The following is a 576,716-nucleotide window of genomic DNA, read 5'->3' on the forward strand; positions in this document are numbered from 1 at the left end:
TAATTTTTAGTATAGTCATAGACTTGTGCAACCATCACCATATTAAATTCTAAGACATTTCATCCCCCCAAAAGAAATAATGTACACACTGGCATTCATTCCCCATTCCTCTTCATTCATTGCCCCAGCCCTACACAACAACTAATCTACTTCTGACTCTATAGATTTCCCTATTCTGGATATTTCATGTAAATAAAACATACAACATATTGTCATTGGTAACTCACTTAATTCATTTAATCGGTTTTCAAGGTTTATCCATGTGGTAGGACGTTTAAATTCTCCATTCTTTTTCATTGTCAAATAATATAGCATTGTATGGACACATCACATTTTCTTTATCCATTCATCAGTTAATGGAGATTTAGGTTGTTTCCACATTTTGCCTATAATGAATAATGCTGCTATGAACATTGGTGTAAAAGTTTTTGTGTGGACATATGTTTTCACTTCTCCTGGGAATATACATAGGAGTTGAGTTGTGCAGTCATATGGTAACTCTGTTTTAATGTTTTGAGGAATTGCCAAAGTGTTTCCTGAAGGATCAATGCTTTTTTACATTCTGATCAGCCATGTATGAAACTTTTTATTTCTCTATATTCTCGTCAGCACTTATTATCTGTCTCTATTATAGTCACCCTAGTGAATGCGAAGTAGTACCCCATGTGGTTTTGACTTGCATTTCCCTTTCAGCGAGTGATGTTGAGTATCTTTTCATTTGCTTATTGGACATTTGCATATCTTCTTTGAAGCAATGTCTATTCAGATCCTTTAGCCATTTTTTTTTAATTCAGTCATCTATCTTCTTAAAATGTATTGTAGTTTTATTTATATATTCTGGATATAAATCCTTTATCAGATATATGATTTGCAAATATTTTATCCCATGATACGTGTTGTCTTTTTATTTTTTGGATGATGTTGTTTGTAGCACAAAAGTTTTGATTTTGACAAAGTCCAATTTATTTTTTTCTTCTGTTGCTTATGTTTTGGGTGTTATATATAAAGGTTTGCCTAACCCTGGGTCACAAAGATAAACTCATAATTTTTGTGAGAGTCTTATATTTTTAGCTCTTATATTTAGGTCTTTAATCCATCTTGAGGTATTTTTATATATGATTTAAAGAAGGGGTCCAACTTCATTCTCCTGCATATGGATATCCAGTTGTCCCACTACCATGTGTTGAAAAGACTATTTTTTTTACCATATTGAATTGTCATAGCACCCTTGTTGAAAATCATTTGACCATAAATATAAGTTTATTTCTGGCCCCTCAATCCTGTTTCATTGATCTATATGTCTGCACTTATGTCAGTACCATACTGTCTTAATTGCTGTAACTCCGTAAGAAGTTTTGAAATCAGGAAGTGTGAGTCCTCCTCCTTTGTCCTTCTTTTTAAAGATTGCATTGACTATTCATTTCCATGTGAATTTTAGGAATGCCTCGTCAATTTCCACAGAAAAGGAAACTGGAATTTTGATAGGGACGGACTGAATCTGTAGATCATTTAGAGGAATATTGCTATCTTAATAATACTAATTCTTCTGATCCAGGAATATGGAAAGTCATTTATTTAGGTCTTCTTTTATTTTTTTAACAATGTTTTGCAGTTTTCAGAGTACATATTTTATATTTATTTTCTGTTGAATTTTTTCCTAAGCATTTTATTTTTTGATGTTATTTTATAGGAAACTACTTCTTAATTTCATATTTTGGATGTTTATTTCTAGTGCACAAAAGACAAATAATGTTTGCATACTGATCTTACATTCTTCAACCTTTCAGAACTCCTTTATTATTTCAAGTAGTTTTTTGTGCATTCTTAAGGATTTTCTGTATTCAATATCATGTCATTTGCAAATAAAAATAGTTTTCCTTCCTCCTTTCATACCTGGATGTATGGATGGATGGGTGGATGGATTCATTCATTCATTCATTCATTTATCTGAATTGCCCTTGCTGGAACCTTAGCACCATGTTAAATAGAAGTTTTAAAAGAAGACAACCTTGCCTTGTTCCTGATCTTGGGGGAAAGCACACAGACTTTCATCAGTATGTATAATGCTTACTGTGTTTTGTTTTTTTTTTTTTTTTAATATATGCCTTTTATCTGGTTGAGAAAGTTTCCTTTTATTCCAGTTTTGTTGCATGTTTTAATCATAAACAGCATCAGATTTTGTCAAGTGCTTTTTTTCTCTTCCTATGGAAATGCTCATGTGTTCTTTTTGCTTTATTCTGTTAATATAAAACGTTATATTAATTGATTTTCAGATGATAAATAACCTTGCATTCTTGGGATAAAATCCCATTTTGTTACAGAGTATAATTGTTTTTATATGTTGCTGAATTTGATTTGCTAGTATTTTGCTCAGGATTTCTGCATATATGTTAATAAGGATATTGGTCAGTAATTTTCTTTTTTGTGATTTTTTTTGGGGGGGGTCTGGTTTTGGTATCAGAATAGTACTGATCTTACAGAATGATTTTAGAAGTGTTCTCTCCTTTTATTGAGTTCATATTAACTGTTCTTTAAAAATTTGTTAGAATTCACCAATGAAACCATCTGGGCCTGGAATATTTTGTGAAAAGTTTTAAAAATTACCAATCTCCTTACTTGTTACAGGTCTATTCACATTTTCTATTTCTTCATAAGTTGATTTTTGGTAGTTGTATGGATGGAGGTTTCTGTGATTTTTCCTGCATAATGGACCACCCAGCACCTGCAGGCAGGCTAAAGCATGTTGTTTGTGAGACACGTGCCGCATGAGTGACCTCGGGAGCCTGGTTAGTGGACATTAGCTTGCCTCCAGGTCAGAATTGGGCCTTCTGGTCTGTATGCCAAGAGCTATAAAATTTGCCTTGCATCCCCATTGACTCCAGGCTAGGCTGTCTCCCGCTCCAATAGAATCTAGGAAGCGGGAGGTAATCACATCTAGCCCAGGCTCCTTGAAGACGTAAAGACATGATAATATAGCTCAGTCCAAAATGCACATAGGCGAACACATGTTTAACTTCAGACCCCGTCATTTGCCCTATAAATACGGCCTTTACGGGGATGGTCATTTGGAAGTCTCACCTGAGGGGAGGGCGCTCCGTTAGTCAAGGTCTCTTCATTGGGATTCCAGCCTGGCTGTCCCCACAGGGCTTCCCCAGCTAAAGTGGTTGGATGTCGTAAGTATCTGATTTAATATAACTGTCTTATTCTCCTGGACTGCTTACTATCGCCCTCGTCTACGCATAGATTTTTCTTCTCTTCTATTTCCACTAGGTTTTTACTTTATAACAGCAATAAAATGTTTTTTCCCCTTCAAAACTGAGAGTATGGCTGCCGTGAATCTTTTCTTCAGAACAGTAGTTTATGCCTTTCTAGGAATTTGTCCATTTCTTGTAGGTTATCTCATTTTTTGACATACAGTTCTTTATAATATTACCTAACATTGATTTTTATTTCTTTAGGGTGAGTAATAATGTCACTCTTTAATTTCTGATTTTAGTAATTTGAGTGTTCTCTTTTTTCTTAGTCTGTCTACCTAAAGTTTTGTCAATTTTTTTATCTTTACAAAGAAACAATTTTCATTTTCATTGATTTTTTTCTCTCACTTTTCTGTATTCTATTTTCTTCATTTTTGCCCCAACCCATATTATTTTCTTTCTTCCATTTGCTTTAGATTTTATTTTTTCTTCTTTTTCCCAGTGACTTATGGTAGAATTATTAGAGATACTCCTTTTTAATACAAATACTTGCAGATATAAATTTCTCTCAAAGAACTCCATTCACTGCATTTCCTAAGTTTTATTAGGTTGTGTTTTCATTTTCATTTGTCTCAAAGTATTTTCTGATTTCTTTGGTGATTCCTTCTTTGATGCATTGGTAATTTAGGATTGTGTTATATAATGTCCATATATTTGTGATTTTCCCAATTTTTTTCTTATTGATTTTTTTAAAAGATTTTAGTTATTTATTTGACAGAGAGAGACAGCGAGAAAGGGAACACAGCAGGGGGAGTGGGAGAGGGAGAAGCAGGCTTCCCGTGGAGCAGGGAGCCAGATGCGGGGCTTGATCCCAGGACCCTGGGATCATGACCTGAGCTGAAGACAGACGCTTAACACTGAGCCACCCAGGCACCCCATCTTATTGATTTATAATATACTTTATATGATTTTATTCCTTTTAAATTTATTAAGGCTTTTTTTCCTATGGCGTAGCCATAAAAACATCCTCCAGGGTCTATGCTGTAGAATGTTCCATGTGTACTTCGGAAAAAAAGTGTTTTGCTCTTTTGAGGTATAGTGCTTTATTCTACAGATATTCTACAGATATCTATTACATGTGATTGCTTTCTAGTCTTGTTGGAATCTTCTACTGGTTAATTAATATTCTCCATAGTATAATTCTTTATTAAAAATGAGGTATTGAGGCATGTGATGTGATGAGCACTGGATGTTATACGCAACTAATGAATCATTGAACACTACATCAAAAACTAATGATGTACTCTTTGTTGGCTATTGAATTTAAATTTGAAAAAATGAGGCATTGACATCTCCAACTATTATTATTGAATTGTATCTTTCTTCAATCCTGTCATTTCGCTCTATGTATTTGGGGACTCTGCTACATGCCTGTGCCTTTTTTAAGTATTATATCTTCTTGATGGATTAACCCATCTATAAACTCTGCAGTGTCCATCTTTGAATACCCCCTCTGAAAATGTACTCCATGGTCTGCAACTACATTTTGATGTATGGTGATTTGGTAAGTTTCATTTTAACATTCCAATTTAATATTCTCTCATAGAGGTTAAGTTACTTGCTTAGTGTTCGGTACCTAGTGTTGTGCTAATTATTTATATAGCTCCTACTTTGTTTCTGACTCCAAGCCATTTGGTGAGAACCTAAATATCTGACATCAGTTTAATGCTATTGGGAAACAATTGGTTGCAGTTAAATGCATGTGCTTTAGAACCATTCAGGCTTGGATGCTCATTCCATTCCTTTGTTTAGTGATCTCTTCATTTCCTCATGTATAACACAAGAAAAAATTATCCTTCTTAAAATTCCTATAAAAGCTACATGAAATAATATATGTAAGATACATAATTTATCAAAGTAATTTGAATGTCATAATTTACAAACTTTTAGTGTCCTTGACATTTTTTCTTATCTGGGTTAGTAATTCTAATTTCTTTAAATTTACTTCAAATTAAAAAGAAAGGAAAGTGATAAAATCCATTGAAGAATACATTGAGATTTGATCAGATGATCAAATTATGTATATATATAATCTGTGACAAAGAGTAGAATAAGTAAAATTAAAAAATAATTTCTGGGAAAAATAAGATTTTCAGTTTATTTCCTCAAAAATCTTAGAATCAAAAACAAAATGCAAGCTACTAAAAATAAAAACTGGAGAAAAATAAAGCAGGGATTTCAGAGAAAGAAAAATTCAATGATGTCATGAAGAAAATACTCTAGTTTTTAAAATGAAATATATTCATTTAATAGACTAACAGACAATTAAAGATATTGAGAATATACAATACAGAATAGAGAAATGGGAATTCTTAGATTTGTATGGAGGAAATGTGCATTATTTAAATCTCTTTGAAAATTAATCTGGCATATCCATTAAAATTTAAATTGTTAATATATTTTAGCCACTCTCATTTTGGAACCTATCCTATAGAAGTAAAAACACCAGCTATAGGTTGGTATGGAAGTAAGCATTTTTTTCTGGTGGTTAAATCTTATCAACATATTGCATTCTTTTTGTATGGAGAATGACTGAATAAAATATAACACATCCAGGCTATAGACTATTACACCACTTAAAAAAAAATAAGTTATAATGCTCATATTGATTTGGATGAAGTTCCATTTGAAAGCAAAAAAGGAATTTAATGAGTACAGTGTTTGGTACAATTCATTTTTTTAAAGAACAAGAATTTATATATATATATATATATCTGTGTGTGTATATATATATATACACATATATATATATACAAGTTATATGTTTGTATGAAATTAGAATAAAATGGAGGAAAGCTACACCTCCAATGTGTTAGCATTTGTTACCACAGAGGATGACATTAGAAAGAGAAAGGGACATTATTTATTTTTTATTTTATGCATTTGTATTCTTTGACTTTGACAAATGACTTCTTGTCAAAGAAGAAAGTATTACACTTATAAGTTAAAAAGTCAATATATTTGTTAAAGAAACAAGAGGAAGAGAAGGAAAAAAGATGAGGGCAAAGGAATTAAGAAGCAAGAGAAGATGATAGGAGAAATATCACCAGATAGTTTTGAAATAGAATAGAAATAGAATCTGAAAAACCCAGTGCTAGATCACATACTTTGAGTCCCTTAGACTGCTGGAGGAGCAAAGAGGAACATCTAGCAGTCTCACTTCTTCACTTTGGAAAGATTTGCTTCAGCAACTATGAACACCTCACTGTATCTACAATCTTGCATTTTTACTCTGCTCTTACTTGTCAAACAGTATTTCTGCTTTCTGTGGCAAGTGCCATTCTGCATTTTCACTGCCCTTGAAGAAAGATAGTCATGGCGTCAGAGACATCAAATTCCATTCAAGCTTCCTCCTGAAAATTAAACACATGAGCATTTGGTTTTAAAATCAATCAAAAAGGTTCCATAAGAGGGGACCATCATGGAAGCTAATTTGGTAGCTGGTCATAAATCTCAATCCCATTAGATATGTTCATCCCTAGATGGTATTTAAATATCATGAAATACTATCCTGTCTTTTGCACTTAAAAATGGCAAAGGCAATAAAGGAAAGAAACAAGGGATGGGCTTAATATGCATTCATTTTCTCTGAAGCATTCCTACAGTAACAATTGGCTTATTATTTATTAAAGCAACACACACAGACATACACACAAATAATATCTACAAAAAAAAAAACAAGCTCGAAAATATGCTTTTGCAGATTTAGAGCATTAATCATCCTGTGTCATTATAATATTAAGGTTTAGAAGAGTCTTTATCTGGAAAGTGATTTTAGATACTATATGCAAAAAAGAATACCTTTTTTTTTTTACCATAAATAAAAATACCACCTTTTACAAATATTAACAGTGTTATTTAATAAGTTTGATAAAAGTAATTTTTATTTCCAGCCTTTCCAAGTCCTTAGAAATTTTTCCTTAGTTCAAAAACACATTGTTCTTAAAGATCTTATAGATTGCTTTGGAATCACGAGTTTTTGTTTTGTTTTGTTTTTTGTTGTTTTCTTTTTTCTTTTCCTTTTCTTTTCCTTTTTATTTAAATTCAATTAGCCAAGGTATAGTACATCATTGGTTTTTGATATAATATTTAACGATTCCTCAGTCAGTATAACACCCAGTGCTCATGATTTTTGATGAAGGCTAGAAAATGCTGAAAAATAATTCTAGTGGTAAAAGCTATTTGCTTATTGTATTATAATTCTTCATATTTTTACTTTATATATTTGCACAAGTAAATGTATTTATGACTTATATTCACTTTTTTAAATGCTCTAAAAAATGAAAACTACAATGGTAGTGTTCAGCATTCCACTAATTTTTCTTTTTTTTTTAAGATTTTATTTATTTATTTGAGAGAGAGAGAATGAGAGAGAGAGCACATGAGAGGGGAGAGGGTCAGAGAGAGAAGCAGACTCCCTGCCAAGCAGAGAGCTTGATGTGGGATTCAATCCAGGGACTCCAGGATCATGACCTGAGCCAAAGGCAGTCGCTTAACCAACTGAGCCACCCAGGTGCCCTCCACTAATTTTTCTTAAATGTGATTTAGATAAGTCAAGCAGAGAAAGACAATTATCGTATGGTTTCACTTGTATGTGGAACATAAGGACTAGTGCGGAGGACCACAGAGGAGGGATGGAAAACTGAATGGGAAGAAGTCAGACAGGGAGAAAAACCATGAGAGACTCTGGACTCTGGGAAACAAACTGAGGGTTATAGAAGGGAAGGGGGTGGGGGGATGGGGTAACTGGGTGATGGGTATTAAGGAGGGCACGTGTTGGGATGAGCACTGAGTGTTACATGCAACTAATGAATTGTTGAACACTACATCGAAAGCTAATGATGTACTATATGTTGGCTAACAGAACATAATAATAAAAATAAATAAATAAATAAAAGTGATAATGCTGAAACAGGTGAAAGAGAGTAAGCATACACTTACGATGAGCACTGAGTAATGTATGGAATTGTTGAATCATAGTCTTTTACACCTGAAACTAACATATAACACCATATATTAACTGTACTAGAATTAAAAAAAAATAAAATTGATAATTCTTATTCAAAAATAAATAAACAAATGTGATTTAGTTTCTAAATCAAATTATCCTTCTAATATATTTTAAGGCCTACCTTATATCTCAATATTTATTCATGAATTCCCCCTGTTTCTCCTTCTCAGAGTGTTGTTATTATGACTAAGTGTTCATTTTGTTCTTGGTAATATCTCTTAGATTATGTTAACAGAATCATTGACTGTTTTTACTCCATTCATTGTTTGGGATAGCATAAATCACAGCTGCTTCTAGACATAATTTCATCCAAATATACGTATTTAATACTTTTGACACTGTTCCACTTAAATATATTCACAAATAAATGTGTGTATGTATAGTCAGGTGTATTTAAGTACTACAAATTTAACAAAATGTTCATATAAATACTAACATTTATATAATTAGGTGACAAATTGCCTATAAACTGGCACAAAAAGAGATTTCTTTTTTTTTTTTAAGACTTTACTTACTTATTTGACACAGAGAGAGTACAAGCAGGGGGAGCAACAGAGGGAGAAGCAGGCTCCCCACTGAGCCAGGAGCCTGACGTGGGGCTCGATCCCAGGATGCTGGGATCATGACCTGAGCTGAAAGCAGACGCTTAACGACTGAGCCACCCAGGTGCCCCTAGCACAAAAAGAGATTTCTAATTTAAGAGAGCTGGCAAATAATATAATTCAATAGAATAATACTGTCTTCTAAAAGAGAAATCAAAACACACTAAAATTTGCCAGAACCTCCTTGGTTTAGAACTTCTAGTTCACGATCAGTCCTTTTACTTGTCACATTATCCTGTGTATTTGTTCTTCCTTCGGTGTATACTGTTAACATCGCTGATTCATCTTTACAGCTGCATTTTTTAATTAGTTTTCTATCTGCATTTATTTCTAGTATCAATTGTGCTTCCTACATTATTGATAGAATGATAATAATAAAATGTATTGAGCACTGTCAATGGGCCAGCACAATTCTACGCACTTTATATAGATTTTATTTTTTGTTTGTCCCGTAGCTCGTTTCTATATTTATTATTTCCATTCACAGATAAGAAAACTGACATAGAGAGGTTGAGAAAAAAAAAAATTGGCCGAAGTCACAAAACTTTTTAGAGTCAGAAGACTCTAACTTCGGAGCTTCAACAATTGGTTGATAACTAAAATCTACTATATGAACTAGATGTCTGAAATGTAAAAAGTTTGTAGTCATGTATATTAGATATCATTCTGTATAACATGATACCCCAAAACTTAGTGGCTTAGATCAACAAAATTTTTTAATCTCATGGTTTAACTGAGTCAGGGATGTTGGAGTGGCTTAGCTGCTGCCTCTGACTCAGGATCCATCACAACAGTGCAATCAAGGTTCTGCTTAGTCTCAATGGAAGGTGTGACCGGGAGAGAATCTTCCTCTAAGCTCACTCACATGGCATTTGTCAGGCTCAGAAGATACAAGCTCAGCCATGTGACTGTTGGCAGTCTTAAGGTTCTTGCTGGATGTTGGCCAGACAAAATAGTTCTTGTTCATTTGGGTCTCTCCATAGGGTTACTCACAACATGGCAGCAGATTTCCTCAGAGAAAGCAATGGAGAGAACAAGAGAGGGTCTAAGATGAAAGCCACAGTCTCTTTTCAACCTAATGTTGGAAGTGACACCAATTACTGTCACCTAATCTGTTTGTTGAAAGTGAGTCACTAGGTCTACCCACACAAAAAGATACTACAGAAGGACATAAATACCAAGAGGCAAGGATAATTGAGAGTTATCTTCCAGGCAGTCCACCAACATGGGATCTCTATTTTGATTTAGACTCTGGTACAAAACAGTTTTATGATTTCAGCAAGTCACAGCCACTAATTTTCTCATGAACTACATGATGATAAAAACTTGCCTGACCAAAGTCTTGGGGCTATTTAAGGGATAAAAGAAAAATCATAGATATGAAAAGTTAAGAGCTTGATATAAATATGACTTTACTATATTATTATTTTTCAAAGACAAGGGATTATGACTAACTCATTTTGATTAGATCGTATCTCTTCTCTATTTCTTTCCTCTTTATACTGCACATCAATGCTAAATTATTCATTTTCATCTTATATCCATAGCTATGCAAATAATCAGTAAACATGTGAAATGGCCAGAGGAAATAAAACTAATATTTATGGAGCATAAGTCATATGTTGATTTCTTGCTGGACATTTTATATACATGATCTCAGTAAATCCTCATAATTACACTCTTGGAGTAGCTCCTCTATTCCTTTTCCAGAACACTGGTTCTTAAAGAGGAAGTACAGTTAATGATCACACAGAGTCCTTTGATTTTCCCCTTCACTTGTCCTCCAAGGTAAATCCATAATCCACCTTTCATTTTGCCCCATTCAGAAAGTTTTAGAGATGTACAAATGACCTCATATTAATCTTCTTCATTTTTTTTTTTTACCTCCAAGCAATACTATAGCCAAAAAAAAAAAAAAAAAAGAAAAAGAAGAAAGAAAGAAAGAGAATGAAAGAAAAGAAAAAAAGAAAAAAAAATCAACCCATAAATATCCATCTGTTGTTTTATTTAAAATTTCTAGAGAGGGGAATCTGGGTGGCTCAGTCAGTTGGGCATCTGCCTTCAGCTCAGGTCATGATCCTACGGTCCTGGCATTGAACCCCACATCGGGCTCCCTGCTTGGTGTAGAGTCACTTCTCCCCCTCCCTGTGCCCATCCCCCCATCGGTGCTTTCTCTCTCTCTCTCTCTCTTTCTCAAATAAATACATAAAAAGTCCTTTAAAAAATAAAATCTCTAGAGAAAGAAACCTTGTTTGATGTCATACCACACTGGTTCAAAACCTGCAGTACTGTGGCTCAGGCTTCCTTATATTTTGTTTTGTCTATATTTATCTCTTGGTTCCTCAAGTCAGACCAAAATGTTTCAAGAATAGAGATAACACCTTTCAGGAAGGAGGAGCAAGATGGCAGAGGAGTAGGAGACCTAAATTTGGTATGGTTCCAGGAATTCAGCTAGATAGTTATCAAACAATTCAGAATACCTCCAAACTTAACAGGAGATGGAAGAAAAGAATAGCAGCAAGTCTCTGAACAGAAAAAGCGACCACTTTCTGGAAGGTAGGACTTGTGGGGAAGTGAATCTGAGGCGATATTTGGGAAGATAGCAGGGGGAGGGAGCTACCGGCAAGTGATAGAGCAGCAGAGCACAAAATCAGAACTTTTAGAAGTCGGCTCTGCTGAGGGATGTCGCTCCAGTGGTTAAGCAGGGGGGTGGTTAGAACCCTTGCTGGGAGAGGGTGGTCTCAGGACCCTCAAGGTCACAGAAAGATCAGGGGTGCCTGAGTGTGGCAAATCTCCCAGGTATCAGAGTGGGAAAGCAGAGGTGTGGGCTCTCAGCTCAGGGTTGCCATAAACTGTGATCCATGGCACAGTCGGGCCACTGCTCTTTGAGCAGGGACCCAACAAGTGGCTGATCTGGGAAGACTCCCCTTCTTCCCCCAGGAGGAGTGGTGCAGTAATCTGCTGGGTTTGGAGACTCCAGACAGGGTCATGTGCCAGAGAGACATGCTCGGTCACAGGCCAGGTGAGCACAGACTGCCGCCAGAGACCAGGAAGACAGGAGTGATTGACTGCTTTTCTCTGAGGGCTCACTGAGGAGTGGGGCCCCGGAATCGGCTCCTCCAGGACCAGAAATTGGGAGGCTGCCAATTGGAGCCAATTGGAGGCTCGTCCTCCAAATCTGTACAGAAAGATTTCAGGGAACAAAAGCTATGGAGAGCAAACCTGAGCAGATTACTTAGCCTGGCCCCTGGCAAGGGCGGGGCAATTCTGCCTCGGGCAAAGACATTTGAGACTCACTGCAATAGGCCCCTCCCCCAGAAGATCAGCAAGAGCATCCAGCCAAGACCAAGTTTACAATCAATGAGAAGGGCAAAACCCCAGTGCTAGGGGAATACAGAACATAGAATTCATGGCTTTTTTTCCCATGATGCTTTAGTCGTTCAAAGTTAATTTCTTAAATTTTCTTTATTTTTTTCTTTTTCTATTTTTTAGTTGAATTTTTCTTCTTTCCTTTTCCAACCAACATCTTATCAACTCCTTTTTTAAAATCTTTTTTAATTTTTCATTTTTACAGTCACATTCTATCTCTTCATTGTATTTAATCTTGTTTTCTGTATATATATATTTTTTCTTTCTTTAAAATTTTGGTATACAGTTTCTTCTAACAGACCAAAATATACCCTAAATCTAGTGTATGACGTTGTCCTAGATTCCCGCCTGATCACATTCTCTTTCTTTTTTTAAAATTTTTTTCATTCTTTTTTCAACCAACTTTTTATCTTATCATTTCCTTTTTAAAAATCTTTTTAAATTTTTCATCTTTACAGTCATATTCCATCCCTTCATTGTATTTACCTGTATTTTTGTATATATACATAAGTTTTTCTCTCTTTAAAATTTTGGGAGGCAATTTCTTCTAACAGACATAAATGCATCCAAAATCCAGTGTGTGGCTCTGTTATATTCACCAGCCTGATCATATTCATTTTTTCCCTTTATTTTCCTTCTGGATCTGGGTCCCTTCTGATTTGTTTAGTGTATATTTTTCTGGGGTCATTGTTACATTTTAGCATTTTTTTAGCATTTTGTTCTCTCATTCATCTATTCTCCTCTGGACAAAATGACAAGATGGAAAAAACTCACCTCAAAAAAAGAACAAGAGGCAGTACCGACTGCCAAGGACCTAATCAATACAGACATTAGTAAGAAGTTGGAACTAGAGTTCAGAATGACAATTATAAAGATACTAGCTAGGCTTGAAAAAAGCATAGAAGATACTAGAGAATCCCTTTCTAGAGAAATAAAAACTAAAATCTAACCAAGTTGAAATCAAAAAGGCTATTAATGAGGTGCAATCAAAAATAGAGGCTCTAACTGCTAGGATAAATGAGGCAGAAGAGAGAATTAGTGATATAGAAGACCAAATGATGGAGAATAAAGAAGCTGAGAAAAAGAGAGATAAACAACTACTGGATCACGAGGGCAGAATTCGAGAGATAAGTGATACCATAAAGCGAAAGAACAGAATAATTGGGATCACAGAAGAAGAAGAGAGAGGTGGACAGAAGGTATATTGGAGCAAATTACAGCAGAGAACTTCCCTAATTTGGGAAAGGAAATAGGTATCAAAATCCAGGAGCACAGAGAACACCCCTGAAAATCAATAAAAGTAGGTCAACACCCGACATCTAATAGTAAAACTCACAAGTCTCAGAGACAAAGAGAAAACTCTGAAAGCAGCTCAGGACAAGAGGTCTGTAACCTACAAGGGTAGAAACATTAGATTGACAGCAGACCTATCCACAGAGACCTGGCAGGCCAGAAAGGACTGGCATGATTATTCAGAGCATTAAATGAGAAAAATATGCAGCCAAGAATACTATATCTAGCTAGGTTGTCATTGAAAATAGAAGGAGAGATAAAAAACTTCCAGGACAAACAAAAACTAAAGGAATTTGCAAACACGAAACCAGCCCTACAAGAAATATTGAAAGCTGTCCTCTAAGCAAAGAGAGAGCCTAAAAGTAACATAGACCACAAAGGAACAGAGAAAATATACAGTAACAGTCACCCTACAGGCAATACAATGGCACTAAATTTGTATCTTTCAATAGATACTCTGAATGTAAATGGGCTAAATGCCCCAATCAAAAGACACAGGGATTCAGATTGGATAAAAAAACAAGACCCATCAATATGCTGTCTGCAAGAGACTCATTTTAGACCCAAAGACACCTCCAGATAAAAGTGAGGGGGTGGAAAACCATTTACCATGCTAATGGACACCAAAAGAAAGCTGGGGTGACAATCCTTATATCAGACAAATTAGATTTTAAACCAAAGACTAAAATAAGAGATGAGGAAGGACAGTACGTCATACCTAAAGGGTCTATCCAACAAGAAGATCTAACAATTGCAAATATCTATGCCCCTAACATGGGAGCAGCCAATTATATAAGGCAATTAATAACAAAATCAAAGAAACACATAGACAATAATACAATAATAGTAGGGGACTTTAACACCCCCCTCACTGAAATGGACAGATCATCTAAGCAAAAGATCAACAAGGAAATAAAGGCTTTAAATGACACACTGGACCAGATGGACTTCACAGATATATTCAGAACATTGCATCCCAAAGCAACAGAATACACAGTCTTCTCTAGTGCCCATGGAACATTCTCCAGAATAAATCACATCCTAGGTCACAAATCAGGTCTCAACCAGTACCAAAAGGTTGGGATCATTCCCTGCCTATTTTCAGACCACAATGCTTTGAAACTAGAACTCAATCACAAGAGGAAAGTTGGAAAGAACTCAGAAAGATGGAGGCTAAAGAGCATCCTACTGAAGAATGAATGGGTCAACCAGGAAATTAAAGAATTAAAAAAATTCATGGAAACAAATGAAAATGAAAACACAACAGTTCAGAATCTTTGGGAGGCAGCAAAGGGAGTCCTAAGAGGAAAGTATATAGCAATACAAGCCTTTCTCAAGAAACAAGAAGGGTCTCAAATAGACAACCTAACCCTACACCTGAAGGAGCTGGAGAAGGAACAGCAAATAAAGCCTAAACCCAGCAGGAGAAGAGAAATAATAAAGATCAGAGCAGAAATCAATGAAATAGGAACCAAAAGAACAGTAGAAGATATCAATGAAACTAGGAGCTGGTTCTTTGAAAGAATTAATAAGAGTGATAAACCCCTGACCAAACTTATCAAAAAGAAAAGAGAAAGGACCCAAGTAAATAAAATCATGAATGAAGGAGGAGAGATCACAACCAACACCAAAGAAATACGAGCAATTATAAGAACATATTATGAGCAACTATATGCCAGCAAATTAGATAATGTGGAAGAAATGGATGCATTCCTAGAGATGCATAAACCACCAAAACTGAACCAGGAAGAAAGAGAAAACTTGAACAGACCCATAGACACTGAGGAAATTGAAGCAGTAATAAAAAATCTCCCAACAAAGAAGAGCCCAGGGCCTGATGGCTTCCCAGGGGAATTCTACCAAACATTTAAAGAATTTATACCTATTCTTATGAACTGTTCCAAAAAATAGAAATGGAAGGAAAACTTCCAAACTCATTTTATGAGGCCAGCATTACCTTGATCCCCAAACCAGACAAAAGCCCCATCAAAAAGGAGAACTACAGACCAATATCCCTGATGAACATGGATGCAAAAAATTCTCACCAAAATACTAGCCAATAGGATCCAAGAGTACATTAAAAGGATTATTCACCACAACCAAATGGGATTTTGTCCTGGGCTGCAAGGTTGATTCAACATCTGCAAATCAATCAATGTGATACAATACATTAATAAAAGAAAGAACAAGAACCATATCATCTTTTCAATAGATGCAGAAAAAGCATGTGACAAAGTACAGCATGCTTTCTTGATTAAAATTCTCTACAGTGTAGGGATAGAGGGAACATGCCTCAATATCATAAAAGCCATCTATGAGAAACCCACAGGGAATATCATACTCAATGCAAAAAGCGGAGAGCTTGCCCCCTAAGGTCAGGAACACGGCAGGGATGTCCACTATCACCACTGCTGTTCAACATAGTACTAGAAATCCTAGCCACAGCAATCAGACAACAAAAAGATATAAAAGTCTTCTGAATCGGCAAAGAAGAAGTCAAACTCTCACTCTTTGCAGATGATATGATACTTTATGTGGAAAACCCAAAAGATTCCACCCCAAAACTGCTAGAAGTCATACAGAAATTCAGTAAAGTGGAAGGATATAAAATCAATGCTCAGAAATCAGTTGCATTTCTATACACCAACAATAAGACAAAAGAAAGAGAAATTAAGGAGTCAATCCCATTTACAATTGCACCCAAAACCATAAGCTACCCAGGAATAAATCTAACCAAAGAAAACTCAGGAAACTATAGAATACTCATGAAGTAAATTGAGGAAGACACAAAGAAATGGAAAAACTTTCCATGCTCATGGATTGGAAGAATAAATCTTGTGAAATGTCTATGCTACCTAAAAAAACTACATATTTAGTGCAATCCTTATCAAAATACCATCAACTTTTTTCCAAGAATGGAACAAATAATCCTAAAATTTGTATGGAACCAGAAAAGACCCCGAATAGCCAGAGAAATGTTGAAAAAGAAAAACATGGGGTGCCTGGTTGGCTCAGTCATTCAGTGTCTGTCTTCAGCTCAGGTCATGACCCCAGGGTTCTGGGATCAAGCCCTGCATCAGGTTACCTGCTCAGCAGGAAGCCTGCTTCTCCCTCTCCTACTCCCCCTACTTGTGTTCCCTCTCTCGCTGTCTCTCTCTCCATCAAATAAATAAAATCTTTGAAAAAAGAAAAAAGAAAAGCAAAGCTGGTGGCATCACAATTCTGGACTTCAAGCTCTATTACAAAGCTGTAATCATCAAAACAGTATGGTACTGGAACAAAAACAGACACATAGATCAGTGGAACAGAATAGAGAGCCCAGAAATGGACCCTCAACTCTATGGTCAACTAATCTTCGACAAAGCAGGAAAGAATGTCCAATGGAACAAAGACAGTCTCTTCAACAGATGGTGTTGGGAAAATTGGACAGTCACATGCAGAAGAATGAAACTGGACCATTTCCTTACACCACATACAAAAATAAACTCAAAATGGATGAAAGACCTAAATGTGAAACAGGAATCCATCAAAATCCTTGAGGAGAACACAGGCTGCAAACTCCTCAACTTCAGCTGCAGCAACTTCTTCCTAGAAACATCACCAAAGGCAAGAGAAGCAAGGGCAAAAATGAACTATTGGGACTTCATCAAAAAAAGAAGCTTTTGCATAGCAAAGGAAACAGTTGACAAAACCAAAAGACATCCGACAGAATGGGAGAAGATATTTGCAAATGACATATCAGACAAAGGGCTAGTATCCCAAATCTATAAAGAACTTATCAAACTCAACGTCAAAGAACAAATAATCCAATCAGGAAATGGGCAGAAGACATGAACAGACATTTCTGCAAAGAAGACATCCAAATGGCCAACAGACACATGAAAAAGTGCTCAACATCACTCGGCATCAGGGAAATACAAATCAAAACCTCAGTGAGATACCACCTCACACCAGTCAGAATGGCTAAAATTAACCACTCAGGAAACGACAGATATTGGCGAGGATGCGGAGAAAGGAAAACCCTCCTACACTGTTGTTGGGAATGCAAGGTGGTGCAGCGCCTCTGGAAAACAGTATGGAAGTTCCTCAAAAAGTTGAAAATACAGCTACCCTACAACCCAGCAATTGTACTACTGGGTATTTATCCCAAAGATACAAATGTAGTGATCCTAAGGTGCACATGGACCCCAATGTTAACAGCAACAATGTCCATAATAGCCAAACTATGGAAAGAGCCTAGATGTCCCTCAACAGATGAATGGATAAAGAAGATGTGGTGTGTGTGTATATATATATATATATATATATATATATATACACAATGGAATATTATGTAGCCATCAAAAAATGAAATCTTGCCATTTGGAATAACGTGGATGGAACTAGAGGGTATTATGCTAAGCGAAATAAGTCAATCAGAGAAAACCAAGTATCATATGATCTCACTGAGGAATTTAAGAAACAAGACAAACCATAAGAGATTCTTAATCTCAGGAAACAAACTGAAGTTTGCTGGAGTGGAGGGGGGTGGGAGAGATGGGGTGGCTAGGTGATGGACACTGGGGAGAGTATGTACTATGGTGAGAGCTGTGAATTGTGTAAAACTGATGAATCACAGACCTGTACCCCTGAAACAAATAATACATTATAGGTTAATTTAAAAAAATTTAAAAAAGAGATAACACCTTTCATAAAGTATGGAATAATTAATCTTTCCCCTTCTCTGTCTCATATGCATATATACTTGCATACAACATTCATACTATATATACTCAGATGCATACATACAGTTAAATCAATCTTTGATGATTAACCTTAATATAGTCTGTTGGATACTATGGCTAATTCCAATGATTCTGACATAATTTGGCATTTCTAAAGGAGGAGTTTTTAATAATTACCTTCAAAACCACTTTTATAAACCACGAAAGACTCAAAATAAGGTATTTCAATTTATTACTTGAATAAATACAATGTTGTCCAATTCTATTACACTTTTAATGCACATAAAAAGGCTCTAAATGCCATTTCCAGTCATCAATAGCACCTTCAAAGGATGAAAGGAATAGTCACAAAAAGGCCTCAAGAACTCTGAAGAGGAAATCCAAGAATGCTCAGAGCACTTTACAGTGTCATAGGAGTAATTGCACAACTTCTCAAATGACAAATTTGAATAGTTGACTTAATAGATGATGGACTCTGATTTGCTAGTTCTTAAGAAGCAGTCTTTAATAATTTACATCTTAATTATCCTTACCCTAGAGGGGTGCTGTTCTCCAATGAGAAGACAAAGCATGATATACTTTAATATTAACCAAATTAAATGTGTGATTTCTGTGTGATTATATCCCATCCTAGTTAAGTTAAAATTAATGAAATTACCTAGGTCACATCATATACTTCCATATGTCCCATAGTTCTTTGCTAATTTCTAGGTGCAAAGTAGGTAAATAACATGAATTTAGATTGAATTTTACGTGTGAAACTGACTATTGATGAGCTACTCTGGCATTTTCAAATGACATATCCTAAACATTGTCGTAACAATCAATTTCAAAATCAAAATAACTCACAAATAAGTTTTATATTTTAATATTTATTTTGAAGAATTGTTGAGTTTAGAAGAGCATGAGTCAGTCTAATGGAAAAAGACTACTGGGTAGATAATTAGAAAACCACGATTCCAGCCCCAGAATTTCTTCTAATGAGCTGAGTGGCCTTGGGTATAGTTGTTTTGCTTTCACATGATTGAGTTTCTGTATTTGAATTTGGGAAACTGAAAATCATAGAATGCAAATTTTGTAAGTGACCTTAGAAACACATAGTTAAAATTCCACATCTTACAGATCAAAAGATTATAGCCATCAGAATTTGTTAGAGCATGCCAGTGAAATAAATACACCCCAGGGCGCCTGGTTGGCTCAGTCATTGAGCGTCTGCCTTCGGCTCAGGTCATGATCCCAGGGTCCTGGGATCGAGTCCCACATCAGGCTCCCTGCTCGGCGGGAAGCTTGCTTCTCCCTCTCCCACCCCCCCTGCTTGTGTTCCTGCTCTCGCTATCTCTCTCTCTGTGTCAAATAAATAAATAAAATCTTTAAAAACAGAACAAAAAAATACACCCCAAATCTTAGGAACACAAAACAGCAAGGGTTTATTTCCCATTTCCACAAAAAAATATTCTAGGTTTGGATGACTATCCAAGACATCCATATCAGATAACTTAATAAGGCTATAATTAATTAGGTACTACTAAAATCCCATGCCTTTTTTTTTTTTTTTCAGGCTTTCATCTCTAACTCCCATGATCAGTTGATATAAAGGAAAAAATTCAAAGGCTTAGGGAGACTGGAAACTTAGAGTGGATTTGTCATTTAAGACCTACTCACCTACACTGGAAGGGTCCAAAAGACTTATTTTCATTAATATTTTGAGTAAGGGGAGGGGAGTATCATTATGGAGGTCTGTGGTCATTCTTCTCTGTAGGCCAGATCTTACAGTTGGAACTGTGGTCACTGGATTGGGAATCCTAAACGGAAATAGAAGAATTGGATCTTCCAGTGACGGGCTGAGTGGTAGTGTTCAACTGTCAAAGGCAAGGTGGGAGTAATTACGGTAATGGACAGAAGAGTCAAAACAGCAGTCAGAATGGTCTGACTCACTCAGACCTTAGTATGGACTAGTTGATTTTGGCATTCCTAGAAATGAAATAGGAAGCTTACTAAAGCTTCTTACTTGTTTTGTATAAGCAGAAAAGTTCTAGGTCAAGTGAGCAAAAGCCTAACTCGAATCACAAAAACAGGGAGTAACAACCCCTCAATCAATTCCCAGATGTGAACCAGTTTATAAACCCAGAACCCTTTGAATTATACAACAGGCAGCCTGGTCCCCCTGAGGGAGGACCCCAGTAAGCCACCAAAAATGTGTACTGTTGGGGTGCCTAGGTGGCTCAGTCAGTTGAGCATCCAGCTCTTGGTTTCAGCTGCGGTCATGATCTCATGGATCATGAGATCAAGCTCCAAGTCAGGTTCCCTGCTCAGTGAGGAGTCTGCCTGGGACTCTCTCCCTCTGCCCCTCTCCCCATTTGCACTCTAAATGTATAAATAAACAAAAAAAAAGGTAAATAAATCTTAAAAAAAATTGTGTACTGTTCATCCCTGCAGTTCATAGTCAGAATAGGGGTTTATAATGGTCAGGTGATCAATGGAGGTTTTAGCTCAGTTCTCTCTTAGAATGGGCCCAGTGTATCTGCCAACCCATACTGTGGTTATTTCTGCAGTTCCAGAATGCATAATTGAAATAGATCCAGTACTCAACAATTGGCAGAATCCCCACATTTGTTCCCTGACCTGTGCAGTGAGGGCTATTACAGTGGAAAAGGCCAAGTGTAAGCCACTAGAACTTCCTCTACCTAGGAAAATAGTACACTAAAAGCAATGCTTCATTCCTGGGAAGACTGCAGAGATTAGTACCATTATTAAGGACTTCAAAGATACAAGGGCAATGATTTCCACCATGACTCCATTCAGCTTGCCTGTTTGGTCTGTGCAGAAGACAAATGGATCTTGGAGAATGACAATGGATTATTATTAGGTTAACCAGGTGGTGAATCCAACCGATGTATCGTATGTTCCTTCATTGTTTGAGCAAAGTAACACATCCTCTGGTACTTAATAAAATCAGCCATTGATGTCATAAATACTTTTTACTCCATCTCTGTCAATAAGGATGACCATAAGGAGTTTGCTTTCAGTTGGCAAGACTGGGGAGGTGGACATTACACTTTTATTCTCCTACCTCAGAGCTATAACAACTCTCCAGTCCTATGCAATAAATTAGTTCACAGGGATCTTGATCACCTTTCCCTTCCATTTGGTATCATACTGGTACATTACATTGATGTTCTTATGCTGATTGGACCTAGTGACCAAGAAGTAGAAAGTACTCTGGACTTATTATTAAGACATCCGTGCATCAGAGAGTAGGAAATAAATCTGACAAAAATCATCAGTGTTTTATCTCAGTAAGATTTCTAGGGGTCCAGTGGTTTGGAGCATGTTACATATCGGTATCCATTTTAAGGTGAAGGATAAGTTGTCTTACCTGCTCCTACTACAACCAAGAAAGGCACAACACCTAGTGGATCTCTTTGGATTTTTGAGGCAACATATTCCTAATTTGGGTATGGTACTCATGCTTGTTTACTTAGTGGCCCAATAAGCTGCTAGTTTTAAGTGGAGCACAGAGTAAAAGAAAGCTCTGCAATAGATCCAGGCTGCTATACACACTGCTCTGCTACTTGGGCCAGTGGTAATTGAAATATCAGTGGCAGATAGGGATGCTCTTTGGAATCCTTAGCAGACCCTTATTGGTGAATCACAGCACAGACCCTCCAGATCCTGAAGCAAAACCCTGCCATTCTCTGTGGATAACTGCTATCCTTTTTAGAAACAGCCCTTGGCCTGCTATTGGGCTTTAGTAGAGACTGAGCAACTGACCGTGGGCCACCAGGTTACCATGTAACCTGAGCTTCCCCACATGAACTAGATGTTATCTGACCCGCTAAGCCATAAAGCTGGTTGCATACAGCAACATTCTATCATCAGATGAAGTTTTATGTATGTTATCAAGCCCAAGCAGGCCCTGATGGCACAGAGAAATTACATAAAGAAGTAGCCCAAATGCCCACGGTCCCCACTCCTGCTACATTGTCTTCTCTCTCCCAGTCTGAATCTCTAGCCTCATAGGAGCTTCCCTATAATCAGATGACAGAAGAAGAGAAAACTTGGGGTTTTATTGATTGTTCTGCACAATATGCAGTCACCACCTGAGAGTGGATGGTTACAGCACTACAACCCCTTTGGGACATTCCTGAAGGACCACGGTGAAAGGAAATCTTACCAGTGACCAGAATGTCAAGAAGTACACCTGTTGTTCACTTAACAGAGAAGGAGAAATGACCAGGTGTATGATCATAATGATTCATGAGCTGTGGCCAAAGGTTTGGCTGGATGGTCGCAGACTTGGAAGAAACATGACTAGAAAACTATCATAAGAAAATCTGGGGAAGAAGTATGTGGATAGATATCTGTGAATAAACAAAGAAGAAGAAAAGGAAGAACAAGAAAAAAAAACAAGAACAAGAAGAACAAGAAGAAGGAGGGGGAGGGGAAGGAGAAGAAGGAGAGAAAGGGGAAGCAGCAGAGAAAGAGGAGGAGAAAGAAGAAGAAGGAGAGGAAGAAGATATTTATGTCCCATATGAATCCTCACCAAAGAGTGAACTCAGTGGAGGATGATTTTTAACAATCAAGTGGATAAGATGACCTGTGCTGTGGATATCAGTCAGCCTCTTTTCCCAGTCACCCTTGTTATTGCCCAATGGATTCATGACCAAAGTGGCTGTGGTGGCAGGGATGGAGATTTTGCATGGTCTTGGCAACATGAACTTCAACTCACTAAGGCTAACTTCAGTCACAGCTGCTGCTGGTGCTCAAACTGCCAGCAACAAAGACCAACACTGAGTACTCAACATGACACCATGCCCCATGGTCATCAGCCAGCTACCCTGTGGCAGGATTATTTTGGACTGCTTCCATCATGGAAGGGAACATGTTCATCATGGAAGAACAAAATGTTTTGTTCTTACCTGAATAAACACTTACTCTGGATATAGATTTGCGTTCTCTCGCCTACAGTGCTTCTGCCAAAACTGTGATCCATCAGCTTGCAGAATGCTTATCCATCATCATAGGATTCACTCAGCAATGCTCTGATCTGGGACTCACTTCACAGCAAGTAAAATACAGCAATGGGTACATGCTCAAGCAATTCACTGGTCTTGTCATGTTACCTATTTGGAAAAGCAGCTCCACGTGTGCAGTGTTTTTATACCTGCTCAGCCACATAGTAATAGGCCTTGGGCCTAGAACACTTCTTACAAAGAAATAAAGAGCCCAGGCAGCCTATGCCAGACATATCACCTTGTGTGAGAATATCTGTCTCTGCTTCTGCCTCAATAAGAGTTCCTTTGTTCTACCTAAGCATGTTCATCAGTGGCCCTCAGGCAGGCCCACATTTTAGTACCTCAGATTCCCCAGAGGAAGGGTCAGAGTCCTTCGACTGCAGCACAAGAGGTGTGCACGTAAGTAAATGACCTTGCGTCAGTTGCTGGGGTGGTGAGGAAAGGGGGGCTGTGTGCTGGCTCTTAAATACCTCTACCAGGAAGAGAATCTGAGCGGAAATTATGTGGGTCTCTTCTTTGACCAGAGCAATTCACATGGCCACTGACTTCTAGATATCATGGACTTATATTTCTTCTTTAGCTTGAATCCAATTAGGAATGCACTTTGGTGAATAATGAATAATGACTAGCACAGAAATTTAGGCCACTTACAAATAAGATACTCCTAGTTTTCAGTAGACAACCGTTCATGTCACATTACTTGTCTATCCTTCAGGTATATAATGAAGGTCAAAGCCATAACAGAAGATGTGGAATCAAAATGAGGTCACAAAGTAGAAAGGTACATACAAATTTGAGGTGTTATGAATATTAATTCACTGGGATCTTTATTAAGTATTTTAATATATGTAAAGAGCTTAGGGGTGCCTGGGTGGCTCAGTTGGTTAAGTGTCTGCCTTCAGCTCAGGTAGTGATCCCAGGGTGCTAGGATCACACCCCTCATTGGACTCCCTGCTCATCGGGGAGTCTGCTTCTCCCTCTCCCTCTGCCTGCCGCTCCCCCTGCTTGTGTTCTTTCTCTTGCTCTCTCTCTCTCAAATAAATAAAATATTTAAAAAAAAGCAAAACTTGATCTTTAAAAAAAATAAAGGGCTTAGAATTTTCCCTGGTATATCATAAGTATCTAATCAATAGTACCAATTGCTCTTATCATTGTTACAAAATGGTGCTCTATAGAAAAAAATTAGATTATCAGTAACCCTCTTAGAGAGAGGCTTTTTCTGAAAATCCCAGGAGAACTCACCATAACACTATTTATGTGGCATGGATCATCACAAAGACAAAGAAAACATTACAGTAAAGCAGAAATGAAATATCAGTGAATGGGATTTTTCCATAAACATTGATTGTGTGTCACCTTTGGAAATAAAGCTCCTTGGATTGAATATTTCCTTTAAAACATTTTGAATTAGGTATAGTGCCCTTGAAAGTTACGGACAAATGGAACATTTGCTTTGATCTGACATAAAGGAGATAGGTACATTTAAATACAGCCCTACTCTCCGTTTCAGTCCACAGAACTCTGAGCCGATTGTCAGTTAAAGTCAGCTACACTGAAGACAGATTTTTATAAGAGAGAAACACATAAGATTAATTAAATAAAGTAATATAAACAATGAAGATGTTTGGTGTGTCTGCTTATGGGCATAACTGCATAAACTAATTAGATCAGTTCCCAATTATAACGTAAGGTATTATTTATAATAAATCAGAGCCAGGGTTTTCATTATGAATGAATTGAATTGGATCCCTCAGGCTCAAGCACTTGGTAACCATGATATCTCTCTATTCCTTGACGTTTTCAACCTCCTTACATCTCAGTGTCCTCATCTTACTATGAATAAAATATTCCTCATAATCTAATAACTTCATAGGGTTATGAGGAAACTTAATCTCCTTAAGTCTCCATCTCCTCTTCTGTACCACGTACAAAATAATCTCCGTAATGTAATAACTTCATAGGGTTATTAAATGATAATCTTCAAAGATTAAATGATAACCTTATGAAATGTGTTGAGAATGGTATCTGGCGCACAGATGAGCCGCGATACAGTAACAATTATCATTATTAAATCTAGAACTGACATTCAGCATCCATTAAATTTTCAAACAGAAACTCATGTTCCAGCTATCTATTGCTGGGTAACAAACCACCCTGCAGTAGGGTGGCTTAAAATAATGATATCTTATTATATCTTACCCAGATTTGGTGGGTCAGGAATTTGGGCAGGGCTTAGCTGAGGAAATAATTGGCTCTAAATGATGTAAATTGTTGTGTCAGCACTCAGTGGTATTCAGTTGTCAGGTGGACTGGTCTAGAGCTTCTAAGACGGCTTGACTCACATGACTACCTTGGAGGAGATGACTAGAAGGCCATGCTCAGCTGAGAGTGTCACCTACCACGCCAAGAGGCCATGAGGCCCCTCTACCATGGTGGTCATGTTGTACTTGGACCGTTGACTGCTTCTGTAAGAATGTTTCATCAGACAGGAACTGTCTCCCTGTTACTCCCATTGTGTCCAATTGATAAAACCTGTCACAGAATCTGCCCACTTTCAAGGGGACAGAAAATCCACCTGTCTGTGGGAGGAATGAGTATCTTTAATACATTACACAGCACACAGTAGGTTCCTTGTATTGTAATGAAAGCAGCATATCACTCTATATATGGGTTATGTAATGTAACATGCGGTATACTTGAGTTAGAGCTTAGTGGATATGGAGCTTTACATATGGAGCTTAGCAACACATATTCCATCTGTGCACTTGCATGTTATAGTAGATCCTTCCTCACATGTAACATGAACTACTGTATTTTTCAGTATTGTTCCAATATTCATGAAGTTGATATTCCAAAGCAGATGTCAGAAAACTTTTCCTGTTAAAGGCTAGATAGTAAATATTTTTTTTCTGAATTTATATTCAATTTTTTTTTATTCTTATGTTAATCCCCACACATTACATCATTAGTTTTAGATGAAGTGTTCCATGATTCATTGTTTGTGCATAACACCCAGTGCTCCATGCAGAATGTGCCCTCCTCAATACCCACCACCAGGCTAACCCATTCTCCCACCCCCCTCCCCTCTAGAACCCTGTTTGTTTTTCAGAGTCCATCATCTCTCATGGTTCGTCTACCCCTCCGATTTCCCCCACTTCATTCTTCCCCTCCCGCTACCTTCTTCTTCTTTTTTTTTTCTTAACATATATTGCATTATTTGTTTCAGAGGTACAGATCTGAGATTCAACAGTCTTGCATAATTCACAGCGCTTACCAGAGCACATACCCTCCCCAGGGTCTATCACCCAGTCACCCCGTCCCTCCCACCCCACCCCCCACTCCAACAACACTTAGTTTGTTTCCTGCGATTAAGAATTCCTCATATCAGTGAGATCATATGATACATGTCTTTCTCTGTTTGACTTATTTCACTCAACATAATACCCTCCAGTTCCATCCATGTCGTTGCAAATGGCAAGATCTCATTCCTTTTGATGGCTGCATAATATTCCATTGTATATATATACCACTTCTCTTTATCCATTCATCTGTCGATGGACATCTTGGCTCTTTCCACAGTTTGGCTATTGTGGACATTGCTGCTATAAACATCGGGGTGCACGTACCCCTTCGGATCCCTACTTTTGTATCTTTGGGGTAAATACCCAGTAGTGCAATTGCTGGATCATATGGTAGCTCTATTTTCAACTTTTTGAGGAACCTCCATACAGTTTTCCAGAGTGGCTGCACCAGCTTGCATTCCCAACAACAGTGTAGGAGGGTTCCCCTTTCTCCGCATCCCCGCCAACATCTGTCCTCTCCTGACTTCTTAATTTTAGCCATTCTAACTGGTGTGAGGTGGTATCTCATTGAGGTTTTGATTTGGATTTCCCTGATGCCAAGTGATATTGAGCACTTTTTCATGTGTCTGTTGGCCATTTGGATGTCTTCTTTGGAAAAATATCTGTTCATGTCTTCTGACCATTTCTTGATTGGATTCTTTGTTCTTTGGGTGTTGAGTTTGATGAGTTCTTTATAGATTTTGGATACTAGCCCTTTATCTGCTATGTCATTTGCAAATATCTTCTCCCATTCTGTCGGTTGTCTTTTGGTTTTGTTGACTGTTCCCTTTGCTTTGCAAAAGCTTTTTATCTTGATGAAGTCACAATAGTTCATTTTTGCCCTTGCTTCCCTTGCCTTTGGCGATGTTTCTAGGAAGAAGTTGCTTCGGCTGAGGTCAAAGAGGTTGCTGCCTGTGTTCTCCTTTAGGATGTTGATGGACTCCTGTCTAACATTGAGGTCTTTCAACCATTTGGAGTCTATTTTTGTGTGTGGTGTAAGGAAATGGTCCAGTTTCATTCTTCTGCATGTGGCTATCCAATTTTCCCAACACCATTTGTTGAAGAGACTGTCTTTGTTCCATTGGACATTCTTTCCGGCTTTGTCGAAGATTAGTTGACCATAGAGTTGAGGGTCCATTTCTGGGCTCTCTATTCTGTTTCATTGATCTATGTGTCTGTTTTTGTGCCAGTACCATGCTGTCTTGATGATGACAGCTTTGTAATAGAGCTTGAAGTCCGGAATTGTGATGCCACCGGCTTTGCTTTTCTTTTTCAACATTCCTCTGGCTATGCAGGGTCTTTTCTGGTTCCATACAAATTTTAGGATTATTTGTTCCATTTCTTTGAAAAAAGTGGATGGTATTTTGATGGGGATTGCATTGAATGTGTAGATTGCTCTAGGTAGCATTGACATCTTCACAATATTTGTTCTTCCAATCCATGAGCATGGAACATTTTTCCATTTCTTTGTGTCTTCCTCAATTTCTTTCATGAGTATTTTATAGTTTTCTGAGTACAGATCCTTTGTCTCTTTGGTTAGATTTATTCCTAGGTATCTTATGGTTTTGGGTGCAATTGTAAATGGGATCGACTCCTTAATTTCTCTTTCTTCTGTCTTGTTGTTGGTGTATAGGAATGCCACCGACTTCTGTGCATTGATTTTCTATCCTACCACTTTACTGAATTCCTGTATGAGTTCTAGCAGTTTTGGGGTGGAGTCTTTTGGGTTTTCCACATAAAGTATCATATCATCTGCAAAGAGTGAGAGTTTGACTTCTTCTTTGCCAATTTGGATGTCTTTGATTTCTTTTTGTTGTCTGATTGCTGTGGCTAGGACTTCCAATACTATGTTGAATAGCAGTGGTGATAGTGGACATCCCTGCCGCGTTCCTGACCTTAGGGGGAAAGCTCTCAGTTTTTCCCCATTGAGAATAATATTTGCTGTAGGTTTTTCATAGATGGCTTTTATGATATTGAGGTTTGTACCCTCTATCCCTATACTCTGAAGAGTTTTGATCAAGAAAGGATGCTGTACTTTGTCAAAAGCTTTTTCTGCATCTATTGAGAGGATCATATGATTCTTGTTCTTTCTTTTGTTAATGTATTGTATCACATTGATTGATTTGCGGATGTTGAACCAACCTTGCAGCCCAGGGATACATCCCACTTGGTCATGGTGAATAATCCTTTTAATGTACTGTTGGATCCTATTGGCTAGTATTTTGGTGAGAATTTTTGCATCCATGTTCATCAGGGATATTGGTCTGTAATTCTCCTTTTTGATGGGGTCTTTGTCTGGTTTTGGGATCAAGGTAATGCTGGCCTCATAAAATGAGTTTGGAAGTTTTCCTTCCGTTTCTATTTTTTGGAACAGTTTCAGAAGAATAGGTATTATTTCTTCTTGAAATGTTTGGTAGAATTCCCCTGGGAAGCCATCTGGCCCTGGGCTTTTGTTTTTTGGGAGATTTTGGATGACTGCTTTAATTTCCTTAGTGGTTATAGGTCTGTTCAGGTTTTCTATTTCATCCTGGTTCAGTTTTGGTAGTTGATACATCTCTAGGAATGCATCCATCTCTTCCAGGTTATCTAATTTGCTGGCATAGAGTTGCTCATAATATGTTCTTATAATTGTTTGTATTTCTTTGGTGTTGGTTGTGATCTCTCCTCTTTCATTCATGATTTTGTTGATTTGGGTCATTTCTCTTTTCTTTTGGTAAGTCTGGCCAGGAGTTTATCAATCTTGTTAATTCTTTCAAAGAACCAGCTCCTAGTTTCGTTGATCTGTTCTACTGTTCTTTTAGTTTCTATTTCATTGATTTTGGCTCTGATCTTTATTATTTCTCTTCTCCTGCTGGGTTTAGGCTTTATTTGCTGTTCTTTCTCCAGCTCCTTTAGGTGTAGGGTTAGGTTGTGTACTTGAGACCTTTCTTGTTTCTTGAGAAAGGCTTGTATTGCTATATACTTTCCTCTTAGGACTGCCTTTGCTGCATACCAAAGATTTTGAACAGTTGTGTTTTCATTTTCATTGGTTTCCATGTATTTTTTTTAATTCTTCTTTAATTTCCTGGTTGGCCCATTCATTCTTCAGTAGGATGCTCTTTAGCCTCCATGTATTTGAGTTCTTTCCAACTTTCCTCTTGTGATTGAGTTCTAGTTTCAAAGCATTATGGTCTGAAAATAGGCAGGGAATGACCCCAATCTTTTGGTACCGGTTGAGACTTGATTTATGACCTAGGATGTGATCTATTCTGGAGAATGTTCCATGGGCACTAGAGAAGAATGTGTATTCCGTTGCTTTGGGGTGGAATGTTCTGAATAGGTCTGTGAAGTCCATTTGGTCCAGTGTGTCATTTAAAGTCTTTATTTCCTTGTTGATCTTTTGCTTAGACGCTCTGTCCATTTCAGTGAGGGGGATGTTAAAGTCCCCCACTATTATTGTATTGTTGTCGATGTGTTTCTTTGCTTTTGTTATTAATTGCCTTATATAATTGGCTGCTCCCATGTTAGGGGCATAGATATTTACAATTGTTAGATCTTCTTGTTGGATAGATCCTTTAAGTAGGATATAGTGTCCTTCCTCATCTCTTATTGCACTCTTTGGTTTAAAATCTAATTTGTCTGATATGAGGATTGCCACCCCAGCTTTCTTTTGGTGTCCATTAGCATGGTAAATGGTTTTCCACCCCCTCACTTTCAATCTGGGGGTGTCTTTGGTTCTAAAATGAGTCTCTTGCAGACAGCATATCAATGGGTCTTCTTTTTTAATCCCATCTGTTAGCCTGTGTCTTTTGACTGGGGCATTTAGCCCATTTACATTCAGGGTAACTATTGAAAGATAGGAATTTAGTGCCATTGTATTGCCTGTAAGGTGACTGTTACTGTATATTGTCTGTGTTCCTTTCTGGTCTATGTTGCTTTTAGGCTCTCTCTTTGCTTAGAGGACCCCTTTCAAGATTTCCTGTAGGGCTGGTTTTGTGTTTGCAAATTCCTTTAGTTTTTGTTTGTCCTGGAAGCTTTTTATCTCTCCTTCAATTTTCAATGACAGCCTAGCTGGATAGAGTATTCTTGGCTGCATATTTTTCTCATTTAGTGCTCTGAATATATCCTGCCAGTCCTTTCTGGCCTGCCAGGTCTCTGCGGATAGGTCTGTTGACAATCTAATGTTTCTACCCTTGTAGGTTACATATCTCTTCTCCCAAGCTGCTTTCAGGATTTTCTCTTTGTCTATGAGACTCGTAAGTTTTACTATTAGATGTCGGGGTGTTGACCTATTTTTATTGATTTTGAGAGGGGTTCTCTGTGCTTCCTGGATTTTCATGCCTGTTTCTTTCCCCAAATTAGGGAAGTTCTCTGCTATAATTTGGTCCATTATACCTTCTGCCCCTCTCTCTCTTTCTTCTTCTTCTGGGATCCCAATTATTCTAATGTTGTTTCGTCTTATGGTATCGCTTATCTCTCGAATTCTGCCCTCGTGATCCAGTAGTTGTTTATCTCTCTTTTCCTCAGCTTCTTTATTTTCCATCATTTCATCTTCTTTATTACTGATTCTCTCTTTTGCCTCATTTATTCTAGCACTTAGCGCCCCCATTTTTGATTGCACCTCATTAATAGCCTTTTTGATTTCTACTTGGTTGGATTTTAGCTCTTTTACTTCTCCAGAAAGGGTTTCTCTAATAACTTCCATATTTTTTTCAAGCCCACCTAGTATCTTTAAAGTGATGATTCTGAACTCTAGATCGGACATCATACTAATGTCCGTATTGAGTAGGTCCCTGGCAGTCGGTACTACCTCTTGTTCTTTTGGTTGAGGTGATTTTTTCCATCTTGTCATTTTGTGCAGAGGAGAATAGATTAATGAGAGAACAAAATGCTAGCAGAGTAACCACGTCCCCAGAAAATATACTCTAAACAAATCAGAAAAGACCTGAAGCAGTGGGATAAGAAAGGGAAAGAGAGAAAAAAGAAAAAGAAAAAAAAGAAAAAGATAAAGATAAAGATAAAAACAAAAACAAACAAAACAAAACAACAACAATAAAAAAACCAGAATGTGATCAAATATGATCAGGCTGGTATATAGATCAGTGCCACACACTAGATTTGGGGTGTATTTTGGTCTTTTAGAAGAAAGTGCCTCCCAAAATTTTAAAGAAAGAAAAACTTATATATGTACAAAAATAAGGGTTGATATGATGAAGGGATGGAATATGACTGTAAAGATGTAAATTATAAAAAATTTTATGAAAGGAATTGATAAGAAGTTGTTTGAAAAAAGAAAGAAGAGGATTTAAAAAAAGAAAAAAGAGAAAGAAAAGAAAAAGGGAGAGGATGTGATCAGGCAGGGGATTAGAAAACACCATATACTAGAGATTTAGGGTATATTTTAATCTGTTAGAAGAAACTATCTCAAAATTTTAAAGAGAGAACAACTTATATATATAAGCCAAAAATATGGGTAACTACTATGAACGGATAGAATATGACTCTAAAAATGAAAAATAATTTTTTTTTTTTAAAAAGGGATTGATAAGATGTTGGTTGAAAAAGGGAAAAAGAAAAATTGAAAAAGAAAAAAAAAAGACAGTTAAAAAAAATTAACTTTGAAAGACTTAAGAATCATGGTGAAAAAGCCATGAATTCTATGTCCAGTATTCCCCTAGCGCTGGAGTTCTGCCGTTCTCATTGTTCGGTAAACTTGGCCTTGGCTGGCTGTTCTCGCTGATCTTCTGGGGAGGGGCCTGTTGCCGTGGTTTCCAAATGTCTCTGCCGGAGGCGGAATTGCCCCCCCCTTGCCCCCTCCCGGCTAAGTAATCTGCTCGGGTTTGCTCTCCGGGGCTTTTGTTCCCTGCGAGCTTTCCGTACAGCTTTGGAGGCGGAGAGTGAAAATGGCGGCCTCCCAATCTCCTCCCCAGAGGAGCTGAGAACTCGGGGCCCCGCTCCTCAGTGAGCCCCCAGAGAAAAGCCGTCAGTCACTCCCGTCTCCCCGGTCTCCAGCCACACTCCGTGCTCACCCGGCCTGTGACCGCGCGTTTCTATCTCTGGCCCCCGACCCCGGGTGGAGTCTCCAAACCCAGCAGATCCCTGCGGTGCACTCCCGCGCGGCTCCTCCCGGGGGAGGAAGGTGAGTCTCCCCGGATCTGCCGCTTGTTGGGTCCCTGCTGGAGGAGCAGGGGCCCGACTGGGCCGCGGATCCCGGTTTATGGCCACCCCGAGCTGAGAGCCCGCGCCTGGGCTCCGCCTCTGCAGCCGGCTTCCCTGCTCCAATACCTGGGAGCTCTGCCACACTCCGGCACCCCCGGTCTTTCTGTGACCCTGAGGGTCCTGAGACCACACTGTCCCGGAGGGTTCCACCCCCCGCTTAGCCACCAGAGTGACGTCCCTCGGCGGAGCAGACTTTGAAAAGTTCCGATTTTGTGCTCCGCGGCTCTATCACTTGCCAGAAGCGGCTGACGGAGGCCCCTCCCCCGCCGTCTATCCTCCCGAATATCGCCTCGGATTCACTTCTCCGCACGTCCTACCTTCCAGAAAGTGGTCGCTTTTCTGATGAGAGAGTTGTTGCTCTTCTTTTCTTCGATCTCCTGTTGGGTTTGTAGGTGTTCAGAATGGTTTGATCCCTATCCAGCTGAATTCCTGAGAGGAGACGAAATCCAGGTCTCCTACTCCTCCGCCATCTTGCTCCGCCCTAGATAGTAAATATTTTAGGCTTTGCTGACCATATCCTGTCCTGGTCCTCTATTCTTTTTTCTTTGTTTTTAACAACCCTTTAAATGTGTAAAAACAAACAAACAAAAACAAAAGAAAAACAACACCAAAACATTCATGGCTCAGGAGGCCATACAAAAATAAGCCAAGGGCCAGATTTGGCATGTAGGCTATAGTTTGTTGACCTCTGAACAAATGAAGAGCAGTGCAAGTGTAAACGAGTGGAATTCTAAGCTATGAACGTGACTACAAAACAGAAAGGAAGATCCTACAAAATCTAAGACATTTGACCCTAAGTCCTTAGGAGAGCATTAGGAGTAGTAGAGTAAAAATAACTTTTATTAAGAATTTAATTTGTTCCTGGTAGTGTTAGGTTCTCTTATAAAATTATCATATTTACTACCCATAACAGCCCTAAAGGTGATGTATTATTCCCATTATGTACATAGAATTAAAATATGAACTAGCTTTTTAAAAGCAAGGATTTGGATTTTACAAAATTTAACACAGGGTCTTATATAAAATAGAATTTAAATATATACTGGATGGATTGAATTAAATGATAAAAACATAGGGTCTCAGGGAGATTTATCAAAATCACATAGGTCCAAAAGGAAGATCTTGGAATTCGAAGCCAGTTTCTTTGATTCCCAATTCTGCACCCATCTTTTTCTACCACATTGCCATTTTAGCAACTTCTAGCACCAACAGAGTAGTCCAATATTTATTTGTCATAGCAATATATTTACTATCCTTAGGAAAACATCATTCAGCAGTATTTGTTTATAAATTACGTTGTGTAAAGTATTAACATTTATTTAATTTAGCAGAATTTAATGTGTGATTTTGGAGAATCTTTGATGCCCATGTTTTACTCATTATAACCACTCTCTATCTGTGCCCTTAATTGTTACACACAAGGAGAGAATCAGGTTTTGTAGGGCCTAAAGTTTATATAATTTGGTTGACCTTTTTTAAGAAAAAGAATATGAAACATGATAGAAAAATAGCTACAAAACAACTACTTAAAATCATAAAAAAAAAGGTTACAAGAAACTTCACATTTAAAAAATCCTATTAAAAAAAACAAGCATCACAATGTCTTTCCCAATTGACACATAATTCTTACTTTTTTGAACTTTGGTATGAACAACTTCTGAAAAAAAGATATATAGAACCAATCTGAAATTAAGACATATAGAAAAGCAATTGGAGTTAGTGTCTTAAAGCATTGCACCATATCAAATTTTATCATTTTGTAAATACAACATATTTGACTTATTAATGAATAGTCACTGAAACACTAGTTTTTTTTGTTTGTTTGTTTTGTTTTGTTTTTAAGGTATCTTTACTGCTTTGGTGGATATAGGGTGTCATTTTATGTTGAAGTGCCAGACTATCAGAAAAAGATGTGTCAAACGTGCTAACTCCAATATACAGGGATGCAAAAGTCACCCACCACACATACACACACACAAACTTTGCAGTATTACTATATATCTGTGCCCTCAAACACAGGTATGCTGATAAATTCTGTATTTACACAATATCTGTTTAGAAATTGCACACACAACTCAAACGGATAGTGTGTTTTTAAGTGAATCTCTTGGTTTATCAACTAATTCCTGACCAAAGGGTATTTTCGTTTTGATGAGACATGGGTGAGAAGCACATTCTTCACTTGGGATTTTACATGTTCAATGCAGGTTTCCCTGCTATCCAAAAGTAGTGTGTTCTTTCTGAAAATTTTCAGAAGCTGGAAAGGCAGAAAGGGAAGAAACAATTACCACTAATTTATATGGAAATTGCTTTGAATGTTCCCAGCCTCAAAAAATAAACTCTCTCAGGCTTTTCTGATACTTTAGGACATGTCTCACTAGAGGGTGCACAAAATAAACGGAGATAAAGCACAGATGCTCAGAGAAAGGGTTCAAAGCTATGGCAGCTTGAGGCTGAGATGCCGAGGGTAGTTCCTGGGGAAGGAGGTTGGTGGCGCCACTCTCACATGCTGCCTCTATAAAGGCTTGCGGCAAAACAAACGCTCAACTCAATTTTCTTTTTGCTTTCTTTTGTAAAGGCAAAAATCCTCTTTGGATTTCCTTCAGCTAGCAGAAACAAGGGCCAATGTAGGTCTTTCATAAAAGCACAGTGGTGTAACTGGAACTTTCAAAAAGTGGGGATAACTGCAATTGGAAGAACTTTCTACAGACTTGTTTCTGGCTCCACACACTTCAGCCTCAATTCCAGTTCACCACCTGTATACCTCCAGGAACCCACACTGGGGAATATTCCATCACTGTAGAATCTCTGTCACTACCCCTTTGTGCCAATACAGTGGATGTTGAGCAAAATCTTGGAAGCCTTGGTTGTCAGCAATAGCTTAGCTATGACTGAGAAAGACTGAATCCACAAAAATAGATCTTAACACACTCAAATTAAATGTATCCCCATCTGAACTTTCCCTTAACTACTATGTATCCCCATTTGAATTTCCCTTAACTAGATCCCCAACATGCTTGGGACTCTCTAACACCGTTTAAACAAAAAGTGTGATAAAGGAAAATGGAGTGGAGGGGAGCAGTGTTCTTAACCTATTGCACTTAAAATTCTGACTATTGCAAATTTCAAAACCATGTGGCTGTGCAAACACATTACTGCTTTCCCCTCACGCCAAGGTCTCGGAAGAGGTTGATCAAGTGAGAGCCCTGAAAGCTTAAGCTTCATTAGGATCACATTAAGTCTGCCCATGAAAGTAATTCAGAAACTGAAGAGCACTGACCAGGACACCTAAAGAGAGTAACTTTCGGTTGTTGAGGGTGATATTGGCTTATAGACCTTTGGAAAGTACTATTTTATAGGGCAAAACAAAACAGAAACTGGAGCACTCCCTTAGTTTCGGTCCTACATTTTTAAGTTTACCCTGTTTTTCTCTCATCCTCTTTCCTATGTTTTAAATAAATCTGTTTGACAAGAAAGATAGAAGCAAAGCTTCCCCTTTGTTAGTTGAAAAGGGAAACTTTATATCAGATGTAACCAAATAGGCAGGGGTAGGTACTATCTCTTCCCTCCAAATAAGCCCACATGATCAGGCTGTGATCCGAAGAGAAACAAGGAAACACTCTTCAAACAGAAAGATCTAGTAAACCTTTCAGTGCTGAATTCAGACGCATACTATTGATGATATACATTGTTACTAATCGTGTCTGTTAGCTTCATAATGCATCAAAACACTTAACATTTTATACATAAGTTAGCTGAATTAAAAGCTTCTATTTACATCCTTATAGTGGGTCTTTATCCAGTTCATTTTGGAGCCTGTTTATGCAGCCGAACAGGATATAATAACCATAAATACACAGAACAGTTATTATCTTTCCATCTCACTGCAAGTCAACAGTACTTTATCAAAAGTCCTGTTCAAAGTGTTAAACTCTACACCAGTTACTAGAAAAAATAAACCATAAAATTATGTTTGCTAATATTAAAAATCACCAGATACAAATTTATACAGCTTTATGAAGAGCTTGTCTTGCTGATGGAACTGTATTTCCACTTGTGGCTAAATAGCACAACTACTAATTCGTGGAGTTTACAGTTGAAACCTATATTGTCTTCTTTGTAAGCCTTTCAATCAGACTTGCTTGAATAATGCATCAAATAAGTGCTCAAATGGCATTGAAAACACCACTAGTTTCTAAAGTCAGTGTTGGTCTGAAGTTTTTTGACAGGCTCCAGGTATTGGTCCTAGATCAGGTTAATAATCAGCTTGACTGATGAAGTTGAACAATGATTCTTTTCAGGCATTTATGTTCCCTTTGGAAGTGACCTTAATGCTTCTCCTCACAATTGCCCAGATCTAGTCAATGGCCTCATCTAGCCACAAGGGGGCCGAGAAGTGCAATATTACTCCAGGTCCAGAAGTCAGAAATATTTGGGGAAATGTCCAGTGATTACCATGTAAGGATCAGCATCTAGCACTGGAAAATCCATTGCTGTTAGAGTAGTCAGTCAAATTTATTAAATGACTTACTCTAGATACATTTCATATTATGAATTTCCTAAGTGCAATGGGTTAAATTTGATTGAATAATGAACATTTTCTACCACCTCGCATTGGTAATTAACATAAGACGTGACCTAGTTAGCATAGGTCAATACAGTCAGGGGCTAAAACTTATAAAGCTAATTCATAATTTCCAGTCATTCTTAGTACAAGCAAGGTCATTTATTTGAGTATTATACTCATACAAGCCATTATAATGAGATTTCCCCCCAAAATCCTCAATACATTATCTAGCTTAGAGGTCATTATTCACAGCAGCATTTGACATATCCTGCCATGGTAGTAAAGAAATGCCAAATGTCTCAAGTGCATGCTGCAAAGGGCATTGGAATGTTCAATTTTACCACAGATAGTGACAGAGAAGAGCTTCAGATGACCACAAATAATAGGATGTACTGTTCTGACCTACCACTGTATTTTCTCCCAAGCTTAGATTCTTGTGAATGTATAAAAATTAATGTAAAGTTGGGAAAAAAATCATAAATTATCTTGAAAAGACAATGTGTTTGCCAGTTATCATAACTGACTAGATCTTAATTTACATATAACATAAACTATGCTGTGTTGCATATGTTTTGGCATTTAAAACTTAAGAAATTGACAAAAATCAACCATTAATCTGTGCTTAAAAAGTGAAAATCATTTCTCTTAAGTGGCATTTTAAAAATTAAAACATTCTATTTAATAGACAAATCATATAGCCTATGAATTAATACTTAGATAAACACTTAAAAATTACTTTCTTGAGTTTTTTATTCTTTGTGAACTGAATTTTTATACTGTCCTTTTAGAAATGTTTTATAGTTATCCAATAGATAGTATAAATCCACTTAGTTTACTTCTTATGTTGTCTCTTATCAATACACTGTAATACTGTGTATGGCTTTGCATAACATGATTGCATGATTTATACAGCACAACTGATTTCTATTTCTTGGCTGGAGACCAATTAAATAACCACTGAGGCAAGCAGTTATTACCTGCTTAAAAGGAAATCTGTGGTTTCCTTATTTAAACTGCTGAGTTTTAATGTCCATCAAAAAGTCCGTTATTGCAATGAATAATTTAGCTTTCTCAGTCTGCTACTCATTTTAATACTACAAGCATGGATTTAAGGCTGCAAAATCTGCCCAAAGTTTCTCACAGGCCCAAGAATCAGAACCATACTTGCTATAAGACAATGGTGTTGCAGTTATAGTTTACTGTTGATATATGTTTAAGGGGCACTAATCTCTAATAATTACTTGGAAACGGAAGACTACAGAATCAACTTTATCAAAAGTAGTTGGAGAAACGATTGATCATAAAGGCCTGGAAAACATGCATATGCACGTGTGAACGGATATAGAGGACCCCTTTTAAAAAGACTAAAGGTCAATGGATTTGGAGATCTAGGGGTGTCATTTCCTCTGTTTGTCCCTTGGTGGAGTTCTTGAGTCACTTTCTCCCTTCCCGTCAAACTGCTTTATATTTCTTTCCAGAACTGGCTATCGTGTTTACTGTATTTAACCTTTTTCTTGTACTATCGTGAATACAGCGTCTATAATAAATGAAAGCCCCCCCCGCCCCGAGATCTTATCTCCGGCACCTACTTCTTTGTATTCTTACCCATAAACTTTTGTTGTCCTTGTTACTTCCCTTCCTGTGTTTTTGAGGCTTAAACTACATCACGGACCCTGAGTGCTATTTTTCAGCTCAGTCACTGAAATTTCTTAACTGCAAAGCAGTTTTAAGATGGCAGGGTTAGGAGGTAAATTTAAAACAACAACAAACAACCACCGATTATGGTAAATATAGATAGGGCAGGATATTTGGCATAGAAAAAAAAAGGAATCATTGGCCAAGTTTTGATTAAATGTTTATTAGAACGGGATAACATTTTTATTTTAATCGATTGTATTTCTTATATCTTGGTTTCAAGGGGTCATTTTTCTTTATATTCTTAAAAAAAAAAGACATATTTTAATCGATTGCATTTTTTATATCTTGGTTTCAAGGGGTCATTTTTCTTTATATTCTTAAAAAAAAAACAAAAACAAACAAAAAAAAGAGACAATACACAAATCCCCAACACTTCAACCTTCTCTCACATACTTTGCTTCATGCGAGCGATGACGTGCCATCACTCTGATCAACTCAGGCTTTCGGCAACTGATTTCGTTTTCTCTCTTCAGTTCTGGCCGCCAAAGCAGCCGCGGCAGCGGGCTCTTTAATTTACTGCAGCCGGTTGCACTTCCGATCCCATTTCCTTCTGAAACCTTGCCTCTCAGGTTGAGAAGATAAATGCTGCCTCGAGTCTGAGAAGCCGGGCGGGGTTTGCGGGTGGGCGCGAATCCGGGTATCATATTCCCGTGGTGAGACCTGGAACCGGGGGAATTAAGTCCCCTAGGTCCATTTCACGAAACTGCCGAGCACTTGTGACACTGGCTCTAAGACTGCGGAAATGGGGTGGGGGTGGGGGAAACAGCTTCTCGCCTCCATTCATCCTCCGCGCCCTCGGGAGGCTGGAGTTGGAGGGTCAGTCCCCGGACAGGAGGCGGAAGAGGACTGGGAGCTCCAACCGCGGCCAGGGCGCCCCGGGGGCTCCTCGCGCCTCGCCCACACCCCCACCGCGCCTACTCCGCTCCGCTGCCCGAGAACCGCGCTGCTGGGCAAAGCAGCCGGCCGTTGGCCGCTCCCGCAGAGAGGTCGGAGGCGGGGACCGGTGGGGGAGGGTGGAAAGCCGGGGCGCTTCACGGCCCCGGTTGTCTGGCATGCTGTTCTCCCTGCCGCACACGTCGGACCCGTTTCCCACGCTGGCTTGGCTCGGCGGCGGAGTTGGTCGGGATGAGTAGGGAGGGCAGACTGGAGCCTACCTCCCGCTCGCAATGAGGAAACCGCTCACTGTGAAGGGCGCGCACACACCAGCCCCGTCATCTGGGAAGAAATGTGCGGCGCTCTGGGGAAAAGCCTCCCACTCTTTCGCCCCTCGCTACTGTGCGCCTGGAGATTGCGCGCCGGAGCGGTGGGCGAACGTTTGAAGATGCTCAGGGGCTTGTTCAAGTTTATGGTCTGGCGAGGGAAGAGTGAGTGTACAACGTCTGTGCCCACGCGGCTGCCAGAAGTTTGCAAAATCTTAGGAAAGGCCGTTAGGGGAGTGAGTGCACTGCACCATATTGCCGCGCATCGGAATGCACGGGCGCAAGGCCGCGGAGCAGAAAAGGCTTCCCTCTTTCACCTTGGACCCTGGAAAAAAAGGGGGGGACCGGGTGTCGTGGGAGGCAAGAATTCTGATAAACCAGAGTTTTCCAAACATAAGGGGATTTAGCACTACAGCCACTTAGCGGGCCAAGGAAACGCTGCGGCGCCCGCCCCCGCCCCCCGGCTCCAGACTGCGGCGGTGTGCACTGAGTCTGCGCGCGGGGTTTTTCTCGCTGATGCTGCAGATACAGAGCGGAGAGGCTCGGGAGGCGGCGGGCTTGGGGAATGTGGGGGTGGCCGGGTTCCTGGCCTGGCCGGGGAGGAGAAGCGGCTACACCCTGAGTGCAGCTGCTTTAGCAGACTGGAAAATGCTCGCCCGCTCCCTGGCCCTTTCATCCTCCGCGCCTCCATGATCCCCTATAGGGAGACCTTGGAAATCTCAGCCACCTCTCCCCCATTTCTGCTGCCTGCGCCCGCCCAAACAACCGCGCGCTACATCTGCTTGTAGACTTTATTGGTGTTTGTCTTGTTTAAATCATTTTGCCTCCGCACACAGGTCTCGTAAAGGCAGAATAGCCACTCTGGACGGATTTCTTTCTTTTTTCTTCTTTTCATCTTAAATTTTCCTTTAAGGGGAGGCCCTTCGATGCCTATAGATTGGGCAGACGAGCTGAGGGCCCACCAAATCCCAGCAGCAGCCTCTTTGCTCTCTTGAGATGGTAAGATTGTCCCCAAATACCTCCTGCCCGCCTCAGCCCACTTAATCCTGGCGGGACCCCTTAGCCACTGAAATAAATGAAGAGCAAACGGCTACAGTTTTAAAAAAACACAAGCACAACTGAGATCTGATGAGGCGGGCTGAGTGGCTGTGATTGAAAACTGGGGAAGCCTCGCGTGGGGGAATACCACGTACGATCGAGTGGCACAAAGTCAGAAGAAGGAGAGAAACGGAACTAGGGACACTTCGGTACACAAAGTTGCCATTAAAGTTTATTTCCCTTTTATCCAGATAGGTGACGCTACACTTTGCCAGTTACTAAAGGCTGCAGGTTTCTGCTCAGAAAATAACACCGAGGCTTCCAACATGTGTTTATTCCCCAGGCGCGCGCGCGCACACACACACACACACACACACGGTCTACCCCCGTAAGCAAGCACGATAACAGGAATGCCAAGCATTTAAACAAAGACAGGCACCACCCCAACCCCCAACCCCAGCCCTCCGAAGTCTGCACTCCCAAAAAAGGATTCCTCTCTGGCTCTCTCTGGAGTTTGATGTTCTCTCTCTCTCTCTCTCTCTCTTTTTTTTTTAACCACTGCAGCCCATCATGGTTTCTCAGAACACCAACGTGGCTCCCTGGGCGCACGCAGGATCCCCTAAGCCACCCTTAGCCATGCCCTAACCAAGATGCTAAATCGCGAAACGGAGACACTTCGGGGTGGGGTGGGGGGGGGGCATCGTCTGAGAAGGGGGAGGAAAAAAAAAAGAAAGAAACCTTTCCTGACACCAATTCAGTGTTCTCACACACGCACTCGGTATTAGTCAGGGAGAGGAGGAAATTTACCAGCCCCAGGGACGGAAAGCAAGTCCCCCGACCGGACTGTGGCTGCGCTCACTGGGGAGAGGGGGAAAGGCTTTGGCTTAAAGGGGACGGGGACTGGCTGGATTGTGCACACAAGGAGTGGCCCCCGGTGCTGAAGCGGGGCTTTCCGGAGCGGGCCGGCTGGTTGGTACTCCCTTCTGCCTTCCTCCCCCCAACCCTCCTCCCTCCCTCTCCGCGAGTGTGTAGTTTCCGCGGCTAGGCTGCTACCGCCGCCGCCGCCGCCACAAGCAGCAGCAGCTTCAGGGACGAGCTTGAGCCGCAAGCCAGCCAGCGAGCTCCCAGCAGCAGCCACCACTTTGGGCAAACTTGCGGGTTTCCGGCTCGCGGCTAGCGAGCGGGAGCTTCCTATTTGCCATTCAGCGTCTTTGAGCCTTGGCAGTCCAAGGGGCGGCGAGCGCGCCCGCACCAGACTCTCCCAGACGCAAAAGGGGACGAGACAACTGCGGAATTCACCCGCCGTGCCAGGGCACTTCCGAGGCAACAACCGACTGGCACTTTTTCTCCCCTTGGCAAACTGGATTTTTTTTTTTTTTCTTTTTCTTTTTAAGCTACTTGGCAGCTGTCTCTGACTCCACCTCCCGCTCACCCCTCCCCAGCGCCTTTGGCTTTTCTTCGGAAATCCGGACAGAATTGGGCATCTTTGTTAATTGCCGTTGGGGGAGCCCGGCCGGGGGCTTTCGCCAGGCCAACGTCGCCTGAGCACCGAGCCTGGTTTGCTCACCTTTGAACTGCAAAGGGATCAAGTTCAGCTTGAGTTGGCAGCATTGGGACTGGGAGGAAGGAGAGGGAGCGTGCAGGAGAGAGAGTGGGAGCAGGGGAAAGGGGAAAGGAGAGGAGGGAGGAGAGAGGAGGAGGGAGGAGAGAGAGGGAGGGAGGGGAGGGATCGAGAGAGAGCGGGGAGAGAGCCTGCAATCTCCTCCCTGAATCGCGCACAGCGCTGCAGATCCCAGTGCTCGGAATTGCGGGCCGAATGCAGGTGAGGAAAGGCACGGACTCTGCGGCTGCGAACCCAAACTTGGGCACCGCGCGGTGCGCACGGCTGGCTCAGCCTTCGCCCCCGCGGGCGAACGGCTGCTGCGGTTTCAGGCGGCGGCTTCGTGACTAATGACCTTGCGCAGAGTTGTTAAGAAAAAAAGAGAAACCCGAGCTCTTGGGAGTGAGAAGGGACTGACTCTCTGGGCGTCTCTGAAGATGGCTCGGGCTGCTCTTCGGCGCGCGGGGGGGACCCGGACGCGGACCGCTGTGTGACGCGAGTGGTCTCCACTGCACGGTGCCCGGAGCGACCTGCCAGGGATTCTTCATTCGCGATCTGTTGACTGGCTCCCCCGCTGCCAGAGCGGAGTCAGAGTTCAGACTGGCTTGTTGCTGGCCCCAGCGCCTCGTGCAGGAAGCAACTCACGTTTGCCTGGGCAGCCGGAGCAGAAGCTGGGTCTGGAGTGAGTGGCTGCAACGTGGATTGGACTCAACTCGAGTAGCAGCGAAGACGAACGGGGTTGGCAGGCGGGGGAGGCTGCAGGCTTGTTCCCCGCCGCTTCCCGGCTCCACCGCCCGCCTGCCGGAGCGGTTCCGGCCCCATCCGACAGAGCGGGGACGGGAGCTCGGGATCCTCCGCCCGCTGCGGGGATGACTTTGGGGGGGCGCCGAGCCCGCGGCGCGCAGTGTCCCGTGAACTGTGAGTACTGCGACTGAACGGCGGCCGGCGAGCGGGCGATTAGCACCCATTGCATGAATTATGGAACAATAACTTTCAGAAGAAGCAGAAGGAGAAAAAAGAAGAAGAAGAAGGATTTATCGCTGGTCCCCCGGCCGACTCCGCACGGTGCTCTTGCCCCCCCCCCCTCCTTTCCCGGAGAGAGAAGAAGGTTGTGAGGAGGGCAGGCGGTCGGCCCCCTAGGAGGGGGGCGCCGAGGGGGCTGTGCTTAGAAGGAGCAGTAGCAGCAGCAGCAGGAGAAGATGCTGAGGATGCGGACCGCGGGATGGGCGCGGGGCTGGTGCCTGGGCTGCTGTCTCCTCCTGCCGCTCTCGCTCAGCCTGGCGGCCGCCAAGCAGCTGCTCCGATACCGGCTGGCCGAGGAGGGCCCAGCGGACGTCCGCATCGGCAACGTCGCCTCGGACTTGGGCATCGTGACCGGCTCGGGTGAGGTGACTTTCAGCCTCGAGTCGGGCTCGGAGTACCTGAAGATCGACAACCTCACCGGCGAGCTGAGCACGAGCGAGCGGCGCATCGACCGCGAGAAGCTGCCCCAGTGTCAGATGATCTTCGACGAGAACGAGTGCTTTCTGGACTTCGAAGTGTCGGTGATCGGGCCCTCGCAGAGCTGGGTGGACCTGTTCGAGGGCCGGGTCATCGTACTCGATATCAACGACAACACGCCCACCTTCCCGTCACCCGTGCTCACGCTCACGGTGGAGGAGAACAGGCCGGTGGGCACGCTCTACCTGCTACCCACCGCCACTGACCGTGACTTCGGCCGCAACGGCATCGAGCGCTACGAGCTGCTCCAGGAGCCCGGGGGCGGGGGCGGCGGCGGCGGCGGCGGCGAGGGCCGGCGTGCTGGGCCCGCCGACAGCGCCCCCTACCCCGGGGGCGGCGGGAACGGCGGCTCGAGGAGGCGGCCGGACGCACCAGAGGGCGGCGGCGGGACCAACGCCGGTGGCCGCAGCGGCGTGTTCGAACTGCAGGTGGCCGACACCCCGGATGGCGAGAAGCAGCCACAGCTGATCGTGAAGGGGGCGCTGGATCGGGAACAACGCGACTCCTACGAGCTGACCCTGCGGGTGCGCGACGGTGGCGACCCGCCTCGCTCCTCGCAGGCCATCCTGAGGGTGCTCATCACCGACGTGAACGACAACAGTCCCCGTTTCGAGAAGAGCGTGTACGAAGCTGACCTGGCCGAGAATAGCGCCCCAGGGACTCCCATCCTGCAGCTGCGTGCCGCCGACCTGGACGTGGGGGTCAACGGACAGATCGAGTATGTGTTCGGAGCGGCTACCGAATCCGTGCGGCGGCTGCTGCGCCTGGACGAGACGTCCGGCTGGCTCAGTGTCCTGCACCGTATCGACCGCGAGGAGGTGAACCAGCTGCGCTTCACCGTCATGGCCCGCGACCGCGGGCAGCCCCCCAAGACCGACAAGGCCACGGTGGTCCTCAACATCAAGGACGAGAACGATAACGTTCCGTCCATTGAAATCCGCAAGATCGGGCGTATCCCACTCAAGGATGGGGTGGCCAACGTGGCCGAGGATGTTCTGGTCGACACCCCCATTGCTCTGGTACAGGTGTCCGACCGAGACCAAGGCGAGAATGGGGTAGTCACCTGCACCGTGGTGGGTGACGTGCCCTTCCAGCTCAAGCCGGCCAGCGACACAGAGGGCGACCAGAACAAGAAAAAGTACTTTCTGCACACCTCGGCCCCTTTGGACTATGAGACCACCCGGGAATTCAACGTGGTCATTGTGGCGGTGGACTCGGGCAGCCCCAGCCTCTCCAGCAACAACTCCCTGGTTGTCAAGGTAGGAGACACCAATGACAACCCGCCGGTCTTCGGCCAGTCCGTGGTGGAGGTTTACTTTCCAGAGAACAACATCCCTGGGGAGAGGGTGGCCACGGTGCTGGCGACAGACGCGGACAGTGGGAAAAATGCAGAGATTGCCTACTCTCTGGATTCCTCCGTGATGGGGATCTTTGCCATCGATCCTGATTCTGGGGACATCCTTGTCAATACGGTGCTGGACCGAGAGCAGACAGACAGGTATGAGTTTAAAGTTAATGCCAAAGACAAAGGCATCCCGGTGCTGCAGGGCAGCACCACGGTGATTGTGCAGGTGGCTGACAAGAATGACAATGACCCTAAGTTTATGCAGGACGTCTTTACCTTTTATGTGAAAGAAAACTTGCAGCCCAACAGCCCGGTGGGGATGGTCACGGTGATGGATGCAGACAAGGGGCGCAATGCGGAGATGAGCCTCTACATAGAGGAAAACAGTAACATTTTTTCCATTGAAAACGACACAGGGACCATTTACTCCACAATGTCTTTTGACCGGGAACATCAGACCACATACACCTTCAGAGTCAAGGCTGTGGATGGGGGGGATCCTCCCAGATCAGCCACAGCCACAGTCTCTCTCTTTGTGATGGATGAGAATGACAATGCTCCCACAGTTACCCTTCCCAGAAACATTTCCTACACTTTACTGCCACCTTCAAGTAATGTCAGGACAGTAGTAGCTACAGTGTTGGCAAGGGACAGTGATGAGGGCATCAATGCAGACCTTAACTACAGCATTGTGGGAGGGAATCCCTTCAAGCTGTTTGAGATTGATTCCACCAGTGGTGTGGTTTCCTTAGTGGGAAAACTCACCCAAAAGCATTATGGCTTGCACAGGTTGGTGGTGCAAGTGAATGACAGTGGACAGCCTTCCCAGTCCACCACGACTCTGGTGCATGTGTTTGTCAATGAAAGTGTTTCCAATGCAACTGTGATTGACTCCCAGATAGCCAGAAGTTTGCACACCCCACTCACCCAGGACATAGCTGGTGACCCAAGTTATGAAATTAGCAAACAGAGACTCAGTATTGTCATTGGGGTGGTTGCTGGAATTATGACAGTGATTCTCATCATCTTAATTGTAGTGATGGCAAGGTACTGCCGGTCCAAAAATAAAAATGGCTATGAAGCTGGCAAAAAAGATCATGAAGACTTTTTTACACCCCAGCAGCACGACAAATCTAAAAAGCCTAAAAAGGACAAGAAAAACAAAAAGTCTAAGCAGCCTCTCTACAGCAGCATTGTCACTGTAGAAGCTTCTAAGCCAAATGGACAGAGGTATGATAGCGTCAATGAGAAGCTGTCAGACAGCCCAAGCATGGGGCGATACCGATCCGTTAATGGGGGGCCCGGCAGTCCTGACCTGGCCAGGCATTACAAATCTAGTTCTCCGTTGCCTACTGTCCAGCTTCACCCCCAGTCACCAACTGCAGGAAAAAAACACCAGGCCGTACAAGATCTACCACCAGCCAACACATTTGTGGGAGCAGGAGACAACATTTCAATTGGATCAGATCACTGCTCTGAATACAGCTGTCAAACCAATAACAAGTACAGCAAACAGGTAAGATGTGTTCCAAATATATTTAAATATCCCACACAAGGCTAAGAACTCGGAGGCAGAGCATCTTCTGTGAAGTGTTGTTTTCTCTCTTTTAAGCTATTATTTAAAAATTTAATGGCAGTAATTTAATGTTAATTCATGTATCATTAATTGAATACAGGCCATCTACGCAAGGTGCACTGTTGCATTTTGCAAGTTACCAAACCAGTGTTTACTAAGCTACCTCAGAACATATTCCAAGTAGGCAGTACTTCATACTGGACAGTACTAATTCATCCTACATTTTCTGTTTTCAAGATAAATATGTATATATTGTTTGGGTGGTTAGTTTTGACCTGAAATTATTTTGTTTTGTGGCTACTGAGTGGGTAATTACATCCAGGGAGAAAATTTCTAAAGTTACTACTGGTGCCTCTGCAAATTGGACACTATAAAAGTTTTAACTGTGTTAATGTATTATGTAGGATTTTACAGATCATGGAGGCTGGCTCATGCAAATACAGTACCAAGTCTGAGATACTTAAATACTGACTACTTTGACATAACTGTTGGTTTAAAAATATTTAATGATATGCAAATATCATGCAAAACTACACTTTTTAAAATTTTATTTTGTTATGTTAATCACCATACATTACATCATTAGTTTTTGATGTAGTGTGCCATGATTCATTGTTTGTGTATACGTTTTTAATACTTCTGTGTCTGTAACAAACTTCTGTGAGGCTTTGCAGTTAGCACTTGCATTCTTCATGTTTGGTATTAAAAGTTTATAAGCAAAAGTAAAGTACATGACCCTTTTATTATTTAAGCCAAGCAACAGAAATGTTCTTGTTTGATGCACTGTGTACAAGAAAATTTTGGTCTGCATTGCGATATCCTGACACTATTAAGGTTATATGGAATATTTGATACAGATGTTTTTCAGTGAAATGTGGAAACAGTTTAAAAAAGCATATTTTGAGATGAACTTCAGAAAATAGAAAATTTATTTTTGGAAGTTTTGCTTGTGTGATATATGTAATGCTTACAAAGTTTACTTTTTACACCCACCAAGGTCTGACACTCAGCCAGTAAAACCTTTTGGACACTGCTGTGTTTAATGATGTAGCAACCCCACTAATAAAATATTTCTTATCCCGAGAACTCATCTCAAAAAACACATTTATGACTGTCAAATAATATTGAATAGTAGTTTTTCTATTAAATATGCTTTGCATGTGGAATGTGCAATCTGAGAAGAATTAAGGCAAAAGAAAAACTTGTTTTATAGCATCATTAAAGATATTATTGATGGGCTCATTAAAGACATAGAAAAGAGATACTAATTCCTTATCGCTTTCATAGTTTTAAAAATCAATTTCCTAAAGAAATATTTGCTACTTATAGTACCTTACTGTAGCTATTTGGATAAGGAGAAACAGACTTAACGTGGTTTTATATCCAATTGTCAAAGCAATTCAAGAAAATACAGGCTTGAACTTCATTACATTAAATGGCTTTTGAAAATATGTGATGCTGGTGAGCCTGAGTTACTTATTTCTTTTAACCTGAAATTTACTAAGGGGAGGGTTTATATTTATTGTGTTATTGCTTTACCTGGAGTTAGAAGAAGATTTTTGTTTTGTTTGTGGTACTTTTACCAGTTTTGTAAACAAGGACACATCTAGTTAAAATAATACTACATTTTTAAGATCGACTTAGAAACACCCACAAATAAATTTATATCTACAGAAATTTCCTTGGAAAATGATAATTTGCAGTGCAAACGTGTGTGAAGACATCTTTCTGCAGAATGTTTACTTCTTCGCTGTAATCCTAATAGGATGTTTTGTCCCGTGGCTGAATGACATTTGCATTCTAAATTGTGTAATCTTAAACTTTGGAGGGGACATATCAAGTGGCAGATTTATAGATATTTTATACAACGCCCTCATATGATCTGTGCTGCCACTTAAGCTTTATTTGGCTCATCAAATGAGGTTGGCTCTATATTCTTGAGCACTTAAGACAGCCAATATCAAGACTGTTGTGGCATCCTGTTTAAAAGGCAAAGTGATAGGCTTATAAATAAACTAATGTATGGTGTTAGACTCCTTAACAGAGCAAAGAAGTCCATATACCAAAATAGAAAACCTGCAAAGCCATCGGTATAAATCATGCAGTTTGCCAAAAGTGACTGGAAAACTTATATGTTGTTCAGTATTCAAAAGATGTGTAAAGTTTTAACCATAATAAATAGCTGAGCCAAAATGAAATAAAGGAGAATGAAACACATTCCCCTTAATGTAATTAGTAATAGTAATTGATACTCTTCATCTCTTCAATATTGCTGTCAGGGGACAAGGGATCCATTTACAAAGTTACATTCTGTTTAGACATCTGACACAATAAACAGGATCTTTTTTGTTCTGATTTTTGCTTGTACCATAAGGAGATGATTTTCTATTTTCATTTTAAAAAGATATTAACTTTAATTGTTATACAACTGCCAAAATGTATTTTCTGTGGTTAAATTTGATGTAAGATAAAATAAAATAAAGAACACAAGGTTTTGTTATAATTCCCCCCTTTGATACTGAATTTATCTAAGGAAAACCCTGAGGGATGCCATATTTTAATTCCTTATGATAGGGATTAATTAAAAATCAGAGATTTCATCTGACATAAAGGCTTCATTTTATTTATAATTTTCTTGAATTGCCTTACCATAGTTCTTTACCTGTGATACAATGGAAGTGATATCTGTTTACAGTGTTCTTCTCTTCATAAGAATTAGACATTTCAAAGTGTTGCTCCTAAATCCTGTTAATGGTTATATTGTAATAAATTAAATAGCTTTGTGGAAATAAGTTTGTAAATAATGCCCTTCCCCCTTTTTGGTTTGTTTTCACAGGGTCTAGAAATTTTCAAATCAAGCTTCTATAGTTCCTCTTTGGCAGAATCTAGATGTGTGTTGCAGAGTTGCTATATATATATATTTTTTCTTTCCTGAAAATCACACCTTAGCAAAACTGATGATGTAGCCCAGGTTTCCATAGTTCAGGCCTTTGCAGTTCAAACAAAAGCCTTTGCTCTCAACTAAATAATGTATCTAGTTGAGCAGAATGTGGATCATTGACAGCATTATTGAGATTAAGTGTCCACCTTTCCTTTGCTTGGTAAACCTGGTTTTAGTGGTTGTTCAAGTTTTGTGACTTGGAAGTACAATTGTGCTTTTGACTTGTAAAATAAAGACAGAGGCATTCTATTTTTCTACTTACTTTTTAATCGTCAGAGTTTTACTATGTGTTAAATATTTTTCAATTTTCTTAAAAATTAATATAATTCCAAAAGATTAGTAAGCATATAAAAGTATAATTACTACTTTGTTTATTATTTTTAGGTCCTGTTGAGTTTATTCATGCCATGCTGTTATTTAGATAATGCACTGGCAAGTAAAAATTTTATTGTATTTAGTAAATGGAAAGCAAAGTACTTTACTTTTGGCAAGAGTAGAGAAGATACAGCTTGAATAAACATTAATTTAAAAATCCATTTGTAGCTGATGCAGAAATACTCAAGAAAAATTCATATTAAGTCCAGTGATAGTTTCCCTTGCCTTTGGAACTGCAGAATGTAGTCTGAATAATGTTCTCTTTAATTGATCAAATTGTATTCAATATATTCATTGTATACTCAGTTAAAAAGATGGCAGAAATTATTTTTTTAAATTACTTCCAGTCTGGAAGCAAACAGATGACTTGCCATCATCTATTAGAGTTTTCAGCACTGAGAAAACTAAATGTCAATCTGTTTGTGTATATACATTACACCATACATACATACTACAGTAGAAATGCATCTTCAGAGTGATGCCAACCACAGCTTCTAGTTTCAATTTGATAAGCATAATTTCTACAATATGATTCTGCTGTGTATAACCAAAAACACTTTTAAGAGGTACAGTACATCTGCATATGGTGGAATTTCCGTTACACCTGGCCTGATATAATAGACAAGTGACTAATAACTGATGAAAGATTACATCTTTAGTCAGGAGATATGTACTAAAGCAACGTTACCTAGATCTCTGGATGTCTATGAATAAGGAAAGGGTCATCCACTGATTTGATCTACCTTGAATATATAAATTTTTATGGAAGTCCAAGTATGACAATTTGAAACTTATCTCAAACTTACCCCAAGTCAATAAATAACTTAGACATGAGACCACAGAGTCGATTTATAGATTTTAAGTAAATCATGCAGCTGGATAAATATAGCAAAATCAATCTTTCTTATTATCTTCTATTTTTGAGTAATTACATACATTATTTGTGGAAAAGTGTACACCTGGTATCTCTTTCTCCACACAAACACACAGATATATTCATATAGACCAACTATGATGCCATTAGACTTTTATTTCACTGTGATATTCATTTATAATATATGGAACATATTTGAACTTTCAACACATATGAAATTGAAAGAAGATATAATCGACCATTTAGTGTTTGTATCTAAAATCACTGGAGTCATCACATTTTAGAATTAAAAGATATCATCCAAACCAGTTCCTTCATTTTATATGAAGAGAGACTGAGGACTTTGTCTGTACCATTGGGGTGTGAATTTGGTTTTCTGCTGGTTCCTTGACTGATGCAGTGAAACTTAAGAAGTTGAGGCCTTTATGGTAAAGTAATTAGGTTGAGATCACAAGATTATTGAGGATCCAATGTGGATACAAGTCATGGAATGCAGAGGCCAGTGCTTTTGTTTTTTCTTTCTTTCTTTCTTTTTATCATACTACCTCTAGGAATAAAATTGAACTTACGTAACTTTCTCTGTATGTCTTTCAATAGAGAAAGAAATCTGCTGAGATTTACCTATGTCTGTATAACTATATATTTGGCTATGAAGACTGACTTTTTTGCAATAGAGTAGAATTCTGTTTTAGGCTGTAGTTTTTATCTGTAAATTATTGGGGAAATTATAATTCAAATTTTATAGATATTCAAAAGAGAGTAATGGTTCTTTTCCCCTATGTAAAATAGCAATTGATGACACTCATTGAAGTAACTTAACATTGTTTAGAACATATATTCAACAGGTTAATTGACAGAATTTTTAATTTTAACAGAACCGTGACAACAGATATAAGCTCCTATCTGGGATTAGTATCTCCTCAATAAAAGCATAATTTTAATTGAAATTAATAGAAGCTTTCTATACAGTGTGTATGAAAGTTTATATGCATTCTAATTGGGATAATCTTTTACCTTTTGCACCAGTATAGATAATTCTATTTGCCTTCTATGCTCCTTTACGTTTTGCCAACTTTGCAGGTGTGCTCTACCTTCGTAGCACCCTTAACACACAATCGTGAACTAAGTTTTCCTCTAAATTTGTTTTCTAGCAAATTTTTACAAAAATGTGACAGTTTTTAAATTTTTCAATTGGATTGCCTCCTTTGTTAGGCAATTAATCACTCTAGTGTATCATATCTAAATTTTATATAGTGATAAAATGCTAATGATTGAGTATATTAATTTCAAGAATAAAATTTGAACTGTTTTAAAAACTGAATATAGTGTGACAACCATTGCTTCACAATAGCTACCAATGCTATTAGATATTTTACCATCATTTCTTTTCCTGGGACAGGATGGTGGTGGAGGTTATGTTGGAAATTTAGTATAATAATTGTTTAGAGCTTTATGTTTAAGCTGTATGTAAGCAGTTTTTAGACTATAACAAGGTTCCCCATCCATTTATTTACGGTGACTCTATAGAAATAGTAAGATCTGTTCATATAGATCTTGAGTCAGCTTTACTTTTCTCTCTTATTTATTTTAAAAGCCCTTAGAATCTTTTCTAAAGCAGGGACTCTGTTTTGGAACATTACACAGTGCTTTATTTAGCATTAGTGTTGTGGGAGAAATCACATTCCAAGAAGAATTCAGCTGAAACCACTAAAACTAATCTTAATTATCACTTCTGGTGAATTAATGTTTTAAAGGCAGAATAAAGGTTTATTTTCAGGAGTTTGGTGATGTTTGTATTGAACTCTAATGCTGTGTACAAACAAAAAATCTATTAAAGCTTCTGAGTAGGATTCATCTGACAAGTTAACTTTTTTTCCCCCTGAGCATTTTTATTACTTACAAACAGATAATTTGTAAATAAAAATACTCTGCAACAAAACCTTTACCACAGCATTCTGATTGGGTATAAGACATTGGGGGATAATTCTTCCTCAGGCTTTTTTTTTTTTTTTAACCTGCATAAATCTTTATTTTCCTTCTTTCAGATGCGTCTACATCCATACATTACTGTGTTTGGCTGAATTCCACTCTAATATGATGCTCCATTATGCACCATACTCTGATGACCTTGCTACTCCGAAACCTGCTGGAGCCTGCCCTTGGCCGTGGGGTGTCAGCCAATCACTGCTTGTTTCCCTTGTTGTGCATTGGATTTTCAAGGCTTTTTTTCCCCCCTCATTTAAGGAAAAATACTTTTGGAATAAATAAACTTATAAAAGAAGCAGTATTAATAAAGAAATGTGCTACTAATGGATGTCTAAATCACCAGGGATTCCATTCTCAAAGAGGTGGTTAGCAGAAATTAAAAAAAAAAAAAAAAAAAAAAAAAAAATCCCAAGGCACATTTCAACAATATTTTTGAGATTCTAGCTTTGTGTGGACCCAGGAAAATTAAGCCTATTGAGCTTGGTCTGTAATACCTTAAATACCAACTTTTGATAAAATCCTAAGTTGATCAATATTTTTAAAGGGCTATGGAATCACAGTCTTTTCCAGGCCAGTGAGATAGTGTGTTAGAATAAAAGATAGCGTCTCCTGCTCATTCTGTGTGTATTTGTGCGTGCTCCTACACATCTATATGCAAGGACTTTGAGCAATAGTTATGAAAAGTATTGTTTGTAAAACAAATTTGAGAGAATGTTGTATTAAGCAGTTACTGCCAATGGACTGGTTTATCCTTAATCTTGAAATATTGACCAAAGAATCTGTACTAGCTAGAGAATTTTTAAGTTTTTGTTGTTAAATTCCTTAAGAAAATTTGCAATCTTTCACTTAGATTTCCTGAAGTCACTGTAGTAACATTCAGAAGGAATTTGTGGCTTCCTGCTTTTGTGGTACATTTATCTGAAGGCTATTCTATTTGATGTCAGATAACATAAATTCAGGCTGCTTCCGAGAATTCAGAATTTAGATATTGTTGAGAGAGAGAGTGGTTGAATTTTAGTTGTGTAAATAGTATTCTAGGTAAGTCAGGGAATCCACTGGATGGTCCCTCTAGCTCTCTATGTTTATATATTTGTCTCTGTTTGTTGTATGTGTTTTTGTGCCCAAACATAAGTGTTCTGTGTGTGAAGTTTGATAAATTTATAGTACATTTACCATATCATCTGCCCTACGAAGTTTTCCAAAAGTTTTAAAATACTAAGAATGCCAGATTCCTGGGATTTTTTTTTTTTTTGGTGATTTATTGTCAATATAAAAGCCCTTTAATAAAAATAAATAAATACTTGAAGAATATTGGGGCGCCTGGGTGGCTCAGTTGGTTTAGCATCCAAATCTTGGTTTTGGCTCAGGTCATGACTCTGGGTCATGAGTTGAGCCCCATGTTGGGCTCCGCGCTGGGCATGGAGCCTCCTTAGTTTCTCTCCCTCCCTCACCCTCTACCCCTCCACCACACACACACACACAACCTCTCTAAAAAACAATAATAATAAATAAATATTGGAAGAATACTAAAATGTAGAGTGATAGGAAATGTACTTTAACCCATGTAAATCTCTAATGTATATATTTCAAGATTTTTATTTTATTAGCTGTTTAATTTTGCAAAAATGACATTTTCAGAAATATTATTGAAACTGTAGTGAAATTCCTGAATAAAACCTAATTATCCTCAAGTTCTCAATTTGTTTTGAGCACAAAGACCAGTATAAGAAGCTGGTGAAAGAACAGTTACCACTTCCTGGTTCTTGAAAATGTCATGTTTCCTCATCAAAAATAGTAAACTTCCTTAGGTATACTTAAAGTGTGAATCCTGTAACAAATCATATCAATTCGAAAACAAAGTATAGAGGAAAGAAGTCCAGAATTTTGGGATAATCTAACTGCAACCACATAAAGAGGATATACATAAAAACTTTCACAAAGAACATTCTAAGGCAGCCTTTTGAAAACTTGAGTTGCAACACATTTTTGAGGCATGAATCAATTTAGTGCATCTCTACCACAATTAGAAAGATGTGAAATAAAACACAACCATTCCAAGTACATCACCCATATAGTAAGAGTAAATGTTGTGTGCAATCCTTATTTCAGTTGTGTATATGTGTTCCTGTTCTTGGTTGCCATGGAAAAAATGTGTTTTGTTGTGGAAGCAGTTGAAAAGGGTTCAGAACCACTGATGCAGTTTGTTTGGGTGAGAAACTATGGCTATTATTGGAAAAACATAATAAAGCAAAACAAAAAAATAACACTCCCAAAGATTTTAGTGTACTATTGAGCTGAATCAGAATCATCAACAGCATACCATTCCAGAAGCATTCATCAACCAGCAAAAAGCTTGAGAGAAGCCTATGATCATTTCTCTGTGTGTGTTTGTGTGTGTGTTTTAATCTTTGAACATGTCATCATTGGTTCTTATTTTGCACAAATTTCCTCTTTCTCCACCTTTCTTGCTCCCAGTCGTCATCCACCTTGGTTCTCTTGATCAGCCTCCTTTGTGATTACTGGAATTTACCATGTAGGGAGGTGCCTGGGGACAGATGGAAACAGACTGAGAACAAACTACCTGATACCCTATAAATTTCAGCATTGGGATATTTTGTTTTAAATGATAAGATAATATTTTATTTTCCATCACAAAATCTAAAGAAGAAAATGAGAATGTTAGAGACTGGTTTAATCACTTTTAACACATCTAATATCAGCACTGGTACTGGCTATGCAAAAAATAATAAAATAGAGTCTTTATCCTCATGAAATTAATATATTATAAAGAAGATTATGGAGCAGAAAATGATAGATTATATTTGCATCATGCTTCTTAAATTTCAAAGCGTTGAATGCTATGTTTGCTCATTTGCTCCTTGGAACAATCTGTGAGGAAAAGCACCATTGTTATTTCTGAGGTGAGGAAACTGAAACAAGGAACAATTTATTTATGACTGATGGAACTAGCCTAAGAACTTTATAAGTCTTTGAAGAAATACCAGGTCGGAATTCAAGTGTACTGCGAGCACTTGGGGAAAGTTGTGAAATCTGTGCTTTTGAATACAGTCTGTTTTCTGATTTATCTGGGCAAAATCACTTCAGAAGAATTCCTTAGAACATGCCCCAGGTTGTCAAACATTTTTGCAGTCATAAACTGCAATTAATACTACCAAAAACAGAACAAAAAACAAAAAGGCTGTGGGTATAATGTGCAGATCTAATTAATTAACTGGATTTGTAAACACCATATGTGATTTAAAACAAACAAACACCTTAAGAATTGAGTAAGTCACTTTAAGCCTAACTATATTTTTGAGGCTATCTCTAGAAAAATCCAAGGCCCTTAAGAAGTAAATCCACAGTTTGAAATATGTCTCTGGGAATAATTTTCAATCTATAACTTTGCAAAACACTTTTCTTGGATGTGTGTGATTTTTTTCCATTCCTTTTATAGAGATTGTATTAATTTGCTGAATCTTTAATACACAGTGCAAGGCTTTGGCATATAATTAAAACGATGGCTAGAACAAGTCTCTACATAGATAGGCAGTGCAAAAATAAGCAAGGTAGGCAAGGTATATACATGAAACTCACAGGGACTGCCTCCAAATCTGTTTGGTCTATCATGGTATTCCCAGTGCCTAGTAGAGTGCCTAACACATAGGAGACACTCATAAATATTTGTTGAACAAACAAAGGGCTTGGGCTTTGATGCTAGATATCCTGAAGGTCCTTCATATTGGATTACTGGACTATGGTATGTCCACTTTTATATCAGACTCTGAGTGTCCCAATTGTTATTTTCTTTCCCTGCTGGGTGGACTTCTCCATGATAAAAGGCTACCTGCTGGGCTGGCTAGAGTCCCTGCCTTCTCTGTGTGGGTCTGACTCTCATTTCAGTAGCAAATGAGGAATACTCTCATTTTCTCTCCTTCCTCCTTGGTGGTGGTATCAACACCAAACCCTTAAAAAAGATAAAATTAAACTATTAAGTGAATAGGCAAAGCAAATAAGGGAGGCACTTGGTCACCCAGTAGAGTTCTGATATATTCTGAAGGGGTATGAAGAAACATGCAAACTTGCTGGTTTTCAGTATTTTTCTTGTGATCCTTATTCTCATCTGGTACAGATTCTTATCTTTATCATTATCCCTTTCCTTATGGAAAAAATAGATACGTATATGTCCAAGCATAGGCATGAGTGTCTGTATTTGTCACTTTATATGTTCTTGCAGTTATTATTCATTCACTGTACCAATGCATGCTCACCGATAAAGTATAAGTTTCCATTTTTATTTTGAAAGCCCATGGTGAGCGTCACTTTTAAAGGTGAGAGCCTGGAATATCTGTAAAGAGAAACATGCACTTAGTTTACTAAGGAAAGAGGTCTAGAAGAGAGAATATGCTCTTGGAGTGATGAGCAGTGAAGTGGGAGCTGAGAAATGTCTTACAACTACTTAGTGTTGAATCAGTATGTGGTACACATGAAACTAATGTAACATTGTGTGTCAGCTCTACTCAAAAAAAAAAAAAAAAAAAAATACTCCTTAGGAGCCCATATTCTAAGGAGCACTCTTAAATTGCAAGTGCAAATTGCAAATGACTTCTGAAGGAGTTGGGTTTAGTCTTTGGCGCACCCTGGTGTAAATTGCTTTAAGCAGATAACTAGGTCAGCACCTCACAAGATCAACAGTCCTGAAGAAATGAAGATTCTGCTTAGGGCCTTAGGGGAAGGATGAGTAGCCTGCAGTAGTTTTAAAGACTAGAACTCTGTTAAGGCACCAAGTGTCTCCAACTTGAGCTAGGCATCCAGGATGTAATGAGATTATATCAGAAAAAGGAGTTTCAGGTCTGACAAAAGCAAATGTTTGTGGCCTTGAATTTTGGCCCGAGGCCCCAGTAACCATAAGAACGGTACCTGGCTTGATATGATTGCAAGATTAGTGTCAAAAACTAGTAAACACCCACTTCCTGCCATTTAGACCAGGTGTTTCGGTTTGGTTTGGGTTTTGTTTTTAGTCTGGAATATCATGTCCAACTGCTCTGTTTCCATTCATTTTCTGCTCCCATACTTTTGAGAGAAAGATAGGAACAAAGAAGTAAAAAAGGAAAAAAAGAAAAGCGCACAACCACTGCATTAGCAACATATTCACCTTCTCCCTCGCATTATTATTAGACTACTATAATTAAAAAAGTGGCCACATTATTGCCATGTAGTTGATTCTTGTCCTAATTTCATTCAATTCTCAGAAATTGAATTCTAGTAGGTCTGCACTATAGCCTAGAAACCTGAATTGTTAACACTGCCCCCTTCTCAGTTCTGATTACAGATGGTAGGTCAGGCTACAACAGTTCTGGGTGGGATCCCCTGAAATTCCTAACTTCTGTTCGATAGTTCACTTCTCGAAGGCCTCTGGTAAAATAGAAAATGAGCTGGATAAGACAATCTGAACATCTGCCTTCTTGTCCTGGTTCTGTCACTGATTGGCCAGTGTGACCTTGTGTAAGTCCTTTCGAGTCCGGAAGCCTGTGGAAACCATCCTCTGTCATTTTACGTAACAACCCCCGCTCTGAGTACATGACAGGGTTTATGGGGGGGTCACACAAAACAATTGGGGCTTTGTCAAGCATTGCCACAATTTAAGATAATATTTCTGGTCATCCATAAATTTTTCTAAGCCTTCTTAAGATGCATTTACACGTTCGGCATACTTTCACTACCCATTATATTAAAAAGTTTCTTCGTTTTGTTTTTTTTCCTTTGGGGGGGGGCATTTGTTTTAATTTGTCCTACTGCTTATTTGAAGCATCTGCTATTCTCTTTTCCTGATTCATTTCTTCAAAGTGACGCTGATCCCTGATTAAGCTGCAACAGGTGTGTCTCTGCCTACAGCAACAGGTCCTAGTTATTATCAGAAAGACTTTCGGTGCCTGTTGATGTCTCGATAGTGAAGGAGAAGAAAGAGCTCACTGCTGTAAAGCAAGTGGTTTAGGAACGGCTTGTAACAGTTTGATATCTTTTTTTTTTTTTTTAAAGTCATTTTCTTCTGATCCTTAGAGGTACTGGTTGGTCTTTTTTTTTTTTTTTAATTTTTATTTATTTATTCATGAGAGACAGAGAGAGAGAGGCAGAGGGAGAAGCAGGCTCCCTGCGGAGCCAGGAGCGGGACGTCTGGCTCGATCCCAGGACCCTGGGATCATGACCTGAGCCGAAGGCAGACGCTTAACCATCTGAGCCACCCAGGCACCCGTAACAGTTTGATATCTTATATCATCCATTTTGACACTTAAAAAATTCCATCGTTTTTTCAGTTATTTCTTCTTCCGTGCAATCTTTCCTGGGAATTTTTGTTTCACACATCATGACTAGTCTCTAAGAGCCATCAGTTACTGAGCTTTTATTCTGCGACAATCACTCTGCTAAGGGGTGTACTACATTATAGTATTTACTCCTTTCTAGCAACTCCAAGAGGCGGGTCTTATTATTATCTCCATGTGACATATGTAACTGGGGAAAAGCAAAACAGAATCTCTCCTAGATCCCATCCATCTCCATATAACAGGGTCCACTAACTCCCTATAGTCGTCTCCCCTCCAACGTACTTCTCTCACCAAATCTGAGAATTTTTATTAGTGTGGTGGTATCCCTGATAGATTTTAATTTACATATTTACATATTTAGCATAGTATCCCTGATAGATTTTAATTTACATAGGTTGCAGTATGCATTTTATTCTAGCCCACAATACCTCCTATGTATTCTTAGCAGGTTTAAAAGAGAATCAGTATCAGCTTGCTGGTGCTGCCATAGCAAAATACTAGAGACTGGATGGCTTGAGTAACAGAAGTTTATTTTCTCGCAGTTCTGAACACCGGAAGTCCCAGATCAAGGTGCTGGCAAATTTCGTTTGTGATGAAGACTCTCTTCCTGGTTGTAGGCAGCTATCTGCTCAATGTGTCCTCAAATGGCCTTCTCCCTTCCTCTTTCTAAGGACACCAGTTCTAATAGATCAGGGCCTCACCTTCTGACTTCTTTCAACCAAATTACCTCCATAAAGGCTATAGCTCCAGATCAGTCACATTGGGGTTTGGAGCCTCAGCATATGAATTTTAGGGGGATACAACTGAAGTTCATTTTTTAGCTTATTAACTCTAAATTTTATGCACATCATTGAATGCTTCCTGCAATTGTCAGCCTTCACAGGGGTTTGTGATATAAAGTAGCATCTTAGTTATTTTAATTTTGCCAACCAATAAGTGCATCTAAGTATATTAATTAATATAAAATCAATCTTTATATAAAATAGTCCAAGAAGTTTTCCACAAATGTAGGAGGTCTTTTTAAATGATGATAGTAATATGTAGTCTTACATTTCTAGGATATTTTCAGCATTAAGATCCAAAGGAAAAGCAGTAGGAGTTAAGTGGGGAAAGAGTCAGTTGACACTATAATAATGTAGGTTTAATAATCCCTCTTTTCTAAGGACAGTCTCAGTGGATTTTCATGCACAGTGGTTTAATTGGTCTGACAAAGATCCAGTGGGTCTGAGTTCTCATGGCATATGGAAACTGCCAAAATGTACTGAAGCTGGTACCATACTCTGAGTGACTCTTCACCAACTATTGATATATATGCATTCAATACACTGCATCATTACACGAATCCACGGACACATTGAGGATTTTTTTTTACTGTGCCTTTTTATTTGCTTCATAAGGTTAAAAATTCATGTGATAAAATATGTAATGAGCAGCCTAGGAACTATATATATGTCCAGTGGGATGTAGGAAGTGGTGATTTTGTTAGGGTAATACAGAGTAAACTCATCAAAAGTCAGGAAGAGGAACTCCTTCTTTTCTGCCCTTTGGTCAGAATTTCTAGGCAATGGACCATGACAGCTGAATAGACTTTTTCTAAGAATTACCTTTCTAAGCTTCTAGAGCTAATTTTACATTTGACCTCCTATATTAAAAATGGCAGATTAATCAGTTCTTTTTTTTTCAAGGAAATGACAATAATCGTGGCATCAACTTAAAGGTTTTTTTTTTTTTTTTTTTTTTAATTGCATCTGAATCTGCTTTTCGTTGCATTTAACTGTTGAACACAAGGATCGATTTTAGATACAGATGGCATGTCTATACGGCATTAGGAACAAAAGATGGTAATACCTATTTTTTCCAAACCAGTGCACATTCTATTAGGTCAGGAACATTTAATTTACTTTATTACTAAAACTTCTTGCCTTTTTCTCTAATGTTTTACCTTTAATAAGAAACTAGTGTCTGTGCGTGTACATGTATGTATAATATGTATATGCATTTATATATGTACAGACACAGAGGTGATACAGTTACCATTTCAGAGCAAACAATGAATGAGTGATTATTGTATGCCAATTATGTAATTGTGGGCAAAGCATTGTTCTAAACACTAGAGAAGCAACAACAGTGAAGACAGATAACAATCTCTCCCCATTGAAATTCCATTTCAGCGGGGTAATGCATAAATAATAATAGCTAAACTTATATTACATGCCATATCCTATGCACTGGTCAACATATTTTACTTATATTAACTCATTAAATAGGTACAACTACCCTGTGAAATAGAGCTAATTATCATTAGTTTGTAGATGTGGCAAGTGATGCACAGCAGGGTTGAGTAATTGCTCATGATCAACACAATTTGTAAAGTGGCCGAGCAGAGGGTCAAATACAGGGGCCACACCCTCAACCACTGTGTATATGCGAAGTGGACAGAACATGTCTAATTTATAGTCAACTAGTTCTAGGAGAATGAAATTGGATTCACGTATTTCTCTTAAAGGCTTCAGTGATGTTTCAACTGTCCTATCTTAATATCTTTTATACTCTGTTCTTGAAATTAGGGCACTCAGTCCAATTTTTTTTTAATAGTACCATCGTAAACCTTAATCAAAGTTAAAATCAAAAGATGGGAAGGTAGATTTTAGACTAGTAGGCACTTCCTCCTTCTACCCACTCTCTGCTCTTGGGAACACCTCATTAATATGTTTTCCTTTTTTGTCATTTACCTTAGTATTCTTTACTTCACTCAGTATTCACATAGTCTGTTATGTATATTATTAATACAAGTAAGAAACATAAATTCATTATTTTTATAAATTGCCATTTTATTTAGGATAGGAAATGCCTTTTTATAGAGAATAAAAGTTTACCTAGAAGATTTTTAAAACATACATTTTATTTACCTTTTACCAGAAAGAAAATACATGTTTTTCTTTTTGTTTTCTGGTTTTTGGTTTCTAAATATTCACAACATTTGAAAGAAAGCAAAGTAATAGTGAATTCCTTATAAAAATTTTTTTTGTAATTTATTCTGGTTTTCCTCAAATTAGTTGCTCATTATTAAACATTCAATTAAAATGTGACCTGTATCATGTCATAGTTTTCCTCTTAAAATATAATATTATTCTATTTCTTTATGAGACATGTTTTCAGTCCCCTAAAATGTGAATGAGTACAACCAAAGCCCATTTGAAATACATTCCTTATAAAAATAATGATTTACTAATTTTTTGCTATGACAGCATTTTCTTAATGTGTTGATGACACTTTTTATTATACAATGTTTATTCAACTGAATAAATGTCTCTGAACATGTACCTTTGTAATACAACTCTGGGTTCTGTTATGTAGTAATTTTGTATCTTATGCTCTGAAATGATCTTTGTATACTACTGGAATGATTTAAACTTTTTAAGCTTTAAAACTATTGAATCAAATTGTTGAGGTGGTTGTTTCCACCCTCCACTTAAAAATTTGTAGAATTTTGTTTCATTAATAATAGGTATTCAAAATATTGCCAGCATTGCAGTTATTTCCAACTAATGGAAAGAAAGTAGGATAAAATGGTAAGGAATCCACCTCCTCTCCTCCGGGCCTTACTTGAATTCTTACGGAACCCAACAGACCACCTCTTTAACATTCTCTTAAAAGTTTCACTCCCGTTTGGAAACAACCATCTTAAAGCCAAACTACTCTGGAAATTAGTCATTGTTTATTATTGGCTTACTAAATGCAGGCATCTTTAATATATTCTAAAATGACTACATCAGTACAGTATAAGTAAAGTAGATACCGTTTGGTTTGAGCTGGAAAGCTGTTTCAGATTTAGCGTCTGAATATGGGCAATCAGTTATGAAATCTGTAAACATCAATGTAGATATTGGTACACTTTCAGGGAGGGAAAACAGAAGGAAAAAAAGTGTGTTTTGCATAACCACATTACAAGAACCTAGTGAAATTCTGCGTATATTATTATCACTCTAAAAAGTGATTCCTGGATACACCTTGTGAGTTGTGTTGTTTTTTCTATTCACATAGGTAAGTGGGGATTGTGTTGAATATTCAGTAATAAATAGCATGAATACCTACTTTAAACAGTAAGCAAGTAATAATAATGCGTGCTTATGTATCCTTGAGAATTCGCTGCTATGAATTTTGAACTTTTTGATTTTTTTTTTTTTTTTTGTAAAACAAGACAGTTGTTGCTACAGCACGAGGCAGGGACTCCTAATGGCAAAGAAACATTTATAATCATGTAACTGCTCTGTTTAAGCCTGAGAAGTTGTTTAATGAAGACCTTTGTTTTCCTGTATGTTTATGCTTTTAAATATTACATATAATATTGTTTGCTAATCATTAGAGGATGTGACATCCTTAAGGGACGTAAAGTGTCCCCACTGTGTCACATTACAGTTGACAGTGGATGTGCAATATGAAGGAAGAACAGATATGGCTTATAAAATAAATTCACTCGTACATAGTACTTTTATCATCTGTATAAATATGTCTGTCTGCCTTTCTCTTCTCTACATCAGCAATGCTCAGTTCTACATTTCAGACCACAGAGCCTCCGTGCAAAGAAAAGGACAGTGATTTGTGTGAAGCCTACACAAAGGAAATCCAGCCACATTTCTAGTCCTCAATTATTGTGTCCTGCATGCTTGTGCAACTTACCTTGTGTTCACAGTTGACCTGTGTGGTGCTTTTTGGATTTGTAGCATTAGTAAGAGCGCTGCCATTTGAGTTGTGAATTTAGTTTTGCTTTTGTTAAGCGTCAGAAAGAAAGAAACTATTCATCACATTCTGCTTCCTATAAAGAGATGTTGAAATGCAGAAAGATCCTCACATCTAAAAGCATGCCTTACCATACAATATGCCTCTGCATTAGTAGCTACAATCTGGCTGAGAGGCAGATGCAGGTTTTATAAGATTTATTTTGGTCTTAATCTCTGAAGTGGAGTAGATCACTCAACTTTTCTTTATCTCATGTTTCTAACTTATTTGTCTCTTCATGGGAAAGGTAAGAAGCTGTAAAAATCAAACAGTGAATCATTGGCTATTGGATGAATGTAATTTTTATTACATATTATGGTAAACAATCTTTGGGGAGGATGGAGGGAGATTAAGCAAAAATGAAGTGATGGTGCTAAAAACTGCAGCCAACATATTTTCTTAGAAGAATTAGTGTTGTTGTTTTTTTTAAGAGTATCTTCTTATCAAATATAAGCGTTATGTTGTCATTTTATTCCTAGCACTCATCTGCAAGAGAATTGAAGACATATTATTTTATCACTTTTAGTAAAAGCAAAAAATGTCTTATTGAAGACAGGAAAAGAAACATACTTCAGAACTGGAGAGGAAAGTCTCAAGTTACAAAAAGAAAAATAAAAGGAGGGTTTTGTTCAAGGGGCCAAAAAATTATTTGGCTGATATTTTTTTTTTTTTCTCATTTAAGCTGGTTTCTTACTGGGGCTGTTTTTTTGAATAGTTGAAAAAAATGGGTGGGGGGGAAGTTTTTCATCAAAGGCAAAAGATAGTAAAAAATAAAAGTACTAAGGGAATACAGATAGGAAGCTGTATCTTTTCTGTACTTTCATGATTGCCTACATTGCCCCCCTAAACTTATAATTGAAAAGCTCTGAAAAAAATTTCAAGCTTTGAGGAAAGTGCTAGAGGGTAAAAGATAACATTCTGTGATCCTTCAACCCTCCATTCTCTCAATCTCTCTCTTTCACACACACACAGGAGTGCACGTTTGCATACCCTCACAAAGTCAAACTATTTTGTTTTTAAATTAGTCACACATTTATCTTTGCAAACTAATAATAATAATCAGTTCAGTGAGCATGAAATTTTGGAGGCATACTGGCATTTTTGAAAGCTGCTTTTAGAAAACTTATTAACCATCTCACTAGGTTTCAAGTTGTGGAGGGAGATTGCTAGAATAATGATAGTGAAGCGGACATTCTGCGTTCGACAGTCTCCTAGAAGACACTGGACTATAGGCAATCCTTGTCTCCCTCGATCCTTCAGGATCCTCTACAGCAGAGTCAGTTTAAGATATCTGAGGTGTTGCTCTTTTCTTTCCGCAGTGGCATCCTGTAAGCTTTTACACTTGCTCTATCTTCATTTTTCCCGCCAAGCAGGCTGAGTTTTCTCACTGTCTCAGAGGAAGTCAGATGTCAGTGAGTACCAAGCGGAGAAGTGATAAGAATATTTTAAACACTGAATTTTTTTTTTTTTTTTAATTTTTGTATCTCAGTCACACTGAGAAAGCTACAAAGGACTAACAAATTTGGGATTTCCAATATGCCTTGATGGCGTAACTACAAATTATTAAAAGCAAAGGTAGAACTCAAAGTTTGCCTAAGATGTGTTCCTACCAACCTATATGATCCTGAATCAGGAAAGACCTTAAGTAAGACAACTGGAGGTTACGTGTCCAAGTGAGTCTTCTTCATTCATTTATTTAATGCCCGATTATTGATGTCCCATTGTATTTGGAATGTAAGGCAGAGGCTCAGAGTCTTGTGGAGAAGACAGACTGGCAAAGGAATAATTATACTGTAGTATGGTTAAGGGTTATGAGAGGAGCTATACGTACCCTGGGAAGGATTTAGTGATTCCTAGGGAGGCTGGCAATTGACAATTACCACACAAGGAAGTTATAATGTGGCTTTAATTTATTTCTTCTGTATCAGTCTTGCAACCTTGGCCATAGGGCATTAACTATTCTCATTGGATCGGAATTGGAATGTATTTTCTCCACACCCCATCCTCCTTTACATTTCAACAGGTTTTTGCTTTTTATGCATCTCTAATGGATTTTTTTCTTTGACTGTTAAAATTAGAACCACTTAATGAGCAATTCAGTTAGCCTCACTGCTTTTTAGCCATTCTGTGATTTTGACCAAAAACTGAACTTATTCACTATAACTGTTCACTCTGAATCCTTCACACTTGGCTCTGAATGACTTTTAGTAATTTGCTGATGTCAAATCACCTTCAAATGGGAACTATTACTATCATTGAAGAGATTGAAAGAAAAGAGACACAGGCTGCCAGGCGATTTCCAAGAGGAGTTATATAGATGCTTTTAATCACAGCAACATTACTGGAATATTTACACCCTCTCCAGGCAACTTTGAAAAATACAGCAACTCATCTGAGTCATAAGTTATATTTTCCTAAAAATAGTCATGTAAGCTTGTATTTTTATATCTTGTATTTGTTTTATGCATTGATTATCAAAAGTGTTATAGCCCTGGGGTTTCCCAAGAAAAATCATAATGATTTTTTTTTTTTTTACAATTTCTAATTATTTTTAGGTCCTTTTCATTTCTTCTAGTGCTCTCCTTCTCCCCTGAGCACATATCATGTCTTCTGTTAACACTGGTACTTGTTATCAGCTGGCTTTCAGATGGTCCTGTGTAAGTGACTGGTCGATGACAGCTTTTAAGATGTTTCCTCTCCAAGTTATATTTCTATTCTGGAGGATTCTGGATGAACAAAAAGCCTGATGTGAGACTTTCTCATGAAAGGAATCATATGAGACGCTATCCAGAACACAGAGGAAAACATTTGGAAACAAAACAACCCTGGTTGAATTTCCTCCTATCATTCTTGATCCCTTGATCTCTTAAAGATGTCACTTCACAACAGACCTCTGGTTTTGTGTCCAGGTGGCGGTAAGGTATCCCTTGTTTAGTCCGATGCCACTAGATCACTCAGGGTCGAATTACTCCATATATACTACATATATACACACACACATACGTGTATATACATATATGTACTGAGTTCACATAAATATAAATATGAACATAAACATAAATATATGCACATACACAATTTTTTCCTCTAAAGAAATAATAGTCTCTTTTAAAATCCTAGGGTAAATTTTGGTCTGCAAGCACCACACCTCCAGGAGGTAATAGAGACTAATAACCCTAACTTAGATGATAATTTGAAAATTCTAAGTTATATTTCTATCATTTCTAAATAGTATTGAAAAAAGCCGCAGTAGGACCACATTTGTAAAATGTCCTTGTCCAGCCTCATGGTAAAAGACCCAAAAAGGAGGTTACTTATTGGAAGAACAGCCAGATTGATTTTTTTGGGAATTAGCTTCAGTTGTGAAGCCTGCAGTTTGAAAGGAGAACAGAGGCGTAGATCTTCCGGAATGGGCAACATAGTACTGTTAGCTTTGGTTGTAATCCTTCTTCTAATGTTTTGGCATCTCTGTTCCGTAGGCTTTTAGAATTCTATAGTACCCACTTTTCCAGTCTCCTGAGGCCTTATTTTCAGTAACTGTTCCTAAAATCTACCTCATTTACTTTCTACAAAAACGTGCAGAATCTCTGTATAATTCCCTCAAGGTAATGGTTGAAATGTTCTATTGAGTACATTTACATTGGTGGATATTTCTGGTTTAATAAGTTAATAATAGCAACTATTTGTAGGAATTGGAAGTTGACTTGCAAAAACATTCCAGCTAACAATGGCTATTTCAACTATGCAAGTCTGGCTGAAGGAAGAGAAGCATTTGTTTCTTTTATTTTTCTTTCCTTCCTTCCTTCTTTTTTTCCTCTTCTTTTCTTTGTTTTCCAAGATTTTAATTGGGTAGAGTCTAGTAAGCCATACATAGATGTTTGTTGCAGCAGACTTTTGAGGATTTAATAATCTAGGTTATTTTTATCACTTAGGTCATTTGTACCATAAGTACCATGGTGGATTCTTTCATGAATCATAATAGAGCAGTATAATTAATCATTTGAACAAGATATATGATGTGCCTTAATACTTTAAGTATTTCAATGCATTTTTGAGTGTTTCTCCATTATGGCAAACTATATTATGGTTTTTAAAAAGATGTTGGCTAAAACCTTCTTTGTAAAGATAAAATATTTCAATATGCTTTATATAGTTAACTTCAAACTGTGTCTAAGAAAACAGAGGCATTGTGATACTATTTAACCAGGAAACTTTATGTCTTCTGGGATATTGGCTGATGCATCTAACCATAATTTTCCAGGTGTCTTCCAGTCTTTACTTTAGTGTAACATTAGTTTCCTACTGCCCTTGTAATAAATTATTGTGAACATGGTGGCTTAAGCAACAAATATTTATTTATTAGGGTTCTGATTGTCAGAAGGCTAAAGTGGGTCTCATTAGGCTATAATCAATGTGTTGGCAGGGCTCTGCTTCTTTTTTTGGAAGGTGGAGGGAGAAGCCATTTTCTTGTATTTTTTCCAGCTTCCAGAGGCTGCCTGCATTCTTTGGCTCTTGACCATCTTCCATCTTCATAGCCAGCAATAAATAGCTGGTAGTCATTTTCATGTCCATACCATTCTGACTCTCTGCTGCCTTTCTTATGTATTTAAGGACACTGTGATTGCATTGGGCTACTTGGATAATCCAGGAAAATCTCCTTATTTTAAGGTCAGTTGATTAAAACTTTAATTCCGCTTACAATTTTAATTCTCTTTTGCCATGTAAGGTAACATATTCATATATTCACAGGGTGACATCTTCGCGGCTGGGGGAGGAGGAAGGGGCACTATTCTGCAGGTCTGATAGGCAAACATTCCAAAAATTTGATAACCACATTTTACAAACCACAAAATATTATTTGGGCAGTCTCTAGTTTGACTTTTTTTTTCTTGTGTAATCTCAACATTTTAATTTATTACCTAATAGATATTTCATTGTTACTTCTACTATATCTTAATTTTCTCTCAAAATAATCTATCTATATTTGAAAAATATTTATAATAGAAAAAGCTGAAATGATCAGTTTTCTTGTTTCTGTAAGATGAAAAGCTTACTTCCACAAGAAGAGCCATCAAATTTTTGAGACGTGACCAGAAATATGATTGGCAATTTCGTGATTTCACTCTTACCTTTAATAGGACCATAAGACTGGAGCAACTTTTCAAACTGTTTCTTTACTCAACATATTATGTCTATTATGTACAAATAATATGATTGTTGATAGATAGGGTCTGACTCACTCAACCAGAGGCAGTGAAGGTGGGGAGACTAGTCTTGAGGTAGAGTAGATCTGATTCCTTTTTGGACATCCATATCCTAGTAATTGGAAGATACCAATGTCTGCTTTGTAAGGGTGTTGTGGGGGTTAAATGAGATGATGGATACACAGATACTGGTACATTTAGGAACTCAACAAAAGATAGTGACTTTACTCTCTAGGATTTGGCCTGATGGTGATGCCATTGGAGTGACAACATGACAGCAGGGGTAACTTGAGGGCAGGAGAATGTAATTATATCTGGCACTGGTCATAATTACTCTCTCTCTAACTACCCTGGCTTATGATCTGTTGGACTGCAGAGCCCATACTATGACTGGACTAGTAGTTATCGACTCAAGAAATGACATGTTTTGACTTTATTTTCTTTGGGGATAGTGAATCCAAGATAGTGTTCCCCTCAAAAAAAAAAAAAAAAAAGAAAAGAAAAAGAAATGTTGACTCTGGAGAAAAGATTTGGTCTTACCAATTCTCATCAATCAATGCTCCCCGAGATCCTAATGGAGACATTACCTGTTCCTTTTCTGATGTGTGAACTTCTCACAGCACACATGTTAACATCGCTTAGTTTCTTAAAGTCCAGTAGCAGTTTTTGTCTTTTTGTCTGAATGAGCAAATTTCAGTGGGTCCAGGTTTTCTACATTAACTGTGGTAGCGGGCAGAGGAGAGGAAAGATAGAAGCAGTCCCTGAAACTCTGAAATGCATTAAACATCTTTCTTGATTTAACATAAAATGATCAAATACATGAGCATGCCTGGAGTTATTCTATTTTTCTATTGTAATCCTTGTGGGCATTTTTGTAGAAGATGTTCAGAATACATTATCTTTGAAGAAGATTCCAATTGTCAATACAACATGACTGCAACATTATTCTTCTTAGAGGAAGAAAAAGAGATAATAGATGACGAACTATATGACTCACATTTAACATAATGCCCAGAGAACTCCATTATGACTTTTGCATTTCATATGAAACTTAATGGCCCTGGTGATGTCTGGAATTTAGGCAAATAGCAATATAAGGAAGTTTAGTTCAAAGCCGGTATGGAACAAGATTATGACTTGGATATAAGAAATTCTTTACATACTATTATTGCTCTATAGGATTTTTAGGCATAGGTTTATTAGTTACTGTATCTTTGGGTTTCATGTTCTCATTGGTAAAAATAGCATCCTTTTTTTATAAAGATTATTTTAGAGAGAGTGTGTGTGTGTGATTGGGGGAGGGGCACAGTGAGAGGGAGAGAGAGAATCTCAAGCAGACTCCGTGCTAAGCACAGAGCCCAACACAGCTCCATCTCAGGACTGTGAAATCATGACCTGAGCCGAAACCAAGAGTCAGATGCTCAACGGACTGCACCACTCAGGCGCCCCTAAAAATAAGCATTCTAATAATATTTATAGAGTCATGGAGCTCAAGTGATATTAAATAGGTGAAAGTAATCTATAAATTATAAATTGCTATAAAAGGTTATTTATATCTACTGGGTTGATGCCGGGGATGCCACTAGACATCCTATGGGGCACAGGATTGCTTCTCATGGCTTTGAAATATGGTGCTCAAAACGTCAGTAATGCCAAGGTAGAGAGCTCCTGCCCATAGCCACTTTGTTGCACCCGTAGGCTGACGGAGACAGGGAGAGAGAGTGGAATGGAATATGAAAGGAGAAGGATTTGGAGAGTGCTACCCAAAATGGGTCTGTAGGCTGGGAGAATAAATACTCTGACTTCTTTCCGCTCTTCTTTAGTCTGGGCCAGGAATTCCCATTGGCCAAACCTAGCTATAAACCAGAGAAAAATGTATCCTGTGAATGTGAGTTATATTGCTCAACTTCCTAGGTATAGAACATGATCATAATGAATAAGGACAAGATTGGACAGAACAGGTGTGTGGGGAAGGAGCAAAAAATAGAAAATATTTAACCCCAATCATAAATTGCTGTCTCAAATTAGTATTCACATCTGTGAGTCCATGAGGAAATGATGTCTGTGAATAGGTTCATCTGTATGCATAGGGACAAGTCAACCATGTGTATAAATTGGGAGAGAAGGAAAATTCAGAAATACATCTGCAATTTCTTCCCCAGAGATATTGTTTGTTCACTATATTAAAACATAGTAAGCATCTGTTTTTGCCTTTTTCTACAATATGCCTTTATCTATTTCTGTCCATTCATGCATTTACCAAGTTACTGAGAGTGTGCTGCATGCCAGGTATTGGTCCAAATACAGAAGATACAACAAATGGATATGAAATGGTGCTCACTCCGGGAGCAGCTTTGGATGTAGCAGAAGAGACAGCCATGCAAACAAATGGCTGCAACACTTGGGACATTTATGTATAAAGTAGCATGGGAGAGAAGGGGGATACTAATGTTTCCTGGGATGTAGAAAGGCCTTGCAGAGTAAGTGACCTTGACAGAGTCTTCAGGGCTAAGAAGGTGCTTTCTGGACAAGAAAACCAGAAGAGTGAGTACAAGAATTAGAGGTGTCCTTTATGATGGAGTGGAAACAGTGGGCAATAAAATAAGGTGGAGTTTCTATTTCTAAGGACTTCATGGGCCCTGCTAAGATATTGGAGCTGTAACTTCAAAGTAGTCGAGAATTATTGGATATACATGGGTAATACTCATGCAAACTGACTTAATTAAAAAAATTCCAACTTCTATACCCTTGTGTGATACAAGCCATTCAGAATTTTGTCTTTAAATTAAATTCTTTTAAAATAATATCCTAAAATTGATGCTGTACAGATTCAATTACTTCTGAGTAAGCTTAATTTAGTGGAGATTTTACTGAGGCATTTTGATGTTCAAAAGTGATAGCACTTAACAAATGTCCTTTGCTGGACCATTCTGATTAGAGTGTTAGAGGATCAAAGATCTCAGAAATATATTGAGGATAAGAGTCCCTCTTCTGTTTCTCAACTATTAACATCCCTTCAATCCTCACACACACACACTGGGAAATAGTTCTTATGTCATTGTCTTTTAGAAATTTGTGATATAATCATAGTGGGGGGACAGATTTAAAGAAAGTTTGTAAGCTATAGAATTGGAACCCTAGTTTTATATAATCTGGATGCTCCTAAATTTGATGGTATTTACATATGAATATATATCTATTTTGTTTGGTTTATGTAAAATGATTAATCATTGAGTCCCCCACAGAGCTAAGCACCCTGCTTTGTTGGTGCCAAATAATGTTTTTGCCTGGGGTGCCTGGGTGGCTCAATGGGATAAACATTGGACTCTTGATTTTAGCTAAGGTCATGATCTTGGGGTCGTGCTCTGCACTCAGCACAGAGTCTGCTTAAGATTTTCTCTCTCTCTCCCTCTCCCTTTTCCCCTCTCCCCACATGTGCACACGTGCACTCTCTCTCTTATAAATAAATAAAATCTTTAAAAAAATAATGAAAAACAAACTGAGGATTCTAGAGGGGAGGGGGGTGGGAGGTTGGGTTAGCCTGGTGATGGGTATTAAAGAGGGCACATTCTGCATGGAGCACTGGGTGTTATGCACAAACAATGAATCATGGAACACTGCATCTAAAACTAATGATGTAATGTATGGTGATTAACATAACAATAAAAGAATTTTAAAAAATAATGTTTTGAATTGACATTATAGACTTCACTTTCAGCTAGACAATTAGATTTTGAAGGAGCTTCCATTTAGAAAGTATCTTCAGATAGCAAGATACATTTTCCCCCCACAGGATACGTACTTGTGTATCTCTCATTTATCCAAGCAAATATGGAGGGGGACAAATGTAGGAATATATTTTTGTCATGTTGTTTTCTTCCTTCCCACTACTTTTTCTTTCTTTCTTTCTTTCTTTCTTTCTTTCTTTCTTTCTTTCTTTCTTTCTTTCTTTCTTTCTTTCTTTCTTTCTTTCTTTCTTTCTTTCTTCTTTCTTCTTATTTTAAATATTTGGGGGAAGTGAGAACACAGAGGGAGAAGCAGATTCCCCACTGAGCAGGGAGCCCGATGTGGGACTTGATCCCAGGACCCTGAGATCATGACCTGAGCCGAAGGCAGACACTCAACTGACTGAGCCACCCAGACACTCCCCAGTACCATTTTTAGAATGCAATTTTTCGCTGTTTTAAAATAGTAAACCTGTGGCCATAGGGGTTTTTGAGGGTAGAATATGGTTTGTTCTGTAGTTTATGTTAGAGAGGAAACTGAAATAAATAACATGATTGTCTTTGAAGACGAAGAGGATGTTCAGGTAGTTCCTACTCATTCACTCTCCTCCAGCTACCTTCTTCTTCTTTTTTTTTTTTTTTCAGAATACTGTCTTTATTTTCTTTTAATTTTTTTTATTTTTAATTGTTATGTTAATCACCATACATTACATCATTAGTTTTAGATGTAGTGTTCCATGACTCATTGTTTGTGCATAACACCCAGTGCTCCATGCAGAACGTGCCCTCCTCAATACCCATCACCAGGCTAACCCATCCTCCCACCCCCCTCCCCTCTAGAACCCTCAGTTTGTTTTTCAGAGTCCATCGTCTGTCATGGTTCGTCTACCCCTCCGATTTCGCCCCCTTCATTCTTCTCCTCCTGCTACCTTCTTTTTTTTTTTTTCTTAACATATATTGCATTGTTTCAGAGGTACAGATCTGAGATTCAACAGTCTTGCACAATTCACAGCGCTTACCAGAGCACATACCCTCCCCAGTGTCTATCACCCAGTCACCCCATCCCTCCCACCCCACCCCCCACTCCAGCAACCCTCCAGCTACCTTCTTTACCTTGTTTTCGGTATTGGTTGGCTTTCTTGGCCTGAAAGAGCAGGGCTATCGATTTTTTCAACACATCAAACTAAGAGTTGACTGAGCCTGGAGTGAGGGCGTAGCAGCAACTATCTGCTTTCTCCTCTTCAGTTTGGGACCTGAAACTTGAAAAAAAAAATCATTATAATTGAGTAGTTAGCCTCAATATGTCCTCTTCTCAAAATAATAAATGTTCAAGACTATCTTTTGACCTGAAAGTGAGGAATGTTAAAAATGCAAATAAATATTAGAAGATGTGGACTCCTTCTTTGCTCTTGACACTTTTTGCAAACCTTCCTTAGTTGTCCTCCAGTGAAGGTCAGAATCTTGGCGATTCCTGGTGACTGCAGAACTTTGACCCACATTCTTCTAAAACTAGTCTCTTGTTTTCCTCTTTGGGGGTGAAAACACCTGGAAATGAGTGGGACAAATTTTGTGAATAAAGATATTTGGCCCCACATACCCTGTGGATATTTAAATAAATGATAATTTATTCTTCAAAGGGTAAGTCAATGACGTATTCCTGTTAAGTCAGTTAAAAATATTAGGGCTTCAGAATGGGAGCATTTGAACTTGGTGTCATGGATTTTGGGAAGTTCTGAGAGGAATAAGAAGTGTTTAGATTCCAGGAATCTTGATTAAAATATATTAATGAAAGTGGAAGACTTCTCACCTGGCTGGTATGGAAGATAAAACACCATAAATGTCAGCATCATGCCTGCGTGACTCTTTAAGTCATTATAAACAATAATGGGCACTATAAAAAGACAAGGTCAGAGCGTTTCTTGTAACTCTTCCATACAGATTCTTTTTATTTCTGGTACATATCTCATTTCCTTTCAAGTGTCTTTAACTGTAAAGAGAGAGATAACCTTTATAACTCTTTCTTTTATTGATAAGGCAACAGAAGGAAAGTCCCTCAGTTTATATGCAGTTGCTGTAATCTGTGAACAGCATTATTTTCCCGAGCGGTAGTATGGTTACGTGAGCGAGAATCGTGTAAGAAGCATGTTTTCACATACATTACAAATTTTGCTAAGTTAATGTGTGAAAATGCGTTGTAGGCAAACGGAGACATTTCTTCAGACAGTTAGTACAGGGGAGATGAAGAGCAATACACTATGCCAGGTGGTGTTCTCTGTGTCATGGGACGTCTGGATTTTTAATGAAGGGCTCAGGCTGAGTTTGAGCTGGGCTTCCTTGACAATGACTTTTTATGCTCTGTTAGAAAGCAAATGGATCCTTCTAATATTCAACAAATACTTATTAAACGCCTATACTCTTTGGGGCTTGTTCCTTATATTCTAATTTAGAATGAAGACTTAAAAAATATTACATATGTGTAATAAAATTGTGAAGTAGCCTCTTCCAAGTATTCTTTCCAAAGGAGTAATTACCAATACGTTCTGACTTTCTTGAACCTATAAATAAGGAATGGTATTGGAAAAGATAAATCATTATATCTAGAATTCAAAATAAGATCTGAATTAAATTTGAGTCTTATGAAATTTATGGATAGAAACCTTGTTTTTTTTCCAAAAGTGTTTCTGATAATAGAAACTACGAAACATAACAGCGTTGTGTTTCAACATTTCTGTAAGCTACATTGAATCTCTGTACACAGGCTTGTCAAATCAGTCAGGTTGAGCAGTCAGTGTTAAATTTAATCTCCTCAAGCTGTTAACCCTTCTGAATTCCTCAAAACCATCAAGATTTGCTGCAAACAGTGGGTAGAGGGAGGAGGCAGTAGAAGAAGGGGTAGCCCTTCTAGAGGTATTAGCCTCTACCATGACTCATTAGGACACGTCCTGAAATAAGTTTAGCTCCCTATCAGGCAAGCGACTAAGCATTCCCTAGTCGTTTATCAAGTGAAAAGGAAGGAGGTTGTCATATTCAAGCAGCCCCAGCAAGGTGAGCAGAAATGTATCACTTTATTATTTTCCCTTTCTTCTGCACAAAACATGATATATTGATTTACTTTAGATTATTTAGGGTCTCGGTTGTTGTTTATGCTTGCAAAAGTTACGAATTAAAAGTCCTAAATTGTCAGGTGTTAATGGGAATGAAATTCACACCCAATGCAGGAGATATTAGTTGGAAACAATAAATCTTGTCAGGATCAAGGTACTGTTATTACTGTAAAAAAATGAAGGTCACAAGATAATACTATTCAGGGAAGTATGTAAGACATTTAAAGAGATTCATCATTTTTCATATGACATTCAGATACCCTTTCAAAGGATTTCAGTATTTTATCTCTAATTTGATTTGGCATTTAAATATTTTAGGTCAACCCTTTAGAAACCCATATGTATTTTTTTTTTTTTTGACATTATCTAATTGCATAGTTTAACAAGTAGATGGGTGGTCAGGATTTCTGGTGAGTGTCCATAATTGTTTGGTGATGTTCAGATGGTTTCCACAATTTTATTTACAATAACAGTTTAAGGAAATCCACGTTGATGGAGGATCTATTATATACCAGACACCATACAAGTGTGTTTAGGCTGAGTGAGTCATCTCATTTTTATGGTGCTGTTGGATATTATTTTTGTGCCATTTTTTTCTGATGAAAAAAACTGAGGTTTAATGTTTATTAACTTGCCTAAGGTCATGTAGTTAATAAAGAATAGAACCCAGTGGGAGGCCCAGGGCTCTGACTTCAGAGCTTCTCTCTGTTTAAAATTAGTGACTGGCCTCACATGGCACTTCATAGTATTTGTACTCATCTGTAATAACAATGGGGCAATAAAGCTCAAAGGTACTTGATCTTAGAAGTTTAAACAACCCAAGTGTTTACAATTGCAGATGCAGCTCTATTTTTAAACTGGTAAGATTCTGAAAGCTCTGTGTGTATGTGTGTAAAGTAAAATTTATTTTTATTAATTTAATACCAAGCTACTGTTCTCCCCATCTGTTGCCAGTGGCTGGAGGTGACAGCACCGTTTTGGTTCTCTCTATAATTGTTTATAGTGAGAGAAATTTACACAGGAAAGCCTGTTATATATAAGCTTCTTGTTAGACCCTGAATGCTGCTTTCACCTCCCCCCACATTCCTACCTCACTGTTCCTCACAGGAAAAAAGAGAAGCTTCTAGGCCTGAACCTATGAAACACTTTTGCCCTCCTAAGATATTTTCTCAGCAGATACTTACATAGTGACCGAGTAGTGCTAGATGCTCTCTTAAGAGCTTTACAAGGAGAGGGCTGACTCACGGGTTCTTCCTAAAGCCCGATGAGTAAGGGGTCCTTAGCATCCCCAATGAGCAGATGAGAAAACTCAGATGCATGGAATTCAGTAACTTGTCAATGTCCCATAACCCAGTAAGTGGTAAAAATGGAACTTGAACCTAGAGCATCTGAGGCCAGAGACCTTGATCTTAACCATTACGTTATACAGACTCCCCAGATGATTACAACCTCTTCTTACCTCTTATGTCCCTGTATCAGGTTGCCCAAAAAAATGTGCTGTGGCTGAAGTCTTTATCCATGTATGTGATGCCACCCCTATATTTCCTCTCCAGTATTGCTTCATTAATCATTCTCTACCTGAGTTATATTCACTCTTTCTCTCCCCCTTAGTTCTTTTTCCTCTTCTTATAAATGGGACCAGATGTCTAGCATCTTAAATAGTATCAACGTCTTCATATCCCTCTATTCATAAAACAGAATCTTTTAACACACTATACTCCTTTCTTTTTTTTTCCTTTCAGCTGTCAGCTCCCTGCTCTCTGCTTTATGCCCTAACCCACGTCCTAAAACTGTTCTTGTTAAGCCACCTCTGCCTGAAAAGTTGGCACCTTTCAGCTTTGCCAGACCACAGTTTTTATAAAGTTCTACCCCTAGAGCTTAAATCACAGCTGTCACTACATACTAGGTGCACCCCGACATCCCTGAATATTTCCTAATCTTTCTCACTCCTCTCTTTGTCCCCAAAGCTTCTATCAAGGGTTACATTCTTTATTTTAGAAGTCACTACCTACCAGAAGAGCTGTTTTCAAATGACAATTGGTTTCTGTATTTCTGTCCCTCAGGTCTCAATGTAAAATGTGCAGAATTGAACTCACTATCTCCCTTTTACCAGAACATCACCTCTACTCCTCTTTCTGGTTTCCATCCACAGACCATTCAGCTTTCACGACTCTGCCTTCAGAGTGATCATTCCAAAAAATAGATCTTTCCTTCTGGATCGCTCAGGTAGCTCCTCTGTGTAAAATCCTCCAGTAGCATCCATGGGATAAAGTGAACACTGATGAGCACAGCAAAAAGATTTTTAGCAAATGAATTAAACCATCTACGTTTCTTCATTTATTTCCCAAGAACTCTCTGCTCTGGCCACACTAAACTACTTGCTATTTGCTATTTCTCCTACTTTCCTTTTTTTAAAAAATACATATTTATTTATGAGAGAGAGACAGTGCTAGCGGAGGAGCAGAGGCAGAAGGAGAGAGAATCTCAAGCAGACTCTGTGCTGAGCATGAGCCTGACGAGGGGCTGGATCTCATGATCCTGAGATAATGACCTGAGCCCAAACCAAGAGTCAGTCGCTTAATCGACTGGGCCATGTAGATGCCCCTGTCCTACTTTCCTTCTTTCAGCTCCAAGCCTTGGTACATTGCTTTTTCTCTGTCTACAGTGTCCTTTGATCCTTCTCTATTCCTCAGAAACACTTATATTTCATGACTCAGTGACTCAACTCAAATGTCACTTCCTATGCAATGCTTTCCCTGCCTCCCACACTTCATGAATTGTTCTTCTTTTGGTCTTTATTCAACATACACTAATCACTTTGCTTTGCAATTAATTTTTTATATGCCTATTCTCACAATAATGTGACCTTTGCAGGAAAAAGGATTATATCTAATTTATTATTGACTACACAATGTCCTCTACATAGTAGGCTCTGAATGAAAGCTTGTAGAATGGTTTGTGTGATCAAATGAATACTCATTCAAGTAACACATTTTCATTTAATACATATTTAACATGCTCTGTGCCAAGCAGCACTCAAGGCACAGAGATATGGCAAATCAAACACGGATAAAAATCACTGCTATCATATGCAACTACATTCTACTGGAGGGATGCAGACAATAAGATGTGAATAAATAAAGTATAAAATTAAATGGTGCAAATACTATGAAAAAGAAAAAACAAACACAGAGGCAAGAGATGAGAAATGCCAGGGGACAAGGAGGGAGGGCTGCCATTTTCACTATGATGGTCAATGAAGGCTTTAAAAAAGAAAGTCACACTTGAGAAAGACCTAAAGTAGAAAAGGGAGGAAACTATTTGGGAAGAAGATCTCTCCAGGCAGAAGGAATGTCAAGGGTAGTTTAGAAACATGCGTAGGATACTTGAGGCATAGTATCAAAGACCACAATAGTAGGAAAGAAGAAGTGGGGGGGGGGGGCAGTATTACAGGTAAGTTCAGAGAGAACCAGAGGTTAGATGGTTTTACTTTGAGTACCTAGGAAGCCACTGGAAGACTGGCAGACAAGTGGAATACCTTATAAGAATTTAAAACATTTATCTTATAGTGCCATTATGAGCTGTTACTGCTGGTAAATTTGTAACATTGGTTGTGAAAATTGCTTGAACGCTCTTGATATTGCAGTTATTATCCCCATACGTATATATTTGAAGAAAGCCAATATTCACAAAGATAAAAACCACATCTCCATCTGCAATAGCATAACAGTTGTGTGCGTAGTAAAGGGCAGAGAGGATAAATGCACCTGTCTGCTTCTATAGACAGGAAGGGAGGAAAACATGGCTGGGAGTGTGTGGCTTTGCACTGGGATGACTGAGCAGCTGTGGATTGGTTACTGCTCTTTTATATGCTGTTTAACTTGCTGAGAAGAGAGTATGCTATCTGAGAAGTTATAGATGCAGTTATTCTAATTAGTTTAATAGATATATATCTTAGAAACTGCAGTCTAGCACATTCAGATAATTTTTTTGTATCTGTGTTGCTTTTGTTTTGTTTTATTTCTTTGGCAGAAGCTTTTGAGGTGATCATATCAAGGATGTCAGCATTCTTCTTTATGGATAGGTACAGAAATCATTCCATCTGTTCTCTATCCTGATTCTTTGTTGCAATTTTATAGTTACTTTGAGGTCATGCATTTTTATGATAAAACAGAGGATATTGAGTTTCCTAGAATTGGATGGATCAGCTTTTAGGAAATCCTGAAAGTAAAGGTTCTTTGAAAGACAAAAGATTTCCAATCAAACAGCCAACTTTAAGCTAATTTGTGTTCTATAGAGAAAGATAAAGCTCCTGTTTTCTAGGAAGAGTAAAAAGATGGAACTTGAGTGTGAAATTATTAGGTACTAGACATTTATCTTTATGTGAAGAGAAAAAAAATGAACTGTAAAAATTTTTGGTATCTTAACTATATTGAAATATGAATGAATGCATTAAAATATATAAAATATAGTTATACGTACATATATATACATACATGTAGAAAGAATACATTTCAGATGATTTTCTAAGAAGGTATGATCTAATTTAAATGAAACATTTTTACATTAGGTAATGAGTAAATGCTAGATTATTTAAGAAAGTACCATCATTGTAACTGTTATACATAAATCTGCATTCTTTTTTTTAAGATTTTATTTTTAAGTAATCTCTACACCCAGCATGGGGCTCAAACCTACAACCCCAAGATCAAGAGTTGTACATTCTACCGACTGAGCCAGGCACGCGCCCCTAAATCTGCATTCTAAGAACAGATCTATCCTACCTATTATTTTTGGATCATAAAGTGGCTCAAAAGGTTAGGGTTATATTTCCCTTGGTTTAATCCCCACTCTCTAAATCCCCCATAATGAAACCTAGGCCTATCTTTTCATTAAAATCTTCCTTCAAAACATTGGCATCACCTCTCTACAGGAGAAATAGATGGTCACAGTATATGTATATAATTACTGAAATGAAAAAACAAATAAATTCAAGAAGTATGATAGTTAAGCTTCAGGGTCCATTGTTTCCTTCTCAAGGTCATCATTCCCCAGCATTTCTACATATTTGTGGCTCTCCCTTTGCCAAAATTCCTTATAATGTCTGTTTTACAGCTCATACTGAAAGGGTGGGACATTAAAGAGGAAGAACGGAGAAATGGGGGAGGGGTCTTCTACTGACACGTGTCAATGTTAGCATCCTTCTGTCTGTCCCCCCTCCCTCCCCTAGCACAGCCTCTTCGGAGTTGTGACTCTTCTTTTCTCCCAGCCAGGATTCTTATTTCCTTATCTCCAGGCTTCTCTCCACTTTCCAAGGACCTAAGAAGTTGTTGGTGTCCATTAGACTGTATCAGAGAGAATGTGCTGGCTTCTCTCTTGATCAGTGATTGTGTCTCTTTTTGTGATGGCAGGTGGTTCTGATAGTATCTGGAATTAGACTGAGCTGTTCTACCTCTAAAATAAAATACTAATGGTATTTTTTTCGATTTACTGGAAAAATAATGCATGTATTTTTTTCTAAAATTCTAATTTTTCTTCTATACATTTTGCTTATGCTTATGCTGCCTGTTACCACTTATTTGCTGGTTCTGGCACATGAGAGAATAAAACACACAAATTGAATAAACAATGAGTGAAATTTAATTATAATATTAATGGAAAATTTGAAACCTTTTTTCTTCGTAGTCACATACGCTTGTCATATGATTTTATATTGAACAAGTTTAATATATTAATTTTTTAGCTGTAAAACCGTTTTTTATTCTTAATTAGATGAACTTCTAAAAGACTTCACTATACTAGGAGATTCATCAAAGGGCATGACACCAATGAGCCCTCCCAACCAAGTACATGTAAGAACCACAACTCATAAAACATCTTTTTGTTTTGACTCTTCTCATCTCCTTTTCCATCTCAACCGTGTGTCTTTTACAGAAACAGATCCAGTAATGGATCACATGGGATCATATAGAGTGCCCTCTTAACAATCATCCTCTTTATAGTTCTGTTTGTACCTTACATTAAGAAAGACCCACATACTTCAACTCTGCCTATAAAATGAGATGTCTGCAAGTTCCCCTTAGCCCTGAGGTTGACTATTTCATTGGGTGCTTGCCTAGAGGAACTGCTGTTTATTTAATAGATAGCTCTTACTTGTATTGTACTCTAAACTTATTAGATATTAAGTAGGAATAGTCAAATCTTTCAGGACTTCTAGGCAGGTCTTAGATGACACTGGATTCTTGGCAACATCCAACATGTGAAAACCTCGGGAAATGGTTTTCAATTTTTTTCTGTGAAAGATTCACTGGAGAGCTTTTAAGAAGTACAGTTCCATTTTTATGCACCTCAGGCATGGGCCAGGTGCCTACATTAAAAAAAAAAAAAAAAGTACCCCGGGTCATTGTTATGGAAAATACTTTAGAGCAGCATCCCCCAATATAAATATAATGCAAACCAAACATGTAATTTTATATTCTCTACTAGCCACATTAATACAGTAAAAAGGAAGCAGATGAAATTAATTTTAATTATAGGTTTAATTTAGCCCCATATATCAAATATTATCATTCACTATTTAATCCATACAAAATTATTAATGAGTTATTTTCCATTCTTTTTCTAAAAATGAGGTCTTCAAAATCTGGTGTGTATTTTACAAAGACAGTGCCTCGTCTCTCATTTCAGACTAGCCTCATTGCAAATGCTCATAACCACATGGAGCTAATGACTGCCATATCGGACAACACAGCTTTAGAGAATTGCTTTTGAATCTAGTAAATAAGCTTGTGATGCTAAATAAGCATATGCTTTATTTAGTGCATATCATGTGGTCAGCACTAAGCTAAATTCTTAAAATGCATCATATTATAAAATTCATGCAACAAGAATGTGGGATAGGTATGCTATTTTACCTCTTTGGTAGGAGAAAACACTCAGGCTTCGGAGGTTGATATGTCCAAAATTGTGAATCAAGTGAGAGACAGAAGCAGCTTGACATGATTTCAGAGCACACTTGCTAACCAACCCTCTTTCACACTATTCTGATTTCTTACACAATTAACTGAAATGCAGGCTTCTTTCTAATATTAAAGTCTTAGACACATGTGTTCAAGAGATTGTATAATACACGTATATCATAAAATAGATTTCAGAGGTAACTGGATTTACCCTTATATATTAATTTTTCATGTCACTTAACCTTCCAGAATTGGAATAAGCGTCCTTGGAATGGGATGGTAAGGAGAATTTACAAAACATAAAAAGAGAGAAACTTACAAGACATAAAAACCATGTATGACGAAAATACCAGAACTTGACATGAGTGGCTTTTTCTTAAGAATTCGTATTTTTTTAAGATGAGTGCCTTTTTCTTCTGGGGCAATAGGAAACATTATAATCAATAAACATTATAATCAAAGGCCATTTACTGACAATTATTCATTATCTTAAGTGTATGAATGAACAAATAAATAACTAGACTAGGCCAATGTGTAATAAAACCATAAGAGCTACAGCTTTTAAAGGGCAACATCTTACCATCATTTGTTCAAAGAAGTTTATTTCTCAAAAGTTATTTACTCTTATCTTCCCTTGCTTCCTGAACTCATGAACATCTTCATATTTTTTAGTTCCAACTTGGTTGATTAAAAAAAAAAAAAAGGCTCTCTTTGCTTTTAATATTGCTGAATATTTGAAGATCAATTGCAGCTATTAAATTAAAATAGTTTATCCCTTGAGGACTTTCAAAGACCAAAGAAAATATTATCTTAAATGGAAAACATTAGTCTTCTGTTATTACTGTCTTGGACTGGATTGCCTTAGATCGTCAGATTAAGGCAGCAAGTACTTTGAAAATTTAAAACCAGTTGTAAAATGTGAAATTAAAGTAAACACACAGTCTAACAAACACGTGATTCCTTTTAGTCATTTTAAGCAAAATCAACCTCCTGGATCGGTACTTACTTATCATTAGAATGAATCTACATACAATCCTAATGTTCCAAACTTCGTTACCAATAATCATTGGTCAAATGAGTAAGATTTCTTAGAAACATACCAATATAGAGAAAGTCAAACTAGAGTTAAACATTTTTTTAGGGGCGCCTGGGTGGCTCAGTTGGTTGAGCGACTGCCTTCGGCTCAGGTCATGGTCCTGGAGTCCTGGGATCGAGTCCCGCATCGGGCTCCCTGCTCGGCAGGGAGTCTGCTTCTCCCTCTGATCCTCCCCCCTCTCATGCTCTCTCTCTCTCCCTCATTCTTTCTCTCAAATAAATAAATAAATAAATAAAATCTTGAAAAACAAAAACAAAAACATTTTTTAGATGATTCACCATGGGGATCTCTCCCATGTAGACAATTCAGCAAATATCAATGGCTTTCTTAAATTGTTCATATAAAATCATCTACCCATATATAATATGAATGAGGAGGCTTCAAACCTTTCTTAATGTTGCGACTCCATTTGTTACCAAGTCAGTAAATCACAGTGTTTGTTACATCAAGTGCAGCTGTTACCTCATGGGTATAGCTGTCTAGTCAGAAGTAGGAAGTATAATCCCAGAGTGCTCTGTTAGCCTGGGATTTCAGGATCAGTTTTGTTTTTGATCCCGGTATTTCTCAAATCCCTTTTCATTAATGATGAAACAGGGTCTCAATATCCTAAGCTGCCATTTGGAAAGAGAAAAAGAAAGATTATGCTGCCCACATCCTGGTTGTGTGCTAAGTTTCTTCTTGCTTTTACTACAAATACATACTTGCATTTTGGTGAATTTACACATTTTAAGCATGAATTCACTGTATACCCTTTACTATTTGGAATACAAATGAAACTTCGGAAAAATGCAAGAAGGAACACCAAGTAATTAAAAATAGGGCTACTCAATGTCATTGGGAAACCTCATGTAATTCATTTCTAAGTCCTCACTTGGAAACTACTTACTGAATCCATGCATGTAACTTGTAACTTGGTTAAAGCAGCCAGTTAGAATCCAAATGAAAAGGCGTTAGTGATACATACATGTTTTGTGGTATCAGGAGTAAAGGATACTCAGATATAAAGAAAATATATGGTATCCAAGAGGGAATCTTTATCTGGGTCCAGAAAGTAAAGATATACATAAATCATTGTTATGTGATAAAACTAAGGCAGGTAGTTTAGTTAGGATTTATAATGATCTTGGAATCTTCATGTATCCTGTAAGAATTCAGGTCAGTATGGAACACATTTTGGAAAAATTTCACCCAAAATAGTTAAATGCGTGTTCAACGGCCATGTTACTATATAGATTTAATTTTCATGAGCATCAGTGAGCCATCTTTGTATCTAATTTTAAGTAATGATTCAAGAATTTAGTATCATAAAGTGTTTATAGTTTACAATTTACCCTAACATATTTATCTATACAATGATGCCCAATCCCTTGGTGGCTGAAGATTTTTCAAAGATGTAAAAGTAAATGTTACTGTTAAATCTTTATATGACACTGAAAGTAATGAAGTGTGTGAATGAAATGTGTTAACCTAAAATACTGGCCTTAGGTTTCACCACATTTTTATTGTTATGTGAGACAAAGATTACAGTCCTACTTCTACTTCAGTGCCCACAGTTGACCTGATTGAATGTTTGGTCTTTTATTTCATCTGTACTCTTGCAAGTATGATCAGCTCAAGGAATTTCTTTTGTAATTAAGGAGAGGTCACTTAAGGAAATGAGGAGTGGTCTGCAGACCCTTATACTGGATTCAAGTACCTGAGTCCAAGTAAGAAGCATAGTAAAGTGGTGTTTATGAATTAAGGTGTCTCCTTTCCTGCATATTGTTCCTGCAGACTATCTGGGATGATAAACTTAAAGTCATGGTATTGGATAACCAACTTGAAAAGGCCTCCTACCTTGATATTCAAATCCCACTTTGCCTTTTTAAATTGAAGAGCGAATGGCCTCTTATTAATGTCCTCTGATGCTTTTATATGTAACAAGTCGTAGCCTTCTGGCCTGGAATAGAGACTATCAGTTGTCTCACAGAGATTTTTCTCTATCATTCTTAACATTCTGAAATATTTATTTTTTATTTATTTATTTACTTATTTGCATTCTGAAAGTTATCTTTAGGTCTTCATAACCTCTAGTAGCTTTAGGTAACCTTAAGAACATCCCATACATGGTTGTGCTCTTTCCAGTTTTGTGTTTTAATGGGCTTCTCTTGTCCTTCTAGCAGAGACTTTGGAATGAACAGGTACTCTATGGACCAAGGGAATACACTGTTCTTTTATTTATGATCACAGTTGTATTTTCTAGACTTTACAGTTGTTTAAAATCGAGCACCCGATTGTAAAATCTAGGATGCCGAGGGGGAAAAAAGTTGGTTATATATGTATGTGTGCACATGTATTTTATTTGAAAATTCTATGCAATTTTAAACCCCTTTTACTGTGTTCTCTGGTGAGTGTGTGAGGTGTGCAGGTGGGTAAGAGGGTGGGGGTGTTTTAATAGATGAGAGAGTTGAAAAAGGTATCCAAAGATTTGAGTCCATAATGACTTCAGATATTGAGGTTGATTAATTAGCACTTCCTCTCCCACCTGTTGTTGGTGGTTTACTAGAAGATAGTCTGTTCCATTTAGTCAGTACGTCAGTGAACGGGGTAGGTCAATTATCCAACTGCATATTTATAATTGGGAGGGAGTGGGGAGGAGCCAAACTCCTTTGAGACAGAGAAGAGAAACAAATGACGCATGTTAAAAGACACTAGTGGGCTTAGAAAAGACGTCACCAGAAAGAGTAGCTGGGGACTCCATACCAACGGGATCTTTCCCTTTACATGTAGGAAAGAAAAGGTACTAATTTTCATGACCCCCCCTTAATTGTAAAGTGTTCCTGTGTTATACGTTTGATATAATACTACACTATCAGAAATTTGAGAGAGTATTTATATACAATTTAAAAATAGGCAACTAAAATTCAAATTTTGATTACTATTTTTTTTTCTTTTGTAAGAATTCACTTGCAAAATGATTTGATCTAACAAGAGTTGTGATGTGCTCAATGACAATACATGATTTGGGAATTTTAATTATATGAAAACTGCATTAGTATGTGGAGGGCAAACACATGCTTTGAAATCCACTCAACTGAGATACTTTTGTATTTATAAATATCATATAATAATGTGTGTTAGTTGTAGAAGTACTGTATGATATAAAATCTCAGAGGACAAATTTTATATATATAGATGAAATATATATATACATATATATGTAAAGTAGTAAAACAATGACCCATATACAGAGAAAAGAGCAAGCAGAAAATGTCTCCCATATTTTCGTAATATTTTTGATAAAAAATACTCAAGAGAAAGCATTTTCTAGAATGTTATGTCTGATATATTTGTCTTATAGTTATTGCAATTTTTATCGCATTCTCTTCAAATTGCAAGAGTTTGGAATTAATTAGTAGAATTCTATTTCTGTTTACAAACATGTATAAAATGCACTACTAAAAAGATTTTAAAAGATGGATTTATAAGTGGGAAAGAAATGTTTAATCTCAAATATCCAATAAATTACTTTTAAATGTTTTTTGGGTGAGTTTGACCTGTAATACATTGTTATTGACATAAACCTGCTTCTGATGCATTTTTATAATGCCACATCAAGTTTTAAAATTAGTAGTGGGCTGTTAATAGCTCAGCCACTAGGAATTCCCATAGTAATAACATATGGCCACTGAAATCTTTTTAGTATCTTTTCGCTGAACAGCTAAACTCAGCATGATTTCACATTTAATGATACAATAGCAAGGTATAGTTTGTTAAAAGGGAAGATAAAACATACTTCCTGAATATGTAGTCTTTGTTCACTATGTTGTCAGGTAAGAATTAGCAGACTGCAGTTATCCACTTTAAACTATGATCTAATCGGAACTCAAGAGCTAAATAAAAACACTGGTGATTAGCCCTTAGTTAGTAGGAACCCCTAGGGAAAACTTCAGTGCTATAGGAAGTGATGCTAATGATTTATCAAGTGGCAAACTTGCCTCTGAGAAAATACTGATTCAGTAACTTCACAGCACAGGTCAGTGTCTATTGGATATTCCAGCCAATCTGAAACCTTTTGATAGCAGAAGTCCAAGGTACATTTTTAAAAGGGAAAGAGATGGTAACAAGAACTGAAGGTTTGTTGGTAAAAAGTCAGACTCTGATGAAAATCTTCCTTTCATTGGAGCTACAGATCTTTAGTAGCTCTGCCAACAGTTAGGAAACCCTTAGTCTCCCAGAGGCACTGAGTGAAAAGGGGTTTTAGAATTTAAGTAAAACAGCAAAATCAGATCTTACTAGTAAGACAGAATTCATTATTTACCGTGCAACTTAGAACACTGAACTGGAAACTTGAGAAAATTAAACTTCTCAAAAAAAATCTTCTTATTGCCCATCTACTGAAAGAAACATCAACAGAAAGGAAAATTCAAGCCGTAATACACTAAAACCATTAAAGGAGCTGGCAAAATTCCATTTTGGGTAACTCTCCTCCAATCCTTCATTCTTAATTAGTTTCATCAGTTGAAACTGATATTTACTACCGCTTTGTTGGAGATGGTTATCTAATAATAGTACCTTGGCAATGTCATATTCAGAATGAGAAAGACTAGATGGAATAATAATAAAAAAAAAAAGTAAAATTTTACCTTATTTTTGGGTAGGTTATTCTTAGTAGGTATGAATATGTGGCTGCCATTACAATAAATCTAATGGCATGCATCAATCAACTGATGAGCTGTTAAAGATTTAGCAGTTCTGTCTTATTTGATTTCTGAATTTGTTTCATTCCACGATTTAATGTACATTTACTAAGTTTACTGGCTATTACAAGTTGTATGTTTACATCTTCATCTTTCATTTGTTTAATACTGGAAATGCCAGACCTTTAAAAAAAGAAAGAATAAAATTTTGTCACCAAAAGAAGGTCAGGTGAACAGCCTCAGCTGTGAAACATTTGGTTCTTTTTCAGCTCCCCTAGGAAGCTCCATTTGCAAAGGCAATATGAACAGGAAGACCTCAGTCAGCCTGAATCTGAGATTAACTCCCTGCAATTCAGTCATACTAAAGCAGGAAATTGGGCTCAATAAATACTGTAACTAAGTGAAAGTTTCAGAGTAGGAAGTTTTCAAGTAAGAGCAAAGTGTTTTTCAGACACTATTTTGCTTTTTACGATGTCAATGAATATGTTTAACCAGATGCTGGTGGGTTATATATATATACATTTTCCATCCTACCCATGACTTGATTTTCAATTTCTGTTATTCTGCTCTTTCTCGTGTATCTTTAAAAGCACCTAGAAACCTCTCTCAGAGGGACCTGTGTTTACAAACACAATAAGTTTGGACCAACAGGTGATGATATTTGCTGTGAAAACGAATGGAAATAAAGCATCATTTTAAATGAAATTTTTTTAAATCAAGTATTGGAGAACAGATCATGTTCAGGAGGTGATGATAGTTTCAGGTTGCCTTAAAAAAACGTTTTTTTTTTTTTTTTTACAACTAAATGAATCTAATATTGGCGATGATTTTATTTCCCCTCCCATATACTATGTGAAGTAATTGAATCCCGTGAGCAACACGGGTCCAGGTCGAATGAATGTTTTCATAGGAATTGTTGGCAAACATTTCCTTTCTGATCAGTTTTCCCCAAATAGACCTAGAATTTGCATCTCGTTAGGTACCGATGAGTCCAGTAGCAAGTTTTGATGTTTATATAGGTTTGAAACCCCATTTGCAGAGTCTCAGGCTCCTAGGCACCAGGACTTCCTGCACGAAGCCTCCAGTTCTGAGACACATCTGCCTAGGACCCCGCTGACTTGGCTGCAGTGTTGCCCCGTAGGGTCAGCTGCCAGATTAGGTGTGGAGATACTGCCGAGCTGTCACTCCGCATGGTTTCCTGCAAGTCAGCTATCTCGTTCCCATCTGTGTTGATATTCTTTCAAGGCTTTTTTTCACTGCTTGCCTGGCATGCATATATTTGTCTCATAAGCCTCGATTTGGCTTGAAGACTTGCCTTCCCAGGTCGCTATTCAAAATGAAATTTCTCAGTGGGTGTGTATTTCCCTTTCGTTGTGTTCATTATTGTTCCTTAATTCTTAACTTTGAGATGTTTCTGTTTTAAGATACACTCTCTCATGCTTATTAGGGTCCTTTTATATGTTGTCTGCCCCATTTTGAAGACCTGAATACATTACGATCTACCACGTTGCAAGTTTTGTTTGCTTTAAAGTTTAATAACCGCAAAATGAGATGACTTAAATATATAATGGCATTTTTCTTTTACTTCACTTTTATCTTACATATTTCTCTTTAGCCAAGAGGTCACTTTTCATGCAGCATTTACTTTTCAGCAAGAATTTATTTGGATAGCTTTGGTTGTTAATATTCTAGGGAGCCATCCTGCAGAGTCAGGGATAGATTACATAGATGATATTTTTAGTCCATAAAGGACTTTTTTATAGCTGAAATTTTATTATTTGTGCTTTGTACCATTAATTGGCATTTTGGGCTCTATTCTTGATGATGCAGGTAAAATTTAGCCTGAAGGGTCCAATCCCACAGGTTTTGTTCCTGCAAAACACCCATTGAATTTAGGAAGAGTGGTGCACTTATAATGGTCACTGGAACAGGCTTGGTGGATAATCTGAGTTGAAAAATGAAATGACAGATGCCGTAAGTACACCATGTTCTGATTAGATGGCCATGAACGGCTTCCTCCACTTGCAGATTAACATCATTTCCTGCTGTCTTCAAACAAAGAGTATCTGTTCTAAAAGTAGATCCCACAGATACTACTAATGCACCAAGTTCCACTTGTCCTTGCTTGAAATAGTCCATTAGGTTTTCTCTTCTTCCAAGAAATAAATCATTATTGTCTTTATGTATTTTGGCAGATTTCCTTAGTTATGGGATGCAGTTTGAGACTGCTTTATGAATTCTTGCTTCTTAACAATAAGAAATAGCACTGATTGTCTTCGCCTTGTTACCCAATATGTTTGTTATGGAAACTGGGGTGAAGTAAATCGGAAGGGAAATATGAAACTCAGGTGGGAATATAGTGCTCAGTGATAGCGTATTCTACCTGTCTTTCTTTGTAGATTCATCTTCCCCACGAATACTAATTGAGTGTCTGTATCATGTTAACTGCTTTTCTACCATACAAGTTATAATTATAGCTGTGATCTGTGCTTCGGATCATTATAAATTAGAAGACTGTCAAAATCCCTGTTAAATACATAAGAACAAAATTGGGAAATTGAACAAAAGGTTTATTTAATAATTAGCGCAAGATCCCATCAGTTATTGCTGAAATTATGCAATGAACCAAATTTTGAGGGGAAAAACAAAGATAGTTTGTCTTTTATTTGTCTTTAAGAAACAACCAGTACACTTCAAGATTGATTATTAAAGAACTATGCAAGGTATAAGCTTATAGACTTACATTATATCACTATATTTTTTGCCACCGAATCCCAAAAGTGAGCAGGTGACTTAGATCTAAGCTGTGACAATTTAAAGTGAGTGTAAACACACTAAATATGGGTCTTCTCCGTTCTTGGAAGGTCATGTCATAAAACTTCTTTCCATCGGAAGCTAATATTTCATTGACAAAATAAGTTACCCAAATGTCTTAAACAGGACACATGTGTTTTTTAGTCTGTTTATTGTCACCAGATGGAAATATTCCCCTACATTTCTTATATTTAATCTGTACTTCTCATTTTGAACAAATTTATAATTTTGTCCTCACAACATAAAACTGACCATATATGACCAGTACTACATCTGAAAAATGACTATTGTTAAGGTAGGATTATAGTGAAACCCAAGAGTTTTTCTTCACTGTCAACAAAACAAAACAAGACCATACACATAAGCCCTCACATTCTGGGACTCCATCCAAAAGCGTTTAACAATTTGGCTCTACCCACCTTCAGGAAACCCATACTTTGATTCTAGGGTTTGGGTACCATGATGTACCCAGAGGATCCTACCATTTACTAAATAGTCAGGGAGGGTTTAGAAATTGGTTAGTTCTATTTTTCTGGTACCTAAAATCCGTATTTTCTCACTCAGGCTGTTTGCTATTTACAGGAGAGGAAAGTGGAAAATTGTATATATAAATGTGGTTTTTGATTTATTTTGCAAGAAGACGTTCAGATTAAAAATTTCAAGACAATATTTCATAGCTTCAGGATTTTAACTAATCTCATATTTTCTTTAATGATTGCAGCCATTAGGAATCATAAATAAATCAGAAAGTACTTTCTGTTTCAGATTTACATGTCTTTTTTAATAAAATTCTTTATGAGATCAAAATCACAGAGCTAACATAAAATTATAGAAACAGAATGGAATTATGTGTGACCTTATATAGATTTCATAGATTCAGATTTCCTATAACTGACTTGGTAACACATTTCACTGTGTGTTTCCCTGACCCTGCACCTCTTACCTCTGTGCATTCACTTTCTCTCCCTGCATTGGAGATGATCTGTTTCATTTTTTCTACTCTCAATTATAAACTATGGCCAACAACTCCATACTTCCTGAGTGCATATGATACATCCCCATCTACTTATAAGACTGGTACTTTTTCTGGGTACCAATTTCAAATGCCAGAGAGAGAAACTCTGGTTCTGCTGAGGTTAAGAATTGACTGTTATTTCAATCAACCATGAGCCAGAGGCATGGGTCACGAGACAGAAGGGGTATGCTGAGGATCTACTTCTGTGGCAAGATATTCTAGAAAAGAAGATATTATAGACAGACACTGTCAAATAATAACCAGAGTGGTAATAATAAATAAGCATCTACTATGTTCCAGAACCTATACTTAAATGTTTTAATTATGTCATTTCACATACATGGCTACTGGTATGTTTTTCTTATGTCATCTCACATACATGGCTACTGGTAAAGCACTGTGCACTTAAAAACTGTTTCTGCACACTTTGTATTGTTAATCCTAACAATCTCCTTATCAACTAAATGCTGTGGTTTCCATTTCTTACTGAAGAAACTCTTGCTAAAAGTTAAGTGAGTTATTAAGTGACAGAGCCAGAATTAAAATTCATGTCTTCTGATTCTTGGTTTAGAGCTTCTTACACTGAAAAGCTGCCTCCTTTCTGCAGAGTGTCATTGATACAAAATTTGGCAAAACACGGTAGTTGATCAGACCAAAGTCACCTACAGCCCTGTATTTGGTATCTAAGAGTAGTATCAACGGCCTTACTATCATATTTTTTCTAATTTTTTTCGTATTTTTTTCTAATCCTTCTCTGTTTTTTTTTTGTTTTTTTTTCTTTAGCAAATATATCACTTAATAATGCATTTAGCTGCGAGTAATACATTAACCATAGTTCAATGAGGGGCTTACTTCGCCCTTATAATAAGATTCAGGAAGTCATCAATCAGCAAATTTTACTGAGCAGTCACCATACGGCTATCCTCCTGCTCCAGTATCCTTAGTTTTTGGTTTTCCTTCTCATATTCCCAAATTGGTTGCTGCCTCTCTAGCCAAGCTGTCCCTGTTTCAGGAAGGGAGAAGGAGGAAGCACGAAAAGGAAAAGGAGAAACTTTCCTTGATCACCTTTCGTTTCTATCCAGAGAGATTCCCTCCACGAGGACTTTTCTCTGTATCTTGCTGGTCAGAATTTTGTCACACAGCTTCCTCTAGGAGAAAGCTAGGTGGGAGTGTGTTTTTCTTGTTAGTAGCTTAGGAAGACAAGGGAGTGAGCCAAGCTCGACTGTCTACTTTTGTGGGACTGGAAGTAGTAACTCGGGTCTCGGTACCACATGCCTGGAAGACCCCGACCCTGATTTGCTTCACTTGGGCATTTTCAGCGTTTTCTTTGTTCAATTGAATAACTCCAATTTCTTTTAGCTCTCTTAATAAGATTGCTTTCCAACTTTTCTCTGACCTGTAGAGACCCGTTTCATTGATTTCTTTTGAATCTGTGTCTCTGCACAGACTCAAAAGGGTATGTACATACATATTCCCACGAGTAAACCCGAGGACCGTCCTATTCTCTCTGTATCCCTCCTTTACATTTTATAGATGTGACTAGAGACGCCTAAAAGAAGAGGCATTCTTTATTCATTCAAATCAGCAGGTGCTCATTGAGTACCTGCTATGTGGTAGGCACAGTAGAAGCCAGGGATACATGCTGTGAGCAAGAAAGAGGAGGCTTTTGCCCTCAAAAGTGTTTAGGTACCAGATTATATTTAATGTATGCATTGATTTTCATACCCTAATTAAATATATTTAAGGGCTTACTCTGTGTAAGCCCTAAATGGTCTGTTCTAGGTACATGATATATAGTTTATGACAAGAAAGACAAGATTCCTGCTCTTAAGGAGCCACGAGGCCAAAAATTATCTTATTTTCTAGGAATACACAATAAAGAACTCAGAGACCATCTTTTCCCTACTGCTTATTGACTAATGCAATGAAGGAAACATAGGCATACATACACAGACATAATTAGTTGATAGTATTTCTTAATCTGGGGACTGGAGCAGGTTCTAAGCTTGTTTTAATTTCCGATACATACCTTTTGGCTGAGTGTGAAGTTTAGTTGGATTTAAAAATGGATCTAGATTTCAGTGTAAATGCATTGGACTGAATTCTAACAACTTTGCCTCTCTTTACCTTTATTCCTTTGTTTTATTGAATTTAACTTGAATGAAATCTTTTTGTTATTTGTCTAAGTCTATTTCTGTCTAGTAAGGAAGTTGAAATTGATCATGATGCCTTGACTTTGTGGGCCATCAGAGAACCATGACATTCCAGGGTATTGATTTTGTGGTGTTAAAGGGTGACAGATCTAGTGTTAAAGTGCCAAGAGAGAACTGGGTTACAGGTTGTAGACCATAAGCAGTCTTGGCTTTTGCTGAGACATGACTAGCTTTTTAAAGTAATGGAAGGAATTGTAAGTCTTAGGTAACTTTTACCACATAAACTTGGAGACATTAATTTAAGCCAGAATAGTGTAATCGTTCATACAGGAAAAAAAGTTTCACCTGTGATAAATATATATGCTACATATCTAAAAAGTCACAATTTAGAGAATGTGTATATATGTGTATCCAGAAAGTATACTATGTGTTAAGAATATTGAGTTGTATTTCAAGTCAATATGACTGAATCTTTTAAAAACATATTCTCACATTTTGGAAGTTGCTTAGTAATAACTGAAGTTTTGTTGTCTTTCAAACCATTTTTGTAATCATTATTTTGCATTTTGCTTCTGCTGTGCTTTCACTTTGTAAGGTGTTGTAGGATATGAGTTATGATGCTCACAATTCCGAAAAGCTAGAGGTCTCCAAGTGTAACGCTTGGCGATTTTTTGTTACCCTCTGGGATAGAGAATGTTGACAAGTACATTATAATTGCTGCTACAGACATGAACTGAGGAAGAGTAACCGTGGTCATCTTTCAATGTCCCATTTTCCTCCGAATTTGTTCTTTTTCAATTTAATGACCTTTAGTGAATGCATTGAAAATAACATCTTGATTATAAGATTATTGTGTGGAAAAGTCTCCTAAGTCCAAGTGTATCTCTGGAAACTAATCAGAAGTGCACTAGATTCATTGACTTAAGCCAATCCATCATAGTCATCTTTTAATTTATTTCCACACTTTCTTCCAAGTTCCCATTCTTGAATAAGACTTTGACCTGCAAAAAAGAATAGAATGTATTTTATAATGTATGTTTGTTCTGTTTTCTAGCAACATAAGTATTTTGCTTAAGCAGATTTGCTAGGAAGTGACAGCTTTGAAAAATTGGACATAGGAACTGCTGGAAGCATTTCAGTCCCAGGCAATCTAAATACTGCAGAGGGGAAAATGAAATATCACAGTGTTTTAAAGATGACAGTTTTGTCAAAGATTCCCTTTCACTCTTTGGCTTAAAACAAATGGAATAAATCAACTGTATCTGTTCAAAACATACATGTGCACTCATGGAGGAAGCACATCCTAGGAGTGTTCCTTTAGAGAGAACCAATGAGAGAATTCTCTTCAAAAAATGTATCATGGGTTGGGAAGACTATCATTTTCTTGGCCTAATGATTAGTTTGGCACATTTTACGATCAATGAGATTTCATGAGAACTGACTTTGAGAGCAAAACATAGTCTTAACGCTGTCTGAGTATAGCATTAGTTACACATATTGGAGGTTCTTCAGAGATGTAATAATGTAATTATTTTTTTGATGTGTGTGTGCATGTGTGTGTGTGTGTGTGTCATAAAGAGAGCGAGCGAGCGAGAGTTTTAATAAACCTAAGATTGGACGCTGAAGTTTTTATGGATATATTAAAAATTTGATCATACTCTCTACCTAAAAAATGCAGTTGGGTATATTTAAGAAGGTATAGCAAGTTTGACAAAGCCTGCTTTTAAGAACAATGTTATCACTGATTGGAGAGGCAGTGGAGTCTAGTTAAGAGCACAGACACCAGGGTGAGACTTCTTAAAATTTCAACGCTGCCATTTTTTTAAGATCTGTAATTTGGAACAAGTTAACTTCTCAGTTCTTAACTCCCTTCATTGTTAAATGGGGTTAATGATGGTATCTACTTTGTAGGGACCATGTAAGTTAGCCTGAGATCTCATAAACACGCACTAGAATGTTAGTTATTATTAGTAATTAAACACTTTTAACATGTTATGAGGCCAAGAATAGAAGCAGAAATTTTTTTAAAAAGCAATTCAGTAATTTAAGCTCAAATTTTCCCGAAGTCTGTAATATATAATGTTCCTTTTAGGATAGTCATAAATGAATAATGATTACATTTTTAAATTATTAACAAAAGAAGCACTGTTCATTATCACTTATGTCCTATACATATTCTGTAATATACTTTAGGAATTATACTGTTAGAAAATCACTGGTAATTTCTGTCTTTTAGATACCACAGTTACTCAGTTAACTGATTTCATGTAACAGATTATTTTCTTTTATGCTATGTTAGAGGTAGTTATGTCTGTAAATGAATGTATATTTTAATTATAATTTGTTCCAGCTCACTTTTTTGGCAAGAGGGGTTATGTTAATACTGTTACTTCCTGAAACAACTTCCATTTAATATGATACATTCATTAATTCTCTGTTCATCGTATCCTTAATTTGTCTCTCATCAAAGAGATACCTGGTAATATACTTTATCTGGTTTATCACCTAAATCTGTCCCATAAAAAAAGATTGATTCATTATTCTTTACACTAAAAAAATCTTATAACATGATCTATTTATACATTTTACTTCATTTTAGGGCCTATCAGCTTTTCATATTAATGGGATTGTCATTTTTATATATGGTAGGATTCTTGGTATGGTTTGGCTCTGAGCCGTAATATCACCTATCCTCTTAACTCTTTGGAAACATTGACTTATTTTCATTGCATTAGTGCAGACTTAATTTTATTTCATGTCCGAGATGACAAAGGTCACTTCATTAGGCACCTCATTTGCCTTTCCTCTGTAGTTTTCTGGTATCTTATGCTAAGTATCATTAAAAAAAAAAAGTGTTCTGCTTCCATTAACAAAAAGTGAGCAGAGAACAAAAAGCCAATTATTTGCAGCACATAAAATCCTTATGATAATTTGGTAGACTTTAATTAAACTAATACATCACATTGCACTTATAAGACAAAGGAGCAAAAGAGAAGCAAATAATCTTTTTTTTTTTTTATTCTGTTAGGAAACACCATATTGCTTTTGGATTAAGTGCTTTAAGACTTGTGACCTATTTTAAAGAGTAAGATTTACTGTCCTTTTCATAGAAGACATATTTAAAAAGTCCTGTATAATATGAATTGGGACCACGCCCGGAAAATTTGAAATGAAACTATAAAAAAGCTTGGCTTCATTTTTATTAATTTCTTACGAATTTTCAGATTCTTCAAAATAAAAAGAGATTACGCAAATTTAGCTCATGCAGATTTGTTTTTATTACAAAGAATTTGTTTTGGTATTTACCATATTTTGCTGTATTTTTTTCATTGCCATTTGTTCTTTTTGATGAGCCCACTGCCATTATTAATGTGAAGTGTAGCATAAGTTAAAAGGATGTCTGTGCAATTTATATATCTTCTCTGCATTTCACAACTGGAATGTAGTGGAATTAGAGATACTTGGTCTTTATTTAAATAATCTCATCCCAAAATCTTTGATTTTTTTTTAAGTTGTAATTTGCATGGAAATAAACCACTGAATTGGGAGTGTAGGCATTTAGTTTTAATCCTAGGTCTGCAGTATAATATTGAATATGTCTTGTCACTGCTCGGGGCCTCAGTATTATTACTGGTAAAATGCAGTTCGGTAGAAGGTGATCCCCTTAACTCTGCAATTGTCTTTCTACATTAGTTATTAATGTAATATCTTCCTGTGTACTAAAAGTCAGCATTTTATTATGCTCATATCAGTTCCTAAATCAGTGCCACTTAGTATTTACAAAAGTATTTATGAAAACATTTTTAGAAATTTCTAATTATCAGAAAGCATAAAATTTTGAAGCTGGTCAACCACAAATAATATTAAAAGAGAATTATATTCAATTTAGAAATTCATCTGTTATTAACCCAAGGACCGTATGATCACTGTGCCAATTGTTACACTTTTAACATAGCTCCCATAAAGCAGGAACCTGGATGGCTGGTCTTTGTAATTTTGTCCTATCTCACATTTACTTTTTCAAGACTCAATTAACTCCTTGGACATTTTACTTCATTTTCTTGTTAGTGGATCAAACTCTTAGTGAGTTTATCCATCACCTGGAAACATTTTGACTACTTAATACTCCTTTCTGTGGGTGTTTAAGACTCCCCAAGTAGCTCTCAATTTTTCAGGTGCGCGATTGCAATTTCAGGGGCATTTAAGAACAGCCGAGTTTGCTATTCACTTCATCTTCTCATTAACATCTAGTCCCTGTTCAGGCAGCTTATTGCTTTGGCACATGAACCCTAGGCAGCACTGCTCTTGTTTCCAAAAGTGGCCAATATTATAGTCTGAAGAGGATAATGATGATGGCTTAAGTTTGCATTGTTTTACATTTTTATTATGAGCTTTAAGAATGGAAATGCATTAATGCTCAACTTTGGCCAGATGTAATTGGAACTGTAAAGCTAGGATCCATTTTAGTGTTTTTGCTTGTATAGTATTGTCTTTTTTGTATTGAGCTCTATCACTCCCTGGTTTAGGAAAAGTGTGTCTTTAAAATATTTAAAAGAAAAACAAGAAAAAATAAAATTAAGAATTAAGACACACAGGATTTAGCATTTAAGAATAGGTGTTCTAGAGCAGGAATCCTCAAATTCTTAATTAGTTTTAACAAATAGTTGTTTTAATTGCATTCTCTGGCTTCTGACAGTTAAGTTAATTTGTGTATTTCTCTCTTTTTTTTTTTTTCAGTGAACTAAGGGATTTTATTTCCTTTTTACATTTGCTTCTGTGAGTGAACCTTTCATCAAAAGTTTGGAATGCATAAATTATATATATTTTAATACAGTTAATTTGCATTTACAGAGATTTAATTATTCAGTTAAAAATTACCTGAATTATCTTTTCCTTTGGTGGGTAGAATAAAGCATAGTCCTCATTCTTTTCTTAGATGGCATAACTATTTCTAAAATGCTAGCATGAGGCTTTTATAAAGAAGACATCTTTGCAGACAATATACATGGACTTTTCCTCCCCAAGTATCCTTTCAACCCACAGCAGGGATCCTAATTTCTATCTATTTATTGATTTACTTATATTTATTTATAATTTTTAACTTTTTTCTGATTACTGAAGTAATACACAGTTGTTATAACAATTTAAGTATAGAAATGTGTGTCTTAGAATGTAGAAGTCTGCTATAAACTCCACCCCCAAAAGATAATCAGTGTTTTAAAAAGGTATATGTTCTATATTAAAAAAAAAAAATGTTAACACAGTTGACCTTTGAACAACATGGTTTTAAACTGCATGGATCCATTTAACCCTCAGATTTTTGCAGTACAGCACTTTGTAAATGTATTTTCTCTTCCTTATGATTTTCTTTTGTTTGTGTATTTCTAATTTAGGATGTTCCAGACAGTTTTGTTATTGTTTTTGTAATTATCACATTGGTTCCTCTTACATGAAGACTTGAGCTAAGTAGAGAAAGCAGAGAAAATACCTCATGATGGAGTTGAATGGAACTATAGAAATCTCTGGTTTAGGAGGGGGGAATCTGCTCACTCTCTCCTGACCTCAGCTTGCATGTGCCTCACAGCTTTGCCTCTTCTCAGGTAGTTTCCCTCATTTCTGTAGATCTCAAGCTAACTCTTCCCTTAAGACCCTGCTTAGGTCCAGTTAGTCAGTGAGTGCTTTGCCTGCTACCCTCACCACAGTCTCCTCTCACTCTTTGGAACTCTCATAGTTTTACCTACTTGGCTCTTCTCTCTTCCTCCCACTGTTAGTAATCTTTTATATGTATGTATTTGTATGTCTCTTCAATAAAAATTTCCTCAGAACCAGGACTGTGCTTGATGATGCTTTGTATTTCCTTCCACACCTTCTGTAATGCCTCTTACATGATTGGGCTTATAAACTCTGGCATTCTTCCTAACTCTGAGATTCCATGATTATTAACAGTCAGTCAGTCAATAAATATTGATTGCTTGGCTGTCCAACCTAAGGCATTCTTTTTGTTAGGGCCCAAATCATTCATTTTCTGAAGTCAGGGCAAGGTACTTACGATGAAGAATTGGTATGAAATTATTCAGCCCCTTTCCTTCCATGGCCAGTTCAGTGGTTGACTCACACTCTAAAAGGCTTCTTTTCTTACGTGTATAGAACAGACAGTGCTAGTGAATGGCCTGCGTGTGCATGTGTGTGTGTGTGTGAGTGTGCATTCTCACTTATAAATGGGTATAGGCTTTCCTTTCTTTGGTTGAGTAAAATTTGTCTTGTCTTTTTTTGGCAATTTAGACAATTTTTGTGTATGTTGAAGTTGCTTCTTACGTGTTCATAAATTTAAACAATCATGATAGAATCCTGAGTATGATAAATACCTGGTTAGGAAGCTTACATAAGTTTGCTTATTATTCCTTAAACCATGGCAAAAATGGAGACATTTGCAGTTATAACTTAGATGTTTATTTTTAAAAGATTCAAAGTCAGATAAAAAAATAATTATGAGAAAACATAATATAGGGGAAAAAATATTTGATTAGGAGCCAGAAGTCTTGGTTTAGGGCCCTGATTCTTATCTGTGTGATTTTCTGTAAGAAGATTAAGCTCTCTGAACTTCAATTCCCTCATAAGTAAAATGAACAAAATTACAATTTCTACTTCACAAGGACTTTCGTGAAATAAAATTAGTTAAGTGTAATCTTGTAGAAAACATCTATACAGGTGTTTCAGCAACTAATAATTGTTATAACTTATGGTTTGGCGTACATCACTTACAAAAAACAAAAGGAAGTAAAAGACAAAAATACTGTCCGAAATTGTCCTCCTCGTAGTCCTCCACTCACCCAAACCCACGTTTAGGTTATGTCCCGTTTTCCACACCAAATGATTTTCTAGTATTTTTAAAAAGTAACAGATAAATTTTCAGTGCTGGTAGGTGGCTGTGCCCTGGTTCAGCTGCTATGCTATACGTTGATGCTCAGAAGTATGAATATCCACTTCCTGTCTCTGTCTCTGTAGATGACAGAGACTACCATCAGTTTGGTTCTCTGTGCCATGGAATAGACTCTGCTCTTTAAGTAATACCTTTTTCTTTTCTCCAGATTTGAGCATCAGTCAAGGAGAAAATCATGAATATCCCTAGCAGTTTTTACATATTGCCAACTATACGCAAACACATTCAACAGATACTTGTACTTAATCTATATCAATTACATAGGTGCGTGATTTACTTTTGAAGTATACCTAATAAAAATAAGTAGAAAAATCGATACATATTCCTTTCAAAGTATATATTTCCTTATTTATTGTTTTGAAGTGTTTGGGTTTTTGTTTTTGTTTTTTTCCTTTCTAGAATTAATAAGAGTATGTCTGTTACTTTGTGTTAATTAGCTGATTCAAATCAAAACAAACACATCCTGGTAACATCCATTTCTACCCTGACCCTCACCAATGACAGCTTTCAGAATGGTGATTTCTTAAGTAGTTCTCCATGAACTCAATAAGTGATGTGAAGTATGCACTTTTACTTTTAAATATTAATCTTTAATGATAAGGAAAGAATCCATTTTTCTTGGCTTTAGTGACAGGTGAATATTAGTGCCCAGATGCATTTGTTCAGTGCATCAAAGCTTAAAATCACAAGAACACGAAACTGGCTCCTACATAGTTAATTTATGAAATGAAATTTATGGAATGTTATTCTTCAATGACATTAATACAAGGATTTCATTAGGCTGCATGGCTGTATGGTAACTTTATTACTTCAATACATTCTATTTCTTGGGTGTGCTTTTAAGTTAAAAGTATGTCAGGTCTTGAAAATAGAAAATGAAACATTTTGACACCTCTGATTTCCTAATGTTTGTTCTTATTGCTTTACTTGTGTATTCATTTATTAAAAACCTTGTAGACAAGTTTACATAGTACATTTCCTTAGAGAAAAGAAAAGAATGACTGTTACATGGGAAAGATTAAAAAGAAAAGGTAGTGAAATTTGAGAATTTTTAGGTGGATAGACAATTTAAGACAGAATTATAGAGGGGAAAAATGGGAAAAATAATATGCTAGTAAAGTAAGGAGCATTTGCTGCGATTTGAGAAAGATCTATTCCATAATCATATGACAAATAATAGAATGTCATCGATAGCCATATGACTTCCAAATATTAAAATTAGATAATAGTAATACCATGATGTGACAAATAATATGATTTCCTTAATTAGCTATTCTCAAACATGCATTCATTCATTAAACCAATTTTCACTGAGGGCTGACCATGTGCCAACACTGAGAAATGTAGCAATAAACAGAATGGAGGTGACATTTGCCTTCAGGGAGCACATTGCAGCCTTGAATAGGATGTGAGAATTAAATGAGGGACTTCACGAAAGTAGTTAAATATTTGATAAATGCTATCGCAACATGTCACATACAGTAAGAGTACATAACAGGGAGGTCTAATGTAGTCTTGGCATGTATTATGGCTACGTCGTTGTGGTTGGTTTGGGAATAATAAACAATAAATGAAACTTTCAAATATTTAGCTTTCACTTGTTTATAAGCATTTTTGAAATGAAATGTGCAGTCGTATAGCTTGTGTAAAATAAGATAAACTATGTTCATCTTAAACTTATAATTTAAATTATGAAGATTCACTTATCAGTGATGCCTTGGTAAATGTGTTCTGCTTGTGTAATTGGGCAGAGCATCCCAAGTTATGTTAGCTTTTAGAGCTGCTACAGAAAGAAAAAAAAATATTCTTTTCGTTTCTAGGAAAAGATAAAAATTAATTTAAAAAATTAAGACATCTTAAAGCTGCTTAAATTTATACAGCTAATATTGATAATCTGCAATTAGAGCAATGTTTAAACATTTTCCATTCTTGGATATGAACAATTAGTTTCAAAATTAGACATTACTTGTTTTGGCTTTTTTTTACACCATTTATTTAAAAAAAATGAATTGGTCGGTTATTCTGTGAAGTAAATCATTTACTTCTTTACTGACTTTTGATTCTCGTGTCCTGATGCATTGTTACATTGGAAATTTGGGAGAATATTCCTCTTTACTGATTCTAATTCTTAAAGATAGATAATTTGGTAGTGGACGGTAGCATTTTTATTCTATGGAAGTGATTTATTGTCTTTTTGGCAATCTTCAAACTTACTTAGAGGTTTTACTAACATCAACTGTACCATCAAACTAGAAGACAATACTCTTGTACCTTCTGGCACTGAGAGCAGAAATCAGCCTATTGGTCAGTCTCAAATTCAGAGAAATGTTTAACACTATTTAAAACTGCCATTAGCACCAATATGTTTTGAAGGAATATTACCATGACTTTTATTTGTGCGACTAGATACAAAGTTGGAAAACATTGTCCTTTTAGGGTCAGGACTTTGAAGAGTAGAGTAATCCATCCTTGACCTGAGATCAGCGGACCATTTGTTGATAGCATGTTAATTGCTCTGATTTCTGTAAAGAGACAGTGAGCTGTCTAAAGATTGTGTTTGGAGACAAGAGAGCTACTTTAAAGGGTGTGAACACTCAGATCAAGCCCATATCCCTGAGATCTTAAGGACTTGTAAGTTGTAAAAGCTGTGACAACAAAATTACCATTTCATTCTTCTTTGTATTTGTACTATAAACAAAGCCAGCAACCCCCACTAGCCTGCCACCCCTCCTCTGTTGACATTTTCATAGCATCGAAAAGCTTGAAGCCTGAAACACAATTAATTGAATGTTTCTTTTACCATGCAAATATCTCTTGTCAGAGATAGCATCCATGAGATTAGCCAGCAGTACTGATTTAGATCCCCCAGGGTTGTTAATTGTAGCAAACTGTTGTGTCTCTAGGACTTCTGAAAGAGGTTATGGCCATTGCAAATACATCTTAAGGAAAGAAAGAATACTATCAGCCAAGATGTGCACCCAAGCTTTGGAGCTAGGCTAGCAAGACCCTACTCACATCCCTGTAAAGCAGACATATATTTTTGTATTTTTTATAGGTGGATACAGTGCAGACCACGAACCCCCCTGGCCACATTGAGGAATCGTGTAAAATGAATGTATGTGCTCGTAAGTGAAACACATGTAATGTTCCAACTCAGTGTGTTGGATCCTAATAGACTTGAATTGTCTTGTGTAAAAAGAAATCGATTCCCAAGGGGCAGGACCACTATCTGATTAAAATGAAGCTCTGATTTTGAAGAAAACAAAAATGGACTTAAAATAAAATCTCTGCAAAAAAGAATCAAACTATACTTGGCAAACAAACTGAAAAAAAAATCAAGCTCTCAATATGGAATAAAGGAGGGATGTGAGAGAGGTTTTGCAATCTTATCAATAACTGTGGAGAAACAGAATCATACTCAGCAGTGTGAAAAGAAGAACAGGAAATCCTTTTCCTTCAGTTTGCACTTGAATGGACTCAAGCAAAAGAGTGGAGACATATGGTGTTACTGTTCATAGTTAATGATGTGGAGATTAGTATAGATGTGATTTCATTTGCCTTGCTTGAACTAATTGGATGTGTTACGTAGAAATCACCTGAGCCTTTGCTAGATCAACAAAGAAAATGGAAATGTATACCTCAGGACTGAATTCTGGGAAAATTAGACTGTTCAATGCTATTTAATAATTTAATAAGGCGTTAAGAAGAAATACTACAGCCAGTCAGGGAAAATGAGAAACTAGTGGACAGGAAAGAAAATAAAATTTAGGTCGCTCTGATACTTGTTTTGAAATATAATTTATTATGGTGTAAAAGTAGAAGATAGGTCACAGTATATCTCACAGACATTTTACACAATTTCTGATTGAATTTAGGGTAAACCACGTAAATGTCCAAGGAATGTATGGCCATTATACCAATAGGAAATTGGCCTTTAAAATTTGTGGTCTTATGCATTCATGTATGTAGAGAAGGCCTTTTTCATTTTAAGGATGAATTGCATGCAGGGAGTACCTCTTTGCAATATAGTTACTTGCTCACCTGAAGATACTGTATAAAGTCTAATTTTTGTATGGGTATGAGTGTATGTGAATGCATTTGCGTGTGTGCGTATGTAAGTGGAAGGAGGTAAAATTTAACGGTTGACATTTGCACTTTGGTTTGTTACCTAGAATGTAAAGAGGTAGAGTAAATTGTCTTAAGCCATTTCATATATGTTATCATTATTAAAGATTATTATTCACAAACAAAGCCATTCTGATATAGAATGACTACTGCGAAGGCTCTCTAATTAAGTGTAATATTTATTGCCATTGAACCATTTAAATGAAGATAGTATCATTGTCTGAAAATGAGAGTAGGCTCCTGTGAAATCAATTTAAAGACAGTTGAAAAGTCCTATTATACTCCTTCAGGCTACTTCACTCAGTGACCGAGGATGTTGAATCTTGGATGCTCTTACAGAAGAGATTTGGGAAATATTTGATTTTTAACTATAACTTTTTAATCTACCCTATAAGTTACAGCTTTTTTCACTTCTCTTCAACCTAAATTAATAACAAGTAATCATATATTAACATAGATAATAAATACTTAAAACAGATTGACATATTTTTTGTAGTCACCATGTGCCATAATAACTTTGAAACTATTGTTCTCTGGTATTTGTATTCATTTCTCTTTATCTTGCTGATTAAGTTTATAGTAAAAATTTTTACCTCTTCTTTCTATGTGACAATCAACTGAAGTTGGTACCCTATCTATACTATTACAGGGATTTTTGTCTTTATTTATGCTATTATAATAAATTATAAGTCTATAAGCTGTATAATTCTATTGTATTGAATATTTTTCTGTGACCAAAATAATAAAAAGATAACTGCTTTATAAGATGACTATATTTCCTATTTTATTAATCTCTTAAAACATAATAGGACGTAAAATATGCTCATGTTGCTGGTTTTGGAATATAGTCGCCATCTTCACAATTTGAGAGTGAAGAGCTTAGCCACTTTAGATAAAGAGAGAAGGTTTGACAGAGATAATTTCGAGGGTGTGAAGAGAAAAGTGCCATGGACTGACTCAGGAGTTTTGATGTCAAATTTTCTTCTGCCACTAAAGAGCCAGACCCAAAGAATAACTTTTGTTTGTTTGTTTTTAGGTGCTCAGATTTCTTATCTATTAAAGGATGGGTTTGGATTGTGCTGCCAATTTTTAGATCATTTTAATTCTAAACTTAAAAGCTTTCAATAACTTGGAAACATCACAGCGTGACACTTAATACTGATCATATTAATACTCAATAGTGATCATTAGTATTAAGGGAACCGCATGCTGTTTTCCACTTAAATTGACCTAAAGCTGAACGCATGCCTTAAGAGCAAGGGAAGATACTAATTTACAGTTGTTGCTGTTCATCCTTAGTTTGACTTAATGGAAATATGTACTGAAGTATAAATAATCATGTTCTGGGATCAATAGGTATGTCTAAGTTAATTGAACCAAGAGGCACCCAAGTACAAAATCACTCAATTTGTAACCGAGAAAACCTTTTTGTTCTGAGCTGAGTTGAATGCATTCCCTGGCAGAATATTAAAGTGCCAGAACCAGTTTTTCTTGCTCTTTACCCCCCAAGGATTGATCAGCACATGAAGGTCTCTTTGACTTCAAAGGCATTCTAGACTTGGATCAGACTGGTTGGGTTCAGAGGAGAAGGAAACACTCACCCCTGATGTTTACTGCTGTGGGCTCTTTCATCCTACAGTCTTCTGCTTAGGGGAAGCAACAGGCAGAGGGGTCTTGCAACTATTATAATTTCGGGATTAATGTTTAGTCACAAAATGCCTCACACAGAAAAACAGTGCTTTTATTTTAGCTTCCAGCTACTACTCCAACAGGGAAAGGTCAGAGAAACAGTATGAAGCAAAGTGAAAGCATATACAGGATGTCAATTTTGGGAGGACGGTGCATACTAACTTGCAAAATGGTGTCACTTTCAAAATCACAAAGGTGGCATGGATAAACTTCAGGGATCCTTATTTAGAGAACTGGTCACACAGGTTTTTTTCATTTTGGCAAACCTTCTGGTCATTTATGGAACTGACTTAGGTAATAAAATTTAATTTTGTCAGCTTATTCTTTATTATACAAGATTAGAAATTTAGATGGGAGACCACTTACCAAGCCTCTCCCGTGACCAACCCACTGTAAGTAAAAATTTCACTAAAATATAAAAAAACATTTTCAAAAATATTATTGAGAAATAAAAGACTTGCTTTTCATATTAGCTCCGGTTATTATTTCTTTTGTATGCTATTTTTGCACTTCCTGGTTTTGATAAATATAAATTAGTTGAACTGATTTTTATATTTCTTTGATAACTATTTTTTATTATTTTTTTAACTTTTAATGCTTTTAATTTTATTTTAATTCCAGTGTAGTTAAAAAACAGTGTGGTAGGGACGCCTGTGTGGCTCAGTTGGTTAAGCGGCTGCCTTCTGCTCAGGTCATGATCCTGGAGTCCCAGGATCGAGTCCCGCATCGGGCTCCCTGCTCGGCAGGGAGTCTGCTTCTCCCTCTGACCCTCCCCCTTCTCATGTGCTCTCTCTCTCATTCTCTCTCTCTCTCTAATAAAAAAAAAAAAAATCTTTAAAAAACAACAAAAAAAACAGCGTTGTATTAGTTTCAGGTGTACAATATAGCACTTCAGCAATTCTGTGTATTACTCCGTGCTCACCAAGATAAGTGTACTCTTAATCCCCTTCACCTCTTTCATCCGATTTACGTAACCAAGAGTCAACTCTATGCAGACGATATATTCATTGCTCTATTTAATATTTATATCAGCCTCATGAAGCAGATACCATCATTGTCATATCATCCGTTTTACAGGTGAGGAAATTTAGGCACAGAGAGTTTGGGTAAATTTGCAAAGATACAGAATCGGCAGGAGGTAGAGCTGGTCTCTGAGTCCTGCCACTCTGGTTTCAGAGGCTCCACTCAGCCAGTGGGTCACGGAGCTTTCATGCCAAACACTGTAAAAGATGGGAGTGCAAGTGAGGTTCTGGAATTATTTTAGGGTACAGAGGTGGATTCTTTTGGTTCTTTAGATCACACATCTGTTAACACGAGTGCGGCAGATTCAACATGCATGACTTAGATGCGAAAGGCATGCCGAAGTTCTTAGCGCACAGAAGTATTGGATAAAGATGGAATCTGTGATGGAAAATCTGCTTTAAATATTGGAGACAGGGAAGAAGAAATTCTTTTCTAACTTACTTGTTTTGCAGGCTTAAAATAGGTTACCACATACTATTTGCATCAAACATTATTTGAAAGCGAAGACTGCTGTGGACTGAGGCAAATAGTAACTGCATTCTTTGAACAAGGAGAGCTCACGGTCTAATGGGAATTCCAGCCACACGGGCTAATTATTACAATGCCATGTGCTAAACGAAGGACTATGATAGTAGCTAAGAGGGCAGTGTCTGCAATCCAGGTTGCCTGGGTTCGAAACGTGGTTCATACACCTCACAGACTGACCTTTGAACAAGTAACTTGGCTCTACCTCTGTTTCTTCAGATGTAGTATAAAGTTAATAACAACATCTATGTCATGCATCGATTGTGATTATTAAATGAGATTTAGCTCGGTAATGTGAGTATGGTGTGACAAGAACTCAATAAATGCCGACAACGGTTAATTTCCGTATAGTTGTTTTATAATTAACATATGAATAGAGTGTAGTTGTTGCTGACTGAGATGTTCCTGGGCTAAAATACACGCAATATCACTGTCATTAGTGAAATAAAAGGCACCTCACAGAAAAGGTAACCCCAAGCTCTTGATGTACTTCATATACTATGGCATGAAACCCGCAAAATTGGGCAGGTACAGGTTCTCCAGTGAAACTCATCGGTTCCTGGTCTGCTACAATTCAAATCTTAGAGCACTGTGAGCTGTAATTTTTTTCAAGCATAGACAAATGAAAGGAAACTGAAAACTGAAATCAAACCTGTCACAATCCAATGATGAAAGTTTCTGAAAGGTCAAAGAACAATTTTTTGAAGGATCACTTTATCTATAATCATAAGGGAGTATAGTTTTCCCCAATTATTAGTAGCTTAAAATTGTGAAACTTAAGAATGATAGATTATTTGTCAGATTATCCTGAGAACTAAGGATGATGCTAATTATGATAACCAATCCATAAATAAGTAGCTGTTATTTTTTGCAAATATTTAATAAGTATCTATTATATATGATGGGGGCTTTTTTTTTTATAAAGATTTTATTTATTTGACAGAGAGATAGAAATTCTATCAAAGATCTTCTATTTGGAAGTATTTTTGCAGGGGGAGCTGCAAGCAGAGGGAGAGGGAGAAGCAGGCTTCCCCCTGAGCAGGGAGCTCAACGTGGGGCCTGATCCCAGGACCCTGAGATCCTGACCTGAGCCTAAGGCAGATGCTTAACCACTTAACTGACTGAGCCACCCAGGTGCCCCGGGCTTTATTTTCAAAGCCCTTTATTAAGCAGAAAATGTGCTTTGTAATAAATACTAAAGATGAGATTTGAATGTGTGAAATATAAACAAAATAAACACTGGCTGATTTGGACTGGATAATATTTAAAGTCTGGAAAGTCAGTGGCTTTCATTTTAAACATTGTAATTGGCTAACTAAGCATACTGGAGAGGATAAAACAAACTATCATTAAAAATGCTGTTTTGGGGCGCCTGAGTGGCCCAGTTGGTTGGGTGACTGCCTTCAGCTCGGGTCATGATCCTGGAGTCCCGGGATCCAGTCCCATATCGGGCTCCCTGCTCAGCAGGGGGTCTGCTTCTCCCTCTGACCCTCCCCCCTCTCATGCTCTCTCTGTCTCTATCTCATTCTCTCTCTCAAATAAATAAATAAAATCTTTTAAAAAAATGCTGTTTTCCCTATTTGAAACTATGTGTTGGATAAAATAAATTGAATACTAATTTTGACAGGAAAATCTAGACCTCAGAAACAGCTCTGTGTTCTTGGGAACACACAGCATTGCTTGTGAAAACATGAGGGAGTTATATTTTCATTTCACAGTTTAGCAACCGAACATCTGAAAAGAAACAAAGTCAACTACAGATTTTTATTAGGCAATACATTTTTTACTTTTTTCATGAAAGAGTTGGCTACTCTATATTTTTATGGTTGTTAATACAACCATAATAACCTACCTTATGCTTTTTTTTGTGAATTTCTAAGGAGTTAAGATTAATGTAATTAAAAATAAATACCTTCCTAGACTGTATCCTTAGATGTTAGGGGGGAAATGAACATGTCCTGTTTTAAGAAATTGGAATTTCGAGCTCAGCCTGTTTTCTAATTGCTACCGCCCAATTGTGTCAGTGGAAATTCTGTTCTGTCTCAATAGCAGGTGAGGTGGCCCCAGGTCTCTCATCTTTCTTCTTCTCTCTGTGTCTAGCTGTTAAAAGGAGGGTCTGCAAGGATTTTTTTTTTTTTTTTCTCCCTTATGTGTCAGGCTCATGAAAGAAGCAGACATTTGGTATATGCATTCTAGAAAGATCAGAAACTGGCTGCCTCCTGATAATACATTTCAAGTGGATATAGTGCATTCTAACTCTATGCTGGTTGACTTTTTAAAATCCCTGCGTATTTATTACATAAAAATCTGCCCTGTTTTGAACCTCAAATTGAAGCTTGATTGTTAAAGTCATGTAATTGGAAAAAAAAAATCTGTGTTAAGAAAGACACGGATAATGTTAAGGAAACAATTTTCCCCATGAGCCTTTTAAATAAAAATTCTATGATGTCTAGTCACATAAATGCCTTACGATTCAGATGGAGACGTTTGTGAAAATGTTTATGAGGATGACTTCCAACTAGTTCTACTTTCGAGAGGTTATATTCAAATGAATATCAAGAATCTGTAAATGCAGGATCTTTTTATCTTTCAATAAACCATTTTCAATACTAGGAAGAAATGCAACACATATCTTATACCAAGACTCCCTAGTAATCATGTGCTCTTGTCATCTGAGATTAACATTTGGATTAAAGAACATGATTAAAGGATTCTAAATTAGTGGTTACCAAGTTGAAATGGCACAAAAGTTAAAACAGTGTAATACAGCAATCTATTTCATGCAATATATTGCTTATACCAATTAATTAGCAGTTTAATTAGCATGATGTTTCATGTTGTGACCTAAGCCACTGTAGTCCCAATGGGTCTAGTGGAGACAATGAAAAAAAGAAGAAAGCTTTAGGATTGTTGATGGTTATGTCACATGGCACCAGAATTAAAAATATTTTTTCATTTAGGGATGCCTGGCTGGCTCAGTAGGTAGAGCATGCAAATTTTGATCTTGGCATCATGAGCTCAAGCCCCACGATGGGGGTAGAGTTTATTTAAAAAAAAAAAAAAGTTTTTAAAAATGCTTTAAAAAAATAATTCTTCATTTTAAAATAAAAGAACATTCATATGCTTTTTTTCCCCTGAACTCAGAACAGATTTTTTAAAAAGCATTTTTATGGTATGAAATACTCGCATGAATTAAAAGCATATCAAATAACTGAATGTGCAATAGCATTAAATGAACTGCATTTTAAGCAGCAAGTGACCACAAATAAATGCCTAACGGCTTCATTTAGATAAAACAGAAGTACCTCTCACAATTTTGAGAGCAAACATAAAAGATATATATTAGGGTGATCATATTTTTGAATATATAATGTGATTCATAGGATTCTATTAAGGGCCATTGAAATTACTTACAAAGGATTGCATTTTGGAAAGCCACAATGGAACTCTGCTTTGGACAGGCCTGAGCAAAAAAATATGCATCTTAGAAATAATTTATCAAGTGCATGACATGAAAGGGGCCTCTCATCCTTTCTTCCCTCCCCAGTGAGAACATATTCAGATTGTGTGTGTTTGTCTTTACTACATAAAATGGAATTTTCTGTCGAGCCAAAGACAGTCATCTGCCAACAGATTGGTTCTGCCTTTTAACAACAGCATGAAGAATGGACGCAGTTGTTACGAATATCGGGCTATAAAGCACAACAAACCTTCTGGAGGTGCTTTTCATTCTACACTGCTGACAATTCAGAACATGCGAAGAAATGAAATAATTTAAGGATCTGACTAATATCCCTAGATTTTGTCAAGCTTTCTTTCCCAATCACTGAAATCTGTTGGCTTCTTTCATGGCTATATAATTAGGCTATTCGTTTCCTTTGAGCTTGCGTACTACAGTAGGTCCAGAGGGCTCTTTCTTCCCTTTCAGAAATTGTTCCATAGCTTCTTTTGGCAGTTAATGTATGGATGCCATTTGGAACATTGCTGGTTATTATGTCGCTCACAGATATTTTATTGTATACAGAACTAAGTATTTATGGAAGTCTAAAGTCTCTGTTATGCAAAGCCTTATAAAGAGAAGGCTGTTTAAGTTTTATTTTTTTCCCCTGACTCATTCCCTCGTCTAACACATCAATTCAAATTGCTCCTTTTTCATTTTGTAGAAATTGTCTGCAAATGGAATAGAAAGCATACACAAATTATGGAGTTATAATTGATAATATACAATCACTTGTAACTTCTACTTTCTAAAATAAGGACAAATTTGAATTTGTGATACAAAATAATTCAGTAAACATTTATGCTAGGACAGTCACCAAAGTGTTTCCAAGATGTTCCTAAACTTCTTTTTAATTTCATATTATCATATCTTCAGGCCATCAGAAAATTGCAATTTAATTTTTGCTGTGATAGTTACCCGGTAATGATCTGATCTGAGTGATCTTTCAGTTTGAATTGTATTTACTAAGAATTTGAATTGCTCTATTTTGTCCTTTATTGGATTTCCTATGAAAATATACAATTTAAAGGTATATATAATTCATAAATTAAAAGAACACCAATTACGTACTAGTCTTTGAGACTTTGAGCAACTTACTTAGCATTTCCTGTATTTAAACGAAGATAATAACAGTCTAATAGCATCATTAGGCAATGAGGATGAATTAATATACTATGTAAATTGTATGTCATAGAATAAGTTAATATATTGTATTATGTGTTTTACAATTGCCTGGCATCAAGCGAGTCAGTATAAATAACAGTACTATTAAAGAGAGGCTCAGAAATGTGACACAAGTCACATAGCTTTTCACTAGTTGATTCCAGAAGATTCCAGAAGCAGTTTTAATGCAACACAGGATGGTGCCTGACACATAGTGGGTGTCTCTAAGTGTTATTTGCCATTAAAAACAGACAGATAGGTTTTCCGGAAGTCTCATACTAATCACGAGTTAGGCTAGGGTCCAAACTGCAGGTGTATCTGACTTTAAACCCTGATTTCCTTAAATCTTTACAGGAATCTAAACTTGGTTTAGGATTATTTGTTGGTAGAGACTTCACAAACTTCATGAATAAGCTTTTTGTTTAGCGTGGCTCTGAAAAGATGTTTTTGGAATTATTTTAAAAAGTGCAGACATGCTTATGACACATGAGAATATAATAAAAAATGATCAATTATCAATGCATACTCTGAGCTGTTTCTATGAGTATCTCTTTGGATTTAGAAATTATTCATTAAGGGGCGCCTGGGTGGGTCAGTCAGTTAAGCATCTGCCTTCGGCTCAGGTCATGATCCCGGGGTCCCAGGATCGAGCCCCATGTTGGGCTCCCTGCTCAGTGGGGAGTCTGCTTGTCCCTCTCCCTCTGCCCCTGCTCATGTTCTCTCTCTCTCACTCACTCTCTCAAACAAACAAACAAATAAATAAATAAATAAATAAATAAATAAATAAATAAATAGAATTTTCATTAAAACAAGCACTGGGAAATATGTAACAGGTGTATTTATTCCTTTTCTAGTGGATTTCAGCGGGGTGTTTAGGTAAGCTCATAATCCCACCTCCACTTCCTCTTTCTTTGAACATTTGGAATTCTACTCCTCCAGGGTGTCAGGCTGCCTGGGGAAGCACCCTTTGCCCAGTTACACGCTCTTCTCAGTTATTGCCATGTCATTTGGGTTGCCATTCAGCTTGTTTAACTGTGAGGTTTGGGAATGCCTTATTTCAGTTTTCCTCAAATACCTTGCTGCAATTTTTTTTCTATTAGCTTATTTTAAGAGATATGTTACCGTCGGATCTTTAAATTGAGTACTTGTCATGTAGGTGGTTGTAAGGTCCACCACTGTCCTACAGGAGTTGCCATTACTTATTGTTTAGTTGAATTTGATTCACCCTAATGACTGTTATCAGAAGTTATTCCACTCACTGTGCCATCTAGCAATATTGGATCATAACAATATGTGTTAAAAAAAAAAAAAGAGAGAGCTTTCTCTCTCTTTCTTTGTGCTGCTGGTAACTGTTCAAGACTATGAGATAAAATATTCACGGTTAGGCATGGAAAGTGTAGTGGAACTGCTATTAATGTTTGTGTACAAATTACGTACAGTAGATTGAGATACTACATTGAAGCCTGAAGTACTGTGTACATTGCTGCCCAAAGTCTTGCAAGGACAGGACAACTCATGGCTTCTTAGGCCATGCTCAGGAATGCTTAGTGCCTATTAATTTCTAAGAAATAAATTTCAGATTCCTTCATTGAGAATTCTATCCCTCTGACTCTAATCCTCCTCTCCCATTTTTACCTTCCATTCTTCCTTTTCCGTGAACTCTATATTCCAGCTAAGCCTGGTGATTTTCAAGGGACTTTACCTTGCTCTGCACTTACCTGCCAGTTTATTTTCACTTATACTACTACCTCCTCCAGCAATTTTCTTTCTAATTTTACGTGAGTGAATCCTACCTTCCCTCTTTTCCTGGTTGCTAAGTTGTTAGTGCTAATTTTAAGCCACTTTATCTGTGTGATTTTTATGCTACCTGAATCTTCCTATCTCTAATGATGGAATATTTTGTGCATGTAAGTGTATATGCATATTATTTCTTTCCTACACTATAATCTCTTCACTGGGAAGGTCCTAGTCTGATTCATATTTATTGTCTCCTTCCAGTTTTCAGCAAAGTGCTTTGCTTATAGGAGATAAACAGATGCTTGACTGAATTCACTTGATGCTGTAAATGGGAATTTATGTGATTCTAAGGCATTCAATAAATACTAATTGAGTTCCTACACTAGATTAGGTAGTGGGGGTATTGCATTCCTATAAAATATCAAATGCTGGGTTAACACAGATATATACATATTCATGTACATATGTATGTCGTGAACCACATGAACTCTGTTAAAGCTCGCATTCCACTGTGTTACTCAGGAACTACTCTATTGAAGGAACTCTATTGTTAGTAAGATAAATATCTGTTTCCCAGATGTGAGAACTACATAGTACCCAAAGGAAGGCATGTCCTCTGGTGGACAAGTGGGTGCCAGGGCAGGATGGTATACAAGGAGGCTGGAAAATAGATCAAAATGTATAAGGCATTAGAATCACGTTATGGAGATACAACTTAATGCTGGGAGAAATGGGAGTCAGACAGCAGAGGTTTTTCAAGACTGGGGAGTGGAGACCCTGATTTGTTAGGGGAATAACTTTCAAAGCAGTGGGAAGGAAGCACCAGAGAGGGAAGAGACAAATAAGCTGAAGGGATTTGGGTTGCTCTTTAATTGAAACGTATTTCTCAGAGACTCAGAATGCTGCGCCATTAGTTCTCACACTTTGTGTGGACCGTGAAGTCGTAGAGACAACTGCTCTCTTTGGTCATTTCTTGGCCCTGGTAGAGTACTCTGCCCTAGAGACTTATTTCTTTAGTAGAGGAATAAGTATAATTAATACCAAAAGAAATACATTTTAATGCATGGTTTCTAAAATCAATATACACAAAACCATTCTTGGAACATGGAGTTCAGCTCAACTTGAACTGTTTACGTGTGACAATATGGCAAGTCTGTATGATGTTTCCGGGATAGACACAAAGCATGATTTTAATATAAAATTCCTTTTCTCTAATACTGTGAAAAGAGACTTTCCTTGATGTTAAGCTATGATCTCAAATGAAGTCATGCTTTGGGGGTTATCTTGAGGCTGAAGACTAAAGAATCATCACTCATCAAATCCATGGAATCCATTTTTACCTCTATCATTGCCGGAACTCACTGCCCGAGCTCTAAGCTGATTTTTATTTCAGACCTTATCCAGAAGTATTTTTATTTTTATATATATTTTAAATTTTGCAGCATATTATTAAAGTATTTTCAGTGATTTCTGTTTGCTTTTTTTGCTTCATGGTTTTAAAAAAAGGATTTATGCTATAAATAGTGCAGATACGATTTTCACAATCCTGTAGTTTATGGGATTTGCTGTTTTCTTTTGAAAAAAAAAAATTCATAGGACTTCATTTGTAGTAAGACAGTTCTGGCAGTTCCATGACAGTGAAATTTTAAGGACATCAATATTGAAGGACAAAGGCTGTGGAGTTACTCTCTCTCTCTCTCTCTATTTTTTCACCTTTAATTCCAATTAAAAGATATTCTATTAGACTAGATGCTTTCTGCCTGGATGTTTTCTGTCTGATCTTTGACTTGCAATCAAGGAAAGTCAGATTCCTTCTATTAGAGCTGAAAGGGCCCATAGCCTGCCAGGGGTTATCTAGTGTTTCAAGAATTTAGAATCTCTGCTCTATGAATAATGATTAATATGTGGTACTTGTATTGTTAAATCTTTCAAGAAAAGTGTCTTGTTAAGTTATTCTGCGCTGCTGAAGCCATTCTTAATAGTCCATGTAATGCAGAGGTTGCACATATCCTATGTATGCAAAGTGTTTCACCCACGATTCTATATATAAATATCCACATTCGTAATACACAATTTTCCAAATACCTATTTTATGCTTTATCATGAAATTTATGTAAAATCTGCTATAAATCATATTCAGTATACTTTATCATGTAATTTTTTTTACAAGAGATCGTATTTTTTTGAAATTTTTATTGTTTTTGATAGGTTTCAGAAGGAATGCCATCATGCCTTTAATGTTGCTGTTACCTGTGGTGTGACAGTTTAAAATTTTCTAGCTAATATCAGTATGAAAGGGTACAACCTCTGATATGACATATTGTCAGAATATCTTTTCATTGGATATAATTTAGGATTTTCTCAATGCTCGGTTTGCAAATTCAGAATATAACCTTTACTGATATCATTGGTAATATATATCAGGAATACTAATGTCTGTGTTCACTCACGTACAGACTGGCTGAAACGTTAACCGATGGAGTATAAAGGTATAAAAGTGTTAGATTATTTTTGAGGCACACATATTATCTATCTATCTAGATATCTATCTATATATAATATTTTGAAATATATATTTCCTTCACATACACCTTCCAAATATTCAAATATGCATATATATATATATATATATATTTTAGCATGCATTTTTCTATTCTGAAGATCACCAGAGGGAAACAAATACTTGATAATAATTATTGAATACATGCTTTAGCCAAGAAATTGTGCTTGAGGCTGAAAATATAAATATGGGAAAGATACTGTCTGTGCTTTCAACAAACCAAGAAAGTCAAATGTGTTATAAGTGCTATAGGACGACAAAGTGAAGACATTTGGGAAAGGTTTCATGATACAAGAAACTTTTTAGTTGAACCTTGTAATAGTTAATAGTTCACTTACACTAAGCAGGGAAGAAAGACATTTCAAATGGAGAAAATATCATGAGCAAAGTAATGAAAACATCAAAATTCTTTGTATATTTTGGTAAAAGTCACATAACCCAGTGTGGTTAGAGTGTAGGAAACATGGGATGGGTGACTCAATATGAACTGGAAAGAGCAAATTGATTCAGCTCAAAAAGAGCCTTGAATTTTATGTCTAGCTGTTTGGGTTTATACTGTAAGTATTCAAAGTCACTGAAAGTTTTTGAGCAGGAGTATAATGCAGTAAGCATTTTGGAATGATGGCTCTGTTGGTGGAATGGAGGGCAGTTTATAGTAAAAATGCTAGAGAAAAGGAGACTGATGTGATTCTGATGCATGCTATGGAGACAGATCATGATGTGTATGGACAGAAGGATGTAAAATATTTGGTACATGATTGGAGGTTGGAGAAGAAAGGAGAGATAAAATAAGAATGGAAAAGAAGTTTTTTTCAGATTTTCATTTTGAACATTTTCATTAAAAAGTGGAATTTGGAGGGAAAAGTGGAATTTGAAATGTAGGAGACTAAGATTGGGAAGGGAAAGAATTAAGAGTTTATGTACGTTTAGTAACAGGTGACTCCATACAAGTATATGAGTTCCCTGGGGAATATAGACAGAGTGAAAACGGGAGGAGGCAAAGGGCCAATCTTGATGAGCCATAGCGAGGATAACATAAAGGAGAACCGAAGTAAATGTGCAATCTGGAGAAATTGTGTGATGAAAAGCAAAGATGGAAAGTGTTTCAGTAAGAGTGGAGTAGACATACTAATAGTAACAATATCAAGAGCTATAATGATAGCAAGAATTGACTTACCTGTTACTAGGCACTAGATTCTACACTAAAAATATTACACAGATTAGCTCATTTAGTACTAATGACTCAATTTGTTTTCAAGCAATAGAAACCAAATTTATAACAATATTTTAAACCAAAGATAGCTTTGGGGAAAATGAGCTGGAGCTCACAAGGTACTAGTGGAAGATAAAGGAAAATGCTCAGGAAAAAGAAAAGTCTATTCCAGCTCCAAAGGGTGGAGGTAAATTCAGGGGTTAGTAGGAATTGGTAAACTCTCTCTTTCAGATACTACTCCTAGAATGACTTAAAGCCAACTATGTTAATGTAGTTCATCACTATGCTTACGTTTCAGACTCCAAAGAGGGAATGCCAACATGTTCTTTTGGGGTGAATTATCAACCTTTTGGTTAAGGAAAGGCAACACACTTTGAATAATAGTCTTACCAGACAGAATTCAGTAGGTGAAAAGTAATTTGCTCAAAGGAAACCTGGCTGTCCTTAAAAGTGACCCATGCATCCCCAGTTTAAATGTGAAGGAGCTACATCTTGCTCAAATTTTGCCTTGCTCAAATTTAAGCAGTTAGTAAGGGAGGGAATTGATATTAAAGCTAAACTCCCACCATTCAGAACAATATAACTGAAGAGTGAGAAAAGACTCCTTTATGCAGCATTTCTAATAGATTCATCAGCATGGTGGCCAGGTAAGAGTACATCAGGTTTCATGGAAACAGTTGTAAGTAAGCAGAACCATTGAACACAAGGTATTTTGCCAACAATTTTGCAAGGAGAGAAAAGGAAACAGTAGTTTGGTGGTGGAAGAAATGAGGAAAGATCTTTTTTACAAAATAGGGAAATTTAGGTGGGTTTATAGGTTGAAAGAAAGAGGTTTAGAGGTTAAACAGAAAACATTGATGAAATAAGATCCTGTCAGAGGCAGGAAGGAGTGGGATCAAAAGCTCAAATGGATAAAATAATGAGGATTCTTCTGAGTTGCAAAATGAAGTTCCAATGAGTGAAGATGCAGGCAAATTTGGAGAAGTAGAGGAGGGAAGCTGAAGGGGGTTCACGCCTGATGGCCACAATTTTCTCAGCAGTAGGAGGCAGAATAGTGTGTTGAGGTTGAGGGGAGTGAGGCTGAGAGGGAGGCATCTGAGGAGGGTGTGGTGGGAACAGCTGCTCTGTGGAATGGGGAGACCAGCCAAGTAGGAGTGAGTAACAGGGCTGCTCAGCGCAGAGAGTTCAGCTGACATTGGAAATCATAAATCTGTAGCAGAGTCAATCAGCGTGGTTATTCAATTTTCTCAGTAACTCTTGGCAGCCCAGGAGGAGGAGGAGAGCAAACAGATGGTGGTATGATTTGGTAATGGGATTGGCAAGGCAGCTGTGAGAGGAGGTCAAAGAAGGGAAGAATCAATTGCACCCGTGAAAGTATGGTGTCGGGGGGGGTGGTGGGGCGTCAAGCCAGGAAGAATTGGAGACTGCTAGAAAATGGAGAGGCACAGCAGTGGAGGGCATCAGCTTTTGAAGCCTAAGAAGAGCTTTGGGGGGCATGAGCAAGTAGGACAGGGGATTAGAGGAGAGAATTTCACAATTATGCATATTATAGTAGAACACTTTTTGTTTAGAACAGTCCATTTTGTATCTGTGGGTGTGGGTTGTCAAAGCTGAGCAGAAGGGATTGTCACTAGAATATAGGGGGAAAAAGAATTTTGAAGCTAAATAGATGAGTGAGTCATCCAAATTGTCTAGCATAGGGACAAGTGATAGAAGGAAAAAAAACAAAACAAAACAAAACAAAAAACCACAACAACAAGCCAGTCGCCAAATTAATCAAGTGAATTGATGAAATACTTGTAGATTACAAGATTTAGGGAGAGTTAGACAGTTTGATTGTTGGGGCTTTGTAGATATAGGGCTTGTTGAACTAAGATAATAGAACGATGTCCCAGAATGGGAGGGGAAGTCCAAGGGAATGCCCCTCTTCCTTTTTTGCCCTGAGATAGGAAGATGATTACTGTTTTCACCAACAGTGTTCTAGTATGTGGTGAAATCTAGGTGAATAAAACTTAAAACGCATTGCAAGCAATTCCCATTCTCGGACACTTAATTTGCATTTACCCTAAGATATGTTCTAGTAGATAAATTTCTTCTTCTCTACTAGGTCATACTAATTTTCATTTAAACATGTGGTTATAACATATCTTAAACACAAGGAACCCAAATAACCACACACACATACACCACATCTCTGACTTAGCTACCACCTCCAGTTACTGCCTTGTGTTTCTGATCTCCTTCACCCAAACTTGTCAGAGTGTTGCCCATATGGTCATCCCCCACTGACTCACATAGGAAAGTTTTTAAAATTCACTATATGGGCCTTCGGTCCTTTCCACTCCACTGACGTGGCTCTGTCAGGGACATCAGAATTCGTTATGCTGAATCCAGTGGTCAGTTCTGTCTCCCTGTATAAATCTTGGCATTTGGACAGTTGTTCACTCCCTCTCCCTTGATTACTTCATATCACTGTACTCACTTGGTTGTCCTCTTCCATTGCTGACTACGTCTTCTTAGTGTTCCATGCTGCTTCGACTAGATGTCTAAATCACGCAGTACTCCCGGATTTTGTTTACGTATGTCACCATCTCAAACGTCCCCCTGGGATCCATACTTAGCACAGCTACCTAGTCAGCTTTTCCACAGGTAAAGACAGGAGTACACAGTGGTTGTGCAGTAGCTTCTGGTACCAGATTCTGCTTGGCTGACTAGAGCAAGTTTCTCCATAGTTTTGTTTTCTTATGTCTAAAATGAGAATAATAATAAGAACTACTTCCCAGGGTACTTGGGAGGATTAAATAAGTAAAGAATATAAATTAAAATAATATATATGCATTTAGAAATGTACTTGGCTCGGAATAAGTGCTCAACCAATGCTAGCTATTAATGTTATGACAAACATAACAGATCAAAGGCAGAACCATTGCGTTTTCCCTCAAATACCTTAATTTGCTCTCTTTGTAAATCTTTCTGAGTGAATAATACTGATATCCACTCACTTTGTTCAGGGTAAAAAAATAAATAAAAAAGAGATCATCTTTTGCTCTTTTCCCTCTATAATGCCACCCCAATCCATCAGTAGTTTGTATTACCTCTACCTCAAAAATCTATACCAAACGTCACCATATTTCACCACCTCATCTTCTAAACTGTAGCTCAAGCCACCAACATCTTTGTCTCTGATTCTCCTGGAATGACCACAATACAGTCTCCTACGGAGTGATCCTTCTAAAGTGTCAATGCAAATATATCTTTCCACTATTTAAAATTCTCCAGTGGATTTTCATTGCAAGGAGAATAAAATCCAACCTCCCAAAGCGTTCTGCAAGCATGCCCTGGTTGGTAACCAGTGTGCCTCGGAGACTCCAACTCTTCCACAGTCAGCAAAACCACTCGGACCTTTTCTTCTTCACTCAAACAGGCCAAAAGATTTCCCCTGTCAAACCTGCTGAATGGGAAATTAGGCTTTCAAAATGTAATCTGAAAGCATAAATACTATATATCTGGATTCTGGTTGCTTCTTTAAAAATCTGATGAAGCGTAGCGTTCTTACTCAATATTACATCCCTAGACCTAACCCAGCACATATTGCCAGTCTTCATCAATTTGTAAAAAAAGGAGATTTGGTGATTCCTGGCACGTTTTCAAAATTCCAATGGAGAGAAGCTTTCTGATTTTGAATATTTTGTGAATTCCAAAGTGATACCCTGATTAGAGCCTGAATTTTTTGGAGACTTGCAAGCAAGAGAGGTCTCAACCCAAGTTCCTTTTTTTCCAAAAGGATAAAAACAAGTGCGGTGGCAGTGGGATCTCTGGGGAGCCTACAGTGACATGGGCGGTTGCTTTTCTCAGCTGGTGTGGGAGGGAGAGGTGGGCAGGCACGGAGGCATGTCTCCGTGTTGGTGTCTTCAGAAGATGAGTGAGCTCCAAACATATACAAAGGCTGTGGTGGGATGGATCGAAGAGATGCCAGTACTTACAAAATAAACATATCGAGAAGAGGTTAAATGCAATTATCAATTATTGATTGGAGAGAGAGAGAGTATAATTGACAGATTCCAAATATCACAAAAAGTCACTCTAAATTGTGTTCTCTGGTCTAAAATATTCAGTAGTTTTTTTTTTGTTTTTTTTTTTTTACTTGTTAAGATGTTTGATTAATAACTGGTTTCTGCTTGTTTATTGACAAGGAAAGCAGAAAGCTTTTTCAGGGTGTCCTGTTGGATTCTCTCTCTCTTTCTTCTTATTTTTTCCCCTTCAGGATAACTTAGGCACAATCCCTAAAAGAACACCAGTTGGCCGATTTCCATTTGGCATCCTTCCCCTCTTATTTTCACTGAAAAGTGTGGAGTCTAGTTTTTAATGCTATCTCTGACTAAATTCAAGCTTTCAGTTCAACACCTATCCTCCCCCTGTTTTTCATATAAGCAGTTACCTCTTTTTGTGGGAAAAATAAACATAACTCTGGACTCTAACTGGGTAGAATCAGATAAAAACAAACTGTAGAAATATGGGCTCACTAATTTCTAGTAATCTTTTGTAGGCTTTGGAGTACAAATGTGTCATGTGAAAAGTTCCGTCTGTGCAGAAGAAATTGAGTGTTTTACACTCAGATAATTGGAAAATTGTCAAGACATATGTTGCTTTTTACAAACGTTTTTGTATTTATTGTTTTGCAGATGATACCAAAAATTATCACAGTGCTGAATTATGAAAAACCTCTCAACTCAGAGGTCTTCATCAATGACTAATTGCTACTATTTGTAACCACTTTAAAAGCAAATAAAGCGCCCATCTGGTAATTCTATTAATGGTTTCTATATTAAATGGCTATTGGTCCCCCAAAAGAAAATATGCAATTATGAAATATTCATATTCGACTCACTATTGAAAAGCTTACAAATGTATCTGGAAAAAATAGAGTTTATCATTTCTTTTCTCATTCCCTATTAAGCCTCTAACCTTTTAAAAAATCAAATTGGATTAATGATGTAGCCACATATACTCAACAAAATGGAAAATTAAAGGAATTATCTAAACAAATGAAGACAAAAAAGGAATGTTCAAAATTAATAATTTGGGTATCAGTATCAGCTCCCCTCCCGCCTCCAATTCTCTGTGTTTCCACCATAGAACTCATGGGCCTTGAACACCCAGGTCTCTGCACTGAAAAGAGGGAAAGGGAAATGCTAGTTCTGATCCTGCTATTTTGAAACTCTGACTTAGAGCAAAAAATTCTTGCACTTCACTGAGACTTCATTTTTATGGTGGTCAAGTGGGAAGAATCTCTTTCTTTTAAACTTTAAAAAAAATTTTAAACTAAAACAGTTGACCGTTTTATCTTCACATTTCACAATACAAAGGAAATTTCCTTTTATTTATTTATTTTTTTGGTCTTACTAACTCCTCTGCAAAAACTATTCTCTCTGATAGGAAAGGGGAGCAAGTCTTCCTTGTCCTGTTGTTAGAAAACACCCAAGGTCATTAACACCAGGATCTCCTGTGGAAGTAGAACATGTAATATAAAATGGATATAGGGGTGCCTGGGTGGCTCAGTCGGTTAAGTGTCTGCCTTCAGCTCAGGTCATGATCCTGGGGTCCTGGGATGGAGTCCCCAGTGGGGCTTCTTGCTCAGCAAGGAGTCTGCTTTTCCCTTTCCCTCTGTTCCTCCCCCATCTTGTGCTCTCTTTTGCTCTCTCTTGCTCTCAAATAAATAAATAAAATCTTTTAAAAAAAATGGATATAAAGAGGTTCCCTTCTCTCTTTATCTGTCTGGTTGAGTCACTCCTGGCCAGGTGGGCACCATCATGGGACAGGTGAGAGGTCTCATCACTGGGGGCCTCGGCATCATTGACGTGTGGACTCCCATAGGTGGCCTCATTCCAGGAGCTGGTCCCACTGGCATCATCCCAGGAGGATGAGGGTTCATCATTGTCACCATGGGAAGGCCCCCCATATAGGGTGCTGGCATCGTATTAGGGCGAGGAGGACTCCGGAGACTGGAGGGGTGGGGGGTGTAGGATCATTGCCGCTGAAAGAGAAGGAGCAGTAATGGAGTAGGACATATCTTTTCTTGTCGAAATGCAGTGGTTTTGTCGATCAGGCTCTGCTCCTGCTCTTCCATCCGTTCCTGATACTAGGCTTTCGCATTCTTTGTGTTTCCTACCACTCTAGTGGAGAGTCAACGGGTGAGGTATGTGATACCATGGTCACCATACAATTGAGGCATCTTGCTCTGCGCTTGGTCCCGCGCTGCCCGGAAACGCCCTCTCCTCTCGTCTTTAGTGCTGGAATGAAGAATTAAAGAAATGAAAAATGTGAACGTGTTTTGTAAAAGTCCGTCCCTTACAGAAGGCAGAGATGGCTCTCACACGCAGGCTTCTGAAATAGGACAATCTTTATCGTCCACCTAGTCTGAAATATCTTCTCACTGAGGAGGAAGAAGGTGTAGAACTGCTCCAGCTCTGCTTTATTCTGAGCTCTGGTCCCTTGGAGGTTTGTGAATATTCACTAACTTCACACCTCCTGCTGCACGGAGGGGGCCGGGGGAGGTGCTTTTGTATGGACCCATAGGGAGAAACCAATTCTCCTGCTTGCCTCTCTGCCTTTGATCCCCCAGTGACCCTCTCCACAGAGGCAGAGTGCGTGGATCTGGTTTACATTATACATAAGGCGTACTGTGCCCCTGGCTTTAATGTTCTAGCACCTTTTCTGATTTCGTGATGCCATCTCGCGCCTCTTTGCCTTTGTACGTGCCTGGAACGCAAATTCTCTTTTTCGTTGTTCTTCAGTATGTAGTTCAAGTCTGTATGGTAGGATTGTAGGTGACAATTTTTTTTTCTTCTTTATACTTTGCCTTTTTAGTTCTCTTTCCGTGACTTTTATAGTTAGAAATGTCATTTGATGATTTTATTAACAAAAACCTGAAGTTCCTCACTTGCAACCTGAATCAGAGTTAGGAGCTCCTCACTTTGTTTCTCTGGTATAAATGTTCACCTCTCCTAATAATCATGTAAATGCAATACCAGGGACTGCTTGTCTCACTAGACTGAGATCTGCAGTAACATATCGTTCTTCATACCTGCTACAGTATCTGTAACAGACATTTATTACATGTCAGTTGAATGAATGAGTATACAAATAGTTTATGTATGTAGTTTATTTTATTTTTAAAGATTTATTTATTTATTTGAAAGAGAGAGTGACAGAGCGAGCACATGAGTGGAGGGAAGGGCAGAGGGAGAGGGAGAGAATCTCAAGCAGACTGTCCACTGATAGCAGAGCCCATCGGGGGGCTCGATCTCACGACCCTGAGATCATGACCTGAGCCAAAACCAAGAGTCAGACACTCAACCGACTGAACCACCAGGGAACCCTGTAGTTTATTTTAAAGTAGTAAGTAGATATAGGACAATATTAAATAGCTAGTAATTAATTAGATCTGCAGTTACTATTATATCCCACATACAAGTTCTTAGTTTCTTTTTGTGCTTTTATACTCATTGGAAATATATGATAAAAACAAATTTTAGGGCGCCTGGGTGGCTCAGTTGGTTAAGTGACTGCCTTCGGCTCAGGTCATGATCCCAGGGTCCTGGGATCGAATCCCACATCGGGCTCCCGGCTCAGCGGGGAGCCTGCTTCTCCCTCTGACCCTCTCCTCTCTCATGCTGTTTCTCTCTCGCTCGCTCTCTAATAAATAAATAAATAAATAAAATCTTTAAAAAATTTATTATTATAACAAATACATAAATGTATAATAAATAATTGATGCAAGCTCTTGTAAATTATAATTTGTAAGACAACTTCTCATTCTGTCATTTCTTTTTTGTATTTTCATCTTGAGACTTATGGCTAAACCTTAGCAGTCGAGGTAAAGGCACTTTGGCGATATAAGGGCATGACTCATAAAATCCCATGGGCATGACTCTTTGAAATAGATTACTGCTAGGGATAATTTCTAGTGGTTTGGCCATTTCAAGTCAAATCTGAGGTTGGGACAACTGAATACATGTGAATGACAGTCAGAAGCTTCACACATTCCCCTCAATGGGAAGGATGCTGCACCCTCTACTTGAAAGAATATTTCTTTCACAGTGGCAATCAGTGGCCTCTGGTATGAGCTGGCAAAGATAAGCACAATTTCATTCAGTTTGAATCAATAGATATTTACTATATGCTAAATAATTTATGAGGCTTATGTACAATAGTACATAAGACCTTGGCCTTTTCTTTGAGGAACTTACAAGTTTTAGGGAGGTATTAGGGAGGTAAAACATAATCAATTACCTATTAAGAAAGGGTGAAATATTGACCAGTAACATTCAAAACATTTCTTAGGGACTGCTCTTTGCTTGGTACAGGGATGAGTACTAATAAAATGCTTTGGGGATAACGTAGCGTAGAATCTTTAACTGGCATGGCGGGGGGCATTGAGGTAGATTCGTCTTTCCTTGGGCATGGTAGGTAAATACTTTGGACCCACAATACTTTTAGGAACCCATGTCAGTGTTTTAATTTCTTTTAAAATCAGAAGAAAAACAAGGTCCTTTTAGGTCAAATAAAATATTTTAATATGCAATAGTAACATATTCATCTTTATATCAACAGAGTCATAATATAAAATTTGTAAGATTTTTTAACGATGAAAGTGTTCCTCAAAGACAAAAGAGCCTAGGGTCCATGAAAGTCATGCTGTGGCTCTCTCTGGAGGCAACTGGAAGCCAGAGGGAGTCAGATTTTAGACTCCTGTAGATTAGTCTAAATTAAATTTAATTAGTCTAAATTAAAGATTTAGAACACCCGTAGTGGGCCTTGAAATAAGAGTACCATTTCATTAGGTAGAAGACAGGGGAAAGATTAGATAAAGCCAAGGCCCAGACTTGCAAAAGAGTAGAGTGAAATAATTCAGAGGTGCACAAATCATGTCCCCTAATTAAAGTTTTCAGTTCAGTGGACAGAGGCAAGTTTATGCAAAGGACAAGTTACATAAGAGATGATATGTGCCTATTCCAAGAATGGGGAATGAGACACCTGCTTCTGAATCTTTAAGATTCCTGAGAATTAGGGGCGCCTGGGTGGCTCAGTTGCTTAAGCGACTGCCTTCGGCTCAGGTCATGATCCTGGAGTCCCGGGATCGAGTCCCGCATCGGGCTCCCTGCTCGGCAGGGAGTCTGCTTCTCCCTCTGACCCTCCTCCCTCTCATGCTCTCTGTCTCTCATTCTCTCTGTCTCAAATAAAAAAAAAAAAAAAAAATCTAAAAAAAAAAAAGATTCCTGAGAATTAAAGCTTTAGAACTAGATGGTTTAAACAAATACAACTTACTGTTATAAAATTCTCGATTTTCTGGTTCATGACATCTGTTTGGGAGTAGGGTGGACTTGGAGACTGTCTTCAAGCCCTAACGTCTTTACTTATCAGTACCTATGAATTTATCACTCTTTGTTTTATCATTCTCCATATATATTTTGGGAATATTACCAACAATATAACATCTCAAAATTACATTTAAAATAATGAAATCACCTTTCCCTCAGAAATTCATGCAGGATTGCTTGAACACTCTAGTCAAAATATGAATTCTTATGTATATTGGGTACAACTGTTTACTAGTAAGTCAATAAACTTTCTAGGGCAAATTCAAAATCCAAATTCAACAAGTGAGTCATATCATGATTCATACTGGTGAATTCTGTTAAACTATTTTCAGAATTTTAGAGCATAAAGTAAAATTTCAGTCTAGCATAAAGTGTTGTTTTTATTCCATTCAAGCTTTAATCAATTCCTTGAAGGGCATGTTCTCCCCTCATTTTCTAAACCATATTCTCAGTCCTCTCTTTTCTTTCCCCTCTCATGTAATGGAGGGAAAACATTATTCATCTAATTTACTTTGAGAGAATAACATTAAGGCTACTTACATTTTCTAATTATTATAAAAGTGAATAGTAGGTGAGCTGATGAATTTCATTTTTCGACTAAGTAAACATGCACATATTAAATTCTCTAACTGTCATAAATATAATCAGGCCCTTAATTAGAAAATGAAGGAAACATAATTCTAAGCATTATGAAGATATATTTGGCTTCTGGTGGTTAACACATCTCAGATGAGGTAACTCAATCAGAATTCCGTACTCTCCTTGACTCTAAATAGCACTTTAACAATCTGTCATACTGAGAGTTTAGGGGAGCCAAAAGGCTGTGCCATTTTTATGGCAGGTGATAGCATCATCTTTAAACCTAGAGGATACTAGCCCCTCCTATGAAAAAGGGGTTGGACCGTTGGTTATTGAAATTGATGTTTTTAAACATGGAGAAAAATCTAGTTTTTTAAAACATTTTTTCATTTGTTGCATAGTTATTTGCAACTCCAAAAATTTTAAAAGGGAGGCCGATGAAGGCATTATGAAAATTAAACTATTCATTTTGGGGTGTTACTCATTGAGTGAGTTTGCAAGAATTCCATTAGTCTCTGGCTAGCTCTAAGTAAATGTCATTTGTTCACTCAAGAAAGTATGGACACAGCAAAACATTATGCTAAAGATAAGGAGTGTAGGGCCGTATAAGGCACAGTCCTTGCCTTCAAGAATTTTGTGGCCCTAGTAGGGGAGACAGAAACCCAATGGAAACAATCACTAGTACTGCATCCTGTAGTGTGGAGAAAAGATAGTGAAGTCCGGTTTACAGAGCAATGGAGTAAATTTCACCTTGCTTACATTTTTTTTTTTTTTAAGATTTGGGTAAATTTTTCAAAGTCGTATACCTAGATTTATCTATGTCTGAACTTATCATGAAATTTTAACCCCTGCTATATTTTTCATATTTGGATAAGCAAATGTACTTTATGCCACAGTTTTTTATTATCTATTTTTACAAATAGGTAAATTTATTTATTCTACATAGAGCTGTTTACAAATATATGTAAGTATCTATATTTACATCTATATTACCTATATATTTTTACATATTACCTATATATTTTTACATTATTACCGATTTATTTTTTACCTATGTATTTTTACCTATATATATATAGGTAATATGGGTATATGCATATATTAAGTGTGTAATGCATTCATATATATACATATAAAAGAAGAAAGCCAACACTTTGAACATTTTTTCATTATGGTTTTCCAAATTTTTCTGTAAGATTTAATTTCATACAAAATCCACAGTAAAAATTTCATTTGTCATAGGAATTTCTATTGTTGACTCACTTAGTTATGATTTCCTTTAGTTGATTTCGCTTTTCAGTCAATTGTTTTAAAACGGTATGAAATGCAGCAACAACTCAGTTTTATTTACTCTTTCTTCTTTGAACATCATTGTTGGTGGTACTTTTACCTTGTCCTGACCTACAAAAATTATTTCCTTTACTTACTTAGTTTTCTTTTTATATGAGGAAGCCCTTTTATATTAGAAATCTCTGTTGACTCTTGTTTCGTATTCATTGCACTGTGCTTAGTAGCTGGTACAAAGACATATGGAAACAAATCATGTTGGTCCTGTCTCCTTGTGAAAGATATCTAAGGCTTGGCGCCTGGGTGGCTCAGTCGGTTAAACGACTGCCTTCGGCTCAGGTCATGATCCCAGGGTCCTGGGATCGAGTCCCACATCAGGCTCCCTGCTCTGCGGGAAGCCTGCTTCTCCCTCTCCCACTCCCCCTGCTTGTGTTCCCTCTCTCGCTATTTCTCTTTCTGTCAAATAAATAAATAAAATCTTAAAAAAAAAAAAAAAGAAAGATATCTAAGGCTTAAAATGTAATATAAACTTTATGTGAATTTATTAACTGAATATATTCTTTAGGTTTTAGAATAAGTTACTAGCTCTTCATATTTAATTCCCAATGTAAGGGTAAAAGAGTAGATTAGAGTCTATTTTTTCCATAATTTTTATTAAAACTGATGTGTTAATTAAGACTCATGAATTTAGCATCTGCTTTCCTATATTATGTTTGGCGTGATGGGAATGTAAAAAATAGTGTAAGACTATCTCTGTACTAGGTGGGCTTAGAGAGTACAGCTTTGAGACAGATTAACAAGCATGAAATAAATAGCACTATAGTAATAAAGAGAATAAACCTAAATTGTAAGTTATATGAAGGCTATAAATATATACATGCATTTTTATTTGTTAGTGCAAATTATATATATTTATATGCCTGTGCATATATATATATATATATATATATATATATATATATATATAAAATATAATGATAAAGTCAGGGAAATACACACAGGATCTCACTACAGATAGAACTTTGAGAAAAAGGTTTTAAAGAAATGCAAATGGGTTCATTCAATGTATTACTAAGCAGATCTCTAAATTACATAGGGCGAGTGTCCTGATTAATTATTAATTATTAATTTGCAGTGTTTTGTAGATAAATCAGTTGTTTTGTTTATCCTCTTAATATATTGTTTGTCTTCCCTTATAGTTAACTCAGAGAAACATATCCAGTTAAATTTTGCCAAATGGGTGTCAAATGTATTTTAAAATATATTTTACACATATAAAGAAATTCAAATGATGTCAGGTTCTCTCTTGAGTTTTTATATAATGCTCCTAGTAGCATATTTTGCTTTAACATCTATTTTCAGTTCTAAAATCCCTGAAGTACTCCTCTCCTGCAGTGATAGACTTTGCAGAGAATAGTTAAAGAGGAATTTAAATTTAAAAGGTGCAATTTGAAACACAATTTTCTTGTGTCAAGTTTTGACACTGACCTTTTAAAACATGTAAGCAGGGACTTTCCTCTTTAATTATGTTGCTACTTTTAAACTAAATCTATACTGCAGTTCTTTACAAAATAAAGTAAAATTTTAGAATGAGATATATTTTACTCTCTTAGATTTGGAGAGTGGGAGGTGCCTATTTCTACTGGGAATTCAGAATTATTTTTGAAACATTTGTTCATCTCTTCCTTTAGGTAGTGGGAGACAAAGCGCTTGTTCTCCAAACCATGAAAATTTACAGAAATGTATACCTGCCTTTCAAGATCAGTTTTATTAAGTGAATTTAAATCAGGATTTTACTGTAAAGAGTTAGAAGAGAAAAAAGATACTAATGGATAGGGCATTCATCAGAAAAAAATTGGGGAAGGGGACGTTTTTGGAGTTTCTCTTTAATGTTTTTATTAAAGGCCTCTTGCTTGCATAGTAAGCTTTAGATTTACCCCACAGAACTGACCAACCAGGACTTCCTTACTGATAAATACGTAAGGGAGCATCTGTCTAATGCCCTTGTCTCAGACCTAACCACTCTTCCTGGGAGAGTCAAAATTAGAGTCTAGAACACCAGGTTCCCAGGGCAATATTCTTTTCAATATTCGCAGCTTAATGATTCCAGGGAACCAAGGAACCCTGAAGGAATAACATGACTAACAGGTAAGCATGACAACACCTGGAAACCAGAGGATTACGGCAGGAAAGACTGCAAAATGGAACCCAACAGCGAGATTTATGACGTCGTCTTTTTCTTCTTCTTCCCCTCCACCTATAGTTGTAAAGCTTAATCTTATTGATTTTTACTGTAATTATTTCTATTCCTAACCATTTTGGGTTTCTATCTGCTGGCTGGAAAAGGAAGGGCACTTTTCAGAGTACATTGTTCCTGTTGTCACAGGATGAGACAGGTGGCTGAGCTATGGCCCACAGAACACAGAACACTAATGAGCAAGATTTTTTTTTTTTTTCTGTAAGTGATGTGTTTCTTGTTCTTTATGAAGATAGAGGAGCCATGCCTCATAATAGATGAGTTCTTTTAGAAATTTCCCATCATACGTACCTTCAAAGTAAACTGTTTTCTAGGGAGCTGCTCAGTTGGTCATGATAATGTTTGGGTGGGTTGTGTGATTAATTAAGTGCAGATGGCTTTGTGCTTGTACAAGAATTTCACATTGTTAGGGGGAAATTGAATAGATAAAGTAAAAATAGACTCCATTGCTGTTTGGCTAAGGACATGTTAAATGATTCATCTTCAGATTGTCTATCCCTGCCACTAATTTGATGGGGGTGTTATGTTATGATAGTTCCTTGAATAATGAAGTTAAACCGGGTTATGAAATCATTTATTTGGTGAATTTTGCTTCAATAATTTTCAGTATATAAAACTTTTCTCTAGCAAGGGATGGTGAATAAATTCCTAGAACTAGGCTTGACCAAAAAGCTCATCTCTTTTTGGAAAATAAATCCTCCAGAAAATTATTTGAAAGATTTTTGGAAGGGGTTGGGGCTGAATATGGGGAATGGGGCCTTTTCTGCCTGGAAGTGAGCTTACCAGAGATAGTTTACCATAAACAAGTTGTGAATAAAGCCTGCATGGAGGCACAGAATCGATATGCAACATGCCCAATCTTTTAAAAGTGTTCCAAATACGTTAACAATATCTTGACTTCTCCTGAAAACATTGACCAGAACAACTAAGATAGTAAGAGTACTAACAGGTTAAGATTTAACATTTAAAATAATACTCTTGTATTTATCTCAATTAACAATTTTAGGTAGCTTGACTTCAGGAAAGTCTCTTATTAAAACACCAATGACATAACATCAAATAAAATAGCACAGAATAGAGAAAAAGATAAAATAATATGAACACTTTCAAAACAGGCCCAGAGTTGCAAAAGAAATAAAATATATTTTTTTTGTTGAGAGAATGTCTCCATGTATAAAAAAGTCCCAGAAGGACCTTGAGTCCTTAGTTATCTTTGTTTTCATATTTTTGACTCAGGCATTTTTTTAAAAATGAAAACAGTTCTTTTTGATTCCTTGCAGAATATCTAAAAAGTGACATATTAATTCGAATGATTTCTCATATTTGTTTAAGTTTGACCCTGAAAAAAGAGTGTTCTACAAGGAGTCGTGTATTTGACCAGCACTTGCCTACGAAGAACCATATGGGCAACAACACGTGAAATATGATAGATCATATTCAAATTGATTTAAAAATAGTAATATATTATTCTGAAGTGAAACTGAGCATATTACTGTGAAAAAAACTTATGCTAAGTAAACAACACTATTTTTTTTTAAGGAATAAAGAAGTTTTGAGATTATGTAGGTTATAGCCTACACAGCAACACATCTTGTGTAAAAATGGCTACCAGAATATCAAATATACAGTTCATTTTGGAGCAAATGGGGTTGTGGGGAGGGACACATTGTAATATGAATGTGGACATTGTGTTTTAAATGTGATCTGATTATTTGGCACATTTGCAAAAACACAGCCGACTACAGGGATTTCCTGGAGATGACACATGAGGGAAATGCAATATTTATAAAAAGGAACAGCAGTGAAGAAAACTCCGGAGGTCATTACAGAGTTTTGCAGGGTATTTTAGGCCCATGTTCCCACCACTGCTCTCCTCACAGCTCAATATATTTCTAGGCCTCATTAAATATATATATATATGGACCAATGCTTAAGTTTTGATATTATAACATCCTCATGACAATGCACATTCCTCCAGCAAGCATTTGTGCTAGGATCCATGAATTGTCACAATGTGAGATAGTCACTGTTTGGCCCATTTTACAGATGAGGATAAGTAACTTGCCCTGCGACCTTGGAACTAGTCAATGGCAACACTGGATTCAAACTCAAGTCTGTGTGATTCCAAAAAAACAGGTTTTTACCACCCCATCTGCAGATACTGGGCAATCATCCAAAGTGATTTCTCTGCCTTCTCAGCCAAGCGTGGGTCCAAAATAAGACTTTCATCCCTTTCCTTGTAGTTTGGGGCTTCCAGAGAGGCTGATATCCTGCAGGGGAAAGAGGTTAGCCCAATCTCGGTACCCGAGGAGAAGGGGGTGTGTAGTTCCACATGTGCCCTTGACTCATGGTGTTTAGTGTGTCTCTTGGCTTGGCCCAGTGTCCAGAAAATAAAAATGTGGCTAAACTGGTTTTGAGATAAAGCCAAGGACTGTGGCCTTCTCAAGGTCTGAGAGGGCATAGATAACCCTGTCCACTCAAGATTTCTCACCAGGTAGGTTGACCTGATGTATATATATGTGGGAATATTCCTCTGCTACAAATACACTGGTCTTCGTTTTTTTTTTTTTTTTTTTAAAGATTTTATTTATTTATTTGAGACAGAGAGAATGAGAGACAGAGAGCATGAGAGGGGGGAGGGCCAGAGGGAGAAGCAGACCCCCTGCTGAGCAGGGAGCCCGACGCGGGACTCGATCCAGACACTCCAGGATCATGACCTGAGCCGAAGGCAGTCGCTTAACCAACTGAGCCACCCAGGCGCCCAATGCACTGGTCTTCGTAAACGTAAAGAGACGCCTGTGCTTCCTCCAGGATTTCCCTCTTACTCTCCAGGGACAAATGACCTGTGTTCATGGAAACCCAGGATTTCCCCTGTACTAGTGCCATATGCAAGTCTGAATTGCCAGACTTTGAAACTCCTTCTTTAAACCCAAACCTATCCTTCTATGTACAGTGTTATTGTGCCTCGGAATATTCAGCTGAAATGGCTTCTGCATCCTGATGTAACCAGAATAGAAACAGTGGGAAGGATAAAATGTGTATCCCAGAGACGCTATTCCGAACCTCGTGAGCTGTGTTCCTCGATGCTCAGTTTTTTTTTTTTTTTTTTAAGATTTATTTATTCATTTGAGAGAGCGAGAATGAGAGAGAGTACATGAGAGGGGGGAGGGTCAGAGGGAGAAGCAGGCTCCTCGCCGAGCAGGGAGCCCGATGCGGGACTCGATCCCGGGACTCCAGGATCATGACCTGAGCTGAAGGCAGTTGCTTAACCAACTGAGCCACCCAGGCGACCGATGCTCAGTTTTTATTAACGGTTAAATTAAGAGTTAGATAAATCGAGTTAAGCCCCATCACATAACAGCGCAGTAAATGATGATGGCAAAGGGTCGGTATCTCAGATATCGGGGGATAGCATAGGGTAAGTTCTCAAAGGGCAAGCCGGTAACCCGAGGGTTTCCTCTCTCTTCTAGGCGTGATTGATTAAACTCTTTGGTAGTGAGGTCATGGGAGGGCGCACCCCCCCCCACACACCCAACCTAAGCAAATCCATTTTCAAAGAGCACCTGCTTTTACATTTATTTCCCGGGATCTTCCATTATTTAATTTCATTTTTACTCAGAATAATGGGGGAGCGGATGCTATAAATGTTTCACGGTGCAGACCAGTGAATGCTAGGCTTGGAATGTCACGTGCCCCATCCAGAAACATTTTCTCATTGTGTTGCACTGAACAGCAACAGCCTGGCCCAGACGAACAGTGAGCTGTGTAAAAGGTCAGGTGTTGTGTGTTCATCTTTTGTTTGTGTTATTGTTTTCCTGGCTTATAAATGGTACTGTAAACCTTAAACAGCTATTTTGCATTCCTGTGGGGATACTGTGTGCATTTTTATGAATCCATCTTGGTTACTTATTTTGTGCTTCTACCTCTTTATATCAAAAATTTATGTTTTCAGGGAGACATTTCAAGTACGTGGCTTTTAAGCATCAGTGCTTCTTGTGGTCATTGCACAGGGACTGTGCTTTAGTCCAGAGTCCTGGGGAGCACTTACAGGAAGATGACCTACTCGAGGCTTTAGGACCCTGACGTTACTCCTGGTCAGCTCCCAGTTGTGTAGAGAACCCGTGTGACCCTCATTCTTCCAGGGGCAGCAGAAGCCCTTAGAAAGAGTGTGAGGAATTAATTCCTTTCTAAAAGCAACAGAGTCTTTTTCCTGCATTATCCTTTCCTTCATTTACCTGGCTTTACATTTGCTACATGAGTAAGAAGAAAAAAGAAAAGTCAGCATTACATAACAAAGATCGGAGCCTTAGAGCCTGGATGCAGAGCATATGGCAATACAACCATGCCTCGAAATGAGCTTTGGACTGATAGCAATGCAGTGAAGAATTTGGCTGCAGAGTGTGACATTTGTAGCAAATCAAATGCGGTGATTGTCCTGAGCAAGCTTTTGGGCACACTTCTGTGTGACAGATCTGATAGATGGTTAACATAATTAACCATGTTAGACTTGATGACGTGGTTAACTTTCAGCCAATAAAAATAATGGAGGCGTGTTTCAGGTGTTCTGATTTATCTCTTTTTATTGTGGTTGCTATCTTCTGATCCCTTTCACTCTGATGCTCCTGTCTTTTGGTATTTTTCATAGTTTGACATGCAGCGGTAAACTGGTTCTATCAGCTGCAGGGAATCTGCTGAGCTTGCTTTTTCCAACGAGCATGTCGTCATCAGTACTTTTGTGCAGCTCCTTATTAGTACGTGCCCTTTACTGACTCTGCAAGAGCCATCACCTAGAATTAAACATTTTCTGCTAGACCTGTCCTTACTCTGTGCAAAATGATTATAGTCCATTATACCACCTTCTTGCTGACAGCCAGATACTGCTGAGATTACAATAAAGTCCCTGCACATTTAAATATGATGCCACCTGGGTGTTTGAGGGTCTTTGATAACAAGAACCATTTGAAGAAATGACTTTCAGAGAACAGAATGTGATAGAGGCTCCTTGAAATCATATTATGGAAACTCCTGGTTCCTATTAGCTTGATCATATCAGGAGCTAGAATCTTGCTGTTTAGAGTAGTTGAAAACCTAACATACCCAAATGATCCCAGAATGGGATAGACTAACTCAGAACAGGTCTGAGAGCGCTGCCTCTGCAGAATGAAAAGCACTCAACTAAAAATGACAATTTCCAATTTCTCTAATTTTAGGGTTATCATTTACATTTCACTCCAAAAGTGCTTTTTTTTTTTTTTTTTTTTTCTCGTTTTGCTCAGCAAAAGCGGTTTCCTTTTATTCTTTGGCAAATCTGGAGGAAAGAACCCAGAAACTGGAGTGGTCCATAAGTTAGGAGAATTACTGAGAAAGATCAGTCATAGTAAAGGCAGAACCCCTCTTGATGGCTGTCTGTCTGATCGTATGTGATTAAGATGAAGTTTCTTTTTTTCTTCTCTCATATACATGTTTCCTCCTTCACCATCTGGGAAATCTTCTCATTTAGCTCTTTTTTGTGACATTAGAAGCTTCATTATCTTTTCTCCGGGTCATTGCCCACCACATGTTCTCTGGGTCATTTGCCCGCCAAGCCTATGTGTGTTCTCTGCCCATTCCAAAGAGTGGACAGAATGACACCACATGCTCTGAAGTCTAACTTAATGTTCTCCTGGGAAACTTCAGATTTGTGGTTGTGGTATTTTGCAGAGATACAGTGAAGTCAATTAGAAGATATTTTTTTTTCCTTAAAAAATGAATAAACAGGGGTGCCTGGGTGGCTCAGTCGTTAAGCGTCTGCCTTCGGCTCAGGTCATGATCCCAGGGTCCTGGGATCGAGCCCCACATCGGGCTCCCTGATCTGCGGGAAGCCTGCTTCTCCCTCTCCCACTCCCCCTGCTTGTGTTCCATCTCTCGCTGTGTCTCTCTCTGCCAAATAAATAAGTAAAATCTTTAAAAAAAATGAATAAACAAAATTGTTGCACTCCTTCTGTGTAAGGATGGTGTACCTTCCCTTTGCAATTCAAAGATGAAGCTCTCCAGACCTACCACAACCTGTTAATGGAGACACATGCCAAGTTACTGAAGGACAGAGTGGTGAGATGTTGCCTTGCCTTGGGGGAGGGGTCTGCTCCAGAGAGAAGAGGGTATCTGACCATGACCCAAAGTAAACTTTTATAAGGCAGAGTAGGAGGAAATAATATAAACACAGTTTCGGAGCATGGAAATGACTTCGAACTCTTAAGTATCCCATTGTGATTAAGGAAGCTGAAGTATAGGACAGAATATTAAGGGATGGTACTGGGATGATAGGTGTTTTGACTTTATCCTGCAGCAAACAGGAAGTCATCAACAGTTTAGAAAGAGTAATCATCTGACATGTGTGTTACAGGAAGATAATTCTGGCAGCAGAGGGATTAGGAGGAAGCATATGTAAAGAGGAATGGATAGAATTTGGTGAATAGATGGGGATATGTTGTGTTCATGAAGGCAAAATCATAAAGGATATTCTGTGTCATATCTTGGACAATGGAGTAGACCGTGATGCCAATAACCGAGATGAAGAGGACCACATTAGACACTAGGTCCTATTACCACTGCATTTCTTTCTCCCCCTACTTGTTTGACCTTGTTGAATCATGTCTGGATTTATGGACAAGGCATATTATTTATGTGATTCATGTCCAGTGTTGACCTGGAGAATCTGTGATAGGAACCAAAAGACTATCAATGGTGTTATATTTCCATGTAATATAGCTCAATTTCTAATTTGCACTTTACAGAATGTTTGTATATAACTAAGCTTTCCGTTGGTTTTTCCTTCTCAGCTATTAGTTCCCTTTTAGTGTATTGCCCATGAACCTTTAGAACTCTAAGATAGACCAATGCCAGATTAAAATTTAAGGCACTACTTCATCAAAACCACATGTTTCATTTCCTGAGGATTGTCAGCAAGCCAGGGAAAAGAAAACATGTCAGATTTGTATTGCTGTTGTTGTTTCTTTCTTAACTGCTCTTTTGCCATGATGGTGGTTCTGGGTAGCTGCTTCTCCATAGAAGCCCAAGGAACACATCCAGCAACAAGGAAAATGTCAAAACTTCGTTGGGAGTTTTGAGAAAGAGCTACCGTGGTTTAAGTGCTTAAGCCTTTGGATCGGCTCAAACATATCAAACTATATTAATATGATTTTGTGTGGCTATGCTTTTTTCTTTTTTAAAAATTCTAAAATGGTAGGTCAGACTAAGCCAAATACTGACTGGCTTTTCGAATTAATGTTTAATAAGATGAAGTGACTGCCAGTACCTTAAAATAATAAGGAACATGACTTGGGCAAATGTAGAATTTTCTTCAAATTTGGCTTCTGGTTTGTATCTGGCTGGAAAGGCTATTATTTTCTTCTATCTTCCCTCCTGTCTTTTTTTTTTTTTTCCCCTCTGTCTCCCCCTCCCTTCTTTCTTCTTTCTTTCCCTTCAAGCATTATTGCTATATCCTTCTCATTATTCATGCCCCACAGAGGGCTTCACTCTGAGCTGACCATTCTTTAAAACCTAATGGCAAATCTTAAGTTCTACTCTATTTGATAACCTCATTAAAGGCATGGAAGCACTATCATGTATTTATTTATTTATTTATTTATTTTGAGGACCTATATTGAGTTTAGAATCATAAATATTCATTGTGGAATTTTTGGAAGGGAAGCAAGACTCATAGTAAATCAGTGGATTGTGTCATATTGTGGTTAGGATTCTCTGGGACAGGGATAATCTACGCATATAAAACAAATGCACTGAACACTGAGACAAACTGGAATAGCACCTTATAGGAGTAAACATATGCTTTTAAAAATGCATCAGAGTAATACAGTTTGTCAATAATCCATCATTAGTGCAACTGAGCCCCTAACATATCTAGTATATTAAAAGGCATTCCAGAGTTTATTCCCGGCATGCTCCACTTTAGGCAACATTGACCTGTAGCATCACTCTTGGAAATAAGAACCAGAAAGTTTCTTTTTTTGGATCTGTACCCAGAATTGGATACATCCCATCCAAGAACATCTAGAGATTTCCAAATCATCAAACTTTGTAGACCATACCACTTAGAAGAGGCTGTCATTAGAGGAGTCTTAGAGGTACTCTTATCTGTTATTGGTTATTCTCAGGAAATTTGAAATTTCAACTTGATTTCCCAGTGTTACTCTAAATTTTTCTCTTATGTGTCCCACCTCTAACAGTCAGTGTGTATATAAGCAATGAAATACATTTCCACCTTAGTATTAGAAAGATAAAAACACAAAGAAAATTCACATATCCAGCCCAAATAAACTTACAGCTAAACTTCATTTATATGTTTATTGGTTTTAAATTTAAAGATTTTATTTATTTATTTGTCAGAGAGAAAGCGAGAGAGAGCACAATCAGGGGTGTAGCAGGCAGAGGGAGAAGCAGGCTCCCTGCTGAGCAAGGAGCCCGAAGCGAGACTTGATCCCAGGACCCTGGGATGATGACCTGAGTCGGAGGCAGATGCTTAACCGACTGAGCCACCCAGGCGTCCCTGGTTTTAAATTTATACCTCACTCCGTATAAAAGCCTGTGAAGCAATTAACATGCTCACTATACGATGCTTACTTTGTGCCCACTATTATTTTGTTTTATTTACTCCTCCCCACTACATTATAAGTAGGTACTGGAATCCCTGTTTGAAATCTAAGGCACCTGAAACTTTAGAGGTTGAGTAACTTTTCCAGAGCTCACAGGTAGTAACACTCACATTGCTAGAATTGGAGCACAAACCCAAGTCTGTAAAGATGGTAGTATGTATTTTTCAAAAAGTATAAAAATATGAATATAGGACCATCGGGGTAGAAAGAGTGGTCACTGGTATGTAGGTGTTATCTACTCAGAAATAAAAATAAATAAGAGGATAATTAAACTGAACGGATATTTATATCTTTTAAGTGTAAAATGTTCAATGTATGTCTGTGAATTTTTCAAAGTTAAAACGTGATCATTTACATTATGCTCCCAAGACCATCAATCTATATGGGCACTCGTGCATCTGCTGTGTGCAGATCAGTGTAGACATATCCTGGAGGAGAAGACAATGTGACAGAATGTGGTTTGGATACTCAAGAAGCCTCCAGTCTGGTATGTGTACAGACAGAAATTCTGGAAAGGTCTTGGAGGTGTTTCGGGTCAAGTTGTTGAAAGAACAATCTACGCACTTCTTTGAGAAGTGGCGGAGCCTTGTGGTTAAGCATGGCCGAGAATGCAGGTTTTGGAGTTAAAATGATGGTGTTTAAACTCTAGTTCCACCACTTATTAGCTCACGGTCCCTGGGGGTTCCTTATCTACCCCTGCTTCCGTTGCCTCATCTGTCAAACGAGAGTAACAAATACAACCTATTTCATAGGATTGTTTGGCAAACACTTCCAGAGAAATTTCTATGTGCCGTGTAGTGTTCCAAGCACTCTCCGAACTGTAAGTTATTGAATTCTCAAAAGCACTAGGTAGGTACTATTACTGTTAGTATTGAGAGAATAAAAGGAGTTGATGTGTTTAATTAGAGTAACGGCTGACACATATTAAGTACTCAATAACTATTATCCGAAGCAAAGAAGCAGGGAAAGATACTGGAAGCAGAGGAAATGTCATGTGCATAAGCTATAGAGACAAGAGTAAATACATAATATACCCTTACTGAAGCCACTATCATGAATTTGGTTCTGGTGAGCAACAAAAAAAGAAACTCTTGAGTGGAATGTGGCTCAATGACCTTAATTCCCTTCGTCAATATTTGAGATATGCCCAGTTATTCACTATTTTAGTGGCAAGAAAGCAGTGCCAATTATCTCATTTACATTTTTTTTTCTTTTTGGTTAAGTAGGTAATCTACATTGTGCATATACATGCATTCATCATGGAGTTTTATAGTGATGTGAAAGAAAACATCATGAAGAGGATGTGGCTCATAGATGTGTGTTTTCTGAATTAACTCATGAGGGAAAAAAAAAATAAGTGACTAAAGTTGTGGACTAAAGTTCAAAGAGCATGGGTCTCTATTTAGAGTGGCTTTTTTAGAGTAGGGGTTCACTTTTCTCTACCCACAACATACATACTTACTATCATGTAAAACTATGGGTACCCAAGATACTTCCCGGTTTGCCTGGCATTCATAGGTCTCTGTGTACAGTGTCCCTTTACCTAGACCCTGGGTTTTAGTGGCTTTTTTAATACCATAGATATCAATAGTGGCACTTAATCAATAGGTTTCTTATCCATTTGTAATAGTCATTTGACTACATTTTATAAAAGTTTCTTATGCTCTCTGAGCCTTGTGAGAGCTTTTTGAATGTTGCTATTATGACTTTTTTTTTTTTTTTTTTTTTTTTTGAGTTAACTAACTTGGACACGAAGGTTGATACCGGAGTTTAATCCAGACCTAAGCCACATATGTGTGCAGATGCGCATGTCTGTTCCTTGTTTTGTTACTTCATCTTTTCAAACTGGACTAATCTATCCAGCTGCCATTCTGTTCTGTTTAGTTCTGGAAGGAAAGGGGGTTGGAAGGAACTGATACTAGGGTATGTATGTGATGAAACAGAGAGGAGTCTACCCAGGGAACCACATTATAGGCAGGAAGAATGAAGGTATAATTCCATACTCCATCCTGCAAGCATTAATTAAATATCTGATGTAAATTAAATACATATAAACATGTAAGTATGGAAATTGTCCCTTCATTTTCCTGGTTACCAAACACGTAAAACCCAGATGTATACAATAGATTAAGAAAGCAAAAGGTATGGATTGGCAGAGAGGAAGTTCAGGGGCGGTTTTAAAATTTTTCAAATCGTAAGCGAATCTGAAGGGTAAAATTTCGATTAATAAATCAGATTTTGGTCTTCAGAAGTAAAGTGGTTGGTGGATAGAGTATCAATATACCCACATTTATAAGTGAAAACCTGAGCGCACAGATGCAGCTTTATTTCATGAAGCAATGGGCGGCAGTAAACTAATTGATGTCCACAAAGTACTTCTTCAAATGCCAACTGTTAAGAAACACGGATGGCTTGGTTGTTAAGCGTCTGCCTTCGGCTCAGGTCACGATCCCAGCATCCTGGGATCAAGCCCCGTATTGGGATCCCTGCTCGGTGAGCCTGCTTCTCCCTCTCCCTCTGCTGCTTCCCCTGCTTGTGCTCTCTCTCTGTGTCAAATAGATAAATAAAATCTTAAAAAAAGAAAGAAAGAAAGAAAGAAAGAAACATGCTCAGAACTCTCAACAGCAATCAAGGGGAATTTTTCTACACCCAGGTGTCAAGATTGAAATCTTACCACATGTCATAATTTTAAATAGGTGAGAATATTACAATACCACCAATCTTAGTTTCTAATAAACTGCCAGGGGAAAAAAAAGGAACCAGATAATTTGCATGACCCACAGGTTTTAGAAATACCGCTACTAACATGCAGGGACCTTTATCAACTGGTTGCACACAGTTTGCTCTAAAAGAGAAGGGGTTAGTCTGAAACAAATGGTACATTATATGTTAAAAAAAAAAAAAAAAGAAGATAGCAGGAAGGGAAAAATGAAGGGGGGAAATCAGAGGGGGAGACAAACCATGAGAGACTATGGACTCTGAGAAACAGACTGAGGGTTCTAGAGGGGAGGGGGGTGGGGGGAGGGGTTAGCCTGGTGATGGGTATTAAAGAGGGCACGTTCTGCATGCAGCACTGGGTGTTATACGTAAACAACGAATCATTGTTGATTCTAATCATCAATGTAAATTAAATATAGGTAAATTATATGTAAAATCAAATTAATGATGTAATGTATGGTGATTAACACAACATAATAAAAAAAAAGAAAAAAAAAAGAAAAAGAAAAACCCTATAGCCATTGTTAAAAGAGAAGGGGGATGGAAACACGTTGACGATATATTGTCATGTGGACCACTTTATGGCCTGCGTTCTTTATGATATGACAGTTGCTACTTGACACCATGTTATTTATTGGCTAGCAGAGCAAATAGGCTAGTAAATCATGATTGCATGTCCAGCCAATCAGAATCTGCCCTGGTTTCGTGGCGTGCTAATTTTTTTAAACTTATTTATTCTGCTCCTTTCGTTTTTCTCTTTATCAGTCTCTATTTTATAGCAATCTTTTTTCTAATGGACTCTCATCCTGAGACATTTTAAAATGCACCGCATGTCAGATCCAATTCAGCTAAGATACCTAAATGCACGTTATTTAAATTAAATATGAATGCTTTGAAAAGTGTATACTTATAATTGCCTTTCAGGCAAACTACATTTCCACATTATGTACATTGTAGGCTTGAATCTTGTCAATGTATTCAAGACCCAAAGTTAGGTTTAAAAAGACCCAGAAAATAAATTATTCATATCACATACGTCTATACATCTGATGGTGTAATTAGCAATCAAAAGTACTACATATGGTGATGTAATAGAGACATTATAATTTTGTACATCCTGCTGTTGATGGATTTAGGTACCACATTTTGCACATTTTCTATTTCATTATTTTGGGCTAAAAAAGATAAAAATAAAATAACATGTTTTCTTTATTTTAGTTCCTTTTTTAATCATCCTTCATGCTTCTTTTGCTTTCTGTCCATGTCTGGCTCTCATTTCCCCAGTTTAGGTAGGACTTGTTTTTCTTCATTTCTCTTTACTATTTCCTGCTCTGCAGCACTCATACTAAATAATAACAGTAGAAATCTTGGGCCCAGACCTGGGGGGATTTCTGAGGTCACTGAGGTTATTTCTCTGCTTTAGTTAGCTTTCTAGCCATTCCAGGATGATAATTATTTATGCTCTTCTCACCATCCCTATGAATTTCTTGTATTTCTCAAATGATGTTTGTTCTTATTTTTCTAAATGTTTTATGTATTCCAACATAACTTTCTCTAGCTAACGTAGTCCTCTCTAAATCTTATTTCCTCATAATGCCTCCAAAATTTCACAATTTTCTTCTACTTCAACTCACTTCACTCTTTCTATTTACTGGACTTTGTTATTTGTAGCAAAAGTGTAATCACTGTTAGTAAAGTGAGAGCATTTTATTAAAATATTCTTTCTGAAAATATGTATGTTCAGGCATCCCACTAGTTCACATTTCCCCACAAGTGGCCTTATGTTAGTGACTGCACTTTTCTTTGCTCTCATTTGCACGGCTAGATCTCTTGTGTATCTGTCCTGTTACCTGTGATGTTTCAACTTCCTCTCTAACTGACCAGATGTTATCCCTCATAAGCCTTCTCCACTTATGCCTGAGCAATTAAAAGAACAAAGAGAATCATAATTGGAATTTAATCATATGAGATATGTTTCTGCTTTATTCTGCCATCTTGAGAACTACTCTAGAAAGGAAACAGGGTATGGACTTGATTAATTCAAAGAGCTGAGTTCAAATTTTGATCCTGGCATTAGGAGCTATGGGATGAAAATCTCTTCTGTAAAATGGGTGTAACGGTTTTGCATAGAGTAAGTTTTAAACCGAGTGAGGTAAATAACTTTTGTAGAATTCTGGGCACAAGTTCCTGGCATAATAATAGGGTCATGGATATAATTATGCCAAAAGATTTTTTTTAAAGATTTTATTTATTTATTTGACAGAGAGAGACACAGCGAGAGAGGGAACACAAGCAGGGGGAGTGGGAGAGGGAGAAGCAGGCTCCCCACGGAGCAGGGAGCCCGATGCGGGGCCCGATCCCAGGACCCTGGGATCACGACCTGAGCTGAAGGCAGACGCTTAACGACTGAGCCACCCAGGCGCCCATGCCAAGAGATTTTAAAAACAAATTTTCTCTTATCATTTCAGTGGTTGTGATAAGATTATTCTTAATTGATTGATTAAAACAAAACCAAGACCAAATATAAAAGCATAAGCCTCTACTCACTGTGAATACCTCCCCCCTCAGGCAGACTCCGAACCAAGAAGAGATAAGTTAGAGTTAAACAAACTCAGCTACAGTTTACCCGGTAAATGGTAGGTTGACAGAAGGCCCATTTTCCTTCCCCCCCATGGGAACGAGTCTCATCCGTGTAAAATGGACGTGAAACACCCATCCATAGAGTTATTCCTGATACTGCCATCAATAAAATGTCTTTGTCATGCTCTGCTAGGAAGTGTTCCTTCTGCTAATGAATTCTGTCCCTAAAATTAAAGTTGTACGGATGGTTTATATTTTAGATGTCTTATAATTTTCATATTTAAAAAAAAATTAATGTATGCTCCTTCATTGAGATCTAGCCACATATGAATCAGTACTTAAGTGATTTGTCATTTTAGTAAACACTCCAAAGTGGCATTTCAAAAACGCACAGTAACTCACACATGACTAAATGGGATTTGTTAAATTTTTTTTGAGAAAAAAAATACAAATTTATTCACACCTAGAAGTGAGCTCAGCATCGCAAGTTGAGGCAGAATTGTGAACATTTGTTTTTGCTGTGGTTGAATGAAACTGGGTTTTGGCTAAAAATGATACAACCTATAATAACATAAAAATAGATCCTGCGACTCCACTTTTGGAGAATTTTATCTCACTTATCCATCCAGATGCAGCAGGAACAGTGTCTAGCTTTTAGACTCCTAAAAAGGTTTTTTTTTTTTTTTTCTTCCTTTCTTTTATACAATTAGGTATGTTCTGTGTACCCTGAAATTAGCTATCTTGTGAGCATTGGCTGATTCTTGGTTAATATGATGTTATATTAACTAATAGCCATGAAGCCTGTTGCTCTTTTATTGATCAATGTTCAATAGTGATTAGAAAGCTCTAATGATTCCTGGTCACAAGCCTAATATTTCTGAATCTGACCTTCCTATCCACCGCTAACATTACTAACTAATTTGGTGCTTATCTCATAACATTGTTGTTAGGAGTAAATAAAATCAAAGTATAAATTTACCCCAGTGTGTATATGTGCACACGTGTGCCTGCTTAAAGAAATTTCTGGCCATCCATTCAATAATTTATATCAAGAAATATTGATGAGTCTGCCATGTTCCAGGCATTGTCATGCCATGGGTATGAAGATACGAATAAGGATGCAGTCCCTCTCCTGCAAGTTGTCCCTGCCTAGTGGGTAGGACAGATAAGGATATTGACTGATAAGGCTATTGGCCAAGGATATTGACAAATGTGATCAACACAGTAATGGAGGAGTAGATTCAGTGCAGTAGAACCAGTGTGGAGGGTCAACAGTCTAGGTTAAGAAAAGCAGACTCTTCGCATTTTCTACCACAATGTATCTGTAGCCGAAAGATAGAAGCTTGTTGGCATCTAGTGCGGAGGGCGATTCCTCACTGATTCAAGCAAGACCAGCCTGCATTTGTGAGGGTATTTACTGGACCTTAAGGAGAGACATTCTCAATACTCAAAAGTATATCTGGGTGTGCATGTGGGTGTGTGTATGTGTGTACGCACACATATATACATAGATAGATGTTCTATTATTCTCCTAGTGCTGCTGTAACAGTTACCACAAATTGAATGTCTTAAAACATCCCAAATTTATTATCTTACAATTCTGGAGGTCAGAAGTCTGAAATGGGTCTCGGTGGGCTAAAAATCAAGGCACAGAACGGGTTGAATTCCTTTCTCAAGGCTCTGGGGGAACATCTTTTCTTGTCTTCCCGCTTCTAGCTCCTGGCCACATTTCTTGACTCAGAGCCCCTTCCTCTACCTTCAAAATCAGCAGTGGACAATGCATGACCCTGGCACTGATATCTTCTGCCTCCTTTTTCCATGTGGAAGAGACTGTGTGGTTACATTAGCCTACTTGGGTAATCCAGGATAATTTCCTCTCTTACAATCAGCTGTTTGGCAACCATAATTCTGCCCGCAACCTTAATGTTACCTTACCCCCAACGACATATTCATGAATTCCAGGGATTACAATATGGACACTTTTGAGTGGACTTCTATTTTGATATCCCAGAAGTGTATATATATATTTTTACAGTTAAGGATTGGACATTAGGGAGAAAATGTAAGAAAAAAAAAATAAGCAATGAAATGAGAGTACTTTCCATCTGCACGGTAGAGAGACCAGGACTTGAATCTCTTGTTAAATTTCCCTGTTACATATACTGCGTGTTATGTTGAGACAAAAAATATGCAGGTAAACAAATGGAAAGTATCATATAAATGTCATATAAAAAGAATGGAACTCACATCCTTCACATTTCATGTGAAGGACAGACACAAGAATGATGTCTGTGAAATAAGTATAAGGTGGTGCATTTTGGTAATGGGACCCCAAATCCAGGGCGGATGAGAACATTGTTACAAACTTTAGAGTTCATTCAAAATTGAGATCCATCCTGCATCTTAAAAAATATATATATATATCATTTTTCTTTCTATTTTTTACATGTTCAGTGAAACTCTTCAATATTATTAAACTAACACTACAATATAAACACCACATGCCAGGCACTCTTCTAACTGCTTTATGTATATTAATAATGATTAATCACCAGGGCTGGCTGCTTAGGCATCAGCCTAGGTTGTCACACAGGGCCCCATGCTGAGAGGGGCCTCCACCTGGTTTAATTCTCTGCTGTTACCATCTTGAAATTCTTGATCATTTTTGAACAAGGCACCCTTCATTTGCATTTGGCACTAGGCCCCATAAATGATGTAGTTGGTCCTGCTCATTGCACCAAAGCAATGCATTAAAGAAAATTATTATCAACATTTTATAGAAGAGAAATTAAGGCACAGAAGGGCTACCTTGCCAAAGTTAGGCTGCTGGTCTATAGGAGAGCTAGGATTTGAACCAGAGGAAAATGAGCTGTGAACCACTCCAATCTCCTGCTGCTTTGAAGGCAGAGATAATGTCTTCTGAAATGTGTCTTCTTCCCAACTATGACCTACTATCTGCTACATGGTTAGCTTTCACTAAGTGCCTCTTGAATTGAATTATATTTGATGGGCTTTGGTAAAAATATTCATTTCATTTTCAATAGAGATGAAAGTAAAAAAAAAAAAAAAAAATCCTGAATCTCTTCCAAGACATTTGTTCAAACAGACCCAAATCGGCTTTTTCCCTTTGCATAATCATCTGTCTAAGGATATTCCCTTGTTCAAGGTCCATTATTTATTATTTATTCATTAGATTTATACAGCAAGATATTCTGGAGAAATCTTATAAACCTGCAAAGAACAATATTTCACCACTGTCCTAATTTATTCTTGAAATATTTAGACCTTAGGGGAGGAAAATAAAAATATCTAGACCTTAGAAACAGTAGTTTTATATAAACACATTAATAAAATTACTTTAAGAAGTGTAATTACTTATACATTCAATAGGGTAAGACATAGGAAAAACATATATAATAATAAACCAGTAGGTGGGAGGTGCAGTTTGTTGGCTGTTAGGCTTCCAATAAATTTAATATGCATCTTCTGGGGTCTGTTATGTCCCACATGCTAGGCTGTGTGAGGAAAATTTAGTGATAATTTTATTAGTAATAACAATAAAACGTCATCCTCAGGGAGGACAGAATCCCATGGGTTGAGACATTCGATCATACAGAGGTCTCATCACAGAGTCTATGCAAGGGCTGGAAGAAAGGATGTAGTAAGATCCCTAGGCTAGGGCTTGGACTTTTTAATGTTTATTCTACCGATTGATAACACAGGTAAACTTGGGCAGCTCACAGCCATTCTGTATCTCTGTTTCACCATCTGTAAAGTGGGGCTAATAATATCTGTTCTACCTACTTCATGAGGGGATGTAAGTACTAAACAGACCCATGAAAATGAAGGCATCTTGAATATTTTTTTAAAGGGAGGAGGAGGTAGGTATTAAATTAAGGCATTTTTCTTTCACTAGATATAGTTCTGAATAAGACATGGACAATAAAATCACAAAATTAAAAAAAAAAAAGCCTTATTTCACTTTAAGCACAGCTGCATTCTTTTAATCCCTACTTTACTACCTTATATAATCTATATTTGGTTAACTCAGAGAGTTATTGGACCAACACAAAAAGATTGAAGATGTTAGCAGTGCTAATATATTTTAATCCTTAAGTTACTACTTTATGTAGTCCATATTTGGTTGACTCAGAGAGTTAATAGAGAAGCTAAAACATGAAACCAACTTCTTTGATTCATTTCATCACTTTATTGGGTATTTATTTTTTATAAGGTACTGCAGGTAAAGCAGAGATGAATAAGATGTAGTCCGTGCCTTGACAGAAAGCAGTCTACCAGTGATAACAGGGACAAAATATATGCATACAAGACCACAAGCATTAAGTGCTATGGAAAAGCTACAAAGACTCACAGGAGGAAGTGAGCATATGAAATAGAAAAGTATGTAACTACCAATCTGGATTTTATCTATCTATCTATCTATCTATCTATCTGTATGTATTTGTGTTAAGAAAAAACACAATTTACCATCAAGCAGTGCAGAAGCAGTAGAAAGTCTAGGGGAAGGTATTATCATTTGATTGAAAACTCCTATTATTTTATAAGGAATAACCAATACTGCCCAGCAGATTGTATGTATTGGTGAGTTTCTTCATGGCCACATTTACTGTGGTTTGTAAAAACTTACGTTTCTCTCCCGAAAGTTCTATAGTGAAGAGTAATGGTTTTGAAAACATGATCAGTAGATCCAGGAATAAAATAATATTATGATAAAAACCCCGTGGCCTGGAGGTTATGAGAATGGAAAAGAAAAAAAAAAAATGTCTGGCTCGCGCTGCTTCAAGTCATTTCAAGATGGCATTATAATACCTGCAGGTCTCAAACATCAGAGATAAAATCCTCTGACGAATACACCCATTTACATTCTTGTGACCTTGACTGTCTGTCAGATTTCCTCACTGTTTAACTGCACTAACACACTGGGTGCCTTCGAGTTCATTACAGCTGACTCACTTTCAGCATACTGGCTAACTCAGTAGAGCATGCTAGGCTCCTCTTTGAGACACAAAACATTTAACAAAGAGAAGCTAGCTAGCTTTTGCTCGTCAGTATTTTTGAAAAGAAAGTACCAAGCGGCAGACACATCAAGTCTAGGATGGTGTGGGATATAAGAACTGCAACTTTTTTTTTTTTTTTTTTTTTGAATCAGCGATTGCATGGCAAGAAGTCGAACAAGGATTTCAGGAACAAATATTTCCCCAAAGCAGTGGAGTAGACCTGTACAGAAATTATTGAAATTACTCAGAGCCAAGGGCTTTGTTCTTTCTGGCCACCTGCAGTGTGTGGTAATGCCCTTTTAAGGTTCTATCAAGGGCCCGGCGTGGACTGGCTGAGTTGACATTGGACACTAGTACGAGGAGACAAGCATGCAGAGAGAGTGATTAATGTAAGCCCTTCTGCAACTAGCCAGAGGCTTCAGGAATTCTTTTCTGCAGCATTCCAGAGATAATTGCCCACCATTTTATCTAGGAAAGTGTTAAGTCATTTAAAAAAAAAAAAAAATATGGCACACCGTGACACACGAGAAGTTGTTGTTACACAGGGAAAGAAATCAGGAACAAAATGGAAAATGGGGGGTAAAAGAGAACATATGTGAGTCTGTAGACTCTTTGAGGGTGGGTGGAGTTCATGTACAGCAGTCTTTTCAGATGGAGAAACTCTAAGGTTTTATGCAATTTCTCCTTTATATTCTGACAGACTTGCATGAGTTCTCTGAAAAAGTACTGTTTTAGAAGTTGAATCTAATACACTTGCCAGAGAATCTAATATACAACTTCTTCTCTCTAGTTTCTACAACTTAATTCTCACTCTATTGTTAATGTCTCTATAAATGAAGCTGGAATGTAAGGTGCTAAACAAAGTACATACTTTAAAAATAATTGATTAGAAATATGTATAATATTATTGTGTTTGAATCTATTACTGTCTTATATGAGATTCATTCTGCTCTAATTTGGCATCCACAATCCACAAGAGCATCTTAGGTTCCAAAATAGTGTAGCCAAATATCCTCTTCATCACGCTGGGCCTGGGGGCTAGGGGAGATAATCGACTTCAGTTGTGTTCTGAATGCCTGGGCGCTCCATATGGCCTATTTTCCATTGGCAAGTTAGTCCTTAAAATCTTAGGGGATTCCACTACATGTGCATAAGTATTATAAATTAATGTTCTAATGTGCTTTGAGGCTCTTGCTGGATGAATGGCAGGCGAAGGGAAAGAAAACGAAAAACATATTTTTTAAAGAAACCATAGGCATGTGGTTCTCCCCAGGCATCGGAATTAGGAGTTTGAAGAGTCTCAAGAACGAGATCCTTCCTTTTCTGGAATGAAATCTTGGGAGATGTATAGAAATGAGGCGGTTTTCTTGACACGTTCACTTTCAGAAGTTCTGTGATCATTCCAGTCAAACTCCTTGCCTCATTCTTAACTTATCACCATTTTCCAAACACATTTTCAAGGTATTTTTTCTTTGCAGGCTTAAATAAAAACAGAAAAAAAAATATATTTAGCTACATGGAAATGATCCATCAGAAGGCTCATCTGGGGGGAAAAAAAAAGCACTTATTTGACAAGCCAGTCCCTGGCTTTGGCAGAGCAGCCCAAGAAGTCCAAGAATCCTTTCTTTTCTCTCTCTTTCCTGCCTCCCTACTTTCCTCCCTCCTTCCCTTCCTCCATTTTTCTCTGTCTTTAGTGAAGATTCAGATTCCCTCTCTTTATACGCTCCCTGGAACTGTAAAGCACTGTGGATCTTATTTTCTGTTGCAGGACAGTGATTTACAGGGAAAGTATTTCAACCAAAGACCACCAAATAAAGGCTAGCATCCAGGAGTTCACTCTCAAAGCAGGGGCCAACTTTTCTTGCAAATCAATTTGCCAGTCACGCTTTTAGAAATCTAGTAGTCTTTTAAGGACTGTAGGAACAAAGCAGCCTTCCTTTCTTCCTTCTTCTGGGTATTTGTTTTCAAGTAATACAACAATAGAATAGACCAGACAAAACCAGGTAACACTGGAACCCTAGTGCTGTAAAGACAGACTGAATTTACAGCATTGTGTCACCAATGAATAATTTATGTGTATGTGTTACATGTAGTATTATATAATCACTATATATGTTGTAATTGTTGTATATTATGTAGTATACATAGTTACTATATCTAATATAACCAAAAATTACTAAACATCTTGATCTTAATTATTAGTATTCATTAGCAGACATCGGGTCGCATAAAGGAAAAAGGGGACTTGTGGTCAGGCCGACCCCAGTTCAAGTCCTCAAACTTCTTGAGCCTCATTTCTTCATCTGTATAAAATGAAGTTAACTGTTCATAGTTTGTATGGCTATTGTGAGGATTAAAAGCCACAAAATAGGGTGCCTGGGTGGCTCAGTTGGTTAAGCGACTGCCTTCGGCTCAGGTCATGATCCCAGAGTCCTGGGATCGAGTCCCGCATCAGGCTCCCTGCTCGGCAGGGAGTCTGCTTCCCCCTCTGACCCTCCTCCCTCTCATGCTCTCTGTATCTCATTCTCTCTGTCTCAAATAAATAAATAAAATCTTAAAAAAAAAAATAAAAGCCACAAAATATGCTAAGAACCTGACATAGTGTCTAGCTCATGGAAATGCCTAATAAATGGCCGATAATATTACTATTTTGTATTATGCAAATTAAGTGGTAATTACTAGTCTCCTCAGTGCATCTTTAGGGGTGCGGGTCGGGGTAATTTTTATTTTTTGCCATAGAAACTGCAATGAGGGAAATGTAACACTTACTCAAGGTCACCCAGTAAGTCACTCTCTGTCATTAGGACTTAAGGGTTTTCAGCTTGGTTGTCTAATTTCAGTCCATTAGGCCACAAAGTCATCAAAACAAACCAGAAAAGAGCACCATCAAAAAGCAAAAGTAATAAAATCAAAGGATCCTGGAGCAGTATTGTACTAAAAGCCATCTGCTATCTTTGTCCACATTCACAACCCTCTTGAAATGTTATTTGTAAGGTCTTAAAAGGCTTGACTGGAAACCTTCAGCCTTTTTAAAGATACAGTATATCTTTTGCTGACTCATGCATGCTGAATAAAGAATTATAATATAGATTTTTGAATATACATCAGAGAAATGTCAATACTTTTTACATTGCCAAAGCCCTTCGGCTTTTGCTGTTGAGAAAGAATATGATTAGCTAAGCAAATGATTGTTGATACAGTGGTAATGGTGATGAGAGGGTGTGTGTGTATTTGTGTGTGTGTGTGTGTGTAGGAATGGAGATAGTTGAATAAAAGTATTTGCAACATTTAAATGAATATAAATATGGTTATGCATATTATTTCAGTTCTCTTTTTATATCCAGTGTTCCTTACCAGTGTGCTAAAATTTCTGTGCCATAATCAGGTGGAAAAAAAAAAGACACAAAACTGCTGTCTTAGCATTTCCATTTGACTTTGGTGCCTTTTCTCCCCCCCGCCCCCCTTGCTCTGTCAGATGCCCTTATTCCTCCCACTCCTTTCCTCATTTGGGCTTGGCAGGAACACTTTTGCTCGGTGCCAGTGTGGTAACCTTAAACTCGCTTACTTAAGTGGCTGATCTCATCTCTTCCTTTATGTGGTTTGTGGGATTTTTCCCCATTTTGGCTTATTACTTCCTTCTACCACCTTGCAGATTCACCTCTCTCATTGTATTTTTTAAAAATAAAACAATAAATATTTAAAACATAAAGCCTTTTTAGTTTCAGTTGTGGGGGCAGATATTTTTATATGAACAAAAATGAAGAGAAAAAAATGGATTTCTCCAAGGTTTATAAAATCCCGATGAGGCAAAGGGCACATTCTCAAATTACAGGATTCTACTTGTCCTGTTTCTAAGGAGCAGGGCAAAAAAAAATTTTTTTGCAGATATTTTAAGAGATGGCAAAACAGAGAAGCAAACCAAAGTCATCACAAAAGGCTCCCAGTGTAGACCCAGCCATCTGCATATAGTTCACAGAACTCTTCTGTTTATTTATGAGTCGTGGAATGTGTAAAGCCAACTTCTAGCTGTAAAAGGACATACAGTTGCTCTCATATAATTTCTTTGGCCCTTTTTTTTCTGCAAAATCAAGAGTTTGCTTTCTCATATGCAGGAAAGCACTGCCATGCATAAGGACCCAGTTTTGGGGAATTTGAATTTCTTTGCTAAAACACTTAAAATGACAAATAAAAAAAATAAGTGTTTTATGTGTTTAAAACAGGAGTATAGAATTTAAATTAATGCAACTGATCTTGATATGTACACACTGAAGTACTGCATCTGCCAAAAATACTTTAGAATAGCTCTAATGTACTCCTGAAAGAAACAGAATTAACTTGGAGATAAAAACATTAATGTTCTAGTATAATTTTGTTCTTTTCAAGATAATAATCTTCGATTAAGATAGGCACAAAGGAAGACAATGAAAGAAGCTATATATTTTACCTTAAGACTTCACAATCTGCTTCCTAGTAAGATTTTTCCAGAGGTTTTTGTATCAAATTTCATCAAGATATAATGAGTTCAAGGAGCTAAATTGTTTATACATTAAAAAAATTAAATGTCTCTGCCATTCTTGTTCTGCAGTTCTGTGCTCTATCTTTCTAGTTAAAAAGAACATTATGTTTCGCAGGCCAGCAACTTCCTTGATATGATGTTTTAGTTTAATCTATCCAAAATATTACCCTCCAGACATTCTAAGAAAGTTATTTCTCTGACATGATGTGATTTTATGATCTCTATGAAACATTTTCAGCCTTAAGCATTAAACACAAATAGATGGAAGTAGGTGATAGCTTGAGTGTTTAACCTCTAAATGTGGGTTTGGAATTACCCCTCTGAAGATGTGAAAATGTGAGGTGATACATATACCCAGGAATATAAGAATATAAACAAATGTCGATACCAGGCCAGGTCAGGATTATCTAACTCCTAATCTGAAACCAAATTCTCTTTGTCTCCCTATAATTTCCAGTGGTTCTTGGCTAACATCTAGGGATGGATATTATACATATGAAAATGTTACTATCCACAAGAAAGTGTGACGTGAGTTTAATATTCTCCAGAGTTTTCTATTCAAGACAGAAAATCTTCCTAACTATACATCTAAGACCTTCTTCCCTAGAAGAGGTGTCAGCAGGTAGCTATATGTCCTTTAAAAATACAGAGTTTAAGGAGGAATTTCATGGAACATTGGAAGGAGAAACATAAAGACCATTGGTTACATGAGTTGGCTGTGTGAACGATGGGGAAAGCTTGATGTGGAAATCAAACATGACAATAGTAAAAGCTGGGCTTTGTTTTTTTCACCTCTGCTTTTAAAAACAATCTCGCTATCTATACTACATTAGGGATGATATAAACCCACTGGAAATGATTTCCTTATCACTCATAATATTTTATATAGTTCTGTATATACTAGGTTAGGAAACCAGAAATAACCTGCCCTCGAGTGCAGATATTTATTGAACACTGAACACATAGAAACACTTAATGAAGACATTTTAAGATACATGCAAGCAGATGCCCAACTGTCATTTCTTCCAGGGTCCTATCCCTTTTTATTCATTCTGATGATACCATTTTGGTAGTTTCTTTGTGGGATTTGATTAATGTCTGTTTTCTATACCAGATTGTAAGTTTTTGTAATGGAAGGGACCATGAATATTTATGTTCAATTTGTGTCTGCAGCATGTAGAGCATCCCAATAAATACCTTTCTGATTAGGTAAATATATGAATGAATGGAGTTCTATACAATGTGACATGGTACACTTTGCATGGGAGATGGGGTTGGGAGGGGAACAGGCAGGAAAGGCAGTTAATGAAGGACCTGGAAGTTTATGTTCTGTAGGAGGCCCTGGAAAAATTGTAGCAGGTGCTGGGACACAGTGAGATCGATGGTTTAGCAGACCACCTAGAAGGTTCTACGGAGGAAGAATTGGAAGAACGATGGCAGCATGAAGCACATTGAATAGTGTACCTGCAATAATTACTGTTTTTTTCTTTTTTCTTAGTACTTACTATTCCCTGATATTTGCTTATTTATACACTTATTATCTGCCAAACCCTGCTAATCCTTCCACGAGAAGAGACAGTGTCTGTCTCCTTCAATGCTGTAGCCCCAGCAATTACAACTACTGGGATAAGATAGTGCCTCGATTAATGTTTATTGAATAAGTGAATACTTTTTTTTTAAGAACTGGAACATGGTTAGGGAACAGTTTTTTAATGTCAGCTGAGCTCTATATTATATCTTATTCCTACCTCTTCTTTTCTTGGACATTGACCTTTTTAATGTACCTTCCATTTTGGGGGGTGGGAAGAGATCTGGCACTTTAAATAAAATAGACAATTTTTTTCGGTTGAGGATGTAGTTATTATTTTCAAAGACTGTCACATTTTCTGATTTCTGTCTTCACCTTTCTTACTCTGTGTTCTGTTAAACATGAAGCAAACAAATAAATAAGCTATCTGAGCTAATTTTAACATATAATTTAAAGAACAAGTTAGCCCCTGCAGCCCCCCTGGATTTTGTTCTTTAGAGATTTGTGGTACATTTGGGCTGAGATTGCAATTTACCTTTTCATCAAGATTAGAATAGCTTCTTCTTACCAGTACAAAAATCTATTTAAATAAGTTTACATGAACTGAACTTTCTTCTAGTGGCAAAAATACTTCTATGTGCTTAGGCATTTAAAATTCTTTGAAAGGGCACCTGGGTGGCTCAGTCGTTAAGCGTCTGCCTTCGGCTCAGGTCATGATCCCAGGGTCCTGGGATCGAGTCCCACATCAGGCTCCCTGCTCCGTGGGAAGCCTGCTTCTCCCTCTCCCACTCCCCCTGCTTGTGTTCCTGCTCTCACTATGTCTCTCTGTGTCAAATAAATAAATAAAATCTTAAAATAAAATAAAATTCTTTGAAAAACCTCAGGCAGAAATTCACCGTGATGATTTTCTTGCAGGTCTCTGTGGTAAAAGAAGTCATGGTGTCCAGAAGCAAATAAATGATCTTGACAATAAAATTCTATTTCCTATTAAAAATTACTGCACAGTATGGTTCTCTTGTCTTCAATGTCTAGGAATTTTCTTAGCTGGAAAGTTGGGAAAATCAGTTTATTTACTTACGTGGCTCACTTTGAGTCTACATTGTGGATGGTTCCCAAGCACTAGATTCTTGTGTGTAGTATGTAGAATTGTTTGTTAGCTCTTACCAAAGGAATACATATAATTAAGCATGGACAATATGATCTGAAAAACTAATATATTTTTTTTTAAGTAGGCTCCACGCCCAAACGTGGGGCTTGAACTCATGACCCTGAGATCAAGAGTAGCATGCTCCACCGACTGAGCCAGTCAGGCACCCCGACAAACTAATAATTTGTGTCGAGTTTTCCTGAGTCTTATAGTATTACCAAAAGACAAAAATAAAAAACTCAACTTAACATTGCAAAATTGCAATCAAAAAGTATAATAAGCAGGTTAATTTTTTCTTATATAGTTAGCTATAATTATCAGAAAAATAAGCTTTAAAATAGTTACATTTTAATCAATCATCCATGAACTTTGTGGATTCCAGGTATATATTGGCTTTCATGGATTTTCATTGCCTACTTTTTATTTCATACTTGGTCTTTCCTTTTTTGAGCCTCACTAGAAAGAAGTTCTGGAAACATATAGTTGTAAGTTTTTTCCCCCAAATCAAGGATTCATTTAGTTCACATTATCTACACATGTGTATTTATCTATCTATCCAAAATACCCTTTGTTTCAAAAAGCATTTGAGCATACTTCAATTTGCATATTATGAAATAAGCAAACTTGCTTGGGGATAATGGTCAGAAATACTGAAAAAAGTGAAAATTAATACATCAACAATAACTAAGACTCAGTCATTCCAGTTGTGCTCCACATGGTTAAAATTAGATGGGACTAGCCAAGCCATCTCTGGATGGACGTTAGAAGCAGAACAGATGTCCTTAAAAAATCTGTGTATGATTTGGCCACTAAAAATGCATCTTAGAATGTGAAGTGCCCCGCTCTCCTTCTTTTCACCTACCACGGGCACTGATACTACTAATCTTCGGGAAGATTTTGTAGATAGTCCTTACTTTATCAGAGAAGTCCTTCTAAAGAGCTTAAATCCTTAAGTGATTTCCCTTGGAGAGGTAGTGATGAATTATGTGGTACTCTAATTGTGCTATTAGTTTATCCAAGCTAAAATGCAATCTACTTAATTTGAGGGTTTTACTGCACATTGGTCTCAAAAGGTGAAACACATCAAAAGCATATTGGTTCTTTTAACAGGAGGTTAAGCCTTCTCAGATGCTGCATTTGATGGAAATACTGTCTCTCACATGTACTGTGAATGTTAATGTGAGATGTTTATATCGACACAGACATGTAACTTGGGAAACTTGCAGGATACTTTTATCATATATATCAATTTGTTATCGTTTGTAGAGTTAAAGTTATCGTTATTTTAGTAAAACTATTCCAACCTCATGATACCTCTAATTAATATATGAATTTATTATGGAATTATACCACTTAGGTTGTGGTGTGTTTAAAACTTAAAACACAGGTCTGTGCATTCAAAAATAAGTAATCATGTATAAGCAGAGCAGAGAGGATTTTTAGGGCAGTTTAATTATTCTGTGTGATATATATATATATATATATATATATATATTTAAGATTTTATTTATTTATTTGACACACAGAGAGAAAGCACGAGCAGGGGGAGTGGGAGAGGGAGGAGCAGGCTCCCCGCTGAGGAGGGAGCCTGATGCGGGACTCGATCCCAGGACCCTGGGATCATGACCTGAGCCGAAGGCAGACGCTTAAACATCTGAGCCACCAGGTGCCCCTATGTGTGATATTTTAATGGTGGATCCATGCCATTATAAATTTGTCAAAACCTATAGATTGTGTGACACCAAGGGGAACCCTAAGATAAACTATGAACTTTAGGTGATAATGTGTTGATGTAGGATCATTGCTTATAACAAATAGACTACTCTTGGGGAGGTTGTTGATAGTGGGGCAGAAGGTACATGGGAAATTCACACTTTCTGCTCAATTTTTCAGTGAACCTAATACCACTCTAAAAAGAATAAAATCTGTTTTTTTAAGAAGAAAAAAAAAACAGGTCTGTGTAAAGCTAAGATGGAAGGAGTGATTTCCCATCTCTTCTTATCTGAATACTGTAAAACTAGAAACTGACTCAGCACTGAAATTGATTCAACACTGTGGTTTAAAAATGCTGTACTTTTAAAATTTTACTCTTATCTTGAAATTATCTTTTAAATGATAGTTGAATTGGCAGATTTATCAACACGCTAAATTTTTACTTAAGTAGTGACACTGCACGTCTGAATATATTTACTGCAGTTTACTAACCTGGGCACTGTTGACATTTTGGACCAGATTATTTTATTGCTTGTAAATGGCTGACATGTGTATTGTAAGATGTTTAGCAGCATCCTTGGTATGTATTTATGACATGTTAATACTGCCACCCAAGTTGTGGAAAACAAAAATGTCTCCTGACATTGCCCCATGTCACCTAAGGGGAAATTGCCTTCTGTTAAGAACCATTGTTTGTAAGGTAAATGTACACAACTATATTTTGTTTTTGTTCAAAATACATGGTGTGTGTATGTGTGTACGTGTATTTGGCCTTCCAGTACTTGGTGTAGAAATCAGGTTTTCAAAAAACAAGAGTGCAGAGATAAAAAGGAAATTCTTTTACTTTGTTCAAAATTTATAATTATTCAAGGGTTCTTGGCTCCCTCAGTTGGTGGAGCATGAGACTTCTTGACCTTGGGGTCATGAGTTCAAGCCCTGTGTTGGGCATAGAACTTACCTTAAAAACAAAACCAAAACCGCTGTGAATTGTGTAAGACTGATGAATCACAGACCTGTACCCCTGAAATAAATAATACATTATATGTTAATTAAAAAAAGAAAAAAGATCATAAGGAAGAAAAATACATTTATTATAGTACAGTAAAAAACAAAAACAAAACTGCTGATAATGCTACTGTTGAGATTATGTCCTTTTTTTTTCCCTCTCTTTTACGTGTGGTAAATTAACAAAGGATGGATGCACATTTGCACCCTCTTGCTCAAAGCATATACACAATTGAGAACACTTTAGTAGTAGTTTTAGCTTCCTGTATTAGGGGCTGATTCAAGCTAGTTTTGTGGCAGGCTTCCCCCTTGGGCTCCACACCAGAAAGCTTTAGAATAAACATTTGGCTGAAAAGTCTTTATAGGACTCATCCAGCTGTCCTGTGAAAGAACTGTTGCCCACACTCACATGCATTAATATATGACTTGCCAAAATGTTTGTTTGCCTTCACATAGACAAAGGCACAATGCAAATGTGAAGAGTATACTGTTAAATTATCATTTCTTTAGCCAACCAAGTGAACTTGGAATTTTTCCATATGTTAGATAGATGGTTTACAAAGCCTTTTTTTTTTTTTTAAAGAATGATGGAAATTATTAGCTACCATTTGCTAAAAAACCACAATTCTAAATTAATCTTACAGTGGATTTTAATAATGCAAAGGAATTTTATAAACTACGGTATGATTTTTATTTCCCTTTGGGGAATTACATTATGTATTTTAGAGAGAGTTTTCGAATTTTTATCCTACCTTCTTACTCTTTTCTGTCTCCCATCTTTCCTTTATTACTTTGCTATATTTCTACTATTGCATCTTTAAATGTAGTGATATATCAATATGAACTTGAAATTTGGAGCTGAAACCAATAAAGGTAGTGTATGACTTTAAAATAATTTTCAAGAGAAAAATGGAACCTGTTTCCAGTTTGCTACTATTAATGTATATTTAATGAATTAACTTGACATATGCCTGCTCTGTCTTTAATGAACAATACTAATCTCAGTCCCATAAAATATGCATCCGGTTGTATATAAGTGGATTATTTGCATATGCTATACACACAAACTTACACAACGGTGCATTCATATACCTTCTTCACATCAACTGCCTTCTAAAGTAGTTTCAGTGAGTGTAGCAGTGGTGATCTGAAATCTTTAGCAGAACATAAAACTTTGCAGGCTGACATGTGTATTGTAAGATGTTTAGCAGCCTTTGACTAGGCGGCAACTTTAAGAACATTTTAAAATTTGAAGTATTCTGTATAAACAACTATACGATCCAATTGAAAACAAAAATGGTAAAGGTAATATATCATCAGGTAATTATCTGCATAATTATGTTTTTAATGTGTATTTATCACAGGGCTGGCATATTAAGTGTTGATTTTTGAGCATCTTTAAAGAGTTCTGGAACAAAGAGCATTCCTTCCCTTTTTTATCTAGTTTTTCTTTTCAGATGAGGACAGATGCAGTGAGGGCTGTGTGCCTAAATGAATACTTTTACTCTTGACTAAATTAGTCTGGCATAAACACAATACTGCTAGCTTTCAGTACAATTGAAAATAAGCGCGGGGGTTTAGAGGTCTTTCTTTTCATAGTTCTGTTAAATCATGCTTAAATTTCAGTTTGTATTCCAACAGTAGCATTTAAGACAGCATAGTTAAGAATCTCTTAACATTTCCATTTACAACTTCCCTCTCCTTCTAGTTACAGCCAATGACCTAAATATACAATTAAAATTGTGGTAGCCTAGCTAGGTGATAAACTAGCCCTCCCTGTTGAGCTTTGGAAATACTATTTTCTTTTCTCAAGAGCTCTTCTTATTACTATTCATAAAATGGAAAAGCACACTACTGAGGTTGAATCCTTTCGAGAAATCACAGTAGGGTCTTCATAGATTTAAAAATGAAGCCGTTGAAACATTCTTTTGCATTGTTAATAACACTTCCCGGCCCTGAACAATCCTTTTAAACTGAAATCATTCATTTATTTGTAGTATTTGGGTGGAGAAAAATGGCATGGGGATGTCTATATTTTTATAACTCAAAGGCACACCTGTAAAACCATTAGATGAAACTTGGCCTTTTGGCAGTCATGTGCTCCTGTACAGAGAGGACTGACCCTCCAAACACCATGCTTGGGGGAAATCATAGGCTCTTGTAATGAAAAATCATGTTGGTTCGACTTCCTTATTTTAAAGCTGAGGTGATTTCCTCCAGATCACGCCGATAATGGTATACGAGCTGTCAGATCACAACATGGGTTTCCTGATTCTTATACGAGTAGACTCTGATCCTTCAGGGCTTTTTTTCCATTTCAGGTTACTTTCAGCCTTCCCTCTGACTGCCAAAGGTATCATAGAACAGATTCTCAGCAATTTAAAGGATGCTGTTTTATTAATGGTAGAGACAGACTTAGACTATAATATATGTGTGTATGTGTGCACGCGCATGTGCAGATGTGAGTTAGATTAGTTAGAGATGTATAACTTCTGCTTATTCAAAATTAACTGGCGACGTAATTTTGTTAATTCATTTTACCTTTTTGGTTTCAGTTCCCTTGTGTGTAAAATATAACCCTGCTGATTGTTCTAAGAGCTCTAATTTACTAAATTCAAAGCATTGATAATGTTCTTCCACTAACCATACCCTTCCACGCTGGACTCCTCCTCTTCAAGCCCCAAACCACTTGAGGTCAGTGTTCTTTCCTGCTATTTCTTCTTTAGCTTCTAATTCCTAAATCCAAGGCAGAATAGGTTCTCCATTCTCTGTGAGCACAGATGTGTCTGTGTTAGTTTGGGACCTAGGTCTGTATTTTGTAGCTTCAGGTCAGAATTGTTGTCTAGAAAGCTAAAATTTTGTAGGGTTCCTCCTCTTGTCTACAATATTACTTTGCCTGTAGCATAATCTTTTTTACTGTGTGAAAGAACCAGTGTCCTCTGCTTCCTCTGGCTATTCTTTCTCTTCCAGGTCCTTTATTTTCTTCTCACCTTGTCTTCATACAGTTTCCAACTGTCTTTCTCCATAGATGCCAGCTATTATCTCTTCTTATATAATCCTGGATTATTATAAGTACAATTAAGTTACACTTTTTGTGAAGACTTCAACTAAGAAGGTATTCAAGATGGAGGTTGGAGGACACAGTTTTACCGTATCTTGATGTCTGTGCTCAGTCTTCATGGAAGAAATGGGAATGGATTTTTAAACTTCAACTTGGTGGCTAAGCACTGAGTGTGCTTTGATATTGATTTTCCCTTCACTCCACCTTCAATTTTAATAACTGTTCTTTTCCTCACTCCTCTGATGAAGCCATAGACAGAGTTGTGCTAAAAATAGCTTTTGGGATAATTTACTCTTATCTCATATATATTTGAGAAAACTGAGATTCAGAGAGCCTAAGTGATCTGTCCTGAATCCATTCAGAGTCGGGTCAAGAAATCAGGGTTTTTTGGTTTTATTTTATTGCTAGCATTTCTAACTCTTTACCTTTTCTAGGTTTGCATCCTTGCTTTGTATCCAGTTGTTTAACTAGGTTGCTACCTTTGATATGTATTTTTGATGCGTGAATTTTCTCTTTCTAAGCTTCAAAGGGACTGGGAACCTATGGCAGGACCCTACCCCATGGTTGAGTACTCACCACCAGACACTACAGGAACCTCATGTCCACAGCCTCCTTACTTCTAGTATGTAGACTTCGCCTTCCTGATTGACTATCCACCTGGTAATTCTATGTGGGCTCCATGAGGCCATCTTGTGGCCTCTTTTATCCCAGTGTCCCCTGCCACTGTGCCTTAATACCATGCTTCCTTTCCTTGGCACTCTGAATTCTCCCAGCTGTCTGCTCAAGAGAAATGTTATGTATGTCTGGTCTCTACTTTTGATTTAGCTCTCGTTCTAACTGATGAAGAAACTGAATGAAACCAAGGGATTTCCCTGGATTTTTTTTTTTTTTTTTAAGGGACTTTAAGAATGGTTTTGGAATGTGTAGTCTTGTTTAGGCTGAAGAACATGTTCTCCATGACCTTACAACTCTCTTTCAGTTCTTCTGAGACTGAGAAAGTATGTGTGTGTGTGTGTGTGCGTGTGTGTGTGTGTATGTTTAAGTACCACAGAAGTGATTAAAAAAAAAATATGTCATTGGAGGGATTCCTTTGAAGGCATTATGGTATAATGGAATAAATTTGGGCCTAGGATCATATTCACCTCATTTGGAAATGAGTTCTTCTGATTACTAAATATTTGACCCTGAGAAAAGTTATATTTTAAGTCCCAGAGTAAGAATTAAAACACAGGCTTACCTAGCTCTAAAAATTTGTTTTTTTACACACCATACATAAGACATTCTCTGCTTCAGAATGTTCATTTAACATAACTGACCGGAAGAATGTTCATGATTTTCTGCCTTTAGCAGGAAGGGCAAATGGGATTCATCTTACCTGAAGGTAAATGATTAAAGACTAAATGATTGGTCAAATTATTTAATATCTCTAAGCTCCAGTTTGCCTTAGCTGTACCATTGAGATAAAACTAGCTATATGGCTAAAATAAAATCATGCATGTGAAATATGTATTTTAGAAATAGCACTAGTAGAACTATCATTCTACCTTTTCTCCAGCTTAGGAAACTGAGTGGGGTATAGTTTTCTATAAGTAATGACAATGTCATGGTCTGTTCAGGCTGCTATGTAACAAAATACCACTGAATGGGTAGCTTATGAACAGCAGAGCTTTACTTCTTGCAGTTCTGGAGGCTGGAAGTCTGAGATCATGGTGCCAGCATGGTTGGAAGGGGACTTTCTTCTGTTCCCAGATTCCTCATTGTAACCTCTCATGGTAGAAGGGGTGAGGAAGCTCTGTGGGGTCTCTTTCATAGGACCATGAATTCCATTCACGAAGGTGCCATCCCTGTGACCCTAATTACTTCCCAAAGGCCTTACTTTCTAACACCATCACCATGGGCGTTAGGATTCCAACATGTGAAGTCTGAGGAAGACACAGACATTCAGATCATAGCAGGATATCATTAATTTGTCTTCAGAATGGATTGTTAAGATGATAAATCTGATGGCCACTGATGTTGAATACACCACTACTGAGAGATATTTAGATAGCAATGGTAAATTACAATAATTTACTCCTGAAAACTAACACACGTGTACACATAAACATCAGCTTCCATGTTATGTCTACATAGAGGTAACGAAATTTAGTGTTTTTGCCTCAAAGAAAACCTAAGTTATAACCTAGGAAAAGAGATTTTATGATGAAAAGTAAATGAACTAAGGAAAGTAGATAAAATAGGTGGGAACTGCCATTTATGCTCTGCTATTTTATGTTGTTTACTTCGACAGAACACCTAAGAATAGTGTTTGCCTATCTAAAAAGGATTGTGATGTAAGCATCTCTATTTCTGGCTAGGAAGCTGAGTGTCTTTGTGCCATTTTAATGATTTATATTTAAGAGGCTGTGACAAAATGCATGCGTTTACCAAGTTGTAGTGTCCTATCAGGTTCAATTAAGGCTATTTGTTTATATGTAGATATATGCAGATTCATGTACTATGCAATTTAGCAATTGTGTCAAAGTCAGGGAAGCTACAGGCATGGGTGTGTGGGGGAGGGCTAGAGGGGTAGAGGATGGGGAAATAATTATTTCAGACCCAAGGCTGTAGCCCAAGCTACTAAGGGCTTTGGATATGTCAGAGGAGAATCTGTCCTTCAGTAATATTACTTTATCTAATCAGCCAGAATCCTAATCTCTTGAGACTCCTTGAAGGAGTCTCAAGTTATTAATATATTAACCAAAACAGTGGTAGAGTAGAAAACCTCTTGGTGATCAAATCAAACAGCACTACTTGATGACCTTTATTGAATCATAATAATCCTTCTGAAAAAATCCCCAAAGGAGGAAGAATTTTAAAACTTTGCACATGAAACACTTATTTAATAATGTGCCCTCCAAATTCCTATACCTTCCTCACAGAGAATTCCAGTTACACTAGCCTGGGGTGGGAGGTTAAGGCGAAGCAATTCATAGAAAGTAATACAGAACTGTCAGAACCAGAGTGTAAACTCAGGTCTACTAATCTCAGAAAAAAAAAAATCTGTTCAACAATGTTGATTCAGCCTTACTGAACAGCAAAATGTTCTTTATTTATGCTCTTAATATTTATCAGGGATGGCAAATGGGTTTCATTCAACCTGTTGCTTTGTAAGGATTGATTCATAATGGCTTCCTGGAGTGCTACATCGAGAAAGACTTTATGATGGATACATATTATAGGGGAATTGACATTATTGATTATAGAGCTGTGCCTTGATATGGGAGGGGGAGGGTGCCTGCCAGTACTTGCTGTTTCAGGGTTAGAAATAAAATGTCTAGGAGAGTGCTTGGTGAGTATCAGGTATGTAAGACATGCTATTTCTCTTTCATTTATCATGACTACCTCTTCTAGGTATAGCCAGAAGAGCCTTCTTATAGTAGGCATCTGAACCACGTTCAGCAGTATCCAATCTGAGAGTCCTAGAGGGCATAGTTAGAAACTGAGCTGGAAGCTAGAAGCACAAGATGGTGTCCTGTAAGCCACCATACTGTTTCCTAAGAGGACTAGTTCAAGTTTTATATATTTATATTTGTTTTTTAATCAAACATGGATACTCATAAGAGGTGGCATATTTTCTGAAATATGGAAAGTAAGTTGAAGCTATATTTTCTCTTGTATGTATTACTATGTCACAGCATGCCTAAGATATTCAGGGCAGATATCCAGTATAAATAATGATAAATTTTATTCTTCTATTAGCATCCCTTTTTTTTTTTCTACTTAAAGTTAAAAGTCACTTTAGATGTAAAAGTGTAACTACCAAATCAGTCAATAAATTTTTTTCTAAATCATTGTGTACTCAAAAGCCTATTTTCCCTCTGAGTAGCTATGGAAGAATGGACTCCTAAGAGACTAGATTAATCAAATTTAAAAGCAAATGTAAATTTAAATCAACCATGGAGCCCTGCTGTACCACAATTAACATTTCAAGGTAAATGAAATGTGATGATAGTAAATACCAGTTCTATTCAGAATCGGAAACATATTCTGTTTCATGGTGTATTTGGGCAGAGAATGGGAATTTGAAAGGAAAACCATCATTAACACACTAGTTTTGACATTTCAAGATATAATTTAAACTTGATTACAACTTCTTTTAAAAAATATCAATTTCCCCATCTCATAGTCTAGATTAAGAGTTTCTCAATCTTGGCACTATAAACATTTCTCACTGTGTATTTCTTTCTTGTGGGACTTATAAGATGTTTAACAGCATCCCTGGACTCTATGTGCTAGATGCTAGGAGCAATTTGCTCCCTCCTACCCTCAGCGGTTGTGAAAACCAAAAATGTCTCCAGATACCAAGCACTAATTTGGAAATCAGGGGAACTGCATTACCACTCACTAGCTTTAACACCCACTAACTGTATAATTTTTTGTGATTACCTATTCTCTCTGGGCCGGATTTCAACTTAAATAAGTGAGGGTTTTGAATAGTCTTGTCCACTTCTTAAATTCTCTGATTTGATCTCCCTTTCACTCTCTTAAGAGATAAAACAATATCCAGAGACAGAAAGTCCTTGAGGATCGTCCTTGGGGGTGACACAGAAAGGTCTGAGAAGAAACGGGTGAAAAGTGGTGCAGCAAAAGCAAAACTACTGGAGCTATGCAGGTTTTTTATGAATGTCACCCAGGAGTCTGAGTTTTTATAGTTCTGATTTGCCATGAAAATCTGTTGGAAGGAATCAGGAGAAATAGAAGCGGAGGGTGGGAGGGTGTAGGTGGGTGGGTGAGGGGGGATAATAAACTTGGAGGAGCGTTCAAGAAATAAAGCATTGCCTTCTCTGTAGTGTTTGTAATTTTTATACCTGTTTTCAGGCAAAACAAGTACTATCATTTATCCCTTTCTGATGAGGATCTCTGTGGTTTGGAGGTAAGGGACTCACCAAAAATCATGATCTAGTCATTACCTTAGTTCAAGTTTCTTTTCTTCTGCTCAAACGGTGGAGTTGGACCATTTGCCTTCTGAAGCCAGAAGGCTCATTGCTAATTTTCAGTGTCCACAAAATCTGCTGTTGTGTTATTTCTGGGTCTGCTGACAAGGACAGGAAGCTGCACGTTGGGGAGGTCCTTATGCATAGGCAGCACTATTGATGGATAATCAAGATTCTAATTTGATCAGCCTGAGTTAGGGAAAGCACAACCTACATTAAAGCTTTCGAAAGATGTTTAATTTGTCATGCTCAGACTAAAACATCAAGGTAGACCCGCTGCTCCTTCATTTACGGCTGGGCTTTGTGTCTGTTTCTCCACTCTGGTCCTTCCCTAGGACATCAGTTAGCCATCGTCTCTTTAGCCAGACTCTCCAGCATGACTGTGACCACACATTTGGCGTGGCCGTGACTGACAGTCGGGCTGGCTGGTGGGCACTTTTGCTCTTTGCAGCAAACACATTCTGCCTCCCTGGTGAGAAATCGCTTTTACTGGAGGTTATCCTTAATCACCAGTCAAATGAGCCTCTCCTGAAATCTGGCTTCTCTGCAACCTGCTGCTACCACCTTAATGTATTGGCATCAAATAGGGTCATAGATCAGTGCAAGTTAATTTCTTGAAATCTGTTAAATAGGATGATCTTTTGCTCCATGGCATGCAGACTATGTGGGTAAACTTAGTAATACATGAGAGTTAGCACAGGGATAGTCCAACCAGTCTCTTGTTCTTGTTACAGAGCTAGGGGACAGGTAATTTATTATACACTTATTCACCCTGAATAGGTCAGAACCATGAAATTTGAGAATCCTTCACTTGAGGCTATCAAGTCATTGGGGAGATTAAATCTACATTCTGCTTTAATCTGCCAGACGGCCATTGACATCAGTAAAATGTCGGATCTGTCGACATTGTTAATGTAAGGGGCACTGCCTGGGTAATCATCAGCTGAATGCGGTGACAAGGAATTTTATTGAAGGACCAAGTGAGAACTTAACCCTCTTGATTTTTTTGCTTGAACCCATTTTCTTACTTTTGACGGGATGAGGACGTTTTTAGAAAATACAGTGAGTTCTTTAGTAGTTTTAAACAAAATATTTCTCACTCTTGCACCTAAATTTAGTGCATCTGAGAGCTTATGCCAGGAAAAATTAACAGATTACAAAAAGAAAGAAAAGGAAGTAATTTTACAAGATTGAAAGCACTCTATTTTTCTATTTTGTGCTAAGTCACCATTTTTATAGTAATCCTTTGGAGTATTTATATTTTGTTTTTAAACAGAGTAGATGCATGGATGCAAAGGAGTTGTATTAATCCTGGATATTGCCTGAAGCAACTTTTCATAATAGAGTGTATTCTCTTTCCTTTTTAGGCTGAGAATTTAGGTAGAGAAGAAATATAGATTAAACTTGGAGCTTCTTAAATAATCCAAGGTTACAAGATGTTATTGAATCTTAGAAGTCAGATATTTTAAAACCGCAGAATCCATATTCTGCAGTTGTCATATACCAATATAAGGATGAGAACACATTTTTGCATTTAAAAAAGAAAAACAGCAATTTGACACATATGTGTATATGTATTCTGCTAATGCTTAAGAAAGTATAACTGAAATGAATTTTAGGTCATTTTACAGATACTTGCTATATTCTGATTTATATTTTTTAAACCAGTGTAAACCAGGACTATAGTTTGTTCACTTAATAAGATTAAACAGAGGTTTATATATATGTGGCTTAATGAAAATATGAGCTTAATGACTCTCAAAACCCAGATTTTTACTGCAAGGAAGAGAGATAATTAGATTTAAATTCTAAACACAAAATCTCGCAATATTTGACTATGCAACTGTATATCTAACTCTTCACTTAAAATAATTTTGGAAGCCTTTTTTTTTAATTCTCAAATGACTCCACTTTGTCAGGCATTTCAATTACCAAAGAACAGCGGTGGTGGTGGTGAGTCAACGGGAAAGTTGAAATAGAGAGGTAATGAAATACTTTCTGAAATTAGAAAACAAGTTTAATGGTGATGTTTGAATGAAACCTTTTCAAACCCACTGTCAAAACACAACTTCTTTTCCCCTTTTGTTTGAATCTCATGGCAACCTTGTTACCTTTTTCAGTGACTTCCCTTCTGGGGTGTGTTTCCTGAATGCCTTTCATTTAACAGGCATATTTTAGAAATCTAATTTCGCTGTCTGCTTCAGTTCAGTGATACTGTGGAAATCTAACCATTTTAGACTGTCTGGATGCTGTTTTCATCAAGTCATTAACATTATTATTGAGGGTGACACAGGGAAGTTATCCCCCCTCACTCAGAGCATCTTATTTGTTAAAGACCACAAACCTCTTAACCTTTATAAAGGATGTGGTTTCACCAAGTTAACTTTTTATGTGGAGCTAACTGTTTTCCACTATAATTTCAGTTTATTTCTGTCTGCAGTGCTTCCTGCAAAACTTACAAGGCTTTTTTCCTGTCAGTAAAGCCCGGCTGGGTTATGAATAGGTGTTTCAGAATGGAGCCCAGGCTCCTCGTTTCAGAGATAAGGGAACTGAAAGCCACGTTGTCCTGCTTGGTAGCATCAGCATAACATGGTCTGGTATGAATATGCTGACACTTCATATAGTGTTTCATCTATTCCACATCCTGCCCCTTTGCACTGGTCTTAGCTTTGTTAGAACTATAGTTTGAGACCCTAAACCAGGTAATTTATATTAGCCCCTTTGTTCTTGGACCGTTGCTCCTTTGTTTATGTTGAATCACAGCCCAGATCTCAGACTTCTGCTTTGTGCCATGGTTCATTTGGGCTGAACTCTAACAAGAACACTTGCAGTTCATTAGAAAAGCAGCATTATTGCTTTTGTGAAATGATACATACTTGGGCAGAGATTTAAAATGTTACAAACTTAAGTGAAGAAAATTCTAAAAATAAATAGAAGTTTACAGCAGTCAGTCCAACCCATCGTTAATGTTTTGGCCAACATACTGTCAGTCGTATCTCTAAGCAAAGATTTACTTATTCATGTACATACGAAATTTTGCCTGCACCGATTCATACCGTAATATGGTACCAATAATTCCTGAGGTAGCCATTTCCTTTAACGTGGCTAATATTGTTAATACTTAAAATTTTGACCATTCTGATCTACATGAAAAAAGTCTTTTTTTCCTTTTCCTTTTTTTTAATTCCTTGTTTTTTTAAAACCTCAACAGAAACCTTTAAATCCCCTTTTCATGTCTTTTTCTCCTATTTGTATCAGCACAACCCTGTCGTTCTTTTAGTCCTTATTGACTTGTAAAATCTCTCATTTATTAGGCTATTTATTTTCTATATGTGCTATTTTCTAAATATTTTTCTCAGTTTTAAAAAAGCATTCCACTAGTTATGTCTTTTTTTTTTTTTTGTCTTCTGTTTTTGTTGTTTTGTTGCTATCTATTGTAAGTTTTTCTTGCAGTGAAGATAATATTCTGAACCATAGAGGTAATTAATTAATGGAATTATATTCAAAGGTAAGCCTGTAGATGAGCAGGTTAATAGCAAAAATACCATAAATTATTTTTAAAAATATCTGCATACTAAGTAATATTGCTAATATCTCTGTAGGAAGGAGAGGGTCGTTCATTAAGCAAGAGTTGCAAATGCCCAAGTATGTGTAACCAGGCTAATTAGCTGTTTACTGATTTCTTACCACTAGTTTAGCATCCCTTGGGCATTTGGTTCTTTATTTTGTTATTGTGCTGATACTCCACATGAAGCTTTTTTTAAAATGTGTCCTGTGTGAGAGTAGTTTCTGAGCTGAATATATTAAATTCCTATCTTAAATTATTTCAATTTACCACATGCAATTTTATCATTGAATAGTAGAAATAGCATCATTTGCCTAGAGGAATTCTGCATTGTCTGAAGGATGGTTGCCTCAGATGTGTTTGGCCAAAAGTGTTAATGTTCTGTATTTTTCATGCTGAACCCCCTACATCTTACAGCCTTGATGCTTCCTACCAATAATTTTTTCTTTTTATTCTTTTCTTTTTCATTCTTTACCATTGTTACTCTTGTTGTAGTGAAGTTGTTATTTTGTTTTTAATATAGTGCATTCTTTTTTTTTTTTTTAAGATTTTATTAATTTGACAGAGAGAGACACAGCGAGAGAGGGAACACAAGCAGGTGGAGTGGGAGAGGGAGAAGCAGGCTTCCCGTTGAGCAGGGAGCCCAATGTGGGGCTCGATCCCAGGGCCCTGGGATCATGACCTGAGCCGAAGGCAGATGCTTAACCCACTGAGCCACCCAGGCGTCCCAACATTCTTTTTTTTTTTTTTTTTTAAGGACTTTCTATTTGCCTGTCCGAAACTTTGTTGTTTTCATCCTGGGCTCCTTCCAACTCCAGTGATGTAAAGTTGAATGCTAGGTAACAAAAACACGATTGGTTGATGTGTAATAATGATTCAACATTGAAAGATTTTATCAACCTTTTGGTTATAATTAGTAGGTCACAATGACATCAGATGAAGTCAGTAGATCTGTTTTAACACTTGTAGACCGCCCTCTCAGTGTGCAATATTCAAAAACTGTCTATGAAATGAAGAGGGCTCTGATTCTTTAGAAGGAAGATGATTCCTGGTTAGGAAAACAAAGAGTTTAGATCATTGAAAGGAAGCTAAAAGCCAGCAGGATTTTGTTCCTACCTGATACAGGAAAGTGTAAAAACTGAGTAAAGCTCAGTGAGAAGAGAAAGAAGTTTCTCAATGAGTTGGTACTTTGAATGCTAGTTGTGAAGGAAAAACAAAAAAAAAGTAAGCTTATTATGAAGATGTGACTGAAGCTGGGGAACTTTTATGTTTTCTTGGATGGTAAATGCTAAAATTAGTAAACGAAATGAGAACTAGCATTTGTTGGGGCATCTAGCATGCATTAGATTCTTTTCAAGCACAAACATGAATAAGGCAGCTCTAAAAGGTGGCTCTTCCTAATTCCATTTTGCAGATGGGGAAATCCGAGGTCAAATCTGAGGTCAAAGAGGTCAAATACTTTGCAATGTGTTTACTTAGCAGTGGAGGCACCAGGCCTCTCTGGTTTCAAAAGCATGACCTTTCTGTTTCCAGTGAAGGTCTTAGAAATAACAAAATTTCCCAGGGGAACAAATGGGTTTGGCGAATTCTCTGATTGTTAAGGCACATACTACTGAAGAGGAAAAAAATCTCGTTAGGGTACTCGGAGGAAGCAGAGCAGAGGGGATATTGATAGGTATAAACGAATGATTACTTAGTGTCTTCTTGTTTGTTTCCTTGTTTTACTATCACCTGTATTTCAGATTGGAAAGTTTGAGGCTAAATTTCCCAAATATGGTTTGTCTATTCATCATAATTTTCAGATCACTTATCATTCCTTACACATTTTGGGAGTCTACGTGAACAAGTACCAGCTGTTATGAGGTTCTGTTTACCTGCCCAGAATCTTCTCTTCCCAAGTGATTGCCTTCTTGCTTAATCTATCCCAGGCCCTAGACCAGCATCATCTGCTCTTTTTTTAAAATATTCAGATTTTGAGGTGATAAAATCTGTATTAGGAATTTTAGGTGAAAATAAATATGAATGTATTAGCTTTTTAAAAAATCCTTCTAAACTTAACATGTGACTCACAGTGTAGTATGCAGGCTAATTGCAGTTTTGATTATTAGGTTCTAGGCTCATGGAGGAAAGCAAACATTTTATACTTGTTTGAATCTCTAGCACCCAGTATGCTGCCATCTGCTTTTGAATTGGATTGTTTTGATGCTATTTAAATAGAACACTTCTCTGAATCAAAATCATTAACATAAAACCTCTTGTGATCTACATATTATACAGTATACACGAGGTTTGGATAGACCTTTGGAGTATGTGGCTAAAAGATCTTACTTTCTGATGATTAAGAAAAGGTGATTGCCCAGTGGCAAAAGAAAGAGACATGGAGAGAGACTCATGGGTTGTCTACTGAATCAGTTGCATTACACGAGAGCCTCACCTTATACACTTAAAGTGCTGTTCTTTGAATGTGAGGATGATGCCCCTAATGATTCAACATCAGCATTACATGATCTTGAGTTGTTTTTCTGGTAGAGGTAATTACTTTTCTGATTCATCCCCACTCTCTTCATTCTGATTCCCTAGTGATAAACTGCAAGCAGCATAACATCACTAGCCACGTGATGGTTAGATTCTCTTCACAGTGCATCTGAGCAATTAACGCCTGTGTTTTTTGTCTACACATTATGTTATAATAACCACTTTGGCAAAACAGCTATCTATACGTGTGATGTTGAAAAAGCAACAAAGTGTCGAAGAAAAAGACCACCCAAATCCCTATTTTCTGCTGTGATTATTCCCTATCAGTTGAGGGATTTAAATTAGATTATTTTTGACTATTCTCAAATTCTAAAAAAACTATGGTTCATAAATTCAATGTAGTTAATCGATTAATTTCCACTCACGAATTCCTCACGTAGTACTATATTATTTAATATTTTTAGAAACTTCTGTTTTCATTTCTGTTCTTGTTTAGAAAATAATGCTACTATTACCTTTGGATATATGTACATGTCAAAATAACATTTCCTGAATTATTTATGGTTGGTATATTTTAAATGATAGAAAATAATCATATTTTAGTCAGCCAGAGGTTACGTTTAAGTAACAAGGAAGTAGCGTGTTTTGTTTGGTTTTTACTTGACATCTTTTTTTTTTTCAAAGTTAAACTTCTGATTCACTTTGGCTTTTATTAGTTTAAATGATAAGCTATGTATAATTCAAAGCATGGAAATACATGATCTTATTAAGGGCACGTGAAGGAGTATGGTCTTCTGTCCTCTATCTGCTAGTAGGGCTGAAAAAGTTCATTGAAATGATAGATAGCCTTTAACTCCTCAATTTTTGAACAAAGAAACTGAGGTCAGTATCGATGTAGTGCTAGTTAGCTTCCTGAGTCCTCTGAATTCTCATCTTCAGTCTTTCAGCTTATCCAGGATACATTTCTTTAAACTGGAAAATAATTAATAACTAGGTGTTAGTGATGATTAGTGTACAAACGCTGTGGAAATGCCTAGCAGTGATGCAAGCCAAAAATGGCTCTGTGCTCTCCAAGAATTTCAGAGAGAAATGCCAACAGTGTGAAATTCTCTGTAGCCTAACATATTTCCCTTATAGGATCCAGAATTCTCAGAATCATGTTATTCTCCTCACTGAAAACTTCCTTGCCATGAACAACCTATCCCTCACAATGTATAAAATCATGCTGACGGTCCCCTTTTCATAGGGGCCGAGGGTTACATCCCGATGGCTTGGCCATTTGTGAAATGGGAAAATTTGTCTCTAAAATAGTCCTTTTTCGAAGTGTGTGTATATTGAGATATCACGGAATTATATTTCAGAATTGAGAGTGTATTTTATCCAGTGTTTTCACCAAGATAACAACTTACTGCCAATTGTAAATATCCTTTAAGGTTTGCTGCTTCCGCTGAATCTTTAGTTACTGCAGGTTTTAAATAAAAACACTGTGAAAAATCTTGCCTTTTGCTCTCTTTCTTCAGTAGTTTCTCTCAGCTGAACAACTAAAGGGTCCTAAGTGAGATCAGGTGGAGCATCACTTGATTTAGCCTTTCTTATTTGAAGTGAAAATGCTTGTTCCCCTGACATCCTGATGTCTGCAGCACTCCATTTTTAAAGGTTCAATACACTACTGTGAGGGTGATTTAGTGTAGCTCTGAACCACATGATTGTGGAAACATAATTTGGATCATAAGAATCTACTGCCCAAAGTGAGTTAAGGGAATGAAGAAAAAAAAAATGATTTTCTGATCATATACAAGAGACAAATACTAAAGTCAAAGAAATTTTTCCGTATTTATTAAAACCAATTCGGGGAGGGTTTTTTTTTTTTTTTTTTTTTTTGGCTTGGAAGCTTTAACATTATCAATACATATCTCCCTTTTGCAGTTTCAAAGCTTTTTTCTGTTTTATATGTGTTCTGGGATCAGTATGCCACTAAGGGTGGTTATGGAATAACTTCCCCTTGTTCCAAAATATTATGGAATGAAGAAGATATTGTATTGGTTTCCTGCCCGGAAAATGATGCCTCATTCTCTCATTATGCAGTTAGCTATTCTCTATTTGGTAACCCCAGATTGTCATATGTAGTTCTAAGGCAATGGTTCTCAACCGGGCGTTATTGTAACCCCATGGGAATATTTGGCAATCTCTGGAGACGTTTTTGGTTGTCACAACCAGGGGTGGTGCAACTGGCATGGAGCCAGTGGAATACTGCTAAACATCCTACAATGCACAAGCCAACTCCTACAACAAAGAATTATCCAGCCCAAAATGTCAGTGCGGTGGAGGCTGAGAACCCTGATCTAATGTTTATTGCCTTGTATTGTGACCATTTTTTCATATGTGTCTCACTTCAACTGGCTTGTAAGAGTTTTCCTGGGCAAGGAGTAGTCTTCAGCCTCTGGAAGTATCCTCAACATTTTAGGCATTCCGTGAATATTGAATGTTCAATGATTCTCAAATGTAAGTCTGACTCATTGTTATGTACTTACACTTTTTCTCCATATACTCATTGGTGAGGTTTGTAATACTTTTATTTTGACATTTGCACACAAAAAAATTGCACAAACTTTAAGTGCAATGGTGATTATGTCATCAGAAAATGAGCACATCAGTTTAACTACTTCATAGACCAACATATAAATGAGGACAGCCTCCCATAAATAATGTTTCCCAAATACCACTGGTAATTGCCATCTTGAGTTCCAGTACTCATGTTCCTGTTTTAAAATTGTTTTCTGGTTCAAAATCACAGCATGTCTATGAGATTCATCCTAGTTGTGTGTAGCTCAGCTGTAAGTTGTCCATTTTCATTGCCTTAAACTTTAAATACAAGAGACATGATCATACTGAAAGATGAACAAAATAGTTCTTTTTCCTACATCAGCATTAGTATAACAACTTTTTAAGGAATCCTTTGCTCCTTGTGAATTAAAAAAAATCCTCTAATGTCAGTGATTTAGGCTAAAATTTAACTGCAGAAGAGGCTTGTGTTTTATTTTATTATCTTCACAGGCTCCTGTTGTTTTAAGCCTTTCTGATTCTGCTGTGATAACGTTGGCTTAGTCACCGTGACTTTCTTTCACAACAGCTAATGTTAAATAAGGGGCACTTATTACTTGATTTACGTCAATCACTCCCCCCCCATGCATACCTCCGCTATGCTCAATTTACCTACTGACCTTCTATTTTGAAACTTCCAAACTCATATGTAGACCATTGCTCTTTTTTTCTTATTTTCCGTATTCAGATCATCTTTATTTCATCTCATCATGGTCATTCATTATTTTTTTCCAATTGAACACTGGGCTTCTGTAGCTATACATTAATAACATGTGGAATCTATGTATGCACGGGGAGATGTGCAATATGTAGTGTGTAATTTCATAATGACTAAAACATTATCATCTTATAATAAGATTATAGCATTTTAAGGCTTTATAAAAACTTATGAATAAATTAGTACAATACTCTAATTTTATTGTGGAAACCCATGGGAAAATGAAAAGTGGCTTGCCAAAAGGGAGATGGCTACTTAGTAGTGGGACTGGGACCAGGACTCTGGGAATTGGACTCATCATCACCGGCTCCTTCCAATAGAGAATCACATGATAAATCAAAAGAGATGGATGGGCGCCTGGGTGGCTCAGTTGGTTAAGCGACTGCCTTCGGCTCAGGTCATGATCCTGGAGTCCCTGGATAGAGTCCCACATCGGGCTCCCTGCTCGGCGGGGAGTCTGCTTCTCCCTCTGCCCCTCCCCCCTCTCATGTGCCCTCTCTCTGAAATAAATAAATAAAATCTTAAAAAAAAAAAGAGATGGAAATGGCATAAAGGAATTAGTAAATTTCTTAGTGTATGTAGGGGACCATAATCTCTAGTAGCCAGAAAAAAAAAAAAACATAATTGTAGAAGGAAATATGCCTTTTTTCACAGAAGCAAATAAACAGATATTCTTAATTGCTTTGCACAACTGTAGGTACAGAACATGGTCAGGTTTAAATAACACACACACACACGCGCGCGTACACACACACACAATTACGTTAGTGATACCAGAAGAAGAAATTCTAAAAGAGAAACAGAACTGATTATTTTTTTCTATTTTAGCACATACGTGTGTGTATGTACCTGTATATAGGTGGATTGGTAGTGGTGATGGTAAAGGAATCTGGAATTATATATTGAGGGATTGTTTTTTGCTTTTTTTTTTTAATGAGTGATGTTTGCATAGATCTATTTAAACAAATTCATTCCACATTGTGCTCGAGTCTTTGATGAGAACCATTAAAATCAAATTCAAATAGAAAAGTGGGAAGAAGCACAAAGAGCATTTTAAAATTTCCCAAATGTGAGGACTAGCATTTTTACTTTGACTAGCAGTTCTGCTAAACAATTTAATATTTGCCATAGCTTATAGTCTGGAACAAGGAGAGAAAGTAAGTTTAGTTTCCAATGCCAACTTCCTTCCCTTTGGAATTGTTACTGGAACACTATTTTGAAAAGATTTCTGAGGCCAACTGCAAATCTATTAAGAAGGAGTGGCAGCAAACATGCTAAGTGTGTGCCATCTTGCTGGAGATTAAAAGGCTAGTGTTTCAGTTTTGTTCTGACCGTGTCTGTATGAATTTCCCAGGGGCATCTCAAACTGAGCAGATTCAAAAAGGAACCTCTCGTTTGTTTGTTGGTTTGTTTGTTTGTTTAATTTTTTTAGATTTTATTTATTTATTTGAGAGAGAGAGAGAGAGAAAGAACACAAGCAGGGAGGAGGGGTAGAGGGAGAAGGAGAAGTAGACCCCCCATGGAGCAGGGAGCCCGATGCGGGACTCCATCCCAGGACCCTGGGACCATGACCTGAGCTGAAGGCAGACGCTTAACCAACTGAGCCACCCAGGTGCCCCGGCACCTCTGGTCTTTTTTCCTAGGCTGCTTCACCAGCATATTTTTCATGTCCGTATGTGTGTGAAACCACTGTCTATTTCATTGTTCATACCAGCAATGACCAGAAGTCATTGCTGCCAGCTGTTTTCTCATCCCACCTTTAAATAATCACCAACTCCTATAGAGTCCATCTCTCCAAATGATTCTGAATGCATCCTTTTCTCTACTACATTTTTTTCTGCATCTACCCTAGTACGAGCCTCCACTACCTCCCATCTGTACTGCTAGGAGAGTGTCCATCATGATCTTCCTACATTTACATGCTCGTGCCCAGTTCAATTCATAAACCAAAAAGGAGTCCGGATAATCTTAAAATGCAAATCTGGTAATATCTGTGTCCTGTATAAAGCCCTCAGAAGTACGCCACTGCCCAGCGGATAAAAGTGATTATCTGTATTATGGCCTATAATGTCGTATTTAGTCTGCTCTGCAGCTATTTCCCTATCATTGCCTTAGGTCTCTTCTTCAGAGAATCACTTTGCATCATCCCCATTGGCTGTTCAGGTTTTGAGCAATACCAACTTTCTTCTCTCCTCGGATCTTTCATGCATGCTCTTCTCTCTCTCTCTACAAAGCTCTTCCACATTCATTTCGTTTAGTTTGAAATCTCTTCCTTCTCTTTCACATCTCAGTTTAAATGTCAGGGAAACTTTTCCCGACACCTCAACTTAGCTAAGTTTTCCTAAGGACACACACAGAACATTTTTTTGCAGTCTTTATTCTACTTTACACAATTGCAATTAAAGTCTAAGCTGATTGATTATTTAAGGTTTGTATTAGTCTCCTATTGCTGCAGTAAAAAAAAAAAAATTACTACAAATGTTGCGGCTTAAAACAACACAGATTTATTATTTCACAGCTCTGTAGGTCAGAAATCCTAAATGTGTCTTACAGGGCTGAAATCAAGATGTCGGCAGGACCGTGTTTCTTTCTGGAGGCTCTAGGGGAGAATTCAGTTTTTGTCTTTCCAGCTTCTAGAGGATGCCTGTATTCTGTCTTGTGGCCCCCTTCCATCTTCAGAACCAGCAACGGTCAATCAGGTCTTTCTCCTGATTCCATCTCTCTGGTTCTGATACTTCTGCCACTCTCTACCTCATTTAAAGACCCATAAGATGGGGCGCCTGGGTGGCTCAGTCATTAAGCGTCTGCCTTCGGCTCAGGTCATGATCCCAGGGTCCTGGGATCGAGCCCCGCATCGGGCTCCCTGCTCCGCGGGGAGCCTGCTTCTCCCTCTCCCACTCCCCCTGCTTGTGTTCCCTCTCTCGCTGTGTCTCTCTCTGTCAAATAAATAAATAAAATCTTAAAAAAAAAAAAAAGACCCATAAGATTACTTTGCGCCCCCCCAGATAATCCGGATCATCAGCCTATATTAAGATCACCTGATTAGAAACCTTAATTCCAACTTCAACTCAGTTCCCCCTTGACATGTACATAACAGAGTCAAAAGTATCAGGGATAAGGGACATCTTTGGGGGACCATTCTGCCTACCACAAGGTCTGCCTCAGTAGTAAATTGTAAGCTCCCTAAGGGCAGGAACCATACCTGTCTTGCCCATGCTAGCTGTCCAATACCCAGCCCATTGCCCAGCACAGTGTAGCACATCAAAGATACTTGTTGGATGGAAGAATGAATTAATAAAGTGCACTTATTATCAGTTATCAATGGTACTAGAGGCAGGTAGCAAGTCTCAGGGTGGGAAATAAGCTGCATACCAATTATGCTACATTAAGCTAATATCAAAAAATATAGCTAAATTGTTTGAAACTTTCTATCCAAGTCATCTCATATTCTTTGGGAATTAAAAAACAAACTCTGCAGTTTATTTTGGAATGCCTGTTGGTTCTCTTCAACCCCCACCAGAATGGATTTCATAATTATATATTCTGTACAGAAATATCAACATAAATGTGCTTTCCTGAAGCATGCAGCTGCTATCGCTGAGGCTGACTGTAACTCAGACATATGCTGGGTGGCAGCAGATAAGTTTGGAATTAGTTGTGATAGGTAATCCACAAAATAGCTAGACCGCATGCCAGTAATCAAGAATTCACTGTAATTACTTTAATCTGTAATCGGCTCAACACAGTGCACAAAAGACTGGCAGAGGAATTCTGCAACCAGAGAGGAAGTTGGTTAATTATTCCAAGACCATTTCTTTGTTCCCATATTGATTTTGAATTATATGACCTTTTCATTCATTTATTTATATATTTATTCATTCAGTGGAATGTGTTAATTACATTAGGAACATATTAATTACACTAGAAACAAAAACCAATAAAACATGTCCCCTCACCTCACAGCACTCCCAGGCTTATAATGAGAGACAGACTCGTAAATAAACCCATAAGTGCAATCTTAATTCCCTTTCTTCCTTCCTTGAAAAAAGAGGAAGTCCTAGGCTCAATGTTAATAAACAGTTACGCTGAAGAAATCCTTTAATTCTGTATTAGAAAGACAAATTATTGGAAAACACACACACACACACACACACACACATCACATTACATGGTTGCCAAGGTACCAGCTTAGTTTACTAGAGAGAATAGTGAGATTTAATTTTTTTTAATTCTTGAATCTGTGGGTTATATACTGTATACTAAACTTAAAGAGATGGCAGGCTATTTATTGCACAATACAATCAGTCCATACCAATTAGGTGCTTTTGTATTCTTCTCTTCAAACAGCCATCTTACACTGTTAATGGAAAAGATCACTTTGTCCAAGTTCATCTGAGGAAACTCCTGATGCTCCACCTTCCAGGGTACCTAGATACTGTGGCTTGGTCCAAAACATCTCAAACTGAACAACCGCAGCAGTTCTTACCTGCTGGGTTGGGGTGGAGTCTCACAAGATGCTCTTTAATATGGATAATAGGAAATTCTCAAAAAGGCGATGCTCAAATGCAGAATGAGGGAGATAAACTTTGAAGGCAACACGTATGAAAAAAAATGTTCAGAACTCCATATGATTGTAAGTTTAATGTAAGTTAGCACTGAGTGTAGCTTTCACAACAAAGTGAGCTCATGTGATTTTAGACGGCTTGATTAAGTTGATAGCACATGAGAAATAGGAGCTGATAGATGGCCCCATACTGGTCACACCCCACTAGTTGTATTGTTATTGGAGGAGGTCATAGAGAGGACGTGACCACTTCTTGACCCGCAAGCTAGACCCAGGAAATGAGGCTTGTCACCCCCTCTCCTGTCCTTGGAATGCATGATCTGCTCACTGTTTCCATAGTCAAAGCCATTTTCAAGGATGTAGCTTTGAGAGAACCATGTGTGGTTGGTTGAGACTCTCAGGACGATATATGGGACTGAACCCATGCAGGGCCTTTGTATAAACTTTTAATTTTCTGGTGTGCTGGGCAGAGGTCTACTTGTCTAGCATCTGCCCAAGATGAGCCTCATATGTAAGTTTTCTTGCTTATTAAACCCCCCACCTACCAATCTAGAGGGATCTGCCTCTTTCTTCCATCTCTTCCTGCCCTTTGTGTATGGGGGCCAGTTTCAAATTTTACCTGGAAAACTCATGAGGTTTAAATCTAACAACTGTGCTTATTTTTAGGCACCTCAGGTGGCAAGTTACGTAATGCACTCAAAAATTGGAATTGTTTTTAAGAGGTAGGAAATCAAGGTGATGAAAGAGCCATGCAAAAAGACGTTGAAGATATTAATGTTTGACTTGGAGGATATACAGTTTGGGATATTTATAAGGCATCATTTGTTTGAATTTCAAATATTTGAAGATTTGTCATGTTCAGGAGGAATTAGCTTGTAGTAGTCAGGTTTAGTAATGGAGAGTTATAAGAAGAGTACCTTCTGGTCAGGGTTAGAGCATTTAAATGTGACATATCCAAAAATGAAATAGGAATCTTGGCAAGTAGTGAGTGCCCATCCCTCAGGGATTTTAAACAGAGGTGAGGCTATCATTTGGTCTACCAATAAGGCTCAATGAATCTCACAGAGAGGACTTGAGTATCTGAGCAACAGTTGCTTTAATGATATTAAACGTCAACTTGTAATCTTGTAGAGCTATAAGAGCTCATGAAATTTAGGCCATGAGGGGCACCTGGGTGGCTCAGTTGGTTGGGCGTCCGACTCTTGATTTTGGTGTAGGTCATGGTCTCGGGGTCATGGGATAGAGCCCCATGTATGGCTTGGCATTTGGAGGGGAGTCTACTTGAGACTCCCTCTCTCCCTCTCTCTTTCCCTCTGCCCCTCCCCCTGCTTGTGCAATCTGTCTTAAATAAATAAATCTTTTAAAAAATTTAGGCTTTCAAACAATAGTTGAAGGCAAATGGTAATTTATAAATATTCCTAATGATTTACAATGGCATCACAGTTTGAGGAAAATTACCTTAGAAAACCTCATAGAAAAAGAACTGTTGAAGTGTACATGCCTTCTATCTTCCCAGTAGAACCAGTATTTTCTGTGGTGATGAGTAATTGACTCTTGAGTTAGGTACCAGCTGAAGTAGTTGGCATACATGTAGAATAGAGTGCATGAAAACTATGTGTTATTTGAACCTTGAATCACACTTGGCATGGAAAGAGTCTCATGTGCTGGGGGTGGGGAAGGTTAGAACCAAGGTGACTGAGGGAAGAGGAGATTCATTCCTATCATCTCACTCATGTTTGGCGATATATATTCACACAGTGGAAAATTGGACAAAATCTTGTACACAGTCCAGTCTTTCTTTCCTTTTTTTTTTCTGATCTCATATAGCTAAATTACCATTTGTTAAGTGAACATGATATGCCTCCACTCTTGTCTTTTTTTTTAAAGTTCTCTTATTAGCCGGTACTCTTGAGCTATTTCTGCTCAGTATCACATGTCTCTTTCCAGTTCCTTCCATTTCCCTCATTGCTTTACTTGGTACAGTGAATGATGCTGCTATTTCCATGCTAAAGGACTATATCAGGAAGCTTAACTTTATTTATATGTTGGTAATGAGGGGTTGTTTGAGAAATTTAATTTCACTTATTACATAACAGGTTTACTTACTCCCTAACAAATCTAAATAATTTTATTAACTTCTCTAAACATCCCCAAGAAAGAAGTATTATTATTACTAACATTGTAAATTTAAGGTAATAGATGTTTAGCCAGTTTGTGTAGCTAAGACTGAAACAGAAAAACTGAGATTTGTTTGATCCCCAAGTCCATGTGCCTTCCAATACACACCACTGCCTTCCTTATTTGACTTAGGCATTTTTAATAGAGGCAGTTTTAGGCTGATTGGTATAAAGTTAGAGCAAATTTGCTGCAGTTTCTAACATTTCTGTTCAATATTTCAGGTTGCATTTTTGTGAAATGAAGTGAATGGATATTTTGCTTACACAGCTTTGTGAAGCAATAATTTGCTTTCCAGCCATGACCATAAAAGGAAAATACTTTCTACAAATAGTATCTTGAGCAAAAAAGTATTGTTCCTTTTGATGTGCTTTTACTCCTTTCTCTGAAGTCCTTACATGGTAAACTGGAATAAGACCATAGTTTCCAGCGAAATAGGGATTGAAAAAGGACAGATGAAGCCCTCCAACTGCCAATAAAGAAGTTTCCTTATGTGGCCTTCATTTGATAGGCAGCAAACGTTGTTGTTCCCCCTTCCCCCACCAGAACTCAGAGCTAGAGGAAAAGAGGAACAAGGAAGAAATACAGCCCGGCCCTTAAGTGTGATTTAAAACTAAGATCCATGGGGTAGAAACGGGAAATTTCTTTTCAACACCTTCCCTCGCTACTATTTAGATGGAGTCGGAGATTCTGTTTGCCTAGGGTGATGAGATCAAATTGATATGTCAGCTCAAGCTGTCTGTGCAGGTCCTAGATCAGAGCTCTGTGGCTTTCCAGAAACACAAACCATAGATTGAGAATTATTGGTGGCTTGAACTTTCAGTTCTGATTTGATTCGTTTATCCCATGCAGATTTAGCCTCTTTGTGTTAAGGTAGAAAAAGGTGGGGCTGGAGGTGAGGGGCCAATTTAATTTTTCCCAAAGGCTCCCCTCCAGGAAATTGTTTTATTTGTAAAGAATATATTCCCTAGCAGGGAGAAAACATAGAAGGTTTGTGATATACTTTGTGATTATCTAGAACATTTGTCATCCAATCTAGGGCACCTAACAATAAAACAGTTGTTTTAATAAGAGCAATGAAATAGCCTCTGTTGATAATGGTACAGGACAGATCCACTAACTTTTGCATTCATACTTTTCATGTTTTTCTCCTGGGTTTCATCACCTAAGCTCCTTGGGGGAAGGAGAGGCACGTTTTATACATCCGTGTATCCATCTGAGAGACTGGCACAGTGCCTTTCACTTGGAAGGAGCCCACAATAAGGTCTGGTGATTCATTAGTTTTGCCACTTTCCTCATGCGAAAGGAGAAGGCAGAGCGCACGGGGTGGAATATGCCTATTTTTCCTTGTTACCCATATGGATCACCTGAGGGGAAAATAACATTCATTTTTCAGTCTGATTATAGGGCTATTGAAAAAAGCTGTTTGAATTTTATCGGGGATGGAGTTCTCATTTTGAGGAAGTAACATATAGTCCCAGATTAGGACACAGTTTAAAAATTGCATGGTATTTTTAATGTATGTTAAAACTTAGGGCTGTCAGTCATGCTGGTGTTTCTATAAGAGGATGTCACAAAACCTTTCTCGAAAAGAGGCTCAAGTTTAAAACCACATTAGTTATTATTAATAGTTATTATCCATCATTACATGTCTTGTAAAATCCATCATTTTCACGACTTTTCAGTCGTGCTGTCAGAAATGCATTCTGACAGAAATAAAAATTCACGCACTACTAAGACTTCAGTTAATGACACCAACTGTTATGAATATTCACTTTTTAAAGCTACCATTTCTGGCGAATTTCTATATGCCAGGCATGGTGCTAAGTGTTTTACATACATCACCTCGTTTAATCTCTATTATAATGCTATTTTAAAGATGAAGAAATGGTGATTTAGGTTCATTTGCATGTTAGGATCATACAAAATGGTACAGCTCACAAAACCCCAATTTTGAACATTGCTCTGTTGACTTAAGTTCCTTGCTGAATTGTCTGCCTTTTCCAGAGCATGTAGGAGCAGGTACTGTGTATTTTCTGATTTAGCTACTTAGACAAGTTATTTTCAGTGCCTTCCATTTTATGATGGTTATTCAAATACCTCTGTTTGTGTAATGGCAATTTCTTGTGGTTAATTATTTTCCCTATCCTTTTGTGCCCTGTGTGCATTTAAATCATAAAACTGAATGATAAATCCTCTGATGGAAAGAAGAAAAATCTATGCTTATGTAAGTGAGACTGATGAAAGCCAGGATCTAATATTGAAAATTCTTGATCCCTAGCACAGGCTTGTTGTTTTAGAATCAAGAAAACAGAAACAATTCGTTCTTTTACTCAAGAGCACATCCAATGTAAAGCTGTCAAATCCAAAAGTGTTGCAATGCATCTGCATAGCCTTATGTTGACAGATGTTTTTGTCTGGAACTCTAGCTTTCCGATGTATAGTGTGACTTCCACTCAGAGACTTTTTTTCTTTACTTTTTCAGGTCTTATCTGCAAAAATATTTCACCCATATGAAAAAGAATTAGTAAAATGAAAAAGAGTGAATTAAAAATATACTAAATCAGAAGAAAGCCAAGGATGTTAAACAACTTTTTTTTTCCCTCCAGCTAGTCATGGAGAACAACATGATAATCTTGGATTCACTGCCAGATAGCACAGAAATATTATAAGATATAGTGCCAGTCCGGGGGGTGGGGGTGGCTAGTATAACCACTGATTCTGCAGCAGCTGCTGATTCTGCAGCAGCATGGCTCCCCAGGAACATAGATCTGCCATCTCTTGAGGACTTATTATAAGAAATGAAATTTGTCATCAAGGGCAAGGCAAATATTATCAAACATCAGTTGATAAGTTGGAATTCAGCCAATGCAAATTCAGAAAATAATCAAGTTGACCTACTTTAAAAAAAAAAAAAGAAGAAAACTTCGAGTATCTCGTTTGGAAATGTTTGCATTTGGCATATCATCTTCCTTTGTGAAAGGCAGGTAAATGTTCCTTCTAATCTTAACTAGCTTCTGTGGAGGTGCAGCCTTAAAGACCCATCTTTGACAGACACTGCTCTCTGGGTGTGTTATTCTGTCTAGGAAGTACAAAAATAGCACCCATTCATTTCCCTGTTTCACCCGTGGAAAGATCACATTTTGGTGGCATCACTTGGAAGCCTTGTTTGCAGAAGGGAAGGCTGTCTGTGACTCATTTATCCTCACCTCTTGTCTGGCACTGGTTTCAAGCAGTCTTGGCTGTGCATCACATTGATCTTTGGGCTGCTTTTGTTTTCCAGTTGTCCACGACTAAGTCTTATCACTAGATTTTGTACCTCATGGTACCGGTAAACATCTCCAATGGCCAAAATTCTGAAAGTTTCTTATTTTTTTTGTCCACCACAGAGCAGTAGTTTAGATGTTGTCCTGTCATCTATTTTATTTGGCTCTAATATAGGGTTTGTATGGATGGCAGAGGTTGCTTGAATTTGGGTTACTGTGCTTGTGAACTTACGTGGGCAATGTTCTTCCTCATTTGGTTTTAAAAAATGTATATAGGGCAAACATAACATAATACCTATGGGGAGTTCAAGTTCTAGAGCTAGTGAAAAACTTGATTTTGTGTATTTTTTAAAAATATTTCATTTATAGGGCGCCTGGGTGGCTCAGTTGGTTAAGCGACTGCCTTCGGCTCAGGTCATGATCCTGGAGTCCCTGGATCGAGTCCCGCATCGGGCTCCCTGCTCGGCAGGGAGTCTGCTTCTCCCTCTGACCCTCCCCCCTCTCATGTGTTCTCTCTCATTCTCTCTCTCTCAAATAAATAAGTAAAATCTTTAAAAAAATATATTTCATTTATTTATTTGAGAGAGAGAGAGAGAGCACAAACGGAAGGGGCAGAGGGAGAAGGAGAGATAATCTCAAGCAGACCCCCCGCTAAGCTCAGAGGCTGATGCAGGGCTTGATCTCACAACCCCGAGATCTCAACCTGAGCCAAAACCAAGAGTCAGATGCTCCACTGATTGCCCCACCCAGGCGTCCCTTGATTTTGTGTTTAATAGTTAATGTAGTTGATGTAATATTAGCTGATATAAAATAAAAACATTTTAGGGGTTTAAACTAAATAGAAGTTTACCTTTCTCTCACATACAGACCAGTTGGCAGCGAGTAGGGTTTTGTTCCAGGCATATTTCCAGGGCCCAGGCTCCATCAGTGTTGTGACTCCATGACCTCTAAGCAGGTGAGCCATCTGCTAGAGCGTCTGCATCCAGGCTGAAGAAAGCAGACTGCTTTCTTTGTTTCTTTGGCCATATTGTTCCCACTAATTATTGATGGGTAGCTGACTACCCTCTGATACACTATTCAAAACAAGTAATGTAGTGCTATCCTCTGTCTCTACATGCCTGAAAGTCATTTATATTAGTTTCTTAGGGCTACCGTAATGACTCACCACAGAATGGTTACTCAAAGCAGCAGAAATTTATTTTCATACAGTTCTGGAGGCTAAAACTCTGAAATCAAGGTGTCTGCAGGATTGTGATCTCTCTGAGACTCTGGATGGGATCTTTCCTTGCCTCTTCCTAGCTTCTGGTGGTGTCAATCCTTGGTGTTCCTTGGCTTGTAGCTACATTAGTCCAATCTCTCCCTCCATCATTACGTGACATGTGTCTCTGTCTTCACACAGTGTTTTCTTCCTATAAGGACACCAGTCACGTTGGATTAGGGTACTTATTCTTCATGGCCATGTCTTAACTTGATTACATTTGCATAGACCCTATTTTCCAGATAATGTCACATTCATAGGTACGGGAGTTTAGGACTTCAGCATATCTTTTGGTATTCAACCCATAATGGGCATATTTGGCTCTTTTGTTTCCTCTTCTAAAATTTATTTAGCAATTTTTGCCTATTAATAAACAACATACAAAAGATGGTAACTATAATCATAACAAGGTTCTTTTAATTTATGCCAGGATCTAAACCAGTGGCATCCTAGACCAGGGATCAGCAAACATTTTTTATAAAGGCCCAAACAGCAAATAATTTTGGCTTTGTGGGCCATAGAGTCTCTGTCACAATTACTCCACTCTGCCATTATAACATGAAAGCAACCACCAACTGCTAACAAAGTGAGCATGGCTTGTATCAGCTCCAATAAAACTTTATTTACAAAAAAAGGTGGTAGGCTGGATTTGGCATGTGGGCAGTAGTTTTCGGACCCTTGTGCCAGACTCTGGTCCGTTATAACCTGGCTGTGAACATTGTGAAATGAACCCCAGCTTTGAATTCAGACACACATACATTCACATTCCAGCCATCATTGAGTAGCTGTAACCTTGAAAGGCTTAACTTTGGTAAATGCCAAGGCCTCATCAATAAAATGAGGACAATTCACATAAATCATCTACACATCGCCTAACTCACTGGAGGCATTCATATGTAGCCATCTATATAGATCTTCCTCTGCAAAAGGCAGCATAACAAAATGAATACAAGCAAGAACAGTGAAACCAGAATGACCCTCTCTGGTGTTTGATCTTGGGCAGGTTCTTTTATATCGCTGTGCCTCATTTTTCTCATTATTAAAATCGAGATCATAATAGAGCCTACCTTTTTGTTTGCTTATGAGAATTCAGTGAGTTAATGCATGTAAAGCAATTAGACCAGTGCCTGGCCCTTAATAAGCACTCAATAAATGTTACCTACTCATACTGGCCATCATTGTTATAATTGGCTTCCCTTGTCACTCAGCAATAGGATGCATTATTGAATTTTATTTTTGTTGAATTTATGTCAATGAGCGAACTCAGTGAATACATGATGATTACTTGGGCCTAAGTAATTTCTTTTTCTGATTTATCAGTTTTATTAGGATGAAAGAATAGTTTCTCTTTTATTCTCTATCCTACTTCTGTACAGTGAGGAAGGATATTCTCCCTACTTTTAAAATGTGGCATATCTCAGTCTTTATAAAAATTTGGATATAAATCAACCTGAAAAAATTTAACCATTTAAGGATAAAGGCATTAGACTGTTAAGGCAACCACTTTGTGTTCCAGATATACTGCCTGAAGTGTTCCACTTGTGTTACAATAAGGACTTAAAGGAAAATGGAATTCAAAGAATTGAAGTTAGCTTTAAGTAAAATAATATTTATCTACTATATCTGAGGATTTTGATGCCATTTTAAAATCCTTTCAATTAAAACAAATGTATAAAAGTGGATAAAATTTTGCTAATGTGTACTTGAGAAGTTTTCATGGATATATGGCAGAGAAAAACCTCTCATCTACTATATTTTCCTTCATGATCTTTAGAAACTTGCCTACTTCCATTGGAAATGAGTGAGAATAAAGATTTATCAGAAGAATTAGAGTATATTCTAATTAGAATTAGGGTGGTAAATCAGAAAATTGCTGATTAAAATGTAAACTTTCAGTGTTAGTAACTTAAAAACATAAATTTAATATAGAGAAGTATTTCTTTTTAAATTTAATTTAAATTTTATTATTGAAATATAGTTGACATATGATGTTGTGTTAATTTCAGGTGTATGGCACAGTGATTTGACAATTTTATAAATTACACAGTGCTCATCAAGGCAAGTGTACTTACCATCCATCACCATATAACATTAGTCCAGTATTATCGACTGTATTCTCTATGTTGTACTTTTCATCCCCGTGACTTACTTATTTTATAAACTAGAATTGTGTATGTCTTAATTCTCTTCACCTATTTTACCCATCCCTCAGCCCCCTTCCTTCTAATAACCACCAGTTTGTTCTCTGTATTTGTGAGTCTGTTTCGGTTTTTGTTTGTTCATTTGTTTTGTTTTTCAGATTCCACAGATAAGTGAAATCGTACAGTATTTGTCCTTCTCTAACATAATACAAATATAATATATACTTATGTATTATATATAAAATATATAATTACGTTATATATTTATGAAATACATATTATATACATTTATTTTATATATATATTTATTCCATATCTTATTTATCAATTCATCTATTGGTGGACGCTGAGGTTGTTTCCATATCTTAATGCTGTAATCAATGTAGGGGTGCTTATATCTCTTTGAATTAGTGTTTTTGTTTTCTTTGGGTAAATAATCAGTAGTGGAATTACTGGATCGCATGGTATTTCTATTTTTAATTTTTTGAGCTACCTCCATACTGTGTTCTTTTTTTTTCTTTTTCTTTTTTTTTTAAAGATTTTATTTATTTATTGGACAGAGAGAGACAGCGAGAGAGGGAACACAAGCAGGGGGAGTGGGAGAGGGAGAAGCAGGCTTCCCGCTGAGCAGGGAGCCCGATGCGGGGCTCGGTCCCAGGACCCTGAGATCATGACCCGAGCCAAAGGCAGTCACTTAACCGACTGAGCCACCCAGGCACCCCCTCCATACTGTTTTCTAAATGTATTTCTAAATAATGAGAACTACCTGCAGAGAACTAATTATGATGATCACTTAGCTAATTTCTCACTTTCCTTAAAGTGAGAGGAAATATTGGACATATTCCCTATTGTTCAATTGGTGGTTTTGCAGTCTATTCATAGGGTCATGAGGTTCAGTTTAAAGTCCAATATGTCTGTGTTTTTTTTTTTAAGATTTTATGGATTTATTTGAGAGAGAGAATGAGAGACAGAGAGCAGGAGAGGGAAGAGCGTCAGAGGGAGAAGCGGACCCCCCGCTGAGCAGGGAGCCCAATGTGGGACTCGATCCTGGGACTGCAGGATCATGACATGAGCCGAAGGCATTTGTTAAAACTGAGCCACCCAAGTGCCCAATATGTCTGTTTTTATTTGTTGAATATGACCTGTAATATGACCCATGTTCATAATGTAGATGTCACCTGGCACTGGTTGGATAAATTCAAATCCATAGAAATAGTCTTGTGTTCTTGTTACTTATTTTATATTTGGAGATTTTTTTTTTTAATTTTAAGGAATAAAAATTTGAATCATCTTTATAGTTCTTGGAAGCTCTCTATAAATTAATGGCTCAGATATTTTCTAGTTGTTTCAGTTGTACTACATAAATTTTAAAATATTGAACTTGAAAGAAAGGTGTCTATTGTTTATTTGATGACTTTGTGGCTCTTTAGCTATCCTCTCATATTGATTTTTTTAAGCAGCTCCCCTTTTTCTATCACAGCAGAGACCGTTTCTTGGCTACTCTGGCCTCATTGGAATATTTAGCATTTGCTCTTCAGTTATGGTCATTGGAGCTTTGTATTAATTAATTTATATTATTTATTTGTTTGTTTGTTTGTTGACTGTGGCTCCTGAATATATATTATTGCTTGTGTTTGCTCTCCGACTTAGTATATTATACACATCTCCCCAACCTCACCCATTCTTTTTTTTTCCTAGTCTGCATTCAATTGTTTTTGTTCTTGTTTCTTTTCTTTTTCAGTTTGTTGAAATCTCAACTCCTCTGAAACCATAACATTCTAGAGTTAGAGAATGCATTAATTTGCTAAGGCTGCTATAACGAAGTACTACAGACTGAGCTTCTAATTTTTTTTAATATTTTATTTTTATGTAATCTCTATACCCAGGGTGGGGCTCGGACCCACATTGCTGAGATGTAAGTCATTTACCTGTGACGTATATTTCGTAATATCTTCTGCACCACCCCTGACAGCTGCAAATGTCTTCTTGTTTTCAATTTCTTTCCTTCATAAAGTCTCCTAAGTAATGATTGAGGGGTATTTGAAAGGTCTAAGAGATATTTTGTGAGCACACAGACTATAGCATGTAGTTTGGGGAGGGTGACAGGAATAAAAAGCAAAAAGGAAAAAAAAAAAGAAAAGAAAAAAGAAAAGCTTGACAGGTCAGTGCTGAGCAGAAGAGGTTGGACCTATGTGTGGATAGCAAATGCCTGTTAGCAAGGACAAGAACTCTCTATCTTGTGTCAAAATCAGAAAATAATTAGTCATATTGAATTACAGTCCACCGTCATGAGCTCACTTCAACTTGATTACCCCTGTAAAGACCCTATCTCCAAGTAAGCTCACATTCTGAGGTGCTGGGGGCTAGGACTTCAACATACGAATTTAGGGGAGACATAATTCAATCCATAACAAAGACTCCAAATCTACCCCTTCGATGTTAGAGGTGAGATTAGAGAAACTAACTGACTAGTCTAAGCTTATGCATTGTTTGTGGCAGAATCAGAATAAGAATCCTCAGTATTTTTTTTACACTTTCCAGAGCATTCCGTTACCCTTCTCACAGATTAATGCATCAGTCTATTCTACCCAAAACTGACTGAGAGCTTCTCAGCACCAGACTCACGCAGGTTACTTTGAATGTATGTAAAAATGATTGAGGGTCATTTGAATCTATACCTGCTTTGTTGATTCTTAGCTTAAGGTTCTTACTTGAAGAATTCATTAATCCAATTTTCTGTGTATCTTCTACACGTAGTTACCATTTATTCCTTCAGCAGAGATTTATGAAGAAGCCAGTAGTCCTGGTGCTGGCTAGACATTAGGCTGTTAATTTGAGCAAGGCCTGTGAATGTTCTCTTCTGTCATATGTTCTCTTCTGTAAGTAGGGTGAAAATTAGTTTCACTGGTTTTAAGTAGTATGCTGCTGAATAGTTATGTAAGTAGTTTCTGAGGTTGAATTGTTCTCCAAAGAGCATTTGTGACTTCTAACCAAGAACGCCTGTAACATTCCCAAGTACTGATGGTGTTTCTGTGCTGTCTGTGAAGCATGCCAGTCATAAGAAATTTAAATCACCGTCCCTCCACCTCATCCTTGGCAATTCACGTGTTTATCAGCCAGAGGAGGTAACAGATTGCAATATGCATTCACATCAACTCATAGTACTAACATCCCTATATCTATCATCTAGGAATAATAGGAAGGTACCCAGAATGGAAATTACTTATAGGCAAAGTTGCAGTAAACATATGCTAAGTATGTGATATATTAAATGTATATTTATTTGGGGCTTAATGTACAGAGGATGTGAGAAGTCAAAACAACTGTTCTTGTTATTACCTTTTTTATATTTAAGATCGAAAAATGTGTTAAAGACTGTGCAGCTGATAATACTGTAGATGCCCCCATTATGCTTAACACTTGCAGAAGGATAATTTGTTATAAAACTGTACATTTGCATTATAATATTGCACGCAATTTTTAAGGTACATTTGTTAAGAGCTTTAGCTTAAAAATACTTGGTAGACTCCAGAGAACAAGTATTTACTTGCCAAACATAAGGTAGAGATGTAAGTCATTTACCTGTGACGTGTATTTCGTAATATCTTCTGCACCACCCCTGACAGATGCAAATGTCTCCTTGTTTTCAATTTCTTTCCTTCATAAAGTCTCCTAAGTAATGATTGAGGGGTATTTGAAAGGTCTAAGAGATATTTTGTGAGCACACAGACTATAGCATGTAGTTTGGGGAGGGTGTCAGGAATAAAAAGCAAAAAAAAAAGAAAAGAAAAGAAAAAAGAAAAGCTTGACAGGTCAGTGCTGAGCAGAAGACGTTGGACCTATGTGTGGATAGCAAACGCCTGTTAGCAAGGACAAGAACTCTCTATCTTGTGTCAAAATCAGAAAATAATTAGGGAAGAAATGTGAAAAGTGTCAGGAAGTGGTAAGAGTCTTATAAAAAAAAGAAATTACTCTGGCACCTCATTGTGTATTGATTAGTGAGAAATGAGTGGTAAGAAGAGGAAGTTGTAGGTATCAAAGAAAAATATGCCTAAGGCAACAATGCTTGTGCTTAATAAAAATAAAATAAAATAAAATAAGGCTTGACCTGAAAGAAACTAGGCAGCAAGCCAATGATGAAGACAGAGCAGCCATCCCTCTGCCTCTTCGGGGCCTGCCCTCTGTCCACTATTGTAGCTCCCCACACATACTGTAAATCTCAGACGCCAGCGCTCAGGAATACTGCTTTAAATTCTATCCTATTACCTTTTTCATAATCTATTTTTTTAAGATTTCACTCTTCTGATTTTTATACTGGTTGCTGCATGGAATTCGGTGGAAAATTCAGTCCGTACAGCTTTAGGCAAAATTTTTCTCTTCCTAGACAATTTACATTGGGATCAGTAGATGGGGATGGAAATGCGTCACTGCTAATTCTTGCCTGGATATGGAAATTCAGTTGGTTAGATAAGTACAAGTTTTGGAGACAATTATTTTTTTAAATGGGAATTCTAAATCTCTATGGTGCTTTAATTTATTTTGCTGATAGCAAAGACAATCTAACATGAAAAAAAAAAAAAGGATTGCTGGAGCTCGGAAGTATGCTTGTATTAGAAGGAAAAGAAGTGTGAGGGAGAGCAACAAATATTATATTAATGCAATAGGATATAGGCTCATTTGTTGTGGAACAGGCCCAAATAATATCAACTTAAACCAAAGTAGAATGTTATTTCTCTTTCACATAAAAACACATTATACTGGTACAATTGCTTGGTTCTATGATGTTAGGTAATGGGCTCCTCTTTTCATGCTTCACCGCTGTACTGGGTTGCTGTGGTTATCATGGCCCTTTGTGACATCTGTATTTCAGCCAGTGGTATGAGAGTAAAAAGCAAGGAGGTTACCTCTGGTCCCTTAGGAGCACAATCCAAATATCATATATCACTTCTGCTCATGTGCCATTGCCCACAAATTAATCAAACGATTTGACCTACCTGCAAGGGAGGTTAGGCAATGAGGTCTTTCTGACCTTTCACTGGGTTCCTGTGTTGAAGAAGAGGCTAGAATGGATATCGAAGGACAGCCAGTGACCCTGGCCCAAATCAAGGTTTTATATACTGTGGTAGGGGAATCTGAGCACCCAACTGACCTGCTGAACAAGAGCTAAGCTACTAGCTTGGATCACTTACCTCTAGAATTTGATATAAAACAAATAGATGTTTTTCTATTTTAAGTTACTTTTTTTTTTTTTTTTTTTTTGGTTTTGGTTTTGGTTTTTGTCTCAGAGGCCTAGTCACCAGGATCCTAACTAACTAAAGATAGATGGGGAAAAATATCAAAATTCAATATTAACAATATTCAGTAAAGTATATTAAATATTATAAGACAGGGAATGGAGCAAAAGTAAAGTAGCTAAACTTAGAGGAGATGAGAGTTTCTCTGCAAATTGGCAGTTAATATAAAATATACTCTCTTCCATTATTCCTACTTCTCTCCCCTTCGCTTTCTTCCTCCCCCCTCCGCTCCCCTTCTCCTTTCCCTCCTTCCTGCTCTCTCCTTCCTTCCTTCCTTCCTTCCTTCCTTCCTTCCTTCCTTCCTTCCTTCCTTCCTTCCTTCCTTCCTTCCTTCCTTTCATTGGTTTTTTATCTTTTGTTCTTCAATAAATGACTTGAAACAGTGATCTGACCATGATTTCCAGATATAAAAACACCGAGAGAGATTATTTTTCAGAATTAACATAACAATGTCCATGAAGAAGAAAATCTTTATATAAGGTAATTTTAAAGTTTAGAACTATAATCACATAAGTCATACTAGTATATTTTTGCAAAATTTCATCCCTGAGCCCTAGATTCTTACCATTTATTTGACAATATTCTTGAAAGTTTATAAATTGGTCTTGAAGGTTCAGGTCTATCTATACTGAGCTTAATTGTGATATCATGGAGATATGCTTCTTGCATTTAATTCTCATTTGGATTATGCTTTCTGGCAGGGACCCTGACCACTGAACAATAAAGCAATTATTGCCATGATGATACGCAATGTTAAGCAGATTATGTCATGGTTAATTTTACATATTCATAACCCTGCCACCTGCAGCTACTGACATTATACTGAAGCTGGTTTTCAACATGATAAGTAGAAAATGGAAATCCTGAAAACAGTAGCTTCCCTTTTCTCTTGTTTTTCTTCTTAAAATCAAAATTTCTCTGCTTATTCCTATTTAATAACTTTTTTTTTTTATTATAGACCTTGAGAGTTTAAAAAATGTTAAGATCCTTTTCCTAGGCTGGCAGGTGTTGGGGGTGGGGGAGTGGTATGGGGGAGATGACCAGACATACAGTTCTGAAATACTTTGCATACAACTTCAGTGATTAACATATCCCCTAAACCCCATTCATAATTTCCATTTCAGAACCTAAAATTTGGAACCCCCACTCTTAATTAATGTATTAAATTGACTGATGGAATATTTGAATACTCTTTAGGTATATCACAATTTAGGATGGATTTTAAATTCTTGGCAAAACGTAATGCCTAGGAATAGTTAAAGCTGAGATTTTAACTAACTATGGTAAAATAGTCAGTGAAAAAAGATGGTGTATATATGTTGTTCGCTGTAAGGTCTCTAATTTGTAAATTATTGTCACCCATAGCACAGAAAAACACAACTATGTAAGAAAAAGCAGCTTTTAAGTGCTCTATAGAAAGTTATATTGCAAAAGACTTTTTATACAAACAGCTTAATTAAAGTAGTCTAAATCACAAAATCTTCATCTTCACAGTTCTAAGGCAATCTGTGGAATTTGTGTAAGTGTTATAGGACACAGAGGTATCATAGTTGTGATTCATGGAAAAACAGTGAAATCAGTATTAGCATTGTTCAATATAAACACCTCTGCATTGAATTCCTAATAAAGTTCTGTATCCACTGAGGTATCATTTGCTTTGTGTCGTACAACTTGAAGCAAACAAAACAAAACAAACACAAGAACAGGAGTTCTTCTATCTCTTGAGAAGTTTGTTTCTGTATTTTTCCTTATTGTCCTACTTATTGCTTTAAGTTCCCTGAAGCCTCACAGGCTAACCAATCCTTTTTAGCAAAGATGCAAGCAAATAGTTTACTCTTTGAGTAACAAAGCATGGTACAGAGTAACGACAGAACAGGGAGAAGCGACGTAGTATAAAACAAACATTGAGGGTACAAAATTGAATGGATTGACAAACTTAAATGAAAGTCTGGAGGCCATCTTGCCACAGGTAGGCTGGATATGGGGACTCAGACAATGCTGTTAAGATTCGGTTGCTTTCTGCATTCTCCTTACTCTCCTCTGTGTTGGCCTCACTGTCTCTCGTCCATGGTGGTGTCCATAAACCCAGATTTATATCTTCGCAACTCCCAGACCCTCATATTAGCTTTCGTTGAACCAACCCAGATCACATACCTTTTCTGGATCAGTTTATTTGAGCAAGATCAGTATGGAGTAACAGGACATTTCCTCAAACTGGACCAATCACTGTGGCAAAGGAAATGGGAAGAAAAGATTGACCAGGTACTGTCATACATGCTGGAGTTGCTGCTGGGATCAACACAGCATCCCCACAGGTGCAAAGAGTAGGAAAGGAGTGGTAGAGTTCTAGTACCAGAATAAGAAGGATGACTGTGTGGCAAGTCAAAAGAACAACCATCCACACAGGGGTGGAAATAAACATACACATTTACCACAAACACAGATCACTGAAGAATCTGCGTTAACTCTCTCCCCAATGAGGAGGCAATTTCTCTGCGTTCTAGTTGTCTTCTGCCACCATTTCTAGCTTTGTGACTACAGTTGGGTCTCTTAACAGCTTTGGATGGAGGTTTTTGTGTGCCTGAAGGAGCCCTTTTATTTAAGAAATTGCTTTGCCCAGAAAATTGAAAAGTACTTTCAATAAGTCACACCATCTGCTGTTCTCATATTAAGTTAAAACTGGCTAAAATTGAATCTTCATTTATATGACTCGTACTTTTCACCTTCACATTTTTTTTTTTCGGCAGTGTGTTTGAAAGTCTTTAGAAATAGTCCTTAATTGATGGGATTGGGTTTTTGCACATTTTCTTGAATCTAAAGTTATTGTGGTTTTCCCTCATTTATTTACTTATTTTTATTTTAACAAGGCTGAGATATAAATATGGATCATATATAAAATAACTGGTAAAAACTTTTTTAAAAATATGTTTTATTTATTTGAGAGAGAGAAAGAGCACGAGCGGCGGGGGGCGGGGGGGGCGGCAGATGGAGAGGGATAAGCAGACCCCCTACTGAGCAGGGATCCCGATGCGGAGCTCGATCCCAAGACCCCAAGATCATGACCTGAGCCGAAGGCAGACACTTAACCGACTGAGCTACCAGGTGCCCCTGATAAAAACTTTTTTTAACACTAGTAACAACTGGCCAAAAAGCAGAAGGACAGACTTATAGGCCACCAAATGGGGACCTTTATTATTCTGGAGGCCACAATTTGAGGCCAACAATCCTGAGAATGCTTATTCTCCATAGCTAGAAACCATTTTTCTTGGTAGCAATTGGTAAAATAAATAAAATATGCATTTGGTGAATCTGCCATCTCTGAGCTTTAGTCATGTGGGGAAATCAATCTTTCATTGCATGCCTTAGTCTTTGAAGAGCAGAAAGAAGATAAAGACGAAGTAAAACTTTAGCTAATGGAAGTCACTGCCTTAGCAAGAGCCGCAATTACTGAGGCGTGAATCCATGCCTGAGGTTAGCAGGCAATGCTTTTAGCTGGCAACCGATATTTTTCCATACCTGTGGAGACCACCCCATTTCTCAAGCACTTCATATTTTCCAATTTATCACCAGTGACTCTTACTGTCTATAAGCCCAGCCAACTGATAGGGATATCCCATGATCTCAAGAAGCTGTGATTCCTCTTTCAGACAGATACTTTGCCTTGTTATCATACACTTTGCCATTCTTTTTGTCAGCATTGATGTCTTCCTGTTAAGCGTGCACATACATACACGTACACGCGTGTGCACGCACGCACACACACACACACTCATACCTCTCCCCTGACTGTTTCTCTAAATCACTGCACTGACTTTTGCCTAAATAGCTCAGAGTCCCACAGAGGTTATTAGAGAGAAGGAATTGTTGCCTTCTTTTTTATAGAGAAAAACCCAAGGAACATAAAATTTAATAGATGTATCAACCCACTCAGCTTGTTAGTGACGGTATAACCCATTAAACCAAATTTTCCTCATTCTTCCTGGGAATGTGAGACAGAGCAGAAAGCTGCACACTATCTATATGCATGTATGTGTGTGTATCTGCACATATTTTGATTTTTCCCCTCTTTTTTGTGAGGTACTTTCAGAAAATGTATAAGTTTAAGCCATTATTGGATTGTGACCTCAGTAGCTTGGGCATCAATAAATATCTGTTCGACTGTTACATCAGCATGAAGAATGTGACAGGTACTATGTATTTCTAAATTTTTTGAATGCTGCAGACATTAAGAAATGCAATTTCCATGGCAACTCAGTAGACCCATGGATATACACATGCACGTAAGTTCAACACTTCCATCAGATAGTGTTTGCTTTTACTTCATGTGATGTGCACTAATGTTTTCTCCTGTCTTCTATTTTTTAAAATCTTGGTTGCAATCCATTAAAATGATTTTATGACTCTCTAACTTGGGACCTATAGTATGAAAAGCACTGGTGTAGTGAGAAAATAAAAGCTGTGATGTCAGGGAGATATAGTTTCAGATCTGCCTGGTTTTGCCATGTACTGACTGTGTGGTTTTGAATAATCAACAAGACTCAGTTTTCCTGACTGTAATATGGGAGTAAGAACACTTTTGTTGTAAGTTTGAAGTGAAGAGTAAGTGAGGTAACTGTGATAGGTGCCAATATTCATTACTTTATATATATATTTTTAAGTAGGCTCCACACCCAGCGTGGAGTCCACTGTGGGGCTTGAACTCATGACCCTGAGATCAAAACCTGAACTGAGATCAAGAATCGGAGCCACCCAAGAGCCCCACCCTACTCTTTCCTGATAAACTGGTTTCTTTACCATTTTCTCTCTCCATTTGTAACTTTTTATTCCTGTGGAAGGCAAGAGAGGAGATATTTCCCTGTGAATACCTCATTTTCTATTTATTTTAATATTATATAGGAGGACATGCAGTGGCTGCCTTTTTTCGAAACACATTCTAAATACCATGACCTTTGTTTGGGGCATACAATGATAAATATAATAGCTAACATATTTGAACACCTCACTACTTGCCAAATACAGTACACACCATTTTTGTAAATCCTTACAGAATTTGTGTGAGGCAAGTACTATCCATATTCACATTTTATAAACAGAAAGAGGCACAAAGTACCTTGCACAAGGTCTCAAAGCCAGAATCCAACCAGCCTGACTCCAGCCCAGATGACACAATCAGTTGTTTCTCTTTTGTTTCTTGATTACATGGTTCGATTAAGGGGCAGTGTACCAAAGTGGTTAAAACACAGACTCTGTGGTCACATTGCCGAAATGTGTCTCTTGGCTCTGTCCCTTATTAGTGTGAGGTGTCACGCAAGCTGCTGAAACTGAGTTTTCTTATATACAGTAATTTGTATCATGATATGTATTGTGTTGAGTAAATTAGATGAGTTAATAGGGGCGAGACACTTATAATAGCACATGGAACATAATAAGCAATACGAAAGTGTTATTTCCTCAGTCTCTTTCAAAGAATTTTTATCCTCTTTTGAGAGGGGTGTGTGTGTGTGTGTGTGTGTGTGTGTGACTTAAGAGCCATGAATAGGGTTAAAAGTGTTATTCTTGGCAAATAAAGCAGTGGTATGATAAGGTAACTATGACTAAATAATAATCCTCTGTAGATAGTAGGAATATCAGATTTCTTAAAATAACCATTGTTAATCTTCAACTTGAATCATCGAAGCTGAGGTTGTTATAAGCACATTTATACCATAGTAAGTCTGCAGCGATCATTCAGGTGTATGTGTCCCTCTTCATACTATACTGAATACTTCTCAGGTTTATCTTTATATTGCAAGAGTCCAGAAGAGTAGAATATAGTAGGTTTTCAATAAACGACTCTTGTGCTGTCTTTAATGCAATGAACCACATGGTCAACTACCAAATGCAATTGAGGGCTACAGCAAAAGCTAGATACATATTCATTATTTAAGGTACACCATGGTTTGCCATAGGACTTCATGAAATACATAAGAAGAGGCATTCCGTTCATTTTTAGGAACTTCTTTTAATCACCATAAAATTTTTTAAAATGTTCTTATCATTTGGTCTAAATAATTTTGTTAACTTTATATTCAATACTTTTGGTGCAAATTCAATCTTGCATATGAAAGTTTGTATGCCAGAATGTGTAGAAAAGTTAACTTGCATTCAATAAAATTTATAAGTCTGCATTCATGTGGCACTCATCTGATTTTCATGATAGAAGCAACAATGAAGCTTTCTAAATGAATTTATGTAATGGATCTGGCACGATTTAAAAATTCAAGCATTGAAAATATTGTAGATCTTTCTCTGAAGTAGTCTTATAAAACACACACATAAAACACACACACACACACACACACATGATCTGATAAGCCTATGTATCCACAGGATAGAGGCAAATGTTGAACTTGACCATAAGAATGCAATCAGCAAAATCTGGACGGTGAGGTAATACAGCAATCAACTGATAGATAGATAGATAGATAGATAGATAGATAGATAGATAGATAGATGATAGATAGATAGATGATAGATAGATAGATGATAGATTTCTGTTTCTCTTCAAAAAATAAGTGGAAAGATGAAAAATGGAGTGAGATAGAATACCTATATTTAGAAGAGAATAGCAGTCAATTGCCATGTTATTACGTATGGAATTTATTTAGGTTCTACTTGAAAAACATAAATCATTACATATATGAAACAATTGAACATGTGAACATGGACTGGAAATTTGATGGCATTAAGGAATTATTGTTAATTTTTTATTATTATTATGTTCAATTATTCAACATATCATTAGTTTTTGATGTAGTGTTCAATGATTCATTAGTTGTGTATATAACACCCAGTGCTCATCCCAACAGGTGCTCTCCTTAATACCCACCCCCCCCACCTCCCACCCCCCCACCCCCCTCCCTTCTGTAACCCTCAGTTTGGTTCCTGGAATAATTATTTAAGAGTGATAATGGTGTTGTGGTTTGGTAAAAATAGTGCATATTTTATAGATACTAGTAGTAAAATATGGATGAAATGATGTGAATCAGGTATTTGCTGTCAGTCGTTGGAGAGGAAGAGAGGTGCACAGAAGAGAGGTTAGGGCAGGTGTGCTCTTGAGATGACAGTTGTAGGGACTGGCCAATGTGTGCATGGTGACTTCTTACACAATTTTGTTAGATTTTGTGTATGTTTGAAATTATCCATAGTAAAACAAATTTGAGAATATAGCAGTTTTCCTTTAGTTCCATCTCACATTGACTTAATAAATTTAAAAGTGATAACACTCCAGTCAAAAACCTACAGGGTAGTTTGAAAGTAACCAAGTGTTTGATAGAATAAGGTAACTGTGGTTTGGGCAAAATAAAGGCAATATATTTCACTACTGGTTTCTTTACAAAGGAAAAATAACATGTATAAACGATGACAAATTGATCTTAGACCACATTACAAAGGTTTTGGAATCTAAAATACCAAAAATACTAAGAGAACTTTCATAATGTTGCTCAATAAGAGATACTTAAAGATGATATTTTAATAAACTTCACAATGTTATAGTACAAAACAATGTGGAAAATCTTTGTGCTTGTTCATCAGCAGATACAAAAATGGGCCCTAATTTTACTAAATGAAAAGTCATAGTAGGCAGATAAATTATGAATAAATAATTGCAAGACAATAGAACAAGTACAATAATAGAGCTGTGTATAGAACACAGAAGAACTGTGATCAATGCAGGTTGTGTATCAATATAGACATCAAAGGAGATGTGATGTATTTTTGCTATATGTGCAGTGTTTGCTTGTGGTGATTTAAACCATAAACTAAGGAGACATCATTAGCAGACTTTCAGAAATAAAGAACCATAAACTAAGGAGACATTATTAGCAGACTTGCAGACTTTTAGAGTGAATTTGCCATTGACCAGTATTTATAGGGATATCCTTTAAAACATACAAAATAAAAATCACTGTCAAAGAGAGCTATAATTTATATGCCAACTGTGTCTGATTTTCATTTAATGCAATTCATACTCATTTAATTTGAAGGATTCCGAAGCTGAGGTGATAGAAAAAATGTCCTACACACTTAATATACTTTCATTTTAATTGCATGCTTAACATAAAAACTTAGACTACTACATGATTTATAATGCACTTTGTTTTATGTGTCTGCTAAAAGATAGAATTGCATTAGATTTCATCATTTGTTATTTTTCTTAATCATTGTGTAGTCAGTATCAACTGCTGAAACTCGAATGTTTTGAACAACTTAGACCTAAATATATGATCAACTGTGTTCTTGTACATTTGAGAATCTTCTAAAAGAGATAATCTATTTTGATGCACATTAATGGAGTTCTAGTCACTAGTTTATCTTAATGGTTTTCAAGGTCAGAGGGAAAAAAGAATCAATAATCTGATAGATTTCTTAGAAAAATGGCACGCACAAGATATTTATGTAGGAGTGCATTGTACCAGCATTCTTTCAAAAATAAATCCTGTCATTTCTAAGGGTAGATTTAAAACCTTATATTTACCTTGTATAATAAATGTTACAATATTGTGTTAGTAACATCCAAGTGAAGTAACTAATGCCAATAAAATAGGCAACATTTTCTTTACAATTACTGTAGCAACCCAGTTCGTGGAGGCCTCCTTGTTATTAGTCATGCTGAAGCAACATGGGTAGAAAGTTCCCCAAGGTTAGGCATAGGCTCACAGTAAGTGGCTCCATGAGTGCTTGGTGAAAAATGAAAGCTCTCTTTGAGGCCATACTTGGTACCTCCTCTGCCTGCATTTTTTGTTGTTGTTGTTGTTTTGTTTTGTTTTGTTTATCACCTTTTCTAGCTCTGTTTAAATGAGAGAGAGGCCTATAATTACCAACTGTCATTTTGAATCCACTATTAACCCCTCTCTAGTTATTAAAATAGTTAATTGTGTTTCTAAGTTAGTTTAGTCTCATGATATAGTAAACAACTATGTCTGTGTTACCAGGACTAGGAGAACACATTGATTACATTTTGGAGGTGCATTGACCATTTAGAGCCACTTAGGAAATGGGAGCAGGCTCTTTACTAAATGGACTGAAAATGTTGCTTTTCTCTGAAAGTATCTGGATTCCGGTGCTATAATTTCAGTCTTTCATTTTTTAATATGCATTGTGCTGTACAAATATTAAGCCTGCTTTTGACCTAAGCCAGAGAGCCATTTACTGCAGCTAAATATGTGGAATAATTTATCTAATTAGAACACCAAGTTACATTTGGATTAAGTGAATGATTGGTTAGGATCTTGGCATCTGTAGACTTTCTCTCCCCCATAATGAAGAAATGATTACTCCCTGGGAGTTAAATTACCATAGTGTCTGATCCAAATCCACTGTTTTTTAAACTTTAAGTAAAACAACAGCAGCTGCGACGAACTTTGCAAAGGAGGAAAGATGACCAAAGGTCACCTACTGATTAATATGAAACTCTTAATTAGTTACATGTTGTAACCAGCTAGCTGACTGCCCACCCCGCCCCCTCCCAATTTATAGTGGCCTTTTTATATTAAGAATTAAATTGCACTTTTCAGAGTTTCCAGCACATAAATTACTTCAGAAAAACACTGGGGGCAATTTTATTATTTTGCACTTATGTGAACTGTCAGACTTTCAAGCGATTTGGTCAGGGGAAAGTTCTCCCCAGAATTTACATGTACTGACATGCACTTAACATAGAATACATAGGGAAAAGAGAGAGATTCTGTCAAACAAGTTTGAATGTTGAATAAGTTAATGGCTTTTTATATGGTATTACCCTAAATATCTTTTTGATAAAATATAGAAATTATTAACTGTTGCTTGTAAAATAGACTATGTGGAAAGATAAGCTCCCTGAACTGCATATTGATGGAGTCTACATGAAAAGGGAAGAAAATGATCCCATATCCAGCTATTCCCCAATTAAGTGAGAAGGTATAGAAACTCACTGGAATGTTTCACAGTGAATTAGAAACCAAATCAAATAATGCTAACAGAGAAAATAGTCACTCTAAGCAGAATTCTGAAGTGCAGCCTTTTTTATGTAATAAATGGTAACTGCATAGATTTGTGAGAAATTGGGGTGGCTGGGTGGCTTAGTCATTAAGCGTCTGCCTTCCGCTCAGGTCATGATCCCAGGGTCCTGGGATCGAGCCCCACATCAGGTTCCCTGCGCCGCCGGAGGCCTGCTTCTCCTTCTCCCACTCCCCCCTGCTTGTGTTCCCTCTCTCACTGTGTCTCTCTCTGTCAAATAAATAAATAAAATCTTTAAAAAAAAAAAGACTTGTGAGAAATTATGTATTTTAAGTACACTAGTACTTTTCTCTGATGACTTTAAATACTGAATCAGTGGTAAATGAAGAATCTATTCTGTGAGATGAATAATCACATCTTATTATGTTATTCATATGTTTTCTCTTTTCATATTGAATATGCACATAGGAAATGAAATAACAAAGAATCTGTTTATTTATTTATCTAGTTATTTATGTATCTATTTTTTTTAATTTAATGATGGTATTCTATTTCCCAAAATGGAGAAAACTTATCTGATAGGCCTTTTCATAGATTAGGACACTGAACAATTTTCAATTAAATAGTATGTACTGACCTCTCTCACTGATTCATCATTTCTTGTTTACCTCAACCATTTCTTTCTGCCACAATTTAAGAGAAAAACACATTCCTTCCCACAAATAATCACTCTGTACCATATGGGAGCTTCCTACTCATCAAATCGGACTAGTCTATTGAAGTGTGATTATCACTGTTTAAAATGTTATATGAGTACTGTAAAGTCATTTTTCTGAATAAGTTTTATGTTCTTCATAAGAAATTTTTGTTACATTCTGTATGTTCTTTTTTTAAAGATTTGTTTATTTATTTATTTGAGAGAGAAAGCGTGTGCGCGTGAGCAAATGGGGGGGGGCAGAGGGAGAGAGAGAATCTCAAGCAGACTCATGCTCAGCATGGAGCCTGACATGGGGCTCAATCTCACGACCCTGAGATCATGACTTGAGCTGAAATCAAGAGTCAGATGCTTAACCAACTGATCCACCCAGGTGCCCCACATTCTGTATGTTCTATGTCACATCTTATATGGTCTTAAAATTGGAAGTTCCCACTAGATTGTTTTCTGTGACAAAAGAAACAGAAAATAATTTTGTCTAAAAGTTAATTTTTAATTTTCTAAGTTGCTATTGTTATTGTTTTCCAAAGTATGTGGTAACTTAATAAGTAGGTTTATTTTTACTTTCCAAAAAAACTAACCTAAATTAAACATGTATGAATTGGCATTCATTTGTCCTGAGGAAGATATATATATATATAGTTATATATATAACTATATATATATATAACTCAAGCAACCATATATATATATATAAATATATAGATATAGATATATATATAGATATATATCTATGTAGATATATCTATATATCTATATATATATATATGGTTGCTTGAGTTACTATTAAATTTCAAAGTACCACCAAGTATCAGTATTCAGGAGACTGTAATGGAGGTAACAATGTCTGTCTTCCAAATTCTTGACTCACTTAGGGCTATTCCCACTTTTGGATTTGAAGTTAGCAATTTAGCACATACTCAGGTTTGCAGATATGTGAGCTAATAGCCTGCAGAAATGTGACTTGCTGTATATGTGATCTGGAAGGTTCATCTTCGGGCAATAAGGCTCATTTAGCTGATTATGAATATCTAGCAAAGAAATCTGTTACCATGTTTCCAGAAACTATAATCTCATTTATAAATTAAACCAGAGGGGAATTCCATTTGCCTTAAAATGTACTTTTTTTTTTTAAGATTTTTAAAATTTATTTGAGAGAATGAGAGAGAGAGAGAGCACATGAGATGGGGGAGGGTCAGAGGGAGAAGCAGACCCCCCGCTGAGCAGGGAGCCCGACGCGGGACTCGATCCCGGGACTCCAGGATCATGACCTGAGCCGAAGGCAGTCGCTTAACCAACTGAGCCACCCAGGCGCCCTTAAAATGTACTATTTATTCCATTAATTGGTCCTAAATATATTATTTCTCATTACAGAGAAATAGGAAAAGTTGACTTCCATATGAAAAATGGACTCTACTGCTTACATGTCCCAGCTATATCAACATGGTTGAATGTGCTAGATTAAGTGTCCAGGGAGTGGTAAATTTTAGGTCATTACAACTAAGGATTTGTGTAATAAATATGGTAGAATGATGGCCAAAGCCAGTCATATTCCTCTATGTGACAGTGCAGGGTACTGAGCAGATATCTGTCTGCTCCCTGGGAGAATTGGATCCAGAGTCTTTCAGTCTTGATAATGACTTATTAACTGCCTGGGCTATTTTGTTTTAGAGAAATTATTCTTTCAGCAAAATGAGCCTCACATTCTAAAGTATCATCTCCAGTGAAAGTGCAGGATGTTTGAAGTTTACTTTGCAACCAGTTTAGCCCGGCTTTGGAATGCCCTCAAAGCAGAAACCAACACCCAAGAGTGAACTCTTACCTCGAAGAAAAACTCTGCTAGATTAAGGTTTTATCAAGTGGGAGTTGTCAGGAGAAAAGAGTTGCGATGTGTGTAACAAAGTAGGCACCAGTGAATGATATTTATGAGTCTCCCTGAGGTTTCAGCTTCCCAGAGAAACCTAATTGATTAGAGTGTGGTATCAGTGAGGTCAAGGCCATGACCTAGAGACTGGTTGCCTTTGGGAAAAGAAGATCCTGTGTTTTGGGGCTCCTGGGTGGCTCAGTTGGTTAAGCGACTGCTTTCGACTCAGGTCATGATCCTGGAGTCCCTGGATCGAGTCCCGCGTCGGGCTCCCTGCTCGGCGGGGAGTCTGCTTCTCCCTCTGACCCTCCTCCCTCTCATGCTCTCTCTATCTCATTCTCTCTCTCAAATAAATAAATAAAATCTTTAAAAAAAAAAAAAAGAAGATCCTGTGTTTTGAGGTCATAATCTCATCATTTAATCCAGGTATATGATCTTGCTAATGTGTTTGTCACCAGCAACATTTAATGAAAAAATACAGATGTTTGTATATGGACCACGTAACTCCTGCTAGATTAGAAAGCAACTCCTCTTGGGAAATGACCCAGAGCCTAGCTTTACATTTTGACTCTGCCTCTTTCTGTTTTAGTGTTGGAAGATTATTCAACCTCTCTGAAACTCAAATTCATTCTCTCAAATGGAGGTAATAATTCATATGCCGCCATATGGTTCTTGTGGGAAATAAATGAAGCAACATATGTAAAACCTCTAGCATTATACTTAGCAAATTTGTAGGTGCTAAATAAATTATACTTATTTTTATTATATTGTTATTTTATTTTTATCATAGTATTATGTCATGCATCAGTTTTATCTTCTTATACTAAGGATGATGTATATCCTCTTTCTTTACAGAATTTTAAACAATATATATTTTTAAACTTAAACAGATTTTCAATATGAACATGAAAATTTCAGCCAAAACAATGAGTATCAACTTTGTGCCAGTGATGGTGGAGGATACAAAGGAAGACAAATCTGTTCTGGAAAATCTCTTGGTCTCTTCAGGAAGGCATACACTACATAATCAGGTGTATGTTGCAGTATTTTACTGAACCTTCTTATGCATTGATCTATAGTATTCATAACATGATCTCAGCTATTTAGAACAATAGAAACACTTAAGTACCCTATGTAAAATAATCAGAAAATGCAAGTGTTATTTTAAACATGAGCTTATTATAGTGCTTTGAAATAATTTGGCTATAGGAACATGTGATGCATTGCTAACGTATGGTAGAGTATAGCTGTATTTCACGATAGTGTCTATTTCAACCATTCTCCCACCTGCTTTTGCATTATAAATGCTATTTTCCCTGGGTTATTTTGCTTCCAAGAGGAGGCAGAACAGCACTTCTTTTTTAGATAACCAGTGGTAAATGTTTGAGGAAGTCATTTTCTGTTCTTCTACCTTGCAGACCATCCCAGGGTGTGGAAAATACAACCCCCACTCCACTCACACACACACACACACACACACAAAGGTGTAAAAGCAATGAGGCTGGTTGCCCTGAGGACTGGCTTTGGCACCTCATTAGATGTCACTTTACTCAAATTGAATTTATATGACAAACAAATCTAAACCACAGCAAACCCATTCAAAGTGAAATTGAGCACATGAAGGGATGGGAGCAATGAAGATATCTGCTTTGTGCAATGAGCATATCCCTAATTCAAAACCTTCTTGATGCTTTATTTTTTCCATTTCATCTAATGCACCCTACATAGAACTCTGGCTCATTGTGAACGGTATTCAAAGGGTCCCATCCAATCTTGTAAGCAAGAGTGATTTCTTCTATATAAGCGATAATGAGTTGCAAGGGTTATTGTTTCTTTCCTGAACTCCATGACATAACTCTGATTATTCTAATGACATTTTTTGCCTCTCACTACATCATAAATAACTTCTAGGTAAATCCAGTTATATGTGCATTTTGGACTATAAATTTGATATGTCTAGAGAGCATTTAATTTACAATTTAGTTATATGGGTTTGAACAATCACTAAATCCCTACTGTGAAATTGGAAACTAAACAAAATATAAAATGCTATTTGTTGAAATTTTTATTTATTTCAATGCAGCTTAATTGCTTTTGTTGATTTGGACAGCTATTCCAATGCTGAACTGACTCTCAATGTGTTTGTTTCTATAGATGTTTTTTTTTTTTTCTCTTGGGTTTTAACCCGCCATGATGATAAAAATAACAAAATTCCATTTTTATAAATGTTATGAACTATCTTGTACTTTGAATGTGTAGTACAAACCTTATCACTGGAGCAAGGAATGATTTTTTTTTTCCTTTTTAGTCTTACAGATGAATGATTTAGACAGTACTTTAACAAATTAGGTATAGTAAAACCACACTAACTCAGACTAATTGTGTGGAAAATTTTAATGAAGAAGTGAAAAATTTGATAAAGAAGTTTTAAATAAAGTTTTATTTCTTCAAAATATTTATTATATCTTATAGTAATGGCTAATTAGGTGACATTATACTGAATTTGGATCCTACTTTTTAAAGCAAACACGTGAATTATTTGCAGTTTAAAGGTATCTTTGAACATACATGGACAGTGGCATGCTTTTGAATGGCTAGGCAAACACCTCCCACTTCCTCTCTCTACCCACCTTTTGTTTGCACCACTAAATTACCTTACAAACTCCTTTTTAATAGATACTGCAAATATTTAAGGGGCTTGAAGACATGAGGTTGAAAATCATTTTTCTCATTTGTTACTTCATTCATTCAACAATATTTTACGTTATGGCGTACTAAGTCATGATTGAGATTCAATAACTTCAAATATTTTTTCTATCCACACCAAAGTGTTTGTGGAGCTTTTTAAGGTGATTCTAAGGGAACTCCCGGTATAAAATATTTCTTAAGCTACATAATGATCTCCTTTAATTATTCATAGAAAATAACTGCTTAATATAAATGTTTTAATAATATCCTTCAAAGTTATTTTGTGGAGATTAGTTGGGCATATTTCTATTTATTACAGACTTTTAAAAGAGAAGGAAACCTCTATTATTCCTAAATTCCTTAACAGAAGCTATGTGAATTAATAATTTTGTTTTTGATGGTAGAGAATACATACAACCAGGCAAGCAAACTGATTAAAACACATATTAGCTGTTTACCCTTCTGAAATAAGTAGTAAATGTCAATATTGTACACAAATACAATGGGTTGTATTTACTTTTCTGTAGTGATATCATGTGAATAGTAGCAAAACTGGCTTGTAGTTTGATTTGAGAAATCATTTCAAATTTTAGCCAATTAGTTCAATATATGTGCTTCTTAGGCAGTAATGGGAAATAACTTTACAGCCTGTAGCACCATCAGGTCTCAGCCCTGTAATACTCTCCTTTACTTGATGTCACTCCAGAGTACACTGGAAATGTTCTTTCTTTCCCCCCAAAGGTATATTTGTAGTTGAACTTTAATAAGAAAATTGAGAAGTTAAGTTTCCCAATTTGTGGTGAGATAAATATACATTTAAAGTGGAGTTCAGTCAAATTGGTTTAACATGTTTCTATCTGCTAACCATAAAAGTAGCCTCGGAGTGGGGGGGAGAGTCTGCATGATGTAAGTCATAAATTGCATTTGAGAAAGTTTTTCTGTTTTTGTTTTGTTTTGTTTGGAGATTTATTGGGATCTGCGAAGGAATTTAAAGACCAGTGGAATCTGAGGAGGGTGGTAAATTTATATCTAGCATTTATTCTCTCTGGAGCTCAGTTTATTCATCTGTTAAATATGGTGCCAGGCATGGGATTGAGTTAGGTCTAAGTTTGGTTCCAGTTCTGTTTTATGGTAGAGGAGAAGCATACAGGGGCAGGAAGATGGAAGGCATCAGGTGAAGGTGAAATCAGCTATATATCTGAATGAAGTTTTTAACTCTGTAGGTCACAGTATTTCTAGAGATCAGAATCACCTAAGACACTTATAAAATGCACATTCTTGACTCCTCCCCCAGGACTATTAAATGTCTACCTTGAGATGGAGGTGGGGCTGAAATCTCCATTTTTTACAAACGCCACTTTTTCTCACACTGTAGTAAAGACCCAGAAATGGATCCTGCAGTCAATTTAGTGGATCTTAACCACTAAATTGTTAAATTATTTTTAAATTAAAGAAGAGAATGGAATGAGATGGAATATGGATATATATATCCATATGCACTGCAAAATGCACTGCATGAAGTAAAGGAAAAAATTGTTATATGATACTTTCCTTTCCTGTGTGTGTGTGTGTGTGTGTGTGTGCAGGATAAGAATGTGAAACGTGTTTCTTACTATTGGTAGTGACCAAAAAACAAAAAAGAAACTTTGAAAGCCACTACCCCAGGGTTCTCTTACACTACAGATTTTGAAAATGCCTATCTAGAACAATGCAAATTCCCAGACATTCCTATTTCATCCACTTTGAATATAGTGAAACTCACTTTATTAAAGGCAAGGCTTTGAGACACTAGTATTTCAGATTTTACAGTTTCAGATTTTACGAATTGTTTTTACTTTGACTTTCCTGACATGTGTATTTTGTACAGATATACATTTTTTATTGTTTTCGTTTAAATAATCACCCCTTGCTTAATGCCCCAGGCCTTTATTACCCCCAGGTCCTTAGAGTTAGATAACAATATGCAGATCCTTCCTGTAAAGCAGATCCCATCTGAGCCTGCTCTCTGTGAGGTAGGCTGTCTGGCATCTGCAATCGCTTTCAGTTAGGCCTTCCAGCCAGTAAGAAGCAATAGCATGTCTGCCAGGACAAGGCTTAATCATCGGGTCATTTCCAAGATGTCTTTTTTTGGATTTGCCTCTGCTGTTGACTACATCCTTTGAATTCTGTCTCCTTAACTTCTCCCAGAATCTTTCTAGACTAAAACCCACTTGGCTATGACTCTGTACCCTGCTGTCTTTCAACAACTCCTCACCGCATGCATTTGTGTGTGTGTTGTGGAAGGAGTATGAGGGGGGCCATCAATGCCTGCAGTTCTTAGTACTGTCTTTTTTTTTTTTTTTTAAGATTTTATTTATTTATTTGACAGAGAGAGAGATAGCGAGAGAGGGAACACAAGCAGGGGGAGTGGGAGAGGGAGAAGCAGGCTTCCCGCGGAGCAGGGAGCCCGACGAGGGACTTGATCCCAGGATCCTGGAATCATGACCTGAGCCAAAGGCAGACGCTTAACAACTGAGCCACCCAGGGGCCCCATTTAGTACTGTTTTTTTCCATAACTAAATTTCCTGGTAACTGGTGGTCCTGACTACCTCTTTATTGCTTGCTGTGAGGAGCATCTCAGTGTTAACCATGATAATGGTGATGTTCATAACAACTGTAATACTGATAAAACAAATGTGGCAAGTGTTTTACATGGTTTATATCAGTGATTCTCAAAACTTGATGTGTGTCACAATCATCTAGGTTGTTTGTTAACCCAAATGACCAGATTCTCTGGTTGTGCGGCAACAGGCTCTTGAGTACTTTTGAGCAATTTCCTCAGTGATTGTCATGCACGCAAACATTAGGACTCACTGGATTGTCTAACTTAAATCTCTTGGCTATACTCCGATGTAAGTGTTCCTGGTTTTCTCCCACACTGGAGGTTAGGAACTGAGACTTAGAGGAATTAAGAATCTTGCCTTAAGGGCGCCTGGGTGGCTCAGTTGGTTAAGCGACTGCCTTCAGCTCAGGTCATGATCCTGGAGTCCCTGGATCGAGTCCCGCATCAGGCTCCCTGCTTGGCGGGGAGTCTGCTTCTCCCTCTGACCCTCCCCCCTCTCATGTGCTCTCTCTCAAATAAATAAATAAAATCTTTAAAAAAAAAAAAAAAGAATCTTGCCTTATATCATAGAGCTCATGAATGGTAAAGCCAGCATAAGCAAAGTAGAGATCCAAGAAACACTTCTGGATTGCTATTGAAATGAGAAAGTTTAGGTATCAACTCCGGGTCCAGTGCTATTTCCAGTTGAGGGAAGAACAGGTGAAATAATTGTGATTTGAAGAGTTCAGTCTCCCTCCTCAAATTCTCCCAATCCTCAGATACACAATTCTTGAAATTTACACTACTTACGAAAGATTTTCTTCAGGCACCAAGTATTTTAGTTAGGTTAAGACACTGTGTTATCTGAGAGGAACAATATACCATCTATAAGGCAATACATAAATACTCTGGTTACCATTACCATAGGTATTCACAAATTAGTGCAAGGAAATCACAGAACAGAGAAAGGGTAATTTGTCCTAGATGGTTGATGTGGTATATCAGCAGAATGACTCGAGGTATATGGGAGAAAAAGAAAGTGAAAGAAAAAAATGGCATAAGAAATGCTCAAAAAAGGAAAAGGTAGTAAAGACATGGTTTTAGTAATGCTTCATGATGCTGCCTAGTGATGACATTATATCTCAGGATTTCCTAGTCCTAAAAGAAGAATTAATATATAATTATATGGAAATAAAGTTATGGATAGCAATATACATTGGAAACATGATGATGAAAAATAGAGCTATCACCAGTCATACAAGACTAATTGCTAACTGAGTAGCAAAATAGGTCTTACATATCTCATGATAAGTGTAGAAAACTTCATAAAGATGAATTTTCCTGTATCTCTAATGGCATATTGGTCATTCCCATATTAACTAATAAATAAAACTCCATTAGTCATCTTGTTTCTGAATAAAGCCCTAAGTATGGCTGATTTTAATTACAAATTACTTTCTCTAGAATATAATATAGCTTTTAAAAAAATATTCCCCAAAGTCAAGAAAGTGAATGATAAGGAGAACTTATTTTAACTTTTTCTATAATCATTTTCAAACTGTAGGTTATCTGCCTCCAAAAGGATTGAGATATTTTGTGATAAAACACATAACGAGACTATTAAAATAGAACTAGTACCTCAAAAGCCACAAAGAGAGAATAAGAAAATATACCTACCATATTTAGGCTTATAAATATATGGTAACTGAGTGCTGAGATTCCTGGCAGCCAAGGTAAATGGAAAGTAGGATGATTTCCCAGTGTTCTTTAGGATCAGATTGAATTGTTAATCCTGCTGACATAGATACTGAGCCCTATCATAAAATAATTTTGGGATGTAGTCCAAGCATAAATATTCTTTAAGTTTCCCAGGTAATTCAAATATGCAGCAAGAGTAGAGAACAGCTGACCTGTGTAGGACAAGGCAGGAAAGTTTATTGGACTTTAAAAAAAAAATGACTTAAGCCCATATGGTGAAAGGTGAAGTACCTATCTTTTCCTTTACAAGTGGCTTAAATGTAACGATGAACTACTGGTGATGTCCAGTGGAGTTCAAATCTGAAATTACTGAGCTTAAGGAACCTGTGGAAAACCCTCATCAGAAGTGGCTGAAGTAGTTGACTTTATTCTGCTGAGGACTTGTTTTTTGTGTAGTCCTGGATTACTTTTAAGTTAGCTCATCTGGGACAAGAACCAGCGCTCTTGTCAATACATGCAGAAGTTTCATTGTCTGTTTATTAACTTCTCGGCATTCTGTCAAGGCCAGGCTATTGCTTGGTGAGTAAGAACCAAACTGTGGATCACTTAGCAACTGTGTGACTATGGACAAGTTACCTCCATGGGCATCGGTTTCCTCATTTACTCCGTAGTGTTATTGTGACAATTAAATAAACTTTGAATGGGCACATAATAAGCAATCAGGAGGTGTTAGGGAATTTCAATATGCATTTTTTAAAGATTTATTTGTTTATTTTAGAGAAAGAGAGAGCGCTCACATGAGAGAGCAAATGAGGGAGGGCCAGAGGGAGAGAGAGAATCTTCAAGCAGACTCCCCCACTGAGTGTGGAGCCTGATGCAGGGCTTGATCTCATGACCCATGATATCATGACCCGAGCTGAAATTGTGAGTCAGATGCTGAACCAACTGAGCCACCCAGGTGCCCCAGTCCCAATCACTATGCATTTTAAGTACACTTTATCAACTAAATCGGTAAGGAGGCTTTGCCTTCTTTCAACATGTTCCAGAAAATGTCTGCTACCAATTACTGTTTACCCGCTAGAAGTGTTTCTTTTTCTATTGATCAGTTGTTGCAGTGTGTAAGTCTCTTGCTCAGCTGTGTTTTACTTCAGGGTTCTCTGTCAAACTGGGCAAAGACAACATGTGCCATCCCTAGTTAATTCACAATCTTCCCATATAAGTAGTGGTCATTAAAAACCTGAAGTTTTAATTTTTTTAAAGATTTTATTTATTTATTTGCCAGAGAGAGAGCATAAACTTGTGGAGCGGCAGGCAGAGGGAGAGGGCAAAGCAGGCTTCCTGCTGAGCAGAGAGCCTCATGCAGAGCTCTATCCCAGAACCCTGGGATCCTGACATGAGCTGAAGGTGGAAACGCTTAACTGACTGAGCCACCCAAGTTTTAGAGAAAGAGAGAGAGAAAGAGATAGAGGTGCCAAAACCGTGTTGCTTCTCCCAGAATTTTAGTTAGCATATTATTGTTATTTCTTAATACATAGAATGCATATAATGAGATCCAAGGAGCAGAAGCATTGGTGAGTTAAACACTTTATTATACTATATTGTATTTTACAAACGATGGGTGCCCAAAGTGTTTTCATTTTGGCACTTCTAAAGTGAAAATTAAGAAATCATTGAAGCAATGTGTACAAAATGGCAATGTATATAAACTTGTGTGGGAGGAAAAAAGTCAGAGACTTTGAAAAAGAATTAGGTTAAAAAAAAAGCAATGAAAACATTTTATTTTAGATATAGCTCACCAAGTATCTTCCAAATGTGAAATGTAAAAATGCTTCGAAAGCCAAATAGTAGTAGTAATAAAATATGATTGTCCTATAACATTATTGTCTTGTGGACTTGCTTCCTTTTCTCTCCTACTTAAAAATGCCCTTTATCCATAAGCTTAAGAATTCAATCGTATTTTCTCAAGGAAGTGGTAAATGAAATAAGTTGTTCTTGTGGCATGTAATATTAAAATTATATATAGCAAATATTGGACTATCTATGCTACATTCTCAAATTATGGCTAAAAATTAAATTCCTATATTTCTGACTACTTGCTGTACTATATAAGAATTCCTTTTGAAGCTTGATGTTAGGGTCAAGTTGTGAGTATCTTCATTTCCCTAAGGAGTCATGAAACGCCAGCATGCTTATTTATTATTTATTTGGTGAATTTATTTCTTTCCTTTCCTCTGAAAAGCTCAAGTTGTTACACAAAGAATTCATCCTCCTAAAAATGTTCTTTAATACACAAACATGAAATAAAGAGGAAATAAGAAAGAAGGTAGGGATGCCTGGGTGGCTCAGTCAGTTGGGCGTCTGCCTTTGGCTCAGGTCGTGATCCTGGGGTCCTGGGATCAGGCCCCGCATCTGGCTCCCTGCTCAGTGGGGAGTCTGCTTCTCCCTCCCCCAGCTCATATATGCGTGCTCTCTCTCAAATAAATAAATAAATGAAAATCTTAAAAAAAGAAAGAAAGTAGCAGATAAGAGGCAATGTGTACAAATACAGTAACTACAGTTTGGCACCGGTTAGGATTTATTAACTCTTCCAGTGTGGATTACGTGATTTCTTACAAGTTCATGGATTTTTTTTTTAATGCCTCTATCAGCTCCCTAAATCTTTGGCCTATAGGCACAATTTTGGGCTCAATTCATCATGATCCTTTATAGAACACTCTACAGTGTAGAATCTGTTACACGGATGAAATTAGATCTTCATTGCAATGGGAGATTATCATTTGAAGTGGTTTTTCCTCAAATGTATAAGTGGACAGAGACCTAGTCTGCTTCATTTTTTAATTCGTTTTGTTTGGTATTGGTGTTTTCACTGTATTCAAAGAATAATAAATGCAAAAATAAGGCTAAGAAGATGATTTTAACATGTTTACCCTGACTGAACACTTTCAACATAAAATAGGCAACACAGTGTATTTGAGTGTTTTATAAAATAAGTATAATTATTAGAATGATGTGCTAATTCTCAGTGTCCTATAGGTGGGGTGATCCAGGAATGGAACACCTAGGCACATTTGAGGAGTCTAACCTCTTTCATAAAAGTGAAGCCTAAGTTTCCTATTGCTGCTGTGACAAATTGCCTACAATTTGGTGGCTTAAAACTATGCTGATTTGTTACCTTACAGTTTTCAAGTTCAGAAATCCAAAATGGGCCTCTCTGGGCTAAAAGTCAGGGTGTTGGTAGGTAGTGCTTACTCTGGAAGCACGAGAAGAAAATCTGCTCCCTTCTTTGCCTCTAAGAGCTTCTAGAGGCCACCTGTATGACTTGGTCTGTGGCCCCTTCCTCTCTTTTCAAAGCTATCAAAGGTGAGTACAGTTCTCACACTGCATCATTCTCTTCTCTTTTTCTGCCTTTCCTGTCTATTTTTAAAGAATCTTTGAGATTACATTGGGTCCACCCAGGTAATTCAATATAATCTCCCTATCTTAAGGCCGGTTGATGAGCAATCTTAATTCTATCTGCAATTTTAAATTCCCCTTTGCCTTTCAGGTCACCTCTTCACAGGTTCCAGGGATTAGGAGGTGGACATCAGCAGGGTCCATTTCTCTGCCCACCACACACACTTCCACTGATTTTTCTAGCGTCATTTGACTTGTACTGAAGAATGAAAATTACCATACATTGGCCATTGAATACATTTTTCCTTATGGACACTGGTAGTTTCTCTTTTTACCCAAGTGCAGAGAAGTAAGATAAAACAAGTAAGCTGGCAGGAATGGCAGAGAAAATGGGTTCACCCAGGTAACAGAAGGTTCACCTGTATAGCAGAATACTCTGGCTCAAGAGTCAGGTTTCAACTCAGTTTAATAATTAAATGCTTAAGTAACCCTTCAGAGCTTTACTCCATTTGTCTGTCTTGACTCCTGTCAGACATTTTAATCCATCCAGACCAACAAAAGCTACTTAAGGGCACAAAATTCCGTTCGGTAGAAAAGGAGAAGTAAATGTTTTTAAATGTATACATAGTTTCCTAAACAGATTCACCAGGTGCAGTTTGGGTGAAATGTCTATGGTGGAAAAGGAAAAAAGGAGACAATAATCCGGAGCATCTGTTTGAGTGCCTCTGAAAATGCACATTTTATTTTCATTCACTTCAGTTCGGGAGAATTGAGTCAGGCGCTCCTGAGGCAGGCTTCTCTCTGCGCTTCTAAGCTTCTGTGTATTTTAGGAGGTAGCTTTTGAAAGGCTATTTTTCATCTTTGTTATTGTTGTCTATTTGTTCATTTTTGGTGTTTTAGTAGCTGGAAACCTGGGCAGTTTTCCTGCAGTTCCCCTTGGTTCTTCAGCATTGCTCCCTTGAACTGCTACAGACTAACTCCAACTGCGTAGTATAAGACATAGGTTTATCTACCTCATTCAGCTGCTTCTGGAACTCCATGGGTGTGTAGAGTAGTCATGCAAAGCAACTGAGCGGCATGTGAACTGAGCTTTTGATGATTATCACAATAGCAAAAGAAAAGAAAAAGAAAAAAAGAAACCTCTGCTTGTATTCTGAGTGCTTTTGCGTGATTAATCTACACTTACCCAACCGAGCTTAATGCCTGAATTTGTAGCATGTAGATTTTTCAGCACAGTGGTAGGCACAAAGCAAATGCTTAGTAAGTCTTTGTTGGATTGAATGTCATTGTGAAGATAGCATTTTTCTCATTAGTTGCTTGTCAATATTCTCTTTTCCTAACTAGGACTCCCTCTGCTTTCCCACTTCTCTGTGAGTGTAAACATGGAAATTTACAAGGGACTAGGTGGGGTCTCAAATGAAGTGGGAGGTGTAATCCAATCACGACCCAGCATGCTTTCACCGTCCTATTTTGTACCAACCTTGCTAACCTCTGCTATCGGAATCATACATTTGAGAGATGAGTGAGATCTCACAGACCTTAGCACACAGTAGGAGCTCAACATTTTTTAAAAAGATTTATTTATTTTACAGAGAGAATGTGCGCGCGTGAATAGGGAGAGGGGCAGGGGGAGAGGGAAAAGGAGAGAAGCAGACTCCCCACTGAGCGCAGAGCCCCATTTGGGGCTCAATCCCAGGACCCTGAGATCATGACCTGAGCTGAAATCAAGAGTTGGACTCTCAACCAACTGAGCCACTTAGGCGCCCTGGAACTCAACATTTTTATGTGGTTCAGTGAAGAAGGAATCACAAAAGAGGTGGTGTCAGAGGATAGGGAAGAATTAGGCAAACATATTCCATGGAGCTGACATTTCAAGTGAATGTTTCTACTTTTTTCACAAAAATGGTAAGCCTGAGGAAACCATACCATCTTTGTAACTTTTCATTAAGGTAATTGACTAAAATGTTTGATTGTTATGCGTATTTTTGTTCATGATCTTTATTGGACGAGTGAATGCATTCCAAGATGCATTAGTATTTGCCTGCAGTGTTCTAAGGAATTTCTTAATGGGTGAGCAAAGTCTACTTTATTTTTTTTTATTTATTTTTTTAAAGATTTTATTTATTCATTTGAGAGAGAATGAGATAGAGAGAGCATGAGAGGGGGAGGGTCAGAGGGAGAAGCAGACTCCCTGCCGAGCAGGGAGCCCGATGCGGGACTCGATCCCGGGACTCCAGGATCATGACCTGAGCCGAAGGCAGTCGCTTAACCAACTGAGCCACCCAGGCGCCCCCAAAGTCTACTTTAAAATCGCTGATTTCAACCATTTATTCACTGATCCAACACACCTATCTTCTTACAGTTTCAGAGAATTAAAGAACTGGAAAAGATATTAAATATCATCTGCCATAACTTCTTCATTTTAAGGTTGAAGATGCTAAAGCTAAAAGATTAGTCTTTTCCCCAGATTTCACACTTAATATCAGAGCCAGTACTTGAATCCAGTTCTCCTGATTGCCCAGTTCAGAGTTATTTCCAAAAAGGACAAGAAATATCAATACATGTTAATAAATGACAATTGAATATAAACTATCTTCAAGGCATTGTCATTGAAACAGAGGTATAATGGATAAAGTGTTTATGAGGACTTGACACACTAGTTGAAAAGTCCACAGTGACATTTAAAAATATTACTACAACAGAAAAGTTGTATTTTTTACATTTAATTTTTTACATTTGTATATGGTTGAAAAAATTTTAAGTAACATTTCACAGAGTGGGAAAATTAAATGAAATTCATATTTCCATTTCCATAAAGTATTATTAGAATATGGCCATACTCATTCATTTATGTGTCTTCAGTGGCTCTTTTTGCACTGTAACAGCAGAGTTGAGTGGTTGTGTCAGAGACCTATGACCTACAAAGCCTAAAATATTTACTTTCTGACCCTTTACAGAAAAAGTTTGTTAATCCTGGGCTAGGATTAATAGAAGTCAGCAAATAGAGCAAAAGATAGGTCAAGCAATTGTGTTGGCAATATGGAGGATCCACAATTTGTGTTTTAGAGCATAATATCTATTTTCAGAGTTTCAGAAAAAAAGATTTGCTTTCATTTACTAAGAATTTTAGGCTTTGGCTATTCTGTTTCCTGATATTTTTCATTATGGGTGAGAAATAAGAGACCCGCTTGTATTTTAAGGCTACAGTAGTTCTTGCAGTAAATACTGAAATTCATTATTTTTTTTTCATTCCCAAAATCAGAATATAATATGACCCATGTAGGGATGACATGAGGAGAAGTGACAGCATAAGTAAAACAAATAGAACTTTTCCAGTCCATAGTGGCTACTGTTTTAATACCGACGGTCATCGTTCTTTTGCAATATTTAGTATTTTGCAATCTACCGGACTAAGAACTATCAAGTATCATCTGCATTCTTAGTTTTCTGTGGAACAAATAATAATGTCAAACATGAAATTGCATGCAAGTCAAAAGAAATACAGTTAGTTAACTTCTCTTTCCCTAAATGAGTGTTTTAATTAAATAGTTCAAGTGTTTCAACATGTTTCTTTTTAATATCCTTTCATCTGCTATTGACTTGAAAGAAAGAAAAACCGTTTGAAGTATGGAAAAAACATTGAGATGTGAGCAAAGTTTAAAAAGTTTAAAAGACCTGATTAAAGTTTGTTTGAAGGTCCTGCCAGATGTACTCCATCTAAAGCACCATGGAATCCTAGATACGTTTGTATGGTAGCCACTGACGTCAGCTGAAAATGTTTTCAGACTAATCAAGTACCTGTGCCTTTGCAAGAAAAGATCTCACAGTCTTAGATAGATCCTCTTTAAAAATAAAATGTAGTGTTCCTTATGAATGCTGCAATGTTCTGGTCCATGACTGTTTCAGTGCTTTATGACTGACAAAGAGAGTCATTAGAAGTCCGTTTGATGGACGTAACTAAGTGAATTGGAAAAAATAAAAAAGTCTTTTCAGCCCATTCAGAAATAATTGATGTGACTGAGACAGCTGTATGTGAGTTCCAGATAAGGAGACGATTTATGAAGAAGCTATTGAAGCTAAAAAGGAAGGTGCAGATTTAAAGTTCTCAATAAAGTTGTCTTTAAGACACAGAGCAGTATTCAATAAGGAAAGAGATTTAACCTGAAGTTCTTTCCACTGGCATCTGTAGGGTCCTATCCGCTTGCAAATAAAATCCCCATAAATGTGGTGTCACTAGGTTATAAGAAATGAACTCCAAGGGAAAAGTTTCTGCACTCTTACCCCAATGCTGTTTTTCCTTTTACTGTAAGTAGTGTATATAACAAGATATTCCCGAAGCTCACCTCCATGGTTTTCCCTTTTCTAAAATTGGCCACTGTCCGATCAAAGAAAACACTAAGTGTTTATTGTGCGGGTTTTAACTTAGGAGATTTTGCTAATGTAGATAGAAGGCAAATATTGTTAAGTGTGTCTGATTGTGGGACATCATCTGTGCTTTCATGGTATGGTAGTCACCTTTTTAATCAATCTAACAATTAAGAATGAATAAAAATAAAAATTTTATTACTATCCATATATTTGTGAATATGCATGCGGTCTCTGTTGCTTTTCTTAGAAACTACCAATGGACTTTCTCATGAAGATTTTTTAAAAATAGGTCACACCTAGTAATGTCATATATATCTGGCTGTGATTGTATTCTGAAAACAGAATAGCATATTAATTAGTTTCAAAATTAATTTTCTCAAAGTTTCAGGTTATAAAGAGTACATGTTCTTTTGTCAATACTTTCAAAAAGATGTGATTTGATAGGTCTTTAAAATTTAAAAAAAAATAATGAATTTGCAAGATAAAATAAAAATGAGGTAGTTATCATACTTATAGTAAAATGTGACATTAGCTTTCTAGATAGTTAAAATCTTTTTTAGAAAATTGCTTCAGTCCTCTCTCTTATGAATGTGAAATGTATTGACTTGACCTCCTTTGAACCCTCTGAATAAGAGCAGGATGAAATCTGGTGGTAGTTCATATTTGAAGTAGAAATTATGATAACATCTCATGGGACCTGTAAGCCTGTTAGACTGCCTAGGTTTAAGTTTATTGTTTGGTAATTTGTATTATCAATTAAGCAGATACAATTTTATAAAAAAGAATAATGAATCAAATGCTCACCACATTTTCCCCTCATGAATGCTTTACTCCTTGTAACAACATCTTTAGAAAATAAGCCTTATTCTATAGCCAAAATATAGTCTAACTCCTTTCCTCATCAAGCAGGCGATCTTTCTCCTAATCCTAAATATACTGATGTATCAGTTTTAGCATCTGTTCACATTTTCCAGAAAAGAAAGTATCAAAAATATTAATGAGCAAATGTATTTATTGATGTTACATTGCGTGCCCCACAGCACCTGACTTAAATCTTTATTTCCTGTGTTTGTCCTTCCCAGTCTGTGGGATTAATTTTATATGGAAATGTTAACTGCATTCACACATCTCTTACCAGGGGCTCATGAGCATTTCCAATGAATAGGGGAGAGAAGAAAGAGGCAGCCATTCTGGGCCCCCCACAGCAGGCGAATAGAAGATAGAAGACATCCCCATTAACACTTCTGCCGATTTCCCACGTGAACTGTAGGTTTTCAGAATAAAAAGTGAATAAAATTATACAAGAATGGAGAATGCTTATTCTAAGTCTATAGGACTTTAAAGCAATGCCAACTCGGATGTACTTAAATCAGCTGGAGCCTGGGATAACAATGAAGATACACTTAATGCCCCAGGAATTGTATATTATCTGGAGTTACCATTGAATATATTTCTAACAACCTCTAAAATATCTCAAAAGTCCCTATAGTAGGGTGTGTCTTCAAGTGAAACTCTTCTCTGTATCATAATGGGGACAAAAAATAGTTGATAAATGCCATTCCAAAATAAGTGACCGTAGAGATATTCATGCCAATCGATGGTTAGATTCAAATACTTTTTGAAGAACTGGTGTTGTTGTATGTACATATTTGTTTTACAAATAACTTGAATTTAGAACAATAAAAGCACTGCATTAACAGGAGAACTAGGCTTGAAATTTCATATGAATTTTTTAAATTCCATTTAGAAACTTGGTGAGTTACTGAGCCAGCTTTATATTTAAAAACAACAACAACAACAACAACAAAAACACAAGAGAGAAGGAAAAAAAAAACAACCTAAAACATAATGGGAGCTATCGCTTTAGTTATATAGCTGTGGCCTGAGGTATGATACCTTTTATAATATATGTCTTTGAGGGACCTTAAGGCTCTTTTTATAAACTATCTCATTATTTCTCAGAGAATTTAAGTTAGTTAGGGGCAGGTATCATTAACTTCATTTTACAGACCTTGAGCCTAAGGCACAAGAACCAAAGGTCAGCTAACTTGTCTTAGGTCAATAACGAATCTATAGTGTTGTTTGGAATAAAATTCTTTCCTTTTTCTATTATTTCTAACATACCATTTTTTTTCTCATCACACACACACACACACACACACACACCATGCATGCACTCAACATGTTTTACTGTTTACCTGACCTTTGTAATTTTATTTTTAATTTAATTTCTCTCTTCATTCTTAGTTTACTTATGTTCTCCGATTTCATTCATTCCCGGTGCACCTTATGTTATGAGGCTTTTTGCTTGTATCTTCAAATATTTACCTTAAAGCAAATGTTTTCAGTAACAATGAAGAAAGATAAAAATGAGCATAAATAAATAAAACTCTTTACACAAATCTTTTTCTTTTTAACTGTAATCCTACTTCTCTCATGTCATGTTTTAAAAATTAGGAGTCTGTCCCCACTTGCTCCATTTCCCCATATATATAAATTGATCTTTTACTTCCTTTACTCTAATCTCATACAATTATTCTTCACAGTTTAGAGATTTTAAGGTAACAATGACCTTCTAATGGATGAATCCTATGGGCATATGGTAGTCATAATTCTTCTCCATATCTGTGATGCCTTTGATCTATAGGATTTTCTTTCTTTCCAAAGATGATCTGCTTCTAATCCTTCCAAGTTTCAAAAGTGATCTGGTTTTCTTATCCACCCTCTTTTTTTTTTAATCTTTTGCTGCTGGCCCCAAATATGGAAACTATAACTGATCCCTCAAAGATATCTTTTCTATCAAAATTCTTTTAGAGGTCTCAACCCACAACTCCCTCCTTTGCAATGCCTACCCTAAATCCTAAGCAGGTTTCATGGCACTTTGTTATATCTGTTTCATTGGAAACCTAATCATATTCTATATTATCTGTTTTTATATACCTATACAATTTTGAATTTCTTAAATTTGTGGAACCATTGTTGGGACATCCTTGAAACCCTGAGACATAGTGAATATAGAACAAATGTAGGTATGGTGAAACAATGTCTAAATTCAAGCAGCCATACATTATAATGGCCTCGCTGCCCATTGCCATTGCTGTTTCTCCAAAGTTCACTCTTTCTTGGCATAATTCTCTGCCTCCAACATTTCTTCTTCCTACTCTTTTGCACAAAATTGTTACATCACATCTTCAATCTCATTCATTCAATTAGATCATTCATTTGCCTCCCTAAAATCTTTGATTACCACTCCCTCTTGTGTATAACTGTCACCTGTTTTCCACTCACAATCTTTGGAATTCTTTTCTTGAATACCCCTTTCTTGCATTACTTATTTACTTTTTGAACACATCTTCACAATTTCAAAGTGCTAGAACGCTGACACTCTTCTCATCCTCTTGTGCCTTTTCCTCTTTAAGGAAGACCAGTTTGTCTTTGCACGACAAGAAATCATTTATCACTCTGGACAGAAAAATAGAAAGCTCAGATACCCTAGGTCACTACAGGTCTTCATGTCCATACTTTTGCATCTCAAGATGGAGACATGTTTCTAGTTACTCTCCAGGGAAACACAATCCATGGACATTTAAGGGACCACCTGGCATCCTGGGACAGTTTGTTTTTTGTTTTTGTTTTTGTTTTTGTTTTTTTGACTGCTTTCAGTTGTAGGGTTTCTCCTTCCTCTCTCCTCAGTGAAGTCCCTCTTCATTACCTGGAGGGACTTTACAAACTATTGATATCCAGTCCCACTCTGAACGCTAATTCATTGGGTTTAAGTTGAAACCGTGTGTTGGCTTTGTGTTTTTTCACAAGTTCTCTGGGCCATTCTAAGGTACATCTAGATTTAGGAATACCCGCTTAAACCACTCTACTTCAGAGTATCAGTAATTAACAAAGTGATAGTTAAATATATAATGCAAATCCATTCTTTCTGTCCTGTCACACAGTCAACACTCCTTGACATACCTTATTTAGTCAGCATTTCTGGAGTATATAAATAGTGTGAATTCTGTATCTTAACTTCTCTATCTTCTCAATAGACCCAACCTGATGATGAATGATGGTACGTAAATACTTGTCTGTCTGCCCATCAATCTGTCTCTCTATCTCTACTATCTATTATCTATCTATCTATCTATCATCTATCTATCCATCTATCTAGTTTGTATGTCTGATTTTCCGTTGGAATCAAAGCTTAAGCCTTGTGCCAATGGATTTACCTTCAGAATTTAGGATTCTGCACTAATTTGTTCACATTGCCAACTTAAATACTTTGCCAGAAGAATTTTGTTTTTACAAAATTATCAAAATAGAGCTTGAGATAGTAATATAATGCTGATATTATATTGTTGAATTCTAATGGAATATTTTTAAATGTGGTTTAAAAAGATGGGGTTTTTCATTATCCATTGTGTGATGCTCTTTATTTTGGATTTTTATTGTGAAGTATTTTTATTTCATCCATTATGTTATTTTTTTAAAAAAGCTTTTTATACAAAATGAAGCATTCATGAATCTAAATATTTGTTATTATATAAATAGATCTTAGTATTTTACATTTGTAATACCTTTTCTTTCATCATTAAATTTAATATGTAACCTAAAATAATTCATGGAAATTAAAGTACATTCAATATAGGGTAAGAAATGAAAATACACAGAATCATAGAAGTTGTAATACAGTACATGATAGAAAGATCATTATTTTATTTTTGACATTTTTCATTGCAAACATAGCCTCTCACCTTTGTGTTGTCCTATTACTACTTTTGATGGAACCAGCATTTAATTACAGATTCAGCGTTTCCTACCTTCAGCTAAACATCACCTTCTTTTCTCCTTTTTTTTTTTTTTAAGATTTTATTTATTTATTTGAGAGAGAGAGAATGAGAGACAGAGAGCATGAGAGGGAAGAGGGTCAGAGGGAGAAGCAGACCCCCACTGAGCAGGGAGCCCAATGTGGGACTCGATCCTGGGACTCCAGGATCATGACCTGAGCCGAAGGCAGTTGCTTAACCAACTGAGCCACCCAGGCGCCCCTTTTCTACTTTTATATCAAAATGGAACAACATTTCTCATAATTTCTTACATACTTTCCTTTGTCAATTCATTAGTACAAAATATGTATTTCTGTATTCGTTTTGATCTTTCCTCTTGGGTTAATGAAGACTGAGCTAAAAGATTTGAGAATCATTAAAGCAGAATCAAGAACAGCATTTGACTTTCCTCTCTCTCTCTCTTTCTTTACATGTATATATTAACCCATTGCTGTCTTGAAGTGATATGTCTGAATGACTACTGGAGTTCTTTCCTAAATTCAGCATTGTTATTTAAAGCTCATTTTTCAGTAGTATTTACTGAGCATTTTCTTTATGCAGAACAATGTGGTTTTAGGAAACTACCAGCAGCCTTGTTTCTGAGATGAGACTGAAGAGATCCAGATAATTTGCTGGGAGTGATAAAGAGAAAAAAAATTTAAAGGAAAATATGTACACATAAGATAAAACATAGTAAATACAAATTGATTTCTACATTTACTTATATATATGAAATATCATACTATTGTAAAGAAATGTGAGAATTATTACTGAAATAAGAGTAATGTTCCTAGAATTTATTGCCAGTAAATTTGGGGCCGTGATGTGTATACTGTTTGTACTAGAAATATTTCATAATTGTTTTACTACAGTTCCAATTCAGTTAAACATTATAAAGAAGAGAATGTACTTTAAATGTTTTTCCTTTACAATAGGATTCGGCGGTTTTAAAAGTTGATTTTGAACTAGAATGAATAATAGAATTTTATAAAGTTTGTACACTCCAAATAAGTACATGGAGAATAAGGTACTGAGTTAAAAATGCCAATAATGGCCAGTCTTCTGAGACAAGGTAAAGGGAAGATTTGCAGAAGCATGTGTTTGTCTGTAGCAAAACCAATTTATAAATTCGGGGGAAATTCCATAACTCTTTGTAGCTTTTCCTTTAATAACCTACATGTGTAGATTATCCTTAACACTTAAAAAATCATACTGTTGTGACTAGTAATTTGTACCATTAGTATTCAAGTTATAAAAGGGCAAAAAAGGTTTTTTTACCTTTCTCACTATTTTCTGGCAACATTAGTTTTATGCTTTGTATTAAAAAGAACCAGTCTGAGTCATATGTTTAAAAAATACATTTATGCCATTTTCAAATCATGCAAGAGTTTTTAATGGATACAACTATTGCCAAGAATAATCTCAGACAGATATTACAGAACCTTTTTGTATTGTTTTTTTTTCCAGTTATTATGTATGTGACACTATCAATGCATGAGATTAGTTTGTTCCCTGAATGAGCCTAAAGTTTTTAATTTATGTAGTAGTTACAATAATCTGTAAATTCCATACATAGTAAATCTTCAGTGCAGCCAATTTCAGTATCATAGTAAGTTGTGGATAAAAATATGCAACACTTTTAACGTAAAATGTAAGGACGCTACATGATGTAAATTTTTGTTTTTGAACAAACTATAAACAGTCATAGTAAATGCATACTTTTTGGTTTATTTTCTGTTCTCTGGTTAAAGAGATGTTTATTATTTTAATACCACCCTTATAATATCAAGGTCAATAGGTTAATATTTCTAATATGACTAAAGTAAGAAATGCATTTCTATTTCCCAGGACTGCATCTAAATTCTTATTTATTAGTTGTACCTTTAATAGTTTAAGTCACCTGCCAGAACACTCATTTTAAAACCATTATATCACATAGACAAATGTTTTAAAACTGAAGTTTTTAAAAATGAATTCTTACGATGATTACTTCAATATTTATTGCCTTCCAAATCGGTGACTTGTTTTTATAGAGTCTATTTGTGAAAAGCATACTGGAAGTAAAGACTACAGAACAGAAAAAGGTTGAATATGTGGTACTCACATAGATTTAAATGTGTGTTTTAGTGAAATTGCCGTTTTCTTATCTCTGTTTCAGAAGGTGAATTTTCCAGTTTTTTTTTCTTTTCCATAATAAAATCTAAGTTCTAGGACTTGCCTCAGATAATACAGTTAACCAAATAACTTTCAACGTCTCTAAGCATTTTGTATTGAATTAGTCGTCGGTCCTTGATGTATGTAATGTATGTGTTTTTTAATAAGATCATTTACAATCTTATATTTTAGTGACATTCAGAATCTTTTCTCTTGCAGCCGTTTCGTAGAGTGACGTTTTCTGTTGTGAGTCAGCCTCAGGACCCACATCAGGGGTCACTGCAGAGTTGCTATGACAGCGGGCTGGAGGAGTCAGAGACACCAAGCAGTAAGAGTTCATCAGGGCCAAGGCTGGGTGCCCTTCCACTCCCAGAGGACAACTATGAAAGGACCACGCCGGATGGCAGTGTTGGTGAGGCAGAGCATATGGAAAATGGTAGGGGCAAACACAGCATCCACACACATAATCACGCTAGCGAGCCATAATGAGTAGACTCGTGAGGCTCAGTCTAAAACCCAACTAAAATAGCTGACACTAGAACTATGTTACCTAAAAAAAAATAAATATTTGCTCAAGGACAGAAATGCCAAATAAAGGAACATAACCTTATAGATAAAATCCACCAAACTTGCACCATCATTTTAAAACAGCCTGTCAGAAATAAACACATTTCCAAATAAATCGGAGTAGTACCTGCTATGAAAACAAACAAACCTAAATTAATTCATAATACCTAAACAATAGCAACTGAGAAAGGTCTTGTGTTACTGTTTTCTTCTACTCATTTTTGTCATGCAACTATTTCTTCTACTTCAATTGTCCAGCCTTTAGTGAAAGGAAATGACAATAAACACACCTTGCTCTTTCTTTTCCTAGGTATTTATCAGAGCATTTGCGAGCCTCTCCTTTTGAGTGATAGATGAAATGGAGTCAAACAAGGAGAACAGTGTTATCTTATGCTCCAGAAATATATTGTAAATACTATTAGAACTCCCCTTTCATTTAAGTATGCATCGTGTTTTTTTTTTTTTTTTCTTCTTCTTCTCATTTTTGTGCAAGGGAAAGGGAAAAAAGCAAATTTTAGGACTCTAGGTTCCTATCCTGTTGTGAAATGATTCTCATGAGAACCACAACAATTGGCCTCCTATACACTTTCTTTTAAGTTATAAAGTTAGATTGCAAATAGTATTTACAAGCCTTTTCACGTTTGTTTATGTTCCCCCAAACAATTAAATGATGTACTTTTTTGGATTTCAGGTTATAAGTAAATGCTTGAGGAGTAGGTTTGTGTGAAATAATGGAATGGTAAAGTTCATACTAATTTTATTATTATTTCAAGTATAAAAAGAAATTTAGTTATATGTAGGGGAAGGAAGGGGAACCGCACACATTTTATCTGTAGCGAAAACTGGAAACGGATTTGTTTTTCACCATCCCATCCCCCAAGTGAAATAAGACATCCTAACTTTTTGTTATGTACCAGTTTCTTTAGTGATGGTATGCAAATAGAGCATATTAATGCAGGAAAATCTGATTTTTTTCTTGAAGTTTACCTATGAATATTAAAATCCAACCTTAGAGAGTAATAGATATAAATGACCCCGAGTGAAATTATGGCTAAACTAAATCATGTTAAATAATTATTTTTCCACATTGTTATCTGGGTGAGAAGATATGATATCAGGGTTGGATGATTGATATCACTCTTGATTAATAATCCAGAGTTCAAATGGCATTTTGCCTTATAGCATGCTTATCTGTGTGTATGGTGGTGTATGCTTATGTGGATGGGAGTCTGATGTGGTTTTTAAGAATTAAGTTCTTTTAGTATCTATTTAAATGACTATAAAAATTTTGGTATGAATTGCATTGCTGATGAATATATTTCTAAGGCAAATATGTTTGAAATGCTTTGCACAAAAGTAAAAACTAAAATACTATAATAATATTATACATACACACACACCTAGGAAGGCAGGATTGATCTAATCTAAGGACATTCTTATACCTGTGATTACCTTTTGATGATATACTTTTATTTGTGTTTTAAAAAGTATCTCACAATAAACAACATAATGTATAATTAAGGCTTGATTTTTGGATGTCAGCTGTATTAACAGAAAGGACTTGTATTGGCAATATAATCACATTTTGATGTTATTTTTCTGTTTTTCGAGTTTAAGGGGATTCAACACCTTTAAAATAAGTAAGAAATGACGAGTAATAAGCATAATTATATATGGCAAACACATATCGGTTACTTTTTAGGAAACACACATGGAAAACTTAACAGGTGAGCTTGTTAAGAAACTAGAAAGTTTGCTGAGAAACATTTTCCAAGTAAGGCTTTTAGTTATTTTTTATAACCATGTTTTCAGTCTTGTCAACAACAAAGATTATCATAATAGAACTGATTTTTCTGATTTTGTATGTGACTGACACTTGAAATTCAGTTTTATATAATCAGTTGTCATCTGCTGTGATTCATGTTAGCCCCGATCTATAGGTAAGGACAGGAGATGTGATTCACTTTGGGTGATCCAAATGTAGCAGTTGACATTTGAATAAGTTTTGTTGGGTCCAAGTTTTCAGACTACTATCTAGCCATAAAGTACAATTGTATCGCTTGAATTCTGGTAATTTCATCTTCAAGATTAATGGATCATTCTGACATAAATAGAATGGGAATTGAAACCTGTCAAGTATTCATTTGTCACATTTAATTGGAATCCAGGTAATCTGCAGCGTTTTACTTGGTTAGGTTTTAATCAAGATTTGTATTGGATTTTCCATGAAAATACCATTTTGGATGCTGTCCTACTTCCTAATTATTATTACCTCAAATATTTTCCTTGCATTTTAACCTATGTGAAACAATGCAGTTATAACTGATATTTGGATTAACTTCCACTGTAAAGTTTAGAAGATAATTTCCAGTGCAATAATATAACATCCCAGTGTTATGATGCTACCTGGGTATACGTTAGAACAGCTAATGATGAAAATAAGTTATCACGAAGTAACTAAAATTAACTAAAATACCTAAAAGGAAAATTTAAGTAGATAGGCAGTGAAATGCACTTATGTTTTACAAAAGCTTTTATTTACTTCCTATACTTTAGCATAATAAATACAATTTCATGAAGAAGGCCTGTGGATTAATCAGCTTTATAATAAGCTTTATCCTACCTTCCAACCCACCTTACTGCCAAATGATGAATGAGGTTTTATTCTCTTATTAGCTTAGGAAAAAGAATACACTGTAAGAATCAATGTAATTTCATGAAACCTGAATCTAATAATTAGAATGAGACCCACCATTTTAATAATTTCAGATCCGGGTATTTACATCCATGGGTCTCTGGAAAACAGTAATGGAAATTATATCATTAAAAAAATTTCAAGAATTTCTTAATGAATTATACATTAATTCATAAAAAACATCACTAATATATTTTTCTTTGCTTTTCATGAATTATTATCAATATTATGATGATTTTATGTTGATCTTTTGATAAGATTGAGGAAATTGGTTATTTACTATTTCAATAAAATACACCTAGTGGGACAGGATATTTTATTTTATTATTTATTATGGGGGGCAGAGGGAGAAGGAGAGATAGAATTTTAAGCAGGCTTCACGCCCAGCATGGAGCCCGACTCAGGGCTCGATCTCACAACCCTGAGATCATGACCGAAGCCAAAAGGATAAAGTATTTTAAAATATGGGGTTCATGGTAGGACGTTGAGTAATGATAAAATATTTGATAATGAAAGTGTTAAAATAATTGAAACCTATTGTAATGAATTCATAATTCAAGTAAAAACCAAATATTAAGCTTAAAACCATCATCATTTGAAGAGCATAATTTGACTATGCAAGAGCTTGCCCTTATCTTCAGATTTTCTCTTGGAACAGTATTTAACAGTTTCTTTAGATCTATTATCAGTATTTATCTTGACCTTTGACTTCATGCTATAGTCTACTTACTCTTTTCAGTTACCCCCTGGATTACCTTTGCAAGTCCAATTTGGCTTTGCTATGTATCCTATAACCATATATAGTGTTTAACAACTCAAGTATAAGAAACTCTCCATTTGACCTCCAATCTCAATTTTGCCATTAGGGTTGGGTATGTCACTTACTCCTTCTGGATCTGCTTCTAATCATCTGTAAGGCAGTTAACAGAATTAACTCTAGAATCTTACCCAGATCCGCCAATCTGATTTTTCTCTTTATATCCAATTTTTCCTAGATGTTTTACTCTCCAAATCAGAAAGAGAGTTTTGGGTAGATTTTAAAAAGTTAAATGAGTTAAAAAATGTGGCCACTCTAAAATGCCTACCTAATTTTATGTCTCTTGATTTTCTCAGGTATTTAAAAGGTAATTTTGATTTTTATACACTAATATTTCTGAGCCCCCCAATTCCAAACTTTCTTACTTTTTCAGAAATGTATAAGTTAGGCTTGATTGTTGTTTTATTTTTTCTCCTCATTCCACATGTGTTCAGTAATATTTAGAGTACACTGTTTTTGAGGATTAAACCATGGTACAGTCCATCATGAACCCATTTTGTTTCTGCCATAGACTTTTCACATTGCTCTCAGAAATACTGAGGGTTGCTGGAGGGGGCAGGGGTGGGGATGGGCTAACTGGGTGATGGACATTAATGCGGGCACGAGGTGTAATGAGCACTGGATAGTATATAAGACTGATGAATCACTGACCTCTACCTCTGAAACTAATAATACATTATATATTAATTAATTGAATTTAAATAAAATTAAAACATTTAAAAAAGAAATAAATGAGTATAATTGAAATATCAATTGGAAATGAAACACCATTTTAATAAGACCAAGGATAATGAGAATGGAGACTAGACTCATAACTTTGTTTGGGATAAAGGGCTCTCTCTCTACTTTTCTCCCACCTACCCAATTTCCAATGGTCACTTTTAAGGTCCTGCCATCTAGTCACCATTGGTTTGTACTGTTTTCAGTTAGATTGAGTTAAGTAGCAAGGCTGTGTCTTCCATCTTTCCAAAAATGCTCAAACACTTGTTAAGGGCATAAGCATAATACCTCAAAACAAATGCTCGGCAAATGCCTTTTTTTTTTTTTTAATTTCTGCAGGAAGAGATTAACATACCCTGGAAAGGATTCTTTTGGATGGTTCTGCTTTTCCGCCTGGGGTTTTATTGCCAGAGGTGGACTGCATTTTCTACTTTTCTAGCCATCTGTGAAATGGCTTTGTGCTTCCCAAGTATCCCCAATTCCACATGCCCCCACTTCTGCTTTTTCATGGTGATTAGAGACAGAAAGTAATTATAGAGGTTGTCTGCAATCAAGATGTGTGTTGCAGCAGATTTCCAGTAACTGAGCAGCACAATCTAAAAGAATCCAAAGAAAATACTGTCCTAGAGAAGAGGCAATGCTGTGGATAGAGTATTGTGGTTTAAAAAGCAGGCTTTGAAATCTAATGTCCTCGGTTTGAATCCTGGTTTTTCCTCTTCCTAGCAGTGCAATTTTCTGACCTTTCTTATCCCCTCTTCCTTCAATAATAGAGCAACTAAATGAAATAATAACATCTAATAATTTATAAATAAATAATGAGTAGCAATAATTTCTCCATATTCATTGGTGATAGAATTATTTGCTATTATTCAAATAGTAATGATAAATAATTTTGATTGTTATTAACTTCAGGTAGATTAGACATAACAGAATAGCTTAGTCATGAAAGCATCATAAAAATGTTTAGTCTCACAAAGATAACAATTCTAAAATTATTGGTAAGAACCATATTCTCACCTTGGATACCTTTTAGTCGATTTTTTTTTTAATTTTTTTTTTAATTTTTTATTTATTTGCGAGAGAGAGAATGAGAGACAGAGAGCATGAGAGGGAGGAGGGTCAGAGGGAGAAGCAGACCCCCTGCCGAGCAGGGAGCCCGATGCAGGACTCGATCCCGGGACTCCAGGATCATGACCTGAGCCGAAGGCAGTCGCTCAACCAACTGAGCCACCCAGGCGCCCCCGATTTCTCATTTTTGTGGTACATCAAGGGGTACCACCGAGGGGCAGATATGTTTAAATATATCAAGGATCTTAAATGAAAGGAAAAGAAGATTCTGTCCTCGGGCGCCTGGGTGGCTCAGATGGTTGAGCGTCTGCCTTCGGCTCAGGTCATGATCTCAGGGTCCTGGGATCGAGTCCCGCATCGGGCTCCCTGCTCCTTGGGAGCCTGCTTCTCCCTGTGCCTTTCTCTCTCGCTCTGTCTCTCATGAATTAAAAAAAAAAAAAAAAAAAAAAAAATCTTTAAAAAAAATTAAAAAAAAAAAAAAAGAAGATTCTGTCCTCTGGCATCAAATGAACCCTACTCTGTGTTCTTCATCATTCAAGGTGGGGAAAAGCTGTTATTACCCTCCTATATTCTTTTCTCACTTTTAAATATTTTTACATTTATACCCAGTGTTCCAATTGGATATGTATTCTTCACGTGTATATTTCCCTTTGAACTGTGAAAATATTCACACTGACAGGGAAAACAAGCTGAAAAAATGTCCAATTAGTATGCTCACCGAACTCTCAGCCCTTTCCTTTTAATCTCAGTATTAATAATTAACACTGATAAAATGTGTGGCCATATTACCCTTTTTATTCTAATTTGGTCCTTTAAAACTAGATCATTCTGCTGAACTCTTAACGACATTTGAGGATGGAATGAGCTCTGATCAAATCTCAAAGTGACTTTAGAGGTCAGTTAGTGGCTTTGTTGCCTCCAGACTCTCAAATCATTTGCTTATCTGAATTTCAGCACACTTGTTAGATAATGCATTCTATTTTTAGCTCCTTCTTTCATTAGGCTATTATCTCCATGATTTCTTTTTGCATTCTTTTTTGCCTATAGACTCTATGTACTTCCATTCCTTCTCTGCTTTTTTTCTGGAGATATGTATAAAAAAATTGATGTTGCTGAAATATGACAACACTCTTAAACATCTTTTATGTGGTAAAGAAACACTAGAACTCATCTCTTAAAGTGTAGTTAGCACTCAACCTCAGAGGTTAGTCCACTTATTGAGAAACTGTTTCACTTCGATCTTCCTCTTCGAGGATAAAACACTCTATTGTTTCCTCTTCTACTGCGGGGATTTTTTTTTTTTTTTTTTGTAAGAAAAGCATTATGTTCTTAAGTAAAGCAAAGCAGAATACTATTATTCCTGGCTCTGTTTAATGGAATAATTATATACTGACAAATCTGCAGTTATTCATTTGATTCAACAAACGTGTTGAAAATAAAATATGACCAAGGCTCTCTGAGGACGTTGAAGTGTATGAGAAGGAATCTCTGCCTACATGGTGCAGGTCCTTATGTTGGGGAGGTACAACCATGATTTCAATAAATTCACTATAGCATGAAAAGGGGAAAACTCATTAGAGAAGTTCAGAGCAGTGTGAAGTACAGAGAAGGGAGAGGAAAATTCTACAGATGAAATGATTTTAAATGCACTTACTGAAATTTTTACATTATAAATAACATCTTGGACTGGAAGAAGGCATTGAAATGGTATCTGCATTGTACCCTCTTTTTCTACATACCCATCTTCTACATCATTTAAAAATAATTATTAAATTGGTCTGGAGGCTTTACATTATGCCAAATAAAGTGAAATTATTTGTTTAATTTTTCTAATCAAGTTACTGTTTTTTTCTTTTCTTTATCTTCCTTTGCTTGTTGTTGCTAAACATAATTACTTCAAAAACTTCAGAATTTGGGGCGCCTGGGTGGCTCAGTTGTTAAGCATCTGCCTTCGGCTCAGGTCATGATCCCAGGGTCCTGGGATCGAGCCCCACATTGGGCTCCCTGCTCTGCGGGGAGCCTGCTTCTCCGTCTCCCACTCCCCCTGCTTGTGTTCCCTCTCTCGCTGTGTCTCTGTCAAATAAATAAATAAAATCTTTAAAAAAAAAAAAACAAACAAAACAAACAAAACAAAGCAAAACAAAACAAAAACTTCAGAATTTATCAGTGATAAAATTGGCAGCACACACTAAATCCAGGTTGAAACTACAGAACAGATTAATTTTATGTCTCTGTTCTCACTCTGCTTATAAATATGGATAATTAATAAAAATATGTGCTATTTAAATAGGGCCTTTCAAACTTAATAAAGGCCTGTAAATAATCTTTTTAAGTTATTATTTCTTTTTAGAAGATCAATTATACTACTTGAGTTAAGAAGATGATTAGAGTAGATTATAGAAGATTGGATTAGATTAGTTTTATTTTTGCAAAACTAACGCATTCCTTGCGTTGTGTTGCAAATTGTTTTTGTGATTGCTATCTTAAGATTCAAGTTAAGTTCATCGGTATTTGTCTTTATGTCACATTCCCTTTCTATCTGAAATATAGACAATAGGTTGCCCTGTTTTTAAATCTTGTTTCTGTTAAGTTTTTACTTAATTTATGCAGGTTGATTTTTTTTTTTTAGACATTACTCTCATTATTTTGCATGCCTTCTCATTACTGTCCATGAAGTAGAATTGTAAGTTTATTACAAAATGAAGATATATTTGAAACACATGCAAATTTAAATGTTTCCTTGAAACAGAATTTCAACTGCCAGAATACGATAATCTCAAAAAACCCCCTAATTTTTGATACTGGGTGTTCAAATGAAACTGTGGCAAGGGCTATAAAATGTATTGGTAATAAAAGATAGTAAGTAGAACAGTAACCTGCTGTTTAACAACTGTCTATGCGTTCATTTCTATTGTAAAATATGTCTTTTACAATTTTATTTTTGCTCTGAAATGCTCGCCAACTATGTTGATGAGGTAATCAGGGGACCCACATATGATCTGAGAGTGGTAAGCCTCTCTGAGGATGCTTTCCTATGAGCCATAGAGTCTAGACTGAATTATGCCCATTGTTTTTATTCATTATGAGGCTGAATTTCACCAACCCAGCATTTGTAGCAAAAGGTCATAGCAGTCATAGCTGAAAATTGTATACAATGAACAGGGAATTTGGAATACTCTGAGAATTCATTGAGTTCAATAACCATTTGTTGTTTAAATTCCCATGAAGGATCCAAAGGTGAATGAGACGTGTTCTCTGCCTCCTAAGTGTTTGAATATCGTGGTGGAGAATGACGTGTACAGATGTAGATATTTAAAAGTAAAGGCGTGGGAGGCTCTATGGAGAGGTTAAATGCTACCAGAACCACAGGATGATGAGTTGGGGATATGAAAAACCACAGCCAGGCTCTGAAGGATGGGTAAGTAGGGATTTGAGAAGAGAAGTATGGGTAAAGTTACAGGGAATAATGAGTGATGTCATGGAGATCAACCTGGGAGGGTGGGGAAACCGTGGTGCTATTTTGTCAACTTGGGAAAAATGGAAAGAATAGCACATTTCCAGGAGAATGAATCTGATTAAGACATGTGGACTTTAAAGTACCTTTGAAAAATTCAGACAATATCTAGCAGGCCATCGAAAATGTCCATCTGAAACTAGGGAGTATATATAAATTGCAGAAATACAGCTTTTGGAGTCACTAGAACCCTGGTGATTATAAAATCTTGGGAATAGCGAGACCATCAATGAACATATGCTGCTGAGAAGAGATGATACCCTATATGGGATCTGAAAAAAATATTGAAATATAAAAGAATCATGGAAAAGTAAGTTACAGTGAAGGTGCCTACGAATGATATTTTTTAAAAGCAAAAACAAGCTGTGGCAGGCTGAGGGGAAATTTGGAATTAGTAAAGTAGTGGTTACAGTGATACAGAGATGAAGGAAGCGGATACATGATCATGCAGACCTTGATAAGAGAAAGAGCTAGAAGACCCAACTGAGAGATATGATTGTTCTTTACATTCTTCTCTCCAATGATGCTGTAAGCTAAATGAGGACAGGGCCTTTGCCTTGTTTACCATAGCATGATATAACTGAAATAATTCCTACACAAAGGTATCCAAAAAAATTGTTAAATTTAGTTATATGGTCTAAGGGCCCAGTGTTTCTGATGGAGATTCGGTAGAAGTGAGACTACTAAGAAAGCTGAAGACCAGGAAGTATAGTGTAAAAACACACTTGAGAATGTTTTTTCAGGTAAAACAAGTTCATGATAATACCATTATCAAAGTCAGGGCCATGGTTGCATCCCTTGACAGCAATCTTAATGAATTTCTTTTTTAAAAAAAACTTATTTATTTATTTGAAAGAGAGAGAGAGAGGAGGGAGGGGCAGAGTGAGAGAATCCTCAAGCAGACTCTGTGCTGAGCATGGAGCCCGACGCAGAGCTTGATTCCCCAACCCTGAGATCATGACCTGAGCCAAAACCAAGAGTTGGTCACTCAACCGACTGAGCCACCCAGATGCCCCTTAATGAATTTCTAATCCTCTAATGCTTCCATTGTTCGGAATTATTATTTTTACAAAATTTACTGAAAGTACTACAGTCTGAAACTTCTGTGTAACAGCTTTTGCTATATTTCATTGAGTAATATATTAATTACTCTTTTAAATGAGTTTTGGCCTCTAATATCACTTTTATATTTCTCTTTATACTAGACCATCATTTGTCCACCTCACTGTCTTGAAATTTAAGTAGTGTCTAACTAATTGCATTTTTGTTGAGATCCAATAATAACATTTTCCTGGTCATCATCAAACATTTTTATTTTGTAATTATAGGATTCCTGACAGTGTAAGAGTGCTATCAATTGTTGGTAATACTGTGCAAATAGATATGTTTCAAAACAGAAAATCATGAAAATAGAATTTGCTTGAGAAATAAATTCAAACAACTTAGTACAAGGACTGTCCAAATCCAGGCTATTTGATATGTAAACAACACCACAGAAATGCAATTTCAAAGATGCTTACCACAGGGGCACCTGGGCGGCTCAGTCGTTAAGCATCTGCCTTCGGCTCAGGTCATGATCCCTAGGTCCTGGGATCGAGCCCTGCATCGGGCTCCCTGCTCCACGGGGAAGCCTGCTTCTCCCTCTCCCACTTCCCCTGCTTATCTTCCCTCTATCGCTGTGTCTCTCTCTGTCAAATAAATAAAATCTTAAAAAAAAAAAAAAAGATGCTTACCACAGCTAGTACACAAGGGAAGAAATGCCTCCAAATACATTATGTGCAAAGACTTATTAATAATGATTTGCCAGGCAGATGTCACTTTTGATGTTCTTATCTAAGGAAGGTCAACCATCAATGTCACATAAATTTATTCTCCTTTCTCTGTGTTCATTGTTTCTTAGTAGGAATTATGAATAGGTTCTTTATTGATAAAACTTGTCTCTTCCAGCCCAAGATTACCTAACCAATTGCTGCATAATAATTTCCAAATAAAAATGCAACTCCTATTTAATCACACATACACTTATTTGGTTTATCAGACATCTCTAGATATATCCATTTTTTTTTAAAGATTTTATTTATTTATTTGAGAGAGAATGAGAGAGAGCACATGAGAGGGAGGAGGGTCAGAGGGAGAAGCAGACTCCCTGCCGAGCAGGGAGCCCGATGCGGGACTCGATCCTGGGACTCCAGGATCATGACCTGAGCCGAAGGCAGTCGCTTAACCAACTGAGCCACCCAGGCGCCCTAGATATATCCATTTTTTTGGCCTGGCATATGCACTCTCCATTGTCCTGAAGCTTTGAATAGAGAGTATGGGAATGTAGGGTGTGCCAAGAAAAGACTACCTGTCTGGTTACCAGATGAACTCTAGGTGGTACCTGGTAATTCTTTTCCCTTCAATCTAAGAATCAAAATTTTATCAGTGCACAGAATTGTACAGAGCCAAGACCAATTCTCAACCATATTACAAGATCCTGATTTCAAACTTGAGCATCAGTTTATCAAATTTTGAGCCAAGAGAATATCCCATTCAAAAATAGGAATATCCCTACTTCTTCTCTCAGACAGTACTCTTTATCTCTAAGGAGATCCAAGGCAAATCAGCATATCTCTTAAAAGATTGCCTGGTGAGGGTGGAATCAGAAGAGGGACATCATCCAGACCCCTTGAGGCCAGATTAAGTCAGCTGAAACACATCCACCACTGAATGGATCATCTCCTGAAAAATAGATTGCTTTGGCTTCCTAGATTCAGGGCATCTTTTAGGACTGGGCACCAATTGAGATCCTGTGTCCCTACCTTGTGTTTGTTGTTTTGTTGTTTGTTTTCTCTTTAAGGTCGACTCTTAAAGATTTTGCGTATCTTTTCTTAAAATATGTAAATTATTTTTTCATTATCAGCTTTAAGCATGTTTATATAGCCAAACTTCATTCCCCTCCTTGCTTCTGGTCCATTCTATAAAGTATCTTTGCATGATCTAAATATTCAGACAATTATTCATCAGATCTATTATTTACCTTGACAGTTAACTTGCTGTTACTCTAGAGTGGGTGACACCTGATACTTTAAACTGTGTTTGAAAAACATCTCCCAGACTGATAAGTAATTTTCGACATTGTTATTTCTATACTCATAATTTCTCAGATGATACACACCTAAAATAAATTCGGTATTCAATTACACAAATACTTGGAGGAAGTTGAGTTTTAGGGACCAGTCCTTATTTTTTCCTTTTACTTTGGTCGGGGCAATGTTAACCATACATCATCTTTAAACAGGTGATTGGAAGCAACATGTTCACACGGAACCATGTTTTATCAGAGTTCTTCGTCTTAAGCTTCCTCCCCTTTATTCGGTGTGATCAATTGTATTCAGCCTTCACTAGTTCTTTGAGAATTCAATTTTGAGAGGCACTTCTAGTCTCCTGGACAACATTGGTTCATCTCTTTCTCCCAGAATAATGAAGATCTAAAATCTAATTCCTGCCTATTTCGGCCCCAGACTGTTTTTATCCTCTTTTGTGAAATCAAACCCACGTGCTTTTGTTTTGTAGCCCAGGTCTGGGGATTATCTATGTCCTCAGGATCAAGTAGCTTTAAATTAGTTCTATCAATTGTCCATGGGTTTAGAGGTCCCCATGTGTGTTTTTCTTAAGTAACTACATTTTATTTCAGAACACAAAGTGTAGGACTTTTGAATTGATTACTTAGCCTTTTTTTTTTTTTAAGTTTTTGAAAATACTAGGGAAAATACGTTACTCTTATTTACCCAAATGAAAATTTCTGAATTTCTCTGACATTTCTTTCTGAAAGGAGGATTAGAGGACTGTCCCACAGATTGACTCTGAGGTTTCATATTTTTTTATTATTTTATGCATTCTAATAACCTTACGTCTTTATCTTTCCTAACTTCACCATCCCATATACATTTTCTCCCTTGTAATACCTCATCTGGGACATTTCGAGGATCTTTGATTTATTTTCTATACCAAAAGTCATTATATTTGAATCATTTCAGACTACTAAGTTTCTGTATTCCTTTTGAGAAAGCTATTTTAGAAAAGTTTGCCTGTCTTATAAATTTTCAATTTTAAAATGTCCTTCTTAAATCTAACTTAATTCTTCTGTGTTATAATATATAATATGTAATAATACTATATAATAATTATATATGTAAATATTATATATAATTTATATACATATAAATATGTATTTTTATATATATAATACATACATTTGCAAAGAATTGATGCCAGAATTTTGAGTCTTTGTCCAAGTTCCACCACACTTTCAGGAAGCGAGCCTGGATCAATACACATAATATCTCCCTCACTTATAAAATGGGAACAAGAATTATAATAATTACTCTCCTGTCTTCCTTAAAGCGTTGTTGTGCAGTTATACCTGAACATATATTTTTAGGTAGTCAACATTTAATAAAATTATATCAAGTTAGTACTTTACTATGTTCATTTGTTTATTTATACTTCACACGTTTTTTTTCTGGTTCTACAGCTTTTTCTTTTCCACGTCAAACTTGTAGTGTTCATAATATTTAGTAAGTGCGTGATTGTTTTCTTGCCTACAAAAATGTTCTCTGGCCTCACATATTTTGCCCAGTAGGTAAATTGTTTCCTGGTCCCTTTTGAAATCCATATTGGTTTTCAAGGCTGAGAGCACATGGTCCTCTATGTACTATGAAAAAGTGCCGATATTTATAACATGATTCTGTGAAAACCACAAAGAAAACTTATTAATAGTTTCAAATTTATTTTCTGCATTTAAGTGGCTTCTGTCTGTAAGAGGCCTACATATATTTTCCTGGATTTATTGTGAAAGAGTAGTAAATGACAGAAACCAGTAACTCACAGAGATATTCATCAAATAATTATTAAAAATCATTCAGCAGCAGAACAGTTCTTAAAACTCTGAGATTACAGATGACTCTCAAATATTCCATGGCAGTGAGAAAAGCCTTGCAAAGATGATCGCCAATCAGAGTATGGATAGACTCCGCTAATTAGGCACCGATTCATAGCACTTATTCACTTCTCCACACACACTGCTAATTAAGCCAAATATATTTATAAATATAGAAATCAACGTTTATGGAGTATTTGAGATAATTTTCAGAGTACAGTGCAAAACACCCCAATTACAATGCAACTCAAGCATAAAGGGCCGAAAGGATTTTAAAGGGAAGTCATCATGCAGTATCTCTAATGTCAGAGACAAATGAATTATAGACTTATTCACTCCTGCTCACACATAAACACACAAAGCGTGAAACACCAGAAAAGAACAATATACCATAAAGTGGGTATTATACCTACATTAAGGTTTATTGGAATGATGAAATAGTATACTTAGTAAGTATCTAAAAATAAATGATAAAAAGGGTAAGGTAAATTGAAATAATAAACTAATAATTTTATGGTACATTAGTGCTAACCTGAGGGTTCTACATATTCATTTGCTTTGTAGAATCACTGAGGAAGGTAATGTTATCTGCATTTTATAGATGATGATCCTGGGAAGAAGATATGTAAAATTATGGTTAATAACTGATAACACTAGGTGTTCAATACATAGGAGTTGTTATTATTTATATTTCTTGCTTCTTGCTATTAGCTCCACAGGGCTATATTTGCATTACTGCATTTAAAGTTCATGAAATCTATTGCAGCTATGATAATTATTTCTATTTAAAATCATCTTTAAGTAGAAAATTAGTTTTAGGGGCGCCTGGGTGGCTCAGTTGGTTAGGAGACTGCCTTCGGCTCAGGTCATGATCCTGGAGTCCCTAGATCGAGTCCTGCATCGGGCTCCCTGCTCGGCAGGGAGCCTGCTTCTGCCTCTGACCCTCCCCCCTCTCATGTGCTCTCTCTCTCTCTCATTCTCTCTGTCTCAAATAAATAAATAAAATCTTTAAAAAAAAACGTTTTAAAAAAAAGAAAATTAGTTTTATTTTGTATTTAATAGAAACATTCATTTATTATGTAGTTTCGAGCAAATCATTGATCTTGCGTCATCGTCTACAGGCAGAAAGACATTCCTTACCTATTTTTCAGGGACATTAAGACAATCCCTCTTTTTATTGTGTGATTTAGAAAACACAATGCATTTTTTTTTTTTGTAATTTTGGAAAAGCAGTATTATATGTCATCATTAAAAACCACTCTAAATCGTGGCTTGCCATAAATGTTGAGACCTGGGATCATAAGTGAAATAGTCAAGTTTTTATATCATAAAAATAAGGAAAAGGCTAATAGATTTTTTTTCTCTTCAGAATAACAGAATAATAATAGACTCAAAATCATGATCTGCTCAACGAAATACAGTAATCAAAATAGGGTAGGGATTAATACCAGGTGCTTTATTCACTGGTTAAACTTGATAATTCTGTTCCTTATGCCTGTAGCTCATTGGCAGTTCATTCTACACACACACACACACACACACACACACACATCAGTGCACCCTCTTCCAAGATTGGGAAGGTGCTTCACTCGATGGAATAATGCACATGTATAAGAAAGTACAGCATTAGCAGCCCATTTCTGGAGTTGGTCCCATGACTCCTAAAGATTGTAGAAACAAAGCAATTAACTTTCTAATTATGCAAACCATTCAGTAAAGTAAGCACTAAAAAGATGCTTAAACAGTTTATTTAATACTTTTAATATTGTCTCAGTAGTGTTGGAAATTTCAAAATAAGCTAAAAACAGGCTAAATGCACAAACTTTCAGAGATTTTTTTAAAAGTCCTCTTTGCAGGATAAATATAGGAAAAAATACTTTCATACCCATATTGCTATCTTTAGAACTATTAGATTGAGGTAAATATGATTTTTATATTACATAATCAAATTAGAAAGTATCCTAGCTATTTCAAGACTTGGGCACATATATTTTTTAACTGCAACACAAGTCCCCTACCTCCCTATGGAATTTTTTTTCACTTTTTTTAAAGATTATTTTTATTCTTTTGGGAGAGAGAGAAAGAAAAAAGAACAAGCGGTGGCGGGCGGGGGGAGGGTAGGGGTAGTGGTGGCAGTCAGAGGGAGAGGGAGGATCAGACTCCCCACTGAGCAGGGAAGCCTATGCTTGACCCCAGGACCCTGGGATATTGACCTGAGCCTAAGGCAGAGGCCTGAGGGCCCTCTGATCAAGCTCCACTTTGAGCTCCCTGCTCCTGGGGAGCCTGCTTCTACTTCTCCTCCCCACTTGTGCTCTCTCTCTCACTCTCTCTCTCTCTGTGTCTGTCAAATAAATAAACTCTTTTAAAAAATAAAAATAAAAAAACTTTCCAGTGAGAATGATTAATTAGGTTACTCAAAAAAAAAAAAAAAAGAATAAGAAACTCCCTTAGATACAGTAACAAATTAAGATAAATTGGAAAAGAATTTTGAAATCACTGGCATAACAAGTTAAAGGGAATATACATCATCTGCAAGAAAGAATTTCCAAGTCCTTCCTGCTAAGGTATTATGCCCTGTTAAATCTTTTAATAGTAGCGAGAAGATACGGCTTACAAAGGTAGATTGATGACTCCACTGATGCTAGCAATTGCAATATTGTAATTTGTTTTTCACACTAAAATAAGAATATATATTTTTAATCTGACATGTGGAATCACTTCAAGTATGTAGGAATACACAGGCATGAAAGATGGTGCATATTTCAGTGTGGGATTAAGTAGAAATATCTATTTTAACTGAGAAGCTGGCATTTTTAGTTCGCTAATAATTGACCTAGTCGTTAAGCAACTGAAAGCCCCCATCTGCCCCTGCTGCTCGCTTGTAATTATCATACATGTTTTAGCATCAATGCCATGGCCTTCATTTCCTCCTATGGGAAGAAAGCATGGCATTTCTGAAGAGGTTGAGGCAATTCCCGTGCCTCGATAGGGGAAAAAAGAACAGAAATATAATATAGCTACACGGAGAGATTCCTGTCTCTGAGCTTTTTTTCATTTTAGAAGCTTGAGAAATATTGCTGCATGTTATTGCTCAGACACACATTCTTTCTAAACGAAGGTTATTACCATTGATTCCAAAGAGCAAAAGGATCCATTATAATATTTTTTGCACTTCATTTAGCCAGTCTCCTTATTGATTGGACTTCATGAACTATCTTCTTCTACCTGATGTGCCTTCCTAAACAATTCTGAGGACAAATATTTTATTTAATGGCTCAACATGTGGAGAATTTGACTTTCCAGTTACTGTATTTTTCAGATGCCCCTTCTGAAATTTCTAAGCAAACTTTAGGAAATCTCAGCATTGCTCACTTGGGAAATACATACACAGACACACATACACACATACTCATGTATATACACACACCATCCCTGATATGCTGGGCTGAGAAGGCTAATGCATATCTTGGAGATAATTTGAATAATAAATTATGCCTTCAGAAAGATTTTATTTTAGAAATGTTCTATTAAGGTCAATAGTTTCATTAGTTGTAAACTCCTAACATACTGAGACTTTATATTTTAAAATGAGTAATATTTTCTATATTAAAGTAAACTTTATTAAATCGCAAATGGAACATTTGTAGTACTTATTTCTTTAAAATTTGGATCATTTTCTCTCATTGCTGAACATGCCAACCTGGAATTCAATGTAATTCTTTAAATAATATACCAACAAAAAGGCTGTAAGGCTAACTTATGGCTATAGTTTTCTAATGCCTTCTACTGCTTTTCTTCCCTCAAGAATATAAGGCGAATATCTGTGTTTCCACAAAAGAGATTTATAGATTGTGTTGATTAAGTTAAAGTAGCTGTATGCTAACTTAGAATATTCTCGAATATTGCTTCAAGGTTTTGTTTTTTTTTTCATTTATTGCTCAAATATTTCATTATTTCAAACTATCCTTTACACCTAAAGGTCTAGTTTTCCTTACAAGGGATTTTGTTTTTTAATATAAGCCTAAAAATCCCTGGGAACACTTAGGACTGGCACTGTTAATACACAGCAACAGGTCTCAACAAGAATTTCTGTGCCTGAGGCCGAAGCTGACAGAGTTTGTATTTCAAGTTTCTGTTGAAAATGTATGAAAATATGATGTAAATGTACCAGTTATTTATAATAATAATTTCAGCATTGTGATATTAGGCTTTTCATGCTCTTTCTCTCCACACTAGAACCCAGCCGTAACTGTCCTTGGCTTCTGCAATGCTTGTTAAAATAAAGTCCTTCTGATACTACTCGTAATAAACCTTCATGGAGGCAATCCAAGATAGACCCTCCTGATAACTGAGGTCTCTTTAATAGTGGATTGTATTCTTGTGAGACTACAGCATAGTTATTTTCTTTTAGAGTTAAGGGTTTTATGTTGAAATAGTATTTATTTATTTATTTATTTATTTATTTATTTATTTATTTATATTATTGAACAGTCTCACTGCTATGACTAAGAAAATTGCTCCATAAAATACTTGGTAATGTAAATGTGAGAATGAAAGTTATATATCTGGTGATTTATTAAATTTATGGCTTGTAGGAACATGACTGTCTCTATACAGAAATCTAATATACACATTGGGGAATATTCTAGTAATGCCTTGTAAAAATGGGATGCTGTTGTAATTTGAAATCTCAAAACCACTGTAGAGGTATGCCTTTAGCATTTCTAATCATGCACGGCCTGATTTTGCAAATCTAAATTTGATGTAGGAAAATTTAGAATATGCATTTATTTTGGAAATACTTGCTCTCACACAGTATGTAATGTTCGTATGCTTGTCTCTTTTGATGTACTGCATTCCCTTACCTGTTCCTTTTATTGGCAAGGAATAGAAGGGTCACTTAAGAGTAGGAAGTTAGTTGGATTTGTGTTAGAGGAAAAACACACCAAGGTTGATGAGCAAGGGCCTAAAATTTGAGACCAGTGATTCCCCTAGAATGAAGAATATTGTCCTGTAGGCCAAGAGGGACTCAGGTCTCTAACTAATGTCCAAGGGGAATATCTTTAACTTCTTTCTTCATCTCCTAGGAATTACTTTAAAAGTTTTGGTCCACAATTCAAAGAGTATATATTTTTTTTGTCTTAAACTTTTTAAAAAGTTTTTATCGTCACATTTTCTGAATTGATTTTGATTGAAACTCTATTCAGAAGTTTAGTGTATTTGGCCAGTAAAATTTTAACTTTCAAAAAGGTGATTTCAGGATTCTTCTTATAATGAACCCCCATGAATTGATATGTTAATGGGATATTTGAAAGACCCAAAAAGGTTTAGCCACACAATGTAAGATTTTATAAAATTATATTTTATAACTAGAAAAAATATATAACAGCAAAATACAAAAGCCTATGTTGTGCATTATATACAAATCGAGGGTACCAAGACAAATATTTAGTTTCTTTTTATACAATATTCTTAAAATAAACATAGCTGTTATTTTTACAATAAAATCCATGTGGCATATGGTTTATTTTCAAGTCCCCCTCCCACCCAGGAAATGTATTACTTAACTGACATATAAAAAGAGCATATATGCTGGAGGTGAGGGATAGAGAACAGGTTCTTCACATATATTAGCAGACCCCCTGCATGCTGTTTATTAAATTTGATGCTAGTCATCCAATTCAGAGAGCTGATTGAAATAAAAAGAAATCAGTAAATTTGCAGAAGTATGAAAATATGTGGGCTTATACTACCCTTGTAGCTTTATCCTCTATCAGATTTCTCAAACCATATTTTGTAGGTTTGAACTAAAGCATTAGGAATTCACACATACATAATGAAATAAGATATATGCTTTGAGGGAATAGCATTGCCCAAAGTTAACATTTTCCTTCGTGTCATTTAAATGACAGTATTGAAAAAAAAAGCTGTTCTTGTGTATTAACTGAATTCCAACTTAGAGCATGCTTCATATCTCTTTGTTTGTACATGAATGTGTTGAAAAGAAAATACTACCAAAAAAAAAAAAAAAGTTTTTGCAAGCGTCTGAGATGTTTTGTAGTCAAAGAACAACTTGTGTTTTAAAAATAAATTAAAATACATTAAGAAGAGTGTTCAAGTCTTTCAAATAAAGGATAGGGTGAACAGACTGTTTTTTTTCCCTTCCATTCTTCATATCTATAACTCATCATTCCTTGAGGTTCAAAATCATAAATAACACTACAGAGTGGAGTTATTTCACCTCCACAAAGGAAATCATCCATTTTTTTAAAATTTTCATATCAGTAAACTCAAAATGGCCTTGCATAGCTTCTGCTAATTTTATTTAAGACTGAAGCGTTTTTGACAAACTAATGTTTCCCAATTGTTAGTAGATTATTACATTTATGTGGCAAAATTCACTCAGAATTGACAACTGTTGTTTGACTTGGCAAAGTTAGAATATGGTAGTTGGTACTAAAAGGAGAGAAATAGCAAAAAAAAAAAAAGTTTATAAAGAAAAGAAATATTTCAATGAGTAAACTATAAGCAAATCATGCTGCAGGGAAGGATGGTTGATTAAGGGGAGTTTATATTCCAGTTATCACTGAAAGTTGATGACATCAGTCCCTAACGTATAGGCACTCAAACATGATGCCAGAAAAATGAGGGTAAAAATTATCATCTATTATTTAATTTCAGCTATTAGGACAAATCATTTGTAAGTCTTAGATGGTGAGAGTTGGTTAGTTAGATATCTGCCTATTTGTATACAGAGCTTTACTATATTTACAAAGTTAAGATTTGAGAGGTTATAAAGGGCATGGGTTAATTTTTATGATATGTAATATTTGCAACAAAATTCTCTTGAAAATAAGCTCTAGAATTATTTGTATGTGAATTGAGTAGACTAGAGGCATTTATTTATTTATTTACTAATTTATTTATTTATTAAATATCTTACCGTCTAGACTTTATGCTCCAGGAGGACAGAGGCCATGTTTTCTTATTTATTGTTATCTCCAACTACCAGGGCAATACCTGGCACAGACTAGATGCCCAATAAATAGTCACCAAATTAATTAAAGAATAAATTAATATTCTCTGGGCCAACGTCTACCCATGATTTCCATGATCACATTGGCTTTTATGCTTTTTCTTTGCTTGTTCTTCTGATAATGGTCTGGGTTGCACTGTGGTGGTAGAGAAATCAGTCACAATGAGTAGTGTAAAACATACCATATCCAAAAAGAGACAAGCTAATCATAAGAGTATTACAGATTTTCTCACCTAAAATTTGTATTGTTGTTACTGATCATTGGTGTGTACTACACTTAGTGTTTATACATAAGATAGGATATTTATTACGTTTCATAAAGTTCTAAACCTGGGTCTTGGTGAAGGGTATATTCTATATTTCAAAACCATGCTTCTCTAATTATATTTTTCTCCTTTCTGTCCTAGGTGATAGAACTAAGATGTATCAACAGAAATCTTTATTTTGTAGTTGAGAAATTGTTCTTTTAACCATCTACCCATCAAGGGCCTTGAACATCAAAGATAGCATGAGGATGGTACACACCTAACATAGGGAAAAAATTATAATATTCTTTGCATACCACACTCTCAATAAAAGTATTTTCTAGATAAATTGATATTGGTCGTGGACTTTATGTATCTGCTAAATATCATCTACAAGTTGAGAACATCACAATTGCTAGTTCAAATTCTTAATACATTTCTTATATGGAATTAACTATATACTTATTTATATATTCATTCATTCATTCATTTATTACTAAAATATAATTGAAATCTGATTTCAATGCAACTCTAAGATTCAGGTCAAGGAGATCTCTATAGGCCATGGAAAAGATTGGTTAAATTTCTGTCTTAAGTAAATTTTCTACCATCTATGTTATTCTTTACACATTTCTTTCTATATTTATGAAGATCCTGGAATATGTTTTTTTCTAAAATTACAGTTTGTTTTCCTCCCCACTCCCACCCTGGGAGAGGATAGAAAGACACTGCGTGGAAATCAAGATTTTCGATAGGTTTGCTAAGGTCTGCATGAGAAGTGATTCCCTTTGAAGTTCTCAAAGTAGTTCTATTTATATTACTATATTATTATTTTTCTGTTTTCTTTTTTAAATCACTCAAATCCACCTTGAACCTGAAACAACTTCATTGCTGCCCCTTTCGCTCTTGTTTAAAACTTCTATCCTCTCTCCCTGACCTCCTGTACTCTATATTCTCAGCATGGTAACCAATTCACTATCCTTAAATATGCAACCAAAAAATGGTATATTACTGAGCGTGCTCCTTAACTGCCACATGTGAAAATACTTTACATCTTTCATCTCAGTTCTTGGGACATTCTTAATATGTAGATTCTATTAGTTCACAAGAGAGCAAATTGTGGCTCACAGGTCTTCGGTGATTTGCTCAAAGTCACGTAGCCATTGAGTGGCTGAGATGGAGTTTGAAGAAAATCTGTCAAACAAAAGCACATGTTCTTTCTATTATAACCCGCTGTGTCTAGTCATGCCCTTCTTTCACTGCAATGGTCTTAACCTCTTTCATCTGCATTGCTTTCCTGCTGACCAATTTTTTCTTTAAAGCTGACTGCAACTATGACCTCTTCTGTGAGGCCTTGCTGATGCTCTCGTACGTAGCTCTTTGTATCTCACACATCTGTATTAGCATGAATCACAGAGTCATTCTTATGGAGGGTTTTTTTGGTTTTAAAAAATATAGTAATAATTTTTTCATAAAAATATTTATGGGAACTTTCAAATATATTTACAATTAATTATTTTTAAGCATCTTAATTTAGATTTTAGATATGATGAAAATCAATGGTGATATACTTCAGATAAAGACAAAAGCACTTTGGGTCCTCTATAGTTTTTCAGAGTTTAAAGAAGTCCTGAAACCTTAATGTTCAAGTTCCACTGACTAAATCAGTGACTAGCACAGATTGAACACTCATGAAATATGTGATGAGCAGAACTGAATTATCAAATTGATATAACAACCTTCAGTTGCAGAGGCTATAAATGTCTTTTGTGAGGACTTACGCTTTCTATAATTTTATAAATTGACTCAAACAGTTAAAAGTCAAGAGAATGAGCAGAATCCACATTAAAATGTATTTTTAAGTAAAAAGTAAACTTAGAATATTAATTATGTCAATGGAGTGAAATCATGTATTAATTAAAATTAAAATTGTAAGTGAACATTATTCAATGCATTAATCAACAATTAACCAGGTATTCAGAGGCTATTAGCTTGTCTAATGGACAGAATGGATCCTACTATTATAGATACAAATAGTGAGATTTCTAGGGAGAGCAGATCTGTAAAACATTAGAATTTGAAAATAAGCAAAATATTATAGACTTACTAAAATCTTTATAAAATGTTTTTATACAACTAAATCTTAAAATTTTAATAGAAATGTCAAAAAATGTATCGCAACTCCAGATCTGTATATGGCAATACTCTAATTGTCATTATGGTAGTTAATTTGTAGGAAGTAGAATGTAATATTAAATAAAATTAATGAACATCTACCATTGAAGAGAAAAAAGCCAAAGCTCTAGAGTTAAGAAAATTTAAACATCATATGTTTAATATGATTAATACACCCTACTTTAAATGCATACCTATCAAACTCATTTCAAATTACTTCAGCATTAGTAACTAAGGTTTACACTTAATTTTTTTTTTTTTTACTATTTCTTGATTTTTTTCATTGTACAACCATTTTACCAAAGCTGGATGCTGTTAATAGTAAACATTTTTACTTAGTTGATATTTATTGCCATTAAGTCACACAGCCCTTGGTATCTGTAGCTTAATACCAGCATTTCTACGTTGATGATACATTTTTCCAAAAATAAAAATTAGAAGGGTCCGACTTTACAATGGGCCGTCCCGTGGTATTCTCTATGATGTCATTGTTCTTTCATTTCCATGAGAGAATCCCTGTCCTTTTGGAAAACCAGTCTCATTACAAACTCTGTAATGTCAAGGCTGTTCAATAATAATCACAAACCATCTCTCTATCCACTTTTTATTTTCATCTATCATATGGCCTCCCCCCCCCCCCGCCTTTTTATCCAGGTGAAAATCTAGCTTACATCATGGTCCATGAGCACATTCTTACCAAATACTCCTTTAGTACCAGTGATCATTTTATTATCCTGGCCTCTACCTTTCACACCTGAAGAAAAAATAGCTCTTATTTTTAGATTCCTTGCTCCATAAAGTTCTGTTCTCCAACCCATGAATTCATGACTCTTTACAATTACGGTTTAATCTTTTCGGTTACTGTTTTATGTTGTTTCAGTTATTTATAAACTCAGCTATTTATAAAATCACTTTATATTACTGTTATATCTTGATAAATTGTACTATTAGTGTTCTTCTGTGTCTTGTGTATGTGTATTTATTTTCCAGAGTTTCTCATAAGTATACCTTTGGTTATTTTTGAATCTCCCACAATACAGTGCTAATTTTCAAATATAGTACATCATAATAATCTACCCTTCCTCACGTCAAAGGAAGAATTTACTATATATAGAATTCTTAGGATATTAGGGAGCCATATTAAAAAAAAAAAAACAACAATACTGTATTTCATGCTGGATGCAAGAATCTTGTCCCAAATTAAGAGCATGTGGATCTTTTTTCTTCTGGCTTGCAAAATTCCCACATTTGATTCTTCCAAGGACAAAATGCTGATCCCAAAATATTCAGAAATATTTAAATATAGAAATAATTAGGTTTAATTTTTTTACTTTGGTATTACTGGTATATGTAGGTTTTAATTTTAAAGGGGGATTTGAATTTAAAAATATTATGTGTAATAGCAAAATTTTAAAATTAAATACAAAATAAAAAACTATAAGAAAAACAAAGCTATAAAAATATCATGTTTAATCCTATCAGATAAAAATTAAATTTTCTACTTTGATATGCTTTTTTTTTAATTTCAGCAGGCCAAGACTGCATATACCTTCAGAATTCTTTGATGCTAATCTCTTATGATAACCAATTAGTTTCTAAATTTCTCAATTCAAGGGCTGACTAATACTGTTGCCTAAGAATGAGGTGGGTCATGTTATTTTAAACAAAGATGATGGCTAATAGTAAGCAGTGTGTCAAGGACCAGAGGAATTGAGAAATTGGAAAATTTTGAGACACCCTGTCTAAACAATATTAAGACAAGACCAAAAGGATTATCATGCTTCTAACCCCAAAGATCTTTGTGATAGCTGCATTCCTAAACATCAGGATTAAAGGGTAGAATCATGTTCAGAATGCAAACGTGTGTTCACGAAAATCCCTGTCTTTAAACAAAAATTCAAGAATGTCCCAGCCCATCCATAAATAATACACTGAGAAACATATTGGCGTGAGGGGTGAATTTTTTTTTCCCACAAAGAAAAATTAATTCCCTCCTATTTTTAAATATTTTACAATACTTTCATTTCTTTTTACTATTTTTTATTAAGACAACTTTTTAAAGCAGTTTGGTTCACAACAAAATTGAGAGAAAGGTACAGAGATTTCCCACATACCTCTTGCCTCCCCACATGCATACCCTCCTCCATGATCAGCATCCCCCCCCAAACAGTAGAAAACTGCTTTTCTTCATAAAATATACATATATTTTTATAAGTTTATTTCCACTTTTATAAGCTTTTATAAGCTTCTCTAAATAGTTTAAAGCAATCATTTTTCATGTGTAGTTTGTATCTAAATATAAATATACAAAGCTAAAGATTTCTTCAAAAACAAATACTAAGAGCAAAATAGGGTAGCAGTGTTTGGTTTTCAGGTGTGGTATCATCTCATCTATTGATATTATTAAAGCAATTAATCATTTTTAAGATTCAAATGATTTACTCTTATCAACTGTTTACTAAACATTTTCATTTTATTTCTTTTTATATAATCCTATATATTTACTCTTCACAATTTACAGATAGTCCCGATTAAATCATGTCTACAAACACATAATTAGAACATAAACCTTTTTACAAGTTTTATTATTTTGATCTCTTGTGGTGTATAGGAAATTTAAATTTAATTCTTTTTTTTATTAACTTAGCAACTTGAAGTTGTTTTGATATCAGAACTACATACCCCTAACAGAATATAAAAAGGAAAATGCATTGTGAGCCGGTCAGGTAGCAATGAGGTAGAGGCAGAATGAGAAAATGATAATAATCCTACTGTGTGGGGGGTGGAAATACATATATATTTGGTATGGTTTATCCTATATAGTTTTTTTCTTAAACATGTTGTAAAAAAAGATCTATACCTTTATATCCAAGCGAGAATAAGATAGTAGCTTATTACGTATAGCAGCCCCATATGTCCCTAGACTTGGAAGATTCTTGGTGTTAGAATGTCCGTATTGAGAACTTTCAAAAATACCTAGTTTGCATAAATGATTTTTGAAAGGCAAGAAAGAAACCAAGTTCAGGGTTTTTGGAAATTGTTTTATTGGCAAGGTCTATGGATGGACACCGTTGTGTAGGGGCTGCTGATTTTCCCTTCACATATTTCCCCATCTCCCTTCCCCAGGTGTTGCTGTCATCACCACCTTTCCCCTCCTCCCCTTTCCTCATGGCAAGACGCATGGAAGAAGAGTGCTGTTAAGGCCTCTCCATTAATCAACAGGTATGGTGGTTCTCATGAGGCAATGCCGCTGCCCGTCCTCTGCGTTCTTCATTAATAGTCTGACTCCTTGACATTCAGAAGACGCATTTATACACTACACAGAGTCGCCTGGTGTGGCAGATTTATTCAACTGGAGTATATCTTTACACATGTTAGCATGCTACACATTTCAGAATTCCCGGCACAGTTAGATTTTTTTTTTTTTTTTTTTTAATGTAAAGACTACAGAAGAATTAATGATACAATTTTCGGAGAAAGGTGTTACACGGTTTCCTCAACTGATTATATAGGAAAGAGAAGCAACTTGTAATAGTACGCCACTTTCAACCTTCCAGGAGCAATTGTGATATACCTTTGAAAAATATAAAATGAGAATGTTTTGTGAATTTTAACTCATAATTCAATTAGTATCGCATTTGGATTTTCAAAAGCATTGCACAGAATTGCATGCAGATGAATGATGCTTACTCATTTGGTTATAGAAAATTAAGTATAAACCGGTTCAAATCAATCTAAATGCCCCACAAAGCCATGTATTCACATATGAGAGCCAAATGTATTCTAATCGCTTTCTGCAAAACTTTTTTTTTTTTTTTTTTTTTGGGTCAATTCAGCTGGTGGCATTGGAAGCAGTCCCAACATACCTCTGTCCGGGCTGCTGTATTTTGAAAGGAGCTAGGTTCCCTCAGGGCTCAAACTCCAGCAGAGTCATAACCTATAAAACATACTTATTCATCACAGGGAAACACCCACCTCCTTGATTTCCTTTTTCACTAGAAGAACTCGTCCTTCTAGCTCCTGCAGGGGCTTGTTTTGGGGATATGTCAGGTTCTGCATTACACCCTTGTGACTCTCTCAGGATTTTGAGACATATGACTAGAACACTACCTTTGGGCGAGGGAAATTGTTGGCAGACACTTTAAAATAGTAATTGTGTCTTAAAAAAATAGTGTGTCTTTAGGTGTGTATGTGTGTGGCAGCATTATTTGTTATATTCTTTAAAGTGGTAGCATAATGAAGACTTGTTTGTTCAATAAACAAAACAAATCATTTTGATCTACATGCATTTTTGCCAATATGACCTTTAGCCATTGAAGGCTGAACCATTTCATCTTCCTTCAAGAATGTATGGCCTCTTCTCTGATAAGGCTCTGAAATCACTGGTTGTCCTCCATAACCCCATTTCTGCACATGGTGTTATCTTTCACACCCACAGGCCTTCACATAACTGGGTCTCTCCATCTGGAAGGCCCTTTCCCCAGGTCAGTTTCAAAAGCTCACAACAATAATAGCAGACCTGTGCTGAGAGTTTAATGCGTGTCAGGCATCGTGTTAATGAGTTTCATCTCCATTTTCTTAATTCACCTACACAAAGGAACATAGAGTTAGACATTATGATCATCATCTATATCTAAGAGGAAAAGAATGAGGCTTGGAGAAATCTAATGTGGCCATGATCACTCAGAATTGACTAAAGTAGGATGTGCCTTCTGTAATTTTTCTTGTTCTCTCCCAAGCAAAGCTGAGACTCTTAAGTCACATTCAACTCTGACTTAGTAGAGGACAATGATTTCATCTTATCTTTTATGAATTCTTCTATGTCCACAGTGTTTGTTACTCACTAAATGTTGGACAAATGAGTGTATGTTTACAAAACAGTCGTTCATCTTCCTTACCTGCATGTGGACCTTTCCCCTCATCCATAGTTCCCTCTACTCTGCTTTCATTCCACTTGGTGTGTGCCTCTTGACCATTATTAGCTTCATAGATTATTCACTGTATAATATATTAGGCAAAGTAATTCATTATTTTCTCCCAAATTGGAGACCTGTAATTAAAAACCAAGTAGGTATAAAACAATTGCAAATGCAGAAAAAAGCTAATTTTAATTTTATAAAATTTACCAAATCTAGTGTTAAGAAGTATAGATATATTTGCATCTCATATGGAAAGAAGAAAATTCAACCAATGCATTCTAAGATTTTGAGGAAAAGTAACCAGAGCAATTCTTTTCTGTATTATAGGAAAATTAAAGAAACACATACCATATAGGTAAGAGTGTTATCAGTTTACCAGAAAAGAAAAGAAAGAAAAAAGTGGAGATTAAAATATCGATGAGATTAAGGGGATTAATCAAGAAGGGAAAAAAATGTTTTTGAGAATAAAGCAACCACAGGAGTCTGGAAAAATGAAAAAAAATTGAAAAGCAATAAAAAATTGAAGGGAACATATCATTGAAAACCACAGACATTGAGAGGATTTAAAAAAAATATGAAATAAAACTGGGAGGGAAAACAAAATCAATGCAGGAATAGAAAAAGAACTTTATTTATGAATGTGTGTTTCCTTCATTCTTAGAAAATCCTTTGAAGTAAAAGTGCTGGAAAGAAAAAGGGCAAGTTAAGATACGTTAATTTGGGAACACTGTATATTTCTAGGACTTTTTCTGGGGGAATAGTGGTTTTGAGAGCAAGATAAGGGTTTCAGCATTAACTTGGAGTATTTAGAACTAAAAGGATTGTGCCTAGAGAATACAATTGAGTCAAGGCTCTATTAGGATACAAGTCAGAATATCCCTCCTCACCATACTCTCTATCAGGATAATCATAGAATTAATTAATCTATCAGCTCTGTGAATATTGTTCCTATCTCTTTTTTTTTTTTTTTTTAATGTGAAGTGTCTAGAACATAGAATAAGTGTTTGCTGAACTGGTCATGGAATTTTAAGAGAGATTATAGGGAACCAATCTAGTCTCAGTTTGTGCATGCATCCCTTGACGCCATTATAAGAATTACTCATCTCTGCTTGAATAATTCCAGTGACACAAAATCCAGAGGTAGCTCACTCTATTTTGGGATATCTTTAACTTCTCAGCTTTTTCTTATATTGAGCCAAAATCTGTCTTCCTGTAACTTGAATCCATTTATCCTGGGTTTTCTCCTTGGGAAAACACATAATAAGTTATATTCCTTTTCCAAACGAAAGTATTTCTAAGACATAAATTCAGACCGTCCCTCCGTCATAATGTTTACATATATAGTGTTTCTCTTATATATTATTTTCTAGGTGAAAGCCCTAGTTCTCCTAATTGTTCTATGTTGCTTGGTTGCAAATCCTTTATCATTCATTTAGTGCAAATGCTTTTTTTTTTTTATAGAACAAGGAATTCAGGATGGGCTCCCACAGCTTATATTCTCATATTTGGTCAATTTGAAGAGCCTGGAAAATCCATTTGAATACCTTCAGAGAAAAAAAGGGAGGTGCAGTTTAAAACAGCATATGGCTTTGATCTGAATTTTTACATTAATAAAGGTATGGTTTAGATAGTGGATAGTATGGTATAAAAATAAAATAAATAATACCACTATGTATAAAAATGGATGAAAAAAGATAGAAAAATGAATTAATATTTTTAAAATAACATTTAATGAAGGCAAAAGAATTTTCAGTCTTACCTTTTTATTTTTAATTGAATACATATTTTATTTTGGTTGATGCCTGAGATGGGTCTTTTTCTGAAAAGCCCATTCATCATTCTAACACATTTTTTTAAGGGCACCTTAAAAAAAAAAAATCCTTAAGTGGACAATAATATCAGTGGATCAGTGGAAGTAAAAGACAAACAAAACAAAATCAAAACAAAAACTATTTTATTTTCTCAATAAAATTATTGAACTTACTGACTATGCTAACATGTATGTTACGCAAAGCTCAAAGTAGAACAGAGTAGGATTGAAAGATGTATAAAGGATTCCCTGTCAGAGATGGACTTTCCCTAATAAAAGTTATTGCAAAGTAAAGTTTTCATTTATATAAAGTGCTCCTTAATGCCAAACTGCTGTCAGTGTTCCTCGGTGAGTTCTATTTATGAGTAGATTATAGCACTCTCTCCGAGGCCCTGCACATCTGACTTTTAGTGAGTGCCTACACAGAATATATGGCCTTTACTAGAACCTGGAAATTTAATTAATTTGATGGCAGAGAATACTTTTTATGCCACATGGCTTTTCCCTGACCCTCCCCAAGATTTCCATTTTCAGATGTGCTTCATATATGAACCTATATAATCTTAATGAACATTTTCCATATGGTAATTATAATGTTTGACTTTATATTTTCAAAAGCTCCAGTGTCTACATAAATTCTTTCTCTTTAATACTAAGTGTTGCTTTGTAATTTGTATGAATATATAAGCCCCTCGTTCTGCTTTTCTTAGATTCAATTCCCAAAGCAATATCCTTTGGTTATTTGATTATATGGAAGATTCTGAAGTAATAGTCTCAAGAACAGAAAATCTCTGTCTGCTTTGTCTATCACTGCTATTAAAGATGTATTCTATGTGCAACATTTCCAATTTAATATCTTTCACTCTGTCTTCTAGTATTTTAGAAAGAGGAGAGTGAAATGCAGTATATTTGGATAATCACTTACCTTCTCAAGATCTCATGTACTTCACTAAAATGAGGAATTTGACTAGCTTGTTTTTAAAGTGACTTCCAACTTTCTACAGAGTATGGAAGACAAGGAATTTTAGAAATTAGAGTTTTGTTCCAGATTTGCCAATAAAACTATATTTCACCTCCCCAAGATATAGTATGCTCATCAAAGACCAAGTTAGATCAGGGATGTAATCTTTGGAGATATCATGTGCTAATTTATTTTTCTTTCTGGAGCTTTCTCTTGAGAAGGATACTGAGAATTGTGCTTTTAAAAATAGGTGAATCTAAGAAAAGTGTTTGGTGCTCTAAGGAAGACAGGTTGAAGAGAGGACCACCACTTGAAGTAATTGAAGGACTTTAATGCAAAAGAGAGACGAAGGATTGAACTCAATCTTTATGATTCTTGGGGGCAAAAGGAATGCCAGTAGGCTTAAGTGGGAGAAAATTGCTTCCATATAAGGATGAAATTTGTACCTTAAGAAATAATAAAATCCACTCCATAGAATAGTCTGTGTTCTGAAATCTGTATCACAAAGGATGTTGAAACTTATGTTGCATGATTAACTTCTCAAAACCATTATTAAAGAAATTCATTCGTAAGATAGCAAGTTAGACAAAATGAATTCCAATGCTAACGGTCTGTGATTACATGATAATCATCAGACATAATAATAGTGATAATTTTGTACTGGAATTTGGTAACATAAGTCTCAAACGATTTCACTGGAATTGGTGATTGAGAATTTTCAGTACAAGTCATTGTGATTGCCATAGCCAGTGCCTGCAGCGTTCTAGAAAAGTGCTTTCATCTGACCAGTGCTACTGTTCTGGAGAGAAAGTCCCTAATTTTTATTTGTGGAGCCATCTCTTCTTTTGTATCCGGAGACTCTACCTTCTGTCCTCATTGTGAATGCTATTTTTCTATTGCAATGTTACTGACTATAATAAAAATTGTAATAAAGACAACTTGCTCAAGTAACTTAATGATTCATTGTTTTCAATTTATTAAGGTGTGGAACATAAAGCATTCACATAGAATCATAAATTATTTTATCTGGAAGACATTGTGAAAATTCCTCATTTTGAAATCCAGTTAGGAAAAAATAAGTAACTTTTCAAGGTCATTCAGTCAGTGAGAGAGCTGTGATCCAGATTTCCTGAATCTCAGTATGGAGGTAACCAAATTTACTGCAGTAGCTTGCTTAAAAGTATAGATCTTGGTGAGTTGACACTTTCTTTTGTGTCCTTAGATGCACTACTTATCTTGAATCAGCAGGATGAAATAGGAAAGCAAACGCACAATTTTATTTATAAGAAACAGAAAAACACTAGGTAGTGTAGCCTGCTGTGTTCCTGGAGGGGAATGGAAGTTGGCATCCTTTTGTAAAGCTTGACATGACAAACATTCTTTGTAATCGACTAACAACTTTTGCCAGAAGTGAAACCAGTCAAAAATATACTCCAACTTAAAGTCAGGAGCTGCATAATATGATCTTATCACCTCTATTTTGTGGCTGGAGACACCACAGTATGCAACCTCCCCAGAATTTATAGTCAATAAAGCAGAGCAAGTTACCAAAGATTTCCAATCATAACCATTAACCAGACTCAACTATCATATTTAAGCTTGCCTGTCCACTCTAATCAGGACAACAGGCATCCATTAAATAAATAGAACATCTGATTATAAAAAGAATTGTTAACACAGGCACATTAGCTGGTTGTAATAGGATATTAGCTAATTGACAGAGGGGAAAATATCCTTAGACACTGTATGCATATTGCTCAGGATTTTAATTCTTTGTGATCTTTGTTGAGCATAGCACCATGAAAAACCAATGTGTTCAAGTAATGAAGAAAATGCAGACAAATATTTGTTAAACAATAAAAAATGTAGATCTAAATTTGAAATTGCTCCAATTTTGTGAGATATTTGAAAATATAATAGTTTTACTGATTTCTCTATTTATAAATGAGAAAAAAAATGAGATTGGGAGAGCTGATGGCTTTACAAAGGTGTTTTATTTAGATGGTTTATTTTAAAGGTTTTTTTTTCCCCAATAAATCACCATACTATCAGTGACTTTTCTCCTTATTTCTGAACTAGTTATCAAAAAGGCTTACATTATGTCTTTAAATATGCGGATTAAACAGGTTTTGCATAGTAAGTATCTTTCAGTATATCGTAAGACATTTTCTTCCAAGAGACTGAAGTTCTAATTTTATCGTGGAAATCAACAGAAAAGTAACTTTCAGCTAACACACTAATTTGCTTTACTGCAAACTCTGCTGGATTGAATTAGGTTAGGGGAGAATATCCAAATATTTTTGGCTTCAGTAGGAGTGAGAAAAGAAGCAAGAATCAAATCATTTGGTTATGTTTTGCAACACTTGGACTTAAGAAAATTGTGGTCATGCCTCAGATACTGAAAACATATGCTGAACTGTGATAGGTAGAAGGTATTTTTATGAGAAAATAAGGAGAGGAGGAGGTAGGTTAAAATTCAGCAGAACCAACTACATGTGCATGAAATGAATCCTGAGTGAAGGAGAAAGGAAATTTCTAGTACCCTGCCAGACCTGCCCAAGGATCCTTCTTCGATGGCTCTATGGTTCACTGGGCAGATAGGCTCTTTTTTTTAAGTTTCCAGAATATATGTCATGAATATGTGAGAGTTACGTAAACATAACAACATATTGAATACATATAAAAAACATAGAATCTATTTATGACCTTCCAGTTTGCCATAATAGTGACATCAATATACTATATATCACAAAATAAATACAACCATGGATATTTAAAACAACAATTCATTATTTTGGATTTAAAGAATAATGAAAATTTAGAAAGTGAAGTGTATTTTATGTAACAAAAGTCTCCTTTTAACAAGCCTCTTTTTTTTAAGTTTTTATTTAAATTCCAGTTGGTTAAGATACAGTGCAATATTAGTTTCAGGTGTATGGCATAGTGATTCAACACTTCCATACAACACCCAGAGCTCATCACAAATGTGCTCCTTAATCCCCATCCCTGATTTCACCCATCCTCCCACCGACCTCCCCTCTGATAACTGTCAGTTTGCTCTCTAGAGTTAAGAGTCTGTTTCTTGGTTTGCCTCTCTCTCTCTTTTTTCCCTTTGCTCAGTTGTTTTGTTTCTTCAGTTCTACAGATGACTGAAATCATATGGTATTTCTATTTCTCTGACTTATTTTGCTCTCTAGCTCTGTCCAAGTGGTTGCAAATGGCAAGATCCCATTCTTTTTTTTATGGCTGAGTCATATTCCATCTAACAAGCCTCTTTCAGTTTTCGGAAGAATTTGTTATAAGTCATGCGGAAAAAAAGTTTTTCATGTAATTTTGGCCAAGCAGTTTAAAGTTCTAGTAATATTTTAACAAAATAAATGTGTTCAATCTGGAAGTGAAATAGTTTACAACTGAATAAGTGATCATGGGATATCATAGTACTTTTAAAGAATATAGCATTTTTGTCTGTTTTTTTAAGAGAGAATTATGATATTTATCTCTTTTAATCAAGAAAAAGTATACCAATACTTCTATATAATAAATCATTACTATTATTAAAATAATGACTGGCAAAAGAATAATTATCTCATAACCAATTTAAGAATACATTTTTTAAGAAAGAAAAAGTATGATGAACAGATAAACCATGAACATATTTTAATGGGTATGTAATAATATATTTTTCCAAACATAGTTATGTATGCTGGTCATTTCACTTTAATGTAACCCTTAAGAGTGAACACTACTTCAAAAAGGTATCAGTTATTTAAATGTTTGTTGGGTTTTTTAAGGGGTAAAAAAGCCTGCTTATTGTTTCAAGAGTATGAGGCTCAAAGCACTAGATTGGTAAAATTAGATGGTTCAGAAAGTTTAAGAAAGCAATGAATCATCTTTAATGTGGTGTAAATATCACTAACATTTTCCAAAGATGTCTTTCATTCAGGAATGGCCTTTATGCTTTAGTATACATTTTGCTTTTACCTCAAATTGCAGTTTATGAGATTCAGTGATGAGGATGACTGTGTTTTTGAATTTTACTCATAAACTGAGGGGCACTAAAAGGAGCATTTTGGTAATATGGACTTCTTTTTTTTATGCCAAGGATTTATTATAAATAACTGTGAGATTTCAAAGTGGTTTTCTCTAAGGAAATGTGTGATATATACAGCACCATTAGTAATTAAAATGATGAACTATTTTCAGGGCTCTCATACAGTCCAAATGTCAGAGATATAAATTATTTTGTCTTATTGCATGAGTTACATTTAAAAAAAAAAAGTAGAATAAACATTGTAACTGCTCATTGCCTGAGCGTTTTTGAGAAAAGAAAAAAAAAAAACATAAATTACTTTAAGTGTTATGGAATTTACTTTGTCATAGTTATATTTTATATGAAAGCATGTGTCCTGTAGTTGTATGAATATTGTATTTATAAGGAAAGTGTATATATTATTTATTCTTCCAGAAGTCTGATGGCATTAAATCAATATTCAAGTGTTTGTGGGTTACTCTAATGCCTAGAAGCCTGGCACCTAAGGATTTACTTTGTTGACAACGAAATTCTTAGACACTTAAGCTGCAAATGAAAGTTGTTTTTTATCTGAAATAGTTTACGCTGCTAAAAATGTGTACCTCCATCTATTTTAGTAAGTGGTTATTTATCTATTTTACTTTGAATAAATAATTGAGAGCTTCCATTTTTATTTAGCACAAATCCTAAGTGAAAGGAGACATAGACTTTTTAAAAAATATTTTATTTATTTGTTTATTTATTGCACGCCAGCACAAGCAGGGGGAGCAGGAGGGAGAGGGAGAAGCAGGCTCCCTGTCGAGCAAGGAGCCCGATGCAGGGCTTGATCCCAGGACTCTGGGATCATGACCTTAGCTGAAGGCAGACGCATAACCAACTGAGCCACCCAGGCATCCTGACTTAATCAATGAGTAATTGGCTGGCAGAGTAAAACATTTGCATTGAATTGTTATCTATTAAATTTTGATAGACAGTCTAACCACTCCATGTTCTATTCTCTTGCCTGTAAAATGATAACATAGCAACATACATTAAGTTCCCAATAGTTAATGTGGGCATTATACAGATGGCTTGAAATAGAAAGGGGGAGAGGAAGGGAGGGAGGGAAAGAAGGGGAAAGAGAGGAAGGGAGAGAGGGAAAAATGAAAGGAGGGAGGGACTGAGGGAGGGATATATTTCCTACTGATTTCCTACTGATATATAAAAGGGTCAATCCCCCAATGTAATTGGAAGATGCTGCATCCAAGTAGAGAGGGCATAGAAAATGTATATAATAGAATATTTTCCAATTAAAACATGAATCTCTATGTAGATGGCTTAGAGAAATGCTTTTAGGAATGAATTAGAAAAGGAGAATTGGCTCTGGCTAGGTCATGTAACAAGGCACTGTTCACACTTGTAAGCCAGGCAGTTTATGAATAAGCAAACGCTGCCTTATAACATTAACTTCCTACTGCTAATGATAGGTGGAACCCCTTTGTCATGGTCACCTTTTTTGGATAATCTTCTAGAGAACTCTTACACAATGGTTACAGAAGAGATCTGATGAAGAAATTACAGGATAAATTTCATGCGAAATGTTACAGGAACAATCCTTACACATGCAATTGCTTATTTCTGGATAAAAGAAAACGAATCAAGTGTAAAAAATGTTTGGCTACAAATAATTTTCAAATATGGATAAATAGAAAAAATGTAAACATGAGACTGAAATTAGATGAAAAATGTTAATTCTCTGATAGCAGTTAATTATAATGTCATTTATCTTTCTTTCATCTCATTTTCTGTCCTTGGATTTACTGGATGTTATGGATGCAAATCAACTTTGGCTGCTAAAGGTGGGGGGCTCAGTTATAATCACATGATTTTATACAGTATAAAGTGAGAAAATCACAGTTGGACTATAAATAAAACTGAAAATATCTCTACTGAGTTGAGGAAAAGGGAAATAAAATTTAAGTATAAAATGTATTAATATGAGTAAACTGAGCTCCCTTTTTAAATATAGAATTTTTAAAATTAGAGTTGATTCCATTAAAGAGGTGACTAAAATATAGGAATTAAGAAAAAAGAAGGCATAGTTATGATTTGACATTGAAATGAAAATATATGGGTCTATAGGTCTTCTAGGTGGACTGTTTTATCTTTCAGCAGATCTTCTCTTGCCAAATGAATAGTCACTTATTAGGTCTTTTATGGGACCAGTTATAAAATATTTACTATATTCTTTTTTTTTTTAAAGATTTTATTTATTCATTTATTTGAGAGAGTGAGAGAGAGAGAGAGCACATGAGAGGGGGGAAGGTCAGAGGGAGAAGCAGACTCCCTGCCGAGCAGGGAGCCCGATGCGGGACTCGATCCCGGGACTCCAGGATCATGACCTGAGCCGAAGGCAGTCGCTTAACCAACTGAGCCACCCAGGCGCCCAGAATATTTACTATATTCTTAATAACACTTTTAAATTAATGTGTTTTCATTTATATTCTTATTCAAAAAATGATTTAAAGTGGCTTATAAAAATGTAAAATCTTGACAACTAGCCATAGTTTCATTATGATTGAAACATATCTAAGTCTACCAAAAGCATAGCCCTTTTTTTCCCCCCAGCATATTGTTCGTATTTGAAAATGTAATCGTGGTGATTGTTCACCACCTAGGAGTGTTGTCAACTAATACTGATATGTATTGTGCTTCTATAAGGCTTATCTATTGGTCTCCTTACCCGATACCATCTCATTGTTTTTACTGCCATCTTTCTGCTGCAAAAAAGAACTAAACCAACTCACCTGTCCTAGAGGATATATATATATATATATGTCTGGTGCTGCTTTGGTCAAACAGAACATGCCCAGAGGGTGTTCTTTCAAAATTTGTCTCAATGGCCTTAAAGCATTTTCTCTGACCTACCTAATCTCCCTCACTCACTTCTGTACCCACAAAGTAATCTGTTTTCCAGGGTTGGTAATCTGCCTCTTCCTTTCCTCAGTCAGATAAACCTCACATTTATCTGGTGCCAGGAACAACAGAATTCAGTTGAAAAAAAAAATGCACATTGATTTTCAAACAAGTCGAGTTGGTCCTGGAGGAAACAAATTATTTGAGCTGAATTCCTTCTTATATGTGAAAGACTCTTATTATCCTGTAATAGGGATATCTGCAGTTTAAACAAATGTTTAGTAAACAGAGGTCTCTCTAATTGATAGAATTTGACTAAGTATGGCAAAATGATGGGGAGATTTCTGGCACTGGGTGGATTATAACACCAGAGATGCGTGCCAGGGGACATCAGCTAGACCTTTACACGCTGTACAGCCTAAGTCATTGCTTTCTTAAATTATTAGCCTTCAGGTCCTTAGAAATCTATAAGATGTATATGTGTGTGTATGTGCATGCACATGTCCATGCACTCATGTATGTATGTTTCCAACGGAGGTAGAAAGGTGGTCAGTTAAGTCATTCTGTAGTAAGTGAGAGTACGAGTCTTGAGATTGCATTGAGAGTCTTGACTTCGTATTAGTACTTCTCTCAGTAGCTGTTCCACTTGTGTATTATTTCTGCTGCAGAGACAACAGCTCAGCTGGTCTTCCACCATGCAGGTCATAAGCCTGCAGACCAAGTTGTATTATCGTCAGTATTCTAATTAACAAGGTCCTCTTACCACTTACATTTCTGGTATTTACCAATCGTGGGAAGTGGTTACACTTATATTACAGCTGTTGTCAGGGTGAGAAACAGAGAAGAGGTAAGCCATTGCTCCACTATTGAAACCATCCTATGAAACTCAAACCTTGGCTAATGGTAGCTAAAATCAAGAAGATCTGATAGGGGCTGACTAACAGATTCCTCTGGCTTTTGGTGTAAATCTGGTCAATCAAAAATAAGGCTTCAGAGTATAAAATATCATGCCATATGTTGACTAAGCATATGCTTTGAGGCTGAAAATTCATTGGAGATTTCCTGTTCCTTTCTAACTTTGCTGAGTTTCTTTTCCTGGAGAATATCATTTTGTTGCTTTTCGTATATAGGCTACCTACCAATATTTGAGACCCCTAAATTGTGAAGATGTTTTCCCAGTTCTTGGTAATTGTTTAAGACCAAATAATACATTTGCACTGTTACAATATGATATGCCTTTACAGAAACAGTGGTAAATTATTTCATCTAACAATGAATAATAGTATAAAGTACTTCCTTTATGCCCAATCTGTACTGTGTGCTAGATTGAATTCATAGGAGTCACCCTATTGATAGCTTATATTATTTTTCTCCTTTTTTTTTTTTTTTTCCTATTTCTTACAAATGGAGTGTCTGGATAGTCCTGCGTTTTTCACAGCTCATAGACGGTAAAATGGTATAGACAGTGCATTTTAGAATTTATGATACTTGCCAAATCTGACTGGAATGTCAGAAAAGAGTAAGAGAAGAAACAGCACAACCAAGCAAGTTACCCCTTCTTCTCATTTCCAAAGTAATTTTTTAGGCCTAGGGAAATTTTGACATGAGTGAAAACCTTTCTTAACTCTTCAAACCAGACTTAATTCAGAAGATCACTCGGAGTCTTATGGATTGTGACAGTAAGAGAGGGGCCATATTTTCACATGGATGAACCACTCCAGGACAATTTTGGAAATATATTAGACACAAACATATTACCTCTCCATCTCAAACACATATGTCTTCTCTTGCTCCCTTGATGGGTCTTCAGGAAATGCCTGTATTTTGGTTTTGTAAGAAATATTCCATTTTCAATTAACATTAAATCGTCTGCACATTATCTTCTCCCAATAACTGTGTAACACAGTCTACCCTGCACTTCAGAGTTCATTTTCTTTGGGGAACATCTCATTCACAGCTTTAGTTTGGCCATAGGGGAAATGACAGAGCATATTAAGCTTCTTCAGTGGCAATAGTTATATTTATTTAGGGACTTACTGCATTTCATTTTTCATATCTTTGCATAGAAGAACCTCAAATGTACTTTTTTTTTTTCCTTACCTCTCCGGGGAAGGCAGAAATAACAGCAGAAGATGTGCAGTTTCAGAGCTTTGGACAACAAAAGAGGTAGTACTAGGAGCCCCAGACTATCATAGACTAAAGTGGCGTTGTTCTACCTGCATCTACTTCCTTACACAATCCAGGCAGCAACTTGGAAGGCCTTTCCCTCTTCCACATTTTAAATGAACTGCTGCCAAGGCTTTGTTTTGTTTCGTTTCTTAATGCGATTCCCACCGATGGAAAGTAAAGGGGCACTTTCCATCCCATTGCCTAAAATTCCCTTTCAGAGAAAGTGAGAGATATTCAGAGTTACTGCTTTAAGTTTTGCTTGAGTGCTTATTTTTTAACTCATATTTATGCTATGCCTTTTCACACAAAGGACTTGAGGTATTCTCTAGAATCCATAAGAAATATGTTAATTAGCGTATATTCAGTTATTTTAAATTCAACAACTCTTTGTTTTTCTTGGTTGGTATTCTAATACAATTTGCAATACTTGTGTGGTATAGTTAGTAGGTGATCTACAAGGTACAGACATTTCTATTTTAATTAAATATGAGTATATGTGGAATAATAAAATACAATAGGTACTCTCTGCAATGTAAATTTATGTTTGATGATCCTGACTCACGTTGGGAAACAAGTAAGTAATTTAGATCATCCGAAGCACGCAGGTATGTGAATTAATTCAGTAATCTGTATTTCCATAATTCTAATTATATAAGATGACATCTTTAAAATTAATGACTAGTTTTGGGGAAAAAACATGAAAGTTAATGTTTCTAGCCTTTTCAAAGTGCAATGAATTACTCTTATCAAAATAATTTTATTTTAAATATGTTTGGCTAGAGTATTTTATCAATCTTCTCCTTTGTCCTGAAGCTATTACCTCTATAGATCACATAAGATATCAAATCACCTTTCCCCAATCATGCAAAACCAAAGATCTTAAAAATTCTAAGCATTTATCCCTCCTGAATGATGTTACCTCACGCTGTCGAATCATCCTAGGCAGAGTAGATTTCTTCCTCATTCTGCACCAACACTGAAAGAAATTAAAGAAAAGAAAGTGCAAAACTTGCCCGCTGGAGATAGTCCTGTTAAATATTTTGTCCTTTTGTGTTCTTTCGTCTGTATCCTTCCATCAAAAACAAAATAATCTTTGAAGTTTTGTGGAACTTCAAGAAGAAAATGTTAAAAAAAAAAAAAAAGTAATCTTATCCTAAGTTCAGAAGCAGCCACAGCCAAATTATTATGGATGATCTTCAAGCAATATCCAGACAGGATGACCGTTTTCATCCGAAAGTATTTGTATGGAGTGAAAATGCATTTTTTTTCCCCTGGACTCTTTCAAGACAATTAATTTTCAGTGCACACAGATGATTTAGGTGGATAACCTGTCTGTGTTAAATGTGTACATGGTTTCTGACCATCATCATTATAACTCATCAGACCTTCCAAAGCAAGAGTTGTTTTAATCAAAGGATTTTCATCACAGATCCCTGACTGCTGCTGGCTAGATGTCAGAGCTTGGAAGATACTTTCTAAATAATTGTAAAGCACTGTTCTCAATCAGCATATATTATTGCACAGCCAGAATTACTCTGTCAGAATTTTTATTGAAGTTACACCTCGGTCATTTGAACTTTGAGTCATACATACTTCAATATCTCTACTGGATTAAAAGCATGTTACATCCTTCCCCTTTTATAATGGTGATTAGGACAAAAATGCACTCTTTTGAGTGCCCTAGTTACTCATTGGGGATAGTTGTCATTGTTTTTGTGCCAGGATTTCATATCCATAAAGTGTTTTATGACTGTTATAATGTTAGCCCTCAAATCAAAGGGCAGGAGAACTTGGAGGCCTCTTTCCATAGGAGAGTAAAGGAAGAGAAACAGTATTTCAGTTTGGTTTGGTCTTTCTTGTTTTTTTTGTTTTGTTTTGTTTTTTGTTTTTTGTTTTTTTTTAAGATTTTATTTATTTATTTGAGACAGAGAGAATGAGAGAGACAGAGAGCACATGAGAGGGGGGAGGGTCAGAGGGAGAAGCAGGCTCCCTGCCGAGCAGGGAGCCCGATGCGGGACTCGATCCAGGGACTCCAGGATCATGACCTGAGCCAAAGGCAGTCGCTTAACCAACTGAGCCACCCAGGCGCCCTCCTTTGTTTTTGTTTTTTTGAGGGGAGTGGGATATGGATTATGGATTGAGTAGGCAGGGTTTTGTTTTTGTGTTGTTGTTTTGTTTTGTTTGCCTCCAACTTTCACGAGAAACTAGAAGAAATCACACATAGAATCTCCATCAACTTTCTCCCCAAACCTCCGTATTATTAGTAGTTGAGAAAGAGGGGGAGGTACCCTATGTTGAGAATTGACCATGTTGCAAATAGGGAGCAAAAGGTCCTCTGAGATCATGCATCAAATTACTGTTAAAGCTGAAATGAAAGTCCAGGTTATCAAAATTGCTCTCAAGGACAAAATCCTATTATTCCTGTGAGAATATAATTTAGTAAGAAGAGCACCAAAATGGGAACTAAGGGCACTGAGAACCTCCATTTTAATCCTTCTTAGGAAATAAACCTAGGCAATCTATCAATCTCTTTATCCCTCAATTTTCCATATTGTGAAATTATGGAATTGGGCTAAAGACTTGTAAAACCCATCTAGTTTTAAATTTGATACTTTTCTATGTGCTGCATATTTTTAAATTAGCCAATTAAATAAAGTATGGGTATTTAAAGTAGGAACAATTTATCATAAAAATTATAATAATTTTAAAGCTGTTTTAAATTCATATAAGGATTGTGGCTAAGAAGGATGTTGAATTGCAAGAAGAGAAAGCGATGACTGACGTTAAAAAAAAATCTAAGTCATAAACACAATTGATTTTTAGCCTCTTGCTTTTTTGGTTTTGTTTGAATTGTAATTTCAGACTGTACTTTCAAAACTAATCATAAAAGAGCTTAATAGCTGGCAATAGATATTTTCTAAAATTGGACCAAATATAATTTCCTGTACATTTACAATCTAGCAATTCTTATAGTTTGTTATTCTCTTCAATGGCCAGTCTGCATATGATGTCTTTCTGACTTTGTTTTCTCTGTGTTTAAAATTATAGTTTATGCTTTTGCAAGAAAACTACACAGACTGTGATTGGCAGAAAATACAGACAATTGTATAGCCAAAGTATACTTTCAACTGTAGAAAACAGTTAGTCCTATAGAAACTCATAAGATCCTAGCAGTATTCTTATATTTTCTTCTCTCTCATACACACACACACTCTCTCTCTCTCTCTCTCTATCCATCTATCTGAACAGTTTAAGAATGACTTTAAAAATAAGTACATTAATAAATGTTAGCCTTCAGAACCAAATGTCTTGAGTAGCATTTCCCAAGCCCAAGAATCAAAGAATTTAAGAAATGAGACATCAGTACCCTCTGAGTTTAAACCTTTAGTGTCCAATCTATAGGACTCTCCCCACTGAAAGCCCATTGTTGCAGACTTTTGTCCTGGAATCCATTAAAGTGAACTGCACAGCTGTATTTTATACATACTTCCTGCAAAGCCCAGATCACAGCTCAGATGGGCTTTGGTTTGTGTGTCTGACTTTTGCACTAGATTGAGAACCTTGGGGGTAAAGAGACTCTGTCTCCTTCATTCACAACCCATTCTAACCCTTAGAAAGGTCCTAAAAGGTCCCAATATACATTCATGAAATAGATGCATTTCCTTGATTTTATTAAAAATATGCCTTATAAGCCAAATATAAGAGACAGAAAACACTATTCTCTATATAGTCTTCACTGTTCCTCTTTGACTTTGTTTTGCAAATATTTTTTGAGTGGACACTGGGTTCCAAGTATCATTTAGCCTCCAGGGGAAAAAAAAATATATATATATATACAGAGACCTCGTTCTGTGCAAATTCAGGACTCAGTGGGAAGAAGAACACAAAAATTGTTAATATGAAAAAAAGGTGATCATAAATGAATAGAAAGGATATTATGGCAGAGTAAAAAAGCGATGGGTTTGGAGACTTTTTGATGGGGGAACATATGAGCATAATCTTTTTGCCTCTTTCCTACTTTAATCTACTAAAATAACCCATATGCCCCATGCTTCTCATCCTGAATCTTCTATTCACATACTTATGAATACTTTTTTCCACAAAGAATCATTATTTTTTTTTAATCAGGGATTTCAAAAGGATAGTTAAGTTCACTCACCAGTTATTTTCAATTGAGCTTTAATAAAGAATTGCCTAACAATTATTAATGTTTATATCTCTGTGTGAACAAGGATGTCACCTGGGTTAAAATAATTCTCATTAAATGTGGTAAAACTGAAAATGGCTGTAATAGTCTACAGTGACACAAGACAACTCCAAGTTTCTCAAGCCTGCATGTGCTCTGTGTTTCCTTTGCCCTGTTACAGTGTTTCTCTTTGTTTCTTTCTGGACAATTCCTATTCATACATTAATGTCCACAAATATTATCTCTTCCCACAAACTTATGTAACTGCTCTAGGATCCTGCATAAAATGATAATCTCTCCTTCTCTTTACAACATTTGGTATGCATCTCGGTCAGAGAATATTTACTGAGAGCCTGTTTTGTTTAAAGCACTGTGCCAGGAACAAAGAGTCATTTCAGCCCCACAGACAGGCCTGTTTTAGGTCAGAATGCAGAGCATAGACTTGCTGGTTATTTACGGCCAGTGTCCATTCTGAATGCCCCATGCCCTCGCTTTACCAGTTTGTTAAATATTTTGAATGTTGCCCCGATACAGTGCATAAAGAGCCCCTGGACACTTTCAGACATGCCGTTCATGCTTTTTTCCCTGAAGCTCTAGGTGGCACCTACGTGGCAAATTCCTAGATAAGAAAGAAGTTTGGTTTTGTTTCACTTTTTTCCTCAGACGTTACCCAGAGGACTTCAATTCCTATACTGTGAATCCTCCAGGAACTGAAGGATGCTTTGGAAAAGCAATTTAGGAAATATGTTGACAAGCCCAAAGGAAACGGTGTGGGGGCCATACCTCGAGTCTTCAGTACAGACGAACACATTGAAAAATGGAGCGGTAGAGAAGCCCGTCCAAACTTGCAAGCCATTTCCTAAGCCTCGCTTTTAAGAGCATATGTGACTTTTAGGTCTCCAAGATCCAAGACTGCTTGGGAAGAAAGATGGGAGAAGAGAGAAAGCTAGAGTAAGAGAGGGGAGACAGAGACAAAAAGAAGAAATACCTGCAGCTAAAAACTGAAATATGTGATTTTCATGTATCTCATGGAACAAAATTCAAAGTTTTTGTTCTCCAGCTTTAAATGCCAATAGTGATTAAAAATTATAGTCATTAGACTCGAACAGACTCATGTTCCTATCTCATCTTCTGTGCTTTGAAGCTGAGTGTCGTTAGACACTTAAATGAGCGTACTGAGCCTCTCTTTCCACAGGTAGTTCTTGCACAAATTAAAGAGAGAACTACTGATTATCAATCACCTCCTCTGTTTCTAGACTTTGCGCTCTGAATTATGTTAATTAACTGAGTCATCACAACAATGGTATTGTCTTCCTTTTACACTGAAGGAAACGGAGGCTTAGAGTTCTTCACTTTGCCTCATTCACCTGTCCAATATTTTCACCCGGGTGGCCAGACCGGAGTCTAAGCTCCTGGTGCTGTACCTCCTTCTGCGTTGCACACATGTCCTTCATGCAGGACCTGACACATAGTAAGTGCTGTATAAATAGGGTTTTATTAATAACAATTTTGAAATAGACTTATTACGCTCCAGGCATTTTATTGTAAATTACACAGCACAGAAGCGTGACGAAGTGGTAGTTTTGCTTTTTTCCTGGCACAAATAACACTTCGTATGATTTGAATGATACCTTTTAAATACCAGACATTTTTTTTTTCCTCCTATTACTTTTCAGAGGATGAGGAAAAAGCATTGTTTTCTTTACTACTTCGAAGTATTCCAAGCAATCAATACTGGTTTACAAAAATGTATTGCTAACTATTAACTAGATTTGCCAAGCGGGAGAGGGATTTAGTATATTTTCTATAGCTACAGAGCACTATATAAAAGGGTGTCATTGTAGTAGAAAGTACTAAAAGTTCAGGTTTTCAGATGCTGTTCTGTGAAGCAGTGAAAGTCACTTCATCTCCCTAAGCTTCAGGTTCCTCATATGTAAAGTGTAGAGTAGATTCAAACACAAATGACACTTCTAGCTGTAAGGTCAGTGGTCCTGTAGTTTGGTAGATGAAGTCCTGGGAAGAAATAACACATGCTCCTCATTAGGATAATTCAGGTTATCTAAATATAGAATCATCTACCTTTTAAAGTTATCAGATCCACATTATTAGAAATACTCAAAAGAATTTCCTGCTAGAGCTCATTTAGAAGGTACAACTGTGTTGAGTTGAAAGGTGAACTATATTAGCTCTTAAAGAAAGTTTGCTTCTGAGTTTCTTAACTTTCTTGTTTAAACTAAATGCAAATATAGTCAGAGAAGCCTTCAGAAAGGACTAGCCGAGGTGATATTCAGGTTTCTTAATCTGGGGAAACAAAACAAAACAAAACAAAACAAAACAAGGTTCCCAAGTATACTGAAACCAAGGCTCCAATTACTCTGCAGATTCTGGCAGCAAAGCAGTGAGAAAATAAACCTAAACACCTGCTGTGTGTTTATGTAAATCAAGTTTAGGCAGGATTATTTCTCTAAAATATCCCAGGTAATTGTGACTCAGAAATTCCAGCTTTATCGGTAACTACTGTAAATTTGATCAGTGTTTCTTAAAATGTAGTCCTCGGGCCATCTGCATCAGAATCACTTTATTAAAATTGTAGATCCCTGGGTCCCCAAAATTTTGAATCAGAATCTCCCTCTCTCTCTCCACTCCCAACCCCTATCTCTCTCTTTCTTAGTTGAAACAAGAGTCCTTGTCAGTGGTTTTCAAATATTTTTGACCAAGGTGCACAAGTGGTACTTTTTAGGTCAATATCTCCTTTTAGTAATGGGCTGGTAGCAGCCCCATGAGCCATTAGTTGGCCATAAAAAGTCAATGGTGATTAAATGGTCAGCTACAGAGTTCATCTGGCTAGTAAAATATTGAAGTGACTTTATTTATAATTTGCTTAACATTTATGGAAAATCTAAGAAGCCCCAGTCTCTGTGATAATACACGTTCCTCATATCACTTTTTTAAGATAAAAGAAAGATCTCTTTATAACTAAATAATTCTCTCTTTAATTGTCAGAATTCTTATTATGGAAATGAAAAGTGTTCCAATTTTTCTTTATCTGAATACCAATATTTCATTTGCAGTAGCTAAAATTTGTGGGCTGTTATGGCAATTTAACTTAGCGTTTCTTTTGATACAAGTCAGTCAGCTGACTTGGTACAGTTAGCTTTTAATTTTACAGGCGTATATGAGAGATATTGTGGGTTGCGTTCCAGACCACTGCAATAAAGCAAGTGAAATGAACTTTTTTGGTTTCCTAGTACATAAAAAAGTATGTTTATACTATAGTCTATTAAGTGTATAATAGCAGTATGTCTAAAAACAATGTGCATACCTTAACTGAAAAATTCTTTATTGTTAAAAAATGCTAACCATTTTCTTAGCTTTCAGCAAGTCATAATCTTTTTGCTGGTGGACGGTCTTGGAAGGTCTTAGATGTTGATGGCTGCTAACTGATCAGGGTGGTGGTTGCTGAAGTTTGGGGTGGCTATGGCAATTTCTTAAAGTAAGACGACAGTGAAATCTACCACATCATTTGACTCTTCCTTTCATGAAAAATTGCCATGTAGCTTGAGATACTTTTGATAGCATTTTACCCACAGTAGAACTTTTTTCCATAATTGGAGCCAGTCCTCTCAAAACTGGCCCCTGCTTTATCAATGAAGCATATGTCATATTCTAAATCTTCTCTTGTCATTTCAATAAACTTTACAGCATCATCACTGAGCGTAGATTCCGTCTCCGCAACTTTTTTTGCTCATCCGTAAGAAGCAGCATCTCATCTGTTGAAGTTTTATCATGAGATTGCAGCCATTTGGTCCCATCTTCACGCTCCACATCTCATTCTAGCTCTCTTGCTGTTTCCACCACATCTGCAGTCACCTCCTTCACTGAAGCCTTGAACCCCTCAACGTCCTCCATGAGGGTTAGAATCAACTTCCAAACTCCTGTTAATGTTGATATTTTGATCTCCTTCCATGAATCATGAATGTTCTTAATGGCATCTAAAATGATGAATTCTTTCCAGAAAGTTTTCAATTTACTTTGCCCAGATCCAGCGGAGCAATCACTACCTGCAACAGCTATAGCTGCAAAATGTATTTCTTAAATAATAAGACTGGAAACTCAAAATTACTCCTAGATCCTACAGAATGGATTTTGTGTTAGGAACCATGAAAGCAATGTTAATCTCACCCATTTCCATCAGATCTTACAGGTGACCAGATGCATTGTCTGTGAGCAGTAATATTTTCAAAATAAACTTTTTTTTTTTTTTTTCCCTGAGCAGTGCATCTCAATAGTGGGCTTAAAATATTCAGTAAACCCTGTTGTAAACAAATGGGTCGTCATCCAGGCTTTGCTTTTCTATTTATGGAGCACAGGCTGAGTAGATTTAGCATCATTCTCAAGGGCTCTAGGATTTTCGTAATGGTAAATGAGCATTGCCTTCAACCTAAAGTCATCATCTTCATTAGCCCCTAACAAGAGGGTCAGCCTGTCTTGAAGCCAGGCATTAACTTCTCTTCTCTAGCTATGGAAGTCCTAGATGAAATCGTCCAATAGATGGTTGTTTCATCTACATTGAAAATCTGTTGTTTAGTGTAGCTGCCTTCATGAATGATCTTGGCTAGGTCTTCTGCAGCTTCTACCTCAGCACTTGCTGCTTCCCCTTGCCCTGTCATATTCTAGAAACGGCTTCTTCTCTGAAACCTCATGAACCAACCTCTGCTAGTTTCAGACTTTTCTTCTGCAGCTTCTTCACCTTTCTCAGCTTTCACAGAATTGAAGAGAGTCAGGGCCTTGTTCTGGATTGGGCTTTGCCTTAAGGGAATGCCGTGTCTGATTTGATCCATTCAAACCACTCAGGCTTTCTCCATGTCAGCAATAAGGCTGTTTTGCTTTCTTATTCGTGTGCTCACTGGGGTAGCACTTTTAATTTCATTCAAGAACTTTTCCTTTGTATTCACAAGTCAGTTAACTGGTGCAAGAGGCCTAGCTTTCAACCTGTCTTGGCCCTCGACATGTCTCCCTCACTAAGCTTAATCATTTCTAGCATTTGATTTGAAGGTGAGAGATGTGTGACTCTTCCTTCTTCCTTTTCACTTGAATACTTAGAAATCATCGTAGGATTATTAATTGGCCTAATTTCCATATTGTTGCATCTCGGGGAATAGGGAGGCCTGAGAAGAGGGAGAAAGATAGGGAAACCACCTATCGGTCGGAACACACACATCTATTGATTATATTCACCATCTTATATGAACATGGTTCATGGTGCCCCAAAACAATTATAATAGTAACATCGAAGATCATTGATCACAGATCACCATAATAAATTCGATAATAATATAAAACTTTGAAATATTGCAAGAATTACCAGAATGTGACACAGAGACATGAAGTGCGCAATGCTGTTGGAAAAATGATGCCAATAAACTTGCTTAATGCAGGGTTGCCACAAACCCTTAATTTGTAAAAAATGCAGTACCTGTGAAGTGCAATAAAGAGAAGCACAAGAAAACAAGGTACGCCTGCATTTATTTTATTTGGGTATTTTTTATGCTTTGTGTGTAGGTCCCCCCCACCAAGACTATTTCCATTCTAAGTCTCTCCCACAGTTAAGACGGTGAATATAAGAGGTAAACATTGGGAGGCCACTGTCATCTAGAAAATAAAGAAGTTTAGTGTGACCTATCAAAGTCCCTTCCAAAGGTAAAAGTCAAAGACTCAGTTTATGAGGTAGGTATATTCAACAGGTCTTCCAAGGAGCATATGACTCTTATAAAGAATGAGGTAATCAAAATTATTATAATGCCCAGCCTATTTTTAATGTAGTTGTCCTCTACAGCACAAATTATCTCTAAAACTCCATTACACCTCCCAGATCTTATTTTGCTCCTAAAATCATTGGCCTCACCCACAGCATTCCACACCCAAAGCCTTATACCATCTAGCATGACATATAATTACTTAGGCACAGTCAGGCCTGGTCTATCTCATCTGTGCTCCACCCCACCCCACCCCACAGAGTTGGACTCACCTGACAGCATAAACTCACACTCCTCTTCAAATGAACTAATTCTAAAGTGTATCTCTCACCACCTTGTTTGCTATCTGTTTATTTCCTCCTAGTATAGACAGTTTCATTCTTACAAATATTTCTTGAACACTTGCTAGATGAGAAATCAATACTCACTAAGAGATGTGAGGAAATGATAGATATCTTTGCTGACCTCTCAAAAGATGACATGATTGAGAAAATAAAACATCCAGAAACAAATTCCCTAAAATACATGGGAGTGTATTGTTGGACACAAATGAAACTCATAGTAAATTTGCTATTAAGTGGCCAAGTGTATAGTAGAGGCAAAAATCAAAATTAAAAAGGATGGTAAGAGTAGGGAGAGATGATGGGAAATGCCACAACCAGCCTGGAGCTCCAAAATGAATGGTTATTGGATAGGTGAAGGGTTGAATGGAAGGTACTCAAAGAGTGAGCATAAGCAGAGTTTGGTAAATGTTGTGACGTGCTTGGGAACAAGAGGGGAGATTGGTTTGGAGAGAGTATTATTTGGGGAGATCAGTTTGGATAAATGTGTTAGGATTAAAACATGGACCCCTTCACAGAAAGATCAAGAGATTTGACTTTGAGTCTGATGAAGGATTGCCTGCAGTTCTCAAAGAGAAAACTACCTTATTGGAATTTTAGGCAGATTGTCTTAGTAGCATTGCCAAAAGAAAACAAAAAAAACATAATTGATACTTGAGGAAGGAGACACAAAGTTTAATGCACTAAATGAGAGAATGGTGGTGATAGTGACAGCAGGCAAAAGGAGGCAAGTACGGGGCAAACTGCACTGGACAAGATATACCAGGACAGGGGCGCCTGGGTGGCTCAGTCGTTAAGCATCTGCCTCCGGCTCAGGTCATGATCCCAGTGTCCCTGCTTCTCCCTCTCCCACGCGCCCTGCTTGTGTTCCCTCTCGCTGTCTCTCTGTCAAATAAACAAATAAAATCTTAAAAAAAAAAAAAAAAAGATATACCAGGACAACTATGGTACTGGAGGTCAGATCTCCAATTCTTCTCCCCTTCTCCTTTTTTTTTCTCCTTAAAGCTTTATTCATATCTCCTTGTGTCTAGTTTGTACTTGAGGGTGGACATTTTAGTAGTATCTATTATAACTCTCAATTTTGCTTTGGAAAAATTATCCAGATGGATTGAGTTCATTTTCCTCTAAGAAAAAATAAGTAAATACAACCTGAAATTTGCTGGAAAATGTTGCTTCCTGCATTTTTGTGAATTTACCTTCCATCTTCTAGAAAAAGCAAGGCTCGCTTGATCTCTAGCACAAAAGCAATGGCAAGGAGTGTTTGTGGGGGTGGAAAGTGCAAACTTGTGGCAGATCCCCCGCCACTTAGCCCAAGTGTCCTCGAGAATTGCATTGAAGAGAAAAACGCTCCTAGATGCCTTCTTGTTTCTCATGCCAAGTCCTACATTCAGGTGTCTGTGGATGAAATCTGATCATTGCACTTTTCCTTTCTTTCTTTGTTTTTTAAAGGTGAGCTCCTCTCTTGGATTACTAGAAATAATACTTCGGGTCATCTGGGAAGGAAAACAAAACAGAAATTCTCCATAAAGACTTAATACCTTCTCACTAAATATGAAAGATTTTTTAAATTCAAGCCTTCTTTATTTCATAACAGAGTTAGATATTTAAGGAATTAAATTGTCTTACAGATGCTTTCACCATGTAAGCCTCTCATTTTCCTCGATAATGATAAGAAGTCGTGGAAGCTGTCATGGGGTTTGACTAACTAGAAACTACCAGTTGTGTGTTGGCTAAGTAAAAAGATTAATCTTTCCCTCAAGCTAATTTCTGATAATTAACCAAAATATCCAGGAGTGCCAAGACAAATTAAGCAGGCGAGTTAGTATTTTACAACCTCCTTTGGAAAGGATAGCCCCACTCAGAAGTCTCTGTAGTCAGGCCATATTTAATGTAAGCAAACGTCTAAAAAATGCTGGAGTATCACTCTTTTTTAATGATATTTTGTGGGGACTATTTTCGAGGCAGAGTTGTTGCGGGGATTGGGAGGCAGTAAGCTGGAGGGAATTAGTAACAGCTACAGAAGAAAGAGTCCCTTTATGTAGTTGGCTTCTATTTCTCTCATAGTCTTTCTCTCTCTTAATAGCTTAAGTTCAGCACATAGATGATATCTGTCTGGGAAGAACCATCAGGGCAAGAAGGCAGCTGCATCGCCCTTCTATAGCCTGTGACTGACTTCGGTGCTGTCAGCACCCTGACTGTCAGCAGAGAGCTTGCAAGGCGCAGACAATCCTCAGAGAAGTAGGAGACAAAGCAGTACTTTTCAAATCCATTCTGGTTTTCCCTTTCATTCACTCACCCTCCCCCTCCCACTCCCACCTCTCTCCCCTTCCCTGCCCCACCCCGTGTGTGTGTGTGTGTGTGTATGTATTCTCGTACCAGGAACTGGCGAAGGCTGACATTTCATTTAAAGCCGATTGGCTTATAAAACAGCCATGAAAAAGATTCTGGGAGAGGACATATCTTTTGGAATGCTCTTAAAAAATGAGTAGTGCTGTATATTCAAAATCATTAAAATCCTTTTTTCTCCATGATTGCTAATAAAAATATAGGCTCTTTCATTCCAAAGGGGAGATCACTGTCATCTAAGAATACTTTCACTCCTACAAAACCTCCCTGATACTCTCAGTGGTTTCCGATAGCCCAGGAAGACTACTAACTGTTCACATGATCAGCGGCAGATATTCCTCGGAGATAGTATTACCTGTGCCTGTTTGTTTTATGTTTTTAAGGTACATGTATTTTACAAAACAAGATGATGTTAGTTTTCCCAGTTTTTCATTCATTCATTTCATTCATTCATTCATTCATTTTTAGATACCGTACACTTTTTATACTCTGATAACAGCTTAGACTTGATACGCTTTTCATGTTACCATAGTGAAAGATGCCTTTTGACCTGCCTGAAACTGCAATTATTTTAAAATTCGTCAGTGCTTATTGTCTATAAATGTTAAAGCTGCCCCCACGCTCCACTTCACTGAGCGTATTTGAACCAGATAGGAACTTCAGTGTTTCCCAGGCAGTCCTTGGTCTCTGGCCACAGACCCCTTTGCAGCATTTCCATTAGTCTTTCAATCCCTTTTAGCCCTGGTAAATCCCTACCTGCTCAGGTGAGCATTTGTCTTACTTTGAAAAAATTTACAACCCTTGTAATGTGGTTATTCATTAATGCCCATCACTTCACAATTAGGAATTCCATGGATAACAAATGCAAATCACAATTTCAATGGGTTTAATATCTAAAGTTTCCAAAAATTAATCTCTTAAATCACAGATGGATTTGTAGCACCTCCAAGAGGGTTTATATCTACTTTCAATATAAAATGCTTAAAGAAAAGCCAGTAAATACAACTCTATGGGAAAATGGTTGCCATTGACAAGGTCTTATTGCCGATTTCTAATCTTGTTCTAGGAATTAGAACAAAAGTCATTGTTAAGTAAGAGAAAAACAATTATAAATCTTGGTTTTCAAGGTCAATAAGTAAGAATTGTTTTATTTCATTAAAAATAATCAATAGCTTATCTGGAAACTGAGTAACTACTAAACTAAACCAATTTGCTAAATTTAGTTTCATAAGTAATAGCAAGTTATTTCAATCCATCTGTGTTTATTTGTAAATAGTCATTACCAATAAAAATATATGGTTATTTTACTTTTATCTGGATAAATTTAATTTTAAAGACCTCAATCTCATTAAACAGACAATATTGATAAATAAGCAGGCACTTATATTTTCCTTTAAAAGCCTCCTGTATACACAGATCTGAAAAAATTCCTAACAATACTTAGGTCAGTTTTCATATCTGTGAAAGTTTTAGAACTAACATCTAGATTCTTTAACACTAGATTCTCTTCTCTTTGTCACCTTTATATTTGTCCTAAATCTTCTTAGGCCCTCTCCTCATTTTCTTCTGCCCCGAACTCTCATTCCCCAGATAATCTGGCTCACTGCTATCTGTCGAGTCCTCAGTTAGGTGTTTTGAAGTCAGGGTAGGACGTGTCCCATCTATCAGTGGAAGACTTTCTTCTGGAGATAAGATTTTTCTTCTTCCCCTCCCTCCTTGCCTCCCGTATCTGGATGGAGTATGTGTGTGTGTAGATTAGGACTTGCATTTCAGCCAGCTTTGGAATATGGTTGTATAAGAGATAAGAGATATCACCAAATACAAACCTTCCAGCACTGTGTTGTTCTCAGAAAGTCTCTATCTGAATTCCACTTCAGGATTCAGTTACTCGTTCAGTCTTTTCCTTATTACAGTGAAAGGCAGGGAAGTTTCACGGAGTCCTGTGGCTCTTTATCATGCAGCCTAAATTCTGAGTTTCTCCTCCTTTCCTGATCCCTCAGTATCTCTGGCAGGTCATCTAATCAGGTGCTTTTAATGTGGTAAGAACTTTGAACAATTGTCTTTTCCCTCTTAAAGACGCATGTTGGCCATTATGAAATGAATATTATTTGGTACTTAAATAATATGGTGGTGACCACTGGGCATATACTGATGTACACATGCATGTGCCCTATCTTCATATAAATCTAAAACTTTCTAGCTCATTATTTTTCTTGCATGCTCTGAATTTTCTCGGCTGGTTGGCCATATTTTATGACCAACATCCGAGGGTCATTATAATGTTGCACTGAACTAAATGTTATGTGTGGCCCAATTTATAGTAGGGACATTCTTTTAAAAACCTGAGTTCATAGGTTCTGACTTTCTTATCCTGTGACTATATAAGAAAACGTCTTTTAAATGTATCAACAGCTATTAGTACCCAGGAGAACTGGTTTTCAATTTTGACTCAACATCCAGAATGCTTATGACCTTGGGCAACAGACTTCCCCTCTCTGAGCCTTAATTCCCTCATCTGTAAAAAGAAATGACTATAGATCACTGATTATTTTCAAAATATCTTTTCTATACCACATTCCATGGTAAGATTTATTTCAAACCTCGAACAGTAGAATCTTAGCATTGAGTTTGATCATCGATACAACCCTGCTGTCAGAAGAATGTAAACATTTTTATTTATGAAAATATTCTTGTATTGTGGGGCCCCTGGGTGGTTCAGTCGGTTAAGAGTCTGCCTTTGGCTCAGGTCATGATCTCAGGGTCCTGAGATTAGCTCCATGTCGAGCCCCCTGCTCATCAGGGAGCCTGATGCTCCCCCTGCTTGTGCTCTCTCCCTCTCTCTCTCATTCTCTGTCAAAGAAATAAATAAAATCTTAAAAAAAAAGAAAATATTCTTGTATTGAAAAGTGCTATGATTTAGTGGGAAATGATGATTTGGTTCAAATTTATCTACATTCAAATCTTAACTATCTGATATCAGGCAAGTTATTTAAACTTTCTGAGATTTGATTTCATTATTTGCAAAAAAATTGGAATAATAATGTTCAAAGTTGTGAGGGTTAAAAGTACCAATCACATTATGCAGTAATATCTAGCATTTAACAAATGTGCATATGCTTATTTTGCTTTAGCAATATCTGTAATAAAATATGTCAATAATTAATATACTACATGTGAATGATTGTAAAAAATTCAAGATATTTTGTTCACTTCTTGTAAATAATAAAGATTCAGTTTTCACTGAAATTAAATAAAGAGATGAAAAGTCAGTCTTAAATACAGCAAGAGAAATTATTATCACTGGATATTAGTAAAAATAATTTCATTATTAAACTAAACCACAAAACAAATTAGTCTAATATTTGTGATTCTTCCATTTTTATGGGTGAGGAAAGATTCATGCATCATCAAATAGTTTGAATGAATGATCCCTTAAAAAGTATTTTGACATGATCTGAAATAAAAGCTGAACCTTTGACTAATAATTAGTTTACTCCTTTTTCCAAATAAGAAAATGTTAAAAATGAAAATAGATCATAAGATGACCGAAGTTACACCTCAGTACTGGTTGACGATCGCAATTAGAGGTCAAAAATGCTTTGACTTTTGTAATATACCATAATCTGATAATAGAAAATGTGTTCTATTCCAAATTGCACCAGGAACTTTTCTCACTCTCAAGTAATACTCTTCTGGGATGTACAATATAACAGAGAAATATCATATGATCTGGAATTCCAGTCTTGATTGAACTTTTCTCACTCTCAAACAATATTCCTCTGGGACGTACAATATAGCAGGGAAATATCATGATCTGGAATTTCAGTCTTGATTTTATTCGCATTGCCTAATATTGTTACTTACTTCTCACTTCGATATGTTTTGGTGTCCAGTTAGGTGGAAAAGCCCTTGAAGTTGGGCACTATTTCGTTACCTTTGTCTCTCTCCCAATATCTGATTATAAGGATGCATAAAATAAATTGTGTTCTTCAGTACTTGTTGGACAAGATTTTTCAGTAGTGAATGTTCATTGCACACAGACTGCTTCTTCTGTTACCTTCTAGCGAGTTTTTATTCACAACTCTAAGTCTGATAATGTTGATTTTCCTCTGCACGGGTATGACATCATGGACTCCACCCTGAGAACAGGTTGGGACATTGCTATAAAAAAAGAATTGTTGCCACAGTGATGTTAACAGTTTTGAAAACTATGCCTCCTTTGTTTGGACTATGAGACCAATAGTGTTAATAATTTTCAGGAATAAGGGTCCTTCTGATTTCTTTGTTTCCTCATGCAGAGGCTGAAGATGCTTCTGGCTTTAAGATAATATAGGGTGTTAATTTCACTTAGCATCTTATGAGTCTCATGTAAAATAACATTAGGTTAAAAGTATTCAACACGACTACTTACTCTAGAGCTTTCTGGTAACAAAATACATATTTTCCTAAGTATCAGACTAATAATTCAGACATGTTAATCTGAAACTCACAAGATTATTATTAAAATTAAGATGTTATAACTAGTGTAGTTTCTTTACTCTCTTTCTTTCTTTTTTTTTCCTCAGAAGAGTATATTCAGCTACTAGGGACAAACATGGGATTTCTTCCCATGTTTCACAAAATTTAGTCTAGGCAATAGATAGTGAGAGATGTAAAAGAAGCCAAACATGAACGTTAAGAATTATTCCTAATTTCAATATTCATATTGTGTTTTCTCCAGTGGATTCTGAAGAGAAGAAAACACAAGGCTTGTAAAGAAGAAATGAATGGGGTATCATAGCCACCCAGATACAAGTGATTCATTGTTGAGTGAGAAAAAAAAAATTCTAATAATTGTAGTTAAAACTGCTTACTTTTTATTCCTCAAAGATACCTCAAGTTTTTCAACAATTCTTAAATTGTTAAAAATTGAATCAATTTTGGTTAATCTTGGAGAGACTAAATATAAATTCTAGAGGAATATGCATTTACCTATGATTTTGTTTATAATCATGAAAGATTAGAAGAAAAGTAGAACTTCAGTGGCTGGGACAAATTCATTCTCCTCTCTACCTCATTTTCCTATTTGTAGATTATTATTACTATCATCATCAACTACCAAGATCAATAATTTATCTGTGAAAAATTAAAACCACCAGAAAGCATTGTATCATTTGAAGGCTTTATTAAGTTCATTGACAGTAGATTATTGTTAGGAAACATATTTCATTTTTGGATGTCTAGATTTATGACAGATTTAGTTACAAGGGAAATGAGTTTGATGGATAACACAGGAGGCTTTGAGCTGCATGAAAAAAATACCACAATTTTTCATAATATTATTGTCTCACATTGAACTCTCTGCTGCCTTGCTGCCCAAGGTTGAAGCAAATATTTTATTAGAAACCAAATCAATTTTAGACAATAAAAAGCCCATCTTCTATCACTGAATAAAGTACAAGCTCCTCAAAGATCCTCTTTTAAATTAATAGAATATATCAGTTTATGTATTATAATACAGCATCCAAGAATAATAAAGGATTCAGTCTTCACCCTTCTTAACCTTGATCCTTTCTATGAAGACTTCAGATGCCAATGCCTATCTGATACGGAAAATGCTTTGTACTCTATGTCACTAAGGATTTCTTTTCTTAAAATGTTAAATCTCATTCATTTTTGCCCAGCATAGAGATAGTGAGAATTCATATCTTTTGCACTTTAGAGTACCATTCACCTTTGTGGGTCAGGCTCTGTTCTATTTCTATTGCTGGTGTATGGAAAGAGAAATTCAGGGCTGTCAGAGCAAAGGGGAGTGTGCAGAAGAAAAATTGGGGAGGCAGGCAGAGTCATTCTCTACTTCTTTTCTCCCTTTCATGAGCATCTCTCCTTAGGAGTCTTCGCAAGCCTTTCCTGCAAACTCCCCCACCTACAACTTCTCTCCCAGTTTCTGCTCACATCTCTCCTTCACTCACTTTTCCTGACAGTTCCGCCTTATGCTCTGGTGTTTTCTCTCAGGAGAGCCTTCCGTACTTTCTCATCCAGCCGAGACAGAACCCTGGTGCCATTCAAGCCTGACACTGAAGTTTGATATGATCTCCCGATCGAAGCCATCATTTCTACCCAGACTTCTAATTCTGGAATCCCTTTTCAACTTTTTTGCTCTTCAAATTGATTAGCAAAACAACCCCTAATCCTTTGCATAATCGGTCTGACCTGTGCTACGTTATGCATAAGATGCCACCGGAGAGGTCAATATTTCTGGTTTTTTTTCCAGCTACTATACTGACCTCACTCATGTTTAACAGTAACTTCTCCATCTGCTCTTTTCCCTCTGTCATCTCTTCTGCTGTCTTTCACATCTCCAGGATAGGACAAACACTTGAGTCTAGTTCTGATAGCACCTAGATCATTCCTCCCTCTTCGCTTATCCAGACATCTCTTGTCTCTTACTATGACCAAGAGGGTAGCTGCGGAGGCCCCTTTTGTAGCTTTACTTTCATCTCTGACTACTTCTACCCAAGAAGTCAAGTTGGACTTACATGGGCAAATTACTTGGAAAAAAAGATTGTAGTAGTTATTATATACACACACATATCTGAATGTATGCATGTATATTTTTAGCTGTCTTCATCTGTCTAATCTATAATTTAGTTTTCTTTTCAATGGAAATGGAAAAAAGTAATGATTTTATTTTAAACTGTGCTTCATATGAACCACAGTATGTTTGGTAGTCACTGGACAAAGATGAAAATTAATCTCCAAATATTTAAGGGGCATCGATAATTTGTTTTGGAGTCAGTGCATGGGCTACCATCAAACCTTCAAATCAACTATACTATTTGTTCCATAAAGAGATAATTTAACTTATGAAATGTCAAAAAAAAAGCTGTCTGTTTTCACTGATTGCCATCAAAAGTCCTCACTGAATTTACATTTTCCAAAATAAAAGGAAAGCAAACTTACCAGGATTAAACCTTTAAACAAATTACATAAAAAGAAACATTGCATACTCAGAAAAATACTGTCATTGTAAATTTGCGTGATCATTGATAGCTTTATTTCTCATCAGTTTTTTTATTGCAAGCAATGTAGGTGAGATTTCTTAAACCCCTAAAATGTTAACATATTTTTGTTTCTAAATGTATGTATCTATGTGACCTCGTCCAGTCAAGTGGCCATAATCAGTATGCATTTCTTGTAGAATGGAAACATAAATGACATTTTGAAATATTTTAATTGCATGTTCAGAAGTGCTAGTGGATATGCCAAAGTGAGAATAAGATCTTGAAACTAATTAATGTGGCTTCATTTATCAAGAGCACTAGAGCTGTTATAAATACTAATAATAGCATTGTAACAGTATATTTCCGTTTGTCTGTTGATATTCAGTGCTGTCATAGTGCCCCACACCACTGAGTCGAAGAAAGTCTTTGTGTGCATTTAACAAAAAGCATCCCACTTGCTCTGTAGTAAATTCATGAGACCGCCTATACGAAGGCTTCTTAGAGTAGCAAGCAATGATCTTACACTAGTATCTATGGTGCTGAGATTGATGGACTTGAAGAAAACAATTATGTTCATTGTTTACAGAGCTAGAGGATTATGGAAATCAGCAGAACAAACCCTAAGTTCAAATACATTGATAAATAATAATATATAAAATACGCAAAAATAATCGTATGACTGCTCTTCGAGGGAGGTAAAGATGAGCTGGAAGAAAGGGATTAATATACAGAGGTTAGTTTTAATATAGAGTCTTACATTATAAATAGAGACTACACTGAAACAGAAAAGTCTTCGAAATGGCATCCTTGGATAAAGGCTGGCCTTCGCTTCTCATTTCTCACCTATAAACACCTAGGGTCTTTACCAGTGGAGTGTTTGCCTACCATTGCCATTGTGAGAACATATTAAAAGAGCCCTGGATTAGGAATTCTAAATTTTATCTTGAATCTTCCATTTCTTGGAAATGTATACAAAGCATGTACCATAGGACCTACCATAGAATAGATCTTCATCCAGTCTCAGTTGATTTTCCTTCGGCTTACTCAATCATATTGAAATTAACAAAATTCCCAATTCTGGGAAATTGTATACCTGTGATTGAATCCTGGCTCTGCTGTAGGATGTGTGGCCCTGAACAAAGCATTAACCTTTTTGGCTTCAGTGTTCTCATTTGCAAAAGGAAAGTTTGAGCTATCTAATCTTAAATAGTCTGCTACCTTTTCATCTAATTTTTATTTCTTCTAGTCTTTTTAGTTTTTAAACAACACATGGATGTACTACCATCTTCCTATCCTGCAACAAACTACAATGGTTTTCAATGCAACACATCATCATCCAAGAATATACTAATTATTGTGACCTTCTTAAACCAAAGTTTAGTCCTATGTGAGAATCATCTTGAAAAACTTTATAATTTCCACTTGGAATAGTTAAGAGATTTGAGATGGGTATTTTTAATCTTTCTAAAAACAAGGGAAATTTAATTCACATACTGAGTTCTTCTTTAAATACTGAAATCCCCCTTCCATTATTAATAATTTCTATCGAGTTGTAGACATCTAAGTTTCAGTTTTGTTTGGCCTGGAGTGGATTTCTCCTTGTCTTCTAAGTGACAGCTATTGATTACATTAATATTCAGATCTCTGTCCTTTCTTCCCAAAAGGTCAATTTTAGTCTTTTTTAAAAAAATTGTCTTCATATTCCTGAGAATAGAATTATTATTATTTCCCACAAAATAGTTGGTAGCTATGAGGATCTTAGGTAAAGCATATAAACAAAAAAACTTATTTCCACTTCAGATCAGCAAATGATTCGATACGGTAGCAAATCCAAACTTGTGAGAAATGTATAGACAATCCTTATTCACTTGCCCCCTGCAAATAAATTAATAAATAAATAAATAAACAAATAAATAAATAACTTTATAGTAGCATTATGAAGAAATGGTTGAACAATGACAAAGGTGATCTTTGAACAATTCAATTTTTATTATCTAAAATTTGAAATTATTCTAACATAGAATGCATTTGAGAATATCTTTGTCTTTGGGCATTATATTCCATAATACATTGTGATACTTCACACCTACATGGAAATTACAATTTCATAGGTTGTAGATTAGAGAACCTGAGTCCTCAGTCCATTCCATTCTGATTTTGTCATGGACAAAGCTAGTCAACATTGTTCTACCAAACTCCAAAATCTTCCTCTTTTCCAACTCACAGGGAAAAGCAAGCAAATAAACAAACAAAAAAATAGTAATAATAACAAAACGTAATCCAATGATAAAATTCTTTCATTAATAAGTGAAAGAAATACTCATTATTTTGCCTGCTTACCTACCTGAATATTATGTAATAACTTACAGATCACTTGAAAGCTAGAAGTTAGAAGAAGGTGATAAACTATATTTATCTTGTCCCAAGTTTTCACTTGAAAGTCCTTTCTTTTTCTTGTTTACTTACTTCTGATATGTCTTTTCTGTAAGGACACCTGGCTAGTACCTCAAATGTTTCCAATTATAGATATCAAATTAGCTCTATGAACCTCATTTAGTAGCTATAAAATGTTGTGGATACTATTTATAGTATCTCTGGGAGATTTTGTCATTAGCATTTCTCAAATTATGTTACATAGTTTAAAATCATGAGAATGGCTCAAAAATAGCATTTTCTTTCACTTCCAAATACACGCATAAGATTAAAAGATAAAATAGATTTGAATACATTTAATTATTTTATTTTTTAGAGATATCTCAAAGCAAAGTAGTACCATAGGAACATGTTTTAGTTTAAATATTAGAATATGAAAAAACAAAGTAAAATATCAGGGCATAGTTATATACTAATGACCTAGAAAATATTTCTCATATTAGGGCAATTTAGGAGTGTATGCCAGGGAAGTAAGAACATAATGCCCCCTAGATACATTAGGGGATACTTAATTTCTAGGGAAGGCATTATATTGTGAGTGATGGTCATTCACTAAGTCACTGTCAGGATGAGACTGAGCTACAAAAAGCAGGAATGTGAATTATTTAAAGATTTGCAGCTTTGAAAACACGTTATTCCTTGGAAAGCATATAGATATGAATTGCACAAAAATACCCTTCATAAAAATTTTGTGTTTCCCCCAATTTGGCCATATGAATTACCACACAAGAAAGGAATAGTAAAACGTAAGTCACTGTGATAAGCAGATGGAAAGTTCATGAAAACACCCTGTGATAAAAGGAGGAATGCATTTTTTAGAAATCACATTAATTTGACATGTTTATGCCGACAAGTATATCAAAGCCACTATATGTCCCTACATGGTGAAATATTGAGAATAATTAGACTCAAAATATTATGTGCTAGATAGATGCTAGATAGATAGATAGATAGATAGATAGATAGATAGATAGATAGAATTATCACCTACATACTCTGAGTTATCACCTACATACTCTGGGTTATAAATAGATGTAAACACTATAGTCTGAATTAAATTTAAACAGAATTCTCAGAATATGAGAAACCCAACATTTTCCATATGCACTGTCATATTCCATTCTTTTTCTAATATTCATTTTTCATTAGCATTTAGTACATAGGCCTTGAGATTATTTTGAAAATATAAATATATTTAATTTTGATATTTGTGAACTATTTATCATTTAATTTACCATCAAGGCCTACTTAATTTTGTTTAAGACCCTAAATTAATTTAAATCCCACCTCTTTTACCTTTGATATGCAAATATTTTTACTTTGATGTTGTAGCAATGCAAATTGAAGTTTGCAACATGAACCACTAATGCTAATTTGATTACTTCTGTATTAGTGTTGAGTGCTACAAAATAGCAAGATATTGTTTAAAAAATGAAACTGGGAATGGAAGAACTCTTTCTCTGCAGGCCCTCTGCAATGATGGTAGTATTAATGCATGTACATTAATGCTTGGTGATTCTCATAGAGCAATGAATGAAAGTTTGAAGGCAAATAATTTAGGATTTTTAGAAAATCTGACAACTTGATTTTTTTTTTAATTTGAGTTCCTCAGAAAGTCCTCACTTTGCTTTTTAATAGTTCAGAGAGTTTGCATCTATTTAAAATATTTATTGCAGATGATTTAGACCATGATTTATTTTTAGCAGTAAAGATGTTTATCTAATATAGTGAAGACAAGGTGCCTGAAATGTGAATTCAATACTTTTTGGATGGAAGTGAACCAGGCTTTCTTTAAAAAGAATTCTTTTAGAAAGAATGAACCGGGACTGATTGATTGATTGATTGATCTATTTATCTATTTGGTAAAGTGGAGGCGATTTCTAATGACTTGTCACAAAAAAGGATGCTATCAGTATCTGGTTGCAACCTACGCTAAATATATGTAAGTCTACTTAAAAACTGTTGAAGAACAATTTTCTTCCTCTTTTTAACATCGTACTTGGACATGGTATCTCACCAAGTTGGAAAAAAAATAGATATACATTTTCTGTAAGATATTCCAGTGCTAGAGCTGCAGTAATACCCGCCACGTGTACTGTACCTGCAGCGTGCATGTTGCCTGTCTGTTGTTCGATGTCTGTGTAGTGTCTGTCTGTAATTTGCATTATGCCTGAAAGTCTCTATGCTCATTAACCTTTTACAGGTGCCGCACCATTCCAAGGAGTTGCAGGTACTAAAAGAGTGGGCAGTCCTTATACAGGCAATGTACAGCCCATGTATCAGTCCCAACCTCTCCTCGTGCCTAGGCTCTAACAGTGCTCTGGAGGCCACTCCATTAGTTAGATATTTGTGACCAAGTTAAGGAAGTAAAACAGAGGACTATCTAATAATTGAATGGGGAGGCCTATGTTGTAGATTCCCAACATATTACCAATCAACTTGCCAAAAAAAAAAAAACCCAAAAAACCCAAAACAGATTTAATGCAAAAAGAGAGGAGAGGGATTGAGAGATAATGGATCAATCATTACTTTTTCTACTCAAATACGCTATGTGATTTTTTTAAAAAGATTCTCAATAGTGTATGTAGTATATGGGATATCCCATATATGTATGTAGTATATACCATATATATATATATATATATATATATATATATATATGGGATATATGATCCCTGTATCATATAATGCAGGGATTAATTATATTATAATGTTGATGGATAGAGATTCATAGGCTAACAAATGATAAAGTTAATTACATAAAGGATTAAATATTGAATGGTTTGGCTCATCCTGTTTGTAATTATAATAGAATTTTTGTGTAATGTAGTCAATTACATAAGATCAAGCATTAGGCATTATTCCACACTTGTGGAAATTCACAATTTGTGTACCCCGGGAGGAAAAAATGTATGCAGTGATAACTTCAAAGTAGTAGGGCAATGTTTATACACCCACAGACACACACACACACACCCCCACACACACATACACACACTGTAGAAATGTTTTCAACATAATAACCTTAGTAGCAGAGAATCTCTTCCAGTATGCTATGGTTTTGACATAAATATTCTTAACCTCCATGTGTAAAAAAAAAAAAAAGAAAGAAAGAAAGAAAGAAAAGATTCTCACTCATCCTAACCAATGCCTACAAAAAACTAATTTTCTGTTTTTTGAAATAGACACAATTTCCTTTTTTGAAATTTCTTTTACAAATGTTTTCTTTTTATATACTATACAATGTTTTTAAAGAATTTAAGTCAAACTCCTTGCATAAAAGCCTTATTAAATAGGTATTACATAGACTTAAGCAAACCACTTGTGAAATCCAAAGCCTTATTAGAGTTGATGAATGTTATTACAATTATCAAAATCATTAATGCTACTCAAAATAATGATGCCACGATACCAGTCTTTATCACTGAAACCAATTTCAACAACTAAAAATGGAACAAAGCACAAGATGAGCCTACTTCCGCTTAATGGGTTCACAATCTAAATTGCCATCTTGCTCAACCTCCCATTTTAAATTTGTAAACTCTTTTATAAGTCATTTATAGAAATTGTTAAGTATAATTCCATCCCCTTGTTTTCATAATGGGCATAAAATAATTATCTAAAATTCTTTACATATATAATGAAAATTGGGGCTGGGTAGAGTAAGGAAAGAAGCCATCCTATTTACCTCAGTTTAAAAAAAGAGATTTTTATAGATGTAAATGCTCATTGAGTTGTTCATGTCTGCATCTCGTTCTCACCTCACACTCTTTCAGTTTAGATGTTATGCTTTTCCAAAAGCTGTCTGTTTTGAAACTCTTCCTCTTCCCATATAATGGGGAAGCACTCAAGTCACCAATGAAATGTGTGTCCTCAATGATGTCTCCTGAAATATGCCATTGGCTGATGTTAAAAGAGCCCCAGTCCTCACCCTTAAGTCTTAATAGTCAGTTCCTATTTTGCCAGCCTTCATCTTCATTTGAACAGACTACTTGTCGACTAGATCCTGTTAAAGATAATGTGAAAATGACAAACAGTTTATCTTCTTCCAAAGTGTGTAGTTGTAAGAGGGGGAGGAGGACAGAGACTGTATGGGGGAGGGAGAGGGAGGGTAAAATATCCTTGATAAAAGCATAACTTCCTTAATCCTTTGTTCTGATTGAATCAGTGCTCATATGAATGACGTATTAATGTTTAAAACTTTTATTCTATCTTAATTTAAATTTAAATAACCACATTTGACCAGTGGATGCCATATTAGTGTGGATTTAGATACGTTCTTACTTCACTTTAAAAGGCAAAGATGAAATGTATTAAATTTAGTGAATTTTAAATCGACCCCAAAGAATAAAACTGGTCATCATTTCTTTGGAGATTCAGTGTTCCTTCTGTTGATTTCAGATGACTTATCTTGGCTTCTGCATTTTTAATCTCCTCCCTCAGAGAACATGATCAAATTATATTTTGCAAATTAGGATTATATACACGCATAAGTGTGTAATTATATATATACAACTTTAGTAGTGGAATTTTGATAAAAAAATTATAAAGATTTTATGCAATATTAGCCATGAAGCTGTCCTTAACATTTCTCTGGTATGATGGTTAAGGCCATGGCTTTGGAGTCAAATAGACATGGGGCCAAGTTCTAGTTCTCTGACCACCTGAGTGACCTTGGGCAAATGATTAAGCTTTTTAACTCCTCCATTTCTTTATCACTACAGATAATAATGCTTTATACATTGTAGAATTGTGGTGGAGATTAAATGAGCTAGTGTAGTGTTTATTTAGTAAATGTGAGCATGTCAGCTGGTCGCATTTTGAATGCTACATAAAGGGTCATATGAGTGCAACATGTCCTCAAAAGGAACACTTTTTTTTTTTTTTTAGGTGACTAAAAATGGATAATTCCTAACCCAACTGAAAACTGTGCCAGTAGGTTTTAGCATTTCCTTCTCCACTGCCTACACAAAGACATGGGGTGATTTTAAAGTCTGCCCCAATATAACAACGATCTTACACAGTGTGGGGGAAATGATACTATGTTCAAGTGTTTAAAGAATTGTCCCCAAATAGGAGAAATATATTTAATACAATGATGCTTCCTCTTGAGCTTCTGGTTTTTACTTTTAATAGTAAAATTGTTGAGCCGTGTACCTGTTGGCTTTCAGATGGGACCAATTTCTTCATTATAGCCAAACTTAGGGAATGGTCCTTGTAACAGGGAATAGCTTCAATCTGTGATCTTACAAATCACATCAGCTGAATGAGAAGGATGTGACCATTTCCATCTGGAACAGAAAAAAGAAAAATGACTAACACTAAAATACACATAATATGTGCTTCATTCCCACTCTTCCAACTACTATCATTAATGTCATTGCCCAAGGAGGGCAATTGTCCCACTCTTCTTGAACAAACAGTCCCAGATACCAAACTGCTACTCAGAGCTTTCTAAGATGTTCAATTCCACTCACTTCAGCTGTATGTCAAGATGGAGGAACTGTGAGATATGCACCAGCCTATGCTTCTTCTGATAGTTATTTCCGTATTTCCCGTGGATGGAAACTGTATTTGACATTTTTTTAAGTAAATCTAAGAAATAAGGTGTTCCTATACTTTAAAATTGGATTATGATGTTTTGCCTTTCCAAAGTGAATCATGGTGCCCAGTGGGTCCAATGAATGTATAACCTAGAATGAATTAAAATATATAGAGAAGGAACCATCAAAGTGGCAAGATACTATGGAGACTGATAATGATGATGAATGACATCATTCATAAAGTGTAATGCTTTGTGATTTGTAGGGAAAACCTGTTCCTAACACATGTATTAGACAATTGTCAAAAAAACAGCATGCCCATATCTTGGGATCAGATACGCCGTCTTAGATTTTGTTACAGCTTTACAAGAAAAGCAAATTAAAGCCAGGTCAGGAAAAAACAAAAAATCAAAACAAAATAAAACAAAACAAACCCTATGTAGGAGTTTATTTTAATATATTTTTACAGAAAAGAAAATATTTTAAGAGTTTTGAAGAACACCTTCAATTTAAGGTTTTTGCCAAATAGTAATGATTCTTAAAAAAAAAAAAAAAAGTCTAAGGTTGGAAGATTTAGTTAATTGCAAATTAAATAGAAGATTAGGATAAACTTAAAACAAAACAAAAAACCCCAGGAGCAATGCCCACCAAATGTTTAGAGGAGGGTGCTTCTGTGTGGGTGTATGTTCACAGTTTATACCATTCCCCAAAATGCTTAAATATGGAAACTAGAAAAGGAAAAAAAATGCTAGGTTGTTAGTTATTTGGATAGAATGTATACATAGGCAGTGAAAAAGATTGCAGTGCCTGGTAGAGATTTTCAAATAGCAGTAGTGTTATTTAAAATGCTGGTAGAAATATCAGCTCTATTTTTTTTATTTTTTTTTAAAGATTTTATTTATTTATTTGAGACAAAGAGAATGAGAGAGAGAGAGCACATGAGAGGGGGGAGGGTCAGAGGGAGAAGCAAGCTCCTTGCTGAGCAGGGAGCCCGATGCGGGACTCGATCCAGGGACTCCAGGATCATGACCTGAGCTGAAGGCATTCACTTAACCAACTGAGCCACCCAGGCGCCCTATCAGCTCTATTTAGAAAAACAAGTATAATGGGGAAAATCCTAGTACCTGCTTTGCTTGAAATAAAAACCCTCAGAAGGATCATCAATTCTCATAATCTATATTTACTATCTTTTTGTAAAATGTCTCTTTAAAATCTCACTAGGAATAAACTGTGCATTTTGTCTTTGTGTAAATTATCCCAAATTATAAGAATCGGAACCCGTGGAATTTAGCCAGCCACAGGAGAGGATGCTCTGAAGTACCTTTGTTTTCACCTGCAGTACTCGGGTATTTTACTTTCATATCTCTGAAGAGACACCATGACCCATGACAGCTTGGTGGCAGCTACGCTGTGACATGAATAAGCGGCCATTGAGGAGTAGATATAAAGAAGCAAGTTCATCTTATTTTAGTTTGTTTTGTGCCACAAAAATGTAATTTCTAGCTTTTAAGAGTAAAAATAGAGTAGGTAAACAGAAATTCAAATTGGAAAAGATAAGTGATAAAAAACAAATTGGTATGAAAAGCAAAGACCAGCTTTCCAACATGCTCACCTAAATGCATGAAAGATATGTAAATACCGTAAGTTTCCACTTCGTTATTTGAAAATAATTCATAGCTTGAGATGGTCCTGTTAGCATTTTGTCCATGTCTCAACAGAGGTCAAAATGCAAGCCCTTTGAAATGTATAAAAAATCACTCTCCTTTATTAAAAACAGATACATTATTGAAATAGTAGTTTTAAATTATATTGATATATTCAAAACCATCACTAAAATTGGCTTCAGAAAGCTAAAACATCTAGATATATAGATCTGTGCTGTCCAGTACAGCAGCTGGTAGCCAATTTTGACAACTGAGCAATCAATAATGTGGCCAGTTCAAATTCAGATGTGATGTGAGTACAATATACACTTCAGATTCAGAAGACCTAGTACAAATAAAAAAAAAAAGTAAAATATCTCATTAATAATTCCATCGTGATTACATATTGATATAATATTTTGAATATAGTGTGTTGAATAAAACACATTAGAATTAATGTTACTTGTTTCCCTTTATTTTTTTTTATATTTGCTACAAGGAAATTTTAAATTATGTTTGTGACTTTTATGTGTGATCTGCATTATACTTCCATTGGTCGGCTTTGATGCAGTGTTTATCTTTAAACACGAAAGAATGCGTAACTTAAAGATAAACAATGAGGCAAGTGTATGTATGTGCATGTCCAATTTCGTTTTGCTGCTTTAACAAGTTTTACTACAAACTTAATGGCTTACAACAACACAAATTTATTATCATATAGTTCTGGAGTTCAGAAACCCAAAGTGGATTTCACTGGGCTAAAGTCAAAGTATCAGCAAAGTTGCATTCCTTTTGGAAGCGCTAGGATCCAATCCTTTCTCTTGCCTTTTCCAGGTGCTAGGGGCCACTCCCCACATTCTTTCGCCAATGGCCTCTTCCTCCATCTTCAAAGCATCATTGCCAAATACTAAATCTGTCATCCTCTAATTCTTTCTCTGCCTTTTTCTTCTGCTTCTAAAGACCTTATTATTATTACATTGGGTTCCTCTGGATAATCCAGGATAATCTCCTCATCTTAAAGTCCAGTGATCTTCCACTTACATCTCCTCTTGCCATTAACCTGAGGTGTTCACAGATTCCTAGAATTAGACCGCCTACCACAGTGTGTATACATATATTTGTATTTAATGTAATACATAAATATACAAAAATCTATCTACCTACCTATTTATTTTTGTCCTCTCCATTTCACACACACACACACACACACACACACACACACCAATGTATTTCCTTAGATTTTTCTCTTTGTTTCCCTTTTGGTACTACGTTTTCTTATCACGTAAGCCTCCTAAAAACTTCAGATAGTTTTCACCTCCTCCAAATAGTCATAGCCAAAGGCCAGTGCATGATGACATAGAAAAACTAAGTTGTTCATTTTAATTTGGTGGTTATAATTAGGAAAAAACTTGTCAGAATTTGGAATCATTTGCTATGTTCCTTGGGTAAATTAATAATAGACACAGTAGCCATGCAAGACAGAAAGGCGTTCCATGCCAGTGGGTGACAGTATTTTTTTTTCAGCATGGTTAGAAAGAGTAGAAATTTCATGAGCAAAAAAAGGCTTTGAAACAAAACCAAATAAAGGAAAGAGGAAAGGCGATTTTCTGCCTCTCCAAGAGACTTTGTTAGTTTAACACACCTGCTCAGACCTTTTGAGATTATCTTGGGCCATGCTACTGTGAGTTGAAGAGAACCTCCAGAAACTGTAGAAACTCAGCAGAGGTTTGGTAACTTCTTTTCATCTTGTCAGATACCAGAAAGACTCCGTCTTAGTTTTAAACTATAGTTGATTAGACATTGTTTTCACCATTGCTTTTGTAATATTGGGGGATAACAAAGTCAATTATGAGCTAAGTGATGAGTGTAGTGCTTAGGAGTTAGAATTTGGCTGTTTGTGTTTTTACACAAAACAACTCAGACATTTTCGGAGGTAATAATTCATGGTTTTAAATTAGACCCATCTTTTAAGATATACTCTGAAGTGCAATATTTAAATTGTTTTCTTCTGTTCGGTGATGAACATGACTTAACTGGACTTAGAAAACTTTAACTTACCCTATCTATTGGACAAAGCTAAAATGGCTGCCAATTGCCACAGATGTATAACAATAAAATTAGTGAACTTCAAACGTGATATAAACACATGTTGGGCATTTTCTTTCTTCTTTTTTTTTTCTTCAAATCAGAGCAATTTTTCAGAAACTTTATTTTTGAAAGCTCCTGATATTTTTTCCATGCAGGTAATTTTTATTAGAAAATGTACCAGCTAGGGCGCCTGGGTGGCTCAGTTGGTTGAGCGACTGCCTTCAGCTCAGGTCATGATCCCAGGGTCCTGGGATCGAGTCCCACATCGGGCTCCCGGCTCAGCGGGAAGCCTGCTTCTCCCTCTCCCACTCCCCCTGCTTGTGTTCCTGCTCTCGCTGTCTCTGTCTCTGTCAAATAAATAAATAAATAAATAAATAAATAAATAAATAAATCTTTAAAAAAAAAATGTACCAGCTAAAGATAGATACAATAAAATTAAATGATTGAGGAAGGCAAAATAAATTTATTTTATAATTCTCTGTAACTTACATCATTCTTTTTGTCATTTTATACATATTTTTAAAAAATATAAAAGTGATATTAGTAATAAGTCATGATATGAAAGGAAATTATTTTTGCTATAAATTTGGTCCATAATAATTTCAGTTCCTGGTTGGATGAAGCTTTTGTTAGGTTTTAAAATGCATTTAGTATAGGAGATATGTTTTGATAGATTGAAAGTTCAGGCTATGCCTATATTATAAGAAAGTTTAAATGTGGATGGTAGTAAATTTGAAATATTCATATATAAGGTAAAAATCTTAAAACTGAGGGTGAAGACAGGCCAAATCTTGAGACACTGATCAAGATAAAGTCTGTATATATTTAAAGACAGTGACTTAAATTATACAAAAATAACTGTCTATTGACTTAGATATTTGTGTCTCAGAGACACATGCCTACACAAGTTGTTTTTCTAAAATCATGCAGATAATGTTAAACTCTTTCTTCAGTACAGCTCTGCATTAACATAGAGTGTTGGAGGTGATAATATATGCTGAATAATATATTTGTAATCAAGACGTTTTTAAAGAACACTTAATAAAGGAAAGTCAGCAGGCCAAACAAATAATCTGGTTTTTCTCCTTACTTTTATTGGGCGATGGGAGAAGTAATCATAAAATACCCAAAGATAGTTAATTTTTTTTAGCGGAAGATTAGGCACATAAAAATAAACCCTTAAAGGGACCAAAGTGATCATCAAACACATATTATGAGCAATTCAATTGAGCTTGTACTAAGCACAATAAGAAATCAGTGTAGGGCATTATGAACTTTGCCAAGGGATTCTGGATATATTCCTCAAAGAAAGGACCTTTGAAATAGATTTTGAAAGGTAAGTAGGAGTTGCCCAGACTGAGATTAAGGTGAGCATTTTATGCAAGGGAAAGAGCCTAGACAAATGGAAGAGGATGGTAGATGAAAACTATAAAATGAGGGTGATCATCTTGCCTTCTGGGCAGTGGCATACCATTGGAGAGATTCGAGAGATGTAAATTAGTTGTCTAAATTTATCAGATTAGTGTTTTTATGTATTAAAGTTGTACAGGATAGATCAGAGATGGGGATGGGAAAGGTGATGATTGTTTTTTGTGGTTTCCTGGTCAAGACACGAGGAGAGCATGAAGTGATACTGCGGACAGGGAGTGAAAAGGTGCATTAGAACAGTGCTTCTCAAAATGTGGTTCTCAGATCAGAAGAATAGCCATCACCTGACAACTTGCCAAAAATACCAATTGTCTGGGGCACTATCCTAGACCTATTGAAACCAAATTCTGACAGGACGTCCAGCAACCTATGGATTTATAAAAAAATGTACATGTTTAATGTACCCATCTGAGTAAGTTTGGACATATGCATACACCTATGATGCCATCACCACAACCAAGGTACTAAACATATCTATTACCTCTAGCAACTTGTGTTTTAATAAGTTCCCCAGGGAATCTGATGCACACTGATACTTGAAGACAGGTGCCTTATAGATATATTTCCATAGTTGAACCCCTAGAATTGAGGAATTGATTGAATTTGGGGATAAGGAAGATGGAGGAATCAAGAACAGCTAACATTTCTATTATAGGCAACCAAGTGGAGAGTGGTATCATTAAATAACATAGGATATATAAGAGGAAAATAGATTAGGCCCAAAAGGAAAATATTTAATTGGCAAGGAAGCTGTTGTTCTCTCCAAAAAATTATGGGTCTCTGGTCATGTCAGAAATCAGTCTTGATTAAAGCAATTTTTGGTCTTTCATTGGATTGGCAAGTTGGCTTTTAATTTGTTTGTAGTTTTCCTCTACAAAGAATGAGGCTGGATAGAAGCTGGAACACCATCAGAATGTGTGGTGTAGAAGAAAGAGCTTTGGCCCTGGGGTCAGGGGACCTGAACTATGGCTATGACCTAGAATGTCTAGAACACTAGCTGGCTGTGAACGTTAGGTGTGTTACCTTTGGAAAGAAAGTCACTTAACTTCTCAGAGCTCTAAGTAGTTATTTATTTATTTATTTATTTATTTATTTATTGCATTTTTCCTCTCATCAGAACAATGGAAATATTGCCTCTCTTTCATAATTATTGTGAAAATACGATGTGTATAAAAATAGGACAGTTGCTGGCAATAGCAGGCAATTAATAAATGGTAGATTCCTTTATTTTCTCTTGGCTGCTTGGTGATTATATACCATTTCCTTTGTATCACCCCAAATTTAGTCAAGCGTTGGTGAATTTGGAGGAAAAGAGTGGAGGAGAGAGAAAAATATATTTTTTAGGATATTCTCAAACATGCACAGGAAATCAAGACCAAATAGTTACTTGGAAATTTATTTGAAGAGTTCATCCTTAATAGCCTCACATAGTTTCCTAAAGAAAATTCTTGAACAATACATCTGAAAATATTTACTAAGGGATTGCAGAAAAAACTGGCTAAGGTTCTTTTGGAGAGACATGAGACCAAAAGATGTATTACATTTCAAATATAAAATACCAATACACTGTAATGTTTTGCTATCAGCTACGCCAATTAATGTAGATGATGCTAATTAAAAGTAAATTTAGAGAGTGATTAGGTTCTCTCACCATTGTTAGGGAGAATTGATTCTTCTATAGATCTAATATGTTAAAGTAAGAAGTTAATGATATATTGATGCATTTTAAAGCACCTAATTTAGATTATAATTCTGAGGAAAACATTTGTGTTAATACTGAATATTAAATGACAAACGTTTTCTCTTGGAGAAGGAATGGTACCATTTGTGTAACCCTAGAGCAAAGCACATGTTGATGTTTCAAATAAATTATTGTGTATGACTGTATAATCTCAATTTTAGTCTTATAAAACTTATAATACAAGAATTCGATTGCACATGTGCTCATTTATATGGCAGTATACAGCTGTGTGTCGCATAATAACTTTATTGAACAAAATTATGTGCTGTAGAACTTGCTGCAAAAATTTCATGGTCCCATCTGGACTAACTTTGCCATTGAGAAGGCTGAAGTGGGCAAAGATTTTATAGAATTACAGAAGACAGCAGTAGATTTCCGCTGTCAATTTTAACATTTAGAAAATAAAGGTTAGTAGATATTCAAGCTAGAAGGATATGTTTTTCATCCTGAGAAAGAGTTCTCAATTTGGAACAAAGGTACTCTCTCTGAGGGTCCTCAAATATAGACAGGTATCTAGTTCATACCTGAATGTGTTTGCCTTCACTCATAATGCCCTTAACATCTTGTATCTTAAACACAACTAACCAGTTGATTTTTATATTTTACCAACATCGGCAGTTAAAATATCTGTGATCTTGGAAAATTATTTTCTGAACACTTCAATTTGGCTAACATTATAGGAGACTTAATTATGGTATTTGGTTTTTGCAGGGAAAAAGAGGAAAAGCCTAAAATAAGCATGTGGTAGACTAGATGGCAATTTACAGCCATTCGTTGCTTTCTTCTGGCACTTTCCATTTTATTTTCATTCCCTTCTGTCCTTCCATTCTCCTTGCCTCCCTCTTTCCTCTTTCCAGACAAAATGTGTGACATAAAAGAAAAAGAAACAGCACAAGGTCCATCTACATGAAATTCAGTAAAACCGAGTTTGGAATAAGAAAATACTGTATTCTAAAAAGATGATTCTTCTTACATCTAGGAAACTGGTTACAAGATGGAGGTGCTAATAATGTCTTCAGTCTTGACTAATCTTTGTATTTTAGGTATTGTAGAATCTATGTATACACACTTATACACTTTTATGAAGATGGTGAAACTTCAGAAAATATATTAATTAGATGGTGAAGCTAGGACTGTGAGCAGTGCTGATGTGGACAAAAGCACCTTGATGGTAAAAATGTGTGTCTAATAATTTTTTAAACCCAATATAAGCTACTATTTTCAAGGATTACAGTAAAGACAGGTTGGCTAGAGATAAAACCACTTATAAAAAAGGCTTGTGGGTAAAAAGAAGTCCATGAAACGTCCCACAGCTTGACTCATATGCTCTCATTAAAACATATTAAATTAGGCAAAGCCAGGTAATATATTTTGAGTATAAAAACAAAATAATATGACAAATATTGTGTATTTATGGGTACAAGCTCTGACATTTTCTTTAGAATATATTTTAAAAATTGGTTTAAATGTCATCTTAATTTTCTTACTATAAAACATTAAACATATACTTGTATAAACATAATAAGATCAGTAAGATCATACACACACACACACACACCATCACACATAGTCATTGTATAATTACACTCATATATGTAAGGAGTGCTTTCACTGAAGTGGACCTCAAATTTTGTTAATTATCTGATGTTTTTATGTATGTAGATACATACCTGATATGTTTGACGATCATCATCCTTATATGTATACTTTTCAAATATATAGGGACTCACACACTTCTATTCAATCTAACACAGTTGACACACACATTTACCAGTATGGATTTACATTTTAAAAGAAGTTAAAAAGCACTCCTACTAACACAGTCACTAAAGATGTAGGAAAGATGTTAGGGTTAGAAGCCAATGGCCAAGAAAGAATACTTGAGATGTCTTTGGTGCAAAAAGGTGATGTTATTAAAATACAGGGACAGGACCCGTGGGCAGGAAGAGCTGCAATGAGGTTGTGAGAAGTGGCCGATTCCCAACTTGTAAGTTGGGATATTGTTAGGGACAGAACAAACCTCCAAGGTATTTTGGAAACCAGGTTTCTAGGACCCTGAAGGGGCTAGCTATTGTTAGGAAAGGTCATTTATTATTGCTTAGTAAACCCTCAGTCATGAGACCCTTCCAATATATATCAGTGGGCCATATGCTTGGAGGGTGATTCCTAACATGTATCTTAGTGGGGCGGAGGGGAGGTAGAGATAAAGGGAGCTTCCAAAGGAATTTCTATATGTTTAAAGTAGACTCACAGGATCCTGGAGGGTTGGTCTAAGATTGCCTTTTGCCCTTAGCAAAGTGTCAACATCAAGGCAGTTGAGTCCCTAGATGAATGTCACTCTGCCTGTTTCAAGGACTTGTCAATGGGCAGTAAGTAGCAAGGAAATTTAATTTTTCTTTTGCCTTTGTTTCCCACATCAATTAAATCATGAAGTGAAGAAAGAGTGAGTCCTCTGATTATAGAGAAGCTGTTTGGAATAGTACCTTTTGTTGTTATTTTTATTGTTGAGAGTAGTTACATAAGTGAAGGGAAAAATCCAGTACTATATTCATATTTGATGTTGGGAACAGAAATATTTACCCCTGCTTCTATGATCAACACAGTAATTATTTTCTTAACAAGTATAATATTGAAGTCCAACTAATCAATTGTATACAACAATAAAACAACCAACTGATTATAAACTTCTAAAAAAAAATCAAGTATGCTGAGCCAGTATGATAGAACATAGCTTCCTCTAATATGTAGAGCAAGCTCTTGGCTATTGTCAACAACCATAGCAAACCACTCCTCCCCCACCGCTGCAAATTCTGTTCATCTGATTTTTTTTTTCACGTAATAGAGAAAAACCAACATACTGATAAATGCACATAGTTTTAAAATTTTAACTGAAAAATAAATGGGGTAGTCTTTATTTAGTTTATATGGGCAAAGAGAACAGACATGATTTGGGCCAAAATTTAATTTGGGGGTTACTTAACCTCTCAAGACAATAAGGTAATAAGCATTCAGGCACCATGTACATTTCACCCGTAGGACACACCCGTAGGTCATGTTCACACAGTTCCAAATCAGATACCTACTAGAAACAATGTGCATGATTTAATATCATTGAAAAGCCCAGAAATTTCACTGTTCCTTTGAAAGTTCTCCAATATTTAATGTAGACCTGTTTTTGCTTTTGTTTTTTGTTTTGTTTTGTTTTAAGTAAATTGGCATAAATAACCCTGCTAGAGTTACAAGCTTTATTTGGAAGGGTCTTGAGAATAGAGACCAAAACTTGCAAGGATGCTAAAAAAATATTTTCGGATGCATGACTTGAATAGAAATAGAGATATAATCCAAGAAAACTGGAAAATACACTATTTAAGCCAATAACAAAATTTCATTAAAGTCAAATATTTATTTAAATGAAAATATGTTCTACTAATTAATGCAAATTCTACTGCAATTTTGGCATGAAATAATTATTCCTCGAGGTATTCTCAGCTCAGAAAAATCAGGGGGGAGAATGATGCTCATGTCTGTTATATTGATTCTGTCTATAGTTATAGCCCCAAATATTTTGACATGTGCATTCCTGTAATATGTGAAGCTCTACTCCACTTATAATCCTAATTCTCCTGCTGAGACCACAGCCTATGCTGATGCCAGCCTGCCTCTCTTTCCTTGAGGTCACAAGAAAAGTAATTTATATATTTTAATTAGTCTAAACTTCAGCTCTGAGTAGATGACTTTATCTTAAACTGTAACACTTCCATAGATAAACGTACTCCTTTAAAAGAAAGATTTTCACATTATTCATTTACATGTAACATTCTTTTGAAAAGTCATAGTTGTTCTAGAAGAAATAAGTCATGCTTGTTTAAAATTTCTTTTCTTTTTTTTTTTAAAGATTTTATTTATTTATTTGACAGAGAGAGACACAGCAAGAGCGGGAACACAAGCAGGGGGAGTGGGAGAGGGAGAAGCAGGCTTCCCACCGAGCAGGGAGCCCGATGCGGGGCTCGATCCCAGGACCCTGGGATCATGACCTGAGCCCAAGGCAGAAGCTTAACGACTGAGCCACCCAGGCACCCCAAAATTTCTTTTACAGTACCTACCAAGTGTTTATGTGTATTAAAACTCTTGATCACCTCCCAACCTCCCTGCCAGAGCTGACTTTTATTTAAATGTGTTACTTTTAGATTCTTTTTCTTTGCAGACTTTCCAGCTGAAAGATTTTACTTATAAGGACAATGAATATGTACAAAGTGAATCTTAAATAGTAGTATCTGCCTCACTAAGAAACTTTTCTGTCTAGGGGGATACCTGAAAGAAGCTTCCACACTGTAAACATTTCACCACAAAAAATGCTAATTTTTTTCTTTAGAAATTGTCATTGTTTTTTGTTCATTCTAACCTTCATATTTTATTGCCCCTAAACTATATTAAACTAGTTTCTTCACTTTAAGTAACATTAAATGAATTAGGTTTTCTTTCTTTCTTCCCTTCTTTCTCCTCCCTCCCTCCCTCTCTCCCTCCCTCTTTTTTTTCTTTTCTTTTCTTTCCTGGCCCTCCCCTCCCCCTCCCCTTCCCTTCCCCTCCCCTTCCCTTCCCCTCCCCTTCCCTTCCCTTCTCTCCTCCCCTCTCCTCTCTTCTATTTCTTTCTTTCTTACAGATCCAGCACTAGCATTTTGGGTTGTATAGGCAAATAATAACATTCTCCCCAAACTCATTTGAGACCCAGAAGGGTGAATATATAAACCCTGCTAAGACTTTGAATGAAAGGAGTTTCTTTTTAGCCTTAAAGATTTACTTCAGACCTACCAAGACCACGTTTCCTATTATCTAATGGCTGGGGAAAATCTTTCCCATCTGTAAAAAAATGGCACATTATACACATTTAATTTCATTCTGTATATAATTGGTGGTTATTGGCTATGTGCTGCATTATACTCAGTTTTGTAGTATATAAATAAATAATAATTGGCAGAACCCTGGCCTAAAATAGAAATGCTGGAAGAAATCATTCCTGCCCCTGATAACTAATTCCCAATGCAAGGCAGAGTATCCTTTATTTCCTAGAGTATGAGGTATAGGCAATACCAAAAGAAAGAGTGAGACTAAAAAGAATAAGTAATAGCAATATCCCATGTTTGTTGAGCATTTACTATATGTCACGCTCTGTTGGATATACTGTCTGTTAACTCAATATTTTTAGCAATCTTATGAGTTAGGAGCTGTATCCTTTCTATCTTAAAGATGAAAAAACAGAAGCTCCAAGTGATTAATTAATTGGTCAAGCTCATGCAGCTCAATGGGTGAAACAATAAAAATCAGACCCTCTAGCTTCAGAGCACACAGGATGACCTAGTGTACGGAGGGGTCAAAAATGAAACACAAAGCAAAGCAAAACAAAACAAAAAATCCCTTAAACCTTCCCCTGGTAACTTCACTGTGTGAAATAGTCTTTCTGTGAAAACTGGGCAACTCAAATTTCTGAGTCTGACTTCCATTTCGAAGAGCGCTGTTCATCATATTTGGCCAAAGGCTTCAGGCAGTTGGTCTGGTAAAAGTTCTCTCGGGAAAATTGCTCTGCAGATGTTAGTTGTTTTATCTGTTGGTGAAGTTTTTTTTTTTTTTTTTTTTTTTTTTTTAATGAGGAACTAAGTGTTTCTTGGGCTATTTATAAGGAGAAAGTTTGGGACGCTGGAAGCCACACTCCTTTGCATTTATTCGCCATGCCCCTCTCCCCAGTCACAGGGTCTAAGGCGGCAAGTGGAGTGGAAGGAGGGACATGCACGGGTGTGGAGGCGCGATGGGCAGAGCCATTTTTGCAGGGGGAGCGGGAGCTGTCGTTCTGTATGTGCATGAGGACCCTTCCTGCACGACTACACCACTGCCCTTTCTTCAGGGAGGGATCCGCTTTGAAAGGGAAAATCCAGGTTCCAAACAAGTTTTATATGTAAAAAAAAAAAAAAAAAAAGTTAAACTAGGGAAGCAATGATTTACAAGGACTTCCTCACTAGGCACACATTCCGTTAGGTTATCAGCGTGACCTGATTTCAAAAACGTCAGATTTCCTCGCTGTGTTTCTAAACGTTGTTTTGTTGAGAATCAGAGGGAGAACTTTAACCATTTGACTGGTAGAAGCAGACACGGGCCCAGCGTATGTATTTGTGTAAAACAAAACAGCAAACAGTACCACAGCACTGTTGCATGTGCTGAACATTAGCCCACATACTATTATTTTTAAAATTAATTAAATGCAATTAAAAATTCATTTCCTCGGTCACACTAGCCACTAATTTTGTAGCACGCATTCATCACTGCAGAACCTTCTACTGGATTGCCTTGGTACAGAGTTAAGGTTAACAGGTCGAGTTGGAATCTAATTTCCTGGGCTCCAGGGAAACTTCATCACTTACTAGCAGTGTGACCTTGGTCAAGTTCATCTGGAGCCTCATCCTTCATCTGCAAAATGGTGACACCTATCTCATATAGTTGTCATGAAAATTAAATGAGATAACGTGTACAATAGTTAGGTATCAGTGTCTGGCACAAAGAATTTAAGGCATGCCGGCTATTATTTTTAGGGATTAGTCATGTTTTTTAGAGTCATTAAATTAAATATCATAAATTGGTTGAGAAGGATCAGTTGTGCATTTTAGGATTAAAATCAATAAGATAGGGGCGCCTGGGTGGCTCAGTTGGTTAAGCGACTGCCTTCGGCTCAGGTCATGATCCTGGAGTCCCAGGATCGAGTCCCGCACGGGCTCCCTGCTCGGCAGGGAGTCTGCTTCTCCCTCTGACCCTCCACACTCTCATGTGCTCTCTCTCATTCTCTCTCTCTCAAATAAATAAATAAAATCTTAAAAAAAATAATAATAAAAAATAAATAAAATAAAATCAATAAGATAGGGGCACCTGGGTGGCTCAGTCAGTTAAGTAACTGGCTCTTGATTTTGTCTCGGGTCATGATCCCAGGGCCATGAGATTGCACCCTGCTTTAGGCTCTGCGCTGAGCATATAGTCTGCTTAAGATTCTCTCTCTCCCTCTGCCCCTCCCCCATCCTCTCTCTCCCTCTCTAAAAAATAAATAAATAAAATCAGTAAGATAATATACGTGAAATGTGTATAAGTGTATAAATGTGTATAATATAAATGATAATATAAATGAAATGTTTCACTTCCATATATTTATGTATTTTTTGTCCATTTTAAAAATACATTTGACGCTAACAAATTTTTCAAGGACAAATACAACAGAACCAAGTAACCTAATTTTAGAAAGAAAAAAAGGGTCAATGATGAGGGTGGGATCATATAGAAGACCATGGTTAATGGAAGCTATTGCAACTGAACAACAAATCTTCTCTGAGGCTGCTGGGAGGTCTGGGCAAAAGGGAGACATCTATTTAGGCATGGTCTCAGTTTAATTTTTTTTTTTAATTGAGATGAGATGCAAAAAGATGTAAGAAAAGTTTCAAAGTTGCATTCATATACAACGTGAATCTAACTTACTCATCACTAACAAAACCAGTGTGACCTTTAATAGCCTACTGTTGCTTATAGATCTTTTTTTAAAAGCAGATGTAATAAATAGGCTCTACTCATCACCTAGGGGAGAGCTACCAGAAATTAGCTTGGGGAAATCTGAAGTATCAGCTGAGAGGTGAGGTAGAACACAGTGGTCACCACACTAGAAGTAGAGTCTGCTTGGATGAAATCACTCTCCTCCATTACAAGCTGAGGGACTTGGAAGACTGCTTACTCTCTCTGGATCTCCATTTCCTATGTGTAAAATGGAGACAATGACTGTAACACTCTCGTGAGCTTTTGTGGAGAATTAGTTAACTGGTGCTTATAAGCCAGCTGCCTGAGAGTGCATAAGCAATACGTGCATTATTTGATATTAGCAAAGGGTATTGCATGGTGAACTGTGATTTTGGAGATTTCTCTTAATCCTGCTCTTCCTTCATTTTCCTCCTGAAAATTTGGTGAAGAAATGGGCTTGTCAATTGTCTGCACTGCAAAAATTATCACAGTATAAAAAGAATACATGTTAAAACTTTAGTTTAAAATATAAGAATTTGAGGGCGCCTGGGTGGCTCAGTTGGTTAAGCGACTGCCTTCTGCCCAGGTCATGATCCTGGAGTCCCGGGATCGAGTCCCGCATCGGGCTCCCTGCTCGGCAGGGAGCCTGCTTCTCTCTCTGACCTTCCCCCCTCTCATGTGCTCTCTGTCTCTCTCATTCTCTCTGTCTCAGATATATAAATACAATCTTTAAAAAAAAAAAATATAAGAACTTGAGCCCGGTTTTCATGTTCATATTTTTCCTAAAAATGTGATGAGGTATTTCATGTGTTTTGAAAGCAGTTTCTAGAGGGTATGGTTTTATGTGCTTTTGCATGTTGTTTTGTTTCTATTTTTTAATATCTGGGCGCACTTTGGGATAATTGTCTAAAGAGTTTTTCAACTTCAGGGAAAAAAAGAAGAGAGTGAAAATGTATGTTAATGGAAATTACTTAGAGAAACCTGACCAAATCTAGTAATTGCATGCCATCTGTGGTAATGAAATTAAATAGTGCACTTAAAGTGATTCAATAATTAAATATGTATTTATTAAATCATTTGTAATAGCTTTAGTATATGACCTCAGGACTCAAAGGCAACCACATCATGATTACCCTTGAAGCTTCTCTGAAAATTGAATTATAGAATCAGCTTTCTTTTCTTTTACTGCGTGAACATGCTTTACCCTGAAACCTCGTCATAAAAGAAACTGTCCCGTTACAACTTTGGCACACTACTTCATCACTGCAGCGGGACCTGCGGTGGGCGTCACCGGGCGGGGGAGAGGGAATGTCATGAAAAGTTGACAATAAACAGAAACAGTCAGAAAATTACCTGTGCGAGACGGCAGACAATGAGATATTAAGACAGAAGGCAGACACGCTGCACGGCAACTGGAGAGCAGAAAAGGTGCATTAGTCAAATGAATTATGAAAAAAAAAAAAGAAAGAAATCAAATTCCAGGGAGGTGCTAACATTTTCTTCACACTATTGGAAGTTTTTTCAGACTTTGAGATGTATTCGTTAGTTGGTTCTTTTGTTTTGTTTTGGTCAGTGTGTTACTTATGAAAAGAAAGCAATTTGAGTTTTAGCTTTTGGGGAAGAATATGGAACTCACGTGATTAATTTAGGAAACGACATCTTGTTTCTTAAATTATAGACTGATTTTAACTTGGATAACTCAAATGATTTACTTTTAAAAATCATGTCCTCACAAATCATGTCCATATGTTTGTTTTATAAATCCATGAATTAACCCTCAGGGTGCATTTTTCTGGGGCAATATGGTGAAAATAAAAGTAGTACAATTTTTAAATGAATGTTAGTGTTTCTTTACCTTCTGGACTTTCTCTTGTTAATTTACAGGGTTTCCTTTTAAAGAATAACAGCTATAAAATATCAGTTGAAGCTCCAATTTAACCGATTTGTCCTATTTCCTACAACTGAATGGACAGTGTTTTATTACTAACTCCTACACCCATGGATTCTCACACTATTTGGCCATCCTTCCCTTTATTTTCTACAGTTCAGTGAAGTTTCTATTAAAGGAAATCCTTTCAAAAAGTAATTTTAAGGAAAAAGTTTCCCTTAAGCTAACATAGTTCTTATTTCCTCTATTTTCAACTTCAGCTCTTAACTTCTTTCCAACCACATTCTCAAATTTGGAGAGTTATATAATTTTAGATAAGTCTCTTGGCCATTACCTACTCTGCCACACTTTGAATTCCATCAAGTAATATGCTAAATCATTTTACACCAATGACTCAGTTCACTCTCGGTGCTTTAATAATCAAAATAAAGAGGTATTTTGGAAAATCATTGACATACAAGCAAGAGGCATTGAAAAGGAATCCAATTTTATATAACATTGATTCTGTGTAATTTAAATATAAAAAAGTGCTAACATCGAAATGTTGTGTAATGTCTAATATCCTATAGATTTAAAATGGCAGATCAGCTTTACTCAAGCAATAAATTGCCAAACATACCACATTTTCGCTAGACAACATTTCTTTTAGGCCACTTATTCCACTTGCTTCCACTTTCTGATGTTGATAAACCTCACTCCAATTAGTGGAAATAGTGAAGCAGCTGTGTGCAAAGTCAGAGAAATATTTTTATTTTTGTTGAAAGCAAGTAACTGATTCATATGAAGATTAAAGGTTCACACACATGCAAACACACACACGTTATATATTTTTGTTCGTATAAAGAAAACACAATTTCTGCACAAGACCTGCCTTGAGTCATAGCAGAAACCACGATCAGTGTGATAGCGAGTTCAGCAACTCCTAATTGAGCAAAATTCCAATCCCTCAATTAGATATATTCCGAGAGTTAGAGGTTTGTCATTAATTTTAATTAATTACATTATTATCAGGAAGTACTTTCCTGTATCTGTGTATATTCACCATCTCTAACCCTGGTCTACATAGCAAATATGTAATAAGATATTTTCACATAATTTGTTTTGGGCCGACTTCCCTAATAACTAGCCATAAAGATTTTCTCCAAGCTGAAATAAACCCCACCTTTAGTTTTGCCTGACTTATATTGCTGCAGATGGTGAAGACAGAGCTGAATAGTTGATATTCATTGACTGCTGAGGTAAAGATGAATTTCCCAGTAAAACTCCAGAGAGCAATTCTTAGGAGGTAAAACTTTTTTTTTATTGACATATGGCCACAGGTGAATATTTTTAGGAGCTTAGATAAAGCTAGCTTTGCCACTTTTGAATTATATGCCAGAAAGGAGGGCGGGGGGAGAAGATGTGTTCCCTACTGAGCCATAAGACTTTTTTTACCTACAAAATTAAAAAATGCCTTGTGGTATAAACCTCAAACTTGGAATATTGTCCTCCTTATTGTATTGAGAAAAATGTATTGAAAGCAAAAGCAATCCACATTCACATTTATAAAGCTGTGAAGGTTTTGAAATTCATGCCTGGATGAGCACCATATAAGCATTTTTCCTGAATTCTCAAACTGACCTTTCTACAATGAGACTGTATTAAGAATTAGAAACTTCAAGAAAATCAAAGGTTTAAATGTAAAGAACATATTTTTGCAAACTCCCTTTTGTCCAGACCTAATGGAATTTTTAATTTATTTGCGTATATTATGCGTTCTGTAAATCTTTACCTTTTTCTTCTTTACTCTTTAAAGTTAAGATAGGTATATTAAATCAACATTTTACTTAATGATTGCAACAGGTCTAAATAAATTGGAATATGTAACGCTATGGGAGGTTCATCCCGTAAGAATCAACTTGAACTTGATTATCTCTACTGTTTGACACACTGAGTTAGAAGTCAAAGGTACATTTTTAGAAGTGCTCTAAGAGCTTGTGCTTTTATATTAAAAACATATTTGTATTTTGGGGAGTCTGGGTGGCTCAGTCGTTGAGCGTCTGCCTTCAGCCCAGGTCATGTTCCCAGAGTCCTGGGATCGAGCCCCACATCAGGCTCCCTGTTCCGCGGGAAGCCTGCTTCTCCCTCTCCCACTCCCCCTGCTTGTGTTCCCTCTCTTGCTGTGTCTCTCTGTCAAATAAATAAAATCTTTAAAAAAATAAAAATAAAAAAATAAAAACATATTTGTATTTCACTAAATGTAAAAGCAATATTCATAAGCATTCTGGACGAAAATTTGGCCATATCATAACTTGTCTCATTTTCAACTCTTGTCACACGCTTTAAATAGATGTAATAGTTTCAAAACAAGGCAGCTTAGAAGCATGTTTAATGAGACTTCCATCTACAGGAAAAATAAAGAAAATGGGGAAAAATAATTTGGTAATATTGAGCCTCATTTTCCTCAACTGTATTTAAATAAATAAAAAGATTAGGATGATAATTCCAACCTTTAGAGCAATTTGGAAATAAACATATTACATGGACATCAGAGAAAATAAATACCAATTTCTTCCTCTTTCCCTGATAAATATGTAGAAATATTTTTTTTCTCTATATCTAAATAGCTGACTTCTTTTCTCTCTTGGATCTATACGAATATCAAGCCCATTATCTTCTTGGGGTTCTTATAAAATATATCATATCTTTCTGTTAATCATTGTGGTCAAAATATGTCAAAGTAAATAGCAAACAATAGGTTTGATTGACAAGGGCAACCATAAGGTCATGGTTTTGAAGCAGGTGTGGAATATATTGGTAGATTATTCATCAAATATATCAAATGGGAAGATAAAAATGCATTAATCCATTATATAAGAATGTATTAAGAAACTGAGCTTTTATAAGAAATTGTATCAAATTGCTTTTTCATTCAGTATGTCAACTGAAATATGGACACTATTCTTGGAACTTGGTATGTTTGTAAAATTCAACAGGGATCTTTTATTCCTGATAGTTGGCTCCTTTCCAAGAATGAAAGTGTCTGGTGAACTATCTTGAATTACAAGCTAATAACTGATACTTTTAATAGAGTTCTAGGCTTTCAGACCATTTTTTTCCCCTCCTTTTCTTCTTTCCTCTCCTCTCCCTTCTGCTCAACAAAGACATTTTCCAATGTTGGATTACATTTTAAATCAGAAACTCTATAACAGATGGAGGTGGGAACCATGAAATGAGAACCACAGTGAAAACTAGGGCATAAATGGATTATTTGAAATTTTTAAGAAATGAATGATCAGGCATATTTTAGTCAACTCTCGACTTTATAGTCATTATCTATCAAATAACTACCACATTTCAAAATTATAAACATGATTCATTTACTTAAAATTAATGTTTGATACTATACTGGTCAAGGAAATTTACAAATCATATGTGGAAAAAATGCAAGATGTTTTCTAAATTTCTGAAAACCGTATACCTACTATATAATGATTTCTTGAGGTCCACTTTTCCAATGATAATGTCATTTAAATTAATATAAAGGAAGTATTATTTTTATTACAACATCCTTGCCCTTTAGTTAAACACCTTCATTATATAAACATTTACTAAAAATAACCTATAATGTATTCATGTGTGAAGTGAATTCACAAAATTTCGACCATGACCCAACCATCTTGGTAGAAAGTATAGTTTACAGTTTAAACCTCAAAGTTCTCATCTGAAGTTTCAAAAAGTGGATTAAAACCTGGAGAAATAGTCTCTTGTCAGACTTTGTTCTTTGTGAGAGCTATGTTTGTGTGTATGTGTGTGTGTGTGTGTATATATATATATATATACACATGATTTTTCACTGGGAAAAGAGACTAAAATATACACAAAAAAACTATTATGACTTATTTGTCATATAAATTGTGTATGTTTGTTACATGTTTTATAATTACCATGGGTATATGATAAGGGAGGACCCTGACCTACAGAAAAAAAGTGAATAATTCTGGAATTTTGTAATTTACATATAGAATGAATGAGATTTTTAAAAAATCTTCATATCACATAAAATTTCATTATTTTACATTAGCATTCATGTAATGTCATGTATTTTACATGTCATGTATTTTACATTAGCATTCATGTCATTTATGACCTCTTTTAAGAGGAACAATTTTTTTCCTGAATTTTTCCAGTTTAAGCTGTGATTTGCAACTAATTACTTTAGGAATCTTTTTTTTTAAATTTTTATTGTTATGTTAATCACCATACATTACATCATTAGTTTTTGATGTAGTGTTCCATGATTCATTGTTTGTGTTATTACACCCAGTGCTCCATGCAGAACGTGCCCTCTTTAATACCCATCACCAGGCTAAGCCATCCTCCACCCCCTCCCCTCTAGAACCCTCAGTTTGTTTTTCAGAGTCCACAGTCTCTCATGGTTCATCTCCCCCTCCTATTTCCCCCACTTCATTCTTCCCCTCCTGCTATCTTCTTCTTTTTTTTTTTTTTTAACATTGTATGTGCTGTGGTGAGCACTGTGAATTGTGCAAGACTGTTGAATCACAGATCTGTACCTCTGAAACAAATAATACCTTAGGAATCTAAGCCAATATTTGTAAAGGAATAATAGAGCAAAGAAAACCAAAGAAAAGGTATAAAAAAATTGATATTTTAAACTATGATATGGTGGATGGGATCGTAAGTTTGTTTTCAGTGCTAAAGCATGTAATATAGTTTAAATTCATTTAAAATTTTGATTGACAAAGAAATGTGCATTCCTGTAGAAAAGAAGAAGTAGGCCTATTTAAATTTTAGAGCAAAAATCTAGCCAGAGGGGGAAAAAAGCAGCAAAAGAAAAAAAAAAAAAGCGTGATTATAAAATTGTTTGAAATACCACTATTAAAGTGTAAAATACATATAGATATATTTAACTTATGAATCATGAGAAAGGGACATTAATAGTGATATATACTTGACTTTTTCAGAAGGTACATGAAATCATTTCTGTACCAATTCCCAAGAAGGCTTACACCAATGTATTTTGAATTTTTGTGGTTCTATATCAAATCTATTATAGGCAACTTAAATTATGCCTAGTGAAATTTTTAGAGAAGAGAAAATGAGAAAAAGAAGAATATACAAAAAGACCAAAGAAGAGAAATGAGGAGGGGAGGGGAGCGGTAGGGAGGTGTTGGCCAAGGGAAAGAGGAGGAAAGGGAAAGGAAGACATAACGGCATATAAACTAGCTGAAAAAAATCACACGTTTCGTTTGCAATTTCACATTCATTTTATCTTTAAAAATTTATGGCCAGGGGCACCTGGGTGGCTCAGTCAGTTAAGCATTTGACTCTTGGTTTTGGCTCAGGTTGTGATCTCAGTGTCGTGGGATTGAGCCCCACATTGGGCAGTGTGCTCAGCATGGAGTCTGTTTGGGATTCTTTCCCCCTACCCCTGCTTCTCCCCCTGATCATGCTCTCTCTCTCTTTCTAAAATAAATAAATAAATAAATAAATAAATAAATAAATAAATAAATAAATAAATAATAAAACCTAAAAAAAATTATGGCCAAAATATGGCCATATTCTCTCAAATGTGAATACATTTTTTTCCATCACTTCCCGATGATGCACAGAAAGTTTGTAAAACATGAGATGTGTACCAGACTTCTTAAAAAGATAGTCATATACTTTCCTTAAATGACCTCACAGGAAAATTACCTGTTAGACAAAACTGGAATATTACTCAGTTGGTGAGTAAACGTCAGTATAAAGAGGCCTCTCTCGCTGTGATTCATTTTCCATCCTGTAACCCTATTTTAACTTCTTTTAAGGGATATATCACTGGTAAATACTTGTTTATTTATGTATTTCTTTATGTGTCCTACTACTAGCATGTAGGCTAGAGAGAGGAGATACATTGTCTTGCATGGCCTACTTAAGACAATACATATTTACTGAATGAATGAAAAAGATAAATATATTTTGAAATTCGACCCAGTTCCTTTCCATTGAAGATGCATTTTGTCATGTCATTGATGATGGTCCTTGGCACCATATGTGTACCTGAATACACACTGATGGTTGACTCTCCACATGTGTGTTGAGAGAGTTCTTTTAGGTTTCCTACCTGTTCTTTCTCATTATGGCAACAGCTCTGCTTCGTGCCCTGTCTTCTAATGCCAGAAAATTAGAATGCATAAACTCAGCAAACTACCAGTTGCTTTATTGTGCAAACAAATACAATCTGGCTATTTTGGATTCACATCTGCACTTTGAGATGAAATGCCAAATCCATGACAGTTGTATAATACAATCTTAGAGAAGTGTACTGAGAATACCCGGGTGATGATTTCCAGTGTGTTTTAGAGATTTTATTGACATAATAAGTGATATGTCTGTCAAACAGAAACACGTAGCACAAACCAAGCAATACTTTGTCCCTATCAATCAAGAATTGCCATGAAAATGCATGTATGATAACGTATTTTTCAAACTGACATAGAAAATCCTTGTTCACCCATTAAGACCCAGTACAAATTTCACTTCTCCCATTAATTCTTCTAAAATTTCAGACTGCCTGGTATCTGTCTTTCAACTCCCACATAAGCCTTCACCCATGTCTGCATTATATCACTTAACACATTCTTTTCTAGGAGAGTAAAACTATTAATATATGAGGGTTTTTTTTTGGAAAACTAGGCCCTTCCACCCTCTATTATAAATCCTCCAGAGTAGTGACACTGCTTGTGTTAGCTTTGCCCTTCTAAAGCTACCTTTAGGTAAGGGAATTATCCTTATCCATAGGAAGATAAGGAATTATCTTATCCATCTTCCTATCTCCATAGGAAGATAAGGAATTATCCTTATCCATAGGAAGATCTTTAGAAATAGTTAATCGAATTATGAATCACATGTGTAAGAATAGACTTCAGTTAATACAGAAAATGCCAAAATCTAATTTAAATGTATTTTATAATGAAATCTATTAATCATGTTCATATGTGCATTCATTAATTTTCCCAGATTAATTCTGTGGTGTGGTTATGGCTACCAAGATACATAGCTTATGGCAACAGAAAGAATGGACCTGGAATGGCGGGTGTAACATAATCCATTATATTTTGGGCAATTAAACTACTCCAGGCCAGCATTCCACCTACCAATTCCAAACGATTATTACAAAAATGTAATGAAGTGGTTTTTAAATTTCCAAGGATATTAAAGCAAAACCTAGTAGAGGCCAATGTTCAAGTTTTTCTTACAATTTCAAGCTAATGTGCAAAACATGTTTAAATTCCCAAATGACCCAATGAAAATATATACGTGTATATCTGTAATTGGTAATGCAATATCTACACATTCATGAATATTAGATTGCAAGGGTAATATGGGTTTTTAAAACCACTTCGTAGAGGGTGCCTGGGTGGCTCAGTTGGTTAAGCGACTGCCTTCGGCTCAGGTCATGATCCTGGAGTCCCTGGATCGAGTCCCACGTCGGGCTCCCTGCTCGGCAGGGAGTCTGCCTCTCTCTCTGACCCTCCCCCCTCTCATGCTCTCTATCTCATTCTCTCTCTCAAATAAATAAATAAAATCTTAAAAAAAAAAAAAAAACACTTCGTAGAGAGAGTGCTTTGAATAAGTGGGTTTGGAAACATTCTTTTGGGTGTTTTAAAATAATTCTTTCTAAAAATTGACTCTGGTATTTTTACAAGCATACAATTTACTATAAGAGCTTGCAAAACAAATAACTGAAAAGACAGATTTTGCTGGGGCGCCTGGGTGGCTCAGTCAGTTAAGCATCTGCCTTCAGCCCCGGTCATGATCCCAGGGTCCTGGGATCTAGCCCCATGTCCAGCTCCCTGCTCAGCAGGGACCCTACTTCTCCCTCCTCATTCTCTCTCTCTCAAATAAATAAAATCTTAAAAAAAGACAGATTTTGCTGATAGAACACCACTATTGAATTGGGGCCCAAGAGAAGGGGCATCATTTGAACCTATGGTTCACCTATAGGTTGTGTACTGAACAACTCCAGGGGGTGCCATTTACATAGGCTACAGGCTTCCTTGGATCCGTATAGTGCAGTGGCTTTGGCAAGAAGTGAACAGCTATCATGAGTAGTGTATAATAAGTTGGGGAGGATTCGTTGAGGAAATTATTATTTTGTGGTCTCTATGGGTAACATTAAATTTTAAGGAACTTGGAATCAATATATGGGATAATTTAGATGAAAAAAACTCTTACACGAACTATCCCAGTCCAGTGTTTCAAGGCAATAGTTGAGTATAAGCTTTGTTTTGTGGTGTATGTTGAGTGTGTGTGTGTTTTATATTCCTTTGGTTTACAACATTGAGCTCTTCTATACTGTGCATGACTTGTAGGTTTACTTAATGAGTGTGAAAGTCCATTTAATAAAAGTGGTTAAAAATGTGGACATAGGTATAAGAGAGCAGAACCAGCTAGTGAACACACTGTAAAAGTTACCCAGGAAAATGTTATTGACACCTACTCCTTCTAGGCATATTCTAGATCCAGCTATCCTCCAAAATTCTACTTTTAATTCTATCTTTTGAATTATATTTAACATGAGCAATTGTGTGGCTAATAAAAAATTGGATTGTGATAGTTATTATTTTTAAATTATTTAAATGCATTCTGGGCATGGAATTGTAAGGGCTATACTGTAAGCTCAATGAGGGCAAGGACTTTATTAATTGTGCTCACTCATATATACACAGGTCCCATATGTATGGGAACATATAAACCGCTTCCAGTACCTGCTGTGTTATGGGCACTCAGAATCACTTACTGACTGAATGAAGATATTCTGAATTGAAGAAATTAAGTAGAGCATCTTTGCTTTTCTGAAGCTGATGGTATACAGATTCATTTAACAAATGTGTATATATATGTATGTAGACACACAGATCGTCTGATTGATAGACTCAATTAGACATGGTGAAGGATGTCTATGTAATGCATGTCACCTGACACCCTAAGTGTGAACTCTCTCTCTCTCACACACACACACAAATATATTTTATCAAAATGCAACACTATGCACATACATCATCACCACCACCATCACCATCACCATCAAACAACAATTGTACAAAAAAATGCAGTGTGGCTTTTTGGATTAGTTGCTATGATTAAAAAATACAGAACAGAAAAAAAAATAATAGATCAAAGTGGGAACAAATAAGAACTCTTCTAGAGTTGAATTCACTTTGATTTTGTCCTTGAATATAGGTACAATGTTGATCTCTTTATAAGAAGCTTTTAATGATGGCAGTACAAAAGTGTAATTACCAATACAGAGACTTTATTTCTTTTTTTAAAAAAGATTTTATTTATTCATTTGAAACAGAGAGATACAGAGAGAGAGCGAGAGCACGAGCAGGGGAGAGGCAGAGGGCGAGGGAGAAGCAGGCTCCCCGCCAAGCCAGAAGCCAGACGTGGGGCTGGATCCCAGGACCCTGGGATCATGACCTGAGCCGAAGGCAGATGCTTAACCATTTGAGCCACCCAGGTGCCCCAACAGAGACTTTATTTCTTACCCAAAGTAAACACAATGACGTTTCTACCCCATGATGTTACAGCAATAAAACTTCATTTACCTGAGTAAGTTAAAGCCAGTTTTAGCCTTGTTTTAATTAGAAATTAGACAGTTTTAATAATTCCTAGATTTGTAACATGAAAGCATGGAACTTTATTTTTTAAACCTTTGGCATTTATGAATATTTGGAAATCTTAATTAACTTGGTGAAAAGGCTGGAAAAGAAGATTATCAGCATGTGGTGATTGACAGGATGATAAAAATTTTCTTCTGCAGAATTCTGATATATTTAGCCTGACTTGGGTTTCTTCCTGTATCATCAGTCATCTCAGTTTATTTTTAGTTCAGCTGAATCAATAAAAGGAAAATACTCACCAGTGTAATTTATGAAAAAAAAGATTCTCATTAGAAAACAAAGCTCACTAAACCTAGAACAAATGACGAGTATAGGTGAACTAAGTTTGTTCAAGACAACATATTTGATTCTTCTCAACACTTTTTCTCCCTTATTACCAGTGTTTTCCCTAGTATCCTTCAACAGCAGCTTCACTGTCCTGCACCTGTCTCCATACCATGACTTGACCTAGCATCTTTCAATTCAGGACCTAGAGATGACATCTAGCCTTCTCTTCCATCATTTATACAAAAGCAAAGCTGTGAAACTGTGTCCATTTTATTCTACATTCCTATAAGGTTTGAGCTAGAGGTTTGATACATTTTGATAGTTAGGTATATTTTGGTAGAACTAAAAATTTGAGCCAATATCTGCAACCACCCAGGACTCTTAAGTGAGGGCCCTACATCCTCGGAAACTTACAGTATCTCATGTATATTACCCCCACAAACTGAGGCAATTATTTCCTTATATGTTTGTTTTTGCAACTTGCTTCTCCAGGATTTTCTTCTATCTCCTATCCAGTTCATGAAAAGACCAGGATATATTTTGAAGCTAAAATAATCTGTAAGCACACACACATACACACACACACACAAACATGCACACACACAAAGCCCAGAAAATACCCCAAAGTATGGGAGAATAGCTGAATATCTGTAAGCCTTAATTTTTCTCCCACATAAATAACAAAGGTTCAAATATAAGTATAGTTTCCAGTTACGACAAAACTGAAGAGATATAGGCACTTTCATTTATAGTTGGTGAGAATGTATAAATCTGCACAATGTTTAATGAGATAGTTCAAAAATATGTATCACAGGTAGATACGTATGCCTATGAATACACCATTCCAGTTTCAGTCTTTATCGTAAGAAGGAGATAAGTGCTCAAGAGCATATATACTGGTTCCCAGTTATTAGTAACTGAAAAAAAAAGAAAGAAAGAAAGAAAGAAAGAAAGAAAGAAAGAAAGAAAGAAAGAAAGACCTACCTATATGAGAGCGTTGTTAAATAAATCACAATATATCCATAAATGAAATATACAAGACTAAAATTTGCTGGAATTGTATTTATTGACATAAGAAGTTTTAAACAATTTAGAAAAGCATGACTAATTGCTTTTCATTAATTTAGTCATTAAAAATATTTATTGAATTCTACTTTGTATAAGACAGTGTTCTCTAAACTGAGGGTTGATGGAAGGAGGTGTAGGGGGCTGGGCTAGATGGGTATGAAGGAGGGCACTTGTTGTGATGCGCACTGGGTGTTATATATAAGTGATGAATCACTAAACTCTACTCCTGAAACCAATGTTAACTAACTAAAATTTAATAAAGATTTGGAAAAAAAATAGAAAATGTGTTCTGTGCCAGAGGATAGAATGAGGACTTCTGCTTTTGTGGAGCCCACAGTTAACTAGAAGGAACATGCGTTTCACACACACACACACACACACCACAAATTAAGAGTAAAATTTTAGTAAGTGCCTAGTGTGCTGTGCTAGGAGCGTGAGCTTCTGAGGAGAAAAAGAAAGAAGAATGTGTATGTGCAGTGGGAGAAAAGGCAAACTAAAGGAGTGGCAGGAGGAATTCTGGAAGGCTATTTACCTAAATTTTAACAGTAGCTCTCTTTGGGGAGTTGGATTTCTGGTAATTTTCACTTTTGAAAATACTTTCAGTGGTGTTTGATATTTCAATAGTGAGAACAGATTGCATTTATAACCCAATTTTGTTTTCGTCTTGGTAACAATTTGTTAAACAATATGGTATAACCTGTTATTAAAATCAGAGATAAGTGCAGATTGGTGTTAATTTAAAGAGAAGAAGGTTTGGGCGCCATGCTGGCTTAGTCAGAAGAGCATGCGACTCTTGATCTCAGGGTCATGAGTTTGAGCCCCATGTGGGGTGTAAAGATTACTTAAATAAATAAAACTTAAAGAAAATAACTAAAAGTAAAAAAGAAGAAAGGTAAATATTATCTACATGTAAAACCAGTATAAATAAACCCGCGAAGCCCCATTGATTCTGTGCATCCCATAGACCCGAACAAGAAGAAAGTTAATTCCGAATCTCCGTCTTTATTTCAACATTGTAAAAACTGACCAAATGTCAGCATAAACAGTGACATTCCTCAGAAGGTCCAAACACACCTCGGAAGGAATGCAATCTCTTATTTGTGTGTGGACCTTCGCGTTCAGGAACTACATCTGTTGATATTAAAGTAGCTTCTAAAGTGTTCTGGACAAATCAAGTTCCATTTCATCATTTAACAGTAAACTTAGGCGGCCCCGCAGTTGCTCATACCTCTTCAGCTCTCTCCAGCATCGGGTGTCACCCTTCAGAACAAAGAAAACAATGAAAGGGCAGAGAAACACCTGAGCTTTGCAGAAGAGGTGTGGATTCAGAAGCTAACTTCTCTGTCGGCTATAAAGCAGCGCAAACTCTAAGACCCCAGCAGTCTTGGTTTAGTAAATCAACACTAGGATTCTGTCAGCTTTAATACAAATGTAATCCGGGCCTCATTACAATCGTTCACAGCGGCACTAACCATTTGTTTGAGGAACGTTTGAGGAACGCAGGGCTGTATACATTCCCACTGTGAAATCTATGTTTGACCAGGATTCACATTGATTTTTACCCACTGATAGTGTGCAAATATTCTCATCCAAATTGATTGGGATTTTCCTCCTCCTCCTCCTTTCCTTTATTTTGCCTTCTGAACGGTAGAATTCAAGGATGAGATTTGTGTTCTTTAAAATATTATTTTTCTAGGCTACATTTAAAAATAAAGTAACTCATTAGAAAATTATTCTGAGAAGTGTAGGGAACAACAAATATCTCATACATATTTAATCAAGCTGTACTGAAAAAACCATGCATGGAAAAAAAAAAAATCTCAATGTAAATTTCCCAGTTTTGTTTGACAAGCAATGGGCATGAGCAAGGGGTCCAATGGCACAAGGCCCAGAGAATTAGATGTCATTACTTGTAATTCATTAAGACACTTTCAATTGTTTTCCTAAGTGGACTCATACAGCCTCTAGGGAAATGCATGCCTAACATACACTAGATTCATTACAGCTCACACAAAAACCTGTAATTTGCCCATTCCCCTTTCAGACATTCTTTGGGGGAATTATCTATAATCAAAATGGATTAGGAAAAAAAAATCCTCATCTAATAAGAGGATTGTATACCTTTGAAAAGCATTGCTGAAGTTTTATTGGTCAGCATAAGTTAACTGCTGTATTAAACAGCCCCAGAATTTAGGGATTTAACCCAATAGACATTGATTTCTTGTTTACATAATAATTGCTGATGTTCTGGGAGTGGCTTTCCATAATGTAGCTCCAGCCTCCGTAGAGATCTTAGCATCCTTTTTATTCCTCAAGGAGATAAGAAAAGAGAAGAGAAGCAGCACCCTCACTTTTCTTTTTAATGGGTCACTTCTGGAAATGGCACACATCTCTAGGCCCCCCATCTCATTAGCCAGTCAACCAGGAGGTGGGGACATATGATCTAGTCTGGAGCCATGGAAGAGGAAAAAAAAATGGTTGGGTAAGCATCTAATTAGTTGCTATCACAGAAGAAAATTCTTTGAGGAAGTTATTTACTTTCTTTAGGAAATAAACACAAAATAAAAACAAAACAACTTTGATTTTTGTGAAACATATCTTTAGTTGTTTTAAAATTATAAAGTGCACGTGCCTTGGATTAGGAAACTCACACATCTTATTTTGTATAATTGAGGTTCTGGAGAGAATTATTTTTATATAAGGATGTGAAATACAGAACATTTCCTTTGAATTAACTTTTGTGAAGCCAGTGTTTAAATTGGGAAGGTTTCTTAATAGTTAATAGTAATGAGTCTTCGATTTTCTGTAATGACAGACTCTGCTTACAGATGACTGTGTCAGGTGCCCTTTGGGTATTAATAACAATTTTTACAAATCTCATGTGTTCCACATGGAAAATAACTCCTAGGTTTACTGATAAAGGTATTCTTGGCACTGCAGAGATTTTGTGATTTTGCATAGTTGATGTCTGATTATTTCTAATGGTAGAGTATGTAATGACTTTGAAAATTCACACTATAAGCTCTAAAATTCCTAGTGTTTAGTTTTATTGTACATAATTTTGCTTACTGTATAATTAAATCTATTTAGGTAATGAAGCAAAACATTTTCTGAAGCATGGTGGGAAAGTAGAAGAATACATTAAGAATAATGCATGACTGAATATTTTGTATGTTTCTTATGTGTTTATTTCATAAAAACACACTCTTGGATCAAAGGTAGACCACCTAGATGTTTAAAGTGATTGCAATCCAGATATTTAAACTGTTGACTGATCTACAATTTATCAGCTTGAGAAGTAAGTAGAATTTTTTAATTCTTTTCCATTCGTAGGCTCAGTTTTTCTTAGAAAGTAACTTGTAAATACTTAATTTATCTCTATTTTGATGAGTATCGATTGCAAACTGTTACACATAAGCTATCATGTTAGGCCTTGAGAGATGTATGGAATCAAACATGGAGCTTGCCTTTCAAAACCCTACACATAGTAATAGAAATAACATATAAGCACCGTAAGGTGTAGTTCAAGGTAGATATGATGAGTATGATAAGGAAAATGAAGATAATTGCTCAGGATTTAAGAAGAAAGAAAAGGATGGGGAAGATAAAAAAAATTTGAGAGAAAAATATAAGTTGGAGGTGACAAGGAAATGGAAGTAAAATGATCAGGAAAATAATGTCAAAAAACTTGGCTTAGAACAAAAGGCTTGAGGGGTGCCTGGGTGGCTCAGTTGGTTAAGTGTCTGCCTTGGGCTCAGGTCATGATCCCAGGGTCCTGGGATCAAGCCCCACATTGGACTCCCTGATCAGGGGGGAGCCTGCTTCTCTCTCTCTCCCCATTGCTTGTGTTCTCTTGCTATCTCTCTCTCTCTCAAATAAATAAATAAAATCTTAAAAAAAAGAATAAAAGGCTTGAGTTTAGTAAGGTGAAGCAAATGAGAATTAGAAAGTAGAAAGTGTTAGCAATGGACATTGAAACATGATTCAGGAAATGTTAGCATGGCACTTCTGAATTTAAGGAGATAATAGGCTGGGTAGTGAGATTGAGGTCTAACAGGAGAGAATGAACTGATCAGGCTGATGTGGTTGGAAGCAGTAGAGTCTTTGACTCTCATATTTAGACTTGATTATTGGCAAGGCCATCATCACTATTTGCATGCAAGCTGGTCATGGTTCAAAATGCTCTGATGGTTGTAAAAGCAGACCATGGGGAAATCAGATGAGGCTCCTGCACGTATTGTATATTTCATTATCCCTATTCTTATCCTGACATCTAACCTTCCCCCTTCTAAGAGAATTGGCAAGAAGAATAAGAGTTTAAGAGTCAGACCAGGCTCAAATTCCAGCTCTATCAAAAGTTAACAGTGTATTTCGACATTTCTTTTTCTCAGGCTAAAATTACTCTTAAATAAAACTGAGGAGAATTCCTAATTTACAGGTCTATTGTTTGGAGTAAGTGAAATAATATGTGTGTGTGCAGGAAAGAACCTAAAACAATATAAGCACAAAGGAGTTCTGGCACAATTATGCATTCTCTTATTGCCTACCTTCACATAAGGGTCAATTTTTTCCTTCCTTCCACCCTCCCTCCCTCCCCGCTTCTTTCTTTCTTCCCTCCCCCTTCTTTCTTCCCTCCCTTCCTCCCTCCTTTTCTTCTCTCTTTCCTTCCTTCCTTCCTTCCTTCCTTCCTTCCTTCCTTCCTTCCTTCCTTCCTTCCTTCCTTCCTTCTTTTTTGAATTACAGAAGAATGGTTATGTGTAAAATACATGCTACAGGATTTCTCTGCCTTAGATTACAGTAACAAAAGACTGTGAATTCAAAGCAAAGCTCTTAGGAATCATGTATGGGATTTAGCAGGAGTCGGGTACAGAAGAAATGCTCAGAGACATATAAAAGACAGACAGTTCTAAACCCAGCAAGGATAATGTCTTAGAAATCAAGGTCACAGAATGTAATGAGGCACAGCTTAAAGCGTAGCCCTGTCAGTGGCTTGGTGGACCTTGATGTCCATTTGGACGGGAGCATGGATTGATGCCATGCCAGTAAGAAGAGCATTAAAACTTTGAAATGATAATTTCTGCAGTGTGGATGGGTGGTCATTTGAAGAAGAGAGTTCTCTGTTTTAAGAAAGATAAACTGCAGAAAGTTGAAGTGGTGTGGAGAACTATGAAAAGGAATATTTGAAGGGCATGCACTCTTTTGGAGGAGAGAGCATACTATCAGTCATTGAATAAAACATACTTTCCTTTAATATTTGAAAAAAACCTGCAAGGTAGATATTGTTTATATTTTAGTTCCTTTTCTCCCCTTAGCTTCTGTTTCTACATCTGTTTATAAAATAGGATAACAATACCTAGTTAACAGGATTATTGAAAAAACTCAGCGTCTATTATGCACAGGAACTAATATGGTACCTGAAACATATTAGGTTCTCCTCAATAAATTGTAGGTTTTATAATTATTCTTGTTATTCTTACTGAAGAAGCAGAATCTGAGGCTCAGGAGAATTTTATAATCCAAGATCATGACACCAATAAATATCAGAGTCAGCACCAGAATCCAAACCTGTGTGAGTAAAATATATGTACTCTCTCCATCTTATCACATTTATTTCTTACTTTCTGGACTCTCTTAAAGCATTTAGGCCTTGAAACTATACAGTATAGCAATATGACTCAGAGAAAGAACATGTGTTTTTATTTACTTAATAATTATTAAGAAAATTCTAGTAGGTATTTAGGCTTTCTGTGATTTTTAAATCTTGTTATATAGTAAATAATTTTGCTAAAAATATTTATGATGCTGGTAATATCTCATTCCTTTTGGGAGGGCAGCTCAATGCAATACACAATTCTAGATCATTTTTCTCTCAAGAGGTATCCAAGGAAAGGAAGAGAATAACATAAATTTCACAGAATTTTTCAGAGAAAATGCCTCACCTACAGGGCATGTGGCATTTACCATCTTGCATAGCATCTGCCCTTGATTTTCAACCATGAGAAGCTAAATGAAATGGTTATTAGTGTATAAACAGCACTGGGAAGGTGACTTTTTTCTCAAGGTAGTTCTAGTAAGAGTTAGAAGAAATCTCAACTCTGGCAAAGAGTATAAGGATTTGGAGGAATTTGTGTTTGCTTGTCGTTCAGCTGAAATGTTTTGATCCCACTTAGCTAGGATTTACAGTGTTGAGTTGTTCTTTAATAGCAAGCAAATCTATAAGGTTGTTTTGAAGTGGATGATTTATTTCCTAATTATTAGATTAGCAAGTTTGCAGATGAATGAGGGAAGAAATGTGTTCATTCATCTATTATTTAATAGAAAATACCTAAAATCTCTCTATTCCTACTATAACATACAGCCCCAAATATTTTTGTATTTTTAAGTCATTCTTTCTCAAATGAATCAAGATACAGTTTACCCATTATTTCATAGATTGTAAGCCTGGTGAATTTTAATGACAGTTGGATTTTGGAAGTTCAGTCTTTGTAGAGTAAAACAATATCTTCCATGGCACCCACTGAAAATATCAATATTCCCCAAATCTTCTATCTGCTAAAATCTTTGGGAAAAATGCTAAAAAGTTTTCAGGCCATACAGACCAAAAAAGCAATGGTGTTTAACAGGTAAGCTACAGATATTCTCAGACAACCACTTAAGAGTTTATACGTTTCTAGAATTTCATACAATTATAGTAACTAGTATATATGAAGTAATTTGTCAAGCCCCATTATGGGACATGTCTTACACCATCATTACTGAAATTCCAACAACATTCCAATTGAGGCTTCCTTGACTTTGTTGTACCAAAATATTTGCAGGCTTAGGCGTGTATTCATAACTCATTAATCTTCCCGAATTTTTCCCTTTGTGCCCAGTCATGTAGGAGATTATTTCTGCCCCCAATCCTAGGTGTTTTATTTGCATTCTCTCTCCAAGTACAGTTTTATTCCCCTCTCCTTTCGTTCAAGTTGTACCTTTGATATATTTAAATTTAAACTTCTCATTTTGGTGTGGAAGTGTAGTCATGAGAATTCCTGAGGTTATGATCTGAAAGACAACAGCCCGGCTAGCAGCAAGAAAAGTCAAGATAACCGCAGTGGGCACACCAAAGTGAGCATGCTGTTATGACATGTGTTCCTCGTTTTATGAACATATTATGGCGCTGACAGATGCTATGATAAATCTGTATAAAGACATTGTCTGCAGCATAATTTTTATGTATTCCCCTTTAGGCTGTATGTGTGTATCTGTGAGCAAATATGTGTTAGTATACGTGCCATTCTGCCGCCTCATTTTCTTTCTTTGGGACACAACATTCTGCCACCTTGGCATCCCACAGAATTAAAAAGTTTCTACACATTGCTGATACTTGTAACACCTCTTATTTTCACCATAAAAATATGTTGCATTTTTTGGCTTCTTTTGGCGGGGGAGGGGTAAGTAAAACACATCCATGCAGACACACACGCACAGAGACACACATACACACACACACACCTGTGGATTTGTGTTCTCACTTCTCGGGCTACTGTCGCATGTCCACAGCATTAAAAGAAATACATTCAGTGATGCCACAGAGCTGATTGGCTTTGGCTGATTTGTAATTTAGTTAATTAATAAAAGTAATCTGCTTGATAGCCTTCTCACAAGAGCTTCAAATTACTGAATATTGAATAAAAGTGAGAGTAAGCAGCTAACATCTAAGCTTTTTAAAAAAGGCTAATCTAATGTGCTTACGACATTAGAATCCTCTACCAAGTCACACAGAACTGACATGATTTGCCGTGAGGATGCCCAGCCCCAGCTTTGCTGACCGTTAAGATACATTTATTGTTTCCAGATTCAACTCTCAGTGCCTCCCTGCTAAGTCTTGAAGTAACTAAATTAATCCCCCCAAGGACCCCTTAAATTGGCAGCTGAGCTTCCCTGGGGCCTTCTCACAACTAGGCATTATATTCTGTGTGAAGAAAATTTTGCTTTGCATTTGATCAAACAACTTGGTTATTTGGGTGTTGATATAGTATCCTACACTATTCTTTACTGTATTCTACATTATTCTTTCTAAATATTCTGAAAAAAATCCCCTAGGTTTACATTTATATGTGTGAATGTGTATGTATGTTCACTGTAAATGTATACTATTCATATATGTGTGTGTATATATATATATGCATTCATTAAAATGTATCATGGCTCTGATTGTAAGCTCCATTACTGTATGTAACATTTCCCATTGTGACCAAACCTGTGTTGTATCAATCCTGATTATTCTTTATTGGTATTTCATCAACTTGATTCAATTTAACTGTAGAAATGCTTGAATTTCCTACGGAAATTAAATTATCCAATTGAATTTTAGGTATAGCAACTCTTTTTATATTTAGATGATATATTAATGGACATGATCATTTTATATCTTTTATTACTTTTAGTATTAATTTATTTTTTTTATTTTAAAGCGTAAGAGAAGTACTCTAGGAAATATTCCTAATCCAGCCAAATAGTTTATTTTGTCTGATACTGACTTTGAGTAGCTTAATCTAATGTCCGCTAACATGGTGAGTATATTAAGACATATAAAAAATTGATATCATATGTAGTGTTATACATAGGAATATTCTTAGGGTAAAAGAGTTTAAGGAGAGTATTTACAAGCCCTGTTTCTTTGTTTCAATGCTCATGCAGTACATCATACTCAAATTTGATTATTTAAATGTGAAAGCTTCCTTTAAAACAGGAGAGAGGAAGATAAATATTTCATTTCAAAATACCCCAAATTTAGGATTAGTAATAGTTATTTAACTAGCATGTTTTAATTTTAGCCTTAATTAAACTACAGTTCTTCATAATAGAAAACACATGAGATGAATAAAATTGAGAAATGTGCTAATCTTGCAAAAAAGAAGCTAAGGCAGCTTATTCTAGAATAATCTGAAGATTTGGGAAGTGTAATGGTTGTGGAAAAAATAGAAAAAATCCTTATGTCACAAAATATAACTACCCCAGTGTTCAGAAGCAACCCCAAACTGGCTGTGTGGCTTTGATTTATTTTGATAATTGACTATGCCCAGAACAGCTAATTAAGCAAGTCTGCAAAAATGTTGTAATTTGGTACAGGTGGCAGTAATTTTCACAGATGATTACAAAATTTTATCTTCTACCCTCTGAAATGTAGCAAATATTAAATATATCTTTGATTTTGAAGGCCTGGCTAATTCATTTTGCTTTTAATCACTGGTGTTTTTGTGACCAGGAAAAAACAACGTTACCCAAAGTAAAAGCATGCAAGTCTATTTTTTTTTTTTTGATGTAGAAATGCTATGCCTATTTTAATTAACACACCATTAACTGATCATAAAGTAAAAATGGTAGTCTTCTGAAGATTGTGTTTCTCAAATATGAAAACAGGGTCAGAAATGTCCTAGACATCCAGACATCTGGAGAAAGCTCCACAGATGGGAGCCAATGGAATCTACAGCAAGTTCCTCTGATTAGGGTGGATCCTGAGCACTGTGTGAAGACATATCTGGAGGCATAGCTGGGGGTCTTGAGGGGACACTACTCCAGCATTATTGGGAGAACATAGCAGCACTTGGGTGTAGTATAGCAAGACTTAGCTCCTAGATGTAGCAAGGAAGTTTCTAGAGAACTTTGAATTCAGATGTATTTGGGTTTACACATTAGATCTGCCACTCTTAGTTTATGTTATGTTCCATATGAAGTGCTTCAGAATTTCAACAAGTCAGTATAATTCTGGGATGGGGAACCTGGGCAAAATTTCAAAATCCCAGGAAGGCCAATATGTCTGATATCAAATAAGTACTAGCACAAGAGCTTAGTGCCTCAGAGTCATATCTTGGTGGAGGCAGACTTCGGCATCTGGGTAGTTTAAGAGAACAAAGAACGAGAAACAAAGACTAATGCAAAAGTAGTCTCAAAACAATATTATACAGTTCAAACCAAACTACCATACCAGGGGTAGGCTCTACTAGGTCTTGAAAAAATGCCTTGTTGTCTAGTCATGAATGAATGAGCTCCCCCAAAGGACTCAAACTGAGCTTCAAACTGTGAATTTAGTACCCGTGGCTATGACTGCAAGTATAAACTGAGTCTGCCTTGGGCATGTATGTGGTGGGGTGGTTGGTTATTGGCAAGATTCCTGATTGTACTCACTTGTTCTGTTAAACCCCAGGCTTGTCCCATTATATCTGCAATCCTTCATTGTATGCTCAAATTGCTTTGTCTTCCTTGGGGCTCACACCTGGAGCTAGAGAACCCGGAAGTACTCATCCTTCACATGTGTCAATGTCAGTAGATGGAGAGGGCTGAAAACATCCCTCTCCCAGTTCACTCATCTTTTGTTTTAAAAGACTTGCCTAACCTTTCATTTTCCATTTGATTCAAAACTTCATTCATTCTGTTTGTCTTCCTTTTTACACCTATTTCAGCAATTACTTAGTGCTTAGTGCTGGATGTTGTGTTTCCTCACAAATAATAGAGCAAGACATGTAGTTATTTGCTCTACTACCTATAATAAACCAAAGTTCTGCATTTAAAAATTCTATCCAGGGCGCCTGGGTGGCTCAGTCGTTGGGCGTCTGCCTTCGGCTCGGGTCATGATCCTGGGGTCCTGGGATCGAGTCCCACATTGGGCTCCTTGCTCAGCACAGAGCCTGCCTCTCCCTCTGCCTGCCTGCCGCTCCCCCTGCTTGTGCTCTCTCTCTCTCTCTAAAAAAAAAAAAAAAAAAAAAAAAAGAATTCTATCCAAACACTAACCAGGCTTAACCACAGACTTAGAAAGAAAAAAAAGAGAGGGGGAAAAAAAAAAAATTGAAGTTTGTTATCCAAATTGTTTGTCTTCAGGCTAAAAGTCAAGTTTCATTTTTTTATTCATATATATTTTTTAATCAAGAGCAGCATAACTTCATCTTATTTTAAATTGTTCATGCTTAGAAAAGGACAACTAGAAAAAAAGACTATGAAAGTTTCAGTGAATTCCAATTACTTATGGCTTAGCAGCAGTAATTGAAAAGCTAATTTGTTTAGTAATGAACTTTATCTGCAGAGAGAAAAGACAACAAGACCATTACTGAATTCAACAGCAATGACTTACTCTCCAGTTTTAAGAAGAGAAAAAAAGGAATAGAATTTGTCTGTACCATTTTTCAGATTGGTTAATATTAATCATGTTTTGTTTTTCCAAAATCCATAGTACAGACAGTAATGTTAGAGGCCCAGACTATTTTGGTGATAGTAATATTGACTGCTATAGGATAAATGCTCAACAATTTCTGAGTAGTTAAGAAGTATAGGGCCTTGTTCTGAGAAAGCTTTCTAGGAGGTACCAAGGAAGAAAATGCACAATCCCAACATTCAACCAGATTTTGTTCTAATGACATAGATAAGATTTGTATGTAAATACTTGTTATATAAGGAAGAATGGGATTGTTAGAATAAGGTACAAGTGGGAGATAGTATGAGGAGGATGGAAAATCATATTTGATCTTGGTCTGGAAGGAGAAGGATGGTTAAGATTTAATAGGTATATACCAAGGGATTAAACAGTGATTACTATTAGGGTCACTCGCATTCTCCCCTAGCCTAAGAATATTTGGCAATATCTGGAGACATTTTTGTTTGTGACAACTGGGGGAGGGATGCAAATGACATTTAATGAGTAGAGGTCAAGAATGCTACTAACCATCCTATAATTCACAAGACAGGCCCACAACAAGAAAAAATAACCATGTCCAAATTCTCAATACCCCAAGGTTGAGAACCCTGGGATAAAGAACTTTGCAGGTAGTAGGACTGGGAACACTGGGGAGTCACAAGTGGTCTAGTTTGCCTGAGGTGTAGACTGACATATAGTATAATGTAAGTGAAGTCTGGAAAGACAGTTTACTACCATATGTGAACAAACTTGATGCCGGATTAAAGCATTTCAATTTCTTAGTTCTTGGCCTTCCAATACCACTAATGAAAATGTTTCACATCTGAAATATATCTGTCATTATTTAAAAAATATTATTTCAAATATTCAATAGGCTTCATTCTTTTCAAATATTTCTTCCTTTCTTAGTGAAGAGAATTAATAAGACATTTGGAAACCTAGTCAAATATCTCCTTGGAAAAATACTGCTATTATGTGCCAGTTTCCTTCAAAATTATTTATGAAGAAGAGATGGTTTCCTTAGATACATACTAGAAATCTAACTTCAGACTTTCATGATTGTGGCATGACTTTCTTCTATTAAATATTTAAATGTTTTTTATGACATTTCCATGATTATTTTAATTATACATAAGTAGTGTGTAGTATCTATACAGGGCTAACTAGTTTTGTTGCTCAATCTCAAAAAGAACCAAGATGAAATGTATAGTTACTTGTTTCGTTTTCAATTAACTTTAAAAAAAAGCTTTACTGGGGCGCCTGGGCGGCTCAGTCGTTAAGCGTCTGCCTTCGGCTCAGGTCATGATCCCAGGGTTCTGGGATCGAGCCCCGCATCGGGCTCCCTGCTCAGCGGGAAGCCTGCTTCTCCCTCTCCCACTCCCCCTGCTTGTGTTCCCTCTCTCACTGTGTCTCTCTCTGTCAAATAAATAAATAAAATCTTAAAAAAAAAAAAAAGCTTTACTATATCTGTCTTAGTAAAATTATTTGTCTATGATTATCTGTATGTGTCACATTATGATAAACAATCTCTGAAGATCAGAGAAAATTTTTATCAAATGTGCAGTCTTCTTAAAAGGCTTGGCCTCTAATTATAGAATTATGCATGTGTGTATTAAATATACTATCATATATCTTGAGAGTTCTCATATGGCCCATATTCTCTTTCAAAAAACAAAATACCTTTTATCAACATATAAGTATGATCAGATTTAGGAAATAATACACATGTCATTTTGAACATTTGATCTTTATACATACTGTTAAATAAAAATAAATTATTTTAAAACTAAAATTTAAATGTTGAAACAATCTGCTTTTTATATGAGACTGAAAGATCTGAATTTTGCCATAAAGTAATGTTTTATCTTGGAATCTATTTAATAGACAGTAATAAATAACAAATAGATTTTATGCTTCCTGTGAAAAAGATCGTGCCTTTTTTGATATTTATTTGCATAACAGCGTTTATTATTATCCTTTGAAATCCTTCTCTCTTGTCTTCTCTTGAAGATTACCTTTAGATAGGAAGCACAGTTAATTTAATACCTAGTGTATTGGTAGGCATTCAGAAATGTTTACAGAATAAATAATTTTGAAGTGATATTATCTGTTCTTTTTTTTTCAAAAGACACTTTCCCAAAAAGGTAAAGTATAAACATTAAATGCGAAATTATGATATTTAAGCTTCGTTAGTCCTCTTTTCATTTATTTATTTTTTAACTTGATGCTGTGTAAAGCCAACAGAAATGTGTTTGTGTTAGTCCATTGGTGATGGGCCTCAGATGATAATAAGTCAAACAACATGTATCACTAATAGATCTATCAGACCACGTGAAGCAACCTAATAATAGAGCTATAAAATACTGCTTATAGTTATGTCTTTTACAACGGTGCTGAGAAAAAAATACTACGATTGGAGAATCTTCACTCTGATAATACAAGTAGTACTTCAGTCTGTTTTATTGAAAAATAGAAATAGAGTAAAGAAGGAGCATGGAGTGAGGAGACACAGCAGAGAGGATTGTTTTTGCTGCAGGATTTGTTTCTGGGTGCTCACTCCAATTTCCTCCTGTTACATGCTTCAAAAACTCAACGCGAAGTCTTAAACTCTACAGTTCTTTTGATTCACCTATTCCCCCTTACTTGCATAATCAATTTAACAATCACAGGCATTAATTTTGGCCCTTTATTTTTGGCATTTTTTTATCCAATCCTTTGTTCTCACTGCCTGTGCTTCTTAGAGCTCTCACCTCCTCTTTTATAGCCACTCTCATCTTCAGTCTAGCTTTTCTGTAGCTGTTTCTTTTATATTAAAACCTATCTAGGTTTACCCCATCCAGCAAAAGCCCAACTCAACTCTCTTGCCCTCAGAGTCCTCATCCTGATCATTTTCTCCCTCCTCAAAGTCTGACTTTTAAGTCTCTGCTCTACTTCAGTTGGGTTTTCAAGCCTTCCCCTTAGAAGCCTATGGAATGTACTTTCCTTTTTTTGTAAAGGACATCTTTACAGTTTAAGGAAATATTCCTTTCTTTTTCATCAGTTGTCCCAATTTACCATAATGCTCCATCACCTTCCCTTTCTCTTCCTATTCCTTCCCCTACTTCACACCAAATTGGGCCTGGACTTCAAAGGCACTGCATTAAAATGCATCTCTTCACAGAAAATTACCTCGTCTCATAATCAACCTCGGGAACTAAACAGAGTTACTTAATTAAAAAGGGAAATAATTATTCACCATTAGTAATATATGTTAACAACGGTTATGATGTAAACGATTGTGTGCATTAAAACATTAGGTATTTGACTTTTCCATTTTATTCTAAATATCAGCATGAGTGATGCCTATTTTAAAAACACATTTTTAGAATAAGGACGACTGAAGCCTCGCTGCTCAGTGCCTTTTCAAAAATTCAGATAAACATCTGAATTTAGAAATTGCCATTATCTAAGTCTCATTTACCTACTGGTAATGCTATTCCGGAACTTTTTTAGGGTTGTAAAAATCTATCGTCATTTCCCTGCCCATTGCTTCCACATTCATCCTGTAATCTCACCATCTGTTTCACTGAAATGGCAGACCCAGAGGGCAGGGAGCATATCTTATCTGTGCAATGCTATATGTAAGTGTGAATTCTCTGTCAGCATTTAAAAAATAATAGAACTTCAAATAGGGTTGATTTAAGCCTCCCTAGTCAGCATTTAGTCTTGGTGACATGAATCACTCTTTCAAATGGTAATTTGCACCTGTTACCTTCATCCACAGGTTGGAAAATGCTTACACCTTAATTAATTACACGCTTGCAATGTGGGAGATTGTATCCTCAACTCAGACAGGGAGGCTGGGGCATAGAGAATCAACAGCTTTTCTGATATTTCAAAGCAGATACTTGGAGAAGAAAATTAGAATTCAGGTCACTTTTCCTTAAGTGATCGATGAGGTTCTTTAGGAATCCGTGTCTCTTGTGCCAGAAAACATGGTGATGGCATCCCTTCCAGTAAGAGATGTGCTTGTCCTTAGCTTATTCTGTAGCATCAATTCGATATGACCTCAGAGAACATCTATGCTTCTTAATAACACCCTCCTCTTCCGTTTCTGCAGTAGCTGATGTCATCCACAGAGCCAAAGAGCAGGTGGCATGCAAATTACTTTTAGGTGAGCCTGGCATTAGACTATAATTCCCCAAATGATGGTGCTGCTATGTCATTAGGCTACAACTAAGTGACGAGTATCTGACATCAGATAATCATTTAATAGAGGAAAATGGGAAGCGGTTCATTATTTTAAAATGTATTTTCTTTAAAGTTCCTTGAGGATGTGGAAGGATTTTGAGGGGCATACAAATGATCTTAAAATGTCTGTGTGTAGTTATTTTTGGCATATTTAGTAAAATGTTTGTGATAGTGATGTGTTTCCTTGGCATACATACAGAAAAATTGTAAGTGGACTTTCACCTTTGATTTTTTTACTGTTAGGGAAAATGCTATCTGGATTGATATGCTTTTCATTCCTCTAAGTTGGACAAAACCTTAGGAAGTACTAAGACAGACAATTTATAAGGTATTACATATGTCTTTGGCATCCATATGTGCAGTGTGATATTATTGTTTTAATTAAAACGACTGCTTAACCAGCACTTTCCTCCTATTATACTATTTGCTCTTTCTCACTTAACACGGAAGCTAAGAAATCATAGTTCTTAAAGTATAACAATAATAGTGGATTCCATCTCCAAAAGACTTTGAAACTAACATTTTAATATATATTAAATTTGTTAAATTACAAGGAAGAAAATTGGGTTGGGGCAAACCATGTAATACTCATTCTTTCATTAAAAATATTTCTCTGTAATGAATTACATGCAAAACTCTCTCCTGCAGTAGGAACTCTCAATTAAACTTTTAAAATTCTGTATGCATTGCCATCCTTACCTCTCATCCCCAACATCATCCCCCTCATTTTGAATTAACTTTATTTAGTCCTTAATTCTCTTGCGCCATTTTCTTTCTCGGCACAACCCCGTCTCTGCCCCATCCCATGCCCTGTTCTCCATCCTTAAAACCTCCTACCTGATCTCTCTGAAACTCAGTTTCTTCACCCACATATTGGGAATAACAATGCAACCTAACAATCACTTGGGAATTAAATAATATTTAGAAATGATTTCACTTAATTATTGGCAAATACTAGTTAGACAGCAACTATTTGTAAATTTTATTGTCACTTTAACTGATATTATTCATGATTCAGTTTAGATATCATGAGCTCTCCTGGAAAGGGTTTCCCCAGGTCCTAACCATGCTGTGTTCATACTTCTATGGCAGCTGTAACAAAAATTTCATGTTATTCCTCTCATATAATTATTAATGAGCACCTTGAGAGGATGGGCCAAGTGTTACTCATCTCCGTATTTTTAATGATTAAAACATTCAAGAGCCTCTAAATGTTGGTTAATTAAATGACTGAAGAAATGCTCTTAAAACAATACCTATAGCTGACCTTAGTTAGGAATATTTCTACTTTCTCATATGGAATGCAATCATTCTCCCTTACTTATTGCTGCTTTTCTACAAGAAATGCTGAAGAGTGCTCTCCAGAGAACATTTAGGCAGTTGTCACGTTTCCCACCACTTCTCTGCTGTGTGGATTTTGCTTTAAATGGTGGAAACTCAGATGAACTATGATATCATGATAGTGTATTGATGGAAGGAGAACCGTGGCTCAAACAGGTCGATGATGGGTGATGTGTGTTTCCTAGCTGATGATCAGATTTCATTCACAAAGGAAGACGGCAACAAACAATATTCAGAATTCAGGCAAGCAAGTCAATGGATTCAATCATGTCTGGCAGCAGATGGTTGGGGTCCAGGCCAAGACTTCTGAGAGCAAGCCTGACCTGCAATTCTGGAAGTATGGTCAAAGCAGAGATCTAGCTGTAGAGATTAAATTATAAGATATGGAAAAGAAGGGTGTTCTCAAGGATTTAGCTAAACTACTTGACCCTGGGGAAAAATTTAGAGCAAACTGATATCTACTAACTCATTCTATATCAGTCTTGACACTAGCAAAGGAACTTGGTACATACCTTTTTTAAACATTGTCCCACATGCTTAATTTCTGATAGTTTGTTAAAATTTTTCTGTAATTATTACTTACGTTACTCACTATAAACCTAAACATTCATTAAAATATACTATTTGAATTATACAATAAGACATGAAAATAACAAATATTATTTCTTCCTTAGTGATGAAAGGCTTAAGTATAAGCAAAATGAACACAAAGCTAGTTGAGGGGCTATTTGAACTGGAAGAAGAAATTAATTAATTAATTAATTAATTAATATGGAAAAGAAATAGGGTTTATTGATATATTTTTCATTATAATTTTAACAAATAGGTACCTCTAAAAAACATTGCTCTGTATTTTCCACTTATGAATTGCATATAGATGTCACCACACTTCATGTATTTTTCTGTGACTTGATTTACTCACCAGAAATTTTTTTTCCAGAAATTTTGTTTATGATATGAATCCATATTGTTTTAAAGATTTATTTATTTATTTATTTATTTATTTATTTATTTATTTGAGAGAGAGAGAATGAGAGAGAGCACATGAGAGGGGGGAGGGTCAGAGGGAGAAGCAGACTCCCTGCCGAGCAGGGAGCCCGATGCGGGACTCGATCCCAGGACTCCAGGATCATGACCTGAGCCGAAGGCAGTCGCTTAACCAACTGAGCCACCCAGGCGCCCCATGAATCCATATTGTTAAGGGTAGCTGTGATTCACTGATTTTCATTTGTGAGTAGTGTATCATTGAAGGCCTATGTGAGAGTTTATTGATCAGTTCTTCTATTGATGGACATTAGAATTATTCCCACTTCTTTGCTATAGCTAACAATGTTCCTATGTATTATACTCTTATGTAGTATTCTAGGGCCATTATATTTTAAAATCCCAGCTCCACCACAGATCTACCGTTAAACCCAGGATAAGCTAGTTAATTTCTCTGAGTTGTAGACTCAGGGTGTGTTATACAGGAATGATGATAGTAAATTACTACATACAGTTTTTACAAAGAGAAAATATTAGATAGTACATACTAAGTACTTAGAACAGCACCTGCTCATAAGTGCAAAGCAAATATTAACTATCCCGAATGGTATTACCTCAAAGCCATGATACCATTTCTCTGTGGGTCAGCGACCCTGAAGATCACCAGATACTAGATTTTGTACTCAGTGCGGTTTGAACAGCACAATCATAGAGTCAATTTGGCATGTGTCTTTAGTATTTTAGATGTCACTACATTTTGTGAAAGTATGAGGATATTTGAGTGTTTGTCACCACTTCTTCTATCATCAGCTGTGAACATTAGAGCCTTTAAAGCCTGGGAAGAGGGGACATGTCTTGAAGGAGGATGATCTGTTGTCCACAGTTGATAGCTCTGAGGTCTCTTCTCTACAGACCCAGATTTACCTCTTAATGCCCTCCACATTCTCACACTTATTCTTATCTCAGGAACAACATAAAAGAAGTCCTTGACTCTACACATTCTAACTTTGTTAGAAGAGCGATTGAAAGGCTTATTTTTTCTAAATGTTTTGCTGATTGGGGTGTGTGTGTGTGTGTGTGTGTGTAAGCACACTTCATAACTAAAAGAAAAAAAGAAAAAATTCAACCACATTTCCTTTTAAGCAAAGAGAATAGATTAGAAGCAACAGTCAGATGATTATCCTCAAAGCAGGATAAGTACATACAATAATGCCGAGCCAACAGACAGAACTGCTAGGGGTTGCAGACTAAGGTCATGTTCCCCTAACCTAGAATCTGCACTCAGTTTAAATATCACTGGCTTAGATATAAGCAGAGCTTCCAAAAGAGTTCTAGGATTACATGGTGTTGTCTTCAGTATCAGGAGAGTGAATGGCCAGGGCTGGATGTCTGTTTTTTAAGTAAATCAGCTTTATTAAGATGTAATTTGCATAAGGTACAATGAAATGCACAGTTGTTTTTTTTTTTTTCACTGTATATTTTGGTGAGTTTTGACAAATATATACATCATATAACCACCACCTCAATCAAGATACAGAATATTTCCCCATCACCTCAGGAAATTTTCTATTGCCTCTTTGCAGTCTCCTCTCTATCCCTCTTCACAGCTTCCTGACCCAACTTAGCAATCACTGTTGTGAGTTTTATTACCATCTACTAGTTGTACCTGTTCTCCTGTCATAGAACTTCCTTAAAAGGAAGCACACTGATGTAAGCTTTGTGTCTGGTTTTTATTCACTAAAGAAATTGTGTATGACATTCATAAAAAGAAGGAATGTTTTTTAATTGCCTTTTGCTATAAAAATATGTTCACTTAAAATTTGTACACATACCATGATTTAAATCACTTTAGTTCAAATCACTTTGGTATACTGAATTAATTGAAATAAATGATAAGGTGCTTCCCTTGAGTGCATAGAGCATATCCACCATGAGTCAGAAACCGGAAAAGTTTCTTAAGTTAGGTAGGCCAAACCCAAACAAGGCAAAAGTGTAGTCATTCAGCAATTCATTAGGTAGGTCTTTATCATCACCTGCTCAATCTTCCTCAAAATTTACTAATATTCTCATAATCTGGACCATTTAGGTTAAACTACTGTCATTAAAGACCCAAATTGCCCAGATAAATGGCTCTTATATATTTTGGTTTGGAAAAGAAAAGTCAAATTAAGAAAAACTAAATCATATGCCACTTAGTAATGGAAAGTATTTTTCCCAAGTCATCATTCAAATAACATGTGTGATAAAACTATCCCTGGACCAGAAAAGCACATGGATGAGGAGATGAGGAATGAGGTTGGTAAAAAATTTCTCAACTTTCTGAGAAAGGAAAAGTTCAAGAGATTTTTGATAGTATGGACCTCCATTGAACAGGGCTTGCGTGATCATATTCATGATTAACCGTTTAAAGTTCCATAATACTAAACAAGTTAGGAACAACAACTCCGCAGGGATCTTGTTCTGTGTTTGCTCATCCACTTATATGTTTGTTAGGATGGAATTCTAAACCAAATGCTGCTGAAAGAAGATGCAATATACATTTTCTTCTGAAATTTGTTTCTTCACAAGGGGATTACCTAGTGTATGGAACAATGGTTTGGTTATTCTTCTGGGTATACTTTAGGAGTGATGAAAATGTTCTAGCAGAGCACTGACTTAATGTTCAGATGCTGGTATCTTAATATTCAGACACTTTATTTTTCTTTACCTCACTTTCTCCTACTCAGGACATTTTAAGAGCAAGCTCCTTGTTTCACATGTTGAAATCCAGTCGCTGCTAATTATCACGGCTACAATTTTTAATCTCACTAGCGAAAATCAACTCATGGAGTCTTGAGTGCTGGAACCCATGCAATTCTAGGAAAAGCCCTGAAAAGGTGCAGCATAGCATCCAGTTAAAATCCAGTCAGGCCCTTGCAGAGAATTGCCCCCAGGCGGACCATTGCTTCATTTGGAATTGCTTGCTAGGTACTCGCATTTTCATTAGGGCAGGGAAATTCCCCTCAACAAGCAGTTCCAATTTGTTTCTGCAACTTTTTAGCCCAAGCAATATGGTTCCTCATGTTGAAGAAGATGTAGAAATGCCACGGAGTGATTTGAGCTATTTTTTGAAAGGTAATTCTGCTTTATAAAAGCATATTTTAATATTTCTAAGGAATAAATAAATGCCATAAGGGGCATAAAAATAAACCAAGAATATAAAAGCTTTCTGTTCGTAGAACTATTTATTTTTTCCTTCAAGAGAGTTGTGTGCAACAGGGGACAAATTGTAGCAATGGGAGTATAGGAAACTTAATCAAAAAGGTGATCATGTGCATCCAGGCAGCATTCTGACTGCAACTAGATACTAGTGTTTCTGATCGACAGAATGTTTAGTGAGTTAGGGCTCGAAGGTTTCCATCAGCTAAATGTGCAGCCTCTCTTAGTAATGTAGAAAGGTAGAGGGCTCAGTTACTCATATCATTTGAATATGAGTAAGCGTTGCAAGGCTTTATTTCTACTCACATATTTGAGTGCTTGTCATTTTCTTTCTTCTCCATTTTTAGGTAAGAACAGAAGATAGCAAAGCCTAGCAATACTTTGCCTGGTAATCATCAAATTATTAGAGTAACGGTAATAAGTCAGATATTCTTGTTACAAAGACTTTTCCCAACAGAAGCTTCTAATTTCCTTTTGATCATCGTATGTTGCATTGATGACTGTTAATTACATTGACATGGACGATAGTTGACTTTTTTGATGAATAGTGCTGCTGTAATTCACCAAAACCATCATATATATGTAAATATAGGTGCGCTTATATAGATGCACATATATGGATGTGTGTATCATATTTATGAGTAGTTTATGCAGTTTGTTTCAAATACAGAGACTTATAAATTAACTCCAAGCCTATTTTCTTTGGGGCACTAAACTAAACATTGAAGAAGGAGAATATATGGATGTTAAGTTCAAGGATTTTACTCTTTAGGGGGAGAAAACTACACAAAAATAAATCTGATGTTCAGCGAACTGTAGCAACTGCTGTAAGAAAAATACAGATAATATGCAGTTATGGATAACAGAAGAAAAGAGATTGCTTTCAATAAAATAATGCACGGGAAAAATGCACAATGCTTAAAGTAGCATGAGTAACTTGAATTGTCTTCTATGGCAGGGGATTAAACACATGTTCATAGAGTAAGTGGCATTCACTTGCAGAAACAAAACAACAGAATTTGGACATTGAGAAACATTGAGAACATTGAGAAAAGTATTGCAATAGGCAGGAAAAAGTTGAAAGAAGGTGAAAAGAAGAACCCTAAACTTGTGTCAATGAATATTACAATTGAATTATCACAGACACACAAAATATTGGAAAGGTAAAAGGGGGCCAGATTATACAAGGTCTTGTATGTCAGCTTAAGACATTGCATACATACATTAAGACATTGCATACATTTATATGCAATGGCAGGCTGTTGTACATTTCTCAGCTTTAGAAAGACGAATCTGACAGCCATAGACAGAATAAAGTGGAGTGAGGAAAGACAGGAGGAGGAAGGTTAGAAGGTATTATAAAATTTCTGTAAGAAAACACGAAGTGTGTGAAACAGTAACAAGGTTAGAGGCAATTACACATGAGAAAGTCATAAAAAATATATAATGGACAAAATGTGATAGCTCATTTGAGAAAGATAAATTAAAGGGAAGTTTCCAAGAAAATTCTTGGTGATTTGATGGCCATGAAAACATTTCAAGAACAAGAAATAGAGGACTGATTTATGGAAGCATTTGATATATTTAACCTTTGATATAATATTTGAGGTATTTAAGCATGGTTTAAGCAGAGACAGATGATCAGGAGAATAGAGAGAGGATGGGGAATTTGGAATTAAAATCTAAGAGAAAGATACCCTTAGAGGGGCACCTGGGTGGCTCAGTCAGTTACATGTCTGCCTTCGGCTCAGGTCATGATCTCGGGGTCCTGGGATCGAGCCCTGCATCCGACTCTCTGCTCAGTGGGGAGTCTGCTTCTCCCTCTCCCGCTCCCCCTGCTTGTGTTCGCTCTCTCGCTGTGTCTCTCTCTGTCAAATAAATAAAATCTAAAAAAAAAAAGATACTTTTAGAAATATAGGTATACAAACCCTCCCCACGGAAGCAATGTTTGAAGCTATGGTGTTGCTTATAGAGAAGAACAGGAGAAATATTACAGAGAAGAATTAAGCTTTGAGCATGTGAGGGGTGGGTGGAGTTGGGCCTGACACAACAGGAACACTCAAAGAAGGAAAAATCAAGAAAGTATGATGTCATGAAAGTCGAGGATTTTTCACCTCTCTCAGTATTTTCAGGAGATTAGGAGAGGATGAGACCTGAGCAGGCTATTGAATTTATAAAGTAGATCCTTGTAAACCTTCAAGGGAACAACTTTGGCATGATGAGGCAAAGGTCAAAGGATAAGGAGCTTAAAATTGTACAAGACATGAGAAGATGGAGATTGTGGGATGAAGTTTACATTTCTTGAAGGATGTCTGCTGATCAGAGAAAGGAAAGAAGGTGCGGTTTCAGCAGAAACCTGTGCTGGAAGGTAGCACGTTCATGAATAGTCAATTTCTGCCTATTTAAATAAAGAAATAAATAGATAAGTAAGTAAATAATAATAGTCATGCCTGTCACTGAGACAAAATAATGAGAGGACTCATGGAATGTAACAGATTCTGCATTTTAGGAGTGGCAAGAAATTAGCAGGTTGTGCAGAAAGCCAGGTGTTCTCAGCCTTAACACAGGGGATTCCAGAATTTTTGTTCAAGGCTGTGCAGAGAAAAGCCAAAAGGTGTAACTCTACTGATAAACATTTCAACACTACAGGTTTTTACATCAATATATTATCAATTTCACATCCCGTATTTCTCTAATAATAGGAATTCTGTGGCAAAAATATATCATGTTTCCTCCCTTCTCATTTGTGTTCTTAATTTAATTACCAGTGGCCCAAACACAAAAGCAAACTTTGAAAAACCTAACAAGATGCTTGTTTCATTGATATTTCTATGTTTCCTCAGGCTAGGGGACCACAGACTCTCAATTTTGTGTATTTTTTCTGGATTTTAAAATATAATAATCTTTTATTATACCCAAGGTAATGAATTACTACCATATTTGTAAACTACTGAGTAATTCCTAATATGAAGTGGTGAAACAATAAAAATGTTAACATAATTTGCTATTTTAACAAATGATAATAAAAGAATCTCTAAGATAATTAATTAGCTATTTTTAATGAGCTTGGAGCATTTTTTCAGAGCTGAAATTCAAATAAACAGAGAAAATGCAGTGGCTTTTTGGCCCCTTGCTTTTCTTGCCTCAGGTTTGATATCCAGCTACCAAGGTTTGGAGAGTGAGTCCCTCCCAAGGATATTGTTTTAGCTTTCACCTCTTTCGTCTCTCTTCCATGGCCTAGAAGAAATCCGGATAAAGATCTAGATTTTTCAGGAAGTAAGCCAGCTTACAAACGAATGACTTGTCAATTCCAGGCATTTTATGTAATTGTTCTAGAACAGGTGACAACATAGGAATTGCAGTAACTTGAAAAAAGAACATCCATTTGAATTTTAGAGTCTCTTTTTTTTTGCTTCTTAATTTCTGATACTTTTTCCCAAATGGAATCTCTGAATCTCTGTCTTTCTTATACAACTGAGACTGCTTTTTATTTTTTTAATCTTCTTTGTTTTCTTTGCAGTTTTTTTTTTAGGTTACTCCAAAGTTGTTTCATTTGTATTTTGATTGTAAGCCTTCTATAATGTCAGAATTAAGGAGGAACTGTACACAGAGTGTGTGTGTGTGTGTGTGTGTGTGTGTGTGTCCAAGCAGCAATAGGAAGAACAGAAGGCATTCTCACTTCTTAATGAAGCATAGAAGATCTAGACCAAAGAACTAAATCAGAGTCTCACAAAATACTCACACTGGCTGTTAAATTCTTTCTGTTAGAAATCATGGCATAATAAGCAGAATGGAAGCCAAATGCAAATATCACCATATTTAAAATCTTTTGTTGAATACAATTCCTGATTTGCTATAGTTTAGCATGGATAATAGTTTTGGTTGAAATCCTCAGTACCAAGACATAATGCTCTTTACATGTTCAATAATTCCAATGTATTTTTCTTATAGTTATGGAAACCAAAACTATACCATCTGTATCCTTGCATAAATTTGATAGTGAGTATTACAAAGTCTGCCTTTTGATGAAAAGTTGGTAGAATCAGTGTGAACAGTTCTGTCATTGCTCTGTATAAACCTAAAATTGTAAGAACAAAAGGCAGCAATTCGATAATATAGAAAAGAATATCAATTTACTTGGAGAATTCTTGGAGAGGTAGCTGGTGTCAGATTTCCAATAGTGTCCTCAAGAGGGCACTGTCACCTGTTTTATATGGTTTGTAATGTGTATCTTTTATTGATAAGACCCCTTGCAATACTTGAAGAGTGATTTTAATCTATTTCTATCTGAAATGCAATGTTGCATTCTTTTTTTTTTTAAAGATTTTATTTATTTATTTGAGAGAGAGAGAATGAGAGACAGAGAGCATGAGAGGGAGGAGGGTCAGAGGGAGAAGCAGACCCCTTGCTGAGCAGAGAGCCCGATGCAGGACTCGATCCCGGGACTCCAGGATCATGACCTGAGCCGAAGGCAGTCGCTTAACCAACTGAGCCACCCAGGCGCCCCGCAATGTTGCATTCTTTACATCAGACACAATCCTGCTGTTTATAGCCACCCCAATCTACCCATTATTACATATCATAAGTTGACTTGGTGTATCAATAAGTTAGAGACTTTTGACTGGTTTTATGTCAGTAACATTTTGTAGAGCTATCAAGATAGTGAAGACTATTTAAATCTTAGCTATCAACTAACCAAAAAGTGTTTCTGAGCATCTTTCTTTTTTATGTATTTTATTTGTGAAATTGATATGGGTAGGTAGTTAAGTTTTGGTTATGAAATTTGGGGGTTTGCTAGAATAATAGTCCAGTGCAGGGCCTGCTTCAGAAGGTACTTTTGAAACGTTCCCACTTAACATTGATTTTTCCCACTTTTCTATTAAGATATATCTTGTAAATGATTTTACTTTCCATAATATGTATACACATGCCATGCTTGACTCTGGAGTCATACTTCTTGGGTTTACATAGTGGCACCACTATTTAGAGAACATGAATATGGACAAATGACTCCTCCTCCTTGGGTGGTTTGAGGATTATATGAGTTATATGTGTGCAATATTAAGCTAACTTCATCAATATTATATATTTCAAAAAGTTCTCCCCTGCCCTTGCCACAACTCAAATCATCAATATTATGATTTGTGTAAAGTGTCGTTTGTCTCGATGATTGAAAATGTTTGATTATTTTTTCAAACTATTATATAGTGCTTTTAATTGCTTAGGCATAGACTTAAAAATTCTCAAGTTCTGAAGACATTTCTGAAAGTATGTATAGATATATACTATGTATACTATATATACTATGCAAATGTAATTGCATATATATGTACACACACACACACAGAGTTTTGTGGAAATTTTGTTCTAATGTGACTTAGATGTAATTATTCAAGAGACAAACAAACCCTTTTGAATTAAGTATTCCAGAGCATAACAAGTTAAACATTTTGAAATTATTTTTGTTTAAATGGTACTTGTATCCATCATATTACAGTATTTCCTTTGCAAATGGTATAGAAGAGGGAAAAAATTCTAACATAATTTTCAGTTTTGCCCAGAAATAGCTATAAATTTATACATTACAAATCCAACATAAATTTATAAGCACAGGCATGGATTGTTTATTTAATAATTGATATAAAGAGTTAAAAAAGAATGAAAGGGTAACAGTTGGTGCTATGAATTTCTGTGCACAATAGTACTTATTTATATGAGATTTTGACAGGATGTGAGTAGTCACATTTTAATGGTTTAAAGCTAACTGATATACTTACAATTAAAAAGATAGGCTTAATCTTCAAATCGTTGAAACTTTTTTTTCTCTGATTATACAAACACTATATTGCAGCAGTTTTAAAAACCAGACGAAATGAACTCGACATGTTCTTGAAGATTAAACTAATGAAATTAATGAAGAACTTCACATGGATTTCTCCTCAGCTGCAGTTGAGGTCAAATATGCAAAAGCCAATCTCCCCTGCGTCGGAACACTATCCTGTAATATGATTGCCAACTTATAAGCTTCAAAATGCTAACCAGTGCTCTGAAAACTTGGTCATCACTTACATTTTTTTTTTTTTTTTAATTTCGGGATTACAGACAGTGGGGTATATACAACTGCATCATTTGGACAAATGCTTTCTGTCATAGGAACCACACTGTCTCTGCCTTTCGCCGATTATCTAATTGCTATTACCCCAAAGGAGTCAAACAATTGTCATTTCTCCCTTCTCGATATTTACTTCTCAAAATACACTCATCTATATCAAAAGAGAAATGCTGTACAATTGGGGAGAGAGACTGCTCAGTTAATGTATTGATTGATCGGATGGCTCATGGATTTCAAAGCCTCTTTTACGAGTTCATCATTTCTACATTTTGAGAACAATGTTGCTTTATCAAGTTCGAAACAGTCTTATTTAATTGAATGTCTCCTATTTGCAAAGGCAAATGTGTCAGATGTCTTTACCTACACTTCACTCATTTTGGTCATTTCTTTCCTTAAGGCTGGTATTTATTTCTGCACTCAGAACTAACCTTAGAGACTTCTTAGAAAAGGGGTAGATTCCCGTCCTATAGAAAATCTGTTTGACTTAGTATGTGTAGTGACTTCTTCAGTTATTTTAATTATTTTATTCTACATTTCTATATTCTGTATTTCTATATTCTGTATTGATATTTTATTTCATTTTAATATTTTTAATACAACAGGGTTTTAATTCCGTTCCATGTTTCACATGTCAGCAGCCAGTTTATATTTGAATCTTGTAAAGAAGTGGCACCACAATCGCATATTTGTTTTGCGTTTTCCTCCAGGTTTTCTAAAGTCTCAGGGATCGTCACCACTTTGAAGGAAAGGAAAATAAGATTTTGATTTTTTTCTGCTTCTAGCCACCCCTCTTTGATGATGTACTCTGATGCTTTGGGCTCTTTACTTCATGTGTGATTAGCACCATCCCCCATCATGCCTGATGTGGTGGGAAACACCACTTATTCTATCTCATTAAAAAAAGCATTCAGATGAACTCCTCCCACTCAGGTTTATTGAGGTAGAATTAACAACATTGTAAGATATTTAAACTGTTCCAATTAACATTTTTAACGTTTCACCTGCATAGGTAATTTGTGGTTTGGTTATGTATTTTAACAATAATAAATATAATTGCATAATATTTAAACTCCTCTAAACTTTAGGCAATTATCCATCCATTTTTGGAATATGAGTTCCATAAGGGACCCCATCTTTTCCTTTCACATGATTGTATTTATACTATGCAGTTCAAGATTGGTGGCAGTAATGGATACTCAATAAACCCTTTTTAAAAATAATCGTATAACACACAGCTATTGCTAATTACTAAATGCTATTAAATGACAGGTAAAAGAATAAGAATGTCTCAGGAGTTACGAAAATTGAGATATTAATGGAAGACGTTTCCAGACTTTTTAACTATGGCTATAATGAGTCTCCAGACAAGAAGGTGTATATTTATCAAGTCCAAAAGCATGCTGATAATCAAAATATTACAGTATGGGGTAAAACTGAGTTATTCTATTTTTAATAAAAATTACATCTTCTGAAGAGATATACATATTGACACTTTCTAATCCATGGTGATATAATTATTACTAGTCCTTAGGCTTGATGCCAGTTAGAATCTTTCCATGTCAGTAGAATTCAAGACTAATTTTCTCTGATTAGCAGAGAATTACTTTGTAGACTTTCTGTTCATTTATGCAAGGAAAAGACCTGTTAATTCCAACCCAGTGAACTTATATGGGATGCCCACAAAAGTTGTCAGAAGCCTCAAGCTTTTACTTCAAATAGTTGATTTTTTCATATGCCAGATACTCAGTTTTTTCAGAAGAATGCATCCCACCAGTGCTGTTGAGAAAGAGAAAAAAGGATAAGCTTAATTCCTTAAGTAAGACTGCTGTTGACACGCAACAAAGGAAATGTATTTAACCCAGTGCAGTGTAAGCTTTTCTTCCAGAAGATCTAGTAAAAATGTCATATCAGAATGTTGTCCTAACAGAGCTCCAGGATATAAAAGGACAAAATACCCTTTGAGAATAAAGTACTAGTGAGGAAAAAGACAACTATGATGACATGGTATAATTCATCTGTAAACTAGAAACAGAAAAGCATGCTGAGGGTATACTTTAAAGGTGTATTTTTATATTGCCACTTAAAAGGGTCTTCAAAGCAAGCAAACTAAAATGAGACGAGAGTAACTATGAGTGTCAGGTCACATGAAAGACCACTTAGTTATGGATGAGCATAACTCATTCCTGCAAACTCACTGACAGCCTGTGACAGAGCAGTTTGGAGATGGCCATTGAATAGGCTTGTAGTTAGGAGGAGCCAGGTGTGGATCTGCAGGAGGAACTCAGAACAATGAAGGGTGGTAGCCAGGGAAGGCGCAGTGGAGAAAAACACCTGCATTTCGTTGTTCTTGATCCTAACAGGGATAGATAGAATCTAAATTGTCAATATTGACCATATCTGTTAATTGCATTGTAAGTGACAGAAACTTGACCCAAATTAGCTTCAATCACAGGCAAGTTCATCATCTTAGGTACCTGAAAAATTTGGGATTTGACCTCGCTCGGCTGGATATATGGTCAAATGTGGTCACTAGGACCCTGCTTGACTCCCTCCATCTCTTGATCTTCATTTCCATCCTCAGACAAATCATTTCATTCTGCAGTTAAAATATAGTAACTGTCAGCCATTCCAGCAGAGTCTCACTGTCTCCAATAGGGCCACGTGGACATACCTGAACCAATCACGTGGATGGCAGATAGTGGTTATTCTGAGTGGTTTAGCCCTGAATCATGTGTCTACCTTAGAAGTAGGGATGGAACTAGCCCCACAGAAGCAGCATGGGCTAAGACCTGACAGGGGATAGTGTATTTGCCCTAAAAATAGGGGAAGTGTTTGCTGGCAGCCAAAACACAAGTGCCTACTACATTGGTCGATAAATCCATACTTAACCATTAGGGGCCACCTCTGCCTGTGGTACTAGATGCTCAATACTTCCTTTTGAAATTCTCTTGTTCAGTCTCTGATTTGGCTTCAAACCAAGAGTATGTTTCACGAAGATGGAGACTGAGAAAAGTACCTTCAGGCAGGCTCTTGCCAAATGCACGGTTCATGTCAGATTCATTGCACATCAATTTCAAGAAACACCTTATAAAAATATTCTATTTTGGAATTGGATGTTGATTTTGTCACTCTTGCTCTCTACCAGGTAGACTACAATATTATTATTTGTTATACTCGCCACCTATGGGTAGAGGTAGGCATAAAAATAATTTTCACATGATATAATAATTACACCTGCAATTACATGAGATCATAAATAAACTACAAGTTTGGAGAAAATAAAAATATATGTACCAAATTAGATTGCAGGGACAATAATCGGTTCAGGTGCTACTTGGTTATAAATGATATCTCCTCAATAGGATCCATGCTTTATCATGAATTGCCCTTGTTCAAGCATTAATTAGCTTCGTGGGCATTAATGACAATAACATAATATGATGAGACATTACTTTGTGACCCTCATGTTTTACTGAAATAATGTTTATGTTCAAAGAGAATTGTGAAATGTGCCTCTTGGCCTTGCTGTTTCTAAGAAGCACACCTTCATAATTAAGTGACCACCGCTTCTACACTCACTAGATAAAACTAAGTATAATTAGGTGCTTCCGAACTCAGAACAGATTCGTATGCTTTCCTTGGGAACCCTGGGCATCCATATTTTTAATCTATATTTTAAAGAATGAAAATGGGGCCACAGAGATTTTCCAGGGCCACTTCACTGTTCTTGCATTTATAGCCAAATCTTCTGCCTTCACATCATCTTCCTCCACTCTATTATTCTATTTCAGGCTGGGTATTTTTTGTGACTAGCACCTGAATCTCAGTCACTTAGATAACTATTTATCATTTTCTTTCATTGATTCTTATTGAACCTGTCTTGCAAACTCCAATCCTTTCTTCAAAATATCGCTCACATGCCATTTTCTGTTTCAGGCCGTCTTGAATCCCCAAGCAAATGTGCCTTGTCTATCATCACAGACCCATTCCACAAGCATCTGTTAGCACGTCTCACTCTATTATAATGATTTGTTTACATGACTGTCTCTCCGACTGAACTGTGAGTTTCTTGAAGACAGAGATAGTGTCTTCTGCATCTGGGCATCCCCAGTTCCTGGTACTCCAGGAGTTTGTCACCTGAGAGTTCAACAATCAATGTATGATGAATTAATGAATGAACCATACAAATTGAAATGGGAGCCCCAAAGCTATATAAATAGAGTGCCTTGCAGGAGTATATTAAAGTTAGAGAAAAGTAATCTAATTTCTAGCCATAGTGTAATAATTTCTGGATTTTATACGTGGTCTTTTCTCCAATTTTTTTCTCATATTGTTAAGTTGCCATCCTAGAATTACATTAAAATGTGATTCTATTTCTTAATGTAGATATTAAAGCCCTGAAATAATGCCCTTTGTTTTAAATTTAATTCTTAACAAGTACAATGAGACAGCACTAAAGCACATGTTTTTCCTGCATAGCAGCAGAACTTAAACCTTCACCACACAAAAATAGCAGCCTTGAGTTGACACCTCATCAGGTATGCAGTCCTCTGAATAAAAATCTTACGCATTGCCCTAAATAGGAACAGATCTGATTGTTTTAAAACTATAGAGAGCCTGAATGGCTCAGTTGGTTAAGTGACTGCCTTCGGCTCAGGTCATGATCCTGGAGTCCCAGGATCGAGTCCCGCATCGGGCTCCCTGCTTGGCGGGGAGTCTGCTTCTCCCTCTGACCCTCCCCCCTCTCATGTTCTCTCTCTCTCTCATTCTCTCTCTCTCAAATAAATAAATAAATAAATCTTAAAAAAAAAAAAAAACTACAGTATTGGTCTGTGTCTGGGCGGGGAGGGGAGCATGGGTTAAGACACTAGAGAAGTGTTGAATTGTTATAGGAGGGAAAGGGCTCTCAGGCCAGTCCCTTATCAACCTTGGCTTAACCAATAGTGTCTTTTCCTTACCATGATCCCAGGACCAATGTTCTGAATTTTTGTTAAGCTGATAGAGAATTCCTTTTACTCTCAGTAACATCGAACTTTTAGTAGTAATATCATCCTCACCACTAAACATTTCAGAACCACACAAAGGAATTTATCACTGTACTATTGACCATCAAGAACTTACAGACTTTTGACTTGGAGTTTACAATGTAGATGAGTTTCTTGTTTGTTTGTTTGTTGTTTTCCCCCCTTTATTGAAAGATAGTAGATAATAATGCAATGGATTCAATCTAAAATCCATTTTGCTAAAAAGATACTTAAAAAATATTTTTTTTTTTCCTGAAGGGCATGGAGTCCCAATATTCTGTTCTTTGCTTCAAATCACTCTGCCAAATACAAAAGGCTCTTCAAAAAACAAAAACATACAATAGGTGACCAGGAATCAGAAAATCATAACAAGCATGAGCGATTCTGGAAAATCTATGTGCAATGCAATTACAAAAGGACCTTTGTTACTGACACACTGTAAACATTATGGAATAGGATGAGCTGCTGATGATGCTACCATCTCATGGTGTGGCGTCTCAGAGTGATCCCTTATATTAGACTGAATTTCAGACTCTTCTAAGGAAAAGAAAAAATCAAACCATGTCCCTGCAGAATAAAGATAAATTTTTCATAATTTTTTATTTGATGATTTTTCTCTTCTTTTCTCAACGTTTTTTTTCCTTTTAAGTAGTCAGATACTATGTTTTGATAGTTATCTATTCTTCAGGAATTGAGTTATATTTTTACCAGAGCTTTAATGGCTTTTTTTTTTTTTTTTTTGAGAAGTCATTTGTCAGATCCTTCTCTTTGCAACAGTTAAGATAGTTTTTCCATTGGCAATTTATGGTTTTCTTTATAGATGCTAAGAGTTAGATATGATTTATAAAAGTCAAAAAGAAGCCACACACTCTATTTTATCTCATGCTTCTCAATGCCCACATGTGTTCTTTTTTTTTTTTTTTAAGATTTTTATTTATTTATTTGACATAGAGAGAGACAGTGAGAGCAGGAACACAGGCAACGGGAGTGGGAGAGGGAGAAGCAGGCTTCCCGCCGAGCAGGGAGCCCGATGTGGGGCTCGATCCTAGGACCGTGGGATCATGACCTGAGCCGAAGGCAGACGCTTAACGACTGAGCCGCCCAGGTGCCCCCACATGTATTCTTTCAGGGTCTCTCCAGCCAGCCTCCCTACCTTCCCCTCTTCTCACTTCCCCAACTCAGCATACCCATTGCCATTTTCATAGCGCCAATCCCTACTAAAGTCCTTCAGTCATGCATCCTGAACAATTCCCATCTCATAACATAGTCCTTCAGACTTTCCCAACCTATCTTTCCAAACTCTATCCTGTCATCCAAACATAACTATTCTCTTGCTTCATTGCATTTGTTCCTGCTATTTCCCTATCCTACATCATCCTGCTCTCGATGCTACCGGCTTGGATCCTTTATATATGTCAAAACCCAGTTTGATTTCTTAATCTTTGGGGGGGGTTCCCTGCTTTGCTCATGTCACTGCACTCTTTTTTTTTTTTTAACGTAATTTGATGACACTCTGTATGTTAACACTCACTTGCTATTTGCCCCCTACCAACGATGATTGTCCTATACCCTGTCATGTATGCATGTTCTGTCCCTACAGCTGAATTTCATTTCCTAGGAGTTGGTAGATACATTTTATAAGTTTGTCGATCCCCCCACCATTAAGTGAAATATATTTAAAAAGAAAATAATAGGCTACCCACCTAAAATGTACTGGCGATTTGAAATTACTTTCAGCAGTAATGATAATAAAATATTCATTTGGAACAGAAAGAACACCTGGACTCTAGGACAATTTTTGATCCAACAATCAAAACAGAATGTCTTGGGAACAACATGCAAAATGAAAATAGCCACAGCAAATGTAACATCTGTAAGAATTGTTTGTTTTTTTTTGTCTTTATTTTTATTTTTTTATTATGTTCATTTAGCCAGCATATAGTACATCATAAGTTTTTGTTGTAGTGTTCAACAATTCATTAGTTGCATATAATATCCAGTGCTCTAACATGTCCAAGTTAATATGTCCAAAAAGTGTTGATGGTTATTAATCTTACAGCTGGAGTTACAAGAAGCAAGATGATATAGAATGACCTCTTACAATGGGTAGAAATTTGAAAGAGTGAGAGATAACCTCTAGTTTAAACCACATCAACTTTGTAAGGAGCTGCCATGCTTTATAAATATTGAGGTCCAGTGCCTCTAATGCATTTTAAAAATGTTCAGCACCTCTGTTCTGTGTAAGGAGATAAGAAAGTAATGGAAAAATGAAGCATGATTGACATAAAGGAAGTAATTTGAATGCCATTAGATCAGCAAGGCTGAAGATTCTATTCGGTTGCTATTATATGGGCAAGACAGAAGGGTGAAAAGTGTCTGATGGGTGCATCTGGTCTGATAGGTCCTCAGTGTCTTTTTATTGATTCCAATTAAGAGAATTTATCTGCAGATTTCTCCTTACATCTGCAATTTATTTGAATATTTTCTCTGTTATGTTTATTATTTAGTATTTTTATCTTATTTTTTTAAATGTGGAGTGTAAGGCATTTATCCAATGTTTGTATCAACCTGTCATAATTTTAGTTCTATCCTATTTATGTTATATTTCTGACTGTTGTCAATGTCATCTTTTGACTTTCTTTCTTACTATTATTGTATGGAGGTTTTAGTACATGTTTTGTCCCTAGATACCACAGGAATATATGAATAACAAAACATTTATGTTTCACAGTAGCAAATATGGGCTTGATGTGGAAACTCACTAGTTTTGAATTCATACTTTTGCTACTTTTCTCCATAGCTGATATTTTATTTCTTCCTTTATGTGATTCTTCTTCAGGTGAAATGTTGTTTTTATACCTTCCTCCCACCAAAAAAAAAAAAAGAGTGTTAGCTTTGTTTTTAGACACAGTATTTTCAGGTTTATAAAGCATTTCCTTTGTTAAAGTTTTTGAATTTCAGAGAAATTAGTATATTCTAATTGACATAATAAGTTGAAAATTTACAAATACTAATTTTTAAGATGTTTCCTATAGAGCTGTATGTTTTGAGGCCTAAAAAACCTTTGGGTGATGATAGTTTTTTAAAGATCTAATTATGGACTGTAATGGCTTTGAACATTAGCACATTTTAAAAAATCTCAAATGACAACTATTTCATTCACCTCAGTAAACATCAGGCTTCATACCAGGTCCTAGAGTTGAGCCTTACAATGTAAGAATATAATATAAATATAATCTTCTTTAAGTACTCTCATAGGAGCACCTCCTTATCTTTGTCAAAGAGGAAACACTAGACAAATTCTTGGCAGAGCATTGCAATATAATTCTCACATTTTAGAACTAAGTCAGTTGTAGTTACTAGTGTTTTTCCTTTGAGGGTAAGAATGCATCCTAGAAGTGAACTGATGAAATAATGAATCAAAATAGTGTTTACTCAGTTAATTGCAAATTTCACGTTATTTTTAAGGTAGATGAATCTGAGATAAAGAGAACATCCAATGGTTTTGTTGTGTCTTGTTCGTAAAGGAAAGTTAGATTTCCATTTAATCATTAATGTTATTGATCACTAGGACCCTATCTGGAGATACTTTACCCATTTGGGACATAGCTGAGCTCCTCTTTACAGAGGAGACATGCATTTCATGCAGATTCCAGATGTCACCTTCATCTTTCCAGACATTTGGTGTTTCTATCCATGTCTATGACATTTTCTTAAGTTTCCATCCGTTAACCAAATATCTAAGTGAGACAAACCTTATAAATATGTATATGTTTATCAAAGAATATACCAATTTCCCTATTTATATATTAAGAATTTACTTATTTTTGAAAATTTTAATATTTACAAAAAATGTTATTTAACATTAAGTTTGGTCTCTGGTTAAGTCCATTCATAAAAGCACACCCAAATGTGAATAAACATTGTCATTTTTAACAATACTGATTCAGAGAGAACCCAGGCATTCAGGGGTTAATTGCTTGAATTTCTACTCATAAGCATATAATAGCTTCTCTGTATTGGTGATTAGAGAAGAAAAGAAAACTTTGCTGATGTGTCTGTGAGTGAGTTCAGCTCCAATGATACACCTTCACCTCTGATGTGAAGTCCATGTATCAGTTAGTTACCACTGCAGGAATTCGATGCTGTCACTGAATTCATCTACCAAGGTTAACACCACATACTCCGAAAGAGAACTAAGACAATCAGAAAAAATCCATCATTTAAAAATTTTGCTTGGTTTAGAAAAATTCTTGTACGAAAACATCATATTTGTAAATTCACTTGTATATATATATCCATCACTGCAACTAGTTATTTCTCCATTCATTCACTTTTTTTTAGGAAGCACTTACTTAGTACCTACTGAATACACAGAACACATCAGAATGGCGAATTCTATGAACACAATCGGAGAGGTCCTTACACTCTCAAAAAGGAGATGTACTACCCCAAATTAAATTTTCTAAATGCCCTGAGAATCATAGAAACCATGATAGGAGTCAAAGAAGAGAAAAATCTAGGAGATACTCACAGGAGATTCTTACTATTTAAATACCTAAATAAGTTGGAATGGCTTTTGATAACTGAAAGCAATAAGATTATGAACAAGAATCTATTATGAGACAAGAATTTGCAGCATTGAAAATTTTTGTATCGGAGCACTAGGGGAAATTTTGGCTTGCTGTGACCCAGCCAATGACCCCCCCAACCCTCAACATGTGCACACACACACACACACACAGAAAACAAAGACAAAAAACTTCCACTTATTCATTCCAATACAGACATGTACCTGCAGTAAGAAATGATGTAATTTTCACTTAGGGAGTTATTGCGATATTCTTTGTTTTAATCTATTCTATTTAATGGAATATTCCCAACAGTAAGGTTCTTTGGAATTCATCCTAAATATTGTTGATGGTTGTGTAAAAAATATTAATTTATTTGTTATATATTTATTTACCTATATCAGTCCATCAAAGCAAAGTTTAACCCAAAACTTATAAATCCAACATGTAAATGGTTAACAATCATCTCGTTAGGCAGAATGCATCTCCCTGAGAAGTAAATGATATATATGACGTTCCGTAACAAACATGGTTTTATAAATTTTCATTACTTTTATTTTAATGACCTTCCTGAAGACAATAAATATAATCTGACAAGTGATTTAATTAAGGAGGTAAAAGATCTTCTTATAATCTAGGTCATATTTTTGAAAATTACTGAATAAAGTTAATTGCCTGGCAGTCTTTCACACCAGCTCTGCTGGCCATCTAGTGGCAAGCCTCATAAATACTCTCTCATAGAGACAAATGGGCTTCAGATCATGATAGAGTCTGAGTAGAGGATTCTAGAGACAGTCATTCCAAAGGGGAACAATAGAATAAGCAAATCCAAGTAGAAGAATCAACAGAGGCAGTGATGCACAGAATTGTGAAGCTATTTGTGGTCTGACAGTCACTCCCCCATGTAACTGGCTGCAGATTAAAAACTTTTGTGCTATTTTCCTTGGGCAAAAAACATCAGCCCTGGTACAAGAATCAGTAGAAAGTGAAGCAACTTCTCTTACACAGAGAAGTACAATGATTAGGAAACATTTCAAATTTCTCTCAGAATTTACTCTTGAAAATTGGGATATTTGTCTTGACTTTATAGATCATACCATTGTTCCTTAAGACCCTTTTTTGTATTTGCTTGCTTTCATGTTTACTTTAGACGTCTATGGTTATTTATATTTGAATTAACTTGAAATGGCAATCAATTTTGATGGAAATCTTCATTCTGAGAACAAATGTTCCATGAGTCCTTGAGCACAATTAGCATCCATACGACTTTCCAAACTTCTTAAACAATGTGTCCTTAAAACAATATAAATCTAAACAATTTTTTACCCAATAACATTTCTGACAACATTGTGTAATTATTTTTGTTTAAAAATCATTTGGGGGGTATGGCTGGGTGGCTAAGTCAGTTAAGTTTCTGCCTTTGGCTCAGGTCATGATCCCAGGGCCCTGGGATCAAGCCCCACATCGGGCTCCTTGCTCTGTGGGGAGCCTGCTTCTCCCTCTCCTCCCCTCTTGTACTCTCTCACTGTCTCTCCTTCTCTCTCTCTCTCAAATAAATAAATAAAATCTTAAAAAAATAATTTGGGGGGCGCCTGGGTGGCTTAGTCGTTAACCGTCTGCCTTCAGCTCAGGTCATGATCCCAGGGTCCTGGGATTGAGTCCCACCTGGGCTCCCTGCTCAGCGGGGAGTCTGCTTCTCCCTCTCTCACTCCCCCTGCTTGTGTTCCCTCTCTGGCTGTCTCTCTCTCTGTGTCAAATAAAGAAATAAAATCTTTTTTTTTTTTAAGAGATCATATGATACTTGTCTTTCTCTGATTGACTTATTTTGCTTAGCATAATACCCTCTATTTCCATCCACGTCATTGCAAATGGCAAGATTTCATTTTTGATGGCTGCATAATATTCCATTGTATATTTTATATATATACACCCCACATCTTCTTTATCCATTCATTTGTTGATGGACATCTAGGCTCTTTTCATAGTTTGGCTATTGTGGAAATTGCTGCTATAAACATTGGGGTGCACATGCCCTTTCGGATCACTACATTTGTATCTTTGGGGTAAATACCTAGTAGTGCATTTGCTGGGTCATAGGGTAGCTCTATTTCAACTTTTTGAGGAACCTCCATACTGTTTTCCAGAGTGGCTGCACCAGCTTGCATATACTGAGCTGAATATAACGTTTGAGATCATCTACATTAGGTTTCTTTTACAAATTGAAGAGACTGAGCAATTGTAAGGCAAAATAACTTAGAAAACTACACAATTATTCAGGCTAGAATCACCCTGCTTTTCTGTGGTCATAACAACACATGTGTGTAGTCAGGCAAATAGGACCAAAAAATGTAGGGATTGTGTTAATCTCTGTTAAAAGGAGTCTTTATCTTTACACAAGGGTTTATGCTGGTTTGGCTAAATTCTATCCAGAATAAGTCAGCTGTATCTGGTAGCAGTTCAATTTACCTTTGCTCAGATACAGAGATAAAAAGTAGAGTTTTTGTGGATGCATAGTCCCCGATCTTGGTTATGGGACTAGATATTTTCCTATGATAATAAATTATTCCCCTTAACATTTAAATAACCAAGAGCCCACCCATGGAGAGTTAATTTATTTGAGGTCACTTAATTATGCTTTTTCTAGCATTTAATTTTCAAAGAAATCCCTGCTTCTTGAATCTCCAAAGGGCTCCCAGTACCATTAGGTTCTTAAATGGTTTTGTCTTGTGTAATGCCATATTGTTGGGATGGCCCTTCGAGGCTAAACATTTAATTAAAGTCCCTTGAGAGGACAATTTTTATGATTTGTTATTGGATATCTGCCAAAGCTCATTTCACTGTCTTTGCCATCTACTTAGACTAATTCTTAGCATATTTTTGATACTCTCCATATGCCTTGTTTTAAATACTTCCCAAGGGCCAAGCATTTCATACCATCTCCAAAACCTAAAAATATTCAATTTCAGTGCATTTGAAGGTTAATGTGTAATTTCTTCTTGTAATCTGATTACAATTTTTTTTCAAATTAGTAATTTTTCATTATGGTTTCTTAGAAGAACAAGAACTCTCCATCATGCTGATGAATTGTTGATTTATTTAACTTACATAATGTCCCAGTAATGATAATAGCTATCCTTATTGAATGCCAGTTTTAAAACATTCTCTGCAGTAAGCACATGGCACAAATTATTTTGCTTAAAGATCACTACAAATTTAGGGAGTTTTCATTATTCTCAAGAAAATAAGACAGGCTGCTAAGTATTTCGCTCAAGTTTCTGACACGTACAAGAGGAGATCCTAGGGGGTCCCTAGGTGGCTCAGTTGGTTAAGCACACCCGACTCTTGATCTCAGCTCAGGTCTTGATCTCAGGGTGGTTAGTTCAAGCCCCGTGTTGGGCTCCACTCTGGAGGAGGAGCTTACTTTAAAAAAAAAGAAAAAGAGGAAATCCTGGTTTCTGTCCAGACTTTTCTAAGCCTCTGAAACCATGTCACAATACAAACTTCGCTTTGAAAGAGCATTCCTGTGCTCTTCAGTGACATCCATTTATTGTCAGGTTGGTTTCTATGGAATATAAAATTCTAAAACATGCGTAGTTTACAAGAAAGCTTTAGGTTACAGTTTTTGTGTTTTTTTACAAGTTTGTGTTTTGTGCATTTTTAGTGTCCCTTAGATTTAATATTTGTGATTTTATTTTAATATCTATTTCAGCAGAAACTACCTGGTGATAACAGGTGTATTAGGTTTGTTTCCGACCAATGCATGGTCTATGAAATATTTTTCCCTTGCTTGTTTATTTTTTTAAATCATATAATGTAAATGGTGTTCAGATAGTGACATGATGATGCAAAATCCAAAGATTATAGCTTTTATTTTCTATTAGAGGGTTATTTTTTTCTTACAGATCCTATCTTTCTTTGTCTGAGACTGTAACTATTAGAAAATATAAAATCATACTTGTTTTCTCTCATTATAAAATTTATCTAGATTTTTCTCAAAGAACACTACATCTCCTTGCATTTGAAATAAATTTTCTTTTGCAGTAAAATATATATATTATATTACAATAATATTAAAAATAATATATATCCTGAGGCAAGAAAGAGTAAAAAGAATATTTTACAAACAAACCTTAAAGTCACTAATCTTAAACTCAGTATTACATAATTAGAGTGGGGTTTTTTTTCTTCTTTTCTACAGTAATTGCATCACCTATAATATTCAAAGCACACAAATTGAAACTGAAAGTTTTTGCTGATTTTCTTTGAATTGATTGCTGGTTTGCCTGAGCTGACCTTTGCTTTAAATCAGAATTGATTGACCAATTGAGTCAACATGGTTAAGTTGGTTGTGCATATACACAGAGAGTTTGTTTATTGAATTTAGGATATTCTGAGTAACATAATTTCCCTCTGCTTCTCTTCTGCTCCAGGAAACACTTTGTTTTATGATTGCATTTAATAATGTGTCAGAAAGCAAATGGAAATAGATCCATACACAAGGGAGAGTAACAGTGGATTGTGCAACTGTTTAACATCCAAGGAAACAATCCTTACAGATTGTTTGAGATTCTCATACAGTTTGTGTGTTACTCTTATTTGCTATATTAAAGATGGTATCTGAAATTTGGCTTTTGTAAAGTTATCAGAAAACCAAAAGCCATTGGCAGTATGATAACCATCTATTATAACTGTATAATTTCCAACATTTAAAAAAAAAAATTGGAGTGCATCCTAGAACAATAGGATAAATCCGAATGCACGAAGGATACTGCATTTTATCTCTGTTTCCAAGTCAAATTTTATTATTGTAACAGGGTAGCATTGTGTGGGAAAGAAATTAAATAATATATAAAAGAACCAATATAGATTCTAAGATCTTGGTACAGGGTGTTTCTAAAAATAATAGTTTCTTTGTTCATTTAAAATATCTAGTATCATTTATCTTGTTTCTTATCACTTGACATTAGAAACAGGACTGAAAGTCAGAAATTAATAATCACAAGGATATGAGAGCCAACCTTCTGAGTTGTAAAGGTAGCCCGCCAAATCAACTGATTTCATAAATTTAGTCCTCATGTTATGAACTGTACTGCCAATGAAAATCAATAAAAACAATTTCTTTCTACATTCATGATCGTCTCCTCATACTCTTTCTTCATATTCTTTTCAGGACCATTTTGTCAAAATGCTACAGGGCCATACAAAATGTAATTTTGTGTTTCTGTGTGTATGTCCCATGAAACCTGATTGTGTGTGTGTGTGTGTGTGTGCACGCGCGCTTTTGATTGGTATGAAGTGCATGGGAGGATTTAAGCAAAATTTTTTTTAAAATAATGTTTTCGTAGTTTTAAAACATTGAAGGAAGCATCAAGTTTTGCTATTGTTATTTTCCATAAAATTTGAGGCTGCATAGTGTAGTGTAGTAATTGGTATATTCATATAGAGAGTATATTTGTGTGTATAATTGTGTATATTTGTTGAGTTAATCCTTAATGGATGTCTAAAATGACACTGAGAGAATAAAGATTAAAATCCAGTTTTAGATGTAGTGTGATGTACTGTATGTTCACTAATTGAGCATAATTAATAAAAAAATAAAGTTCAGTCATGCAGGGTGAAAAAAAAATCCAGTTTTAAAAAGAAAGACCTAGTTAAGCCTACAAATCTTAAACCTAACTGAAAATTCAGACACCTCCAAAGAAGATCTTGTTCATTCATTAGTTCTCTCACTTATGAATATATTCACTTATTCAAAGCATTTATCACAGCTGTAGACCACGTAGATTACTGAAATGGGAGGAAAAAAATATATGTATATCTTTTCTTTCAAAAAGCTTATTTAGATACTTAGAAGATAGCATAATACAAGCAAGTACACAATATTTCTTGTTTTCTAATACCAACCAATAATTCCACTCAATTTATGTGGTTCTCCTACATTTAACCCCTAAGGATTGATTCCTCCAAATAATTCAGAAAGATTTTGCAGGAATTGAGTATGCTACTATTCATATTCAGTGTTTAATCTAGAGCTTAACACATCATCGGGACTCAATAAATAATAGTTGTTATTAGCATTATTATTATTATTCCAAAACTATTCAAATGAGATAGGTATTATTTTTTCCCATTTCACAGTTCAGCAAACTGATTCCCAGGTTAAGTAACTGCTAAAATAGACAACACAAATTAAGGGCGGTGCTTATATTCAAAGTGATGGATAATTGATTTTAAAGAATGATGTTATCTCCTTCATGACAAGGGGCTAGATATTCAAAGTAATATGTTCATTATTTAAATTGATTGTCCCACTCTATAGAGTATAATGGTATGTACTATTTAATGAGCATGTATGTGTTAGACATCAGACTAAGCAGTTCCCATATGTTATATCTTTTATATATCATAACAACTCAGGGAGTGTAGTAGTTTGTTGTTTTTTTTTTTTTTTAATGAATGTCTACATTTTATAGATGAAGAAACTGAGACTAAGACTTAGAAATTTGCCCCAAACCAAATAGCTTGTAGTAACTGGGGAAGAGATTCAACCAACTTCCAACTGAAAAGTACATATCACTTTCAAGCTTGATGTTCTACTGAGACAAAATCTATAAAAATGTATTGAAAGATCAAAATAATTTAAGGTGTCTTTGTTTTTGTTTTTAACGTGAGTACTACCGTATATCAAACAGCAGGTAAAAAGTCCCAACAGTATGTTTTGGGCCATGTAATAATTATTAGTACTGTTTTCAAAATGAAAACTTAAGATTGTTAGGTACCAAGACATATAAGTTATCAGTAGAAGAAAATCAGATTAAATTGTGTTTCTGTTGCCTTGTACACGCTGAAGACAAGCCTTTCTATGACTAGTTGTTACTTCTTATTTTATGACAACAGAATTATGTTTTTTTTTTATAAAGATTTTATTTATTTATTTGAGAGAGAGAGAATGAGAGACAGAGCATGAGAGGGAGGAGGGTCAGAGGGAGAAGCAGACTCCCCGCTGAGCAGGGAGCCCGATGCGGGACTCGATCCCGGGACTCCAGGATCATGACCTGAGCCAAAGGCAGTCGCTTAACCAACTGAGCCACCCACGCACCCGAATTATATGTTTAATATAGACAATTTGGAAACAACATGTGTTTAAAAGTCACCTTTCCTCCAATCATACAGAGATACCAACTTGTAAAATATTGACATGCATCCATGTAGTTTCATGATGTTCTGGTGGGAGTGGGGATGTATGTCTTGATATATACATACACACACACAAACTTTAGCTATCATAAAGTACCACAAGCTGGAGTGGCTTAAAACAACAGAAATTTATTTTTTCACTGTTCTAGAGGATAGGAGTCCCAAACTAAGGTGCTTACAGAGCCCCAATCCTTCCAAAATCTCTAAGTAGAATCCTTCCTTGCCTCTTGCTAGCTTCTGCTGAAAGCAGCAATCCTTGACCCTCCTTGGCTTACAGCTGCTGCGTTTGATACCATATGGCGTTTCTCCTGTGTGCCTGTCTTTGCATTGTTCTCCCCTTCCTTCCTTCCTTCCTTCCTTCCTTCCTTCCTTCCTTCCTTCCTTCCTTCCTTCCTTCCTTCCTTCCTTCCTTTCTTCCTTTCTTCCTTCCTTTCTTTCTTTCTTTCAGAGAGGGAGAGAGTCAGGGGGACAGAGGGAGAGGGAGAGAGAATCTTAAGCAGGCTCCACGTCCAGTGCAGAGCTAAACCTGGGGCTTGATCTCACAACCCCGAGATCGTGATCTGAGCTGAAATCAAGAGCTGATGCTTAACTGACTGACCCATCCAGGAGTCCCTATCTTCCCTTTTCTTATAAGGACACCAGTCATATTGAATTAAGGGCCCACCCTACTCCAGTAGGACCACCTGTTAAGGACATCCAGAAGGACCTAATTTCCAAATAAATTCACATTCTGCAAAAGGAAGCGTGGTTAGGACTTCCACATATCTTTTTGGGGGATACAATTAAATCCATAAAAAAAAACCAACAATGATACTAAAACGATTAGAATCTCAGTTTACATATTATTTTATAGCTTTTTTTCACCTAGCATATTGTGAATGACTCACACTGACATTAATTAAGGTAATTACCTTTTGATTACAGTTCTCAAGTTGACTTACTTTGATTTTGAATATGGTCATTAAAGATTTTTAATTTAGAATTTCATTTGTCAAATCGTGTGGTAATGTATTTTATCACCCCAGGGTGCTTTTGTGAGGAAGTAGGACACCTCTTTGAGGGATGTTGTGTAAACCTGGTGTGTTATTATTTTTCTCTGGCAATGAAAGAACACTAGACATTTGACTTCGTCTTATCCTTTCCCTGCATATTGGCAATAAATATAAGATCCATGTGGCAGTTCAGTCTAGTGTACTTGGCTCTGAGTCATTGTAACAACCAGGAGAGCAATTCCTGGTGAGGTGGAATGAGCAGCGCTTTAATAGCAGTGCTTAGTGGTAAGGCTGTCTGAGAGGCAGAAAAGAGATTTTAAATTAAATGGACTTTACAGAAAATTGTCTTCACTTTGTAGTTTGGAGTCAGGGTTGCAATTTTCAACTTTCTTTTCCTTCACTTACCTGTTGCTAAGAGATCACATTCAGGGTAAAATTAATGCTTCTCCAATTACAAAGCATGTCGTGGGCAGTGGGAGAGGCAATGTGACATGCAGGATGTTGGTTAGGACTTTAGGAAATGCGTGGCATTGGAAGCAAAACCACGCAGACAATAGGGATGTAACAAATGATTATTAAATGAATCAGCGGATACAGAGGAGTAAGCCACTGACGGTCTGTCATTGTAACCGCATGAAATTTGCCTTATCTTCTTTGTTTCTGTTTCTTAGCTTTTGAACTCTTAAGAAACTTGACAAGTGTTCTATCAAGGTAGAACTAACAGTTATCACTACCCCCTAGGGTTCATCATAATATTAACAGAAACCTTCTATGACTCTGGAATCTATTGAAACCGGGAATACAAAAATTACTTTATGTCAGGACTTCTGATTGTGCGATGCAATTTCAGGGTTAAAAATGGAGTTCCACTGATCGTAGAGGTGAAACTGGGAGATTCATAATATACGGTAATTAAATCTTAGACTTGGTTAGCAGTGCCACGGTTTTCTTTAAGCGTTCTCGAAAGCTCTATCTCCTATGTGAGTGTTCCTTCTATCCTCAGAAAAATCATGCTAACCAGTGACCGCTCTCTAGTTCCCGGTCAGCCGTATCATTCACTCAGTGAATATTCACATCTAATTCAAGTAATTCACCACTTGAGGGGCTGTGATATTACAGTGCTATGTGACATAGGGCTATTTTTCCTCAAGATTCACTATCTAATGTAGGAGATAATACCTGCAAATAATTAGAAGGAAATGCTCCATTTCTTCCATGTTAAAGGAAGGGCTTAGAGTAGTCTGGCTTAAATATTTTTAATACAATGAGTCCTATAATGTAATATTAATGGTATATTCCACAAGGATAAATGCCATAGTAAACTACCACCCTCCAAAAAAGACTTAGTCTGATTTTTCTGCTCAAACACTAAAAAGCATTCAGAAAATTCATATTCCTTTAATTTTTCTCTTCATATTTAATATAGGAGTATATTTCCACTGAGAATTCAAGTGGAAAATTAGCTCGGGTATCATTATTAGCCATTCTCACTCACCAAAGTCACACTCTCAGAACGTAACAGTCTCTCAAAAACCTTCTAATGGGCTCTATTAACCTGTTCTGTGTGCTCCCCCTTTGGAATTTCACCCTGGAATTGCTCTTTCAAGGTGCTTTGACATGAAATTTGATTTTAAATGGGGTTTAATATGTTCTGGTCAGGCCACTGACACAATACTTACCAACCCAAATATGCTTCCCCATATGGAGGGTACCTTCTGTGATATTAAATATTTTTTTACGAAGGTTCAATTGCTCCATTTCCTTTAACAAAAATAAGAGTAGCAAAAACACAGTGTTGTATGAACAACTTTAGGCATGTATCTCTCCCAATAAATGCATTCATTTCATTCACAATTTCCTAAAGAAAAATGGCTAGAGACAATACAAGAGAAATAAAATAGTAATTATTCAATCCCCAGGGACAGTGGCTATGCACAAGAACTAGTTGCTGCTCATGATGGAGTAGAAGGATTGATATGAGGATCAGAAGCCTGGGGATTTTCCCTCTCCTCATCACACTCACTAGTGTCAGTCAGCCCATCTCTAAACAAAGGAGACTCATGCTTTGCAAATCCTCTGAGCATGGATTCAGCAGTGAAGCATGTTCAAAATGCTATGAACACCATAGATCACCCCAGTCCAGAGGAATCTGAATTTAGGACCAGTGCCCAAGAATCTGTGGTTTTTACTTACTCTCCAGTGACTTAGATGCACAACAAGGTTTGGGAATGACTTTTCCAGTGATTTCTAAGATCTGTATCAGTTCAACAGACAGGACTCCCGAGGTCTAATTCAGAGAAATGTCATCAGTGGGACACAATGTGAGTAATTGGAATGAGAAGAAACAGGATTTGAGTCTGGGCTCTACTGTATACCTGCCTTTCGAGGCAAGACTTTAGATTGTTGAGACTCAATTTCTTTCTCAAGAAGAAAGAACAAACAGTGTTGGTTTGTGTCACCATAGGCTTGTCACTGATGTTAGAGTCCTTTGCATAGTGTCAGTAAATATTAGCTGGAGGGACATGGGGAGTGAGAGAGAAATAGTGACCAGACCACTAATGAAGCATTATCAGGGGACCAGAAAGAAATAGAAGCATATGAAATAAGTGTGGGATAAAATAATGTTTGCTAAGCTTTCATTATATCACCAGGTTAATTCATTCTTTGATGGGCTTACAATGCCTTTTAAAAAAATTTTCAATAGAACAAACAAGCTTCTTCCTTTTGCGATCTGTGGGGAATCTTGATAAGTTCATTCTAAGATATAATAGAAGATTGTCCACAGCAAGAGATATTAAATTGCTGGAAATAAATAATACATACAAGGAAATAATGAGAACAGCAAAAATACTCTTCCATTCTGAAAGAAAGAATATTTTAAGCTTCATAATCTCTCTTATACCAAAAGAAGCTTTTCAGGATTTGTTGTCTATTCTTTAATGATCTAATTGTTCATGGCAGTTTTAATAATAGTCTCTTCTCTCTATGAATGTACGGTTTGATAAAGGCAGCATATACTTACTTACAGAGAGACTGAACATGGAGACAGGGCATTCCAAACGTATTGCTAGTTTTGCCTTATGGGTAAATGGGACTTAAATTTTTTTCTTCTATTTTTGAAACTACAAGTCGCATAATTTTGGTCTTCTTTCTTTCCTTTGATTCTATTAAATGGAGAGAAAACAGAAAAATATTAAGTGACATTCACCTAACACATTGTTGGTGTATAAAAATTTCCACATGGCAACATGATTTAGAAGCTGAAGGCAGACAGAAGGTGTAGGAACTGTATTTGGCTTGTAGGGTCCAATATATACACCCTTGTACAAAGCACATTTCAGCACAAAGAATTCAATAATCTGACACTTCTCTTGTGAAGTGAATTATTTTGCTGTAGAGAAAATTGCTATGGCCAAATTTTTCAGTAGGATCCAATTCTCTGTAATAGCCCAGCAAGGTCATTCCTCAAACGAATCTGTGACCTACCTGCATGTCCCCTCATAACTACTGCGGACTTCCAGGGAGGCAGGAGGTCTCCCTAACCTGTCTGTTGGGATCCTTAAGTTTAGTTGGAGTTACAAGAAAGGAGGCTGTGGCCATTGAACTTGACCTGACATAGTTCTTTGTCATTGTTTCCTTAACTTTTGAATATTTGTCCCAGGGCTCGAGTATAAATAGGAGGAACAGTGCCTAGAGCAGCCTCCATGACTCATAGAAGACATAATTACACTGGCCATGCTGCTATTTCCAGAGGAGACATAAGGCCTATAATTCAGAGAATAACATTTGTTTTAAAATACGGTTCCGGATACTTCCTTGACTTAGTCCTAGAAATGTTGGGGCAACAGAAAAGATGACCTCTTTGTTAAGTACATGTAACTTCTTAGTATGTGTGTATTTACCAATTGAAATTGTTGTTATGGGGCGCCCGGGTGGCTCAGTTGGTTAAGCGACTGCCTTCAGCTCAGGTCATGATCCTGGAGTCCCGGGATCGAGTCCCGCATCGGGCTCCCTGCTCGGCGGGGAGTCTGCTTCTCCCTCTGACCCTCCTCCCTCTCATGCTCTCTGTATCTCATTCTCTCTGTCTCAAATAAATAAATAAAATCTTTAAAAAAAAAAAAAGAAATTGTTGTTATGTCTGCGCTAAATGCTGAACTGATAGACAATAGAAATGCCTCGAAAATACTCTACTGTTTCCTCAGGGATAAAAGGGAGCTTTTATAAAAGGAGTTTACTTTATCCATAAGACAGCCCTCTGCCAATTGTTGCAGAAGAGGCCCTTCTGATTCAAACACTGAACAATGGAGGACTTGCTTCCTTTTGTTCAACCTGGGCTTCAAAACTTCTCCCAATTCATTAACTTTGCTGAAATAAGCAAGTTTCCATGGTACCTCCTGCCTCAAGTTCCTTTTTGAAAACACCTTTCCTTCACATGGAATTTAGGGCATTCTCAGCTATAATTTGAAGGATTTTTTTGAACAAAAAAAATTAGCAGAGAAATCTCAGAAGAAATCTGCATCGCCTTGCATATATCATTAAATATGCTTAAGGAAAGCAAAGATAATCTTGCAATTCCTTTCCTTAAAAATGATACTTTAATGATTTGAATTATTTTAAAATAACTTCATTTTTGCATAGTTTGTTGAGCAAATTATAATAAAATTTAGATGTAATTATACTAAAGTTTCCTTAAAATTGAAAACTTTATATGAATAAAGGCAAGGATATTTTTCTTATTGGGCCATTTGTCAAACAGGCATAATTTTTTCTAATAATTTTTTAAGATTTATTTACTTGAGAGAGAGAGAGCAAGAGGAGGGGAGAAGGGAGAGGGAGAGAAGCAGACACCCTGCTAAGCACGGAGCCTGAGATCATGACCTGAGCTGAAATCAAGAAGAGTCAGACACTTAACCGACTCAGCCACCCAGGCGCCCCTCTAATATTTTTGTCAAGGTTCTATTTATGCTAACTCTTTATATCCATCAATGAGATAGCATTAGCTATTTGGGTGGGGGAGTATTTGCTTTCCTATTCTTTCTTCTTTCCTTCCTTCTTTCTTTCTTTCCTTCCTTCCTTCCTTCCTTCCTTCCTTCCTTCCTTCTTTCTTTTCTTTTCTTTTCTTTTCTTTTCTTTTCTTTTCTTTTCTTTTCTTTTCTTTTCTTTTCTTTTCTTTTCTTTTCTTTCTTTCTTTCTTTCTTTCTTTCTTTCTTTCTTTCTTTCTTTCTTCTTTCTTTTTGGACATATAAATGACATTATATTAGTTTCAGGTGTACAACATAGTGATTAGGTATTTGTATATATTGCAAAATGATGACCACAATAAGGCTAATTAACATCCATCACCACACATAGTTACAAAATTTTTTCCTTGTGATAAGAACTTTTAAGATCTACTTTCTTAGCATCTTGCAAATATGCGATACAGTGTTATTAACTATAGTTACCATGCTGTATATTATATCCCCATAACTTAGTTAATTTATAACGAGAAGTTTGTAACTTTTGACCCCCCTCAAGCAGTTTGTGTATTTTCTAAGACTATCAATTAATCTCAATTTTTCTCAGTTTTACTTTATTTTCAGTTGGCAGTTCTCTCAACAAATTCAGCTCCTAGCTGAATTTCTGAGGTTTGGCCATCGGAAACTGAAACATTATGCAATAGTCTTTCCCACCCCCAGTACTATGACTATATCATTGGAATACTTAAGGTAACTGATCTGGTTTTCAGTCTGAAACTGAACTGATCTAGTCAGACTTTAATTTAAAAAGGTAAAGGTAGCCTAAGCCTAAAGTGAATTTTCCTTCCATTGAAGACAGAAATGATACAAAGTGACTTCTAGGAAAAGTGTGAAATATGCATGCATGTCTGAGAATGAATGCTTTTTATGTACTGCCAGTTTCCCCCCTGGGTATTCTCAAGAGTTCACTTGACCTGTAGTATGATTTATCGATTGGCCAACACACAAAACCATTTAACAGTATAACTTTTGACTTATTTCATTTAAACAGAATGGCCATAATTATTTAGGCAGACATCTGATGATGAATAATTTTCAAACTGGTTGGGTAATGTTTTTAGCATCATTGATCCAGCAAGATCCAATAATAAGACTGACTTTTTGTTTAATAGAATTCGCTCTACAATGTTCCACTCCATTAGTGAATAGGGAGTTGCTCGAGTTACGTGGATATGTCTCAAGGACATTGGCCAATAAAACACAGGCATCTGTGTGTAGATGTTGAATGTTTATATGTAGGCATTTGCTTGAGCAAACCCTTTTGTATTAACAAAATGACCACTGTATTAAACGTAGGCTACTCAGATTTTTAAAATCATTGTACCCTATAGAAAATATTTCTCTAACAGTACCAAATCATGTCATCTTTAAGTTTCTTCTGACCTTTGCATTTTAAAACTGAGTACATTAGATTCCTTGAGATGCACACATCTATCTACGTATTTGTTAATGCACTGTTGCAAGGTAGGAACATTCAGAATCCTATCAGAAAGAATTTCTATAGAGCTCTCCCAAAGAAGACATTATGTAGTGTTTTGCTGAGTTTGTGTAAAATACTACAGCTGTCTCTAGGATGCCTTTCCCTTGTGGAAAAGAAGCTTAATTCTGCCAAGGCAAGAGTGCAGGGCCCCTTCTTGCCCTTATTTGCTTTTAGAGACTCACATTGTCAGGTTGATAAATGGGCTTTGACAGAAGCAAAGGTAATTCAAAGCTCATTCACAGGTAGAATAGTCTTTAAAAAATTCTTTTTTATTTTTTTATTATTTTTATTTTTTTTTAAAGATTTTATTTACATATTTGACAGAGAGATAGAGAGCACAAGTAGGCAGAGAGAGAGGGAGAAGCAGACTCTCCACTGAGCAGGGAGCCTGACGCGGGGCTCGATCCCAGGACCCCGGGATCATGACCTGAGCCGAAGGCAGCCGCTTAACTGACTGAGCCACCCAGGCGCCCCTAAAAGATTCTTTTTTAAATGTCTCTGGTGGAGGAAAAATATATAGAGAAAATGCATAGTATTAATTCACTGTGAGGCCATTATTCTCCCCAAAGCTGGAAATTCGTCATCTCTCTGAAGCTATATTTTACATTCTACTGTGCTTAGTGTGAGTGTTTATTTACAAACAAGATTCTTTGTATACATATGAAAGGAAATCAGTTATTCACCAGGAAAAAAAAAAAAAAAAAACTGGTAGAAAATGTTGTATATTTTTGTGGGAGGTAACCTTTTATAAAAGTAGTGCTAAACACATCTTTCACTAGAGCACCCTATCAGAATGACACTTTGGAATACCAGAAAAGAGTTTAAGTTTTAGCAAATGTAGGTAAATTTCAGTTCTATTCTTTCGGCTTTTGATGTTTGACAAGTCAATTCATTAGTGCTAAAATAATGGGGTAAGTCTGCAGAGAGGGCTCAATTCATTGCATGTATCCCACCCACCTTGGCTCATCTGCAGAGTCTTTGCTCTGATTTTGTGAGAACATACTCCCATCATCCTCCCAGGCATAAATCCCTCACCTTTCACTTAGGATTGTAATATTAAGTGAGCTGTTCTTTTTTTCTCTTTGCCCTTTTAAAAATACACAATAATACAGAATTTCAAAAGATTTTTTTTTTCCTGCAGTGTTAAGGAGATTCTGTAATTAATAGTGGATAACAATAATAGGATATCTGCAGTCCTGTGTATTCTGAAAAGAGGGAGAACACTTTCTTTAGTTATTATTACTTTTAGATTAGCTCATATAAATAACTACTTTTCGTTCTAAACTAGTGTCAGAGCTGTGACTCACTTTTACTATCTTGGTTCTTCTAAGTTTAGAAATGTAACAAAGCTAGTTTTCTTTGGAAAACAGTATTGGAACAATCTAAAACACACATACAGATGCACATTAGCACACCTCTAGATTAATAACAAAACTGGTATAAAATTCTAAGGAAGGCCTTTGGACAAATAAAATCCCAATTCAGTGAAGGCTTTTGCTGGCAGGAATAAGATGTGAAATCTATTTGGAAAAAATGCAAACAGGATAAAATTTATAACTACATCCATTATTCTTTGCTGAACTTTGCTGTTGCACTGCCCTAAAATGTATGCTCCTGTTCATGCAAGAGAGTGGTATAAAGAAAATCACATATGATCTCATTTGAAAAGCTTATAATTGCATGAGAGCCTATATACTTGTGCACAAATAACTAGGGTTTAATGTAAACAGACACAAAAAATAAGAAAAAACAAAGGATGCATTGACAATGTGTGAAGGAATACATAGTAGGGAGGGATGGCTTGTGGTTTAGGAGCCAGGAAAGGCTTTGCGGAGGAGTAACCATTGCAGAAGGGTTTTGGAAGATGCGTAAGACTTAATAGGTAGTGCCATTAGTGGAAGGAGGGAACTTTAAGAAAAGGGAACAGCATGAGTGAAAACCACAAAGGCTAGAAATCTGAAGCCATTTCAGGGAGTCATTTTATCTAAATCACATTACACAGATCACATTAGGGGAATGAATCAAATATAAAATGAGGACGATAGCTAGCAAGCATTCATCCATTCATTCAATCATCTGTTCAGCTCATTGAGTTCCTGCAATGGATTAGTCACTGGTATAGCACTAATGATAAGTTCAGAAAAAAAAAGTGAACATTTGTTTTGTTTCTTAAATCCCACGCATGAGTGAAATCATGATATTTGTCTTTCTCTGACTGACTTACTTCACTTAACTAATACCCTCTAGCTCCATCCCCATTGTTGCAAATGGCAAGATTTCATTCTTTTTGATGGCTGAGCAATATTCCATTATATATATATATATATACACCACATATATATATACACCACATCTTCTTTATCCATTCATGAATCGATGGACACATGGGCTCTTCCCATAATTTGGCTATTATCGATACATTGCTGTAAACATTGTGGTGTGTGTGCCCCTTCCAATCACTATGTTTGTATCCCTTGAATAACTATCTAGTAGTGCAATTACTGGGTTGTAGGGTAGCTCTATTTTTAACTCTTTGAGGCACCTCCATACTGTTTTCCAGAGTGGCTGTACCAGCTTGCATTCCCACCAACAGTGTAACCTCTTACACTGTTCCCCTTTCTCTGCATCTTCACCAACATCTGTCGTTTCCTGTGTTGTTGATTTTAGACATTCTGACAGGTGTGAAGTGATATCTCATTGTAGTTTTGATTTGCATTTCCCTGATGATGAGTGATGTGGAGCATCTTTTCATGTGTCTGTTGGCCATCTGTCTTCTTTGGAAAAATGTCTATTCATGTCTTCTGCCCATTTTTTTTTTCTGGATTATTTGTTTTTTGGGTGTTGAGTTTTATACCTTTTTTATGTATTTTGGATACTAACCATTTATCAGATATGTCACTTGCAAATATCTTCTGTAAGTTGCGTTTTAGTTTTGTTGATTGTTTCCTTCACTGTACAAAAGCTTTATATTTTAATCATAGTGGGGGAAAGAGAGAGGTAAACCAAGAAATAGATCTGAACTATCGAGAACAAACTGATGGTTACCAGAGGGGAGGGGGCTGGGGGGATGGGTTAAATGGGTGATGGGGATTAAGGAGCACACATGATGAGTAGCAGGTGTTGTATGTAAGTGTTGAGTCATTAAATTGTACACTTGAAACTAATATTAATCTGTATGTTAACTAAGTGGACTTTAATAGATTTTTTTTTTAAGATTTTTATTTATTTATTTGACAGAGAGAGAGAGAGAAAGACAGCGAGAGAAGGAACACAAGCAGGGGGAGTGGGAGAGGGAAAAGCAGGCTTCCCGCCGAGCAGGGAGCCCGATGCGGGGCTTGATCCCGGGACTCTGGAATCATGACCTGAGCCGAAGGCAGATGCTTAACAAGTGAGCCACCCAGGCGCCTCATAACTAACTGGAATTTAACTGACTGAGCCACCCAGGCACCCCTTAACTAACTGGAATTTAAATAAAAGCTTTAAGAAAAACAGAAAAAAAGGGAATAAAATGTAATGCCCCTGTCCAAGAGGGAAAAATTCTTTATTGTGGGGTATGGAAGTAAAAACAGTTAATTACAAGACAATGTCATAAATCCTTCAGTTGGAGTGTTCGCAGAGTGTAGCAGGAGTAAAATGCATGAATCAACTAAATCTACTTGAGAGAATTAGGAAAAATTTAACAGAGAAGCCAACATTTGAGCTGGATCCTGAAGGGTATGTAAATATTAGGGTGGATAGGGAGAGTATAAGATGAATTGACAAAGCAGATAGAGTAAATATTTGTAAATGAAAGCAAGTATAGAAGGGCATAATTGGTCCAGATGGAAGGCTTGAGTCCTGTGCTTAAGGGACTGGACTTTATTCCATAGCCCTACAGTCTTTGCAAGTATTTGAGTAAATAAGTGCAAGATCTTAGTTGAATTTTATCACCATTAGTGGGCACTAATTTATAGTGTACAAAAACAAAACACGCTGTAACTGTGAACCCACTCACTGACATCTAGTACCTTCTACATTATACTGATATCTTGGATCAAGTTTATAATGTGTCAATCATTAAAAAGAACTGAAGTATTCATCTTATACACTGTTAGCCCAATTGCTTCATCACTATTTACTCAGTCTGAAATGAACCTCTTAATTTCAAGAACAGAGCAACTGAAGGGGTAATAGCTCATTAAAAATCATAAGCAACTCAATGGCCAAATGAAGGATTTTAGAGCAAAGTTATAGCTATTTGTACGTAAGGCCTCTGAATATGATAATCTAAAAAGACATACATCTGCAATACATAGTAAAATAATAGTTTCTCTGACCTCTGTTCCACCTCATATCAAACTCAACACTTATTAATGATACATAGTGGTTATATGGAGGGATTGTCTTACTGTTCGCATATGTAATCTTATAGAACAAAATATAGTATTTATTTTAGGTGAATATATATAAATTGTAATCTTTTTCAACATACATATTAAATTCTTTCTACAAAATTTTCAAATCTATATCTTTGAGAAAGAAATCTAAATTCCTAGCCATGTTTTACAGATAGTCAAGTACCCCACATACTCCTGATTTCATCTTCTATTATTCTCTCCTGGGCTCTCTGTATTTCAGCCAACTTGCCTTTCTACCTATTCCTCTCGCACATCAAGCTCAGAAACCCAGGCTCTTTGCACTTGCTCTTCCTACTGCCCACATTCTTTTTTCCCAAGATGCACATGGCTGTTTTGTCTTTAAGATCCTAGCCCAAAGATCACCACCCCGACTATCTATTCTAAATTAGCTAGAGTCACCGACCCCAAAGCTTTAGCCATCCTCAACCACATCGCCCCTATTATCTGAAATCTTTCCCTTTATCTCTTTATTTATGCATTTATTCTACCCCCGGACATGTCCCCTCCCCAACACACACTAGATTGCAAAATATGAAAGAAGTAACTTGTCCATCAAGCTCATGACTGTTTTCTGAGGGCCTAAGACAGTAAGTGTTGAGTTGAATGAATGAAAATATGTCATTCTCGTATATTTAGATCACTATTTTCAAAGATGGTGTTAATGACAATGAGCACAAACTGTTTTTTGGTGTGGCTGAAAAGAACAATTTATGCCTCTTAGTCCTTTATACACTCTGCAAGTTTTTGGTTAAAAGTTTCATCTATTTGAGGGGCCTAGCTATGCCACTCTACATATGATATTTATTCCTACTGGTACATTGCTTATCATTTGTACCAGGAAAATTAATAGGAATTAGGAGGAAACATTAGTAGCCTTTCTTCTTCTCCTCCTGCTCTAGCATGTAATCAACTATGTCCTTCTTGTCTGCAGAGTACTTATTAAGGCTCTACCAAAAAAGACTTTGAAAGGGACCCTGCATAAAAGAAATTATATGACTGTTTGGACCTCACCCTTTCTTACAAACAGAAACAGACGTGGATAAAAGTGATGGCATCGTATTTGTTATGTGCATCCCTTGGTAACCATATGTTGCCATCGACAAGCTTTTTTTGTTCTTGTTGCCTTAGTTTGATTTACTCAGTTCTGTTCTATAATCATGCATAAGACCTTTGCATTTGCCTGGAAGTGCTCCTTTTGCCTGGTATGATACTAATTATAGCGATGATATAGTGCTGTTTATAGATTAGCAATGTGGCAGGATAGAAACAGCTAGAGACTTAGAGTAAATAAAAGGAGAAAGTAGCTGAGATCACACAGCTGGTTCTGCTACCTGGTCAGCTTGGACTTTGGGCAGGTATGTCTCTTAGACTCACGGAGTCTTCGTTTCTGCCTTGATGGCAGCTTCCCTCACCAATTAAAGGAAAACATGTGTAACCTAAATGAAGATTCTGATTCTTTATGTCTAGGTTATGTATACTTTTTTAAAGATTCATAGGCAGTTGAGCCATGCACAAGGGTTGTGAACCAGAGATCTGGATTATGGCTGGAGAACCTCAGGGCAGGTGGCCAACTGTTCCTCTTTAGGTAATAATAGCTTACAACAGTGAGCGAAAGTCAGTGTCTACCTATCTGGATTTGGGCCTATTGTGTCTCATGAGCAGTGGCATCTGTAACTACATTAAATCCAATGAGCAATATGACTTGTCAATGGCTTTTTACATACAAAGTTGTTTCCTTCCTTCCTTCCTTCCTTCCTTCCTTCCTTCCTTCCTTCCTTCCTTCCTTCCTTCTTTTCTTTCTTTAACTATTCTTTTAATCAACTTCAGCTTCACAGCTCCACTTTGTCATGATTTTTTTTTTTTTTCATTCACCTCCATATATCCCAGGAGCAAAGTTCAAATAGGTTTAAAATCAAAGGGTTGCAACATACTCCAGCAAGCCCTGGCAGAGTTGCATTGGTGTGAAATGAAGTGTGCATGTTCCAAAGTGTGTTCTCACCTCATAGGAATGTATCTCTAAAATCTCCATAAGAAAAGAACAGAAAAAAAAAATCTCCATGAGGTTAAGTGGCATGCAAATAATATTTGTCATATATATTTTATTCTAGTAAGGCAGTTAGTTTGTTTGCCCCTGTGTAGGCTGAAATCTGAAAGCCATGGTGTTTTGAAAGCTCTTAGAATGGAGTGGAAAGAATGCATCTGTTATGACAGTATGTCTGAGGGAACACGTCTGACATACTCATCAGCAAGTTCAAGTTACCAACTCTTCAATATATATTAAATTATGTCAATTAATCCTACATCCAAGATACAAAATGTTAACCTTTTGTGGTAGCATCCTTTATCAAAAAGGGTTATTTTAATTCATATTTTATTTCATTGCCTTTTGTGGCCTATTAGTATAAAAAAGAAGCACTTCAGAAAATATACTTCTTTCATGCAGAAATGTTCTAAAGGAAAAATCTTAAAGACAGAAACTTATTTTTTTCCACTTTCCTAAAACATAAATAAGACATTAATTTGAAACAATGGTACTATTTAAAATATATTGTGGCACTGATGATTTCACACCTAAATTGGTTTTATATCTTTATCTTTATAAAGAATCTTACACTTTATGCAAACAAATACCGACTAAGATACATTTATTCTTATTTTCTGAAATTATTCATATGCCAAAGGAAAAAGCCAAAATTGCACTTTATCAGCATTTCAACACAGTTAATGTTAGGGCTATTACTTTATGGCGATCCAAAACATTAAGGGTGATCTAGTATGCAACATTATTACACAGATTGCCTATTAATGGAATTCACCACATTAAGAGATTAAGGAGTAAAAAATAATGATCTTATCAAGACATGATGAAACAACTCTCATTTGTGTCAAACAATTTTAGCAAACTTGGAATAAAAAGGAATTTCCTTAATCCTTATGAAATGTTATATTTAGTGATGAAAGATTGGAAGAATTCTTCTAAAATTTGAAAGTGGGCAAAAATTCTGTTTACCACTGCTTCAGTAAATCTTATTAGAGATCTTTAGTGCCAAAAAGAAAAGAAAAAAATGTAATGATTAGAAATGATGTCTATTTATCTATATTTATACATATCAATCTGGTGACATATATACATATATATGTATATATATAAATCTAATGACAAGTATGCAAGACTTTTGCAAAAAAATGTTAAATTGTAAGTTTAGAATGAGTTGTAGAGACAACAGATATCAGATACTAAAGAGAGCAGTAGACAAATCAATGGCAAATTTTCAAAGGAAACATTCAAAATTATTTATTGCCTATCTATGAATATCCTTGCCATGACATGTTTATGAAAAAGGGTCGAAAGGGAATTGTGGTATGGTACAGACTTGTTACGAGCTAGCTCTGGTGAGACCTGATGACATATACGCTTCTTATCCACCCTCTAAAGTGGAAATGATAAGGGAAGCACATTCTATATGCCAAGTAGCCCCCAAAGAAAGCCTTTAATGATCCTATTTGGAGAATTTGATATATGACCCTGATATGTGGAAGGCACATGGTCCACTGGCTGAGTCCTAGACAGAAATCTACAGAACAAGAGAGAAAAGCTGACCAGCTGCTTTGATGGAAGAATTAAAATGAGGTGGCTGATTTAGGATCAGCCTGCATCCCAGAGTTTATTAGGTTGAAGACATAAATGTTTCCCAAGAATTAGATGTGGACCATAAAGAGGAGAGAGCTGGTTTGTGCCTGTTTTTACTTCTGCTCAACAAGGATCCAAATGGTGGAATGTTATGGTAAGAGTGTGTACCACCCTGGAAAACTAGGGGCTAAGGCCAGATGTAGAAGTGGAAATGAAATGATGTGTCACTTATGTCATGGTAGTTGTAAGAAAGACAGGACCCAGCAAGAGAGCTTATGTGGAACTAGTGAAAGATCCTATAATAGATTCAGCTTTGAACATCTGCCATGCTCAAGCCAATTCTTCATGAAGAATTTTTTTTTTAATTGAAAACAATAAAAAGCTTGGATGTATTTTTCAGATAAATTAACAGTTCAATCCCCAAACTTAATTGGGATTAAAAGGTCCAAGAGTTGGCAAGATAAATTTTAAAAACAAATTTGGTGATAGGAGGAACTCACATATAAGACAGCAAAGTTAATAAATGTTGTGTGTATTTTGTGTGTATGTTGTGTAAATGTTGTGTGTATACTCTATGTGGTGGAGCTGACTGTTCCACCAACTGGCCATTCCTCAGTCTCTCTCTCTCTCCCTAAGCCTCCCTATTCCCTGAAACACAACAATATTGAAATTAGGCCAATTAATAATCTTACAATGCCTTGGGGCACCTGGGTGGCTCAGTCTGTTAAGCATCTGACTTCTACTTAGGAGGCTAAGACTACTCTGATCCTGGGGTCCTGGGATTGAGTCCTATGTCATCGGGCACCCTGCTCAGGGGGAATCTGATTCTCCCTCTCCCTCTGCCCCTCTCCCCTGCTTGTGCTTTTGCTCACTCTCTCTGTCTCTCTCAAATGAATAAATAAAAAATTTTTAAAAATAATAATCTTAAAAAGTCTCTAAGTGTTTAAGTGAAAGGAGGAGTCACATGTCACTCGTTTTTAATCAAAAGCTAGAAATGTTTGATGGTGAACATTTTTTCATGTGTCTGTTAGCCATTTGTATGTCTTCATCATCGTTAGCCATCAGGGAAATTCAAATCAAAACCACATTGAGATACCACCTTACACCAGTTAGAATGGCAAAAATGGACAGGGCAAGAAACAACAAATGTTGGAGAGGTTGTGGAGAAAGGGGCACCTTCTTACACTGTTGGTGGGAATGCAAGTTGGTACAGCCACTTTGGAAAACAGTGTGGAGGTGCCTCAAAAAATTAAATATAAAGCTACCCTATGACCCAGCAATTGCATTACTGGGTATTTACCCCAAAGACACAGATGTAGTGAAAAGAAGGGCCATATGCACCCCAACGTTCATGGCAGCAATGTCTGCAATAGCCAAACTGTGGAAAGAGCCAAGATGCCCTTCAACAGATGAATGGATAAAGATGTGGTCCATATATACAATGGAATATTACTCATCCATCAGAAAGGATGAATACCCAACTTTTACATCAACATGGATGGAACTGGAGGAGATTATGCTAAGTGAAATAAGTCAAGCAGAGAAAGTCAATTATCATATGGTCTCACTTATTTGTGGAACATAAGGAATAGTATGGAGGACATTAGGAGAAGGAAGGGAAAAATGAAGGGGAGGAAATAGGAGGGAGAGATGAACCATGAAAGACTATGGACTCTGAGAAACAAACTGAGGGTTTTAGAGGGGAGGGGGCTGGGGGATGGGTTAGCCCAGTGATGGGTATTAAGGAGGGCACGTACTGCATGAAGCACTGGGTGTTATACGAAAACAATGAATCGTGGATCACCACATCAAAAACTAACGATGTATTGTATGGTGACTAACATAACATAATAAAATTAAATTAAATTTTAAAAAGCTAGAAATGTTTGAGCTTAGAGAACAATGCCGGTCAGAAGCCAAGATAGGCTAAAAGTTAGGCCCCTGTGTCAAACAGTTCATCAAATGGTGAATGCAAAGGAAAAGTTCTTGAAGGAAATTAAAAGTGTTATTATAGTGAACACACAATGATACCAAAGCAAAACAGACTTATTGCTGATACAGAGAAAGTTTTAGAGGTCTGGATAGATCAAACCAGTCACAACATTCTCTGAAGCTAAAACCTATTCCAGAGCAAAGCCCTTACTCTCTTCAATTCTGTGAAGGCTGAGAGAGGTGAGGAAGCTGCTGAAGAAAAGTTGGAAGCTAGCAGAGGTTGGTTCATGAGGTTTAAGGAAAGAAAAGCCATCTCCATAATATAAATGTGCAAGATGAAGTAGCAAGTGCTGATGCAGAAGCTGCAGAAAAGCTAGCGAAGATTATTCATGAAGGTGGCTATAATAGATAACAGATTTTCAATGTAGACAAACCAGCCATACATTGGAAGAAGATGCCATCTAGGACTTTCATAGTTAGAGAGAAGTCAATGCATGGCCTCAAAACCTCAAAGGACAGGCTGACCCTCCTGTTAGGGGCTAATGCAGCTGGTGACTCTAAGTTGGCACCAGTGCTCATCTACCATTGTGAAAATTCTACGCCCTTAAGCATGGTGCTAAATCGGGCGCCTGGGTGGCTCAGTTGGTTGAGCGACTGCCTTCGGCTCAGGTCATGATCCTGGAGTCCCTGGATTGAGTCCCGCGTCAGGCTCCCTGCTCGGCAGGGAGTCTGCTTCTCCCTCTGACCCTCCCCCCTCTCATACTCTCTCTATCTCATTCTCTCTCTCAAATAAATAAATAAAATCTTTAAAAAAAAAAAGAATGATGCTAAATCTACTCTGCCTGTGTTCTATAAATGAACAACAAAGCCTAGATGACAGCACAGTGTTACAACATAGTTTACTGAATATTTTAAGTCCACTGTGTAAAACTACTCCTCAGAAAAAAATAGATTCCTTCCAAAATACGACTGCTCATTCACAATGCATCTGGTCATCTCAGAGTTCTGATGGAGATGTACAACAGGGATATTGTTTTCATGTTCATATGCTAACACAATATCCATTCTGAAACCCATGGATCAAGGAGTCATTATAACTTTCAAATCTTATTATTTAAGAAATACATTCCATAGGTATGGCTACTATAGATAGTGATTCATCTGATGGATCAGAGCAAAATAAATTGAAATGCTTCTGGAAGGAATTCACCATTTTAGATGACATTAAGAACATTCATGTTTCATGGAAAGAGACCAGAATAGAGACATTAACGGGAGTTTGGAAGAAGAAGAAGTTTGATTCCAACCCTCATGGATGACATCGAGGGGTTCAAGGCTTCAGTGGAGGAAGTGACTAAAGATGTGGTAGAAACAACAAGAGAACTCGAATGAGAAGTGGAGCCTAAAGATGGGACTGAATGGCTACAATCTCATGATAAAGCTTGAAAGGATGGGGAACTGCTTCTTATGGAGGAGCAAAGAAAGTAGTTTCTTGAAATGAATCTACACCTGATGAAGATGTTGTGGAGACTGTGGAAGCGACCAAAAAAAAAAAAATTTAAAATATTACATAAACTTAGTTGATAAAGCAGGGGCAAGGTTTGAAAGGACTGACTCCAAGTATGGAAAAGTTCCACTGTGCTATCAGTGCTATCAAACAGCACCAAACAGTATGTTACAGAGAAATTTTTCACGAGAGGAAGTCAACGGATGGGACAGATTTCATGGTTGTGTTACTCTATGAAATTGTCACAGCTACCCCAACCTTCAGCAGCCACCACCCGGGACAGTCAGCAGCCATCAAGATCAAGGCAAGACCCTCCACCAACAAAAAGATTATGACTCGGTGAAAGCAATAAAGTATTTTTTAACTAAGGTATGCATATTTTTTTAAACATAATGCTATCGCACACTTAATAGATTGTCGTCCAGTGTAAATATAACTTTTGTAGGCACTGAGAAACCAAAAATTCATTTGACTCACTTTGTTGCAGTGGTCTGGAATTGAACCTTCGTGATCTTTGACCAATGTCTATATTAGATATCAGTGGAAAATAATGATCTATTGACTCTAATTAATAAATGATCTTGGGAAAATTGGGGGTGAAAGTGTTGTATAGAACTGTACCTCACAGACAGCACAAAATAGATTCTGATTAGATTAAAGACCGGCCATTTAAGAATGGACATATAAAACTTACAGATCACACAGGAAAACATTATGACCTCAGAATGAGGAGAATTTAATTTTCAAATAAGACACTAAAAGCACAAACGGCAAAGAGAGTTTGTGATAAATTTGACTTCATTAATATTAGAAATTTCAATACAACCAAATTTCTCCATAAACTGGGTGAAAAAAGAGAACGCCACAGAGGACGAAAAGATATGTGCAAAACTGGGATGTACAAACCAATTTTTAAAACTAGAGAAAATATCAGTTGATATGAGAAGATATCTAAATGACCAATAAACATGAAAAGATACTCAGTCTCACTAGTGATCAAGTAAAGGTTGATTGAAACTATATTTAAATATTTCACAACCATCAAATTCCAAAAAAGGCAAATACCTAGGTAATACCAAGAGCATGGTGAGGATGTGGAGAAACACTGCTTGTTTGACAAATAACCGTTTGGAGTACAAGTTTATAAAATCACATTAGAGAAAAGCTTGACAATAGCTAATAAAATTCAAGATCTCCAGAGACTACAACACAATAATTCTTATCCTAGATAGACCTTGGAAAATCTCCTAGGCATTAACACATTGAGACATGCCCAGGAATGTGAACTGCAGCTTTGGAAAAAACCTGAATGTCCATTATCAGAAATCTAGATCAGTACGTTTGGGGACACCTGGATGGCTTGGTCGATTAAGTGTGGGACTCTGGATTTCAGCTCAGGTTATGATCTCAGGGGCCTGATATGGAGCCCCGGGGTGGGCTCTGTGCTCACTGGGGAGCCTGCTTGGGATTCTCTCTCTCCCTCTCCCTCTACCCCTACCCACTTGTGCTCTCCCTCTCTCTAAAAAAAAATTTTTTAGGGGCACCTGCGTGGCTTAGTCATTAAGCGTCTGCCTGCGGCTCAGGTCATGATCCCAGGGTCCTGGGATGGAGCCCCACATCGGGCTCCCTGCTCAGCGGGAAGCCTGCGTCTCCCTCTCCCTCTTCCTCTCCCCCTGCTTGTGTTCCCTCTCTCGCTGTGTCCCTCTCTGTCAAATAAATAAATAAATAAATAAATAAATAAATAAATAAATAAATAACTTAAAAAAATAAAATAATTTTTTTTTTTAATAAAAAAGGAAATCTAGATTAGTACATTTAGGTGGATTCATACAATGTAATATTCTACTGCAGCTAAAAGGAGTGAACCTAGGGGCACCTGGGTGGCTCAGTTGGTTAAGCGACTGCCTTTGGCTCAGGTCATGATCCTGGAGTCCCTGGATCGAGTCCCGCATCGGGCTCCCTGCTCGGCAGGGAGCCTGCTTCTCCCTCTGACCCTCCCCCCTCTCATGTGTTCTCTCTCATTCTCTCTCTCTCAAATAAATAAATAAAATCTTTAAAAAAAAAAGGAGTGAACCTAGAAATAGAAGAGTATGGTACACATTGGCAAAAAAAAAAAAAGGAATAATTATTAAAGAAATGCAAAATGATGAGGAAAAAGAATAGAGTACAAAGAAAATATCAGTTATAAGAGTAAGCACTGTGTAAGAAGGGCTACGTCCTTCCTTGCACCTCATTTAATCAACCTCCTGATTGCCCTTTGCCATCCTAGTCTATACTGATAAGGCATAAAGGCAGCCTCCTCCAACAGAGGCCTAATTTAGTGACTAAATCCTTTATACTGCCTTCCAAAAATCCTATGATTAGTTGGAAACGTTAACATATAACTGGATAAATCCTTGTCTATTTTAAAAAATACTGTTAAATGTAAAATGTCTCCTGATTTTACTTTTTTTCCCATAAATCTGGAGATATTTTTTACCTTGCTTAGAAAGTTGCATTTAACTAGAATATTTCGTCTTTGGCCCACCCTTGCATATACCAAAAATACTGGTATATGCAATTAATATGATGAAAATGTCAGAATTTCATGATTACTTAAAAGTAACAACACCCATTAAATTTTGACTGTACTAAAAAAAAAAATCAGTGTGAAAAGTCATTAGTGAGGTGAAAATGTACTACTAAAACTCATATTATTTGATCATTTGAATCATTTGATCATTTAATCATATGAAAAACCTTATATGTATATGTACATTTGATATTTTTATATACTATTTTATAAGTGGAAGCATCATACAACAGTTTCTTACTTTGGCCCTTAAGTTTCTTTTGCTTAGAACCTCACCAAAAGTCCCTGTGATACACCTCTACAATGACTCATATTTCTGTCTCTTTCAATATTGCAACATTATTATTTTAAGTTTCCTTATACGAGTTTTGGCCAAGATAGCTGAGATTATGTGAGCTTATCTCAAGAACATTACCAAGGTTCATTTTTCCCATTCCCCAGCTTCTTATTAAAAAAAAAAAAAATGTCAGAACAATCTTTGGTAAGAAACCTCTTAAAACCTCTTAAAAAAAAAAACTTAAGAAGAACTTATTTTTTACTTTCCTCTTATTTCTAATTGAAAATGAATTTATGGAAACAGGGAGAATAGACACAGAGTAGTAGGTAAAACTAACTGAACTGCCTTTGAAAGTCTTGGACTTGAGATCCAAGTCTTAAGTAATCCACATTATTTCTAGACTAAACGTGGTCCAAGCTTATTGCAAATTTCCTGTGCTAACAAATCAATATTGTCAAAACTCATAGAGTTGTAACAACAATTAAAACTAGCTAAGGGGAGAACAATATACTAAATGTGCATATGAAACACTGTACATTACATTTATTTTTCCCCAACTATAAAACACAGGTTTGATTCTGAATTACATACATGAAATATGGTAAAATAAGGATTTGTCCATCCATACTTAACATAGTTCAGATATTTACTAATTTTTAGATGGAATTAAACTTAGACCTGAAAGTGTGAGTGTCTGGATGGTTGGTAGATATTGATGAGAGAGAGCCTTTAAAACAGCAAATACACAAGTCTTATAACAAATCTTGACATTATCAGAATTTAATTTTAATTTAGTTTCAATAAACTGTTATAATCAGAATAAATTATTGGTTATTCAGAAACTATTCTTTATCTTGATATCTTTTGCACAATATAGATACGATCTATGCCTTGTTATAATCAATTTTCAGAACGATGTTTCCAATTATGTCATCTTTATCCTTATTACGCACCACCTGAATCGTTTTGTTTTGGAAATTATCTTTTCCTTGAAACTTACCTATAGACTATCTTTTTGCCATCCTTTTTAAAAAGTGAAAAATCTAACTTCCCTTTCGTGTGTGTCTGAGCCGAATTTTAAAGGATTACGTTCTTAATCTTGACATTCAAAGGAGACATCCCGCGATGTTGTAAATGTTCCAGCAGGATTAAGGAGAGAGACTGCAGTGTTTCTAAGAGCACTCCAGCCTGTCTTCAATATGCTCATTTCTCAGCAGCGGGGCAGGGTGGGGCAGAAGCTCTAAGTCCTTGACCTCATCAAAGAAGTCAGCTGTGTCAGACTGTGACTACCTTTAATTTATTAAGTAATACAGGGGGAATTAATGCAGCATCTTTTACTTGTAACGTTGGCTTCCCCAGCCTTATTCAGAGATGCTGAAGTAATGAATAGGAAATGTCTAATGTCATAAATATTTTTTTAAATAATAGATGGAAATTAAATAAGAGTGTGAAAAATCCATAATCATTTATTGCACATACTGTGTTCTGAGCCAATAGTTTTGCCATTTACTCTATTCATTATATTTGTTATATTCAAGGAATAAAATTATCCAGGAATTCTATCTAAGTATTTGATGTATAGTTTTGATTCAGATTATTAAGAAAGACCACTACGGGCGCCTGGGTGGCTCAGTCGGTTAAGTGTCTGCCTTCGGCTCAGGTCATGATCCCAGGGTCCTGGGATCGAGTCCCACATCAGGCTCCCTGCTCTGCGGGGAGCCTGCTTCTCCCTCTCCCACTCCCCCTGCTTGTGTTCCCTCTCTTGCTGTATCTCTCTCTGTTAAATAAATAAATAAAATCTTAAAAAAAAAAAAAAAGAAAGACCACTACACTTTCTGATAGGAGTATATCAAGACTGAAGCTGAGCTGCCTATAACATGGATACATAAAATACTAACTAGAAAAGAAGCCTGCATTTGGTTTCCAATAATTAATATACAGGTACTTCGCAGGGAAATATTTAAAAGTTGAGAAATAATATGATAGATCCATTTACAGGGACGGGAATTTAATTTCCCTGCATCAAGGGCCTGAGATGTGAAATTAGTTACATGTATTGTCATTTGCTTTGTTAATAGAGAAGTTAGCATTGTGGTTGAATGCAATCATTGAGTTTCCTGTAAACAAGTGTAGGGCATTTTCATCAACTTTCTAATTATGCAATTGATGGCTACAGTGTTAAACTAGTATCTTCGCTTGGCAACTGCTAAAATTGATTTTAAAGTCAAAAATGTATTGTGGCAAGCCTACCTGTCTGATTGTATTTTTCATCCTTTCCTCCTCACTAAGAAATCACAGGCTTTTGTCTACAAATGATCATGTCAAATCTGTTGATGGCAGATTTAATGCCTAACAGGAAGATACACTTTAAAGAATGCCAGAAAGTAAAAAAAAAAAAAAAAAAAGTACGTTGAAAAGAAAAATAGTGGATTTTGCCAGCTAGGAAAGCATCAGGAAACTGAAGGCTTTTCAATCAGTTAATCCAGTTCACTCTTAGTTTTGCTTTGTTTGGAAAAATAGAATCTTTCTGTTGTAGCCTTGTGGAAGCTTGTTAGATGAGGCAGAAGAAAACGAATGAAGTTTGAGTTCTGTTTTCTGTAAAGCCTGGATTGCGCCCGTCACTTTCTCCTTCCATTCGTCTTTTAACATCCAGATTTAAGTAGAAAGAATGCCGAGGAGAGTTGCTTTTATTGGTTTTAAGTAAGTAAATTAAAATTGCTGCAAAAAACCTAATTCTTGCCCTGGAGCATTTCAAAAGACTTTTCAGATGATGATCTCCCACAGGCATTTTTAAGAAGTCTGTTTTCCCCTACAGTGGGTATATGTATATGTCTTTGCATTACTTCATCCCATTCCATATACAGACATATTGTCCATACACACAGGGATTTGTAGGATAAAAAAGATGCTTAATCCTAAATACATTATCATGCATAATAAGCATCTTCTTTTGGTTTTTCAAGATTTGAAGACATCTGTATGTGTATATTGTATTGTGTGCATATGGAAAAATAACGTAGAGAACATTTAACTTTCAGGAAAAAAAAATCCTTGTAGGACTATTCGTGTGTATGTGTTTCTGTCTCTGTTAAGTATACATATATTTTTCTTTATCTGCACATATAAACCTATAGTCTTGGGTATATCTTTTAAGACAGGACCATACAATAACATGTTGCTATCTTCCTAGTTCATGCTAGAGATCAGAATTCCAGAAGGGTCAGAGTGAAAGCACAAGAAATAATACAGATTTGATCAAAATTCATTTGTAGGCTGAGAGATGATTGGCAGAAAACAAGCAATATTAAGCACTCAGCTCTGCTCAGAGAAAGCACAATGAATATATAGCCAAGAATACCATCTGTTGAATATGAAATTCTTGGATCAAGACATTATAGATACATATCCCTAAACAGCAGGGGCAGAAGTCTTTCTGGAAACAAAATCACAATAGGGTTGCTGAAATGCCAAGTGTGAGAGAAGCAAATAACTCTTCACTGCATTGTGGGGAGCAGGCTTCTTTACGGCTAGTGCAGAGTGTGATTAATTATATGGCAGGGTTTGTGATGCTGGTAGTAAATAAATGTACGGCAGGTAGTCACCCTGTTCAAATAATTTCTAAATCAGTATGTCAACTACTAGCCACGGCTAGATCAAAATCTTTTTGCCACGTGTGGTGTCTGCACCTTTATTCATTCTCAGAATTCATCATGTCCCCTGTCACTCATTATGCTGAATAAAGAAAATGGAATGATGGCTGTGTAATATTCAATGGGAAGATTTATATAAAAAAAGATCGATGAATGATAGTTGTCTTTAAGGTAAAATCCAGACACAATTCTATGCTTTATATTTGGATATGGTGTTCCTAGGAAAGAAAAACAAACAAACACATATTTTTTCTAAAAAAAAATCCCCTTGCTAGAATGAGCCTGCATCTCTTTTAGGGAAGTGACCTGACATCTAGAGATAGACAGCTGTTGATGTACCACGGTGACCTATGATAGTGAGAAGTTGCATAAAATAGCGGATAGAAACCATGACAAACACAGCAAGAGAAATAATAGTGGATGTACAGATGTTAATGAAAGGACCCTGACTGCTTTAACTAAACCTATTGAGAAAAGTTGAAAACCAATGTGAAAGAGACTACAATGTTGGTTAATTCAGAATTTCTTATATTTTTTTCATTCAAACTATTACATGCTTATTTTTTTTACTCTGGAAATTTTCTGTATTTCTCTTCAGTTTCCTGGAGCATCATAAACTGCTATTAAGACACAATTATTATGAACATAGAGTAGGTGCTCAATAATTAGTTGATGGAGGGACTGGTATGATGATCTAATAAAAGCAGCCTTTTAAGCACTTTATATGTATTAACTCATTTAATTCTCATAACAGTTCTAAGAAGTTGGATGCAGTTAGGACCCCAATTGTTTCTGTAAGGAAAGTGAGGCAGAAGTTTTGGGCAAAATGCCAAAGTCACTGAGTAAATCTATTTGAACCCATCCCTCTTTCCTCAGATCCTGTACTCCTAACCACTTCGCTATATTGTACATGAAAAGAGCCATGGTGTCCTTATAATGATTATGTTTTTAGATCCATAGCAGACCATGTATTTATGAGGTTGTTTGTCAACATGCTTGGGCAGAATACCCATTAGGGGCAGTGCCCTATTATTATTCACATAGAGAGATCTAACAGAAAAGCACGTATTTTTCATAATTTTGAAAGATGCCTATGACTTTAAGAATTCCTGTTAATATGTCTCTATCAACAGTCACGAGCAACACAAAAAGCAGCAGGGTTATTTAGGTGAATTTAGATTTATAAAACAATCACTTAAACAAAGTTGAGTAACTTTCTCCTGATTTTCTCCGAGGCTTTCTCTATATCTTACACATGCCATAAATTCTGTTTTGTGTTCTATGTTTCTACCTTCTCTCTCTTTCTAGGTTTCTTGAAGACAAGAGTCATTATTTAATGCTCTTTATAATTTCGACTATTGCTAGTTAAAATACATGAGTCAAGGATATCAGGGATAATTCTCCAAATTAGCGAAGAACAGAACATCTTGCACTGCAATTTGACTTAAAACATTATTGCTGGGGTGCCTGGGTGGCTCAGTCGGTTAAGCGTCTGCCTTCGGCTCAGGTCATGATCCCAGGGTCCTGGGATCGAGCCCTGCATCAGGCTCCCTGCCCAGCGGGAAGCCTGCTTCTCCCTCTCCCACTCTCCCTGCTTGTGTTCCCTCTCTCGCTGTGTCTCTCTCTGTCAAATAAATAAACAAAAATCTTAAAAAAAAAAAAAAAAAAAAAAAAAAAACATTATTGCTGAATCCTTTAAAACACATATTTGATAAAGAGGATAACAAAAAAGTCTATCTGTACCCATGTCTACCATCTTTTCAATGTGCCCAATGTATTTATTATGAAAACATCGACTTTTGAAAATAAGTAATGATAAAAATCTTTAAAAAAAAAAAAAAAGGGCGCCTGGGTGGCTCAGTCGTTAAGCGTCTGCCTTCGGCTCAGGTCATGATCCCAGGGTCCTGGGATCGAGTCCCACATCGGGCTCCCTGTTCGGCGGGAAGCCTGCCTCTCCCTGTCCCACTCCCCCTGCTTGTGTTCCCTCTCTCGCTATGTCTCTCTCTGTCAAATAAATAAATAAAATCTTTAAAAAAAAAAGAAAATAAGTAATGATAATTCTTTTCACTTACCAAGTAGAGTGTAATGAAAGCTTCAAGTACCCTAAATGTTTTCAATGATGATATTAAAATATGGCTTTATCCTCCAATACCTATATTAGTTACATGGTACACTATCACGTGTAATACCCCCAAATATCTTACACTTTAAGTATTCTATCTTTACTTCCTAATATGGTGCATTTGCCCTACATTTTTGAACTATTTCAGACATGTTATCTTGTGATTCTGACTCAGCCAGAAAACAGCTAAGAGTACCACTTGTTTGCTTTAGATAAATAAGTCCCTGGTCATTCATCACCTCTTACACTGAAAATGACCACACTATAGTGGCATCATGTTGTTGGCAAAAGTTGGCAAAATGATGCTAGTATTTATGATTGGACTATGTCCTCAAAACATTATTTGTATAGTTTAAACTAAAAATGGCATACTTATATGGAACATAATGTAATGTATTTTAGGAACAGAAGAAGAATTTGTAATAAATACACACAAAAAAATTATATGTCTTTTAAAGGCCACCCTGCTATGTTAACAATTTAAGGATTTTTGGCTACTTTACCAAAATATGAAACGCCAAGAAAATTTTTTCTTATTTTTTTCCTTTTCTTGGCATTACTTGCGTGTGAAGTTGAGTAAGATTACAAATTTATCTCTGTACTGATAGGTGCTGTATTGAATGTTGTGTATGGAAATATCGAAAAACAGCTTAAATCATAACTGTGTTTTCACATTTTTCAACTCCCAGTATGGAAATATTAAATTTAAATTTAGCATAGTGACATATTTGGATATGTTTTCTTACTTGAGAGTCTCTTTAAAGCAATTTACAGAAGCTCCCTATAATGATTTTCATTTTTCCCCATAATTCTACTTAATGATGCTCTTTGAATAGTAATTTTAGCTAATGGAGAAGTAACATTATATTCAGAGAACCATCAACTATCGGGGTCTTACAATAAGGGAAGATCCTAAAAGCGGCTATGTTAATGAGCTCAGCATTTTAGCTTTCAGACATTTTTTGTTGAGTAAAGTGGGCCAATTTTCTTTTGCAGGCCCAAGATAACTTAGTAAGATTTTAGAGCTGCTTGTCAAATGTAATTTGACCTAATAATTACCCCTAAAGATGTGATTAAGAAACACCTGACTCAGATGTCATGTACATATGCAAACCACGAGTCATCACCCTCTCTCTCCTTTGATTTTAGTGGCTAAACGCCAAGTGCAGGCTGAGAACCGGCCCTGAGGAGGAACCTGCCAGTTCACAGTTTACTCAGGTCGTTGCACTTACGCCAAATATGCCTAACGAGGGGAGGGTCCTTGTGTGCAAGCCTTAAATGTACGCACTGTTCTGAAAGACTTCATGGACGAGGGCGAGGAAAGATTCCTGGAAGCATTTTTTTTTTAGTATAAATGCTAACAAATACTAATAAAGTAGTTCAAACAGGTAGAATATTTGCAGTTACACTAAAGTGGACATATACTCTAAGGATGCCAAGAAAGATTTTTTTTTTTCCTCTAGAACATCTACATTTGTATATGAGAATATTATTTTTTAGTCTTTGATGTTAACAAATTGCTGAGAAGCATTCTATTTTTACATCCACTCTACTATTTTCTGTTCTGAATCCATTGATTAACACTTAAATAAAAATTTAGCTCCATGTCTCCTTTTCAGAATATCTACGAAAAGTGTTACCTAGATCCATTTCTGTGCCCCCATCAAGCTCGTGATTTTTCAAAATGTTTAAGAATCAAAAACTTGTTCAGTTAAAAAGTCTTTTAAAATACACTTGACTGGGGCACCTGGGTGGCTCAGTGGTTAAGCGTCTTCCTTGGGCTCAGGTCATGGTCCCAGGGTCCTGGGATCAAGCCCCACATCCGGCTCCCCGTTCAGCGGGAAGACTGCTTCTCCCTCTCCCACTCCCCCCCTGCTTTTGTTCCCTCTCTTGCTATGTCTCTCTCTCTGTCAAATAAATAAATAAAATCTTAAAAAAAATACACTTGACAAGTAGCATTATTAGAGTTTATCTCTTGATATAATGAATATTTTCGGTGAGATTACGATTAGTAATTTTCAACTTCCATTTCTAGCTTAGTTCATTTTTTAAACTCTTATTTTCTACAAAAAAAATTCTGGACATGCCCTTATTACATCCTGTCACCAAAGTCTGAAAGCGCCTTCCTGAACTTGCTGATGGGTTACGACCCACGCATGGGAAATAACGAAATGCCTAACACTCACCAGTAGATGTAGTCAAACATATTAAGAATACCAATGGAAAATATCAAATGCATAACTTAAAGTACTTTTAAAGTGTGCATATTTAGCATATTTTATTTATTGCTTACCTGAAAAAAAATTCAGATCTCTAAATGGCCTTCATATATATGCTTATGGACTTCAACTATTTATGGATTATGCAGAAAATATAGAAAAATAATTACAGAAAGTGTTTTTTAAATAAAAAAAAGTAACTTAAATTCAACTTGATGAGATTAAGAGTATTAAAAGAGATTATTGTAGAAAAGGTTTTTTTTGTTATCCTATTTAATATGTGGATTCACAGTGATTTTTCAAACTTTTATTAATCAGTAATTGGTTGATGGTCTGTATTTTGAATGAATCCTAGTATTAAATATTACTAAAATGAAAAAGTAAAAATGAGTTTGATGAAATAGATAACTTTATATCCTAGTTAAACTCCCATTTATTCTCACAGTTATTGTGAGGAAGGTTTACTCAACCAAAATATAATATATAATTACATATATTTTTTATTTATAAAATATATAACATGTATTTATATTTATATAAAATATATAATATGCATTTATATTTATATTAAATATATACCATATATTTATATTTATATAATATACATATAAAATTGCACTTACACATTTGTGAATAAAGTTTCCACTTAACTCAAGAAGAATTTCACAATTTAGCAACACAGAGAGTGAGATTCTGGATGTATATAATTAAAGAGTGTAGATAAATGCTTGCATGATTAAAGGAAATGAAAAATTAGAAGTATTTATAATGGTTGAATTGTGAAATTACAATCAGGCTCAATCTGAAGTACTATGATTTCCATTCCGGTGGTTGTTTCAGTAATCTCTCGTCTGATGGAGTTACTATTCTTTCCGCATGCACGTGTTCAAATTTTCTGCATACTTCACATTATGAGAAACTGCCTAATTCCATGTTCTTAGAAGTGCTTGGTACAATGTTGATGTGCAATAAGATTTCTTTATGAATAGAAAAAAGTAATATACAAATATTTTCTATAGATACATACTCTAAAATACACATATTTCTACATCTCTAAGAAATGAGATTATCCTTTTCCAAATAAATATAAAAAGGAAAATGTCAGATCTTTATCTTTGTTAGATAGAAGGATCAAATAATAAATGAAATTAAAAGAATTTCATAGGGATAGACATTGAAGAAAGAAAAATATGAATTAAAAAAAGCTACAAACAAAGTATGTTTTGGATCAGGTTCTAATCTATCAGCAGTGGTAACATATCTGTTTTCTGGAAAGATTTGGTTATACTTCTTTGAAACTACTTGTTGTATTAAAATCAGAGAACATCACTGTTGAAAAGGCCCTTCCAGATCATCTACTCTGATGGTTCTTAACTGATTTAAGTTATGAGACACTTTGTGAATATTATGATGGTTAAAGACCTTCTCATTGGAAAAGTACATATTTGTCTAGAATCACAGTTTTGTACAATTCTGCATATCATTCCAGGACTTTCTGTTAAGCCAGGCAACCCATAGACACAATTTAAGAGCCTCTGATTATGCATAGTTCATTTTATAAATGAGTTGAGTAAACCAGAGACCAAGAGAGGAACCAGACTCCTTAATTCCAATTCCACTGACCTTTCCATACCTCTCCAAAAGAGTCCAGCCAACCACAGAGATCATGTCCTAAACAGATTCCCACTCAAACTAATTTTTTTATATTTCTGTGACCTAATGGAAATGGAAATGTGTGGAAGCAACTTCCATTTTCCATCAGAGACTCATTCTGTTTCATTACCTAATTTTGTCGGGGCGCCTGGGTGGCTCAGTTGGTTAAGTGACTGCCTTCGGCTCAGGTCATGATCCTGGAGTCCTGGGATCAAGTCCCGCATCAGGCTCCCTGCTCAGCAGGGAGTCTGCTTCTCCCTCTGATCCTCCCCCATCTCATGCTCTCTCTCTCTGTCTCATTCTCTCTCTCAAATAAATAAATAAAATCTTTAAAAAAAAAAAAGAAAACAAACAAACAAACATTACCTAATTTTGTCTTTGTGGGGGGGAAGTATTTTGTCCTTTTGTGCAAATATATATGTGTATGTGAGTGTATGTGTGTGTGTGCATATGCACATCTCCATTTCGAAGCTGTGAGGTAGGCTGTCCCACTTCACTTTTAAGTGTTTTCTTCTGCATCATTCTGCCAAAGGGTAATGTACAGTGGGGAATTGGTTGCCCAGTGACAGGTACTTGGATTCTATATTCTTACTTCCTGCAGACACTACCTGATTTTCAAACAGGATGCAATGGTCTTTTGCTATAAACAACAGGGAATTATTTTGAACCTCCTAGAGTAAGAGCCTTGTGACAACTAAAAAAATATCAGGAAGATCCATTTTCATTACACTCAATTACATTTATGAGGGTGTCCATGATGGCACTTCTCACTTCCCTCTTACTCTGAGTAACAGTCAAAAGGTACAAAAGTTATGTTCTATTGTTTGTATCACTCTTGCAAAAAGAAAGGAAAGAAAGAGAAAGAAAGAAAGAAAGAAAGAAAGAAAGAAAGAAAGAAAGAAAGAAAGAAAGAAAGAAAGAAAGAAAGAAAGAAAGGGCGCCTGGGTGGCTCAGTTGGTTGGGTGACTGCCTTCAGCTCAGGTCATGATCCCAGGGTCCTGGGATCGAGTCCCGCATCGGGCTCCCTGCTCTGCGTGGAGCCTGCTTCTCCCTCTCCCACTCCCCCTGCTTGTGTTCCCTCTCTCGCTGTGTCTCTCTCTGTCAAATAAATAAATAAAATCTTTAAAAAAAAAAAAAAGAAAGAAAGAAAGAAAGAAAGAAAGAAAGAAAGAAAGAAAGAAAGAAAGAAAAAGAAAGAAAAAGAAAAAAGATGCTCAATGAGATTGGGGATGGAGAAAATGATTTCAGACTTCTTTCCAGTTCTTTGTGCTCCATCCATCACTGAGCTCATCTCTTGAGGTGGTAGAATATTATACAGAGCTGGGATTTTCCTGAGCAACATGGCAAACATTTTTATCTTCTACAGATTTGTTTGGAAGTTATAGAGATGAAATTGCAAGGTATAGAGAAATTTCTCTCTGTATACTAGTTGGAAGAGAAATCATTTAACCTCAAATTCAAACATAAGCTTTGCTTAAAAGCATCACTGCAGATACATCCACTACTGTGATTCATCTTTGGTTTCTCCTATAACCAAGTTAATAGTTGTGTGATCTTGGATGAGTTACACTTCTGAGACTTTGAAAGGCAACCATATGAGCCAAAGAGTTCCTTCTCCAAGTTTGTGAAGATTAAATGAGATAACGTATGGGAAAATCCTATTATAAACAAAAGATCACAAGATCACACAGAAGGTGTCTATAAACCTTTAATAGTGTCATTTGAGTTTATCTTTACCTAATAACTGGAATTTTAAATGACTACCCCACTTCCATTCTTTTTTCCCCATTTATGGTGGGCATGTTTTTAGAAGATGCGAATTCGAGGCTTATATTTGCCACTACTTTGGGGGACTTCCTGTAACTTCCACCTGCACAATTTCCACATCCTGAAAATAGTGACCATAATCCCTGCCTCTTTAATGTTCTAAGAAGGACTGAGTGAAATAATGAGTGTGAAAACCATTTGTAAATTACCATTGCCAAAGAGAAAATGAGATGATAGTTCCACTCTGTAGAAAATCTCTCAGTAAATAAAGTCATCAAAACTAATTTGATCAGCAGAACCAAATATTTGAATCTGTGCAGATATCCACAATGATCTCTAGCAGAGAAACGTCCCAGACATCCTGATGCAGAGCTGAAACGGTCCATTTAGATTTTGCATTAAAAAGAGATGGCTGCATGACCATCATTTTGTCAGTTATTATGTAAGTACATGTTAAAACAAATCAATGAAAGGCTACAAAATCGGCAAAGCAGGTCTTAAAGACTGAAAAATCTTCACCATGGATTATGAGGAGAAATGCATGTTTTCCTCAGTAAGAAATGTTTTACTTTATACCACAGAATCACAAACGGGTCATACTGAGATAACAGAAAGCATTTCTGATAAACAGAAGGAAATCAGCAAACCACAACCAACAGTGGCACTGGGAGCAGTTTCGAAGAGTCTGTTAGAGGCAAATGGAACTGCAGAGAGCATTAGCGAAATTCCTGCCCTTCATCCAAATACCACTGATAGGGAACGCATAAACAACAACAACAACAACAAAAACGTATGGTTCAGCTGAAGGCTGCTCCTCCAAAACACTGTCTGCAGCCAATGCACATTTTTCTTTAAGTCCTCCAGAAATTCAAGTTAAGTGTTATGATCGGTTTTACTGAAAACATTATGCCTTAGGGACAGGTTATTCAGAGTTAGCATCAAATGTCAATTTGCCATATAATTCTTTTATGATTTGAGAAAACAAGATCCTTGGTCTTAAATATTGGTAGCCAAACTAGTAATCTTCTTAGCGAAGTTGCAGCTTTGAGGTGAAAAATCAAATCAAGGAGTTAGGTATTTTCGGACACAAGAAAGACCTTGACATGTTTGAAAGCCAAAGATATAATAAAGAACGGAATTATAGATCTAATAGGCAGGGTATTTTTATGGTTGAAACCTTAGCTTTAAATGTCCCTGGATGCCATTTTCTTTCGTTTTATCTTAGGCTATTAATTATAAGGATTAGTCCCATGGTAGATTTTGTACCTAGCTTAAATTACATTTCTTTGGTGTAGTGAGTCCCTCCCTGACACTCTCACCTTTACCCTAGAGTACTGAGTCTGAGGATGATTAAGAATAGGAACCAAAGGGAATGGGAGTGGCTCATCTTGTTCTATACTCGTTCTATCTTCCAAAATAACTTCTGTTGGTGTCTTTAGCCTAGGTCTGTTTTGTGATGGAGCATTATAAGAAATCATTCATTCTGATTTTGTAAAAGTGATTTCAGTATATGTATTTATTAAAAATATAAAAACCTCCCCAAAACCCTCACTCTTCCAAAGGTGAAAAAAACCTCTTCTTAACAAAGAGCCAAGTACTGGTGGATTGAGGCCTGAGAGTGAATCAGTCGACAGACTTTTTGCAAGGGGAATAAGATGCTTTAAAACAGGGAAAAAAAAAAAAAATTAAGAAGCTCTGTACACTATTTTAGTGTTTAGGAAATTTTCTGTTAATTTGTAACCTTGTTCTGTTTGGTATTTCTTCTAATAATTATTATAGAGTGATCGTTTCATACTTGATCATTTACCAATATATTGCTGCTTTGTTAGCTTTAAGCAGGATTTTTTAGATTCTTATCTCATTAAGCTTGAAGCAAAGTCTTGCCATGGTGCTCCCATCATCAGATGCTGCCTTCTGTTTGGTGCTGGTAACCTGGGATAAATAGAAAACTGTTGTATGGAAATAACCTACCTAACATTTCAGGCCCCTAGTAAGTACCAAAATATTACATTACATAACTTCTCTAATAATAAATACATAGCATGCAACAAAGGCCAATCATGCATGCAAAAGATACTTTCAAGGCCCTAAAATATTCTCAATTATTTGCAAGATATAAAATTGGTCTCCTGCCATGAGAAGTTTGGGGCAGGCAGATGGCATTATTTCTGGTATTTAGGATGCATTTAGTTTAAATATTCAAGGAAATCTATTTTACATTTACCTTTTCCTAAGATTTGAGTCACCTTTCGAATATAGAAGGGGGTGTGATCAAGCTTACATGAAAATAGAACGTTGGTCATTTCCTCTGGAGGAAAAAAAAATAGGAAGTAATTGAGAGATATAAAAAAGACCTAGAGAAGAACCTCCTTTTTTTTTTTTTTAAGATTTTATTTATTTATTTGACAGAGAGGCACAGCGAGAGAGGGAACCCAAGCAGGGGGAGTGGGAGAGGGAAAAGCAAGGCTTCCCGTGGAGCAGGGAGCCCGATGCGGGGCTCGATCCCAGGACCCTGAGATCATGACTTGAGCCGAAGGCAGACGCTTAACGACTGAGCCACCCAGGCGCCCCAAACCTCCTTTTCACCTTGTCCCCAAATGCTGGGTAATAGTAGACACTCTCAATTAAATTAAAGGGTAGCAGATTTAGAATTTCTTTTTGTAGCATATAATCAACCTGTTGGGTTTACAGCCTCAGAAGGGTGAGCTAAATCTATATCTAGAGTTTAAAAACAGATCATTTCATGGCTGCAAAAGTTTAGGTGATCGTGTACGAGTAATCCAATCTCATGCTTTCAAGCATAAAATGACATATGGACAAGGAAAACCTTTTCTCAATGTCAAACATAACCAGACATGTTGTTTGCCTCAGACATTAGACATTTGTCAGTGTGAGGAAAAGAACAATCCAGATGAGTAGATTCTATGATCCTTGCTCTCTGTTGGGTCATAAAGTTTGTTATTGAGTTTATTGTGCTCTAGAAGAAATAAACAAGTAACTTCTCCCCCCACCCCCCCAAAAAAAACGTTAAGTATACTCTCTCTCAGGGCCTACAATTGATCGCTGTGAGAATATTAATAAAAAACTAAATACGTTGCTTTAATTTTTTTCTATCAGTAAGTTTCTCTGTCAATGTGTTTATGAATGTGCTCTTCCATAGAGAGAGAAAGGGGAATGGAAAGAATTTTATACCACTATTATGGAACTTCTGTTTTAGATAAAGCCAATTTTCCCTAAGTCTCTTATCCTGACATCCACTAAACTACGACAAATAGATGATATGTGCCTGCCAATTTTTTAGACTATCACACAGTGAAATATTTCTATCTTTAAAAAAGTAAAAACAAAAAACAAACTTGTTTTCTCAAGTAATGCATATGCGCTGATTGTGTGGCTGTGACTATTTTTTTCTCCAAAAATACGTAATCGGTCTTTTTTCTGTAATTTCCCTGGAGAGGCTTAATGGATTTATATTCAGCTTGCTATCTACCTGATAAATACAACAAGTATAATAAAAGTATAATGAAAAAAGTGCTTGCCTAGTTCAAATGCAAACTAGGTTCTGTGACCTTCATATGTATATTTTTCCCCTTTTCAAATGTTAACTGTAAGTACTTGCTCTTTTCTTAATTATAAAAGATAAAAGTATAGATAGATATAAAGTATAAAAGAAATAGATTTCTTTTAAACTGAGGTACAATTCTCCACTGAAGGTGTAGGGCACCATTATTTTTTCTTTACTAAAGAAATTTATGTTTCCAGATAATATAATTTTTTTTTAAAGATTTTATTATTTATTTATTTATTTGAGAGAGAGAGAATGAGAGAGAGCACATGAGAGAAGGGAGGGTCAAAGGGAGAAGCAGACTCCCTGCCAAGCAGGGAGCCCGATGTGGGACTCGATCCTGGGACTCCAGGATCATGACCTGAGCCAAAGGCAGTCGCTTATTAACCAACTGAGCCACCCAGGCGCCCATGAGAAGGGATACTATTTCTTTTCTTTTTTTTTTTTTTTAAGATTTATTTATTTATTTGAGAGAGCGAGAATGAGAGAGAGCACATGAGAGGGGGGAGGGTCAGAGGGAGAAGCAGACTCCCTGCTGAACAGGGAGCCCGATGGGGGACTCGATCCCGGGACTCCAGGATCATGACCTGAGCCGAAGGCAGTCGCTTAACCAACTGAGCCACCCAGGCGCCCGATAATATAATTTTTAATTCAAATGAATGATTTTCTAGGAAAGGTCTTCCAGGCTGTGGATGATCCTAATGGAACATATTTGAGAGTAGCCCTGTAACCCCAGATTCTTCATAGCCTTCGATCTAGGTAACCCTAGGCTTGTTTCTTTACCCATTTACCCAGAGGGAATAAAAATGAATCAAGACCTTGGATTTATCTTCCAGCAGCTGCTGATTCCCCTACACAGTGATGTCACTGCTCACATAGGCAGGCCAGCAACACCACTTAGCTTTCCTGTTCCCATATTTAAACTCTATTATCATCTCTGGGGGTGTTTTAGTTTCTAGTTCTCATAACTGACCCCTGAAAAAAAGTCAGGCTTCATCATCATGAAAATGTGTTTGTAGCACGACTTGACTCAGTGTTTAGAAAACACTGCATCTTTTTTTTTCTTTTTTTTATTTTATTCTTATGTTAATCCCCATATATTACATCATTAGTTTTAGATGAAGTGTTCCATGATTCATTGTTTGTGCACAACACCCAGTGCTCCATGCAGAATGTGCCCTCCTCAATACCCACCACCAGGCTAACCCATCATCCCACCCCCTCCCCTCTAGAACCCTCAGTTTGTTTTTCAGAGTCTATCGTCTCTCATGGTTCGTCTACCCCTCCGATTTCCCCCACTTCATTCTTCCCCTCCCGCTACCTTCTTCTTCTTCTTTTTTTTTTTTCTTAACATATATTGCATTATTTGTTTCAGAGGTACAGATCTGAGATTCAACAGTCTTGCACAATTCACAGCGCTTACCAGAGCACACACCCTCCCCAGTGTCCATCACCCAGTCACCCCATCCCTCCCACCCCACCCCCCACTCCAACAACACTCAGTTTGTTTCCTGCGATTAAGAATTCCTCATATCAGTGAGATCATATGATACATGTCTTTCTCTGTTTGACTTATTTCACTCAACATAATACCCTCCAGTTCCATCCACGTCCTTGCAAATGGCAAGATCTCATTCCTTTTGATGGCTGCATAATATTCCATTGTATATATATACCGCATCTTCTTTATCCATTCATCTGTCCATGGACATCTTGGCTCTTTCCACAGTTTGGCTATTGTGGACATTGCTGCTATAAACATCGGGGTGCACGTAGCCCTTCAGATCCCTACTTTTGTATCTTTGGGGTAAATACCCAGTAGTGCAATTGCTGGATCATATGGTAGCTCTATTTTCAACTTTTTGAGGAACCTCCATACAGAGAAAACACTGCATCTTAATCATTATCATAAATTGAGCGCCTCGTGTCTACCAATTTATATTTACGTTATTTCTAATCTTCCTAATAGCCCCGCGGTGTAGATGTTTTTACACTCACTTTGCAAGGACTCGAAGAAGTTGACCAATTTTTCCAGACCCACAAAGTTAACCTTGCAAGAAATGGTAGCAGCAAAAGGTGTTGTGGTCACAGTAGGGGGTCTGATAGCAGACTGTTCAGGTGCACATCAGTTTGGTCACTTTACCTTCATGATTATTGCAGAGTTATTTCACAGGTAGAGAGCACATAATATAAATATTCGGTTCTCTTTCTTGCTTTAGTTATCAGGAAAGTTAACCTTGGTTCTAGCAGTCTGTTCCGCCTCTAAAATAGAATAGAGGAGCATGACACGTAAGTGGTCTGCATTTTAATACAGAGTGAATTAGTTGGCTGTGGCTGCCCACAAAATACCACAGCCCGAGTGGCTGAAACAACAGAAATGTATTTTCTCACAGTTCTGGAGGCTGCAAGTCCCAGACCAAGCTGTAGGAAGATTTGGTTTCTCCTGAGGCCTCTTTCTTTGGCTTGCAGCTAACTGCCTCCTCCCTGTGTCCTCACATGGCCTCTGTCTGAGCATATACACCACACTGCTGGTGTCTCTTTCTCTTCCTAGAAGGATATCAGCCCTACTGATTAGACCCCACCCTTATGACTCATTTACCTTTAACTATCTCTTTAAAGGAAACCCCTCGGGCTCTTGGGTGGCTCAGTTGGTTAAGCGGTTAAGCGTCTGCCTTCAGCTCAGGTCACGATCCCACGGTCCGTAATTGAGTCCCAGGTCGGGCTCCCTTCTGGGCAGGGAGTCTGCTTCTCCCTCTCCTGCTGCCCCTTCCTGCTCATGCTCTTTCTCTCTCTCTCAAATAAATAAATAAAATCTTTAAAAGATAAACAAATAAAGGAATCACCTCTAAGAGCAGTCACATCGGGGGTTAAGGCTGCAATACACGAATTGGAGGAGAACACAATTCAGTCGGTAACACAGATGGAGAGGTAACTATTTCCTTTGCCATAGGCACAGTCTTGGTAATGCCAGTATGCTCCATTACAGGGCACAGATACTGCAGTAGTTATGTAGCCAAAAAGAGGCAAAGGTGAAGTTACTATTACCCTGTATTGTGGGTCACTTTACGTTATTTCTAATGCTATCTGTTCTCTGGGTAAAGTGGATTTCCTTTATACAAGCAGCATGTGTCTGCGGAGGGAATCTGCCTAAAGCTGTTTGCCCCGGTCAGATAGGCAGATCCGACACTCAAAAGAATGTCAAGGAAACTTGGGAAGACATATATTTTTCATAAGTAGTAAATTTTAAAGTATTTATTAGGTATCTATTACATGTGAGATACATGTTAGGGAAAGTGATTGATAATGGATGAGAGGCTTTGCCCTCAGGTCTGCTTGATTCTTACTAAAAGCTGAGGAGGAGAATATCATTTTCCCTATTTCCCACGTGGAGAAAATGAACACCTTAGAAGCTAAGAAACTTTTCAAGACTAAACAGCTACTGAGTAGAGTAGATAGGTCATTTACATTCTTAAGCCCATGCTTTCGCCAACCAAACCAAACCGAATGATAACCCCAAATATGAAAAGGTGACTTGGCATGTGTCTCTGTTAACATTTCTGGTAATGTATTGTGATTATTTATCGACATGTGCCCGCCCCTTCTTGTGGGAAGGGAACGTGATGGATTCATCTTTACACTAACAGTGTTTAATCCTGTGCTATACCATGGTGAGGCCAAGGTAAATGCTGGACTAAACAGAGGAAGGAAGGAAGGAAGGAAGGAAGGAAGGAAGGAAGGAAGGAAGGAAGGAAGGAAGGAGGGAGGGAGGGAGGGAGGGAGGGAGGGAGGGAAGGAAGGAAGGAGGGAGGGAGGGAAGGAAGGAAGGAAGGAAGGAGGGAGGGAGGGAGGGAGGGAGAGAAGGAAGGAAGGAAGGAAGGAGGGAGGGAAAGAAGGAGGAAGGAAGGAAGGAGGGAGGGAAGAAAGGAGGGAGGGGGAAGGAGGGAAAGAAGGAAGGAAGGAAGGAGGGAGGGAAAGAAGGAGGAAGGAAGGAAGGAGGGAGGGAAGAAAGGAGGGAGGGGGAAGGAGGGGAAGAAGGAAGGAAGGAAGGAGGGAGGGAAAGAAGGAGGAAGGAAGGAGGGAGGGAGGGAGGGAAGGAAGGAAGGAAGGAAGGAAGGAGGGAGGGAGGGAAGGAAGGAAGGAAGGAAGGAAGGAGGGAAGGAAGGAAGGAAGGAAGGAAGGAAGGAAGGAAGGAAGGAAGGAAGGAAGGAAGGAGGGAAGGAGGGAGGGAAGGAAGGAAGGAAGGAAGGAAGGAGGGAGGGAAGAAAGGAGGGAGGGGGAAGGAGGGAAAGAAGGAAGGAAGGAGGGAGGGAAAGAAGGAGGAAGGAAGGAAGGAGGGAGGGAAGAAAGGAGGGAGGGGGAAGGAGGGGAAGAAGGAAGGAAGGAAGGAGGGAGGGAAAGAAGGAGGAAGGAAGGAAGGAGGGAGGGAGGGAGGGAAGGAAGGAAGGAAGGAAGGAGGGAGGGAAAGAAGGAGGAAGGAAGGAAGGAGGGGGGAAGAAAGGAGGGAGGGGGGAAGGAGGGAAAGAAAGAAGGAAGGAGGGAGGGAAGGAAGGAGGGAAGGAAGGGAGGAGGGAAGGAAGGAGGGAAGGAGGGAAGGAGGGACGGGCCCCATGGCTGACTACGGTTCTCACTGCCCTGCTGCGGATGTATGATAATACCACCACAACTGCCATGCAAATTCATACAAATTCATACATATCGTAGCTTGAAGCTTAATCAAATAATAGCTCAGATTTCTTTAGTTCAAAAAAGGCCCCAAGGAGAAGATAAAAATTATAGCTGAGGGTCGAAAGTAGATTTTGATGGGTATATTTGTCAAAGAAGAACAGTGTGGCTGATAGAGGGTGCAATGAGATCAGTGGGCTGAAACAGGTTTGGAGAGAAAGAGTGGAAGGGGAGTTAAGTTAGTGTCAAACAAAAATGTAAATAAAAGGCTAAGCATTTCCGTAGGCAAAGAACTTCTGTAAGACTGAGATGAGATAATCAATCCCAGATGCACTGTGCTATCATATGATTCTTCTTATTTGAGTACCCGATGCGGTCACTCTTGCCTGAAGTATAACTACTGGGGAAATCCTGATAGAAAACAGATTCTCATCAGGCAAGTCACTTGTGCTTTCTCGCATGGTTAGCACTGGAAGCCAGAGCCCAATTCTGGAGTTCCTGGATACTTTAGGGATAATCTACTTTCCCCATGCATTGGAGAGAAACTGAGCTGTAGGAAAATAGCATGGGCTAATTCAAGTTTATGGAGAAGCAACAGAACTGGGTCTCAGATCTCCTGGTTCCCTCTTCCCTGCTTTTTCCATTTCAGTGCAAGTCGTGAGTGGATGAGTCAGGGAAATAGAACATGACCTAATATAAATTGTTTGTACTTAACTTTACAGAAAAATGGTCTTTTATCTAGATAGTTCTGCACATGCATTTACTTATATCTTTGGCATGTGGAAAATTGGTTTCATAATCTCCAGAGAAAAATTGTTAATTTCTGCCTGGAGCATTCTCTCTCTGCAGATTCCTATCAGAATATTTTCAACTCTAAAATTAATTTTCCCTATTTACTGTGTTGGTTGTAATGAATCATATTCAAAATCACCAAAACCTTATACAAAAGACTGCACAGGAGAGGGAAAAAAATGCATTTGGTTTTCCCAAGCTGCTTCTCTGTTGATTATTACCAGGCAGCTTTTTTTTTTTTTTTTTTTTTTTCCATTTCTCATTCTCATTTGTATGAAAATCAGGATAGAAACGAAAGTAATGTATTAGCTGTTTTGGAAAAAAATGTTAAGTCAATTATACTCTTGCAAGATTTATAAGAACTAAAGTGAGTTGAAATTTGAATTGTCAAAGGAAATTTTACATGCGTTAAGCACTCAGCAAAATCCATCATATGTATTTAATTATGTACTGGGTTTTGAACTGCTATATCTAAAACAGTATTTTTAATAAAAAAAAAGGGTTTTTTAGAGAACTTATTTTAGGCATCACTTTAAATTATACTTGTAAGTATAATTCAGGTATTCATGCATTTTAGTGAGAAGATTTGGGGGTAGTGTGTGTGTTTGTGTGTGTGTATGACACAACTAACCGCATTTTTCCTTCCTCTTTGTAATAAGCATACTTGGGAAAATGCAATTAACAACTGTCAAGTCTGTTGAAGGGCAAGTGCCTTAAACCTTATATATTTAGGTGTTCTGGAACGCCTACTACTCTTTGTTACCATTTAGATTCCTAACAATATGCAAGTGTTGAATTTCTGCATGTTGGGGTTTTATTTCAAAGTATGAAAAGTCTAATCTTAGCAGAGTAAGCATTGACCTTTAAATCTCCCCTTCAAGTGAAACGTTTAAAAACTGAGCATATTACAAAAATGCATTGAGCATACTTTTTATAAATGCAAGGCACTGCAAAGCATACTGAACGATTCAAAGATATATGAGATGGTCCCTGTGTGTGCACATTGCATCTGTATGCTCACCCGGTAAAATATGGACGAACCAACCATAATCTATATTACAAAAGAAAGGACATGGTAGGAATACTTTGTAGTAACAAACTCATCTCTTTATGCATGAGAAGCTTCTCTTGGCTCTGACCCTAATAACTTAAATATTAGCCCTGTGGAGCATTTCTCAAGTCCTATTAATGTTTTCATATCTGCCAGTCACAGAGAATTATTTAAAATGTAATAAGACACTGAGAATTCTAGCAATAGCCACATTCTTAAGAGTTGTTACTTTAAATGAAAACTGGTAGGTATGGTAGCCCCCAAACGTAGCCACTTTGAAATGATAATTTTATCCTTTATTTTACTCTCCTCTTCCCTAAACAACATCTGAAACCCAAAGTAATAATGTCACCTGGTATCAGTCTAAGCCAAGTCAAGTGCAAAATGTAGAAATGAAATGCTTTAGGGATGCCTGGGTGGCTCAGTCGGTTAAGCGTCTGCCTTCGGCTCAGGTCATGATCCCAGCGTCCTGGGATCGAGTCCCGCATCGGGCTCACCCTGCTTCTCCCTCTGCCTCTCATGAATAAATAAAAAAAAGAAATGCTTTATTTTGCTAGCCTCTCTGGAGCTATTGAGATTAACAGAAAAAGGCAGCATTCCTTGGAACATCAGCGTTCATGATGTTGAAGATTTACTCTGAAAGTGGAATGATGAGAAAAAGCTTTTGCACTCAAAAGAAAAGTGAAAAGGGCCTGTGATATTAGAGTGGCCGTCTAGTATCATATACAAAGGTACATGTGTGTATCTTTATACATAATTTGAGCATATGACTTTCATTTTCCTGTGCCTTTTTTGGATTTTATATATTAGAAGTAATAATAACAATCTACCTTTTAGAGATATAATTTAGTCATTATGAGGTCTAGATTATTCACATTTAATAATACGCACTTTTTATCCATTATGTAGTACATAGGATTATGTAATAAAAATATAATTTAATTTGTATAATGTATAATCACTGAAGGGTTGTTAATTTGGGGGGATAAGTTTATTTTTTTAATTTGATGTTTACATTAGTATCACCATGTAGCAGACAGAAAAAAAATACAGTGTCCACAATACTATCTTTATGGTGAAGTACTTTTTTTTTTTAAAGATTTTTATTTATTTATTTAACAAAGAGAGAGAGAGAGAGAGCACAAGTAGGCAGAATGGCAGACAGAGGGAGAGGGAGAAGCAGGCTCTCCGCCGAGCAGGGAGCCCGATGCGGGGCTCGATCCCAGAACCCTGGGATCATGACCTGAGCTGAAGGCAGACGCTTAACCAACTGAGCCACTCAGGCGCCCCTATAGTGAAGTACTTAATATTAGTTGTAATAAAGATCTCTTTGTGAGGCATGTGACTAATCGCCAGATCAGTGTCCTTTACCTTTTAATAATTGCATTGCTTGAGAGATATCATGTTATTTTACCCATCAGTTTTCTCATATTTTTTGTAATGTTTCTATAATTAGAAAGTTTAGGGGCGCCTGGGTGGCTCAGTCGTTAAGCATCTGCCTTCGGCTCAGGTCATGGTCCCAGGGTCCTGGGATTGAGCCCCACATCAGGCTCCCTGCTTGGTGGGAAGCCTGCTTCTCCCTCTCCCACTCCCCCCTGCTTGTGTTCCCTCTCTTGCTCTGTCTCTCTCTGTCAAATAAATAAATGAAATCTTTTTTTTTTTAAAGAAAGTTTATATAATGGTGAATTTTGTTTTTATTTTGGAGAAAACTTTGTATAGGCCTTTCAACTCTGTACCAGTTAAATACCATTAACATATTACCATTCCTTAACTTTTTAAAAAAGATTCATTTATTTGAGAGGGAGAGAATGCGTGCACACGTGCGTTGGGTGGGGGAAGGGCAGAGGGAGAGGGCGAGAGAATCCTCAAGCAGACTCCCCGCTGATCATGGATCCCCACGCAGGGCTTGATCCCAGGACCCTGAGATCATGACTTAAGCTAAAATCAAGAGTCAGCCACTTAACCGACTGAGCCACCCAGGCGCCCTACCATTCCTTCAGTTTAAAAAAAAAAACAAAAACTGTTTGATTTAAAATGTTCTTTGACCCTTTATTCTACTTCTCTCTCTGTTTCCAATTTCTATCTTCAGAATGTTTTTCCAGTCTCCTGTTCCTTTCCAGCTGTGCTGCCAATACTCTCTTACTTGCATTACTAGAGTTTCCTCAGCTGTTCCAACTTCTTCTCTGTGAAGTAAGAATGTTCTTCCCAAAATCTATTTCCTCATACCACAGTCCGCATATTTAGAAACATTAGTGATTTAGAAGCCTTTGGGATAGCACCAGAGGAAGTAAAGAGCCTTCTTTTCTAAACGTATGCCCTCCTATAATCTGGACTATCCATTCTGGATCACTTTAAGGACCTCCAATACATGATATCATTTCATGCCTGCCTGCAGAAGCTTTTGCCACACCATTCACTGGAGTGCTTTCCTCACCCTTCATCCACTCCTGAGTAGGCAAAAGCCAATCATTTCAAAATCCAGATTAAGTGCCAACTCTTCAGGCGGAATTCCTCCCTCAGACATGGGCTTCTATAGCATAGTGCTTTGTGCATTTAGTTTCTCACTATTCGTGTTATTTGGTATATTATAAGCTCTTCCAGTGCAAACGTCAAATTCTCTTTATTTTTCTACCACCATAGGACCCAGAGTAGTGACTGTATATTGAATATGCTCAGAGAGTGTTCTACAAAAGGAACTGTCCATGAGGTCTACAGAAGATACATTCATCCTTGATTCCACTAAATGGTACTTTCCACCAAATACAATCAGAGCAAGTGAAAAAAAAAAAAATCGACTTGCGTCATACACATCCCTTCTGTCCTCAACTTCTGTGATTTAAATTGGGAAGAAATCAGTTTGTTCTTATAGGTAAATGATATAGTACTTAATTGAATCAATGCTCAGTGCTTCTTGCCAGAATGTTATCATTTGCTATAGCAGTGATCTTGTCCAAGAAAATATTAGTCTTTATGTTTAAAAATACATTACCATGCACTCTGTCTTCCAAAGTATTTTGAGCAACTACTTATAATGATTTAATTTGTAGGACTGTGTGCCTAATAAGCTTTCTGTTGAAAATCCTCGCACTGAGCTTTCTAAGAGCGACGTGGTCTACATGTAAACTCTTTGCAAACAGCATCTGAATTACAGGCAGAGACACACATTAGGAGCTGCCAGAATTGTGTTTGTTGTGGCTGCCTGGTTAGCTGCTGCTTGAACAGCTGAAGTATGAGCGTATTGATTGATTAGTGCCAGCTCAAACAAGAATTGAGCCAACCTAAAGGGAAGTCAGTGTTGTATGCAGAGTTGGGTTGGTGAAATTTGGCAGGAGTAGGTGGTGAGAAGGTGGGACAAGCTACTTACTGTGAAGATACCAGTGTACCTTGAGAGATACATGGCAATTTGTATATAATATTTCAAAGATAGCAGTTTGTATGTACTTAATAAAACAGAAAAGAGTTTCATTTTGGCCCAGAGAACAATGCCTACTTTCATATATGAAGTGGGGTGGGAGATAGATGAAGTTGCTTGTGGGAAGAGTCCAGGCGAAAACCTCGCTTTGAATTGAACTCTAGCTGAATAATTGTCATAATTCACAAATCACTTTGTGTATAAATAAAGGGCACTTTTAATATAAAACTAATAACCCAGTCTTATAACAATTATGAGGTTTGTAACAAATTATGTTTTAAATCTGGTTCATATGAATGACTATAATAAAAATATTGTGTTTAAAATAATGCATGTGGATGATTCACAAAATCCAGGATGTCTATGTTTAATTCTGCCTGGATATAAGTCAGAGATATATCAAGAGAACTTCCTAGAAGCCACTCAAATATGTATGAGAGTAGTTAAGTAAAAGAGTGAGAAACTCCCTGGCTAGAATATTCCTGTTAGGACTATATTGTCTGGAAATGTTTGTTCTAGAAACTTATTCTGGTCACTCTGGGGAACAGCAACCTTAACTGCAATGAAAAAAAAAAAAAAAAGAAGGGGAGATTCACTATTCCAGAATTCTTTTGATAACACTGCCTGTAGATGTGTGTGTGAGTGTTAGTGTGTGTTAAATTTGGGGCTCTAAAGATTATTATTTTTTTAAAGATTTTTTTATTTATTTGAGAGAGTGAGAGAGCACACATGCACAAATACACGAGAGCACAAGTCGAGGGAGGGGCAGCAATGGGGGGGGAGCAGACTCCCCACTGAGCAGGGAGCCCAATGCGGGGCTCCATCCCAGGACCCAGAGATCATGACCTGAGCTGAAGGCAGCTGCTTAACGGACTGAGCCACCCACGCGCCCCTGGGGCTCTGGAGATTATTAATAGAGAATTAGAGAGCTCATTCTAGGGATTTAAGCACAAGCCTGGAATGTAGATTTTTAAAACTTCAGATGATATGTGGTCCAACTATTGTTAATTTTACATTAAGATGGAAACTAATTAAAACACACAAAACACTTCACCACATTTGTTTAAGGAAATCAACTGTGTGCCTGTCCAGTTTTGAATCCTTTTCTTCCTGAGGTTCTCCCATTTCCCTTCTTGTCCCACCTTCTCTGATCTTGTTCTGTGCTGGGACTTGGCTTTCTGGAGTCGAACCCTTAATATTATTTGCAGAAATGTTCAACGTTTTTATCAGTGATTGTGCAAACATTCCCTAAAAATACAGAATCTTTCTACTGCTTCTCTGAAGGACCTGCTGGTCTTCCTTTAGTCTCTGTAGTATGCTAACCACCAAGTACATGTCATGGGTGGAATAGAGATCCTTTTGCTGTATGCCTGGGGCCTTCTGAGTTTGATGAAGTGAGACTTCCCTGTGGCCTCTGGGGATGAAAAGGAGGTTTGATAGTCTGCTGCTTTAGACAGAAGAGTCACTTCCTGATTGGGATCTGTGCTAAAAGTGGATCTGCCTTTGGGCTAAAATATGAATGCTATGATACTTCCTCTTTAACATTATTAACCATACTTCCTGGCCCCAGAAAGCCAGAGTGTGACTATTTACTTCACATCCATTATCGTGAAATTATTTGTAACAGAAAAAAAAAGATAGTGGGTGGAATGGCCATACTCACATTTAAGGGATCTTATGTAGAATGTAGACTTCTACTAATTCAAAGATATGGTCCACTTAGACAGTATTCGCTTTTCAGAAGTGACATGCAGTGTGATTTATGAAAGAGCATGGGATTCATCCTTGCCATTAGTCAATAGATGAAGATGTTCAATTAAGGATGACCACTCCAGCCTCTTCTTAGTAATCCATTATGGCTTCCTAACCATTACTCCTTCAGTTTCTTCATCCTACTTATACTTGTAATTTCTCATAAGTTTTGGATAGTTATTTGCTTAAGATAACTACTTATAGTACAGAAAGCTAATACCATTTACTTATTTTCTATAGTTCCTTTCTCTTTGTAGTTTGCAAACTGTTCTTCTATAGTAGTCCTCCTTGTAAAACTTAACCCTATCAATAATCTACATATATTCTCAAAGCAGAGTGTGTCTGTGTATGTACATATATATATATATCTCATAAAATTACCCATTTTTTTTATAATGAAGCACTAAAGTATCTAAGTAATGACGTGAATACATGGGTGATAGAATGTAAATTGAAGGCTAAATGGCAGTAGAGATGCATTTTGCATTTGTAACTTTTTTTATATTTCACAATGAATCGGGGAAGAGCGATACAAATATATGTGATAGAAGGCCCATTAACTGGCATACAAAATCGCTGAAGCAATGTAGTTCAGCAGAGAGACCAAAGCCATGTAATGAGAGTGAGAAAGCAGTTTTGATAATTAGAATGAGTCAAAAGCAATCTCCTGCCTGCTTTAGCTTGCACAGATGACAGGGGAAGGAAAATGTTCTTTTCTTCTGAGACAGAAACAGGACATCAGTCAAAATGATAAGAGATGTCAGTGTAATATTCCTCTGAGTCAGGTACCACTGAGCGAGGCATCTGGGACTAGAGTTTCTAATCTTTTTCTTTGCTTCAGTTTTACTTTGGGCTTTGGGGTAATAGATTCCATACCAATATCTATTTTAAAAAGTTCACAGTTCTTCGTGGGGAGAAATAAAAGTAGTTTATAATCTAGTGGGAAAAATATAGCCTTTAAAGTCAGTAAAATTAAAGACTTTCTAGGGGCGCCTGGGTGGCTCAGTCATTAAGCATCTGCCTTCGGCTCAGGTCATGATCCCAGGGTCCTGGGATCGAGTCCCACATCAGGCTCCCTCCTCGAGGGGAAGCCTGCTTCTCCCTCTCCCACTCCCCCTGCTTGTGTTCCCTCTCTTGCTGTGTCTCTCTCTGTCAAATAAATAAATAAATAAAAATCTTAAAAAAAAAAAAGACTTTCTAGATTTTCTTTCTTTGTTAACTTGAATAAGGAATTTATATTCCTTAAAATGGGCATGAAATTACCTTTCTCATAGGAATTTTGTATGTATTTATAATTAAATATATGTAAAGTGCCTTTGCATGGAAGAACTCAACAAGGAATTTATATTAGTAGCTGCTATTAAATTCGCTTAAGGGATAACCAAAAAAGTCGCTAATTTTTATGCTAGCAAAATGAACCAGCACTTAAGGTAAAGGTCTAAGATAAAAAAAAATAAAGTACTAAAAATTTTTTTCAGTTTGTTATATTTCCAAATAAAACTAAAGGAAAGGAAATTTCTATATTACTGATGCCAGCCAAAGGAAAACATACCTTAAAATTATCTTAATCTCAAAGGCTAAAAGAGATCATGACCATGTTTATAGTATGAAATCAGTAAATATTCACTCTACTTCTATGTCCTATCCTGCTAAAAACTAAGCTTTTCTTTTCACATATTAAATTTAGGGTAATAGAGACTTCTGGAAAAAAGTTACTAATGAGAAAAATGTAGAATTAAGTTGATAGGTACTGACGTTCTAAATATAGAACTATAACCACAGTAGACTGTAATATAAGGCATCCAGTAAAAAATTCACTCTCTAATTATATGAGAGAGGGAGGGAAGGGTGCCAAGTCATTGAATAATCCTCTTAACTAAGTTAACTGCTAATTCAGTGATTCAGTGTTTTTGCCAATTTCCACCGTCCTCAGTGAAAATTTCACAAGAGACAAACTCTATTTTTATGATTGCATAGGCACCTACCTTATAGACAGAAAGTGCTCACAATTGCTATTTTTATTGGGGAGGAAATTAACTGAGATAATTCATGTAAAATGCCTGAAACATTCCCGGCACAAAGTAACTGTGCAATATATTGTAGATATAATGTATTAGTAAATATCTATTTCACTCACTTTCCTCACCATTGCATATAGAGCATTATAGGTATTAGTCACAAAATGAGAAAGAATAAACTGTGGAGAGAAGACTTTGTCAGTCTGTTGTTATTGTTGTTACTGGACAACAAACCAACCCAAGACTCCGTGGCTGAAGACAATCAGCATTTATTTATTTTATTTTTTATTATTTTTTTATTTTTTTAAGATTTTATTTATTTATTTGAGAGAGAGAGACTGAGATAGAGAGAGCATGAGATGGGGGAGGGTCAGAGGGAGAAGCAGACTCCCCGCCGAGCGGGGAGCCCGATGTGGGACTCGATCCCGGGACTCCAGGATCATGACCTGAGCCAAAAGCAGTCACTTAACCAACTGAGCCACCCAGATGCTCCGACAATCAGCATTTATTAGCAGTGGGGTGGTTCTTCTTGTCTGGGCCATGGTGAGCTGTTGGTGGTCAGGCTCAGTCTGCTCCTGTGGTTCACTGTGGGTTGTCTGGGGGTTGCTTTGCTGATCTTAGCTGGACTCTTCCATTTTTTCTCTGCTAGGACAACAGCGCAACTCTGTCCCAACAGGCTAGCTCAGCCTTATTTTCCATTGTGTGGCAGAAATAAACCAAGAGCAGGAACACCTAAGACTGGAAGTGTTACAGTGTTGTTCTCACCCTGTTTCATTGGCCAAAGCAAGTTCCAAGGTCAGACCCAATTTAAAGTGTGGCAAAATAGACCACCATGTGATGGGAGACATGGCAAAGTCACATTGCAGAATAGGGATGGATACTTGGTAGGGCAGGGAATTATGGCTACTTTAGCAATTTAACATGAAGACCTTATAAAAAGAATCACTGATAAGTCTACTCTAGAAATCTAATTAACCACTTGTTGGATGTAAAGTTGTCAGTCTCAATTTTTTCCACATAAAACAAAACAATGAAAAAAATAATGAGCCACAAAACAGACAAATTGATCAAGGATATAACAGGATAGGTCAAATTTCTTAAAATATTATCAGATGGAAATTTATTTATTTAAAAGTAAGAATATTGTAATGAATATTAGCTGGTTCCTACCTCTAGATTTAAATCTATTTTCTCATTTCTGAAATTGGTATTTATTTTTTCCAATTTTATTGAGATATAATTGATAAATAATATTGTATATGTTTAAGACATACAATGTGCAATGTGAAATTATTACTATAATAAGTTTAGCTAACATCCATCAGCTTGCATAGTTATATTTTTTCTTTTAATATCTACTCTTTAAACAAGTTTCAAATGTATAATATGGTATTATAAACTATAGTCACTAAGCTGTACATTACATCCCTATAACTTATTAACCTTATAGCTGGAAGTTTGTAGCTTTTTTTATTTTTTAAGATTTATTTATTTATCTGAAAGAGAGAGAGAGAGAGAGTGCATGGGGGAAGGGCAGAGGGAGAGAGAATCCCAAGCAGACTCTGAGTAGAGTGCAGAGCCTGATGCAGGGCTCCATCTCATGACCCTGAGATCAGGACCTGATCTGAAAGCAAGTCAGGCACTTAACCGACTGTGCCACTCAGGTGCCCCCGGAAGTTTGTACCTTTTGAGGGCCTTCACCCATTTCCTCCACCCCTTACACTCTCTTCTCTGGCAACCACCCATTTGTCCTGTTTTTATGAGTTCATTTTTTTAGGTTCCACATATAAATGAGATCATATAGTATTTGTCTTTCTTTATCTGATTTATTTCACTTGGTATAATGCCTTCAAGTTTCATCTATGTGGCCGCAAATGACAGTATGTCCTTTTTAATGGCTGAATAATATTCCATGTATATGTATATCTCATAATTTCTTTATTCACTCATCTGCCAATAGAAACAGGTTATTTCCATGTCTTGACTATTGTAAATAATGCTGCAACAAACTTAGGTATGCAGATATCTCTTTGAACTAGTGATTTCATTTCCTTTGGATATATACCCGGAAGTGGAATTATTGGACCGTATTTTTAATTTTGGGGGGAACATCCATTCAATTTTTGATTGACTCTACCAACTTACATTCCCACCAACGGTGTACAAGAGTTCTCTTTTTCACATACTTACCAGCACTTGTTATCCCTTGTCTTCTTTGTTTTTAAATTGAAGTATAGTTTACACACAATGTTACATTAGTTTTAGGTATACAACATAGTGATTCCATAACTCTATACAATATGTTATGATCATAGGAGTAGCTACCATCTGTCACCATACAATGTTGTTCCAACACCATTGACTATATTCCCTGTGTTGTATCTTTTTCCTGTAACTTGTTCATTCCATAACTAGAAGCCTATATTTCCCAATCCCCTTCACCCATTTTGCCCATTCCCCACTCCCCTACTCTCTGGCAATCACCATTTTGACCTCTGTATTTATGGGTCTATTTCTGGTCTTTTTGTTTGTTTATTCATTTGTTGTTGCATGTGTGTGTTTAGATTGCACATATAAGTGAAATCACATGGTATTTATCTTTCTTTGTCTGACTTATTTCACTTAGCATAATACCCTTTAGGTCCGTCAATGTTGTTACAAATGGTAAGGTCTAGTTCTTTCTTATGGCTGAGTAATATCCCATTATATATATATATATATATATATATATATATATATATATATATATATATATACCATTTCTTCTTTATCCATTAATCTATGAGTGGACACTTAGGTTGCTTCCACATCTTGGTTATTGTAAATAATGCAGCAATAAACATAAGGCTGCCTGTATCTTTTCAAATTAGTGTTTTGTTCTCTTTGGGTAAATACCCAGTAGCAGAATTACTGGATAGTATGATATTTCTATTTTTAATATTTTGAAGAGCCTCCATACTTTTGTCCACAGTGGTTGCACCAACTTGCATTCCCACTGGAAGTGTACCGGGTACCCTTTTTTCCACATCTTCATTTAAATTTGTTTCTTGTCTTTTTTTAATACTAGCCATTCTGACAGGTATAAGGTAATATCTTACTGTGGCTTTCATTTGCATTTCCCTGATAATTAACAGTGTTGATATTTTTTTCATGTGTCTGTTGGCCATCTGTATGTATTCTTTGGAAAAATGTTTATTCACTCCCTCTTCCTATTTTCTAATCAGACTATTTGTTTCTTTGGAGTTGACATGTATAATTTTATATGACTTTATATCTTTTGGATATTCACCCTTTATTGGATATATCATTTGCAAATATCTTCTGCCACTCACTGGGTTGCCTTTTTGTTTTGCTGATGATTTCCTTTGCTGTGCAGCTTCTTTTTATTTTGGCATATTGCCAATAGCTTATTTTTGCTTTTGTTTCCTATGCCTGAGGAGACTTACCCATAAATATGTTGCTAAGGGCAATGTCCAGGAGATTACTGCCTGTATTTTCTTTTAGGAATTTTATGGTTTCAGGTCTCACATTTAAGTCTTTAATCTATTTTGAGTTTATTTTTGTGTATGATGTAAGGAAGTGGTCCAGTTTTATTCTTTTGCATATAGCTGTCCAGTTTTCCCAACACCACTTATTGAAGAGACTTTTTATTCCCCATTGTATATTCTTGCCTCTTTTTGTCATAGTTGTCATAGATTGTGTAAGTATGGATTTAATTTTGAGCTCTCTGTTTTGTTCCATTGATGTGTATGTCTATTTTTGTGCCAGTCCCATACTGTTTTGATTACTATAGTTTTGTATTATAATTTGAAATCTGGGATTGTGATACTTCCAGCTTTGTTATTCTTTCCCAATATTGCTTTGGCTATTCAGTGTCTTTTGTGATTCCATATAAATTTTAGGATTATTTGTTCTAGTTCTTTGAAAAACACCATTGGCATTTTGATAGTTATTGCAATGAATCTATGAATTGCTTTGGGTAATTGGACATGTTAACCATATTAATTCTTCTAATTCATGAGCATAGAATATTTTTTCATTTGTTTGTGGCATCTTCTTCTTTCATCAGTGTCTTATAGTTTTCAAAGTATAGGTCTTTTACCTCCTTGGTTAAATTTATTTCTAGGTATTTTATTCTTTTTGGTGCAATTATATATGGGATTGTTTTCTTAATTTTTTAATTTCTTTTTTTGCAAAAGATATCTGTATGTTGACTTCATATCTTCCAACCTTACTGAGTTCATTTATTAGTTCTAATTGTTTTTTGATGGAGTTTTTAGCACTTTCTCTATATAATTTTATGTCATCTGCAAATAGAGATAGTTTTACTTCTTCCATACCAGTTTGGGTGTCTTTTAATTCTTTTTCTTGTCTGATTGCTATGGCTATAACCGCCAGAACTGTCTTGAATTGAAACGGTGAGAGTGGACATCCTTGTATTATTCCTCATGTTAGCGGGAAAGTGTTCAGTTTTTCATCATTCAGTATGATGTTAGTTTGGTTTTGACACATGACTTTATTGGCAGTTTTTATCATGAACAGGTGTTATACTTTTTCTTTCTTTTTTTTTATATGCAGAGGACAGGAAAAATACATGTTTACTTGTGTGTGCTTCTCACAGTATAACATTTTCAGGGGCTTATCTCTGACAATCCTAACCAAATTGATAGTTCCCTAGTTTAAACCATGGAAGATTTTTTTTTCCTTAGATATGTGTTACTAAATACAAATATGAGTACTCTGCCCTTCACAAAGATATTGCCATTGGTAGGTATATTTGGTGCTTTACCTGATACTATTAACGTAAGTGATGGATTCATAAATCAGGCAGGTTCCATTACACTCTTACCTCATACTCATTCATTCTAAAGTTTTTCACTGCAGGATAACCTGACTGGTGCCCAAAGATATGTCCAGCTAAGGGCTCAATATTATGAATTAGAAATGGAGAGTATAGATAGAATAATCACTATAAGAATAGCATTGTTTACTGAATATGCAAAACATGCCTGGCTGCCTGGGCCTATTCTAACTTTGTTCTGTGTATTATTTACTTCATTTAGTATTCACAGCAGCCATGGGAGCTAGGTATCATTTTTAAACAGTTTGCAGCTGAGGAAACTGAGGCAAAAGTATTAAAAAGATTCCAAGGCCACATATCTTATTGGCAGAACTATGATTCCAACACAGACACTCTGGCTCCAAAGTGAAAACACTCTCACAATCCACAATATACTGCCTCCTCTTGCAAATAACCACTTATGAAACCAGTCGTTTGCTGTTAATTATTTAGTATTTTCCTGCCAAGAAAACTGATGCCAGATATTTATGTGTGACCAAGATTAACTTCAATTAGTGACTCTCTACTGCCATTGAAGTTTACCATGTCTGGAAAATTGAACAAGAAATATGGAGTACAGAATGTATTTATTCAGTTAGGCTGTTTAGTGGAAAGAGAAGAAAAGGCTAATCATATGTCTGATATCTTCTTACAAGTTTTGGATTGTGTTAATGACTTGTTGGCAAACCTTACGCTTTCCTGTCTTTTCCTGAAAAGCATCTGCAAAGGTTTTATTTGTTCAGTTATGAAAACTACAAGATGTGAAGTTCCGATAGATATAAAATGAGTTTTGCTGATAAAGCTGAAAGATTTAAAACTAGCTTTTCATCACATATAGCCCGCAACAGATATTGTTGAAGGAAATTCGTTCTTTTGACCAAGCAGCTCATGTCTTTGGATATGAGAGAACAGCGTTAAAGCTTAGAACACCAAAAGCAATTTACATCATCTAAGGGTCAAGTTTACATTAATGTAGGAAATGTTGCCATTATATGTTTAAAGTCATTGTTAAATTTAAGTCTGCACTTTTCAACAGAATTCCATATTGAGAGTCAGATTACAAATATCACAGAATCTCTATGGGCTCTAGTTACTGTGGTTGAGGTTTAATTTTAGTATATTTGTGATTTCATAAAGATTCAGCCCTAAAATATATGGTTTGTATTTATTCTAGAAAATTAACTTATTCTTACAAGTTATAAACAAATATTCTCAATGTACCTTAGATGTGGACTAATGCATATTTTATAATTTGCAGTATATTTCTAATAATTTACCACTTTAAATAATATGGATATTTATTCCAAATTTTCATGTGTGGATATAGTCTCCACCCATGATGAAATAAACAAACCAGAATAACAGCAACTCTTCTCAGAGGCACAGAAATGTAAAACATGATATATTCTAATAACAATAAGCAATTCTGTGTTGTAGACACTCTAAGAGCAAGTAGTAGACGATAAGGCATTTCCCAAACTTAATGTGCCTTAAAATTAGCTCAAAATTGTGCCTGTATCACGACATTCCTGCAAAGTGTTATGGTTTTTATATGTTTCTCTCTTATGCTCTAACTATCAGCTTCAACTATATTCTCTGTGTGCCATAGACTCGGAAGATAGACTGAGTTCAAACCCAGGCGGGGGCACTTACTAGCACAGTGATTTGGGCAAGTGACTCAACCTTTTGGAGACTCATCCCTAAAATGAGGATAAAAAAATAAATGGGTTAATAATTAAACATTTAAAACCATGACTGGCAATAAGCACTATGTAAATATTGTAAATTCTAGAAGCCAGTATGGGGACAGATGTTAATTAACTGAAATCTTTATTTTTATGAAGTTTCTTTAAATCCCATTTGGCTGCCTTTTTATATACTAACCTGCAAGAAGCAATGGAAAACTTCCCTCAGTTGACTAGACTGATTAGGCTTGATGACTTTATATATCTTTTCTTAAGCAGATAATGTTTTGTTGCTAGTATGTGGTACGGGAAACTTAGAGACATTTCATTATTCTAAAAATTAGTTATTCATAGGTTTGAAGGCTTGCATTCAAAGTTCTTTCTTATCCAAATATTTTCCTTGGAACTTTATGTGCCAATGAGGTAGAACTGGTGTGCTTGATTTGAACAACGGTTTGTATTTCCATAAAAATTATTACTAGGGCAGCAAAGAAAATATAATATTTGTAATTACTACTAAGAATAAAAGCCATCTGAATCTCTACTTAAGGTCTTTCATGAGGCAAAACATTTTGAAATGAGAATCTATCTTTATCAATATTGTATGTTCAGTTGGCCTAACATGCTGTGAGCTCTCAGGGTGAACAGGAATCTCAAATCCATGAAGCAGAGCCTCTCTGTTGTTTACAGTACTTAAAATAAATTGTTTCAGTTCTCTGTAGGATTGTTTCCTGTTGAGAAGAGCCTCATAATTAAAAACAGCAACTGGAATGGAATAACAATGCAGGTATTTTGACAATGTGGGCACCTGGTATATTATCTTGAAATAAACTGACCTATGGTTATTATCTATAGTGTTCTTTCTAGGCGGGATTTGCATAACTACAGAGAATTAGTCCCTCTGCCCATCCTTTTGAAAAGATCATAGAGTATTTAGTAGAGAGAAGATAATTATGCTATTTGGGATAATAGTCAGATTTACTGTCTAGGACTGCTATTCTTTACACTACATGAATTTCAGTATAATTGCTCAGATCCTCTTTAGATGAAAGCAGATTTATTTTTTCAGGTTTTCCTTTATGCTCCCTTTTTTCTTCTTCTTTTTTAAGCAAACAGGTCCAGCGTTGCAAGCCAAAATGCTATTTAATATTAAAATTGACCTTCTTTTGTCTGTATTTAGAAATTGTTTTTTGGAAAATTTTTCAAGTGTCATAAATCAATTTTTTTTCAAATTATGACTACCTTTTTTTCTAGTATTTCATTAGCATGTCTGTTGTCTAATATTTAGGATATAAATAAATTCTAGAAATTTTATTTTTATATAGAATATTTGATAACTATATATTCCTTCTTCAGAGTGAATCAATTGTATATCAGCAAAGTCAAGTGACAAGTTGAAGGAATCTTTCAAGTTGACTTTCTATTAAGAGATAATCAGAATATTTGTATTATTAAGGTTAAATATATTTTGTATTTTAATTGTAGTGATGCTTGCATATTAGATCTTAAAAACTTTACTTAACCAGAATAAATCCTCACCCCAAGGAATATGTCACATATTTTTTCCTCCTTGTCTACATAAATTAACTTCAAAATTTTTGTGACATGAGGGAGCTAAACTTTTAGCATTTTATATTGCTGATCCTGTAAATTATCCATTTATGGTGTTATACTGCATAAGCAAATCCAAAATTGTATAATGCATTCTATATTAATAAGTTTATAATAAGTTTATTTTAATCTATGTAGTTTCAAGAATTATCTTTAATATGTTTTCAGAAATAAAACAGGATATTTTACCTACTGAGTTTTGATTACATGGCTATGAGAAATTTTGCAAAATCACAAAATAACTCTTAGTCACGATCTGCCATCCTCTTAATATGTTGTCCCTTAATTTATAGACAGTTTTAGAAATGTTCAAGTTAAACATTTTTTAATACACACAGCTACCTTTGAAATGGTTTTCATATTATTCTGTCTTCATTTTTCAACTAAAAATATTTCTAGTCAACAGAAATCACCTAATATAATTAAAAATATACTACAACTTCTGACATTTAATTGAAGAGTTATTACATATTTGTGTGGCATCTGTGGGTAAATAATGAATCCATATATTGCTATAAGTTAAAATATCCAGAATCTATTGAGACACTGCTTTCTAGGTAAAATTATCATAATGCAGATATTGGCCTATATATCATCCATAATCTGTTTTCAGATTACTCTTCTGATAGTACAAAATTGGGCTTATTTTTAGGCCTTCCATGAAATTTCACAATGAAAGCATAAAAGTAGTGGATCTATGTTAGCATTGTTCATCTCAAACTCAGCTACCTCAAACCTACACACATACACATGCACACCACACACACTCACTCCTTACTAAAATCAGAGATGAAGAAATAGGGAGAAAGGAGGGAGGGAGGGAGGGGGGGAAGAGAGAGAGAGACTAGACCATGTACAACTATTACAACAAGCAACATTCCTATTATTAAGTCAGATTCTTGAGATAAAAATATGTGAGAGCTGTCTTTCAAAGACTTCTCTTAAAGCATGAAATGGTTATATGGCATCCTAATTTAGCCAGTCCACAAAGCTATCTGTGATGGCAGTAAAAGGTTCTTTCTTGAAATGGAGGCTTCATTCTTTTTTTCCCAGTAGCTATTCAACATCCTTTGTCTATTTATATTCATTATTGCCACTGTAAGAACAGTGCGGTTTTTCATTACTTCATTGGCATGGGATGCACTGATTCAGTTTTGCTGTCCGTTCTGACCCCTTTCTTTCCCTCCCCCACTTTCACTTACTGAAAATCTACAAATAGGAGACACACCATACACAGTACAATACAGTTTAAAATAAATAGCACACACATCACAAATTAAGTTGTCATGTTTAGCTTGAGTTTAACAGAATTGAAGGTATTGAACAAAGAACACAAAGAATCTTATGAACAAACACTATATTTTGATGATTTTTTGGTAGGGAATGATTTTTTAAAGTGTGTTAAGTAGTATTAGCAATCCTCTGAATTTCTACTATATTATTATTATGGATAATTTTTATGCCCTTTAAGATACTCAGTTGAGAAAGAAAAAGCAGTTTGGTAAGATGATTGACCTGATAACTTCACAGTTTTGTTGTGAAATATGTGCAGGTCTTTAGTATGAATTCTTTATTTGTGGCTCATTTCTTAATTTTCTAGGATGAGCATGATCATCTCACAAATTTTGTTTTTAAATGTTTCTCATGTTGTGTAAGCTATATTCGTTCACTGCATGGAAAACTGTAGGATTCTTGTTTTTCTTACATTTTACTCTAAATAATCACATCAATATAATATAATGGATTCTTTATTATGACTTGCATAACTAGGAAAATAATTTTTGAAAAATACATATTCTGTGCTTTCCCTTCTTCTAATAATCATGGCTAGGAGGAAGTGATATTGAATCTTAAAGCAGTTTAACAAAAGTAATTGGATCTCACACAACAGAAAATCAGTTTAAAATATACATTTTGCCAGCTCAGAGAATTCGGTCTGTTATCGCTATTGCATTCACATTTATTCTTTTTCTTGCAAAATGCATAAGAAAAACCTCCATTGTATCCAAATGCCTTAGGTGTGGTTTAATGGCTTCGCTCTCTTTCTCGTCCCCGAAATAATTTTATTTACAAAGAACCTAGAAAAAATAAAGATGTGACAACCCTTCATTCTCTTATTCCTGGGAGCTATAGGATATATAAAAATCCCTCTCTAAACGTAGTTTTAAAAGCTCTGTACAAGACCAGGCCTGGCCAGTGGAGGAAACTGGAATGATCTTGAGAAGTCTAAGCCCTCTTTGTATGTAAGTGCCTCTGACCCTGGAAAAGTCTGTCTTGTGTTCAAAATCTCTTGCATCTTTCCATCTTTGTTGAGTCCCTGCAGGCATTATTATATCTGACACCCTTACAGCAGGAATTCTCTGGAAGAGCATGAGACATCTTTGGCTTATCAGAAGTGGGTTTGGTTCTAAACAGGTCCATAATCACTGGTCCCAGACTTTTCTGGCTGTTACAGGCAGTAACCAAAACACTACTTTTACGAGCATTTTGTGTTTCACAGACACTTATAACATCATGAGAGCCCACCAACGTAGCTGGGCCCTTAGCCAGGCTGTATAGATGTCATTACTTTGCGTCACCTAGCGAGACAACTAGGGTGCACACAGTGTGTGTCTTAAGCCCTTATGTAGTATCTTCTGAGGCATTGGCATCATGGTCTGCTCAAGTAATTTATGAGACTGCTTTAGAAACTCCATACAGGTCTTGACGACGTTGTCATCCCTGGAAAAATCTTGCCCCTTACTCTTTTCTCTTAGTAAAGTTTCAGATGCAAGTTGAATAGAGGAGGCTATGTAGAGTAAAAGGAAAAAAAAAAAAAGGTGAGCCTTAATATAATTGTAAATGATGTAAACCCAGTAAGTGTAAGTACCAATGATAACAAGTTATATAGCATTATGACTGAAAATCTGTAAATTGTATCTAATATTTGTTTGCTAGATTGTGTTTTAGAATTTTAAGGAACTAGGAAAAAGTTATAGGTACTTTGGAATCTGTCTTGAGTAAAAATTCAGTAAATGAATTTACCTGGGTTAAACAGCCACATGCTACCATAGCTTCCAACTCAATCCACCAATAGATGTGAGGTCTAGCTCCGTTTCCTCTGGCTCCATTAGAGGCCCTGAGCTTTTCAGTGAATACATTCAAGATTCCTATACACATTTGAAGCATTTGATAGAGCAATAAGTATTATGAAGCTGAGACATAGTTAATATTTTAGTATTCAGTAATTCATTTATTCCACAATCATTCATCAGTATCTAAAATGTGCCAAGTGATTTTCTAGTAAGGATATGTATCAAGCCAATATATATTATTTTTTTTCCCTGCTAGGATATTAACATCATTATGATATTGCTAAAAACACAAATTTTCCATTTTGGAGAGGCTATGTCTGTTTCTCTGTAGAATAGAATGACAGAGGGAGATAATTGGCTGAAATTTACAAGAAATAAATTCCCTTTCACCATATTCAGGGACGGGAAAAAGGTTTCATCTTTCATCCAATACTGGGTAATGATGTTTGGAAGGATGTGGAAGTAGAGGTCAGCCTCTGACGGGAAGGGGGGGGTGGGGACTTTGTGGACTAGCATTGCCGTTTCTAATGACAGAATGACAAAAGCTAAATTTTATTCTTCCTTTACATTTCACATAACTTATTGTACTTCTTTTATGAAAGTTATGACTTTCTAAAAGGATTAAAGTTACTTATGTACTTGTCTCCCTTTCTTAGATTCTCTGCATCTTGAAGATAGGATCCATGTTTAAATTAACCCCACAATCCATTGGTAGGGAATACCAGGTGACTCTTTGTTGAATAAATTGCTGTAAAAATCTGTGTTTATGTCAGATGACATCTCAAAAACGTATAAAAACTCATCAGTCTCTTTTAAATCCATGTCCAGCATTGCTAGAAAGTAGCAAAGCTTGTATAAATTATGATAAGCACTCTGCTGTCATTATAACACTCAGATTTACTTTGAAAGGGAATTGAAATCAGCCACTGGGAACATTCTAAATCCTCTACTAATTTTAGGTCATTAGTTGTACTTCTTTTGGAACATTAAACAATTCTCAAATAACATTTTTTAATGTTGTTCTAAAACATATGCCTCTGCCTCGCCAAGTCATTTGGAAGTTTTTCCTTCCTGGGAAGCTAATCCATCCTATTTCTAGTTTAAAAAAGGATTTTAGCTGAAAGTAGGTTTAATGGTTAAATGGTTAGTAACCCCTAAAAAAAAGAAAAAAAAAAAAAGAACAGGATGTCATCAACTTGAGTAGTATCCAATTTAAAATCTGTTTTTGGATGTTCTGCCCTCAACTGAAGCCATAATTTGGGTATTGATGGTGTAAATGAACAAGAACAAAAGATAAAGAGGGGCCACATGAGGATCTTCTGACCAATAATGATGTTTACTTAAAATATTTAAAACACTATGGGGCACCTGGGTGGCTCAGTCATTAAGCGTAGGCCTTTGGCTCTGGTCATGATCCCAGGGTCCTGGGATCAACGAGCCCCGCATCGGGCTCCGTGCTCAGCAGGAAGCCTGCTTCTCTCTCTCCCACTCCCCCTGCTTGTGTTCCCTCTTTTGCTGTCTCTCTCTCTCTCTGTCATATAAATAAATAAATAAACCCTAAAATATTTAAAACACTAAAATTAAACAAAGCTTGAAGTGTATGTTCTTTAACACAGTAAAAACAAAACAAAACTAGTTAAAACATCCAGAAAACTCTACATAAAATTGGATAGTCAAGAATCAAACAGGATTAAAAGAAAAGAAAAAGAAAAAGAAAAAAAAATGGAAATCTCAATATATATTTAACAGACAGCTCCTGTTAGCTTACTCTTTTTTTGAATGGTTAGAGTCCTACTAAAAACTTTTTGAAGTTAAAGGTAGGTAATACAAAATGTGCAACTGTTCTGCGTCATTGATCTACACTTTTTTCCCTTAATGCAGTTTTTTTTATTCCTTGTTGGGCCATAGTTTTTCATTAACTTATCTGCCATGTTCCAGCTTTAGATTCATTTCATAGGCTTTTGGATATTTTCTTTGTTCATAATAGGAAGTGATTGATCAACTCATTCATTCTCTGTTATTTTTCATGCCGATGAGCTAATATCCTGTAGAGTCATTTTTTAAATTTTGTTTCAGCCTTATGTTACAGCCTGTCCGGACACGTAGGAAGGAAGGGGAGTTCTGGCTTTTAACATATCTTCTCGTGGATCTAACCTAGATTAATTTGTCATGGATCGGTGACCACTGAGAGTCAATGTTGATAATGAATCCTCACACTATACCTCAAAACAGAGCTGAAAATCTGTATCACATTAATGGTAAATATTAATTCTTCCACAAGTCATACATCAAGCTGAGACTCATTATCTTTCTATTTTATTTTTCCTGTTTTTTGCCTTCCATTTCCTTCTTCCTTACCTCATACTCTCTTCTTCTTCTTTTCCTTTTTTCCTTCTTCCATCCTTTCTTCCCTTCCCCTTTACTCTCCCTCTCAACCCCCTCCCTCCCTCCTTCCCTGTGTTCCTTCATTTTTTTTTCGGTTGCTTCTGCTTTTTCTTCCCTAACTTTTCTACTATTTTTCTTTTTCTCAGGTCTTTTTTTAATTTTATTTTTTTCTTTCTTTGTATTTTTTCAATCTCTATGTTATAATTACCATATATTCACTGAAAACTAGTTAGGTATGAAGGAAAGAATAGAGAGAATAGATGACAAAATGAGGATTCAGCCTTTCTTCCCTTACTCCTTCCTTCTTTCCTTTCTCAAACACATATTTATTGAAAACTTCTTATGTGCACCTATCTAAGAATTTGAGGCACAGAGTCATGTTTATTTTTCACAGTCTGTTGACAAGTGAGTAGGGAGGCAGTGGCTAAGCAAGGTTAATTAGCTTGTATACGCTCATAGAGTTAGTGATAAGAAAGCAGGTATGTTTACTCCATGATCCCTAGCTTAGCCAATGTCTTTATACCTCTTTCACTTTCTAGATTTTTTTTTTTTTTTTTTTTTTTTTTTTTCAGACAAATCCCTTAGCACTTGTCTCTTACTTTTAACGATCTGGGAAATGGACACAATGACACTTGCCTCATTCTCTTCTCATTCAGTAGGAAAAAATGCCCTAAATTATGTCAGGCACTAAATAATCTATTCCTATGATGATGGTAGCTTACACTTATATGACCTTCTGTGTGTCCACAGCTATCCTTGTCACTCTGCATGGATAAATGCCTGCCATTCATAATAACAGCTTAACTATTTATCTTAATGAACATTGGTATGCTGAGTTTAATCAGCACACGGTCACTATTCACAAGATCTTCTTAAAGCAGAGAGATGTCTTTGGGCTGTTACGTCCTTTGTACCTTTTGTCCTTATTTTCATGTCCAGGTGCTGTAAGAAAAAAAAAAAAAAAGAATATTTTTAACCCATCTCAATTCAGGTTGAATAAAATGTTCATTTAAGACAAATTTTGAGCTGAGAAGGCAATGTATATGAATTAACAGACTATTTTTGTTAACGTAATAGAATAGCACTAGGAAGGAAGGAAGAGTGGGAGAGAAATAATCAGTGGCTATGATTTGCTTCTTTAACTGTAGAGGAACAAATTAGAAGGGCTATCATCTTAAAGATTGCTTAAAAATTTAAGAATAATTAAAGAATAATTTATTTAGTACTGATATCTCAATTTGTAGCAAGCAGCAATATAATTAATATTCTGTGGATGCTTAGCCATTTGAAATATTTTATCTCATGGATTTTTTATGTTCCTGTATTTTTTCAATACTGTCAGGAAAATATATTTACTAATTGAGAACTTGTATTTGTTGTTAGTTTTCCATATAGAAAGAAAAACACTCTCAAACTCCAAATAGAAATGACATTGAATATTTTATAACTGTCAGGGGAGGGAGAAAAACATCTCTTTCATAAAAATTCATTTATTTTAACTTACTCCAACTTAGTTTAAAATAATCTAATCTAGCATAATGATAGTGGCTTGGTGATTTATCTGTAAGTACTTCCATTCTGTGGAAGAAAAAAAAAAGGGGGGAATCTCTTTAGTTATCCACAAGATAGCAGATTTAATTATATCTTTCCCAGCAGGAAAAAGTTTATTAGTGCTTCTCCTTCTTGGTTGATAGCGCTGGGGTTAAATATTCAATATGATCATTATTACATCTGAATCACTAGTAACTCGAAAGTTTTGTTTTTTTTTTTCTGTTAGTTCATAGACAAAAAATCCAGTCTGATGTTGACTATTTTGGAATATTTAGCCCTAACTATCTGGACACATTGTAAGCAGCATATTTTATTTTACTCGTTTCCCATATTCATGAATAATGTATGACTAGTCCTACTTCTCAGATCAACTTATTCTGAATCCTCAACCTGACTGCAATTCGAAATGCATTTAATCATACCAAATCCCTGTATGTCCTTTGGAAGCCATATAGGCATATCATGAGCAGATAATTAGTCCTTATTTTGACTGCACAACATTTTTAATAGTTAAATGACACTCTTTAATACACCCTAAAGGATTAATGAATCCCTTAAGTCATTGCTCGCTTTTATTCAGAGAGACAAGTTCTCCTTGACAGTTACTTTAAAAGACAAGTTGTCTCAAGATACTTGTTTTCCCTTTTAAATTCTCTTGCTTTTGCGCTTAAGCTCTGCATTATTTAGGCTAGTTAACACGCAAAGCAGGAAGCTGTTTCTTAACTTGTCCCCGCTCTTTTTGAAGATAATTTAACGCACGTTAACTGGGATTCTACACCTTTTATATTTTCCAATCTGTTTAAAGATTCTTTAGATTAAATTATTTTTAATGCTTATAAAGCCACCCAAGTAATAAGCTAGATATTACACTGTGTTGAAAGTACATATTCTTTTTAAATTTCTCAATTTTACCATTTTCTCATATCCCCATATGAAAAAAAAAATAAGATTTAAGCAGTAAAAAAAATGTGATTTTATACAAAATAGTAATTATGTGAAAATTGTTTCTTTAGGGGAAATGAGAGATTATACCTAGTTAGGTAAATGACAGAGTACTAATTATTATTTATAGCCTTTATTATTATATACCTGCAAGTCACAATAGATTAAATTTCAGTTAACTTTGAACAGCTAGTAATTATAAAATACAATGCTGTCAGAAAAATCATTAACTTACGTACACCTAATCTTTGAAATTAAATTACTTTGCATTTCTTCTTTTAAGCTTCTTGTAATATGCATTTTAATACTTATTAATTTAAATAATTTTAAAATCACTGGGGCTTTATTTTAAGGGTATGTATTTAGCACTATAATTTATAATACAAAGACATGAATCTATATTTGTATGTGAAAACTGTTGTTTTTCCTGTACTTAACTGGTAAATATTCTGAAGATGTAAGGTTTTGACTTTTTAAATTTATGCCAAGCAAAGAGGATATTGAGTAAAAATACTAATTTTCAATAATTTAGAATGAATATTCTATCATTCAAATGTATGTGTGGAAAAGAAACTAGAGTAGTAGTTAGACCAATAGTAGCAATAACAGTAGAAAAATATATTAAGTGCTTCTATATGTAGATCATTACACTGGGCACTTAGCATGCATTAGAAAATTTAATTATCCAAACAACCCAATGAGATAGACTCAGAGTTAAGTAACTTGCTCAAGGTTACATTGCTGATAAGTGACAGAATGTGGACTCGTATCAGACTTCCTTTGCTCAGATCCCAGTGTATTAATCACTCTGATTCATTGATTCCATCCAATGAAGAGAAGTGAAAGTAAAGGTCTTCACAAAATGAAAATAAAGGTTTACACAGTGCATGAGTCCTTGGTTTTTAAACTTCAAGATACAATTATGAAAAAGTACAAGGTATATAAATGTTCTTAAAGTCACTACTGTCTTTATCGCATTCTCTTCTAATATACATAGCTTTCCCCCATTTCTAGAGATTAAATCTCAGCTCCATGGGTTGCAGCTATATATTCTCAAAATAAACAAAAATATTTGGATATTAATCAATTACCTGATTAATACAGGGAATTGAATTGGATAAGTATAGGTCAAGTATTGTTTTGTGTTCATTTTCTCTTAAGAAATCACTACAGTCAGTATTTCTTTCCCAATTTAACCAACACAACTGTGATTAATACGTCCTACATAATCTCTCTGATGCTTTGTTTGCCAGAAATAACTGTCCACACTTCTTTTCTATTGTGAAAGCATTTATTTCCACTTCTCACATTCAGTTCACCAAGGAGTGGTTCGGCATCTCCCATTCTCAGAAGTTCAGCCCAGCCCACTGTGGTTTCCAAACATGGCTTTCCTGTCTCTGGAATGACAATGATCCCAAACCTCATAATTGAGGTGTCTTTCTATCATGCAGAATTCAAAATAGACCTGTATTGTGATGATGAAATTTTTCTTAGCAGAATATGGTTTTAATAATAGACGTTTGAGGCTTTTTCCACCACAGTAATTTAGTCTCCTTATTTTGACTTGGACACAAAACTCTTCATCTTCAATACCAACTGAGGGACAGCTGTGAGAGAAAACCCCAAGGGAATATAGTCTGTCCCAATGTCATTCTGGCCCTGGAACCTCCACCCACACATGCTTTTCGAGTTTTCACCTTCTGTCTGTCCAAACTAAAACCCCTTCTACACAGACAATGCTTTCCTGCTTTAATTCAGTTTAGACAAAGATGATTTTTTTTTTTTTCCTAACATATGACCTGAGTTTCTGGTACATTGGTGTGCTGTTATTGAGAGGTAGTACGGCACAGCTCAGAGGTCAGACTGTCTGGGTTTGCAACCTCATTCTATCACTGGCTAGATACAGACTCTTGGGTAACTCACTTAACTTCTCTGTGCCTTAATTTCCTCACCTGTAACACGGGGTGACATACAACCTTTCCCACAGAGTTGCTGTGAGAACTGAATGACTTAATAGATGTAAAGCTTTAGAATAGTATATGACATATCACATTTTTTTGGATGAATGAATATACTTCTGCAAGTTATGTTACCCCACTCATGGGACCTATGCCCTCCATGGACCTGGAACCTTCAGGCCAGCTTTTTTTTTTTTTTTTTTTTAAGGTTTTATTTATTTATTTGAGAGAGAGAGAGAGAGCACAAGCAGGAGGGAGGGATAGAGGGAGAAGCAGACTCCCCACCCAGCAGGGAGCCCGATGCTGGACTTGTTTCCAGGACCCTGGAATCATGACCTGAGCTGAAGGCAGACACTTAACGGACTGAGCCCCCCAGGCGCCCCTTCATGCTAGCTTTGTTCAGTAAACTCCATCTCTTATTTTGTCTCCATACTAGAATTTTCACTGAGTTCCTCTGGCCTGCCATAACAAGTCCTAGTTCCACTAGTCCTTGGCTTATTTGGAGAAGGCTGGCAAATTAGCAAGATTCCCATCAAATGATTCCCTTAAGTACTTACAGAATATAATCAAATGGTTAATACGGTCCACATACATTTTAAGTATGTCATTCAAAGGGAACTCCCAAAGCATATGTTTTAGTGATGATTTTCATTATTCCAATACTTGTAGTTTTATCTTTTTTGTTTCTTATAGAGAAAGATTCCTTTGAGCTGTACAAGACACTGGCCAGGACACAAAAGCTTTCTAAAATTAATTCCCTCCAGCCAGTCTTGTCTGCCTGGGAGCTGCAGAATAGCCAGTGAAGCTAATTCATTGAACACATGGGAAAATCTGTTTGCACCATGAAACCTGTTTTCCTATGTGATGCCCACTGCTGGCAAAGTCAAAACTGAAAACATTGGGAGGAAAAAAAAAAAAAAAGACTTAAATAACGAGCATGCACAGCAGATGGTGGGGATAAATAGCCGATCGTCACTGTCTGCTTATCTCACTGTACTACTGCCTTTGAGTTGTTGCAATACCATAATTTCACCACGATTAACTATGAAATTATGTTGGACTGTTAAGCTCTGATTCATGCTTTTCTTAAGTCATCTGCAGAAGACATGACATTCTAATTGCACTCGTGAATTTTTTACACTATGAGTTTGTTAAGTGCAGACACATTTTACGAAAAAAAAAAAAAAAGCCTAAATGTATGTAATTTGACATAGTGACAGATTAATACTTAGGCATTAGACCAGCAGTACAATTAGACAGCTTAAATGTGTCCTACATCGTAATGTCTATATGATTTTAAAAAGTCACATTAAGTCTTCCTTTGAAAGGGTCTGTTGCCATTTTGCTGATTGAAATAAATCAAAGTGTATCAGAGGATTTAAGTGAATTAGAGAAAGCTCATCACAATTACACATAATTCTAGAAAACTGGAATCTAGGTAATTAACTATAAATTCAGAATGTCTCAAGGTAAGAAACTGTATTTACAGTAGACTTCTTGAGGTGGTTATTGAGGATGTGACTAGCTCCTATTTTTTGAATTATCTGATTTCTTTTTGAATAAGAATAAAACTTTTTGTCTCTGAAGTATCATTTGAAATGACAGTTAAAAGCACAATTTAAAATTCACATGAAATTATGGGCATATTAAAATTATATTTTGTATTAGATATCATATGATATATAGCTTACTCAGAAATAGGCAAGAATACACAGACTTCCCTGTGATATGATTTAAATTATAGACTTTCAGTAGTTTTCAGTGTGACCCAAAATAAAAATTCCATTTTATACAGGGACCAAGTACACACATATAAATATTTATACTCATGTAAAAAACTACAACAAAAATCTTCATAAAATAGTGTGACCATGATGTGAATACTGATTATAACTTCCTAAATGGGTTCAGTCACCAACTAGTGAATCATGGTCTTCAGTTAGAAAAGTACTTATCCTAATTACCTATGATCCTACCTTCTTAAAATGTACCCATCAGGTTGCCACCAAAAGGCAAATAAAATTTGTTGATCTGAAATAGATTGGCACACTGCCTACAATAGTTCTTATTAAAATACACCCACATTACAAGAATGAGAGAAGAGAACCTTCTGCTTTTCACTTTTGCCATCACATAGAATACCTTTCCTTCATGACTTGTTTTGAAAATATTTGTTTATGAAATAAGCTGTGTGTAAGCCAAAAATAAATTTTATTATTGAAAGATTTGTATAAGTGCCAGCCAGAAGTCCTGACAACACTAAAGAACTCTAAAATAGCCACCATCCATAAGCAAAGAAGTTTCACAAATTAGGTCATATGGATAGCCTTGTGACCACTAAGTATGGGGTTTTCCCATTAGATCTACTCTTCGCACCTCCTCCTGCCTCCACTGAACCCACTACCCTCCCCCAGGCTGAGCATGAAGGCTACATTTTGTTCTTAAAATATAACCATGGCTTCTTTCAATCAACTACAGTGTTCTGTTAGAAAACATATCTCAACTGGAGAAACAGGCCCTGAAAGGGGATAAGGAGAGTGAATAGTTGGGAAGTTTATTCAGATCTGCAAATACCAAATAAACAAAAATCACTTCACCTTTTCTGCTTGGCCAGTTACACTGGGAAGAAATCAAGAGAAATCACAATTAGGCTATTTAGAAGAAATCTCAAAGGAGACATCTTGGAACTGGATTTTGAATGGTTTGGTGACAAGGCAAGGAATAATAGAAGAAGCAACACATTAATATCATGAACACATGGGGCAACAAGAGGCTTTCTGGAAATGACAACTGCATTAGGTCTGTTGAAGTGGCAAATGGGAGTAAGTAAGAATGGAAAGAGGTTAAGGATAAGAGGTAGACAGGATTCAGATACTGACGGGCCTTCTGTGCAAAAACATGGAATTTGAAATTTATAGTGAAATTTATAGAAGAGGGTTTTCAACTAGGGAGAGACTTGTTCCTCTACTTACTGTTCTTAAAATAATGGTAAGGTGTTTTTTATTAGACACGTTCCTGCTAACCACCAGAAGTGAAACAGGCTAAACAAAAACAAAAGCAAACACAAAAATGCCCTCAAGTAATAAATATCAGGAATTCACAAAAACCCCATGAATGTGATGAAGCCTGACGAAGCCCTCTTTAGGGTTGCACCCTAGTACCTGCCTCTCCTTCATAGATACTATGCCAAATGGGTGCTCTCTCTCTCTTTCTCTCTCTCTCTCTTTCTATTTTTGGGAATCACACCACCCACATACAGAATGGCTTAAATTGATCTCTCTGGTAATGATCTCAGAAACAACTATCACTTAGGGATGGAACAGAAGGAAGTTATCATTCGGAAAAAGTGAACTGTTAGTACTTTCCAGAACAAAAAAGAAATGGGACTTTGTTGACTGGTCATAGACAAATCACTGAGACAATCATATACTAGGATGTAGCGAAATTTTCAGAAGTGCAAAATGAAAATTCTTGAGCAGATGCTCAAAATTTAGGTAAACACAACTCAGTGAAAACTTTTGTAAATCAAAAACCTTCCATTCTATTTCCTTTCATGGATGAAATCTGGCTGGTAAGGGTCAAATACATCAATTCTGTGCTGACCCTACTCAACCAGGAAATAGGTGGGAGTGTGTATTAAGTTCTTCTTGAAACTGTAACAAAGTGCTACAAACTGAGTGTCTTGGAAAAGCAAAAATGTGTCCTCTTACAGTTCTGTAGCTCAGAGGTTTGAGATGGGCCTCATTCATGGGCTAAAATCAGTCTCTCCAGGGCTGCATTCCTTTCTAGAGGCTGGAGGAGAGAATCTACTTGTTGCCTTTTCCAGTTTCTAGAGCCTGCCCTCATTCTTTTGTTTGTAACCTAGCCTCCTAAAATCTCCCTATTTGTAGGTCAGTATATTAGCAACCTCAACACCATCTGACACCTTAATTCCCCCATCCCTTGTAAACTAACGTGTTCACGGGTTCTGGGCATTATGATGTAGGGTCCTTGGGGGGGACTTTTGTTCTGCCCCACGCCAAAAGCTACGCAGTGTGGCTCTTGCAGCGTCACATGGAGCATTAGAAGTGGCTCTGAATCCATGCAGCATGAGAAGGTATAATGTAGGCAGGAGAGGATCTCCAGAGCTGGCCTGTCTGCCAATCACAGGCTCCAAGGGAGGTTCAACAGTGAGACCTTGCCACTCTCTGAAGAAATAGGAAGTAAATAAAGGAAAACATTTCAATGAGCAGCAAAAATCAATGAAGCAAACTGATCCAGTGTTACTTCATTGATTTCCCCCACTTTAGCTACTTTTTGAGTCCTGTTTGCTAATCATCAGAGAACATTTCCTTCCTTCTCTTTCCTTTTATTTACCTGCTCTGCACTCCCAAGCTCTTCAACACTCTTTTGGTCCTAATTGTGATTGCCAAATTTAGTTTCAACTGATCAACTTATTGACCAGACTAAGGAGCCAGCTTCCAGCCGTTTTAAAGCTCCTGCCATAAATTGTTTTTGAGCTCCCACTAAAAGCTTTCAGAACCTCATCTCTCAATAGTACTGCAAAACAATGTTTTTGTGAAAACTTCCTTAGTAAGGAACACAAAGGAGGAACTTTATGTCTTTGTCCCAAATCACAATAACTAATGGGATTCTGTTACAACAGAGCTGTTATTATGGAAATACTGCCAATTAGATCAGCTTTTCTGTATGACTTGCGAGATATTTCAACAGGTAATCGCAAGCACAGAGTTTGAGAATATATTTGCAAATAGTCGTATCATTAGAATAATTGCAGAGTTTCTCAAGATTTCTACACTGAAGGAGAAAATGCATGGCTACTTGTTTTGGTTTTGGTTTTGGTTTTTATTTTTTTTGCTACATTAAAAATTAATTATATTGCTTCAATAAATATAAATTGCTACAATCACATTCTATTACCATTCTACTTCATACATGATTTGAGCTTTAATATAGTTTATTTTAGACTTCACACAAAATAACGCATAGAAAAAGATACTTAGAAATATCTTCTATCTCATTATAGCCACTGTAGTGATTTCTTCTTAATTAAGACATCACCACATACCGAATTAATTTGTTTTAATATTTAACATACTTGCATTAAGTAGATATTTAATACCAGCTCCTTATTACAGGAACTATTCATTAACTTCTCACTTACTTAATAAAAGTGCTTTGTTGTGGTTTATGTTGGAGGAAAGAAAGTTTGAGAAAATAATATCTATTAATTGATTTTTTTAATTTTATTTTTTTAACTTCTTTATTTGTATAGAATTATGTTATGTGGGGAAGCAAAGGTAAGATGAACACTGCCTTCAAGAACACAATCCAAAGATAATATTCTTACAGTTAATAGGTCCTTTGTGTACTATTTTTAGAATAAACATATATTCCTAAAGACAACATTAATATTTATTGTAGGATATATATTCTACAACTTTATGGTTAATTATGAAAACTGAAGATTTGAGACCATTACTGGAAAGTGACTCTAAGTTGATGTTTGCAACTCTTTTCTTGTTATCCACATCACACTTTACAGTAAAACCAATATAAAGTGGCTAACACATTTCATTAACTTAAAAAAAAAAGAAAGAAACCCTCATCTGGATCATTATTGTTTTGTATAAATTTTCATAATAAGAAAAATTCACCTCCCATCTTCTGATAAGTGAATAAAGATCTGGTTGCTGGCAATCCCAGACACTGATTTGAAGCAAATGTTGGATGTACATTTTAGGAAAGAACACATTTTCCAACTGGTCATCAATAATCACTTAAACCCATCCCCAAACATTAATTTGCTATTTATATAAAGCCTTATAAATTGAACATTTACATGACCAACTTAAAATATTAACATAATCAAACCTAAATTATTTTCCTTACTTCTAAATCGGTTTCATAATTTGTTTTTGTTTATTTGTTTTAAATCTTTCTGCCAGTGTTTGGTAATTTATTTACTGTCTATAATTTCTATTTTTGGACGATGCATGTCACACTGTAAAATGTTTCTTAACCTTTGACTGAAACTCAAAGGGAAAAAAGTCAAGTATAAAAATATACCCTCTTTGGGCACCTGGGTGGCTCAGTTGGTTAAGCAACTGCCTTCGGCTCAGGTCATGATCCTGGAGTCCCGGGATGGAGTCCTGCATCGGGCTCCCTGCTCGGCAGGGAGTCTGCTTCTCCCTCTGACCCTCCTCCCTCTCATGCTCTCTGTTCTCATTCTCTCTGTCTCAAATAAAATAAATAAAATCTTTAAAAAAATATACATGTATATATATATATACCCTCTTTCTCCCATCCACCAGGAGGTTGGAAATATACTGTGACCTTAACTCAGGTATCTTGAGCTCCACTGAAACTTTATGCAACTTGGGGGGTACATATCTACATTTATGGGAGGAGGTAATACTTCTAGTTTTCATCAGATTATTGAAGTCTATGACCCCCAAAGTAAATAATTTCTAATACACGAAAATCCAAGAGACTAAAAAAAACATTATGAAAGATGGGATTTTTGCAATGGAAAATAAGCATGAATGGCTGAAAAACCAAAATTGGGGTTTTAGTGGAATAATCAGTTGTTAACTTGTGAAATAAATGCCCCCAGTCTTTTCCTGGGTTTTATGAACTCTTTTGATCAATATCAGAGCATCTTCCCATTTCCAGCCTTTTTCTTCCTGTCTTTCCACTCTGTTCCCTGAGCACTCCCTTAACCTCCACCTCCTCTAATTTTCATGTGTGAAGAGGGAAATCAAAGTGAAACCCCAGCTCTGATGTGCATAAATTGATCACTCCTGGGCAGTCACTATACCTTTTTCTGCTGTAGTGTAGTTTTCATGTGCCAACCAGCAGATTCATGTTTGAGTTGATTCAGCAACACTGCTTGAGACATGGCATGCACAGTAGATGATAATGCCATGTTCAGGATGACAGTGGTCTAAGCCTCAGGGCAGTAAATGCTTCTTGAGATACATCCAATCACTGTTTAACTGAGTTTAGCCTAAGGTACAGAGAAAAGTTGCTGATGCTTTCAAACATGTTTAAACATTTTAATATTGTCTTGGCATGTCAGCTCGAACTAGAACACTCCTAGGTATAAAATGCAGTGAAATCCTGTAATTGCAGACCCAGAATTTCCAGAGCTTTCTATAGTAGCCCTCAGCTTGAACTTGTTAATTAAATGTGCTTACATCTCTGAAAATATTCTTTGGAAGAGTTGAACTTTCAGCAATATTGGTCACTTTGTTACTCACGAGAAGACATAAAAGAAGTAGCGTATATTATTTCCAGATCTCAAGCTGTTTATTGCAGACAAGATAATATAATACATCCACGATCACTATCTCAGAGATCCATCACTGCATTGATGAACTCTCTCCCCCTCCCAAATGAAAAAAACAAACAAATAAACACAAATAAACATAATGTAGGTGCTTCAAACAACAAAGATTTATTACTCCTCACATTTCTGTGGATTGACTATGTGGTCTTCCTGCTAGTTCTGCCTGGCTCACTCATGAGGCTGTGTTGGTCAGGAGAGTAAATAAACCTTACCTGGGGGTAGGCTCTGCTGAGACAGCTGAGTCTCTTTCTCAAATAGTGTTTCATGTTCAAAGAGGCTAGATTGCGCTTTCTCTCAGGGTAGAAATGGCAGGGTTCCAAGGGCAAACACAAAGGAAGTTTCTAGAAGTCTTGAAACCCAGTGTGGAAATAGCATGGTGTTACTTCTGCCACATTCTAATCATCAAAACTGCCCCATCTTCAAGAGGTACCCAGAGAGGGGCGCCTGGGTGGCTCAGTCAGTTAAGCGACTGCCTTCGGCTCAGGTCATGATCCTGGAGTCCCTGGATCGAGTCCCGCATCGGGCTCCCTGCTCAGCGGGGAGTCTGCTTCTCCCTCTAGCCCTCCTCCCTCTCATGCTCTCTGTCTCTCATTCTCTCTGTCTCAAATAAATGAATAAAATCTTTAAAAAAAAAAAAAGGAGGTACCCAGAGAGAGAATCTACATTTTTTTTTTTTTAAGATTTTATTTATTTATTTGACAGAGAGAGACACAGCGAGAGAGGGAACACAAGCAGGGGGAGTGGGAGAGAGAGAAGCAGGCTTCCCGCCGAGCAGGGAGCCTGATGCGGGGCTGGATCCCAGGACTCTGGGATCATGACCTGAGCTGAAGGCAGACGCTTAACCGACTGAGCCACCCAGGCGCCCCGAGAGAATCTACGTCTTGACATAAGAGCAGTGATGTCACATTCCAAAGGGCTGTGTATAAGGAGGTTAGAGGAATTTCTGTCCTCGTATCACAATTTGATACAATCATGCACATACATCATGAAATCCACAGACTCATTTGCTGTATGGCTTTTTGTTTCATCATTCCCGATGTATGAAGGGTATGCTGAATTTAGGTTTTTGCCCTGTTGCTTGTTGTCTTTCCTTGATTTTAACCTTAATCTTAGATCAGTTTACTGCTAATTTTTGGCATACCTTAAAAATGGGGCTCCTTCTTATGTTGTGGCCCATGCAGGCAAAGCAAGGTAGCAAGCCAACAACTAGTATTTTAGGGGCAAATTTCTTTCAAATGAAAATAATTCATTGTGAGGCTGATCTGTCTAGGTTGTAAAGATAACTGCAAATAATAGAGCATTTCCTCTTTAGTTTTGAGCAACCATAATGACTGAATGCATCTTCCCTGGAAATAAGTACCTGACATAGAATATACAGGATATAGCAACTTGTGTATTTTCCTAAGTAGATGGTAGCTCTGGTATATTGCAGACTCTGTCAGCATAAAGTCGTTAGTACTACTGGAAAAGTAACTCAAAATACATGCCCTTTTGATTGATGATTGGTATTAATTCCACAATAAGTTAATCTTTCAGCCAAATATATCTCAAAATTCAGAGTCCTTCATATGTTAAAAAAAAGGTAATATCATGCATGTATCATATATTATTTTAAAAATCTAAGACTCTGAGAGTGACCTTAATTAAACACACTATTTCTATAGGAAAACATAAATATTTACACTACATAAGATAAAGGTGAAGAACAGTATTGTATTGAATGTCAGGGGTATAAATTTATGGGAAAAAAAATATGTTAGTTTTCAAAGCTTTTTTCAGGACACAGTTGTGGGTGAGGAATGGTGCACCTGAAGTAGCTAATATTTATTGAGGGCTATTGTGTGTCAAGAATTATTACAAATACTTTACCTATATTAATACATGTAATCCTCACAATAATCCTAAGAGGTTAATTTCTTCTTATACTGGTTATACAGATGAGGTAATTTAAATCAATCAAGTAACTCGTTCACAATTACATACTAAGTGACAAAATTAGGATTTGAATCCAAGGAGCCTAGCTCCTAAGCTTATTTCCCTAAATAATACACATTTCACTTATGGAAGATTACAGAGATAAGATAGATAGATATCTTTATCTAGATATCTTAAATGTCTTCAGGGGCTATGACCTACTCTTTACTGAATATCTACACCACACCAGAGGCCAATCCATAATAAACATTATATACATTAATTCTTTTATCCCTATAACATATAAGGAAGTAGATATTATTATCTCCCTCATGAGGATCTTGAGGCTCAGAGAAATTATATCCAAGAAATTTCATCCAAAGTCACAGAGCTTATACATGATGCACCCAGAATCACACTCAACAATGTTGAGACTCCAAATATCCTGTTCTTCTCACAAACTCACTGTCCCATCAGGACTTGCTTAGGAGTGGCATGGGTAAGACTGAAGCTAGGGTTGGGTGCATGGGCTATTCTTATATCCTTTTCTAACTTGGTTGGGTCGAGTGACTTCAGACAAATTAGAACACTGTTTAGAAATCTTAAGCCCTTTGTTGTAGCCCTAGGTGACATTTATGTAACTATAAACCTCCCCTTCTTCCAGAGAGTAATCAGATACTTAGAGAATTACAAACTGCTTGTTTGCATCAGTGATTCCTATCCTGTCCCTGTCCCATGCTTACCTTTCTAGTTTTCCCAAATTTCCCAAACAGACAAAAAGGCAGGGATCTAACACCATATGCATAGCCTTTTGGATTTCATCCCCTCACACCTAATCTTTATTGACTTCAATAATAATTTTCCAGTAAAGGGCTTATTTATTTGCTCTCAATTGTGTTATATAAGGCAAAAGTAAATCATTTTCTGACAGCTATTTTAAAATCAAGCACTTTAATCACTTGAGTAAAAGAGATATTTTCATTTGGATTAGGAAAGTAAAGGTAATGTTAAAATATTTGTTGGAAAACCATTACCAATTGTCTTTCTTTATTCTTGATCATCCTTCTGTAAAACCTTTTTCATTGTCCACCAAATTATGCCAGAATTTAGACACGCCTCTAGAAAAAGAAATCTTCGTATAACAGAAAGTCAAGAAGTATAAAAAGAAAATTAAATGCTTTAAAAAGAAAGAAAAGCAAAAGGTGCCTGTATGTGTTTTTTTCTCCCCAAAAGGAGAGAATAACACAATTTTTCATTGCAGAATTTTCTCAAGTAATGTTAAGAATATGCTATTGCTTGAATTTAAAGAACAAATTGTAGGAATGGTGTGAACATCTAGACATTGACTAACAACTGATCACATGATCAGAGAATTAAGTAATTCGTATGTTAAATAAGCAAGTTACTCATATAGCATGAAATATCTGAGCTTAAAAACAAAAAACCTCATTGGAAATATTTTAAAACTAAATGCAACATTTTCATGCCTTCTCTTAGGAGACGAAAATATCCTTGTATCTTGAGCCCCAAGCCAAGGGCCTGGAGTAAAGTCCCAGGATTCTGGCAGAATACATAACTCAGCATGTGAAAATCCTTACTGGTGCAGAGCTGTCTTCAAGAGTCTTAACCATACAGTTCTCTTCTGTAATAAAGATGCCTGTATGGTTTCTGAAATGTATAGGACAGCTTCTGGAAACATTAAATGCCTGCATAAATCTGAGCTTTCCTTGTTATTTCTAATGATTCCACTTATTGTCTGCCTGTCGCTTCTTGTTGAGGTCACTGTACCAGCATCTCCCTGGGACCAACTCATCCACCGAGCCCAGTAAGGGCAAATATGCTTCTTTTCAGAGAAAGAGGTGGAATTCTTAAATTTGTTATCATTTCCTCTACATCAGGAAATGTAGGGAGGTTGCCCCATTGTTGGCATTAAGTAGTAAAATTTGTGACTTGGCAGCATCTGTTTCCTGTGCTGCTCAAACACTTTTTCTTTTTCTCTTCCTTTGGAGATTCTAGCTTTTTCTTATGGGCGTGAGTAGCAGTAATTGACCTCTAACTACTCAGCTGTTACATTTTAAGAAGGAGCATTGTAGTGTTATGAGAAACACTAAAGTGAAAGTCAAAACACTTATTCTTTGGCCTCAGCTCTCCCACAGGCTGGACCCCTGGCTGTGGCCATCCTCCCTGCTCTGTGGCTGAGAGGATAAGTTAAGGCAATGAGTGTGGGAAAGCACTTTCTGTGTTATAAATTGTTCTAAAATTGTTTGCTATTATGATGGCTTAAAACCATACTTTCAGAAGGAAATTAACTTGAGGTCTAAGAAAGGACTGTAACTCTCTAAATGGATGTAATGGCTCTAGTAAATAGGATAAGTAGAACTTCACGAGTAATGCTAAAGTGGCCATAGGATCTAATGAATACCATTTCTGCATCCAGTCTTCCAGAGGTTTGAGGTGATTAGCGGGGGGTGCAGAGGAGGGCTCTAAGGAACTGATAGACAATACCATTATATTTTGATATAGAATATTTTACTTTTTACTGATTTACTCAATGCCAACTCACAAGAGTAGTGATGAGCTGTTTTCCGTCTTAACTCAGGTCCAAATTTAAAAGAAATAGTACTAAACTAAAGCATGAAATAATGTTCTTAGATATCAAAACCACATCCTTGGTGAAAGACTGAAAGATTTCGAAGGTTACCAGTTGTTTAAGGTCTGCTTCTATAATACCACAAAATAGGACATTTTAAGAGTATGTCTTTTTATGAAAGGGAGAAAGGAGTGTCTTTAATGATTATTTAAGACCCCGTGTAACTTTTGTGTTAAAAAAAAAAACCTTGCATAATTAAAATAAGAAAATATAGAACACAGAAAAGCACTATTCCACACATGCCTCCCCTTAATAAGTTGCAACATAATACAAATTGCATTTGTTAATCATTGGCATTTCTTTTGAGGATTCATTTGAGTCATCAAGATTGGAAGTTTTGATTGCTCGTGATGAATCTCTTATAGCCTTTCTTGATTATTTTCTAAATCTGATGACAAACTGCAATGTGTCTCAGCCAATTAGGCTTGTCAACTTCCACTGTGGTCCCCAATCAAGTGTTTGACTTTGGAAATGACGGGAGATCCTTATTAAAAGTCATGCTTCTTGGATAGAGATGTGGCAGCCCACATGTGCCTGATGGCAGAGAAGACAAGTTGCCTTTTGTTAAAAGCAATAAGAGGAAATCAGTTTCAGCAGGAAATAATCCAGACTATGAAGTAAAGGCTGAGGGAAGAAACTGAAGAGCCTCTCCCTTCTAGTTGATGAGAAATTGCCTCAATCTAAATAAATATAATTTCTTATGAGCTACAGAGAGTTCAGGTACACAAGGAAAACAACAGGTAAGAGGACTAGTTTGCATAATCACACAGTTCTCTGAGTTGTCTCTAAATGCATCTCAAACAAAAGAAAAGCAAAGTGCTACACATTTGAAACTGGAAACACAAATTAATCCCTGAAAAGCAGAGAATCTGTAAATCACTGTGTAAGTAAACTGACACATTGTGTGAGATGTAAGTAAACTTAGCTGATTGGAGAACATTCTGGGTCATTTCTGCAGGGAATGACAACCACTTTCAAAGAGATCTTCCCTGTTTTGGTAGCTTTAGTCCTGATTATTTTCTTGTGTCTTTGATAGGTACTATCACATGAGAAAAAGAAAAGTTTGAACTTGTTAAAGGAATGAAGAAAAAAAGGAATGTTTAGAGTAAAATAGGTCTGATCTTGCACTTTGCATTTTTATAAGGGTTTTTCCTTTTCAAGGCATTTAGGTCAGCTTCAGATAAACAAAGTATCCCAAGATAGAAAATATTCTCAAAAGAACTCACATTTTGCTCATTTAAACTAACTAGATTACAAAGACCATTCATAAAATCTGCCAATAGTTTGATTTTTTAAATTCTTCTAAAATGTGTATTTGAGAGACATGGAGGGAATTTGGCATTAAAAAAAATGAATAAGAAAGTGCTTTTTCTTTAATGATAAAATTAATAGGGTCTTCCCATGTAGAAGTCAGATAGCAACACAGCATGTACAATGACAATAAATAATTATCTTTGCATTTTACCTTTGGGAAAGAGGAAAGTCATTCCAGATTCCTGGGAAGAGCACTGGAATTCCCTCATTGAGCTCTCAGCACACAGCATAAAAATCTCAGGCCATAGTGGTTCAAAAATCAATGGGCTGACAAATGTCAGTATTTCAGTTATCGATCACAACAGGAAACAATGGTGTGCGTCGGATTGCCTTCATTTGAGAGATTTGGCAGAGTGAAACTTCTGAAATAGCCAATACAAATGATAGCCAAAATAGGAATGTAATGTTAAAGTACAGAGGATGGTGTGTGCAAATAGAGGCAGAGGGCATAAATGTTGGGAGGATCATTTAAATAACCCCCTCTTTAATTTTAAACCAAATCTACCCAAGATCATGTATAGGCAAATCTCACTGTTTACATTGTTGTGACTATATTTGCAGAGGTTAAAATCTGTCTGTCTTTTAAGTCCAAAGCCTTGTAAAAAAAAAAAAAAAAAGTGATGCCATATGATATAAATTGGAGCCCAGTCATATTATGTTCTTTTGTTTGGCAATAAAATAAACTACAAAATATATTAAATAAAACCCTAGAGGTTATTCTTTTAGAATCTGTTGAGGAGGACCGGGTTTTGTTTTGTTTTTGTTTTTGTTTTTTCTTTCTCTTTTTCAAATAAAAACAAAGTCTATTAAAAAAAATCTTTAATAACAAGAAGATACATACTTGTTCTCCAAAGACAGACACATATTAACAACTTTACTTACAAATACAGGTAATTTTTAATTTCCATCTCTAATCCTGATCCCTAAGAGCTGTCTAGATATGACTTAGCTTTATAGTAATAGAAGACTTTTCCCATTCCACTAGGCAGCAACATTAATTAGGACCACATGCTATTTCATCAAAACTTCAGGAGCTTGACTGCATTTACCCAATGCACTGCATTTCACGTAATATTTCTATTCAGCAAACACACTGGCAAATGTATTTCTAGGTGAACATTTAAGGGATTATCTTACAGCACATATTAGGTCATTTGGCATGGTGGGTGGGAGGTGGGCGTGGGCTAGGGTGGGGTAGGTGATGATATTGCTAGTATGTTCATACCCGTAACCTACTTGTACTTTGCTTTTTTTACTTTTTACCACATGATGTGCTGTCAATTTAGGTTCTACTTCTGAGTCACCCTGATGTTTTAGAATGTATTTTAAATATAAGGTTTTGCATATTTGCATCCATGAATAATGTATAAGCAGGAAGGAATCCAATTGGCAAAAGTACACGATTTCTGGGATAATTTATAAATACAGAAAATTATCTATTTGGATTTAATAACTTTTCTTATGCATGTGGAAAAATTTATACCCAGACAAATATACATATGCGTTTTATTTCACTTGAGAATATACACACGTCCCTGTCCTGTAACAAATGCATATGTACCTGTCTTCTACATGCTTAAATTTATTAGTTTGCTCATTCTTCTCTTTCCATAATATTCGATGTTTTTGCAAAACCTTATCTTTAATGGATATGAAATAAAAACTGTTCTATGAGAATGATGAACTATGGGGTTTACAAAAAAGGAAAATAATATGATAAATAATATATGTATCTCCCCCTTCCAATTTCATGCAAATAAGGAAAGCCTGTTGCAGAATGTCCAACTATAACATCGCCTTCTCCTTGAATTTCAGATTCAAGACCTCTTCCAGATGTAGCCCTGACTGGGAAGTGTACCCGTGAGTGTGATGAATATGGCCACTCAGACTCCTGCTGGATGCCGGTCCGCACTTCTCCAGAGAGGAAGAAGAGCCAGCCCAAACTCTCCACTTTCATGCCTGTTGATGAACGAGGAAGCCAGGAAAAGCTGGCCAATGGTGAGGCCGCCATCATGGGTGACCGCAACAGAAACCTCCTGAACAAAAAGTTGACCTCGTCCTATGAGACCTTCAGTGCAGCTAGTTTCAGCAAAAATGAGGAAGCCAACCCTGAGGATATTCCCCTTACAAAAACAGGGGAATACAAGCCATCTCCTGTCAATACTCTCACTAGAAGAGAAGTTTACCTGTAGGCTATAAAGAAGAACAGCAAAGTTCTTTTCATGTATGAGAAGGAGAATAAGGGGCAAAAAACCTTACAAAAACCGTGTAATCAAAAAGAGGGGGCTACCAAAGAGACAAAGCTTTGCCTGCCACTTCTGCCTCCAGATCAGGCCTTTAGTGATACTGTTAGCCTGATTGTAATGTATAATGTAGAAACCATCCTTGTTACTTGCATGTCTAACCCCCTCACTGATTATTCCCAACACCCGCTATTCCTCTTCCCCATCCCCCTCCAAGGAGGAAAAAAAAAAAAAAATTGGTTGCAAGTTTCTTTCATGGTAACAAGCCTGATTAACAGAACACAACACACCCTCATTATCCCTAAGCTGAAGCATGATTTAGTCACTTTGATTTAGTTAGAATGCCATCCGGTTGGTCAAAAAAACACCACAAAAAGCAAAAAACCGAAAAACAAACAAAGAACAGATCAGGTAAAATGTATTTCAGACATACCATCAGAATATGATTAATCACCATGAAAGGCAATCCCCCCATAATGATAGAGTTCCTGTAAAGGTACAGTTCTTATTAAGGTGGACTCTATAAGAAGAATATTGAGAATCTCACAGCTTTAAAATTCTAACAAAGACTGACAGCTAGACAATACCCAGTTAGAGATTGCAGTCCCAAACTGGCTTATACAGAGTTATTTTCAAGTCAGGGGTATCCACTTCAATCCCATACATTCATCGAATATTCTTAGTATACACACAATCTTGACCACATATATCAATTACACTAATTATAACTTGTAAAAATTATATATATATATATATATTTTTCAGAACAGCACCACTGTTATCAACTAACTGGAACAATTGTGTCATTAAAAGGCCAAAGATCACACGGCAGATCAGGGATATCATGAAGCAGATTTGGTCTTGACGTGGAAATCCATTAAGCAATGAAAGCAACTGAACCCATGCACACACAGAAATACTCAAACACTAGCTTCTTTTACATTGTCTCTATACCTGAAAACATGCATTCTCTTTTAAAATGGGTTTTCTTTGAAAGCTCAGAAAACGAAAAACTAAAGTGATGTATTTTTGGTATTACAGTAGGCAATTAGTTAAGGTTCAAGTTTAGTTTCAAAAACTATTATCAGGGAAGATTCCACTTGTAAAAACCATATTTGTGGGTAGGTAGGGAAAGAAGGATATGTTGGTATATAGTCTTTTAAGTTAAAATCACTATTATCATTTTAGTATCCAGGTGATGCTTACTGGTCTTATTATTTACGTCTCAAATTACCAATTGTATTTTTTATGTGTTTAAGGCACTCTTTCATATAACACAAGTGCATTAATTTTGAATCCTGTGCAATATAGCACTATTTTAAGACTCACAACATTGAAACAAGGTGACACCCTAATTGATTTGTCACTAATGTGATTCTGAACATGATTGGGTATGTCTTAAAACAAATCCAGACGGAAGATGAAAGAAATGAGTTCTGGGCAGTGATATGTCTCCTTGTATGTACATCTCAAAGTGGAAAAATATGCAATTTTTTCAGTGAAAAAAAACCCCACAGAATATGCAGACTTTGGGTCATTTGTTCTATAGAGGATGATTTAACATAATTAGAAATTATGAGCTGGGACATTCAGACAGAAGTGACAATCCAGGGACAGAATAGGGGATAACAGGTGAAAAGAGCAAATGTTCCCAACACTGAATGTTTGCAACCTGGTTAGGACATAGCCTGATGGCTCTCTAGCAAACTGTAGAAATAATGTAGCTTTGGATAGTTTTATTCTTTACAGAATTTCTTAGTATATAAGGTGAAGCAGCCTGGACTAGAGGTTGTGAACTCACTATAGGTCATCAAAATGTTTATCTTTGAAAACCACTTCTCTGTTTGGTGGGCTACTCTTTTGGGGTCATTTCCTTCTGCTCTTTCTTAAATGGAGTTTTGATTTTGATGTTAGTTTATGTATAATAGGATGAAAGAAGATATGTAATTGAAACAAAAACATTGGACTAAAATACCAATAATTGAACATGTTTATGTTTGATTATTATTTACATGATGGAAAGATGCAATTCTAGTACTTTGTTAGGAAAACTGCATTAAAGCAGTTCTGCCTTGTATAATCTGTAAGTACCTATTAAGGCAAAATGCTTCTAAAGATACTTATGAAATGTATACATATTTTTTCTTGCACGTTTCAAAGCAAATACTCAATTGCATAACACAGGTGTTCAATAAACTTTTTTTAATGCATTTATTTTCTTTCTTTCATGAGACACTTGAAACCATTAGATAGTTCATTTCACTCTATCTTAAAACCCTTCCGTTGTCTATAAAGCTAATACGGGTCATACTGGACCTTTGGATTAATTGGATCCACATTCCTCAATGACGTTTGCACCACATTCAAGACAGCCATGTCATTGTCATTTAACTCATGAGCCTTTCTTTAGAACTAAAATGGGTGTGAAAGAATAAAATTCAGTGTACTGTAAGTATTCTCAGTAATTCTAGTAGAATTAGCTCTCATAACATGTTTATTATATAATGAGCTGGCATGACACAGAAATATATTTTGTGTTTGTATGACTTTTATTTTGAATAGGCTAAATCCAGTGCCACTCCATATATAGAGTGCTTTTGAAAAAAATCAATAAAAAGAAACAAAAAAAATAAATAAATGAGTGAATGCAAAACAAGCAACTGTGCCTTTTATACCTGTTGTTATGGTAAAAAAACGGTTGTTGGGTTTGGACAATGAGGGAAAATGGGCTATTCCCAACTTTTTTGATCCTGTATATTTACCCATGTTTATTTTCTGAAAATAATAAATAATATATTAAAAATTTGCCTTCTGACAAACTCAGATAATGGACCAGTCTTAAATATCGTTCATTCATAAAACAAAACTAAGGCATTAACATGGACTGCTTAATTCTGACTAGAAGGCTAAAGCATTTATTGTAATAGTAACACAGAGAGAGATTATCAGGGGTGAAATCAGTCCATTTTGCAAGGTCAAATATTGATTTCAAATTTCTATTCTTTATTTCCTTTTTGTTGTTATTTTTCTTCTAGCTGCTGTTTCATTTTGGTTGTACAGTATATAAACCATACTTGTTTTCTGTACACAAGACTCCCAAGTGAACTTTGCATGCGTTATACATTAGGACACATTTATAAATTAATAACTATATAAATTTATGTGTATTAAAATTTATGTGTACGTCTGTAGTTTCAGTCTAAAATCTAATGCTCATTCTGAACCTCCAGATATCATTTCTGTATGGTTTCTGACTGGCCTGTTGCCTGAGTTTCAGAAAACAAGGGAGGCATTATTTTTATGGGAAGAGAAACTAAGATGGTACTGAAGATGTCTGGCTGAAAGGCTACCCTAGGAAGCTCTCTTATAGGAAAATAAAATAACACACAGACCAGAAGAAACCTCCAAGAATAAAGCCATCCTAAACCCAGGCCTGAGAAATCTGAAGACCCAAGTAATTTTAGGGATATTGTATCCATGATAAATATACAATGTGTCCTTAGGGGGAAAAAAAAAACAAAAACAGTGAAGATGATCAAGAATATTCTAAAGCTGGTCAGTTGTGACCCAGGTAGAGTAAATCTAACATCTGGAGGAAAACCTCATTCTTTCAGCTACTAGGGTTTACTTTCAGACAACTTTTCCTACATTTTAAAGCACTTGCATTCAGTGTGGTATGATCTGTTTGTAATGTTAATCATTGACTATTGTTCTGCTACTTGGATGTTGATAGTGAAGCAGAGAACAATTTATCATCGTTTATTATGAGTCACTATGCACGCAACTATGCTGAACATGGCGAAATGTATTAAACACTCGTCCAACTATTTATGAAATACTTTACATAATTTAATTTGCTTTTGTACAGTTTTATGTAAATAAAGTGCTTGTCAATTTTGTCTCTGCAAATTAAAATATAACATGGTCAAATGGTTTCACACTTGTAAGCGTACTTCTCTGTTGACAGGTAATTCCGTTTTGATTGAACGAGAAGTGAATGGATGCATGTACCAGTTTGATTTAAAATCGTTTGATTTCTGCTAAGTTAAGATGGAGTAAAGAAGATAATGCTACAGTAATTGTTGATTTAGAGGACACCATGCATAACTGTCATTTTACTTTGCTTTATAACAGAGTAGAACTTGGATCTTCCAGTTTCATCCAAATAATTCCTAAGACAGTTACCTAGCTGGCTTTTACATGTTAAGTGGGCAGTAGAGGAACTTCTCATCATTAATATAAGGATTGATTTTTTTCCGGTGTTATCTAGAGAAATTTCACGTTTAAGGTAAAACTAATTCTAAGTCAAAATGTATCTCTGTTAAGGACATGTTTGGTTTTAATCTAAAGTAGTGACTACAAAAACATTAGAGATGAAAAAAAAGCCTTATATCATGTGAGATGTAGAGAAAAAAATTTGAAGCAAAAAATAGAATTTTTACTGTGCTCATTTTTTTCTTTAGTTAAGCTTTCTCTGCTTTAATATTTTTTCCAACAACCAGCATATATATATACAAATATATATGTGTATATATATATATATGGCTATTCTGTTTACTGTTACCAGATTATACTCGTAATTATAATGGCTATCTTCTTTATTGATTTAATAGTATCTATTCAAACAGGTAAATTCTCTTCTTTAATCCAACTCAGAGACTTAAAAGAGAAAGAAAATACTTTCTACATATACAAATAGATTCTAGGGAGTTTTTGGCCCATCTCACAACAGTACTGCTAACCTCTACCTATGTAGGAAATTAGGCATTCTCAAGATCCTTGCATGGAAGTTTCTCTACCATTTTTTTTCTCTCTCTTGGATAAAATCCAATGTACTTTATATAGAATGACATGTTCTTTCTTAAATCAAAGATAACTTTGTAAATTGATAGTGGCTGGCAGCCTTCCTTCTCTGAAAAAGGAAGTTAAGAGTGAAGTATGGTGAGAAAGTCTGCTGCAAGTTGTAATGAGGTGAACAAATGATACGTGCATTCATTTGGCTTTCTGAATTTCTAATGGTGAGAACTGAACATCAGTACGTAAGTCAGTGGAACGGTACATAAAATGAAATCACTGCATATTCTTGTTTTAAATTTTCTATTTAGATTCGACAAATATATATTTCTCTTTACCCTAAAATTGCATTCTTAGGTTAAAAATATATTATTTTAAAAACCTCAAACATGTAAAAACACAGTGATACATTTAGAAAGAAAGTAGACCTGAAGAAGGCCAACAAAAGTTGTGTGCATTCCTTCCAAGGCTTAGGTCTCCATTATTCTACCATTTCTGATTTGTTGGAAGAGTTTCATTTAGTTACTTAGAAGCTTGACTTAGCACAACAGTATCTTACATTTATAGCACACATTATGGTTCACAAATGTTTTATAAGATTCATCACAAAATTCCCATAATACCTGCAATAGGTGAAAAAACTATTAGATGAGCCATGTATAAAGGGTTTTACTTTTATTGAATTGTTCTCAGATTGAATAAAAACATAAAGTTCTGCCAATATTAACATTTCCCCCCTGCTAGCTTATGTACCAATCAAAATATTTTGCATGATTTAGCAGAGTGACAAGGAAAAGAATTCTCCTTATTTACCCGAATAAAATAGGCATTCGTAAAGTGGGAATTAGGGGGATGGGGGCACTAATTATGCAGATTGGCAGGTAATTATCTTCATTTGACATTGCACAACATACCCTGGCAGTAACTGTAATTTGTATGGGATTTCTGACAGCAAATTGTAAATCTTGAAAACAGCATAGCCTAATTTCTTCCTGCTGAATACCCCTGGTCTAACCTATCAGGCCATGAGGTTGTTGTTGTTGTTGTTTTAAGATTTTATTTATTTATTTGACAGAGAGAGACACAGTGAGAGAGGGAACACAAGCAGGGGGAGTGAGAGAGGGAGAAGCAGGCTTCCCGCAGAGCAGGGAGCCCAATGCGGGGCTTGATCCCAGCACCCCGGGATCAAGACCTGAGCCGAAGGCAGACACTTAACGACTGAGCCACCCAGGCACCTCAGGCCATGAGGTTTTGATGGACATTTGCTGGATAAATAATCTAGGTGTTGGGATTTGAATGATCAAAACTGACAGCACTATCAAAATTGATCAGATAATTATAGAATTCCCAAATTTACTTTGGTTTCAACAGGCTGATTTCACAAATAAATTCATTTATTGAGTTTTTGTCTTGTTCCTTTTCCATTTTTATATTTAATCTTTTTTTCTGTGTCCCCACCTCAAAGCTCTTTGACATACTTTAAGTTATTTACTCTGTGTTTCTCCCCTTTCCGAAAGTAAACCTAATTTCCCCTGGAGGTGGTTGGATGTTAGGTAGCTAACCAAGGACTAGAGGATTTGCAACCCAATCAGCTTTATTTTAATGGAAATTTACAATATCACTACTTGAGCTCTTAGAAGGCCCAGTGAATAGGGACTGAACTTATATTTGTTTATTTTCTCTTATCTTTATCCCTATTCTAATACTTGTTTATAAACTGCATGGAGGAAGGTGATTAACAAAGATAATATAAATTTTCCAAGCTGCAGGGAGTGAGGAAAAGATATGAATGTAAAATGTGGAATACTAAACATTTATGTTCTCCTTTAACACTAACTTTATTTTTTCCTGTTGTGCTGTTGTTAAATGGAAATTTTATTTATTGGTTGAATTTAATATGTATGACCCACACAGATATAATTTTGTCTATTTATTGAAACTCCTGTGGGAAGATGTAGAAGATGCTTAATCGTTCATAAATGTAAAATTTGCCCCCAACACTCTCAGGTGATGGTAAACAAAAATTATAGTCTACTCGTGATGTTCAGTTTTATTTTTTTCCATTAAAAGTTATGATTCAAATGATCCATCACCAGAAAGGTCATAAGAAAGATGCATGAGGTCAACAAATAAATGTCAGATATAGTCTTAGAGATTAATATGGGTTTTGAAAAATAAAAATGTTAATCAATGTGCCTAATTAAAAAAAAGAGTTCACTAAAGAAACACCTGAATAAGCAATCTAAAGCAAGAGATAAAAACCAAGATGCTTTATTTTGGTAATTTAATTGAAAGTACATTACAATATCCCAGCCTTAGTAAAATTAGTAGTAAGTTGACTGGATAATGTCAGGGGTTTTTTTTTCTAAGTGTGTTTTATAGAATGTTACACAGAACATTTTTATTGCAGTTTTATGGATTGTTATAAAAATTTGACTGTGTATTTAAATATCTTATAATACCTTTATGGAAAGGAAGGGAGGGCAAAAAAATAAGTAGAAAAAAAAAAGAAATAAAATAAGAAGATGGCCAGGTCACTTACTTAGTTTTAACACCTGCCTGTTTTTTTTCCTTTTGTTTTGTTTTGTTTTGTTTTTTTAAGGTTTTATTTATTTGTTTATCAGAGAGAGAGAGCACAAGCTGGGGAGAGGCGGGCAGAGGGACAAGCAGGCTGCCTGCTGAGCAAGGAGCCTGATGGGGGACTTAATCCCAGGATCCTGGGATCCTGACCTGAAGGCAAAGGCAGTCCATAAACTGACTGAGCCACCCAGGCATCCCTTAATACCCTGCCTTTCAGAACAAAACAATTATTTGAATGTTTTTCCAGACCCTACAGTTCTGCTAGAATATACTTGATTAGTATTTCTTAAACTAGAGTTTATGATTCACTGAGAGACTGCAGAGTTTTAGAGATCCAGGTATTCTATGATAATTTTTTAAAGATTTGAGTTTTACCAAATGAGGTTCAAAGTAATCTTTCAGCACAAATAGTTTTCAGTGATAATTCTCAACTGAAGCTGAATTTAACAGAATAAAATGTTTACTTTGTAAGTCAATATTTATCCGTATTATGGGAACAATTACATTCTCTGGAGTCCAAAGGGACCTTTTTTTTTTTTTTTCTTTTTCTTTACAAGAGTCTATATCTTACTCAGTTGTGAAAAACACCAATTCAGAAATTTGGATGAGAAGCAAAGTATTAAACAATATGAATGATTAGAGTAGAAGATATAAACATATACAAAGTTGGCAAACTTTTTCTCTAAAGGGCTAGATGGCAAATATTTTAGGTTTTGCAATTCAAGAAGTAAAATCAAAGATATTGTGTAGGTTTTTATATGCTGAGAAGGAAAATAAATTTCCAGATTTTTTTTTCAATCATTTAAATACATAAATATTATTCTTAACTGAGGAGATATACAAAAGCAAACAGTGGGCTGGATATGAATTATAGTTTGCTGACCCTGTTATACAGGAAAAACTTCTTCAATTGATACTAATATCTGAGAACCCATCACTAAAATTCCTCTTCTTATACCTTAGCTAAGTATGTCCCTGTTTGACCAGGACAACCCTGGTTCATGTCTTTGTCCAGTAAAGTCACTAATAATCACCCTCACATGTTAGATTATGTGGTTACCCTAATTATCAGTATTATTCCTGCTCATTGACCAGCAATGTAAAAATCTCATCCCTAGATCACAAAAGATAGACTTCGTAAGAAATGCAGGTCGATGTGTATAAAGTCCTCAGTCAACCTGAAAAGTGCTCAAAATCTTCTCAATGCAGGAATCATCATCGTCCACTTCATAAAAAATTTAAAAAGTGTGTCTTACTCTGGAAGTTCCCAGTTTGGTTTAGAGGTAGGAGATTTGCCTTTTTCCATTGGATCAAAATCTTTAACCATACTTCCACTTAAATGCCACAGATAAGAGCTCATTATATTATGTTTAATAAAAAATAGTATAAAGTTTCATATTTAGAATCTAATATGCACAAAATAAAAAGAAGAAATACTGTGACAAATGTATTAGAATACTTGAGATGGGGTGACTTTTTTGTCCTCTTTTACGTTTTCCAAATTGTACACTTGACCAGGTCTTACATTAACAATATAAAAAAGTGAACATTTTGAAGTATTCTAAAATTATGGGCAGTTGAGTGAATAAATTTAAGAGTAATAAAAGAAACAATTTAACTTTAAAAGATTTAAAAGATTGGACAGGGGCACCTGGATGGCTCAGTCAATTAAGCAGCTGACTCCTGATTTCGGCTCAGGTTATGATCTCGGTGTCCTGGGATCGAGCCCTGCAACGGGCTCCCTGCTTAGCGGGGAGTTTGCTTCTCCCTCTCCCTTTGCCTCTCCCCCTACTTGTTCTCTCTCTCTGTCCATCTCTCTCTCTCTCTTCTCAAATAAATAAATAAAATCTTTAAAATAAATAAAAGATTGGACACTTTTTATCTGCCCCCAAAGAAAGTTGTATTTAAAAAAAGTTAGATTATCATTACACTGTGACATATGACATTAGTTATTTCCTATCCCAGTAAAGTAAATATGATATGCTACATACCTTCGGAGTTTGTTGTTACCAAACTAGTGTGAAGGAAATCGTCTTCATATAAGGCCTAAACATGAACTCTGCTAAGCCTGTAAATTAAATGTGAAATTTATATTTTGAAGAAAGTAATATATAACCACACAGGAAAAAAATAGGACAACAGTGAACTTATTATCTAGTATTTAATCAACATAGAAAACATGGATGGGTGCTTCAGTATGTAAGTTAGATTATTTCAATATGAGTTATCCAATATGACTGTCTCTGAGGCTTCCAACTGGGAATATTGGTAAATTTCGACTGTATAGTTGTCAGGGGTAGTTGATTGTGTTAAACCTCTGGAAATGAAGCTACTGAAAAAACAACTATAAAAATCATGTCTGGTATAAGAAACAATGAACATTCTCATTGACTAAAATAATCTGGGAACACAAGTGAATAGAAGAAAAGATAAATTCTCAGTCATATAGGACAGGTACGATCATTCCATACATGGTTTGAGAAATAAAAAGGGCAGTTGAGAATGCTACTATATTGGAAAACTTGCTTCAAGGTTATAGATGTTATTGGCAAAGAAGATGAACAGGATGCGTAATATAGCTCTTATCCAAAGAAACTCATCCTTCAGTGAGCCATTTCTTTGGTAATACTTAAGCTATGCTCCTGCTATGTCAATTACTGGAATTCTTAGAGAGATGTTTAGTATACCGCCTGTTGACATCTTTCCTTAAATTGTCTAGCATACTCCAGGCTTATTTTTTCTGTTTTTCTCCATCTTTTATTAGATGAAAACAAATAGTATAACAGATGATTTGATTTTTCTCTCTGGTTAGGATATATATGTACTTCACAGACAGCATTTTGTTATCCTCAGGTTTAAAGGCTCTCAGTCATCAGAGAAACACTCCCACTTGACTATAAATGTAAGTCGGATGATTATAATGACAGTGTCACAGGTGGAAAAATAATCTTCACTCCATTGTAATCCGATCCAACACTGACAAAGTATCATACATCGCTTTGGTGTTTCATTGGAGATGAAAGCACCAATTTATATTTTATGAAGGGCAGGAAGATTCGTGTAAACAGAAGGATATACTGAGGTTCAGTTTCAACCTGTGTTACAAATATGAAGCAATGATTTAGGATAGTGGTTTGGAGCCAGATTGCCAGAAGTAATTTGGAAATGGCATTTGCATTGCTTGTTTTCATCGGACTCATGGAAAAAAGGCCTTGATCTCTGCATACTTGCTTCCCCACAGCATCATGGCAAAGAACTCCCAGAGGTATGACTCCTTCCACAAATAACCATCATAGAGGAATCTGATGGAACATATTTATTTTACTCACAGCATGGTCAACTTCAATCTAGGAATGTCTAGATGTTCCATTAGCTCTAAATTTATTTTTTTTAGCTGTAATTTGATTCAGTTTTAACCAGTATGCAAGTCTTGGTTACAACTCTGTCAGGCACAGTGTAGTCTCTAGGCTAAGATTCAAATCAGAAAGTGTATCTCCAACACAGCTTCTGAAAGACGTGATGCCACTTCTCAGTCTTCTCTAGTTGTTCAGGTAAACAACTTTGTGGAAAAGTCATCTATTAAACTGATCATTGCAGGAGCGCCTGGATGGCCCAGTTGGTTAAGCATCGGACTCTTGGTTTTGGCTCAGGTCGTGATCTCAAGGTCATGAGGTTGAGCCCCAAGTGGGGCTCCATGCTTAGTGTAGAGTCCACTTAAGTTTCTTTCTCCCTCTCCCCTCCCCTCCCCACCCTCTGAAAAAAAAAATTAAATAAATCCTTAAAGAAAAGTGATCATTGCCATTCTGGCTTTCAAAGTTGTTTCTCCTTATTTTCAAATACATAAGAATAATTTAATAAATTCAGAACAAAATTTCTGAAAATGTATCATTTTCTTGCAAAAAGTTACACATACATCGTTCTACCCCCTATGCTGTTTAACATTGTGTATTTCCTCCAGGAAATGTAGATGTAATTTATTAACAGAAATATATGAGGCATATCAAACATGATGCTAAATATCTGGGGTATAGTGGTGAGCAAGATATGAATGGTCCCTTCTCTTACAGAGTTATATAATATAGGCGGGAGCCACCCAGAGGAAAGATGCATTGTGACTGCTAAGAGCCACACAGCACTTGGTACTTGGTATATTTAATGATGAGAAAATAGAAGTTGTTTAGGATAACTTGTGGGACATCCATATTAAACTTTTGCAGTAGGAATAGCGACTCAAAGAGGCATCCACGGTTAGGAATGAGGATGAAGTTTTCAGGCAAAGATAACTGTGTCTAAAGGCCAGAGGGGTCTGAGAAAGTATGAAGATTTGAAGAATTGAAAGAGGTTCAGGATGGGGAAATAAAAAAAGAAGTGGATATGAGGGTGTTTGGGAGTGGTGAGTGAAAGGGCAGGGGGTAAGCATAATGGGGATGGTGGTAAGAAGGGGATGAATCCTCAAAAGTTTGCTGTCTCCCTTCCTAAAAAAACACAACAAAACAAAACACTGAGTATTTTATGACTAAATAATTGTGTTATGAAGGGCCCTTATGTTTCAAAGAACTGAGACATTTAAAAGTTGTTTCAGTGGTTGTGAGAAAAAAGTTCAGGGTCTAACTCAGCAGCTGAAGCACTGTCCATCAAGGAACTGGATGGTTATTCATTATACCAACCAGTGTCTCTTCACCTCCTGAATGCCATCAATCTCTTCATCTCGTCCTGGCCACAGGACTTGGTCCATCTCTGTCTCCACTGCCATTCCTGCTGTTGTGACCAGCAGTGCTACTTACTAGACAAGCTCTGCCCAATATGGTAGCCACTAGCCACATGTGGGTATTTAAACATGAATTCAATTAACATTCTTTGGTCTCAGTTCTGTTATGGTCTGACTGAGGTAGATAAAAGGATTAAGCTCATAGGCTGTTGGTCATCTTACTGGCTGCTTTTAGGTCATCCTGCTGCAATCTGTTGAGCCCAGGGTGAGATGAAACAAAATGTGACCTAACTTAACCAAAAGGAAATCCCTAAAACTGCTGCTTTTAGTAGCAGAAGGAGGCTACAGGCATCATATTATATATAATATATATATTTCAACAAATATATATATATATATATATATATATATATATATATATATATATATATATATATAGTTCAAGAGATATTTGCCACTATGCTTGATACTGAAGATGCACAGTCGAATAAGATATGCTCCATGCATTCAAGAAAGATGTTACTTGGAACACTGGTAATACTAAATGCAATTATAAATACCACAGGAGAAAAAGGCATGTGGGTCTTAGGACATAAACAAAAAACAAAAATGGTCTGGCTGAGGCACCTGGGGAGGCTGATAAAGAAGGTTTATAAAGGTTAACATGGAAATATTAAGAGCAGTTAAACAGGCAATAAGAAGAAAATAAATATTCCAAGCATAGGAAATAGCAACGCTAACAGCTAAAGGTAGGAAAATAGAGAAATTAGAGATTGTACCTGTGTGTTCAGTATGCTCAGAGCACAATGGGAGGGACAGGAGTCCCTCCATCCCACATTGCAGCAGTCTCGCAAGTGCCCTACTTCAGTTCCATTTTTTACACCCACACTGTATATGAGTTAATCTTTCTTTCACATTATTTTGCTATATCAACAATGGTGGATAGCTGCTCTTCTCATCAATCAAGCATTCCTTCTAACTTATTTTATTAAAGTCAGCTCAGTTTTCCTTTGCCAGTTGCCTGCAGTTAAGGTTCTCCATTTTCCTGTGGCCACATGTTGGATAGGTGACTCATCTGGGAGCCAATTTGACCCTCTCTCCAATTCAGAGGTGACCCAAGGACAGAAATTAGTTTGGATTTATCGATTCTGATTTTGGTGCCCTAAAGGTTATTCCATAATGTCTGGATCCTAGAGCACCAGAGTTGTTTCTAAAGAGCCCTGTAAGAGTTTACCTACCACCTGCCTTTTATTGAACATTTTAACCCTAATGCCTACAGTGTGTCCTTAATGACATTGAAGAGAAAACCAAATACTTGAAAACACAGAAAACAGATGCATATTCTCAGTGTTCTATTCATACCACTTTATCTTTCCACCTTCCCAGTTGTATCTGTCCCAGACTCCTCATGGCTACTGTGCGCCACATTTAGGTGTATTCAATATTCCAGAACTTGCCTTATATAGTTCAGTTTCTAGGTCATTTTCCCAATCCCCAAAGATGTGCTTCCCCAAACTGTCCAAATCCTGCGCATGGTACAATGTGTAGATCAGGCTTAGATTCCCTATCACTTTCTCTGACTCTCCAGCTCAAAATCATCTCTCTGTTCCTTGAAACTCTAATTTGAGAGATAAATAAAATTTCTTCATTCGTCATTTCCTACAGAAGAGAGTTTCATAAAAATATTCCTGGCTTTTTGTCCCACATCCCACTCTTCCTCACAGCAGAAGAATGAATTGATTTATTGATGAGAGACATTTGCCCATTTTCTTTCTTGAATCCAGAGGAGCTTTTTTTTAAATAAATAAATAAAAACCCATGAGGATTTTTTTTTTCCTCACTTCCTTGCTGGAATCTTTGCTTCTTGCATTTACTTATGGCCCCATCCTATGGATATTGCTACATAGAGACAGGGATGGGGATAGAGTTGAAGATGGAGATAGAGATAGAGAATTTAAAGGTTTTTCTGCAGCTTCCCCAGATTTCCTGTTACACAAATGACGAGAGAATAGCGCCACTTAAGACTCCCAAGATTGATAAAATCCCAAGACTCCCAAGATTTGTAAAACACCTTCATGTCTTGTCTTTGCTTTTGAGGTCTCTCTTTAATAGGGAAAATTATGTTCCAATACTAAAGGTTTTCAAGAATGACATTACATGTCGTTATGGAATAATATTCTTGGAAGTAACTGAGCACATTTCCTGCTAAATCATTCAGCATATTTCAACAGTTTCAACATTCGCTAATCACTAATTTTGAGTGACTGATTGCTGATTAATAGGTATCTTTATTCATTGTTCAGGAAAAGGTACTGTGATTTGTAGAAATGCAAAGATCAAAAAAAAAGTGGATCATAATATCTGTCCTTAGAATCATGAGTGAATTATATGTTCTGAGTTTTATATATAACAATTAGTAGACCACAAACGCACACACACACACACCCTCTGTCTGCTCTTTTTACTGCTTTTATGCATCTCAATGTCTACACTTATAAGATGGCATTAAATGTTGTTAATTATTCAAGATAAATAACTACCTGGGTGCTTAGCTATAATATTTTTTAAAACCTAGGCAATGACTAAGAAGTTTATAATAAAGAAGAACATATGTTAATGAAACAGTAGAATAGAAGTCTATAAAAATGTGAACTAGAAAGGAGTGAGCTGATGGCAGGTCTTCATGCTTGTGATGAAAAATAAATTTGCTTAGGTTTCCTTTTCATAAGCTGAAATGTAAGTGATGTGAATTTTAGTTAACTTGGAGGACAGGAGGGAACTGGTGGAAAGCCTAGAAATTTCTTAATATGTGTTTAATTTCACGCTTACAGAATGATAACAATAACAACAATAATACATGCTAATGTATCAACTATTCATGTTCCAGGCTCTGAGTGTAATACTATCCCGTAATTATGTCTAAGCAAATAGAAAAATTAGCTTTTATGATCTCCATTTTCAGATGGGGAGACTGAGTCTCAGTCAAATTAAATTTTTTGGTATTAACGAAAAGATCTAGGACTCCCAAACCATATCTGAATGACTTCAAGGCCCACACCTCTTTGTGCTTAACCACCATCCTCCATCATCTTCTAATGAGAACTTTCAGATCTGCTTCAATAATTGTGTCTTGTGCAGAGCATTTTCCTTAACTGAGCATGCACTGTGAGGACAGGACAAAGGTTTCTTTCTAAGCAAAATTTCTCAACAGTGACACTATTAACACTTCAGCCCAGATAAATTTGTGTTGTGAGAGGCCGCCCTGGGCATTGAAGGATAGTTAGGAGTTCCACTTCTAACTGGCTTCCACTCACTAGACACCAAGGGCACCTGGCTTCCACTCACTAGACACCAAGGGCACCTCCTCCTCAGTCATTCAATAAAAAATCTATGCAGACATTGCAAAATGTCCCCACCCCCACGCCCCAGATTAGGGAGGTCAAAATTGCATTTGGTTGAAAACCACTGCTCTAGAGTTTCATTTGCTCTTTAATCTGACCAAATTCCAGGCCATAGTGTTGACTGTTGAGAAACACATGTTTTGTGGTATCTTACATGGTACACAATAATGTAGAATTTTTGTGTGTAGACATAAAGGTGACTTTTTCCTAATCCAGTGAGCCATTTAAGAGCAAAAGAATGAAAGTTATTCATGTTCTGAACCAGAGTCAATTTTATATGCATACATTTAAAAAAAATTCTTAGAAAGGAACTTCCCTCTCTCTCTCTCTGTTTCTCTTTCTCTCTGTTTTCTTCTTCTCTGGATCTCCCCACTCACCCTTGAGCCCTCTACACCCTTCTTCTTTCTTTCCTACCTTCCTGCTTTCCTCCTTTCCTCCATTCTGATCTCTCTCCCTCCTTTCTTTTTTTTCTCCTTTTGCCCCTCCCACCCTTCCTTCCACTCTCCCTTCTTTCTCCTCTCCCTCTATTCCTTTCCCTCATTCCTTCCTTTCTCCTTCCCTTGCTGAGGCAGGTTAAAAAGAAACACACTTTTCAGTAGTACATACTTTTAACTTAGTCTTGAATGTTCTAGTCAATTTTAGTAATTAACAAAAAGCCAAATATTTGAGAGACTGTGAGTTTGTGTGAAAATTAGGCTCCAGAATAATTTGTATTACATTTTTCTAGATATAATTTTGGAAATATGTTTTATTTTATTTTATTTTAAAGATTTTATTTATTTATTTGATAGAGAGAGACAATGACAGAGATAGCGAGAGAGAGCACAAGCAGGGGGAGAGGCAAAGGGAGAGGGAGAAGCAGGCTCCCTGTGGAGCAGGGAACTTGACATGGGGCTCGATCCCAGGATCCTGAGATCATGACCTGAGCCAAAGGCAGACACTTAACGACTGAGCCACCCAGGCGCCCCAGAAATATGTTTTATTTTAACAGGAAATTACATCCCGCCATTGAGATTAAAATGAAACAATCGCTACCAATGATGCTTGAACTTAAAAATCTATCTGTACTGATAATTTTGCATAGATAATATTTTCATGATATTTTTATTATTTTTACCAAGATAAATTCAATAGAGAGTGCTAGGTCCAACTATTTAAATGACATTAAACACAAAAAGCCAAGGATATTCAGAACCATTTACTCTCTGTTTAAAAAGCCATTTTCTTCTTTCTGTATTCCTTTGAGTCAATGGGAGTACCAAAAGAGTTACGATGAGAAGAAACGTCACTTTCTTTCACATGTTGCTATCTTTTCTTATTTGATGAGGAAACTAAGAGTTTTTAAGTGATAAAAGAAATTCATGTGCAGTAAATATGGGTAAATCAAAGGGGAACAGCCCATACTGTCTAGGCAACAAATGTAATGGAATTTAAAGTCAGAAGATATTTTTTATTTTTTTATTTTTTACAAGATTTATTCATTTGAGAGAGAGAGAGAGAGCATGCCCAGCAGGGCAGTGGGCAGGGAGGAGCAGATGGAGAGGGAGAGAGAATCACAAGCAGACACATCCCGACACATCTCGGGACCCCGATACCACAACCCCAGCCGAAACCAAGAGTCAAAGGCCCAACCAACTGCACTACCCAGGTGCCCCAAAGTCAGAAGAATATTTGTTCACTTTTGATCACTTTAGCTACATACACACTGTATTCAAAAGTCATTAATAGATTCTAGTGAACAATGCTATCCCCTGAAATAATCTGAAATCTGAGCAAGTTATTTGGGCGGGGGGAAGCCAACATTGCTTACAAACATGTAAAAAGACTACATAGCTCTATTCTTTTCTTACATCTCTTAATGAATTTGTGTTTAGAGATAGTCTCATTTGTATCTCTGAGCTGGGGCAGAAGCAGAGATGAATCCTTATAAAAACAACCAGTGGTCTTCTTGAAATTTTTGTGAATTTTGCTCAGCTGCTCCTATGTCATAAGAGTAGTCAGTAAGGAGATCACAATTGAAAAGATTTCCTCCACCTACAGCTAACTAGGATACTACTTAAAAGAATAACATACCTCTGATGTGCTTTTGGGAAAAAAAACAAAACAAAAACAGACACAGTTATTACCCTCAAATGTTTTTACAAAAAGAGATACATGGTAATTACTATCTCTTACTGCCAATACAATAAATAATCAGCAAAGGAGAGTTCTTAATGACTTTTTCACTGTAGTTCTCATAGGGTTTCTCTGTTGTTCTTGGCTATTTGACTTGAATGCTAAACTTTCTTCTTTAGCTTATTTTACTTTTTTTTTACTTGCTGAAGTATAGTTGATACATAATTCTCTATTAATTTCTGGTGTACCACAGAGTGATCTGACAATTCTATACATTGTACCTACCATGTGTCATTATACAACACTATCATAATACCATTGACTATATTTCCTATGCTGTACCTTTTATTCCTGTGTCTTATTCATTTCATAACTGGAAGCCTGTATCTCCTACTTCCCTTCACCCATTATTCCCTTTCCCTCACCCTCTTCCCTCTGGTAACCATCAGTTTTGTTCTCTGCATTTATGGGTCTGTTTCTGCTTTTTTGTTTGTTCATTTGTTTTGGTTTTTAGATTCCACATGCAAGTGAAATCACATGGTATTTGTGATGTGACTTTTTTCACTTAGCCTAATTCCTTCTAAGTCTATCCATGTTGTTGCAAATGACAAGATTTCATTCCTTTTATGGCTGAGTAATATTCCATTGCATATATACCACATCTTTATCCATTCATCTATCAAATGACACATAGGTTGCTTCCATATCTTGGCTATTGTAAATAATGCTGCAATAAACATAAGGGTGCATGTATCTTTTTGAATTAGTGTTTTTCTTTGGGTAAATATCCAGTAGTGGAATTACTGCATCATATGGTATTTCTATTTTTTAATATTTTGAGAAAATTCCATACTGTTTTCCACAGTAGGTGCACTGATTTACATTCCCACCAGTAGTTCATGAGTGTGCCTTTTTCTCTACATCTTCATCAATACTTGTTATTTCTTCTCTTTTTGCCTCTAGTCATTCTCACAGTTGTAAGGTGATATGTCATTTTGGTTTTGATATGCATTTCCCTGATAATTAATTAGTCATGTTGAACATCTTTTCATGTGTCTGTTGTCTGTTTGTATATCTTCTTTGGAAAAAATGTTTATTCAGGTCCTCTGCCTATTTTTTTTTCCCTCTGCCCATTTGTAATCAGATTATTTGTTTTGTTTTATTTTGGTGTTGAGTTGTATAAGTTCTTCACATATTTTGTATATTTATCCTTTATTGGATATGTCATTTACAAATATCTCCTCCCATTCAATAGACTGCTTTTTCATTTTGTTGATGGTTTTCGTCATTGTACAAAATCTTTTTACTTTGGTGTAGTCCCAATAGTTAACTTTTTCTTTTATTTCCCTTACCTCAGGAGACATATCTAGAAAATGTTGCAAAGGCCAATGTCCAAAAGTTTACTACCTGTGTTTTCTTCTAGGAATTTTTTGGTTTCAGCTCTCATATTTAGGTCTTTAATCCATTTTGAGTTTATTTTTTGTGTATCATGTAAGAAAGTGGCTCAGTTTTATTCTTTTGCCTATAGCTGTCCGGTTTTCCAGCACCAGAAAGAGACTGTCTTTTCCCCATTTATATTCTTCCTCTTTTGTTATAGACTAATTGACTATGTTTGGTTTATTTCTGGGGTTTCTGTTGTGTTCCATTGATCTATGTGTCTATTTTTGTGCCATTACCACATTGTTTTGATTATTATATTCAGCTTGTTTTTTCTTTTCTTTTTTTTTTTAAGATTTTTAAATTTTTATTTATTTGACAGACACAGCGAGAGAGAGGGAACACAAGCAGGGGGTGTGGGAGAGGGAGAAGCAGGCTCTCCGCGGAGCAGGGAGCCCGATGCAGGGCTCGATCCCAGGACCCTGGGATCATGACCTGAGCTGAAGGCAGACGCTTAACGACTGAGCCACCCAGGTGCCCCCAGCTTGTTTTTTCTTAATGTTTCCATTCATTCAGCAGGTGTGTCTGTAATAAAAGAAAGTTGAGGTTTAGACATGTGACCATTTAATTATTCCTGGATCTCTCTGCTCAATTCAATGACAGCTAATTTTCAAATTAGCATAAAGTAATTTAATGTATACATACACACACATACATACATACACACATATACACATATGCACAACTTACAATAAGTCTGACCTTATTTCAAGAACTTTACTAATTTTAACTTATTTAACCTTGAAGACAACTCTGAGAAAATTAATTATATCATCTTTTCAGGTGAGGAAAAAAAGACACAGAAAGTTTTAGCAAGTTGCCCAAGGTCACCCAACAGTGAATTACGAGTCTAAAACAAGGCCATGGGCTTCTAGAGTCTGTGTTCATCACCACTATGTTCAACCTCCTCATTGACAAGTGAAGTCATATTTACTTCAGCCCTTCAGACATAAAAGGACAGCTGACTATTTGTACATACCTTCTTAGAAGCTGGAATGGAGACTTTCTAATGCTCGGGATGAATATCCCTTTCAGAAAATGTCTTCTATAAATCAGAGACATCTCACTACTGTGAATAACCTGGTAGCACTCCAGAACCCAAGGAGAAGCTAACTTTAGAAGGTGTCCCAGGTGAATAAAGTGCACAGCTTTGTGGAATTGCATCTTTGCAAGGAGTCTTAAATAATTCTGGAGATTCTGTGAGCACAGTTCTTGGCCTACTTAACACCACTGAATTTCTGTGAATTATAACTTCTATGTCTGTTTGTTTATAATTGATATAGCTCAACTTCAAAGCTGGGATTAATAAAAATTCAAGATACAGAATTTGCAAAGAAACAAACACAAGTCAATCAATATGAATATTCAGATCTTAGAAAGGTATGTCAGATCGTCAACTTTGGAATTAAAAGGACCTCACTTAAACATAAGCAAATCTGAAATTAAGCTAATTAGATGGTTGTTATGCTCTTTCAGAGGTTGTTATACTTTCTTCTTCTTCTTTTTTTTTTAATCCTAAAGAAAACCTGGGGGGAGATCTGGGTTTGGACTACTGGTGAATAAATGATATTTGAGGTGAAGTAGAGCTGATTTCATGGTTTATAAATGGAGTTAAAGTTGATTATGGATAATATTCACTTACTAACTGAAATACTCATCATCTTGAAGAGGGAAAGTGTGGTTTTTATTTTTGTGGTCTCCAAGATGGATTCAATTGGCCATTAGGATCAACAAAATGGACAGACTCCTCAACTAGATTTTAAGTTCCAGGAGAACACATAGTATGTCTAAATTATTTAACATTATGTCACCAGAAACTAACACAGTTCATGGAACATAGTTGATGCCCAATAACATGTAAAAAAGAAAGGAAGGAAGGCAGACAGAGAGGGAGGGAGGGAGAGAGGAAAGGTAGGAGAAAGGAAGACAGCCTTTTAACTAATTTACAGAGAGCATTAGGGGAAATGTTCTTAACAGTCTATTCTCTAATATAATCTTCATCCAAAGGAATGATCTTGAAATTTTCAATGTGAACACATTCAGAAATGTTAGCCTGTTTTAGAAAGAACAAATTCACAAAATTACTTCTCTATTCTAAATTTTGTCCTATTATCTTGTAGAAAAAACACTTTTCTCATAAACATCTATAGACATCTTTAATTTCCATGGGAGACATACAAAATTATTACAGTTAAATGCAATGTGTTCTCTTTTTTGATTGACTCTAAAATTGTAACTTTTAATACTAAAAAAAACCTGAAGAGATAAAATGAATAATCTCTGAGAGTTTATAAAGACAATGAATACAGCAGATTGCAACTTAATGGATTTTGATCGAGGCTCTAGGAAAGTTCTTGTTAAGAGTCATAAAACCAAGTTTGAGTTCTTACATATTCCGGGCAAAATTCCATTATCCTACCCCATTCATTGAACTATTTAGAAATGTTATAGCATGCCCCAGATTCTCATCCAAGGTTTGTTCAGGGTTTTTACAAATAGTTTCTGTCTCCTAAGATAGAGGCTCTTTCTATGATTAAAGACATTTAAGCAAGTAGAGAATAAGCAGGCTCTTTGGGCCCATTTTGCATTCATGAGATCCTTCAAGTCCTTACAAAAAAAAAAAAAAAAAAAAAAAAAAAGAGCCATCTTCTAATCCCAGCATGACTGATGTATTTCTGGGTTGTGGTCACAACACTCTGGGGGAAAAAAAAATCAAACTCTTAGCTTTAGAGATTTTTCCTTTATGCTATGCCACCACTGTGGATCCTTTTAAAGGCTTGCTCAGGACAGGGCTTGTTTTACACAAAGTTTTCCTGCGAAAAGGCAGTGGGTGGAGGAGCTTGAAGGTTAGTTCATGAACAGAGTTCAGTTACTCTGCTTCTGCTGGTTTCCAGGCATTTCGTCTGAGTTATTTATAAATAGATGCATTAGATGTCCTGTTATTTTGAATAAGTGTCTAGTTTTAATTAGGCAAGGTACATAAGCATTTTAATTAGATATCCAAATACATCATCTGAGATTTTTCCTCTCAGAAAATAAAAGTAATTTGATTTCTTCTTCATTAAATGTGAGAACAATAAAATCTTATGAATAGATTTTCAGCTCAAGAGATTGAGATCTTTTCCACAGAACTATAATATACTCACAGATTATTTCCCCTTAAATTTCTCCAGGCTAATGAAGTGTATGAAAGTAATGAAGTTAAGCCACAACTTGTTAAGTGTAGTGCAGTTTTCTGACACGACAAAGGAAGACTTTCTGGGTTAATGCTGGTGTCCTAAATTAGAGCCTATTTTGCTATCTTGAGTTTTAAACTCAGGATAAAAGTGTAACTGTGTGTGTGTGTGTGTGTGTGTGTTTGTGTTATATGAGATGAAATAAGGAACAGCATCCTGTCATACCACATATATGGTATAAGTAACTAATATATATATATATATATATATATATATATATATATATATATGGTATATAACTAATTCTCTCTTTTCTGTCACTATGTTTGCATTTAATTATAAAATTAGGGCATGCGGACAGAAGAAAAGATCTTTAACCATAAAAAGTGGACCCTGGAGACCCTACATTTTTTGGATCTTTAACATATCCAACTTGTGGAGATATTGCAAAATATCAAAATTCACATATTTTTTCATTGCACTCAATCTACTAAATTTTGCTATGATACTGCTCATAGTCCTCAGTGTTCTTAAGTGGAAGTTAAAGCATGAATGATATGGCAGCACAGTAGACCCTGTCTCCCACATGAGGGTAGTGATGGGAGATGAGAAACACAGTTGTGAAACCCAGCTCTTCAACTCTTCTACTCCCTGGGCGGCGGGGGGGTGGGGGGTGGGGTGCAGGCTGAGAAAAGTCACTTTTCTTATGCACAAAATGCAGATTGTATGTACTTTGTGTTTGAAGTGCAGTGTTTAAAGAATATAAGGAGACATCTGGTATCAAATGAGTACTCATTAAGTTATAGTTATTGGGTCACCTGGTTGACTCAGTTGGTTAAGAGTCCGACTCTTGATTTAGGCTCAGGTTATGATCTCAGCATTGTGACTTCAAGTCCCATGTCCAGCTCCATGCTCAGCACCAAGTCTGCTTGGGATTCTCTCTCTCCTTCTGCCCTCCTCAAAAAAAAAAAAAAAAGGTAATTATTATCATTTTATCATCTTGGCTCTTTAACCACTTTTTTCCCTATGTCTCCTTTCAATTTTATTTCTTTTTTTTTAATATATTTTTTAAAGATTTTATTTATTTATTTGACAGAGAGATAGAGACAGCGAGAGAGGGAACACAAGCAGGGGGATCAGGAGAGGGAGAAACAGGCTACCCGCTGAGCAGGGAGCCCGATGTAGGGCTTGATCCCAGGACCCTGGGATCATGACCTGAGCCGAAGGCAGATGCCTAAGGACTGAGCCACCCAGGTGCCCCAAGAAGTTACATGTACTTAACAAAGTGGTCATCTTTTCTGTTGCCCCAACATTCCTATGACAAAGTCAAGGAAGTATCCCTTATTTTATTTCCATTGGCTCAGCCTCCAATCTCTGTTATATGTCAATTATATCGAATGAATGAATGAATGAATGAATGAATGAATGAATGGATTGGAATATGATTTGGAGGGCCTAAATAATCTCTGGACATCTTCTGGGAATAAATATTATGCATTTTACAAACCTACTTTTAGAAGACATTTTTCTTCTTTTCTTTTCTTTTTTTTTTTTTAAAGATTTTATTTATTTATTTGACAGAGAGAGAGATAGCAAGAGCAGGAACACAAGCAGGGGGAATGGGAGAGGGAGAAGCAGGCTTCTTGCCGAGCAGGGAGCCCGATGTGGGACTCGATCCCAGGACCCTGGGATCATGACCTGAGCCAAAGGCAGATGCTTAATGACTGAGCCATCCAGGCGCCCAACATTTTTCCTCTTTTCATGGCCCAATTCAAGAGACATCTTTCTGAAACTAGTCTTGATGGTGAAGAATTAATTGCTCTTTCATCCAAGTTCCTATAGTACTTATCACATTACATTTTGGTAATTGGATACATGTATCTGCCTTACAAGATTTAGTTTCCTATAGGTAAGTGACTTTTTTTTCTTTTCCTGTCCCAGGAGGTCATCCAACCTAGCATAACCTCTCTATGAGTATTTGTCTTGTTGACATCATAGAAGTAGATGTTTTGTTCCTCTTAAAATTGATACATAACCTGTTGTCAGAGTACAATTCTATAAGTAACCATTGTGGAACATTTTGCAGCAAGTAAGAATTTATGCAGGATTTTATAGATTGGCATGAATTAAGGATTTAAGAATTATTTTACTAGGATGAAATTGTAAACTCATTGTATTTATATACCTTCCTGTCCCTTAATCTTTTGCCACCTTAAATAGTCCAATATATCATGCATGCAAATAGAGCTATTTAATTCAAATTCCTGAATTAAATTGTATTGTCTTAATTTCTGTTAGTTACAGAATAAGCATTTATTGATAACAGAGGAGAGAGTTTCCCAGATGTCCTCTCATCCCTTCCCTAGGTTACTTTCCCAGGTAAAGCCACAGGTTGTTGCATTTTTCTACCAGCCCCTTGAGTCATAAATAAACTAAACCTATCTGATTTTAGGGTTTTTTTAATGTTCTGTAGGATTACTCCTTGGAGTGAACAAGCCCTCCTTAATAGCTGAGGCAATTAGATTTAATTGAAAGGGTCTCTAACTATACGGAATCAGGATAAGATCAAATTAAACCATTTTACTTTTACATAGGGTCTTTTATATATCCTCTCTTGATGCCCTTAAAAATTGAGTTTCCCAAACCCTATTTTCTCATAGAACTAAAAATATTCTGCAAAGTAAAATATCAGATTTCTTTTAATGATTAAAGAAGCCAAAAATATTAATATTTAGTCTCAACTTGGATATTTGATGGAGACAATTTCCTTTCTTTCTTTTCTTTCTTTCTTTCTTTCTTTCTTTCTTTCTTTCTTTCTTTCTTTCTTTCTTTCTTTCTCTCTCTCTCTCTCTCTCTCTCTTTCTTTCTTTCTTTCTTTCTCTTTCTTTTTTTAGATTTTACAGGGGTAAATTAATTTAACTAGCACTGGGGAAATTTATATAGGCTCCTGTGACTGGGTCCCACTGCTCTGAAGATCAGCAGCAGAATATTTATGATTTTAATATCTATTGTATTTGTGCTCCTTGTTAGGAAAGCCTCTGTTTTTGTCTGCTCCTCTCTCCCCTCAATCCCCCATGTGTGTGTATATATGGTGTGCACGTCTTATGTGAAACATAAGAACATTCTTATCTCCACGGTTCAGCTAATTTTGTAAGAGATAGCAACAGCCATAACATACGGAGATATTTTTGGATTCAGACACTGAACTAAGCCAAATATTTCATGTAGTGAAGTATATCCACACGGAGCTGAAAAACGCAGCTTTTATGTTTCATGGAGTCCCTTAAATCGAAGTAAATTTAAAGTAGGCTGCAAGGTCAGTAGAGAACATTTCTTTTTTATTTCCTTCTTTGTGTGTGGATTTCCAGTTCACATAAAGGATTATTACATGTGCCCTGAAATAGCTTCCTTATATTAAACAACTGAAGGACTGATAGCATATTATATAGAGAAAGGTAATACCAGGAGGCTGTTGCAAAGGTACATTATTTTGGAGTATACTGAGTGATAAGAAGAAGATCTAAAGTTAGGGTAAATAGGCAGAGGAAGAGTTAAGGAAATCACTATTGACGGGAATTGTGATGCCTTTGCAGGTGTAGAGGAGTTGAGCAATTAATGCAGTTTTTCATTCATTAACTCATATAACAAGTACATATTGTGTCTTACTATGTCCCAGGCATCATGCTAGATGCAGGAGATACAAAGGTGAACAAAACTAATGTAATCCTTATTTTGTAAAATTTGCAGTCATTAAATGTGTGAGTGTAAGTGGGGGTATATTTGCAATAATGTTAAGAAATATCTTGAGGAAAAAAAAAAAAAGTCATACAACCAGAAAGTGACTAGCAGAAGACCTGAGTGATGTCTATGCTCCAGCAGTCTCAGTCTTAACTAAACAGCACTGGTCTTTAAAGCTTAATACCCACTTTCCTTCACTACACATCGGCTTTCTGGTAATTACAGTTACTTCTTGATTAATACAGTCTCCAAACCCTTATCTTTCAATTGTAGACACTCACCTTATTCTTCCCTCCTTGCATCTAGGTATGTCCCTGTGACTTTTCAACTGAATTCCCTCATTGTGGCATTCAGCCTCTTTACCCACAGCACCCACACGTGAACACAACCATGCAGACGTTTTTCTTTGAAGAGGCCAGTGATCTTCTTCACGTAAGAACAATGTAGATAATAACAAAATTAACAGAGAGATTAAAAAGTCCATGGAATACTGATTCTTTACCTACTGCTCCTGATTCTTTCACAGAGGGTAAGTTAAAACCAAAACTAGGCTTCGGAATCCAATCTCCTTCCTCTATCATCACTTTGGTGAAGTCACATTGTTCTTTCCTCTCTTGATAACGCCACTTCTGAGAGGAAGTCACCATAAAGGCTGCACAACTGACCCCTAGTTTCAAACCAGAGGCTAGAATCTCCAAGTCTTGCAGGTGAGCCATCGCTCAGTTCACTAAGCCTCTACCCTGATGAGAAATGATTTCTGTGTAAATTTCCTCATCTTTAGCCTTCTGAGAGACACTTAGGAGTTCTTACATTTTCAATCAACTTCTATATTAAAGCTCTGATCCTTTCCTCAGGACTTTTGAAGTGTTCTGCCTTCAACTGCGTGGCATTTCCTAGAGGAGTTTTATTTTCCTCTCTAGATTTAGCTACTTAGGTTAAGCAATGAGACGTCATTTTAACTTTGCCTTTTTGTCAGGCATCCTTCAAAATATCTTAACACTACTGTCGATCTCTCTGATTATGAGAGACCAGATGCGCATGGAGTATGTCAGGAATGCAGCATTTTTTGGATTTCCAATTGATAAAATAGCTAATAACAAAGCTTATGAAACTTATTCAGCTTTTAATTTTGATCTGAAGTTTTTTCTTAGCTCACCCAGGATTGGAATTTAATAAAAGACATTCTCCTAACTCTGTTCATGGAGCAAGGGATTGTTTTTGATTTATTATATTAGACATACCCCGAAGGGTCAAAAAGGTTTAAGAAATGCATATAAACAGACCAATAATCTTGAGTCTTATAAAAATCACTTGGCGTATCTACTGCCCCAAGAAACCTCCTGACCCTGATATCTCTAACCCAGAATCAGCTGGGGAATGTGCCATGCTCCCCGGGGGTTATGGACTGGAATGTGTCTGTTAATTCCAGACGCATCTGGATATTGATGAGAGCTGGTATATGGAGAGTCACATGTTTTTAATCATTCACTTACAAGTCTTCCATATTTTGGACACATCCACTTACTTGATAAGAGCTATAAACCCAAACATAGCTGTTCACCTAAGTTAGAAAATTTTTGTTGCAATAGTGAAAATATATTTGAGGTAGATCAAGCCACAAAGGAGGATTTATTCTAAGGTTTTTTGGAACTCAAGGGAAGGCAATGCAGGTACTGCAAAAGAAAATTGGAACCTTCTGAAATGGGGAAATTCCTTTTCCCCCTCCCTGTCTCTCCCCACCTTAACCCCTTCTCTCTCTTTTTCTTGTACCTTCTGAGACATATGCTTCCTTCTTTCCCTGCACTCCTGGTAGATCAGCTTTCCCTGCTGCTTAGTCCATAGGGAGCCATGTGGCTCATTGTGTGCGTTAACATGTCTCCTGTTCAAGAGATTGACTCCAGCTGAGACTGGATTCTCTTATTCTCACTTTTAAATCCCAGAGGAAGGACTTTTGATTGGCTCAGCTTGAATCATCTGCCTGGCCCAGAGGTCAAGGCCTCAGGCACAGATTTGACTTTTGGGGACCGATCTGATGAGTCAGAGTTTGGCCATATCATAGAAGCAATTCTAAGTATTTGGAGTTGGAAGGAAAGGCATTTATAGGTATTAGGATGTGTGGAAACTGAACGTTAGAAATGACAATTTTACATGAGAAATACTAGAAGCAACTGAAAGTAGAGACTGTCATCAATACCTTTCTCTTTCCTCACAGTGCCCATGTGAGTGTTTGCTAAGGAACTTACTAGTGTTTAATTGACTGATAAGCTGGCAGAGTCCCTGAACCTTGAATAATTGTACCATATCCTTTACTTTTAAATACAACTGGTAAACAATGTCAAAACTACCAAAGCAGGTGGTAAGAACTGGAACTTGAGGAAGACATAGGTCTTTGTCTATCATTAAAACAATCAACAATTACTAATAAATTGTAGCTCTTTAGTTCTGGATTCAACTTCATAAAATATTGCAAGGACAAATATGTATGGAAAAGAAGAATGGAAGAAAAAAACAAAAATATCAGGGAGGAAATAATTTGGTAAGATGAAATACATGCTAAATTCCCTGACTTCATTTTGTGTTTTGGTGTTAGTATATGGGATTATATGCTACCTACAATGAAGATAAATTCCACATATCCAGTGAAATTTTTGAGGGGTTAAAAATTACACATATATGTGTTTTTCTTGTACTACAACAAATTATTACAAGGAACTTTTAAGATTTTTTTAATATGTACACATAGTATATTGTATGCATATTTATTTTAAATGAAAATAGCTATTACAATGCTTCAAAAATACACTCTAAGGAAAATATACAAATTTCACTTGAATTTTACACTGTTTACCTTTATTTCTATGATTAGTAAGCAAAAATTTAGAATGTTACCTAATTAGAGTCACTCAACTAAAAAGTGGTACAGCAAGGGTTTTTCCCTTTTTTAGTTTATTGTACATTTGTGGTTTTGTTTTGTTTTCATTTTTTATTAAGAATTTTTTAGAGCAGTTTTGGGTTCACAGCAAAATTGAGGGGCAGGTACAAAAATCTCACATATATCCCTTACCCTACACACTTAGCTTCCCCCATTGTCAACATCCCATTTGTTACAATTGAAGAACCTACAGTAACTCATGATGATCATCTAATGTCCATAGTTTACCTTTGGTTGCACTTTTGGTGTTGTACATTCTGTGGGTTTGTCAAATGAATAATGACATGTATCTATCATTATGGTCTCATAGAGAGTATTTTCACTACCTTAAAAATCCTCTGCGTTCTGCCTAATAATCCCCCTTTCTCCACCTCATCCCCCCCCCAAGCCCCTGGAAAATACTGTATTTTTTTTTGACAGTCTCCATACTTTTGCCTTTTCCAAAATGTCATATAGTTGGAATCCTATGCATTGTAGCCTTGTCAGATTGGCTTCTTTCACTTAGTCATATGCATTTAAGGTTTCTAAATTCATTTTCATGGCATGATAGCTTATTTCTTTATAGCACTGAGTAATATTCCATTGTCTGAATGTACCAGGTTCTTTATCTGTTCACCTACTAAGAGACATCTTGGTTGCTTTTAAGTTTTGTCACATATAGACACAGCTGCAATAACCATGTGTGTGTGCAGATTTCTGTGTGGTTATAGGTTTTCAACTCCTCTGGGTAAATGTGTAGGAGTACAGTTGCCGGATTATATGGTAAGAATGCATTTCGTTTTATAAGAAACCTCCAAATTGGGGCAGCTGGGTGGCTCAGTTGGTTAAGCGACTGCCTTCGGCTCAGGTCATGATCCTGGAGTCACGGGATCGAGTCCCGCATTGGGCTCCCTGCTCAGCTCGGAGTCTGCTTCTCCCTCTGACCCTCCTCCCTCTCATGCTCTCTGTCTCTCATTCTCTCTCTCCCAAATAAATAAAATCTTAAAAAAAAAAAATTAAAAAAAAAAAAGAAACCTCCAAATTGTCTTCCAAAGTGGCTTTACTTACTATTTTGCATTCCCATCAGCAGGACATGAGAGTTCCTCTTGCTCCATACCCTTGCCAGCATTTGTGTTATCAATGATCCAGTTTATAGTCATTCTAAAAGGTGTATAGTGGTATCTTGTTCTTTTAATTTGCATTTTCCCAATGATATATGATGGGACATATTTTCATATGCTTATTTTCCGGGTGTATATCTTCTTTGGAAAGGTATCTGTTAAGGTCTTTGGTCAATTTTTTTTAATTGGGGTTTTTGTTTATTTATTATTATTGAGTTTTAATAGTTCTTTATAAATTTTGATAACAAATAAAAGGATAACAGTCCTTATCAGATCTCTTGCAAATAATTCTTCCCATTCTGTGGCTTGTCTTCTCTTTCTCTTGACATTGTCTTTTCCAGAGCTGTTTTCAATTTTAAGGAAGTCCAGCTTATTCATTATTTCTTTCTTGGTTTGTACATTCAGTGTTGTATCTAAAAAGCCATTGCATTACTCAAGGTCATCGAGGTTTACTCCCATGTTATTTTCTAGAAGTTTTATAGTTTTGTGTTTTACATCTAGGTCTGTGATCTACTTTGAGTTACTTTTTGTGAAGGGTGTAAGATCTGTGTTTAGATTAATTTTTGCATATAGATGTCCAGTTATTCCAGCACCATTTGTTGAAGACACTATCTTTGCTCCATTGCGCTCCTTTGTCAGGGATTATTTGACTATATTAATGGTGGTCTACTTCTGAGCTACCATTCTGTTCTATTCTTTCACCAGTACCACACTGTCTTGATAACTGTAGCTTTATGGTAAGCCTTAAAGTTGGGTAATGTCAGTCCTCCAATTTTGTTCTTCTTTAATATTGTGTTGGCTAATCTGGGTCTTTGGCGTCTCCATAAAAACTTTAGTATTGTTGCAGGATTTCTTTTCCTTCGGTGCTGTGGTTCATGGTTGTGCAATTTCAAAGAATGAAGAGGTAGACTAAATAAAGAGTGATGGGCAGCAAAGCAAAATTTATTGAGCATTAGTAAAGTTTATTGAGTAATAGTACAAAGCTCCCAAAGAGGGAGGGAACTCAAGAGGGTTGCCACTGGAGTTTTTAAGTCTAGGTTTTTGTTTGTTTGTTTGTTTGTTAAGTCTAGGGGTTTATGGACTTGTTGGAAGGTTGTTTTAATCTGATTAACCCTCCATGCGCCTGCCACCCAATCAGGTTTTTGTTCACACGCTCATCTGCCTAACAGGTAGTTGTTCAAATGGGAAAGGGTGGAAGACTTCTTCGAGGGTGATGTAAAATCTCGTAAGTGTGGCTTCCTCTTAGGGAGGGGGCTTGTCCCTGCCTGCCTTTCTTCCTTAGTACCAGTTTGTCAATATCCACAAAATAACTTGTTGGGATTTGATTGGGATTGCATTAATCTGTAGATCAATTTGGGAGGAAGTGACATCTTGAAAATATTGAGTTTTCCCTTCTTTAAACCTAGAGTATCTTTCCATTTAGTTAGTTTTTCTTTGATTTTATAATTTCTTTTTGTAGTTTTGTTCATAAAGATCTTGTGCCTATTTTGTTAGGCTTATACCTAAGTATTTCATTTTTTCAAATCTAGTGTAAATGCAATTATGTTTTTATTTTAAATTCTACTCATTCCTTCCTGGTACATAGCAAAGTGATTAACTTTTTTATATTAACCTCTTATTCTGCAAACTTGCTATAATCACTTATTAGTTCCAGGAGTTTTTGTGTGTTTTTAAGGTTTTCTACATCAATGATCATATATCATCTGCACCCAAAGACAGTTTTATTTTTTCCTCCCTATTCAAGACACCTCTTATTTCCTTTTCTTGTTTTATTGCATTGACTAGAACATCTAGTATGATATGTAAAATGAGAGACGAGCGGGTAAATCTTTGCCTTTTACCTGATCTTGAGGGAAAGCTTTGAGTTTTTCATCATTAAGTACCATGGTAGCTGTAGGTATTTTTAGATATTCTCTATCAAGTTGAGAAAAATCCCCTCTATTCCTATATATGATATATATATATCATGAATGGGTTTTAGATTTTGTCAAATTATTTTTTCTGCACCTAGTGCTTTGATCATGCAATTTTTCTTTTTTAGTTGTCGATGTGATAAATAACACATATGTAACACATGTGTTGATGTGATTTGGAATGCTGGACTAGTTTTGTGTACCTGGCATACATTCCATTTTGTCATAGTATGTAATTCTTTTGTATACATTGTTGGATTCAATTTGTTAATATTTTATTGAAGATTTCGCATCTATGTTCATGAGAGATTTTGGTCTATAGTTTTCTTACTGTCTGGTTTTAGTATTAAGGTAATGCTGGCCTCAGAATGAGTTAGGAGGTTTGCCTTCTGCTCTTATCCTCTGAAAGAGATTGTAGAGAATTGGTAAAATTTCATCCTTTAATGTTTGGTAGTATTCAGCTGTGAAACCATCTGGCCTTGTTCTTTCTGTTTTGATAGGTTATTAATTGTTGATTCAATTTCTTTAATAGGTATATATTCATTTAAATTGTTTATATCTTCTTTTGCAAATTGCATTTTTTAAGGGGTTGGTCCATTTCACCTAGGTTATCAAATTTGTGGGTAGGCCAAGTGTTTTAATCCAGGTTTTCTAACATACAAGTAACTAATCCTAGCTCAACTTTGTTTTTCTACCATTAGGATCATCTAGAACTTCTAAACAAAAATAACCATTCAAACAAAATAACCATTTTTCTTCTTAAAAAAGAAATAAGTTCTGTTATAATTATCAGGTACCTCTAAAAAAGACATCAGTCTTCAATTAAATACAGTCAAGTTGCATTATAATTGCATTTTACTTACAAAATTAAACTATAAATTGAACACACACACACACACAAACATACACAAGAGATAGAGAAAAATATCCTTTTAAATGATGCAGGACATCTTTCCCAACATGTGACTCAATAAACAAATATCCAGAATTACCATGAAGAGCTAGAATAGAAAGTCACTTTTCCATTATGTGGCCTTGGTTCCCACATATGTCCTACAGTGTGAACTAATCACCATACTGAGTGGGTTTCTAGTATATATATATACATATATATTTTAAAATATGGTTCCTGAATATAATCCAACTACTTCACTCAGTGTTCAAGTTGAAGAAACTACAATTTATTCTAAGGAATAAGACAGAAGATGTACCTTCAACCTCATGCTGATTTGAATTTAATGAGAGGGAACATTTGGGGACTTTCAAAGGTATATTTAATATATATTAAATATATATTTATATATATATAGTCTTTGATTTTATGATTTTACTGTAGAAAATCACCATAACTACTAATCTATAGTCTATCAAAGAATATTAACTACAAATAACGTACAAGGTATGATGATAAAATGATTCAACTTAGTTTTAGCAAACCTATTTATAAATGAGTGTGAACTAGCATTGTTTTCTTATTTTAAAATCTATATATAGTAAGATATTTTCTAATTTTTTTTGAAATATCTTTTGAAGCTTGCATAAATCATTTAAATTCAATTAATATTGGCAGGTGGCCATTCTTAGCAAGTAGACTCGGTTTCTAGTAATAGTAGAAATTCATCTCATGTAAGTGTTAGGCACTTAAATTGACAAAATTATTTTAAGACAAAATGTGTTGTGCCTCTAAATTAACAAGACTGCTTCATCCCTATGGCTCATAATCTAGTTCTGAAATCAAGTCACAGGAATAAATTACAAAATGCTGATGGGTACTTCACTGGAATTAATCAATAAATATGATGACCATTTTGAAGACACCACATATTTGGATGTAATAGTTCTAATACATTTGCTTAAATCCTCCCTCTTTGGTAGCCAAATCTCACCTACTTTATAAAAAAAAGAAAAAAGTCTTAGCTTTTTAGAAACAAGGAAGTATGGTATGAAATAGCTTTACACCTTCATCTGCATGCTCATGACAATAGGGCAATTTTCTTCCTTCCTTGTCCTATTCCATCTAAGAAAACCCTTAGCACAGGTAATTGCTTGTTATGATTTTTTCTTCTGCAATTCTCCAAAAGAAAGACCACAATGTGTCCTTACATCTCAGCTTTATAGAGACTGCCCATTGGGCATGCCTGTACTTTTATATGAATCTTGGCATATAAAATTAGAACAGATTCATAAAGAGTAGGATGGGAGCAGTTGAAGTGAGTGGTCCAACTTACTTCAGGCACAAAGTTTAAGGAGCCCCAAAACATTTGGTAATTAAGATAAATAATACTTGTGTATTATAGATATATAAACCATCAATATAGTATGACAATAATTTATATTTTATAGTATATGTGTATATTATATATTTGTATTTTATAAATTTATAAATATAAAATATTTATTTTATATAATTTATATTTACAATATATATTAATTTATATATGTACATACTTGTATATAAATATATATTATATAATATTTTATAACATTATACATAAATTTATGTTTATATTTTATGATATAATTCTATTTAAAGTAAATTATTAAGTCAATGTTAATGCAAAAAAGTCGATAATGTACAAATTATCAAAATTTTAAATTAAAATAAGCAGTTGTCTGTTTTGTTACACTACTTTATTGTGCAAGGAAACACTCCTTTAAAATCAGCCTAATGTTCCTGGCCTGTGTAGATGTTATGTTTCAGCTAGATGGTTTATGAAGTTTGACAACGGTGTGGGAACAGATTGGATAATACAGGCTGTAATATATAGTGACATTTTTTGATTGTAGGAGTTTCTTTAACTTTTTCCAATTGGTTCTAAACATGGGAGAATATTCTTATATGTGTATGTAGGGAAACACATTTTCCTCAGACACCACGTTTTTTCACAGCTGCCTTTGCTACCAAGCACTGGTAAAGGGACAACATTTTAGCTCCCCAAAGGTTATGTGTGTGGTGTGTACTATCATCCTGTGTTGTATTACCTAATGAAAAGTCAGACAGTATTGTTGAAAGTGATCAACTTGCATGTCAATTTAGACAAAACTGTTATCATTGTTTTTTAGATTGATATATTGTATTTCAGAATAATGTGAAAGTACATAAAGAGCAGAAATAATGTGAAAACATAAATATCAAGAGATAAATACTATGATGTACCATTCTAAATAGAAAATTCTGTTTGTTCTTCAATATTTAAATAAGTTTCCTGTTTATTCAGCATATGACCTAATTCAAATTATTTACAATTCAAGTATTTGTGTCTACTGTGGATCTTGTTTTGGCTGTTTAGTCTAAAATGGTTCTCCTTGTTATTTCTTGTATACTGTATACAACCTAGATTAGCATAATCACTGTGATTAACATTAATTGAGGAGCAGAAATGAAAATGGTTGCTGAAAACAGTTTGGCTGATATGTACAATGGTAAAATTTTGTATTGTGTGAATACTCAAATTATAACATTTGACTTTAGTTCTAAAGTCTATGAAGCATTAATGGGAGAATAGAATTTGGGTCATAGATTAATATACAAATGTATGTTAGACAAAAATGCAGATATGATTTATATAGGAATATACCTTGCTGTAGTAATATATTTACTAAGAGGGACTACAATATTATTGGAAGTATAGACTTTATAATTATGCTAAGCCATGAGTCAATCTTTGCTTTAATTGGTAGCTGTGTAATTGTAAGTTACTGTATCCCTCCAGGGCTGAGTTTTCTTGCTTGCAAAATGGTGATAAGAATATAACTTAGTTAGTCTTACATGTAATTCTAAATGCAAGTTTTTTGGCACAGTGTTAGACAAATGATAAATGTTTTCTATGGTATATCACTTCTCTGATATTTTTTTGTTTCATTACTCAATGTCATATACTTGTTCACAGTTCTGCATTTTATTTCATACTCTTTCCACTAATAGCTTTCACTGTTTGTACCATTTCTGGCTTTCACAAATTTGCTTTCTGTTTCATTTCTGTAGAGAAATTCTCTATAGGTTTTTCTTTTCTTATTTTCTGTACATATCATCCCATTTCTAATCCAGAATTACTGCAATAAGTGCCAGGTTTTCTTTTGGAAGCATTATGTGTGTTAAATGAAAAATGGCTTCCCATTATAGATTTCAAACAAATTTAAATTGGGTAAGTCTCCCTCAAAACACAAAGGATATCCACATGCAAAATATTAATTTTGGGACACATGGGTAACAAGACTTATCATGGGGATCATTTCTTATTGCATAGAAATATTGAATTACTATGATGTATACATAAAACTAATAGGATATTATATGTCAGTAATATTTCAATAAAAATCAATTTTGGAAAAACAGTCATGTGGTTCATTATCAACTGTTAAAATTTATATACATATATATACATGCATTATATATATGTATATATACACACACACACAATTCAAAAGCTTAAAAGTAAACATAGGAAAGTAAAAATACCTATTGGTTTAACTTTTCTAATAAGCAGATACCTTCTGTGACAGGTAACAATAAAGGCATAGAAAGAAAGTTGTCAGACTATGAATTGTACAGGAAGTTTTAATAGACTTCAGCATTATGACCATAGAGGAAATAATCCTTTCTGTTATCATTCACTAGGAGAAACTGGCCAGACTTAAAAACATTTTCTAGCCTTTGTCTTCCAAGACTACATCATCAGGATTACATTCAATTGCAAGTAACACTTTAAAAATTTAAGTATCACTAATAATATTTTTTCTTCTATACAAGTTTGGAAGAGAAAAGGTGATAGTGCTGGTTCAAATACTCAGTGGTATCAAAAAGAACCTAGGATCTTTCCTTCTTTTTACTCTATGATCCTCAGAATTTTGGTCTTTTAATTTTAAGTTTGTTCCTTCATTGTTACAAGAAGGATGTTGCAGCTCCAGATATCAAGACCTAACTCTAAAGAAGAGTGCAAGCCATGACAGTAAGACAATTTCTCATGCTGTTTTCCTCTTTTTGAAATTACTTTTACACAAAGAACCTTAGCAGAATTTTCCTTCACTTCTTTCATGAGAAAGGAGAGTAACCGCTCCCTAACCAAGAGGTTTTAGGCCAACTCTCTCTGAGATCAAGGGATTTCTCCGATGCCTTAAGAAAATCAAGGCCCTGAGGCACCTGGGTGCTTCAGTCGGTTAAGTGCCCGACTCTCGGTTTCAGCTGAGGTCATAATCTCAGGGTGGTGGGACTGAGTCCCAAAGCAGTCTCCATGCCCAGCTGAGATTCCCTTTCTCTCTCCCTCTCCCTTTGCTCCTCTGCCCTACGTGATCCTTCTCTCTCTCTCTAAAACAAATAAATAAATCTTTAAAAAAATCAAGGCTCTGTCAGCAGAGAAATGGTGTGTGAGCAACTATTATGTTTGTCACATGGGACTACACACACACATACACACACGTACATACACACAGCACACACAATTTAACTCTACAGGAGGAAGCAAGAAGTTTGCAAAGAAATATTATCTCCCTTCACACTTTCCAAATTTTCCTTTTTTTTTTTTTATTTTGGCTCTAAAATTGTTAGAAACTGTTAGAAAATGTTACAGTGCTAATAAATTACAGTTAATACTTCTTTGATCAAAGTTTCTTCTTAAAATGAGGTTCTATTGGTGATAAAGCCTTTGCACATTCAGTTTTGAATATATCTGGTTTCTTTAGGTAATGGTTATATCCCTCCACTTATCCTAAATAAATAAGGAAAATAAAGAGCAAAGAGAAAATAGATGTGGAAGATGATGAACACATAAAATGCATGTCAAACATATTAATCTCTTAAAGGATGATCATAATGTTGGCTTTAAGCTTCTTGGCAATGAATAGGAAAAGGAAAATCTATCAAGACAAGACATTCATAGTATCCACGAGACAGAAATGAACTCCTGATTCACAGGAAACTCAACTACTCTGGAAAAGCCCAGAGGCATTTCCCCAAGGTTCTGATAAAAAAGATAATGTATTACCCAGTGGATCATGGTTTCACTAACATCCTTACAGCAAAAACATTGCTGCATTTCTCAGGGGAGATTTCTTTTTTTTTTTTTTTTTTTTTTTTTTTTTAAGATTTTATTTATTTATTTGAGACAGAGAGAATGAGAGAGAGCACATGAGAGGGGGTGGGTCGGAGGGAGAAGCAGACTCCCTGCTGAGCAGGGAGCCCGATGCGGGACTCGATCCTGGGACTCCAGGATCATGACCTGAGCCGAAGGCAGTTGCTTAACCAACTGAGCCACCCAGGCGCCCTCTCAGGGGAGATTTCTTATGAGCTCCTTCAACTTGAACAATAGCAAACCACCTAAGTATCATTTAGTAAACACAATTCTTGGTCAAGGGCCATAGACCTGGCAAATCCTGAAAGAGGAAGGATAATAGAACAAAATGTAATAAATCTATCTTCCCCTCTTTCCTTTGCAAATCCGTCTTCATAAATGAGAGTAACAGACACAGGAAATGTACAACAAATCTATCCGGCCTCACAGTTGACAACACATTTGGTCAGTTTGGGTTGGTTTATTATTTCTAAAGTTATCAAGGTCTCAACAAGCTAATAGTTTTCTTAGATTCGTGATGGTGGGATTTTAGCATCTATTAAAAGGCACATTTGAAAAAAAAAATTGAGATAGAACAGAGACTATAAGCTTCGAGTATTCTCAGAACAAACTAGAGTTGCCATTTGCTTATTTTTTGAATTTACTTTCTTATAAATATTTCTTAAAAATAAATCAAAGATTTTAGTCATGAAAAACCCTGCTGAGTAACAGTATGTCAAAAGTTTACCTTTGATCCTGACCACTGACTTTTATATCCGTAAGTAATTAAATATTTAAGGAGTTAATTCGTTTCCAACCATTAATTTTCATCTCAGGTTAAGTGGTTTGTCTGTTTGACTTTATTTCAAATTACCAGGACTTGAACTTAGACATCACTTGGCAAAAGATAAAAATCTCAAGGGTCCAGGAGACCCAGTGATTAATTTCTGTTATGGAGGTGACCATTCAGACTGTATGAACAGAACCTTTGCAATGTAACTTTTGAACCTCCCATGACACATATAAAGACAACAATTTGTAACATTTATGAGTTATGTTATTGTTTTTCAAAATAGCATTCTTTTCACATAATAGTTGTATCTGACACTTAACAATTGATCCCTAAGTTTCTTTTGTTTATTTGTAAGTACTGTTTCCTTGGAAAATGTTATTATTTGTTCATTTTGCAATAAAAAGAACTCAACTCTTTGATTAAATCATTGTCAGTTATCAACTGCTTTCCTCCAAATTTACCTTGAAAACATGAAAAATGTCTTTAAACAGTTAAAGCAAAAAACTACTATTGGTTAGCTTAGCAAGTTAGAAATATGAATAAAGGCATGAGAATTAACTTCAAAAGGTCACCAAAATTGCAGGTGCAAAAATGCAGGTGTAGCTAATTAACCTCTTGAGCAAGCAATTGGTTGATTGCAGGTGCAATTAGTGAAACAACAAAAAAAAGGATGGTGGAATCTTGTTAAAAACTTAATTTCATGTTGTATGAGTTTTCAAACTACATTGCAATCAAGTTAAAAGTATCAACAATGAAGCTCACTAACATTTGGCTTTCATAGCATCTGTTTATTTTATGGTGATAAAGAAAAAATACTATTGAGGAAAACCATAGGTTTTTCATGTCTCTGTCTAAAAAGCTTTAAATTCCTCAAGGACAATGTTCCTCTGTATTTGGTTATAACAAAGTTGTAAAAAGAAGTTTGATATCTGAATCAGTGGTTACTACCATTTGAAGAATTGAGACCCAATAGACAAAATCCATTTCTTCCCCCATCCCAAAGTTTGAGTTATTTCTTTTTTAAACTAAATAACCACCAGAAAGAGTATAGCTGTGTAAATTATCATCTATTTCCTTTCCTTCCAGGAACTCAAAAGAACAAAATTCAATTATTTTAAGAAAAACTAGAAGAAAGATAAAATTCACACTTTAAAATAAGAGCAAGGGGGCACCTGGGTGGCTCAGTCAGTTAAGCGGCTGCCTTCAGCTCAGGTCATGGTCCCAGGGTCCTGGGATCGAGCCCCGCATCAGGCTCCCTGCTCAGCAGGAACCCTGCTTCTCCCACTCCCCCGGCTTGTGTTCCCTCTCTTGCTGTGTCTCTCTCTGTCAGATAAGTAAATAAAATATTTAAAAATAAATAAATAAAATAAGAGCAAGGCCAACTAAAAACATCTAAAAAAGGGCAAAAACAACAACAACAACAACAACAAAACCTCAACTGGAGGAAGTAAAGTGAACAACAACAACAACAAAATAGAGTGGAGAAAAGGCCAATTGGTGACAAATCTCAGACAAGACCAGTAAAACACACTTCCTGAAAGCAACGGCATCATCATGAAGTGAAAATCCTGAATCTCTTATAGACAAAGAGAAGTGGAAATTGGGGTGAGGAGGGCCCACAGGAAAAACCTTCTGGGTGCTAAATAATAGGAAAAGAGGATGCAGAGCTACACAAAGTTTAACAAAGTTGCATTTGCAAGACGATTCCTTCACAAACCAAAGGGGGCGGGGGAGTGGGGGAAGCTTTGTTTTGTTAAGCCTGCAAGGTGACCCTGATGTCCTACTTTCCATACTCTTCATGGGATTCTTCTGAAAAGAACACCTTTGCAATGTAACTTTTGAACCTCCCATGACACATATAAAGACAAAAAACAATTTATTACAGTTATGAGTTATGTTATTGTTCTTCAAAATAGCATTCTTTTCACATAATAGTTGTGAAAAGGCACCGCTTTCGAAGAAGGGTGATAAGAAAAGAAACAAGCACAGCATCAAAGCAAAGATATAATAAGCAGTTAGAAGAAAAAGGTGAAGAATTTTTAAAAAGACAAAACAAGTGCAGCCAAATTTATTATTTTAAGAAAGCAGATGAAAATTATAAACTAACATCATGACAAGAATTTTTAAGAAAAAAATGAAGCCTTTTTGAAAAGCCTCAGGAAAGTGATACTAGGTAACAGAAGGAGATGAAACCAAAGTGCTAGAATCAGAATGAAAGAGAAGAAAAACAACATCATTATCAAAATAAAATGCAGAAGGCTTTAGAAGCATAAAGGACAATTACAATACAGGTAAAAATAATAGAAACAGGAAAAGCAGTAAGAAAGAGAGTAGAAAAGAATTACCGAAGACACACACAGGAGGTCCAACATAAGCACGTGTGTGGTACCCAAAAAAGAAAGCCAGAGAAAATATTATTTCATTAAAAGTGTATTTCAGGGGTGCCTGTGTGGCTCAGTCAGTTAAGTGTCTGGCTTTGGCTCGGGTCATGATCCCAGGGTCCCCGCATCAGGCTCCCTGCTCAGTGGGGAGTCTGTTTCTCCCTGTCCTTCTCCCCCTCCCCCCCACTCGTTCTCCCCTCTCTCTCAAATAAATAAATTAAATCTTTAAAAAAATAAAAGAGTGTTTAAAGTATAAAAGTATATTTGAAGGTGAAACGATACATTTCAAGAAAAATGAAATAAAACTTAAAGACTATATTGTCAGGATACAAAAAACTATATTGTTAGGTCAAGAGTGAAAAAAACAAAATTCACCAGGAAGGGTCAACAGCAAGATGCATCAGAATAAAACAAAAGAATTTAAAGGCAGAATCTCTTCAAGGGGGAAAGTTAAGGCTAGCCTTATTTCTTTAGAACAAAATTCAACCAATGAAGACAGAGAAGCAGCATCCATAATACTGAAGAGAACAACTGTGAACCAAGACTATTTATAACCAAACTCTCTTTTCAGAATAAAGACTACTGAAAACAGTTTTGACCATGCAAGAATCCAAACTAAATCACACCTAGATACCATTTTTACCTTTTATATCCATATTAGTAAAATTAATCAAAATTGCCTATATATATCCACTTTAATCAAGCAATTCTAAGAATACATTCTACAAATACCTTTGCACTACAGAAATGATGCATGAAAATGTTATTTATTGAGCATAATTTGTTATAACGAAGGAAAATAAAATAGATATCTATCAAAATAGGACTATTTAGATAAATGTGGTTCATCCGCAGAATGGAATACTATACAGCTATAAAAATGAATGAGAAAGCTCTCTATGGACTAATATAGAAGGATTGCTAAGAGATATTATGTGGAGAAAAAAACTAAGTACAGAATAGCATGAATATTACTCTATATTTTACATAAAAGTAGAGAATTTTATACTAATATTTACCTGCATAAACATGACAATTGTTAATAAGAATGGAATAATGGTCACTGTAATTTTAGGGGAGGTAACAAGGAAATGGGTGGATATGGGGCAGAGCTGAGAGAGATATTTTTAATTATATACTTATTACTTTATGTATTTTTTAAATTTATTAACTTTTTGAATAAATTACCTTTTCAAATAGTACAGAAATATAAATAAGAGTTGTCACAGAATTAAAGTTGATGAGTGTTGTTCCAGAAACTATTTTCTAAGATCAATCAATGTAGTTTAATATTGAGAACTGCTCATCTGTCTTCCTAGTTCCTTGGCAAAGCCAGATGGAACACTTCAAATATTTATACATTTTATTTTTTGTCTTTTAACTTTTGCAAGAGTTGGATGAGATACTTTTTATTTGGGGCCTCTGGATAACACCTCATTGCTGTGCTTTAGGTTGGATTCTTAGGAATTCCCTGGTAGACTATGAACACCTCATGGGCAACAGCTTTCTATTTCATGATCATTGCATTTTTCTCAGAGCCTGGGAGAATATCTGGCACATCCAAAGGGCTTAACATACTTTGATAAAAGAATGGATTTATGTGGGAGTTAATGAACAAGAACTCTTTTGATGTCCTGGGTAAAACAGGCAAATGGGAATGTTTGTTTCCTTTTAAGCCAGTCTTCTACTCTTTCTGTTAACAACTTCTTTCCAGATCTGTATTCTCATCCATGAGTTTTACTTTCTTACTCCTAGTGCTTGCTGCTGTTATATTCGGTAGTATTCCCCATTGAAAATCACCTTTATCTATGTCAGCGAGTTGTTCTGATAACTTAGCACATTCTAATATGATAATGGGATAGGCCTGGAAAGGCATACCTAGGTTACTTATGTTTATTTTAATGAGGGCTTTTGGGACACAATGTCCTTATATTCTAGGTTTTTTGTTTGTTTGTTTTTATTTTTGTTTTGTTTTGTTTTGTTTTGTTTAGAGATTACTAAGGAGGATTTCAGGCTACACGGGAGGAGAATTTAATAAATAGCAGATGTAATTTTGGGATGAATGTCAAATCAAACTTATGTTGTCACTGTTTTTTTGGTTGGTTTTTGGCATACAATTGGCCTTGTTCACCATAACCCTCAGTGCAATGGCATTCTGTCAGTAAGTCTCAGGATACCTGCCCTAATAGGACCCTCACAACCTCAAAGGCAATGATTGCTTGCTCAGCAATTCTTATTGAAAACCCACATAATAAAATATAATCAATTTTCCTGTGATTTTTATTCAATAGTCCTTGGTCTACTCTTTGGGTTTCAAAATAAAAGGTCCCTCCACAGTATAGTCAAAGAAGTTATCCTGTCTCCTATTAAAGTCTTTTCCCAGTTGCCATCCTGTGCTTCTTCTTTGTTTTCCTTTTTTCTTTTTAATTTCAGAAAAATGAGTTTCACTAATTTTGCAAATTTTTAAAGATATATATATAGGCTTTAATTTGTGGAACTTGATTGGTTCTATTTTGGCTAATTTGGTTTCAGAGAAATTTCATATAGCAATTTCTTAGAGCTGGGGTGCCTGGGTGGCTCAGTTGATTAAGAGTTCGAGCCTTGATTTCAGCTCAGGTCATCATCTCGGGGTGATGAGATTGAACCCCATGTTGGGCTCCACAGTCAGTGGGGAGTCCACCTGGGTTTTTCTCTCCCTTTCCCTCTACCTCTCCACACCCTGCACACACCCACTCATTCTCTCTCTCTTTCTCTCTCAAATAAATAAATAAATCTTTAATTTAAAAAAAAATTTCACAGAGCCATGAAAAATTGGTTTATATGAAAAGAGGCTAATGTTATTATGCATGCCTTCCTAATAAAATTAATTTCTATTTGTATGCTTTACATATGTCAAAGAACAGATGCATAGATGTGTCATCACTCTATAGTTTATTCACTTAGATGCTTGAAATTTTCAGCCAGTTAACAAAATAGAAATCAAAATAACCCTACAGTTCTAAAATTGCTTTAAAATATAAACTCAAAAATAGAAGTATTGATATCACTAGTTTATAGCTAGTAGAAACAACATTAATGAAGAGATACTTTATTATAACCAGACCTTGGAAATGCTCTTAAAATTGAATTTGTAAAGGACGGGAAATAAGTTATTAGATTTAGAAATTTTACAATAAAATCATCTGTTATATATTTCAATGTGTCCTAGTGGTCCCACTAGATTACATGGTATGTGTTTTCAAAAATTATTTCTGTATTTTGAAATCTCTGCATACAATGTCGTATGGTTGTCACCAACTCAAACACAGTAAGTACAGTTCTTCTAAAAGTCGATTGTATTTATGGGAAGCAGAGAAGTTATCATACTGCATGAAATGCCTGAGCAATGACAGCTAAACCCTACAAAGGCAAGAATTCCTTGCTCCTAAGGGTGTGGTGCCAGCTAGTCAGCAGGTCTGGAGGCATGAGGCAAAAGAATGGGTTGTGGCTTTAAGCCAGAACTTTTCCAAGAGAAAAGGAAACAATGAGATAGTACTAGACTTTATAGTCAGGCCAACAGTACAGTACATCCCACTGTCTCCAGTGGCTTTTTTTTTTTTTTTTCCCAACTCCTATCCAAGAGCTAAGAAAGTAAGAACTCCTTAAAACAACTCCTACAGCATATTATTGGGAAATCTTTGGGATATGCTTTTATAAGCCAGGGAGAGAGATGACAGGAAATTCAAGGGGGAAAAAAAATGGAAAGGGCAAGAGATGGCTTGGGGAGACTTGGGAAAATATAGCAAATATATTACATTGTGTTATACAAGTAGAGAGCCAGAAGAAAAAAAAAAAGTTACTGGAACCTTCCGATACTCCTGAATGTAAAGATAGCAAGTGTCTTAGGATATTTCATTGATATGTGTAGAAAGACATTTATATCACTCACCTTCTAATTTTCTGATATGAAACATGGGGGCATTTAAATAGCTGGGCAAAAAAAAATCCAGCAAGCTTTGGACCTAGTATAGATGCACACGTATTTTGATTACCAAATTCTTAATCCTTAAAGTCAAAGAGGATGAAAATTTTTTTAATTACTTAAGAGACAAAAAGTGATAAGTAATAATCTGATGGGGAACTTATGAATTTAATCCAACAAGCAGTTTTTAAATATTTAATCTGTACAGACCACTCTAGTTATTACATAATCAAAACTATTCTTGGGGAAATGGTTCATTCATTCAACCATTTTTTTTTATTCAACCATTTATTCAAAAATTTATTTGCACGACTAAATTGTTTCAAATATTCCAGGCACTAGATCTTGTCCAATGAAACATATAAAAGTCCTTTTGAATACTATTCTGTGGTATAAGTTAATTTTGAAATAAATGTTCAAATTCCTTTACATGGAAATGTCATAATACTCTAATTTTGATTCAATAAAGGTTTAAGATCATGTCAATGTGTCTTTATCGCTATTTAATTTTCTCAATTAGGTTCAAACATTGGACTCTTGAAGACTTACTCTATCTTTAGTATATTATGTATACATTAAATTTTTCACTTTTTTTCATATAAAGAGTACTATGAGGAGATCACAAAAGATATGAGAAAAGGCCATCTAAGGTGACCACAAAGATGGTATTCTGATATGAAATTTTAATAAAATAGGATATGTTACTCAAATTGTAAGTTTATTGTCCTTTAAAGACTACACCAGGTGATGGGTATTAAGGAGGGCACGTGTGGTGATGAGTATGGGTGTTATACACAACTGATGAATCACTGAACACTATACCAAAAACTAATGATGAACATAATAATTAAAAAAAAAAAGACTACAAACTCTGTAATCAAATCATTAGAATTCTACTACACCAGAGACTGGTACACGTTCAATAATATCCATTGTTTTCTTAGTCCTTTTAATAATGGAAAAACAAACTCAACTCTATGGGTTTCTTTGTTATAGCAGTATAGATTATACTTTAACTAAAAATTCAACTCTGTCATTATCCAGCTTTTGTAATTTTGAAAAATTACTTAGTCTCTTTGAATTTAAGTGGGTTAGATGTACTCAGAACTTTTTCCAGCTCTAAAAGTCCATGAGCCTAAAGTTGAAAGTGGCTATGCAATTGTAGAAAATCATTGGTATTTCTCACCACAACCACCCCAACCTCACAATACCTGAAGGATCAAATTAATTTAGTGAAATAATTGTCCTAGTATTCCTTGGTGAGAAAATTTTCATTTCAAAGTCTACGTTTCTCCTCAGCCCCCATTGAGTGATTTATATTGCATGTGACCCATTCTCTGAAGCTATGTGACATTAACATATTTCAGGTTATGACCACCAATTGCTCCTACATAATATGCATGGTTGGAATAGAGAGGGTCCCAGAGAAATATGCACATCATAAAGCAAGCTGAAGGAGAAAAACATTACTGGAGAAAAATAGAGGAAAAGATAAGCAGCAAGTCTTTCTCTTACCAGAAATGACAGAGAAAAAAAAGGGAAAATTTAATATTTGTCATAGAGAATCTCTGGTCCAACACACTTAAGAAAGAACATATTCAAAGTGGATAGCTGAGCATATTGTTGGTTTTCAATAAAGCTGTTAGTGACTATTGAGTTCAACTGATTACAGTATATTAGTAATGAGGCCAAGGTTTGGTCCCCATGTGGGCCAGCTACCTGTGCCCTGTTCCGCAGCCACACAGCATGCCCCTAAGTTTGGCCAGCTGTCTCCAAATGCATGCTCTTTGTCAAAAAGGGACCAGGTGTATATGGATCTGAGAAAATCTATTCTCACCATTAGGAAGAATTCTCAAGGCAGATGGTAGGTCAGTAATGTCACGCTAGCGTATGAAGGGTGGCATGTGTTCTTACATTGAAACGTAAAGTGGAGATTTGTCAGTTACCCAATGGTAATTGAGTATTTCAGCTAGAATTCCAATGGAGTTTTGTTGATACAGTCAACCTGAGGTTTTACGTGATTTATTAAAGGTGGGACAACTTGAAGGGTCTCAAACTTAATGATTGTGGTAACCAAGGAGATATTCTGGCCTTCTATATGACAATAAGGGAGTGGTGGAAATGGTGGCAAATTGGGCAATTATTGCTGTAGTGAACATGATTGGAAAATATCTAAACAAAAGCTTAATCACTAGACTCCTGACCTATTTGGACTTGGTATCCAGAGGAATCAAAAAATCATTTGTGCATGAGTCTGATGTACCTGTTGATAGAACAAAAGATATTGATTTCATGAAAAACACTCAAAATACTTAGTATTTGTATTGTAATTATCTGTTTAAATGTGTGTTCCCTCAGTAGATACTGAATTCCACAAAGGAAACAACACATCTTGTTTGTCTTTTCAAAACTGGAACATAATATGAAATATGGCACCCCATTTATGAATAGTAAAAAGTTTTTGTAAGGCAAGGCTATAGTGTAAACACAAGATTATATAACAGTCTCAATTATCTACAATATTAATTTCACTTTCAGAAAAGTATTTAAATTCTGATGTGTTAGAAGTTTATTAGCATAAATAGATTAAATTAGATATGCAAAAGCATATTCCCAGTAGTAGAGAACACAAAAATAAACATTCATTTAATCTATATATATTACAATTGAAAAATAAATTCAGTCTTACTTTAACTAGACTTTATCATGGAATTAAATGGACTTCAGTTTTGTGTACATCTCAACAGAAACATTAAAGAAAAGGATTTGCTTAGTTGCTAGATTTTATGTTAACTTAAAGCAGATGAAGATAAAACAAAAATAAACAGTAACTAAATCACACAGAAATTTCTGGATGAAATAAAACAATTCTTTACAGTTTCTAGGTAATGGCAAAAATGTTTCTGGCAAGAAAGTATAATTAACAGCAGTGTTAAAGCTTTGCTTTACATTCTTTTGGCAATTGAGTCTACTAAGTTGAAAGCTGTTGAGTATTTGAGTTTCATATTAATTTGCATTTCACTTGACTGCTTTTTACTGTTTTGTAAGCATGAAACAGAGAGGTCTGGGTTCAACACAACAAATTACTGTACAAAATAAAAAATTGCTACCCAAGCAGCTTTGTGTTTCTACTGGGTTTGTCATGCTGTGAGTAAAAAAGAAAAAAAAAAAGAAAGAAAGAAAGAAAAGAAGTGTTGATTCTTAAGAGGCATTTCAGCACCAGATCTGCACTATCAAAAATAGTCCTCGAACACAGAGTTATCTAGAAATTCAGCAGTTTGCAAACAAGTGCACTAGGGAGTAGTTTTTTCACACTAAAATATTTTTGCTACACATCAGCAAGTCCTTGAGGAGAGCCTGCTGGCTCCACAGGCCTGCAGTTTGCTATTGAGATAGCAAAGCAATAATATTTAGCCATTGCTAACAGGGAAACCATGATGTGTCTGCTCTTTATAGTGACTACTATATTTGACCAAAATAGTTTAACCACTGGACTTGAAAAGCATGACTTTATTTTAATACTTGTTTCTTAACCTTTGATACCCTTTATTATTATTTTTCGTAAGTGCAAAGTGTGCATGTCATCTATTCTTTCTATAGACCTGAATCACAAAATACAAAATGAAAGATGAATGATTGTTGACAAAATCAATAAATCCCATTGTGTGTGTGTGTGTTTGTACTTGTGGATGTAAGCTTGTGTATTTACTGTGTTTTGGTTAACAGTGGGCAATGATAATAAAAGAAGCAAAGAGAACCTTGCTCTAAGTGAGGGAATTATCATCTGGGTCTGTTGGTTCTCTGCCCTATTAGAAACTGTGTTATTGCATAATAATGTTCATGAAGTCATTAGAATGTTTCAGCTTCCTTTTTCCTAGGTCATTGTCCTCCTACATATTAGGATGGGCTTCAATATTTATGTTAATCTAATTAATTCATATGCCCATGAGGTAACCTAAAATATTTTAAAGTTGTTAGACCTCTAACCTCATTTTACTGTACTTGTATTTTTCACCAAGATCCCACAAAAGAACAGATACTTTAAAAATTTAATTTAATAAGAAAGGGGATAGCAACCCCTTATTGAAGGAGCTCTCATATCGGCAGCTGATCGGATGACAAATCAAATTCTTTAAATATTTGCTCATTAGTGGAATAAATGGTATCAGTTTAATTCATTTCTATTTCATGTTTCCTATGTTTCAAAGCAACTTTTTAATACACACTTTAAAGGTTTCTCTGGAGTACTGTGTTATAATTTGTTTTCTTTTTCTAACTAGATACAAATTAATAAAGTCATACTGAATGAGGTGTTGGGCACCCCCTAAAATCTTTCTACTCATTTGATTGAGAATTTGGCTGTAAATTTCAGTGACTGCAAAATAACCAGATACGTACCGCTAGCAGGACTCAGGGGCTGCAGTATGTTAATGAAAGAGATTGTAGGTGTCAGATAGCTGATGTATTCCAGGACTGTTTAGGGCCACTAAGAGCCTGTCACAGCGGGAGAAGCTGCTGTGCAGCACTAGGTTTATCTTGAGACATTCAGACAGGGAGATAAAATGCATATTAATCCCTAAGGATAAACAGTCTTTACTGTTGTATTGGATAAGCATCTGTTTTGTCAGATTTAGCCTCAATGTGGGCAAATGGAGAGAAATCAGTGGTGAATTATTGAAGGAGGGACAGGGGCACAGAGGGGAAGCTAGAAGAAGAATAAATAGTGTCCACCTTACCCTGGTTATACATCGCAGTGCTGTCCTCTCATCCACCTTTACTGGGGCATCTGCATTTTGGGTAGTCATAAATTAACTTGATAGACTTACTTTCTTCTGACTCCATTTTGCCCAGGATCTACCTCAGAGAACCTACAGAGCAAGAGGGTAACTAGCTGACATCTCCAAACACCGACAGGCATCAGGACCCTTCATGTTGAATTCCTTGGGGTCAAGGACATTGTATTATTTTGTATGTTTCCCCCATAGTGACCAGCACCATATTAGGAAAAATAGGTACTGCATACATATTTGTTGAATGAGTAGCCCAGGGATCATGAAGTTTATTATACCTTCTGACTAATGCCAACAGTTGTCCTTTATTATTTTTATTTTCTCTGAAAAGGAACATTGCTAAAATCAGTTCATAAGCCTTTAGATGAAGCAGAGCAAAAGAATTTTCTTTAATTATACAACCATGTTCTGCAGCCCAATGCTATGCATCACCTGTTTTTACTTAATGTTTGCAAGAGCTAAATAAATACACTTGTTACAAGGACAACATTAGCCTGAGGGTATAACAACAGGTCACTGTTACTCCCAGCAAAAGGGAAGATTTGGAACAGAAATCCAAAAACTTATCCTTTAATTTTGAATCCTACCCCAACGGCTCTGCTTAGAAAAAAGGTTAGATGACCTCTTACTTCCTTTTCAATGGTGATTGCATAATGATAAATTTAGAGCCAAGGGGATTTTTTTTAAATACTGGCTAACTTCCGTGCTAACAATGCATTTTTGGAAAATGTGTTGAAATGACTCTTTAGAAGCTGTGCTCATTTTTCTAAGATTAATTCTGTAAACACACAGTTGATAAATGCTGATTCAGAGTCTCATGTACTAGACATGAAGGAAATGATTTCTGTGGTTTAGATCTATTTTAACTTCTATGCTTTACATATCAACAATATTCTATTTTTCATGAAGTCTTCTGCATACTTAGTCCTCTTCGCCAAGGTAAATGTAAGCAGAATTTTGGAAGACAGAATCAAAGTATTTTTTAATACTGACTTCAATCCTCTCACTGCCTGTGGGAATCTGATTCACAGTGGAGTCTCTAGTATAATTTCCCACAAGTTCTCTATTATTCACTCTGGTAGCCGTACTTGTTGATTGGATTGGTTGTAATTTTACTTTTTCTTTGTTGTGTGTTGTTGTTGTTGTTGTTTTTCCCCGTTGAGGTATACTTTACATAAAATAAAATGCATATGTTTTAAGTGTTCATTTTGAATGAGTTTGTTAAATTTATATGGCAATGCAACCACCATGCAAAGCAAGATATAAAACATTTTCACCATCTCAAAATTTGTTGTGCATCTTACAGTCAATTCCCATTCTCCAAGAAGCAATTATTTTTACCTCTTTCATTCAGCAAAATGTTCATTCCTAGTGGTATCTCATGATATGATTATAACACAAGCTGTTTATCCTTTCTCTGTTGCCCAGTTAGGGGAGATACTCATTTAACTTTATCAGAAATTGATAACATTATCAGATCAGTGCTCCAAAGTGAGCCATTTTATACCCCTGCCAGCAATGTAGGAGATTTATAAGTGCTACATCCTTGCCAGTATTTGGTAATGTCAGACATTTTAATTTTGCTATTCTAAAGAGAATGAAATCTCTTTGTCTCGTTGCTTTGATATTCATTTTACTGATTAACAATGTTGAAGATGTTTTCCAGATACTTGTATATATTCTATTTCAAATGTCTGTTCAAGTCTTTAGACCATTTTTACTGGATTGTTTGAAATTTCATTATTAATGTATAAAAGTCGTTTTAAAATGCGGGATACAGGGTGCCTGGGTGGCTCAGTTGGTTAAGCGACTGCCTTCGGCTCAGGTCATGATCCTGGGGTCCCTGGATCGAGTCCCGCATCGGGCTCCCTGCTCAGCAGGGGGTCTGCTTCTCCCTCTGCCCTCTTCCCTCTCGTGCTCTCTGTCTCTCATTCTCTCTCAAATAAATAAATAAAATCTTTAAAAAAAAAATGCAGGATACAATTTTTTGGCATTACATTTCCTAAAATTACATTTTCTAAAATTCCTTAAAGTATAAAGTTAGGTTGTTTATTTGGGATCTTTCTTGCTTCTTAACATAGGTATTTATTGCCTTGAACTTCCCTCTTAAAAATGCTTTTGCTGCAGGGCGCCCGCATGGCTCAGTCATTAAGCATCTGCCTTCAGCTCAGGTCATGATCCCAGGGTCCTGGGATCAGCCCCACATCCGGCTCCCTGCTTGGCGGGAAGCCTGCTTCTCCCTCTCCCACTCCCCCTGCTTGTGTTCCTGCTCTCACTATCTGCTATCTCTCTCTCTGTCAAATAAATAAAGAAGATCTTTAAAATAAAAATGCTTTTGCTGCATCCCAGAATGTCTGGTTTATTGTATTTCCATTTTTGTTTATTTCAAGAAACTGTTTTATTTCCCTTTTAATTTCTTCTTTGATCCATTGGTTCTTCAGGAGAGTCTTGTTTAATTTCCATGTGTTCAGAATTTTCCAGTTTTTTTTTTTTTTTTCTTATTATTGATTTCTCGTTTCATGCTGCTGTGGAAAGAGAAGATACTTGTTATAATTTCAGTCTTCTTGAATTTGCTAAGACTTGTTTGGTGGCCTAACATGGTTTATCTTAGGGGATGTTCTGCATGTACTTGAGAAAGATGAGTTTTCTGCTGTTGTTGGGTAGAGTGTTCTATATATGTCTGTTAGGTACCTTTGGTCTATATTGTTGTTCAAATCTTCTATTTATCAATTCTTTGTCTGGATGTCTATTCATTTTTGAAGTGGGGTAATGAAGTCTCTATCTAATTATTGTATTACTGTTTATTCTGTTACTAGCTCTGTTAGTTTTTGCTTTGTATGTTAAGGTGCTCTGATGTTGGTGCATAAATATTTACAGTTGTCACATCTTCTTGATAGATCAACCTCCTTATTATTATGTAATGACCTTCTTTGCCTCTTTTGACCATTTTTAGTTTAAGGTCTATTTTGCCTGATATAAGTATAGCTACTCCTGCTTTTTCTAGTTATCATTTGCTTTAAGTGACTTCTTCCATTCATTTACTCAGTCCATATGTGTCTTTAAGGCTTAAGTAAGCCTATTGTAGGCAGCATATGGTTGGATCCTTTTTTTTTTTTTTTTTTAATCTATCCAGGCATTCTCTGTCTTTTAATTGGAGAATTAATATATCCATTTTAAAGTAATTATTGACAGGTAAGGACTTACTATAGCCATTTTAACTGTTTTCTGGTTGTTCTATAAATCTGTTGTGTCTTGTTTCTTATCCTGCTGTCATTTTTCATGCTTTCTGTTTTTTGGTATGCTTTGACTTCTTTATCATATTCTTTTATGTAATTCCTACAGGACTTCCCCTTGTGGTTACCATGAAATTTACATAAATATGTTAAAATTATAGCTTCTTATTTTAAGTAGATAACAACTTAATTTTAATATAATTCCAAAAATTTATACTTTTGCTTCTCTTCTCTCTCATATTTTAGGTTACTGATGTACGATTTACATACTTTTTATACTGTATAACTAATAACATATTATTATAATTATGGTTATTTTTACTATGTTCATGTTTTTAACTTTTAAACTAAGGTTGTATGTGAATTATGCACCATCATTACCAAATTATAGAATCAAACTTTGACTACACAGTTACCATTATCAATGGATTTTACACTACCTTTTTAAGCTTTTATGATGTCAATTAGTGTCCTTTTATTTCCACTCAAAGAACTCCCGTCATTTCTTGTAAGGCAAGTTAAATGGTAATGAACTCTCTCAGCTTTAGTTTGTTCAGGAAAGTCTTTATCCCTCCTTTATTCCTGAAGATTTGCTTTGCTGGGTATAGTATTCCCAATTGACAGGTTTTTTTTCTTTCAATATTTGAATATGTATTCCAATTCTCTCCTGGCCTGGAACATTTCCTTTGATAAAGTCTATAGAGTTGTGGGGGTTCCCTTGTACATAACTTCTCTTTTTTATCTTGCTCCTTTTAGAATTCTTTCTTTGTCTTTGACTTTTGACAATTTAATTATGTGTCTCACTGTAGCCCTATTTGGGTTTAAATTATTTAGAGTCTTCTGGGCCTCATAGATCTACATGTCCACTTCTCTCTCCAAGTTCAGGAAGTTTTCTGCCATGATTGCTTTCAATATATTTTCTGCCCTTTCTCTTTCTCTTCTTCTTTTCCATAATGTGATTATTGTTTCTTTTTATTGTGTCCCATAAATGTCATAGGCTTTCTTCACTCTTTCATCCTGTTATTTTGTTCCTCTGACTGGATAATTTGTAACGTCTTATCCTCTAGGTTGCTGATTCTTTCTTCTGCATGGTTGAGTCTGCTTTGAAATTCTCTCTTGCACTTTCAGTTTACTTACTGTATTTTCATTTATAGAATTTCTGTTTTGTTTTGGTGGTTTCTATCACTTAGTCAATCTCATTTGTCCATGCATTGTTTTCCTAATTTCATTATCTATGCTTTCTTGTAGTTCATTAAACTTCCTTAAGAGGGTTGCTCTGAATTCTTTGTCTGACAGCACATAGATCTCCATTTCTTTAAGATCAGTTATGAGAGCTTTATTAGTTTCCTTTGGTGGTGTCATATTTACCTGCTTTTTCACAATCCTTGATTCCTTACATTGGTATCTGTGCATCTGAGTAATCGCATTCCTCTTCCAGACTACATATTTGCTTTGGCAGAGACAGATCTTCATTGGTCAGCTCTATTTGGGTTTCTGGCTGTGTAAGGTCATAATATCCTTGGGCAGGTGGGGCCTATTAGTATGGTCTATCATTTGGGTAAGCAATTGAACTCTGAGGTTAGGGATGAGAGCGGTATGCCGTTGACTGAAAACAGATAGATAGAACTGCTGATTTGATTTCCTATCCAAGTGAAGCTGTAGGATGGGCTCTGTGATTGCCTTGATTCTCTGGTCAGGACTAGGTAGTATGTTCAGTTGTAAATAGGGCTGTAAAATAGCTTGTCTGTCCTGGCAGAACAGCACAGTAGGGCACAGGATTTGTACACCTTGTTGTTTAGTGACCTGAATCAAGCAAGAGTGTGCACTGAATTCCAGGATTAGGTGAGGCCACCAGTTTTGCTTTGCAGATGGGGGAAGCCACAGGTTGTGCTCTCTGTTCAAGTGCCACTGTAAGCAGTGCTATTGGATGGGCTATGCAAATCCTACGTGTTCTTGTTATATGCCCTGGTTAAGCTGACTGGAGGCAGTATTCATTAATGAGTGGTGCTATAAATTAGTTTTCCTGCCCAGGCACAATAGGAGAAGTAGGTCTAAGGTCAGTAAAAGTCTCTGTTGCCTTAATTCAAGCCTACCCTTACCCCAAGTTCCCTGACTTTGGGTGCACTGACTTTGCTCTCCAAATTACTGGCTCACCCACCTTTGTTTCAGTTCAAGCACTGCTGGGATGCACAGCTTCCAGGTGTTCTTTGGCCAGATGGGGACAGGAGCCACAATAGGTGGGTGGAGCTGTGGCTCAGCTCCCTTGCCTGGGTGGGATGGGGAAGGGTCACTCCAGGCAACTTTCAATTTTGCAAACCAGCTCTCCAGTGGGAAGGCCCAGAGAGCTACCCACACCCCTGGCTATCAATTAATCCCCCTTCCCATGCATGGCATAGGAATTGTCCATCCCCAGAACTGGCTTTGTTCTGGAGATAATCAGCTTTGCCTGCCTGTCTTTCAGCTTAAGCATTGCTGAAATACATAGCTTCCAAATGTTCTCACCAGCCCCTCTGTTAAGAGGTGTCCAGGAGACATTCTCCACAGTGGGTGGGGCTGTGTGTGACTTAGTCTCTTGCTGAGGCAAGGGCAAACCAGTCTCTAAGGCTGGCAAAACTCCTCATTTGAGGATGCAAATCTTGACTCAAGGAAATTCAGTGGGGTGCAAATATTCTTGATTCACATCAATCTGCCAAAATATGTGGGCTGGTTTTTACAGGCTCCTCCTCCCATCTTCACCACAGTCATCTTCCCAGTGGATGAGCCCTACAGATTTTCCTGCAATCCCTGTGGTGTGAGATCAGAGTAGGGGCTCCCACAAAGTGACACAAAATGAGAGAGGCTCCCACAAAGTGAGAGAGGGGGCACTAGATGTCCTTCCTGGATTCTCTTTTTCCATTGAAGGAGGCAGACACTCAGGGGAGACCTCTCTGGATGGTGTGTGCTGGCCTGGGTAAAGGGCAATGTAATCAATGTGTAGCTACTTCTTTCTCTTCTAATGCCATGTGTCTTGGTCTCTGTGGTACAGGGGGTGCTTTAGCCTCATCCCCATGTTCTAGGCTTCTCTCAGTGGTGTTTTATTCTTGAATAGTTGTTAGTTGTTCTTGTCAGGGGAGCAGAGTCAGGAACAACTTGCATTGTCATCTTGGTGATGTCACTCTACCCTATATTTTCTTTCTTTTCTTTTTTCATTACCTAAATACATGTACAAACAGAAAATCACAAAGAATAATATAACAATTTTCATAATCATACTTTCTTTAAAACAATCCCTGTCCATGTTTCCAGAGGCAAATACCACCAGGAGGTCAGTATATATACTTCTATACACATATTTTTATTTGCAACAATTTTAGTTTAGAGAGTGGGATTTAAAAAGTATTCATGTTAATGTGAATTGTTTTTTTTTTCCCCATTTTTATTTTGTCCTTGAAACCTCTCTCTTTCTCTCATATTCTGTGCGTGTATGTGTGTATGTGTGATATATATGTATAATATTATTTATATATTTTTAAAATTATTCTTATATATTATTTTTTAATAATTGCTCCATTAGTATTCCACATTCTACTCATCTATTCCTATAATGATAGGCAGTTAGTTTTTTCTAACTTTTAGTTACCACAATGCTGTGATTGATCACCCTCCCTAAGTACAGCCATCTACTATGATTTCTACCACCTGACTATTGTCATTATGGTTCTGGATCTGGCTTTCTAATTGCATAGCTGGCTATTATCCCATTATCTATTACCTGGACATCTCCTCATGGGTCCACCTCACCATGGTACACGTTCTCAGAACTAGATTCCTGGAGAAGGAACTTTGGGAGATTATTGAATTCAACATCCTGAAACTGAAGCCTTCTCAGATCTTTCTCAGATCAAGTAGTTTGTACAAGATCATGGATTAAATAAAATGATCATCACTTCCAATGGATTCTAGGTTTGCTGCTCAACCAGTGGTTATCCTAGTAAAATTTTCAGTTTGTTTGCCTCATTTTGAAATGGCTTGGCTATTAATTGCTGCTCTTATTAATCTTTCTCAAGAATTCAGTTTAGAAATAAAAGATACTATTGTTGTTTTCCCTAATCTTTGTTTCTGATATTGTAGGTAGATCCAACTCAAGAAGCATAGGGCAGCCAGGCATTGTTTGAACAACTGTAGCTTCTCAGTTCTATAATAATATGTGTGTGCATTTGGTAATCATTATCTATGTCCAATTTGCTTTGAAAAAAAAAAAAATCAATGAGATCAGAATCACCAGGACCTTACAATTATGTTTGCATTATTACAGTCTTGTTCTATTTCACCATTGAATTTATGCCTGCAGTTTCCCTGTTGGACTCCCACCCAGGGTGGTTTACGATCGCATATCTAAAAACACATGCCCAGGCCCTGAAACATTTAAACATGTTAAAAATCAGTTTTACCTATGTGATTCCCAGCTGAATGCCACTTCTGATATATGTTAACTTCAAAAGAAATTAAAAGATAAGTAACATGATTACAATCAGATTAGCTTGTCTAGGCAGACAAACGAGATTGCAGAGTTGTCTGAGCGAAGATACTCACTTCCTAGTGAGACTAGTTTACATTACATTAAATAAAAATGAGTTTCCAATATGTGTACTATGTAACAGAGTGGGTAAATGGAAAACTGCTCCCTTGTGATTTAATATGAGTCATGGAAACTGTCTGTTATTTTGTGACTATTCATGAATTTATTGCCTGTCAGGATTCTTTATAAGGTATCTTAGAAAAAACTGTATCATTCTCTGAGATTGTTGCTCAAACTGAAAGAAATATTTCTTTGATTAACATAACCCATGGAAGTCAAGAAAAAGGGAAATCTTGGATCTTAACTTATTCTACATTGTAGAATAGGATAATGAAAAGTATTTTGAGGGTAACTCATGACAAGGGTCACATCTAACCGGAAGACAGAAACACATGTTAAGGAATACTAACGAGACAAAATACAAGAAATAGGATGGGCTCACTGTCAAAATGATATCCATAGTGGGGAAAAAGCTCCTGACTTTATTTCTCTTATTTAAAAAATAATTTTTACTTTTGTGTTTAGAGGAAAAAAGAAAAAAAAAAAAGAAGAACAAGTAAAGTTTTATGGAGCAAGTATAAAATAATTGGGCATTGTTTATTCAAGCAAGTGTGATAATGTCACCCTAGGCTGTTTTCTTTATATTCTTTAATTATTTTGGTTATAAAGAAAAAACATGCAGGAAATCAAAATAATTTAGGTGCCTTCATGATTGGACAATAATATAGGTGCCTTAATGATTGGACGATTCTATGAGTAAGAATGCTGTAGCAACAAGTTTTAAAAATAAAAAGCAAAGCACATGACAGAACTTTTGAAGTTAGAGTAAGGGATCTATCAAGAAAGAAAGGAGTATTACACCACAACGGAATAGTCAATTCTCCAATTGTTTTAATCTAAAATGCCCATTTTCCCAATCGCGTTTTTTTTTTAATGTCTTCTGATTGCAGATTTCCTATACTTAAAGATTTCTTCAAATTGCACAGAGACATAGAGGAAAATGTCTTTGAACTAATAGTGCATTTAGCATAATTTGCTGACAGAAATATTACCAAACATCTAATTATAATTTCTGATATTTACTAGTATTTGCATTATTCGCAAAAAACTATATGTAGGTAAAACATGCATTTTTGGATTAAGTTGACCTTTTTATGGAAAGTGCAACTATATCCTTTCTTCACAGAAAATGTAAAAGAAAAAGGAAAGTCAGAAAAATGATTGTCAGGGAGGAATCTTGGGAAATATTTCAAATAGACACTTTTGTCTTTCTAAATATAAAGCAGTTACCTTTTCTGCCTTAAGTTCAAAAAAGTACAGTTGTACATATTACCTAAATATCAGATATCAACATGCCAGCATTTAAGAAACTTATGTCTCTGGTTTAGATCCTTTCCCCTTTAAATTGAGTTTAATTATTAGAAAAATGGGAAGAGCTCAGCTAAGTGTTCATCAGCAAAAACACCATGGTTTTGAGAACACAGTGATCCTTATGAATATGCTTTGACAAATATTGATTTCAGTCATTCGTTACTCCTTTTGTGATCTAGATGTTTAATTTCCAGTAGTTATTTCCAGAAATTAATAGTCGTTTCACTTTTCAGTTAATACCTTGAAATGGGAGTCCTCCTAGAACTAAATTCATCTAATTTTTATGCCATGTTGTATTTTATGAGCAGTCTGAAAGAGGAACAACCATCTTGGAATGTATCAGCCTTGAAAGAATAGCCAAAAAAAAATTATTCCAGCTTTGTGGATCTTTGAACGTGAGTCCACATATTTTCTGGTTCTCCAGCATTCTTTCTCTTCCTTGCCTAGTCTCTTGTTTTTTCCTTCTATGCTAAAATTTTCTCATCTAAAATGGGGTTAATAACATCTTCTCATGTTATTGTGATGATTAAATGAGTAAATCTGTGCACAATGCTTGGTGTATTGCCTAACACATAGTAAGTATTCAAACATTGTCTATTGCCATTATTCTTTTTATCTAGCACAACCCAGGCTTGTTACCCATAATGTAATGTTAACTATATTGAATGTGTGTGTTGTGGACTGTCACAGGATTGCCTGGATTAACTAATTTTTTTTTTTTCCAGTATGTGTCAAATAGTGACATTCATTTAGAATAACGTATACACTGGGGCAAATATATTTGAGATGCCCTTGTGATGTAAAGTCTTCTTGAATTATGGGTTGTCCACCATACTTTGGGAGCAAAAGTGAAGTTATTTGGTCTATAATTTCTACACGGCTTTGTTTTTTCCTCCAAAATAATCTCTTTTTGTTGTTGTTGTTGTTGTTGTTGTTTACTTCAATGTAGCATTGCATTTAATTCTTTATATTTCATTTTATTTGATTGGTTGAGGAATTCTGTTACTAAACCAGTATCTTGAGATATAAATTCATTTAGAAATTAGATATCCTTGATAAAGATTCCTTTGCAGGGCGCCTGGGTGCTCAGTTGGTTAAGCGTCCAACTCTTAATTTTGGCTCTGGTCATGATCTTAGGTTTGTGAGATAGAGTCCTCCTCATCCCACAACCCCTCTCGCCCTTTGGGCTCTATGCTCAGTGGGGTCCCCTTGGGATTCTCTCTCTCTCCCTCCCCCCAACCCTAAAATAAATAAATAAATCTTTTACAAAAAGATTACTTTGCTACATTTTGACCTATCCAAATCCTACCCCCATTCTAGGCTTCTGTGCTGTTTTCTCAGGATAGAACTTTTGTCACTCTGGTTTTGTGTGTTTTAGAAATATCAAGTTTAGTGACTGCTTTGCTTTATCTTCTGGTTTCTTCATTTAGTGCTTTATGTGTAGTGTTGTCTGGCCCAGAACTGGGACTACAGCAGAAAATAACCATGGTAATGGATGGTAACTAGACTTACTGTGGTGATCATTCCTCAATGTATACAAATATCGACTCATTATGTTGTACACCTGAAACTAATAGAAAGTTGTGTGTCAATTAAAATTTAGTAATAAAAAAGGTAACCATGGTCTCAGATTTCTATTGCTCCCCGCATTTTAAGTTGTAAAAAATTATCCCCACAAAGCAGATCCAAATTTATTTATTTATTTATTTATTTATTTATTTATTTATTTGAAGATTTTATTTATTTATTTGAGACAGAGAGAATGAGAGGGACAGAGAGCACATGAGAGGGGGGAGGGCCAGAGGGACGAGCAGACTCCCTGCAGAGCAGGGAGCCCGATGCGGGACTCGATTCCGGGACTCCAGGATCATGACCTGAGCCGAAGGCAGTCGCTTAACCAACTGAGCCACCCAGGCGCCCCCCAAAATTATTTATTGATACTCTTTGTGTAATGTACCTCGGGCAAGAATTAAAATTAGTTTTTCTCCTAGGATATGTGTCTACTATATTCACACTAAAACCCAAAATATTTTGGTTTATCTGAGTACCTGAGTCTCTAGTCAATTTCCACGTCTTCAAATGAAAGGTGATTTACTTTTTCCCTGTGATTCACTGATCATCAGAAAGCATGTCTGTATGATTGTAAATTTTTTCACATTTCTTTGAGTTCATTTTTGTTTTGAATTATCACCTTCACTCTTGTATCTGCTATTAGAAAATGTCTTTTCCTCAGTAAAAATCTTAGTGTAGGTTATGCCACTTGTTCCTAATTCCTAAAAAAAAAAAAAAAAAAATCTTGGTTTAACAGTTGATTTGTCTTGAGTATATAAAGCAATGCAAAGTTCTTGTCGATTAAAGAATTTTTGAAATAAGCATGAAACTGATTTCCCTCTGTCTGCCAGGTTATTAAAACCTTGGGACATAATTAGGGAGTATAAGGGTTCAACTTACTGGCAAAAGAACTGTTAATGCTTAGCTCACTTAATAAGGGACTTTTTCAGAGAGTTTCATGGAGAAAATTTCTCTGATTCTTATTCTAAAGGAAGTCCTTGAAATATCCCAAATTTTTCTTTAAACACACTCACTGTGGTATTTCCCACCATATTGTGTGTGGTGTTTTTTTTTAAAAAAAAGATGTATATTGGTATGTACAAGCATAGTGTATTCCCAAGAAATAATATGTAAAAAATGATAAGTTGTAGAAAAATATGTAATAGGGATATGGTTTATATTATATAAAAATTATACATATAAACATTCTATATCTATCTATCCATATCTAACTATCATCTATTTATCTATCATGAACCAAAATAGTAACGATGCATCTGTGGACAAATAGATATGTGTGTCAATGCAGAGAAAAACCTCAGAAAGAATACTCAACTAACTCATTTTGAGCAGGGACAATGATAGTGGAATGGGGAAAAGTCTGGGATTGCCAGCAGGAGACAAAGAACAGATTTACTTCTAATATTTTAATTTTTAAAGACTAATTCATTTATGTATCATTTCAGTACTTGGAGATTGATTTGAAAAAAAAATTAAGCATTTGCATAAAAGACACTACATTTTAAACTTTTTTCTCCGTATCTACAAAGGGAGATTAGTAAATATTTGATTTGAAATGGATGTGATACTTATAAATTTAACTTAAAATAGACATAAAATTATAAGATTCTAGAAGATGGAACGGTTCATAAGGACATATTTTACACAACCAGTCATTCTAGTAGAGATCATTCTTTTTTATCATCATTAACATTAACCATTTTTGTTAAGAGATTGTCATATATGAATATGTATAGGTAATGTTTGCGTATATGTATAAAACAAAGAAGCTGGAAATACAAACAGTCCATAAAAGTTTATCATTTGTTTTTTTTAGGGATGTTAGGACAGATACATTGAAACACTAACTGACAATAAGAAAACATATCCTGGCTGAAAAAGGAGTAGTAAGCACAAACATTAAGGGTGTTCTGAAGTCTATGAGAAATATATGATTGGCAGAGTGGTGCCATGAATTATATCTCAAACAACTGAAGAGACTTCCATAGGTGGAGAGAATGTAAATGTGCTTTGGGGGGGATATGAAAGGAATCAAAGAACTGGTAGGAGGATGGCATATATTCAGAGGATGCTAAATAGACATTCCGATATATCCTGGGTATTTGGACTTGAACTATTTTAAAGTCTCACATCAATTAACTATTGAATGATGGTTGATAATATTTTTATCTAAGACCAATGAAATAACTTATCTCTTAGGAGAAAAACAATTTTATTTTATTTTTTATTTTTTTAAAAGATTTTTATTTATTTATTTGACAGAGAGAGAGAGACAGCAAGAGAGGGAACACAAGCAGGGGGAGCAAGAGAGGGAGAAGCAGGCTTCCTGCTGAGCAGGGACCCCGATGTGGGGCTCGATGCCGGGACCCTGGGATCATGACCTGAGCCGAAGGCAGACGCTTAACCGACTGAGCCACCCAGGCGCCGAAGGAGTAAAACAATTTTAAATTCAAGTGCCTTATAAACTTCAGTAATATATTATCCCTTAGCTGTAGTTCCCCCCTCTCTAAAATGTGAAGGTTTCAACAGATAGTCACTGTGGTTGCTCTTAGGAATGTAATTTTTATGTAGAGGTTTTGTTTCAGGTTTTGTTTCTAGATTCTCAAGTCGTGGGTTGGATATTTCAGAGAATAATCAAACCCCTATCTAGTTTAACTCTGATGCAAATATAATAAGGAACAAAATGGGCCAGGAATCAGGAGATTTGGATTCTAGTACCAGTTTAGCCTTCAACAGTTGTGAGGATTGAGGGAGAGCCCTTAAAATCTTTGGACTTCTGTTTCTTCCTTTATAAAGTTAAGATAATAACTTCCAAAAGATACTGCAAGCATGTTGTATGAATCAACACAAAAATATATGCAAACACTTAGTCAATTTTAAAAATGGTCTTATGTAAAGCATTATTATTAAATCCAAACATCAGTGATGAGAACATAAAACACTCTAACCAGACTGCCTCTTATTATTCCTTGAAAATAAGGAAGATCTTATTTCTTTCCTTTGCATTACCCTACCATCTGTGCTTAGGATGCTCTTTGACAAGATTATCTGTGGGTCTCATTTTCCTACTTACTTTAAATCTCTACTGAAATGTCACCTTATCAGAGAGGCATCCCTCCCCTGCTATCCGATATCAATTAGCAACACTCATCCAGGTATCACTATTTCACTTACCATACCTTATTTTATATCAACAATATAAACATTATCAAGTTATTCAAATATCTAATTTTTGTAATACTCCCTTTCCGCAACACACACAAGTATAAAATCCATTAGAACAGTGATTTTGGTTTGGTTCACTGTGTATCTCTAGTCCCTCAAAGAGTGCTTGACATGTTGTAGGGACATGATAAATATTTATTGAATGACTGAACAAATTTATAAATTGTCTGAGGGAGATTTAAATAAAAATATAAGCAAAACTAACTTGTGATTTTTTTTTTTATCCTTCAGCAGCTCACTTAGTAAGCTTTTATGCTTACCAAGAAAATATTGAAGCTCACACACTGATGCATCATACCAAAGCTCCAAAATCCTTTTAGTTTTGCTAATATGATTCATTTTTAGAAAATCATGTAACAATGCCTATTGCAAGGAAATGGGTTGCTGCTTGTGTCATATCAAAACATGAAACAAATACACATTTTGAGAACTTTAGATAGCTATAAGAATTAAGGGATCTTTCATTGTATAAAGGTTAATTATCTGAATATAAATAAATTCTAATTATTTGTACAATTAGCTTAAAAACACATGGAAAACATTAATAAACAAGTAATCACAACTATTTTATCCACTTACCTTAAATGTTATGCCATGAATGCTATAGACGTGGATATATACATATATCAAAACCATATAGGATAACTTGAATGTTATATCTTTTACCTCAGGTTCTTCAAAAGAATAGAGGAATTGATAAGGCTAGAAAGAATTTATATAGAAGAATGTGAAGTAAGCCACAGAGTAATATGTTGACAAGATAACGATGCTAATAAATTGAAATTTGACTATAAATAGCAAATTTCTCTATTCTTTTTAGTATCCTTTTAGAAAACAGCAGCTGGGATCCACACATCATTGATTAGGTATTATTCTTAAGAATAATGTATTATTTGGAAAGTCACATAATCTTAAAACTATTATTTGTTGAATTTAAAAGCAAACCTTTTGACAATTTGTAACAATGTCACCAGACATTGATCATCTCTTCAACAAAAATAGTTTTGACATCTCCAACTGAGTTGTGCCTCTTTACATTAATAAAATCCCAACACTTCTAGAAATACTAATGGAAAATGCCAACAAGTAAACTGATATATGATGCATACTGTTCTTTTGTTTATAAAATGCAGCAAATAAAACCCTTCCAATCTACATATAGGGAATTTAATAGAACATGAAGGACTGAGTTAGCATTTATTTTAATATAAGCCTTTTGAAGACATGAAGACACTAACAATACTTATAATCTAGATAAAGTCATGAACTGCATAAAAAGTATGATAGTGTCCTTCTGAGAGTTAATGAAAGTTTAAAGAGGTCTTTAACTGATTAAAGCTAAGCCTCAAATTTAAGGAGTTTTTTTTTTTTCAAGATTTAATTATTTATTTGAGAGAAAGAGAGAGAGAGAGAGAGAGAGCACTAACGGGGGTGGGGGCAGAGAGAGAGGGAGAAGCAGACTCCCCGCTGAGCAGGGAGCCCCATTCAGGGCTCTATCCCAGGACCCTAGGATCATGACCTGAGCCGAAGGAGATACTCATCCATCTGAGCCACCAAGGTGTACCTCAAGGAGTTTTAAAGAAAAGACAAGACCTGGGTAGTAACAGAAGTTCTCAAATGGAATCTGGAGAAAAATTGAATTTCATAATGTCATCAGTGAGCTTCCCATAACACCATCAACTTTAACTGTTAATTAATTTTGATCTGCAAATGCTATCCAAAGGTGAATGTGTGTGTGGATGGGGAAATAAGTGGATGAGATAATTTTCATTTACGGTTATGTCAGCCTTTCATGTGTCCAGAGGGAAGGTTTTAACCTTATGGCTAATATGTATAGTGGCTGTATTGAGTGAGATGAGCCAGCTGTCAAGATAAACTTGCAAAGCAAAAGAAGAGAAAGAATTTCAGAAATGATGAACTTCCTATTGGAATCATGCTCATTAATGATACCTCCCCCCCACCAACCCAAACTTACAGAGCTAAGGTAAACACAACATCCTAAAGACCCTCAGTAGATTGTTGGTTGTCTATAACATATCTAGCTAAAAATGTACCTCCAAAACAGCATTTGACAAAAACACAAGGTAGTTGTGTTGACAAACATGTCCTGGAACAATGTGTCTCAACTCAAATCTAAGTAGCCAAGGGGTAAGCAAACTCAAGCGTGGGGAATCTGGGGACTTAACATCTCGTATGAATATTGCAGTATTTCAAGTCGGATGGTTCTGTTTAAAGGTTTTCATGAAAGACATATGATGTTTGTTTTAATATACAATATTTTGAGTTATCAACAAATAGTGGGATGTTTTTTTACTTTTCTTGACAGTAAATGGAAGATTAGCTGTTACCTTGAAAGTATCATCTAAAAAAAATATGGGGGCGCCTGAGTGGCTCAGTTGGTTGAGCGACTGCCTTCAGCTCAGGTCATGATCCTGGAGTCCCTGGATCGAGTCCCGCATTGGGCTCCCTGCTCAGCAGGGAGTCTGCTTCTCCCTCTGACCCTCCCCCCTTCATGTGCTCTCTCTCTTTCTCTCTCTCTCAAATAAATAAATAAAATCTTTTAAAAAAATTAAAAAATAAATAAAATATGGGCTGGGATTAAAATAGGTGACATTATCCTAGCAATTTTTTAATTGCTATGTTTTTATAATTTTCTGATAAACTTGGCCTTACATTAATACATAATTATAAGTAACAACAGCATTTTTTTTCACTCAGTATGCTCAGGTAATTACTAGGGTGTGCTGCTTAAGAAACTGGCCAAGAAATGAAATAGGGGAATTTTAATTTGGGGGGGAGGAGGAGAAAGGGGAAAAGGGAAATGCAAAATTGTTTGCTATATGGTCAACTAAATGGCTCTGTGGGGCGCCTGGGTGGCTCAGTTGGTTAAGCGACTGCCTTTGGCTCAGGTCATGATCCTGGAGTCCCAGGATCGAGCCCCACGTCGGGCTCCCTGCTGCGCGGGAAGCCTGCTTCTCCCTCTGCCACTCCCCCTGCTTCTGTTCCCTCTCTCGCTGTGTCTTTCTCTGTCAAATAAATAAATAAAATCTTTAAAAAAAAAAATAATAAATGGCTCTGTGATCCACAGGTCAGTTTTTCTGGGTGCTTCAGGGTAATAATTACCACTTTTTTTTCAGTGAAGAAAATTAATTGATGATGCTATTCATCAATTGAGGCTGTAATTTAAACCACAAATAAATGAATTAAGAGTTCTAATCAAAGCACAATCCCCATAATCATTTCTCCTCATCCAGTTCTTGCATTTTATTGTTTTTATAGTTTTGTTGCCTTGTTTTTTAACTTTTGTTAATGCCATATATCTATATCTATATTTATATCATCTATATCTATATCTATATCTATATCTATATCTATATCTATATCTATATCTATATCTATCTTTTGCCTTAAAGTTGTCCTTTAGGAATATTAGATCTTGAAAATATTTCCAAAAAGCCTCCCAACTTGGTGGGATAATGCTGATCAAGGTGAAGGAAGACTGAATTCATTCCATTGATTGAGCTTCAAGTTCTTTGCATCTTCTTATTTTTTCCCCCTTCATAAGGAAGAAACTAAATCAGCAAGAACAATATAATGTTGGGTTCAAAAACTGTCAGCATAGGGTGTCACAGTGTGACAGGGTGTGACAAGGTGCTTTTGCAGATATCCTTTCTACTTTATTATAAATCAGTTTCAAACATGAATGTTAAAAACACATTTTTTTTCCTTTGCATTAGACTTCTGATTGTATCATTCCATTGATCACCTTGTGATGATTAAGATCTTGACAAAAAGTTTGAGACATCATTGGTGATTTAGGCAGGTAATAATCTGGGTTTACCAAAAATTTGTTTTGAGATGGCACTCACATTTTTGGCTCCCCATAACTGTAACTCCATCTGGGCATAGTTCTAGCATTTATTATTATTTTTTTAATGGTCAATTTTGTTTACAAAAGAATTCACACACCTGGTTAAAATATCTTCAACATTTATTTTGCTATAAAGCAACTTTCAAATTAATTGTTCTGTAGAGACCATTATTATAAATATAAACAAAATATAAATAAAAATTATTACCGTGAAGTAATAGCTCAAGCATACCTTTTGAGGCTTAAATGTTATCAGGTTTTGAAATAAGGTCATCGTTTTCACCTGTTTTTTTTTAGTGCAAAACTGATTCATTTATAAAAATAAAAAAAATAGGGGCACCTGGGTGGCTCAGTTGGTTAAGCGACTGCCTTCAGCTCAGGTCATGATCCTGGAGTCCCAGGATCGAGTCCTGCATCCGGCTCCCTGCTCAGCAGGGAGTCTGCTTCTCCCTCTGACCCTCCCTGCTCTTGTGCTCTCTCTCTTTCATTCTCTCTCTCAAATAAATAAATAAAATCTTAAAAAAATAAAAATAAATAAATAAATAACAAAATTTTCCCTTACCAACATAAGCTCTCCCTAGATCATAAAACTGATAAATAAGAAAATTAAAATCTTTTAAAAATTTGCATGTTGGATTGAACTTGTATTACTTCTATGCAAGACATCTCTCATTTTAATTGAACAAAATTTTAATTTTTATTGAACTTTCAATTTTTAATGAAAATTACATTCAAATGTTGCTGCAAGAGCAATGATTTCATACATGTAATAGAGTGTCTTCAAATTTCATATATGTAATAGAGTGTCTTCACAAAGAGTGTCTACAGCAGTTCCTCCCATTCCCATGTCCACCCTTCTGCAAAATGACTATGTTAATCACACCATCATCAGGAAGTACAGGTTATATCCCGTGACCATGGTTAACAGATTACTATAAATTCGGAGACCTAAAACAACAAAAATTTATCCTCTCATGGTTCTGGAGACCAGAAGTCTGAAATCAAGGTGTCAGTAAGCCACGGTCCCTCTGAAATCTCTACAGGAGGATCTTCCTTTGCCCCTTCCAGTTTCTGGCTAGCAGCATTCCTTTGTTGCTGCTTCACTCCAATTTCTGCCTCCATCCGCACGTGGCCTGTCTTCTTCTCTATCTGTGTCTTCTTCTTTTCTGTCTGTTATAAGGACCCTGGTCATTGGATTGAGGGCATACTTGGAGATTTCCAGGATGGCCTCATCACAAAATCTTTTGATTTGATTTCATTATATCTGCTACCCACCCTCCCCTTTTGTTTTCAAATAAGGTGACATTCACAGGTTCTGGTTATTAGGACATGGACATGCCTTTTGAGAGGCCATCATTCAACCCACTATACCATCCTTTAAATCTGGACTGGCCTTGTGATGAGCTTTGACCATTAGTTTATGGCAGAATGAGCATAGGTTCAAGTGGCATTCTGCTTCTAGGCTTATCCTCCTTGAATTCAGCCCTGAGAGTGTCATGTAAAAAAGTCTAGTATAGCCTATTGCCACATAAAAAGTCATATAGAGTAGAGTCAGATTTTTCCACCAGAGTGCCCCTTCACCTATACCCATCACTGGTTCCCTGTTATGTGAGTGAAGCTACACAGCCCACCCAGGCCCCGTCAAATATCAGTTGACTGTAGTTGCATGTGAGAAAAGTTCAGACCAACAAAATAACTGTCCATCTAGGGCCAGCCCAACTTGCCCACAGAATAGTGAGCAAATGAAATAGTTTGCTTTAATCCATTATGTTTGGGGTGGTTTTTAAAGCATCCATAGATAACTGATACAGGTACTAATACCTAGGATGGTGCAATAACAAAATTCCCAAACAAGTGGCATTGGCTTTGAGGCAAGATGGTGAGAATAGGCTGGGGAAATTGCAAGGCTGGAGAAATGGTAAACAAATTGTTTGTGGGTACTTGAAAAAATAGTGAGAAAAATGCTGAGCCTGAAAAATAGGTGACTCATGTTATACATTTGTGAAAAAAAAATGTCTAACAGTCATCTGTAGTAAATTGAAAAATAGAAAATCCATCTAATTAACATGTAGATCTGACTAAGATTTCCAATCCCAATGTTAAAGAGGTCAATTTATTTTAGTGTGTTCTCATAAAGTTTTGATGTCTCATGAGACATAAATATTGTGTTGGTTATCTATTGCTGTGTAACAAAACAACCCTTGTCCTCGGAAGCTTAAATAGTAACTATTTGGTTAGGATTAAGAAGGTTAGCTTCAGTGAGTTTTCTCAAACTTCCTGTCATAATTTCTTATCTATGATCCCAGTTGAAAATATAATTTTAAGTACACTCTAATTTTAAAAAGTAAAAAGAAAACAAAGAAAAATATAATAAAGACAAATTTTCAATATTTAAATGAAATAATGACTATCCAATTATTATTTTTATTTTTTAATTTTTTTCAAATTTTTAAAGATTTTATTTATTTATTTGACAGAGATAGACACAACAAGAGAGGGAACACAAGTAGGGGAAGTAGGAGAGAGAGAAGCAGGCTTCCCACCGAGTAGGAAGCCTGATGCGGGGCTCGATCCCAGGACGCTGGGATCATGACCTGAGCCAAAAGCAGTTGCTTAATGACTGAGCCACCCAAGTGCCCCCAATTATTATTTTTTAAATATTTATTTATTTATTTTAGAGAGAGCAAGTGAGTGCATGTGAATGTGGTGAGGGTCAGAGGGAGAGGGAGAGAATCTCATGTAGACTCCCCACTGAGAATGGAGCCCAACACAGGACTTGATCTCAAGACACTGAGATTGTGACCTGTGCTGAAATCAAGAGTCAGGCGCTCAACCAACTAAACCACTCAGGCGCCCCTGATATCCAATTATTTTTTTAACCAAAAATTTGATGGAGCACATTTGTCAATGAGTTTTGGTTTGTGAAAAATGTGTGTGTGTGTGCACATGCATGTGTAATCATGAATGAAAATAACAACACTGGTTCATAAAAAGATAAACTTAAAAAAAATCCAGTGACGTTGTCTCCTATTTTCAGACTAATGTGACTTGGTTTGGGGCTGAGGACTAGGATGAGTTGGTAACCAGTGTAATAACACAATTCATTCTGGCTGAATCAAGACCACAGTATTAATGCCACTGATGTCATGTGATTCTTTGAAAACACAAAAATACTCAATTTCCCAATACCTGATTGCATATAAATATTGGTATATTCATGAAAGATTTTTTTAAAAGGATTATATTCGCTAAACCAGAAAAACTTTCTATAGTTTTGCTTTTCCAACTGTAATGTTAAAGTTTATTTTCCTTGAGGTCTTTGAGTAAAACTGATATTTCCTGAAGATTATTTATGGAGATTGTATGCTTATCCCTAGACTAGCCTCTGGACATATCTGTTTTTAGCATACACTAGTTTGAGAAATGTAGCTTTAGAAGATGAACTGGGCTGTGGTCTTTGTGGAAAATATGGCCAAAGCGAAATTATAGCTTTGAAATGGATTTTAAAAGGTAGCATAAACACAGGCTTATGAACCCAAACCCAGAACCGGGTAAAATGCAAATATAAGTGTCCAAAATCAGGCAGTGCACCAGTGGTAACAATAGTAACAGTCACGACAACATCATAGGGAGGATCTTATGTTACAGCTAAATCTAGATGTTAAGATTAAGGTTAACCTATCTTTTGAGATATATATAAAGTTAGCTCAATCCCCCCACTTCCATTCTCTGGACAAAGAGATGCTGTTCCCTGGATTTCTGTGTGTTCTTGAGTCCTTATTCTCATGGGTTCAATCCTTAACCCAAATTGTATCAAGCCTTCTATATTAGTTTCTTATTGCTGTCATAACAAATTACCTCAAAGAGAGTAACTTAGACAACATAAATTTATTATCTCAGAGTTATAGCTATCAGAAGTGTCACAGGGCTGAATCAATATCTAGGCTGGGCTGCATTCCTTCCTGGAGGCTCTAGAGCAAAGATTGTTTCCTTGTACTTTCCAGCATCTGGAAGCCGACCACATGCCTTGGACCCTGGCACCCTTTCTCCATTTTCAAAGCCAGCAAGAGCGGTCTGAGACTTTCTCATCGTATCACTCTGATGTCTTGTTTGGCCTCTCTCTTCCATTTTAAAGGGCCATTGTGATTACTTTACACTGGGTCTGCCCAGATAATCAAGATATTACCCTTCTTTTAAGGTCAGCTAATTTAGCAACTTTTATTCCATCTGCTCCCCTGATTTCTTTTTGCCATAGAAGGTGACATATTCACAGATTCCAGAGATTAGGGTATGGACATCTCTGAAGAACTCTTATTTTGCCTACCACATCTTTCATGGTTGTTTTCTTTTCCTTATGCTCGGTTTTGCCATATCTGGGCTTCAGCCATATGTCCCTAATTTCCACAAAGCATTTGGAGGAATAAAAGACTATTATGAATGTTTGGGGTGACAATTTACATGAATATAATTAAACCAAATAAAACATTAAATGTTTTGTTTCAGAAAAGTAACATTATGCCAACTAGAAAATATTCACTATTTTTTTTTTTACTTTTATATGAAAGCAAAAAGATACTCTTATTTCTTTACTAATTTGGAAATAGGACATTACAGAGAAACCATGGAGAAGAAATACAGTCTCAATATGACCATCATTTTGTACAAACATTCCTGGCAGATGGGGAATGTGTGTCTCTATCCTGAAATGGGGATGGGGACCATAGATTTGACATGTAACATGATATTAAATTCACTTCAAATAATGTTAGTGAACCCCAGTTTTGTTCTTTACCAATAGAACATCATTTTTTGTGGTAGGCTAAGAACCAGGGTTTAAATGATTATTAGTCAAACAATCGTGGTAACTCCATTCCCAACTGCTCATAATTGCCTTATTGTAGGTAGAGATATGACTCAGTTTAGGGCCACAAACAATTATTCTTTTTACTTCTCTCCTTCCTGTCTTGGATGATATCTAGTATGAACCTCAGCATAGAAACTGTCTTTCACATACATATGGCCACCAGACTCATGAAACAATGCTCAACTTGACTCATCATCAGGGAAATACAAATCAAAACTACAATGAGCTATCACCTCACACTTGTCAGAATGGCTAAAATTCACAGGAAATAACAGATGTTGGTGAGGATGCTGAGAAAGGGGAACCCTCCTACACTGTTGGTGGGAATGCAAACTGGAGCAGCCAGTCTGGAAAACAGTATGGATTTTCCTTAAAAAGTTAAAAAAAAGAATGACCCTATGACCCAGCAATTGCACTACTAGGTATTTACCCAAAGGATACAAAAATACTAATGTGAAGGGTACAGGTCCCCTGATATTGATAGCAGCCTTATCAACAATAACCAAATTATGGAAAGAGCCCAAATGTCCATCAGCTGATGAATGGATAAAGAAGAGGTGATTAATCATCAAAAAGAATGAAATCTTGCCATTTGCAACAGCATGGATGGAGCTAGAGAGTATTATGCTAAGTGAAGTAAGTCAGTCAAAGACAAATACCATATGATTTCACTCATACGTGGAATTTAAGATACAAAACAAATAATCATAGGGGGAAGAAAAGAGGAAAACCAAGAAACAGACTCTTAACTATAGAGAACAAATTGATGGTTACCAGAGGGGAGGTGGGAGGGGGATGGGTTAAATTGGTGATGGGGATTAAGGAGGGCACTTGTGATGAGCCCTGGGTGTTGTATGGAAGTGTTGAATCACTAAATTGTACACCTGAAACTATTACACTTTGTGCTAATCAACTAGAATTTAAATAAAAACTTAAAAAAAAAAAACAAAAACAATGCTTTCAACTATGAGGTTAAATAATCTTCTGAGGTTCACAGGGGGAAAGATGAGAAGAGACTTAGGTCATTCATGGTATCGCTGAGCCACTGGACCAAGAGCGAATCTGCTTTCTACTAAACAGAGAACTGATTTCTGGTTGAGAAAATAAATGTCTTTATAGTTTCACCTAATTTTATTTGGTATTCTGAGACTTCTGCTAAAGTATAATAAATGCTGCAAAGTTCCATTTAAAACAACCAAAAAACATTTTAAAATTTAAAAATGTAAAAAAATAAATTGAAAATCTGAAAGAAGCTGTTTCAGCTCAAGCTGCCCTAACAGAATACCACAGACTGGGTGGCTTAAACAGAAATTTATTTCTCACAGTTCTGGAGGCTGGGAATTCAAGATCAAGGTCCTGACAGATTTGGTTCTGGTGAGACCTGACTTCCTGGTTTGTGGAGGGCCTCCTTCTCGCTGTGTAATGACAAGGCCTTTCCTCTGTGTGCATACAGAAGGAGCAAGGGAGAGCTCTCTGATGTCTCTTCTTTTTTTTTTTTAAAGATTTTATTTATTTATTTGAGAGAGAGAATGAGATAGAGAGCACGAGAGGGGGAGGGTCAGAGGGAGAAGCAGATTCCCTGCCGAGCAGGGAGCCCGATCTGATGTCTCTTCTTATAAGGACTCTAAGACTATTAAATCTGAGCCCTATCCTTATGACCTCGCTTAACCTTAACTCCTTAAAAGCACTATCTCCAAATATAGTCATATTAGGGGTTATGGTATCAATATATGAATTCTGGAGGGACACAAATATTCAGTCTATAGCAGAAGCTAAATATAGTAAATGTTATAAAATATAATCATATTTGACTACATTATGTTTAGTAAATTTATGATATAATTGAATATAGTAAATTATTCATAATATGGTACATGATATATATCATATACCACATTATTAAGAAAATATACAATGTGTCTTATATGATTAATAATATACAATATATATATTTTAGGCCTAACAGATAAGAGTATAAAACATAGGTTATGGAGTATATAATCTATTATCTATTACATAAATTAAATGTATTATGTGTACTAATTAAAATGCAACAGCAGTCATATTCACATATTTGTATCTCCTTTTTAAACTTGGAAATGTGTTGAAAATATTCCACTTTAAATATTCCTATTTTTAATCATAAGACATATATTTTAAAATAATGTAAAATGAAAATTGTTATATATATAGCCTCATTTGTATCTTTGAATATTATTTCCATATGGTGAATTCCTGGAAGTAAAATAATGGTATTTTTGGGCACCTGGGTGGCTCAGTTGGTTAAGCAACTGCCTTCGGCTCAGGTCATGATCCTGGAGTCCTGGGATCGAGTCCCGCATCGGGCTTCCTGCTCGGCAGGGAGTCTGCTTCTCCCTCTGACCCTCCCGACCCCCCCCCCCCATGCTCTCTCTCTCTCAAATAAATAAATAAAATCTTTAAAAAAATTTAAAAAAAATAATGGTATTTTTAAGAATTTTGAGATACAATCAAGTTTGTTTCAGGGAAAAAAAGAAAAGGCCTTAATGATGGAGATTAGCAATTTCTTGCTTCCATATAAATGCTAGGATTTTCATTATTTTTAACTGTTCATTTTGATAGCAATAAAATAGCATCTCATATTTTTGTTTGCATTGCTTCAATAACTGTGAGGTTGAATTCAATTTCATCTGTTGAATTCAATTTCATCAGTTGGGGCATTATTTTTATTTCAATCTTTATAATTTTTTTCTTTCTATTTGGAATTCCAAATGTCAGGGAGCTTTCTGAGATGTTTAAAGGCTGGGCTGTGCCCTTGCTATTATAAGAGAACTTGACTCGGGAATCTGCAGATCCTAATGTTTGTAAATATTTCCTTGAACAGAAGCACATTGTATTTTTTGTATAAGTGCAACCAGCAAATGATGTAAACGTGGGTATAAAAGTGCAGTAGATAATAAGACTTGGACTGTATTCTCTCCTCTGGCAGGATCAATAATCATCTCTCTGCCCAAGTAACATATTGTATAAATTAGAAAAAGCAGCCCCTCCACATCATACCTCACTATCTGTAATCTGCCAGCAAATTTTCTAATTGACAAATCTACAATATTCAAATCTACAAATGTACAAGTACTATGAATGCAAATTTTGTCCCTTAGAATTGGGTCATACACAATTTACACCTATCAGGACCAATTAAGGATTTAGCATTTTGCCAACATAAATTTCAAAGTATTTTCAGAGATTTTTGGTCTTTTAATTTGTTTACTTATACATGTATTTAATTTGTTTCTATATATACTCACATATTTATGTAAACTAACACATGTAAGTCAATGGATGGATGGATGGATGTATATGCATGTGTATATGGACTGAATATTTGTGTCCCATTGAAATTCATATGTTGGAAACTAATCACTAATGTGAAGGTATTTGGAGGTAGGATCTTGAGAAATAATTAGGTCATTAGAATAATTAGGAGCCCCCATGAATGGGATCAGTGCCCTTAAAGAAAGGGGCCAGAGGCTAGCTCACTCTTTTTCCACCCTGTGAAGGCAGTGAAAAGTCAACCTACTACAACCCTGAAGAGGGCTCTCACCAGAACCTAACCATGTTGACATCATACTCATAGACCTCTAGCCTATAGAACTGTGAGAAAGAAAGGGCTTTGTTTAAGCCACCCAGTCTATGGTAAGTTGTTACAGCAGCCCCAAATGACACACACACACACATACACACACATTTTTACATGTACTATATCTATTAATCTTTTCCTGAAATTTCCTATTTTTGTGTAGTACAAAAAAGACTTTCCTCATCCCATGAATAAATGTATGCAATTTGCTTCTCAGTCTTTTATGGTTTCTTAGTGAAAGCCAAATTCATTTTAAAAGGAAGTAACATTTTTAAATTACCTTTTATGTTTTTCCTTGTTATTTGCAGTAGCAGTTTAAAAAGAATTAGAGAGGGCGCCTGGGTGGCTCAGTTGGTTAAACGACTGCCTTCGGCTCAGGTCATGATCCTGGAGTCCTGGGATTGAGTCCTGCATCAGGCTCCCTGCTCGGCAGGGGGTCTGCTTCTCCCTCTGACCCTCTTCCCTCTCGTGCTCTCTGTCTCTCATTCTCTCTCTCTCAAATAAATAAATAAAATCTTTAAAAAAAAAAAGAATTAGAGAAAAATTCATCCTTTTCCACATGGACATAGAAGATCTTGTTTCTCTCTCTCTCTTTGTAAATATATTTATCTATATCTACATCTATCTATAGGTGTGAACACTTAAGTTGTAACCCTCTTTACAAATTTTAATTATATAATACAGTATTATCAGCTATAGTCACCATGTTATACATTAGATCCTCAGACTTTAGATTTTTTTTGTTTTTTTGTTTTGTTTTTATTGCTGAATATATACAGAACTCAAATACTCAATAGCAAAAAAAGCAAAAGCAAAACCAAAAAAAAAAAAACCAATTTGACCAAAAGATAACTGAATAAACATTTTTCCAAAGAGGATACACATATCGCCAACACGTACATTAAAGGTGTTCAACATCACTAATCATCAGGGAAGTGCAAACAAAAACCACAATGAGATATCACCTCACACTTATTAAAATGACTATTATGAAAAAGGAGATGACTAGTGACAGCAAGAATATAGAGAAAAGGGAATCCTTGCACACTATTGGTGTGAATATAAACTAGAAGAAAGACTACCAGAAACAGGATGGAGATTTCTCAAAAAATTAGAAATAAAGCTACCATATGATCCAGCAATTCCACTTCTGGGTATATATCCAAAGGAAATGAAAATAGAATATTAGAGATATCTGTATTCCCATGTTCACGACAGTATTAATCACAATAGCCATGATACAGAAACAACTTAAGTGTCCATCAAAAGTTGAGTGAATAAAGAACATGGATACACACACACACACACAGGAATATTACTCAGCCATAAGAAAGAAATCCTGCTGTTTGCAACAATATGGATGGAACTTGAGGGCCTTACGTTAAGTGAAATAAAGTCAGTCGAGAAAGATAAATAGTGCATGGTATCATTTGTATGTGGAATCTAAACACACGCAAACAAAAAATGTTGAACTCATAGAAACTGAGAGAAATGGCTCCTCTTTTACAGGGAGGAAGTGACCAAGGCTAGAAAGCATGGGATAAAGAGGAATAAGAAGGCCAGGCTAGGTCATCAGACAGTTGATTGGGAAATGTTTTTGCTAAAGTCAGCTGATTTCAGGAGGAATGGCTAAAGAGATATTTTCCCATTTTCCAATGATTGCCTAAAGGAGTTTAAAGGTCCCAGGGCTGCAGGGAGGGAAGGGTGGTGGCGGTGAGCAGAAGCCAGACTAGTTAAATTAAGTTAGTGGGTATTTTGTGCAGATTGGTCAGTGAAGACAGTCTAGCTAATCATGAGTCAAAGAAGAAGAATGTAGAAGTTCTCTGGCCTCATCATAGGCAAACAATCCACAAGTCCCTAGGTGATATGGGGAAGGATGGTTCTTTGTAGTAACAGTTTCCTGAAGCACAAAGTTGGGGGAATTTCTTGATCAGTGCTGTTTTCCAGGAGTAAAAGCCTTCAGTAAAGTTCAACATTATCAGGTCCTTTAGTTTCCAGGACTTTGAAGGTGGATATTGTCCCTTCATCATTTAAAGATGTGTCTCTTACTCAGCTTGACGATTTTTCACCCAATATAATTGTTGTTTGCCCTACTTTCTGTTTTTGTTTGTAACCATCTGGTTTTTCCTCCTGAGCCTTCACACCGAATTGTTTTAGTCATTTGCTTTAAAAAGTTTCTCTGTGATCAGCATTTGGACTTTTCAATAGGAAATGTTTAGTTCATTTCTACACAGTGTAATAAATAATTTATTTCATTTCTGTCACTATTGCACATTTATGAGTTTACTTTTCCTAGTGTTTTCTATTTTTCATATAGGGCCATTATTTTTATTTCAATGAGCTTTTTTTCTCATTATTTGGAAAGCATACATTACATTTTAGATTCTGTAAATAGTAGAAACATATTTAAAGTTCTATTCTCTAACTATCATTTGGCCTAATGTTTCTTCCCACTTAACACCATTTTTAAGAATACTTAAAGGATTTAAATCACCAGAGCATGTCTAGTTGGTAGTCAAAATAGATTGTTTTTTGGCTTGTAATAAACTCCTCAATCAGCTAAATGCTAGTCTTCATTGAGATTAAAATATATACATATATATACTTAAATATATTACCTGTTCTACTGTTCACAAAACAAATAATTACCGCTGTATTTTATGTCTTACTAGTTTTCTATATTTTTGATTCTCTGATTTTTAACATTCATAGTAGTGTTGTGTATTGTAGAAGTGCTACATTTATAATAAATCTGATTCACTTTTTTTTTTCAATGCAGCTATGATTATAGTTTTGCTTTGTTGCCTTTTTTTTTTTTTTGAGGATATGGTTCAGAATAGTTAGACTGCATTATTTTCTTTTTATCTTGATCATAATAAAATGGAAATTCTACTACCCCAACACAGTTTAACTGCAGAGACCAGTTTTTCTATGTCCTTTTACTGTCTTTTAAATGCAATGACAAAATAACTTAAACCAGTTTACAGTGCTTTTACTCAGTGATATGCTATAAGCAACATAGTTTATATATAATACCTGAGTACATACATGCATACATGTTTAGACAGATGTACATCTAAGTAAGTAACTGAAAAAATTATGAAATAACATTTAAAATATGCAAAGGCAGCAGATACTTTTGTTCTGTTTTCTCTAACTTTTTTAATGTTGTTCTGACACAATACACTTATTTCAAGATCCAGTATTTAGAGATATTCTGCAGTTTAACTATATTAAATGGACTGAATGAGATTATGGTACACTGTTTTTAGCACTCAAAGAAATTTTAATTGTTAAAATATCTGGGGAAGTGAGCTGACATTGCTCATTCTTGGCAGGGGCAAATGGAGAAGGGGGCTGCCACTAGCTTTCAGCTGAGTTTCAGCAGGAAATTTGGGTCTACTACTTTAAATAGTCCTCTCCGTTTATTGGGTTCCCTGGGGTACAGTGAGCATGCAGATTGAGCTGATGAGGAATCTACTTACATTCACCCTCCTCCTTAATAACATTTTCTAGGCAAATTCCCATTAAGCATTGCCCAGGGGAATCCTTGTAGAGCTTAAGGAAAAGGATGGGCTCCCTCCTAAATAGATTAAGTACACATAGAAGAATTACCAGGAAACAAGCAAAAAAGAAACTTCAAGCATGGAATAGTATTTTTTTTTTTCAGTTCAGAATCATAGATATCTTTAGCAGTGTGTCTCAAACTTTTAGTCAGACCTATTAAGCTGTCAGAAAATAAAACTAATGGGAGTAAATCAGCATTATATTAAATGAATGAGGAGGGAAGAGAAAATTCCGGAGAGTATCACACATGGTATTGTTTCAGAAGAATTTCTGTCCTTGCGTATGTGTATGTGTGTCCAACATCATGATGGAAAATGATGTCCTCATTCTAGGTAGTAGCCATCAAAGTTTGAAAGCCCCTGCCTTCTAAGAGATTGTGTACAAACTCTAACCCCAGTTTGCTTCAGAAAAATACTGATGAAATTATTTTCTTCTATCCTGAAAATGGGGAAAGTCATTACATGGCTCGAGCTAGAGGAATTTATAACTATAGTTTGGACATTTTCCCTCAAATCCTGCTTCTTACATAACTTACATTTTTGCCAAAGAATTGTTTCCTTAACTTTCTTCCCTGACAGCCTATCTTCCATTTTAGTCTGTATATTGTCTGCCCATATTTTATCTCCAGGTTCATAAAGTACACATTTTTTTTTTAACCTCATGGGAATTTCTAAGGAGATACTACAGAAAATTTCTCTCTCTCAAGTACTATGTTCTTTTCCTTCTATTACGTTACCTGTTACCTCAACTTTTTTTTATATTGATTTTTTCTTTTCTTTTCTCCACCCTCCCTCCCCTGGTAACCCATCTTTGAACATAATGAGTCTATCCCACTATATTATTACCTACCAAATACTATAAGGGAATTTCCCTTGATTCCTTTAAACATTTATCTAGATGGTGTTAGATCTTTCGTATCAGATCAAAAACTGGAGAGCTAATGGGTACAGGTCAGTGTCAGCTCCGTAGAGATCCATACTAGGAGAGATGAGGAGAAGAACAATGGAAAGGTCATTTCTTACGAGAAAAAAGCGTATGTTGATATGCCTTTGTAGGTCTCTTTCCCTCTTATACTTTATTAGGCAGAAATTTATAAGAGAGTTAGAAAGTGAGTGCTCTATGTTTCCTACTCCCCCCCCCCCCCTTAGGAAGCTTTCTTTTCTTCTTTTCTTTTCTTTTTTTGAGTGGGGAGTGTTTTTTGTTTTCAGATTTTAATATCTGTTTTCATCATTTCTGGGAGTGAGAGATTACATAGTGTTAAAACTTTACTATTTTTCCAGAAATAATTATCATCTTACATTTAATATGTCTGTGCCTGTATTTGAGTAATATTTATCATAGTACTCAAAGTGTCCTGTTTATAAGAAATTTTGTTATCTATGGTTTAATTAAAATAATCTTCCATTTTACTTATTAGAAGTTTAAACCCATTAGTGTTTTGAGAGATAGCAGCAGGTGAATTGAATGCACTTTGTGCCAGGCACTCTGCTAAGCATTTTATGTACATGTGACAAAAATTGCCAGCTATGCCAACATCCTTTTTCCATTCTTGGGCACATGCATTATATTTCTCAGAATTGCTTGTAGATGGGTACAGTCATAATGACTAAGATCTCTATGTAAGTGGAAGTAATTCACCACTGAGGGCCTTGCCCACACAAACCTGCCATGTGTACCTCTCCCTTCAGGGAGCCTAGCTCCCTGATAACCTCATGATGGAGAGCCACTCACCTGACCTGAATACCCATCCAATAATTTTACATGAATGGGAAAAAGAAAGTGCTAATCTGTTAAACCACTAGAATGGGATCATACTGCTTGAACAGCATTGTCTGTTTTTGCTGTCTCATTCTGTTCTCAGGACAATATTGATTTTACCAATGAAGAATCTGAATTATTTGAGGCAAAAGTGCAAAAGTCCATATTTCAAACCCAGTTCGCTAACTCCAAAACGCGTGTTCTACTCTGCCTCATTTACAGCTGCTTGTAACCAGCTTACTGACGAGTGTCAACTTAAGGCGGCAGAAACTTGAAATGGTTTCATTTTCCCCCCAATGAATACCAATACCTGGGCTCTGATAAATCTTCCTTTCCCTATAAGGTATTAGAAAGGCATGGCCATATCTCATCCCAACTCTATGGCTTTGTAAATATTGTCCATTATTAAAACAGAGATTTTCATTTTTAAATGATTATTCTGTTCATTTAAAAAATTCAAAATGAAATCAACTCAGATGTTTCTCCTATGTTCCCTTCACTACAGTCTAGTTGTGTTGCTGGTTTTAGGTGCAGAAGAACATGGGCTTTGCCGGGCATGGTTTGACCATATCTCAGGAAAGAAACCTGGGTTAGACCCCACCTCTGACATTTAATAGCAGTGTGACCGTGGACAAGTTATGTCATTTATCTGAGCCTCAGTTTTTTCACCCATAAAATGTTCGTAATGAGGGGTGCCTGGTTGGCTCAGTCAGTTAAGTGCCTGACTCTTGATTCAGCTCAGGTCTTGATCTCAGGGTCATGAGTTCAAGCCCTGTGTTGGGCTCCATGCTGGGAACGGAACCTTCTTAAAAAATATCTATATATATATTGGTAGTGAATCTATTCAATAGGGTGTGTGCATGTGTGTGTGTGTGGGGGGTAGATTAAATGAATTAACTACATACAAAATCAAGCACATTATAAAGCTTCAACAAGTGTTCAAGTTGTAAACTTTCTGATTATTTGCCTTGACTAATGGCATCGTGCCACAGTCCTCTGTGCCACCATCACGTTGCTTCCCTGCTGGGGTCATCAAGACAAGGTTGTGGCCCCAATCCTGTTAGTTTTCAATGCCAACCCCTAGAACTGTGGCCTCATTCATCTCCTACATTATTTAGGAACTGCTCATTTACAGTGGAGAGCCACGGTCCTGCTCTGCTCTTGCTCTCTCTAACATACTTTCCTGGATGTTTTCCACCACTGCCCAACATGACATGTGATATGATCCATTAGTAGAGGGAAAATGTTGACAACCCCCAAAATGTATTATTTTCTTGAGTCCTTGATCCTGGACTTATAAAGGGAAAGAACCTCACCTCTTCTATGGGAAAGTAGGAAATATAATGACTTCTCTCTACAAAATAAGTCTGCTTTCCCCCAAAATATGACCTCCTGTCTCCAAGCATTCCTCTTGCTTATATCAATAGGTGTGATGCAGTTAAGGGAATGCATAAACTCCAGTACCAATTATTCTCTTCTCAGTTAGTATGTAGGAAACTGGATGTCTTTTATTCTTTTTTTTTTTTAAGATTTTATTTCTTTATTTGAGAGAAAGAGCACAGCACGTGCACGCGTGAGAGAGCACGAGCAGGGAAAGGAGGAGGGGCAGAGGGAGAAGCAGACTCCCCACTGAGCAGAAGCCAGACTCAGAGCTCAATGCCAGGATGATGGGATCATGACCTGAGCTGAAGTCAGACACTTAACCGACTGAACCACCCAGGTGTCCCTGAATGTCTTTTATTTATTTATTTATTTTTATGTTCAATTAGCCAACATACAGTACATCATTAGTTTTTGATTTAGTGTTCAACGATTCATTAGTAGCATAATATCACTAGCCATCAGGGAAATACAAATCAAAACCACAAGATACCACCTTACACCAGCTAGAATGGCAAAAATTAATAAGACAAGAAACAACAAATAGTGGTGAGGATGTGGAGAAAGGGGAACCCTCTTACACTGTTAGTGGGAATGCAAGCTGGTACAGCCACTCTGGAAAACAGCATGGAGGTTCTTCAAGACGTTAAAAATAGAGCTACCCTACAACCCAACAATTGCACTACTAGGTATTTATCCCAAAGGTACAGATGTAGTGAAAAGAAGGAGCACATGCATTCCAATGTTCATAGCAGCAATGTCCACAATAGCTAAACTGTGGAAGGAGTCAAGATGCCTTTCAACAGATGAATGGATAAAGAAGAGGTGGTTCATATATACAATGGAATATTACTCAGCCATCAAAAAGGATGAACATCCACCATTTGCGTTGACATGGATGGAACTGGAGGGGATTATGCTAAGTGAAATAAGTCAAACAGAGGAAGACAATTATCATATGATTTCACTCATATGTGAAACATAAGGAATAACGTGAATGTCTTTTATTCTTTTTTTCTTTTTTTTTAAGATTTAAGAGAGAGAGCACAAAAAGGGGAAAGGGCAGAGGGAGAGGGAGAAGTAGACTCCTGCTGAGCAGGGAGCCCAACATGGGGCTTGATCCCAGGACCCTGGGATCATGACCTGAGCTGAAGGCAGATGCTTAACCTACTGAGTCACCCAGGCACCACAATATCTTTTATTCTTAACTGTGGAGCTCAAACATCATCTGCAGGGAAATAAGACCCAACTCAGAACTAACACCACCTGGTTACATTTTAATTAATGATTTGGTCATGTCAAAGTCAGGAAATCAGCTTGTGATATAGCTTGGCTTCGAAACCAATCTCTGGAGGTGCCTGGTTCATGCCCTACATTGGGCAACATGCTGGGAGTGGAGCCTACTTTAAAACAAACAAACAAACAAAAATAAACAAAAAAATGTCTTCAGGCTCTCAGGCTATGTTTTTTCTAGAACTAATGTTCTTACATAGAAACAAAAAAAAGCAAATATATACATATATCAATACATAATATGCATGTATATAGTTGCTTTTTTATTTGTTTCTACTTTTTTACCTTGAAGGAAAAAAAAAATATCTCTACCTTTAGTCCACTTAATAGGGAGAAGAAAAAATTTATCCCTGTAGGTGATGGCCATGAAGAAGGACAACTTTTTTATTTTTTAAATATTTATTTATTTATTTTAGGGAGGGGGAGAATGAGCAGGGGAGGGGCAGAGGGAGAGAGAGAATCTCAAGCAGACTCCCTGCTGAGCTTGGAGTTCGATCTGGGGCTCTATCTCACGACCCTGAGACACAACCTGAGCCAAAGCCAAGAGTCGGTCTCTCAAAGGACTGAGCCACCCAGGGACCCCAGAAGCACAGCTTTTTTGAACATGCCAAAAGGAGGAGAGAAGGCAGGAGGAAGCCAAGGTTGCCATGGCTATGATGCTTTTCCTTTGCTTTGGAGCACCTTTAGGATCAAGTCATCTTCCTATAATAGAGTTTAATATGGATTTCAGCATCACAATATTCACATACTTAACCTTTTTTAATGAGGACAATTTCAGACTCTGGTCTTTTCCAGCTTCTCAGTGATCTCTGTTAAATGTCAATTTGGGTTTAAAACTGCCATCATGGTGCAACACCAGTGGAGCCAAATTTCTTTTCTCTAAATATCCCAATGCTATGTTTTTTTTTGCTGTTCACAAATGCAACACCTCCATATCTGAAATTTAGATCCACCATGGGCAACCTAAACTTAGCCTTTAGAAACATGTTTCCAGTTCACATTCCCTTACAACACAGCTATAAATAATAACAAAAAACCAAAAAAACAAACAAACAAAAACAAAGCTGGTGGTTTAGTGGAAACATTTGGATTTATTCTCCCATATTTTAGAATTTGAAATCAAAGATAGTATTTTTCTCTTAAAACTTGTGTAAATATCCCAAAAAAATAAAAATAAGGTAATAGAATATATTTTCTCAAGCAGAATTATTTCTATATACCCACAATTCAATTGTAATCTCAAACCCAGTCTCTGGAAGACATTAGAGATTATTTTGAGGGAAATTAACAGGTCAGGCTAAATAATGATGCACCTCAATAACTTCACCTCTCTGATTTATGAGTTAAGTCTTGTTTTGTGAAACACGTGTTCATCTAGAGTTTGAGTACCATTCAACATTCCAATCTTCCCTCCTTTGCCTGCCCTTTTTCTCAAACTATCTTACAGAGATAGCATACTTGGTAGGTTTTGAATTTTCTTGTTTCACTGAGTCTTCCATTTTCCCTTAATTTTGATAAAACTGTTAGTTCATATTAGTTATGAAGAGATCACATGAGGGTTGAAAAAATTAAAACATATGTTGTGAAGAATTTCAGAGAAATCACTTTTAAGAAAACCAGGAAGTGGGGGGAATGAGTTGGTAATGAAGTGAAGTTGTTTTCTTTGGTTGTGCACTTTGGTATTTAGAAATCACCTTGAGTAAGAAAAAACAACGAGAAAACGATAAGGAAGACACCTTCAATATATCATCTTGTGATAATAATCAGTGAGCCAATGAGTATAGAGTAACAAAACAAATACAGTATTCTCAATTGAACACAATTTACTTTACTACAAATTGTGCTATTACTGTTTATGGGAGACATAAAATAATCTCTTTAAATGATATGTTCATAAATGTTATATATGCATGAAGTCTCATGCATTTTTCACTAAGAGAGCCTATAAATATATGACTGGGCATAGTTACCATAAGCCAAATAATGTCTGTGCAATGAGTTACTGTAAAGAAAAGATATTGAGTGCATCTCATGTTTTGTAATTGTTTCCACAAATTTGGGTGCCTTAAGCCCTCCAATGACTTCCCATTGCTCTTAGAATTAAAAATCCCAAATCTCAAACATAAACAAATGGCTCACATGACCTAGTCCTTGTCTCCCTATATCTCCAGGCAGATATTGTGTTGCTATTGTTCTCATTCTCTTCCTTGTTCCCACCTTGGCCAGTTTTTCAGCTCCCCAAATTTACAGGTTTCCACCTCAGGGCCTTTACATATATTTCACAGATATCCTGTCCTCTACCAATAATGCCTTCCTCTTTGCCATTCCTTTCAACACCCACCCTACAGTTGCTTCTAAAGCATCTTTCAATTTCAGCCAAAAATGATAGGTTTAGTGAGATCCTCTGTAAATTCCACCCCAAATTTAAATTTGGTTTTCCTGGAAAAGTTATTTTTTAGATTTATATATTTCATGCCATAGCACATAATTGTATATTTACATGTAATATTATATGCTGGAAGTATTATTGGCTACTGGGAGTAAATTTCTTGAGGATAAGAACCCTGTCTATCTTGTTCATCAGTTTTTCATTTAATGCTTACCCTAGTGCCTATTATAGAAAAAGAAATCTATGCTTGCATTAACTAGGCAATAATTGAACCACATTTGAATTAAATGATAATTTAGAAACAACTTGAAACTCTGAAATTTGTGAAGATCAAGATAACAAAGAGAGCGAGGGGATCTCTACATGGGGTAGAACTAAAGTTGTTTGACCAGGAACAGGGATCAGCTTGGAGGAAGACTCTTCATGTGTGCATGGGATACATGCTTTCTGAAATTTCATCTGTCGGATCACATTGCTGACAAAGACAACTTTACCCAAATGCTGCCTTTAGTGGAATGCAGGCTGAAGTGTGAGAACAGCCCCAAGGAAGAAAATGTGGGTAGTTTCTTCTTCCAAAAGTTAGGGCATAATAGATATTCACAGCCACAAGATTATTAAGTCAAAAAAATCCTGAGGCTTTTCTTTTTTAGATCAAAAAAGAGAAATAAAAAACCAGGCCAGGCCCTTGCCTGGCACAGAGACGAAGGCAATTTCTTAGCCTCTTCTACTCTTTGTACATGCTGCTTCCGCTCCATTCATCACTCTATGTTGTAACTTCCCTGAATGTCTTTTTCGTCTACTAAGCTCAGAGTTCCTTTGAGGAGAGAATTATATACTTTTTAATCAAAGCATTCATTTATTTGGATAAGTGCTTTACAAACTTTCTAAAAGACTACGATGCTCCAAGAAATGATCTATTTTACTCTTTAGCCCAGTGTACCCCAGATCCCTTCAGACATACAAAGATGCTAAAACAATAGCATCAAAAAATAATACCATCCTTACTTTGTTTTAGGCACTCTGATATTCTCTACTCACTTTTACTCTATTTTGATTTTTTAAAAAGATTTTATTTATTTATTTTAGAGAGCGTGTGCATGAGTGGGAGAAATCTCAAATAGAGTCCACACTGAGCATGGATCTCAACTCGGCTCGATCCTGAGCGCTGAGATCATGCCCTGAGCCAAAATCAAGAGTCCAACACTGAGCCCCTCCTTTTTTTTAAAGATTTCATTTATTTATTTGAGAGAGAGAGCGAGAGAGAGAGAGCATGTGCGCATGGGGGAGGGGCAGAAGGAGAGGGAGAGGCAAAGAATCCCAAGCAGATTCCACATTGAATGCAAAACCTGATGCAACACTTGATTTCATGACCCATTAGATCATGACCTGAGCCAAAACCAAGAGCTGGACACGTAACTGACCAAACCACCCAGGTGCTCCACTATATTTTGATTTTTGAAATACAATAGTCATTATATGATCAATATAGTCAATTTCATTACCCAGCAATGGTTTGTAACTGCAGTTTGGGAAACATAGCATTAGACTGTGAGCTACCTGAAGGCAGGTACCAAGTCTATCCTCAATCATTAAACACTGACTGGCATAAAGTAAATTTGATGAATAAATTAATGACTGTATCTGCAGCACTTAGAAACATTGTATGACATTTAATACCTGGATATTGAATGAATGTGGTGAGAAGGCTTCTCAGACTCTGAAGGAGGCATGGGATACTTTTAGATTTTGAGTTTCCTAGTATAATATAAATAAACAAATGCTAAACAAAGTCATAAAATTTTATTCTATTAAAATGTGTACACTTGGGCGCCTGGGTGGCTCAGTTGGTTAAGCGACTGCCTTCGGCTCAGGTCATGATCCCGGAGTCCTGGGATCGAGTTCTGCATTGGGCTCCCTGCTTGGCAGGGAGTCTGCTTCTCCTTCTGACCCTACCCCCTCTTGTGCTCTCTCTCTCTCACTCTCTCTCTCAAATAAATAAATAAAATAAAATCTTTAAAATGTGTACACTGAATCCATAAACTTTTAATGTTAAATTAAAAATTAAATAAAATGGTGCAGTTGAGCTGATAAATGATTTGTAAGATCACTGATCCAGCTACAAGCAGCATGGACCACTATTGAGACACAACAAGTGGTTGATGTTTCTTGATGAACATCTTCTCTTAAATCCTGACAGAGTATTTCTGCACCTATGTAACATTCTTGATGGATATGTCCCAGTTCAAGTGTGAGATCTTTCAAGAGTATGAGACACCTTCACATGGTGGTTCCTTCCCAGACAGAACTCAGTGCTTTAACTTGTAACTTTAGGAAGAAACTTTCCAATTGAGGAATACTTTGGAAAATGTTTCTGATAAATGCAAACATGTAAATTGAACATAGCATCATAGTGAGTAGTGAAGAGTAATACAAGCAAGCTGAGCTCATTAAAATATATATATATATATATGTGTATATATATATATATGTATAAAAGGAAATGCACAATCTCTTGTTCAGAGAGACAGCCCTAGCTAGGACACAATGGCCATTTGGGTAAAGCAGTACCAGGATGCCAGAGATCATGAAGAACCTGGGGGAGACACTGACCTTTGGGAAAATTAAGAAACCTTTAGAACCAAAATTTCTGCCTGCTACTCTTTCAACTTTTCTTGCCAGTGTTCTCATTCATTAAATTGTGTCTCAACCCAAACTGTCTGTCCATAATGCAGTCCTTTTTACACCACTTCCAGAATGAGCTCTTACAAATTCAAATCTGATTATGGCATTCTCAGGCTCATCAAGTTTTAATGGCCCTCCATAGTTCTGGGGGGGGGAGGATCAAAACCATGGAATGATAGATAAAGCCATGCTAGGTTTGGCATCTGCTGACCTCCCCTCCTTCTTCCTCCAGGTCCTCAAAAGCATCATGAGCATCACCCACAAAATTGGGCTTTCTGTTCCCTGAAAGTCCTTTTTATTTGGAGCCTCTTCCTGGCAAAGTCTTCTTGCCTATGACTATGTTTCAGTTTTTACTTACCCTTTAAAACTTAATTTACTTGCAACCTCCCTTGTGAAGTCTTCTCTGCCCCCTACCCCCAATCACTGCCGGGAAAGGACTCCCTCAAATAGACACAGGCTGGTAGCATGGTAGCAACTGTAAGCCGTCAAGGGAAAGCAGTGCTATTTGATTCCAATTCTGTTATCATTATAACCGTGGAAACTTGAGCAAGTCACTGGACCTCTGTAAATTTCAAAGTTTTCTATAAAATGGGAATATAATGGTGCCATATTTTGAAGTGTGTGGGGATAACATGGTATGAGCTAAATAGATTCTTCATCATTTTCAGAAGTTACATTTTCAATTGGGATGAGGTATTCACCTTCCAATCTTAATTTGCTTTGAAGAGATAGTTTGCCATCTTCTGCATCCCAGTCCTGTTCTTTCCATCATAAAAATAGTGATGGTAACAATACAGCAACAAACCTTTACATAGCCCTAATTGCCAGATGTTATTCTAAATGTTTTCCCTATAGTACCTCATACAATGCTATGCAGTAGGCTCTATTATTGGTCCCCTTTATGGAAACTGAGCCCCAGAGATGTTAAGCACTTGTTCAAAGTCACAAATCTTACATGTGTGTGTGATGAGTTTTGGCTCTAAATAGTCCGGCTCCAGAGTTTTTGCTCCTAATCACTAGTCTTTTCTGTCTTTACTGTCAGTCTGTTATCAGACTCTGGCAGTCCTGGATAATAAGCCCCCCTCTCTTAAGACTCAGTTTCCTGATCTGGGAAATGGGAGAAATAGAACTTTTTGAGTGATGGAGAGAAAATGATAATGAATGGTGTGCACTTCAGTGCATAGTACATGGTAGGATATAGGTGCAAACTTATGCTGGTTCTCTTATATTTAAATGCCTCTTTCTGATCAGCAATAGATAACGGGAAGTACATGTGTACATTATTTCAAACTAACTTTATTATCTAACTCAGATTCCTCAAAACATATATGAATAGTTTCAGAAGAGGATCCTTTTACAATTCTAGATTTATTTACCAGCTTGCCACCTCCCCATCTTCCATACGCTGTAACCAGTCCGCAAAATAATGGCTCATGATTTTCTGGAATGTGCCATGCAATATTATGCCTCTACCTTCATTCTGGATATTATCTCTGTTTTGAATTCTCACTTCTCTCTTCAGTGACTTACAAATTACCCATCCTTTTAGGCCTGGAATTCTCCAGCCTGTCTGGGCAGAATTGAGTACTCTGTTCTGCTCCCAAGCTGTTTAGCCTGTGCAGAGCACAAATTCCCTTTGCTTAAGTTCCCTTGTTAGAATTTCTGTTTTTCTTACCTTATATAAATGATCTTCTTTTTGGAGTGGTCATGTCTTATCCATCCATGTATCCCATACACCATCTAACAGAGCCTGGCACATGATAAACTATTTAATGAGTGACAATTTGGTGACTCTGATCTGTCCGCTGTCACTGTGGGCATAGATTGATGGAAATAACTTCATAAATGGATTTTCTCTAGTTTATTTTGTCATTTAAGATGCCTAGAATTTATTCTTGCTTCCATTCTAAATATGTGTAACAGTTATTTGAGCAATGTGAATGATTGCATGTAAATAAATTGAGTGATTAAAGGGTATCATTTGACAAATTTCCTATCTATATTACTTCCAGAGGACTCTGCCATTAAGACATTTGTATAGGTCCTGTCTAGTTCAGGTGTGAAATTAAGTGAGAAAGACAAATGTTGGCTTTGATAATTGTTTATTCTAAGAATTAGACCTCATCTCCAAACCTGTGTTGTACTTAGAATCTTATATTTCCCTAAGACTCCATGTTTTTTTTTCTTAAAATCATCAGATGTTCTATAAAAACCAATCTTAAACTTCAAAGGGACTCTCTTTTATCTCAATCAACATTCAGAAGCCTTATATGTCTGCTCTCCCCCAAAAAAGTATTATCTGTTTTTCAAAATGGAGTGATTTTTAAATATACTGTTACGTCACACACCAATAAATGATTTAGAAAGAAAAGTAAAAGTTCTTGATGGGGGAGACATCTGATTTCATTTTACAAAATGATAAAAGGAAAGTCACATTTAAAATGACATTTAAAAGCCATCTCTATAATGTTTTTTTAAAAGCAATTTCATTTGAGAATAAGTCCTATCATTAAGAGAATGTATTAAAATATTGTTTACTGTAGTGCGGTAATCCTGCAGTCTGCTTAAACCCGGGCTTCAGCCTTTTGAAATGAGGTCCAGTTGCCACACTGTAATAATGGTTTGTCTTTATTTATGTGCCTACCCATTGTCTTTGAAGTCAGGTAATAGCTGCAAATCGAATGGCATATTGTCATTCCCTGTCACATACCCTGCTCCTTAAGCATTAGTATAAACAGATGTGGCTTTATCAAAGCTATTGTCAGCAATATGCTACTTTCAGTGACAGTCAATCTTCCCATTAATGATATTAGGGAATAGAATTGGTCTTTTGCACTTTCTTCTTCCTCTGCTCTATTCTAAGGCAAGGCCTTTGTAAACAAACACTTAAACAGTGCAAGGTATTACGTGAGGGGAAATAAGCTCGATCCATTAGTATGTTGTGAGGTTGGGGCTTAGAAATATAAGAGGAAATAATGTGATCAGCGCAGGAAGGGAAAAGAACGCTCTGTACAACACAAGCAAATTGACAAAAGGCAGAATGGTTTAGTTTTATTTATAAAAGCCTTTACATGTTCCAACGTTTATTAAGAAATGACCCTCTTGAACTCAGTCTGAATGGTATTAAAATGCTGACTGAGAGACGAGAAGAAAGAGTCTGCCAAAACACTTTTCCATCAGTGGTGATGTTTTCCACTTATTTTACCCTAGATAAAAAAGAATAAGGGAAATGGAGAACTTGCTGCTTGTCATTTCAATAGCAAATAAAAGCCTACCTGATAACACCTCTGAGAAGGTTGGTGGAAATTTAGTTTGTATAAGCTCTCATGTCATGTGGGGGAGAAAAGTTGGTTTACTTTGATAAATAAAATTTAAACCTTTTAATATCTCTTCCATGTAATAAGACAAGGGAAGAAGTCTGTTTCTTGAGATTCGATCCCATTTCAGGTGTGATGAAAACATGTGCCGAAACATTGACTTGCCTCAAACCGTGTCCACAGCCTTTTGGAGCGAGCGATTAGGATGGGTTTTGTAATTGTCCTCCCCCAGCCTCCTCTCCCTCCTCCTCCTCCTTTTCCTTCCTCTTCTTTTTTCAAAAGGAGATCATTTTTACAAAACCTTCAAGAGAGAGTATGTGAGGGCTTCAAAGGAGTAAAAATTAACTGAAATTGTTAAAAGGCACTGATCTGATCCTCTTACAGGGTGCTGTCTTTCATGTCCCTTCCCTCTGCCAGAAAGCCTTCCCTGCCTTTGATGTTTCTAGCTCCTGTTCATCATTCCAGGTCAGGGAAAGAACCCTCCAAAGGCTTGGGCACGATTCTGCCTTTGATGTTTCTAGCTCCTGTTCATCATTCCAGGTCAGGGAAAGAACCCTCCAAACGCTTGGACACGATTCTGCCTTTGATGTTTCTAGCTCCTGTTCATCATTCCAGGTCAGGGAAAGAACCCTCCAAACGCTTGGACACGATTCTGCCTTTGATGTTTCTAGCTCCTGTTCATCATTCCAGGTCAGGGAAAGAACCCTCCAAACGCTTGGACACGATTCTGCCTTTGATGTTTCTAGCTCCTGTTCATCATTCCAGGTCAGGGAAAGAACCCTCCAAACGCTTGGACACGATTCTGCCTTTGATGTTTCTAGCTCCTGTTCATCATTCCAGGTCAGGGAAAGAACCCTCCAAATGCTTGGGCACGATTCTGCCTTTGATGTTTCTAGCTCCTGTTCATCATTCCAGGTCAGGGAAAGAACCCTCCAAACGCTTGGACACACAGCACCCTGTGCCCATTCCCATTCCCTGTGCGGTTTTCCTATGGTTTTCTTCCCCTCAGTGGCAGCCTGAGGACAGAATTGTTAGGAACATTTACATTTGGGATGAGGAAGAATATAGTAAAGAAGAGATAGAGAGTTGACAGAGAAGGACCAGGAATGCGTCACATGTGGGATCAAAGAACTCAAGAGTTTAAAGAAGGAAAGTGCTGTTGCAGCATCACATACCACAAAGAAATTGGAGAATGAAACCACTGTTAACTATCAGCATCAGGAGACCATGATTTCCTTTAGGAGAGCAATTTCTCTCTGATAAGGTATGGCGAAAACACTCCAAAGTTTTAAAAGTAACTGAAGGAAAAAGAAGCGAGGCCATGAGGGCAAACTCTCCTATTATAATATTTGGTGATGAAAGTAATGGAGTGTCATAGTTTGTGGGAGATACATTTATAAGGAATGACCAGAAAAATTTCTGTCGGTTATGGAAACTCCACGTGCCATGAACGGTGGGGAACGGCTAAGTGAAACGAACTGTGGATCCATTTAAAGGGAAGGATAACCATGGAAGAAGGTAGAGTTGGCTTTGACGTGCGAGAAGGAAATTTGTTTCTCATTTGTGATTAAACAGAAAGAAGGTGCTCAGCAAAATACACTGAGTTGCAGAGGAAGGCCTATGCCTTCATGTCATTGTATTGGTAAATGATTTCGTATAAGAATATAAGAGCATTAGGGATGGGCCTGAAGGTTTGAGTGGAGGATGGGGCAAGTTTGGAGACCCTTTGGGGTAATTGCGAGAGACAGGTAGTTGGAAATTGACAAGCAACCTGAAGGTACCAGCCACGTTTAGAAAGCGATCGTTTGTAATCGATTCAATTAGCAGAATTTTGCAAATTTCCAGCCCTACCAGGTAACTTGAGAGAGAGGAGTAGAGATGAAAAATGGGGACTTTCCAGGGCTGCCAATTAGCAGGAACTGTGGGATTCTAAGCTGTAGTGAATGCATTCTTTTAAAGGCTTCTCATTTGTATAATCTAGAGGCAGAGTAAGGCACATTACAGTTCAAGGCCTGAAACGGCCTGAGGTTTTGAGTCTCACGTTTCATTGCAGGTATTAATCTAACTCAGTTATTGATACAATTTCACCAGCTCCACCATGGATTTGCTAATTCGGTAGGAATAAGGTACAGCCAGGATGCTGCATTGTAATGAGTACCCCAGGTAATTCTGACACCAGTGCTCTGAATTATGTATTGAGCAGTATCACTCTAATCATGAGAAATTTTGCTCTAATTACATATAGAGAAATCCTGGCCTAGGAGAATAGGGAGTAGGTCAAGGGGCTACGGTCACAATGATAATGAACAGGTTGGGTTGTAATTAGAGAGTAGGTAAGGTAAAAGGAAGGAGTTATAAAAGAGTGAGCATTGGAAATGGAGTTATTTTTAAAAAGCTTATTATATTTTGGAGGAGAGGGAAAGCTCTTCTCCTTCTGCCCACCCCTCTGTCTTGCTTGCTACAATCCAAGAGGGACCTATTTTAGAGAATTTCAGGACAGTAAATTAGCCACATTTAGTAGTAGCTGGAGCTATATTGCATTAAACATTCAAACACATGGGTATAGCATTATTCTTCTGGCAAGTAAGAGACTTGGGGCCTATTAAAATGTTTGCCAAAGAGACCAGCGTGTGGAAAGGGACACTACACCAGTTAATAACAAAGTTGTACTTGTATTTTCCATTTCTCATTGCTCTTTTGTGTGTTGTTCTTCCTCTAGCAGACTGCATTTAAAAAGGAAAATTATGAATTTGAGGTTTCTGTGATCTTGCAACAAAATTCAATTTTTTGAATTCTCAAATCTCACGAGATACCTCTATCAGAGTTGAAAAACTTGTAATACAAATATAAAATCGCCTTCTTTTCATCATTTTATCATTTTCTCTGAAAATAATACATTAGAAAAGATTAAATGAGAGAAAACATACAAAATACTAACAGTGTGTCCCATAGGTAGTTAGCCCTCAGTAAATGATCCTATTACAGGGCAAGTTAATGGGAACTGGTGTTGGCATTAACTCATATCCATTCCAGTAAAGAGATGCCAGATTGATTGCCAAACTACTGAGTGTGGATAAATGGCTGCCTGTTGATTTGGAGCTTTATGACATAAGGTCATTTGAAGACAGAATGACAGAAGTTCTGTCATCTTAACATGTGGCTTCTGAGGCTGTCTTGTGCATTGGCACTTTACAAACAGGAGAGGAAAAGCAAGAGAATAGATCACATGAGGGGCACGGATGAGGAAGACTCAAAGTAGTAGAAATCACTTCAGGCCACATTCACATGCCATTAGCCAGAACTCAGGGACATGGCTACACCTAACTTAGGGAGCCTGGGAGATATTGTGCCCAGGAGGAAAAGGAAAAGAATTTTGTCGAACATGTAACAGTCTCTGCAGAGTAATTACCTCAAGAGCTCCCAACAGGAGCTTTGAGTGATGTAGTCATTATTAATTAGAGACTGTTTGCTGTAGCTCTGGGGAAGGCAGGAGGCCAGCAGACAGGTGGAGAAGATCCTATGTGGACAACTCCATGTGGGACCTAAGCAGATGGTTTCTGTGGCAGGGACTTAGGAAAGTCTTGATGTGCCTCTGAGCCTGCAGCGTGGTAGTTTAGCCTTCCTGTTTTTTCTGCATGCTCTCTGTGAGATTCTTGTGAGATTACCTTCTCACAAATTTCATTATCAAAGAAGGTTTTATTGTCCATATATCATCACCCTCTTTCCTGAAAATTCTCCTCAACTTCTTGTTATTATAGAAACATGGAAAGTCTTCAAGGGTGGGGCTTTTCTTTCAGTCTCCTCAAGGAATGGTTCTTTTTTGCCTGCTATATGGTATCTTGTACCCTTGGCTCTTCATTTTTTACATTAATTCTGCTTGTGAGCAGGAAATATCAGAAGCTGTTGAAAATCTAGATTCTACCAGATTCATGAATTTGTAATTAATAATTGAATGTATCAACTTCATAAGGTGGGTCCTATGTGGGATACAAGTTTTAAGAGAATATGGGAGATTGGGAGATGATAGATAGATGATAGATAGATAGATAGATAGATAGATAATAGATAGATGGATAGATAGATAGATGCTTCCATACATACATAGTCTAGAACCTCTAGAATTAGAGCAAAGTAGATCAAACTTTAATATTTGCCACAGGCAAAATTTGGGGATGGTTGATCACATGGTTCAACAATACTTCTCAGTCATCAGAACTTGACTTTATTCTCCAGCTGGTAGTAAAATTACTCCCATAGTTGAGGCAAACTCTGTATATGAGAACCTTGACTGAAAGAATAGTGAACCTCTAATCTTATGTATTACAGTTGAAATTAGAAAAATATTTTCCCAAAGAGATCTTAACCAATTTTCTCTGAAATCACCTTCATCAGTTACCAACAAGCTCCATCACACAAAGTTCAATGTCAATTTCTGTCCACATCTTTCTTCCTGAAATACTTTGCTCTCTTGGGCTTTTTATGAGGATTAAATAAGTTAATATGCATAAAACTGTAGAATAGTGTCTGACATAGTGTAAGTACCATACACCCATAACAATAGTAGTAATAGTAGAATAATTATGACTATTGTTATCATTGTTAGCTAGCCACTTGGCTTTAAATATAGTCAGTTCTGCCATAAATGCTTATTTTGAAAATGCAAATTGTTGTAATGCAATTTACATATTAGGAAACAATTTGAGCACATTTGCTGGTGCATAATTTCATCATACAGAAATATTAGGTGAATGCAGAAAACCACTCAGTTGAACTGAGCAGAGTAGGACTGCACAAAATGCACACATGCACACATCTCATAAGGACAAGGAGCCACGTTTATCCACATCTGTTGTTACAACATTCCTTCCAATTTCAATAACCTTCCTCATGCTACTTTATAATAAACCACAAGCCACGCCTCTCCTTTTAATTTTCTTCTTTTTCCCCTCACTCTATTTTTTGTTTTTCCTCTCTTTTCTCTGTTCTTTTTCTCCCTTTGTGCCTTTTTTTTATTTCCATCTTTTTTCTATATTCCTTTTGTTCTCTTCTTGCATACAGCAGGCACATTCCACAAGCAATGTTCATGAAATTCATGTATTTTTCAAGGTAAAGTGCCATATTTATTATACTAGTTACATATTTCTTAACCAAATAAGTTATATAAAAGTCTGCTACTGTTTATATCAGATTGCTATGGGTTTTTAAAATTATGATTGTGTTACTCATGAATTCTGTTTTTGCATATCCATCAACTATGGTTTTCATTATGTAATTTAGCATAAACATTGTGCAGTGACTTTTTTCTTTCATACATGTGACATCATGAAAATAACTACCTTTTCTAGGCTGATTGGGTCCAACGATCAACATACCCATCAGTTTCATACTTTAATAACCAACTATCTGCTCAACATATTCACTCATCAAAAAATAAATTTGGGCCACCTGAGTGGCTCAGTTGGTTGACATATGACTCTTGATCTAAGCTCAGGTCTTGATCCCAGGGTTGGGAGTTCAAACCCTGTACTGGGCATGGAGCCTACTTAAAAAAAAAAAAAAAAAAGAGAGAGAGAAAGTGAGAGATAAATTTTTATTTTCTTACTAAACCTGGTTGTCCCACTTTTTCCCATGACTGCTGATAGCACCATTCTTAATCCAGTTGTGCAAGCAAAAATCCAAAAGGCTTTCATAATCTCTTCCTTTATTTCACCTTTACATCAAATTCTTAAGAAAGTCCTATTGGCCATACCTTTAAAATTTATCCATAATCTAACGAGTTGTTTCAATTTTACTTCTATAACCAGTTGTAACTGCTATCATCTCCCCCTTTGACAATGAAAAACAGTCTAATTGGTTTCACTGTTTCTATTATTGTCATCATCACCCTATGGCCCGCCCCACAATCTATTTACATGTAGTAATGGGAGTCATCTTTTAGAGTTAGATTGTTTTATTCCTCTGCTTAAAATCTTCCGTAGGACTTCGATCCACATCAAATAAAGTTCAGTCTCCTTCATCTACATGTCCTAATAATCTGACTAGCTCTCTAACATCATCTCCTAACTTTGTTTTACTCCTAATTTATGATCCTGAGGCACAGGCCTTCTGGCTCTTCTAGAAGTAGAAGTCTAAATAATTTTGTATGGCAACCAGAAAGAATAAGTCAGGGCAAGATTTGACCCTGGCAATAAAGCAGCAAGTACTCAAAGGTAGGAAATGTGTTCAATCTTGTATCTGAGGTTTAGCCTTGTCTGTGTCCTGTTAGATTATGTACCGTCGGCCTTGTCTGTTGGAAACATTGTTTATATTTCTTGGAAACAGTGTGATTTGATTAAGAGTGGGATCTACTTTCTTTTCTTTAGTTCTTTAGAGAGGCCATCCCAAATGAGAATGTTTTACGCCATCCTCAGTCACTCTTGATCCCCTTTATCCTGCTTAATTTCTTCATAATACTGAGCAAAGTAGTCTTCCTTACTATGTAATTTTGTTTCTGTCTCTTCCAATGGAATATAAACCCTATAATAGCAACATTCCACTTGTTTACTGTATTATCCACTATCAAGAATAATGTCTAGCATCTAGGAGGTACCTAATAAATATTTAGTGAAGAAATGAGTGTATGAACCCTTCCTTTGTGTAACCAGAACCTGTATTAAATCATAGGGTCCCCCTTCCTTTAAAGTTTCATGACATCTAAAGATTCTCCTCCCAAGACTTGAACATCCAGAAGATTTGGAATCCACAAGTGGGTCAGGAGAAGATGGGCATGAGCTTCTTCCCAGTTTCTATGCATGGATCTTTAATTTCTTCTTCCCCACTCATAGGGCTTTATTTGTTTCCTCCATAGCTGGAGCTATAGGAAAGAAGAAAAAGAAAAATCTTCATTGGTCCCGTCATCATCTTGTATTAGTGCAGTCTGGGTGAGGCAGATTTCAGAGGCTGATTCATTCTCTTGTGGGTTGTTTGGAAACCACAATGGGACTGTCTACGAAAAGTTCCACAGATGTAGATATATCCTGCTGCTGGCCACTCAAGCTTTTCCCTTCAGCCCTTTGGCTTTAGTAATTTATTTCTTTGCTATGCTCATTTCATTCTCCTGGGTCTTTCTGTTATCCTTATGGGCAGGGGCCCTCTCAAGGTCGTTCCATCTGGCTTTGGCAGACTCCACCTGACTCAGGAGAAATATACCTATCATTGTCCGGCCAACACTAACAGGACAAGCCAAACTCAAGTCTTCCTCTTTTATTCCACCAACAGGCAGAGCATGATCCAGTCAAAGTCTCTAGTTTTTAGATTTTTCTAGGTAGGTGAAAAGCAAAAATCCAGCCCTATCTATGTCCCTCTTTTTCCAGGATGACCATGGAAAGCTCTCCACAGAATTTTTCTTCAGCCCCCATCTCTTACATTGAAATGAGAGGGAAGTATCCTCTCCTGCCCTTGGGCAGAAGGGGTTGGGGGAAACACAGAGTATAGGAACAAGTCTTTCCAAAGAAATCCTCCTCTCTGGCTCTTTCAAACTCCAAAGAAAGTTTTTCTTCTCTCCCATAGCCTGAGAGTAAATGGTAAGGGCAGCCCAAACGAGTGAGAACCTCACCTGAGGTTGTAGGATTTAAAGTGTTGTCCTCTACAGAGCTCTGAGCCCTCTGCAAAAATCTGAGACAAAAGGAAAGGTTTCTTTTAACATTCTGTACATAAACATTCAATAGTGGTATTGTTATTCAGTTTTAAAGGGAACTTACTGATTCTGGTAATTGAGAAGTAGATGGGGGATGTCTGGCTTTAGTTATATTTGCATCCAGGAACTCAAATGTTGCCAACAGTTCTCTCTCTCTCTCTCATTTTCTCTTTCCCTGAACTTATCTCTCTCTTCATCTCTCTATTTCATTCATTGTTGTTTTCACTCTTTTTTTTTCCTCTTCTTACTAGATTCTGTTTCTTTTGGGGGTGGGGGAGGGGCAGAGGGAGAGGGAGAAGGAGAATCTTAAGCAGGCCCCATGCCTGGTGCCTAGCCTGACATGGGGCTCGATCTCATGACCCTGAGATCATGACCTGAGCCAAAATGAAGAGTCAGGCACTCAACCGACTGAGCCACCTGGGCACCCCAGATTCTGTTTCTTCATGGATATTATCTCTATTAAATGAAAGATTATTTCTATATGATGTGAAAAATTGTGGCCAATAGGTTTGCATTCATTTTCTTCCATTCTTGTAATCACAGAATGTTTAGGAGAACACACACACACAATCTTTCTCCTGACATCTTGTTTAACCCTCCAAAAAACTCTGTTTGGTCCTACTTGATTTATGTACACTTAGAAACAATCAATATTCCAGAAGTACTAAGACTGACCTACATCAAGAAATGCACCCAATATTTGGCCAAGGGGAATGGGCAGCATGACTGAAAAATCTGCCTGTACTGTATAGTGATATGAAGGAAATTTTTACAAAAAGTCATAAAAAGAAGGAAATTGAAAAGAATTGTTGGCAGCAAAATTTCAATAGCCACTAAATGTATATAGCATGTTTTTATAATACACTTGGTTCATATTTTTCTAATCATTTACTTCTCCTTATCAAATAAATAATTGAAGAAAAATGATGCTTTCATCTTTTTGATAGTTAAACATTTAATATGCCAGAATACATGTAAACTAAATGAATTAGTGAGAAAATCTTGATTTCTCCATAGAAAAGAATGATAATACCAAAGATAATTTACATATGTATTTCCATCTTGCATATTGTTTGGAAGACTCATATTTCTCATAAAAACAAAACTTAAATACACTTTCTGAAGAGTCAAAAGGAGGATAAAAGAAACACCATTACTAACATTAATAGGGTTTAGACAAGAAAAAAATTGATAAATCATGATACTTTATTGTTTAAAGGCATGAAACACCACTTGATTACCAAGGATTGTCATTGTCTTAATGTCCTATTAACTAGTAGAAATTAGTCCTATTAAGTATTTCTCTCATTTTTTTGTTAAAAAGATAATGTAAATTGTTAGCTATGGTATTACAGTATGTATTTTATGGTATATTATAGGTATATTTAGTAAGAGAAAGTATACTGTCAACCTTAAAAGTAAAACAACTAGTTATTTTACCAGCAAAATGGGTTTATTTCGGAATAACAGAGGAAATGCAAATTGGGACATATAAGTTATGGCAAATCATAGACAAGTCCAGAGATCAAAGGAAAGGAAAGCTATTTTATAGAGAAAAGGGGGAAGTTGAGAAGGACTGCTTTAAATGAAAGGCCATTGAAGGAAAGTGAGCGTTCAGGGTGGTGTTGGTTTCTCATTAGCTAAACTGTGAGGTTGTTGCTGGGCAAGGAGAAATTGTTCTTTCCTCCTGCTGGAGAAGTAAGTGGGGTCTTTCCTGTTGGGAATGCAAATGACATGAGGTAAGGCATGAGAGCTCCACCTTCTGGACTCCCAATTCCATTTCGAATGAGGTTTCCTTTACTGAGTTTCACTTTATTATTAGCAAAATGAAAACAAAATTGTACTAAACCTGTCTGCTTGCTCCTTATATAACAATTTCTACTAAGACTCATATTATTGTACACATATATTTGACAGCATTTTAACAAAAGAAATATATTATGTGACACACTAAGTGTATTATAACCCAGAAGTGGAATTTTTCCCCAGTGAGGGTTTATTTAAGAAATTCCGTTGTCACTATAGGGGATTTTTTTTTTTTTTCTTTTCTCCAACATAGCCTGTGGTGCAGAAGCACGGGTGACCACAGTCCCTAAAGAGAGAGAAAATGTATTAAAGAAGAAACAAACACCTGCTGGCCTTATTTTTGTTTTGACCAAAGAGGCACTTTGATATTCAGCTAGAGGGAGGAATATGTAAGTGAAAGACTGGAGACAGTGATTAAAACCGTGTTTTCTTGCCAGTGGGGGTTTTGCACAAGTTTTATCACTGTTTCTGGAGGTAAAACAAGAAGGTGTGTAACCTTTGTATCCTACTGCCACAGCTTTAATCTTACCCAGAATGAAGGCAGAAGGTCCCAGTGTGTGGTGCTTATAGACCAGATATATTTTAATAGGACCAGAGCTTGATGCTATATCACAAAACGCTAACATTTGACAAGTTTAACTTGAAATAAAATCTGGTCTTACAAATAACTGAAATAGAACAAAACACATAAAACATCTGTTTTCAAATTATTTTAATGCTTGTAAACCGATTGAGCTACTTCCTGACTCAATCAACTTGTCCTTGTGAGTTAATAGGCTATGATACTGATTTTTTTTTTTAAGATTTTATTTATTTATTTGAGAGAGAATGAGAGAGAGCACATGAGAGGGGGGAGGGTCAGAGGGAGAAGCAGACTCCCTACCGAGCAGGGAGCCCGATGCGGGACTCGATCCAGGGACTCCAGGATCATGACCTGAGCTGAAGGCAGTCGCTTAACCAACTGAGCCACCCAGGCGCCCCTGATACTGATTTTTTATACTAAAATCCATTTTAATGTGGTCCCCATAGACTTTAGGTAGATGATGCTTCTCTAGAAAGGTGAGTTTATCTCCCAGAAATTTCCATGGTACTGTAGGGGAGAAGTTTTTCCTTCTTTCCTTCTAGGATGTTTTTTTTTTTTTTTTTTTATCTATTAATTAAATTGACATAAGACAGATTAACCAGAGAAAAACTAATTTAATTTTCTACATACAGGAGCCCCACAAGACCTGAGAGGCTCCAAGACAGTCAGGCAATGAGGCTTAAGTGGCATCCTGAGCTGACAAGAGGGTAGGGGTTCTGGAGCTTCAAAGGTAAGGAAGACAAGTCACAAGAAGATGGGAAGAGCAAATGCTTGGTAAACGAATATTTGTTATGTCATGCAGAGACAAGGGTACATAGAGAGGAATTTGAATAAACAGTTCCCACCAAGCTCCCCACAGCTTACCACCCTTAGCACACTCTGCAGTCATCTCTGGTGATAGTTCTATTTTTGAACCAGGCCCTCTACTGAAATTTTTAGAGGAGTTAAGGAGGTAAAAAGCTCTTCCTGAGTCTTTTGGGCCTTGTCTTCAGCTCAAAATAATCCACATGCCAAAGTGACACATTTTGGGTAGTCTCCTGAACCCCTTTAGCCCCTGCTCAGAAGTACTTCATGTAGCTTGGCAAGTGTATGAACAGTCTGGCTTGCTTGATGACTTGTTTGAAGAGTGTATTAGTAAGTTACTATTTAGAACATGGCTAACAGTGGAAATTAGGGAGAAGGGAAAAGCTTTTTAAAAAGGAACACTTTTTGGTTCCAAGTGCTTGGTTTAAAAAATCTCATTTGGGCGGCTGGGTGGCTCACTTGGTTAAGCGACTGCCTTCAGCTCCGGTCATGATCTCAGGATCCTGGGATCGAGTCCCGCATCGGGCTCCGGGCTCAGCGGGGAGCCTGCTTCTCCCTCTGACCCTATCCCCTCTCATGCTGTTTCTCTCTCTCTCTCAAATAAATAACTAAAATAAATAAATAAATAAATAAATAAATAAATAAATAAATAAATAAATAAAATCAATCTCATTTATTCATCCTCAATATTATTTGGATATTATCGTCATCCCCTCCCTTGTTGCAGAAAAAGTGTTAATGTTTATGGAAAGATTTAATTTAATTTAACTTATTTAATTAAAAAATACTAAATTTCATAGGAACTGAGATATGATCCAAAAAACCCATCACATAAAATATCCATCAAATAAAACAAACACTCATAAAAAATCAGGATGCCAAAAGGGCATCAAGATGCATTCTGTCTCCAGTTTGATAGTCCCTAACACTTCATTTAATTCCTATACTACTGGCCACTTCGGAGTCCGAGTTACCTGTTCTAACAGCTTGGGTTGTTGTGGTGATAGTGTTCTTGGCTCTGTGTTTGACACAGAGAAAGCAAAGTTAATAATTATTCCAGGTATCCTTGAAAGTATTCCTATGACCCCATCTGTATTAGCCAGGATAAAGCATTGCTCACAGCTGCAAATGGGGCTGATTCAGTCAGCTGTCTTATCTGTGACTCAGAGAGCTAGACTACTGTGGTCTTGTGTTTTGTTCATCCCCACGTGTCCTTGGTGACCATGATGACAGAGGAATAAAGTTCTGGAGTATGAATTTTTTTTCCCAGTTCATTTCTAAAACTATTACTTGGTCTGAAGTAACTGCAACCAGATTGGGAAATGTGGGAGAGCATATAGAAATTTAATCAGTAGAAAATATTTTGGTCACACAGGCTAGGTAGCAGGGAAATAGTCAATCTAATTAGTAGTACCACTACCGGATCAACAGTGGTTGTAGGTTAATTTTCTATACTTTATTTTTTTTCTTTTTTTAAGTTTTTTTTTAAAGATTTTATTTATTTATTTGAGAGAGAGAGAATGAGAGAGAGAGCATGAGAGCGGGGAGGCTCAGAGGGAGAAGCAGACTCTTTGCTGAGCAGGGAGCCTGATGTGGGACTCGATCCCAGGACTCCAGGATCATGACCTGAGCCGAAGGCAGTTGCTTAACCAACTGAGCCACCCAGGCGCCCCTAATTTTCTATACTTTAAATAACACTTTTATTTTAAACCCTTATATAGGGAGTGATATATCCTGGAAATAAATGAATGATAGAGTATATAAAATATACTTTTCTCACTTATTTTTAGTTCCTGAAAGAGTGATATTTCAAAGTAGAAGCCATGTTCTATACTAAGCATTAAAATAGCTGATTTTATATTTCAAGTATCTCAACCGTTAAAAGCATACTGTAAATTTTTAACTGATAACTTGTGCTGTATATTATTCAGATTTGATTAATTAGAATATCCTATGTTTACTTCAGTTAAGTTATACATTCGATCTTTTTTCAACAAATATTGACTAGTAAATTTTAAGTTATTTAATTATGTGAAGTAATTTTAACACATACATTATATTAATGCTTCGACTTAAATTTCTATATATGAGCTTTCGAGTCTTGCAAAGTTTGAATAGGATTATTTTTTCCAGATAATGTTAATAGTCAGAGCTGCAACACAATGGATGTTGTAAGGTCAGAAATCTCCTTCCAGTATATTTTCATACAGGGTATGAAGATAATCCAATAAAGATATTTTTCTCATTTTTGCCTTACCTAGTAGCAGCTACTTGGTTGCCACAGTGGAAGAGACAAACTAAATGAGAGAAAGGAGAAAATCAACCTGTGCTTTACATTTTGTCTCAGATAATATAAAATAGTTATTATTTAAAAGTAGTACTAATGCAAAAAAACACAAAAAACAAAAAACAAGCCATAAACAAGTGGGAGGTAATCAAATATCTTTTTTTTTATCAGTCTACCTTAAATAAGACAAAACAATTCATTTAAATTTGAAAAACAATGAGTTATTTTCATTAGAGAGAGTAACTCTCTCTATCCTACCAATTCATGAGATCATATATGTTCTGAATGATTGCGATGAAATTGATTTTTATATATAGATAAATACTAAATTTTCATTGTAAACATAACATAATACTGATTGTAAGAGCGAGATACCATTTACTGAAAGGTTACCATACACCAAGTATTTTTTAAAGACTGATTATGGGATGCATTATTTAAACTTTAGTACAATCTTATGAGGCTTGTTATCACCCTCTTTTGCTTTTAAGAACATGGAGGCATGGAGATCAAAGAATGGTATGGCAATATTAGAAAATACTAATGTGATTTACATTTCAATCAGTCATATGTTAATAGTTTCTTGTAATTTCTACAGTTAGGGGTAAACCCTGAGCTTGTCACTTCGGGGAAGGACAAGGGGACTCTACTGAGAATAAATTGCCATATCAACTAGGAGGCTTAGAGTTGACTTTTTGAGTCTATATTAAGACAATATATTAGAAAATTAGGCTTTCTGTAGAGGAAAAAAGTTTTTTTTTTTTTTTTTTTTTTTTTAACTCCAATTTGTTTTTCCACTATCTGGAATGTGTCTGAGACTTAGATCATAGAGAATGACTACAAATAACACGTAGCAAGAACTCAGATTTTGACCAAAGACAAGTTCCTATTCAACAGAAAAATAAAAGACCATCCATATAGGAGAAGAAGGGTGTGGAAGAGGGATGCTGTTAGATTCTTGCAAATCTTGGCTTCTCACCACTTCCACCATCTTGGGATTATTGGAGTAGAGAGTGTTCTTTTGAAGAGTCTAGAATAATCTGCAATCTTGTATTGTTAACTTCACCCTACATAAAACCTCAGTAAGAAATAGAAAGGAGGGCAGAAGGAAAGAAAAGATGGAAGGGAGGGAGGGAGGGAGAGAGGAAGGAAAGAAGGAAGGAAAAAAAGAAATGGTGGGTAGAAGGAAAGAAAGAAAGAATGAGATCAATCATCTTCAAAATATTTTCTTGTTCCTGGGACCAAGCTCTGAATAAATGTTTTTCAACCCTGAGTACACATTAGAATCATCTGGAGAGGTTTTTACAGATACTGCCATGAAGATTTAAAAATGAATCATTTCAGATAGTGACATAACATATAAAACAAATCAAGATACTTGGCTAGAGAATGACCGTGATATTTCTGAGAATGTGGTTAATAGAATCTTGTTGGCATTAAATTATAAATTTCATGTAATGATAATGAAAGTGATAGTGAGACTTAAATTCCTACTGGTTTTAAATTACAATAAATTTGAGTCATCATTATTTTAGGAGAATATCTTCATAATTTTTATTTTATAATATTTTTAGAGTGTGTTCATTCAAAACCCAGTAGGGCCACCACAGTTCTTTTGCTCAAGAAAACAGTATTACAAATTTACCTCAAATTAAAAGATTATGATTCAGCCAAACATTGGAAGATTATTCACCTGTCAGTTTCCTTGGAAACTATTAGTCTACTCCGGCTCCCATAACAAAATACCACAGACTAGGTGGCTTATTTATTTTCTCAAAGGAATGTATTTTCTCTCAGTTCTGGAAATCAAAGGTCAAAGTGACAGCAGAGTGGTTTCTGGTGAGGCTTCTTTCTTTGTCTCGCAGATGATGTCTTCTCCCAGTGTCTTTCATGGCCTTTCTCTGGGTGAGTTAAGTATGAGAAGAGAGTAAGAGAGGTCTCTGGTGTTTCTTCTTGCAAGGCCACCTTCTATCAGATTAGACCTCACTCTTCTGTCTTCATTTAACCTTAATTACTTGCTTAAATTATCTGCTTAAAGATTCTCTCCAAATACAGTTACATTGGGGGTTACGGCTTCAACATATGAATTGGTGGGGGGGGGGGGCAAAAGAGTCCATAACAAAGACTGTCTCATCTCATCATTTAGAGGATTCCTTTGCTCTTGAACTCCAATACCATGGTTGATCTTTTCTTCAGTGTATTTTCATGATCAATTAAATAAGCAAGTAGCATTCAATTCAAATACACATTGTTACACTATTTTTAATGGGTTTATTAAAATTGTTATATAACTTTAACTTCTATCATATATTTAAAAAATGAACAATGTTTTAGTTTTCTATAGCTGCTTTTATTTTTTTTTTAAACATTTTATTTATTTATCAGAGAGAGAGAGCGCAAGCAGGGGGAGCTGCAGGCAGAGGGAGAAGCAGGCTCCCTGCTGAGCAGGGAGCCCGATGTGGGACTCAATTCCGGGACTCCATCCTGGGACTCAATCCCAGGACTCCAGGATCATGACCTGAGCCAAAGGCAGACGCTTAACTGACTGAGCCACCCAGGCGTCCCTCTATAGCTGCTTTTACAAATTACCACATAGTGGCTTAAAACAACACATATTTATTATCTTATGGTTCTGAAGGTCAGAAGTCCAAAATAGACGTATATATTAAAATCAGGATGTTGGCCGAGCTATGTTCCTTCTGGATACTCTAGGGGAGAATCTACTTCCTTGCCTTGGACAGCTTCTAGAAACTTCATCCTTTGGCATGTGCCCCTTCTTCAATATCTCAGTATTTCATCTTCTCCCTCCCTTCCTCTCTCTCTTGCTCTCGCTCTCTGTGACCTTTATTTCCATTGTTACATCTCCTCCGACTCTGATTCTCCAGCTCTTCTCTTTCCTTTATAAAGACACTTACAATCTGGAGAATCTAGGGTAATCTCCTCACCTCAAGATCCTTAACTCCACATTTGCAAATTCTTTTCCTCTGTATGGTGATATGAGTTATGAGGATTGGGGTGTGGACATCTTTAGGAAGCCACCATTCTCTCTACTACATTGTTCACATGACTTCTTATGAAATGTTGCTACTTTAGAAAGTATGTAAACATTTTTTGTCATTAAAATTACACAAACTTTTGCTAAATTAATGATCCTACTAAAATGTCTGACTTACCATTGGTATTTTACCTTTCAGAATTGTGGAGGTAAAAACTGAGGGAACTTTACCTTCCACATCAATTGAGATAAATGCTGGATTATTAATGACAACCAGAAACTCAGATTTAAAACATGCTTTTTTACAAGTTAGACTGTGCAGACCATAGATTTAGCAGACAAGTGACAGACTCTTCAATTCACTTTTGTAGTAAGAAGTTACATTTCTATGAATGAGCCAGAGTTGGCCTGGATATTGGTCCCTAGGTTATTTGCTGCAGGCTGAGGCCTGTTAACGCAAAAGCTTGACCAGCAAACGCAACTTCTATAAATCAGTTGTTTCAAAAATAGCCTAACAAGATTTTAGCCATTTAGACCTACTTGCTTTGCATATCTCACAAAACCTTACCCAGTGGCTCTTATCCATTGATAAGATAGAGCCTTGGAATGTAGGCTCCAGGACACTGCAGCTCTTTGGCCTTGGGCCTTCGGAGACTTCTAACCCACACACCCCATGCTGTTGAGCGACATCAGCTATATAGGTAAACCCCTCTTATATTCCCCTCTTCCCTGGCAGTTCTCTTGCCCTCCTCTTCTTCTGGACGGTAACCCCCTGCCTAAGCCTCTGGACAATGTCACACTGTGAGGAACTTTGCCTTTATTACAACCCTGTCCACGTGCCACCCAATAAAGCTCTTAGTGTCTCACTGCTTATTGTGATCATAGAACCAAACCAGAAGTTGTTAGGTGTAAACTGTAGGTAGGAGGCAGGGTTAGAAACCTATATAGACAAAGTACAGAAGCAAAGAAAGGAAATGATTTGATTGTCTATAGCTTAAAGCCTAGTTGGTTGTTTGTGATTAACCATCATTAGGTTTTAATTTCTTAACCTTGAAGCATTTACAGGCTTAAGTTTTGGTTTGCCCATGTAGGTCACTAAAGCCATATATCCACTTCAGTCTAATGACCTCCTTATTTAATTAAACAGTCCCAGATCCCTTAAACACTCTATGATTTCCCATCTCAACAACCAGACGTTGTTGAGTTTCAGATTCTTCACTGTATCTATGTCAATAGTAAGTTATCTGGTTGGAAATTGGAAACATTTCCTTAAATAAATATTTATACCATTGAGAGGTGTTATTAACATGTAAATATTTATAATATTGGTATTTACTATTAGGTAAATTTTATCAGATGTCAGATATTTTATAAGACAGTTTGCAAATACCACAATTCAATTTTTATGATAGTAAAACAAGGCAGATGCTAATATTTCTATTTTACATTTAACAAAAATGAGATTTATTAAGTTATTTAAGTTCTTCCAAACGAGATAAACTATTAAATTAGGTCTATCTGATGATAAAATCTGTTTTGCAATTTTTTCTTTCCACTATCCCATGTTGCTCCTGTGTTGGTTTTTATTATTTTTGTAGTCTTTTTTGGTTTTGTACTATTTCACCAATCTAAGATATGCTTTGCCATTTTTAATTATTCATAACAGTATCTAATGTTTTCTCCTTCACTTAAGATTTAAAAATAAAAGAAAAAAAAAAGCCTCCTTGAGAATACTGCACTGATCCTGCAGAAAATATCCATGTTTTTGTTGTTGTTGTTATTGTTTTGGGAGGTTTTTGGTATTCACATTCTACTTAATATAGTCTCCATAAATATTTGCCCTTAAATTGGCTATCAGATAATCAAATTCTCAGTGACTCTAAATTACATACTCATCTGGGAGTGAATGATAAATATTCAACTGCAACAAATGAAGGTATACAATTATCCTAAAAGGGTATATCTTACAGACACTTATACCAGGAATGGTTGAAGAAATTGTCTTTCTTTAATATTTTCATTGATGTAACCAGGTCATTTACTTGCTATACTAGGTTTAGCAATAAAATATGTCCATTTGTAATGACGTAAGTGAAAACTGGTAGAGCCAAGTAACCAGAAATTTAGGGGCTTGCTAACTGGGGAGATCAGTGAAGAATGAAGTACATCTATAAATGGTAGTCATTTGGTCCTAGGAAAGACTGATGAAATGTGGTTCTTGAAAAGTCTAAAAAAAAAGAAAAGAAAAGTCTAGACAAAATGTAGTTGGTATGCAGGGAAAATTTAGCACTAAGCAGTTGAATCATACTTCACTAAAAAACCAGTGAGACTGAGATAAACACCAGGATGAAAATGGTATCACATGGATCAGAATATTTGTGTCACCAAGTGCCAAAAGGGAAGACCCACATAATCAATAAGAAACAATGTTTTTGATTTTCTGTGAAAACTCAAGAACATAGAGATAATGGGAAATACTAAAAGATGGATAATAAAACCTCTTAGTAAGTAGGTTTTTATGGGAATTAAAAGCTACATATTGAATGAAAACTCAAAATAAAGGGAATTGGTTATGTTGAATGTTTAATGGCATCAAGTTAAATTAGCTAGCCAGGGGCATCTGATACTATGTACTGTCTTGTTAATATGTGGGAAATAGTGTTTACTGACCCCTGTGATTTATATTCAGCACCGTCCTTGTAATAACCTGACATTAGAATGAGAAATATTCAAGTTTTTGTGGGTGATACATCTAATGCATCCACTCTCTGAGCTAATGGCTAAATTAAGCACTGAACTCACGTGTCTCTGACTCTCTCCATGGTTTCCTCTTTTGATAAAATAAATTCTTCAGTAATATACTAGCATTTTCAATGGGTCCTACTGCCCAGAGAATCTCTTCCTTCCCTTGGATTGATACAAAGATTTAATTTTCAAAACACTATCTTATCTTCCTCATTTCCTAGCTTTAAGAGCACCTTGCCAGAACTCCCTCCCCAATGTTAACCAAACCAATGCTTTGATCCATTAAACAGTGACAAAGTGTTTCATGTAATTATTCATTTAGTCAGTGGTAGAGATGGGAATCTTCAACTCATTGACAATTTATGTCACTTATTAAAGGCTGCTGTGTTAGACTTAAATAAATTATATGTGTCTATTTTTTATCTCCCTTCTTGGGTCATAAATGTCTTGTCATAACTCGTTTTAGTATTTCCCAGAGTACCTAGCACCATGTTATGCCCTGAGTATACAATCAATAAATGGTTGCAGAACCAAACTGAAAATCAACTAAACCATAATGAGCCATTGCAAAAAAGCTAAATGGAAGGAAAGACATGTGTTTTCTTCTATATTTTGATACTTTATAAAAGCAGAGATAAAATATTGTCCAAAGTTCAATGTAAATAGAGTAGATTAGAATTCAGACAATATGGATAAGTTATACTCTTACTAGTTTATCTTGTGCCTAAGAAGGGGAGATGTTTTATTGCTTGGAGTTCCAGGGTATACAGCTTTCTAACTTTAAGAGACAAAATCTCTTAGAAATACATGTAACATTTTGGGAATATCTGTCTCCATGAAGAGTCTTGCTTCAGTTTCCCCATTTGTATGAAACTGTTTCACAAAATATGTGAAACTGAATACAAAAAAAAAAAAAAAGATTACAATAAATACGCTCTCTTTTATAGTAATTTTTCTTTGTTATTATTGAGGGTAACTTAGCATTGAGAACCAAGAAGGGAACAAAGATTTAAGATGAAAACCTTTTGATTATGTTAACCATTAGGAGATTTGCAGAGTGAGAAGTTTGATAAATTGCTACTATCCAGTTTTATCCACAGTTGACCTTTTTTATGTGTTGCAAGAAAATTTGGAAGAGGCTGACTCCCAAAAAATAGAGCTCACTGCCAGAAAATTTGAATTTCGTTTTCTGAAATGTCATTGGAATAAAGCATATCTTCATTGTTAAAGGATTTCTCATTGTAGCTGGACAAATGGGCTAGTGTGACATTCAGCAAAAATAACCTCTGATGTTTCAGATCTGGTTTCAGAAACCACTACATCCAACAGTGGGAAAAGGAGAATTGTATTGTCTCCTCTGCTGTGAGTTGCAAACCCCAGAATCTCATGCCACGGGGGAATCACGTCACTGGCCCTAACTACCATGGCCACAGAAAATTCTAATGAAAGACTCAGCAAGAGCAAGAAGCTTTCAAGGTGAGGTGGTGCTACAGTTTTACAACCTTAACCAGGCCTGCATAATAAAACCATTATGGAGCCACAGTAACTATTGTAAATCATACATTCTAACCTATAAAAGTTCATAATGAACTGAGTATAAATATCAGTAAAACACACGAATAACAAAACTACTCAAATACATACCGCATATTAATGAAGATGGAAGGCACTTCTTGACTTCTCCAGGGTGCAGCTTAAAAGGCTCTTGCCAGCAGGAGAAACCCAGGGAAAAAAAGTGACAAATGGAGAACAGGCTAGAAAGCAGTGCAACCTCATTTAGTAACATCGTCACCAACTTGGAGCAGATACATCAGTTTTCTCAGAATATAGGATTTATCCAATTTCTTTTGTTATTATATGTATTCACTTAGGAGCCGCTGAAGCAGATAGCTGTTGCCACCTCCTTTATTACTTCTTGTATATAGAAGCCTGTATTTTTCCAAACGTCTACCTTGCTAGACTGTGACCCTGTCCTTCTCTCAGAGCTAAATCCTGATGAATTGTGACCTTTTTCTTTCAGAGCTAAATCCTGATGGATTGTGAACCTGTCCTTTCAGGGGTGAATCCTGATGACACTATTCTAATCATGTAATTATATTTCTCTTGCCAGTGATTAGTTTAGGAGCACATATGGAATCAGAGTCAATCAATGCCACATGGGTGTATGGATTCTTTCCTGGATGATCTGTATAAATATGAGGCCTTAAGTCAGGTAGATCCATGGTTCATGGTAACCATTTTGTAACCATGAATGGAACATATTTTCAGATGAAGCCAACATAGCAGGTTCACATAAAGACAAAGAATATGAGTCTTGATAATGCTAGCAAACTGCTGAATTAACTTGCCTCTGAACATTTAATCGAAATAATAAATTTTCTCAATGTTTTAATTGGTGAAGTCATGATTTGCTATTACTTGCTGTTGAAATCAGTCTCATTGATACAAGATTTTTAGGGGCAAATTGCAGTCTATAAGAAATGCTAATTTCGAAGATAATTATTTAAAAATTCCCATTGGAATCTGTGATATTCTTATATCACAAAGTAGAAGACAGTGATAACTAGGCCTACTTGGGTTATATGAACAAGCAAACTTAGACTATATATATCCCATATCATTTTCTATAAAAATGTTTTTATAGCATACATTATTCAAATTTTTATTAATTTGCAATAGCTTTTTAGTTTTTAGGAAATCCAGAAAAATGGCATAGAATCTTAAGAAAATGAATACCAGATCATTTTTAAATGGACTTTTGAAAAAACATGATCTCTTTTCATTTACTGACATGTCATTATTAGCATTATTCCCTAAATCTTAATTTTAATGGATTAAATAAAATGATTATCTTGAATTTTATAGAATTTTTTTTAAAGATTTTATTTATTTATTTGACAGAGAGAGACACAGTGAGAGAGGGAACACAAGCAGGGGGGTGGGAGAGGGAGAAGCAGGCTTCCCGCTGAGCAGAGAGCCCGATGCGGGGCTCGATCCCGGGACCCTGGGATCATGACCTGAGCTGAAGGCAGTCACTTAACCAACTGAGCCACCCAGGCACTCGAGTTTTATAGAATTTTTGCCCAAATAATGATTTTATAGTGGTGCACAATTTTCTCCTGACTATGTTTTCAGGGCAACAAAACTGTAGAATATCCACAAGTAAATTACCAACATCTATACCATAGTTATTTTTGTATTCATGTTTAGGGATCCTGTGAACAATAAATCCAGACAAAAGGAAGACATTGCATAATTCTGAAATCTCTCAGATTAATAGCATGAAGTTGTCAGTTGAAGTCACAGCCTTTGTAACCAGGAGATTACAAAGGACATGACCTGAGATGGATTCATTTTCTCTTACCCCATAATTTTCTCACATAATTTTCAGTTAAAATATTAAAAAATGACAAATATGCCAGGAAGAAAAAAAATATTTTCTACATGCAATAGTTTATAACATTAGTTCAGAAGTTGATTTTTTAAATTCGGATTAGTCATTTTTCATTGATGTTATTAAGCCAAAGATAATACCTAGTCCATAGATTTAAAAGAATATATTGTGTTTTCATATAAATAATGTACTGAAAGGGCACGTGGGTGGCTCAGTTGGTTAAAGTGTCTGCCTTCAGCTCAGGTCAAGATCCCAGGGGCCTGGGATCGAGCTCAGCATCGGCCTTGGGGGGTCTGCTTCTCCCTCTCCCTCTGCCATTCCTCCCACTTGTGCTCTCTGTCAAATAAATAAAATCTTAAAAAAAAAAAAAGTAACGTACCCAGTAGTCCTAATGTTTTCACTTTGAAACTGTATAAGGGCAAATAATTGATAGATATAATTTATTAACACAACAATTAATTATTATCATATCTACATATCTATTATATATCTCTAGCTAACTAGCTAGCTATTTCAGACACTGTGCTAAGTGCTGCGGAATTAAAAATGTCATTCTAAAACATATGAGAGAAACTATGGATATATGTAATGAACAAGCAAAAAATAAAAACACTACAGAATATGATAATCACTATAAATAAACCAATGCAATGTCTTCTGTCATACTTTCATTTGTAAAGTAACAGGGAGGGGGATGTACTTTGATAGGCTTTGCAGAGAAGGCCCAGCTGTGGAAATGGTATTTCTGGGACCCGGATAATAAAAAGGATATGATCATGCAGGAGCAGAAGAATTGATCTAGAATGTGTGATCAGCACATCCAGAGGCCTTAAAGCTGGAAAGGGCTTGGTCCATTTGAACATAAAGGAGTCCTGTGTGGATGTATCATAGTTCTTATACTTCTATTGGAATCAATCTCTCTCTTTCTTTCTGCCTTTCTCTTTTATGGTCTCTCTTTCATTATAGAAATAAATAAATGAAAGGCATACCAGCCTGATTTTTATAATAATTGTATGGTTGAGGTGTCAAGTTTAAATGAGAAGAGTGAATAGAACTGGGCTGAGAGCATTTAGCTCCTTGTACTTCCAATCAAGTTCTAAGTGCATGACCCTTTTCTATCTGAATGCTTTCCTTTATGTATGCCTTACCAATTAACCTTGCATCCATGTTTAAACTTATAACCCAAATTATGTTTTTCCATCTGAGGCTTGTCCAGGACTTTTTCCAGTTCATGTCTTGAGGGAGGAAGCATCTTTTAATTACGGTGGAGATTGGGGCCCAAAAGGAGATGCAAACAAGATCTTACCTGTCACAGCCTGATAGTGTTTGGCAGTGTGGTCCTTATTATTTCAAAAGGAGTGTTGAGTGCACAGGATTTGGAGTTAGATGTGCCTTTGTTTGAATTCTGCTTCAGTCCCTCAGTTTCTGGGTGACCTTGTACAACTTATTAGATCTCTGTTTGTATTTTCTTCATCTTTAAATAATCATAATAATAGCTACCATACAGGGGTTATATAACTACAATGCCCAGTTTAGTACTTGCTATGGAAGCAATGCTCAGCATATGGTAGTAATTACTTATCTTGACTATTTATCCATTTATTATTTTCTAGACTATTCTGTAATTTCCCCAGGTTTTTTTTTTTTAATGTTTCAGGAGATACCCCATTTCATAATGGTCAGACATTATGGCCAGCAATCCATGAAATGCTCTAAAAACATATATTACTTTTAATAAAATTATTGGAATTCATTGGAATATTAAACTGTTGATTACTTATAGAGAAAAATGGAAACAAGTAGGACAAGTGGTAAAAAAGTTAATTATAAACATATTCAAAACTTTAATTCTATTAATTATTCTGTAAATGTTTACTAAGTACCTGCTATGCAACTAGAAAACTGTTATTTGATGGAACTATTGTAAAAATATAGTTGTTACAGATGGAATCATCACAGAGTAATGATAGATTTGCATAACATTCTGTATACGTTTCTACCTGTAAAAGTGTTTATTTCTTGATTTAATAAATATAATTGAGCACCTATGTGAAGTCAGTTTTGGATGCATTTTGGTGGGCAAAAATCTCTTTCTCTCCCTCTTTCCCCCCCCCTCCCTCTCCCCTCCTTCCTCTTCCCCTCTCCCTCTCCACCCCCTCTCTCCCCTTCTCTCTTTCACTTCCTTGGTCAGGGCAAAGAATTTGACTGGCATAGCTCTATGTGACTAGGCAATTTGTTATATGGGAGGGGTTAGTAAAAATGTGAACTTATTGAAGGTAAGTGGAGCTAGGTTTCTCAAAGAAAGGAAAAGGAGTTACTCATGTGTGAGGGAAATATGAAGAGATAAAAATAAACTTTGTCCTGTTGAATTTGAATTAGAGGTATCCATGAAAAGTCATGGTTTTAGATCAATCTCTCAATAGCTAGATAGGTATAGATATTTAATGTGTGTGTGCATGTGTGTGTGAGTGTGTGTGTGCATGCATGTCCATGCACAGGTATGCATTTAAGAAATGTATTTTCTTGCTGTCAACTGAAAAAGCTTGGAAGCAATGACACGCCTATAAGGATGAGCATGTTTAGCACCTAGATCTTGATTTCTGGGTGCTGTTATCCACTAAAAGAAACTAAGACTCTCTGAAGAAACAACTTGTTCCAGAACTAGAGAGAGAGAGAGTACCAGAATCTACAAAATTGCTCTCACACACACACAAAAAAATTCATTAAAAATATACAAAAACCAGCTTGAAGGGAGTCCCACTGACCAAATTTGGGACAATTTGAACATCAGTATAAGGTTTAGGGTTAGTGTTAGGGTTAGTATAAGGCAAGATGCCGACAAATTATAACTCACTGAATAAAATAAGAATCTATAAGGTCATACTATTATACACTAAAAAGGAAAGCTTTGCTTTACAGTGGAATATGAACAAATAAACATAACGAATGGCAACATTAGGAAATTGCTGTTTGGAAATTCTTATGCTAATAATTGTTTCAGGCAAGTAATAATGGATGTTACATCAAGGGGGTAAAAATTTTATGGAAAAAATATATTTTCTCCTTATGAAATAGTTACCAACTACATATTGGTTAATAAGTCCAAAATAATTATCAACTGTACCATGGAGAAACTTTGAGACACCATTATACTCTAGAGATAAAAGTTAACATCAGCAGCATAGGACAAATGAGCATTCTGTTTCTCTGATATAATGCACTGAAAGGGACTCAGCAGCACTTCCATGATATTCCTGATAAAAGTACATGATCTGAATGTAACTGTGAGGAATCATCCCATCAATCTGAGTTGAGGGACATTCTACAAAGTTATTGGCCTGCACATTGAAAAAAATGTGAAGATAACAAATGAGAGGAAAGGAGCAGAGAACTGTTCTCTTCTTTATTGAATAGAACTAAAGATACTACAACCAGATACAAGATGTGATGATGGATTAGATCCTGGACCCAAGAGCGGGGGAAAGAGTGAAATTTGAATGGACTCTTTGGATTTGATTATAATATTACATCATTGTTAACCTCTGATATTGAGGACAGTTCCATTGTTATGTAAAAGAGTGTCATTGTACAGAATACCATTGAACTGTAAAGGGATAATTGGGCATTATGTCAGCAAGTGACTCTCTCCCAGCCCTATCTTATATCTTTCTCCTATAACCTTACTAATTTTTCCTGGGAATTTCCTAATATGCCATTTATACCCAAATCCTTGCCTCAAAGTCTTTTGGGAGACTAACAAGTCAAGCTCCAAGTCCACTGCATAAAAATGGAGATATACAGTAATGCAATATGGTTTTCAAGGTGTTATTATTAAGTGTCAGAGAAGATTATATGTTTAATGAATCATAGACTTCTTAATATGAAGTCCATAGTAAGCTGGCTAAAAGGCATAGAGTCATACAATTTTATAGCTGAGAGAAGCACCTTTGAAATCATCTCATGTAAGCTTCTCATTTTACCAATAAAGTGAGGCTCAAGCAATTTGGGAATTCCTATCAAGAGCTTGTCAGAAAGGTCACATTTTATGACCCTGTAATCCCCTTTTTATGGAATATAGCCTAAGTAAGTACTCATAAACTCAAAGATTTATGTATAGAGATTTTCATCTATTATATATAATAGTAAAAAATTTGGAAGCCATCTAATGTCCAAAAGAGGAGAAAGGAAAAATACATTACAGAATATGTGTTGGCATATTTATTCATATAATAAAAAGGGTACTCTAAAAGAATATTTAAGAGATGTGAATAGGCTCACAAGTTTAAGTGGAAAAAAAGAATGTAAACAAGCACATTCATTAGAAGTAAAGAATGGAAGGAATATATCAAAATTTTAATACAGGTTATCTCTGGTAGGTGATTTATATTTTCTTTTTATACCATCATTCATTTTCAAAACTTTCCAGAGTAAGCATACATTGCTTTTATCAGCATTTATTTAAAAAAAAAAAAAACAGGAATATAAATTGAATCTTACTGAATTAAAATGACATGTTGCAAGGTCAAAACAGACATATCACTACAAGGCTGAAAATCCAAGAATCTTGATTCTTAAATCTTTGTCTCCATTCTCTCATAATATATTATTATTATTTTTTAAAGATTTTATTTATTTATTTGAGAGAGAGAGAGAGAGAGAGAAACAGCATGAGAGGGGGGAGGGTCAGAGGGAGAAGCAGACTCCCTGCTGAGCCTGGAGCCCGATGCGGGACTCGATCCCCGGACTCCAGGATCATGACCTGAGCCGAAGGCAGTCGCTTAACCAACTGAGCCACCCAGGCGCCCCGTGTTCCCCTTTTATAACCACTGCCGCCTCCCTCCTGACATGCCCCTCCCCCATCAACCACTACTCTGTATTTCATTTTTATAAGTTTGTCATTTCAAAAATGTTATATAGATCGAATCATAGAGTATGTAATCTTTTGGGATTGGCTTCCCCACCCCCCATCAGAATTCCCTAGAGATTCACCAACTTGTGTGTATCACCAGATCTTGCCTTTTTAGTGCCGAATTTTATTCCATGGTATGTAAGTACCATGGTTTAACCATTCCTTCATTAAAGGACAGGTGGATTGTTTCCGGTTTGGGGCTATTATAGATAAACCAGCTTGAACATTCAGGTTTTATGTGAATATAAGCCTTCATTTCTCTGGGAAAATTGCCCAAGAATGCAATTTCTGGGTTTTCGATAATTCCGTGTTCAGTTTTAGAAGAAACTGTCACAGTGTTTTCCAGAGTGGCCATACAATATTACATTTCCACCAGCAATGTATGAGTGTTCCGGTTTCTTTGAATTCTCACTAACACTTGGTATTATCATTATTTATTTTAGACATTCTGGTAGATATGGCTCATTGGTAGTAACATCTCATGGTGATTTTAATTTGCATTTCCCTGATAACTAATGATATTGACTGTCATTTCTTGGGCATATCTGTCATCTATTTATCCTCTTTGGTGAAATGTCTGTTTTTCTCTTTTGTCCATGATTTGTGTGTGTGTGTGTTTGTGATTAGATGATTTGTCTTTACTGCTGAGCTTTGAGAGTTCTCAATATAGTCTGGTATCAATCCATTGCAGGTTGTCTGGTTTGCAAATATTTTTTGTGTGTATTGATTTCAGATTATTATGTCTTCCTGCTGGATTGATCCTTTTGTCATTATGCATGTCCCTCTTGTTTTCTAGTAACTTTCTTTGCTCTGAAATCTACTTCATCAGATATCGACATAGTCACTTCTACTTTTTTGACTAATGTTTCCATGGTATATCTTTATTCCATCTTTTTACCTTAACCTACCTATGACATTCAGTTTGAAGTGCATTTCCTGTAAATGGCACAGAGTGGGGTTATGTTTCTTTATCCCCACCTTGTCAATTTCTGTCTTTCAATTACTGGAATTAGACATTTGCATTTAACTATAGATTTGCTAGAACTTAAGTTGCCATTCTTATTATTTGTTTTCTCTTGTCCTCATTCCTCTGTTTCTTTTCTTGCCTTCTT

General features: G+C 36.3%; 1 protein-coding gene and 1 long non-coding RNA gene across 18 annotated transcripts; one reads left to right on the plus strand and one right to left on the minus strand.

The window, feature by feature from the left end:
* The first annotated feature begins 42,041 nt into the window (after positions 1–42,041).
* On the plus strand, positions 42,042–459,776 carry PCDH7 (protocadherin 7). 16 transcript variants are annotated; one of them, XM_054508973.2, is made up of 5 exons: positions 42,043–47,270; positions 69,220–69,276; positions 232,781–232,973; positions 259,446–259,541; positions 262,700–266,446. In XM_054508973.2, the coding sequence occupies exons 1-4, from the start codon at positions 44,109–44,111 to the stop codon at positions 259,532–259,534; spliced, it is 3,501 nt and encodes a 1,166-aa protein (XP_054364948.1). In that variant the 5' UTR covers positions 42,043–44,108; the 3' UTR covers positions 259,535–259,541; positions 262,700–266,446. The 16 variants fall into 16 exon arrangements, with proteins under 16 accessions (XP_045737300.1, XP_045737302.1, XP_054364946.1 ...); XM_045881350.3 differs by lacking the exon at positions 262,700–266,446 and adding an exon at positions 455,414–455,630 and having other exon boundaries at positions 42,044–47,270; positions 232,781–232,997; XM_054508974.2 differs by lacking the exon at positions 262,700–266,446 and adding an exon at positions 455,414–455,630 and having other exon boundaries at positions 42,044–47,270.
* Positions 459,777–475,166: 15,390 nt separating this feature from the next.
* LOC135362929 (uncharacterized) lies at positions 475,167–483,683 on the minus strand. 2 transcript variants are annotated; one of them, XR_010408392.1, is made up of 4 exons: positions 483,561–483,683; positions 482,072–482,216; positions 478,871–479,001; positions 475,167–475,401 (listed from the first exon to the last, which is right to left on the minus strand). It is a non-coding gene; the product is annotated as an uncharacterized LOC135362929 (long non-coding RNA). The 2 variants fall into 2 exon arrangements; XR_010408391.1 differs by having other exon boundaries at positions 478,871–479,009.
* Positions 483,684–576,716: the final 93,033 nt, after the last annotated feature.

This window comes from Mirounga angustirostris, unplaced genomic scaffold (assembly GCF_029215605.1).
Source record: "Mirounga angustirostris isolate CCGP_5_RB_7025 unplaced genomic scaffold, mMirAng1.0.hap1 SCAF_2, whole genome shotgun sequence".
NCBI classification, from domain to species: Eukaryota; Metazoa; Chordata; class Mammalia; order Carnivora; family Phocidae; genus Mirounga; species Mirounga angustirostris.

What these genes read in the sequence shown, in the direction of transcription:
- PCDH7 (XM_045881344.3), top strand. Translation starts at nt 44,109, where the DNA reads ATGCTGAGGATGCGGACCGCGGGATGGGCGCGGGGCTGGTGCCTGGGC. An exon ending in ATAACAAGTACAGCAAACAG is followed by an intron (nt 47,271 to 69,219) that starts GTAAGATGTGTT and finishes TATGTATTTAAG; the next exon opens with GACACTGTGATTGCATTGGG. An exon ending in GAAAATCTCCTTATTTTAAG is followed by an intron (nt 69,277 to 232,780) that starts GTCAGTTGATTA and finishes TTTCTCTTGCAG; the next exon opens with CCGTTTCGTAGAGTGACGTT.